At 46.4% G+C, this 502750-nt stretch overlaps 2 protein-coding genes across 4 annotated transcripts; both read left to right on the forward strand.

Annotated features, from left to right (window-relative positions):
• The first annotated feature begins 40405 nt into the window (after positions 1-40405).
• Positions 40406-456914, forward strand: pde4a (phosphodiesterase 4A, cAMP-specific). 3 transcript variants are annotated; one of them, XM_078531259.1, is made up of 15 exons: positions 40406-41831; positions 364098-364283; positions 374343-374379; positions 383006-383076; positions 386888-386931; positions 388887-388999; positions 430078-430171; positions 433453-433634; positions 435502-435600; positions 439997-440161; positions 440499-440598; positions 441956-442110; positions 447418-447540; positions 448994-449176; positions 453277-456914. In XM_078531259.1, the coding sequence occupies exons 1-15, from the start codon at positions 41569-41571 to the stop codon at positions 453661-453663; spliced, it is 2202 nt and encodes a 733-aa protein (XP_078387385.1). In that variant the 5' UTR covers positions 40406-41568; the 3' UTR covers positions 453664-456914. The 3 variants fall into 3 exon arrangements, with proteins under 3 accessions (XP_078387385.1, XP_078387386.1, XP_078387388.1); XM_078531260.1 differs by lacking the exon at positions 40406-41831 and adding an exon at positions 313603-313817; XM_078531262.1 differs by lacking the exons at positions 40406-41831; positions 364098-364283; positions 374343-374379; ... (1 more) ...; positions 386888-386931; positions 388887-388999 and adding an exon at positions 409497-410262.
• A 27818-nt stretch (positions 456915-484732) lies between these two features.
• On the forward strand, positions 484733-487239 carry LOC144668845 (relaxin-3-like). The gene is made up of 2 exons (XM_078531264.1): positions 484733-485408; positions 486836-487239. The coding sequence occupies exons 1-2, from the start codon at positions 485231-485233 to the stop codon at positions 487108-487110; spliced, it is 453 nt and encodes a 150-aa protein (XP_078387390.1). The 5' UTR covers positions 484733-485230; the 3' UTR covers positions 487111-487239.
• Positions 487240-502750: the final 15511 nt, after the last annotated feature.

A 502750-nucleotide genomic window follows, 5' to 3' on the forward strand; every position in this document is an offset into this window, starting at 1 on the left:
TGCTGAGGGACGCACTAAAGCTTGGGGCAGCTGCCGCAAAGGCGCAATGGGGAAGGGTCGCTGTCTAAGACCTTTCTACCACAGCGCACCGAGAGACTGGGAACTGTTTAGAGCCCCTCGGGCTGTACAGATCAAAATGAAAGGCTGTAAAGGACTGTAATATTGTTTGTACTGATGCACCTGGTGATACATTTTGTAAAAGTTTAACCTGGATTGTACCCTTGTAATGTTGTTTTTGAAATGGTTTTGAATGTGATTGAAGATTTTTATGAATAAAGTATATTTTTACAAAAAAAAAAAAAAAAAATTGTGCACTCTGTCATCTTTACCTGTGGAAGCGATGGATGGTGAACACGTCACACACAAATTACTAGAGATATTGCATCATAAAATGGAAATAGAATTCACAATATTAAACATGCTTGAGCATCACAGCATAAAATTGAAAAGTGGCATTTATATTGAAGAGGTTGTTCATGTTCTGTACAGTACTCCTACACACAGAAGGACTTAGGCTTTTCCATTATCTCATAATGCTCACTGTGTGGCATCCCTCAATGCTTCAATGCATTTTCGGATTGTTCATCTTTTTACTGGTGATTCACTCTATTTGTTTTGTGCTATATTGATGAAGGGTGCTACACTGATCACCATTGAAATCGTATGTCAGTTTGCAAGCTGGGAATTGTCTTTTTGCACTTAGACACCTGGCACTAAAGTGACAATGTGCTGAGGCTCCTACAGCAGCAGCTCATTATCTGCCAAATCACTCTTGTAAATAAACTAAAGCTGCTGGATTTCCTGTGAATGCTTTTTGCTCTTTCATCATACCAAGTGAAAGTGAATATCTAATTTATGTTGTCAGTGGCACTGGGGCACACTCAGTGTAAGCTGATCAACGCTCCACAAAGCCTGATATGTCCCTTAACCACAGCTAATGACAAAGTTGAGTGAATCACGCAGTGGATTGAATGCTGGTCTTTCACCTCTGGGATCAGTAAAGGTATGGCAGTTTGAGCATGAGAACTTCAAGACCTTCCTTTAAAACCATCTTAGAATTAAGAAATAGTTAGATCCTGATGGTAGCTAGTCAATCCACAGGGAGCTACTAAATGCTGCTGTCTGCAAAGTTGTTTACAACAATAAAAAATTGAAGTGTTTTTCCTTTAACATTTGGCTTTGAGCCTGAACATACGTATCAATAAAAGTTTTGAGCCCATTACATTTCTGTCATTTGTTTTGATGTGGTGTCTGGCGTGTGTCCCTACGTTTAAAAGTCTCTGAATGATTTACTGAAAAATCCACATTGGTGGAATTTCTGTGTAGTAATTATGGAGCAAACATTCTTCCCATAAATATACAGCCTACTTTAATCCCAGAGAGTTCAGTCAAATGTCAGAGCCAAGGCCCAGGGACCCAAAGATGCTGCAACAATTTAAACAGCTAGAATTTCATAGGACACTACAGAGCATCAGTGAGCTTCCCACTGCTTGTCCAGCCAGAATAAGTTTTCCTAGAGCTAGACAGGGTTATCTGACATTCTGTAGAAAGAATCCTTTCTGCCAGTGACAGATTTACCCTCCAGGCCCCATTAATGAACCAAGTGGCTGATTAGTTATCAACAGTGTCTTACATTGTAGATCCGCTTTGCTCATTTATTGGATAATTAGATTAGTCATAGAGGATTGCTTGCTTCCAAACAGCCATTGACACTTGAGTCACCTTGGGACCCAAAAGAACAGCTCGCTTTCTCCCCTTAAAGGTTAGTTGGTCATTAGAAGACTGACAAGCATGGGTTTGTGCCCTCTCTATACTTGGTTTGACATGTACTAGGATCCTCACAACAGCACAATGAGCAGCATAATGCACCATAAAATATGTATGTTGACACCATACTCCTGATCACGACACAGGCACACAATAGACCTACTGAACAGTGGGTCCACTGGATAGGGGAGTAGAGTACTTGATGGGGCAGTTTAGACGGGGCATTACTCTGTATGTAACCCATGTTGTACCTGCCTTGAGTGTTTGGTGGGACAGTGCAGAGGGATCTTTACTCTGTATGCTGTATCTGTTCTGGGAGTGGTTGGTGGAAACAGTGTAGAGGGAGCTTTACTCTGTATCTAAGCTTGTGCTGTAACTACCCTTGGAGTTTTTGAGTGGACAATGTAGAAAGAGCATTACATAAGAACATAAGAAATAGGAGCAAGAGAAGACCATGTGGCCTGTTTAGCCTGTTCTGCCATTCGGTATGGTCATGGCTGATCTTGGTCTTCAATTCCACTTTCCCGCCAGCTCCCCATATCCCGAGATTCCCCGAGAGACCAAAAGTCTGTCGATCTCAGCCTTGCGCTGGAGAGCTGCTTTGGGCTACGTTGGAGTGCTTAAGTTGGAGTTTGGTGAGTGAGGGAGTTCGGTGAAGGGGGAAAGAGGTGATACTTTCATTTTCTACCTTTCCTCAGAAAGAAGAGCAGTACCTTTGGTAAGTAGGACCTGGTGAGTATTTCTTCTGGACTTAATATTCTCTGAACTAGGGGAAGGAAAGGTAAAGGGAGTAATTTAAGGGTAAATCATAACAGGGTAGCTCGGCCTCGTGGAATGCTCCTCTTGTGCGATTTGGGAAGTCAGGGACACTTCCAGTGTCCAGGGTGACCACATGTGCTGGAAAGACCTCCAGATGAAGCTACACAAAATCCGTGTTTCAGAGCTGGAGCTGCGGCTGGAGTCTCTATGGAGCATCCGCATGGATTAGATCTTTGTGGATAGCACGTACAGTGAGGTGGTCACTTTGCAGGTAAAGAGTGCACAGGCAGAAAGGGAGTGGGTGACTACCAGACAGAGTAAAAGCACTAGTCAGGTAGTGCAGGGGTCCCCTGGGTCCATCTCCCTCTCTCACAGATTTTCTGTTTTAGATACTGCTGGGGGAGATGGTTTCTCAGGAGAATGCAGCAAGAGCCAAGTCCGTGGGACCACAAATGACTCAGCTGCACAGAGTGGGGGTAAAAAGAGTGGGAGAGCAATAGTGATAGGGAATTCTATTGTAAGGTGAACAGATAGATGTTTCTGCTGGCACAGACGTGACACCAGGATGATATGTTGCCTCCATAGTGCCAGGGTCAAGGATGTCACGGAGTGGCTGCAAGACATTCTGAATGGGGAGGGTGAACAGCCTGAGGTTGTGGTCCACATTGGTACCAACGACAGGTAAAAAAGAGGGATGAGGTTCTGAAAGCAGAATATAGGGAGCTAGGAAATAAATTAAAAAGCAGGACCTCAAAGGTAGCAATCTCAGGATTACTCCCAGCGCTACACACTAGCGAGATCAGGAATAGAAAAACAGACCAGAGAGATGGCGTAGGAGGGAGAGATTTAGATTCCTGAGGCATTGGGACCGATTCTGGGGAAGATGGGACCTGTACAAGCTGGATGGGTTGCATCCCAGCAGGACTGGAACCAATATCCTCTCAGGGCTATTCGCCAGTAATGTGGGGGAGGGTTTAAACTAGAGTGGCAGGGGGATGGGAACCTGAGTGGGGAGACACAGAGGGGGAAATAAAGATTGGAATGAAAGACAGAAAAGTAGAAAGCAAAAGTGGAAAGCAGAGGAAACAAGGGCTAGCAGTAAATAGGGCCATAGTACAAAAAAAATGTGTAAAAATGTTAAAAAGACAAGTCTAAAGGCACTGTACCTGAATACATGGAACATTCACAATAAGGTAGATGAATTAACAGTGCAAATAGATGGAAACAGGTACGATATGATTGCGAATATGGAGACATGGCTGCAGGGTGACCGAGGCTGGGAACTGAATATTCAAGAGTACTCAATATTTAGGATGGATATGCAAAAAAGAAAAGGAGGTGAGTTGGCATTGTTAAAGATGAAATCAGTGCAATGGCGAGAAAGGATATTGGCTCAGAAAACCTAGATGTAGGTCTGGGTGGAGCTAAGAAGCAACAAGAGGCAGAAAACATTAGTGGGAGTTGTCTATTGGCCTCCAAACTGTAGTGGTAAGGTAGGGGTTGGCACTAAATAGGAAATTAGAGATGCATGTAACAAGGGTGCTATAGTAATCATGGGTGACTTTAAACTACATATAGACAGGGCAAACCAAATTAGCAATAATACTGTGGCGGATGAATTCTTGGAGTGTGTATGAGATGGTTTTTTAGACCAGTATGCAGAGGAACTAACTAGGGAACAGACAGGAGAATTGGTTAGCGGACTGGAAACAGAGAGTAGGAATAAATAGGTCTTTTTCGGAGTGGCAGGCAGTGACTAGTGGGGTACCACAGGAATCAGTGCTTGGGCCCAGCTATTTGCAATATATATCAATGATTTGGATGAGAGAACCAAATGTAACCAAATGACGACACAAAACTAGGTGTGAATGTGAATGGTGAGGTAGATGTTAAGGGGCTTCAAAGAGATTTAGACAGGTTGAGTGAATGGGCAAATACATGCCGTATAATGTGTATAAGTGCGAAGTTATCCACTTCAGTAGGAAAAACAGAATGGCAGAGTATTACTTAAATGGTGATAGATTGGATGATGTTAATGTACAAAGGGACCTGGATGGCCTTGTACACCAATCACTGAAAGAAAGCATGCAGGTGCAGCAAGCAGTTCGGAAGGCAAATGGTATGTTGGCCTTCATTGCGAGAGGACCTGAGTACAGGAGCAAGGATGTGCAGGGCCTTGGTGAGATCACACCTGGAGTATTGTGTGCAGTTTTAGTCTTACCTAAGAAAGGATGTATTTGCCATAAAGGGAGTGCAGCGAAGGTTCACCAGACTAATTCCTGGGATGGCAGGATTGACGTTGGAGGAGCGATTGGGTCAACTAGGCCAGTATTCACTGGTGTTTAGAAGAATAAGAGGGGATCTCATTGAAACGTAGAAAATTCTGACAGACTGGTGCAGGGATGATGTTTCCTCTGGCTGCGGGGGTGGTCTCAGGATACGGGGTAGGCCATTTAGGTCTGAGATGAGGAGAAACTTCTTCACTCAGAGGATGGTGAACCTGTGGAATTCTCTACCACAGAAGGCTGTGGAGGCCAAGTCACTGAATACATTTAAGAAGGAAATAGATAGATTTCTAGTCTCTAAAGGCATCAGGAGGTATGGGGAGAGCACAGGAGTATGGCGTTGAGATAGAGGATCAGCCATGATCATATTGAATGGTGGAGCAGGCTCCTGCTCCTATTCTCAATGTTTCTCTATGTTAAATGTATTCAATGATAGAGCATCCACAATCCTGTACACCCCTTGTTCTAGATTCCCCAGCTAGGGAAAGCAACATCTCATTATCTACCCTGCCAAACCCCTTCATAACCTTGAATGTTGCAATGAGTCCACCTCTTATTCTTCTAAACTCCAGAGAATGGAGACCCAATTCACTCAGCCTCTCATCAGAGGTCAGCCCTTTCATCTCAGGAACCAATCTAGTGAACCTTTGCTGTACTGCCCCCAATGCAAGTGTATCCTTCCTTAAATATGGAGACCAAAACTGCACATAGTATTCAACATGTGGCCCCATCAAAGCACTGTATAATTGTAGCAAGGCTTCTTTAATTTTGCACTCCCTTGCAATAAAGGCCAACATGCCATTTGTTTTCCTGATTGCTTGCTGTACCTGCATGCTAACTTTCTGTGTTCCATGTACGAGTACCCACAAGTCTCTCTGAACATCAACTTTCAAGCTTCACACTTTTTAAAATATATTCTGCTTTTCTATTCTTACGACCAAAGGGAATAACTTCACACTTCCCCACATTATACTTCATCTGCCACCTATTGCCCACTCGCTTAACCTATCTACATCTCTTTGCAGTGTCTTTGAGTCCTCCTCACAGCTTGTGCTCTCACCTAACTTTGTATCGTCAACAAACTTAGATACATTACTCCCTGTCTCTTCATCTAAGTCATTAGTATCAATTCTAAATAACTGAGAACCCAGCACTGATCCTAGCGGTACTCCACTAATCACAGCCTGCCAATTTGAAAATGCCCCATTTGCCCCTATTGTCTGCTTTCTGTTCATTTACCAATCCTCTATCCATGCTAACATATCACCCCCAACCCCATGAGCTCTTATCTTTCCTATAACCTTTTGTGAGGCACCTCATTGAATGCTTTTTGGAAATCCAGGTATACTACATCTAGCAGTACACCCTTTATCTACTCCACTAGTTACATCCTCAAAAAAAATCTAATAAATTTTTCAAACTGGGATTCCCTTTCATAAAACCATGTTGACTTGTTCTAATCATACTATGCTTTTCTAAGTGCATTGTTAAGACTTCCTTAATAATGGATTCTAGCACTTTCCTAATGACTGATGTCAGGCTAACTGGCCTGTTTTCTCCTGTTTTCTTTCTCCCTCCTTTTTTGAACAACTATGTTCATTTGCTGACCTCCAAATCTGCTGGGACCACTCCAGAACGTCTGCAATTTTGGAAAGTCATGCACTCATCAAGTAACTCTCATATAGCTGAAAAAAGAGACAAGTCTAAGTTTTTCATCTTGTACTCATGAGGACACTCGCATATGAATATAAGGGAGAAAACAACAATTTATACTGCATGTGAAGAGAGTGATGATTGGTTGGCAAGTGGTGTTGCCATGGAGAATGCACCACTGATGGTGACTAACAGTAACTGCCAAGCATTGTTTGAAATTTAAACCAGGTAGCGTGACCCTGATTGGTCAAGGCATTGCCCTGAGGAATGAGTCAGTGAATGGCTGTCTCTTATTTTGTTTAGCTGAAACAGGCGCAATGTATGTACATGTTCTTTCTGTCTGCAAAGAACAGGGCCCTGTGTATTAATATATGTAGCTTTCAATAAACGCACATGCGCCACATTGTGAGCCCGACAGACAATCTTAAATTGGTTGCCAGCGTAATTCTTAGCATAGTGAGGATTATTTAACAAATGTTGTCCAATCACGGAATCCCATCCAATGTTGGGCACTGTTTTGAGTTTTGCAAGCATGAGCTGGTTGGGTACAGTCTGTACCCTGTCCGTTGTGAACAGCAGCTGGGACATGCTGTTTGATGCAATCCACCAGTCTTGGGGACGTGCAGCCTACATACCTGGCATCAGGTGATGCCAGGCATGCTGAGTTTTTTTCTGTTTTTCTTTCAGCAGAAAGCTGTGTGGGCTGTGAGAATGACCATGTGATGTTAATGGATTATTCTGACCTTTCAGCTCTCCACTTTTCTCTGATTTTTTTTTCCCTTTGTACATAGAATAATCAAAGGCTCTTTAGAGGTGCCAGCTTTATAAATGTAATTTATTTCTTACTGGGGAAAGAACTTGCATTTATATACTACCTTATCGCAATTTTAGGATGTTATAAAACTCTTAACAACCAATGGATTAGTTTTGAAATGTAGTCACCAATGTTATTTGGCAAACAAAACAGTTTATTTCCACAGCAAGATCCCATCAACAACAAATCAAAGAATCATATAATCGTTACAGCACAGAAGAAGGCCATTCAGTCCATTGTGTCCGCTCTGGCTCTGTAAGAGCAAATCACGTACTGCCACTCCCCTGCCCTTGCCCACATCCAGGCATAGTCCTCCTTTTCAGATATTTAGAAAATGTAGAAAAGTTTATGGCACAGAAGGAGGCCACTCTGCCTATCATGTCTGTGTCGGCTGAGAAACAAGCCACCAGCCTAATCTCATTTTCCAGCACTTGGTCCATAGCCCTGGAGGTTATGGAACTTCAGACGTATGTCCAGACACCTTTTAAATGAGTTGAAGGTTTCTGCCTCTACTACCCTTTTAGGCAGTGGGTTCCAGACCCCTGCCACCCTCTGGGTGAAAAACTTATCCTCATCTCCCTGCTAACCCTTCTACTAATCACTTTAAATCTATGCCCCCTAGTCACTGACCTCGCTGCTAAAGTAAATAGATGCCCCCCATCCACTCTATCTGAGCCCTCAAAATTTTGTACACTTCATCAAATCTCCCCTCAGCCTCCTCTGTTCCACAGAAAACAACCCCAGCATATCCAATCTTTTCTCATAGTTACAATTTTCCAGCCCTAACCTCCTTGTAAATCTCTTCTGTACTCTCTCTAGTGCAGTTACATCCTTTCTGTAAAGCGGTGGCCAGAACTGCATGCAGTACTCAAGTTGTGGCCTAACTAGTGTTTTATATGGCTCCAGCATAATCTCCTTGCTCTTATATTTTATACCTCAGCTAATAAAAGAAGGTATTCCATATGCCTTCTTAACCACCTTATCTACCTTCAGGGATCTGTAGACATGCACTCCAGCATGACCAGATAACCTGCCAATGTTTGTGTTAGTTGAGCAAGAAATGTTGGCCAGGACAGTGGGAAAACTACCTGCTGTTCTTTGAATAGCACCATGTGATCTTATATGTCCATTCAAGCAGGCAGACGAGACCTTGGTATTACCCAAAGATGACACACCTGACAGTGCAGAGCTTCCTTATTACTGAACTTGTGTCAACTACCAGAGGCAAAAGCTTCATCTAAGAAAGATAGGTGTAGAGTTAAGGTGAACTGAATGGCCTTTTTTATCTGTATCTATCTTGTGATCTGTTTCCCTTGCTGGAGCATATTCTATTTGAGTACTATCCCCTGACCACTTGCATCATCTGCACTTCTCAGGGGCAACCACTCATATCAAGTAAATAGCATGAAACCTTTAGCATAGGAGCTAATTCCATTAAATGTATCACTTATAACAGATTAATTATGCTATTTCAGGAAGTTCATTAAGTATTTACCTTGCACCTTCCCAGATTAAAAGGCTTGGCTGATTTCAGGTAAGGTTGGGTCCTCACGCAAATTCAGTCTGCTGTTTGTACTTTGTTACAGTGTGATTGCCTTAGTGATGAGATGTTAACAGTTAGGAGAGGCAGTCGCTAAGTTTTTTTCCTGTCTTTACAAAAATATTTTGGTTATTTCCCTTTTTGGCTAACAGTCCAACACCTATATCAGTCCAACCATGTTAACATCAATGTGCCTGCTATATGAAGTGAGGTGTGTACACTATGGGATTGCATATGTACCCAGCAGAGGGAGTCTATTGCTAGGGATAATACTGTCATCCTTGCTTGGAAATGAAGGATTAAAAAAACTACAACACAGATTGCTGAGGACTGAAAAGCATAGATGGTGATTTTAGCAAAGTTCTGTCTTCTTTTCAAATTCGTAGCCCAACTCTAGACACACACAGAAGAGAGTGAAATATATGAGCTTACTGGGGAGTGTCAATATTCATAGTGGCAGTGAAAAGTGTATGACGTGTATTGGGGGCAATGTGGCAAGCAGGACATCATTAAGTGTAGGCTGCTGAGGCTGGCAAAATAACAGAAACTCTCAGACCTCTCAGTTGTTGCTAAAACCATTCAAAGTTTGATTCAATCTGTTCTTTTTCTTCTCCAGAAAAATAAGGAGACTTTGGACGTGGTGCGGTGCAGTCGATCGTACACCTCCAGCAGCATGCTGGGTATGGATCCACGCCGAGGGCGCCACACCTTCTCTGGCACTCTGCAAGTACCACAATGGAGGACAAGGTCCAGATCACCGGAGGTAGACAGATTCCAGAGGCCGACCACTCTTCCTCTGCTCATCCCTCCCCGTATAGCTATCACACACGCAGACCAAGAGGAGGCAAGGTAAGAGCGGGATGGTTACAGTTTGGAATTAATACATGACATCAGATGGTTCAAATCACATGATGAGCAAGTGGGAATTGTCTATTTCCTCACTCAGACCTTGCTCCTCATAAAGTGCCAAAAGCATATACATTGAAGTAGCACAAATAATAAATACCAGGTTTATTAAGGGAGCCATCTGAGTGGAATGCAGTCCTTTAGACCACGTATGTTACATGTACTGGTACATGTAAAATACATGGCTGGTACTTTACAACATGTGTGAAGTGTAACTCAGACAAAGTTGGGACAGGATAAGGAGGATTCTTAGAACACATGGCTGACATATGAAGATGCTGCACTGGAGGAAGAGAGTCCCCTTGACTATTCTGTATCCTACTTGAGAACACATGAGATTAAACCCAACTCCCTCCATATGTCAGCATTCAAAGCGGAGCAGTGTTGTTGGTACTGGCCGAACCAGGAAAGAACAGAACTTCATTTAATCATGTTGAACTGGATACCAGCTTGTGCCTTTTGAATGCTTCTTGTAATTTGTGGAATCTGATAAAGTCTAGCTCAGGAAAGGGATCAGTTTCTGTGGGGCTTAGAGTGAACGCCACTCCTTTAGAACAAGATGAAATGGGAGTGTTTTAGAGCTGATGCAAAAGTGGTAATGAAATGGTGACTGAGACCAGGATGAGAGGGCACCCTGATGTCAATAAACTACCAAACATTAAATAAGACTCAGAGCTTAAATTTCTTTAATATTGCATCCTACGGCTTTAAAACAATTGTTATTAATTATATTTCATATATAACATTTAAGCTCATGTTAAATTGAGAGTTTATGGGGCAAGTCATCAACGGAAATATAAATTGGATGATTCCTGTAATAGACGTCTATCGGCAATGCCAGGGTTACACTCCAGCAGCAAATTGGAAACCTGCAGCTAAAGAAACTGTCGGTATGGTATTGCCAAATGGTTCCAAAAATTCCAACGCTAGTTTGTGCGGTTCGTTGATTTCAATCAGGAAAGTTTGGGATGGCAAGTTGTGAGGCTACAATGGGGAGCAGGAAAAATCAGCCACACCTGTTGTTCCTGATCATTATCCAGTGACTCCTACTGGAAGGAATTTTGGCATGCCTCTCCTCCCAGTGCTTGTGCCTATGGCTGGGATGACAGTGGATGGGAGAAGAATGTGTTCCAAATAGAATTAAAGATACATAAAATATATCAGGTTTGGTATAGATTGCCTTCATGCTTTATAATAATCTGAATGCTTTACTCAGTGAGTTTGAGTATCACCAAGTGATGCTGGCCAAACAGCTGTTTTTCATGAATCTTCACTAATACCACCATGTGGCAGCAGTGAGCTGCTTATATGCCTCCGTATCAGAGTAGAATTTATTCAAGGAGTGGATTAAGATTGGACAGAAAGCTGATGTCTGATGGGTGATCTCTCTCTTATCTATAGCCTTCCAAAGCACTCTTCTCATCTCAGCTTTTCTTGTCCCTCTGTATCAATATAATAATTGTCGGTGTATCTCTAAACTTGTCACTTGCTGCAAATTCTCCATATTACATGCTTTCCCTCCTCCTCCAATGCCACTTATTGAAGTTAAAACTTTATTACCTTGAATCTTATTCAAAACGATTGTTCTCAGGCTGTCAAAACCGCAGAACTTCCAACTTCCCACCTCCTTTGTTTTCCCTTCCACCTACAATCAACTTTTGAAATTCAAGCTAAACACCCCTCAGCTTTTTCCTGATTTATCTCATATCTTTTACTCTTTTCACCTATGCTGGCATCCTGTACTGTGGAATTCTCTTCTGCTTTCTCAAGTAAAATGGGTTTCATCAACATCTCAAGAAATCAGGAGCTTGTCCTGAATTAGCTTACTATATTGTTGCACAGTGACCAGAAGAAGTCATCCCCATTAGCATCAGCTTTGATTCCAAATTGACTGGCTTCTAAGTATTTTCTACTTTTGTTTGCTGATTATTCAGTGTGAGAGCCCTGGGTATAGGTGTCTGGGGCAGAGTTAGGAAGACGTCAGACAAAATCCCTCAACAAAGAGAAACATGCGGGTCCCAGATAGTTGTGGCGAATCCGCCTCCCCTCTAATTGCGGCTATGGGGAATTTGCTACTTTATGCGCAGAAGTTTACACCAGCAGGATTTTACAGTCCCGTTGAAGTCAATGGACTTCTGAACAGCCTACCAAATTTTATGGCTCTGCCCCCGCCTAAAAAAGAGGCCATAAATTTCTGCCCTTTGTGTCTCTGGCACTATAATTACAGCCTGCCTGAAATGGGAATTGGCGCTTTCCCTCCTTTTCATGCTCTTCAGCCAAAGAAAGAACTGGAGTGTTAAAGAAGACATGATTATCAGTGAACAGGTCCAAGTACAATAGAACTATTGGAGCCTGCGGCTTTTCTTCTCACTCTATGGGGAAGTGTGTGAGCTTCACTGGTAACTGGCAACTCACGGTAACATGATTGAGTTTAGGAACTCACTGTGTGGGGAATTGTACCCCAGTTGCGTGTTCTGTCAACTGCAGCAATCCAGAGAATGGTCCTCAAGAACTTGTTGTTGGTTAGGAAGGAGGCCATTAAAAAACTTACTCAAAAACACTGGCCCTTGGAATGTTGTTATTCATTGAATCTGCCTGGCTCATGCCAGAATTGAAACATATAACTTAAAAGTATCATCTGTGAGATACAATCATCCCATAATGACACGGATTTGTTAAGGCAAATTGTGTTTAACTAACTTGCTGGCATTCTTTGATGAGGTAACAGAGAAAGTTGATGAAGGTAATGCTGTTAATGTGGTATACATGGACTTCCAGTAGGCATTTGATAAGGTGCCGCACAACAGACTTGAGAGCAAAATTATAGCTCATGGAATAAAAGGGCAGTAGCAACATGGATATGCAATTGGCTGAGTGATAGGAAACACAGAGTAGTGGTTAATGGATGTTTTAGGACTGGGGGAGGGTTTTTAGTGGAGCTTCCCAGGAGTTGGTGTTGGGACTCTTAACTTTCCTGATATATGTTAATGACCTAGACCTTGGTGTACAGGGCGCAATTTCAAAATTTGCTGTTGACACTTGAAAGCATTGTGAACTGTAAGGAGGATAGTGTAGAACTGCAAAAGGGCATAAATAGGTTGGAGGAATGGGTGAATAAGTGGCAGATGAAATTTGATGCAGGGAAGTGTAAAGTGATTCATTTTGGTAGGAAGAACGCAAAGAGACAATAAAAAATAAAGAGTAAAATCTAAAGGGGGTGCAGGAGCAGAAGGACCTGGGTGTATATGTGCATAAATCATTGAAGGTGGCAGGACAGGTTGAGAGCACGGTTAATAAAGCATATGGTATCCCAGGCTTTATTAATAGGGGCATAAAGTATAAAAGCAAGGAGGTTATGTGAAACTTGTACAGAACACTGGTTTGGCCTCAACTGGAGTATTGCGTCCAGTTCTGAGGTCCATACTTTAAAGATTAATGAGAATGGCCCCAGGGATGAGGAACTTCAGTTACCTAGATAGATTAGAGAAGATGGGAGGAGATTTGATAGAGATATTCAAAATCATGAGGGATCTGGACAGAGTAGATATGGAGAAACTGTTTCCATTGGTGGAAAGATCTAGAACCAGAGGGCGCAGAGTTAAGGTAATTGGCAAAAGAAGCAATGGAGACACGAGGAAAAACTTTCATGCAGCAAGTGGTTAGGATCTGGAATGCACTGCCTGAGAGTGTGGTGGAGGCAGGTTCTATCGAGGCGTTCATCGAGGAATTGGATTGTTTCTCTGAAAAGGAAGAACGTGAAGGGCTATGGGGAGAAGCAGGGCAGCAGCACTTGGTAAATTTCCCCTAAGGAGAGGCGGCACAGATAAAATGGACCAAATGGCCTCCTTCTGTGCTGTACCAATTCTGTGAGTTCTGGAATATTTACTGTCAATTGAGCTGGAAGTGAACCTGCTGCTCACTAGAAGCAGGACATGATTGAAAAAGGACGAGGCTGCTTTCCCCCTCCAACTCGCTCAACCTTTTCACTTTCCAATCTCTTGCTCCAGTAGCCACTCTCTTACATGAACCTAGAGACTGAGTGTTAGCATTCTTTTATTGGCCAATGTTCCCATTCCTGCCTGATTCTCATCCAGTGGTCTTAGAATCGCACTTCCCATCAGGAGTAATTGGTCATTGAACCAGTGTATGAATACATTCGAATTGTTTCTCTTTTCTAGCCCAGGGACGCTGTAGCCAATTGTAGCTTCTGCTACTGCTCTTTCTGAGATCAACTCCTCAGCACAGACCTGTAACTGAATCTGGGGCCTGCTATCCTATATAGGAAATGCCTTCACACAGCATTGATAGGAGCTAAAGATTACAAACACTGATCTTGAGTCAGATGGTGGATGCCCTTTGTCCCAGTAGAGCAGTCATTGTCGCAGAGTAAGAGCATACAGGGTTCAGTCTTGGTGTTGGTGAGGTGAGTATCTAAACTAGGATAACTCCTCAGTAAAAGGTTGCACTCTACACCCCGGAGTTAAACAGAGAGCAAGTTCTACAATATAAATTGGCTTTGAGACTGAACCCAAACTGCATCATCACTATAGTAACAGCTTATGGTGAAATTGGAGTGGTACAGCTAACCTAATATCCCACGGGAAGATGACGGAACCAAGGAAAGCATCACAATCCTGGAATTTAATTCCTCATATTTAATGGGATGCACTGAAGTGCTTCCATTGGGACCCAACAGCACCAATTAATTCAAAAAATATAAATTGGTTGGTGCAGTGTGTGCTTTGCTCTGGTAATACTTCAGTCAGGCTGCTTAGAAGGGTATTTTAGGGGAGAATTTTCTCCCCGTCGGGCGGGCCGGTCGGGAGCAGGCACGGGCGGGCGGGCACAGAGCCGATCACCGCCCGCGATCGGCTGCGCGTCACTATTTTATGTGGGCAGGCCAATTAAGGATGATTAATTGCAGCCTCATCCTTTTTCAATCATGTCATCTTTATCGTCCAGCATGACACTTGCCCTGTAGCACTCAGCACTACCTGTGTGGGTGGGGACAGGGTGGAGGGAGAGTTGGGGCCTGCGCTCTTTCGTGCATGCACGTGAAAGAGCACAGAAATTTCCCTGAGGCAGCTCCGTGCCTCAAGGAGATTAAGTGCAGTTGTTAAAAAAAATAAAAAATAAAATTATTCAGACATGTCCCCGCATGTGACAGTGTCACATGAGCTGGGACATGTTTATGAATTTTGATAAATATTTTTATTTCATTAATAAATTCTTCATGAGAATTTCCCGCCTGTGGATGAGGTTTCATGAAAAATGCGAAGGCCGCCTGGGCTCTTTGCCTGCCCGCCAACCTCAAGGTTGGACTGGCAGCGTTCTCAATTGGGTTAATTGTTTTATTAATGGCCTTAACAGGTCTTTGACAGTTCGGTGGGTGTGCAGCCGACTCTGGTGCGCGGCTGCCGAATGGAAGATCAGAATGATGCGCGGTGATGTCACCGCACGTCATTTTACGCGTCGACGTGCGAGGCCCGCCCATGCACACCGAACAGAAGATCCTGCCCTTAATTTTTTATATATGTTCTGTCATGGTAAGGCCAGCATTTGTTTCCCATCCCTAATTGCCCTTCAGAAGGTGATGGTGAGCCACCTTCTTGAACCACTGCTGTCCCTGTGGTGTAGATACATACGTTGGTTGCGGGTGGTGGGGTGGTGGTGCTGGTTCACTTCCATCACTAGCCCCCTTTCTCAATCAGGCACCCCCCTCAAGGTCTGAACCTCCCCCCACCCCTCGCCCCCGAGGTGTCCCCTCCCCCCTTGCCTTTCCAACATGACCCCTCGGCCCATTCCCTCCAGGGGCCTCTCCTCATGTACCCGGCCCCTGGACTTACCTTTGCCCTGGGCTCCCGGCACTTACAGTCTGGGGACTGCCTATACTCCAGCAGTGGCCACTGCTCCCAATATCGCTGCAGGGACTACAGAGCTGTTAACCAATCAGAGATTGGCTGGCAGCTCCCTGAGGCGGAACTTCCTCCCGAGTTATGGGTGACCGCTGCGAGACTGTCAACATCGACTTTTTCGGTGGCAGGGTATGAAATACCACCTTACTCAAAATCCTGCCCTATATCTTCAACCAAAATTTTGAAAAAATAAATAATTACTCCAATATTCTTTACAAAGCAATGCATTGTGAGATGACCTTCCTCCAGGACCCCTAACAATATATTTGTACATGTACATCTTTTAGTAAAACAATTCGACAGTTGATGCCTTGAAACCACCCATTTAATTTCAGAGATCTCCTTTCTGTCCAGCATTTATTTCAGGGCACAAGGTCACCTGTAATTTTTTTTCTCATTCACAATTTTTGTAAAGTTTCAATGAATGAATGTCTATATCACAATTAATGCGTATCTTTAGTACCTCCATTGTAGAGATGTCACTTAAGATATTTGCTGAATAGAATCCAATTACTGCTGTTTCCACAAGAATCAGTGTTTCAGTAGTCAAGAGCACTTTTAACAACTCTTCTTTTCTTAGCTTCCCAAACTAAAGGACGGCACTTTCCATTCTCGCCCATCAGAAATAAAATAAAACCAGCTGCACCAGCATACTCTTCAGGAAGATTAGCATGTAAAGCACCACTAGAGAGCAATAGTGATAGGCGATTCAATAGTTAGGGAAACAGATAGGCGTTTCTGTGGCCGCAGACATAAATCCAGGATGGTGTGTTGCCTTCTTGGTGCCAGGGTTAAGTATGTCGCTGAGTGCCAGCAGAGCACCTTGAGGGGGGAGGGTGAATGGCTAGTAGTCGCGGTCCACATCGGTACCAATGACATTGGCAGAAAGAGGGATGTGCAGTCAGAATTTAGCGAGCTAGGTAGAAAATTAGCAAGCAGGACCTCAAAAGTATTAATCTCTGGATTACTCCCAGTGCCATATGCAAGCGAGTACAGAAATAGAAAGAAAAGACAGATAAATGCGTGGTTGGAAAGCGTGCAGCAGGGAGGGCTTTGGATTCTTGGGACATTTGGACTGGGTCTGGGGGAGATGGGACATGTACAGGGTTGTACCTGAAAAGAGCCAGGACTGAGTTCCTTGTGGGGCAAATTGCTAGTGCTGTTGGGAGGGGTTTTAAACTAAATCAGGAGGGGCGTGGGAACTAGAATATAATATTAGAGAGGAATACCACGATGCACAGAATATTGGGAAAGATAGACAACACTAGACTCTGAAGAGTCATACGGACTCGAAACGTTAACTCTGTTTCTCTCTCCACAGATGCTGTCAGACCTGCTGAGTTTTTCCAGCATTTTCTGTTTTTATTTTATAGACAGTACTAGAGTAGGGAATAGTAAGTTACTAGGTAGGGTTAAAGTAAAGGAGAAAGCAATAAAGTCTAAATCAGGGTTACCGTGCATGTATGTGAATGCATGGAGTGTGGTAAATAAGATTGGTGAGTTACAGGTGGAAATATGATGCTGTGGCTATGACAGAGACCTGGCTCAAAGAAGGGCAAGACTGGGTGTTAGATATTCCCAGATATAAGGTGTTCAGGAAAGATAGGAAATGAAGAAGATGAGGGGTGGCAGTATTGAGTATGGAGAGCATTGCAGTGCTGGAGAATGAGGATGATCCAGAGCAGTCAAGGACAAAATCTATTTGGCTAGAGCTAAGGAACAAAACTGGTGCAGTTACATTGCTCGGACTGGTCTATAGGCCACCAACTAGTGGGAAGGATTTAAAGGAACAAATTTGCAAAGGAAGTTACAGACAGGTGCAAAAATTATAGAGTACTTATAAGGGGAGACTTTAATTATCCAAATATAGACTGGGATAGTGCTAGTGTAAAGGGCATAGAGGGGCAAGAGTTCCTAGATTGTGATCGGGAAAATTTTCTTCAGCAGTATGTTTCCAGTCCATTGAGGAAGGAGGCGCTGACAGACCTGGTTCTTGGAAATGAAGTGGGCCAAGTAGATCAAGTGTCAGTTGGAGAATATTTAGGGGACAGTGCTCATTGTGTCATAAGGTTTAGGGTAACTGGGAAAGGACAAAGAACAGCCTAGAGTAAGAAAAATTAACTGGAGGAAAGCTACCTTCAATGATAAGAACAGATCTGGGCCAAATAATTTGGAGCCAAAGGCTGGCAGGAAGAATGGTAGCTGAACAATGGGCTACCTTTAAAGAAGAGATGATTCGGGCACAGTCTAGGTATATTCCCTCGAAAGGGAAAAGTAAGGCAAACAAATCCAGAGCTCCCTGGATGACAAAGGAGGTAGAAATTAAAATAAAGAAGAAAAAGTGTGCTTATGAAAGGTGTTAGATAGAAACTGCAATTGAGAACCAGGCTGAATATAGAAGGTTCAGAGGGGAGGTTAAGAAGAAAATAAGGGAAGCAAAGAGGGAGTATGAAAAGGGACTAGTTGAGTTGCTCATTTGGAGAGCCAGTGCAGACACGATGGGCCAAATGGCCTCCTCCTGCACCATAACAGTTCTGTGATTCTGTAAAGATAACTAGCTCCCTGTTCTTTGGGTCAGCAAAAGATGGTAACTGAAGTATATGTACTTAGTGCACATAATACTAGTACTATGTAAGTATAGTACTAAGTAAGTGTATGTACTTAAAGTACATATTTACCCAGATGTAATTTTCATAATGTTTTATTTTTCTGTAAATTATTCTCTACTTTGGGGTGTTTCATCAAAGTGCTAAACTCCAACACATCAAAATTAGATTCTGGCCTAATCTGAGTGCACATCAGATTGTTTTACCTCTCTTACTCATTTACTCTAAAGTTATTTTCAACCACCAAAACTTCACAAACATGAGAACTTCTGCATCTAACAAAGGAAGTTAGATGGTTAAAAAGACTTTGAAATAAAAATGGAAAATTTTGGAATAAATCAGCGGGTCTGGCAACATCTATGGAGAGAGAAACAGAGTTAACGTTTTGAGTCCAATATGACTTTTCTTCGGAACTGGAGAGAGGTAGAAATGTGATGGGTTTCATGCTGTTGAAAAAGAGGGGGAGGGGCAGGTAGAGCAAAATAGAAGGTCAGGGATAGGTAAGAGGGCAGGAGAGATTAAATGACAAAGATGTCATGGCACATGACGTGACAGATTTGTGGCCTTATTTCATTGTCTGATCTATTCAAGCTATGGCCTTTACTTCCTCTTTTATGCCTGCCAGGACTGCTACTACAAGAGATTTCTCTCTTGCACTATTGGAGGCTTTATCTCCAGTAAATGATCGTTTCCTGATGTAAGAATCACTTCCAGACTCACTATCACTACTTGTAGTGCGCTTTCTTACTTTCCACTCTTTCACCCCATTCTGCCAGTCCATGCACTTTGCCACGATCATGAACATTCAACCAAAGTTTGAACATAACTAGTAGCTTTTCTTGCACATCCCTCAATTGTCATATCGCTGTATTCATTAGTCCTTGCTGGAATATATGTCACCCATGTACCTGCTGTGGGGAATTGTTCTGTGGTTGTGATAGCTCTGCCATGTGTGACATTGCCATTATCCAGCTCTTGAATTACCTCGAAAAACTCAGCAAGTCTGGCAGCATCGGCGGAGAAGAAATCAGTTAACGTTTCGAGCCTCCATGGCCCTTCGGCAGAACTGCAGCATAGTTTCAACAAGGGAGAAATATAAATTGGTTTAAGGTGGGTGGGGGGGGCGGGGAAGAGACACATTGAGGGTGTGGTGTGAGCAGATAATCAAAAGATGTCAGAGACAAAAGGGTCAAAGAGGTGTTGAAGGTGGTGGTCTTTGTCTGAGAAAAGTGCTAATTAAGAATGGAAAACAGGATATTCAAAGTACAGCTCTAGTGGGGGTGGGGTGGAAAGACTAAAGGTTTTAGTTTTAGATTTAAAAATAATGGAAATAGGTGGGGAAAGAAGAATCTATATAAATTATTGAAAAAAAACGGGTGGGGGGGGGAAAAGAAACGGGGTGGGGATGGGGGGAGGGGGAGTTTAAGATCTGAAGTTGTTGAATTCAATATTCAGCCCAGAGGGCTGTAAAGTGCCTAGTCGGAAGATGAGGTGCTGTTCCTCCAGTTTGCGTTGGGCTTCACTGGAACAATGCAGTAAGCCAAGGACAGACATGTTGGCAAGAGAACAGGGTGGAGTGTTAAAATGGCAAGCGACAGGGAGGTTTGGGTCTTTCTTGCGGACAGACCGCAGGTGTTCCGCAAAACGGTCGCCCAGTTTGCGTTTGGTCTCTCCAATGTAGAGGAGACTGCATTGGGAGCAACGAATGCAGTAGACTAAGTTAGGGGAAATGCAAGTGAAATGCTGCTTCACTTGAAAGGAGTGTTTGGGCCCTTGGACGGTGAGGAGAGAGGAAGTGAAGGGGCAGGTGTTGCATCTTCTGCGTGGGCATGGGGAGGTGCCATAAGTGGGGGTTGAGGAGTAGGGGGTGATGGTTGTTTTGTTTTGGATTTCCAGCATCCGCAGTAGCTTTTAGCTTTTTGTTTTTATCTTGAATTACCTCATTCTGTTCCTCAGGACCATCACAAAAAAAATGCCCATTTGAGGTATAAGGTGCCTCATTTACTTCTATCAACTGCTCAAAGTCTGTGGTTTTATAATTAACTGCAATTAATCATGAGGAATGAACCTCAACAGTTTGATTGCAAAGTTTGACAAGTACTGTCTTACCATCACGACCAATTACCTTGGGACTTTTCATTCGCTATGACTCTCTTTTATAGAGACCAAATCTTGTGAATTGAACTCTGTCTCTATCTAAGGTGAAAATATTTCTGTCTTTATCCCATACCTTTGAACCCGTGGCAACTACTTTGTCAAAGTCACATGCCAATGTAAGACTTAAAATAGGACATGTGGACATCTTTCAATTCTTACAGATTTCACAATACTCACTAATCTCTTATATTAGCCTTGTATATTTCTCATCAACTGCATCTGCATCTTCTAGCAGAATTTTTGACAAGTAGGGTAGGTAACTTATCCGTGTATCTATAAAATTTTGGTTTTTCCTCTCTTATCCTTATTACTGGATGCATTAATACATGCCTAACAATCTGATGAGAAACATCAAGCTTTGTTTGTTGTGGGGATACAGAAATGTCCTGACTGGATAAACAGCAGATCAACGCTTTTCCAAAATTTAATTGCCTTTTCTTGTTCCATGTCAAGTTTCATTTGTGTCTTTTACGCGGAAGGTTTACTCACAGCATAGGTATCTCCCTAGAAACTACAATGTACTTATGAAATGGCTTACTCCAGCCATTTAATAAGGAATTCAGTCTTAAGTGATCTCAAAATGTTGTCATTGCCAAAATGAAGGAAAATAGTGTTTTTATATTTTTTAACTTTGCATTGATCATAGAGTCATTATGGCACGGAATGAGGCCGTTAGGCCCATCAAATCTATGCTGGCTGTCCTATCAGTCCCATTCCCCCGCTCTATTCCTGTAGCCCTGCAAGTTTATTTCACTCAAGCGCCCATCCAATTTCTTTTTGAAATCATTCGTCCTATTCGCTTCCACCACCCTTGTAGGTAGAGAGTTTCTGTTCATTACTACTTGCTGTGTAAAAATGTTCTTCGTATTTCCCCTGTATCTCTTGCCCAAACCTTAAATCTGTGTCCCCTGGTCTTGTACCATCAACTAATGGAAATAGTTATTCTTTGCCTACCTTATCTAAACCTGTCATAATCTGTACCCCTCTATCAAGAATTCCTTGAATCACATTTGCTCGAAGGAGAACTACCCCAGCTTCTCAAACCTAACCTTGTAGCTAAAATCTATCATCCCAGGAACCATTCTGGTAAATCTCCTCTACACCCTCTCAAGGGCCCTCACATCCTTCCTTAAGTGTGGTGACCAGAACTGGACGCAATACTCTAATTGTGGTCTAATCAGAGCTTTATGCAAGGTTGAGCACAACCTCCCTGCTTTTGTACAAAACAAAAGTCACGCTCAGTGAAGTCCAAGATCCCATATGATTTGCTAATTACTCTCTCAATATGCTCTGCTGCTACCTGCAAAGATTATGCACATGAACCCCCAGGGGCATCTGTCCAGGCACATTTTTTAGAACTGTGCCGTTTAGTTTGTACTGCCTCTCCTTATTGCTTACCAAAGAGCATCACCTCACACTTCTCTTTATTAAACTCCATATGCCACTTGTCTGCCAATTGTGCTTGCCTATCCATGGCCTGTTGCAATTGATTCATATCATCCTCACTGTCAGGTACACCTCCAAGTTTGGAATCATCGGCAAATTTTGAAATTTTACTTTGTGTTTCAATATCCCCAAGTCGCTTATAAATATTAAAAAAACAGTGGTCCTATCTCTGATCCTTGCGAAACATCATCATCTCCCATCCTTCAGTCTGAAAAATAACCATTTACCACAACTCGCTGTTTTCTGTCCTTAAGCCAATTTTTTAATCCAAGTTTACACTGACCTCCTATTCCATGAGCCTCAATTTTGTTAATCAACCTTTAATGTGGTACTTGGTCAAAGGATTTCTTCAAATCCATATTAAGGCAACATCCATTTTATTTCTTTCATCAACCTTCTCTGTTACTTCATTAAAAAATTCAATTAGATTAATCAAGCATGATCTTCCTTTTACAAATCCGTGCTGGCTCTCCTTAATTAACTGAAACCTCTCCAAGTGGTTATTGTTTCTAAACCTCAGTCACCAATGGTATTAAACTGACCGCCCTGTAGATGCTAGAAATACCCTTATACCCTTTCTTGAGTAAGGTTGTCACATTTTCCACTCTCCAATCCTTTGGCACCTCCCCCATATCTAGGGAAGTTTGAAAGTTTATGGAATGTCCAAGGATTCGTTTGCCCCTTAATACTGTTCCAATTTTGTGTCCTGCTGATATAACCAGATTTGCAATGCATGCTTTCATCACCATTCTGTCCATTATATTTTGTTACATTGATGCTTGTGTCCTATGTTTGGACTACAGTAAAGTCCCGCCTTTTGCGACTTCCTTGTTTGTACACCACATTGCCCATTGCGTGAGCAATGTTCGCTTATCCGCATTTGAAATGTCCGAATCTCTGCACTGATTCTTTGACAGGTACACTCTTTGAGCTTAACTGGAGTATGGGTCAGTTAATTTACTATGAGAGAAAAGGAAATAGACTGGATGTCAGGTGATTTGTCTTTTCTCAGAGAGTAGTCAGCCTCTGGCATACAATACAGGCTGGTGTGGTAGGTGCTTTCCTTCGTTCAAAAGGAATTGGACTAGTTTGTGTCAGGGACAGAAATCACAGAAAACAAGATGGAAGTGTCTTTATAAATCTCTATAATCCTTGGTTCGTGTGACTGTTATGGCACAGTCGATGTTAAATGCTAAGTTGTTCAAACCCAAAGGGAAACTTGAAACAACTGCCACAACTTGTTTTGCAGTTTTATAAATTTCAAGATGTATGCCTTAATTCAGTCGTAATAAGATCACCAAGCCTTATAGGTTTTTACAAGACTAGATTACATTTATTAATAAGAGAAATGATTTTAAACACATACATATATCTACAAATTACTACTATGATAACTTCTGAATCCCCTACTTAATCTGACTCCCAGTTGCACTTTCTTTAAGGTAACAGTAAGATACATAGATTTTAAAAGACCCAGGCAAGGTGACACATAATACCCTGAACCAGTCAGATTCAAAGCGAGTTTTCTTAACTTCAGTTCTTTGAAAACAGCAGCTTGAGGCATAGATGCTGAAGGCTTTTCCACTTGTTAGGTCTTAAAACTGCCAACCCTTACACACAGCTTTCGCTCCTTTATACGTATTTTCCCCTTTGAATGCAAATTCCCATTGTTTCACTATGCCTTTGGACTTTATCTTTCTGATAATAAAAATCTCTCATAGCACTAAGTTTTACCAGTAGTCTTTGGGGAAAATAAACACACTGTTTCTAAACTTTATCTGGCTAGGTGACACATTTCACCCTTCTTTGAGAACAATCTAGTATGTTTTGTCAAAAAATGCAAATGTCCTTTTACACCTTACATTCTAAACTTTCCCCATGTTTACATCAAAGTCTTCAGACCAGCTATCTTTAATCCAATTAAGTCTCTCACACACACACTGACAGATACAGACACAGATACCACTATTTTACAATAAATTCCAATAACATTATGAGAATTATTATATTTTCCTGACATGACCACCTTGGCTGATTTCAGTAACCTGAAGGGGGGTGCGGGGGATCGGAGAGTGTTCCAGGACATATTTTACCCCTTGTTGGCCCTGGGTATTTCTCTTTTTTATTGACCACGATTTTTATATGGGTTGTGAATAAAACATGCCAGTGCTGGAAATCAAAAACAAAAAGCAAAATGTGGTGTACCTGAATGCACCGCAGGTCTAAGAGCTTCAGTGAAGCGAAACGCAGCTTTCTGTAGAGTACTGTAACTGCCCATAACAATGCTGCCCTCATATTGCTGGAACCTATCCAACTGAGTCCCATTCAAAAGCGAGTTCCTCCTTCGCAATTTCGCTATTTGCGAGGTTTCGCTGGAATATAACCCCTGCGAATGGTGGGACTTTACTGTATTTAAAAATCTGGTAACCACTGAGTCTTTTACTTTTTGTGCCACAGTGGAATGCCTCATTTGTTTCATGAGGGCTGAAAGGAATAACTGTTTCCCCAGGAATCTCTTTAAAGCAGCAGACATCTGATCCAACATAATCTTCTTTAAGAACTGGATGCCAGTTAGGACCAGTTGCTTGTCTCTATGATCTAGTAATTTTAATGCTAGTATTGATTCAGGGATTCCCGAACTTGAACTTTATCAGCTTTTTGTACAGTTTGCTGAAGTTCGCGATGTGCTCTTCCATGGAACGCCCATACTTTTTTTTAGAAAGCTATCAAATTCTGACCATATCTCAAATGCATTTAACGGCTCATCTTTCTTTCAGATCCATGTATTAGAGAATCAAAACCTTCTGCATTATTCCATTGAGTGGCAATAATCTCAGAAAATACCTCACTTCTGATTTTACTTTGTTCAGGAAGCAACCACACAAGTCCATAGCTTGTTTTCTCTTTGGTGAAATATTAACCCATGTCTATATATCAGTCTCATTCTACCACTGGTCATATGGTTCAAACTCAGAGAACGTCAGAGGGTAATCGTACCTCAATGATTTAAACTTGCTTTCTGCTGTTTTCCACATTGCTAGGATTTCAAGTTTTATATTCAAAAGAAGAAAATAATAGTTTCCAACATCCATTGTTAGCCAACCATTCCTTGCTATCATGTAAAAACTCAATATCTAGGTGATGAAGGATTGATTACTGGGGCCTAGTCTTTATTCACTTAAAAGCTTTTACTGACAGAAATATATAGCATATTATGCACCCCCAACAAAAATCCCTAATTCAACTTGGCCCTTATATATGTGAGCACAGCCCAATGAACCCGCCTCCTAAATGCATTTATACAATTAACAGCTTTTATTTGCAGCTCATTAGTATGAGAGATATTAGTATTGGGAAACTGAATAGTTGGGGGGTAATTTTGACATTGGACAATAGTACAAAATTGGTGAAATTGGTTCAGCTGATGAAAATGAAAATAATGAGAGATGTGTAATGGACAGCAGTTTCATGCATTCACTTGCTACTTAATTTTGCCTTAGCATTGTGGCAGTGTCACTGGCTCCTGACACAAGGATTGCAAAAGTAAACTTGGCAGATTTATTATGGCCAGCAGCCAGGAACTTAAGAATGTACGAAACCAGGAAAGATAATTTTGATTTAATTGGTCAACCCACATACATGCGACAGCCACCAAGAAATTAAATAGGGAAATTAGAAGAAACTCCTTTAACCAAAGAATGGTAAGAATGTAGAGCTCACCTCCACAGGAAGTATCTGAGATGAGTAGTATAGTTGCATTTAAGTAGAAGCTAGACAAGCATGTGAGAGAGAAAGGAATACCTGGAGAGGGTTATGCTTATAGAATCAGAAAAGGCTTAAGTGGAATATAAACACCGACATGTACTGGTTGGGCCAAATGGACTGTTTCTGTGCTGTATGTTCTATGTAGTTCTACCTGTTCAACTACCTCTGAAAGTTGCTGATGTTATCAACCTTGATCCTGTCAGTCTGTGTACATGTGTGTGTATGATTGTGAATTTTGTGTGCATGTAATGTGGAGTGATAGTGAAAGTATGTATGTGTGAGTTACAGGTTCATTATGATCATGTTATTTTTACATAAGGGTGTGTTGCATAAAAGTAGCAAAGTATATTGTTTTTATTTGTACAAAATCTCATTTCAGTGAGGTCTTGTGTGTTACATTAATATTTTGTGCAAAATAATTTAAATAATTTACTCTTTCAATGTTTATAAATATAGTGTTTAATTCTGCAGCTCTGTTGCTTCTCGAACTCAATGCATGGTGTTTATGTAAAATGTTGTTTTCGGCTATTAATCCATCAGTCTATTCAGGTTAAGTTTCCCTGTGGTGATTAAAGACAAAGAGAGAGGCAGAGGCTGATGTGTGCCTGGTAGCTAAGGGCAGAGATAAGGGGCAGGGAGAACTGTTCAGCAGTGTCACTGAACACACCAGCTCAGTCCTGAATTTAGTTTTTAATAAAAACGCAATATTCCATAATTGCTGTTGTTGGTAGCACAATTCCAAATATTGTAATTCTGCTGATTTGAAAATATATAATTTAAATTTAATCTCAAGCAGAGTGCGGTTCCTGTTTGTACGGTCGGTCTGGAGTGTGTATTGCAATTGGGCTGTGACTATTAATTTACAACCTGGATTTCCTTGGTGACATTGCCCCCTTTTGGTTGATGTAGAGTTGGGAAAACAATGTGTACATGTCAGAAACCATTTTCATTAGTTTACACTAAGAGAAGCAACCTGTGTAAAAGAAAATTACAGAAATCCATTGGTAAATGGATGGTTATTTGAGGACTTCATGGATCTCTTCATGCAGTACCAGGGATCCCTGTTTCAAAATCTATGGTCTAGGCATTGAATTTATTAGTAATCTACTTGGCTATGTGTGGCAACACCTTTATTCCACCTAAGCCTTTTCTGATTCTATCAGCATAACCCAATATCCACACACATATACAGAGTAATCTCTTCATGTGCAGTCGGTGGGAAGAGCCATGCCTCCCTAATCTAGATGTAGTGCACCCTGTTACTATTTCTGACTGACTTCAGTTAACTATACACAGATCAGCAATTGAATGCTGGGACCTTCCGACTTGCATTATTCCATTCCACATTGGGCAGTGGGTTTGCCCACTGAATCAACAGGGGATGTTTCTGTCAACAGTTTATTTGGAGATCGTTGTCAGCTTGTGCATCTGTTTCTTGATTGATATATTCATGTTTAATGCGATTCAGAATTCTACACCCAGGACAGCATTTGCTTTCATAGTGACAGACTTACATCAGAGCCAAATGTCTCTTTCTATTCATAGGAGCTTTGTCTCTGACCTTTACAGACCACACCTGACTCCATGAAGCAATGACAACCTGACATCCTAAAGGGAGTGATGGAAGAGAGGGATCTGGGGGTGTATGTACACAAATCATTGAAAATGGCAGGGCAGGTTGAGAAAATGGTTAAAAAGGCATATGGGATCCTGGGCTATATTTATAGAGGTATAGAGTACAAAAATAAGAAAATTATTTTTTTTTTTTTTATTGTAAAAATATACTTTATTCATAAAAATCTTCAATCACATTCAAAACCATTTCAAAAACAACATTACAAGGGTAAAATCCAGGTTAAACTTTTACAAAATGTATCACCAGGTGCATCAGTACAAACAATATTACAGTCATTTACAGCCTTTCATTTTGATCTGTACAGCCCGAGGGGCTCTAAACAGTTCCCAGTCTCTCGGTGCGCTGTGGTAGAAAGGTCTTAGACAGCGACCCTTCCCCATTGCGCCTTTGCGGCAGCTGCCCCAAGCTTTAGTGCGTCCCTCAGCACGTAGTCCTGGACTTTGGATTGTGCCAGTCCGCAACAATCGGTCGGGGACAACTCTTTGTGCTGGAAGACCAACAAGTTTCGGGCAGACCAAAGCGCGTCTTTCACCGAGTTGATGATCCTCCAGCTGCAGTTGATGTTTGTCTCGGTGTGTGTCCCTGGGAACAGCCCGTAGAGCACAGAGTCCTGTGTCACAGAACTGCTCGGGATGAACCTCGACAGCAACCACTGCATCTCTCTCCAGACTTTCTTTGCAAAGGCACAATCCACAAGGAGGTGAACAACGGTCTCTTCCCCACCACAGCCACCTCGAGGGCATCGTGCAGAGGGGGTGAGACTCCTGGCGTGTAGGAAGGATCTGACGGGGAGGGCCTTTCTCACCACCAGCCAAGCTACGTCTTGGTGCTTGTTGGAAAGTTCTGGCGATGAGGCATTCTGCCAAATGACTTTGACAGTCTGCTCGGGGAACCATCCCACAGGGTCCACCCTCTCCTTATCCCTCAGGGCCTCTAGGACGTTACGTGCTGACCACTGCCTGATGGACTTGTGGTCAAAGGTGTTTTTCTGCATAAATTTTTCCACCAGGGACAGGTGGTACGGCACGGTCCAACTACTTGGAGCGTTCCGCGGCAGCGTGGCCAGACCCATCCTTCGCAACACCGGGGACAGGTAGAACCTCAGCACGTAGTGACACTTGGTGTTTGCGTACTGAGGGTCTACGCACCGCTTGATGCAGCCGCACACAAAGGTGGCCATCAGGATGAGGGCGATGTTGGGCACGTTTTTTCCCCCTTTATCTAGAGGCTTGTACATCGCGTCCCTGCAGACACGATCCATTTTCGACCTCCAGATAAAGCGGAAGATGGCTCGAGTGATCGCCATCGCGCAGGAGTGGGGAATGGGCCAGACCTGCGCCACGTACAGCAACAGCGAGAGTACCTCACACCTGATGACCAGGTTCTTACCCGCAATGGAGAGGGAGCGTCGCTCCCACATGCCCAGTTTCCTTTTCACCATAGCCACTCGCTCCTTCCAGTTTCTAACGCATGCCCCGGTCCCTCCGAACCATATCCCCAGCACCTTCAGGCCGTCAGCCCTGACAGTGAAGGGGACAAAGGATCGGTCAGCCCAGTTCCCAAAGAACATGGCCTCGCTCTTCCCACGATTTACCTTGGCTCCCGAGGCCAGTTCGAACTGGTCGCAGACGTGCATCAGTCTGCGCACCGACAGCGGATCCGAGCAGAAGACGACGACGTCGTCCATGTACAGGGAGGCTTTTACCTGAGTGCCTCCACTGCCTGGGATCGTCACTCCTCTTATGCCCGGATCCTTCCTGATGGACTCGGCAAAGGGTTCTATGCAGCACACAAAAAGGACAGGCGAGAGAGGGCAGCCCTGCCTGACTCCAGATTTAATCGGAAAGCTAAAAATAAGAAAATTATGGTGAAACTTTATAAAACACTGAGATAAAACACTGGTTCAGCCTCAACAGGAGTATCGTGCCCAATTCGGGGCATCACACTTTATGACGGATGTGAAGGCTTTAGAAGAAGGTGCAGAATAGATTAGGCACTTCAGTTACATGGATAGATTGGAGAAGCTGTGGCTGTTTTCCTTAGAGAAGAGGAGGTTGAAAGAAGATTTGGGAGAGGTGTTCAAAATCATGAGGAGTCTGGACAGAGTAAATAGGGAGAAACTGTTCCTATTGGTGGAAGGATGGAACCAGAGGGCACAGATTTAACGTGAATGACAAAAGAACAAAAGGCAACATGAGGAAAAATCTTTTTACACCATGAGTAATTAAGGATCTGGAATGGACTATCTGAGAGAGTGGTGGAGGCACATTTAATTGTGGCTTTCAAAAGGGAATTGGATAATTAACTTAATAGAAAAAATTACAGGGCTATGAGGAAAAGACAGAGGACTGGGACTAGCTGAGTTCCTCTTGCAGAGAGACAGCATGGATGTGACAGGCCATTTGTGCTGTAACTATTCTATGATTCTGTATGCCTAGGAGGCAAGCTTCAGTAAAGCATGTCTGCTTTAATTCTGGGGCATTGAAGAATAGATATTTTAAAGAGCCATGCAATCAGCAACTCCTCCATCATGGTACAAATGGTTCCAAGTATGATGAAAGGTTATGGGCTTGTGATTAAAATGCTGCTGTGTTTCATCATCTGCTTTCAATATTAGGATACAGAAGATTTGCTGCAACTCTGCTCAAGATTACCATTCTACTCCTCATTTCATGACAATTCCCTGCATTTTTAATACACAGAACCTCTTTTCATTCCTCTGTTTATGGAGATATTATGCATCAGATGGAATGTACCATAGTTTGTAACAACCTGAACCTCTGGGGTTTGTAAAGCATCTGTTCAAACCCAAGTAAATTCGTCAACTACTCACGTCTTTGACACTTGGCCTAGTCTTCATTCCCATAAAGTTCTCCACAGATTGGAAGATCTGCTGCAGATGTTTCTCATTCCACGTCTGGAACTTGCCTTAATAGTCCAACCAGCAGGGCTGTGTTCTTCACTTGCTTCCTGTATTCTGTACCGGTCTTTCCATTGAGTGCTGTTAGCTTCACATTCTTTGCTAATTAACTTCTTTCCAAACCTGCAAGTAGATATGATGGCATCGTGAACATGGACAAACAGAAATGTCTTCTTATAGGATTGAAAAAAATCAAGTGTTCTCTCTGCTGGAAAACAATGTCATTTGTAAAAGAACAAAAGAAATCTATCAGAAGAAGGTTTTTCTAGAAGTAAGGGAAGACTCAATTTTGTGGCTTGAATCTGTCCCCCTTTCTCTGTTAATTCCTGCTGGGGTACGGTTCTAAGCATCTCATATCTTAGCTAAGAGGCTACTCATTTGAGCCCATTCAGTGGGTATAGACAGATGATTCAACTTGAGAGTATCATTTCCCAATGCCCATAAATGTGCACTTTCCACATGGGGTCACTGAATAACGAAGCTGTCTGTCCTCCCCCCTTCCCATGCTGGTGATTTTGTAGGTGCCTTGCTGATGTCCAGCTATGACCTGCTAGCTCAGCATTGACTAAATGGAACTTAAATTTGTCTGCTGTTGTGACTCAGTACCAAAGCAGACAGTGTGCTTACCTCCTCAGCCATCGACTGTTTAGCTAACTGACCTGTTTTCCAATGTTGATGTAGTGTATTTGCCAATGACACCTGATACACTGAAATGTGAAGCAAACAAGATTCCAATTAAGCTATGACCATTGGGCCTCAGCTGAATGTTGTTTGGTTAGAATGCAAATGGTCCTGAATCTCTCACTCTTGACATGCAGGATAAGCAGACATGAGTTACAACATATCTCAGCATTTCAGTAGGTTTTATAATAATTCTCACTTTATTCTGTCATTAGTGGTTTCAGTGAATTACAATGCTCTTATTCCCTCCTTCCTCTCTATCTGTTTAGAATTTCTTTTTTCACTTCAGCTAAGTTCATTCAGCTGAGAACAAAAACAGTGACCTATCTTGTAGCCTTGGGTACTGTTCTCTGTCTGTACCTTATTTCAATGGATTAAAATAGTAGCATTCTTTTTTTCTGCTTCCTATTCAGTAACAGTAAGCCTTCCCCTACAGCAAGGTAGTTTTCTAAGAAATGTCACATTTTGTAAACCTTCAACCCAACAGATAGAACTGCACACTCGACAGCCTTATGGAATCTGCACCACAACAATAATATGGCATCCAGTCAAGATCTCTTTATTATTCTTTCACGGGGTGTGGGCATCAATGACTAGGCCAGCATTTATTGCCCAATGCTAATTGCCCTTGAGAAGGTGGTGGTGAGCCACCCTTCTTGAACTGCTGTAGTCCATGTGGTGTAATAACACCCACAGTGCTATTAGGAAGGGAGCTCCAGTATTTTGACCCAGCAACAGTGAAGGAATGACGATATAGTTTGAAGTCTGGATGGTGTGTGGCTTGAGGAGGAACTTGCAGGTGGCAGTGTTCCCATGCATTTGCTGTCCTTGTCCTTCAAGTTGGTAGAAGTAATGGATTTGGAAGGTGCTACCAATCAAGCGGACTTTTTTGTCCCAGATTGTGTCAAGCTTCTTCAGTGTTGTTGGAGCTGCACCCATCCAGGCAAGTGGAGAGTATTCCATCACTTGTGCCTTGTAGATGGTGGACAGGCTTTGGGGAGTCAGGAGGTGGGTTACCCTCCACAGAATTTGCAGCTTCTGACCTGCTTTTGTAGCCACAGTATTTATATGGCTAGTCCAGTTCAGTTTCTGGTCAATAGTAACCTCCCCAGGATGTTGATAGTGGGCAGATCAGTGATGGTAATTTCTTTGAATGTCAAGGGGAGATGTTTGGATTCTACCTTGTTGGAGATGGTCATTGCCTGGCGCAAATGTTGCTTGCCACTTATGAGCCCAAGCCTGAATATTGTCCAGGTTTTGCAGCATATGGATATGGACTGTTTCAGAATCTGAGGCGTCACAAATAGTGCTGAACATTGTGAAGTCATCAGCGAATGTCCCCACTTCTGACCTTATGATGGAGGGAAGGTCATTGATGAAGCAGCTGAAAATGGTTGGGCCTAGGACACAATCCTGAGGAACTCCTGCTATGATGTTCTAGGACTGATATGGTTGACGTCCAACAACCATCTTCCTCTGTGCTAGGTATGATTCCAACCAGTGGAGGGTTTTCCCCCTGATTCCCATTGACTCCAGTTTTGCTGATGCCACACCCGGTCAAATGCTGCCTTGATGCCAAGTGCAGTCACTCTCACCTCACCTCAGAAGTTCAGCTCTTTTGTTCATATTTGGACCAAGGTTGTAATGAGGTCAGGGGCTGGGTGGCCCTGGTGGAACCCAAACTGAGCGCCAGTGAGCAGGTCAATGCCGAGTAAGTGCTACTTGATTGCAATGTTGACGACCCATTCCATCACTTTGCTGATGATCGAGAGTAGACTGTTGGAGCAGTAATTAGCCGGGTTGGATTTGTCCTGCTTTTTTGACAGGACATACCTGGGCAGTTTTCCACATTGCTGGATTAATACTAGTGTTGTAGCTGTACTGGAACAACTTGACTAAGGGCACAGCTAGTTCTGGAGCACAAGTCTTCAGTACTATTGCTGGAATGTTGTCAGGGCCCATAGCCTTTGCAGTATCCAGTGCCTTCAGCCGTTTCTTGATATCATGAGCAGTGAATCGAATTGGCTGAAGACTGGCATCTATGAAGCCTCCTCCTCCAGTTAGTTATTTCATTGTCCACCACCGTTCACGACTGGATGTGGTAGGACTGCAGAGCTTAGATCTGATCTGTTGATTGTGATATCACTTAGCTCTGTCTATTGCATGCTGCTTTCACTGTTTGGCATGCAAGTGATCCCATGTTGTATCTTCACCAGGTTGACACCTCATTTTTAGGTATGCCTGGTCCTTCTCCTTGCATGCCCTCCTGCACTCTTCATTGAGCCAAGGTTGATCCCCCAGTTTGATGGTAATGGTAGAGTGGGGGATATGCCAGGCTATGAGGTTTCATATGCTGGTTGAATGTAACTCTGCTGCTGTTGATGGCCCACAGCGCCTTATGGATGTCCAGTTTTGAGTTGTCAGATCTGTTCAAAACGTATCCCATTTAGCATAGTGCTTGTTATGCAACAGATCCACAAGGAATGTACTGGAAGCCAACAATTTCAGTGAGATTCTGAACAATACAAATTAAGTGGAGCGTGCTGATGTTCAGGAGATGAAGCTGAGAACTTAAATCAAAATCCCATGTAATTCTTGATGTTTATAATCAATGGAATTCTTCACAGTCAAGCTTCTTCTAATGGCAGGAATTTGATACTTTTAATATCCCATATGTGATCATCCTTTTTGGAATTATTAAATGCAATTATATAGCAAAGGTTACACCATCTTTTGTTCACTAACTAATGCAAAAAATGTTGAGTCACCTGCTAACAACACAAAAGCACGTTGAGGCTGAGTACTATGTATATGGTGCCTCAGAGATTATACTGTCAGGTTAAGGAATACTAACACTTTGTTCAGCAGTGATATTCACAAAAATGATGCGTATTAAAAAGAAAGAAAAGCTTACATTTATATACTGCCTTTCACAATCTCAGGATGTCCCAAAGCAATTTATAGCCAGTGAAGTGGTTTTGAAGTATGTTCATTGTTGCAATGTGGCATCAGCTTTGCGCACAGTAATGTCCCACAAACAGCAATGTGATAATGACCGGACAATGTGTTTTAGTAATGTTGGTTGAAAGATAAATGTTGATCAGGAAAGTGAGAACTCCGCTGCTTCTCTTCGAAATAACACCATGGGATCTTTTACATCCAGCTGAGAGGGCAGGCAGGGCTATGGTTTTCCATCTCACCTGAAATATGGTAGGTGCAACAGCCCAGTACTCTTTCAATACTGAAGTGGAATGTCAGCCTGCATTATGTGCTCATGTTCTTGAACTTTGGTTTGAATCCACAACTTTTTGACACAGTGGTGAGCCTGCTATCACTCATGTGCATCAAACTCCTACATTTTAATTGGGCACCTCTACTCAGCTGATATGAGGAGTACACCATGTGAGGAAATAATGGGTGAGAACTCATCTCCCATTGCTCCATGGTAGTATGAAACCTATACTACTGGACTGCTGTTTTCCAGTGTTGCGGCATTAATATGATAGAAGTGTAAAAGCTTGCTTGGGAATTCCCAAATTCTCAGCTGGCAAAGGCACTGGACAGCTGAACTATACAAGTTATGAAGGACCCAGGTACAGCTGTTGGACAATGCTAAGTAAGATGGCTACAGTGTGCACTATCTATATAATGCATTGATGCAAGGCTTCTTCAACAGGACCTCCCAAACTTGCAGCCTCCACCACCGAGAAGGACAAAGGCAGCAGATGGGAACATTGCCTCCTTAGAGCAGAGAAGGTTAAGAGGAGATTTGAAAGAAGTGTTCAAAATCATGAACGGTTTGATAGAGTAAATAGGGAGAAACTATTTCCAGTCCCAGATGTAACCAGTGGACACAGATTTAAGATGATTGGTAAAAGAACCAAAGGCAAAATGAAGAAACATGTTTTCTTACACACTGAGTTGCTGTGATCTGGACTGTGCTGCCTGACAAGAGTAGTGAAGTCAGATTCAAAAAGAATTGGATAAATACATGAAGGGAAAAGATTTACAGGGCTATGGGGTATGCGCAAGAGAGGAGATTAATTGAATAGTTCTGCCAAAGAGCTGGCACTGACATGCTGGGCCAAGAGGCCTTCTTCTGTGCTGTTTCATTCTATGGCCTGAATTTTTAACTCGGTGGGTGGGCGCGATCAGCGGGCCCAGGATCAGCCGGGACACAGACCGCCGACTGCAATCAGCCCCCGACTGTGATTTCACGCTCGCTGGCCAATTAACGGCCAGCCAGCGAGAAGCGCACGCTGAAAAGCTCAGTGCTGCCAGAGTGGGGGTGGGAGGAGGGTGGGTGATGATGGCAACGCAGACGCAGGTGAGCGCTGAGAGAAAGCCCCCTGAAGGCTGAGAGCTACCTCAGGGAGCTGCAGACCCGAAAATGTTCCAATAAAGTTTGAAAAAGCAGAAAAAAGCATCTGAGCATCACAATCAGGCATCTGAAAATATAGATGATAAAAATGCTGCCCACAGATTTTTATTTATATTTTATTTTATAATGGAAACCTCATCCCGTCCTTGGATGAGGTTTCATGAAAAATGTTAAGGCCACCTGGCTGATTGGCCCATCCGCCAACCATAAGGTTTTGTTAGGCCCATCTAGCCCTTTCCCTATTCAGTTTTCTCCTCTTCTGTCCTGAAGATGCTAACATTCCTTGGTTACACAGTTACCCTCCTTTCCTGAAGATGCTGACTGTCCCTGGGTACAATTTCCCCTCCTTTCCTGAAGGGGCTAACATTCCCTGGGTACAGTTCCCCTTTCTCTTCTGAAGGCACTGATTCTCCCTGGATAACAGTTCTCTTCTTGAAAGGCCTGACTGTCTCAAGTAGATTTTCCGCCTCTCTCCTAAAGCACTGACTCTGTCTTAGGTACAGCTTCTCTTTCTCTTCTGAAGGCACTGACAGTCCCTCGGGCAGTGTTCCACACATGCTGTTTTATCTTCTGATGCCCTTCAAGTTTAGATAAATGATTGTCATAAGGGTATTCAGACACCGAGGGTGTCAGAGCCAAGCTTGAACCTGATCTTACTCCATGTCCACCATTCAGCAAGAGTCACTGGATAATGATCAGGAGCAGGAATCCTGGTTGATTTTCCTCTCTTAATACCAGGGGAGCATGAAGCCAGCAAATTTAACATGATTCAACCTTGCAATGCTTAGTTTATAAGATGCTAAATTTTCAGAAATTTAAATGGGATATAAGATAACAAAGAATGAAGCAACACAAAAAAATAGCAGGAAGATGAGTCAGTGAACCACTCAATTGAAGAGGAAAACACCAAAGACAGGCAATCTACACTGGAGAGAAAAACATAAGGTGGAATTGTCCCAGATTGGCACTAAGTGTGGTAGCGGGTGGGTAAAAGGATGTTTTATCGGCTGGTGGCAATGGTGGCTTTTCATGCTGCATCGTCCCAATCCTGCCTCATTAATCATGTATTCCCAGGAAACACGCCGGGTCACTGGCCCAGCCATCACCTCAGACCTTCAGTAAACTGGGCACCACATTTAAAGGGCGCCCCTGCATAGAGCTAGCACTCTTCAAGGGATAGGGAGCTGCTGCGAACTGATGGCTTCCAAAGCTAGGAAACATGCTGCCCCAGATTTAGCAACACCTCCCTCAAGTGTCTACTGGATGCAGTGGAGGCCCGCCACGATGTCCTCTACCCCCGGACTGGGTGAAATACAGCAAGGTCACCAATCCTGCAGAAGAGGACAGCCACCCAGTGTAGAAAGAGGATGAATTGTCTCATTTGTTCTGCTAGGGTAAGTCACTCTTCTCATCATTCTCAACTCATACACTCACAAACCCATCACACATCCACAGGGATCTCATACCTCAAGGGACAACACCACTAACTCACACAGACCCTCACATCTCCATCAGGCTCATATCCTCGTGAGCCCGCATCCTCATTCCGTCCATGGTTCTGCTCACCACACAAACATTCTATGCAGTGCCATGCGTCCTGCTCACACTCTCTCCATCTGTCTTCATTCAGGAGAGGCTGACTGAAAGCATGAAGGAGAGGTCCCAGACCAGGGGTGAAGTGGCCCACACCCTTCACTTCGGTGACAGTGAGGTTGGCAGTGAACACCCACGTGAGGATTCTGCACCACATCATCTCTCCCTCAAAGCAACTGTGAGTGCTCTCGCTCCTGCTTTTGACTCTGCTGCCATGCACTAACTATCTCTACTTTGGTTCACAGGGAACTCTACCAAGTGACCGATATTCTCAGCCAGCCAGTCCCTCATCTCCATCCAGGTCCTCACCTCCAGCCAAGAGGACACCTCCTCCATTGAAGAGCTGAAATAGACAGCCTGAAAGACCCGTCACAGCGCTTACCCACACCCTCCACCAGCGCAGGGACACACCTTGGTGGAACCTAGATCTAGAGCAGGCTCGGGTTCACAATCTGGTGGTCACTTCATGGACACATGTCTGCAGGTGGAGGAGGCAGGTTCAGCCGAGCTCCCCAGCACTCAGAGGACTGCTGGCAAAGAGGCATCTGTGAGGTCTGAGTCAGAAAATAAGCCTCTGGATTTGGCCTTCCAAATCGTTGTGGAGAGGCAGCAGAAGGCAGGGGAACATCACGCAGAGCTGTTGGAAGCCCACAACAGAGTGACATGTGTGTCAGAGGAGTGCAACCACCTGCTCTCTGATGAAGTGATGCCCACACGTGCGCATATGCAGGTCTCCATGGGAAGGTTGGCAAATGCCATGGAGACCCCGGTTTAGCAGAACACAGAGATACACGCAGACCTACACTCTGTCACGGTAGCCATGTGTGGGTTCTCACAGTGGCAACACGAGTGGGAAACAGGACACCTCCACATCCCTCATTCCCCTCAAGAAGTCAGGCCGGAGCCCTTGGGCACCCTAAGATAGGAGGTGGCAGTTGGACACCCCTGGGTCATCCATTCAGGAATCTCAGAGGCTGTCCTCTCCCTCCGAGACCCCTTTGCCCATGACCCGCTCAACCTCGTACTCTGTCACCACAGAGGGAGCAACTGGACCACAGGAGGACAAAGTCATCAGAAGCAACAGGGTCAACCGTTACACAGGCTGTCTCCACTCCTGCTGCGGATGCCAGGGCAGCAGCTAGAAGTGGTAGTCCTAGAAAGGTTGAGAAATACTGATCACAAATGGTTGCATGGGTGAACACGTTGGCATTTTATAATCTGAAAATATATTCACTTTCATTGAATAATGTGTAATGGTATCTTTCAGCTTTATTTGCAGGCTTCACGAGTCCTCCCACTGCATCACCCCCGCCACTAGCAGTTCAGCTTCACGCAGCCGGACCAGGAATGATTCTGGAGGGAAAAATGTGTGTGTCTTTGGAGCCCCATGCAAGCACTCTCCCATGCATGCAGATCGTTCCTCCATCAATTCACCTTCATGTCCTGAACATGTTTGGTGCTGTCTCCTGGTTTCCCTTTCAGTTGTCCATCTGAACTGACCTGCATCTCTGCCCACCCACTGATCACACTCCCATGCAGGATCTGTTCCCGCCCAAGATGAGGCTCCTTTCACTTTCGATTTTGCAAGATGGTACTGGTGAACCTTGTCTTTACCTCCCCCTTCCTGCAGTCACCCATGCCCGTTCCCCCATTAGTGGTGGCATCACCATCCACATCCCCACCATCACCTACCAGCCAGAACTGTTTTCTCTCTGGGACATCCAGGTGAACATGCATGTTCCCTACCTTCCTGAGAATCCCACCCCCATCCACATTGTCCTCACCAACCTCCCCGTTCCCAACCCTAGGGTCCATGTCTGCATCCAAGAGGAGAGGATAAAAATATCAAAAAGCAACGGGGCACATTGGCAAAGAAAGATCCAGGAAGAGTAATCAGGATGGTGAGAAGCAAGGTATTATGAACATTCATAAAAAAATTAAAGCAGTCACACCTTAGTCCTATATTTAAGAAATCACTTAACATATCCCAAAGGCTATGGTTGTTATCCTTGGAGCAAAGCAGATTGAGATTTGTTGGGGGTGTACAAAATTATGACAGGCTTAGATAAGTTGGCAAAGAGAAACCCTTCCCATTAGCTGATTGTACAAGGACTAGGGGACACAGATTTAAGATTTTGGGCAAGAGATGCAGAGGGAATGTGAGGAAGAACTTTTTTAGGTAGCAAGTGGTAGTGACCTGGAACTCAGCCCACGAGGGTGGTGGAAGCAGAAACAATCAATGATTTCAAATGGAAATTGGATGGGCACTTGAAGGAAATAAACTTGCAGGGCTATGGGTATCAAGCAGGGCAGTGGGACTGACTAGATTGTTCTGCAGGGAGCTGGCATGGACTCAATGGGCTGAATGGTCTCCTGTCCGGTAAATGACACTATGATGTAAGTGACTCTGGACATCATGCAAGTTGTGCATGAGTGTTGATGTATAATAGGGACTGATGAGAGATGGGAATGCTCTCCACTCGCCTGGATGAGCTCACTCCATGTCCACCCACGACGCCCACATTTTAAAAAATTCATTCACGGAATGTGGGTTTCGCTGGCTGGGCCAGCATTTATTGCCCATCTGTAGTTGCCCTTGAGAAGGTGGTGGTGACAGTGAAGGAACGGCGATATATTTCCAAGTCAGACACCACCACCTGGAAGCTCTCCTCCAAGTCACTCACCATCCTGACTTGGAAATATATCATCATTCCTTCACTGTCACTGGGTTAAAATCCTGGAACTCCCTCCCTAACAGCACTGTGGGTGTACCTACACCATATGGGCTGCAGCGGCTCCAGAAGGCAGCTCACCACCACTTTCTCAAGGGCAATTAGGGATGGGCAATAAATGCTGGCCCAGCCAGCGAAGCCCACATCCCGAGAATGAATAAAAAAAGAGGAAAGGAAGGAAACAGATGACTGAAATGCCATGCCAATGTGTGCAATCGGCACTCACTCCTATTCCAACCCATTCTTTCCCAGGACCTTGAGATTGTGAAACTCATTCCCCTCAGTCTTGCCTTCCTCCTGTAGGTTTTTAAATCTCCAGCTTGATGACCCTAATCACTGCATCTTGATCCATCACATCTTTTGCCTCATTGTACGACTGCCACCTGTTAATTTTGGACTGAACAGTCCAGCCATTGAGGGGGTCTCCTGCTGGTGGGAAGAGGACGCTTAAAAGAAAGTGTTATCCCGTGTTCTTCTGTGTCCTATAATATAGGGAAGGCGAGAGCACTCTGAGGAGGGAATATCTCACCCAACTCTTCCCTGGGCTTTAATAAAAACAAAACAACCACATGTGTGATATTGACCCTTCACCTGGCTTGTCAATTCAAGTATGTGGATTATTAAGGAACCGATAGACTGAAAGGAAACAGGCAGAGCCGCGCGGAAATAGAGACAAACAGATGAAACTGTAGATAGAGACACGAAATACAGCGGGACAGAGGTGGATGGAGAGATGATAGAAGCAGCTTTCTGAGATATTGCTATGAATTAGACTGTGGTTTGCGTGTCTCGGTGCCAGAGAGCGCTCGCGAGTATTTCTTAAAAGCAAAAAAAAAGATACTGATCTTCAGTGTGTGAGCGGGAGAGAGAAGCAGAGAAGCTGCAAAGGAAGGACTGAGGGGGTAGAAAGAGCTTTAGAGAAAGGCTGAACTGTGCAATATAGAGAGGGCTGAACAATAATCCAGGGCTGACAACAGGCAGAGAAAGCGGCAAGGCAGCAAGTGCTGCGGCAAAAGCGAACACAATTAGAACTGCATCTGTAAGTTTAGTGGAAATACGTGGGACGGGGAGAGGCGGATTTTATAAAAGCGAAATAAAAATAGAAGCAGAGCGACAGAGCAATGATGAGCCTGGAACACGGCGCTGGGTGAGGAAAGGGGAGAAGTTTATTAGCGATTGAGAGACACGGGCACCGACTGCAGCCTCGGATGCCATGCAGGAGAGGGTCGGAGCCAGCGTGAGAATGGGCAAGACACCGAGAGGCGTTTAAACACGGAACGGCGGGGCACCGATCCGCCAGACATCTATCAAGAGGCAAAAACAGACCAGGCACATGGGAGTGCAGCAGAAAACGAATCGCTGCTGATTGAGGCGGAATCAAAAAAGCAGAAGGTGCACAGTAGAGGAAAAGAGGCGACTAAAATGACTTGAATAACAGTGGGTTTCGTACGTGACATAAACTGCTTAAACCGCGTTATTTTAAAGCTGCAGGGAAAATTCCCCCGGCTGGAATTAGACACTGAGGAAAAGTCCCAAAATCAACCGAGAGAAGACAAATCTAAATGGAGAAAGTGCGCGTGGAAGCACCGAATTGATCCAAATGAACTCGCTGGAATAGAGGATACAGCCGCATAGACCACGTTAGCAAAGACTTGAGTCCAGGGGGGGGAAACCCAAGTGAGATGTGATTCCCCTGGATGGGACTGAGTTATTGCAAGACGGCGAGCAGGGAGGGAGTCACCTGCAGCCGCCCCCTCAGAGCTTTAGCGGGTGGCTACGAGCAGATCAGCCTGGATCTGGAACCCGGCATCGTGAGGATAATTCGGATCTGGCCAGACGGAGCGTCCTGCTCAGTGAGCCCAGCTCGGAGATTTCGGTCCTGAACCCAGAGGTGAAGGAAGTTCTGCTGGGGTCGGTGCGGGGGGGTCAGCAGGAAGTGCAGAGCTTCTCGTCATTAAAGTCAGCGTCCGTGCTGCCCCTCCACATTCAGATCAGCCTCCCCTCCTTGGACGATGGATCCCCCTCCCTGCTCCAAGAAGAGCCTTTCGCTGTCCCTTCCCGTCCCTAGAGAGGGGCAGAACACCCTCAAACCCCCTCAACACCTCTGGAGGCAGCCCCGAACTCCCATCAAAATCAAACACCGCGGCTACTCGGATACAGACCGACATGTACACCGGCAGATGGAACGGTCCAACGCCGTGGATACAAGTGACAGACCCGGGCTGAATAAATCCCGCATGTCCTGGCCATCCTCCTTTCAAGGAACTCCCAGACGGTAGGAATTGACTTCATTTAACTACTCAATAATCAAAGAATTCACCCAAGACCCCAGGGGCGTAATTGGTTTCCATTCAATGGGCACAAGTGATTTGGATGTTCCTCTTGAGATGTTTGTGCTGCTAAAACCTCAGAATTGGCGGTGAATATATTATAATTATTCTCAGCAAAATGGACACGTTTTTAAAGTTTATCGAAGTTTTTTCGAACTGCTTCATAAAATGTTGGGTTCAATATTAGAATATGGGAGTGTTGAAGTTGGTGTTTGTCCAGTGGGAACAGTGCCTGGGGAATGTGGGAAGTACGTAGTGGTGCGGTGACTGGACAGTGGGGGCAGTGTCTGCTTATTGGGGTGAGTGTCTGGCCAGTGAGAGCAGTGTCTGCATATTGGGGGTGAGTGTCTGGGCAGTGGGAGCAGTGTCTGCTTATTGGGGGCTGTGTCTGGGCAGTGGGGGCAGTGTCTGCTTGTTGGGGGTGAGCGTCTGGGCAGTGGGAACAGTGTCTGCATATTGGGGAAAGTGTCTGGGCAGTGGAAGCAGTGTCTGCTTATTGAGGGCGAGTGCCTGGGTAGCAGGGGCAGTGTCTGCATATTGGGGGCTGTGTCTGGGCAGTGGGAGCAGTGTCTGTGTGTTGGAAAAAGTGTCTGGCCAGTGGGAGCAGTGTCTGCTTATTGGGGGCTGTGTCTGGACGGTGGGGGAAGTGTCTGCTTATTGGGGGTGAGCATCTGGGCAGTGGGAGCAATGTCTGCATATTGGGGGTGAGTGTCTGGGCAGTGGGAGCAGTGTCTGCATATTGGGGGTGAGTGTCTGGGCAGTGGGAGTAGTGTCTGTATGTTGGAGAAAGAGTGTCTGGGCAGTGGGAGCAGTGTCTGCTTATTGGGGGCTGTGTCTGGACAGTGGGGGCAGTGTCTGCTTATTGGGGGTGAGTGTCTGGGCAGTGGGAGCAGTGTCTGTATGTTGGGGAAAGTGTCTGGGCAGTGGGAGCAGTGTCTGCTTATTGGGGGTGAGTGTCTGGGCAGTGGGAGCAGTGTCTGCATATTGGGGGCAAGTGTCTGGGCAATGGGAGCAGTGTCTGTATATTGGGGAAAGTGTCTGGCCAGTGGGAGCAGTGTCTGTATATTGGGGGTGAGTGTCTGGGCTGTTGGAGCAGTGTCTGCATATTGGGGGCGAGTGTCTGGGCAGTGGGAGCAATGTCTGTATATTGGGGGTGAGTGGGCAGTGGGAGCAATGTCTGCATAATGGGGGTGAGTGTCTGGGCAGTGGGAGCAGTGTCTGCTTATTAGGGAAAGTGTCTGCCCATTGTGGAAAGTTTCTAAGTAGTAGGGGCAGTGTCTGGACAGCGAGAGCAGAGTCTGTGGTGTGGGTGCAGTGTCTGGAGAATTGCAGCTATTTTCACTTCTTGTTTATGGATGCGATTTTGATGATATTTAAATGTGAAAGTGCTATTACGTCACTTGCATGAACTGCCATAACAGCAGTGACAAAAGGCACTCCCTGTACAATACCAAATGCCCATGTCTCCAGAGCAAATGTACCAAATCTGCTTACCACTGCTTGTATTTTTAAAAAATTAATGATTCCACTCGTTTTCAATTGTTTTGTTTCCTCTCCTGAAAGTGCTGACTTATGCTGTGGCACGGGAAGCCTCTGGTATCATATCCCAAGTGCCCATTATTCATTTGTGAAGAGAGATAGTGAGTGTTGGTATCAATTCTGAGCCCTATCCTGACCTCATCTTATATCCACACACCTGAACTTTCTCTTCCTAACTCAGGCCCTCGTCGAAATCAAACCTGGAGCCCCTGGTCTGTACAGCGCTGGTACATGATGCCATTATCAACTGATCCATTGGGGAAGTTGTTTGTGTGTCTTTTTTTAGTGAGTCTGCCAGATTCTTAGGAAGCTGTCACAATTGTATTCAAGATCTCCAATAACTATAGATTTTTTAAATGGTCATCTTTCTAGTTAAAAGTCCAGTCAACATTGCCTTTGGATTTTCCAACATTAACACATCAGCACCCAGTGACATGATGCGATTAATATGACAGCCAGTTCCGTACTCGACACCAGGTTCCAGAGCAGATTTATCAACTTAAGTCTGAATATTTTGAATCTAGTTTTATTTTCTCATTAACTGAAATTTCTAATCTCCAAAATGAGGGCTTAAATTAAAAAAAACATGCTACACAATAATACGACTTAATTTATCATTGAATTGAAAGACCTGGGCTTTGACTGGATATTTTATGTCTTAGCCCCAACTGTTGGGAAGGCTTTCAGTCATCTTTCTACATTCTGAACAGGAGCTGAATGATAAATGGAGTGCCCTCATGCTGTGAGGATTTGCCATTTTCTTTGCTTCTACCAAAAACTTTTGAAAGAGACTGGAGATTGAATGGTGAAAACTTTTATTTCAGGCAAGATGAATTTATAGAACACATCACTAATTTTGCTTCCCTGTTGCGGATTTCTCACAGAAAAACTGAAGTAAGATGTGAATAGAAACAGCTAGTGTGTGAGGAAACTATTCCCAAAAATATCAGCTGTTACTGCTTTTATTGGTGATTAGAATTATAGAATTATGTTTTTTCAGTCAATCATTGGTTTTAATTATTCAGGTTAAAAATCTCTCCAGAATTGTTCCTTTTAACCCAGAAATTACATATAGGATGACCTTTGAGTATTTTATGGGATAATTTTTGTTCTTTTTAAAGAATGTTAGCTAACTCACTAATGAGGGTTACATATTAGGAAATCACACGTCTCGGTTCATGATTTTTTTTGTTCATTATTTCCAACAAACAGAGCATATACATTTCAGTGTTCAAAGGAAAATTCAGAACTGGCTGAAGCTGGGGAAATTAGTTGAGGGAAACCTGATATCTGGGAATGCATGGATATGTGGTACCTTGGGTCCCATTTTCCAAATGGTGTTAGATCCTGTTTTCCCCAATACAATCAGATTCTAACAGCCCCCAATAATGGACAACAGCATCTTCCTCCTTAGATTTCCCCTTTTCCCCAATCCCTCCCTCCCCAGATTCTGCAGCTCCCCCAATACCTAATACCCCCAAAACCATATTCCCATTGCCTTATATAATCGATGACTTACTGTGTGTATTGCTGTGGGAGACCATCTTATTACACTTAATTAATGCTATTATACAGCTGGCAACACTTTTTACAGCTCTACATTTCCTATATGTGCTGTAGGAGTCACTCTATTAGAGGGCCCCTAATGCTGGAATAATTTTCTTTCTGTGAGAGAAGCTGTAGTTTCAATTGGCAATGCCAAAAGAGCTCCCTATTGCAAACAGGATGATATAGATCATGAATTTACTGGGATTATTTACACCCCAGCAACTTAGTAATGTCAAAGTAACGTTATTCTCACCTGAAACCACCATTATCAACACCCTCTCTCAGTTTTTCATCTTCTGACCTGGAGTCAATGGCTTCCATGTAGCTATTGATCCACAAGTCATAATTGTCGTTCACAATCATACCAACTGGCCGTTGTTTGTCTCAGAGTCAAGCAGGCTGAGTCTGACACTCACTGACATGCAGCTTTAGGACTGGACACTGTAAATCGCTGGCACCAGAAACAGCACCACAACCTGAATACTTCTATGATCAATATATGTAGCCCAAAGGAATAAGGAGGAAAAGCCATCCATCATGACATGCTTATTTTAATCAGATTCAAAAACAGTACAGTGAGGGACTAATTTTAATCAGATATCAGTAGAGGGGGGACTGATTTTAATTCAAATTCTCAGACAATACAGAGAGGGACTGATTTTAATCAGATTCTCATAATACGGGAGGGACTGATTTTAATCAGATTCTTAGACAGTACAAGGAGGGACTAATTTTAATCAGATCCTCAAGATAGTACAGGGGGAGACTGATTTTAATCAGACTCTTAGACAGTACAGGGAGGGACTGGTTTTAATCAGATCCTCAGATAGTACAGGGAGGGTCTGATTTTAAACAGATTCTCAGACAGTGCAGGGAGGGTCTGATTTAAACAGATTCTCAGATAATACAGGGAGGGATGATTTGAATCAGATTCTCAGACATTACAGGAGAGACTGATTTTAAATTTATTCTCAGGCACTAGAGGGAGGGACTACTTTTAAACAGGTTCTCAGACAGTGCAGGGAGGGACTGATTTTAATCAGATTCTCAGACGGTAGAGGGAGGGTGTTATGACATGGCTGATGATGTGTGCGAGGTAGATCAAATCCATGAGGGAAACTTGATCACGCGGTCACAACTGTTTTGCAATTTGTATTTTATTTTGTGATGCGTGCCCTGATTCAAAAGCAATAAGACTACCATGACTTCAGAGGTTTTTAGAAAACTGAATTAAACACTTATTAACAAAGGAAAATATTTCAAGCAAATACATAGGTCTACAAATTACTACTATAATAACTCCTAAAACCCCTAATTAATCTGGCTTCCAGTTACACCCCTGTTAAGGTAACAGTTAAACATGTAGATTTAAACAGACCCAGACAAAGCCATATAATACCCTGAACAGTCACACTCAAAGTGAACTTTCTCAGCTTCGGTTCTTGTAGACAGCAACTTGATGCACAGAGGCTGAAGGCTTTTCACCCTTGTTAGAGCTTAGAATGCCTTCTCTTCTGACACACAGCCTCATTTCCTTTATACGTTTCTCACTTTTTAATGAAAATTTTATTGTTCCAATATATCTTTAGAACTTTACCTTTCTCATAATACAAATCTTCTCACAGTGCTTATATTATCAGTAACCTTTGGGAAAAATAAACACACTGTTTGGCTTACCTTCTTCTGGCTAGGTGTAACATCTTACCATCTCTCTGAAATTCAAACTACTCTGGTTTATCTATAAATGCTAATTTTCCTCATATTCTAAAACTTCAGCCATGTTTATGTATTTAGCGTTTCAAACCTAGCTTCTTGTTGATGACTCAAAGCTTCCAGACCAACTGTCTCCAATTCAATTAAATCCCACACACACACATAAACAGGGAAACTATCCAAACTCCACTATTAACAAATTTTAACAATAAATCACAATAATATTAAGATATTTATTATATTTTCATGGCAGAGGGACTGGCTTCAATTCAGGTTCTCAGACAATATATGGAGGGGCTGATTTTGGTTCATTCTCAGACAGTAGAAGGAGGGACTGATTTTAATTCAAATTCTCACAGTATAGCAAGGGACTGGTGTTATTCAGATTATTTGACAGTATAGGAAGAGACTCTGTAATCAGAATCTTACATATAACAACGGACTGATGATTACAAGATTCTCAGACAGTACAGGGAGGGACTGGTTTTAATCAGATTCTCAGACAGTACAGGGAGGGATTGATTTTAATCAAGATTCACAGGCAGTGCAGGGAGGGACTGATTTTAATCAGATGTCCAGACTGTGGAGGGGAGGGCTTATTTTAATTTGATTCTCAGACATTAGAGGGAGGGACTGATTTTAATCAGATTCCCAGAAAGTATAGGGGGAGGGACTGATCTTAATCAGATTTACAGACAGTACAGGGAGGAACTGATTTTAATCAGATTCTAAGTCATTAGAGGGGATGACTGATTTTAATTTGATTCTCAGACAGTACATGGAGGGACTGATTGTAATTGGGATTTTAGACAGTAGAGGGAGGGACTGATATTAATTGGACTCTCAGACACTACAGAGAGGGACTGATTTTAAACAGATTCACAGACAGTAGAGGGAGGGACTGATTTTAATTCAGGTTCTCAGACTGTACAGGGAGGGACTGATTTTAATCAGATTCTCAGACAGTATAGGGAGGGACAGATTTTAATCGGATTCTCTGATTGTACAGGAAGGGACTGATTTCAATCAGATTCTCAGATAGTACAGGAAGGGACTGATTTCAATCAGATTCTCAGACAGTACAGGGAGGGACTGATTTTAATCAGATTCTCAGCTAGTACAGGGAGGGACTGATATTGATCAGATTTACTGTCAGTGGAGCAAGGATCTGATTTTTTTTGCTGATTTTACAGTTAGGTAGCTGAAGTGTTAGTACTTACTTGGGTAGAAATTATCACCCCTATGCGTGTTTGGAACGTAGACACGCAAGGGGCGGTAAATTGTATTTTATTTTGAATTCAGTTCCTGTGATTCTATGGAACACCCACTGTTATTTGAAATGATGGTGCTATAGATTGCATCATAAATAATAATAGCATTATTATTTTGTGGTGTGCGTTGTTGATTGTGACTACTGGATTTTGGATTTCAGAAGTTCTGCTATCTTGAGTGCATCCTCTCCACATTGGGTGATAAAATCGCTCATCGCCTGGCAAAACCAAGCTCAGCTTTTGTCAGGCTGACTCACAGAATTTTGAGAGATAATGGACTTTGTCTGAAAACAAAGATCAACTGGGCAGTGGTTCACACGTTACTTCTATATTTTTGTGAGACATGTACAATCTCCCAGTGTCGTATAGATTCACTGAATGAATTACACCTTTGCTGCTTAAGATCTATCTGCGACATGAATTGGCAGGACAAAATCGCTAACACTGAAGTCTTTGGGCGGAATTTTCCCAAATTTGCACTAAATGCGGTAGCGAGCGGGTAAAACGGCATGCTGCCCACCGACGGCGATGGCTGGTTGTGACGCCGTATCATCCTGAGCCCGCCTTATTATTTATGCACTCCCGGGAAACACGTAGTTTCCATGGTGGGCAGGCTCCTCATTTGCCCGGCCGCCATCACCCTGCCATTGCATCACGCCGGGCACCGTGTTTAAAGGCCAGCCGCAAGCACAGTGCTCATTGTTCCAGCTCACCACTGCTGTCCAGGAGACATGGCCCTCAAAGGCAAGAAGACTGCAGCCCCCTGGTTTAATGACGGCTCCCTCGAGCAACCGCTGGATGCCGTGGAGGGCCCCGGGGATGTCCTGTACCCCCACACTGGCTGCAGGATGGGCAGCAACGTGACCAATCCAGCTTGGGAGGTGGTGGCAGCAGCGCCAACACCCTTCAGAAGAGGACAGCCACCCAGTGCTGCAAGAGGTTGAATGATCTCCTCCATTTCGCCAGAGTAAGTCACTCTTTTCATCGCTCTCAATGCAGACACTCACAAACCCAGCACACATCCACAGGGCCCTCACTCACTGCCAGTTCAAGGAACATCACCATTCACTCTCTCTACACACCTGCGTTGTTTGCACCCCATCCATGAGACCACTCACCACTCGCATAGGCCAGGCACATTTATCATCTGCCCGGCAGACGTCCTGCTTACACTTGCTTCATCTCTATTCATGCAGGACAAGCTGGCACACAAGAGAGAAAGGTCGCAGACCAGTGGCAGAATGCCCAAAATCAAGGTCCTCACGGACTTTGAAAACAGAGCATTCCAGCTGGCCGGCCACGATCTGGACCGGTCCTGTGCTGACAGTGAGGTTGGCGCTGAGGATCCAGCAGTGCAACATCCATCAGACAACCATGCTGTGAATGATGTGTCCTGTTTCACAGGCCACTGCCATATGCTAATTATCTCCCCTTACTTTCGCAGGCACATCTGCCAAACAGCTGACAGAGTCCACGACCCAAGGCCTCCTCCAATCAAGCCCCAAAGAAACCTCTGAAGAAGAATCTGGAGGCACCCTCCCTGAAGTTCCATCACATCGCTCACCCACACCCTCCACCAGCGCAGAGACACACACCTCAGTGGGACCTAGCTTTAGAGTAGACCCAGGATCACAATCTGGTGAGCACATCACACTGTCTGATTCACTGCAGGTGGTGGCAGGGTCTTCCCAGGTGTCCGGCACTCGAAGGACCGCTGGAGGCCAGAAATTTGCTGAGTCTGAGTCAGATGACGAGCCTCTGGACTCGGTCATGTCACAGTTGCTGGAGCTGCAAAGGCAAGCTCGGGAACATCAGGAAGGGATGTCCGCTGCACTCCTCAGATTGCAAGGCACAATGGAGGAGTCAGTCAGCCTACAATCTGAGGTGATAGCGCCAGCATGTCAATGCACCGAGGTCAACACTGTTAAGACGGCGGCAGCCATGGAGACCTTGGTCCAGGACTTCGTTCCTGCATTGCTGCGCACGCTCAACTCCATCACTGAAGCCATAGTTGGCCTCCAAAGTGTGTACATGTGTGTACTTGATCTTACTCCAGCTACCCCTGCTCCTCAAGGAGTCAGCCTGGGGCCCACAGACACCCATAGGGAAGAAGCACTGCAGGTCCACCCATCCAGGTGACTCTGAGAGTGTCTGGCCCATCTGGCTCCCCTCTTCATAAGAACATAAGAAACAGGAACAGGAGTAGACCATTTGGCCCCTTGATCCTGCTCCACCATTCAATAAGATTATGGCTGATCTTCTTGTGGTTCAGTTTCCACATTCCCATCTACCCCTGATAACCTTTGATTCCTTTGCCTACCAAGAATCTATCTATCATTGCCTTAAAAATATTCAATGACCCCACTTCCACCACCTTCTGAGGCAGAGAGTTCAAAAGTCACACAACCTTCTGAGAGAAAAAATTTCTCCGCATCTCTGTCCTAAAAGGGCGACCCCTAATTTTAAAACAGTATCCCCTTAGTTCTGGACTCACCCACACAATGTGAAATGCACAAAGTTGTGTGCCCTCGCAAAGATGGCATCTGAGACCTCATGGATGCATTTGTGGGTGGAGTTTTGATCATCTGCAGGAATGAAAGGCGACGTCTGTAGACCCTGGTTGTCGCTAGGCTCCAGCCTGCGATGACTCGATGTGGCTCTTGGGTGGCGTGTGCAGGAGCCCCACCCGCCCCTTCTTCCTGAGCTTGCTGCTTCTGTCTCTGCACAGCCAGGAGCCTCAGTTGCTCTCACCTCCGTGTTCTTCGTGCACTGTGGGCCATCAGGCATACAGTTAGTTCACCAGGCTCCATGATCCTGATGTACTGCTCCTGTAAGATTACAGAGAGAGACACGTGGTTAGCACGTGTGTACCAAGAACCTGTCCTGGTTAAGTGTGATGGCCTCTTAACGCTTCCGGAGAGTGCTGACTACCACTTGGATGGCCAGAGCTTAGTGCGCTGCATGGCTGCCCCGTTAGCTTGAACCATGGGGGAAGACTGGTCCAAACCGGGATGCTGAAATTGCAAGAGGCTGTGAGCGCCTCCAGCAGTGATTGCTACATGGCCAGCTTTAGCAAGGAGATTGTACAACGTGTGCTGTCCAGCTGGCCTGCAGTCCACTAAAGTGCTCATGAATTTGCAGCCTGTGGTGCGAGGGGGGGTGGGGGGAGCTCGTGAGAACTCGGTGGCACTTTGATGTCTATGTATTGCTTGAGTGAGCAGATAAGTTAGGAGCCCAAACCCAATTGTATCAATGTGGCTGCGCCTGAACTGTCTCAGTTGCAGAGGAATGGTCATTTTCTGCCGGTTTCCCGAATGCATGGCCACTTCCCTTGCCCACCCTTACCCCCCACCCTGAATGCTTGTCTGCTACATTCAACAGCAGGGCTGCCCTTGCCCCCCACCCCGCGCCAGCAGTCTTCAGAGACCGGGCTGCATTTGCTCTCCCCTCACAAGCCCCCTCAATGGCAAGACTGCACCTGCCCCCTGCTCCCCCTCACCCTCACAAGTTGCCTCAGAGGCAGGGCTGCACTTAACCCCAACACCCCCCCCCCACCCCCCCATGCCCCAAAAGCTTGCAAAGCAACAGGCGACGCAGGCAAGCTCTGCAGAATGTTGCTGTTCACTCACCTCCAGTTCACCCAAAGTGTAGGCCACGTCATCTCTACTGTTGTGAAATACATCAGCATGCTTTCCCGCTGATGTGGACGAACGATCCAGCGGGGATGCAGGAGTCTGGCGGGATGGCCTGATAATGATATACTGATGTATTACAATGAGGTTCCCGACATCCAATGGCAGGAAATGCAGCCTGCCGTTGGCTGGCCAAGCGGACAATCGCAACCTGCCTTCCCGCCGCAATGAAACCAATCGCGCCACATTGTCCACTCACGCCACCTATCCCGCCAGCGGGCACGGAAAATTCCACCCCTTGCACGATGCCACATACCTGATAGTGAGAGCATGCTCATCAGAACTCAGCTTTGCCCGTTTGGCCATGTGGCCCTCATGGGTGACACCTGCATACCAAATGTTGTATTCTACAGCCAGCTGAGCATTGGAGCCTGCACCATAGGCATTCCAAACTCAGATACAAAGACATTCTGAAAGCCAGTCTCTGAGCTTGTAAGTTGAACCCCACTTTTTGGGGGGGGAAAAACACCTGACAGATCCAAATGGAGAAGTCTCTGTCACCAAACAATCTCAGCATTTGGGGTGAACAGTCAGGCCCCTACAGGACAATCAAGCACAATGCAAAGCCAGTGCTTTCACCCAGCCCTCCAACAGTGAATTCATTTGTAATATTTGCAAATCACTTGTGAGATGACACCAACCTGGATTGTGAAGAATCAGTCTCCTTACTGAACACTGATCCGCCGAAGCAACAGGAGAATCCATCATTATTATTTTGTTATAACACTACTGTCAAGCATCTTGAGATGTTTTATTAGGTTAAAGATGCTATATAAGTACAAATTGTCATTATTGTTATCTATTTTTCCACCTGGAACTCGTATTGCCGCTGCAATGGATCTGTTTGAACTTTGTTTACACATTTTATTTTGTTCCATATATACGTATACATATAAAAAAAACCCTCTACAAAAAAAAGAAAAGAACTCTTTTCCCCTACTCCTTTGAGACACTTATTTTCTAAGGTGCATGTAGCCTCCTTATTCTTCCTGTATCGTCTCACACTTATCTATATTGAAGCTTATTTGCTAATTACACACCAATGCAGCTAGTTAATAATGCCTTCCTGCGTTTTGTCACACAGCCTTCTCCCTATTAGCGATCTTTGCTACACCCTCCTCCCGCAACCCCCCCCGCGCCCCCTCCGAATTTGGTGTCATCTGCAAATTTTATATTGTACTTCTGATTACTGAGTCCAAATGGTTTATGTAAACTGTGAACTACAGCGGTCCCAGCACCTATCCTTGTCAAACACCACTTCCCACCTTCTGCTAGTCTTTAGGGGGTCTTTAACCCCTACTCTCTGTTTTCTGTTTTGTAGTCAGCTTGCTATCCATTGTGCTATTTGTTCCCTGATCCCACATGTTCTGACTATGTACGTCTTTAGGTAGATGTGTTCTATAAGACACTCCAGCCTGGAGATCCCTGAAGTACAGTCCACATCCAGTGGGATGAAACATAGTCTGATCATCAAGTAGGTTCCACTTAATGCACGTTTAAAGTAGTGAGTGATGATGTATGAGCTGCTGCAAGTGACGATCAGCGAGCCCATTTATTGTACACGTGCAAAAAGAAAGGATAATATAAAGCCCTGTATTGAGAATTCTGAATCACTTATACAAGGCGGGGGGTTGGGGGGGGATGATATTTTGCAGCCTGCCTGATACATAACAATATACATACCACTTATTGGGGCAGATCCCCTCCAGTGTGAACTGTGGCTGAGCATCTGGAACAATCCATTCAATGGATGGATGGCTCCCACCAGGGGTCTCAGTTCATTTTGAGGGATTGGTCTCTAGCATTTTGAGCAAAAAAGCTACCAAGTGGATAACAGTATCATTCCAATCATTAAAACAGCAGGTGCTCTGCATCTGAAGGGGAGAAGACAAGTTATTTCTTCAACATAACTGTCTTGAAATATTAACTTGTCCTTACTTCTCCAAATATTGAAAGACTGCTGCACATATCTGCAATTCATGTTATTCATGTTTTCTTTTAACTGTTCACTGCTGATAGGTCATTGTTGAACCTCGGTTGTGGTAACCTGACCAATTGGACCAAAGTCCTCAAATTGGGAAATTAAGTCAGTAGTAGCATCTGCTCCTTGAGTTATTCACTGCGGGGGGGTGGGGGGAGGGGTGGGGCTGATATTCTAGCTCCTGATTTTCTACCTATCAGGAATTCAGCACTGGAATGAAGTCTCTCCATCTTGAGGTTTAAAACTGCAGAGATTTGCATTGGTAACAGCTTGTTAAGTGCTCCTGGCTGAATGTCAATCTCTTGATTTTATAAGAGATTGCTACTGCTTTCTGGTGCTATCTCCTTTAATCAGCCATTTGCTGCCCTTCCCCCCAGGCTTCTGTTCACACTGTCATATGTCATCACACTGTTGCAATGTACTCTTGCTGCCATTTCTACCGTAGTACAATACAAATTCTTGATAAAATTTTCAGTTACACAGTTCAAGAAATTGCCTTATTGGCAAGTTTGAAAATGACTTGGATTTTTCCCCCCAAGTATTAATTGGTATACTTTCAAACTTCTTGAACATTTCCCTTCTATCACACGCTAAAAAGTTGGGATCGATAGAATAATTCTATTTCAAGCACTCAGTGTCGGCATCTCCATTGCAGGGCAGGTACAACACAGGTTAGATAAAGAGTAAGGTTTTCTCTATACTATAAAATACTCCTAGGGCAGGTGCAGCACAATGTTAGATACAAATGGGCCTGTGTGCAATAGGAAGAAGCCCATTTTTGTTTCAAAACTATCTGTAGAGTTCCCCTAAACATATTTCAAGTAAGACCACAGACACCAGAAATTTTCATCCAACAGTCTCTAGTAATTTTTAATTTTATTGGTGCTCCTGACTGTTTACACTTTGAAACAGTCAGATGATTGTGCCAGAGTCCCAGCAGATCTCTGAACCATGGTTGCTGCAGAAGCAATTTCTCAGTAGAAAGAATTCATGCTTCCAATGGTTTGTCGTATTGATGGTTTGCCATATTTGTTGTCCTGTCATCGAGACGTATATATTGTACAGGTTTTAGTGTACAAGTTAAAGCACAGTGCAAAGCAAGAGAGATTAATGTTTGTGAACACACAAACACATTTTGCTGTATCCTTGACTGTAGATGGCCAGCTGTGTACCAAGATTGCGTAAAAATGTCACCAATCACTGGAGCAAGGGGGAGTCAAGGTTACAGCCCCAACCCTCAGAGAAACAGAAATAAGCCTCATCACACCATCAAAACATTTGAAACACTTCACACAGGAAAAAGCTTTTGGAGTGCAGTGATGGTTTTGTGAGAACTAGTTGTGGCGGCAAATAGTCTTGAGTATTAAAAAGAGGGACATGGGGGAGGGGGAGGTTGGGTTTTGCTGGGGGTATTAATGTTTTATCTTAAATTCTATTTGCTTTAGAGTTGACTTTAAAATTACGGAGCCTTTTGGGGCAGTCCTGTAACATGGTCAACCCAAAGCCTGTACCACTGGCACTGAAACCCTTTGTGACATTATTTGGCCCCTTTGGTAGCAAAGTGCTGCTGGTGCCAAAGAAGTTTGTTGATAGAGGTGCTTACACTGTATCTGCAAAGTCTGTGCTATGCTGACCCTTCAGCTAAGGTTATTGTGATGCTTCCAACAATGTTGGTCTGCACAGTTTGCCCCCAGCCCTGGTGATACCAGAGATAGAATAATAAAGTCTTTAATGTGACTGTTAGCTGACTGTATTTTCACAGCTCCCTCTGCTCTCAGTAATATGACTTTGGGCGGAGCTTTCCATGCCCGCTGGTGGCAGGTGTGATCGGTAGCGTGAGCGGATAATATGGCGCGATCGGTTTCACAACGGCAGGAAGGCAGGTCGCGCTTGTCCACTCGGCCAGCCAACAGTGGGCCGCGTTTCCCGCCATTGGACGTCGGGAACCTCATTGCAATACATCAGCATATCATTATCAGGCCATCCCAAAAGGCTCCTGCATCCACGCTGGATCATCCGTCCACGTTGGCAGCAAAGCACGCCGATGTATTTCACGACAGTACAGAGGCGATGTGCACTTAACGGCCTGCACTTTGGGTGAACTGGAGGTGAGTGCACAGCAACATTCTGCAGAGCTTGCCAGGGTCGCCTGTTGCTTTGCAGACTTCGGAGAACCAGGGGTGGGGGAGGGGGTCGGGGGGGGTGAGGGGCAAATGCCGCCCTGCTTCTGAGGCAACTTTTGAGGGGGAGGGGAAAAGGAGGGTAAGTGCCGCCCTGCCTCGGAGGTGACTTTTGACGGTGAGGGGGAGCAGGGGGCAAAGGCAGCTTTGCCGTTGAGGTGACTGGTGGTGGGGGGAGTGTGGTGGCGGTGGTTAAGGGCAGCCCTGCCGTTAAATGTAGCACAAAAGCATTCGGGTGGGGGGTAAGGGTGGGCAAGGGAAATGGCCACGCATTCGGGAAACCTGCAGAAAATGACCATTCCTCTGCAACTGAGACAGTTCAGGCACAGCCACATTGATACAATTGGAGTTGGGCTCCTAATTTATCTGCCCACTCAAGCAATACATAGACATCAAAGTGCTGCCGAGTTCTCCAGAGATCCCCCCCTCCCTAACCACAGTCTGCAAATTCATGAGTACTTTAGTGGACTGCAGAGTGGTTGGACAGCACACGTTGTACAATCTCCTTGCTAAAGCTGGCCATGTAGCAATCACTGCTGGAGGCGCTGACAGCCTCTTGCGATGTCAGCATTTGGACCAGCCTCCCCCATGGTCCAAGCTAATGGGGCAGCCATGCAGCGCACTAATCTCTGGCCATCCAAGTGGTGGTCAGCACTCTCCGGGAAGCGTTAAGGGGCCGTCACACTTAACAGGACAGGTTCTTAGTACACACATACTAACCACGTGTCTCTTTCTTTCATCCTACAGGAGGAGTACACAGGATCATGGAGCCTGGTGAACTAACTGTATGCCTGATGGCCTACAGAGCACGAAGAAGACGGAGGAGAGAGCAACTGAGGCTACTGGCTGTGCAGAGACAGAAGCAGCAAGCTCAGGAAGAAGGAGCGGGTGGGGTTACTGCACACGCCGCCCAAGAGCCACATCGAGTCATCACAGGCCTGCACCAAGCGACACACAAAGTCTATGGACGCTGCCTTTCATTCCTGCAGATAATCGAGAAGCAGTGTTGCTGACTACGAATATCTAGGGAACTGGTCGCTCATATCTGCCAGTTCCTGCAGGATTTGGCGCCACGGGGACATGGAGGGCATCCACTGCCAGTGGCTGTGAAAGTGACCGCAGCGCTCAATTTCTATGCCAGTGTCTCCTTTCAGGGCTCCACAAGTGACCTCTGTGGGATCTCTCAAGCCTCCACCCACAGATGCATCTATGAGGTCACGGATGCCACCTTTTCGAGGGCGCACAACTTTGTGCATTTCACTCAGGACCAGGACAGCCAGGATGCAAGAGCGATCGGATTCGCCCAGATATCGGGTTTCCCACAGGTGTAGGGTGCAATTGACTGCACTCATGTGGCACTCAGATCTCTGTCGCAACACACAGTGGACTACATCAACTGCAAGGGCTTCCATTCACTAAATGTGCAGCTGGTGTGCGACCACCAGAAACACATCCTGCAGGTGTGTGCACGGTTTCCAGGTGTGTGCACGACTCCTACATCCCCAGTTGGTCACAGATCCCTGGAGTATTCCAGGCTTCACAGAAGCTGCAGAGATGGCTCTTCGGGGACAAGGGCAACCCGCAGAGCCTGTGGCTGATGACACCCGTGCGGCCGCCTCAGACTACAGCAGAGTGACAGAATAAGAGGCTCATGCTGCAGCTCGCACCTTGGTGGAGCAAACCATCGCAATGTTGAAGATGAGGTTCCGGTGCCTAGTCCGGTCTGGTGGAGCCCTGCAATATAGTCCACAGAGGGTGTCACACATCATCATCGTCTGCTGATCCCTTTACAACCTGGTGCTCCAATGGGGTGACAAGCTGGCTGAGGAGGAGATGGAGGAACTGCATGTCTCCTCCGATGAGGAATATACCGATGGAGATGAGGCTGAGGAGTTCCTCGGAGGTGACGATGTCAGGGATGAGGCCCTCGCACTGCCCAGACGAGGCAGTCGCGCTCGGGTGGGCCTCATAGCTGCTAGATTTGTGGAGGATGAAGATGACATGCAGTGTGGTTGTGGTTGTTGTTGTTAGAGGTCAGTCATCGCAGCTCCAGGACATCACTGCTGGAGCTCCTCAGGGTAGTGACCTTGGCCCAACCTTCTTCAGCTGCTTCATCAATGACCTTCTTTCCATCATAAGGTCAGAAGTGGGGATGTTCGCTGATGACTGCACAATGTTCAGCACCATTCGCGACTCCTCAGATACTGAAGCAGTCCATGCCCAAATGCAGCCAATATCCAGGCTTGGGCTGACAAGTGGTAAGTAACATTCGTGCCACTCAAGTGTCAGATAATGACCATCTCCAACAAGAGAGAATTCAACGTTCGCTCCTTGATGTTCAATGACATTACCATCACTGAATCCCCCACTATCAACATCCTGGGGGTTACCATCGACCTGAAACTGAACTGGACTAGCCATATAAATATTGTGGCTGCAAGAGCAGGTCAGAGGCTAGGAATCCTGCTACGGGTAACTCACCTCCTGACTCCCCAAAGCCTGTCCACCATCTACAAGGCACAAGTCAGGAGTGTGATGGAATACTCCCCACTTGCCTGGATGAGTGCAGCTCCCACAATACTCAAGAAGCTTGACACCATCCAGGACAAAGCAGCCTACTTGATTGGCACCACATCCACAAACATTCACTCCGTTCACCACTGATGCACAATGGCATGAGTGCGTATCATCTACAAGATGCACTGCAGGAATTCATCAAGTCTCCTTAGACAGCACCTTCCAAACCCATGACCACTACCATCTAGAAGGACAAGGGCAGCAGATAGATGGGAAGCTCCCCTCCAAGTCTCTCACTGTCCTGACTTGGAAATATATCGCCGTTCCTTCACTGTCACTGGGTCAAAATCCTGGGATTCCCTTGGAGGCAATGGTGTAGTGGCATTGTTGCTGGACTAGTAAACTAGAGCTAATGCTCTGGGGATCCGGGTTTGAATCCTGCTGCGGCAGATGGTGGAATTTGAATCCGATCAAAAACTTGAATTAAAAGTCTAATGATGACCATGAATCATTGCTGAATGTGGTAAAAACCCAACTGGTTCATTGATGCCCTTTAGGGAAGGAAATCTGCTGTCCTTACCTTGTCTGGCCTATATGTGACTCCAGACCCACAGCAATGTGGTTGACTCTTAAGTACTATCTAAACAGGGCAATAAATGCTGGCCTCGCCAGCGATGCCTACATTCCATGAATTATTTTTTTAAAAAAAAGGCGACCCAATAGTTCCTCACATCGCATTTGTGAACGGTTGACTCCAGTCTGGCTGATGGCAGCGTGAATACCCTTTGTGAGAATGCTCCTATCATGGAGAGGCGGTGGTGGCCCTAATACTCGCTCGATTGCAGGAGGATGATGACGACATACATTGAGGACACTCAATAAATCTTCACAAAGTCCCTGAGAATGTCTAGCCGAGGGCGGCTCACTTGCGCTCTTTGATCAGGGTCATATCGTAGAGACGCAGCCATGAAACTTTAGAAGCATGTGATGCTTTGCCCGCCTTCAGCACCTGAGCCCTTCTGGAGCTGGAGCACGGCATCAGTGGTCACAGATGCTGAGGAGAGATGGGGACCAGCCCCTCTTTAAAGGTGCTAAGAGCACACTGAGAGAATGAGAGAATTCTGTGATGCCTGCCCACTACATTCTGGCAGCAATGACAAGCACCACCGAGATGCAGGCATCAGTAATGTCTCCAGGGAATGTGAGGACGAACCATCACTTTGGTCTGAAGGCTGCACAGAGCACAGGGAAGAGGCCCTGGACTGAGACACCTGCCTTTATCTTGTGCAGAAAGGTTTCACATCTGAGTGACAACACTGCTCATCAGAACAAGGAGCTATAGGCAGGGAGACATTCTTGGGAGTTTATTGACAATAGTGAACATTACGTACAAGTGACTAACACCCGTGCCCAGACTGTGCAACTAATTTCTTCTTAACTGTCCTAACCCTGCCACCACGTCTTGATGCTCCCTGGACATCCACAGCAGAGGTGGAGGCAGCCAGCTGACTGTGATGCCCTGTCTGTGATGACTTTGGCGGGCGTCCTCTGGAGGGCTGAGACTTGGAGGGCCCCAGACTGGTTTCAGGGTCCTGCTGAGTGCAGTGGCACCCTCCTCGGCCTGTGGAGCTAGAGTTGCTGAGGTCACAGGAAGAGGGATGTTGGATAGGCCGGACACTCTCAGAGTCACTTGGATGGATGGAGCTGGAGTGTGCACCTGCGGATCTTCCTCCCTATGGGTGCCCGCGGGCCACAGGCTGACTCCTTGAGGAGCAGGGGTAGCTGGAGTGAGATCGAGCTGCCCGACACTCCTCTTGCCCTCTTGTTGGAGGTCAACTATGGCATCAGCGATGGAGCTGAGCCTGCACAGCAGTGCCGGAGCAAAGCCCTGGGACCAAGGTCTCCATGGCGGCCACCATCCTACCAGTGTTGACCTCAGTGTGTTGACATGCCAGCGCTATCACCTCAGCCTGAAGGTGGACGGACTCCATTGTGCCTTGCAATCTGAGGAGTGCAGGGGACATCCCTTCCTGATGTTCCCGAGCTTGCCTTTGCAGCTCCAACAGCTGTGACATGACCGAGTCCAGAGGCTCATCATCTGACTCAGACTCAGCAAATTTCTGGCCTCCAGAAGAACTTCAAGTGCAGGCCACCTGGGAAGTCCCTGCCACCGCCTGCAGTGAATCAGACAGTGCGATGCGCTCACCAGATTGCGATCCCGGGGCTACTCTAAAGCTAGGTCCCACCGAGGTGTGTGTCTCTGCGCTGGTGGAGGGCGTGGGTGAGCGATGTGATGGGACTTCAGGGAGGGTGCCTGCAGATTCTCCTTCAGAAGTTTCTTCGAGGCTTGATTGGAGGCCTCGGGTTGTGGACCCTGTCTGCTGTTTGGCAGATGTGCCTGCGAAAGCAAGGGGAGATAATTAGTGCATGGCAGTGGCCTGTGAAACAGGACACATCACTGACGGCATGGTTGTCTGATGGATGTTGCACAGCTGGATCCTCCGCCAACCTCACTGTCAGCACAGGACGGGCCCAGATCATGGCCAGCCAGTTGGATGGCTCTTTTTTCAAAGTCCATGAGGACCTTGATTTCGGGCGACCTCTCTCTCTTGTTGTGTGCCAGCTTATCCTGCATGGATAGAGATGGAGAAAGTGTAAGCAGGACGCCTGCTGGGCCAGATGATAAATGTGCCTGGCATGTACGGGTGGTGAGTGGTCCCACAGACAGGCTAAGGACAATGATGGTGAGTGCGAGAGAGTGAATGGTGATGTCCCTTGAACTGACAGGGAGTGAGGGCCCTGTGGATGTGTGATGGGTTTGTGAGTGTGTGCGTTGAGAGTCATTACACCAGGAAGGGGGTGCTACAGTCTTTATGCCTTTGAGGGCCGTGTCTCCTGGGCAGCAGTGGTGAGCTGGAACAATGAGCACTGTGCTTGCGGCTGGCCTTTAAACACGGTGCCAGGCGTGATGCAATGGCAGGACGATGGCGGGCGGGCGAATGAGGAGCCTGCCCGCCATGGAAACGACGCGTTTCCCGGGAGTGCATAAATAATGAGGCGGGCTTGGGATGATACAGCACGAAAACCCGCCATCGCCGTTGGCGGGCAGCACGCCGTTTTACCCACCTGCTGCCGCATTTAGTGCAAATTTGGGAAAATTCTGCCCTTTGCTCTGACTTCAAACTCCAATATGCCAGCTGGTAATGTTGTATTTCCTACATCCACCACCTTGTGGTCATTGCCCTAATATCCCCTTATTTAGTTTCTGTGAAGTGCGCTGGGATATTTTACAATGTTAAAGGTGCTATATAAATGCATGTTTTTGTGGACTGGGAGTAGGAAGTTGTATCCACTAAGAATTGGATTGTGACTGTCATTTTTTTACACAACACCCCAATAACAGAGGCATTTTCAGCCCATCTGGCCTCGATTTCTATACGGTTTTCCTCGTTTAACAACCAGTATCTAATGCACAACACCCTGTCACCATCACCATTTTCACTTCTGTGTCACCTGCAACACATAATCCAATGCACAGAGTTTAAAGATTTCACCCAACGGACATTTGGGTGCTCAAATCGGCTGTTCACTAAAACAATTCATTGAATTTTAAACTGCTGGAGAAGTGATGCTGCTTCTTTTCCTAGAGCATTTAATTCCTTTTAATATAAGCTATTGATTGGGGGCCCTCTAAAAACTAAAAATACAATGCTGTCCATTCTTTGCTGTTATAAGAATTAACAGGAATATGCTATGTGACATTTTCTATGTATTGTTGCCTTTTATATTACGATGCTCCACTCCCCTCATTTTATTCTCCCCTTGATGCTCTGCTGCTATTCTGCAGTGTATTTGCTGCACCTTAAGTTTTATTCATGTGTTTGCCCCTAAATCAATTTATTTAGCCTTCAATGTTCTCCCCTCCACTCCTGACGACTCTGACTCTTGAGTAAGTTATGATGGGTCTCTGCCCAAAAGCCTAAACATGAAGTGTTGACAGACTATTCTATCATGTGAAACATTATAGCCAAGTCAATCCTGTCCTCAGCCAAGGTCAACACACGCATACTTTCTAGCAGACAGTATTCAAGAGCCGGAACCCTGTCTGGTTTACCCCTCCCTAGCCTGATGCCACCAAAGCTCATTGCAGCACCTTTCGTGCCACCCTGGTTGAGATAGCCAAGTCAGCTAGCACAGACCGGTAATCTTTTTTCATTCATTCATGGGATGTGGGCTTCGCTGGCTGGGTCAACATTTATTGCCCATCCGTAGTTACCCTTAAGAAGGTGGTGGTGGGCTGCCTTCTTGAACCGCTGCAGTCCCTGTGGTGTAGGTACACCCACATTGCTGTTAGGAAGGGAGTTCCAGGATTTTGACCCAGCGACAGTGAAGGAACGGCGATATATTTCCAAGTCCAGATGGTGAGTGACCTGAAGGGGATGGTGACTTCCAGGCGGTGGTGTTCCCATCTGTCCGCTGTCCTTGTTCTTCTAGATGTTAGTGATCGTGGGTTTGGAAGGTGCTGTCTAAGAAGCCTTGGTGAATTCCTGCAATGCATTTTGTAGATGGTACACACTGCTGCTACTGTGCATTGGTGGTGGACAGGGTGAATATTTGTGGATGTGGTGCCAGTCAAGTCGGCTGTTTTGTGCTGGATGGTGTCAAATTTCTTGAGTGTTGTGGGAGCTGCACTCGTCCAGGCAAGTGGGGAGTATTCCATCACACTCCTGACTTGTGCCATGTAGATGGTGGACAGGCTTTGGAGAGTCAGGAAGTGAGTTACTCGTCACAGGATTCCTAGCCTCCGACCTGCTCTTGTAGCCACAGTATTTATATGGCTAGTCCAGTTCAGTTTCAGAGCCTTTTTAAAAAATTTGTCCTTGGAATGGCCAGCAACTCTCTGGCAAGGCCAACATTTATTGCCCATCTCTAATTGCCCCTGAGAAGCTAGTGATAAGCCACCTTCTTGAATCGTTGCAGTCCACAGGAAGGGTCTTCTGTTCTCAAGTCTTAAGTTGAGTGGTGGGAACATAAGTCAGAGTGTTTTCTGCTGGTGGTGAGCAGAGGGTCGGCGGGTGGCAGGATGGCTGACCATGTGCAAAGTTGGACTGGTCAGCTCATTACTTATGCATCTGTGTGGAGCAGGAAAACCTCATGGCGGCAGCGAGCGCGAAGTTGCCCTTCCTGCTGCTACTTCATGGGGTCGGTGGTCCAGGGACCATATTTAAAGAGCACATGGACAGGGACCCTCTTCCCCGCCACCCCCCACCACCTGCCGCCCATATCCATCCTCGGCGCAGCTTGTGCTACCAGCACCCAATATGAGTCAAGTGTTGAGTGGTCACCAAGAAGGTGAAAGGAGTGTCAACTCACCTCAAAGTCAGGGAAGAAGTCAAGCTCACCAGGCGCACATCACTTATATGTAGTTGTAAAAGTGAACGTTCTAATTTCTCACTGATAGGCAACTTAATCTGGAGGAGGGACACTTAATTCCGGTGAAGTGACCTTTTAATGAGCATGCATGACATGCTAAGCATACAAAAGGGCTTCCCGACATTGTTCGTCGGGAAGCTCCACCCGCCCTTTAACCCACCTTTAATGTCCCAAAAACACAATTCCTACAGTTCATCCGGACGTCAGAAAACTGATTTTAGACCTTATGCCTGGCACATTTCCTGCTGCTGGTGGAGCTGGGGCCGCCCCACATGTTGTAGGGAAGGAGTTCCAAGATAATGGCTCAGTGCTGGTGAAAGGAAGGTGATGCAGTTCCAGGTCAGGATAGTGAAGGGGAACCTGCAGGTCATGGCGTTCCCATGTATCTGATGCCCTGTTCCTTGTAGGTGGATGGACATTGTGAGTTTCGGACCTGGGACCTTTTGGCTTAATGATCACAATAGGCAATGACTCTGTGTCATTTTTTTTTTTATTCATGGGATGCCAGGCCAGCATTTATTACCCATCCCTAGTTCAGAGGGCATTTAAGAGTCAACCACATTGCTATGGGTCTGGAGTCACATGTAAGCCAGGCTCTAAGGATAGCAGATTTCCCTCCCTCAAAGGCATTAGTGAACCAGATAGGGTTTTACAACAATGGTTTCATGGTCATCATTAGACTTATAATTCCAGATATTTATTGAATTCAAATTCCACCATCTGTTGTGGCAGGATTTGAACCCAGGTCCCCAGAGCATTACCCTGGGTCTCCGGATTACTGGTCCAGCGGCAATACCACTATGCCATTACCTCCCCATTCGAGAAGCTTTTGACCTTCCCTCCCTCCTGTGTTACGATTTGTTCCCTGGCAGCCCGCTCCTTAGATCCTGCTCTCCTGCTTTGTGCTACTTCAAGTAGCTTTTGCAGAATATTGGCGAGGAGTGGAGAGGCTGTGCTAAGGATTGGGTGATGTTAGTAAGGATTACTGCACCAGGGATTGAAGCTTCCCTAAGAAGAACCACCTGCCTGACACTCAAACTGGAATCAGAACCTTGTCAAATGGATACACAACACTTGAAACCTTGTTCTAGTGTTTGACAAAATAATACACAGACACTGTGCTGCCATCAGATTTTACAGGAATGTTATTTGCATGTTTTTTGTTTGATTTTTGTTATCATTAAATAGAATGTTATCAAATGCAAACTCGCAGGTGTGCATTCCCTACTCATTTCCTTATTAACATGTTTCAGCTCCACCCCTCCAAGGTATCAGTGTGATATTGTTACTTGTCTCTTGGCCTGTCTAAGTTTTTTCTTTATTCATTCATGGGATGTGGGCATCACTGGCGTGATCAGCATTTATTGCCCACCCTAATTGTCCTTGGGGAGGTGGTGGTGAGCTGTCTTCTTGAATACAACTGAGCGGCTTACTAGGCCATTTTATGTTGTAGGATGTTTTAGGTTAACTGTAAGTCTTTATTGACAAATATACAGTAAAGGGAACAAGCTAGGAGTTGTCTCCATGCTTGCTGGTACACACAGCTCTGTCCAACACTAGACTGACCCTGGGTGCGGCTCATGTATTATCTTACACCATTGTTTGGGTGGTACTGCATTCAGTCCCACATTAACCTGATATGTTCCAGACCCTTATATAACATTTTAGAAAGCAGTTAAGAGTCAAACACATTACTGTGGATCTGGGATCAAATATAGGACAAACCAGGTAAAGAAGGCAGATTTCCTTTCCTAAAGGATATTCGTGAACTAAATAAGTTTTATTGATATCATCTTTTTAATTCTGGATTTAATTCATTAATTTAATTTAAATTTCCCAGCTGCCATGGTGGGATTTGAACTATGCCTCTTGATTACTAGTTCAGTAACATAACCACTATACCACTGTACCCTGCCTGAGTGAGGTTAAGGGTAGGTGTGACAACTCTGGTTGGAGGTTTTAGCACCTGCTGCCCCGTCCAGCATAGCACCCCCGTTCAGTCAAACAGCCTCTCTCCCTATCTCCAGTATTTCTATAACTATTAAACAAAGACATTCAAAGAAAATTAAAATAATACGTAATATTTTAATGCCTCTATGATTTTTCTCCCTGATCGCTCACTGCTGTGTAATCTTTCCATCATTGAATGTATTTAAGAGTAAGATTGACAGTTTTTTGGTCTCTCGGGGAATCAAAGGATATGGGGAGCAAGTGGGAAAGTGGAGTTGAAGTCCAAGGTCAACCATGATTGTATTGAATGGTGAAGTAGGCTCGATGGGAGATATGGTTTTCTCCAGCTCCTTTCTTGTGTTCTTGAATTCACGGAGACTCGAGGACAATCCTGGAGCATAAGTTATTTTAGTTAAAGGAGGTTTTTTTGTGCTATAGTAAGACTATCCTAACTATGTTCACAAATATTGTCATTTGAACCCAGCTGTCAGATGATAGGTCAGTGCTGGAGCCATTTCTGTGATGAGTGTTGTGTGCTGTTTATATTTTGATTTGTGATTATATAGTTCCCTGAGACCTGTGCTTGTGCAGTTTGGGGTTCTGTTACACTAGTACAGAGACGATTAGGTGTAATTTTATTTGCTTTTCAAATTCCCGCTCACTAGAGCCGATCTAGTGTGATGTAACTTTTTTAATGAACCATCCAAGCAATAGTAAGTTCATAGTTTTTGCCTCTCTCTACCCACTTCCCCACAATAATATCAGGGCAACAAAAGAAGCACAATAATTCCTCAAAGGCAGGATGGGGAAAGCAGTACGGCAGGGGAAAGGATAACAGTGTAGTCGAGATGGGATTGGAGTAGGGCAAGGGTTACAAAGGAGAGGAATAAGGAGTGGGTTAAGAGTGGTGGTAGGACAAGAGTGGGATAGGAGCAGAGCTTGAATTCTGATGTTTACTTGGCTACTGATGAAAATGTATTGAGGATTTTAATAATTAAAACTACTGCTTTAAGGAATGCAGAACTAAGTGAAAAAATGGGCTTCTGTTTTAAAAACATTTTTTTTTGGTCACAGAGTATTGCTTCCATGTTTCAAATGTAGAAAGGAATTGTTGGAAGTGTGGTGGAGCAGACGTTTCCCTCACTGGTTCCGGAACCCTGCCCTAAATCCCCAGGGTGGACTTATTTATATATTTGGGACAAGTGCTGCATTGGCATTTTTGGAGTGTCTGCGGATCTGCCGGGAAGTAGGAGTAGCTTCTTGCTGCTTTCTTGGGGGAGGGGGCAGGCTGAAAATTTAACTGGCATAAATGAAGTCTTCAGCTTCTCCCTTTGATGCGGTGGGCCCTATATTTGAATGGCAGCTGATCCTTCTGGTGGGGCCCACATTCAGCCCTGTGAGGTTGCTTGCAGCTGTATGCATTGTTGGCCATGTGAATAGGTGGCTTTCCTTGGGATCCACTAAACACCCTCAAAGATGATGTCAGATGGAAGAGCAGCTGGAGGAATTACTTGACCCTGCCTCTACTTCTACCTCTGCCCTGCCCCCTGCCCGTTTCTCACCCCCTTCCCCTTCCCTTTCCCCACTCAGCAGTTTCCAATGCAGCAAAGAAGGCAGGAAATCCATGTGGAGACAGGATTTGTCCAGTCTCCAGACCCTTAGTTCCCAGAATGCCAAACTATGTCATAACACTGGAAATTCTAGGTATACCTTTTGAAAATCTCCAGGTTAAATGAAGGTCACCCTGATCCAGATAGTCAGGAAGTAGGCAGGAATGAAATAGGCAGGAAGAAGACAGGAAGTGAATGAGGAAAGGAAAAAAGCTTAGACTTGTGTATCCTCAGTTCCAGGTTACTGAGTGACTGTTCTGGTTCTGTTTATAAGCATCCTCTATCAGAATGGACTTTAAAACCTGTTTAATTGGAGGCTTAGAGCACAGCTCTATGTTTTATTGCCTGCCTGTGTGAATGAGCCTTGAGATACTGGTGCCGGGGACAGATGGTCCTTGTCAGCCGTTGCGTAGAAATGAAGTAATAGATTGGTGGGAAGGAGGAACCTAACCAAATCAAGATCTTGATGTGATAGCAGCATGAGTGTAAGACTGACGGGAAGCTGAAATAATATAAATGTGTTATTGGTGACTCAATGTTGTGCTACCATCAGTAACTCCCTCCCACCTACAGTTGAGAATGTTACATATATTGACTGTTCTTTCCTAATAATCAGCTCTGGATTATGACTGTTTACTGCACCCTTGCTGTCACTCCACTCACCACCATTTTCTCTCTTACTCTTCTGAAGATGTTGGTTCATACTGTGAACTGTTTCATGGGGTCTATGGTATTTCCCATAAGTAGTCATTCTTCATGTGTAAATTATACATTGAATATTGGCATAACCATGAGACATTGAACTTTATCTTTTCCTTACCTGATGTCCAAACAATCAGCAACAAGAATCCGAGGGCCAATAATGCCAATTATTGCACCCATGCTACACTCATACTGTATTCTTAACTACATTCATACTGCACCCTTGCTGCATTCTTACTGTACTCTTACCAAAACCTTACTGTGCTCTTACTTCACACTACTGTATTCTTACTGTAACTTTACTTCACTCTAACAGCACCCTTGCTGCACTTGCACTGCACCCTTACAGCACACTTACAGAATCCCTCCAGCACTCTTGCAGCACCATTACTGCATTCTTACAGCACCCTTACAGCACCATTACTGCACTCATACAGCACTCTTACAGTACCATTACTGCACTCTTACAGCACCCTTACAGCACCATTACTGCACTCTTACAGCACCATTACTGCACTCTTACAGCACTCTTACTGCACCATTACTGCACTCTTACAGCATCTTTACTGCACCATTACTGCACTCTTACAGCAACCTTACTGCACGCTTACAGCACCCTTACTGCACTCCGACAGCACCATTACTGTGCCATTACTACACTTTTACAGCACCATTACTGCACTCTTACAGCATCTTTACTGCACCAATACTACACTCTTACAGCACCATTACTACACTCTTACAGCACCCTTACTGTGCGATTACTACACTCTTACAGCACCATTACTGCAGTCTTACAGCACCCTTACTGTTCCATTACTACACTTTTACAGTACCATTACTTCACTCTTACAGCACCATTACTGCACTCTTACAGCACCCTTACTGCACCATTACTATGCTCTTACAGCACCATTAATACACTCTTACAGCACCATTACTACACTCTTACAGCACCATTACTGCACTCTTACAGCACCATTACTGCACTCTTACAGCACCATTACTGCACTCTTACAGCACCATTACTGCACTCTTACAGCACCTTACTGCACCATTACTACACTCTTACAGCGCCATTACTACACTTTTACAGCACCATTACTGCACTCTTACAGCACCCTTACTGCACCATTACTACACTCTTACAACACCATTACTACACTCTTACAGCACCATTACTGCACTCTTACAGCACAATTACAGCACCATTACTACATTCTTACAGCACCATTACTGCACTCTTACAGCACAATTACAGCGCCATTACTACACTCTTACAGCACCCTTACTGCGCCATTACTACACTCTTTACAGCACCATTACTACACTCTTACAGCACCATTACTGCACTCTTACATCATCTTTACTGCACCATTACTGCACTCCTACAGCACTCTTACAGCACCCTTACTGCACTATTACTGCACTCCTACAGCACCCTTACAGCACTCTTACAGCACCCTTACAGCACTCTTACAGCACCATTACTGCACTCTTACAGCACCTTTACTGCACTCTTACTGCACTCTTTCTGCACTCTTATGGCACCCTTACAGCACTCTTACAGCAGCATTACTGCACCCTTACAGCAATCCTACTGCACCCTTACGGCACACTTACTGCACACTTATAGCACTCTTAACTACACATACCACACCCTTACTGCACCCTCATCATTGCACATGTTGAACATAAAGTTTCAATATTGCCATCACAAATAACTACAGGTTGCATTCATATAGCTGTTTTAATGCAGTAAACTGTGCCATGGTGCTTCAGAGGACTGTTATCAATCAAAATTTGACACCAAGACATATAGGAAGATATTAGGACAGATTACCAAACTTTTGATATATGAAAAAGATTTTAAGGAGCATCTTTAAGGAGGGGAGGAGAGAGAGTGGGAGAAAGAGGTTTAGAAAAGGAATTTCAGAGCTTAGGGCCCAGGCAGCTGAAGATACGGCCACCAGAGATGGAATGTTTATAATCTGGAATGCACAAGTGGTTGGAATTGGAGGAGTTCAGAGATTTTGGTAGGGGTGGAGCAGGGCACAGAGAAGGGAAGATGTGAGGCCATGGAGGGATTTGAAACCAAGGTCAAATATTTTAAAATTGAGAACCACATCACCGCATCATTGCACAACTTGAATTGTCCTGCCTGACAGAGGCTGTCCTCCCTGTTACTGGACATTAGCTCATCTCTTGACTTCTGTGCAAATCACGCAAAAACTCAAAGCCTCTTTGTGTGCATTGTCCAAAATGCTTTAGCACTGCCAGTGCATCCAAAATAGAATTTGCCAAATTTCTGTTAAGCTGGAGGCAGTTTGGTGGTGTGGATCTTTAGTCACTAAAAACTTAGTTAAGACTGCTGTAAGCAAATTGCAACCAGCGGCCACCCATTAGCCGAGGCTGGATATGAATTCTTGTCTCCACATGAAGAGCAGTAGCTGAAAGTAGGAATTCACTGATGGTGCAGTGAAGCCCTGATGCATTCAACACACAGCTGGTTTGCAGGAAGGCCTTATAATGTCAGAATTGTAAAGTACAAGAAAGTATCTCATTTTGATGTAAGATTAAACACTGTCAAATAATTTGTTCTTTATCACAGGGCGATTGAGTACCTCTTACCCATCAGTGTGATACTGTTATCGTTTTATACTGTGCCACTACTTCAGTAAGCTGAGTGTTGGAAATCAATGTAAAGCTCTTTAGTTGAATCTGTATAAGATTTGGCTGTGTGATTGGTTCAGTATTAAACTGTGATTAATAAATTTCTAAGTAACTAAGAAAGTTTACTATTCTTTATCAGGCTTGTTGGCTCTGTGCCTTTTAATCCTTGTCCTGTTTACATTTATAGTCAGCTGTGTCTCCATTGGTGCAATAATCATCTTTGTGAGATATTTTAACTGTTTAAAAAGTTTTGAATTGCTTTTCAGCACATAGTAAAAACACATTTTACACTCCATTATAATGATTCTATAAAAAATGTCTGCAAAAATTGGATGTTTGCATTATAAGTAGAGAAGGATTGGAATCCACTGAGTAATTACACAGCATACTTAAAGGCAGAATTTTGTCCTTGGCGGGCGGGCGCAGCAGGCGGGCCCGGGAGCGATTGCGAAGTCGCCTACAGCCCATAATCGGGCCCCAACGTGGATTTCAGACTGGCTGACCAATTCATGGCCAGCCTGCGTGAATCGCACGCTGCAGCACTCAGCGCTGCTGGGGTGGGGGCAGCAGGAGTGTGAGCACTGATGTGCTCGGGTGCGTGGAGCAAAAGCCCCTTGAGACACAGAGCTGAAGATTTTTTATCAATACAAATGAAGAATTTTAAAATAATGAAAGCATGTCCCCTCATGTGACTCTGTCACATGAGCAGGGACATGGTAAAATATGAGTGCAAAATTTTTTTTTTTTAATCACTGGATGAAACCTCATCCCGCCCGTGGATGAGGTTTTGCCAAAAATGTAAAGGCCACTTGGCCTTTTTGCCCACCCACCGACTGAATAGTTGGATGAGCAGCGAAAAATTCAAGTCAGTTAGTTCCTTAAGGGCCTTAATAAGCCGTTTAATTGTCGGCGGGCGCGTTGTTGACTCCTGCGCGCCCCCGCCTACCGAAATATCGCGCGAGTGCATGATGAAGTCGGGACACTCACCCAACGTCATCACACGTCATTTTATGCTCGTTCAGGTTGGGCACGGGCCCGCCCAACCTGAACGAGCATAAAATGACGTGTGATGCGCAATGCTCTGCCCTATGGGCTGAATTTTGCCGTCGGCGAGCAGGGGGCGGGGCCTGCTCGCCGACGCGTAAAATGATGCGGGGATGACATCGGGGGAACCCCCTACGTCATCCCACCCCATTTAAATTTTCAAGAAGGCGGGGGCACAGCCAAATCAGCTGCGGGCCCACCAACCTGTCAGTGGCCAGTTGAGGCCATTGACAGGATCATTGAAACAATTAAAGGACCTGCCCGTCCAACCTTAAGATTGGCGGGCAGGCCAGGAGCCCCGGCGGGGAATAGAAAAAACATGAAACCTCATCCACCGGCCAGATGAGGTTTCATGTAGGGATTTAAACAGTTTAATAAAGTTTCAGTATAATTTATGAACATGTCCCATGAGGGGACATGTTAAGGAATATTTTTTTTCTATTTTTAATGCTTTTAAGAGGGTCAGTGATCTCCCTGAGGCAGCACTTAGCCTCAGGGAGATGTGCGCTCCTTCGTGCGCATGCGCGAAAGAGTGCACTCTCGCTTTTGGGGAATCCCCCCCACCCACACAGGAAGCGCATAGCGCTTCCTGCCGGACGTCACACTGGGCGGGCCTTAATTGGCCCGCCCACGTCAAATGGCGGCGGGGCCTGCTTCTCCGGCGGGGATCGGCTTCCCCGCCCGCCAGAGATTGGGTCGGGCCCGCCCTCCTGGCAGGCAGAAAATTCTGCCCATTGAGTTTAAGTATTGTGCTGTATTTGGGTGTCAATCAGCCTCATTTCCTTGCTCTATTCCCATAGCTTTGCAAGTTTATTTCCCTCAAGTGCCCACCTAATTTCATTTCGAAATCATTCATCGCCTCTGCTTCCACCACCCTCAAAGGCAGCAAGCTTCAGATCATTACCACTCCTGCCTGAAAATGTTCTTCCTCACACCCCCCCCACAACTGCTTCTTTTGCTCAAAACCAAACCGTATCACCTCATCCATGTATCACCGAAGAATGGGAATGGTTTTTCTTTGTTTACTTTATCTAACCCTGTCATAATCTTGTACACCGGTTTCAAGTCTCCTCTCAACCTCCTTTGCTCTGAAGGGGACAACCTCAGCTTCCCCAACCTAAACTTGCAGCTAAAATCCCTCATCCCTGGAACAGTTACATACGAACAAGGAGCAGGAGTAGCCCATTCGGCCCCTCAAGCCTGCTCTGTCATTTCATTAGATCATGGCTGATCTGATAGTAACCCCCAATCTGCATCCCACCTACCCCTGATGACCTATCACTCCCTTGCTTATTAAGAATCTATCCACCTCTGCCTTAAAAATATTCAAAGTCTCTGCTTCCACCGCCTTTTCAGGAAGAGATTTCCAAAGACGCATGACCCTCTGAGAGAAAATATTTCACCTCAACTTTATTTTAAATGGACATTCCATTATTGTTAAACAGTGACCCCTAGTTCTAGGTTCTCCCACGAGAGGAAACACCCTCTCCACATTCACCCTGTCAAGGTCCCTCAGGATCTTATATATTTTAATCAAGTTGCCTCTTACTCTTCTAAACTCCAGCGGATACAAGCATAGTCTGTCCAACCTTTCCTCATAAGACAACCTGCTCATTCTATGTATTATTCTGGTAAACCTTCTTTGAACTGCTTCCAACACATTCACATTCTTCCTTAAATAAGGTAACCAATACTGTACACAATACTCCAGTTATGGTCTCACTAGTGCTTTGTATAATTGAAGCATAACCTCCCTACTTTTGTATTCAATTCCCCTCGCAATAAATGATAACATTCTATTAGCTTTCCTAATTACTTGCTACACCTGCATACTAGCATTTTGTGAATCATGCGCTAAGATACCCAGATTCTCCTGCACCTCAGAGCTCTGCAATCACTCACCATTTAGATAATATGCTTCTCTTTCATTCTTCCTGCCAAAATGAACAATTTCACATTTTACCACATTATACTCCATTTTGCCAGATCTATGCTCATTCACTTAACCTATCTATATCTTTTTGTAGCCTCCTTATGTCCTCTTCACAACTTACTTTCCTACCTATCTTTATGTCATCATCAAATTTGGCAACCATCCCATCCATCCCTTCATCCAAATCATTTATATGAATTATAAACAGTTGAGGTCCCAGCACTGATCCCTGTGGCACACCACTCGTTACATCTTGCCAACCTGAAAAAGACCCATTTATGCCTACTCTCTGCTCCCTGTTAGCCAGCCAATCTTCTATCCATGCCAATATGTTACGCGCTATACCATGAGCTTTTATTTTCCTCAATAACCTTTGATGTGGCACCTTATCAAATAGCTTCTGGAAATCTAAGTATAGTACATCCACCAGTTCCCCTTTATCCACAGCATGTTACTTCCTCAAAAAACTCCAATAATTTGGTTAAACATGATTTTCCTTTCACAAAACCATGTTGACTCTGCCTGATTACCTTGAATTTATCCAAGTACTCTGTTATAGCTTCTTTAATAATAGCTTCTAACATGTTCCCTATGACAGATGTTAAGCTAACTGGCCTGTAGTTTCTCACCTTCTGTCTCCCTCCCTTTTTGAATAATGGAGTTATATTTGCCATCTTCCAATCTAATGGGCTTTCCCCAAATCTAGGGAGTTTCGGAAAATTAAAACCAATGCATCAACTATCTCACTAGCCACTTCTTTTAAGACCCTAGGATGAAGTCCATCAGGGCCTGGGCTCTTCTCAGCCCGCAGCTCCAACAATTTACTCAGTATTACTTCTCTGGTGATTGTAATTTGCCTGAGTTCCTCCCTCCCTTCCATTCCCTGATTTATAGCTGCTTCTGGGATGTTACTTGTATCCTCTATAGTGAAGACTGATGCAGAACACCTATTCAATTCATTTGTAATTTTCCTGTTTTCCACTATCAATTCTCCAACTCACATTCTATAGGACTAACACTCACTTTATTAACTTGTTTCTTTTTTAAATATTTATAGAAACTCTTACTATCTGTTTTTATATTTCTGGCTAGCTTTCTCTCGTACTCTAATTTTTCCCTCCTTATAGTCTTATAAGGTTATCTTATAGTCATCCTTTGCTGTTCCTTATATTCTGTCCAATCCTCTGGCCTTCCACCTATCTTTGCACAGTAATGTACTTTTTCTTTCAGTTCGATACTATCTTTAACCTTTCTAGTTAACCACGGATGATGTGTGCATCCCTTGGACTTTTTCTGACTCGGAATGTGTCTGTTCTGTGACTTCTGAAATATTGCCTTAAATGTTTGCCACTGCATCTCTATTGCCTATCCCTTAATCTAATTTTCCAACTCACTTTAGCTGGCCCTGCTTTCAATCACTCATAATTGCTCTTATTTAAGTTTAAAAACAGAGCCTCGGACCCACTCCTCTCTCCCTCAAACTGAGTGAATCATATTATATTATGGTCGCTGCTACCTAGGGGCACCTTCACTATGAAATCACTAATTAATCTCATCTCATTGCACAATACCAGGTCTAGTATAGCCTGCTCTCTGGTTGGCTCCAGAACATGTTGTTCTAAGAAACTATCTCGGAAACATTCTATGAACTCGTCATCTAGGCTACCTTTGCCCATCTGACTTCTCCAGTCTATACGTAGATTAAAATCTCCCATGGTTATCGTCATGCCTTTCTGACAAGCTCCCATTATTTCTTCCTTTATACTCCGTCCTACCATGTGGTTACCATTAGGGGGCCTGTACACGACTTCCACAGGTGACTTCTTGTCTTCACCATTTCTCTTCTCTATCCAAACCGTTTCCACATCCTGGTTTCCTGAACTTAGCTCACCCCTCTCTATTGTGCTAATACCATCATTAACTAACAGAGCCACCCCTCCACCTTTACCTCGCTTCCTGTCCTTCTTAAATGTCCTATACCCTTTAATATTCAGATCCCAGTCCATGTCCTTCTGCAGCCATGTCTCTGTAATGGCTATCAAATCGTACCTATTTATTTCTATGCGTGCTCTCAGTTCATCTGTTTTGTTTTGAATGCTTCGTTCATTCAGATACAAAGCCTTTAGTTTGATCCTTTTATTCTTTCTATAACCTCTGGTCTGTTCTGTTGATTTACTGTTAGATTTGTGCTCTCTATCCCTTCCTGTCATGGTCTGTTTTTCATTTCCTGTAATAATACCTTCCTCTTTCACCTTGTCTCCACTCTTTGATTTACCACATCTTCCCAAATCTGTACCCTTGCCCCCACTACTTAATTTAAAACCCTTTCTACTTGCCTAGTTATGCGGCTCACATGAACATTAGTCCCAGCACGGTTCAGGTGTAGACCGTCCCAACGGTACAGATCATACTTTCCCCAGTATTGGTGCCCATGCCCCACGAACCGGAATCCACTTCTCCCACAACAGGCTTTGAGCCAGGCATTCATCTCCTTAATCTTATTTGCCCTCTGAGCCCTCTCAAGAACCCTCATGTTCTTCCCAAAGTGTGATGACTGGCACTGGATGGGTTGGACGTGAAAGCAGCCCTTGAGCAGAAGAAGTGAATGAGACAATATAATTGTAAAATAAGGAAATTTTATGATAGCTACTTTGCACTTGACATCTTATTATTTGTTTGAATTAGTGACTCTATCAAACCAGAGTTTAAAGATAGCTAATTTAGCAGTGTGTAACACTACTGCAACATCAAGAGGGAGATATTAGTTGGCTACAAAGGCAACTTGACTATAAATTGAGCTGTATATGCTGACTAAATGTTCCTCTTTCTTACACTAACTGTCAGCAAACAGCTCAACTGCACCGAGTTCAGAACTCAAAAAACATACGGCATAGGGTGGAGAAGAGAAGGGATAAAGAATATTCCATGCTCACTGGCTCCACCACCCATGACATTTGTACTGGTGGAAAGGTAGACCCATTTTTGTGGGACTAATCCTACGCACACAGGAACATTAGTGTAAGCATGTAAGGGCCTGGATTCCCCAAAAGGTGTTAATTGAATGCCAGAGCTCACCACATTTAAAAATGGGTTAACATAAAATCCTAGGCTAGGATGTCTAATTGAAGAATAGGAAGATTATTTTCCCAGCCAGCTGTCTTCGTTTTATTACTGTGTTTACCCAATGTTCACTTTCCATGAGCTCATTCAAAGAAAAGATCATAGATTTAAATTGATGTTCATGCCCTTTAAGTTTTCTCTGCAGCATTTTAATTGGATTTTTATGTAAATTAGGTGTGACCAGAACAAACTGTGCTGACGGCAGAGTTACCCACAGTGTCTCACAGTCATATTGTACCCAGATAGTGGGGAGGGCAATCTGTGCTGTTTGATAGATCAGTGGCTTAGGACAGTAGGTTGCTGAGCCACATAGACCACAAAGGCCACTAAAGACCAGCGCTGGTCTATGCTGAGTTAGCTGTTCTCAGCTAAAGATCTTATTGGGCTCAGGAGGAAAATCTTAACTGGCAGTTCCATACCCCCACTCCCATCCCTCTGCATGTGAGAACATGGATTCATAGCACGGCTGATCTGTTATATCCTCTGTGGTTGGACAGTCATCTGACACTCAATGTCTAGGCTCACACATGAAGAATGGCCACTAAGTGTGATGGTTGGCATCTGTGGGAATGAAGCTCAGTCTGAATCATACCTTCTGAGAAATCAGGAAAACTGGTCAAGGAGAAAGGAAGAAAAGTACACTGATTTGAATGAGATGAATGGAATAATTTTAATAGAAAACTCACATGTAGAGGTAAAGTGTGTAGAGCTTTAAACTGGAGCCACAGGATAATAGGGATCCACAAGGAGATTGCAGGGGCTTCCTGAGGTCCTCAGCTTCCTGACTGTCTATCAACAGCTTTCTGTATTCGTGGACTCTAGCTGGTCTGTTGCGGTATATTAACAAAGGATGTTCATTACACTGTTCAACTTGGAGTGGTGGATACTGTGTTTTTGAAGTTAGAACAGTGTTTTCCAGGGAGTATGGCTGTGTTTTCAGGAAATCCCCACTTTGAAGTTGGATAATCACTGGCAGAGGGTGGTGTTGTTTAGAATTGTGAATAGGAATGTATTTAAGAAACCGGAGTACAAGCTGGACAATGAAAAGACTTAACCCAAAATTTAACATATTTATATGACTAAGGCACGGGCATACTTCCACAGCCATGACTGCCCTCTTCTGTCAACTTAGGCAAACTATTCAACTGTGAAGGGCATCAGCCTGAGCACAATCCTGCCCTCAAATTATGTTAACACACATGCACTTTGCAGCAAGGACAGTGTCACTAATGGAGCCCTGGGTTGACTTCACAGAATCAGAGAATTTTAACAGCACAGAAGGAGGCCATTTGGTGCATCACGTCTGCACCAACTCTCCAAATAAACATTATGACCTAGTGCCATTGCTCTGTCTTTTCCCTGTACCTCTGCACATTGTTTCTATTCAAATAATCATCTAATGCCCTCTTGAATGCCTCGATTGAACCTGCTTCCAACACACTTCCAGCCAATGCATTCCAGCCCCAAACCACTCGTTGTGTGAAAAAGTTTTTTCTCACATCACATTTGCTTCTTTTGCAAATCATTTTAAATCTTCATCTTCTCGTTCTTGATCCTTTAAGAGCAGGAATAGCTTCTCCCTATCTACTCTGTCTAACCCCCTCATGATTTTGAACATCTCTATCAAATCTCTCTCAGCCTTCTCCTCTCCATGGAGAACAGTTCCAACCACTCCAATCTATCCTCATAGCTGAAGTTTCTCGTGCCTGGAACCATTCTTGTAAACCTCTTCTGCGCTCTCTCCAATGTGTTCACACCGTTCCTATAATGTGGCGCCCAGAACTGTACATAGTACTTCAGCTGAGGTCAAGGAGTGTCTTATATAAATTCAGAATAACCTCCCTGCTCTTGTACTTTATGCCTCTATTAATAAAACCCAGGATACTATATGCTTTATTAACTGCTCTTTCCACCTGTCCTGCCATCTTCAATGATCTATGCACATATACATCCAGGTCTTTCTTTTGCTGCTTCCCCTTCAAAATTTCACCCCTTATTTTATATTGTCTATCCATGTTCTTCCTACCAAAATGCATCACCTCACACTTCTACGCATTGAACTTCATCTGCCACCTATCTATCCACCCTACCAATTTGTCTATGTCCTCCTGAAGTTTCACACCGTCGTCCTCGCAGTTCACAACACTCCCAAGCTTCATATCACCCACAAACTTTGAAATTGTCCCCTGCACACCAAGATCTAGATCATTAATATATATCAGGAAAAGCAAGGGTGCCAATACTGACCCCTGGGGAACTCCACTACAAACCTTCCTCCAGCCTGAAAAATATCCATTGACCATTACCCTCTGCTTCCTATGTTTCAGCCAATTTTGTATCCACATTTCTACTGTGGCTTTTATTCCATGAGCAATAACTTTTCTCACAAGTCGGTTGTGTGGCACTGTGTCAAATGCCTTTTGAAAGTCTATGTACACCACCGCACAGTATTACCCTCATCAACCTTTTCTGTTACCTCTTCAAAAAACTCCAGCAAGTTAGTTAAACACAATTTCCCCTTTAGAAATCCATGCTGGTTCTTCCTTATCAATACATATTTTTCCATGTGGCTACTAATTCTATTCCGAATAATTCTTTCTTGAATCTCTTAATCTGGAATTAAACTGAAGTTAAACTGACTGGTCTGTTATTGCTGGGCTTATCCTTACAAACCTTTTTGAACAGGGCGCAAAGTTTTCAATTCTTCAGTCCTCTAGCACCACCCCTGAGTCTAGGGAAGACTGAAAGATTATGGTCAGTGCCCCTGCAATTTCCACTCTCACTTCCTTAAATATCCTTGGACGCATCTCCTTGTCTGTCACCATGGCCTGGGTAGCATCTTCCTCCTTGGTAAAGAAGTTGCAAAGTATTAATTTAATACCTCAGCCATGGCCCCTTCGTCCATGTGTAAATTCCTTTTTAGGTCCCTAATTGACCCTACTCCTCCTTTTATCATAATTTTACTATTTATGTGCCTATAGAAGTCTTTGGGATTCCCCTTTATGTTGGCTGCCAGTCTTTTCTCATAATTCCTCTTCGCTTCTCTAATATGCTTTTTCACCTCCCCTCTGAATCTTCTGTATTCCTCTTGGTTCTCAATTGTATTTTCTACCTGACACTACCACAAGCGCACTTTTTCTTCTTTATCTTAATTTGTACCTCCTTTTTCATCCAGGGAGCTCTGGATTTGTTTGCCCTACCTTTCCCTTTCAATGGAATATACCTTGACTGTGCCTGAACTAATTCTTTTTTGCCATTGTTCAGCTACATTTTTCCTGCCAATCTTTCGCACAGTCTATCTGGCACAACTCCAGCTTGCCCCATCGAAGTCAGATCTTGTCCAGTTAGTTATTTTTACTCTGGATTGCCTATCGTCCTTTTCTATCATCATCCTAAAACGTATAATGCAATGATCACTGTCTCCTAAATGTTCCCCCACTGACCCTTGATCTACTTGGCCCACCTCATTTCCAAGAACTGGGTCCAACAGTACGTCTTTTCTTGTTGGATTGGACACATACTGCTGTAGAAAATTCTCCTGAACACAATCTAGGAACTTTTGTTCCTCTCTGCCCCTTACACTACCACTGTCCCAGTCTACATTTGGGTAATTAAAACCCCCCCATTATAAGTACTCTATAATGCTTGCATCTCTCTGTAATTTCCCTGCAGATTTGTTCATCTGCGTCCCTCTCACTATTTGGCGGTCTATGGACTACACCGAGCAATGTAATTGCACCCTTTTTGTTCCTTAGCTCGAGCTAAATTGATTCTGACCTTGAACCCTCTGGGACATCCTCTTTCTCCAGCACTGCAATGCTCTCCTTAACCAATACCACCGCCCCTCCTCCTTTCCTATCTTTTCTGAACACCTTGTACCCAGGAATATTTAACACCCAGTTCTGCCCTTCCTTGAGCCAGTCCTCTGCTATTGCCATGACATCATATTTCCACACCATCATATTTCCACATTGCGCCTGTAACTCCCTAATCTTATTTACTATACTCCATGCATTTACATACATGCATAGTAACCCTGATTTAGATTTCGTTACTTTCTCCCTTACTCCGACTTTACCTATTATCTTACTATTCTCTATACTAGTGCTATCTGTCCCTCTCAGTGTTTTGTGCATCCCAGCATTCCTCTCTAATATTTTCTCTTGGTTCCCATACCCCTGCCGAGTTAGTTTAAAACCCTCCCAATAGCACTAGCAAAACACCCTGCAAGGAACTCAGGCCCAGCTCTGCTGAGGTGCAACCCATCTAGCTTGCACAGGTGCCATCTCCCCCTCTTTCTTAAGCCAGAGCTCGATGAAGTCAGATGAGTTCCTAAGGCCACTCTGGCTGAGAGCAACATTATGGCGGAGTAGATTCAATTTTTACTGTGGACATTTATTACTGGCCTTCAAAAGTAAAGTTAACATTTTTAAGATTGTGCTTTAGCTTGGGTTGAATCTTTCAGCTGTGCAATCTGGCACCATTTTGATGAGATGTTAAGCTATGGCACCACCTGCCTGTTTCAATGACAAAATTCCCATGGCATTACTTGAAAGGCAGGGAGTCCTAGATACCTTCCTGCTCCTAAAGCCAGATGAACTGGTCATCTAATGATGACTGGAGGATGATGTTTTGTGGAAATCAGTTGTTCCGATTTGTGTATATATAAAGTTACTGTACTCAAAGTAGCTCTTTGTACGTGAAACCTTTGACATGATTCTGAGAGACATGATGAGGTGCTATATAAATACAAATTCCCATTAGGCTAATCTGCTGGACCCCTGTAAAATAGTGCAGATCAGCCATAATCTAACTGAATGGTGGAACAGACTCAAGAGGCTAAATGGCCTTGTCCTGCTACTGTGGACCTTAATGTTGAACTCATACTCTCTATATCACCGATTTTCAATAGAAATTACACCTCTTTTGTTAATAATTATTTCTCATCGATGTTCATGACCCTACCCACCCACCCCGACCCCTGACAGCATTTGCTGTACTGCATATGGGTTCACAAGTGCCAGCTGCTTGAGTTTCTCAGCCATGTACCCATTGTGGGCCTTGACCATGAATGTTGGCAAACTATTTATCCTGAAAACCATCACAACTGAGCCTAATCCTATCCTCACCCACAGTTCACACACGTGTATTTTCCAGCCACAGTCACTGAGTAGAGATGAGGAACAGGAAGCCAGACTGATTTTCCTTTACCCCAGTGAAACCTCTTTTATGTTACAAGTAACTTCATCAGATAAAGGTGCTGCTGTTTGTTTTGGATTCTCTATTTATACAGTGATTCAGATTCTAGAACAGCAGCAGCAGCACAGGAATGAATGACCATGTGAATGGTTTCTTTAAAAGTCTCATGGACGCACACTTTTCCTGCTGGCAGGACTGCACAAGGCAGCAATTGAGAGCTGCAGTTCTGGTCAGTATGGGTAGCACAAATATTCTACCTGCTATGCTGTTACAGAACATGGCAGCTTGGTGTGTCCAACTGTTTACATCTGTCAGCTGCTGCACTGCCTACAGCAACACAGAGGATGGTGCTGTGTGCAGTATCAGTTAGATTACAGCTGTGATAGTGAGTGGTACAGCATCAGATACACCAGCCACCAGTAGAATGTTGATATGGGTCACAGTAGCAGGAAGTTGTCGCATTCGCTGGTCAGGTTCACTGACTGTGATCATAATTAGACACAATCCAACCTACCACTCCCAGCCAACTCATTAAATCACTTTGGACAGACATTTGTTCCAAACAGGGAGAAAAATGTTACAGGGTTAGTATTTAATTATTTTCTTTATGTGCCTATAAATCCACAGCAGAGAAAATACCTGCACTTTGTTTGCAATCTGTGAACCTGTTTGGATAGTGTTGCCTGGGTAACATTAACTCTGGTAAATATACTTTTCTAATCTGACCCCAATCCTTTGAAAATGTGGCCATCAATATTTATCTTAATGGACTTCTACACAGCACTCCCACATAAAACAAACTACAAGCTTGGGCTGTGCACATTGACGGTTACCTCAGTGACTGCCCATTGCTATTTCAATAAACATGGTCTTGTGAACAAAGCTGGAGATGGTCATAGGAATGATAATCCAGTCTGCAATTCTCCACGGTTGTAATTTACACAATTATTTTTGTATCAGTGGATGTACCATGTCAGTGATTGGTTTTGGTACTTTATTTCACCTTGTGCTGAAACCAAGTTTTTTTTCCCCCTCTAATGTCTTTAATGTCTTCCCTATTTTCTGCTCAAGATGGTGACTGTTGCTGGGAGTAATGTTCTCCCTCAATTCCCCTGTCTAAGCCATCCTTCAAGTATGCGCCTAAAACAGTGTGTGTTGGCAAGCTGTTCCACTGGATGCAGGGGATGTTGGAGGGGGCAACACAAGTTTGATCCTGTCCATAAAGTTTTTTACTGCAGGGACCAGGAACCAAACCGGGGTTCCTCCTGATCTGTCCAGCTCAGTTCCACACTCTAACTCCATCAGCATACTGAGACGCACAGGACGGTCTAACCCTGTATTTCAAAGAAGTTGAAGCCAGGTGTAATAGTTTGACTCTGTAAATCTTGGAACTCCGCTATGATTGCAGCACTGATATTGATCTCTTTGTTCTCAGGAACATATTTAGAAACTGCAGAATGATCTTGCATTGGTGAAGCATGAAAGTTCCATTATACCAACAGTTTCTATACTATTGCTGTGGTCTGATTTTCACAGTTGATGTTGACAGGGACTGATCTATCGCTCCATGTACCCTTATTATGTTTTCTTGCTTAAAGGTCACATTTACTTAACTCACCTTGAATATTAAACATTTTTTTCCCCTATATTGTTTTGCAGTGAATTCAATCAGATAAATGTGTCAGGTAATTCAGGTCGTACTGTGCTCCCAGCAACCACCAAATTCATAGTCAACAGACAGACCATCCTGGTTACAGTTACCCCCAGCAGCACTTTGTTGTTCTCAAACCAATGAATTTGAGATGAGGTTTCCAGGTGTGAGCTGACCTTGTGGCATACAAGGCAAAGTGGCATCTACATATTCTGCTCCATCTTTTTTGTATCTTTTTTTCTCTGCCTCCCTTCTTCGCCATTTCTTTCTCCACAGCCTGCCTGGTTTAGGGGTTTGTCCATGATCCATTTCGCTTTCCAACACTGAAGAAATAAATACCAGCAGTGGCTGTACCAGGGGAAATTCCTGTCTAGTGTCACTACACAGCAGGATGTAAACTGGGCAGCTTGGTTTTGCAGAGCGCCTACTCAATGATTCTGATTGAATAACAGATGGGAGTAGTCCAATTTTTCAATGGTATATTTAAAAATAGACTGTGTATATGTGAGATTGACCAATTTTCACGACTAAACATGTGCAATGGCCCATATTATATTTGTTCATGCAAAACTGACAGAGTTTGTTTCTGTATTTGTGACTGGATGACAGACAGTTCCCATATGACCATATGCTGGTCAACCTGGTCATTGCATCTCCTAATGTACAGAAAACACAGTTTTAGATTGCTGGGACTGTCATAGTTCCAAAATCAACATAGTGAGACTGCACTGTCTCTGTGTTGAATTCTCATCAGCCAGATGAATAGTTGGCACATATCCAGCCCTACCAGTGCATCAAACTTTATTTTAGCACAAACAGCTTGATATACAAAATATGACAAACAACAAGCTTAAAATAGAACACAGCCATCTAGCAGCATAGAGTTACTGAATGGGTAGCTTATGTCAGTGTGAAATTGGACAGGGTTGGACATTTAGCAAAAATACTGTGCAAATCTACAAAACTGTCTTTTGGTACGTGTACATGCATAACACAAGGGCCTGAACTCATTGCTTTTAAAAGTACCAGTCCAAAACTTTTACTGTTTTAATGTAATGACTTATTATTAGCTTTTTGATATTCAATAATAACAGGCAGACATCATGGAAACTGGACTGTGAATTAAACGTTCTCACAGGTGTGAATGGAGTCTGCTTCTTTTTTCCCTCATCATATTTCTGTTCAGGGAAGCTGTGTTTATTTGAAAAGTGTTTCCTGTGCTGAGCTGAGAAGGAAGCTGCAGTCATTTACTAACTAGTTAAGGGGAAGAGCTGGTTTTATTATTACAATGCACGTGACTGAGGAGTGCTATCAGTGGGAAACTGTAGAGCAGTGCAGGGATGGAGCAGTGTAGAGCTAGGGGAATGTTCAGGGAAAGTTGCAGAGAAGGGCACTCCTTGATAAGGGAAATATAGGGTAGTGTGGGGCTGACAGGGTCAGTGCAGGGATGGTACACATTGGGGTGCCGTGCGTCTCAGACAATGTGCAATGAAACAAGTGCTACCTCAGAGGAACAGCTTGAGGCCATGTGCACAGGTGAAAGTTTTTCAAAGATATGTAGGGGTGGCTGGGCTAATGTAGGATGGGGGCTGACTCACAGACTGGGGTGGTCCAACTAAGCACCTTCCTTGATGAAGAGGATGGAGGATTGTGTGATGGTGATAATAGTTTGTGAGTTTGAATCAGGTGCAATAACATGTCCGAAGCCCTTTTAATGTCATTTTTGGGATAAAAATGTAAATCCTCACTATTTATCATTCAGTTCACATCAGGCAAAACCCATCCATGCTCATGAAAGTGCTATGGGAATAAGCTGGTTTCTGCCTCTGATACAGGAGGGCAGCTTCAAGCCACACTGATGTTAATCAGAATGAAGTGAGGGGGAAGAAAGTCGATACCAGTAATGGGCCCTGTAATTGGATTATTGAAACGTATTGGAATTCCAAAGCTCTTGTCTTAATGTTTCATAAAAACTAAGTGAGAGGATTGAGAAGGCTAGTGCGGAGTGACAGATGCCTCAGGATCACTGCCTAATGCACTGAGTGCTTACTGAAAATATAAATGTACCGGCCAGGTGAAAAAACTGGCCTCTTTAAATCTGTAACGTTTCCAATTGTTTCAAAATGTCAACTGCGGCGACTTTAGGAAGCATTGTCAGTTGTGTGGAATTAAATTATATTCAAAGACATTTGCTCAGTGGAAAAATGTTGACTGCTTATTCTTTGTACTTTAACAAAGCTTTCTGACCGGGTACCTATATAAAGTGGAGGGCACCCTCTGTGAAATGGAAAGGTGTGATCTAAGCTCAGAGCTGCACTTGGAAAGAAGCAAGCAGTCCCTCGAGGTGTAACATTTTCCTGTTTGCTTTGCTCCTTTCCACTTACTCAGATATTGGTTGCAAAGGTACTGAAGCTGATTGCCAACTCCAGGTGGCCATTCTTTGTGTATAAACGTGTACAGTGACTGCGGGTAGTATATTCGACTGTGGCAGGAAGCATAGCCAAACCCAATCAAAAGGCTATTTTTAAAAAAAATTGTGAAACCCAGCTCTTACCACTATACACCCACTATCACTGCCTTAAATCAGACGAATGCATACTCAAGTGCCAAACTGGCCTTGGAGTAAATTACCACATCTGGTTCAACCACATTATGCTTTACCTTGTCATAGGAGCAGGTGTAGGCAATATGGTCCCTTAAGCCTAGTCTGACATTCAATATAGTCACAGCTAATCAGCCTCACCTCCACTTTCCTGCCCGCTCCCCATCTCTCATCCTTGAATATACTCAGTGATGGAGAATTCACAACCCTGGCTAAATTCCAAAGATTCACAATCCTCTGAGTGAAGAGATTTCTCCTCATCTCAGCCCTAACTGCTCAGCTCCTTATCCTGAGGATGCTACCCTGTGTTCTAGATTCCCCAGCCAGGGGAAACATCCTCTCTGTGTCGACCCTGTGTCACGATTCACTGGGCATAGTGCGCTGCAAATATCAAGTCCCCGAGCTGCGACAAATGTGAAAAATTTGATCAAACCACCTAATTATTTAATTTAGGTTAACAGAAAATGAGCACCAGGTTTGTAATCTTAATAAGTAAACAAATGTTTATTGAACAAACTGTCTTTAACCAGTGGCAAAAGAAAGAAATATGAATTGCTTTACCCCTTCTTAAATGCCTATGCACACACACATACAAGACGCATGAGACACTCAGAAACATGGGCCAGGATCTTTAGAGCGGGGGGTGGGGCCCGCTTGCCGACGCGTAAAATGACGCAGGATGACGTTGGGCAGAACTCCCGATGTCACCCCGCGTCATTTTCAATTTTCAGGTTGGCGGGGGCGCAGCTGAATCAGCTGTGCACCCACCAACCTGTCAGCGGCCTATTGAGGCCATTTAAAAGTCATTAAGCTCATTAATGGACCTGCCCATCCAATCTTAAGGTTGGTGGGCAGGCCGGGAGCCCTGGCGGGCTTCAGAAAAAGCATGAGACCTCATCCACGGGCGGGATGAGGTTTCATGAGGGCTTTTAAAAATTTAATAAATGTTTGATTAAAAGTGATTGACATGTCCCTCCAACTCATGTGACAGCATCATCATGTGACATGTCAGGAAAATTTTATTTTTGCCCCTTCACCATTTTTAAATTTGGCGCTGTTCTCCCTGAGGCAGCACTTAGCCTCAGGGAGATGAGTGCGCTCTTTTGTGTGCCTGCGCAAAAGAGCACACTCTCGGCTGAGGAATTCCTCCCATTTTCCTCTCAACAGGGATTTTTCAGAGAGAGAGCAGGTTATAGAGATATGAGGAAAAAAAATCCTGCTAGCTATTATTGTAGAAATACTGGAATCTTACGCACACAGGAAAAGAGGTTTTAGTCTTTTCTCTTTTCAAGCCAGGAGCTTTTCTCTGCTGCACTGCTCGCACACAAACCCTGGTCACCTGGTTAGAAGCCAATTAAAATGTTGCCAGGCAGTTCCCCGTTAGATCGGACTCCTCCTCAGCATCATCCTGTCTTTCATGGCACACACTGTTCCAGGACAGCAACATTGTATATATGCCTCACACTGTTCCAGTAGACATGTCTTTCAAACTGCAGCCATTGTAATTTTAATCTACAGTCCAACGGAAATAAAAAGATATGTTCTTTGCACCTGTCAAACCCTTCAGAATCTTGCATGTTTCACTCCTCATTCTTCTAAACTCCTGCATATTTTTCAGCAGAGGTCAGAATGCTGGCTGATTTTCCCTGCCCTTGCCTGGGAATGCTGAGACAAATCGCTAACTCTGTACAAACTGGGGTTCAACAAGGATCTTCCTGCTCCGAATAGTCCACTCTCACACTAGGCAGTGATGTTTATAAGTGATTCTACCAATTTAGAAGGTGCTGTAGCTTTTTCACACACACTAGGGAACATTAAACAGTGATTTTTAAAAAATATTCTTTCATGGTATGTGGGCATTGCTGGCAAAGCTTGCATTTGTTGCCCATCCCTAATTGGCTTTGAATTGATTTCAGAGGGCATTTAAGAGTCAACCATGTTGCTGTGGGTCTGGAGTCAAATGTAGGCCAGACCGGATAAGGACAGCAGATTGCCTTCCCTAAAGGACATTAATGAACCAGATAGGTCTTTATGACAAACAGTGATAGTTTCATGGTCACTAGTACTGATGCTATTAATTTATATCCAGATTTATTAATTAAATTCAAATTTCACCTGCTGCCATGATGGGATTTGAACTTATGAGCCTCGGGATTACTAGTCCAGCGACACTACCATTATGCTTCCATGTATCTCCCCTGCTGATTGGAATTACTGATCTCTGACAACTTGCCTCTGCAACCCAATGTTGGTAATTCCTGAATATGTGGTCTTATTCTCGGTCTGAAGATAACACCTTCAAGTAGCTGTAGGTGGAATTCCTTCATTGTTTCTACAACATTTAGCATGGTGGAAAGACCTATACATGATAAGCATATGGAATCTCACTTACACATGCATCCATAATACTCACACACCCTACGTACATATCCATAACACACACATGCCTTCGGCATGCATCCATCACACACACACATAGAGATACAACCACAGACAAATACCAGGCCACACATTCTGAATGTGAAACTCTCTACCACAAGAGCAGTTGAGATGAATAGTATAGATGCATTTAAGGGGAAGCTAGATAACTACATGAGGTAGAAAGGAATATAGAAGAATATACTGATAGGGTGAGATGACTTAAGATTGGAGGAGCCTTATGTGGAGCATAAACACTCACATGGACCTGTTGGGCCCAATGGCCCTTTTCTGTTCAGCAAATTCTAAGTACGTTTATATGCCGTATACACACACGCACGCACCCACTTATAAATATATATGTCAGATGTTTCTCATTTATTTTTCACTTTTTAAAAAGAATGTTGAGTCATGTTCACCAAACCAAAATGTCTTCTTTTCTAGTCTATTTTTATACCACATCATATCTCTCCACTACCACGCACATTCTGATACGAGGAAATTACTTGTCACAATAATTGGTACTTTGCATCCTTGATTCCAATGGCTCGCACAATCTACTCTGAATTTTGAAAAACATCTGTCACGCCTAAAAGGCTAAAATTATCGCTAATTCTGAGCCAGTGCTGGCTCCTGTGTCCCCAGGACACCAGGCATTGCACACTGAGTCACTGAATGTTGAATAAATCATGTAGCTTCTTCATTCATAAATTTGACAGGCTGTGCGTTACAGTTCTTAACCCTTCTCTCCCACTGGAGCTGAAAGGATCAGCTGCCTTCTTATTCACTGGTATCAGATGAAAACCAAAATACAAATTCAAACCAGTTTTTTGGGGTAGATGGACACATTCAGATTTCTATTTTAAAATGAAGCTAAGGTGTTTGTAAAAGTATTTTATAGGCTCAGAGTTTCCTTAGAGCTGCTCCCACAGCATAAAAACTAGAAGTGGACATTCAGCCCCGCTCCCCCATTCAATCAGACCATGGCTGATCAATGTCTCAACTTTATTATTCATACTTCCTTCCACACCCCTTAATACTCTTACCCAACTGTGAAGTAACAGAGCGGAAGCAGATCTGAAGAAACTCTGGGCAATCATTTAACGAAGCATCTTAACCTCTGCTATGAAGCCGTTTATGTTTGACTTGCCACTGTTTTCCAGTCTGCAGAGTGAGCGACAAGTAGAGCTACACGTCAAACTCCAACATCAGTTCATTGGCTGAACAAAGGGCAGCTAACGCTGAGGTTTTTTTTATTCTTTCATGGGATGTGGGCTTCGCTGGCTGGGCCAGCATTTATTGCCCATCCCTAGTTGCCCTTGAGAAGGTGGTGATGAGCTGCCATCTTGAACTGCTGCAGTCCCTGTGGTGTAGGTACACCCACACTGTGTGCTGTTAGGAAGGGATTTCCAGGATTTTGACCCAGCAACAGTGAAGGAACGGCGATATAGTTCCAAGTCTGGTTGGTGAGTGTCTTGGAGGGAAACTTCCAGGCGGTAGTGCTCTCATCTATCTGTTGCCCTTGTCCTAGATGGTAGTGGTCGTGGGTTTGGAAGGTGCTGTCGAAGGAGCCTTGGTGAATTCCTGCAGGGCATCTTGTAGATGGCACAAGCTGTTGCTACTGTGCGTCGGCAGTGGAGGGAGTGAATGTTTGTGGATGTGGTGCCAATCAAGCGGACTGCTTTGTCGTGGATGGTGTCAAGCTTCTTGAGTCTTGTGGCAGCTGCACTCATCCAGGCAAGTGGGGAGTATTCCATCACACTCCTGACTTGTGCCTTACAAGATGGTGGACAGGCTTTGGGGAGTCAGGAGCTGAGTTACTCGTCGCAGGATTCCTAGCCTCTGACCTGCTTTTGTAGCCACAGTATTTATATGATGAGGCTAGTTCAGTTTCTGGTCAATGGTAAATACCAGGATGTTGATAGTGGGGGAATTCAGTGATTGTAATGCCATTGAACATCAAGGGGTGACGGTTAGATTCTCTCTTGTTGGAGATGGTCTTTGCCTGGCACTTGCGTGGCGCGAATGTTACTTGCCACTTGTCAGCCCAAGCCTGGATATTGCACAGGTCTTGCTGCATTTGGGCATGGACTGCTTCAGTATCTGAGGAGTCGCGAATGGTGTTGAACATTGTGCAATCATCAGCGAACATCCCCACTTCTGATCTTATGATGGAAGGAAGGTCATTGATGAAGCAGCTGAAGATGGTTGAGCCGAGGACACTACCTTGACAAACTCCTGCAGTGATGTCCTGGAGCTGAGATGACTGACCTCCAACAAGCACAACCATCTTCCTTTGTGCTAGCTATGACTCCAACCAGCGGAGAGTTTTCCCCCTGATTCCCATTGACTCCAGTTTTGTTAGGGCTCCTTGATGCCACACTCGGTCAAACGCGGCCTTGATGTCAAGGGCAGTCACTCTCACCTCACCTCAGGAGTTCAGCTCTTTTGACCATGTTTGAACCAAGGCTTTAATGAGGTCAGGAGCTGAGTGGCCCTGATGGAACCCAAACTGGGCGTCAGTGAGCAGGTTATTGCTAAGTAAGTGCCACTTGATAGCACTGTTGATGACCCCTTCCATTACTTTACTGATAATTGAGAGTAGACCGATGGGGCAGTAATTGGCTGGGTTGGATTTGTCCTGCTTTTTATGTACAGGACATACCTGGGCAATTTTCCAGATAGTCGGGTAGATGCCAGTGTTGTAGTTATGCTGGAACAGCTTGGATAGGGGCGCGGCAAGTTCTGGAGCACAAGCCTTCAGTCCTATAGCTGGAATATTGTCAGGGCCCATAGCCTTTGCAGTATCCAGTGCCTTCAGCTGTTTCTTGATATTATGTGGAGTGAATCAAATTGGCTGAAGACTGGCATCTGTGATGCTGGGGACCTCCGGAGGAGGCCGAGATGGATCATCCACTTGGCACTTCCAGTTGAAGATTGTAGCAAATGATTCAGCCTTATCTTTTGCACTGATGTGCTGGGCTCCTCCATCGTTGAGGATGGGGATATTTGTGGAGCTTCCTCCCCCAGTGAGTTTTTTAATTGTCCACCACCATTTATGACGGGATGTGGCGGGACTACAGAGCTTAGATTTCATCCATTGGTTGTGAGATTGTTTATCTCTGTCTATCACTTGCTGCTTATGCTGTTTGGCATTCGAAGGAGTCCTGTGTTGTAGCTTCACCAGGTTGACATCTCATTTTTAGGTTGTACCTGGTGCTGTTCCTAGCATGACCTCCTGAACTCTTCATTGAACCAGGGTTGATCCCCTGGCTTGATAGATGGTAGAGTGGGGATATGCCAGGCCATGAGGTTACAGATTGTGTTCGAGTACAAATCTGCTACTGCTGTTGGCCCACAGCACCTCATGAATGCCCAGTCTTGAGTTACTAGATCTGTTCGAAGTCAGTCCCATTTAGCACGGTGGTAGTGCCACACAACACAATGGAGGGTATCCTCAATGTGAAGGCGGGACTCCATCTGCACAATGACTGTGCAGCGGCCATTCCTACTGATACTGCCATGGTGGGAAAACATGCAGACATCATTGCGCGGTCGCACGCGGGAATTGGCAGTGTGCCCATTGACAGTTAACAGGCCTATTAAGGCCATTAAAGTACCAATTAACTGAAATTTTTCGCTGCCCCTCCAACCTTACAGTTGGCGGGCAGGCGAAAAGGCCAAGCGGGCTTTGGTTCTTTTAGGAAACCTTATCCACGGGCAGGATGAGGTTTCCAACAGCAAATAAAAATAAAATAAAAATGTTTAAATTTCATTAGTAACATGTCCCTGCTCATGTGACAGTCACATGAGGGGACATGTTTTTTAACATTTGAAAAGTCTTTGTTTTTCATTTTTTAAACCTTCTGTGCTTCAGGGAGCTTTCATTGTGCGCACTCAGGCGCATGCACTTGTCCTCCTTCCCCACCCACACAGGCAGCACTGAGTGCTGCAGCGCGCGTTTCATGCTGGGCAGACCTTAATTGACTCGCCAGCGTGAAATTGCGGCCGTGGACCGATCGTGGGCGGCTTCCCGACCGCTCCCGTTCGCCCATGCCGAGCCCACCGGACGAGGGCAAAATCCTGGCCATGCTCTCACCAGTGCTCTGTACAACTGAAGCATAAGCTTTCTACTTTTGTATTCAACTCCCCTCGCAATAGTGATAACATTCTATTAGCTTTTCTAATTACTTGCTGTACCTGCATATTATGACACAGCTGATGGTAAAGGCTGAGTTGTTCAAATCCCAGAGGGAAACTTGAAACAACTGTCATAACCCTTTTTTGCAATTTGTATGTTTCGAGATACAGACTTTGAATTCAATAGTAATAAGACCACCAACTCTCAAGAGGGCTTTTATAAAACTAAATTAAATATTTATTAGTACAAGAAAGATTGTAAACACATACATACGTCTACAAAATTACTACTATAGTAATATAGCTAGAGAAATCCCCTAATTAATCTGACTCTCAGTTACATCCCAGTTAAGGCAACAGTAAATCTCATAGATTTAAAGAGACACCTGGCAAAGCACAAGCTGGACAGTTGCATTCAAAATGAGTTTCTTTCAGCTCTGGGTCCTTGCAGACAACAGCTTGAGGCTTCTCATGCTTGTTGAATCTTCAAAAATGCCTCTATCTTACACACAATTTCCTTTCTCCTTTATACATATCTCTCTCTTTGAGTGTAAATTTTCCATTGTATCACTAGATTTTTAATTTTGCCTCTTCTAACAATAACATCCTTTGATTCCACCAATTTTATTAGTAAGCTGAAAAAAATAAACACATTGCTTGGCGTCTTCTAGGAAGGTGCAAGATTTCACCCATTCTTTTGAATGGTTTATTTAAAAATGCAAATTGCCCCCTTGACACTTATGTTTCTAAACTTTCCCATATTTATCTAATTACCATTTCAAACCTACTTCTTTCTATTCACCAAAGCCTCTAGACCGGCTGGCTTTAATCCAATTAAGACACACACATACATAGATACAGGCACCACTAAACTCTATTTTAAAAAATAATTTCCAATAACATTATAGACATTAATCTCTTCATGACACTGTATAAAAACCTTTTGTGATTCATGCACTAGGACACCAGATCCCTCTGAATCTCAGAGCTCTGCAATCTCTCACCATTTAGATAATATGCTTCTTTTTTATTCTTCTTGCCAAAATGGACAATTTCACACTTGCCCACATTATGCTCCATTTGCCAGATCTTTGCCCGCTCACTTAACCTGTCTATGTCACTTTGTAGCCCCCTTATGTCCTCTTCACAACTTACTTTCCTACCTAACTTTGTATCACCAGCAAATGTAGCAACCATCCCATCCATCCCTTCATAAAAGTAATTTGTATAAATTTTAACAAGTTGAGGCCCCAGCACTGATCCCTGTGGCACATCACTCGTTACATCCTGCCAACCAGAAAAAGACCCATTTATACTCTCTGTTTCCTGTTAGCTAGCCAATTTTCAACCCATGCCAATATATTACCCCCTACACCATGAGTTTTTATGTTCCTCAATTTGATGTGACACTTTATCAAAGATACTTGTAATATTGGTGACACCCAGCACTGTGGCCAAATACTGAACAGTATTTAGAAAGATCTAGAACAATGAAACACATGGGCTAAGGGATAGCCGATGGTGGGTTTTGAGGGGCGGGGTGTGATGGATAACCTGCTTTACGTCATCAGTTTGAGGCCAAGGCTAGTTGAATTTCAGGACCTCACTTGCATCCCTTTGGCTAGACGCCTGTACAAAAGGGAAAGAAAGAAGCAGTTGGTTATCAGTGTGAAGCGAGGAGTTGGTGTACTGGCTGGAAGGAATGTTGAGGGTGTATGTAGTGCGAGGGCATCAAAGGCGATGTGGAGGAGGCTCCCAGGTAACTGGGTAACTTCCTTTGTGACTCATGCTCCGTCTGGCCCCACAATGAATTAAGTTTAACACTTACCTTTTGTGGTCATTTCAGTCTTCAGAGCAGCTATTAATGAGTATGAAAGAACATAGGAGGGGTGGTGGTGGTGGGGCTCTTATTTCAGTCCACAGCTAAGAGGTCTTAGGGTCCTATTAATGTAGCATAGCCTTGATTTGTTTAAATAGATGAGACTCCTGCCTGTCCACTGGTGTTAAAATCCCTGAGGGCAAAACGGGTAATTCGCCTACTCTCTTTTTAACTGCCCACCCACCATGTTTCTGCTGGACAGATAACTTAAAATGACCCCCTTGGAGTTTAATGTAAAGTAATATATATGGGAGCCAATGTGCTCTGACAAGGGGGAAGGTCAGCCAGCAAAGGCAGAGCAGAGACATTGTGAAGAATAGGATCATAAGAGCCATCCCAGAAAACTCGTACTCCTTGAATCACCCATTCCTTCAAACATCTTTCCAATTCTCCTGTCAATCTTTCCCATCTCTGTTCCTCTTGGCCAATCTGTTCATGCATTTACCACCCTCAATATAAAGCCATTAAATTAAAGTCATTTGTGCACCGCCCTCACCCTAAACTTGAACCTGTGTCCTGGATCTGGTTTTTGACATATTATCATTTAATAGACATATTATCAGAGTTCAACTCATTTCCTTAAGGATGTTAATATGTGAGCCTGTGTCTTCCTTTATCCAGAGTGAACAAGGGAAGGGATGTGGGCGTGATTACTGACGTGTTGCTAAAAGTATCCAGTATTTGTGAAGCTGTTATCAAAGGCAAAGATCAAATACATGGGACACATACTAATGGCAATTAGCTATAAATTAAAGGAGCCGACGAGTGCTGGACGGACCACCACCTAATTTGCTCTTTCATCAACAACAATGTAGCCCCAAAGCAGCGATGGCATTGGAAACGCCGTAGGAAAATCAGCACTGAGGCACTCAAGGACCCTGAAAAGGGAGCCCTATTCAGCCAGCGCCTCACTGCTGACCTGGTGTCTCCCGATGACCCAGAGACGTAGAGCTTCAGACTCAGCACCTGGTCTGCCCTCAAGGCCTCCATCATCAGCACCTGCAGAGAGATGCTTGGTCACTTGACCAGGAAACACCAAGACTGGTTCGATGAAAATGACCAGAAGATCCAGGAGCTGATAAGCCGCAAGCACAAGGCATTTCTGAACCTGAAACAGTAACCCAACTCGAGAGCAAGTAAGCAGCTCTACAGTCGGCTGAAGGCAGAGCTCCAGCGAAAAACCCACAATCTAAAGAACAGATGGTGGGTGGTGAAAGTACAGGAGATCCAATAGTTATCCACAACCATGATGGGCAAGGTTTCTTTACACAGTCAGGGCCTATGGCCCAAGCACCCAAGGCCCCACTCCATTGCTGGCCAAGAGCGGAGAGGTGCTCATCAAGAACAGAGAGGCAGTCAGCGCCCGCTGGAAGGAGCACTCCGAAGATCTTCTTAACAGAGACTCTGGGCTGAATCATCCCAGATTTGGACTAAGTGCGATAGCAGGCAGGTAAAATGATGTTTTACCCACCGGCTGTGATGGGGGGCTTTCATGCCGTATCGTCCCCAACCCGCCACACTATTTATGCATTCCCAGAAAACACACTGTTTTTATGGTGGGCGGGCTCCGATTCGCCTGCCACACCATCACCTTGCCGCTTCATCACATCAGGCACCACATTTAAAGTACAGCCGTGCTCAGTGCTTCCATTCCAGGACTGTTGCACAGAAGACATGGCCCCGAAAGGCAAGATGACTGCAGCCCTTGAGTGCCTTTTGGACGCCATGGAGGCCCGCTGTAATGTTCTCTACCCCGGCTCTGGCCGCAGGAGGGGCAGCAACATTACCACTCCGGCTTGGTAGGTGATGGCAGTGGTGATCAGTGCCAATGCTGCACAGAAGAGGTTGGCCATCCAATGCAAATAGAGGATGAATGATCTCATCCGTGCAGCCAGGGTAAGGCAACCATCTCATTACTCTAAACTCACACACTCAAGCCCATCACACATTCACTGGCATCTCACTCACTACCAGCTCAAGGGACATTACCACCCATTCTCACACACATACCCTCACATCTCCATCTGGCCTCATCTCCTCTGAAGACTGCCTCCTCAGGCATCACTATCTTGAGGCCACTTACACAGTTCAACATGTGCCCCGCACACCCTGTGTTACCCCCCTTCCCCAGTATAGCCCTAAACCTGTAGCCTCTTCCCTTGCCTGAGGCCACTTACCCCACTTCCCCAAGAAAGCCCTGGCCCTGCAGCCATTGAAAAGCCACCCACATATGGCTGATCAGGTAGGTAGCAACCTACCATCATGCCCCCTAAAAGTGATGTGGTGCTGTCTGTGGAGCCTGGCGCTGATGACCACGAGTGCTGCCCGAAACAAAGTAGGCAAAGAAACCTTGAAGTCCCGAGTGAAGTGCAGCTCACCAAAGGCACGTTGCTCATGTGCTGTTGTGAAACGCGGATGATCCAGCTGGGTGGGGGCAGGAGGACGATTTTGGCGGGCTGGCCTAATAATGATATGCTGATGTATTACAATGAGGTTCCCGATGTCCAATGACAGAGGACACGGCCCGCCATCAGCGAGCTGAGCGGCCGATCGTGAACTCGTTTCACGCCGACGTAAAACCAATCGCGCCATGTTGTCCGCTCCCGCCACCAAACACGACCGACACTGGCAGGCATGGAAGGTCCCGGCCTCTGTCTTCAACATGAGTGTCCTCGACTCCATCCTGCCGCATGCTACCCGCCACCATCTCAGCACAACCCCAACCCGGCACAAGGTGAAAAAAGCCATTCGACAACTAAGGAGCAACAAGGCTTCAGGAGTAGATGGAATCCCCGCCGAAGCACTAAAGCACAGCAGAGAAGCACTATTGGCGCAAGCACATGGCCTCATCTTCCTTGTCTGGAAGGAGGAGAACATGCCAGGAGATCTTAGAGACACTGTAATTGTGACCATCTTCAAGAAAAGTGACAAGTCTGACTCCGGTAACTATAGAGGAATCTTCCTGCTGTTGGCTACAGGGAAGGTCATCGCAAGAATCCTCTTCAATCGCCTTCCCCTTGTGGCTGAAGAGCTCCTCCCAGAGTCGTAATGCGGATTCCGATCACTAAGGGGCACAACGGACATGATCTTCACCGCACGGCAACTGCAAGAGAAATACAGGGAACAGCACCAACCTTTGTACATGGCCTTCTTTGACCTCACAAAGGCCTTTGAGACTGTCAACTGTGAAGGATTATGGCACAAACCCAAAAGTTTGTCAGCATTCTCTGCCTGCTCCACGATGTCATGAAAGTAGTGATCCTGACCAATGGATCCACCACAGACCCAATCCACATTCAGACTGGGGCCAAGCAAGGCTGTGTCATCGCAGCAACACTCTTCTCGATCTCCCTTGCCGCAAAGTTCCAGCTCACCCTCAGCAAGCTCCCCGCTGGAGTGGAGCTAAACTACAGAACAGGCAGGAATCTGTTCAATCTCTGCTGCCTGCAAGACAGATCCAAGGTCATCCCAACCTCTGTCATTGAACTACTATGCAGATGATGTTTGCATCTGCGCACACTCGGAGGCCGAGCTCCAAGCCATCAACAACACCTTCACTGAGGCTTACGAGATCAGGGGCCTTACACTAAACATCTGTAAGACAAAGGTCCTCTACCAACCTGCTGCCCACCACATGCTGCCCCCACACACCGGTTATCAAAATACATGACAAGACCTTGGACAATGTGGACCACTTTCCATACCTTGGGAGCCTTCTGTCAACAAGGACAGACATCGATGACGATGTTCAATACCATCTTCAGTGTGCCAGTGTAGCCTTCAGCCACCTGTGGAAGAGAGAGTTTGAAGACCAGGACCTCAAACCCGGCACCAAGCTCATGGTCTACAGAGCAGTAGTAATGCCTGGCCCCCTATATGGTTCAGAGACCTGGACTATGTACAGCAGGCACCTCAAAACTCTGGAGAAGTCTCCGCAAGATGCTGCAAATCCATTGACAGGATAGGCACCAACGTGAGTGTTCTCACTCAGGCCAACATCCCCTGCATCGAAACATTGACCATGCTCGATCACCTCCACTGGCCGGCCACATCGTCCGCATGCCTGACACGAGACTCCCGAAACAAACGCTCTACTCAGACCTTCAACACGGCAAGTGAGCCCCAGGAGGGCAGAGAAAACACTTCCAGGACATCCTCAAAGCCTCCTTGAAAAAGTGCAACACCCCCACCAACATCTGGGAATCCCTAGCATAAGACCGCCCGAAGTAGAGGGAAATCATCCGGGAAGGAGCTGAACACATCGAGTCTCATCGCCAAGGGCTAGTTGAAGCCAAGCGTTGATAGCAAAAGGAGTGCATGGCAAACCGGGCATCCCACCCACTCATTCTCCCAACCACTGTCTGTCCCACCAGTGACAGGACTGTAGGTTGCGAATTGGACCCTTCAGTCATCTGAGATCTCATTTTTAGTGTGGAAGCAAGTCATCCTCGACCCCGAGGAACTGCCTAGGAAGAGATAAATTAAAGCAAATCTAGCCTTGTGCAGACCTCTGGAGAGTCAACTTGGAGTATTTATTGCAGATTTAGGCATCAGACCTACAACAAGACAGGGTCATGTTCCAGAGCGCTCATAAGAAAGTGACAAAGGTGAGTCTGGGAATTAAAGCTCCAAGTTGTGAGGTATGAGTCATAAAAGTTTGTACTAATTTGAGAACAGAAATTGAAATATGGATATCTACATCTGTGAACTGAGAGGAAGGGGGGAACGTTGTTAGATGCGGACTAATGGGTTTGAATTTTACCAGCCACTGGGTGGCGGGAACAGAGGCCGGGGGGGCAGGGGGTTGCCGGTAAAATAGCATGGAGCTGTGTCGGGATGACTCTGCGATGCTGTCTGGACGTCGGGGATGTTCCAACGGTAGGCAGGAGGCAGATTAGTGTTTGGATTTGCTGCCCAAACTATGGAGGTGGGCAGTCAATTTGCATAATTAAGGACTCCAGCGGTGGGGTGTGGTGCGCCTGCCAGCTTCATGGAATTGCCCTCCCTGCGGCAGCCCGGGGGCACTATCAAAGCCAAAGACTCCATGGCCCAAAGAGGGGCCTGCAGGCAGGAAAGGCAGTCCCCACGGCCCCAGCAATTTCCCTGAAGGGATTTTTCCTTCAGTCGGCAGAGCTTTTTGCCCATGCCCCATCTGAATGTATTACATCTACTTACCTCTCCAAGGGTGCCTCCATTTTGAGGTGCCCTCAAGATCTGCTAGCTGCTTCAGCAGCACCCACCTCTCCTGCTGGCGCAGCTGTGCCTTCAGAGCTGCTGGCCCTCTATTAGGTGACAGCATTACGAGCCTGCCCTCGATCTTTAATTGGATGGCGAGCCCAGAGGCAGTCAATTAGGCGGCTGTCACTGATAAAATCACCGAGCCAGTGCCTGAAGCCCATGTTAAAATACAGTCGTGCTGTCTGGTTCAGTGCACAACTCTGGAAATTTACTCTGAAATTGGTCATGGCAGGAGAATCCTATGCTTGACAAAGTACTGCAGCGGTTTACTGTGCAGTGTGCCAATCAGGAAATTCTCCCACTCTTACTGCCTGTCATCAGATGTACTGGAAGGATTTACAGAATGATAATCAACCTGTTTGGTCACATTATGAATGCACCTTCCATGGCCATCAAGTCCTGATAAACCCAGAGTTTCTGACCTAGAGATAGGGATGCTATCACAAGACCCCCTAATGCCTGATACAGGAATGAAACATTTTTTGACTGGTATTTTACCACTTTTCTAATGTAAGTCAATAATTTATTTTTTATATTTATGTTTCATCTTCATCCTTACACTAAATCCAGAAGGACTTGCATTTATTTAGCACCTTTCGCATTGTCAAGACATCTCAAAGCTCTTTACTGCCAGTGAAGTACTTTATAGAAACACAGTCACTCTTGCAATGTAGGAAACCTGGCAGTCAACTTCCACAAGCATAGCAAGCTCCATCAAATATGAATGTGATAATGACCCGATAATCTGTTTTTGTAATGTTGGTTGAAGGATAAATGCTGGCCAGGACATGAAATGAATCCAGAAAAGTTTGAAAATGAATAAACGTGGGAGGGTGTTGAGTAAAGCAGTCACTCTATGGAGCAGGCATTTCTCTCAGTCTGTAGACTCTGGTTAAAAATTGGTTTGTGCAGTTATTTGGAGGCAGGGTTTGTGATTCACAATCTTCCCACACTGGTTCTAGTGGAGGTGGGCAGTATACAAGTTTGGTGCTACCACATCATTTGCATGATTATAGTGTGGGGCCAAGTATCTGCTGCACTTCTGGCTGCCTCTGCACTCAGCAGGAAGCCAAGCAATATTTGCTGATAGCATCTGGTGCCGCCAGACTTCTGTTCTTAAAGGCAGTCTGACCCTCTTAAAGGGAAGCTGCACTGAATGACAAGAGGCTGCTGAATACTATTGCTGCAATTCTGAACAAGGAAAATGGAACACTTCCCCCTTCAAACCACACATCATCCTGTCTTGGAACTATATCACCGTCCCTTCACTGTCGCTGGGTCAAAAACCTGGAACTCCCTCCCTCACAGCACTGTGGGTGTACTTACACCACATGGACTGCAGCAGTTCAAGAAGGCCGCTCACCACCACCTTCTTGAGGACAGTTAGGGATGGGCAATAAATGCTGGCCTAGCCAGTGACACCTACACCCCGTGAAAGAATAAATATTAAAAAAAACTTGGGCAGAGGGGGTTCTATAGTTATGGATGCAACATTGGAGGCCTTAGTGATGGAGGTGGACTTGAGGAGAGATGCCATGGTTTCATAGGGGCTAGGAGGCTCTCAAAGGGATTGAAGGTTAGTAGCCAAGGAGGACAATTCTCAGCATCTGGACCCAAGAACCTGGAAGAATAGCCACAAGAAGTCTACTGACCTCAGGTGAGTGGTCAAGGAAAGTGAATGCATTTTCACATTACATCTCCTACTCACTACACCACCAATCTCTCATGTTGCTCAACGTTATTCACAATAAGTGCATTTGGTGGAAGAATAAGTCCAAAGTTAGTCTTTTTCCACAAATTGATTTATTCTTGAGACAGCTTTTCAGTATAACAGACTTCCTAGTGCCTCCTACACCAGAGTGTTCCAGCTGTATCTATTTATGTTACTTTGATGGGAGAACCAATGCTTATCACCTGTTTTAACCAGCAATTGTCCTTAACAATGTAATTGTTATGAAATATAATTACTCATACATTGACACTCAATGCATCACTCACCCATCAGCACCCCTGGCACTCAGGGCTCATGCCTAACATCCAGATTCTTCACCTTACCCCGCAAACCTACCAATGTTGCCAGCCTCACACCCACCTCCTGCTGGCCCCGCATATCTCTAGATATTCAACTATGGCAGGTGCAAACACAGTACACAACACAATCGCTGACATTCTTTCTTCACTCTGTAGGACTAAGTGGCATATAATAAAATGGAGCAGGGCAGGGCTGGTCAAGGCTGCCTGAATTTCCTGAGCCCTAAGGATGAGATGGTCTCTGTATCATGCGGCCGGCACAACAGAGCTCGTGGCATCTGGCATTGCTGAGAACATTCAGGATGCCGATATGTTCCTGCCTTAATTTCCTTCTTAACTCCCAGTTAACCATCATCCTGCTATCTGGCATGATGAGCAAACTGTAGATTGTGTCACTAAGCACCCCTTGCTTTCCACCCAAACCACTTCCCTCACCACAATCTTTCCTTTTTGATTTTTTGCTTTTAGACATCCAAGAACTGCCGGCTGCCCAGCCGCAGGAAGAGGAAAAAGAGCAACAGTACAGCACAGATGAAGAGGTCCCATCACTTCATCTGACACTCTTTGACACCAGCTCAGATACTGACATTGTACATGCGTTAAAGCTTAGTATACAGTTGGAATCAGCACGGGATGAGTCACCAGGCATGAGTGGGCTGCAGCCAGACCATGGGTAATGGATGGTTCTTGTGTCAGCTCACCAAAGGGCTAAGCAGCAGCCAAGTTCTGCTACAGGAAACTCAGATGAGGGCCTCGATAGGGTGGCATACAGGAGATCGCTAAAGGGCATGCAGACCAAGTTGCTGGGTGCATTAGCTGTCCTGCCAGACAGCCTGTTGTCACTGTTACAGAACATAATGGAGTCTAAGGAGAGAACAAGGAGAGCCCTTGTTGAATCTTGAGGCAAGCATAAAGTGCACTGATCCTACAGCTCAGCAAACTCAGGGCTGAGACTCAGTAATTACTGCAAATTAATGAACTGGAAAGCGTGACAATTGTTCAGCTCTGAGGTGGATTTTAAATTGTAAATCCTGTGAATACGGGAATTGTTTCACTAAATTCATAGAGAGTGTACACCCAGCAAGGTTGCCCATCCATCAACGATCCATCCTTTTACATGCAGTATTGCTGGAATCCGCTCCATTTTCAATCTGCTATTAATTGTAGCTTTGCACAAAGCAAAGGCAAATCATGCAGAGCACTAGGTGAGCTGACAAGTGGTAAGTAACGTTTGTGCCACACAAATGCGAGGTAATGATCATCTCCAACAAAAGAGAATCTAATTACCTCCCCATGACATTCAACAGCATTACCATTGTCGAATCCCCCATCATCAACACCCTGGGCCGGTCACCATTTACCAGAAACGTAGCCAGACAGCCACATAAATACTGTGGCTGCAAGAGTAGGTCAGAAACTTGGAATTCTGTGGTGAGTAACTCATCTCTTGACTCCCTAAAGCTTTCCACCACCTACAGGGCATAAGTCAGGAATGTGATGGAATACTTTCCACTTGCCTGGATGAATGCAGCTCCAACAACACTCAAGAAGCTCGACATCATCCAGAAAAGTGCAATCCGTTTGATTGGCAACCCATCCACCACCTTAAACATTCACTCCCTCTACCACCAAATTTGCACTAGTAACATGGAGAATAAGTTCATGGAATGCATTCAAAGTTTTCTAGAACAGTGTGTCCAGGTACCAACTAGGGAACAGGCTATTTAGATCTAATATTATGCAATTGAAAATATGTTAATTAATAACCTTATGACGAAGGACCTGCTGAGGAAGAGTGATCATAATATATAATTTATATGGAGTTTGAGAGTGATTTAGCTAAGTTTGAATTTATATTCTTAAATCTGAACAAAGCAAACTACATAAGCATTATGAGGAGCGAGTTGGCTACAGTGTATTGGGAAGCTAAACTAAAATATTTGATGGTAGATAATCAATGGCAAACATTTAAAGAATTAATTCAAAATTCGCAACAAATATACATTCCCTTAAGAAATGAAAACTCCATGGGAAAAATGATCCAACCTTGGCTAACAAGAGAAGTTAAAGACAGTTGTGGGAACAAAAAATTCTGAAGCATTCATCAGGTCTGGCAGCATCTGTAGAAGAGAAATAGAGTTACTATATCAAGGTCAATGTCCCTTCGCCAGAACTGGGAGTACTTAGAGAATTAACAGTTCAATCTAAGTAACAATAGTCAGTGAGCTTCAAATTATTCAGTCATCTCAAGTTTTTGTTTTTTGAAGAACTGGAATAAAGTGCAATGCAAGCACAAGTCTGCCTTTGAATAGACTTAATTAATGTGGAGAATGTACAATGCTCTTTGAACACACAGGCACAGACAAAGGACACAAGTTGCACCTGTGACTTGCTACTCAGATGCTGTTGAGGGACTGTGATCAGCTGTCAAGCATTACTTCATAGGTGGCCCAGTTTCTCTTGCACACACTTGCTGTCAGGCATTTTGGGCTCAGTGTTGGCAGAACACTGACAACAGTACAACCTCTGGTGGGACGATGACAAAAGGCCACACTTCTAAATTGTATTAATTTATTCTGCAGTATTTTTAACTTCAACCCTGTGCTTTCATTAGAGAATGAGTCTAAATTGCAAGGTAAAGGAAAATTCAAATATCCTGGCATATGTTGCTGTCATTAAATGGAATTAGTTAGAAGATGGATGGCATTCAGGTTTGCTGAACACTGCAAATTTCTAACTAAATCACGATTATGTATTAAAGAGTGTAGTCTTTGTATTTCCTCCAAATGATTTTGATGTCAATTCATCATTAGGCTACCTGATAAAGCTAAAGAAAGGTCTAATGAAATCATTTGGACAGTTAAGTAATAGTTTACCTCCTTTATTAATTATTTGGTGAATTTTTCAAGATGATAAATTTCAGGTCTGAGCGAACGGAACTCCTTATATTCTTCACAGGTTAACAATATCAAGCACTCCACGGCCAGGTATAGCACGAGTTACGATTATATTGAGGTTTCCTGTACACTGCCCTGTCATTATCAAATCAATACAACATGGATTAGATGTAGAATTAAGTTCCTTTTATTCTATCCCTATACCTTAATCACAACCAAAAATATTCATCTGCCTCAGTGCAATGTCTCCGTTTGCCTTACCATATCCTTATAATATTCAAGAAGAGTTAGGAACTATATTGTTATGTGCACGTGTACATAAATATTCAGGATTCCACATCTCCTTCATCTCCTTATGCAGCCTGTAGGATTGAGGATGACTTGCTTCCAATCTGGTTCCATAAGTTCTCAGCGGATGATAAGTTCAATGCGCAATCTGCAGGTTCTGCCACATGCGGGGAAGGTGGTGCTTGAAGGGTTGATAGATGGGTTGTTTGGAAGTTTGTGTGCTTCCTGTGATGCCTCGACTTCGTCTCTGCATGTTCCCAATGAAGTGTCTCAATGTGTTCAGTGCCTTCCTGAATGAGCAATCTCCATTTTGGTTGGTCACGAGCCAGGGTCCCCGATAAGTCGGTGGGTATGTTTGACCTCTTCAAGGAGGCTTCGAAGACACTCTGAAAGTGTTTCCACTGTCATCTTGGGATTCTCCTGCCGTGACCAAATTCAGAGTAGAGCAGTTACTTTTGGAGTCAGGTGTCAGGCATACAAGTGACATGGCCCACCCAGCAGAGCTAGTTTTGAGTGATTAACGCCTTGATGCTGGGCAACTTAGCTTTGGAGAGGATGCTGCTGTTGGACCGCCTTTCTTGCCACTGGATTTGGAGGATCTTGTGAAGGCACCGCTGGTAGTACTTCTCCAGTGCTTTGAGGTAGCTGCTGTAGGTTGTGCAAGTCTCTGAAGCATATAAGAGAGCGAGGATAACTGCTGCCCGGTAAACCAGGACCTTCATCTCAGGCTTGAGATCCTGGTCTTCAAATACTCTTTTCTTCAGTCAGCAGAAGGCTGAGCTGACACATTAGAGGTGCTGTTGAATTTCATTGCCTATGTCAGCCTTCATCAAGAGAGGCTCCCAAGATATGAAAATGGTCCATATTTCCCAGGATTTCACCATTGACCTTAATCGGTGTGGGGAGGTGTGCTGTGGAAGCTGGTTAGAAGAGGACCTTCATTTTCTGGGTGTTTAGTGAAAGGCCCATTTTTTCATATGCTTTGGAGAAGAAGTCAATGACCTAGAGCTGTTGCTGAGTGAGTGCGCACACAAGTGTCATCTTTATACTGAAGCTCGATGACTGAGGTTGGAGTGATTTCAGTTTTGGGTTGAAGGCAGTATAGGTTGAACTGTTTTCTATCTGTTCTGTAGATTTTCTCCATACCTGTGGGTAATTTGCTTTAGGTGAGGTGGAGTATTACAGTGAAGAAAATGGAGAAGAGAGTTGAGGCAATGACACAACTTGTCTGACCCCAGTTTTCACTGAGATAGGGTCTGTGGTGGTTCCATTGGTGAGGATCATGACTTGCATGTCATCATGGAGTAGGCAGAGGATGGTGACAAATTTCTGAGGGCAGCCCTTTTTGCAGAGGATACTCCATACGCTTTCATGGTTGACAATTGAATCAAAGGCCTTTTGAAAGGCCATGTACGATGGTTGGTGCTGTTCTTTGCACTTTCTTGAATTTTCTGTGCAGTGGTGTCTGTGGCACCTCTCGATGGGTGAAAACTGCACTATGACTGTTGGAGGAGTTCCTCAGCCACAGAAGGAGGCAATTGAGGAGGATCCTTGCAATGATCTTCCCTGTTGCAGACAGCAGGGAGTCTCCTCTGTAGTTACGGCAGTTGGACTTGTCTCCCTCCTTGATCACGGTCATGATCACAGTGTCCCTGAGATCCCCTGGCATGTGTTCTTCTTCCCAGTTGAGATGTGGCTGTGCAGCCATGCCAGGAGTGACCTGTGCTGTGTTTCACAATTTGAGCAGAGATTCCATCTGCTCCAGGGGCTTTGTGGTTCTGCAGCTGTTGAATACTTTTTCAATTTTGTTCTTGACCAGGATAATGCTGAGACGAGCCAGTTGGGGTATTGAGGAATGGAGTTCAGGATGTTCAAGTCGAACTCAGAGTCTTAGTTGAGGAGTTCTTTAAAATATTCTCTCCAGCGAGCACTGACTGTCTCCCTGTCCTTGCTTGGCTGTCAATGGGGTGAGCCCTTGAGTACTTGGGCCATAGATCACCTTGACAGCACAGAAGAACTATGCATGTTGTTGGTGTACGCAAGTTGTTGGGTCTCCTGAGCTCTTTCTACCCACCATTTGTTCTTTATGTCACAGGTTTTAAGCTGTACTTCTGCCTTCAGCTGCCTGTGGCACTGCTGCTTTTCTTTTGAGTCCTTTTTCTTGGTGAAGTTTCCAGCCAGTGAAAGCTTTGTGCTTAGACTTGATTAGGCCCTGTATTCCTTCGTTGTTTTCATCAAATCAGCCACAGTGTTTTCTGGTGGAGAGTGTTAGGAAATAAGTTATATAGGTATCTGTGGGTGTTAGGAATGAGTTTAAGCTTTAAAATTTAAGTTTGATTTGTATTTCTGTATTTGTGTGTTAAGAAAGGTCAAATGGAGTTTAGTTTCACTTTAAAATTTCTAACAAGGTTTTTACGACTGTTATAACTCGGTTAAACAAACAAGAGCAGAAGAATTGGGCTGTTGCCTAGCAACAGGGATCCAGAGAGGCAGGTCCCCCGCACACACACACACAGAAGAAGAGAAGCAGCAGTGTGTTTTGGAGGCAGTTTGAGTGCAGTTGGTTCTGAAGGTTGCTGCTAGGAGAGACTGGAGCAAAGGGAGCAGTTATCCAGTCCTAACCTAAAGAAAAACCCCAAAAATCCAGGGGAGTGGAACAGCGGAAAGTCCCAAGCAGCCCTTGTAATCAAAGGAAGGACAGGAACTGGAAAAGGCCCTTCTAAGTGAAGTTAAGAGTGAGGGGCAGAGAGAAAGGCTCCAAGCTTCAGATGTAAATAACAAAAGCTGCATGAAGCAGATTTAAAGCGAGAACAACTTGCAAGAGGCAAGAAGGTCCAAAGAGACAAATGAAGGTCTGTAACTCTTTGCTATGGGCATATGAAGCAGTGGTACTGTTGATGGCTGAGTCGGTGAGAGAGAGTGCGTGGAAGATAGCTTGAATGCATGTGGTGACCCAGGGAAGAGGAACATCGGAAGGAGAGTTCAAAACCCTGGAGGTGAACCCTTGCAGAAGGCGTCTGAGAGAAAGTGTCGATTTGGGAGAAGGTTCCAAAACGAGTTCTTATCAAGTGGAGATTAGAAACCCTTGTGTGAAAGACAGAGTTCAGTTGGACTGGCTGGCTCACAGTGTGACAAGCGTCTGGGGGGAGTTGATGAGAAATCCATAGCATCTGTTTGGGGTGGCATCTGTCACTTGTTTGCAAAGTGTGGTGTGTCTGACCACAGGATGCCTGTTGGTACATGGACTGTGTACTTACTGTGGACATTAGAGTATAAGATAGCTTTTATAACTTGTGTTATCCTTACAAATCTGTATACATCGCTAAAGGTATAGTTGTTGGTGATGGAGTATTGTAATGTAGTTCATCTTTTCTTTTTTAATAAATGTTTTATTCTTTTGTTTAAAGTTCATCAGCTCACTCCCGTGACTCTGTTCAGCAGCTACTCTCCATGTATCTAAACAAACAAATAAAAGTTAGGATCTACTAAGCTGGGTTCCACCCTGGGATCAGGCTTGTCCAGGGGTAATCTCAGCTGGGGATCATAACAAGAGAACAGGCATCTCTTCACAAGTGCTTGTTTTGGTGGACTTTAGGGTCGGCCAGACACTATGGGCACATTGTGGCTCCTGGTGGCTGGAGATTGAGAGGTTGACAGTGAGGTGTTGACTGAGAAAGGCCACCTTGGTGGGAGCTTTGAGGCCTTTGATGTTAATTTTCTTGCGGTATTGCTTCTGTTGCCTCCGCTGTTTGGGGGCTAGGCTGAAGTAGATGGTAGATCAGATAAGGTGGTGATTAGTCCAGGAGTCACCAGTACCTGTCATGGCATGGGTGATGTGGACATCTCTGCATTCCCTTGCTCGAACAATGATATAGTCAAGAAAGTGCCAGTGTTTGGACCGTGAGTGTTGCCATGAGGTCTTGTGCTTGCTTCACTGGCGGAACAGGGTGTTGGTTATGACATGTTCTAGACATTTCATCAGGAGGAGCACTTCGTTGGAGCTTACTTTCCTTACTCCTTCCTTGCCTAAAACACCGTTTCAGAGACTACTGAACTACAGTCAATGTACTAAAGTAACAATGTATTGTTATCAGCACATGGAGAAACGAAGAATACTGGAGTCAGGCCTATTGCCTCCGGAAACAGTGTGGAGACAGCCACAGGGGCTGCCGAGTGCCAAGGTGGGCTATTTAAAAGACCTGCTGGGACTTCCTCCCAGTTGTAATGAAAACAGTAAGGCATTTTAGCCCTCACACGCTTCCCATGCCCCATCCATGCCAACTCATGCCACTTCCATGACCCCTCATACCTTCCATGCCAATCTATGTCCCTCTTCCCACCCTGATAGCTGCATGTAGCCTCCATGCCAACTTAGTGCCAGCTCATGCCAACCCATGACCCCCTGCTCATCCCCATGACCCCACCAAGCTCCATGGCCCCTCATACCTTCCATGCCAATTTATGCCCCTCTTCCCACCCTGAAGGCCTCTTGTAGCCTCTATGCCAACTTAGTGCCAACCCATGACCCTCTGCTCATCCCCATGGCCCGCTAAAACCCCAATGCCAATTCATGACACCCCCTCCACCCTTTGCCTTTACATCCTCCATGCCAACTCACCCAGTGCTCATCATGGCAGACCTCAGGAGCCATGCTGAGATGAAATAAGTTCAAGGTGTCCATTACAGACTTCAGTATATTAAAAATAAGTCCCATTGACAGAAGCCCATTCAACACATTTAAATCCCTTCAAGTACTTAATCCCTTATAAAAACAAACATTTGTATTCATAGCCACACATCAAAGACAGCCAATCCGTTTATAACCTCTTGGAGATGTCAGAATGTCAACTTGCAGCACCCCCCCCTCCAAACCCCTACTGTGATAAATATAGGTTGTGGAAGCAGTCAAGTAATACTACTACTTCAATAACAGCCCCAGGCTTGTGTCAACAAATAGCTATTGAAGTTACAAGCACGATGTTTTTTCAACTGAGAGACACAGCAGGCTTTTTTTTTCAAAATTTAAAGCACGGGGAATTTAAATGATGCAACAGCTTGAAAGTTCCACAGACCTTACCCATCTTTACACACATTCATGTCTACTCCTAAAAATCCCAAAAGGGTACCTGACCTCTCCAAAGAACTCTGGTAGGTTGAGACCTTTTCTTCAAATGTGTAAATCCCACAAGTCATGTTACAAAAATCCCAGTGATAAAAATTGCTTCTGAGTGAAGGCAGCTGCACTTTTAACATGCAGTTACCTCCATAAACAGCACATGTGCAAATTTGGGAGACTGATGATGCCTTAGAGGCATTTGGGAAGTTTGACATTCAGTAGTTTTTCTAAAAGGCACTAGCAAAGAGAAAAGAATCAGCTGCATTTTTTGTGGGCGAGAGAGAAAGATTTAGATATTTTCAATAACTGGGAGATGAGTTGAGTGCAGATGACAGTAAAAACTCAGACAATTTTTTTGAGAAGTTCAGCACACATCTCCAGCCAAAGTCAAGCTACCAGATTCATCAATATGAATTTTAAAGCTAGGGCAGGAATCAGATGAACCAGTTGATAATTTCTTAGAGAAATGTAGCCAGCAAGTGTAAATTCAGAGAAACAGATGAAAGACTGGAAGACCAACTCATTTGGGGCTTTGCACACCCTGACATATGAAAAGCTTTGATTGGAAAGGACAAGCTCACAACATTGTAGGCTGTAGACACTGCCAGCATGCATAATGCCATGAATAGATAGATGAAGACGCTGACCACCCAAATGGCTAGCCTTCAGTGAGCCAAGAGAAAAACAACAGGGTTGATGTAGTGAAACAGCAACAAAATAGTGCACACCAGACAGAGAGAAAGACATGCAGGAGCTGTAGATGACCACATGAGTTCACAGGCAGAAGGAAATGTCCCACATATGGATCAAACTGCAGAGCTTGTGGAAAGACCAATGACTGGGAACAAATGTGCAGAACAAAGAAAGATGATGGTAAAGGAGTTACCAGATGCAAAGCAGCAGAGAAAAGAAATTCACACATCCATTCAGATCAGGAAGAAGGTAAGAGATAAGCCCACAACCATAAATCTGAAGCTGAAACTTAATACTGGCGCATGGTGTAGTATCACCGTGCTCAGACTATACCAGAAGATCTTTCCTGAAAATTTGAAAGAAAATGGCTACCTAAAGAAAGATGCTCTGAAACCGAGCAACATCATGCCTGGGGCATAAGGTGGAATTGAGTTCTGACAGCTGGAATGACCCAAATCAGAAGGACACAGAAAGAAAAAGATGTTAACTGCATGTTCTATGTCACTGAAACAGGGAGTCCTGCAATCCTAGAGTTGAGCAGTTGCAAAGAGGTTCAGCTAATCTCAGTAAACCATGAGATGAAGGAGGCACCACTGAAGGTTGAAGGTAGTACACCCAGTGAAAACTGGCCTCCGATCAGAAACAAGCAAGATCTAGTCCAAATGTATTCAGAGTGTTTTGATGAGACATTTGGATGCTTTGAAGATTTTGAGTGTCACATCACTATTGATCCAGAGAAGAAACCAGTGATTCATTCCCTAAGGACAGTACCAATAGAACTAAAAGGAAAGCTTGAAAAAGAGCTTCAAGAGATGGAAGAAAAGAAAATGATTGCCAGATTGCCAACATTCTGGCAACCGTATTGAAAGCTTGTGCTCCAGAACTGCCATGCCCCTAGCTAAGCGGTTCCAATACAGCTACAAAACTGGCATCTACCCGGCAATGTGGAAAATTGTCCAGGGATGTCCCATCCACAAAAGCAGGACAAATCCAATGCAGCCAATTACCGCCCCATCAGTCTACACTCGATCATCAACAAAGTGATGGAAGGTGTTGTCAACAGTGCAACCAAACAGCATTTACACAGCAATAACCTTCTCAATGATGCTTAGTTTGGGTTCTGCCAGGGCCACTCGGCTCCTGACCTCATCACGACCTTGATCCAAACATGGACAAAAGAGCTGAACTCAAGAGGAGGCGAGAGTGACTGCCCTTGACATCAAGGCAGCATTTGACTGAGTGTGCATCAAGATTCCCTAACTAGCACAAAGAAAGAAGGCTGTAGTTCTTGGAGGTCAATCATCTCACTCCTGGGATTTTGCTGCAGGAGTTCCTCAGGGTAGTGTCCTAGGCCCAACCATCTTAAGTGGCTTCATCAATGACCTTCTCTCCATCATAAGGTCAGAAGTGGGAATGTTCGCTGATGATTGCACAATGATTAGCACAATTCACGACTCCTCAGATACTGAAGCAGCTGGTATCCTTCTGCAGCAAGACCTGAACATCAGCAATGCAAGTGGCAGGCGATGGCGAATCTCCAACAAGAGATAATCTAAGCATCGCCCCTTGAGATTCAATGACACTATGATCACTGAATCCCCCACGATGAACATCCAGCCATATAAATACTGTGGCTACAAGAGCAGGGTAGAGGCTGAGAATTCCTGCTGCATCCTGTCACGAATGATAGTGGACAATTAAACAACTCACTGGAGGAGGTGGTTCCACAAATATCCCCATCCTCAGTGATGGGGGAGCCCATTACATCAGTGCAAAAGATAAGGCTGAAGCATTTGCTACAATCATCAGCCATAAGTGCTAAGTGCATGATCCATCTCAACCTCCCCTATAGGTCCCCAGCATCACAGATGTCAGTCTTCAGCCAATTTGATTCAGTCCACGTGATATCAAGAAACGACTGAAGGCACTGGATACTGCAAAGGCTATGGGCCCTGACAGTATTTCGGCAATAGTAGTGAAGACTTGTGCTCCAGAACTTGCCGTGCCCCTAGCTAAGCTGTTCCAGTACGGCTACAACACTAGCATCTACCCAGCTATGTGGAAAATTGTCCAGGTATGCCCTGCACATGAAAAGCAGGATAAATCCAACCAGGCCAATTACTGCCTCATCAGTCTACTCTCGATCATCAGTAAAGTAATGGAAGGGGTCATCAAAAGTGCTATCAAGTGGCACTTGCTTAGCAATAACCTGCTCACTGACACCCAGTTTGGGTTCTGCCAGGGCCACTCAGTTCCTGACCTCATTACAGCCTTGGTTCAAACATGGAAAAAATGCTGAACTCCTGAGGTGAGGTGAGAGTGACTGCCTTTGACATCAAGGCAGCATTTGACTGTGTGGGGCATCAGGGAGCCCTAGCAAAACTGGAGTCAATGGATATCATGGGGAAAACTCTCCGCTGGTTGGAATCTTGGCTAGCACAAAGAAAGATGTTTGTGTTTGTTGGTCAGTCATCTCAGCTCCAGGACATCACTGCAGGAATTCCTCAGGATGGTGTCGTAGGTCCAACCATCTTCAGCTGCTTCATCAATGACCTTCCTTCCATCATAAGGTCAGAAATGGGGATGTTCACTGTTGATTGCACAATGTTCAGCACCATTCGTGACTCTTCAGATATTGAAGCAGTCCATGCCCAAATGCAGCAAGACCTGGACAATGCCCAGGCTTGGGCTGACAAGTGGTAAGTAACATTCACGACACACAAGGCAATGACCATCTCCAACAAGAGAGAATCTAACCATCGCCCCTTGACATTCAATGGCATTACCATCATTGAATCCCCCACTATCAACATCCTGGGGGCTACCAGTGATCAGAAATTTAACTGGCCTCACCATATAAATACTGTGGCAACAAGAGCAGGTCAGAGGCTAGGAACCCTGTGAGGAGTAACTCACCTCCTGACTTTCCAAAGCCTGTCCACCATCTGCCAGACACAAGTCAGGAGTGTGATGGAAGACTCCCCACTTGCCTGGATGAGTGCAGCTCCAACAACACATCCACAATAACGCAGCCGTTTGATTGGCACCACATCCAGAAACATTCACTCTCTCCACCACCGACGCACAGTAGCAGCAGTGTGTACCATCTACAAGATGCACTGCAGGAATTCACCAAGGCTCCTTAGTGACTCACCATCCTGACTTGGAAATATATTGCCGTTCCTTTCTGTTCTGGCTCAAAATCCTAGAGCTCCTTTCCTAACAGCACTGTGGGTGTACCTACACCACATGGACTGCAGCAATTCAAGAAGGCAGCTCACCACCATATTCCCAAAGGCAATTAGGGATGGGCGATAAATGCTGGCCGAAACAACAAAGCCCACATCCCGTGACTGAGTAAAAAATAAAATTCTGCGGCAAGTAACTCACCTCCTGACTCCCCAAAGCCTGTCCACCATCTACAAGGTACAAGTCAGGAGTGTGATGGAATACTCTCCACTTGCCTGGATGAGTGCAGCTCCAACAACACTGAAGAAGCTTGACACCATCTGGGACAAAGCAGCCCCCTTGATTGGCACCCAATCCACCACCTTCAGCATTCACTCCTTCCACCACCATGCACAGTAGCAGCAGTACGTACCATCTACAAGATGTACTGCAGGAACTCACCAAAGCCCCTTAGACAGCACCTTCCAAACCTGTGACCTCTACCACCTAGAAGGACAAGGGCAGCAGATGCATGGGAACACCACCACCTGCAAGTTCCTCTCCAAGCCACTTACAGCCCTGACATGGAAATATGTCACTGTTCCTTCACTGTTGCTGGGTCAAAATCCTGGAACTCCCTTCTTAACAGCACTGTGGGTGTACCTACACCACATGGACTGCAGTCGTTCCAGAAGGCAGCTCACCACCGCCTTCTCAAGGGCAATTAGGGATAGGCAATAAGTGCTGACCTAACCAGCGCCATCCATATCCCATGAATGAGTTTTTAAAAAGTCACAAAGCCTGCCATTATTGTGAGAAGCCAAATGGATAGCTACAAATTTGCCTGGATCCCAAAGATTCTAACCAAACAATGAAGAGGAATCATTACCCTATTCCAACGCTGGAAGTAATCACACCAGCACTTCCGGGGGAAAAAGTTTTCAGCAAGCTCGACACCAGAAATAGCTACTGAAACATGAAGCTTGATGAGGAATCTTCGCTGTTGACAGCATTGAATGCACCCTTTGGCTGGTACAAGTTCCTGAGCCTACATTTTGGCCTTATAGTAAGCCAGAATGTGTTGTAGCAGAAAGTAGACAAGACATAGAAGGGATGTAAAGGAGCAGTTAGCATTGCTGACGATATCCAGATCTATGGTGCAGATGAAAAAGACCGTGACTACCAGCTACATGAAGCAGGTAGAGTGCTAGGAAAGCTAGGATCCAGCTAAATGCTGACAAATACATTGTGAAGGTGACAGAATGCCAGTACTTCAGAATAGTGTACATACCTAATAGAGCTAAACTGAGTCCAGAAAAAGTCACAGCTATATCTGAGATGGAAGCTTCAAGAGACAATTAGGAGCTGAAAAGATTCTTTGGCTTGGTCGAGTATATGCTTCTTTTTATACCTCACATGTCGGAGCACACAGCAAACCTACAAGAGCTGATGAGAGAAGATGCTGAGCACCTGTGATCAGTCATATAGGATGAGTGTCAGCTGTTATGACCGGGCGAGGTTCCCCCAATTTGTTATGACCCCAGATGAGGAGGGATGAACTGGCTCCCATTCTTTATTCAACCCCCTCGGTTAGTCACAACAAGGTTAATTTAAAAAGGATCTCTTCCCTTGTGGATACCTTTTCGCAGTCCAAATGTATTTATGTTTTAAAAGGAGCCAATTTAACCAGGCTGTTTTGAGCCAAAGAAAGGGTGAGTTTGTTAGTTACTAAACGGAGGAAAAATAATAAAAACGCCACACACATACACACAGATTAGAAATGAGAAAATCGAGTCCAAAAATAAAAGTTAAAAAGATATGCAAATCAGTCCTTTGGCTTGCCCTTGAGGAGTGGATGGCGAAACATTGCAGTCATTAAGTTGGGGTGATTCCAGTAGAGCTGACTTTGGCAGTTGAGCAGTTGGGTTGGAGATTCTTGGTTCTGCAGGTTAGCTGAAAGGAGCTGTCCTGTTTCCTTTTCAACTGTGGCTTTGCTAACTTATGACTTGCTTCCAACAATCAGAGAGAAAAAGAGTTATTTTTTTACCTGCAAGCGCAGGGATGTCCAGTTGGTGTTCTTCAGCTTTGACCTTTACAACACACACACACCAGAACAGAACACCAGACTAGCGCACAGAGCTAGGGTTGCTGTTGGCTTTTTTAACCCCCTTTCCTTGTGTATCCCTGGGAGGGAAAAACAAACATGTATTTCGCCCACATCTGTTTTCTTTTCAGCTCAGTTCATGTTCACAGTCTGGGATATAACTCAATAGGAGGTGGTTTTGGCTGAGATGGTAATCATTTTACATTATCCCCGCAAGCACAGGAGATTACAGTTCAGTTTGCATTGTATATTTTCCTTTGACGTGCCTCTGTCTGTAGTAGGCCATGTCACACCCTTTAGATGCAACATTCCGCTCTCTCTGAACTAGTTGGTCAAGTAATACACATAGGAATTCTCCAGCAAGTGGTTACCTTACGGTCTTAGCCAGCTTTTGCTTATATGTCCTTTTTTTAAAAAAACACGCCTTACTTCAAAGTTCAATATGTCCATAAGTAATTCGGGGACAGGATCTGTGACCATGACACAGCAAACCCAAAGAAGTAGTATGCTAAGAGACAAGTCTGTCATACTTGAACAAAAAGAAACCTGTCATTCTGCAAGTAGATGCTCCTACAGAAGGACTGAGAATGATGAATACCAAATCCATGAGGTGGAGGAACAGCATCCTACTACCTAAGCAATGCTGTGAATAATGATTTTGAGCAAAGGAAACAAGCTATAAAAGATGCTTAAGGTGTTCAGTTTAATTATGAAAATCTTTTGTTCAGACATAAAAATAGTTAATGATTGAAAGGTTATGTTGATATAAAGAGGCATGATTTTTTTAAAGGAAAGAGGGATGTTATATTGTTATATTATGTGAGAAGAGCTAGGAATTATATTATGTGCATGTATATATAAGTATCTAGGATGCTACATCACTCACCATTGCACTATGTTTGGTCAGTGTATCAAAACAACAATATATCATTCCACAGCACATGGAGAGATGAAAAATACATGAAGTGTCAGCTCCAATTCTGTCGTGTCTAGAAGTGTGATTATTTTGAACTTCTGGCAACCATAAGACACCACACTGCCCTACCATTACTCAGGCCAGTACAACATGGATTACATGCAGAATAAAGCTCCTTTCATTCTGTCCATTACCACACCTTAATTGCAACCAAAAATCTCCATTTGCCTCTGCATATCCTTATGGTTTCTTATAGTGAAATTGCAGTTTAGTGTTGAACTCTGAAAAGACTTGTGCCCACTAGGCTTGATCCATCTAAAGAATAGCCAAAGATCCTCACAGCTGACATAGTGAAAAGATGAGGCCATCAGTCTGTGAGCCAAGGCCATGGGTACCAACTCATACGGACATACATATTACGAGAGGAGTAGGCCACTCACTCCTCGAGCCTGCTCTGCCATTCAATAAGATCATGGCTGATCTGAATGTAACCTCAATCCCACATCCCTGCCTACCCCTGATAACCTTTCACTCCCTTGTTAATGAAGAATCTATCTAGCTCTGCCTTAAAAATATTCAAAGACTCTGCTTCCACTGCCTTTTGAGGAAGAGAGTTACAAAGCCTTACAACCCTCTGAGAGAAATGATTTCTCCTCATGTCTGTCTTAAATGAGCGACCCCTTATTTTTTTAAGGACCACGTCCTCCTTTGGCTTCATGATCCCTATCATGGAACTGCCAGGATCAGTTTTTTCATCAACACACGTTAAAAGTTCAAAGACACTGCATGGATTAGGAATTCTGGGAGTGGTTTAACCCATTTGGATTCTGTACAACAAAGGGGTTTGACCCCTGAATTCTATACAATCCAAAGAGGTTCAACCCCCCCCACCACCACCACCAGATTCTGTACAAGGCAAGGTAAGGGGATTTCTTCTCTGGATTCTATACAGCAAAGGGGTTTGGCCCATGGATTCTATACAGCAAAGGGGATTTCGTCCCTGGTTTCTATGCAGCAAAGGAGGATTCTGTACACTGCAAAGGAATTTGACTCCTAGATTTTGTACAGTGCAAAGGGATTTGACTTTTTGATTCTGTACAGTGCAAAGGGTTTTGACTCCTGGATTCTGTACTGTGCAAAGAGTTTTGACTCCTGGATTCTGTACAGTGCAAATGGTTTTAACTCTCTAGATTCTGTACAGTGGAAAGGCCCATGGGTTCTGTACAGTGCAAAGGGTTTTGGCCCCTGGATTCTGTACAGTGCAAAGGGGTTTGATCCCTTGGATTTTGTACAGTGCAAAGGGGTTTGATCCCTTGGACTCTGTACGGTGTGAATAAATGGAAAGGTATGTGGTGAGTGGGGAAGAGATCAGTTCATTGAAATTCTGTAAAAGGACAGTGAAAGGAGTTATAAGTATCATTTGGAATTGGTGAGAAACTCTAATTCTCATTTAACAGTCCCATTTTAAAATTATCTTGATGACATTAATTCAAAGGTGATTAGGTAGAACATGAATAAAATAACCATGAGTAAACTGATCTGCGAAGTATAACACTGACAACCTGGAGCCATTCAAGAGATGCACAGATAATGTCACATCTGAAAATGTTGACCTTTTCAAGCAGTACTGTTCATTCCATTAAAACAGAGTTGGATGCAGTGTGAGGAGCTGTCTGTTGCTTTAATCAGCAGATTGGTGCCCTAAACCACACTACAACAGTGATACACTTATTAGAAAATAAATCCAAACAACTGAGCTCCAGCTGTTACTTCATGAACCAATTCTAACATTTAAAGCCCTGTTTGCTGCTCTCATTCAGCGATCCAGCTGCTAATGAGGAATAGTCTGCTCAGGATTGGAACGCTTGCCTATCTGGTGCCATTGGCGGCGAGCATCATGGCGGGGGAGAGAATTCGGCGTGAGGGGCAGAAATCGGTTTCACGCTAGCATGAAATCACAGTGGGATCATCCGATAATGTACATCATTGCGAAATGCGAATCCCACTGGAATTCGCATGAACGCGATTTGCATCCCTGTAATGGGGTGCAAAGTAAAGCCTGACCGAAATTGTCTATCCATGCCCAATATACCGTTACCCCGGCGGGAAAACACTCCGGCCCAGAACTCATCTGGACAAGTGTAACGTGCAGAAGTCAGGACTTGCCGTTAGGGCCTTGCTCAGATTGCGGACATCCAAGGAGAAGATGCTGGAGCCCTCCAACTACCAGACCCTGGAGGAGCACGTGCATTGCATGCTGGCTGGACTCTCACGCACATGGGTTCACCGTGAAGGAGCACTCGGAAGTTGGGAGGTCTCCATTGATGCTTCGGGTCTACTTCGGAACATCACAGTCTGGGCCATGGGCTGCTACAGACGATTAGCGAAAGGGGTGGAGAGGAAGGTCTAGCTGTGAGTGGGAGAATAAGATGCACCAGGTTGGGGGGGAAGGTGGGTGGTGGGAGAGGAAGATATAGGCGTCAGTGGGAGAGAAAGGTGTATCGGGTGGGTGAGGTTGGGAGGGGGGAACAAAGGTGTCGCAGGGGTGCGGTTGGGGGGAGATAAAGATTTTGGGGGTCGAAGGTGTCAGGGGGTGAGGTTAGGAGGGGGAAGGAGGGTTTCCAGGGGAAGGAAGGAGTATGGGGGGAGGAGGGTGTAATGGGTTAGAATGCGGCAAGTGGGGAGGTAGCTTTAAGAGGGGAGGAAGGTGTAAGGGAGGGAGTTCAGAGGGGGGAAGATGTCCAGGGGGAGGAAGGAGTTTGGAGGGGAGAAGGTGTCTAGAGGAAGAGGGACTAGGGGTGGAGGAGGGAGTAAGGGGGGGGAGTGTCTTGGGGAGCGTGCAAGGGAGGAGTCTGTGGAGTCAATGACTGCTCCCTGAGGAGCGAACTGAATGTGGACTTGGTAGGAGAGAATGGCCAGTGTGAGAGGGGGCATCGGTAATGGTAGATGGGACAGTGAGGGTGGTTGGTGGGGAGGCAGACACGGACCCTGGGGGTGGGAAGGAGGAGGTTGATGGGGATGGGATTTTCAGGAAGATAGGGAATGCAAACATTCACCTGGACATCCTGGAATGGCAAGGATTCGGGTTGGTAGGTGACAGTGGGGAGGTGGAAGGTGATGCTAGGATGGAGGAAAGGACATGGGTAATTGGGGGAGGGGAAAGGATGGTAGAGCTAACGATAAACTTGACAACTACCATTTCACAGAAATTAAAAGTGAGCGGAGCCTTGTGTTGGATGGGCACAGGTTACTGCATGGGAGTGCGATCAGTGGCTGGGTGGAGATGCAGGTCAGCTCAGATGGACAACTGAAAGAGAACCCCAGCAGGCAGCATTGAAAATGCTTGGGACCGTGAGACAAGTGTGATGGATGATGGCTCCGCATGTGTGGGAGAGTGCTTGCACGAAGTTCTGAAAGACCTTGCTGCACACATACTTCTCCCCCCAGAATCACTGCATGCAGCTGCTAGTGGGGGCGGATACAGGGGGAGGACTCGCAAACCCTGTCAATGAAGCTGAAAGACAACATTACACATTATTCAGTGAAAGTGAATGTACTTTCAGATTATAAAGTGACAAGATCTGTTCACCTGTGTACCACTTCTGATCAGAATTTCTTAATTTTTCTAGACACTACTTCTTCTAGGTGCTGCCCTGACATCCACAACAGGGATGGAGACAGCCTGTGAAACGGTTGGCCCTGTTGCCTCTGATGACTTTGGCATGCATCATCTGGAGAGCCAAGGCCTTGAGGGTCCCAGCTTGCTTTGGCTGTCCTCCTCTGGGCCAGTTGCTCCCTCTGCAGTGACAGAGCACAGGGTTGAGGGGATCACAGGCAAAGGGGACTTGGAGGGAGCAGACAGCCTATGAGATTACTGAGCGGGTGACCCAGGGGTGTCCAGCTGCTGCTCCTCCTCCCTTTGGGTGCCTGATGGCCCTGGCCTGACTCGTTGAGGGGAAAGAGCACCTGGAGGGACATCGAGGTGCCTCATTTCCCTCTCGCATTGCTGCTGCTGGAACTCACCCATGGCTACCACGATGAAGTGCAGGTCTGTGCGCATCTCCGCGTCCTGCTGGACCAGGGTCTCCATGGCATCTGCCATCCTTCCCATGGAGACCTCCATATGCGCACGCTTGGACACCACTTCATCAGAGAGCAGGCGGATGCACTCCTCTGACTCGCGTGCCACTCTGTTGAGGGCTTTCAACAACTCTGCATCATGTTTCCCCCACCTTCTGTTGAGTATCCACGATGAGTTGGAACCAAGAGGCTCGTCATCTGACTCAGACCTCACAGATGCCTCTTCCCCAGCAGGCTGAACCTGCCCCCTCCTGATGTGGACATGTGTCCATTTAATGACCACCAGATTATGAACCTAAGCCTGCTCTAGATCTACGTCCCACCGAGGTGTGTGTTTCTGAGCTGTTGGAGGCGTGGTAAGTGCTTCTTATTTCCAGCTCTTCAATAGAGTAGCTGTCATCTTGGCTGGAGGTGGGGGCGTCAATGGGGCTTTGGGACTGGCTGGCTGAGGGTGTCAGTCCCTTGGCAGAGCTCCCTGTAAACCAAAGTAGAGATAATTAGTGCATGGCAGCAGATTCAAAAGCAGGGGGAAGCACTCACAGTTGCGTTGAGAGAGGGATGATGCAGTGCAGGATCCTCACGTGGGTGGTTGCCGCCGACCTCACCGTCACCGCAGGCACGGTCCATGTCCTCACCAGTCAGCGCGATGGCATACTCCTCAAAGTGAGTGAGGGGCCTAATGTAGGCCACTCCACCCTGGTCTGGGACCTCTCCCTGCTAATGTGAGGGGGCTTCTCCTGCATGAAAACAGATGGAGAGAGTGTGAGCAGGACACAGGCACAGCGTGGAGTGTTTGTGTGGTGAGCGGAGCCATGAATGGGATTAGGATGCGAGCTCCTGAGGATATGAGCCTAATGGAGATGTGAGGGTGTGTTTGAGAGTTTGAGACACCTTGAGGTGTGAGATCCTTTTGGATGTGTGATTTTGGGACTGTGTGTGTTGAGAGTGATGAGGTGGTTGATTTACTCTGATGGAACGGATGGGATCATTCATCCTCTTCCTGCATGGGGCGGCTGACCTCCTCTGTACTCTGGTGGTGCTGACCGCCGCCGCCACCACCTCTCAGGTCGGATTAGTAACTGGTGGACCTCCTATGATCAGATCAGGGGGTAGAGGACATCACAGCAGCCTTCAGTGTCCAGCAGGCGCCCCAGAGAGGCGCCACTAAATTTTGGGGGGCTGTCGTCTTCTTTGCTTTCGGGGCCTTCTGTCGCCTGGAGCAGTCCTGTCCTGTAGACATGAAGTAGACTGCGCTCTGGTATAATTTAAATATGGTGCCCGGAACGAGGAAGCGCTGGCAAATCCGAGCCTGCCCGCCAGTGACTCAGCATGTTTCCTGGGAAGGGGATAATATGGAGCAAAAACCCGCCATTGTGGCCGGCGGGTGAAACATCTATTTTCACGCCCGCTGCCGCACTTAATGCAAATCTGGGACAATTCTGCCTTAATTCTCTATGCCTTATTGGTGATAAAAAAAAGTTCTCAGTGAGACAGATACTAATTTTCTTGAGAGCAGACTTCTGAGCTCTAATATCCTCCCATTAATTTCACATGATATATCGTGTAGGGGCTACTTTCAAATGTGTTTCCTCATTCACTTTGAATGAAAAATGTATGTTAATAGATTGCCTGTCAGTGGTTGTAATGGAATGGTTTTATCCACTTTAATACTATGATAATTGCTAACCCTGAGCATTCCCAGGTTTGTAATGAGTTGCTTTAGGCCAGTAATGACCATAGTAGTTGTATAGACTGATGGTTTTACTTTCAGTTTTCATCCCTGTCTAGATGCCTTTGCCCAAATGACATTCATGCTTTACATTTAGTTCATGTTGCTGATTTGACACAGGAATGAGGCATGAAGTATTGCATGGTGCATGATGAGTTGAGCATTTTTGGGGGTAGTTTTGTCAACTTCAGTCAGGAAAGACCCATTGCAAGTTTCACTACAAAGTATCCCATCTGCTGGCAGAGGGAGGAGTAATGATAGGACATAATATTCAAATGCAATGGGAAACTGAGCAACCAGACATGGAATAGGAATAAGAGGAGGGAGACTTAGAGAGAGAAAAAGCTGAAGTCAGCATCAGAGGCAGGGTAAGGATGGAAAGGAGAAGAAATAAACTCCTGCTGCCGCAATTTCCCATTCTTTAGCTTCATCAGAACAGGCAGCCACTCACTACTCACTGGAGACCTCATACCAACACTTGCAATCACCAGATGGCTGGTTTGGGTTGTTGAGATTTGAGTTTTATAGCAGTGCTTGTATTATTACTTGGGACAGACTGATTATGTAAAGAGTGCAGATTCAGATAAAATGTACTAGAAGCAGAATAGTCAGTCAGGGTTCCTGCTCCTGATCAATATTGTGACCCCTGCTGGAAAGTCTACTGGTGAACTTTGAATGACGGCAGATTATACTAAGGTATGAAGCCCCCTAATCTGTGTAGTCTCAAGATTGCTAATCCCAAGGCCACATGTGGGAGTGGAGCAGAGATAGAAAATGTGTTTAGATTGTTAAACAAGATGCAATTAAACACGGTGGATGGATGATGTCACAGGATGAAAATTACAGGTTAGTTCATGTTCTGACATCAGAACCAGAAAATGATATTGCTGGTTCATTTTAAAGGGTATTTGCTTAGAAGCTCATGTATCTACAACTATAATGAACAGAATTTCTGTAGTTCAAGAGTTCATTATGTGAAAATATTCAACTCCTCAGAAGGTTTACAAAAATAAACTGAAATTTTGCACTGCCAGAAATTCAATACTATTCCTCAGCATTTCAATATACTCCAGTGCTTGTGGGATTATTAATTCACCAGCTGACTCCATATTTAAAGCACTTTTTGGCCCAAGGCTTGAACTGTTAGCACTAAATGTTTTGTATTTAAAGCCTTTTGTGCTCCCACCCAACTATAAACTCATGGATGAACAATGTGGATGTTGCCCATAGCTAAGTGTCTTGAGTCCTTGAACTAACAAAAATTATTGAGTTGGAAACATAAATAAGAAGCAAGGTGATAACATCGCAGGGATAAAACCTCCACCAGTTTAAACAAGAAAGACTTGCATTTCTGTAGCACCTGTCACAACCTCATGACATCTCATCATGATGTTTCAAAGTGCTTTACAGCCAATGAAGTTCAGTTACTATTATAATGTAGGAAACATAGCAGCCAATTTGTTCACAGCAGGATGCCACAACCAGCAATGAGACAATGGCCCAATAATCTCTTTTAGTGATGCCAGTTGAGATATAAATATTGATCAGAATACTGCAGAGAATTCCTCTGCCCTTCTTTGTAATAGTGACATGGGATCTTTTACATTCACACAAGAGAGCAGACAGGGCCCTCCAACAGTACACAATCCCTCACTAATGCCCCTCAAAAAGTGTGGCATTCACTCAAGACTGTCCCTCCAACAGTGCAGCCTTCTTCAGTACTACCTCTCAATGCAGTGCTCCCTCAGTACTGCCCCTCCTACAGTGTAGCACTTCCTGAGTACCCCCCCCATCCCCCCCAGCAGTGCATTGCTCACTCAGTATTGCACTGCGAGTGTCAGCTGAGATCATGGACTCAAGTATTTAGAGTTGGTCTTGAGCCCACAACCTCCTGACTCAGAATCAGGTTTAGCCCATATTCTGATATAAGAACATGACAAGATCTATTGTATTTTATGTCATACTTAAGCGTAAAGTTTTCCTTAGAAGCATGTTTTAATATTCGATTCCGACAGAGATCATTGTTTCATGGGATCGAAAAGTACATTATATTGCCACCAAGAGGCAGAAAACTAGTATTGCAACAATATTCACCACTCAAAGCTTGAAAGGGTTTGCCTTGAAGAGAATGGGAGAGTTTCAAAGCAAATTGGGGTTGGGGAACTCGGAGAAATAAGCACAAAATAGAAGCATTCAAAAAATGGAAAGAAATTAGGAGAAGAGAAAGAAAATTGAACTGAAAGCACATAAAATGTGCAGTGGCATAACCAAGTGCAATGTTGGGCCTCATCTCTCTTTCAGTGATCTGATGGAGGACATAATTGGCTATCCATTGGCAGGAATATTTTCTGTTCTTGCTGTGGGTTGACTAATGTGTCCTTAGTTCATTTTCATGCAAGGTGCATACCTTCAGACTGTGCTCAATAAGTAAAGCTACATTTAAGCAAATTGATATAGGGAGTGACAAGGTATTGGAGGTGTTGGCAGGCTTAAAAGTGGACAAATCTCCAGGTCCGGATGATTTGTGTCCCAGACTGCTGAGGGAGGCAAGGGAGGAAATCGCAGGGGCTCTGACCCAAATTTTTAATTCCTCTCTGGTCACGGGGGAGCTGCCAGAGGACTGGAGAACAGCTAATGTGGTTCCGCTATTTAAGAAGGGTTGTAGAGATAAGCCAGGGAACTACAGGCCAGTGAGTCTCACGTCAGTGGTAGGGAAACTATTGGAGAAAGTTCTGAAGGAGAGTATCTATCTCCACTTGGAGAGGCAAGGTTTGATCAGGGATAGTCAGCATGGCTTTGTCAGAGGGAGGTCATGCCTAACAAATTTAATTGAAGTTTTTGAGGAGGTGACCAGGTGTGTAGATGAGGGTAGTGCAGTTGATGTAGTTTATATGGATTTCAGCAAAGCCTTTGACAAGTCCCACATGGGAGACTTATAAAGAAGGCAAATGCACATGGGATAGAGGATAATTTGATAAGGTTGATTCAAAATTGGCTTAGTTGTAGGAGGCAGAGGATGATGACAGAAGGATGCTTTAGTGACTGGAAGCCAGTGTCCAGTGGTGTACCACAGGGATCTGTGCTGGGTCCCCTATTATTTGTCATTTATATAAACAACATAGATTACTATGTGGGGGGTAGAATTAGTAAGTTTGCGGATGACACAAAGATTGGCCGGGTGGTTAACAGTGAGGTTGAGTGTCTTGGGCTACAGGAAGATATAGACGGGATGGTCAAATGGGCAGATAAGTCAGCTGATAGAATTTAACCCTGAAAAGTGTGAGGTGATACACTTTGGGAGGAGTAATTTGACAAGGAAGTATTCAATGAACGGCATGACACCAGGAAGTTCTGAGGAGCAAAGGAACCTTGGTGAGTGTGTCCATAGATCTCTGAAGGCAGAGGGGCATGTTAGTGGGGCGGTGAAAAAGGCATATGGGATACTTGCCTTTATCAATCGAGGCATAGATTACAAAAGTAGGGAGGTCATGTTGGAGTTGTATAGAACCTTAGTGAGACCACAGCAGGAGTACTGTGTGCAGTTCTGGTCGCCACATTATAGGAAGGATGTGATTGCACTGGACAGGGTGCAGAGGAGATTCACCAGTTTGTTGCCTGGGTTGAAACATTTAAGTAATGAAGAGAGGTTGGATAGACTTGGGTTGTTTTCGTTGGAGCAGAGAAGACTGAGGGGCGACCTGATCGAAGTGTACACAGGGTGGATAGGGAGCAGCTGTTCCCCTTAGTTGAAGGGTCAATCACAAGGGGGTATAAGTTCAAGTGAGGGGCAGGAGGTTTAGAGGGGATGTGAGGAAAAACTTTTTTACCCAGAGGGTGGTGATGGTCTGGAATGCACTGTCTGGGAGGGTGGTGGAGGCGGGTTGCCTCAGATCCTTTAAAAAGTACCTGGATGAGCACTTGGCACGCCATAATATTCAAGGCAATGGGCCAAGTGCTGGTAATAGGTAGGTAGGTCAGGTGTTTCTCACGTGTCGGTGCAGACTTGAGGGGCTGAAGGGCCTCTTCTGCACTGTGATTCTGTGATGTTCACTTGATAGCCTGACTCTGTAGACATCCCAGTGCAGCTGGTAAATATGATGTTCTTTTATATGAAGAAAAATATAATGAGCGTATTTGTCCCTGTTTGATGGATGTTTACTCCTTTATAATAATAACAACTTACATTTATATAGCACCTTTAATAAAATAACCCAAGGCACTTCACAGCAATATAGAAACTTAGGAGCAGGAGTAGGCCATTCGGCCCTTTGAGCCTGCTCCGCCATTCAATAAGGTCACAGCTGATCTGGTTGTGGTCTCAACTTTCCTGTCTGCACTCCTCCCCCCAATAACACTTGACTCCCTTGTCTATCAAAAATCTGTCTAACACTGCCTTGAATAAATTCAGTGACCCAGCCTCTACTGCTCTCTAGGGATGAGAATTCCACACAATAACAACCCACCAAGAGAAGAAAAAAATTCTCCTCATCTCAGTCTTAAATGGGAGATCTCTTATTCTTAAACTGTGTGCCATAGTTCTCGTCTCCCCCACAAGTGGAAACATCCTCCTGGTATCTACCTTGCCAAGTGCCCTCAGGATCTTAAATGTTCTCCAATGGGTATAGACCCAAATTGTTCAATCTATTTTCATATGATAAGCCCATCATTCCAGAATGAGTCGAGTTAAACTTCTCAGTACTGCTTCTAACGCAATTACATCCTTTTTCAAATAAGGAGACCAAAATTTTTTTTAATTCATTCATGGGATGCGGGCTTCGCTGGCTAGGCCAGCAATTACTGCACATCCCTAGTTGCCCTTGAGAAGGTGGTGGTGAGCTGCCTTCTTGAATTTCTGCAGTCCATGTGGTGTAGTTACCTCTGCAGTGCTGCTAGGAAGGGAGTTCCAGGATTTTGACCCAGCAACAGTGAAGGAACGGCGATATATTTCCAAGTCAGGATGGTGAGTGACTTGGAGGGGAACTTCCAGGCGGTGGTGTTCCCACCTATCTTCTGCCCTTGTGGTCGTAGGTTTGGAAGGTGCTGTCGAAGGAGCGTTGGTGAATTCTTGCAGCGCTTTTTGTAGATGGTGCACACTGCTGCACAGTAGCAGCATTCATTCCCGTGAATGAATTTTAAAAAATTTTGGTCTCCTTATTTGAAAAAGGATGTAATTGCGTTAGAAGCAGTACTGAGAAGGTTCACTCGACTCATTCTGGAATGAGGGGCTTATCGTATGAAGATAGATTGAACAATTTGGGTCTATACCCATTGGAGAACATTTAAGATCCTGAGGGCACTTGGCAAGGTAGATACCAGGAGGATGTTTCCACTTGTGGGGGAGACGAGAACTAGGGCACACAGTTTAAGATGGTGGAGAGAATGAATATTTGTGGATGTGGTGCCAATCAAACGGCTGCTTTGTCGTGGACGGTGTCAAGCTTCTTGAGTGTTGTGGGAGCTGCACTCACCCAGGCAAGTCGGGAGTATTTCATCACACTCCCGATTTGTGCCTTGTAGATGGTGGACTGTTTCTGGGGAGTCAGGAGGTGAGTTACTTGTTGCAGGATTCCTAGCCTCTGACCTGCCCTTGTGGCCACAGTATTTATATGGCTAGTCCAGTTCAGTTTCTGGTCAATGGTAACCCCCAGGATGTTGATAGTGGGGGATTCAGTGATGATACTGTCATTAAACGTCAAGGAGCAATGGTTGGATTCTCTCTTGTTGGAGATGGTCATTGCCTGACACTTGTGTGGCGCAAATGTTACTTGCCACTTGCCGCTTGTCAGCCCAAGCCTGGATATTGTCCGGGTCTTGTTGCATTTGGACATGGACTGCTTCATTATCTGAGGAGTCACGAATAGTGTTGAACATTGTGCAATCATCAGCGAACATCCCCACTTCTGACCTTATGATGGAAGGAAGGTTGTTGACGAAGCAGCTGAAGATGGCTGAGCCGAGGACACTACCCTGAGGAACTCCTGCACTGTACACAGTATTCCAGATGTAGAATCACCAATACCCTGTACAGCTGGAGTAAAACTTCCCTACTTTTATATTCCATTCCCCTTTCAATAAACACCAACATTCCATTTGCCTTCCTAATCACTTGCTGTATCTGCATACTAACGTTTTGTGACTCATTTGTGGGAGGCAATGGCATTGTGGTATTGTCATTGGACTAGTATTCCAGAGACCCAGGGGACCTGGGTTTGAATCCCACCACAGCAGATAGTGAAATTTGAATTCAATAAAAAATCTGGAATTAAATGTCTGATGATGACCATGAAACCATCCAATGAATGAATAAAAAAAAAATGTATCAGGACACCCAGGTCCCTCTGTAATCCTGCAATCTCTCTTCTTTTAAATAGTATACAGCTTTTCCATTCTAGTGTCCAAAGTGGACAAGTTCACATTTTCCCACATTATAATCCATGTGCCAAATTTTTGCCCACTCCCTTTGCAGATTTTAATCCTTACTGCCTCCAATATTGAAGCTACTTGTTTCCAGGAGCAGCACCCGTTGACATTGAACCAGCTTTTATGATGGTTCATAACTTAGTTGCTTTTGTACTCTGAGCCCCTATTTATAAAATCCAGGATTCAGTATAATTTATTAACTGCTGTAGGACAAATTATTCAAGAGGAAATATTGTGTGCTTGTGATTAAGGGATGGCAATAATCATGGCTGATTTTAATCTACATATCAACTGGAAAAACCAGATTGGTCAGTAGCCTATATGAAGAGTTCTTAGAATGCTTTTGAGATAGCATGTTGAGGAACCAACCGGAGAGCAGGTAATATTAAACTTGGTATTGTGTAATGTGGCAGGATTAATTAATGATCTCAGAGTAAAGGCACCCATAGATAGCAGCAACTACAATATGATTGAATTTTACATCCAGTTTGAAAGGGAGAAGAGTGGGTCTAAGACTAGTATCTTAAACAAAGGCAACTATGTGGGCATGAAAGCTGAGCTAGCTGAAGTGAACTGGGATGCTACACTAGAGGATAGATCAATGGAGATGCAGTGGCAGACATTTAAGGGGATACTTCAGAATATTCAGAACAAGTGCCTTCCTACTATAAAGAAAAATTCTGAGGGGAGGATCCATCATCCATGGTTAACTAAAGAAATTAAGGAAAGCATCAAACTTAAGGAAAAAGCATACAACTGTGCAAAGATGAGTGGCAGGACAGATGATTGGTCAGAATATAAAGAATGGCAGAGAATGACTAAAGTTTAATCAGGAGAAATAAATTAGAGTATGAGAGGAAGCTAACTAGAAATGTAAAAATGGATAGCAAGAGATTCTACAGTTAAGAATAAGTAAAGTGAGTGTTGGTCCCCTAGAGAGTGACAGTGGGGAGTTAATAGTAGATAATAAGGAAATGGCAGAAGAAATGAACAAGCATTTTGCTCCTGTGTTCTCAATGGAGGATACAAAAACATTCAAGTAATAGCTGCAAATCAGGAGGTGAAAGGGAGAGAGGAACTTGGTGAAATTGAAATCACTAGGGAAATGGTACTGAGCAAACTGATGGAGTTGCGGGCTGGCAAGTCTCCGAGTCCTGTTGGGCTACATCCCAAGGTCTTAAAAGAGGTGACTAAAGAGGTAGTAGATGAGTTGGTGTTAATTTTTCAAAATTCGCTAGATTCTGGAAAGGTTCCATCAGAGTGGAGGGTGGCAAATATAATCCCTCTATTCAAGAAGGGAGCTAGGCAGAAAACAGGAAACGACAGGCCAGTTAGCTTGACATCTGTCATGGGCAAGCTGTTAGAATCGATCATTAAGGAGGTTATAGTTGGCACTTAGAAAAGCTCAAGATAATCGGGAAGAGTCAGCATGGTTTCAGGAAAGTAAAATCATGTTTATCCAATTTATTGGAGTTTTTTGAAGGAGTAACATGCACTATGGATAAAGGGGAGCCTGTAGATGTACTGTACTTGGATTTCTAGAAGACATTTGATAAGGTGCCTCATCAAAGGTTATTGTGGAAATGAAAGCTTATGGTGTGGGGGGTAACATATTAACATGGATAGAAGATTGGGCTGGCTGGTAGAAAATAGAGAGTACACATAATTGGGTCTTTTTCGGATTGGCAGGATTTGACGAGTGGAGTCCCACAGGGGTCTGTGCTGGGGCCTCAACTTTTTACAATTTATATCAATGACTTAGATGAGGGGAGTGATGGCATGGTAGCTAAATTTGCAGATGACACAAAGATTGGTAGAAAGGTATGTTGTGAAGAGGAGATCAGAAGGTTGCAGATGGATATAGATAGGTTGAGTGAGTGGGCAAAGATCTGGCAACTGGATGAAAATGTGGGAAAATGTGAAGTTGCTCACTTTGGCAGGAAGAATAAAAAAGCAGAGTACTACTTAAATGGAGAATGGCTGCATAAATCTGAGGTACAGAGGGATCTAGGTGATACAGTACATGAGTCACAAAAAGTTAGTATGCAGGCCCAGCAAGTAATTAAGAAGGCTAATGGAATGCTATCCTTGATTATGAGAGGAATTGAACATAAAAGTAAGGATGTTATGCTTCAGTTATACAGGGTATTGGTGAGACCACATCATGAATATTGTGTACAGTTTTGGTCTCCTTATCTAAGGAAGGATGTAAATGTGTTAGAGGCGGTTCAGAGGAGCTTTACTAGATTGATACCTGGAATGAGTAGGTTGTCTTATGAGGAAAGGTTGGACAGACTGGGCTTGTTTCCACTGGAGTTTAGAAGAGTGAGGGGTGATTTGATTGACGTATACAAGATCCTGAACGGCCTTGGCAAGGTGGACGTGGAAAGAATGTTTCCTCTTGTGGGTGAGTCCAGAACTAGGGAGCGCTGTTTTAGGACAGAGATGAGGAGAAATGTTTTTTTCCCAGAGGGTTGTGCAACTTTGGAACTCCCTGCCTCAGAAAGCAGTGGAGGTGGGGTCATTGAATATTTTTAAGGCAGAGGTAGATAGATTCTTGTTAGGCAAGGGAATCAAAGGTTATCGAGGGTAGATAGGAATGTGGAATTCAAAACACAAGCAGATCTTATTGAATGGCGGAGCAGGCTCGAGGGGCCGAATGGTCTACTCATGTTCCTATTTCTTATATTATGTTCCTTATGCTTTCTCAACCTGCCCTGCCACCTTCAATGATTTATGCACATATACACCCAGGCCCCTGTGCTCCTGCATTTCCTTTAGAATTGTACCCTTTATTTTACATCACTTCTCTTCATTCTTCTGACCTCTGTATAATTGGAGTATTTATCCCTGTAGGGGGTTTTATCCCTGAGTTGATGTGGATTTGTTTATGCTGTGTGAAAGATTTCTCAGTTGACTTGTCATTTCTTATACTTGGTTACAGGATAATAAAGGAAAGTAAACTCTTTGAAAGTGTGAAGTCACTTCACACTTCTCTACATTAAATTTCATCTGCTATGTGTCTGCCCATTCCACCAGCCTGTCTGTATCCTCTTGAAGTCTATCACTATCCTCCTCACAGTTCACAATACTTCCAAGTCTTCCATCATCTTCAAATTTTGAAATTGTCCCCTGTACATTTAAGTTTAGGTTATAAATATAAACTAAGAAAAGCAGTGGCCCCTCTATATACCATTCCCAGTCAAAAGTAAGTAAAGTTTTGTGTATTTCAAATTTTTAATAGATTTGAATTAGTTAATTAAACTGTTCCATGATGAAATTCTAGCTATGCTAAAGACTAATGATTCAAAATACCATATGGTTCAAAATAAAATGCCTACTGGCACTAATATTTTTCCTTTAAAAAGCATAGTTTTACTGATGTTTGGGGATCAAATGATTGATATACATAGGAAAACAACATAATAGTAGATTTAGAAATGATAACCCAACACATTTTCTTACAGCTCCTGCACCTCAGAATTTGGCACTACATCATTGCTTTTAACACCCTGGGATACAGGCCATCAGGTCCTGGGGACTTGTCAGCCTTTAGGTCTAACAGTTTTCCCAGCACATTTTCCTTAATGATTATTTTAAGTTCCTCCCTCCCATTCACCTTTTGATTTTCAACTATCTTTGGGAAGTTTTCTAAGTCTGCTACAAAATACCTAATATCATAAAACTAAGTATGACACCGAGCTATCACCAAGGTATTAGACCAAATAACCAAAAGCTTGGTCAAAGAGATAGGTTTTAAGGAGTGTCTCCAGGAGGAAAGTGAGGTAGAGAGGCAGAATGATGTTGGAAGGGTATTCCAGAGCTTAGGCCCAAGGCAACTGAAGACAGGGCATCAATGGTAGACCAATTAAAATTGGGGATGCGCAAGACAACAGATTTAGAGGGGTGCAGATATCTCAAGAGAGTTGTGCTGTTATAGAAGATGGGGAGGGCCGAGGCTATGAAGGGATTTGAAAACACATGAGAATTTTAAAATCAAGATGTTGCTTGACTGGATGTTAGGAGAATGGAACTTGGTGTGAGTAAAGATAAGGGTAGCAGAATGATGGGTGACCTCAAATTTACGGAGGTAGATGTGGTATTTATCACTGCATAATAGGGGTAATTATCTCTATATAATAGGGGTGTTTATCCCTTTATAAGGGGAATATTTATCTCTGTATAATTGGAGTATTTATCCCTGTAGGGGGTTTTATCCCTGAGTTATGTGGATTTGTTTATGCTGTGTGAAAGATTTCTCAGTCGACTTGACATTTCTTATACTTGGTTACAGGATAATAAAGGAAAGTAAACTCTTTGAAATCAAAGTGATTAAATGCAAGTTTTAGGGTTAAATGTTGATAGGATTCTGCTTCTCTCCTTCAAAATAGTGGCAGCGAGACCTTTTATGTCCAGCTGAGAATGCAAATTCGCAGTTTAACACCTGATCTGAAAGATGGCCCCCCTTGATAATGCAGCACTCCCTCAGTACAGCACTAGAGTGCCAGCCTAGATTCTGCAGTGGCATTCAAACCCACGATTTGGTCATGGCCCTAAGAAAAGATCATGGACTGCTACACATAGCAGTAGTCTAGAAAGAGAGAGGAGGGCAAGCAGAAGCCGTAATTTGACAAGAACAAGGGCCATAGAACAGGCTAGGAATGCAAATAGAAGTAGAAACCCTTATGATTGAGAAGTTTTAGTGGCTACTAACAAATTAGAAGATAAGTTGAAACAGGAAGCCAAACAAAGAGAGTTGGAAAGAATTTGGTGTATACACTGAAATTCCAGACAGGGGACAGGCAGCCTTATCACACACGTAGATGTGCACAGAAAAGGTACTTCCAGATGGCATGTATAAGGCTAAAGTCAGACTGTTAGCTTGGGGTTTCGAAGAAAGACTTGGTGATCAAGATGTCAGGGTGGACTCCCCCACTGCAGGAAGAGTGAGCTTGAAGATTTTCTTAGCCCTTTTAGCAACATATTCCTGGGAATGTAAATCGGTTGATATAAAAGCTGCATTTTTGCAGGGTGAGAAATTTCAAAGGGAAGTGTTTTTGAAACCACCTAAAGAAGCTGGCGAGATAGAAGGGAAGCTGTGGAAATTGAACAAGTGTGTTTATGGGTTGGATGATGTGTCGAGAATGTGGTATTTCTCAGTTAGGTCCATCTTGCTGAAAACAGGCTGTATTCAGCTAAAGGCAGACCCAGCAATGTTCTATTGGTATCACAAGGAGAAACCAGCAGGCTTCTTTACAAAACATGTTGATGATTTTCTGTGGGGAGGTTCTGCAGAATTTGAGCAATGGGCGATAGATAAAATAAAGGAGGAATGTAAGGCTGTAAGTCAGGCTTCGGGGGCCTTTAAAAATATAGCAGATTAAGTCAGAGTGACCTTGAATCAACAGTGTTATTTAGAAAACGTTAATTGCGTCCCAATAAATCGGGCCAGGTCCTCACAAAAAGAGGACCATGCATCCATGGGAAAAATTAGAAAGTTTGATTGGACAGTTGAGCTGGTTGCGCATTCAGACTAGACCTGAAGCTAGTTATAACATGTTGGAGCTCAGTGAAGCATGCTATAGTTGAGGAAGGTCTGAGAGCAAATCAAACATTGAAGAAATTAAATTCAGAGAAATGCACACTCAAGCTTGGGTGATCCAGAAGATGTGAGGTTAGTCATTTTTAGCAATGCTTCACATGCCAATCTTCCAGATGCATATTCTAGCACAGCAGGGTTCATCATATTCTTGGTGGGAAAGAATAACAAATGTTGTCCATTGTTCAGGGAATCGAAAAAAATAAAATGGGTAGTTAAAAGCACATTAGCTGCTGAGACACTGGCATTAATAGAAGCAATGGGGCTGAACTTACCTAATATACTGAAGGAAATACTGTATAAGGGGCAGTATTAGAAAAGTTCGCCCATAGAATGCTATGTGGATAACCGTTCTCTGGGACAATGTTCATTTGACAAAGGGTGTCATTAAAAAAAGTTTGAGAATTGACCTCGCTAGCATAAAGGACGTGTTGGAAAGAAGAGAGATTTCCAAAATAAAATGGGTGGATGCAAGTCACCAGTTGTCAGACTGTTTTACGAAGAGAGGTGCTTGTTCCAAGAAATTATTAGATGTTCTGAAAGAGGGATGCCTTGTGTTATAATGAGGACATGGAAAACCAATATTTTCTTTGATTGCTTTGTAATTATTTATATATGGTAAAGAAAATTGTATAAAGAAAGGGGAACGTGGGATTTATTTATAGTTGGTTATAATATGAGACATAAAAAAAACATATAATTTTGTTTCTTTTCAATTAGTTTGAAAGTTTAAGTTTTCAAAAGTTTTAATTTAAAAGAAATGTGGGGAATCTGCCAATGTCTTATTTATCACTTTGTTACGGTTTAATGGTAATCACATTGTTAAGGTTAATGGCAATTGCATTGTTAAACAGGTGATGGATTTATTTTAAATACCTATAAATGGGGATAGCTGGAACACTGGGGGTTGGAGTAATGTTGACAGTGAATTAAGTCAATAAACTCTCTCCTACAAAGAAAGCAGATGTGTCTTTGTTTTACCTTCACCAACCAGCGTGGATCTGAGTAACGCCAGGAATGGTGCAGTGCACAATCTATCTCAATGACTTGGATGAAGGGACTGAAGATTAAGTTCCTAAATTTGCTGATGACACAAGGATTGGTAGGAAAGTAAATTCTGATGAGGACAAAGAGTCTATAAAGGTGTTTAGATAAACTAAGTGAATGGGCAAACATTTGGCAGATGGAGTATAATGTGGGAAAATGTGAACTTGTCCACTTTGGCAAGAAGAATAGAAAAGCAGTATATTGTTTAAATGGAGAGAGATTGCAGAACTCTGAGGTACAGAGGGATCTGGGTGATTTATGAATTCCAAAAGGTTAGTGTGCAGGTACAGCAAGTGTTTAGGAAAGCAGATGGAATGTTGTTTGTTGTAAGGGGAATGAAATATAAAAGTAAGGAAATTTTGCTACTGCTGTATAGATCATTGTTGAGACCACATCTGTGTAGCATTTTGTTCTCCTTACTTAAGAAAGGATATAATTGCATTAGAAGCAGTTCAGAGAAGATTGATTCCTGGGATGAAGGGGTATCTAATGAGGAAAGATTGGACAGGCTGGGCCTGTATCCATTGGAGTTTAGAAGAACGAGAGGTGATCTTATCGAAACATATAAGATCTTGAGGGGACTTGACAGGATGGATACTCAGAGGTGGTTTCCCCCTTTGGGAGAGACTAGAACTAGGGGACACATTTTAAAAATAAAAGGTCTCCCATTTAAGACTGAGATGAGGAGAATTTTTTTCTCTCAGAGGGTCATTAGTTTGTGGAATTCTCTTCCCCAGAAAGCAGTGGAGGCAGGGTTATTGAATATTTTTGAGGCTGAGTTAGATAGGTTCTTGATTGGCAAGGGAGTCAAAGGGTATAGTGAGTAGACAGGAAAGTAGAGGCCACAATCAGTTGACCATGATCTTACCAAGTGGCAGAGCAGGCTCGAGGGGCCGAATGGACGGAATGGCCTACTCCTGCTCCGAATGTGCATGTATGTAGAAGTATCAGAAGCAGGAAAAGTAGCTCATGTTCTTCTCTGTAACTTCACCGCTGACATCTGTCGGCACCCCTGTCTGAGCTGAGGTCATTAGGTTACCCATTGTGGAAAATCTACTGGGTGGAATCTTCTGACCATTCTGAACATGAGTCGGGAACTAATTCCGGGACCAGGCCCCTCTCTGATTGTCAGGGTGCCCGCCTGTGAGACCTTTCTGGAGCTCGCCAAGTAAGAGGCAGCCTCCCGGTCTACCATCCAACTAAGGATGATGGGCATGTCCCTGAGGTTGCAGGGACAACCAGTGGGTCTGAAACCTTGGAAGAACACAGCTGGGCATTGCCACTGTCTGAGGAAGAAAGTGAAGCTGTCTCCATCATGAGGCATTCACTGAAGAGATCTAAACTTTAATAAAGTAAATGGTGGCCACAGATGCGAGGCTACCTCAATAGATAGAAAGCCTATCCTCAGGATTGTTGGCCGCCACAGCTGTGGCCTGCTGTTGACTGCAGCTCTGGTGGGAGGGTGATTGTAGGAAGTTTTATGGGGGTGGCGTGGGAGGGTGTGGCAGGGAGCCAGGCCAGCCTCCAGCAAGCTGCATGCAGGCACCTGCTGAGGCTTGGCCCTGAGTTGTGGTCTGGGGCGGGTGGTGCATCCATTGCTAGGAAGATTCTGGCAGTGTTCCATGATGGTGTCTCCAATCAGCCTACAAATGGGCAGTTAATTACGCAGATTGACTACCCACTGCCACCAGTCAGGCAGCTTCCACCAGTGATGACCCACCTCTTAAATACCTCCCCGTCCCTCTTTGAAATCTGCCCAGGCGGAGCCGGGAAGATCCCACCCAGTGTGAACTTTTAGAGAGCTGCCAAACATGTCAGCATGCTTTCTCAGCTCTGATTGCCTCTCACTGGCCAGAATCACAGCTCACAGTGGAAAACAAAAATGGGAAGCAGGTAGCTCATTTTCTAAATTACCATCATATTTTGTAGGTTGCTGTTGTGCATCAATGAACTTGCTGTGATCATTATTCCATGTTTAAGTGGGTGGCAGAGAAGCAGATGGTTTTTATGAAATAGATTTATTTGTGGAGTGAGGGAGAGAGAGAGAGAGACGAACAGGGAGGCTAAATGAGAAAGGAAGGTGTTGGATCCAAGCGATCTCACTGCTGATGCTAATTACTGTCAAATGTCTGTCGAAGCAATGGCTCCATTTTGAGGCAAGAAAAAAAAGGCAAATTTTATATTTGAGAAACTTTTCCAAAATCCAATTGTCGAATCAGGAAGACAAAAGATTTTGTCCTTGAACTTTGGAAATCAGCTGTTTGGAGGGAGCAGTGCAGCAACATTCAACACAGTGTGGTCATCAGCCCAAGCACTCCACAACTGGACATCACACTGATCTTCCCTCATTACGGATGAATTGCATCAGTTTTTGATGTGTGGCCAGTATAGTAGTTGGGGCACAATAGGCAGTTAGATGGCGCGGACAGCTGGCCCCAGTTAGATGGCGCGGACAGCTGGCCCCAGTTAGATGGCGTGGACAGCTGGCTCCAGTTAGATGGCGTGGACAGCTGGCCCCAGTTAGATGGCGTGGACAGCTGGCCCCAGTTAGATGGCGTGGACAGCTGGCTCCAGTTAAATGGCGTGGACAGCTGGCTCCAGTTAGATGGCGCGGACAGCTGGCCCCAGTTAGATGGTGTGGACAGCTGGCCCCAGTTAGATGGCGTGGACAGCTGGCCCCAGTTAGATGGCGTGGACAGCTGGCCCCAATTAGATGGCGCGGACAGCTGGCCCCAGTTAGATGGCGCGGACAGCTGGCCCCAGTTAGATGGCGCGGACAGCTGGCCCCAGTTAGATGGTGCGGACAGCTGGCCCCAGTTAGGTGGCGCGGACAGCTGGCCCCAGTTAGGTGGCGCGGACAGCTGGCCCCAGTTAGATGGCGCGGACAGCTGGCCCCAGTTAGATGGCGCGGACAGCTGGCCCCAGTTAGATGGTGTGGACAGCTGGCCCCAGTTAGATGGTGTGGACAGCTGGCCCCAGTTAGATGGTGTGGACAGCTGGCCCCAGCGCCTTGGGTTGGAAAGCTGTAGACATCCCTATTCCTGTTCCTGATCATTATTCAGTGACTGCTGTTAGAGAATGGCCATTCATTGATTATCATCTGGACTGTGATGCCTTCCATGGTTGTTCATATCTTGCTGACTGGTCACTAAGGTGCTGTGGGCAGTGGAACCAAACCCCAGCGAGGAGTTCATCAATTAAACAGAAGGGAGGCTAAAAGTTGGCGAGGAAAGAATTGCATGTTTCCAAAGAGATCATGTAGTTTCTGAGTTCATTACCGTGGGATTGGAATTGAATGTCTGTGTTATTAAATGACGGAGTGTGCATGACCTTGTGGTGTGTGGGAGCTTTCTGTAACTTTGCTGCTGAACACTTTATTCTGAGCTTTATTGAGAATGAATTGCAGCGAATGAGAAGATGAGTCATCAGTGCCAGAGCAGCTCAGGATGGGGATCTGTGAATAGAACAGTTTCCACCATTCTCTATTGGCATTTCAGTTCTAATCGTGGCCAGCAGTGTTTTGAAGAATGGATGGAGACTGATTGGGTTCAGCAAACCTATTTATAAAAATAATGAACAAAATGGTTCTGCATTACAGCCTTGTTTTTCTCATTAAATGACAGAGCTCTCCAGAGCCCTCAGTCACAACCCCTTCTGGAGTAAAGGAACTCTTTGGCTTTTTTGCAAACATGTTCGCCTGACAACTTTTAGGGCTGGATTTTACCAGCGGGGGCGGGGCCTGCTCGCCGATGCATAAAATGACGTGCGGTGACGACGGGCGGAACTCCCGACGTCACCGCGCCCCATTTAAATTTTCAGGAAGGCGGGGGCTCAGCAAAATCAGCTGCGCGCCCACTGACCTGTCAATGGCCAACTGAGGCCATTGACAGAGCAATTAAAGTAATTAGTGGACCTGCCTGTCCAACCTTAAGGTTGGCAGGCAGGCCAGGAGCCCCAGCGCGAACCAGAAAAAGCATGAAACCTCATCCATGGGCGGGATGAGGTTTCATGTAGGGTTTTAAAAATTTTAATGAAGTTTTTTTGGAAATTATGAACATGTCCCAACTCATGTCACATGAGGAGACATAATAGGGAAATTTTATTTTTCTATTTTGAACTTTTTCACATTTTGAGCCGATCTCTCTGAGGCAGCACTTAGCCTCAGGGAGATGAGTGCGTTCTTTCGTGCGCATGCGTGAAAGAGCGCACTCTCGATTTTAGGCATTCCCCCCACCCCCCGCCCGCCCGTACAGGAAGCGCCTAGCCTTAATTGGCCCACCCACGTAAAATGGCACCGATTGGAAGCGCGCCCATACGCGCCCGCTTGCCAACTCCCCCCCCCCCCAAAGGGGGGAAAATTCAGCTCATAAAGTATTTGTAATTTAGAATTTTGTGCAAGGATTTGCTGGGGATAAGAACATAAAGGCCAGGATTTTACGGCCCCTTCCGCCGAACTGAATGGAAATTTAAATGGCTCGCCGCATCTACCGGGGTCAGACACGCCGTGGTGGGACCATAAAATCCTGGCCAAGAAATAGGAGCAGGAGTAGGCCATATGACTCCCATCAAGCCAGCTCTGCCATTCAGTATAATCATGGCTGATCTACTCTTCAGCTCAGCTCCACTTTTCTGCCTGCTCCCCTGACACCCCTATAGTTCAAAACTCTTTGCCTATCTCAGCCTTGAATATATTCAATGACTCAGCCTTTACTGCTCTCTGTGGAAGAGAATTCCAAATATTCACAACTCTCTGAGAAAAGAAACTTCTCCTCATCATCATCTTAAATGGGAGATCCCTTATGTTGAAACTATGCCCCCTAGTTCTGGATTCCTCCACAGCGGGAAACATCCTCTCAGGATCTACCCTGTCAAGCCCCCTCAGAATCTTATACCCCTATATGTTTAACATGATCACCTCCTCATTCTTCTAAACTCCAATGAGTATAGGTCCAACCTGCCCTAACTTTCCTGATTTCATCCCAGGAATCAGTCTTGTGAACCTTCTCTGAACTGCCTCCATTGCAAGTATATCCCTCCTTAAATAAGAAGACCCAAACTGTACACAGTACTCTAGGTGCAGTCTCACCAATATCCTGTACAGTTGTAGCAAGATTTCCCTACTTTTATACTCCAACACCCTCACAATAAATGCCAACAGACCATTTGCCTTCCTAAGCACTTGCTGTACCTGCATTCTAACTTCTTGTGATTCTTGTACCAGGACACCCAGATCCCTCTGTACTGCAGCATTCTGCAGTCCCTCTCCATTTAAATACTAGTTTGCTTTTCCATTCTTCTTAACAAAGTGGATACCCTAAATTGTTGGCCTTTATTGCAGGTGTTTCCTTTCCAGTCCTTTGGACAAGTTTTAAGGAAGTTATGCAGAAATATTAGTGTCTGCACTCTGCTCTCGTGTTTTATAGGGCCATAGGAACAAAGAGCTAGAGGAGGTCACTTGGGCCCAGGGAGTCTCCTATGCCTTTTGTTAGCTAAGATGTAATCTCTTTTGCACTGTGATAAAAGTGGTGATCTTAGATACTGTGCTCCTTCCCAGGATAATGCTCCTCACCGTGTTGCACCCATTCCCAGGACGGTGCTCCTCGCCGTGTTGCGCCTGATCCCAGGATAGTGCTCCTCACCATGTTGCTCCTCAGTACAACCCCAGGCTACCAGCCTAACCTAGGTCAATGCCCAAGTACCTGGAGTGGGACCTGAATGTGTAGTTTTCTGTAAAGAGTTAAGAATACTACCATTGACACAGACCAAACCACATTGCAATAACACTGTCAGTGGGATTGATGAGCATTGCAAGGTAGTCCATATTGCTTGTGTGGCAGGATCCATTTTTGGAAAACATTAATGAGATTGAATGATTGTATTAGGAATAATAAAGAATGTTCCTGAGAGGTTGTTTCCATACATTGCATGTGGATTTTTCCTTTCGACTCAGCTTTGCAAATATATTAAAATGTTGAAATTGGGCAGCGGGAGGGCATAGACTGGTTTTGCATTTGGGTAACCAAGCAAGTCGCAACTGGAACTCTGGGTGTGGAGCAGTCCTTTTGCACCCCATTACAGCGTGCATGTATAGTTTAAATCTTCAACTGCCAATGTAGGGTACATTAATACTGTAAAATATCTACCAATTACAGGGTCTGTGGTTTCTGTAAAATTGCAATTCCCTCATTGAAGGATACAAGGATATTAACATTACAACCATATTACTAAGAGTATGGACTCTATAACATTCTAACTGTTCAATACATATTTGATTAATTATTTTAATTAATATTACATATTACAGATTTATAATATGTCCTCATATTGCAGAGTCCATGTATTCTGTAATATTCATATCAATACCATAGCTACAAGAGCAGTTAGAAATTAGGTGTTCTGTGACAAGTGGCTTACCATTTAACCCTTCAAAGTCTCTCCATCTGAAAGGCTGAAGTCAAAATCCAGATGAAATAGTTGCTACTGTCTCAGAAGAATGTGTTCACAACACTTGGGAAGCTCAACACTACCATGAAAGAGATTGATTGGTGGATAAATTGGTCTCAATGATCCCTTGCTTGATGATCTCAATGATTGTGTTGGGATCACGCCCACTCATGCCACCAACACTCTCCTGTCTGGTTGGTGGGAGGCACCACATTTGCCTGGGGTCACTGGACAGAAGCACCACTTGGGACACTTCAACACCTGTCCTATGCTTCAGGATTCTAGCTAGACAACCCCCAACCCCTGTTACCCTGCTCCTTTACCTAATCTACAGCCTGTCAGTTGGCTTTAAGGGGAAAATGGAGTTCTGCACCTATTCAGAAATGACGGCGCCCCAGAGTAACTTGGGAGTTCCACTAGTTTCCAACAACAGATTGGCAGAATCCTGATAAAATTTTGACCAATACCTCCACCCTCGATCCTGTGGTTTCATTATGGACTGTCTAGAAAATGTACGACAGAAACGCACTACAATTATTCCAGCAACCTGTGACCTCTACCATCAAGAAGGACATGTCACACTGATCTTCAAGTTCATTCAAAGTCAAAAACCATCTTGACTTGGACACTTACCTGTAGCAATCCTTCATCATTGCAAAGTCAGTATCCCCTATCTAAGATTAGCACCACAAGGATTGCGCCAATCATGGAGAAAGTCCCATCGCCATCTTCTCAGGGAAACTAGAAATGGAAATAAATGTGGCCTTCCCAGCATCTTGAGAACAAATATATTTTTAAAAATCTAACCCCTTCATTACAGGATGCGTGGATTCTGTGATATTCCAACCAACCATTACCTGGTTTATGGATCTTGCAATATTTCAACTCTCAATGCTGAAAACAGGATACTCAAATATTTGAACCTTGTCATAGTGTTGAATGGCTAGCTCAGGATAACTTACTATTAATAGTCCTGCTCAGTGTTGTTGGCAAGGTACGGATAGAAAGCTCTTGAGTGTAGAATTCAAGAAGCTAAGCTCATGTCTGAGGACACCTTGTTAAACCACACTGGAGCGAACTACCTCTGGTGATAGATTCCAATTGCCAGGCTACTTTGGCACACCTCCCAAACCCACAACCTCTACCATCTGGGAAGACAAAGGCAGCAGGTGCAAGGTATCACCTCCAGTGTCCCCTCAAAGCCATGGAATATCATGTGTATGTTGGAAATATAATGCCATTCCTTCATTGTCACTGTGTCAAAAGGCTTCAACTCCCCCCCCTAACAGCATTGTAGGTGTACCTACACCATACACTCTGCAGCAGTTCAAGAAAACTGCTCACCACCATTTTGCAAAGGCAATTGGGAAGAGCTGTAATATTCTGGAGATTTAAAGCTCCCATCATCCTGCCTGAAGATAGTAATCTCCCATGTACGTGAAATGTGCAAACAATTCCTGCCATTTCTCTTGCTGGAGCAACAAAACAATTGCAAGGAATTGCTATGGAGTCAGAAGTAGACCTACATTCTCATCTGTAGTGAAAATGTTCCATTAAACCTCTGGAATATCCCATTTGTTGCCCTGATCTTGATGTTTATTCACAGTTTCAGATGTGGTGCACATACCTGTTCTGTCTTGGTGGAATTTATTTTCTGCAAGTACCACTCCCTGATTATGTTAATTTTCAATCCATGAGCATGTTTTTATGCTCAGGACCTGGCTCTCTCTATATAACATGGAGCAAGTCCTATGTGTGGTAACAGGATTGAATTGGTTAGACAGACATTTGATTGGCTGGCAATAAAATTATATTTTCTCAATCATTCACTATGTTCCAACACTGCCTCTTTTGTAATAGTCTTTGGAGTGCTTTCAATCCATAGATTGTTAATCTATCATCAAATTCAGTCCTTGACGAATACCTAGCCTAAGATGCAGCTTATTTATGTTTAAAGAAAAGCTCAGTTCAAATTTATTTCCCTTTCTAGCCAGCTCTCATTCCACGTATCTCCCCCATCCCTGCGAGGCTACAATGGTAGATGTTTGTTTCATTTCTGGTGGCATTTTATGTATTACCAAAGGAGCCTGTTTTGCCCTGGGTCAGGATCATCAACAACAACATGCATTTATATAGTGATTTTAATGTAGTTAAAGGTGCCAAGGCACTTTACAGAAGCATTATCAAACAAACTTTGACACCAAGCCACATATAAAGTATTAAGACAGGTGACATAGGTTATATGGCACAAACAGGCCATTCAGCCCAACCAGTTCATGCAGCTTTTATGCTTCACTTGAGCCTCCCATATTCTCCAAATCTAAATCTATTATCTTGCCCTCTATTCCTTTCTCCCTTATGCTTGTTTGGTTTCCCTTAAATCGATTTATACTATTTGTTTCAATCAAACCCTGTGGCACCACGTTCCACATTCTCACCATTCTTTAGGTGAAGAAGTTTCTTCTGAATTTCCTATTGGATTTCTTGGTGACTATCTTATATTCATAGCCTCTAGTTATGCTCTTCCCATAAGAGGAAACATTCTCTTTGTATCCACATCATTAAAATCTTTCATAATTATAAATATCTCTATTAGGTCACCCATCGGCCTTCATCCTTTCCTGATATATATATACCCAACCATTTCTGGTATCCTTGTAAATCTTCTCTGCACCCTCTCTAAACCTCTATATTCTTTTTATAATATGGTAACCAGAACTGCATGCAGTACTCCAAGTGTGATCTAACCAAGGTTTGATGCAGATTTAGCATAACATCCCTAATATTTAATTCTGTCTCTCTAGAAATAAAGCCTTGTGCTTGATTTGCTAACCTGGGGCACAACCTTTAGCCATTTGGTGTATTTGTACTCCAAGATCCCTTTCTTTCTCTACCCTATCTATACTTGGCATCTTCCAAATAGTGATCTCTCTATTCTTCCTATCAAAATATACTACCTCAACCAATGCTTGGCAGTTAACTGTCAGTCACCATCACTGATGCATTCCCCATGGCAACACCTCTACCAATTAGAGTCCGCTTGCCAACCAATCAGCACTCTTTTCATATACAGTATAAATTGTTGTTTTTCCCTTATATTGATATTCTTGTGAAGTTTCCTGATGAGTACAAGGTGAAAAGCTTCGACATGTCTCTTTTTCAGCAATACTCAAGTTCTGCACTACTAAACAAATTATTTTTTAAATTTGTTCATGGGATGTGGGCTTCGCTGGCTAGACCAGCATTTATTGCCCATCCCTAATTGCCCTTGAGCAGGTGGTGGTGTGCTGCCTTTTTGAACTACTGCAGTCCATGCTGTGTAGGTACACCCACATTGCTGTTAGGGAGGGAGATTCAGGATTTCGACCCAGCGACGGTGAAGGAACAAGGATATTTTTCCAAGTCAGGATGGTGAGTGGCTTGGAAGGGAACTTCAAGATGGTGGTGTTCCCATGCACCTGCTGTCCTTGTCCTTCTAGATGGTAACAGTCGTGGTTTTGGAAGGTGCTGTCTAAGGAACCTTGGTGAGTTCCTGTATTCATCTTGTAAATAGTACACACTGCTGCCACTGTACATTGGTGGTCGAGGGAGTGAATGTTTGTTTGTAGATGGGGTGTCAATCAATTGGGCTGCTTTGACCTGGATGGTGTTGAGTTTCTTGAGTGTTGTTGGAGCTGCACTCAACCAAACAAGTGGAGAATATTCCATCAAACTCCTGACTTCCACCTCGTAGATGGTGGACAGGCTTTGGGGAGTCAGGAGGTGAGTTACTCGCCACAGAATTCCTAGCCTCTGACCTGCTCTTATAGCCACAGTATTCATATGGCTGGTCCAATTCAGTTTCTGGTCAATGGTAACCCCTTCAGGATGTTAATAGTGGGGGATTCAGTGATGGTAATGCCATTGAATGCCAAAGAGCGATGGTTAGATTCTCTCTTGTTAGAGATGGTCATTGCTTGGCACTTATGTGGCACAAATGTTACTTGCCACTTGTCAGCCTAAGCCTAGATATTGTCCTAGTCTTGCTGCATTTGGACATGGACTGCTTCAGCATCTGAGGACTTGTGAATGGTGCTGAACATTGTGCAATCATCAGTGAACATTCCTGCTTCTGACCTTATGATGGAAGGAAGGTAAATGATGAAGCAGTTGAAATGGTTGGGCCTAGGACACTATCCTGAGGAACCTGTGCAGTGATGTCCTGGAACTGAGATGATTGACCTCCAACAGCCACAACCATCTTCCTTTGTGCTAGCTATGACTCCAACCAGTGGAGAGTTTTTCCCCGTGATTCCCATTGACTTCAGTTTTACTAGGGCCCCCTGATGCTACACTCGGTCAAATGCTGCCTTGATGTCAAGGGCAGTCACTCCCGCTTCACCTCTGGAGTTCAGCTCTTTTGTCCATGTTTGAATCAGGGCTGTAATGAGGTCAGGAGCTGAGTGATCCTGGCGGAACTCAAACTGAGCGTCAGTGAGCAGGTTATTGCTAAGCAAGTGCTGCTTGGTAGCACTGTTGATGACCCCTTCCATCACTTTACTGATGATGGAGAATAGACTGATGGGGCAGTAACTGGCCAGGTTTAATTTGTCCTGCTTTTTGTGCACAGGACATACCTGGGCAATTTTCCACATTGCCAGGTAGATGCCAGTGTTGTAGCTATACTGGAACGGCTTGGGTAGGGGCACAGCAAGTTCTGAAGCACAAGTCATCTGTACTATTGCCGGAATATTATCCTGGCCCATAGCCATAGTATTCAGTGCCTTTAGTCGTTTCTTGATAACACGTGGATAGCTCTGTCTATCACATGCTGTTTTGTATGCAAGTAGTCCTGTGTTGTAGCTTCCCCAGGTTGACACTTCATTTTTCAGTATGCCTGGTCCTGCTCCTGGCATGCCCTCCTGCACTCTTCTTTGAACCAGGGTTGATCCCCTGGCTTGGTGGTAATGGTAAAGTGGGGGATATGCCAGGCCATGAGGTTACAGTGTGGTTGAGTACAATTCTGCTGCTGCTGATATCCCCCAGTGCCTGATGGATGCCCAGTCTTGAGTTGCTAGATCTGTTCGAAATCTATCCCATTTGGCACGGTGGTAGTGCCACACAACAAGATGGAGGGTATCCTCAATGTAAAGACGGGACTTCGTCTCCACAGGGACTGTGCGGTGGTTACTCCTACCGATACTATCACAGACAGATGCATCTGTGGCAGGCAGATTGGTGAGGATGGGGTAAAGTATTTTTTTTGCTCTTGTTGGTTCCCTCACCACCTGCCGCAAACCCAGTCTGGCAGCTATGTCCTTTAGGGCTCGGCCTGTAGTGGTGCTACCAAGCCATTCTTGGTGATGGACATTGAAGTCCCCCACCCAGAGTACATTCTACGCCCTTGCCGCCGTCAGTCATTCCTCCGAGTGATGTTCAACATGGAGGAGTACTGAGTCATCAGCTGAGCGTAGGCATTACCTGGTAATCAGCAGGCGGTTTCCTTGTCCATGTTTGACCTGATGCCATGAGACTTCATGGGGTCCAGTGTCTATGCTGAGGACTCCCAGGGCAACTCCCTCCTGACTGTATATCGCTGGGGCTGTCACCTCTGCTGGTTCTGACCTGCCAGTGGGACAGGACAAACACAATGATGGTGATCGTGGTGTCTGGGACATTATCTGTAAGGTATCATTCCGTGAGTATGACTGTCAGGCTGTTGCTTGACTAGCCTGTGAGACTGCTCTCCCAATTTTGGCACAAGCTCCCAGGTATTCATAAAGGGGGCTTTGAAGGGTTGACAGAGCTGGGTTTGCCTTTGTCGTTTCCAGTGCCTAAGTTGAGGCTGAGTGGTCTGTCCAGTTTCATTCCTTATAGACTTCGTAGCAGTTTGATACAACTGAGTGGCTTGCTAGGCCATTTCAGGGAGCATTTAAGAGTCAACCACATTGCTGTGAGCCTGGAGTCACATGTAAGCCCATATAAAAAAAGTATGTGATATAACATTAGGCAAATTGAAACCATGGTTTCAAACTAATGGGTTGTTGACAGAAGTTGGCTGAGTGTGATTGATTGCAGAACTCATCAGCACAAGCTTTCTGTCTAGAATTTCATCAGATATTAATCAAAACATCAAACCCTTAGCAAGGTTTATTTTTCTTGAAAAGGGTTGTAGCTCTGGTTACATTCAGATGTTGGGCATTTCTTCGGGAGGGTGCAGGTTTGCCAGTCTTGTCATTTAATTTCAGCCGGCAGTATCCCAGGATGTGGCCAAGGAACGATCTTCTCAAGCCTTCCTTTTTCAATGTGACTTTAGCCAGCTGTCCTAAATCCTTTCTGTCTCCTCTGTAAAGTCTTATAAGTGTGTGAAGATGTGATACAAATGCAAGTCACAATTGATGTAAATACAATAGCTCATCTGCATCCAAAAGAGAGAAAACAGATTAACATTGTGTGTTGAAAGAAGGCTTTAGCCTTTTCAATGCTGTCAGTTCTTCTGTTTTTCCAGCATACTCTACTGTTATGAAACTGTTAGTATTTAACAAATTCCCAAATATAGACAATGAATCTAGGACAGCACCAAGGGAAATTGGATGCAATTCTCAAGAAATAAAAATACTGCAGAAATATGGAATAAGTTAGCAGGGAAAGCTGGATGGGAGACTGATAACGAAGGTAAGAGCCCATGGGACCGAAAGCAATTTGGCAAATTGGATCCGGAATTGGCTGAGTGGCAGGAAGCAGAGGGTGATGGTCGACGGATGTTTTGTAACTGGATGCCTGTGACCAGTGGGGTTCCACAGAGATCGGTGTTGGGTCCCTTGCTATTTGTGGTTATATATAAACGATTTAGACTTGAATGTAGGAGGGTTGATCAGTAAAGTTCGCGGATGACACAAAAATTGGTGGGGTGGTAAATAGTGAGGAGGATAACCTTAGATTACAGGAGGATATAGACAGGCTGGTCAGATGGGCTGATCAGTAGCAAATGGAATTTAATCCGGATAAGTGTGAGGTGATGCACTTGGGCAGGACAAACAAGACATGGGAATACACAATGAATGGTAGGACCCTGGGAAGTACCGAGGATCAGAGGGACCTTGGTGTGCATGTCCACCGGTCCCTTAAGGTAGAGGTACAGGTAGATAAGATGGTTAAGAAGGCATATGGGATACTTGCCTTTATTAGCCGAAGCATAGAATATAAGTGCAGAGAGGTTATGCTGGAACTGTATAAAACACTGATTAGGCCACAGCTAGAGTATTGCGTGCAGTTCTGGAATCCGCATTATAGGAAAGATCTGATTGCACTAGAGAGAGTGCAGAGGAGATTTACCAACATGTTGCCTGGGCTGGAGAGTTTTAGTAATGAGAGATTGGATAGACTGGGGTTATTTTCCCTGGAGCAGAGGAGATTGAGGGGGGACATGATCGAGGTGTATAAAATGATGAGGGGCATAAATAGGGTAGACAGGAAGGAACTTTTCCCCTTGGCAGAGGGATCAATAACCAGGGGGCATAGATTTAAGGTAAGGGGCAGGAGGTTTAGAGGATATGAGGAAGAATTTTTTCACCCAGAGGGTGGTGGGAATCTGGAACTCACTGCCTGAAAGGGCGGTGGAGGCAGAAACCCTCATAACATGTAATAAGTATTTGGATGTGCACTTGCCATGGCACACAAGGCTATGGGCCTAGTGCTGGAAAATGGGATTAGAATAGTTCGGTACTTGTTTGAGCGGCGCAGACTTAATGGGTCAAAGGGCCTTTTTCTGTGCTGTAGACCTCTATGACCCTATGCTGCTGAGCACATGGTCAGGAGGGCTAATCCTGCCCACTTTTGGAGAGGGAAGGGATTCAGGGTCATGGTCAGAAGGTAGATAGGTGAAGTTGATTTGTAAAAAGGTAGTGGGATCCTTTTCCCTCCCTATCATAAATATTGTGTGCTTCCACCTCTAACAGTACCAGCCTCAGCTCCATTCATCACAACTTAAATCTTCATCCTTGCCTTTGTCATTTCCACTGTTCTCCTGATTGGCCTCCTATCCTCCACCTTAAAACTTCTACTCATCCTAAACTCTGGTGCCCATACCCTAATTTGCACTGTCTCACTTGCCCATTATTTCTGTCCTCACTGTTAGCTCTCAGTTCCCTAACACCTTGATTTTAGCATTCTTATCTTTATGTTTAAATCCCTCCATGACCTCACCTATTCCTGCATCCCCCTCCCCTGAGATTTTTGTTCCTCTACTCTGACCTCTTACCAATTCTTTCCCCTTGGTTTTGATGATCATGCTTTGAGCCACCTAAGCTCTGGAATTCCTTTCCTAATATCCTCTGCTTCTCCATCCCCCCACTCTTGCTTTGCCCTCCCTTTGGCTTTGCATCATTGCTGATGATTCACATCTACTGCTTATCTCTTGTAAGTCTTCAAGTGAGATTACAGTCCTGTTTGAGCAAGGCATTGTCGGTTGCAGATTGGGCATTGTAGGTCGCCATTTGCTGATGCAGAGGCTACTGCCACATGCTCCTTTCTTCAATGGCAATCTGAAGACATAGTTCTTCAAATTTCTTTACTCCAGTGTGGAGACTTCAGCACCAATTGTTCCCAGTTGCTGAAGTCAATCTGACATGAAGTAATGTCTTGCTTGCAGAAACCCTTGTATCTTCGTTTTAGCTGCCCAACGGGTCTACTGGCACCGTCAAGCCCTACATACTGTGCATCTTTTGGTGGGTGACCATTATCCACTCTAAAGATGTGGCCTAGCTACCATAACCGAATTCGCTTGAATATTGCCATATACTGCCTGAGTTAGAAAGCTGCCGTATTTCTGTGTTGGTAACTCCATGCTGCCAATGGATCCCAACAATCTTTCTCAAGAAAGGCATATGAAATGAAATCAATCTGTGTTCCTGCTTCTGGTATGTAGGCCAAGTTTCAGCACCATACAGCAGTCTACTACTTGCTAAGACGCAAGTTTGTGCATTCCACCTCAGAAACCGTGAAACCAAACGCCAGCTTAAAGTAACCTGGTGTGGAGCAACACTGACGCATTGCGAGCACCCTATCTACTTCGGATTCACCCTGGACAGATGCCTCACCTTCAAGAACCACATCGAAAAGACAAAGGCAAAAGTGAGCGCATGAAACAACATCCTGAATAAGCTCACTAACACAAAATGAGGAGCAAGCTCGAAAACATTGCGAACCAGCACACTTGCTCTTTGCTATTCCACTGCCGAATACACCTGCCCTGCATGGGAAAGATCTACTCATGCTAAGAAGATGGATGCCGTTCTGAACGCAAGCTGCCGACTTATCACAGGTTGTTTAAAACCAACAAACACAAACAGCCTATACATCCTGGCGGGTATCGCTCCCCCTAATATAAGAAGAACGGTAGCCAGCAAGAAAGAGCGACTCCGTCAAACATCAGATGAGAGGCACCCTCTACATGGTCACACACCTACACCCAGCCGCCTAAAGTCAAGGAAGAGCTTCATGAACAGTGTTGTTCCATTACAATCAACCCCATCTGAAGCCCGCATCGCCTTGTGGAAAGACCGGCTCGCCAGTCTCGAACAACCCCCAGCGATGGAAATTCTACCGGATGAAAGCCTTCCCCCAGGAGCTAATTGCAACTGGGCAACCTGGAAGTGCCTTAACAGACTTAGGACTGGTGTAGGTCGTTCAAAGGTGTCACTAAGCAAATGGGGATATACAACCAGCCCGACAACTTGTGAATGTGGAACTGAGCCACAGACTATGCAACATCTCCTGCAATGCCTATCGCTAGACGGACCCTGCACTGTTGCAGATCTTGCCGAATTCAACAACAAGGTGCAAAAATGTGTCCAGTTCTGGCTGGGCTATGTATAGACTGCCTGTGGACACAATAAGAAGATGCAGTCTACTCAGTACACAAGCATTATAGATTCTTAGTTGTGTGGCAGTTGTCAGTTTGGGGTTTTTCCAGGTTCCAAATGTCGCAGTAGCACTGCCAATAGGAGCTGATATCTCATTAAGCTTCATGCCATTTAAAACTAATAACCACGGATAGCAGAATCTGTCTACATTTTTCAATTCAGTCTTACCACCTTGAGTCATTGTCTTTTGTAGGCTGATCATGACCTTAAATTCCTCTGCAGCAGTTGAAAAGGCACTTAGAATTGACTGCAGGCTTACAGCTGAATTATAAAAGCTGTATCACCAGCAAACAAGAGTGTACGTATCAGGATATGTCTCATTTTGTCTTTGTTCAATCTGTCCAGATTGAGAGCAGCCTTCCATCTGATCTTGTGCATCTTCAGGTCAATTTTGATGAAAGGTCATCAACCTGAAACATTAACTCTGTTCCACTTCACAGATGTTGCCTGACTTGAGGAGTATTTCCAGCATTTTTTGTTTTGATTCCTACTTTTATACTCCATCCCCCTTGCAGTAAAGGCCAACATTCCATCTACCTTCCTAATAACTTGCACTTTCTTGCATCTGCATGCTAACTTGTTGTGATTCATGTACAAGGACACTCATCCCCTTACACTGTAGCATTCTTTAGGCTATCTTCATTTACATAATATTCTGCATTTCTATCCTTCCTGCAAAAGTGGACAACCTTATATTTTCCCACATTATATTCCATCTACCAATTTTTTGCCCATTTACTTAACCTATCTATACCCTTTTGCAGGCCCTTGGTATCCTCCTCACAGCTTGTTTCCCACCTATCGTCAGCAAATTTGGCTACATTTATCCTGAATCTCCTGTTAGTTAGCTAATCCTCTATCCATGCGAATATATCACCTCCAACACCCTAAGCTCTTATGTTGTGCAGTAATACAATACTTATATTGTATTACTGCAGGAGAATTTTCTACAGCAATATGTGTCCAATCCAACAAGAAAAGATACACTGTTGGATCTGGTTCTTGGAAATGAGTAAACCAAGTAGATCAAGTGTCAGTGGAGGAACACTTAGGAGACAGTGATCATTGTATTTAGGATGATGGTAGAAAAGGACAATAGGCAATCCAGAGTAAAAATAACTAACTGGACAAGAGCAAGAATGGAGCTGGTCTAGATAGACTGGAATGAAAGATTGGCAGGAAAAACTGTAGCTGAACAATGGTGGTCCACCACCATGGACTGTGGTTCAGGCACAGTCAAGGTACATTCCATCGAAAGGGAAAGGTAGGGCAAACAAGTCCAGAGCTCCCTGGATGAAAAAGGAAATTGAAGTTAAGATAAAGAAGAAAAAGTACACTTATGATAGGTGTCAGGTAGAAAATACAATTGAGAACCAAGGGGAATACAGAAAGTTCAGAGGGGAGGTGAAAAAGCATATTAGAGAAGCGAAGGGGGATTATGAGATAACACTGGCAGCCAACGTAAAGGGGAATCCCAAAGTCTCCGATAGGCATATAAATAGTGAAAGGGTGGTATAAGGAGGAATAGGGCCGATTAGGGACCTAAAAGGGAATTTACACATGGACGAAGGGGCCATGGCTGAGGTATTAAATTAATTCTTTGCACCCATCTTTACCAAGGAGGTAGATGCAACCCAGGCCATGGTGACAGTCAAGGAAGCTCTGTCACTAGAAGGGTTCAAAATTGATAAGGATCAAGTTTTGAATAGACTGTCGGTACTTTACAAGGCACCGGAACTGGAGGAGATGCATCCAAGGATTTTGAAGGAAGTGAGAATAGAAATTGCGGGGGCACTGGCCATAATCTTTCAGTCTTACCTAGACTCAAGGGTAGTGCCAGAGGACTGGAAAGTTGCAAACATTACGCCCTTGTTCAAAAAAGGTTGTAAGGATAAGCCCAGCAATTACAAACCAGTCAGTTTAACTTCAGTGGTGGGCAGGATTCTAGAAACAATTATTCAGGATAGAATTAGTAGTCACATGGAAAAATATAGGTTGATAAGGAAGAGCCAGCATGGATTTCTAAAGGGAAAATTGTGTTTAACTAACTTGCTGGAGTTTTTTGAAGAGGTAACAGAAAAGGTCGATGAGGTTAAAGCTGTTGATGTGGTGTACATGGACTTTCAAAAGTCATTTGACACAGTACCACACAACCGACTTGTGAGAAAAGCTATTGCTCATGGATTAAAAAGGGACAGTAGCAACGTGGATACAAAATTGGCTGAAAAAAAGGAAACAGAGAGTAATGGTCAATGGAAGTTTTTTGGGCTGGAGGAAGGTTTGTAGTGGAGTTCCCCAGGGGTTGGTATTGGAACCCTTGCTTTTCTTGATATATATTAATGATCTAGATCTTGGTGTGCAGGGGACAATTTCAAAGTTTGCGGATGATACGAAGCTTGGGAGTGTTGTGAACTGTGAGGAGGACCATGTGGAACTTCAAGAGGACATAGACAAGTTAGTGGAGTGGGCAGAAAGGTGGCAGGTGAAGTTCAATGTGGAGAAGTGTGAGGTGATGTATTTTGGTAGGAAGAACATGGACAGACAATATAAAATAGGGGGTGGAATTTTGAAGGGGGTGCAGGAGCAGAAAGACTTGGGTGTATATGTGCATAGATCATTAAAGGTGGCAGGACAGGTGGAGAGAGCAGTTAATAAAGCATATAGCATCCTGGGCTTTATTAATAGGGGCATAGAGTACAAGAGCAGGGAGGTTATGCTGAATTTATACAAGACCCTCGTTAGACCTCAGCTGGAATATTGTGTACCGTTCTGGGCACTATATTATAGGAAGGATGTGAACACATTGGAGAGAGTGCAGAAGAGGTTTACAGAATGGTCCCAGGGATGAGAAACTTCAGCTATGAGGATAGATTGGAGAGGTTGGGACTGTTTCCCTTGGAAAGGAGAAGGCTGAGAGGAGATTTGATAGAGATGTTCAAAATCATGATGGGGGTGGACAGAGTAGATAGGGAGAAGCTGTTCCCACTCGTAAAAGGATCAAGAACAAGAGGGCACAGATTTAAAGTGATTTGCAAAAGCCACAAATGTGACGTGAGAAAAAGTTTTTTCTCTCAACGAGTGATTCGGGTCTGGAACGCACTGCCTGGAAGTGTGGTGGAAGCAGATTCAATTGAGGCATTCAAGAGGGCATTAGATGATTATTTGAATAGAAACAATGTGCAGGGGTACGGGGAAAAGGCAGGGCAATGGCACCAGGTCATAATGCTCATTTGGAAATCTGGTGCAGATATGATGGGCCGAATGGCCTCCTGTGCCGTTAAGATTCTGTGATTATATTTCACCAGTGCCAGTTTAAACTACTGCCCCTGTTTAGAGAGAAAAAAGCTTAAAACTCTGGGTAGAATCGGTCGGCATGCGGGGGCGGTCCCGACAGGCCAACACGTGAAATGGCATGCGATGACATCAGGCGCATGCCCCGACATCATCGCGCACCATCACGATATTTCCTCCGGTGGGCGCGCACCAGAGTCGGCTGCGCACCCGCTGAAATGTCAACGGCCTATTAAGGCCATTAAGAAATTAATTAAAGTATTTAAGAACGCTGCCCGTCCAACCTTAAGGTTGGCGGGCAGGCGAGAAGCCCAAGTGGCCTCCGCGTTTTTCAGGCGGGCGGGATGAGGTTTCCTGAAGCTTTTATAAAATAAATAAATAAATTTTTCCACCTTTACAAACATGTCCCAACTCATGTGACTCAGTCACATGAGGGGACATGTTTGAATAAATTTTTAAATCGATTCCTTAATTTTTTCCATGTCCATTCAATCTCTCTGAAGCAGCTCCGTGCCTCAGGGAGATTGCTGCGCTCTTCCGTGCGCATGCGCGAAAGAGCGCTGGCCCCGACTCTTCCTCCTCCCCCCGCCCGCACAGATAGCACCGAGCGCTACCGGCCGCGTAATACGGTGGGCGGGCCTTAATTGGCCCACCCGTGTAAAATGGCGGCGCGCAGCTCATTGCGGGCAGTGACTGGCTCTGCGCCCGCTCCCGCCCAGCCCACCTGCCGTTGGAAAAATCCATGCCTCTTATATTTACAAGTACAAATTTTTATTGCTGGTCCACTTTTCAACCAAAAGATATTGGAGAGAAAACAGAAATATGTTCACTGATGTCCCTCATATGTCCCATCTGGTATTGCAAAGAAGTAAACAAGGAACTCTCTTAATCCAAATCCCACATCCTGCAGAACAGAAATTCTGTACAATATACAATTTATGGATTTAGGTGGTTGGCAAGAGGTTTTAAGCAAAGGCAGATAGATAATCTCAGGTTTGGGTCTTGGCCATTCTCCTTAGTTGTGTGGCCACTGTTCATTAGCCAGCCCCAAGCTTTCCCCACACCCCCACCCCAGCCACTTGGGTTTCCCTTACTCATTGTTAAATGGGGCCCATTGGTCAGCCTCAGAATCATGCCTTCTTTGGACTAACTGCCATTTGTTTCTTTCTGCCTTGAGAACTTTGTGCTAAAACCACAATATAAATGCCAGTTGCTGAGCTAATTCTCCAATAGTCCCAGGCACAGTGTGAACTGCAGTTAATTCTAAGCAGCTGTTGCCTCAGTAATCACCAGCTCAATCTGACCCTGATTCTGTCCCAGAATCTCTTCACAGCTCACGCTTTGTGACAATAATAACAAGTTGACTTTATCTTAACCAGGTCTCTACCCCCCTGCCAATAATGTAGCTACTCCAATACTGTACGCCCTCTCCCAATATTGCATACTTCGCCAATGCTGTATTTCCTCCCCTGGTGAAGGATGAGTGTTCAGTGTTGGTGCCTCTTCCCATTGTGCATGCCATTGTATTTTGTCAACTGTAGATGTGAGCACTCTGCCTACAGGAATCAGCAATGCTGGATTCTCATTGCCACGGGCTGTACATAATGATCAGTGCACTTCAACAACAATTCATTGTGTCAGGTAATTGGAGACATGACGTGCACAACACAAATGAGGCATTATAATTATTATGGCCAAATGTTCAGATCATGACTGCAACTTAATTGCATATGTGTTTGTGAGACTCAGGAAACCAGATCATCTGGCAGAATTGAAGCAATGTAAATAGGAAATCAGACAGAAAGACCAAGCAAAAGATGGAAAAACACCTCTAAACTCAAGTCATGAAATATGCGGACTCTTTCTAGTGACAGCAGTGTACATTGACAGACTATGCAGAGATTGAACTGTAATTTATCTGACTATTGAACAAGGAAGATAGTGGTTATTATCAGTATAAAAGCTAATGAGGTGTATCGATCTGGATGGATTTGTTTCAGAGCCAGGAGGCAGTATGCAATACTCCATTATCTTGCTATTTATTTTCTCATCACATGAGAGAAGAGGAAAATAAAGGTGTATTGAAGAACTAGAAACAATAATGGCTATGCCTAAATGAGTCTCTCTGTGGAGTGTGAGCTCCACACAGTGTGATGTACCTCATAAAGTACTGTCCTGTAAAGTACAGTCATGGGAGGTAAAACTGCACTGATTCTCTGGACAGCTGAATTCTCACTCTCTCTTACTAATTGCAATAAGATTTAACAGAAGTGCTACAGAGAGGACACTTTGAGGACTGACACCCTGTTCTATAGAAGGAGACTATTTCAAGGATAAAATCATCCAGCTCCACAGAGATAGAGACTCAGAGACAGTCACCCCTTTCCACAGTATCAGGCAGCACAGGAGGACAAGTGACCCATTGTGCTTATGCCAGCTCTTTGAAAGAGCTGTCCAGTTAGTTACACTACCCCAGCTCTTTCTCTGTAGCCCTGCATATTTTCCCTTTTCAAGTATTTATCCAATTCTTTTTTTTAAGCTACTAGTGAATCTGCTTCCACCACACTTTTAGATATCGCACTCCAGCTCACAGTAACTCACTGCAGAAAAAGATCATCTCTCTTTTGGTTCTTTTGCCAAATACCTTAAATCAATATCCACTGGTTTCTGACTCCCCTGTCACTGGAAACAGTTTCTCCAACAGTTTTACTCCAAAAAAAATCCCACAGAGGGACAGAGTGAGAGACAGAGGCCCAGATTTTCGCCACGAAGGAGAGGCTCTCCATCGTGGCGAAAATAGCAGAAATGGACAAAAGTCCTGAGAATGTAAATTTGTCTACCTTGTTGTGTTATGGTGTGTGCCAGGTGGACCAAATCCACAAGGGAAACTTGGCCACGCTATCACTATGGTTTTTCAATTTGTATTTATTACAAGAAGATTTGTGCATCTTTAGAGATTTTAAAAATTAAATTAAAACATTTATTAACAAAAGAAAAGATATGAAGCACATACATAAAAGTACAGTTAATATAACAAATTCCAAAATCCCTAATTAACCTGACTCCCAACTATACACCCTCTTTAAGGCAACAGTCCAAAATAGATTTTAAATGAAAGAAAACAAGCCAGCAAGTTTGCCACAGCACCCACTGAACAGTGGAATTTCAAAGGCTTTCCTTCAACTTTGGTTATGGGACACAGCATACTCCTGTTAAAGTGGCTGGAGGCTTCTCCAAGGCTGTTTTACACGGTCCTCTTAGATCTTACATGGCCCCACGACATAGCCTTCCATTCTCTTTATATATGTTTCTCTCTCTTTAATCTGTAAATTCCATTGTTCTATATGTCTTTGGAAATTTACTTTTCCCGTAAAATAAAAATCTTTCATGTTGCCAATATTGTCAGTACCTTTGGGAAAAATAAATACACTGCTTGGCTTGCTTATCTTGTTAGTTATACATATCCTATCATCCCGTTGAAACTCAAACAGTACCTTCACTTATCTAAAAATGCAAATTTCTTTCATACCCTACATGCTGCCCTCATCCATGTTTACTCATTGCATTTCAAATGCCTTTTTACCCCTAACTTTGTTTGACAATTTCAAGCTTGCAGTCTATCTGACTCAACTTCAATTAAATCACACAGATAAAACCATCTACACTCAGACCCATAAACCTACTTCACAATAAACCACAATAATATAATGAAAAAAATGTTAGTTTCATGAGAATTGCAAATGCTTTGTGCATTCAGATACAGTGCCTTTAGATTTGTCTTTTTAACATTTTACCCCTTTTTTGTACCATGGCCCTATTTGCTGCTAGCCCTTGTTTCCTCTGCCTTCCATTTTTGCTTTCAACTTTTCTGTCTTTCATTCCAATCTTTGTTTCCCTCTCTTGTCTCCCTGCTCAGATTCCCATCACCCTGCCACTCTAGTTTAAACCCTCCTCCACAGTACTAGCAAATACCGCTGCGAGGATATTGGTCCCAGTCCTGCTGGGATGCAACCTGTCTAGCTTGTACAGGCCCCATCTTCCCCAGAATTGGTCCCAATGCCTCAGGAATCTAAATCTCTCCCTCCTACATCATCTCTCCAGCCATGCATTCATCTGGTCTATTCTCCCATTCCTGACCTCACTAGCACATGGCACTGGGAGTAATCCTGAGATTACTATCTTTGAGGTCTTGCTTTTTCATTTATTTCCTAGCTCCCTATGTTCTGCTTTCAGGACCTCAGCCCTCTTTTTACCTATGTCATTGGTACCAATATGGACCACGACCTCTGGCTGTTCACCCTTCCCCTTCAGAATATCCTACAGCCGCTCAGTGACAACCTTGACTCTGGCACCATGATGGCAACATACCATTCTGGTGTCACATCTGCAGTTGCAGAAAAGTCTTTCTGTTCCACTTACGATAAAATCTCCTATCGCTATTGCTCTCTCGCTCTTTTTCTCCCCCCAACACTCCCCTCCTCCCACCCCATGCAGCTGAGCCATTCGTGGTGCCACAGACTTGGCCCTTGCTGCATTCTCTGAGAAACCATCTCCCCCAGCAAGATCCAAAATGGAAAATCTGTTAGACGGAGATGGATCCAGGGCACTCCTGCACTACCTGCCTAGTGCTTTTACTGTCTGGTAGTCACCCATTCCCTTTCTGCCTATGCACTCTTTACCTGCAGCGTGACCACCTCACTGTACATGCTATCCACGAAGATCTCATCCTTGTGGATGCTCAACAATGACTCCAGCCACAGCTCCAGCTCTGAAACACGGATTTCGAGCAGCTGCAGCTGGAGACACTTCTGGGACACATGGTCGCCCTGGATACTGCAAGTGTCCCTGACTTCCCACATCGCACAGGAAGAGCATTCTGCTTGACTGATCTGCCCTGCCATGACTTACCCTTAAATACTCCCTTAATTTTTACTTCCTCTAGTTTAGAGAATATCAAGGACAGAAGAAATACTCACCAGGCCCCACTTACCATATAAATACTGTGGCTACAAGAGCAGATCAGTGGCTGGGAATTCTGCGGAGATTATCTCACCACCTGAATCCTCAAAGCCTGCCCACTTTCTACAAGGCACAAGTCAGGAGTGTGATGGAATGAGTGCGGATCCAGCAACGCTCAAGCAGCTCAACACCATGCAGGACAAAGCAGCCCGCTTGATTGGCACCCCATCCACTACCTTCAACATCCACTCCCTCCACCACTGACACACAGTGGCAGCAGTGTGTACCACCTATAAGATGCACTGCAGCAACTCATCAGGTCTCCTTTGACAACACCTTCAAAACTCGCAACCTCTACCGCCTACAAGGACAAGGCTATGCAAACACATGGGAACACCACCACTTACAAGTTTCCTTCCAAGCCAAAAAACAATCTTGGCTTGGAATTATATCATCGTTCCTTCACTGTTGCTGTGTCAAAATCCTGGAACTCTCTCGCTAACAGCACTGTGGTTGTACCTACACCACATGGAATTCAATGTTTCAAGAAGTCAGCTCATCGCCACCCTTTCAATTAGGGATGGGCAATAAAAATGCTGGCCTAGCTAGCAAGGCCCACATCCTGTGAAAGAATAAAAAGAAGTTCAGCTAGAATGCCTCCACTGTTCTCGCCAAATTTAACTAGCCTCCAGGTTGCTACCGCTTACTGACTATCACCCTGCCTACAGTGCACCACTATCCCTCGGAATGGAACTTAGGACTTAGCATCAGGAGTAGGCCATTCAGCCCTTCCAGCCTGCTCACCATTCAATAAGATCATGGCTGACCTGGCTGTTTTCTCAACTCCACTTTGCCATCTGTCCCCCATAACCCATGACTCCCTTGTCTATCAAAAATCTAACTCTGCCTTGATTAAATTCAATGACCCAGCCTCCACTGCTGTCTGGGGGAAGAGAATTCCATAGGCTGATGACTCTTTGAGAGAAAAAAAATTCTCCTCATCTCCATCTTAAATGGCTGTCTACCTCTGCTGAGCTTCCGCCTCCTTATAGCTGGTGAGGTTCTGAAGCTCCGTTGTTCTTATGTGTCCCTCACAAAATTGCCAGGTAATTTCAAAATTGCTGGCAAAATCGCTCATAATTATAATAATTAAGCACAGCGTCCACCTCTCAGCCCAACTGTCTCTGGAAATATCCACTAGTGGCGTAAACACAGGCTTCCTTCCCGACACTATCCACCACCATTTTGCCTTCCCTGCAGCCTCCAGCCCAGCCCGCCTCCACTTCACAAATAAAATTCCACCCTGAGTCTCTACACGGGGACGTACGCTGAGACAGAGGGCAAAATCATCCTAGCCTCGTGAGACGCATTTGGAGTCGGAGCTGGGAGCAAATTTAGAAAGTGTCCCTCCTGCCTGCGCCGTTCACCTGCAATCCCCAATTAAATGGAAAACACAGAGGCAGCCTGTTAATTTATTTCATACTTCCAGCATCCGCAGTATTTTGCTTTTATGTTAGAAAGTCGCACATTGGTTCGGCTCTCTGATGCGTTCGTACCTTGATGCGACCTTGCTGAGGCATGGTCAAAGCGATAGTGGCAACGAGCCTGACAGCAGTGGCCAAATAGTTGAGGTGTTAATTGAAATGATTAGCGGTCATTTATTGAAGAGTCTGAGATTTTGCCAAGGATGCACAGAACCCCACCCCTACCCTCCCCATTTGTCTGCAGCTTGCCTACTCCCAGGTGAGAGCAGAGCAGGATTTCAGGACACCGTGAGATCAGCATGAAATTTTACGAAGAGTATTAACTAGCAATCCTCAGGGCCTCCACCAGCAAAGGTTTACAAGTAATTTGCCTCACCTGCAGATGGATCCAACAGAGAGTGCTGGGCAGGAGGGATAGACTGAGTATCTTATCGTGCTTCCATCTTGTGCTGCCCACTCCTGGTCCATGCCAATCAGCAGCGCACAGCCTTCAGAATGGGATTGGCATCCTTCGCCTTGGGCTCTCCGATTGTCCCTACTGCCTGCTCAGTTCACCTGCGATCCCCAATTAAATGGAAAACTCAGAGGCAGCCAGTTGATTGTCGCCTGCTGGAAGATTGCATAGGCCGGCAGACCACAGGCACCAACAGGATCAGGAGCTAGAAATGGTTCTAATGCCTGAATTTTTTTAAAGAGCAGAAGATCCAGCCCCCAGAACCTCCACAGAGCCACAAACTCAGATCGGAGACTCTCCGTCGTGGCGAAAATCCGGAAATGGCTATAAATTCTAAGCCCCGCCCCCGATCCTGGTTTTTCCCATTTTTGCCCATTGGGGCAGGACTGGAGTTGGGCTGGGGTTCACACTTGCCTTTTATATCACCAGCAGCCTCCACTGAAGTGGGATTTTGGAAGAACAGGAGTGTGGAGTGCAGAGTGTGCAGAATACAACGGGTAAGAGGAGGTTTGAATTTGGTGGGTGTGTTTGGATAACCAGGGTACCCCTTTGGAGGTAAAGTATTCCTTTGGATAGGCTCTCAGGACACCCTTGGGAGAGGTAAGGCACCCTTTGGAATTGTTAAAAGCGAACATGATTATGCACTTTTTATACACACAATTATTGGAACTGTCCAGTTGTCAAAGTACTGTCCAGCTGTGAAGGAACTGTTAGGGAACTGTCCAGCTGTTAAAGCTATCCAAGAAGTGTCAAAGCTTCAATGTACTATCCAAGGATACCAACTGAGTTGGCATGAAGGGATTAAGGGCAAAGGGTGGCTAGTGAGGGGCGTGGATTAGCACGAGTTGGCACTAAGTTGGCATGGGGGTATGAGAGCCATGGGGGTGGGTGCGGGACATGGGTTGGCATGGATGGGGCATATGGTGTGTTTGGAGGTTGAAGGGTGAGGGCTGGAGGAATGTTTTTTGTTCTATTATTATTTTTATTCACACACAGTGCCTTGCGCCCAGCCTGTCTCGGCACCTGCCAGCTTGAGCACTCGCTCCAGGGTCACCTGCCCCGACTCCTGTTCCAGCCCATACCCCAGACTGAAAATCTGACCTGCGGATGGGCATTTTTAAATGTCGGGTTCACTAAGCCACGAAATCACCCTACTCAGGGACGGAAATCTGGGCCAAAGTTTCCATTTGGGGCAGCACAGCCCCTGTCCCAGTTCTATTCTTTTATATGTCATGGTAGTTGTCGAAAGGCTGGCTGGCCACAGTCTTAGTGTGAGATTCCTCCTGTCCTTCATTGCTGGTGTAGTGAACATTTTTAAAGGGCTTATTCTTTTAAGAGCATAATTTCAATGAGAGCAGTCACACATAGGCCAGTCTAGGTAAGGGTAGTAGATTTACACATTAGCAAACCAGATGGGTTTTTAACAACAATGGTCATCATTAATTAGACTTCTAATTTTTTTTTATTAAATCCAAAGGAATTTGAACCTGTGTCCCTAGAGCATTGCCCTGGGGCCTCTGGATTGCTAGCTCAGTGACAATACTACTACACCACCACCTGGTTCCTACATCCTCACTAACATAGGTGCTGTGTAGAAATCAGACCTGGCAGTGCTTCAATCTGCCAGCAGTGTATGAACTAGTTTTGTAATCTCCATTAATCTCATTCTTTGCTAAAGGTCTGTGTCGTGTTCAGTTTCCAGCCTTGACTCTAAAAGTATTTCTGTCAACTGGATTGTTCTGAATGAAATCCTCGCTTTCGTCAATTATAGAGCCAGAAATAGAAATATTGAGTGTCTAGGGCTGACAAAGGGCGGGTAAAAATATCCTAATGTTGAAGTCATTTGCTGACGTCATCCTGTTTGGTGGCAGGGATTGGGCAACTCTGATTAAAGTGCAGTAGCAGGTGTGTTGAACACACAGCCTGTTTAGCAGCAGTTCTCTAAAGCAAATGAACCCTAATCTTGGGTTGTGTCAACATGTGTGTCATCCTTCACACCTCAGTAACTGTTGGCAACTTTAATCATTTAACTTGCCAGGTTTAGCTACCTTTCCTCCATGAACATTTCTCCCCTTATTACCTCCCCTTTCCTCGGAGGATGCTCTCCCACTGAGGGATAAGTTCCACAGGTACTGAGCACTCTCTGACTCCTCATTCAAGTGACCCCCCTTCATATGTGAGCCAAGGCTATGAATATGGAAAGGAGACACCTGGGTATCTTTTCCTGCATAAATAAAAGTTGTCATTGTTGAGGCATTGCATTGACAACATGCAGCAGGGGTCTTTCAAGAGTGACAAGGAGCAGGAATCCCGGATCCTATCCCAGGAACCATGAGGCAAACATACACCTGCATCGCTGAGATCAGCTAACTGAACACGAGCCAGCAATGGAATTTCGGACCTTCTAGCCTGTATGACTCAGCAGTTTACAGGAGAAGCTTGCTGCAGCATCGGGAAAGGTGACCAAATAAATGTCGCCAAGTCTGTTTATAACGCAGAGCCCCACTTGATGGGAGGGTGTGTCAGCGATATTGACTTGCATTTCTTCAGTGCCTATTGCAACCTCAGAAAAGTCTCAGAGCCAATGAAGTCCTTTTTAAAGGGTGGTTAAACACGCAATCAATTTGTGCACAGCAAAATCCCACAAGTAACAATGACCAGATAATCTGATTTAGTGTTGGTTGAGAAATAAATAGTGGCAAGAACACTGGGGGAATCTCCCCTGCTCTTTTTCAAGTAGTAACTTGGGATCTTTAACATTCACCTGAGAGCAGACAGGGCCTCAGTTTAATGACTTGCCCCACCTCAATTTGCACTGGAGCATCAGCTTGACTTTTATGCTCAAGCCCTGGCTTGGGTCTTGAACCCAAAACCCTCACATTAAGAGGCAGGAGTGCAACCAACTGAGCCACAGCTGACACACTAACTTTGATGGGAAGAATGGGGAAGTCAGCTATTACCTGGAAGGTGCAAGTCTAGGTACAGTAGAAGAACAAAGGGATCTTGGAGCACAAGTGCAGCAGTCACTATAAGTTGTGCCACAGGTTAACAAGGCCACAAAAAAACAAGCCAAGCACTAAGCTTTATTTCTAGGGGGATAGAATTGAAACATAGGCACATATAAGGGAGGCTGTGGCGTCGTGGTAATGTCACTGAATTAGTAATCAAGCGGCTCAGGCTAATGCTCTGGGGGCATTTATTTAAATTAATACATTTGGAATTAAAGCTATCATGAAACTATTGTTTGTTGTAAAAACCCACCAGGTTTAGGGAAGGAAAGCTGCCGTCCTTACCTGGTCTGGCCTCCATGTGACTCTAGACCCACAGCAATGTGGTTGACTGTCAAATGCCCTCTGAAATGACCTAGCAAGCCACTCAGTTGTATCAAACTGCTATGAAGTCTAAAAAAGGAATGAAATTGGATGGACCACCTGGCATCGACCTAGGTATTAGAAACGACAATGGCACACCCAGCCCTATCCACACTGCAAAGCCCTCCTTACTAACATCTGGGGGTGGACTAGTCAAGCAACTCACCAACATAGTCATACTTACTGAATCATACCTTACAGACAATGTCCCAGACATTACCATCCCTGGGCATTTCTTTTTTTCTTATTCATTCAAGAGATGTGGGCATTGCTGGCTAGGCCAGCATTTATTGCACATCCCTAATTGCGTTTGAAGGTGGTGGTGAGCTGCCTTTTTGAACCACTGCAGTTCATGTGGTGTAGGTACACTCACAGTGCTGTTAGGGAGTACCAAGATTTTGACCCAGCGACAGTGAAGGATTGGCGGTATATTTACAAGACACAAAAAAGGAATGAAACCAGACAGAATCAACCGGCATCGACCTAGGCACCGGAAACTACAACTGCAATCTCAGCTCTGTCAACCCTGCAAAGTCCACCTTACTAACATCTGCGGGCTAGTGCCAAAATTGGGAGAGCTGTCTCACAGACTAGTCAAACAACAGCCTGACACATTCATACTCATTGAATCATACCTTACAGATAATGTCCCAGAGACCACCATCACCATCCCTGGGTATGGCCTGAGCCACCAGCAGGATAGGTCCAGCAGAGGTGGCGACACAGTGGTATACAGTCGGGAGGAAGTTGCCCTGGGAGTCCTCAACATTGACTCCGGACCGCATGAAGTCTCATGGCATCAGGTCAAACACAGGCAAGGAAACCTCCTGCTGATTACCACAAACTGCCCTCCCTCAGCTGATGAATCAGTGCTCCTCAATGTTGAACACCACTTTGAGGAAGCACTGAGGGTGGCAAAGGGTGCAGAATGTACTCTGAGTGGGGGACTTCAATGTCCATCACCAAGAGTGGCTCGGTAGCACCACTACTGACCGAGCTGGCCGAGTCCTAAGTGACATAGCTGCCAGACTGGGTCTACGGCAGATGATGAGGGAACCAACAAGAGGGAAAAACATACTTGACCTCATCCTCACCAACCTGCCTGCTGCAGATGCATCTGCCCATGACAGTATCGGCAGGAGTGACCACCGCACAGTCATTGTGGAGACGAAGTCCCGCCTTCACATTGAGGATACCCTCCGTCATGTTGTGTGGCACTACCACCGTGCTAAATGGGATAGATTTCAAACAGATCTAGCAACTCAAGGCCGGGCATCCATGAGGCACTGTGGGCCATCAGCAGCAGCAGAATTGTACTCGAACACAATCTGGAACTTCATGGCCTGGCATATCCCCCACTCTACCATTACTATCAAGCCAGGGATCAACCCTGGTTCAATGAAGAGTGCAAGAGGGCATGCCAGGTGCAGCACCAGGCATACCTAAAACTGAGGTGTCAACCTGGTGAAGCTAAACACAGGACTACTTGCATGCCAAACAGCATAAGCAGCAAGTGATAGGCAGAGCTAAGTGATCCCACAACCAACAGATCAGATCTAAGCTCTGCAGTCCTGCCAAATCCAGTTGTGAATGGTGGTGGACAATTAAACAACTCACGGGAGGAGGAGGCTCCGCAAATATCCCCATTCTCAATGATGGAGGAGCCCAACACATCAGTGCAAAAGATAAGACTGAAGCATTCGCAACAATCTTCAGCCAGAAGTGCCAAGTGGATGATCCATCTCGGCCCCCTCCAGAGGTCCCCAACATCACAGATGCCAGCCTTCAGCCAATTTGATTCACTCCACGTGATATCAAGAAACACCTGAAGGCACTGGATACTGCAAAGGCTATGAGCCCTGACAATATTCCGGCAATAGCACTGAAGACTCGTGCCCTAGAACTTGCCGCGCCCGTAGCCAAGCTGTTCCAGTAGAGCTTCAACACTGGCATCTACCTGGCTATGTGGAAAATTGCCCAGGTATGTCCTGTGCACAAAAAACAGGACAAATCCAACCCAGCCAATTACTGCCCCATCAGCCTACTCTCCATCATCAGTAAAGTGATGGAAGGGGCCATCAACAGTGCTATCAAGTGGCACTTGCTTAGCAATAACCTACTCACTGACACTCAGTTTGGGTTCCACCAGGGCCACTCAGCTCCTGATCTCATTACAGCTTTGGTTCAAACAAGGGCAAAAGAGCTGAACTCCCAAGGTGAGGTGAGAGTGATTGCCCTTGACATCAAGGCAGCATTTGACTGAGTGTGGCACCAATGAGCTCTTAACAAAACTGGAGTCAACGGGAATCAGGGAGAAAGCTCTCTGCTGGTTGGAGTTATACCTAGCACAAAGAAAGATGGTTGTGGTCATTGGAGGTCAGTCATCTCAGCTCCAGGACATCACTGCAGGAGTTCCCCAGGGTAGTGTCCTAGGCCCAACCATCTTCAGCTGCTTCATTTCCTTTCATCATAAGGTCAGAAGTGGGGATGTTCGCTGATGATTGCACAATGTTCAGCACCATTTGCGACTCCTCAGACACTGAAGCAGTCCATGTCCAAATGCAGCAAGACGTGGACAATATCCAGACTTGGGCTGACAAGTAGCAAGTAACATTCGCACCGCACAAGTTTCAGGCAATGGCCAACAAGAAAGAATCTGTCATCTCCCCATGACATTCAATGGCATTACCATCACTGAATCTCCCACTATCAACATCCTAGGGGTTACCATTGACCAGAAACTGAACTGGACTCGCCAAATAAATACTGTGGACTAAAAGAGCAGGTCAGAGGTTGGGAATTCTGTGGGAATTCTGCAAGCAACTCAACATCCTGGCTCCCCAAAACCTGTCCACCATCTACGATGCACAAGTCAGGAGTGTGATGGAATACTCTCCACTTGCTTGGGTGAGTGCAACTCCAACAACTCTACAGCACATGGACTGCAGCAGTTCAAGAAGGCAGTTCACCACCACCATCTCAAGGGCATTTGGAGATGAGCAATAAATGCTGGCCTAGCCAGTGATGCCCACATCCCATGAATAAATCAAATAAAATTCACCACCTTCAACATTTACTCCCTTTACCACCGGCACAGTGGCAGCTATGTATACCATCTACAAGATACACTGCAGCAACTCAACAAGGCTCCTTAGACAGCACCTTCCAAACCCATGACCTCTACCACCTAGAAGGACAAGGGCAGCAGATCCACCACCTGCAAGTTCCCATCCAAGTCATACACCATTCTGCCTTGGAACTATATCATTGTTCCTTCACTGTCGCTGGGTCAAAAGCCTGGAACTCCCTTCCTAACAGCACTGTGGATGTTCCTCCAACACATGGACAACTGCAGCGGTTCAGGAAGGCAGCTCACAACCACTTTCTTAAGGACATTTGGGGATGGGCAATAAATGCTGGCCTAGCCAACAAAGCCCACATCCCTTGAACAAATATAAAAAAAGGTTGTGCTAAACCTGTGCTAACCATGGTTAGACCACACTTAGAATTCTGGGGCAGGATTTTTAGGTCGGCATGCAGGCGTGGGTCCGACCCGATCAGACACAAAATGATGTCGGGCAAGCGACCGACGTCATCCCGTGCTCGCACAATATTTTGGTTGGCAGGCACGCGCAAAAGTCGGAAGCTTGCCTGCCGACAATTAAGAGGCCAATTAGTGTACTTAAAGTTGCAGTTGTCTCGATTTTTCGAGGTCTATCCAACCTTACAGCTGGCAGATGGGCGATTCGCCCACGTGGATTTTGCATTTTTCATGAAACTTCAACCAAGGGCGGGATGAGGTTAATTAAGGAAAGCCAGCATGAATTGGTTAAGGGGAAGTCCTGTTTAACTAAATTGCTGGAGTTTTTTGATGAAGGTACAGAGGGTTGATGAGGGTAATGCTGTGAATGTGGTGTACATGGACTTCCAAAAGGCATTTTATATCGCGCCACAAAACAGTCTTGTGTACAATGTTATAGCTCGTGAAATAAAAGGGACTGTAGCAACGTGGATACGAAATTGGCTGAGTGACAGGAAGCAGAGACTAGTAGTTAATGAATGTTTTTCAGACTGGAGGAAGATTTGTTGTGGAGTTCCCCAGCGATTGGTGTTAGGATCCCTGTTCTCCCTGATTTTTTTATATATATATATATATATATATATATATAAATTTCAGGACACATTTTCAAAATTTGTGGACAATACAAAACTTGGAAGAGTTGAGAACTGTGAGGAGGATAGTGTCGAACTTCAAAAGGACATAGGCAAGTTGGTGGTTTGGGCAGACAAGTGGCAGATGAAATTTAATGCAGAGAAGTGTGAAGTGATTTGATTTGGTAGGAAGAATATGGAGTGACAATATAAAATAAAGGATACAGTATTATCTGAAAAAGAAGAATGTGAAGGGCTATGGGGAGAAGGTAGGGGGAGTGGCACGAGGTGATTCATTCCTTTAGAAAGCCAGCACAAACAGAGTGGTCTGAGTGGCCTCTCCTGTGTTGCAACCATTCTATGATTCTGTATTTTAGTGCCTCATATAATACATACAGGAAAGTAAATGGTTTAGAACAGCACTCCCACCAAAAGCAGGTTTTAATCATAAGAGGAACAGAATATAAAGGTGAATCAGTGATGATGAGGCTACATAAAACCTGAATGAGTCCTGTGGGCAGTATTGGGCTCCATATCACAGAAAGGATAATGAGACTTCAGAGAGCAGATTCACTGAGGTTCTATCTGTTTTGTGGAAACATAAATACAAAGACTTCAAAATTGGGACAACATTCATTTTTTGGACGATATGTTAGAAATGCTTAAAATTAGGAAAGAACACCAGAGCAGTTTGAAGGGTCAAGAATAAAGCCCATTGATACAAGGTTAAATAAGATTTAGAACAGAGGCAGGAGAAATGTCTTCCCAGAGAGTTGTGAGGCTGTGGCATTCTCTTCCAGTGTTAACATTTAAGATTGGATTAGATAGGAGGATAAAAGAAAATGAGTTGAAGGGATATGGAAACTGGGCTGGTAAATGTAATTGAACATTTCTTCCATGTGGATAATAAACACTGATATAGACTGTTTGGACCAAATGGACTGTTACCATGTTATAACTATGACGCATTTCTGTAAGTGTTTGTCTCTGTTTCTAGGTAGATGAGAGGATTTAACTCTCACTGTATGAATATAAACACATATATTATTGGAGCAAGGGAATGTGTACACACTCGGTTTGGGGCTGTGTACCACAGTCGCAGGGCCAGAGAGAGAAATCTTGGACCCAGGTGTTTCTCCTGCTCCCAGGCCCCTCATTTTCTTCCCCCTACCCCTCTAACCACCCTCCTCAATTACGCATGTTATTTTTTTCCCTTTCAAGATTCACCAATCAATTCACCTAACAATCACAGAAAGGTCCTAAAAAATGATAATGTCCGTTGATCTGCAAAATGGCACATCTGTTGGCGGACTCCTCATACGGGCAGTGGTTTTTGGATGGACCACTGGTGTAACTTTGGTAAGATGTTAAAGAGAAATTCGACTGTAAAAGCAGTCGAGAGAAGCAGAACTATTAGAAATCTGCTTAACGCATTCCCCATGGTTTGGCTCAGTCTGTCAGGCGCTCACTCCTTTGCCTGCCAGAGAGAAAGAGAGAGAATCTAGCACAACATGACCCATGCTTACCAGGCTAGATTTTCATCCTCGATGCGGGCAGTGGGAGTCAGGAAATTTCCCAAGAATGCATAATGAGGCTTGGCTGAGAATCCAGGCATCCATTAGAGTGTTGAAATAGCTGGACCTCAGGGAAAACACTGCATGATTCACAGTTCTGTTTCTCTGATCTATTCTGTCAATTGCAGAATGTTTATTTACACAAGATTATGAGGTTTCAAGTGCTTGCAGTTTCTGGTATTCATAGTTTAAAGGGTCTGAAGATTGACACTTCTATAGGCCTGCAGTGAAAAGTTTTTTTAGGAAAGTAGAAAGTTATGAATGACTTTTTTTTAACAAAATGTATTGTCGTTATTGGGTTCATTGGTTCTGTACAGAGTGTATAGGGTGAAAGAGTATGAATGTGTTATAGCTTGGCATGGAGTGTATGAGGGGCCATGGGGGGGATGGGGGGCATAGCTTGACATGGGGGGCATGGGTAAGACCTTTTGGACTTACTTTCAAAAGGTTCCCTCAGTCAGACTATGGTTCACAACACCTCCGAGGTACTCTGAATCCTTTAAAAGCTGGCCCGACTCCATTAAAATTGTGGAGCACTAGTACCTGCCTATCCTCACTATGGATCCAGCCAGGTTGTTAGTGCAGGGTGCAGGCTCACAACCCAAACTAGCCTGCACTCCTAACCCACACTGGTGAAAATTAGGGGTGCCAGGAATGGGGTCAGGAATCGCAGAATCGGGTTCCGGCCATTATTTTTACACCTCCACAAAGTCTTCCCGACACCATGAAAATTCAGCCCAGCAGCTCAGCCACAGAGCTTTAAAGTGACAATGCTCCAAGACACACCATTGCTGGGCTTGGAAGGATGTTACAGCACAAAAACAAAAGGAGAAGCACTTTACCCTGGATGTTTCCCCACTGTTCACCTGCCGCAAAAAAATCTTTTCATTTTTATATGGTCTATCTGACAGTCTATACAAGGAACATTGATTACTTCAACGTGAAACTGAAGTGTATTCCATGCCCCATTTAAATGGAGAAAATACATATAAATTTGACATTTGCTTGCTGGTTTGGATCATTGTCCTATGCTTTGTGTCAGTTTCAGGCTGAATGAGATTTCTCTTACACAATGGGTTACTTAGACATAGGCTGTATTAAGTTTTTCTTAAAACTATTTATTTACAACCAAGAGTGCATGGTAAGAAACGTTACTCTCTTTGCACAGACTGTTCTGTGACTTGCCCCTTTGGAGTCCCTTGGTCATCTGATTTGATGTCATTCTTACATAGGAACAAGAGTAGGCCATTCAGCCTGTTGAGCCTGCTCCGCAATTCAATTAGACCATGGCTGATCATGTACATCAATGCCACTTTCCTGCACTATCTCCATATCCCTTGATGTCATTAGTCTCCAGATTTCTGTCTTGAACATGCTCAGTGATTGAGCTTCCACAGCCCTCTGGGGTAGTGAATTCCAAAGACTCACCTCCCTCTGAATGAAGAAATTCCTCCTTATCTCAGTCTTAAATGGCCTACCCCTCATCCTGAGATGTCCCCTGGTTTTAGCTTCACCAGCCAGGGGAAACATCTTATCTACATCCACCCTGTCACACTCAGTAAGAATTTTGTAAGTTTCAATGAGGGCACCCCTCATTCTTCGAAACTCTAAGGAATTCAGACCCAGTTTCCTCAATCTCTCCTCATAAAACAACCCTGTCATCCTAGGAATTAATCTGGTGAATCTCCTTTTCATTCCCTCTATAGCAAGTATTTCCTTCCTTAGATAAGGAGGCCAAAACTGTGCACAATATTCTAGATGTGGTCTCATCAAGGCTCTATGTAACTGCCGCAAGACATCCTTACTCCTGTACTCAAATCCCCTTGTGATGAAGGCCAACAATCCATTTGCCTTCCTAATTGCTTGCTGCACCTGCCTGCTAACTTTTAGTGACTCATGAACAAGGACACCCAGGTCCCTTTGGTCATCTACACTTCCCAACCTCTCACCATTTAAGAAATACTCTGCCTTTCTGTGTTTTCTATCTGCCATGTTCTAGCCCACTCACTTGGCTTGTCCAAGCCCTCTTGAAGCCTCCTTGCATCCTCCTCACAACTTACATTCCCACCCAGTTTGGTGTGGCAAATTTGAAAATATTACAATCAAAATCATTTATATAAATTGTGAACAGCTGTGGATCCAGCACAAATCCTTGTGGTACCCCACTAGTAACAGCTTGCGATTGATCCATTTTTCGTACTCTCTGCTTTCTGTCTGATATCAAATTCTCAGTCTGTACTAGTATAATTCCCCAATCCCTTGCCTCTAATTTTATTTACTACCATCCTGTGTGGGCCCTTATCAAAAATCAGCCTGAAAATCCAAATACACCACATCCACTGGTTTTCCTTTATCTATGCTACAAGTAGCATCCTCAAAAAATCCAAGTTTGTCAAACGTGATTTCCCTTTCATAAATCCATGTTGACTCTTCCCAATTTTAGCATTCATTTCTAAATGCCCAGTTATCACACACTTAATAATAGATCCTAACATTTTCCCTACTACTGACGTCAAACTAACAGGTCTGTAGTTCTCCATTTTTCCTCTTCTTCCCTTCTTAAAAAGTGGGGTCACATTTGCTACTTTCTAGTCCACAGGAACCTTTCCAGAATCTAAAGAATTTTGAAAGATAAGCATCAATGCATCCACTATCTCTCCAGCCGCCTCCTTCAACATTCTGGGATGAAGCTCATCTGGTCCAGGGGATTTATCATTCTTAATTCCAGTTAACTTTTCAAGTACTACCTCATTACTAATACTAACTTCCTTTCGTTCCTCAGTTTCACAAGTCCCTTGGTCGCCTAGTATATCGGAGATTTTCTGTATCTTCTTCCGTGAAGACAGCCGCAAAGTAACTGTTTAGTTTCTCTGCCATTTTCCTGTTCTGCACTATAAATTCCTCTGTGCCCACCTGTAATGGGCCGACATTGTCCTAGTAAATCTTTTCCTTTCCACATACCTAAAGAAGTTTTTAGTCTTCCTTTATATTCCTCGCTAGTTTGCATTCGTATTCTCTTTTCCCTTTCTTAATCAGTTTCTTGGTCCTCCTTCCTCCTTTGCTGGATCTAAATTGTTCCCAATACTCAGGTTTACCACTTTTTCTGGCATCCTTATAAGCCATTTCCTTTAACGTAAACCAATTTTTAACTTCTTTTGTTAATCATGATTGATTTACCTTTCCCTTTTGGTGTTTGTGACTTAAGAGGAATGTATATTTGTTGTAGACTGCATAGCATTTCTTTAAATACTAGCAATTGCCTGTCTACTGTCAAATCTTTTGGTGTATTTTCCCAATCCACCATAGCCCCTCATATCTTCAAAAATTTTCTTTCCTTTCTTCAGATTTAATCATCATCATTATCATCATTGTCTGATTAACATCAACATTAAACCTTTACTCTACATCTCTCCCCACATGTAATCTCAAAAAAAATTAAACTAGTTTGTTAAAACTGTTTACATTATATGTTGCTGAATTTGACATTTTCATCTTTTGATTACTGAAAACCAGGATTAAGTAGAAATCAATTTCTGCACTGCAAACATAAATTGCTTGGGTAAACCAATTGCACCCTCTGCCAGTCTTTCTAACAAGTTTATTTTCAAAGACTTTCACAATTTGCTAATATTCCATACGAAGGTTGATTCTGAAAGATAGTGCTGGGGTAGAGTGAGGCAATGCCTTTACCATAACCCTTCACCTCCTCTCCAGAATGTCAATGGCACCTCACTGCAGTGGGCGTAGTTCACTGAAGTGAATACAGTGAATAATCTAGCGTTAAGCAAATTCATTTGACATTAATTTTACTCCCCCCGTCCTCCCACTTAACTCTGTCCTTTTAAGTAATTCAGTTAGCTCAGAGATCAATGTAATATTTGCAAAGAACAGTAAATTATTTTGCCATAAAAGCACAGGTATACAATATGTTCTTATTCCACAGAGGATGTTTTAAAAGATTTGAAAACTTGCTGTCCCAAATCCATCATAAACAAAATGATAGTCTCTAAGGGGTCCTGTTTCAGTTAGATGTGGATGACATTCAACGCACAACAGAACAGTTAAACTCTGTGAACTTTACGACAGACAACAACAAACTTCTCTGACATATTGTGTCATTACTATATACCTCATATCTATTTGTACCAGTCACAGGAGACCTTCAGCAAGCATGAAATGGCAGCAAGTCCCCTTTTCCCTTATGGTAAAAAGATCCAAAGATAAGCAGCCAGGAGGTTATGTAGAATCAGGGCTCTTATTGTTTTATTAACAATAATAAGACTGACTTTGTTTTGCAGGCTGAGATTTAAAATATATTATTTTTTGGAGAGAAAAAGAGATCCAGAGACAAATGAGCTTTCAACAAACTGGTCAAAATCCCCAAATAACTGACACCCCTCTTCAGACCTTTTATTTAAAAATGACCTCTGATATGTGGCACTGGTGGAATCAGGAGACCTGCTAGGTTATGTCAAAGCAGGTAATATGCCTTCTCTAGCAGCTGGCCTGTTATTTGGAAGTGCAGCCAGGTTTGGCACCTATCAGGTCACTCAGACCCGAAGAACACAAGGTTGTCTAACCATATGGCCTCCTCTCAAATCAACAAAGACAAAGACTTAAGATGGTGAATGAGGGGATTTAGGGGGTGAGTGGGGCGCAACAAATTCACCAGTAAGAAAAAGCCTAGACGAGCCCAATCTATCATGCTGGCGATTAAGGTCCTTCATGTGCGGCCAAAGTCTGAGCTTGGTGCTCCTGAATGCTGCACAGGAAAGACCTTCGAGCAGCTTCGTAGGGACCACTGCACTACCTACCTAGTTCTCTTAGACTGCCTGGCAGTCAGCCATTCCCACTCTGCCTGCATGCTCCTTCCAAACACTCTCCACGTCCCATCCATGCCACTTCATGCGCCCCACTTACCCCTATGTCTCCTTGTGCCCCCATGTCAAGCTTTGCCCCTCCACCCACCCCTTATGTCCCCTCATGACCCTATGCAAAATGTTGCCCTTCCACCCACCCCTTCAGGCTCCTCATGCCCCCTATGCAAAACGCTGCCCTTCCACCCGCCCCTTCAGGCCCCTCATGCCCCCTATGCCAAACTCTAGCACTTCCATACCCATTGACCCACTGTACAGTTTCTAGGATCAATGAACACTACAGTGTAAAGTTGAATTTGTAAAAAAAAAGCTTTGAAATGGGTGGAAAGGCACAGCTTGACATTGAGGGCATGAGAGACATAATGGGTGAGTGGGGGCGCATCTTAGTATAGAACTTACTTTTTAAAAGGTCCCCTCATGCGCACTAGGGTTCACGACAACTCCTCTAAGGTGTCGTGAAACACAACTCTTTAAAAACCCAGCCCAACTCTGTGAAAATTGCAGAGGAGTAGGAGATACCAGTAGAAGTGCCAGATACAGGCATCTAAAAAGAAGCAACCCACATCCTTTAAAGGCACGCCTAAAAATCAGCCCGGGAATGGGGTCAGGTGTCCCGGAATCAGACCCGCCTGCCATTTTTAAATGGCTCCTGAGTCAACCCAACTTGGTGAAAATCCAGGCCACTGTGCTTTGGAGCTATGTACATCCTTGATTTTGGAGCTGTGTGCACATTTGGGATTGGAACTTTGGACACACTGGGTTTAGGAGCTGTGTGCGTACTCAGGACTGGGGCTATGAACCCAAACATAGCACACAGTGCACTTGTTCAGAATTGATCTGGAGTTCTGTGCACCTTTTTCTAATTCATTTCCAGACCATTAACTACCATGTGTTTCAATTAAAACAATTGGACAATTAGACCCTGCAGTGTATATATAGTCTCATTAACGAGTTATTGGTTTTATGCCAGCCATTACACTGTGAATTAGTGTTCTCTCTCAAACTAAAACATAAAATTGGAGGAGGAAGGAGATGAATTACAGGTTTTTTACATTATTTAAAATCAAATGTAAAGGGACCTCAAAGAATCAGTTTGTAAATGCATTCCTGATTGTGCTTACTCGTATTACATTCCCACACTTAAAAAGTACCTCATTGGTTGTAAAGTGCTTTGGGATGTCCTGAGGTTGTGAAAAGACCCTATATAAATGAACCTTCTTTCTTATCAGGAGCATCCCAGGAACCAGCCCCAGCCAGAGCTATGAGCTGATCTCAGGTGCAGTGGTTGTGGTAGCATTAGAATTGGCCTCAGTACCCTGCATTAGGAAGGGAAACTATCAACAAGGTTTCCTGCTGCTGATCAATATCCTTTGAAACCTGGTCAATAGACAGTGGGCTGGATTTTCCAGCAGAAGTTGGGATTCCAACATGGGGGCTATATTCGGATCCTGAGCCCACCCATGTCATCAGCGGCCTTGCAGTGGCAGCCTCCAAATCGGCCTCCTCTGCACTCGGTGTCCCATTAGGCAGACAGGCTTGCAATGCTGCAGGCCCACAGCAATGTTGAGTCAGCAACCCCACAGGAACAGTGAGTGCTGCTTAGGCTGGCAGGTGAGTGCGAGGGCACATCAACATGGAGGCATCCACGGCTGCCTGCATTGAAGTTAAGTTAAAAGCTGGCAATGCCTTCAGGATGGAAGGAAAACCCTTCCTCAGGTCTATTTACAGAGGGGATGTAGTTTTTCATCCACACAGACCCCTCATTGGGGTATGGATCCTCTGACTCTGTTGGCCCCCTGACCTGCCCCTGGGAAGCTGCATTAATTGAGCCAGAAGCCTCTGCACACTGCTAGGGCCTACTCCGACTCTGGTAAAATACTGGTGCTGGGGCAAAATGGCCCCTAAGTGAGGTCTTAATTGGACTAATTAGCTGCCTGCCTCCCTGGAGCTGCCTCGGTCCCTAACCTGCCCCTGGTAAATCCCTGGGAAGGTGGAAATGTGTCGAGGAGTTGTCACGATGAAGCTTCCTGCTATTTTCCTAGCCTCTCCGCCTCCAAACTCATCTGCCTGCTTGTGTATGTGTGACTGTGAGAAAATTGGACAAATAAAATTCAGCTTCTGTTACTTGATTCTTTTCCCACAGTCAACAATCTTCTGGGCTGATTTTTTAAAAAGATTTTCTCAAAACTATTTTTATAGAAAACCCCCAGGCTTAAATATGCCGCAAAATTAACAGTCAGGGAAAGCATTTTTTTTCTCTCACACTGATTGCATAATCCAGCAGTTATGAGTCATTAGGGAAGAAGATTGAGTTGAATACTCATTGATTTCTTTATAACAAGTTGTTGGGTGTGATATTTTCAGCACAACAAGCAGTATCTTAGTATGACCAGGTCAGTCTGCCATTCCCACAAGGTTCAGTGCAACGACAGCACCATAACCGAGTCTGCATTTGGGAACCCTTCAAGGGCTGTATATTTAGAGTGTATTTATAACTGTATGAAAGAGTAAGGGGATATCTAATTGAGGTATTTAAGATGATTCAAAGGTTTGATAGGGTAAATAGAGAAAAATAATTTTCTCTGGTGGAAGAGTACAGAAAAAAGTGATTATAAAAGTAAAATTAGAGCTAGGTCATTCAGGGGTGATGTCAGAAAGCACTTCTTCCTACAAATGCTAGAGGAAATCTAGAACTCTCTTCGCCAAAGGGCTTTCGATGCTGGGGGACAACTCAAATTTTCAAAATAGATTGATACAATTTTGTTGGGTGGAGGTATTAAGGGTTACAGAACCAAGGCTGATAAATGGAGTTATGATACAGATCAGCCATGATCTAACTGAACAGGCTTGAGGGGCTGAATGGACACCTCCTGGTGCTGCAGCCGGAAGTTACCCTGTGCTTTTCTTGCTTGCCTGTGCAAACACTGAGGCTGTACCAAACCTTGCAATAACTAGTCCCAGCAACATGAAAGGGAAGTACTGATCTGATAACGTCATGAGTACTTGTTAGCAAACAGAGTAATTAACATCAGAAAATTGCATGATTAAATTAGCACCAGTCAATTACTTTCCTCCCAGCCAATTTCCCAACATGAAATACTGAGCTGTCTCTAAAACTGAAGATCAAAGCTGACACTGAGGTACAACCAATTGTGACTTTCAAACTCTCAGCCCTTAAACTCAATATTTGACAGCTCAAAGAAATCATCACAAGAATCTGTTGATATTGATTAGATTTAAGAGCATTGTGATAGATCTGGATGACAGGGATCTGTTCCACAGAATCTAAAACACAACTATTTTAATGTCAAATATACAGTCTTACTACTTTCAACAAATAGTCAGCAATGAACGAGGTTCGTTCTTCGAGTTCCCAACCCCATCACCTATTCTTGACCTCCAGAGATTCCTGGACATGGTGAACCAGTTAGCGAAATTTCTACCCAACTTGGCACAAGTCTTCTCAATGCTGTGAAACTGTTAAAATGGTGGGCGGGATCCAGATGCAGAAGTCCCACCCCATTTCCAACAGATCCAATTTTTGCTGATGGGATAAGGGGTCAGGGTGTGACTCACTCGGGAGAGAAACATGAATTTAGCAGAGCTATTTGAATTTAGTGCTGAGTTCAAACAGACCCCATTTTGGCTGGCCCAAGGACCTGAACCCGCAGCGCAGGAGTCACGAATTTATGCAGTAGACATAAACTCACTTGAAAGGCAGATGAGGTCTGTTTAAATATCATGAATTGAACTTTTTTAAATCCCCCACTCATTAAACATGAAAATAAACAGGCTGAAACTAGCATTGAAGGTAAAAAAAAGCTCTGCTGGACTGCTTTGATTGACAGGCCATTTGGTGTAGGTCAGAAAAAAATTACCATCTCGCCATGCAGTTTCAATAGAGTTCTTTGTTGACAATTCCCCAAGGGCTAGCATTATGTCATTATGAATGCTTGGCTGGGTTTCAAAAGCTATAGTTATCTCAAGAGGATGGCCTGAGTTTACGGTTTCATTGGCATTTTAAAGAAGCTATTAAAGCTGTCTTTGATGTGGCCTCTAATAGAAGTGTATTTGCTTTAAAAGAGATTAACCACTTGAGATTTAAAACCTTGAAAGGGTTTCATTAATGGGAGTTTTTTCACAAACAAGTGCAGTTTGGAACTGAGTGTATACCTGAGAGTTTGATGAGTGGGGGAGTTAGATGAGGAGGGGAAAGAAGTGTTCCTTTCCTTTTGCTTTTGCTTCTTCTAACTTCTTCACCCTGTAGGAATTGTTTTTTGCTCTAGTGCAGAGAAAGAAGCTAGCTGTGTGGTGAGGGGAGGTGGTGGCGTAGTGGGAGGGGAGGCGGTGGCATAGTGGGAGGGGAAATGGTGGCATAGTGGTATTGTCACACGACTAGTAATCCAGAGACCCAGGGTAATGCTCTGGGGATCCGAGTTTGAATCCCACCACGGCAGAAGGTGGAATTTGAATTCAATAAAAATCTGGAATTAAAAGTCTAATGATGACCATAAAACCATTGTCGGTTGTTGTAAAATCCCATCTGGTTCATCAGTGCCCTTTAGGGAAAGAAATCTGCCATGAGACTCCAGATCCCTGCAATGTGGTTGGGTTCTAAATGTCCTTTGAAATGGCCTGGAAAGCCACTCAGTTGTATCAAACCACTAAAAAGTCAATAAAAAGGAATGAAACCAGACGGACCACCTGGCATTGACCTAGGCACCGGAAATGACAACGGCAAACTAAGCCCTGTCAACTCTTCAAAATCCTTTCTACTAACATCTGGTGGCTTGTGCCAAAAATAGTCAGGAGGGAGTTTCCCTGGGAGTTCTCAACATCAACTCCAGACCCCATGAAGTCTCATGGCTCAGGTCAAACATGGGCAAGGAAAGCTTCTGCTGATTACTACACATCCCTACCCCCACCCCACACTCCCCTCAGCTGATGAATCAGTACTCCTCCATGTTGAACACCACATGGAGGAAGCACTGAGGGTGGTAAGGGCACAGAATGTACGCTGAGTGGGGGTTTCAACGTCCATCATCAAGACCGGCTCAGGAGAACCAGTACAGACCGAGCTGGCCGGATCCTAAAGAACATAGCTCCAAGACTGAGTCTGTGGCAGGTGGTGAGGGAATCAACAAGAGGGAAAAACATACTTGACCTCATCCTCACCAATCTTCCAGCCGCGGATCTATAACAGTATCGGTAGGAGTAAACACCGCACAGTCCTTGTGGAGATGAGCCCCATCATCATATTGAGGATACCCTTCATTGTGTTGTGTCACACTACCATTGTGCGAAGTGGGATAGATTTCAAACCAATCTAGCAACTCAACACTGGGCAACCGTGAGGCGCTGTGGGCCAACAGCAGCAGCAGAATTGTACTCAACCATACTCTGTTACCTCATGGCCTGGCATACACTCATCCACTCTACCATTAAAACCAAGCCAGGAGATTAACTCTGGTTCAATGAAGAGTGCATGAGAGCATGCCAGGAGCAGCACCAGGCATACCTAAAACTGAGCTGTCAACCTGGTGAAGCTGCAGCACAGGACTACATACGTGCCAAAGAGCATAATTAGCAGACCTTAGCGATTCCACATCCAACGAATCAGATCTAAGCTCTGCAGTCCTGCTACATCCAGCCGAGAATGGTGATGGATAATTAAACAACTAACTGGAGGAGGAGGCTCCACAAATATCCCCATCCTCAATGATGGGGGAGCCCAGCGCATCAGTGTAAAAGATAAGGCTGAAGCATTTACAACAATCTTCAGCCAAAAGTGCCAAGTGGATGATCCATCTCTGCGTCCTCCAGAGGTCCACAGCATCACAGATGTCAGTCTTCAGCAAATTCGATTCACTTCTCGTGATATCAAGAAATAGCTGAAGGCACTGGATACTTCAAAGGCTATGACCCATGACAATATTCTGGTAATAGTACTGAAGACTTGTGCTCCAGAACTGGCCATGCCCTTAGCCAAACTGTTCCAGTACAGCTACAACACTGTCATCTACCTGGCAATGTACCCAGATATGTCCTGTACACAAAAAGCAGGACAAATCTTACCCGGACAATTATCTACCCAAGAGTCTACTCTCAGTAAAGTGGTGGAAGGGGTCATCAACAGGTACTATCAAGTGGCACTTGCTTAGCAATAACCTACTTACTGACACTCAGTTTGAGTTCCACCAGGGCCACTCAATGCCTAACCTCATTACAGCCTTGGTTCAAATGTGGACAAAAGAGTTGAACTTAAGAGGTGAGGTGGGAGTGACTGCCTTGACATCAAGGCAGCATTTGACTGAGTGTGGCATCAAGGAGTCCTAGCAAAATTGGAGTCACTGGGAATCAGAGGGAGATCTCTCTGTTGGTTGGAGTCATATCTAGCACAAAGGAAGATGGTTATAGTTGTTGGAGGTCAATCATCTCACTTCCAGGACATCACTGCAGGAGTTCCTCAGGGTAGTGTCCTAGGCCCAACCATCTTCAGCTACTCCATCAATGACCTTCCTTCCATCATAAGTTCAGAATTGGGGATGTTCGCTGATGATTGCACAATGTTCAGCACCATTCGCGACTCCTCAGACACTGAAGCAGTCCATGTCCAAATGCAGCAAGATCTGGACAATAACCAGGCTTGGGTTGACAAGTGACAAGTATAATTTGCACCACAATAGTGCCAGGCAATGACAATCTTTAACAAGAGAAAATCCAACCATCACCCCTTGGCGTTCAATGGCATTACCATCACTGAATCCCCCACTATCAACATCCTGGGGGTTACCATTGACCAGAAACTGAACTGGACTATCCATATAAATACTGTGGCTACAAGAGCAGGTCAGAGGCTAGGAATCCTGCAACGAGTAATACCCCCTCCTGACTTCCTGTCCGCCAAGTACAGGGCACAAGTCAGGAGTGTGATGGAATATTCTCCACTTGCCTGGGTGAGTGCAGCTCCAGCAACACTCAAGAATCACAGAATCTTAACGGCACAGAAGGAGGCCATTCGGCCCATAATGTTTGCATCAGCTTTCCAAATGAGCATTATTAGTGCCATTGCCCTGCCTTTTCCCCGTACCCTTGCACATTGTTTCTATTCAAATAATCATCCAATGCCCTCTTGAATGCCTCAATTGAACCTGCCTCCAACACACTTCCAGCCAGTGCATTCCAGACCCGAACCACTTCTTGTGTGAAAAAGTTTTTTTCTCACGTCACATTTGCTTCTTTTGCAAATCACTTTAAATATCTGTGCCCTCTCATTCTTGATCCTTTTACGAGTGGGAACAGCTTCTCCCTATCTACTCTGTCCACCCCCCTCATGATTTTGAACATCTCTATCAAGTCTCCACTCAGCCTTCTTTCCAAGGAAATCAGTTCCAACTTCTCCAATCTATCCTCATAGCTGAAGTTTCTCATCCCTGGAACCATTCTTGTAAACCTCTTCTGCACTCCCTCCAATGTGTTCACATCCTTCCTATAATATGGTGCCTAGAACTGTACACAATATCCCAGCTGAGGTCAACGAGTGTCTTACATAAATTCAGCGTCATCTCCTTGCTCTTGTACTCTATGCCTCTATTAATAAAGCCCAGGATACTATATGCTTTATTAACTGCTCTCTCCACCTGTCCTGCCACCTTCAATGATCTATGCACATATACACCCAAGTCTTTCTGCTCCTGCACCCCCTTCAAAATTTCACCCCTTATTTTACATTGTCTGTCCATGTTCTTCCTACCAAAATGCATCACCTCACACTTCTCCACATTGAACTTCACCTGCCACCTATCTGTCCACTCTGCCAACTTGTCTATGTCCTCTTGAAGCTCCACACCAGCCTCCCCACAGTTCACAACACTCCCAAGCTTTGTATTATCCATAAATTTTGAAATTGTCCACCGCACACCAAGATCTAGATCATTAATATATATCAGGAAAAGCAAGGGTTCCAATACCGACCCCTGGGGAACTCCACTACAAACCTTCCTCCAGCCCGATAAATATCCATTGACCATTACTCTCTACTTCCTATTTTTCAGCCAATTTTATATCCACGTTGCTATTGCCCCTTTTATTGTATGAGCAATAGCTTTTCTCACCGTCGGTTGTGTGGTACTGAATCAAATGCCTTTTCAAAGTCCATGTACATCAACAGCATTATCCTCATCGACCTTTCCTGTTACCTCTTCAAAAAACTCCAGCAAATTAGTTAAACATGATTTCCCCTTTAGAAATCAATGCTGGCTCTTCCATATCAACCCATATTTTTCCATGTGACTACTAATTCTATCCTTAATAATTGTTTCCTGAATCTTGCCCACCATTGAAGTTAAACTGACTGGTCTGTAATTGCTGGGCTTATCCTTTCAAACTTCTTTGAACAAAGGTGTAAGGTTTGCAATTCTCCAGCCCTCTAGCACCACCCCTGAGTCTAGGTAAGACTGAAAGATTATGGCCTCGCAATTTCTGCTCTCACTTCCTTCAATATCATTCGATGTATCTTACCCAGTCCCTGTGCCTTGTCAACTTTAAGCACTGACAGTCTATTCAACACTCCCTCCTTATCAATTTTGAACCCTTCGAGTGACAGAGTTTCCTCGTCTGTCACCATGGCCTGGGTAGCATCTAACTCCTTGGTAAAGATGGATGCAAAGTATTCATTTAATACCTCAGCCATGGCCCCTTCATCCATGTGTAAATTCCTTTTTAGGTCCCTATCGGCTCTACTCCTCCGTTTACCACCCTTTTATTGTTTATATGCCGATGGAAGACTTTGGGATTCCCCTTTATGTTGGCTGCCAGTCTTTTCTCATAATCCCTCTTCGCTTCTCTAATATGCTTTTTCGCCTCCCCTCTGAACCTTCTGTATTCCTCTTGGTTCTCAATTGTATTTCCTACCTGAAACCTGTCATAAGCGCACTTTTTCTTCTTTATCTTAATTTCAATCTCCTTTTTCATCCAGGGAGTTCTGGATTTGTATGCCCTACCTTTCCCTTTCGAATACCTTGACTGTACCCGAACCGGAATTCTTTTTTGAAGGTAGCCCGTTGTTCAGCTACAGTTTTTCCTGCCAGTCTTTCATTCCAGTCGATCTGGCCCAGCTCCGTTCTTGCCCCATCAAAGTCCGCTCTTGTCCAGTTAATTATTTTTACTCTGGGTTGCCTATTGGCCTTTTCTGTCATCATCCTAAAACATACAATACAATGATCACTGTCTCCTAAATGTTCCCCCACTGATACTTGATCTATTTGGCCCACCTCATTTCCAAGAACCAGGTTCAACAGCGTGTCTTTTCTTGTTGGATTGGACACATACTGCTGTAGAAAATTTTCCTGAACACAATCTAGGAACTTTTGCCCCTCTCTGCCCTGTACACTACCACTGTCCCAGTCTACATTCGGGTAATTAAAGACCCCCATTATAATTACTCTATAATGCCTGCATCTCTCTGTAATTTCCCTGCAGATTTGTCCTTCTACGTCTCTCTCACTATTCGGCGGTCTATAGACTACGTTAGCAATGTAATTGCACCCTTTTTGTGCCTTATCTCAAGCCAAATTGATTCTGTCCTTGAACCCTCTGGGACATCCTCTTTCTCCAGCACTGCAATGCTCTCCTTAACCAATACCACCACCCCTCCTCCTTTCCTTCCTTTCCTATCTTTTCTGAACACCTTGTACACAGGAATATTTAACACCCAGTTCTGCTCTTCCTTGAACCAGGCCTCTGTTATCACCACAACATCATATTTCCACATGACAATCTGTGCCTGTAACTGCCCAATCTTATTTACTATACTTTGTGCATTCACATACATGCATTGTAACCCTTATTTAGATTTTGTTACTTTCTCCCTTACCCCGACTTTACCTATTAACTTATTATTCTCTATACTAATACTTATTTGTCCCTCCCAGTATTTTGTGCACTTCTCTCATTTTTTTCTTGGTTCCCATACCCCTGCCGAGTTAGTTTAAAGCCCTCCCAACAGCACTAGCAAAACGCCCTGCTAGGAACTCATTCTCAGCTCTGTTCAGATGCTACCTGTCCGGCTTGCACAGGTGCCATCTTCCCCAGAGCCAGTCCCAGTGCACCAGGAACCTAAAGCCCTCCCTCCTGCACCATCTTTCTAGCCACGCATTCATCTGCCTTATCCTCCTATCTCTGTACTCATTGGCACGTGGCACAGGGAGCAATCTGGAGATTACTACATTAAAAGTCCTGCTTGCTAATTTTCTGCCTAGCTCCCTAAATTCTGATTGCAGGACCACATCCCCTCCTCCTACCTAAGTCATTGGTACCAATGTGAACCACCACCTCTGGCTGATCACCCTCCCCAGGAAGATTGTCCTGCAGCTGCTGTGTGACATCCTTGACCCTGGCACCAGGAAGGCAACATACCATCCTGGAATCATGTCTATGGCCACAGAAATGCCTGTCTGTTCCCCTACCCAATGAATCCCCTATCACTGTAGCTCTTTCTTTCTTCTTCCTCCCTTCCTGTACAGCTGAGCCACTCATGGTGCCACAAACTTGGCTCTAACTGCACTCCTCTAAGCAACCAGCACCCTCACCAGCTTCCAGAATGGAAAACCAATTTGTGAGCAGGACCCCAGGGGATTCATTCACTACCTGCCCACTTCTCTTGGACTGTCTGGTGGTCACCCATTCCCTCTCTGTCTCCAGGCCCATAAACTGCAGTGTGACCAGCTCTCGGTATGTGCTATCCACATAGCTCTCAGCCTCGCCGATGCGCCACAGTGACTCCAGGAGGCACTTGAGCTCTAAAACCCGGAGCTCAACTTTCTGTTGGTGACAGCACTTCCTGCACATGTGGTCAGCTAGGTCACCGGTGGCATCCATGACTTTGCACATGTTACAGGGCATGCATTCCACTTGACTGAGCTACCCGGCCATGTCTTAACTCTACTTCCCTTACATTAACTTTATTCTACTTTGGATTATTTATATTACTTTATTATATTGGCCCTAAATTTCCCTTAATCCTAATGCTTCGCAGTTAAATCCAAGTATAGGAACTTATAAAATATTACACTTTTCTAATTTACTCATCATTTCCTACTTACCAAGACCTCCGCTCTTCTTTCTGAGCAAAGGTAGAAAAAAAAGAGCACCTCCTCCCTTCTCACTGAACTCCCTCAGTTACCAAACTCCAACTGAAGCACTCTACTGCAGCCAAACACAGCACTCTACTGCAGCCAAACACAGCACTCCAGTGCAGACAAATCAGCACTATAAAATAGCCTACTTATACCTAGCCTCTGAAAACCTGATTAAGCCAGTTATCTAATTAACTGGTTGCAGAGAAAGTAACAAGAAGCTCAACACCATCCAGTACGAAGCAGCTCACTTGATTGGCACCCCATCCACAAACATTCGCCCCCTCCACCACCGACGCACAGTGGCAGCAGTGTGTATCATCTGCAGGATGCAATGAGCTCCGAGGTTCATTAGACTTCACCTTCCAAGCCCTGCTACCATCTAGAAGGACAATTGCTGCAGACACATGGGAACACCACCTACTGGAAGTTCCCCTCCAAGTCACTCACCATCCTGACTTGGAAATATATCGGCGTTCCTTCACTGTCACTGGGTCAAAACCCTGGAACTCCCTCCCTAACAGCACTGTGGGTGCACCTACACCACATGGACTGCAGCAGTTCTAGAAGGCAGCTCACCACCACCTTCTCAAGGGCAATTAGGGATGGGCAATAAATGCTGGCCTAGCCTACGACATCCACATCCCATGAATGAATTTTTTTAAAGTATCTGGTAAGTGTTTATAGTCTATTCTATTTCCAAGGTTTAACATAGTACAGGCACTGGTGGTAATGTTCGTAAAATATAGAAAAAAAGGAAAATAAATAATTGAGTAATATAATTAAGTAGTTAAATAAACACACTAAAGGATGGCAGGGCAGGTGATGTGTCATGGATACAGCATGTGGGGGCTCCTGGATGCCCGTGTGATCCAGGGCAAGCAGGTCTGCAGTAAGTGTTTGTGGCTCAAGAAACTTCAGCTCAAAGTCATTGAGCTGGAGATCAAGCTGCAGACAATGTGACACATTTGGGAGGGGGAAAGTTACCTGGATGCTTTGTACCAGGAGGCAGTCACAGCCCCAAGGATAGGGTCTTCTGATTTGGTCAGTGGTCAGGGACAGGATGGTGTGACTGCGAGTGAGGCAGGTAAGGGGACCCAGAGGGCAGGAGCACAGGAGCCTCAGCCTTTGCAATTGTCCAGTAGCTGTGATGTTCTCTCAGCTTGTTAGGATGAGAGTGGAGGCTGCAGGATGAGCTGACTGACCATGGCACCACGGTACAGGAAGCCATTTAAGAGGGGGGAGCAAAAAGGAATGTAGTATAGTGGACAGTATATTGGGGGGGGATTGACACTGCTCTCTGCAGCAAAAAGCGAGAGTCCAGACGGCTGTGTTGCCTGCCTGGTACCAGGGTTCAGGACATCTGCGCAGGGCTGGAGAGAAACTTGCAGTGGAAGGGGGAGGATCCAGTTGTCATGGTCCATATAGGTACCAGCGACATAAGTAGAACTAGGAAATAGGTTCTGCATAGCCAATATGAGGATCTAGACACTAAATTAAAAAGCAGAACTTCAAAGGTAATAATCTATGGATTATTAGCTGAGCCATGTGCAGATTGGCATAGGGTACATAAAATTAGAGAGATGAATGTGTGGATCAAAGACTGGTGTCGGAGAAGTGGTTCCTGTTCATGGGGCACTGGCACCAGTACTGGGGATAGTGGGGGTTGTACCGTTGGGACAGTCTACACCTGAACCATGCTGGAACCAATGTTCCAGTGAGCTACATAACTATGGAAATAGAGAGAGCTTAACTAAATAGTGGGGTCAAGGGATCAAATTTGGGAAGATGTGTTAAATTTAAGACTAGGGACAAGGTAAGAGAGAAAGATATTAATGTGGGAAATGATAAACAGACCGTGACAGGAAGGGGCAGAGAGTACAAATCTAACAGTAAATCAGCAGTTAATGCTAGAGGTTACAAAAATAATAACATGACAAAATTAAAGGCTCTGTAGCTGAATGCATGTAGCGTTCAAAACAAAACAGATGAACCGATAGTGCAAATAGAAATAAATAAGTATGACCTGATAGCCATTGCAGGGACATGGCTGTAGAATGACATATATTGGGAACTAAATATTGAAGGATACATGACATTCAGGAAGGACAGGAAGCTAGGAAAAGGTGGAGTAGGGGCTCTCTTAATTGAGGATGATATTAGCACAATAGAAAGGCATGAACGAAGTTCAGGAAACCAGGATGTAGAAGCGGTTTGGGTAGAGATAAAAATGATAAAGGCAAGAAGTCACTTGTGGGAGTAGTGTACGCGCCCCCTAACAGTATCCATATGGTAATACATGGTATAAAGGAGGAACTAATGGGAGCTTGTCAGAAAGGTCTGGCGATAATCATGGGGGATTTTAATCTATAAATAGATTGGAAAAATCAGATAGGCAAAGGTAGCCTAGATGAGGAATTCATAGAATATTTTGGGATAGTTTCTTAGAACAGCATGTTCTAGCGCCAACCAGAGAGCAGGCTATACTAGACCTGATATTGTACAAAGAGATAGGTTTAATTAATGATCTCATAGTGAAGATGCCCCTAGGCAGCAGTGATCATAATTTGATTGAGTTTTACATTCAATTTGAGGGAGAGAAGAGTGGGTCTAAGACTTGTATTTTAAACTTAAATAAGAGAAATTATGAGGGCATGAATGCAGAGCTAGCTAAAGTGAACTGGTAAATTAGGTTAAAGAATAGGTACAAAGAGATGCAGTGGCAGATATTTAAGGAGATATTTCAGACACACAGAATACATTCCAACAAGGAAGAAAAAAACCCAAGGAGAGGACTCACCATCCATGGTTAACTAAAAATATTAAAGGTAATATCAAACTTAAAGAAAAAGCATATAATTGTACAAGGATGGGTGGCAGGTCAGAATAATGGACAGAATACAAAAAACAGCAAAGAGTGACTAAAAGATTAATAAGGAGGGAAAAATTAGAGTATGAGAGAAAGCTAGCTAGAAATATAAAGTCAGATAGTAAGAGTTTTTATAGATATTTAAAAAAGAGAGTTAACAAAGTGAGTGTTGGTCCTATAGAAAGTGAGTCTGGGGAATTAATAATGGAAAACAAGGAGATGACAGTATTTTGCACGAAAGTGGATACAAGTAAAATCCTAGAAATAGCTGTAAATCAGGAAATGGAAGGGAGGGAAGAACTCAAGAAAATTACAATCACCTAGGAAGTGGTACTGAGCAAATTGTTGGCCCTACGAGCTGACAAGTCCCTGGGTCCTGATGGACTTCATCCTTGGGTCTTAAAAGAAGTGGCTAGGGAGATAGTTGATGCATTGGTTTTAATTTTCCTAAATTCCCTGAATCTGGGGAAGGTGCCGATAGATTGGAAAATGGGGAGGGAGATCAAAAGCAGGAAACCACAGGCCTGTTAGCTTAACATTTGGCATAGGGACCATGTTATAAACTTTTATTAAAGACACTATAGCACAGCACTTGGAAAAATTCAAGGTAATCAGGCAGAGTTAACATGGTTTTGTGAAAGGAAAATCACGTTTAGCCAATTTATTGGAGTTCTTTGAAAAAGTAACATAGGCCAGAATTTTCCCATTGGTGTGCGGGAGCAGGCCCCACACACCGACAGTAAAATGATGCGCGGTGACGTCAGCGAGCGTCCTGATGTCACCGTGTGCCATTGCGATATTTCGGAGGGCAGGTGTGCAATCTCCGATGATCTCAGATGCGCAGCCGCCATTAATTAACAGGCCACTTGAGGCAGCAATTGGCGCTGATTTTTCAGGGTCTGTGCGGGCAGGCGGGTAGGCCACGTTTGTGTAAACCTCATCCGTGGGCGGGATAAGAGGGCTCAGTGGGGTCGCGAGTGATATTAGTCAGGCATTTACTGCTTAAAGTTACTGATACTTGCCTGTGTGAGCAGGAATACTTCAAAACTCTTCAGCTGCTTAGACAGGAGAAACAGGCTTCAGGTCAGGACTCTGGAGTAAACATCATTTCTGGGGCCAAGCTGGTTTCAGAAAGCCTTCCCTTAGCCTGGGAATGGGAGTTGCGCACCTCCTCTGAGGAGGAAGGGAGGGCTAGAAAGGGGAGGAAGCCAGGAGTCCACATTCAGCCTCCAGGGGGGCCACCTTTGGGAGGAGAGGCACAGGTACAAGGGGCGCAGGGCCAACAGGAAGTCCAAGGCGGAAGGGGCCCCAGAAGACGCCACTATCCTGCTGCCAGGGCTTACAGGCGGTGAAGCAGCTACCTCAATATGTCTGAGGTGCAGTGCCGAAGGAGGCTTCGTCTCTCAAGGGAGACAGTGACCTCCATTTGTCAGATGATAGACCCTGAGATCTGTACCAACTGTGTGGGTGGGCACCCCTGCCAGTGCCATTGAAGGTTACGGCTGCCCTCCACTTTTATGCCAATGGCTAATTCCAGGGGTTGGTGGGTGATCTCTGCGGAGTCTCCCAATCAGCTGTCCACACTTGTGTCAAGCAGATGACAGACGTTCTGTTCAGGCATGCATTGACTTTCATCCACTATCGCTGTGGTGAAGCCAGCCAGACAAAGCGAGTCAGAGGCTTTGCAGCGATTGCTGACTTCCCCTGCGTCCATGGTGCAATAGACTGTACACATGTGGCCATCAAGGCACCAGTGGGTGAACCCGGTGACTTCATCAACAGGAAGTCACTCATAACGCCATGGGTTCCTGTCCACCTGCAGAAGTAAGGAATCACCCTGAGCCATGCTCACATATCAAAATTTAATGATTTAACAAAATGACGCACAAAAAGAAATAATTGCAAAGGTGTTACGCATCACACCAAGTGGTCATCAACTAATAGCGGGGCAACATAAAACCACCAGTGAGAAACCCGTGGTGTGCCTAAAGTGCCTTAAATTTATGTTTCCAGGTGCTACATCTAGGTTCTCCCCCCTCGCTGGCACTGGCATCTGAGACGGCCTGCTCACTGTGCTGTCCTGTTGGCCTCGATGACCTTGGTGGGCGTCCTCTGGCCCGTGGAGCCTTTGATGGCCCCACCTGGGAGGGAGCGGCCAGTTCCACAGCTGGCATCTCCCCAGTCGCCGCAGCTTCATCGGATCCCATGGTAACTGGCAGAGGGGCGGAGGAGCTGCTGCCCTCATCCGAAGCGCCCTGAGTGGAGCCCGCAGAGATGACAGGCAGCTCCTGCGCTGACTTGAGGTCGCTTCGGACCTCCCTGCACACCATTGATGGATGGGCACCGAGCTGGGATACTTGGTGCCCAAACCATCACCCACACTGGCACTGACCAGTTGAGGCCAATGCCGCTGTGAGGACTTGCAGGTCCGAGCACAACCCCAGGAGGCCCTGCTGATTGCTCTCCTGGAGAAGCCTCTCCACGACAGTCACCACTCTTTCCATGGAGGAAGCATGGCGCTCGGCTATGAGGCTCATTGCATCGGTGATGCTCTGCGTGGACTCCTCCAGCACGGGCACCATGCCATGTATTGCCTCATGTATCTCCGCCAGATCCTCCTGCATACCCTGCTGCATTTCCAGCGTCTGCTGCCTCACGGACAACTCCAGAGGCCCATCATCAGCCACCGACCGAGCATGTGCCTGGTCCCCAGCAGTCCTCTGCCTGCCGGCGCCATGGGCACTCTATGTCTCCACCTGCACCTCAAGCAAATGTGAAGTGCCCCCTCCGCTGTGCCCCAGGACACTAGCCGATGATCTAAATCCTACTGAGGTGCTAGTATCTGTGCTGGTGCCTGCCTGACAGAGATGGTGTGACGTAGGTGAGTCCAATTGTTCAGGGCCCTCAGGTGTGAGAGGTGACCCCTCTGCCTCCTCCTCCTGGTCCTGCTCCGGTGATGCTGAAAGGAAGAACAAGGACATTTAATTAGTTAAAGCGGAGGCCAAGTCAATGTGCATGCCTGTCCCCCGGATCAGTGTGCGCTCATCCTTCCATAATCAATGTTGCAAGCTGCAATCACTGAACATTCAGCAGTGCCATGGCTGCTGGGACACACATAGTGACCTCAGTGCTCGGCAATCTTAACCCCCCACCTCTGTGGCATCCCAGCCTCACCACCATCGGTGGACCTGGGCGCATGGCGCCTCTCCAGATTCATCGCCTCCTGCTCAAATCTGGTGAGGATGGCCAACTGGGCCTGGCCTCCTCCAGTCTGTGTCCGCTCGGCAGCGTGGTGTGCGGTGTTCCCCTGAAAAGGAGAGAGGAACATTGATTAGTCCACCCTGTACCTGGATTCCCATCGCATTCCTGCCACCCCAACCTGAGTGGGACATTGCAGGGCTCCAATGATTTGTCATCCCGCAGCTGCCACACACTCACACCAAGAAGCCAGGGCTGACCCCCCCCCCCCCCCCCCCCCCCACCACCCTTGCCCACATGCTGCCTCCATCACATTTGGCACCACACGGTCTAGTCTTGCAAAGCAAGGAGGTACAAGCACGTGGAATGCCAAGGGCAGCAGATGGATTGGCGCCCCACTACCTGGAAGCTCCCTTCCCAGCATGTCAGTGCCCTGACTTTGACATATTTCGCAGCTCCAGCACTGTGCCTAGGTGCAGATCCTTGGAGGTTGCCCCCAAAACAGCACTCTGGGTGTCAGTGTCACACATGCTGCGGGTGCAGAACCCATCTCAGCAACAACCATCTCAGGGTGAACTAGGCATGGGCAATACCTGCTGGTCCACCCAGCAAGGGAAACATGCCGTGAAGGATTCAATGCTGTAACTGCACTCAGAGTTTGTTGGGGAGGGGGTCTGGGGGGGAAGCCTACCTATTATGTTAAGTTACCTCTGCCAACATGGTACTCACCATTCCTGAGCGCAAGAGGTCATTGAATCGCTTGCGGCATTGGACCCACATGCGTCGCACTACGACATGGGAACTGACGATGTCTGCCACCTCCTCCCAGGCACTTTTGGTCAGGTGGGGGAGGCCTCCGCCTCCCATTCCTCGGAACGAGGACCTCCCTCCGTGCTCCTCCAGGAGGGCAGCTAGGCACTCATCAGAAAACCATGGGCAAACTGCCCCGCTGCCCTACCCTCCTGCCTGGTCTGCTCTCCAGCAGCGCTCTGGGGAGCCCTTCTGCTGGCCATGATGAACAGCCTTTGCAAGGCTGCCAGCGCTCTATTTGAACAGCGATCGGCTCTGCACCCGCTCCTGAACGGCCTGCCCAACGGGGAGGAAATCCTTCCCATGTGCTGTGGATAAAGGGGAACTGGTGGATGTACAGTACTTAGATTTCCAGAAGGCATTTGGAAAGGTACCACATCAAAGGATATTGCAAAAAATAAAAGCTCATGGTGTGGGGGTAACATATTGGCATGAACAGAAGATTGGCTAGTTAACAGGAAACAGAGGGTAAGCATAAATGGGTCATCTTCTGGTTGGCAAGATGTAACGTGTGGGGGGCCACAGGGATCAGTGCTGGGGCCTCAACTTTTAATAATTTATATAAATGACTTTGATGGAGGGACCGATGGTATGGTTGCTAAATTTGCTGATGACACAAAGATAAGTAGGAAAGTAAGATGTGAAGAGGACATAAGGAGGCTACAAAGGGACATAGATAGGTTAAGTGAATGGGCAAAGATCTGGCAAATGGTGTATAATGTGGGAAAATGTGAAATTGCCCATTTTGGCAGGAAAAGTGAAAAGGGGCTTATTATCTAAATGGTGAGAGATTGCAGAGCTCTGAGATTCAGAGGGATCTGAGTGTCCTAGTGCATGAATCACAAAAGGTTAGTACGCAGGTACAGCAAGTAATTAGGAAAGGTAATAAAATGTTATCATTTATTGCAAGGGGAATTGAATACAAAAGTAGGAAGGTTATGCTTCAGTTATATAGGGCATTGTTGAGATGACATCTGGAGTACAGTGTACAATATCGGTCACCTTATTTAAGGAAGGATGTAAATGCATTGGAAGCAGTTCGGAGAAGGTTTACTAGACTAATGCCTGGAATCGGCAGGTTGTTTTATGAGGAAAGGTTAGACAGATTAGGCTTGTATCCACTGGAGTTTAGAGGAGTAAGAGGTGACTTGATTGAAACATATAAGATCCTGAGGGGTCTTGACAAGGTGAATGTGAAGAGGATATTTCCTCGTGGGAGAATCTAGAACTAAGGGTCACTGTTTAAAAATAAGGGGTCACCCATTTAAGACAGAAATGAGGAGTGGAAGCAGAGTCTTTGAATATTTTTAAGGCAGAGGTAGATAGATTCTTGATAACCAAGGGGGTGAAAGGTTATAGGAGTTAGGCAGGAATGTGGAGCTGAGTTTACAATCTGATCAGCCATGACCTTATTGAACGGCAGAACAGACTCGAGGGGCTGAGTGGCCTACTCCTGCTCCTACTTCATATATTCGTATCAAGTGTGTGGAAGTTTTTTTTTCATCTTTTCATGTCTCCTGAGGTCTGCCCAGAGTGGATACTGGGTGAGTGGCTGTGGAGGTGGCATAGGGGTGTGCAAGGGAGTGAGGTTTAGTGGGCTGAACAGCTCCTAAAACAACTGGGATGAAGTCCCAGAGAACTGAGCAGACCTTCGAAGCAGCCCTCCATGGTACTCGCCGCCTCCATGGCCACCTTGGGTCTGCTTCTGGGCTCAGCGGACTGGGCTCGATCTTCCCCCTGCCTGCCTGGAGCGAAGATTGGGTCTAACTGGGGCTTTAAACCAAGGCAGGTCTACCGAGTCGGAAATTTCCTGACTCAAGCTACCCACCTTGGTAGCGAAAATCAGGACCTGACAGTCTATCCATGGTCAGCACAGCCCTGGTCATTTTTTACAAGTGTAAATATCTTATATTTTCATCTCAGTGGAACAATCTGGGCCCCCCCTTAAACTTTAACAATCAAGCCACCCATCTTATTGTCAGGCAGAATTCAGAACAGGTAAGATGAACCCCCATCATTCCTCCACTTAACTGTAAATTAAATAAAGTCTCTCAACAAAACAATCTTATAAACTTCACATTTTCTATCTCTCCAATTTTTTTAAGGTTAATTTATAAATGGCTTTTGCAACCAGGCCACCACTGAAAGGGGGATCCCCTCTACAGGGCAATCAGTGACTGCTCCTGCACCCAGGCAGCCAGGGAGGGCCTCTAGGCCTGCCTGAGAACATGTCCTTGGACTGTCATCAGGAGCCACCTTCAGGCACCTAAACTGCCCCTGCTGCCTGAGGGAATCTGGCGACTGAGCAGAAAACCCTGCTCAGTCTCTGAGGGAAGGTGGTGGCACAGTGGTATTGTCACTGGATTAGTATCCCAGAGACCTACGGTAATGCTCTGGGGACCTGGGTTTGAAGCCCACCACAGCAAAAATCTGGAGTTAGTAGTCCGCTGATGGCCATGAAACAATTGCCGATTGTTGTAAAAACCCATCTGGTTCACTAATGTCCTTTAGGGAAGGCAATCTGCTGTCCTTACCTGGTCTGGTCTACATGTGACTCCAGACCCACAGCAATGTGGTTGACTCTTAAATGCCCTCTGAACAAGGCCTTAACAAGCTGTGTCAGTACCCACTGGGTGTGGGCAGGTAGCCCCGCCATCCCTCTCTGCATCCCCCGCCACCCATCCTGCCTCTGCAAAAATAATTAGATGGCGGTATGAGAACCAGCACGCTGACCGCCAGAGCTATTTTTAGGTCCCACCCATCTCCGATCCTGGCCCCAATGGAGCCTAAAAATTAAGCCTGAAGAGGCGGAACTCTCTCTCTCTCTCCCTCGAATTCCGTACAGACCAGAACTAAGATCAGTGAACTCCCATGTCATTCTGCCACTCATTGCCTTTATCTCCTGAGCTTCGATCATTTCTCATCTGTTGCAAGGCACGATTCACTGGATGGAAATTGTGGGTAGGAGAGCCTATGATTTTCAGATTTGGGGAAAAATATATTATCATGTGAAAAGATATAGAATATTATCTACCTTATAGGGCGCACATAGAGGAAGAATAAATGAAGAAAGACAAGGCAAAGGCCAAAGGAAAGATGAGAGGAGAATAAATTTATCATTCATGAACATTCATACTTCAGATGGTAAACTGAAATAAAATATCAGATGGAGAAACAGGGTGTTGCCTAAGAGGTTGTCATTCATCAGTGAAAGGTGATGGAAAGAAAGGAAGCATTCAGGCAGAGATTGGTGAGGAGTGCTATAAGAATCATTCAGGAGTTCACACCAAATGGATGCAATTGGAACTACTGCTATAACAGATCTGCATCTTTCAAAATGAAATTATCCTTGATTTACCTTTCAGAACTTGAAAACATTGAGACAACAGCAGAGTGGCCAGTCCAGGCTCCTGACAGCCAGCTTGGCTTACAATTACACTTTCACCTTTGAATAAGAAGGTGGTGAATTAAAGTCCCATTCCAGAGACTCAAGCACATAATGTCCACTGACACACCAGTGCAATACTGAAGGAATGCCACACTGTCAGAGGGCCAGTGCTAAGGAAGAGCTGCAGTGTTGGGAGGTCTGTTTGTTCAGGTGGAAACATAATATCCACTGGCACTGTGAGAAAAGGAACAGGGAGTTCCTCCTTGTAACTGGGCCAACATTCATCCCTCAACCAACACCTCTAAATACCATATTAACTGCTTATTTATCTCAGTGCTGTTTGTAGGATTGTGCTCTGTGCAAATTTCCCAACTTACAATGTGACTGCTCTATCAAAATAACCCATTGGCTGTTAAGTGCTGTGGGATTTCTGAGAATGTGAAGGGTGTCATATAAATATTTATTTATAATTCTGGCACACTTCTATATATTGTTCAATCAATAAGTAAGCAGCGTGCGAAATGGCTTCAGATTCATTCTTCACTTGTGCAGTTAAGATCACAACTTATGTAAAACCTCTCAGAGCAGAATTGAACTGTGAAGTGAGCACATGGCCCAAATCAACATTATGAGCCAGTGTTTGTAAAGCCACCCAGGGTGAATGTTGTGTCTGTCACTGAAAGTGAAGTCACACTCCCTTCTCACACCAACGGTAGGAGGTACAGCAGACTGGATTTGGGTTAATGCCAACACGAAAATATCTAAACTTGTTTGTCCTCAACATCAGATTAGAGTATCTTCAGGCATTGCGGTCAGTCAATCGGCCATAGGGCCAGACTGTAAAGTGCACTCGCTCCTTTGAAGAAAGATCTTTTGCAAAACAAAATACTGCAATTGATTGAAAAAAGATTCAGAAAGCCTACTCATATATTTATATGCAGCATTTTACCAGTTGCTGTGTTCTGTTATCTAAACTGAGGTTTTCAATTTGACATTTGACCAGCCAGCCCCTACCTTCATTTGCTTTTTTTAACGGCTTACATTATCATCATCACTTAAAAACCTATCCCTCCCGCAATCCCATTACCCCTGAGCACAAAAGAGCAACAACAGGAGTAATGATCATCCTCTGGGTTTTAAAATGGAGTTTACTTTGAGGTGTAATGTTAAATAAGTCTTTCAGTACCAGTGACTGTTAGAATAGATGAACTATGAAGAGAGAAAAGAAAAGATGAACAGCGAAAAGTATAAGAGAGGAGAGAATACATTAGTACTTGCAGCTTGTGTAACGGCACAACTACACTACTGGACAATGTCTCAGGTATATGGCTTGTGAGTGAAAGATTTGTACCTGGAACTTGCCTAATGTGGACAGCTCTGTCATTGTTTTTCCATTGGGTTGCCTCTCCATTCCCAGGCAGTAGACTTTTTCACTCAATTAGAGTAGGATTGAAGGTTTGTTTCACTGCATTGAGTATTTTTGTTCATTGAAGATATATTTTCCTGTCAAAGTATACGTCCATCAACCTAACAGGAACCAGTATAAATCAGCTGAGTGCTGTATTCACACTCACACTGACTGAATCAAAAACGTACCCATTAAGTGGTTCAAAGGCTATTCTATAATATTTTCTTCTACTCTATACTCGGGCACCTGTGTTCCCTGCTTCCTGCTGAATAATGACTGTCAACTTGTCTTATCTCACAGATTTTGAACCTTTAGGCTAAATGTTATCTCAGCTTCAGCATAAGCAGTCACTGTTGTATGTGAACCTTGAGTCCCTGTGATCACTCGCCGCGCAATAGTTCATCAAGTACCGTACACTTAATTATTATAGCTTCGACATCCTGATGGTTAAATGAGGTTTACTGCCACTCTAGCCTATGAACAAAGACCTGGTAGGCTCCCCCACAATAGGAAATTAATGGACGAGAGCCAAGCCTGACATAATTATAGACTAAAACGTATGGAGGTAAATGAACAGTGGGAAACATTTAAAGAAACTATTCAAAATGTTTAACAAAAACACATTCCACCGAAGAACAAAAACTCAGCAAGAAGGAACCATCTGGGGGGGTCACTCAGGAAGTTAAGGATAGTATTAGATCCAGACTGTTTAAAGTATCAAGAGCAGAAACTGCAACCACTTGAAACCTTTTTATCTTGTGTAAATAAACATTGTGAAATTGACAGAATGGATCAGAGAGCCAGAGCTGTCAATTAAGTAATATTTTTCCTGGGACATAGCTCACGTTCTTGGCTGAGAGCCCAGACATCCATTAGAGTGGTAAAACAGCTGCGCCCCAGGGAAAACATTGCTTGATTGGCAGCTCTGGCTCTCTGAATTCTTCTGTCAATTTATGGACTTCCACTACCCACCTTAAAGATGAAAATACAGCCCACTGTGTCTCTTTGACCTTCACCCTCCAGTTCACAAGAGCCAACCTCTCACTCTCTCTCTAAATTCATAGAGACACTTTACCTCTGCCTGAGTTTTTTTATTTGTTCATGGCATGTGTGCATCGTTGGCTAGGCCAGCATTTATTTCTCATCCCTAATTGACCTTGAGAAGGTGGTGGTGAGCTGCCTTCTTGAACCGTTGCACTCCATGTGTTGTAGGTACACCCACAGTGCTGTTAGGAAGGGAGTTCCAGGATTTTAACCCAGCGACGGTGAAGGAACAGCAATATAGCTCCAAGTCAGGATGGTGTGTGGCTTGGAAGGGAATGTGCAGGCGATGCATCTGCTGCCCTTGTCCTCCTATGTGGTAGAGGTCACAGGTTTGAAAGGTGCTGTCTAAGGAGCCTTGGTGAGTCGCAGCAGTGCATCTTGTAGATGGTACACACTGCTGCCACTGTGGTAGTGGAGGGAATGAGTATTGAAGCTGGTGGATGGGGTGCCAATCAAGTGGGCTGCTTTGTCCTGGATTGTTTGAGCTTCTTGAGTGTTATTGGAGTTGCACTTATCCAGGCAAATGGAGAGTATTCCATTCCTGACTTGTGCCTTGTAGATAGTGTACAGGCTTTGGGGAGTCAGGAGTTGAGTTACTCTCTGCAGAGTTCACAGCCTCTGACCTGCTCTTGTAGCCACAGTATTTATATGGCTGATCCAGTTCAGTTTCTGGTAACCCCCAGGATGTTGATACTGGGGGAATCAGCGATGGTAATGCCATTGAATGTCAAAGGGCGATGGTTAGAATCTCTCTTGTTGGAGATGGTCATTACCTGACACTTGTGTAGCATGATTGTTACTTGCCACTCATCAGTCCAAGTTTGAATATTGTCCAGGTCTTGTTGCACATGGGCATGGATTGCTTCAGCATTTGAGGAGCTGCGAATGGTGTTGAACATTAAGCAATCATCAGCAAACATCCCCACTTCTGACCTTATGACAGAGGGAAGGTCAGTGATGAAGCAGCTGAAGGTGGTTGGGCCTGTGACTCAATTGGGACTGCCACTACCCTGAGGAAATCCTGCAGTGATGTCCTGGAGCAGAGATGACTGACCTCCAACAACCACAACCATCTTCCCAGCTATGACTCCAAACAGTGGAGAGTTTTCCCCCTGATTCCCAGTGACTTCAGTTTTGCAAGGGCTACTTGATGCCACACTCAGTCAAATGCTACCTTGATACCAAGGGCAGTCTCTCTCACCTCATTATGTTTGTTGATGTGAAGAAACGACTTGAGACATTTTCCTTACTATTCATAAAAGTTCTAAGCAAATGTAAAAAGGCAAGCCTTCTTCGTTCATTGTATTTTGAGTTTGTCAAATTGAAACAAAAGATCCTTGTCCTGCATTAAACCATTGGCATTAATTCAACTTTCCTTCTGTCAAATGACTGAAATATAAGCTAACTAACAAATGCCGCTATTGTGAATGGTAGTGTAGTGGTTATAGTACTGAACTTAAAAGCTTGTGGTCATGAGTTCAAATGCCACATGGTAAATTTAAAATTGAGTTCAGTGAATCTGGTAATTTTTGGACTGGCATGTTACCATGTCAATGGCTGGGAGGGTGATATTCTTTTTTCTTCCATACCTATAGTAACTTTTTAAAAATATATGTTATAGGTGGGTTTTTTTGTTTCGACTGGTGGCACACATTCTCACATTAGCTTGATATTGGTGCACATAACAAAATTCATCCTACACATGGATGGAAAAAATTAGAGGGAACATGCACCCTTCTCTGCCCAATATCCAGATAAATTATAGTATGATTCAGGGAGTAACCAATTTAAAGAGCTCTAAAACAGACTCCCATTTAGATGCTAAGCTGCTCAAGCTTTGAGATACAGACAGAATTTGGCAGGTGCCTGAAAGTTCATACGCCTAGCATTCAAGTTCATTCTATCAGCCTCCTATGTGACCTGCTACCATAGATTTGTGAGATGAAGTCTCTACCCAGTGAACTATCAATCACGTAAGACTCCAGTTAATCAAAATCCTGCCTCATTCTCCAAAGGACTCAGAAGCAGCCATCAGTCAGAGTCACTGCTTCTGGGCAAAGGTTTACCCTTTGATGTGTCTGGCTGGCTCCCCTCCCTGTTCTGCACCGATTGAAAAGAAGATAGCTTTAGACAATCAATGTCGAGAGAGAAAGAGAGAGAACTGGGTGTAGCGGGGATGGGGGGGTGGGTGGCTGGTGGGAGCAAAACAGCAAAACAGTCTAGCCAGAGAGGGAGAGAGAGAGGAGAAAACTCAACACCCCACCACAGAGAGAGAGAGATAGATGGAGATAAAATGACACTGTCAAGTGTTGTAATTGTATTCTATAGGACAATGAAACTATCTCCGAGAACATTATGAGATATTTCAGCTCGTAAACAACAATGCCCCTTGGAATAATTAATCGATGTTTCAGAATCACTATTCTGTGAGCATCAACAAACTCACATCAAAAGGAAGATCTAATAAACAAACAGTATGGTTCAGAATGATAGATTTCTGTGTACAGCCTTGGGAGCTAACCCCTCAGATACTGAATCTAGCTTCACAAGAACACACAAGTTTAACATTCAACACAGGCAAACATCCATTTTATCACACACCTGCTATGGTATGACTCTCAAGTGCATCTCTCCCAGTGGAATGATGCATAGCTTCACTGTCTATTCCTCATATCCTCTGTAGTCTTATTCAATGGTGTGCTGTCTCAGTCTCTCTCTCCACCTCTATCTTTGATAGGACTGTTGAGCTGTGCTCTCCCTCTGTTGCTCTATCTCTGTCCCTCTGGTGCACTAGATTGATTCCTGAGGTATTCCTGGGATCAGAAGGTTGTTCTATGATGGGAGGCTGAGTAAATACTACAGTTTAGAAGGGCCTGTACTATAGTTTAGAAGAGGTGATCTCATTGAAACGTACAAAATTCTGGAGGGACTTGACAGGGTAGGCACTGAGCGATTGTTTGCCCTGACTGGGGAATCTGGATCACAGGGGCACGGTCTCAGTATAAAGGGCCAATCATTTAGGACTGAGAGGAGGAGAAATTTCTTCACAACGGGTTGTGAATCTTTGATTTCTCTACCCCAGAGGATTGTGGATACTCCATTGTTGAATATATTTAAGGCTGGGATGGACAGATTGTTGATCTCCCAGGAACTTGAGGGATGTGGGGAACAAGTGGGGACATGGAGTTGAGACAGAAGATCAGCTATGACTGTATTGATTGGCAAAGCAAGCTCGAGGGGCCATATGGTCTACTCCTGCTCCTATTTCTTATGTTCTTACGTTCTCTCTCTCTCTCCCCCCTCTCTCCCTGTAGCCCTGTCTTTCTTTCTCTCTCCCTGTCCATCTCTCTCTCTCTCTCTCCTTTTCTCTCTATTAAGCTGTATTATCTCTCCTTTTCTGAGGTTGGACTCTTGAACTCAGCCTGTGAGTGGTTACTGATTACCTTTCACTTTCCATGATGTTAATTTAGTGTTTCTATCAGATTAGTCTAATATAACAAGGAAGTTTGATCATAGTAAATTTTGGAATGCGAGCTGGGCCAATAAGAGTGCCTTTCTTTTGATTGGACTTTGTATTTTGGCCCCATTATTCTGTTTGGTCCATGTTGTGCTGTCAATTTTTGTAGAAAATAATTTGAAAGATTTCAGGGCAGTTGCGGCTGAGGAAGGCTGGAGAATCTTCTCGTTCAGGAATTAGTTTCAGCCTGTTTTTAGATCTGTGAAGCTTTTTGACAAATTGCAATATAAAAACAAATCAAAGCTATCATGGAGTGGCCCTGCTTCCATAAATCAGCAGAGATGTCAAGAGTGTGGAGATCAATCAGAGGCAGGATTATGTGTCATGGTTACTTCAACATCACACATGCAGCACTCACGGGGGATAAAGCAGGGATTCTGAAACATGAACCGTCGCATTGTTGACAGTCTGCTGCTCATGTTTTCCCCTCCTCCCCTGAAGGCACTGATTCTTGCTGAGGAACAGCTGCATTGGCACTGCACTTCCCAGTAACTAAAGTGTGAGTCTAAGCAATTAAAAGTTAGTAGGCTATTGGACTGTGAGAGGCATCGTTGCTGAGCCCATTCCTATCCTTATCCAACATCCATACTTTCCATAGATAAAAGCAAAATACTGCGGATGCTGGAAATCTGAAACAAAAACAAAAATTGCTGGAAAAACTCAGCAGGCCTGACAGCATCTGTGGAGAGAAAGAGCTAACGTTTTGAGTCCAGATGACTCTTCTTCAGAACTAAAGGGAAGTAGAAATATGGTGAAATATATACTGTGTAAGGTGGGTGGGACAGGTGAAGCTGAATAGAAGGCCAGTGATAGGTGGAGGCAAAGGAGAGATTGCAAAAGATGTCATGAATAAAAGGTTGAAGGGGTGTTGATGGTGGTGATACTGGCTAAAGGTGGTGCTAATGGTGACATTAAGAGTAGAAAGCAGAATGAGCAAGTGACAATGGCCCTAGTGGGGGTGGGGTGGGGACGGAGTGGGAGCAAAGATCAAAATAGGCTAAAAGGTGGAGATAAAACAATGAATGGAAATAAATTTTAAAAATAATAATAGAAATAGGTGGGGAAAAAATTATATATAAAAATTAAAAAATAAATATTTGACAAAAGGGGATCAAAAAGGGGTGAGGATGGAGGAGAGAGTTCATGATCTGAAGTTGTTGAACTCAATGTTAAGTCCGGAAGGCTGTAAGTGCCTAATTGGAAGATGCTGTTCCTCCAGTTTGCATTGAGCTTCACTGGAACATTGCAGCAGGCCAAGGACGGACATGTGAGCATGAGAGCAGGGTGGAGTGGGAATGCAGTAGACCAAATTGAGGGACGTGCAAGTGCACTTGAAAGGAGTGTTTGGGCCCTTGGACAGTGAGGAGGGGGGAAGTAAAGGGGCAGGTGTTGCACCTTCTGCAGTTGCATGGGAAGGTGCCGTGGGAGGGGGTTGAGGTGTATGGGATGATGGAGGAGTGGACCAGGGTGTCCCGGAGGGAACGGTCCCTATAGAATGCCGATGGGGGGGTGAAGGGAAGATGTGTTTGGTGGTGGCATCATGCTGGAGTTAGTGGAAATGGCGGAGGATGATCCTTTGACTACGGAGGCTGGTGGGATGAAAAGTGAGGACAAGGGGGACCCTTGTCTGTCCGCAAGCATGACCCAGACCTTCCTGTCGCTTGCCATTTCAACACACCACCCTGCTCTCATGAACGTTCTCCTCCACCCTCACCCCTTTATGATCCCTTTTTTTCAAATATTTATTTTTTAATTTTTATATGTAATTTTTTCCCCACCTATTTCTATTATTATTTTTTACATTTATTTCCATTCATTGTTTTATCTCCACCTTTCAGCCCATTTCGACTTTTTCCCACACTGTCCCCTCCCCCTACCCCACCCCCACTAGGGCCATCTGTCACTTGCTCAACCTGCTTTCTACTCTTAATGTCATCATTAGCACCTCCTTTAGCCAGTATCACCACCATCAACACCCCTTCGACCTTTTGTTTATGACATCTTTTGCAATCTCTCCTTTGCCTCCACTGGCCTTCTATCCATACTTTCCAGTCAGACTCACAGAATTATAGAAGTGTTATGACCAGGGAATGGGAGGAGTGCATGAATTATCAAGCCCCACTACTCCGCAGGCCGTACCATTAATTTAAATGTTTAATTTTCTCACCAAAATGGCCAGTTGTGTACCTATACTTCGAGTACCCAGAAGGAAAGAGACTCTGACCAGGCTTCTTTCAAAAAATTCAGAATGATTAATTTATTTTAAAATAAAACTTCTTTTAACAAGTTGCAAGTACTGGTTAATACACAATTGTAATTGGGAAATATAACTATCTATCTCTTCCTAAAGAATTCCCCCAGGACACACACTGACGCACAAAAGACAAACAGAGTCTCTCTGCAGAGATGGGCTATGGAGGATGGGCATTATAAGTTAAAGGATAAAGTCTGCAGGGTCTCGATGCTGTTGGCCCGGAGTCCCCTCGTATGAAGGCTCATCCCAGTGGATGTCTGGAAGTTCTCAGCAATTGATCTCAGCGCTGCAGATCCAAATGCAGACTAGTTACACTCAGATGAGGGTTCTTTGGCTACGGGTTGATAGCCGCCCACAATTTTCAGGCAAGGTAAAGAGAGAGAGAGAACCAGCTCGGGTAGCCTTCCTTCCACAGCTTGTTCCCCAGCAAAACTGCTTTCAGCTTTTTTCTCTCTCCCATGCGATTTCCAGGAGGTCACCGACCTGCTTTCTCAGTTTTTTTCTCCATCAAATAAAGTGATTGCAGTTCAAAGCAAACAACCAGATCTTCCTCAAAGTAACATAAAGGTCAGGCAATTTCTTGGAAGAAGCCTGCTTACTGACAGTTCCAAGGTGAATTTATGACCTTTTAAAAAAAATCCCAGGTTACCAACCAAATGTTCAGATCATGCCATGTCCTTCCATTTTGTAAAAGAAAAATTCAGCCTTGAGATATATGATTCTAACAGAAGATACTATACAGAACAAGGACATTCAAGCCATTGTGCCTGAGCTGCTGGTAGCTCTTGAATTGGAAATGTTTATCCTAATCCATTCTCCACTCTAGACTTGCCGAGTAATCGTATTCAACAACAACGCTTGTATTTATATAGCACCTTTAACACAATGAAATGTCCCAAGGAGCGTGTCAGGAACATTATAAAACAAGTATAACACTGAGCCACACATGGATATGTTCGGTCAAATGACCAAAAGCTTGGTCAAAGAGGTAGGTTTTAAAAAGTGTCTTAAAGGAGAAAAGTGAGGAAGAGAGGTGTAGGGAGGGAATTCCAAAGCCTGGGGCCTAAACAACTGAAGGCACAGCCACCAATGGTGGAGCAATTATGATTGTGAATGCACAAGAACCAAGAGTTAGATGAGCACAGCTATCTTGGAGCGTTGTGGGGTTGGTGAAGATTACAGATATAGGGAGGGGTGAGGCCATGGAGGGATTTGAAAACAAGGAATGAGAATTTTAAATCAAGACATTGCTTGATCTGGAGCCAATGTAGGTCAGTGAGCGAAAGGGTGATAGGGGAACGGACCTTGTTGCAAGTTCAAACATGAGCCGCAGACTTTTGAGTGACCTCAGGTGTTTGGAGGGTAGAATGTGGGAGATCACCTCGGGGCTCATTGGAGTAGTTGAGTCTGGAGGTAATGAAGGCTTGGATGGAGGGTTTCAGCAGCAGATTAGTTGAGAAGGGCGAAGTCGAGCAATGTTATGGAGGTGGAAATTGCAGTCTTAGAGATGGCATGAATATGAGGTCAGAAGCTCATCTCAGGGTCAAATGTGACAGAAGGTTGCGAACAGACTGGCTTAATCTCGAGCTGCTGCCAGGGAGAAAGATAGAGTCAATAGTTAAGGAATGGAGTTTGGGGCGGGGTACCAAAAATAATGGCTTCGGTCTTCCCAATATTTAATTGGAGGAAATTTCTGCTGGAAAACCCAGTACTGGAAGTCAGATAGACAGTCTGATAATTTAGCAACAGTGGAGGAGTCGAGAGAGGTGATGGTGAGGTAGAGCTGGGTGACGGCAATGAACATGTGAAAATTAATGCTGTACCTTCAGATGAAGGGGCAGCAAGACCAGATATAGGAGGGGGCCAAGGATTGATCCTTGGGGGCCACCAGAGGTAATGTTGTGGGAACAGGAAGAGAAGCAATTACAAGTAATTCTCTGGCTATAATTAGATAGATAAGAATGGAACCATATGAGAGCAGTCCCACCCAGCTGGACAACAGTGGTGGTACATTGGAGGAGGGTAGTGTGCTCAACATCAAAGGCTCCAGATGAGTTGTGATGGACAAGGAGGAAAAATTTACCTTAGTCACATAGAATGCCCTTTGTACTTTGTATCAGCACAGTGACAGGAGCGAAACCTGATTGGAAGGATTCAAATGAAGTTCCATGAAAGATGGGAAACAGATTTGGAAGGCAACAACATATTCAATAATCTTGGAGAAGAAAGGAAGGTTGGAGATGGGACAGTAGTTTGCAAGGACAAAGGGGTCTGTTGACGACAGGGAGTGAAGAATTGAAGGAAATTTGTATTAGTAAGAAGCTTGTGTTGGAGAAATTAATGGGACTAAAGGTAAGCCCTCAGAACCTGATGACCGAAATCCCAGAGTTTTGAAGGAGTTAGCTATGGAGATAGTGGATGCATTGGTGATAACCTTCCAAAATTCTATAGATTCTGGAACAGACCTTGCGGATTAGAAGGTAGCAAATGTCACTCCACTATTTGAGAAGGGAGGGAGAGAGTAAACCCGGAACCACAGACCTGTTAGCCTTACATCAGTAGTAGGAAAAATGCTAGAATCTTTTTTTTATTCATTTACGGGATGTGGGTGTCACTGGCTTGGCCAGCATTTATTGCCCATCCCTAACTGCCCCTTGAGAAGGTGGTGATGAACTGTTTTCTTGAACCACTGCGGCTGTGATAAATGGATGTGATAATTGGACACTTGGATAATAATGATCTGATTAGGCATAGTTAACATGGATTTATGAATGGGAAATCATGTTTGAAGAACCTGTTGGAGTTTCTTGAGGACGTTACTAACAGAATTGATGTAGTATACTTGGTTTTTCAGAAAGCTTTTGATAAAGCCCCCCCACAAGAGGTTGGTTAGCAAAATTAAAGCACGTGGGATAGGAAGTAATATGCTGGCATGGATTAAGGATTGGTTAACAGGCAGGAAACAGAGGGCAGAATCATCCCCAATTTGCACCAAGTGCGGCAGCAGGTGAGTAAAACAACGCAGTTGACCCCAGCATCACTTTCCACCTCCTCTCCGTGAACTACCAGCCAAAACCCTTCTCCTTCGAGGATGTCAAGGTGAACGTGCACGTTCCCTTCCTTCCCAAAAATGTCCCCCGCCCATCTACATTCACCTCCCCGACCTCCGCCTTCCCATCCCCCATGGTCTGCCTCCGAGTCCCCTCCAACCACCCTCGCCGTCCCTTCTATCGCTACCATCGAACCCTCATCCTCCCACCCTACCACCTCACTCTGCCCTCGGTCATTCATACCATTGCTTCATACCATGCTCACCCTCAGTTCACTCCCCAGAGCCAGACATGGACCTATCAGACCCCTCCCTTGCACGTTCACCTGCACATCCCCACCTCTGGACCCCTTCCCCCCTCCAGACCCCTTCCCCCCTTCGCACCCCTTCCCCCCTGGAACCCTTCCCCCCCAACTCCTGCGCCCCCCCCCCCCAGAACCCATTCCCCAGATAGCCTTCCTCCCATTAGTCCTCCCAGCCCCCTGAACTTCCCCCGGCCCCCCTTCCCAACTCCTTCCTCCAGCCTCACTTCTGCCTCCAGCCTACTCCTTCCCCCTTCCTGACTACCTCAGACACCCTCACTTCCTCCTCCAGCTTTACTCCTTCCCGACTTCTTCCTCCATTCTTACTTCTCCCTCCACCCTAGCCTAACCTCAGTAGTAGGCAAAATGCTATAGTCTATTATAAAGGATGTGATAAGAGGACACTTAGAAAATATCAACGAGATTAGACAAAGTCAACATGGATTTATGAAAGGGAAATCATGTTTGACAAACCTACTGGAGTTTTTTGAGGACGTAGCTAGTGGAATAGTTAAGGGAGAACCAGTGGATGTGGTGTATTTGGATTTTTAGAAAGCTTCTGATAAAGTCCCACAGAAGAGATTAGTGTGTAAAGTTAAAGCACATGGGATTGGGGGTAATATATTGGCATGGATTGAGAATTGGTTAGCAGACAGGAAACAGAAAGTAGGAATAAATAGGTATTTTTCAGAGTGGCAGGGGTAATGGGGTAGCACCGGGATCAGTGCTTGGGCCCCAGATGTTCACAATATATATCAATGATTTGGATGAGGGAACCAAATGTAGTAATTCCAAGTTTTCTGACGACACAAAACTTGGTGGGAATGTGAGTTATGAGGAGGGTATTAAGAGGCTCCAAGGCAATTTAGACAGGTTGAGTGAGTGGGCAAATATATGGCAGATTCAGTATAACATGGATAAGTGCGAAGTTATCCACTTTGGTAGGAAAAACAGAATGGCAGAGTATTATTTAAATGGTGATAGATTGGGAAATGTTGATGTACAAAGGGACCTGGGTGTCCTTGTACACCAATCACTGAAAGCAAGCATGTAGGTGCAGCAAGCAGTTAAGAAGGCAAATGGTACTTTGGCTTTCATTGCAAGAGGACTTGAGTACAGGAACAAGGATGTCTTACTGCAGCTGTACAGGGCCTTGGTGAGACCACACCTGGAGTATTGTGTACAGTTTTGGTCTCCTTACCTAAGAAAGGATACACTTGCAATAGAGGGAGTGCAGCGAATGTTCAGCAGACTAATTCCTGGGATGGCAGGATTGAGGAGAGATTGGGCCGACTAGGCCTGTATTCACTGGAGTTTCAAAGAATGAGAGGAGATCTCATTGAAACATATAAAATTCTGACAGGGATGGACAGACTGAATGCAGGGATAATGTTTCCTCTGGCTGGGGGGGGTCTAGAACAAGGGGCTACAGTCTCAGGATACAGGGTTGACCATTTAGGACTGAGATGAGGAGAAACTTCCTCACTCAGAGGGTGGTGAACCTGTGGAACTCTCTATCGCAAAAAACTGTGGAGGCCAAATCACTGAATATATTTAAGAAGGAAATAGACAGATTTCTAGACTCTAAAGGCATCAAGGGGTATGGGGAGAGAACAGGAGTATGGCATCAAGATAGAGGATCAGCCATGATCATATTGAATGACGGAGCACGCTCGAAGGGCTGAATGACCTACTCCTCCTATTTTCTGTGTTTCTTACTCTCTTCCCTCTCCACACTCCTTCCACCTCCTAGACTCCCTCCCCTCTCCACACTCCTTCTTCCCCCTGGACTTCCTCCCTTTTCCGCACTGCTTCCCCTCTCCGCACTGCTTCCCCTCTCCACTCTGCTTCCCTTACACCTTCCACCTCCCTTACACCCTGCTCCCCAGTTGCCACCTTCGCCCCTGTTAACTCCTCCTCCCCTGTACTCCCTCCCCCATTCCCAACTTCCCCCCACCGACGCCTTCATTCCCCCCTCCCAACCTCATCCTACCAATACCTCATTTCCCCCTCCCAACCTCACCCTCCTCAACACCATCATTCTTTCCTTCCCAACCTCAACCCCCGACACCTTCATTCCCCCCTCCCAGCCTCACTCTCCCCGACACCTTCATTCCCCTCTCGCAACCTCACTCTCCTCGACACCTTCATTCCCCCCTCCCAACCTCACCCCCCCAACACCTTCATTCTTTCCTTCCCAACCCACCCCCACCCCAACACCTTCATTTCCCCCTCCCAACCTCACTCCCCCCCACCGACACCTCTTCCTGTCCCAGCTGATCCTAGACCTTCTCCCACCCCCTCAACCATCATCCATTGTGAGCATCAGCGGTGACTTTCCAAATTCCGCGAGCTGCTTCGCAGTGGAGCCATGTCCATGAGAATCCACGCAGCATGCCGTGGACGTTCCTCCAGTGTGCCATTGCTGTCCAGCTCCAGCATCTTCTGCTCCTTGGATGTGCGCGATGTGAACAAGGCCCTGGGGGCGGTGGGGGGAAGTCCCGACTTCTGCACATCACACTTGTCAAGACGTGTTCTACGCTGGCGTGCTTTCCCGCCGACATGGGCGGACAATCCAGCGAGGGGATGAGTCCGGCGGGCTGGCCTTGTAATGATACGCTGACCTATTACAATTGAGGTTCCCGACGTTCGATGGCGGGGAACGCGGCCTGGCATCGGCAGGGTGGAGCGGATGATCGCAAACTGGTTTCACGATGTTGTGAAACCGATTTTTGGTCTTCTCACCGTATTGTCCGCTCACACCACTGAACATTCCCAAGCCAGTGGGCACGGATGATTCCGTCCAGAAAGCAGGAATAAACAGGTCATTCTCGTGTTGGCAGACTGTGACTAGTGAGGTACCACAGGGATCAGTACTCGGCCCCAGCTGTGCACAATTTATAATCTAGAATTTGGATGTGGGGACCAAATGTAATATTTCCAACTTCGCGGATGACACAAAGCTAGGTGGGAATGTGTGTTGTGAAGAAGATGCAAAGCGGCTTCAAGAGGATTTGGACAGACTTAGTGAGTGGGCAAGAACATGGCAGATAGAATATAATGTGGGAAAATGTGAGGTTATCCACTTTGGTAGGAGGAACAGATGCAGAGTATTTCTTGAATGGTAAGAGATTAGAAAGTGTGGATGTACAAAGGGACCTGGGCGCCCTCATTAATAAGTCACAGAAAGCTAACATGCAGGTGGAGCAGGCAATTAGAGAGGCTAATGGTATGTTGGCCTTAATCGCAAAAGGATTTGAGTACAGGAGTAGTGAAGTCTTGCTTCAATTGTATGGGACATTGGTTAGACTGCACCTGGAGTACTGTGTGCAGTTTTGGTCCCCTTACCTTAGGAAGGATATTATTGCCATAGAGGGAGTGCAGCGAAGCTTCACCAGACTTGTTCCCAGGATGGCAGGACTGTCTTATGAAGAGAGTTTTGGGAAATTGGGCCTGCATTCTCTCGAGTTTCAAAGAATGAGAGGTGATCCCATTGAAACCTACAAAATGCTTAAAGGAATAGACAGGGTAGTTTCCCCTGGTTGGGGTGTCTAGAACCAGGCGTCACAATTTCAAAATAAGAGGGAAGCCACTTAGGACCGAGGTGAGAAGAAATCCTTTTTACTCAGAGGTTTGTGAATCTTTGGAATTCTCTACCCCTGTGGAAGCTCAGTCATTGAGCATGTTTAAAGTAGAGACAGACAGATTTCTAAATGCCAATGACATAAAGGGATATGGGGATGGTTTGGGGAAAAGGTATTGAAGTGCATGGTCAGCCATGATCATATTAAATGGCAGAGCAGACTCGATTGGCTAAATGGCCTACTCCCACTCTTATGTTCCTATGTCGTAAAGCTGTATGTTGTCTCATGAAGATGTCTAGAAGCTTGTACGGTTGAGCAATAACTTTATTAATAACACATAAGTATATACACATATACAGGATACAGTGCTGACTAGGTGCTATCTTCATACCAACTTCTACTAAGCTCTCTACTACTCCCAGGTGACCCTCTACATTATAATGTGAGTGGTACTGTTTCCCAAGTCCCACATGACCTTTACAGTCCCGAACACCCTAATACTATACCTGCCCCCAAGTCTTTACCCAGATGTATTTACAACAATATTTACATGCTACCCCTTCTTCCCCCCTGTTATGACATGGCAGATGATGTATATCAGGATCAAGTCCACAAGGGAAACTTGATCATGCAGTAACAACAGCAGTTACCACAATACCCTAGACAGTAGAATTCAAAATGGTTTTTCCCAATTTTAGTTTCTGTAGACAGCAAGCTAATGCACAAATACTGGAGGCTTCTCACACTTGTGTTAAATCTTACAATGCCTTCCCTGACACATAGCTTCAATCTCCTTTATACATGTTTCTCCCTTTCAATGTAAATCCCATTGTTCGCATATGTCTTTGGAACTTTGCCTTTCTCATAATATACATCATTTCATTGTGCTAATATTATCAGTAACCTTTGAGAAAAATAAACACTCTACTTGGCCTAGCTTCTCTGGCTAGGTGCAACATCCTACCATGTCTTTGAAATTCAACCTACTTTGATTTACCTAAAATAAATCTCCTGTTTCCTCAGTCCCACATATCCTTTACAGTCCCAAACACCCTAATACTATACCTGCCCCAAAGTCTTTACCCAAATGTATTTACAACGATATTTACATGCTACCCCTTCTCCCCCACTGTTATGACTCGGCAGATGATGTATATCAGGATCAAATCCACAAGGGAAACTTGATCATGCAGTCACAACAGTTTTGCAATTTGTATTTAATTCAAGGCACACAACTCAAAGTCAGAAGTAATAATCCCACCAAGACTTCAGAGATTTATCTTCTCTTCTTCTCTTTCTCTTCTATTTCTCTCTATCAAATTCTCCTCACCTCACATTCTAAGACTTCAGCCATGTTTACATACTGAGCATTTCAAACCATCTTCTTTTGATGAGTCAAAGCCTCCAGACCAGCTGTCTCCAATTCAATTAAATCTCCTCCCCAGCCCCCCCCCCCCCCCCACCCCATTCCACACACAGAGAAACTATCCAAACCCCACTATTAACCTACTTTTACAATAACTCACGATAATATTATGAGGATCATTATACTTTTGTGACATCCCTTCGACTTTATAGATTCAGATGTTCTGGAGGCTTTACGATCTTCCAGATCTTGTTCTTCTCAAGTTTGGAGGAACTGCTTTGGGCTGACTTTGTTGGTCTGGAGTTGAAGGTGTAGTACTTGGTGTTTCAATTATTTGGATGTCAACATCTTGCTCACTTCTTGCGCTCCTTAGTGTTGTATTTTTCTTTGTTGACAATCTGTCTTCCTTGGTCGGATACCATTGGCTTATCCCTCTCCTTCCGGAAGGAATTTTCACTCTGTTCATTCATAGAGTGGACTCGGGTCCGCCATGTTCTTCCTGGAAATTGAAGGTTTACCTCACTTATGTTTGTATGTTCCTCAGCCTTGAGATCAACCTGCAGTTTGGCTTTTAACGCTGCACTCTGTTTCTTCATGTGCCCTCGTGCCTCTCTGAGCTTTGTCTTGGTGAGTTGGTGGTCACTTCTCTCCTGCTCCAGGATCGACTTCATTTTGTGCATGTGAGCTTGAAGCTCCAGCTTCGTTGCTGTAGTTTTTCCTGGTTCTGTGACAGTAACTGTTTGACTCTGAAGTTTGGGCTCAACCTTCTGCAGCTGTTCCTTCTCCTCTGCATCTTGTGTTTTAAGTATGTTGGTGCTCACCTGGAGGTTTGTCTGGTCTGACCAAAGAAGAGTATTTTCTGCCGCCTGCAAACGAGCTGGAATAACTGCCTCTGCAAAGAGTGAGAACAGTTCTGATCTGAAGTCCCAGTCGAGATCAGCAGCACTGGTGGACCTCTCGGGAGTCTCCAGTTCGGTGTAGTTGACGACAGTTGACGTCTTCTGCCGTTTTGAGGATGTTGAGGGCAACATAAGTATCTCTGCTCAGGAGAGAAAGGGTTGATTGTGGATGACATACAGAATTTTGATTATTTGCCATACCAAACCGGCTCTTGAATCATGTCCATGACCAGTAGTTGTATGGGACCATACAGTGCTGTGTAAGTTGTCCAGCCAGAGGTCTTTTAGCCATGGTTCCTGATCCAATAGGACCATCACGCTGGCTCCTGTCTCCAACTTGACATTCACGAGGTGATCATTTATATATATGTCAGCATTCCAAAATATGAATCTGGGATCCTTAATTTCTCCTAAGAAGCACTGTTGGACTTCTTGAATGTGGCTCATCTATCTCATAGGGCAGGATTTTACATCCCACGCACAGATGCTCGCCTGACCCGATCGGGCATAAAATCACACACTATGATGTCAGACGAGCGTCCCGACATCATCACGCACTCTCGTGATCTTTTGGTCGGCGGGCACGCGCAAGAGTCGGCAGCATGCCTGCCAACAATTAAGAGGCCAATTAAGGCCCTTAAGCAAGTAATTCATTTGATTTTTTTCGCTGCCCGTTCAACTGTTTGGTTGGCGGGCGGGCGAATAGGCCAGGTGGCCATTGTATTTTTTACAAAACCTCATCCACAGGCAGGATGAGGTTTCCAGCGGTAACTAAAAAGACCAGAAAAAAATTTTCACCTTCATTTTAAACATGTCTCATTTCATGTGACTGAGGCATATGTGGGGACATGTTTATATCATTGCTAAAATCTTTATTTTCCTTTGTACAATTCTTCAGCTCCCCGAGGCAGCTCTGTGCCCTCAGGGAGCTTACAGTGCGCGCGCTCCCCTGCGCATGCGCAGACTTCGCGTTCACCTCCTCCCATCCCCACCCCAGCAGCGCTGAGCGTTTCAGCATGCCTTTCACGCTGGCTGGCTGATAATTGGCAGTCTAGCGCTGGCCCTTCCATCTTCCTTAATTGGTCTGGCAGTGCTGATTTACCATCCATGGCTGTTTCAGCACAGGGAAATACAGCTTTATTTTTTTTTAAGTGGCACTGCAGTAATTGTTTTTTTTCTCTTCCCGCGTTTGTCGGGATCTGGCAGGTTCCTGTCGTGGTTATGGAGCCATTTTATACATCAGCGATTCTGCAGAAAATCTTTTGAATGAATTGTTTTGGCCAGCTAGTCATTTTCCTGAGTTTGGTGAACTGAATTGAACCTGATTTTTTTTGCTGTGACTTAATTTTTTGTTTCTGTTTGCACAGCAAGCTGCATTTCCCTGTGCTGAAACAGCCATGGATGGTAAATCAGCACTGCCAGACCAATTAAGGCAGATGGAACGGCCAGTCCCAGACTGCCAATTAACAACCAGTGGTTGCCATGTATTATGATGACGACTATAGATTTGGGCAGTACTGTTTCCCCAGTCCCACATTAACCCTTACAGTTACCAACACCCAAATACTATAGGGTCAAGCATTGGTTTTTTGAGAAGAAGGGTGATGACAGCAGATTTAAAGGAGAGAGGGACAAACCTGAAGAGAGAGAATCAGGCTGGGTGCCTTCGAATGAAAAGCTGATTTCAGCACTCTTTTTTTTCGAAAATCCCCAGACTAGCAGATCAGGTTCTCCCTCCATATAATGCAGGTTGAAGGTCAAATCTATCTCCTCGGTGTGGCAGAAATGGAGGGCAGCACGGCCGACAGTTGCTCTGTGAAATTACTCATACAGAAAAGATGCCAAAAACAATAACTAATTTATTTGTGATCATTTTCTTACTTGTATCTTACAAGTAACAAATTGAGAATATGCCGAGGTGTAAGCATCACTTTTGAAAACTAGTTGGTATTTCTCATTTATACATGGAGCTGACAAGACTCCAGTTTTATTTTGTACAAAACCTGTTCAACCTCAGCTAGTTCTAGTGCTTTCAATCAACGTGTATGATAATTGTCTGCAGTATTATAGAGAGCAAAGCAAAGTTTTGGGCTATTCAGAGGCCATCCTCAGTGGATTCTTAGGCCAGTCTCAGAGGAGACTCAGGACAGTCCTGGAGGAGCCTCAGGCCAGTTTCTGGTCAGTCTCAAGGGAGCCTGTGTGGTCAGGGCAGATGTGATCTTGTTGTTGGTGATGAGTGAAGATATTTGTAGTCTTACTGCAGCCGCTATGCCCATTTACACAGAAGTTATGCTGTTATGCTGCTGACTCATACACTGAGGTTGTAGATGATTGTGATTACTGCTGAGGACTGAGGGTAGGAGCGTCATTCACCATCACGCAGTGACTTCCAGCTGAATTGCAAAATGCTTTTTGTTTCCTTTTCAGTTGACAGCAGCATCTGTTTGGGAAATACTTTCAAAGATCTCACAGCCAGGAGTGGCCCTGACCTCAGTTGTATTTGTTCTCTGTTAGATCTTTCCACTATTTTTCGGTGGAGATGCTTACTGCAAAATAATGGTGGTGTGAGGAAGGAGCAAGTATCTATTCACCCAGGCAGACCCATTACTGTAGGTAATCAGGCCTTAGTGTATGGCAGAGTAGGAAGAACAGGAGGCAGTAATGAGGTGAATTTGAGTTTTAAAGGCCTGTACATTATAGGGGCAGGTGAGGACTGGGGAAGGTGAGGATTGAGGAAGATGAGGGGTGGGGAAGGTGAGGACTGGGGGGATGTGAAGAGTGGGAAGGTGAGGATTGAGGGAGATGAGGAGTGGGGAAGGTGAGGACTGGGGGATATGAAGAGTGGGAAGGTGAGGATTGGGGGAGATGAGGAGTGGGGAAGGTAAGGACAGAAGAATGTAAGGGCTAGGGTGGTGAAGAGTCAGGAAGATGGAGTGAGGGAGGTGAGAAATGGAGGATGTGAGAACAGAGTGAGGACTGAAGTGATGAACAATATTCCCTCTAATTTTTTTGAGTCCACAGCCGCTTAATTTTTTTTCCTCGTACCTGCACACACATTAATTTAAAGGGGCCGATTTGTGTGCAGTCTGAGCAGAAACATCTGGGTTGTGCGCTGCTGGGCAGTTTAGCAGGAACATTAGTAGTGATGTATTCCACTGTTTTGAGCTCCTGAGAAAGAATATATTTGAGTAGGGAACTAATCATCATTTAATTTGGAGTTTAATAAATCCTGATGGATGGCACATTTATGTGGTCACCCTTTAAGAGTATGCAGGGAGAGAGGGAATTGGTCAAAAAGAAACAGGCAGGTAGTGCAGGAGTTCCCTGAGTGCACCCAGCTGTCCAGCCAGTATTCAGTTTTGAATATTGATGAGAGTGATGGTTTATCTAGAACAGGCTTGTCCAACCTTTTCGTGTGGGCGGGGAGGGGGCACATATCCATTTTTTTCTCACTCAAGGGGCCGATCAGCAGATTTTGGTAAGGTACATGTATTTCAAAAAAAGGTTGAGTATGAAGAAAAGAAACAACTTGCTGAGCAAAAATAAAGCAATGTCAAAGCAACAAATTGATCATTTAAAACAAAAAGGGTAACTAATAAAAATGACCATTGGAGGGTGAGAGTGTGCGTGTCTGGCGCACTCCCAGTTTCAGGGCGTTTACTCATTCACGCTCACCCAGTGTGAGTGTGTGTTGGTCTGTGGGGTGAGGGTGAATAAGATTCCTGAGACTGGGAGTGACCCAGACACACACTCTCTCCCTCACACACACTCACTCACACTCTCTCTCACACAGACACACTCACTCTCTCCTTCACACAGACACACTCACTCTGTCTCTCCTTCTCACACACACATTCACTCACTCTCCCTCACACACAATCACTCTCTCCCTCACCCACTCTCTCACACACACTCACCTGCTCTCTCACACACACATACACTCTCTCCCTCTCACACACATACTCACTCTGTCACAGGCACTCACTCTCTCCCTCTCAAACACGCACACCCACACTCACTCTCTCCTCTCTTACTCACAAACACTCACTCATTCCTCCCCACACACACACTCACTCTCTCTCACGCACACACTCACTCATTCTCTCCCTCATGCACACTCTCACACACACACTCTCTCAAACACACACAATCAGTCTCTCCCTTACTCACACACACACTCCCATGCTCTCCCGCTCTCTCTCACACACACACTTTCTCTCCCTTGCTCTCACACACACACTCTCTCACACGCACATACATGCACACAAACACACTTACTCTCGCTCTTTCTGACACATGCACACACTCACTCTCTCTCTTGCTCTCACACATACTCACTCACTGTCTCTCTCACACACACACAAACACACTTACCCACTGACTCTCTCTCTCTCTCTCTCTCTCTCTCTCACACACACACTCACTCACTCTCTCACACACACACTCACTCTCACTCACTCTCTCCCTGACACACACACACTAATTCTCACTCTCTCACACACACACACTTTCTCACACTCACTCACACTCTCTCCTTCTCTCACATACACTCACTCACAGTGCCTTTCTCTCTCCCTGGGCCATGCAGCCTCTCCATCTCTCTCTCTCCAAGGGCCCCGCAGCCTCTCCCTCTCTCTTCCTGGGCCCCTGCAGCCTCTCTCTCTCTCTCTCCCCAGGCCCTGCAGCCTCTCCCCCTCTGTCTCTCTCTCTGGGCCCCGAAGCACCTTCTCTCTCTTCTCCCCGACCCCCCCCAAATCCTCTCTCTCGCCCCAGCACACTTACCGCCGCCAGTGATCACTTCTTGTCCAATCAGAGACTGGTTCCCTCCCACATTTGCTGCAAACATGGGAGGGTACCGGCCTGTGATTGGGGGTGTGGGGTGTTGTTCGGGGGTGGTGTGGTGAGGGACTGGAAAATTCCAGCCTGGATGTTAAATATTCCTGGATACAAGTGTGTTCAGGAAATATAGACAAGGAAGAAAAGGGGAGGGGTGGCAATATTGATTAAGGAGAGCATTGCAGTGCTGGAGAAAGAGGATACCCCAGAACGGTCAAGGACAGGATCTATTTGGCTAGAGCTAAGGAACAAAACAAAACAATGAACGTTACTCGTTGTAGTCTTTAGGCTGCCAACCAGTTGGAAGGATGTAGAGGAACAAATCTGCAAGGAAATTACAGAGGTGCAAAAATTATAGAGTAGTTCTTATGGGGGACTTTAATTATTCAAATATAAACTGGGATAGTGATAATGTAAAGGGCAGATAGAGGCAAGAGTTCCCAAAGTTTGTTTAGGAAAATGTTCTACAGCAGCATGATTCCAGTCCAATGCGAAAGGAGGCCTGCTAGACCTGGATCTTAATAATGAGGTGGGCCAAGTGGATCAAGTGTCAGTCGGAGAACATTTAGGGGACAGTAATCATTGTAGCATAAAATGGTGATGTTGCTGGGCTAGTAATCCAGAGACCCAGGCTAATACTCTGGGGACATGGGTTCAAATCCCACCAAGGCAGGTAGAATTTGAATTCAGTTAATGAGTCTGGAATATAAAGCTAGTCTCAGTAATGGGAACCACAACAACTATCATCAATTGTTGTAAAAACCCATCTTGTTCATTAATATCCTTTAGGGAAGGAAATCTGCCATCCTTACCTGGTCTGGCCTACATGTGACTTCAGACCCACAGCAATGTGGTTGACTCTTAACTGCCCTCTGTAATGACCTAGATAGGTCCGTTTAAGGGCAATTAGGGATGGGCAACAAATGCTGGCCTTGCTAGTGATGCCCACTTCCAATGAAAGAATAAAGAAAAAAAAAATAAGGCTTAGGATGACTTTGGAAAAGGACAAAGAGCAATCCAGAGTAAGAATAATTAACTGAGGGAATAGCAAAGAAACTGAGCATTGGTCCAGAGTTGGGGTTAATAGCAGAATAAAGGTCAGCACCATGTTAAAGCAAACCATGAGAACAAGATACAGGCTGGCACTAAGGGAAAACATAGAAAAAATATGACTGAGTTCATGGTCTGAAGCTGTTGAACTCAATGTTGAGTCTAGAAGGCTGCAAAATGTCTAATCAGAAGATGAGGTCCTGTTTCTTCAGTCTGTGCTGGGCTTCACAGGAACATTGTAACAGGCTGAGGACAGAAATGTGAGCATGAGAGCAAGATGGTGAATTGAAATGGCAAGCAACCAGAAGGTTGGGATCGTGCTTGCAACCTGAGTGGAGGTATTCCACAAAGCGGTCCCCAGTCTGCGTTTGGTCCCCCCAATGTAGAGGAGACCGCATTGGAAGCAGCGAATACAGTAGACCAAATTGAAAGAAGTGCAAGGAAATCACTGCTTCACCTGAAAGGAGTGTTTGGGCCCTTGGACGGTGAGGAGGGAGGAGGTAAAGGGGCAGGTGTTAAACCTCCTGCGATTGCATGGGAAGGGAATGAGGTGTTGCGGATGATGGAGGAGTGGACCAGAGTGTCCCAGAGGGAACGGTCCCTACGGAATGCTGATGGGGGGAGGGGGTGGTATGGGGAAGACATGTTAGGTGGTGGCATCATGCTGGAGTTGGCGGAAATGGCGGAGGATGATCCTATAAATGCGGAGGCTGGTGGGGGGGAAAGTGAGGACAAGGAGAACCCTATCATGGTTCTGGAAGGGGTGGGAATGGATGAGGGCAGAAGTGCGGGAGATGGGTCGGACAGGGTTGAGGGCCCTGTCAACCACAGTGTAGGGGGGGATCCTTGGTTAAGGAAGAAGGAAGGCATGTCAGAAGCACTGTTTTGGAAGGTGGCATCACCAGAATGGATGAGACAGAGATGGAGAAACTGAGAGATGGAGTCCTTACAGGAAGCAGGGTGTGAGAAGTTATAGTCGAGGTAGCTGTGGGAGTCGGTGGGCTTGTAAAGAATATTGGTAGACAGTCTATCCCCAGAAATGGAGACAGAGAAGTTAAGGAAGGGAAGCGAAGTGTCGGAGATGGACCATGTGAAGGTGAGAGACGGGTGGAAGTTGGAAGCAAAATTCATTATTTTTTCCAGGTCCAGACGTGAGCACAATTGGCATCAATAGAATCATCGATATACTGGAAAACGTTGTGGGAGGGGGCGTGAGTAGGACTGCAGAGGCAATGAATGTTCCACATACTCCACAAAAATACAGGCATAAATAGGGCCATGTGGGTACCCCTGGCACACCTTTTATTTGGAGGAAGTGAGACAAGTTAAGGGAGAAATTGTTCAATGAAAGGACAAGTTCAACCAGGTGGAAGAGGGTTGTGGTGGGTGGGGCCTGTTTGGGCCTCTGTTCAGGGAAGAAATGGAGAGCCCTCAGACTGTCCTGGTGTGAGATGGAGGTGAAGAGGGATTGGACACCCACAGTGAAGAGGAGGTGGTTAGGGCCAGGAAAATGGAAATTGTTGAAATGACATAGGGCGTCAGGAGAATCACGGATGTAGGTGGAAAGAGAACTGATAAATGGAGAAAAAAATAGAGTCAAGATAGGGAGAAATAAGTTCAGTGGGGGGAGGAACGAGCTGAAACAATGGGGCTACTAGGATTTTAGGAAGGAGGTAGAAGCGGGCTGTACGAGGTTGAGGGACTATGAGGTTGGAGGATGTGGAGTGAAGATCTCCAGAAGAGATGAGGTTAGTGATGGTCCTGGAAATGATGGCTTGATGTTCGGTGATGGAGTCATGGTGCAGGGTGAGGTAGGAAGAAGTGTCTGAGAGTTGGCGCTCAGCCTCTGCAAAGTAGAAGTCAGTACACCAGACAACAACAGCACCACCCTTGTCAGCAGGTCAATGAACAAAAGCCAGCATGGATTTCTTGAGGGAAAATCATGGTTTAACTAACTTGCTGGAGTTTTTTTGAAGGGGTGACAAAGTGGATTGATGAGGGTAATGCTGTTGATGTGGTGTACATGGACTTCCAAAAAGGACTTGATACAATGCCGCACAACAGACTTGTGAGCAAAGTTATAGCTCATGGAATAAAAGGGACAGTAGCAACATGGATACAAAATTGACTGAGTGACAGAAAACATAGAGTAATGGTTAATGGATGTTAATAGGGTTGGAGGAAGGTTTGTAGTGGAGTTCCCAGGGGTCAGTATTGGGATCCTTGTTCTTCCTAACAAATATATTAATGACCTAGACCTTGGTGTACTTGGCACAATTCCAAAATTTGCGGATGACACAAAACTTGCAAGCATTGTAAACTGTAAGTAGGACAGTGTAGAAGAACAAAAGGACATAGTGGTATTGTCACTGGACTAGTAATACGGAGACCTAGGGTAATGCTCTGGGGACCCAGGTTTGAATCCCATCACGGCAGATAGTGAAATTTGAATTCATTAAAAATCTAGAATTAAAAGTCTGACGATGACCATTAAACCATTGCCAATTGTCATAAAATCCCATCTGGTTTACTAATGTCCTTTAGGGAAGGAAATCTGCTGTTCTTACCTGGTCTGGCCTACATGTGACTCCAGACCCACAGCAATGTGGTTGATTCTTAATTTCCCTCTCAACAAGGGCAGTTAGGGATGGGCAATAAATGCTGGCCTGGCCAGTGAAGTTTACATCCCATGAACGAATAAAAAAAAGATAAGTTGGTGGATAGTTGGCAGATGAAGTTCAATGCGAAGAAATGTGAAATGATTCATTTTGGCAGGAAGAACATGGAAAGACAATGTAAAATAAAAGGTCCAGTTTAAAGGAGGTGCAGGAGCAGAGGGACCTGGGTGTATAGGTGCATAAGTCATTGAAGGTGGCAAGAGAGGTTGAGAGAGTGGTTAATAAAGCATACAGTATCCTAGGCTTTATTAATAGCGGTATAGAGTACAAGAGTAAGGAGGCTATGAACTTATATAAGGTGCTAATTCGCTCTGGAGTATTGTGTCCAGTCCTGGGTGCTGCACTTTAGGAAGGATGTGAAGGCATTGGAGAGAGTGCAGAAAAGATTCACGAGAATGGTTCCAGCGATGAGGAACTTCAGTTAAGAAGATAGATTGGAGAAGTTGGAACTGTTTTCCTTGGGGGAGAGGTGGCTGAGAGGAGATTTGATAGAGGTATTCAAAATCATGAGGGATCTCGGTAGAGTAGATAGGGAGAAACTGTGTCCACACGTGAAAGGATCGAGAATGAGAGGCACAGACTTAAAGTAATTGGCAAAAGAAGCAAAAACGACATGAGGAAAATCTTTTTTTTGTGCAGGCAGTTAAAGTCTGGAATGCACTGCCTGAGGGTGTGGTGAGAACCTGCCTGGAGGCAGGTTCAATTGAGGCATTTAAAAGGGAATTAAACTGTTATTTGAAGAGGAAGAATATGCAGGATTGTGGGGAGAAGGTAGGGGAATGGCGCTAGGTAAATTGCTCATTTGGAGAGCCGGTGCAGACAGGATGGGCCAAATGGCCTCCTTCTGCATGGTAACAATTCTGTGATTGGTTTTTCACAATAAAAGCTCCTCAAGTTATCCATTGATTGGGTGACCACCCACTGCACCCCACTGTAAGCTGTACCTTAGATAAAAGGATACAAGGTTGGACTCTCCCTTACCTGCGCTTCCTTCATCTGAAAGAAATATCTCGAAATACCACAGGTTATCCCTCAAAATAAGCTGTATTGAGTCAATTATCACCCTACTTAAACTTTCAGCATCATTCAAACTCCCAGGAAATGGCTGTGGCAGGGTTGCCACTGGCTATCTAGCTAGTGGATGGGCTATATGGCCACAGACATTAAATTCAGACCACAGTCTTTGATAAAACACAGCACTGAACTGTCAGCAGTTAGATTTAGCTGCAGGTTCAGAGACCAGATCTCACAGAACAAATTTTGATGGTGAAGCTTCAAACCAAGTTTAATGACTCAGAATGGCAGGCGAATGAATTACACACGACTTTTGAGAGCAGATGATAGTCAAGGAGAGAAAAATAACATGTCTTGTGATGTCTAGGCAGACCAGCAACAGCATGTCTGTCTGTAAAATCCCAATTCTCTTTCCAATATTTAAGCAATAATGTACACAAGATGTGCAGCTGACTGAAAAATGAAGAAAATAGAACTGCAATTGGAAATAAGAGGCAGAAAGTAGGCCCAATCTGGGTTTGGGAACACTTCCCACATCAGACAGCAGGTCTGATCTGGGTCACAGAATTATTACAGCGCAGAAGGAGGCCATTTGGCCCATCATGTCTGCACCGGCTCTCCAAATCAGCCTCAAGATTTAGTGCCATTCTCCTGCTTTTTCCCTGAACCTTTGCATATTGTTTCTATTCAAATAATCATCTGTTGCCCTCCTGAATGCCTCGATTGAACCTGCCTCCACCACACTTCCAGGCAGTGCATTCCAGACTCAAACCACTCACTGAAAATGTTTTTTCTCACATCACATTTGCTTCTTTTGCAAAGCACTTCAAATCTGTGCCCTCTACTTCACGATCCCTTGATGAAAGGGAACAGTTTCTCCCTATCTACTCTCATGATTTTGAACACTTCTTTCAAATCTCCTCTTAGCCTTCTCCTCTCCAAGGAGAACAGCCCCAACCTCTCCAACCTAGCTTCATAGTTCAAGTTGCTCATCTCTGGGATCATTCTTCTAAAACTCTGCTGCACACCTCCCCAGCAAACAGCAGGTCTGATCTGGATTTGAGAACACATCCCCCAGCATGCAGCAGGTCTGATCTGGGTCTGGGAACACTTCCCTAGCAGACAGCAGGTCTGATCTGGGATTGAACACTTCCCCAGGAGACAGCAGGTCTGATCTGGGATTGAACACTTCCCCAGGAGACAGCAGGTCTGATCTGAGATTGAACATTTCCCCAGCAGACAGCAGGTCTGATCTGGGTTTGCACATTTCCCCAGCAGACAGCAGGTCTGATCTGGGATTGAACACTTCCCCAATAGACAGCAGATTTGATCTGGGATTGAACACTTTGCTAGCAGACAGCAGATCTGATCTGGGTTTGAACACTTCCCCCAGTGTCAGGTAACTGCATTAAAACCTGACGAGTCTAGATGGTCGTTAAATCCCAATTTATCTACTATTTTTATTGCATAACTTTTGCTAAGTGACTCTTTTAATACTATTATTTGCAACAGGAACATATGTTACAAATTTCTTTAAATTCAGTTCAGTCCATATTGGTGTCCGTTTATAAAATGCTTTCCTTCAGTTTCCTATCTGAGCCTTGCTCTTCTCCCCTTTGTTGAAGGTGCTAACTCTTGCTGGAGTATAGACAGTACCACCAGTGCTCTGGTACCTCATCCTATTAAGTATTCAAAGATTAGGGGCTCAAATCCCACATTGTGAAACTGAATTTTAAAAAATTTGGTGATTTGAGGACTGACACTATAAAAAAACTGACCAACGGCTAAATTATTCTAGAAATAGTGCACCAATATCTTCTTTCAGGTCTGATGGCCCTGTCCAAACTGACTGATATGTGACTGGTCCAAGCCATGATGAGGAATAAATGTAACCCTGCTAGTGTTGCTGGCATCGAAGGAACAAAAAAATATCTTGACTTATTTTTTCACTCCCAGAACAAAGTGAATTGAGACTAATAAAGCCCCAACATTAAGCTGGCTGAACACAGGTAAGGGATTGAACCTGGATACGTCATAGTCTGCACCACAGTGTGTTTAGCACTTACCAAGTGAGTCATTGGGGAAGCTGGTGGTGATGCTGGGCCTTCAGTCTTTGTAATTGAACTTCTTGTATCTTGTACAAAGCAGTCACGCTGCATGTTGGACAGATTTCCTCCCATGCTGCTTATCTTACTAGCTAATTCTAGGCTCAAATGGTTTAGTTCAAATGGGACTGCCTGTTTAACCTTTATTCAGATGAGATCGATTACAGATTCTGAGAGAGCCACATCAGTCACGTATTTCCACTGGCTACTCGCTGGCAGTGACAAGCTGCAAAACCTGATGAATTTTCTGATGAAACACCATCCTCTGGGGGCAGGCAGAGTGCTTATCATACATTAACCCTTCAAAAGTCTGTGCAAGATGATATGTTCTCTTCTCAAACAAGCTGCTCCCTACTGCACTCATGGAATAATATTCTGAACTGAATTGGCAGCATCCTGTGCTGTGCCATTAAAGCTTTATTGATGTACTGTAATATGGATAATAGGGTAGCTGTTAGCTAATTGAGATATAACTGTGTGATCGTCATCTCTCAGATTGTCTGATGCCATTTGCTAGAACAAGATTCAGATCCAAACTTAGGCAGGAGGGTCTCCTCTCTCTCATTCTTCATGGAGCTACTGGACATTGCTCTGCACAATTTATGGTGGATGTAAGACCCAGTGGTTGTTCACAATTTATGATCCATCAATCCATCACTATTCATTGGGTAACATCAACTCAAAGGAACCGATCCAGGTATGGCAGCATGTTTATAGCTGTGCTCACCAGTAACTTGTGGTCTTGTGGTGCTGTGGGTAGTGTCCCTGCTTCTGGGACAGAAGTTCTGGCTTCAAGACCCACTCCAGGACTTGATGGCCAAGGAAGGTGTATTTGTAATGTGGCCAAACAGGTTGATTATCAGCCTGCAAATCTTTCCAACCTATAGCAGGTGGTTAGAGCAGGAGAAGATTCCTGGTCAGCCACATGATGGAAAGAAAGTTAGTGCCTCTGTCATCACTATTGAAAGCACCAGATTACAAAATGTATTTAAAAGTGTATGTTGCCTTAGTAACTTGGAGTCCCTGAGTGATCTGTAATACAGCACCACAATGCTGGTAACTGGGTGAATTATGAGGTTTATTTTTTCTCCCGGTGAAGCTTTCAAACCCCCACAGAGTTTGGGAGTCAAGCACGTTGTTACACTGATGGAATCTTTTTGAATTCAAACACAGCACACTGTGGGGCTCTATCCTCACTCCTATATCGTGGTATGATTTACTCAGCAGAATTAGCTGTTCATTTCATTCAATGGACACAGCAGCCCTCACCTGATTGAACAGATTATTCAGTCACTGTTAGAGCTTACTGTGCGCAACTTGACTGCCGCGTTTCCTACAATCAGTGTCAACACTTCAAAAGTAGTTAATTGACTGTAAAGGTCTTTGAGATGTCTTGAGGTTGTGAAAGGTGCTATATAATTGTGTTTCTTTTACCAGACTAATAGCCTAACAGTCGTGTTAGTTCAAAGTTGTGAAATTGAATATATTAAATCTGGGGAGGGTTTTATTTCCCATTTCCAGTATGAAAGTAGTGAGTAAGTTCTCCAGCTCTGCTCTAGTGCTGATCGGAAACATTAGAGAGTCAGAGATGCTGATCAATTCTGTGTGCATAGCTACTGTCTTTGGTGACAGGCACAAGAGATTGGAGTAGTGGGGTTTTCTATCTCTTTGGTCTTCACTGAGGAGCTAACATGGGAGTAGCGGGGGAGAATTTTATGGAGCTTGCAAGAGCAGGAAACATGATGTGCAGGTGACTGAACTAGGCGGGAGCTGAAATTTCGATTTCCCAAAGGTGGGTTGAGATACAGAGATAAAGTTAGCGGCATGTTTGTGGCGTGCCAGGCCTCACGCCATCCTGTGGCCGGTTCCCACGTGTAATACATTTGAAGCTATGAATAGTCATTAGCATAAAACGTTTTGTGATTACATCCTAACTTCAAGATAAAGTCAGTGGCACATGAGAATCTTGTGCCATCTGGTTCACATTCATTTAAAGGCGGCACGCATCAGTCAACTTTGTACAGTTGTGTCCGAGGCGATTGCTTTTCCTTGTCGAACTCTGCGGCAAGGGAGCAAGAGAATGCCAGCTTGTGTGAAGGCTCTGGACTGGCAAGGGAGGCTCAGTGGTGAGGGGCAGGCTGTGGAGTGGGGCTGGGGCATGGAGGAGTGGAAGAAGGGTCCACAGAAAGAGAGAGGGTGGGATCAGGGGCATGGTGAAAGTGGAAAGGGCCTGGCATCCTGGGTGTGGAGGGGGTGGTGGGAACAGTCAGTCAAGATAAAAAAATGAGGGGCCTAAAGGGCGGTGTTGGTACTGTCCATATGTTGTTCCATCTCGGTGCTGACTGGCAGAGCCCTTACAGAGCTTTGAATCCACCTACAACGTGTCAATTATCCCCTCTGAGAGTGATCTCAGACAATGTCCTTTACAATGCTCAGGAGGGAGGGAGGGACAGCTGAGCCTGCAAGTTCAGTCCTGTTGTGCAGAGTGGTGAATACAACACTGGACAATAACATGAACATGCAATAAATGTGACGCAAAAACACATCTTTGTTTCTTCCATAATAAAGGAAAAGTCCCTAACTCCCCTCTAACCATCAGTGTGTGCCAACGATGAGACATGCCAGTGCATTTAGCTCTGACTAAGCTAACCTCAACCAATAACAATAATGCGCACATGAATAAGGTGAAACCAAAGTAATGTGAATTATTTACAAGTGAAGTTTAAATTTTACACCTGTGCCATCTTTGTGCTTTCAATGAGTCCTATGTTAATTGCAACAGTTGATAGGAAAGTTGTGGCCATGATGAAGGCCCTCCCTATTTGTCCAGGAGGCTCTTTTATACCTGCTGCATTGTCAGCTGATGTCAGGGTTTTAACACTGAAAAGCTCCCCCCTCCATGTGATCACCCGTGTCTCCCATGCATACCGCCGGCACTTCAAATTTTAATTGTACTCATGTGGAAACCAGCAAAAAGCAAAAGAGCAGAATAGGCGCCCACTTCCTGTTCCATCATTGGGAAAGGTGCACAGGGTTAAAATTCCACCCAGGAACCAAACCCTCTGCCAGCCCTAGGGACAGCTGCACAATTGATTTTGTGTTTATAGTCAATAAACCTCTTGTTGTTGGGCTCAAGTAAGTCCTTTTACTCCATTAGAGCCAATTGATTTTCTGTCAGACTTGATTTCTGAAAAAGAGAGCACAACTGGAATAAGATGTAGACAATAGAGAAGAGATTACAGCTGAAATTAGGAAATTAAGTTTCAGTTTTGTTGAGATCAACAATTAAGGCCTCAGTGCCCCTGTGTTGGAAATGAAAAATCAGCTTTTGATCGTTATTCAGTGATCCCTGTTTCTATGGCTGGAATTTTCCGTGCCCGCCGGCATCCGGCGTGTTCGGTGGCATGAGCAGTCAATATGTTGCGATCGGTTTCACGAAGACATGAAACCAGTTTGTGATCATTCACTCAGCCAGCTGATGGCAGGCCGTGTTTCCTGCCATCAGACGTCAGTAACCTCATTGTAATATATCTGCATATAATTATTAGGCCAGCCCGCTGGAATCGTACCCCTAGCTGGATCATCTCCTCACATTGGCAGGATAACATGCTGACGTGTTTCGCCACAGCATATAAGCGACGTGCACCTGGCGAGCTGCACTTCGCTTGGGACTTCAAGGTTTTATTGTCTACCTTGCTTCAGTCAGCATTCACAGTGATCAGCACCAGGCTTCACAGACAGCACTGCATCGCTTTTAGGGGGGCTGACGGTAGGTCTCTACCTACCACATCAGCCATATGTGGGTAGCTTTTCAGTGGCTGTAGGGCTAGGACTTGCTTGGGGAAGGGGAAGAAGTGGCCTCAGGCAAGGGAAGAGGCTGCAGGACAAGGGCAGTACTGGGGTAGGTGTGTTAGGGGGCACATGTTGATCTGTGTAAGTGGTCTCAAGATGGTGAGGGCTGAGGAGGCAGTCTCCATAGGAGGTGAGGCCAGATGGAGATGTGAGGGTAGGTGTGTGAGAATGGGTGGTGATGCCCCTTGAGCTGGCAGTGAGTGAAGTGAATGTGTGATGGGCTTGAGTGTGTGTGTTTAGAGTAATGAGATGGTTGCTGCACAAATGAGATTATTCATCTTCTATTTGCATTGGATGGCCAATGTCTTCTGTGTCGCATTGGCACTGATCACCACTGCCACCGCCTCCCAAGCCTGGTTGGTCACGCCGCTGCCCATCCTGGAGTCAGAGTGGTTGTAGAGGACATCGGTGTCCAAAAGGCATTCCAGTGATGCATCACTAAACCTGGGGCCTGCAGTCTTTTTGCCTTTTGTGGACATCTTCCCTGCAGTAGTCATGGGCTGCAAGCACTGAGATATGTGTGTGTTGCTGGACTTTAAAAATGGCGCCCACCGTGATGAAGCAGTGAGATGATGGCATGGCAGGCGAATGAGAGCTCGCCCAACATGGAAACAGTGTGTTTCCCAGGAATGCATAACTATTGCGGCAGGTTTGGGACAATGTGGCGCGAAATCCCGCCATTGCGGCCAACAAGTAAAACTGCAAATCTGGGACGAATCTGCCCTATGTGTGTGTTTGTGTGTGTGTCTATGTATTATCTATGTTTCTGTATGTGGGTGGTGTCTCTCAGTGTAGTATCTGTATCTGTGTAGTGGGAGGACAGTGTCAGACTCTCAATAGTGAATAATTTCTGACCCTCGCTGTCTGTGGTTATAATGGCCATCTGGATAATGCCAAGCACCAAATGCTGTCATGGAACTGTTACCAGGTGAGAAGCAGTACCTTCAGGAAGCTGGAGGATAGAAGCCACTAAGGTTGGAGATAGCGACCAGGAAGTGTAGGTAAGATCATGAAAACCAGGTACTGTTCCACTATGGTTAGTGATACTGATGCCATCGCTGAGGTGTTGCCAACCTGCAGTTTTCTCAGGTACAGCATCAAAAGATTAATAATCCTACCAGAGTTTTTGGAGCCTAAACGGATACTTATTTTTTGGAACTGATAGAGCTAAGGTCACATTTAAAAGTTTCTTGATTATAGTCCTGCTCCATGTTGTGTTTTGATACACCCAATTTTTCTTGCCATCCTCGGCATGCTGCAGTATGATGCACATCTGTATTTTAGACCCAGGATAGAAGATACTATGCTCACTAGAGTTTCTACTCTGACCTGTAGGCCCAGAACTTCTGATCTCCAGGAGGCTCGTACCTGAGAAATACGCCAGAATCCCCCATGCAAGGACTTAACGGCAATTGCCCTGGAAGTTCAAACTTCTGATGGGCAAACACCCTGCACTGGGAACCATTCAATAAGCTGATTTAAATTGGAGACTTCAGATAGTTCCAAATGCCTTAGCAGAATAATTACCCAAGAAAAATTAGAAGAATTAAAACCACTTCTAACTCCTGGGTAACTATAGTACTGAAGCCACCTCTCCCCCCCACCCACCTCTCCCCCACCCCTGACCTCCCCACTGGACCCCTTGACTGCCTCCCACCTCCCGACTACTCCTCCACCCCCAACTACCCCCCACCCCCAACTTCCTCCCAACTAATCCCAACAGCCCGAAAACCCCCCAGCCCCCCAACAACTACTCTCCCAACCCCACCTCGACTACCTCCCCACCACCCAGTCTACCCTCCCGAACCCCGACTACCCCCCACCCCCTCGACTATCCCCGACCCCCCCAGCCATCTCCCCCACCACCCGACTACCCCCACAGTTACCCACCCAACCCCATGACTATTCTCCCAACCCCCACCTTCCGGCTAGCCCCACACCTGATAACTAGCCCCCACATCGCTGACTACCCCCCACCCCCACCAGCTACCCCCACCCCCTGACTACCACCTGACTACTTCCCCAACCCCCAAATACCCACTACCCCCTGACTAACATGCCCCCCGATCGACCACCCAACTCCCCAGAACACCCCATCCTCCTGACTACCTCCCACCCTCCTCGACTACCCTCCCGACCCCCCAACTCTCCCCCACCCACAACTGACCACTTGACGTCCCCCCCCCTCAACACCCCCCTCCCCCTCAACACACTCCTCCTCCCCACCCAACCGCCCCTCCTACCCTTTTCCCTTTGTTATGACACCGCATTTGGTAAAGGCTGAGTTGTTTAAATCCCAGGGGGAAGCTTGAACAACTGTCATAACCTATATTTTCAATTGGTATGTTTGAGATTCAGCTCTGAATTCAGGAGTAAAACCACCAGACCTCAAGAGGTTTTTATATAAATTAAACATTTATTAATTTAACAACAGATTAAACACAAACACATGCCTACAAATTACTACCACAACAACTTAAAAAATCCCCAAATTAATCACTCCCAGGTAATTCTTCACCAAGGCATAGACTTTAAACAGACACCAGGCAAAGCACATTTGACCTTACAAATTCAAAATGAGGTTACTTGCAATTTGGTTCCTTTTCAGACACAGTTGTAGGCTACAGGCTGGTTAGATCTTAAATGCCTCTGACTTACACACACAAACTCTTTTCTGTTTACACCCCGCTTCCCCTTTGAATGTACATTTTCCATTGTATCCTAGGCTTTTAACATCATATCTTCTAACAATAACATTTTCATCCCACTCATTTGATTAATAATATAAACATGTTGCTTGGTGTCTCCCAGCTAGGTGCAAGATTTTACCCATTCTTTTGAATGGTTTATCTAAAAATGCAAATTTACTCTTTACCTTCTATCCTTACTTACCGTTTACCCAATGAACATCTCAAACTATTATACATCATAGCACCCAGACTAGCTGGTTTTAATCCAACTAAGACGCACACATGGACACACACACAGACACAGATTCTACTAAATTCAAATTTAAAAATAATTTCCAATAACATTATAGACATTAATATCTCTTCATGATACCTTACACACTTACCTCATCCCTAGTGCCGTAAAAAGAGCGGCAGATTCCTTTCCTCCGACTCTGCTGCCCTAGACCAAAGGCCTTGGGAACTTGCTGCACTGCAGTTTTCTGTGGAAGCCCAAGTCAGAAGGTCAGTCACGAAATGAGCAGCTCCCGACTAAAGTAAATAAAATTGAGCAGATTGGCAATCCCACTGCGATTGCCACTCCTCAGAAGTTCTGGCCTATTGTCTTTTAGCACAACTGTGGGATCCCTTGCCTCATTCAACCGTCTCCATTGAACCCCAAATCCACAAAGCCCTAATTTCCTCCCTGGTATACTGTGAGCCCTAGCGTTCAGCCTGTAACCAGCACCAGGGATGGGCAATAAGTGCTGGAATAGCAAGTGACACCCACCTCCCGTGAATGAATAAATAAGAAAATGTTTCCATATTTGTCATTGCCATCCAGAACCCCAGTCTAACCATTTCTAATGCTAATCTGCAAACTATTAATTTAACTATCAGAATCTAAGTCATCCAAAATCTTAAACTGCCCAAAAATGTTTTGTTGTGAATACATGACAGTTTGTTTCCTATTAAATGAGGTTGGCCCCAGAGCAACCAATAGGTTCTTCCTATCAGTGTGTTTTCTTCGAACTGTGGAAACTTTCACAACTTTAAGAAATCTCAAAATAATTTGCAACTGATGAAGTCCTTTATAAGTGTAATCACTGTTATAGTGTAGGAAACACAGCAGCCAAATTGGACACAGCAAGCTCCCACAAACAGGACTGAGATAAGTATCCCAATAATCTGTTTTTTAGCAATGTTGATTGAGGGATAATCATTGGCCAGGACACCAGAGTAAACACCCCTGCTGATCTTCAGCAGTACCTTGGGATCTTTTACATTCATCTGAGAAAGCAGACAAGGCCTCATCAGAAAACCGGCACCTCCAACAGTGCAGCACTCCCTCACTGCTGCCCTCCAACAGTGCAGTACCCATCAGTAGACAAATTCAGAGTTTCAGCTACCTCTTAGACAGCTTAACCATCCTGGGGAACTGGCAGCGTGAACATTCACTGATTCCATCCTTATAAATGCTTATTTTGGAAGTGTAAGCATTTTGAAAACTGAAAAAATCTGAATAGGTCCCAAGAAGACTTTAGTTTGCAAATGCTGGAAAAGATCCCAAGAGACAGCTCCTGTCAGTTAGCCAAAGAAATGAACCTCAACAGAATAGGCACAGCTCTGAACAAGCACTGAGGGACAAACCAGCATTCTCTCAGAAAAGTGTGACAGCAAAAATAAACACTTTGGATGATTTATTGATGTGACCTTTGTAACAAAACAAACAAATGATTTGATTTCTCAGATTCTTCAGTTGAAGAATTCAAGAGGAGGAGTTTGACACCCTGTGTCACTTTGCTGGGGTGGAATGATGTGAATTGAAACACATGGGTTAACGTAACAGAAGTGAAAGTTTTTCTGACTTTCTCTGCACTTTAGTTGTTGTCTCCATATCTTTTCCTGAAGAGATTGACCTAATGGTTTGGATTTGATTTAAATGCAAAAAGAATAACCACAGAGATAAAAACAAAAAACTACTGCGGATGCTGGAAATCCAAAACAAAAACAGAATTACCTGGAAAAACTCAGCAGGTCTGGCAGCATCGGCGGAGAAGAAAAGAGTTGATGTTTCGAGTCCTTATGACCCTTAATATAATATAAGAAATATAAGCTGGTTTAAGGTGGGGGGAGAGAAGTTGGGGGGGCGGGGTGGTAGTAAGGTCAAGCAAGCAGTGATAGGAGCAGATAATCAAAAGATGTCACAGATAAAGGAACAAAGATGTGTTAAAGGTGGTGATATTATCTAAGAGAATGTGCTAATTAAGAATGGATGGCAGGACACTCAAGGTACAGCTCTAGTGGGGGTGGGGTGGAAAGACTGACAGAGCATTACAGATTTAAAAATAATGGAAATAGGTGGGAAAAGAAAAATCTATATAAATTATTGGAAAAAACAAAAGGGAGGGGGAAGAAACGGAAAGGGGGTGGGGATGGGGGAGGGAGTTCAAGATCTAAAGTTATTGAATTCAATATTCAGTCCGGAAGGCTGTAAAGTGCCTAGTCGGAAGATGAGGTGCTGTTCCTCCAGTTTGCGTTGGGCTTCACTGGAACAATGCAGCAAGCCAAGGACAGACATGTGGGCAAGAGAGCAGGGTGGAGTGTTAAAATGGCAAGCAACAGGGAGGGCGACCGCTTTGCAGAACACCTGCGGTCTGTCCACAAGAAAGACCCAAATTTCACACTTCCCCACATTGTATTCCATCTGCCACTTCTTTGCCCATTCTCCTAACCTGTCCAATCCTTCTGCAGCCTCCCCGCCTCCTCAATACTACCTGTCCCTCCACCTATCTTTGTAACATCTGCAAACTTAGCCAGGATGTCCTCAGTTCCTTCATCTAGATCATTAATGTATAAAGTGAAAAGTTGTGGTCCCAACACTGACCCCTGCGGAACTCCACTAGTCACCGGCCGCCATCCTGAGAAGGACCCCCTTATCGCCAATCTCTGCCTCCTGCCAGACAGCCAATCTTCTATCCATGCTAGTACCTTGCCTCTAACACCATGGACTCTTATCTTACTGAGCAGCCTCCTGTGTGGCACCTTGTCAAAGGCCTTCTGGAAGTCCAAGTAGATAACATCCATTGGCTCTCCTTTGTCTAACCTACTTATTACCTCCTCAAAGAATTTTAACAGATTTGTCAGGCATGACCTCCCCTTGATGAAACCATGCTGACTTTGCCCTATTTTACCATGCACTTCCAAGCATTCTGAAATCTCATCCTTAATAATGGACTCTAAAATCTTACCAACGACCGAGGTCAGGCTAATCAGCCTGTAATTTCCCGTCTTTTGCCTCACTCCCTTCTTAAACAGGGGGTTACATTAGCGATTTTCCAGTCCTCTGGGACCCTCCCTGACTCCAGTGATTCCTGAAAGATCGCCACTAACGCCTCCACTATCTCTTCAGCTATCTCCTTCAGAACTCTGGGGTGTAATCCATCTGGTCCAGGTGATTTATCCACCTTCAGACCTTTCAGTTTTCCTAGCACCTTCTCCTTGGTAATGGCCACCATACTCACCTCTGCCCCCCGACTCTCTTGAACTTTGGGGATGTTACTCGTGTCTTCCACCGTGAAGACTGACGCAAAGTACCTATTCAGTTCCTCCGCCATTTCTTTGTTCCCCACTACTACTTCTCCAGCGTCATTTTCCAGCGGCCCAATGTCCACTTTTGCCTCTCTCTTACCCTTTATATATCTAAAAAATCTCTTGCAATCTTCTTTTATATTACTGGCTAGTTTACCCTCATATATTGTATGCTTTCTCTTTGGCTTTTATGCTGTCCCTGGCTTCCCTTGTCAGCATGGTTGACTCGTCCTCCCTTTAGTATGCTTCTTCTTCCTAGGGATGAATTTTTGCTGTGTCTCCCAAATTACTCCCAGAAACTCCTGCCATTGCTGTTCCACTGGCTTTCCTGCTAGGCTCATCTCCCAGTCAATTCTGGCCAGCTCCTCCCTCATGCCTCTGTAGTTGCCTTTATTCAACTGTAATACCGTTACATCTGATTCCAGCTCTTTCCTCTCAAATTGCAGGGTAAATTCTATCATATTGCAGAGCTTTGATCTGATCCATTGGTTGTGAGATCACTTAGCTCTATTGCATGCTCCTTCCATTGTTTAGCAGCCCTGTGTTGTAGCTTCACCAGATTGGTATCTCATTATTAGTTATGTCTGGTGCTGCTCCTGGCATGCCCTCCTACAGGTCTCATTGAACCAGTGAGGGATATGCCGGGCCATGAGGTTACAAATTGTGATTGAATAAAATTCTGCTGCTGCTGATGGTCCACAGTGCCTGATGACCGGATGACCAGTTTTGAGCTGCTAGATCTGTTCAGAATCTATTCCATTTAGCACTGTATTAGTGCCACAGAATACGATGGGTGATATCTTCAATGTGAAGACAGGACCTCATCTCCAAAAGGACTGTGGGGTGGTCACTCCTACCAATACTGTCATGAACAGATGCATATGCAGATTGATGAGGATGAGGTCAAGTAGATTTTTCCATCTTGTTGGCTATCTCACTATCTGAGGCAGGACCAGTTGGGCAGATATGTCTTTCGGGACTTGGTGCTACTGAGCCATACTTGGTAATGAACATTGAAGTCCCCCATCCGGAGTAATTCTGTGCCCATGCCACGCTCAGTGCACCCTCCAAGTGATGTTCAACATGGAGGAGCACTGATTCATCAGCTGGGGGTTTGGCAGGCGGTACATGCTTATCAGCAGGAGGTTTCCTTGCCCATATTTGACTTACAGGATTTTCTCAGAAAAGTGGGGCTGTGGTAATACAAAACTAGGAACCATTCACAGAGGTGCCCAGGAAATCGCCCAGTTTCTCAGCTAGCCATTCCACCCTGATTGTGTGTGTGATGCTTGGAGTGGATGACCGCAGATGCACAAAATAAAGCTAGACTCAAATAAAAATGTTGTACATGCAGCACCTTGTGAAAGGCACAATTCCTACTCAGCTTTCAATGATATGATTACTGAGCGATGCTCCCTAAAAACAGCCAGTCTCCTTCAAGCTCACCTGTTGCGGGGGCAGCCCCTGGTTCAGTGTTTGATGGTTTATTGCAAACCGTATAGACTCGCTCCTCCATTGTCACTTCGTTAACTGGCACTGTGTGCAAGTAAAACAGTGACTCATTCTCCGAGTACAGTTCCTGATGGATTATAAAGGACGTTACAAGAATAGAGAGCAAAGAGGGGAGGGAAACATTGCTCAGGATGATCACGGTGTTTGGAATTTCAAAGATTAATAATTGAAACATTGATATATTTTTATTAAAAACTCATTTTCTAATCAAGGAACCCTATCAGCGACAGTGAGTGAATTTATATGTTGCACACAAACTGATTTCCTGGCTTCTGCCAATTAGTCTTTGAAATAGTGTTTTCTTTTTATTTCCAAGGCAATTATCTCATCACTGCTTATTTAATCTTTTCCAGAAGGTTTTGAGATGATGGTGCAGGGCATGGAGAGGATCAGGACATTGAGGTTGAACAGCATTCGCACTTAGTGGGGCTCCTAGCAGCCTGCTCAATCATCACTTCAACATGAGATTACAAATGTAAAACTCGATAATGCTAGCCACAGATTTGTGGTGCGGAAGTGCCAAGGGAATTTCTGCAATTACATTTGACACAGCTTTCTGGAGTTTCAGAACCCAGCAAGGGGAGAGGCCATACACTCCCTTGAGCCTGTGTTGTCATCCAATTAGATTGTGGCTGACCTGTATCTTCATGCCAACCTTGGTTCCATACCTCTTAGTACGTCACAAAAAAAACTATTAATCTCAGTTTTGAAATGTTCAAGTGATTCCCAGCATCTTCAGCCTTTTGGGGGAGATTTCCAGATTTCCATTATCCTTTGTATGAAGAAATGGTTCCTGACATCATCCCTGAACAATCATATTCTAATTTTATGGTTATGCCCCTTTGCTTTGAACACCTTCCAATGGTGGAAATAGTTTCTCTCAATCTACTGGGTAGATTCAATCCTATCAAGTGCTTTAATCATCTTAAAAAACTCAATTAGGTCATCCATTAATATACTCAGAGAAATACAAACATAGCCTCCGTCTGGGTGTGGCCATTGTCTCACATTTTACCATCCTGCTTGTTTTCCAAAGGGTTGTTTTCTAGATGTAGATCTAATCTATAATTTACGAGTAACATTGCACCTTCTGGTCTCTCTATATATTCTAAGCCTCCTCCAGCAGTTCAGCAAGTAGATATATGCACCATGTGGCACTGAGCCATACAAATGATGAGGGTTCAAAGTTTAATCCCTGGTCTATGCTCATGAATTCAACAAGGACTACAGTTGGACACTCAGGGGAAATATCAGGCAACGTCCCCACTTCTGATCAGTGTCCAGTGATACACGCTCGTGTGTGGGTGCCAGATGAAGATAGAACCCAGCTTAGTTCTGATATTTCCCAAAGCCAGATATGTCAATCATACTCAACATCTAGGACTGGCCATAGATGAGGATGCCTGAGAGCGTTAAGCACCTGTGTAAGTGACCCCCAGCAAGAATCAGCACCTTCAGAAGAATTTTTAAAAATGGAAAGCTCTAGAGAATGTTTCATACCAGAGCATACCACACAGCAGAATGAGATTTTCCAGGAATCATCGGCATTTATAAGGTGGCCACTTAAGAGTTAGTGTCACTGTTAACCTATTGTGTACCAGTGATACTCCAATCTTCATAGCAGTCAGTTCATGCAGTATAAATGAGCTTTGATGTTCAGTGCATGTGACATGCAGTTTGTTCCCACTTAATGCCTGGATAAACGGACACTCGAATGGTTATGTGAAAGATTAGTTTAATGAGATGGTTTTTAATTCAGGAACTGCTTATTTAATGGTTACCAGAATGGAGTTGCATCAGTTGGTGGGTGGAGCCATTTTACTCTCTTGCTTTGTGACCTCAACCTGAGATCTAATTATAATGTTTTTGAATATCCAGCTCCTTGAATGTCTCAATGTTTCACATTATGATTCCTTCTGAAGTGCTGATATTGACAGTAAGAATTTTTGCTCACGTTGCTTAGGCCAATTGCCAGCTGTGGCTCAGTGGATAGCACTCTTGCCTCTGAATCAGCTGATGTTGGTTCAAGCCTACTCCAGAGATGTATGACACTTCAGTTCGAGGTGTTTCCTTTTGGATGAGGTGTTAAACCAAAGATCCCTCTGCGCTGTCAGGTGAATATAAAAGATTGCACGATTTTGAAGGAGAGCAGCGGAGTTGAGGGATCTCCCCTGCTCTTCTTTCAACTGGTCACCCAACTAAAATCATTATAACAGGTTAGCTAGTCATTATCATACTGTTGTTAGGGTCTGGCTGTGTGCAAATTGGCTGCCACATTTCATACATTGCAACAGTGATTCCACTTTAAAAGTACTTAATTTTTTGTAAAGATTTTTGGTCCTGAAGTGATGAAAGGTGCTATAGAAATGCAGGTTGTTTCTTTCTTAGGGCCCTTTAAGGCTGTAACATTGTTCCTGGCACAAGTTCCTCCAGTGCTTAGAGCAGCTCTATCCCTGGGTTCTGAGATACAGAATGTAGGAATAAACAAGCATCAGCAATGCATCAGAGTCAGAAGGTAGAATTTTCCATTTATTAGACTAAGTGCAGTGATGGGCGTTTTTGGTGATGCCCACCTCGCTGGCTGGAATGTCGGGAACTCGCGCCCGATTTTGCGCTTGGAGGATCATGAGTTATGTACAGATGAGTATTGGGCCGAATCACCTGGCGAGTGGGGGGCTGATTCATCTGCCCGCCATCAGCTGACAGGGTTGAAGGTCCAGGAGCCACATTTAAAGGCCAGTCCAACACATACTCTCACTCTCTCCAACCCATTTGTCTTCAGGACACATGCAGAGATACCTTCCAACCAAAAGAAGAAGGCCGAAAGCCTCATGAAGAAGGCAGTACCCCACTTCATCCACCAGGCCCTCAAGGCCTTGATCAGAGGAGTGTGGGCGCTCAGGCATGTCCTGTATCCCAGGGATGGCTCCAGGAAGCACATCAGCTTCACCTCTCCGGACTGGGAGGCCATTGCAGTGCTGGTCAGCGTGGCTGTCAACAGCGCCTGAAACACCATCCAGTGCAGGAAGAGGATGAATGATCTCACCCGCTCCATCAGGGTAAGTCAAATTACCAGAATCAAATTCTCATCATGGCATCGTGCACTCGAACGGCTATTCTCTTCAGGAATCACACGCAACCATTAACCGGGGAAACATATCAACACTGATTCTCTCATGGAGACTTTCACATCACCACCATCCCATCTATCCATGTCGCCGTCAGTCCACCCTCTGACCCTTCTGGGGAGGGTTCACCACACACAGGGGACATGCACCTCTGCTCCATACCTTCTCATCACATGTCTTTCTTTCTTCTTCATGCAGGCCAACTGGTGCACAACAGGCAGGAGAGATCACAGGTGGGGGGAACGGCCAACATCATTGCCCTCACTGAGTTTAAGGAGGCTGCAGCCAAGCTGGCTGGGGAGGACAAGGATCGCTCCTGTGGGGAAGGGGAGATCAGCCTCTCCCACCAACCTAGTACAGTTCACAGCTCCTTCACTTCATCAAATCCTGACAATCGCAGTGGCTCACATGCAATCTTATATAGCTCATGAAACTCTATTTTCTAGACACCAGCAGATCGAGGCCCACAAGGCAGTCGAGCACTAGACCACGTCCGAAGAGGAAGCTCTGGCAGAACCATCACAGCGCGCACACGCACCCTCCACCAGCTCAGAGACACACACATCGGTGGGGCACAGCTATAGATTAGGCTTGTGCTCACTTTCTGGGGAACACCTCACTGACACGTCCCTGCAGCAGTCAGAGGCAGGGACAGCCCAAGTCTCTGGCACTCTCCGGGAGGATAAGCGTCATCTAGACTCCACAGGGGCCTCCTCTCAGGACACACCAAGGGTGTGCAGCCACTCACAGTCCCCTCTGCCTGTCACCCCATCCACTCCAGCTGATCAGGTCCCCGAGGGCGCTTCTGCTCCTGAACAGGAGACCCTTATCAGCCCGGGGCCCCCCAGGCCTCGGGCCACCAGAGGACGTCCACCAAGGTCATCACAGACATCAGGGCGTAACAGTCAGCAGGCGGCCTCTTCCTCTGCTGGGTGTCGGGGCTGCACCCAGCCGTAGTGGCAGGTTTAGGAAAATTAAGAAATATTGATGTTACTTTTGGTTCAAGGGTGTGCTATAGCTATAAAGAAATTGCACTTTTGTGAATACATTTGCTGGTTAAGTGAATGTTTTGGTCAACTGAAGGCATGGGGATTTGTACATTGGAATCCTCTTATGTCGAGGTTTAGCCACCGTCCCACTCAATGATAGTGCCCCACTATGAGATTAACATTCATGTGATGTCAACCTCAGTTGAACTAGTCGCAACACCGTTGTGTGATCTCAGGGAGATGCGCTTAAATCTTTATTGGAAGTGTGTGATGAAAGTGTTTCTAACCTTCTTCCTCAAGGAACGCCATTGAGTGAGAGCAGCTCGTCAGCACTGATATTCTCATGGCATTTGCGTCTCCTCAGTGATAGTGGCAGAAGATAAGACACGGGAGGAGGAAATCCCTAGGCATGTCCACATCTCAGTCGCAGCAGTGTTTGTGTCATTAGATGGCGGCGATGTAGGAGTCATTGCAACTCCCAGGGCACCGTGCACAAACGTGCAGTATGTGCTTCTGTTGATCACATACCAGTTGTACATTGATGGAATGGTAGCCCTTACAGTTTATAAACATTAGCGGCTGCTGCCATGGAGCCTGTATAGCCACATGGGTGCAGTCTATTGCACCCTGTACTCTTGGGAAGCCTGAGATGGTGGTGAATCCTGCAGCCTAGCTACCTTTGTCCAGAGCAAACGTGACCTGATGACGGGCCTTCCTGTAAAGGGCCTCTGTGACCTCCTTTATGCATCGATGTGTTATGAACTGAGAGATGCCGCACAGGTCCCCTGTTGATCCCTGGAAAGACCCAGAGGCAAAGAAATTGAGCGCTGCAGTCACATTTAAAGTTACTGGCAGGGAGTACCCTCCAACTCCATGTGGCGTCAGGTCTTCATAAAGAATGTGGCATATGTGATGTACCAGAGCTTGGACCAAACGCAGATGTGCACGGCATTGCCTCTCACTCATTTGTAAATAGGAGACTCTTCTATGATAAACCCTAGGTCTGGCAATTCACCTCCATTGTCTGGGTCTCTCCTCCTAACCCTCCTGTTCATGCTCTGGCTCCCCTTGACCATGTCCTTTAGGCGTACGTGACCTCCTGCTGGAGCTGCATGTGGCACCGCCTCTCCCTCCTTCGCCTCCTCCATTGAATTAGGACCCTGACAAAGGCAGCATTGAGCCCTGGATCCATATGTGCTTTTGCCTTTCCTCTGAAAGAAAACATTGACGACATTAATGATTCAAGGGGAAAGAAAGTGAAGCTCCAAAGATGACACATTTGGAAACTGTAAGGGTCCATAGTTTTTCCTGCCCTACTTGCATGGTGGCTGATGCTGCCTTGTCCCTGAGACACTAGCACACACATCAAGGTGACCAAGATGGCATCACAGATATGTAACATCTTGAGCCCTGCATGGGATGCTAAGGTTTAATTGAGATGAGTGACCCAACCTAGCTCCGTGCTCCAACCTCTGATGTGGCATATTAATGACCAGTCAGTTGCTCATAGTCAATGAGTGATACCTTTTGGCCCGTTAATGTGTGTCAAATCTGGTGACCACATGATAGGCCTTCATTGATGGAATGCCATATATGGTGCAGCTGCGCCTCCTTCCCAAATTCTACATTCCTTTGTATTGCCCTTGAGATGCAGCGAATGTGATATGAAGCCACTGAGTTCTGAGTATCCTTTTAACTGTGCTAATGAAGCCACTGGTTTTCAGTTGCATTCATCCCAAGAAGGTCTTCCTCCTTTCTCTCTAAGCAGACTCCTGTTCACTCTTGCGGCAACAACAAGTTAGAGAGCGACCCCAGAAAGGCCCAGTTGTATTTGTCCTTCCCCCTCACAGCCATTCAGCAGCCTTCCCTCCCCTTTGCCCACCTTGTATTTACTCTTCCACCTCATTGCCATTCCACAGCCTTCCCACCCCATTGCTCCCCTCGTGTTCACCCTTCCCCTTCCCAGCCCTTCCACAGCCTTCCCGTCCCATTGCCCCCCTCATGTTCGCCCTTCTACCTCATTGCAGTTCCACAGCCTTCCCTCCCCATTGCTCACTTTGTGTTCGTCATCCCCACCCTTGCCTCACATCCCACCCCTGGTCGAAGTGCTAGTTTCTGAAAGTGGAGTTCTGCCTCACTACCCCTACACAGTGGTGTCCTTGTGGACAACGGCCTCAGTCACTGGGAGTAGAAGACCCCTGCATTCCCCATTCCCGGCCACAGTACTGGTCATTGTCTGAAAGTGGAGGCCTGCATGAATACCGCAGCACAGGGACAACGTAGGCAAAGAGCAGGAGCAGACCAACCCTATAGCCCCAGCAGTGTGGCGTTCATTTCAACAAGACCGGCGCATCGCTATGGCAGGCAGGCTGTGTAGGTTGCACTCACCTTGAAGTTACAAGTGAACTGAGGTCTGACTTGTCCACGCCACTCCTTTTTAAATGGGTTTGAGGCTGATGTAGTTTCCCGCTGGCGTGACGCAAGATTGAAAGGCGTGACAAGATTCCGGCGAGCAGCTCTTTTAATGAGCATTCAAGAGATGTTATTCGGGGCCTATAGCGCTGACGCCACTATTCAGTGGGATAACCGACCCACCACTAACCCACCATCGGGAGAATTGCAAACTGTTTTATGCTGGCAGATTTCCAACTTTTTTGCCTGCTGCTGGATTCTCCACTCCCACCATGAAACCTGCCGCAGGGATGGGAAAATTCCGCCCAGAGAGTTTGGCTGTGTATTTGGTCAGAGTTTCTGTAGCTCATCACACTGATTGAGCAGAGAGTCACTATTGGGTGCAAAGTTAGCATTCAGTGATGTTTGATAAATATCAGGCATTTCCGTGCACTGGACAGTCAGGCTGTGGTGCAATGTGGTTCAACCGTTCTGTTGAAGAGTCAGACGGACTCGAAACGTTAACTGTGTTCCTCTCTGCAGATGCTGTCAGACCTGCTGAGTTTTTCCGGGTATTTTTATTTTTGTTTTTGTTGTGGTGCAATGCGTATTGTGCGGATATGGATCTGAGTCAAAGTTATTGGTATTTCTTGTCTTTTTCTATTCCTTCTTCTTAGTACGATTAGCATCATATAGTCCTGGCAATTTGTTGCATTCAGATCGAATGAGACAGGATGCAAAGTCTGCAAATAAAAAGGAGACTAATAGTTCACAGCTGAGGAAATTTGGTGAGCTGCTGTTGCTGAATTTTGACTGCCTCCATATTTGCTGTTTTGTCTGTTTTCCACCCCCCCCCCCCCTTCCTTTGCCCTGAATTGGGGGCCATGTCTTCAGCTGCGTAGGCCCTAAACTCCGGAATACCTCTCCGCAAACTTCTCTACCTATCTCTGTCCTCCTTAAAACTTAACTCTTTGCCAAATGTTTAGTTGCCCAAATTAATATCCAGCGAAAGCTATATATGTGCAAATTATTGTTGCTGTTTCGATGCCTGTTGTGGATTTCTCAATCTGTGCAGCTGGTTGTGTACAGTGAGAGTGTGTTTCCAGAGAACGCACTTACTCACATCCTAGTCTCCAGACTTGGAACAGCATTGTCTGGGGAGCCTGTCATCCAGCTGTGGTACCGAGTGTAGTGAGGAAGCCCTAGCCATATTAGGGTGTAAACCTCTCATTTTATGGAAAACAAATGACATTGTTCTCATTTCAAAAGTTCCTATTTAATTCCTTTCCTGGATCTACACATGACTCAAACCTAGTGAATGACCACTGTTGAATCTCTGCCATGAGGTAGTGACCTGTCAGTATGTGTTTGGAACTACTCACTGAAAATGTTTAATTATTGACCTCTTGGAAATATTGGACACATTTTTTTTAAAGTGTGTCTTCCCCTGTCCTACCCCCCACTGCTGGTTTGGGTTAAAGGCAGGCACCCTGTTGAACGATCGCAGGAGACTCAGCAGAATGAGGGGAACAACTCCAGGCCAAATATCTGACCAGCAACTACATTGTGACAAACAACTGCTTACTTCCAAAATCACTGTTGTAAATGTTCCCATGCTAAAGATTGTCATAAATAATATTTTCTGGTATTGTACTAGGAGGTAAGATTTGTGGGGAGAAAATAGGAGCTACATACAAACTATCTAATAGCATAGTGACACTTCCGAAGTGGGGCAGCTGTAAAGATTACCAACTAAATATTCTTTGATAAATGTTCCTTACTGATAATGAATTATTATGTCTCAGTGTCTTGCTGTAACTATCTGTATGTCAGAATGACCTGTGTCTTTATATATCTCTTTCAGTCTGCCTCTTTTTTTCCTCTGTGATTCCATTTCAATCTCTAGCTAGCACTCTCTTTGCGTATATGCCTCTCTCTGGTACTCTGTCTATCCCACTCTCACTCTTTGTCGCTTCATGGCTCTATTGGCCTTTGAGGCTTTCTGTGTCTCTTTCCTCTTTCTTTATGTTTTTCTCTGAATCAATTCAATATTAAATCAGTTTTGACCTTCACAGACACACAGCGGAGAGAGTTGTTAAATATGGGTGACTAATAGGCTGTCAGATGTATGTTGCTGATAATAAACATTCCTTCTCCACACAATGTCACAAACAGTGAATCTGCAGAATTACTGAGTAATTATAGGTAAAGTAAAAAAACCCTTTATTTACTGAAATCCCTGCCATTCATTTCTGCTGTCAGATAATCAATGTCATCAGTAACATTGTGTAAAAAAAACAGGATAATTATAGTTTAGTATACTGCAGGGTCAACTCTGGGCTTGCTTGGTATATCCCTTGCTCCTCTCTGGGGCTCGCTCAGTATACTTGTCGCCCCTCTCTGGTGCTCACTCAGTATACCCATCGCTCCTCTCTGGGGTTTACTTGGTATGGCCCTCACTCCTCTCTAGGGCTCGCCCAGTATATACCTCGCTCCTCTCTGGGGCTCGCTCAGTATACCCGTCGCTTCTCTCTGGGGCTTGTTCAGTACACCCCAGCTCCTCTCTAGGGCCGGCTAAGTCTGCACTTCACTCCTGTCTGGGAACCACTTGGTATACTGCTGCTGCTCTCTGCATACCCCTCACTGCTCCCTAAGAACTTCTCAATATACTCCTCACTTCTCTGTGGGAACTGGATAGTATATCCCCCCGCACCTCTCTGGGAACCGTTCAGTATACCCCTGACTCCTCTCTGGGGCTCGCTCAGTATACCTGTCGCTTCTCTCTGGGACTCATTCAGTATACCCATCGCTCCTCTCTGGGGCTGGCAAGGTATGTACTTCAGTCCTGTCTGGGAACCACTCGGTATACTGCTGCTGCTCTCTGGGTACCCCTCATTCCTCTCTGGGAACCGTTCAGTTTACCCCTCATTCATCTCTGGGAACTGCTCAGTATACCCCTCGCTCCACTCTGGGGCTCACTCAGTATATCCCTTGTTCCTCTCTGGGAAACGCTCAGTATAACCCTTCCTCCTCTCTGGGGAAACACTCAGAATACTTCTCGCTCCTCCCTGCAACTCTGGGGTCTTGCATAAGGATAGGAACTCATTCTGCTGGACTGCTGACCAGGAATTCTAGGCCATATTATGTTACATATACAACACTCTTACACTGAAACAGTTGCTCACATACAGTCACACTCTTACACTCATACACGCACTCACTCACAAGCATATACACTCATTCACTCAGTCACATACAATCACATTCACTCACACCCACATTCAGACAATCCACTCACAATCCACACTTACATACACACTTATACACTTAGTCCCATGCAGTCTCACACTCATTTTCACATTCACTCACGCACTCACTCTTATCCACATACTCACAGATATCCACATACTTCAATGGAAAGGTTACATGGTTTGGGGTGTTAAACAACTTAACACTTTGCCCTTACTGTTACTTGCCTGTGGGATAATGTGGAGTAATTGAATGAAGATGGTCTCAACCCCTCCGCATTTAGTAAGGACAGGTCATTATGTTAATTCACCCCAGTCTAAACACATCATATTAGATGCATCTTTTTTACATTCTGTATTAGATTGTTTGTGATTCCAAGGTTCTTGTGATGCTTTGTGAAGGGCTGCCTCTCTCTTTCTCTGCAAGTTTTTTTTCATTGTGATGCGTGAGTCATCCTCTCCTACTACAGGCTCCATCTGGGTCCAGAGGAGAACTGGAGGGAGGGAGGTGCTCCATTTAACACTAAAACGAGGAGACAGAGATGCCAAGATGACTGCTGCCAAGAACTATTCCACACCTGTGCCACTGACACCTGGCGCTGGTGAGCTAGTCCTGTTGCTGATTCTTCACCAAGATCTTCACTGGATTTACAGCTTTCAGCTGTCCAGGACCTGCTGTATCTGAGAGAACTCAAAGGTTGTACATGGAATTAAACTTCCATCTTCTCACATCTTAAAAATTTTGCCCTAGAGAACCTCAGATCATCCAGAAAGTTTATTTCTCTGTCTAGTTTCTCTCTGTCTGCCCTTCTCATTCCTCTCTTTGTCTCTCACTATTTCTCACCTTTTCACTCTCTTTCTGTTGTTTAGCTACACTGAAATCTGGAATAGTGCAGGTCCTTCACTCTGTTCATCTGCATTGTATTCCATGTTTGTAGAAGTATATCCATTTTGGTGCTGCCTTTGTTTTTGACTGATTTCTACAGGCCTGGGCCACACAGTGTAGAACAAAGGCAATAAACTGGCAACAGAAATTGTAAAGTAACTCCTCCTGATTTTAGGTATGTATGATTGAGATGCTTTTCAACAACTTGGAGCCAGCTCTGAGCCACCAAGTGTTCACTAGCAGCTTCTAACTCAAATAAAATAATGGCTGGAACTCTGAGCCCTTAGCTCAAGGACAACCCACTCTATCAGTAAAATGCCAAAATGGGGATGTAGTAATGAAGTGGTGGCAAATCAATCATTATGCACAAGGGAAGATTTATTTTGATACTGTGCAGTAGAAGCATAGATGTGAAATGGAAATTACATCAAAAGTAAAAGACTATGAGAAATGCATTGAAGAGGTCAGACTCAGCAGGCCAAAGGCTTGGAAGAGAAGCAGTGACAGCGACCAGAGAGGAACTCCACATTATCATCACTAGCAGGATAGAGTATTGCAGTGGCTACCGAGAGGCGTGACCTATTGGGATGTAGTGTAGCAGCACACAGCATGACAAATGTCAAACTCTCCAAATTCTAAAGAATTGATTTGTTATGATCCCAGCTGGTGTTGATACTGGACAAGTCAGATCGCAAAGTGAAACCTAACTTGGTAGATCCTCATCTTTTTTTTTAGAAAACTGTGGAGGTCAGTTACTGAACACATTCACAAGAGTCTGCCATATACTTTTAAAACAGAATAAAACATTTATTAAACAAGACAAAATGAACTATATTACACTAGACAAAAAGGCTGTAAAGATTCAACACAGACACCAGAAAATGATTCAAACTCAGAGTGATGCTTTTATCCCAACAACCCTTACAGACACAAAACCCCGGTGAAGAATTACCACTCTCTCAACACCAAAGTTTCTTGCTTGGATTAGCTCAGTTTGAAACAGTTTTCTGAGCACTCACTCAATGCTTTTACTCAGCTGGTATCTCTCCCTGAGACACTCAAAAACCGGAATCTAAGCTCACTATTACTTCAACTTCAGGTCAAACACATGAATTACCTAAACTCAGTTCCCCAAAAGACTTGCAAGATATATTATCAGAGAGATTAGACCTTCTTCCTGTACTCTGGTATACACACACTTACTGACAGCCCTTCTGTGTTTCCCTGTGTCTCTGTGTGTCTCTAGAACCCGGTCGCTAGGCAACAGCACAGTTTTTTCTACTTTATTTTCTTTACTTCACTAAAATACTAACCCATTGGTAACCCATCTCTTCACTTCAAGAGTTGTAAACCGCATTAAAAATGTAGGTATACAAACAGGGCTTCAGACATCCCAGCACCCAAAGCACAAAAACCTCGAAGTGAAACTAAAACCAGGTTTCACCTTTCTTAACACCAAATACAAAATATAAATAATACTTAAAGCCATACATTGTTTCTAACAAATTCAACTGACAAGGGTGAATATTCTGCAGGAGGAGGGTGAATATACTTCAGGAGAGGGTGAATATTTTACAGGAATGGTGAAAATTCTGCAGGGAGGATGAATATTCTGCAGGGAGGAGGGCGAGTATTCTGTGGGGAGGGGGAATATTCTGCAAGGAGGGTGAATATTCTGTCAGGAAGGTGAACATTCAGCAGGGAGAGTGAATATTCTGCATGAGGAGGGTGAATATTCTGTAGGGAGGGTGAATATTCTGTAGGGAGGGTGAATATTCTGTAGGGAGGGTGAACATTCTGCAGGGAGAGTGAATATTCTGCAGGAGGAGGGTGAATATTCTGTAGGGAGGGTGAATATTCTGCAGCAGGAAGATTGAATATTCTGCAGGGAGGGTGAATATTCTGCAGAAGGAGGGTGAATAATCTGCAGGGAGGGTGAATATTCTGCAGGAGGAGGGTGAATATTCTGTAAGGAGGGTGAACATTCTGCAGGGAGAGTGAATATTCTGCAGGAGGGGATGAATATTCTGCAGGAAGGTTGAATATTCTGCAGGAGGAGGGTGAATATTCTGCAGGGAGAGTGAATATTCTGCAGGAGGTGGGTGAATATTCTGCAGGGAGAGTGAATATTCTGCAGGAGGAGGGTGAATATTCTGCAGGGAGAGTGAATATTCTGCAGGAGGAGGGTGAATGTTCTGCAGGGAGAGTGAATATTCTGCAGGAGGAGGGTGAATATTCTGTCAGGAGGGTGAACATTCAGCAGGGAAGGTGAATTGGTGAATATTCTGCAGGGCGAGTGAATATTCTGCAGGAGGGGGTGAATATTCTGGAGGGAGGGTGAATATTCTGCAGCAGGGAGGGTGATTATTCTGCAGGAAGGTTGAATATTCTGCAGGGAGGGTTATTACTCTACAGCAGGGGGTGAATATTCTGCAGAAGGAGGGTGAATATTCAGCAGGGAGGGTGAATATTCTGCGTGGAGAGGGAATATTCTGCAAGGAGGATCAATATTCTGCAGAGAGGGTGAAAATTCTGCAGGGAGGGTGAATATTCTGCAGAAGGAGGGTGAATAATCTGCAGGGAGGGTGAATATTCTGCAGGAGGAGGGTGAATATTCTGTAAGGAGGGTGAACATTCTGCAGGGAGAGTGAATATTCTGCAGGAGGGGATGAATATTCTGCAGGAAGGTTGAATATTCTGCAGGAGGATGGTGAATATTCTGCATGGAGAGTGAATATTCTGCAGGAGGAGGGTGAATATTCTGCAGGGAGAGTGAATATTCTGCAGGAGGAGGGTGAATATTCTGCAGGGAGAGTGAATATTCTGCAGGAGGAGGGTGAATATTCTGTCAGGAGGGTGAACATTCAGCAGGGAAGGTGAATTGGTGAATATTCTGCAGGGCGAGTGAATATTCTGCAGGAGGGGGTGAATATTCTGGAGGGAGGGTGAATATTCTGCAGCAGGGAGGGTGATTATTCTGCAGGAAGGTTGAATATTCTGCAGGGAGGGTTATTACTCTACAGCAGGGGGTGAATATTCTGCAGAAGGAGGGTGAATATTCAGCAGGGAGGGTGAATATTCTGCGTGGAGAGGGAATATTCTGCAAGGAGGATCAATATTCTGCAGGGAGGGTGATAATTCTGCAGGATGGGTTGAATATTCTGCAGGGAGGTTGAATATTCTACAGGGAAGATTAATATTCTGCAGAGACGGTGAATATTCTGCAGGAGGGGGTGAATATTCTGCAGGAGGAGGGTGAACATTCTGCAGGAGGAGGGTGAATACACTGCAGGAGCGGGTGAATCTCCTACAGGGATGGTGAATATTATACAGGAGAGGGTGAATTTTCCGCAGGAGCGGGTGAATATTCTACAGAAGGGGGGTGAATATTCTGCAGGGAGAGTGAATATTCTGCAGGAGGGGGTGAATATTCTGCAGGGAGGGCGAATATTCTGCGGGGAGGGGGAATATTCTGCGGGGAGGAGGGTGAATATTCTACGGGGAGCGGGAATATTCTGTCAGGAGGGTGAACATTCAGCAGGGATGATGAATATTCGACAGAAGGAGGGTGAATATTCTGCAGGGAGAGTGAATATTCTGCCGGAGGGGGTGAATATTCTGTAGGGATGGTGAATATCTGCAGAAGGAGGGTGAATATTCTGTGGGGAGGGGGAATATTCTGTAGGGAGGGTGAATATTCCACAGGAAGGTTGAATATTCTGCAGGAGGAGGGTGAATATTCTGCAGGAGGAGGGTGAATATTCTGTCAGGAGGGTGAACATTCAGCAGGGAAGGTGAATGGGTGAATATTCTGCAGGGTGTGTGAATATTCTGCAGGAAGGGGTGAATATTCTGTAGGGAGGGTGAATATTCTGCAGCAGGGAGGGCGAATATTCTGCAGGAAGGTTGAATATTCTGCGGAAGGAGGGTGAATATTCTGCAGGGAGGATGAATATTCTGCAGGAAGGTTGAATATTCTGAAGGAGGAGGGTGAATATTTTGTAGGGAGGGTGAACATTCTGCAGGGAGAGTGAATATTCTGCAAGATGTGGTGAATTATCCGCAGGAAGGTTGAATATTCTGCAGAAGGAGGGTGAATATTCTGCAGGAAGGTTGAATATTCTGCAGCAGTGAGGATGAATATTCTGCAGGAGGGTGAATATTCTGCAGGGAGGGTGATTACTCTACAGCAGGGGGTGAATATTCTGCAGGAGGAGGTGAATTTTCTGCAGGGGGGGTGAATATTATGCAGGGGAAGGTTGAATATTCTGCAGAAGGAGGGCGAATATTCTGTCCGGTGGGTGAATATTCAGCAGGGAGGGTGAATATTCTACAGAAGGAGGGTCAATATTCTGCAGGGAGAGTGAATATTCTGCAGGAGGAGGGTGAATATTCTGTAGGGAGGCTGAAAATTTTGTAGGGAGGGTGAACATTCTGCAGATGGAGGATGAATATTCTGCAGGAGGAGGTGAATTTTCTGCAGGGTGGCATGAATATTCTGCAGGAGAAGGGTGAATATTCTGCAGGAGGACGGTGAATATTCGGCACGGGGCCTAAGTATTCCAGAGGAAGAGGGTGAATATTCTGCACGGAGGGTGAATATTCTGCAGAAGTGGGTGAATATTCTGTAGGGAGGGTGAACATTCTGCAGAAAGAAGGTGAATATTCTGCAGGAGGAGGGTGAATATTCTGTAGGGAGGGTGAATATTGTCCAGAAGGAGGGTGAATATTCTGCATGAGGACGGTGAATATTCTGTAGGGAGGGTGAACATTCTGCAGGGAGAGTGAATATTCTGCAGGAGGTGGGTGAATATTCTGTAGGGAGGGTGAATGTTCTGTAGGGAGGGTGAATATTCTGCAGCAGGAGGGTGAATATTCTGCAGCGAGGATGAATATTCTGCAGAAGGAGAGTGAATATTCTGCAGGGAGGGTGAATGTTCTGTAGGGAGGGTGAATATTCTGCAGCAGGAGGGTGAATATTCTGCAGCGAGGATGAATATTCTGCAGAAGGAGAGTGAATATTCTGCAGGGAGGGTGAATGTTCTGTAGGGAGGGTGAAAATTCTGCAGCAGGGAGGGTGAATATTCTGCAGGAGGGAGTGAACATTCTGTAGGGAGGGTGAATATTCTGCAGGGTGGGTGAATGTTCTGTAGGGAGGGTGAATATTCTGTCAGGAGGGTGAAAATTCAGCAGGGAAGGTGAATGGGTGAATATTCTGCAGGGAGAGTGAATATTGTGCAGGAGGGGTTGAATATTCTGTAGGGAGGGTGAATATTCTGCAGCAGGGAGGGTGAATATTCTGCAGGAAGGTTGAATATTCTGCAGAAGGAGGGTGAATATTCTGCAGGGAGGGTGATTACTCTACAGCAGGGGGTGAATATTCTGCAGGAGGGGGTGAATATTCCGCAGGAAGGTTGAATATTCTGCAGAAGGAGGGCAAATATTCTGTCAGGAGGGTGAATATTCAGCAGGGAGGGTGAATATTCTACAGAAGGAGGGTGAATATTCTGCAGGGAGAGTGAATATTCTGCAGGAGGAGGCTGAATATTCTGCAGAGAGGATGAATATACTTCAGGAGAGGTTGAATGTACTGCAGGAAGAGTGAATATTCTACAGCAGGGGGTGAATATTCAGCAGGGAGGGTGAATATTCTGCAGGAGGAGGGTGAATATTCTTCAGGGAGGGTGAATATTCTGCAGGAGGAGGGTGAATATTCTGTAGGGAGGGTAAATATTCTGTCAGGAGGGTGAACATTCTGCAGGGATAGTGAATATTCTGCAGGGAGGGTGAATATTCTGTAGGGAGGGTGAATATTCTGCAGGACAGTTGATTATTCTGCAGGAGGAAGGTGAATATTCTGCAGGGAGGGGGAATATTCTACAGCAGAGGGCAAATATTCTGCGGGGAGGGGGAATATTCTGCAGGGAGGATGAATATACTTCAGGAAAGGGTGAATGTTCTGCAGGAAGAGTGAATATTCTACAGCAGCTGGTGAATATTCGGCAGAGAAGGTGAACATTCTGCAGAAGGAAGGTGAATATTCTGCAGGGAGTGTGAATATTCTGCAGGGAGGGTGAATATTCTGCAGGGAGGGTGAATATTCTGCAGGGAGAGTGAATATTCTGCAGGGAGGGTGAATATTCTGCAGGGAGAGTGAATATTCGGCAGGAGGAGGGTGAGTATTCTGTAGGGAGGGTGAATATTCTGTAGCGAGGGTGAACATTCTGCAGGGAGAGTGAATATTCTGCAGGAGGGGGTCAATATTCTGTAGGGAGGGTGAATATTCTGTCAGGAGGGTGAACATTCAGCAGGGAAGGTGAATGGGTATATTCTGCAGGGAGAGTGAATATTCTGCAGGAGGGGGTCAATAATCTGTAGGGAGGGTGAATATTCTGCAGGGAGGGTGAATATTCTGCAGGAGGAGGGTGAATATTCTGCAGAGAGGATGAATATTCTTCAGGAGAGCTTGAATGTACTGCAGGAAGAGTGAATATTCTACAGCAGGGGGTGAATATTCAGCAGGGAGCGTGAATATTCTGCAGGAGGGAGTGAACATTCTGCAGGGAGAGTGAATATTCGGCAGGAGGAGGGTGAGTATTCTGTAGGGAGGGTGAATATTCTGTAGCGAGGGTGAACATTCTGCAGGGAGAGTGAATATTCTGCAGGAGGGGGTCAATATTCTGTAGGGAGGGTGAATATTCTGTCAGGAGGGTGAACATTCAGCAGGGAAGGTGAATGGGTATATTCTGCAGGGAGAGTGAATATTCTGCAGGGAGGGTGAATATTCTGCAGGAGGAGGGTGAATATTCTGCAGAGAGGATGAATATTCTTCAGGAGAGGTTGAATGTACTGCAGGAAGAGTGAATATTCTACAGCAGGGGGTGAATATTCAGCAGGGAGCGTGAATATTCTGCAGGAGGAGGGTGAATATTCTTCAGGGAGGGTGAATATTCTGCAGGAGGAGGGTGAATATTCTGTAGGGAGGGTAAATATTCTGTAGGGAGAGTGAACATTCTGCAGGGATTGTGAATATTCTGCAGGGATTGTGAATATTCTGCAGGGAGGGTGAATATTCTGTAGGGAGGGTGAACATTCTGCAGGGAGGGTGAATATTCTGCAGGACAGTTGATTATTCTGCAGGAGGAGGGTGAATATTCTGCAGGGAGGGGGAATATTCTACAGCAGAGGGTGAATATTCTGCGGGGAGGGGGAATATTCTGCAGGGAGGATGAATATACTTCAGGAAAGGGTGAATGTTCTGCAGGAAGAGTGAATATTCTACAGCAGCTGGTGAATATTCGGCAGAGAAGGTGAACATTCTGCAGAAGGAGGGTGAATATTCTGCAGGGAGTGTGAATATTCTGCAGGAGGGGGTGAATATTCTGTAGGGAGGGTGAATATTCTACAGGAGGAGGGTGAATATTCAGCAGGGAGGGTGAATACTCTACAGCAGCTGGTGAATATTCTGTAGGGAGGGTGAATATTCTGCAGGGAGGGTGAATATTCTGCAGGAGGAGGGTGAATATTCTGCAGGGAGAGTGAATATTCTGCAGGAGGAGGGTGAATATTCTGTAGGGAGGGTGAATATTCTGTCAGGAGGGTGAACATTCAGCAGGGAAGGTGAATGGGTATATTCTGCAGGGAGAGTGAATATTCTGCAGGAGGGAGGCTGAATTTTCTGCAGGAAGGTTGAATATTCTGCAGAAGGAGGGTGAATATTCAGCAGGGAGGGTGAATACTCTACAGCAGGTGTTGAATATTCTGCAGGAGGGGGTGAATTTTCTGCAGGGGGAGTGAATATTATGCAGGAGGAGGCGAATATTCTGCTGGGGAAGGGTAAATATGCTGCAGGAGGACGGTGAATATTCGGCACGGGGCCTAAATATTCCAGAGGAGGAGGGTGAATATTCTGCAGGAGGGTGAATATTCTGCACGGAGGGTGAATATTCAGCAGGGAGGGTGAATACTCTACAGCAGGTGGTGTATATTCTGCAGGAGGGGGTGAATATTCCGCAGGAAGGTTGAAAATTCTGCAGAAGGAGGGTGAATATTCTGCAGCGATAGTGAATATTCTGCAGGGAGGGTAAATATTCTGCAGGGAGGGTGAATATTCTGCAGGGAGGGTGAATATTCTGCAGGGAGGGTGAATATTCTGCAGGGAGGGTGAATATTCTGCAGGAGGAGGGTGAATATTCTGCAGGGAGGGTGAATATTCTGCAGGAGGAGGGTGAATATTCTGTAGGCAGAGTGTATATTCTGCAGGAGGAGGGTAAATATTCTGCAGGGAGGGTGAATATTCTGCAGGGAGGGTGAATATTCTGCAGGGAGGGTGAATATTCTGCAGGAGGAGGGTGAATATTCTGTAGGCAGAGTGTATATTCTGCAGGAGGGGGTGAATATTCCGCAGGAAGTTTGAATATTCTGCAAGAAGAGGGTGAATATTCTGTAGGGAGGGTGAATTTTCTGCAGTGTGGGTGAATATTCTACAGCAGAGGGTGAATTTTCTGCGGGGAGGGGGAGTATTCTGCAGAGAGGATGAATATACTTCAGGTGAGGGTGAATGTTCTGCAGGATGAGTATGAATACTCTGCAGGAGGGTGAATATTCTGCAGAAGTGGGGTGAATATTCTGCAGAAGGAGGAGGTGAATTTTCTGCAGGGGGGGGTGAATATTATGCAGGAGGAGGCGAATATTCTGCCGGGGAAGGGTGAATATTCTGCAGGAGGACGGTGAATATTCGGCACGGGGCCTAAATATTCCAGAGGAGGAGGGTGAATATTCTGCAGGAGGGTGAATATTCTGCACGGAGGGTGAATATTCTGCACGGTGGGTGAATATTCTGCAGGAGTGGGTGAATATTCTGCAGGAGGGGGTGAATATTCTGCAAGGAGGATCAATATTCTGCAGAGAGGATGAACATTCTGCAGGGAGGGTGAATATTCTACAGGACGGGTTGAATATTCTGCAGGGAGGGTGAATATTCTACAGGACGGGTTGAATATTCTGCAGGGAGGTTGATTATTCTACAGGGAAGATTAATATTCTGCAGAGAGGGTGAATATTCTGCAGGAGGAGGGTGAACATTTTGCAGGGAGAGTGAATATTCTGCAGGAGGGGGTGAATATTCTGCAGGAGCGGGGAATCTCCTACAGCCATCGTGAATATTCTACAGGAGAGGGTGAATATCCTGCAGGAGGAGGTGAATATTTTGCCAGAGAAGGTGAATATTCTGCAAGGAGGGTTAATATTCTGCAGGAGGGGGTCAATATTCTGCAGAGAGGGTGAATATTCTGCAGGGAGAGTCAATATTCCACAGGAGGGGGTCAATATTCTGCAGAGAGGGTAAATATTCTGCAGGTGGGGGTCAATATTCTGCGGAGAGTGCGAACACAAGAACTGTTATTTTCTTTCCTACAGTTTATATATTTTTCTTAGTTCTCTCTGTCATATTGTAACCAAGGCCACAAGCAGAATTCATGCCACCATGACCCTTCAGATTCTGTGTGATTAACCCTGCACCTTTCTAGTGACTCACTACCCCAATCCTGCAAGATTAGTTGCCTCTGGGCAGTGTCATGTTTTGGTGGTTCCTGAAACGTGGAACAGGATGACTGAGGAGAATGGAAAGATCCCTCAGCAGCTGCAGTTAGCAGGTTATTAGCAATCTCTTTATCACCTTTACAAGACTGTCTACAACCTGATGGCACAAAGTTTGAGTAGTGGCTCGCACTGAGTGCCAACGCAATGAGGCACCAGCTGTCACTAATAGTCTGACACCTTAACACCAGCTCCCTGATCAGACTGCTTCACTTCCTAAATATTTTGATCTGTTGTTATTCATTAAACCTGTGTCAAGGAGTCTTCCCTATGCAGTGATTAACAACCTACTGATACAATTATGTCTGATCCCAAACAGCTACTGTGGTGTCGGGCCTAATGTCTGCTTTAGTTTCAGCTCTGAAATTAGAGCTTCAGCTCTGGAGAAGAGTCATATGGACTCGAAACGTTAACTCTGTTTCCCTCTCCACAGATGCCCTTAGACCTGCTGAGTTTTTCCAGCATTTTCTGTTTTTGTTTCAGATTTCCAGCATCCGCAGTATTTTGCTTTTGTCTGCTTTAGTTTATTGGCTGCTAAAACATTTTGGGACATACTTAGGTTGTGAAAAGTGCTAAATAAATGCAGCTTTCTTCCTATCTTTCCACTCAAATCCATACCTAATGCCTTTTATATAGTGTTGAACTGCTTATAGTGCAAGTGACTGGCAAACAGTGTGGAAGTTTCAGGCATGGAGTGATCTGGAGGAGGACATGCTGTATGATGGGGAAACTACACCATCTGTTTACCTGAGATGCTGCATGAAGAAGAACTAAATAATGAAGATAAAAACAAAAAGCTAAAAGCTACTGCGGATGCTGGAAATCCAAAACAAAAACAGAATTACCTGGAAAAACTCAGCAGGTCTGGCAGCATCGGCGGAGAAGAAATCAGTTAACGTTTCGAGCCTTCATGGCCCTTCGGCAGAACTGAAGCATAGTTAGAAGAAGGGAGAAATATAAATTGGTTTAAGGTGGGTGGGGGTGGGGGGTGGGGAGAGAGACACATTGAGGGTGTGGTGATTGTGGAGATGGGCAGATAATCAAAAGATGTCACAGACAAAAGGGTCAAAGAGGTGTCGAAGGTAGTGACATTTGTCTGAGAAAAGTGCTAATTAAGAATGGAAGACAGGATATTCAAAGTACAGCTCTAGTGAGGGTGGGGTGGAAAGACTAACAAGGTTTTAGTTTAGATTTAAAAATAATGGAAATAGGTGGGGAAAGAAGAATCTATATAAATTATTGAAAAAAAAAAGGGGGGGGAAGAAACGGGGTGGGGATGGGGGGAGGGGGAGTTTAAGATCTAAAGTTGTTGAATTCAATATTCAGCCCAGAAGGCTGTAAAGTGCCTAGTCGGAAGATGAGGTGCTGTTCCTCCAGTTTGCGTTGGGCTTCACTGGAACAATGCAGCAAGCCAAGGACAGACATGTTGGCAAGAGAACAGGGTGGAGTGTTAAAATGGCAAGCGACGGGGAGGTTTGGGTCTCTCTTGCGGACAGACCGCAGGTGTTCCGCAAAACGGTCGCCCAGTTTGCGTTTGGTCTCTCCAATGTAGAGGAGACCGCATTGGGAGCAACGAATGCAGTAGACTAAGTTAGGGGAAATGCAAGTGAAATGCTGCTTCACTTGAAAGGAGTGTTTGGGCCCTTGGACGGTGAGGAGAGAGGAAGTGAAGGGGCAGGTGTTGCATCTTCTGCGTGGGCATGGGGAGGTGCCATAAGTGGGGGTTGAGGAGTAGGGGGTGATGGAGGAGTGGACCAGGGTGTCCCGGAGGGAACGATCCCTACGGAATGCCGTCAGGGGGGGTGAAGGGAAGATGTGTTTGGTGGAGATGGTTCAGGGAGAATGTTAAGTATGGGGGCCAGACAGTTGGAGGCTCTGCTCTTGAAGCCGCAACAGATGGGAGAAGCCAATACACTGAGGTCAGATTTTGAAGAACAGAGGCGCATGATTGGCATTGGGAGCTGGAGAGCATTGCAAAGATAGGTAAAGGTGAGACTGTGAGGAATTTGTGAATGAAAACATGTATTTTGATTCAGTATTAAGGAGAGGCGCATAACTAACTACCTAGAGGAAAGAACTGTCCATCTAATGGTCCAGTGTATCTCCACGCTGTTCAGGATTTTCCTTCTTCCTAGTCTCTTCCTCTGCTCCTGAATGCACTGACACTTGCAGGGTAAAATTGCACTAGCGTTGCACCAACCTGCCAAGTGCCCATTTGTCATGCGTCAGTCTAGATAGAAGTGGGATCTCCACACACAGAGGACATCAGAACTTAATCCAACCCTGCACGAAATCAGGAAGCATTTTTTCACTTGAAGGCTAGTGGAAATCTGCACCTCCCTCCCCAAAAAAGGTGGTGGATGCTGGAGATCTATTGAACTTTTCAAGACTGAAGTCGATAGACTTTTGCTCGATAAAGGTATTGAGGGATATGTAGGAAAGACAAGTAAATGGAGTTGAGATATAGATGAGGCTTAATCTAATTGAATGATGGAACAGGTTCAAGGAACTGAATGATTTCCTGTTTCTATATTTATTATCGTGCACTCACTATTGTGCACTTATGCATATTCAGTATCATGAACACCTCAAAGTTCCGTTTCATTTTGCTGTTTAAGATCCAAGATTAAAGGGTTGCTCCATTTCCTCGGCTCCTGCTCTTGGCACCACCCTGTTGGGTTCGGGGCTGGGATTTTTTTATATCATGAAAGGCATGCTGTCAGCTTCAGATGGAATGCCTCAAGTTTACAACACCAGGGCAAATTTCCAAGTTGCCACCAGGGTGCAGGGTCCATCACATCACACCCCACTCCTTCCCTCCCTTCCACCCACAGTGCTGTTCTTGAAGATCAACATTGGTCATTCTATCCTGTGATGCCTCAATTTTAAAATTCTCATCTTTTCAAATCCCGGCGTAGCCTCACCCCTCCTCTCAGTAACCTCCTTGAGCTCTACAACCCTCTGAGATCTCTGCACTCCTTCAACTCTGGCCTTTGGCACACACACATGATTTTCTTCACTCCACCATGAACCACCATGCTTCAGCTGCTCAGATCTTAATCACTGTATTCCCTGTCTAAACCTTTCCACTTGTCTACCTTTTTCTCCCCCTTTAATAAGCTCCTTAAAACCTACCTCTTTGACCAAACCTTTGGTCACCTGTCCTAATATCTCCTTATATGGCTAAGTGTCAAATATTGCCTGCTAACACTCCTATGAAGCACATGGGGACGTTTTACAATAAGGTACATAAACACAAGTCGTTGCTGTTGTGAATTTACCTAATTTAGAAACTGCCCTATGTGAAATGCCAGGCAGTGAGTTGAATTGTTTAAAGGAATAAAATTTCCTTGTGTGGCAATGTGTAACAGGACTGCTACTGGCTGGAAGCCCAGGAACTGTGTAAATAAAAGCCAGCAAACCAGAGTAAATCAAGCTGTTTATTTACTTTGATAATACCACTGAAGTCTGCAAATTCAATTTTATTCCAACCGAAAAAGGAAAAACTGGAAACACACAATTGGCAGTTTAAAGCTATGTCAGCCAAGGAGAAAGCTGCTCTCTATCGGTTCTTTATTTTACATTATTACTGTGCTTCCTCCTCATTAAGATGTGTATGACCAGGGATGGATGCTTTCTCTCCTTGCACCTACTCTTAGTGTCATTCCCTGCTGTTTATAGGAATCCATCAACAGTGTCTCATGTCTTCAGAGAAACACCAGGACACTCCTTTGAGAAACTCTTCCATGTTTTGAGTGCAACTGTCCAATTACTGTTGAACTATGAGCACATTAATATTCTCAGATGTTCTCCGAGGAACTGCTCAGTGCAGCCTTCCATGAGGACAGGCTTAATTGCCCATCGGTCCACTGTTACTAGTGTGCTAGGTGAGAACAACAACCAATTACTGAATGAGTGGCTTTTCTTGAAAATAACAGTACTTGAGAATTAGGTCTCAACATTCCAAACCCCCCCCAATCATTGATGCAAGGAGCTGCTTAGAAGTAGTCATTTTATTGTTAAGTGTGTGCAATAAATCATTCCAACATCTCACTACAGCCTAGATATCCTCCATCACCCCCTACTCCTCAACCCCCTCCTATGGCACCTCCCCATGCGAACGCAAGATATGCAATACCTGCCCCTTCACTTCCTCTCTCCTCACCATCCAAGGGCCCAAACACTCCTTTCAAGTGAAGCAGCATTTCACTTGCACTTCCTTCAACTTAGTCTACTGCATTCGTTGCTCCCAATGCGGTTTCCTCTACATTGGAGAGACCAAACGCAGACTGGGTGACCGCTTTGCAGAACACCTTTGGTCTGTCCGCAAGCATCACCCAGACCTCCCTGTCGCTTGCCATTTTAACACTCCACCCTGCTCTCTTGCCCACATGTCTGTCCTTGGCTTGCTGCATTGTTCCAGTGAAACTCAATGCAAACTGGAGGAACAGCAACTCATCTTCTGACTAGGCACTTTACAGCCTTCTGGACTGAATATTGAGTTCAACAATTTTAGATCTTGAACTCCCTCCTCCATCCCCACCCCCTTTCCGTTTCTTCCCCCTCCTTTTTGTTTTTTCCAATAATATATATAGATTTTTCTTTTCCCACCTATTTCCATTATGTTTAAATCTATACCTTTTATGCCCTTTTAGTCTTATTTCACCCCACCCCCACTAGAGCTATCTGTACCTTGCTTGTCCTGCTATCCACTGTTAATTAGCACATCCTTTTAGATAATATCACCACCTTCAACACCTCTTTGTTCTTTTGTCTGTGACATTTTTTGGTTATCTCCTCCTATCACTGCTTGCTTGTCCCAACAACCACTCCCCCCACCTTCTCTCCCCCGCCTCCCCCCCCTTAAACCAGTTTATATTTCACCCCTGTCCTATTTTTACTTAGTTCTGTTGAAGGCTCATGAGGACGCGAAAGGTCAGCTTTGCTCTTCTCCGCCGATGCTGCCAGACCTGCTGAGTTTTTCCAGGTATTTTTTATTTTTTATTTTTTGTTTTAGATATTTCTCATGTCATGTTCTTAATTCCATCCCCCAAAGTGCTGCCATCTCAATCAGCCTTTGTAACAACCCACTTTACAACTGGGCACCAGCCAGAGGTCTACCCCATCCTTTTTTTAAAATGGCGTGTCCTGTCAGTTTTTGGATTGGGCAGAATCTGGAAGGCCCTGTGAGAGTTCAGTGCTATCCAGATCACTAGTAGTGAGAAGTATGTGGCAGATCAGGATGCTGGATCCCTTCCAGTGTTAAACCATCTCCTATCAGACAGTGCTGTAAACAACTCGCAGATGCAGTGCCCTTGACCCGCAGTTTTTCTGCTTGAGTTATGCTGCCATAGATTAACAGGAACTCCTTCATTGCACCACATTGACTCTTTCACAAAGACATTTAATCCTTAGCATAATCAGAAATAAAACACATTGGGTTCTACTTACTTCCAGAGAATCCCAAAACAGGTTGAGTTGAATCAGAAAATTCAGTGTCAGTGAGGCAGGTTTGAAATGCTAAAGAAACTTCTTCAAACATTTAAGGGAAGCTGGGATACTAAGGGTTAAATTGTCGTTGGTTTTATCAGATTACGCAGTAACTCGACTAGCTAATGTTTTCCTCCAATCTTTGCTTGTTCACCAAAAAGCTTCAATGTTATTAGTGAAAAGATTTGAGCAAAGTGATTATTTCATGTTAGCTGTGAGCCACTCAGATAGGAGGACCCGTGTGTACAGCCAAGTTTGGGCTTTCAATAGATTTCAGTGGCTGCTTAACCTGAAATGGAACAGACATCAAGGGGAAGTTACACTTCCTGATGGGACTTGTAGCGCATGGTTCGCACACAGAGCGGGAGGGCAGTAGATAGGGAAGGTTAACTCTCCTTACAGGGCAGTTTGTGGGGCACTGTACTAACCAGTCACCTCTCTCTACAGTTGGCACTGACTAGGCATTTAAAGGGTGTCTTACCACAGTGTTTCAGAGACTTGTGACAAACAATTAGAAAGGGGGAGTGGACAGCAATGTGTACGGATCTGCAAGGACACAAAGCAAGAACTGAGAGTAGCTGGAACTCAAGCCTCAATCTACACCAATCGCAAGGGCAGCAATTCGTGGAAGACCAAGGGAGGCATTTCAATCCCCTGACTGCAGTGGAGGCAGTAAATGAAGAGACTTGATATCCTGAAACTCAGCACAGGCAAGTGATGCTTCAGTGGATTTGGAAACTTTGGAAGTGATTGAGGCAGAACCTCTGGGTGGAGGAAACTAGACATCATTCAAAGGAATCTCCATTTTTTAACTGGGTGTAAATATACAATTCTGTGACTTTAGTGCCAAAACCAGTTGGTGATTCTGCCCATTTCGCTAAAACTATTGATTATAATTACAAATTAGCATGAGTTGATTAGAAAAACTTACTTCTTACAACTGATGCCTGGGATATGGTGAGAAAAAGCAACAAGCATTTGAAACACCTCAGATCCTGCAGATAAAAACTTCTGCTTTTGATTTTTTTAAAAATCTTGATATTGAAAAGGCCACAAACAACAATGGGATTACACGATTTATGAATCTACTGTGCTGAAATCGTAACTCCAGTATCTTTGAAATTCAACAAGGTTTAACAGTTTGCCATTTTCCACCCGGTGGCTGCTTTCCTTTTTCTGCAATCCTCTGTCAGGAGCAGACCCATCACACGTGTGGTGCCAGCCTTTACAATCCCTGCTTAATGGAGGGGACTTTCCCTTCACATTTCTCTCAGCAAGAGCCACCGCCCTCTCCAGTCCAGCAGCGGAATCGTTTGGGGGTTATGTCATTTCAAGGAGACATCGAGGATGATGCATTTTTCCCAAATTCATTGGACACAAGCAGCTGGGATCAGTTCCGCCCGCGGCTCTATGGAGTTGGACCTCCGTCTCCACGAGGTTCTCCACGGTTTTCACCACAACTCTTCCGAAAATTGCTTCTGAATAAGAGTATTCGTGAGTTCAGGCAGCACTCCAGTATCCAGCCTTGGTAAGGGTTATGAAACGAAACTTTCTTTCTGTCTATACATAAGCCCAGAATCTGGGGCTTTAGTTTGATAATCTTGTGTGGCTTTATGTGGATACCCTACCTTCTGAAAGTATTGCGGGTGAGGGTAAATCCGTGGATCTAACCCAGTTCCTCCACCAAATGACCTTAAACACGTACAGGTTGGTAGACTTTCAGCATGCGATTTGACCATGGGAGTGTGTAGTAAAGCTGATTCTGTTATCATCTAATGACCCTCCAAGACAGAAGGGAGGGACTGAGAGTCACACACTGCCCGACAGGAGGGAGGGACTGAGAGACACACGCTCCACGACAGTAGGGAGGGACTGAGAGTCACACACTGCCCGACAGGAGGGAGGGACTGAGAGACACACGCTCCACGACAGGAGGGAGGGACCGAGAGTCACACGCTCCACGACAGGAGGGAGGGACTGAGAGTCCCACGCTCCACGACAAGAGGGAGGGACTGAGAGTCACACGCTGCCCGACAGGAGGGAGGGACCGAGAGTCACACACTCCACGACAGGAGGGAGGGACTGAGAGTCACACGCTCCACGACAGGAGGGAGGGACTGAGAGTCACACACTGCCCGACAGGAGGGAGGGACTGAGAGACACACACTGCCCGACAGGAGGGAGGGACTGAGAGTCACACGCTCCACGACAGGAGGGAGGGACTGAGAGAGACACACTGCCCGACAGGAGGGAGGGACTGAGAGTCACACGCTCCACGACAGGAGGGAGGGACTGAGAGTCACACACTCCACGACAGGAGGGAGGGACTGAGAGTCACACGCTCCACGACAGGAGGGAGGGACTGAGAGTCACACACTGCCTGGCAGGAGGGAGGGACTGATAGTCACACGCTCCACGACAGGAGGGAGGGACCGAGAGTCACACACTGCCCGGCAGGAGGGAGGGACTGAGAGTCACACCCTCCACGACAGGAGGGAGGGACTGAGAGTCACACACTCCACGACAGGAGGGAGGGACCGAGAGTCACACACTGCCCGGCAGGAGGGAGGGACTGAGAGTCACACCCTCCATGACAGGAGGGAGGGACTGAGAGTCACACACTCCACGACAGGAGGGAGGGACTGAGAGTCACACACTGCCCGACAGGAGGGAGGGACCAAGAGCCACACACTGCCTGACAGGAGGGAGGGACTGAGAGTCACACACTGCCCGGCAGGAGGGAGGGACTGAGAGTCACACCCTCCACGACAGGAGGGAGGGATTGAGAGTCACACGCTCCACGACAGGAGGGAGGGACTGAGAGTCACACATTGCCCGACAGGAGGGAGGGATTAAGAGACACACGCTCCATGACAGGAGGGAGGGACTGAGAGTCACACGCTCCACTACAGGAGGGAGGGACTGAGAGTCACACCCTCCACGACAGGAGGGAGGGACTGAGAGTCACACACTCCACGACAGGAGGGAGGGACTGAGAGTCATACACTGCCCGGCAGGAGGGAGGGACTGAGAGTCATACACTGCCCGACAGGAGGGAGGGACCGAGAGTCACACACTCCACGACAGGAGGGAGGGACCGAGAGTCACACACTGCCCGGCAGAAGGGAGGGACCGAGAGTCACACCCTCCATGACAGGAGGGAGGGACTGAGAGTCACACACTGCCCGACAGGAGGGAGGGACTGAGAGTCACACGCTCCACGACAGGAGGGAGGGACTGAGAGTCACACACTGCCCAACAGGAGGGAGGGACTGAGAGTCACACACTGCCCGACAGGAGGGAGGGACTGAGAGTCACACACTGCCCGACAGGAGGGAGGGACTGAGAGACACACGCTCCACGACAGGAGGGAGGGACTGAGAGTCACACGCTCCACGACAGGAGGGAGGGACTGAGAGTCACACACTCCACGACAGGAGGGAGGGACTGAGAGTCACACACTCCACGACAGGAGGGAGGGACCGAGAGTCACACACTGCCCGGCAGGAGGGAGGGACCGAGAGTCACACACTGCCCGGCAGGAGGGAGGGACTGAGAGTCACACCCTCCACGACAGGAGGGAGGGACTGAGAGTCACACACTCCACGACAGGAGGGAGGGACTGAGAGTCACACACTGCCCGACAGGAGGGAGGGACCGAGAGTCACACACTGCCCGACAGGAGGGAGGGACTGAGAGACACACACTGCCCGACAGGAGGGAGGGACTGAGAGTCACACGCTCCACGACAGGAGGGAGGGACTGAGAGTCACACACTGCCCGACAGGAGGGAGGGACTGAGAGACACACGCTCCACGACAGGAGGGAGGGACCGAGAGTCACACGCTCCACGATAGGAGGGAGGGACTGAGAGTCACACACTGCCCGGCAGGAGGGAGGGACTGATAGTCACACGCTCCACGACAGGAGGGAGGGACCGAGAGTCACACACTGCCCGGCAGGAGGGAGGGACTGAGAGTCACACCCTCCACGACAGGAGGGAGGGACTGAGAGTCACACACTCCACGACAGGAGGGAGGGACCGAGAGTCACACACTGCCCGGCAGGAGGGAGGGACTGAGAGTCACACGCTCCACGACAGGAGGGAGGGACTGAGAGACACACACTGCCCGACAGGAGGGAGGGACTGAGAGTCACACGCTCCACGACAGGAGGGAGGGACTGAGAGTCACACACTCCGCGACAGGAGGGAGGGACTGAGAGTCACACACTCCACGACAGGAGGGAGGGACTGAGAGTCACACACTGACCGGCAGGAGGGAGGGACTGATAGTCACACGCTCCACGACAGGAGGGAGGGACCGAGAGTCACACACTGCCCGGCAGGAGGGAGGGACTGAGAGTCACACACTCCACGACAGGAGGGAGGGACCGAGAGTCACACACTGCCCGACAGGAGGGAGGGACTGAGAGTCACACACTCCACGACAGGAGGGAGGGACTGAGAGACACACACTGCCCGACAGGAGGGAGGGACCGAGAGCCACACACTGCCTGACAGGAGGGAGGGACTGAGAGTCACACACTGCCCGGCAGGAGGGAGGGACTGAGAGTCACACACTGCCCGACAGGAGGGAGGGACCGAGAGCCACACACTGCCTGACAGGAGGGAGGGACTGAGAGTCACACCCTCCACGACAGGAGGGAGGGACTGAGAGTCACACGCTCCACGACAGGAGGGAGGGACTGAGAGTCACACATTGCCCGACAGGAGGGAGGGACTGAGGGTCACACACTCCACGACAGGAGGGAGGGACTGAGAGTCACACGCTCCACTACAGGAGGGATGGACCAAGAGTCACACACTGCCCGGCAGGAGGGAGGGACCGAGAGTCACACACTCCACGACAGGAGGGAGGGACTGAGGGTCACACACTCCACGACAGGAGGGAGGGACTGAGAGTCACACGCTCCACTACAGGAGGGAGGGACTGAGAGTCACACACTCCACGACAGGAGGGAGGGACTGAGAGACACACGCTCCACGACAGGAGGGAGGGACTGAGAGACACACACTGCCCAACAGGAGGGAGTGACCGAGAGTCACACACTGCCCGACAGGAGGGAGGGACTGAGAGTCACACACTGCCCGACAGGAGGGAGGGACTGAGAGTCACACACTCCACGACAGGAGGGAGGGACTGAGAGACACACACTGCCCGACAGGAGGGAGGGACCGAGAGCCACACACTGCCTGACAGGAGGGAGGGACTGAGAGTCACACACTGCCCGGCAGGAGGGAGGGACTGAGAGTCACACACTGCCCGACAGGAGGGAGGGACCGAGAGCCACACACTGCCTGACAGGAGGGAGGGACTGAGAGTCACACCCTCCACGACAGGAGGGAGGGACTGAGAGTCACACGCTCCACGACAGGAGGGAGGGACTGAGAGTCACACATTGCCCGACAGGAGGGAGGGACTGAGGGTCACACACTCCACGACAGGAGGGAGGGACTGAGAGTCACACGCTCCACTACAGGAGGGATGGACCAAGAGTCACACACTGCCCGGCAGGAGGGAGGGACCGAGAGTCACACACTCCACGACAGGAGGGAGGGACTGAGGGTCACACACTCCACGACAGGAGGGAGGGACTGAGAGTCACACGCTCCACTACAGGAGGGAGGGACTGAGAGTCACACACTCCACGACAGGAGGGAGGGACTGAGAGACACACGCTCCACGACAGGAGGGAGGGACTGAGAGACACACACTGCCCAACAGGAGGGAGTGACCGAGAGTCACACACTGCCCGACAGGAGGGAGGGACTGAGAGTCACACACTGCCCGACAGGAGGGAGTGACCGAGAGTCACACACTCCAAGACAGGAGGGAGGGACTGAGAGTCACACACTGCCCGACAGGAGGGAGGGACTAAGAGACACACGCTCCACGACAGGAGGGAGGGACTGAGAGTCACACACTGCCCGACAGGAGGGAGGGACTGAGAGTCACACGCTCCACGACAGGAGGGAGGGACTGAGAGTCACACACTGCCCAACAGGAGGGAGGGACTGAGAGTCACACACTGCCCGACAGGAGGGAGGGACTGAGAGTCACACACTGCCCGACAGGAGGGAGGGACTGAGAGACACACGCTCCACGACAGGAGGGTGGGACTGAGAGTCACACGCTCCACGACAGGAGGGAGGGACTGAGAGTCACACACTCCACGACAGGAGGGAGGGACTGAGTGTCACACACTCCACGACAGGAGGGAGGGACCGAGAGTCACACACTGCCCGGCAGGAGGGAGGGACCGAGAGTCACACACTGCCCGGCAGGAGGGAGGGACTGAGAGTCACACCCTCCACGACAGGAGGGAGGGACTGAGAGTCACACACTCCACGACAGGAGGGAGGGACTGAGAGTCATACACTGCCCGACAGGAGGGAGGGACCGAGAGTCATACACTGCCCGGCAGGAGGGAGGGACTGAGAGTCATACACTGCCCGACAGGAGGGAGGGACCGAGAGTCACACACTCCACGACAGGAGGGAGGGACCGAGAGTCACACACTGCCCAGCAGAACGGAGGGACCGAGAGTCACACCCTCCACGACAGGAGGGAGGGACTGAGAGTCACACACTGCCCGGCAGGAGGGAGGGACTGAGAGTCACACCCTCCACGACAGGAGGGAGGGACTGAGAGTCACACGCTCCACGACAGGAGGGAGGGACTGAGAGTCACACATTGCCCGACAGGAGGGAGGGATTAAGAGACACACGCTCCATGACAGGAGGGAGGGACTGAGAGTCACACGCTCCACTACAGGAGGGAGGGTCTGAGAGTCACACACTCCACGACAGGAGGGAGGGACTGAGAGACACACGCTCCACGACAGGAGGGAGGGACTGAGAGACACACACTGCCCGACAGGAGGGAGTGACCGAGAGTCACACACTGCCCGACAGGAGGGAGGGACTGAGAGTCACACACTCCACGACAGGAGGGAGGGACTGAGAGTCACACACTGCCCGACAGGAGGGAGGGACTGAGAGACACACGCTCCACGACAGGAGGGAGGGACTGAGAGTCACACACTGCCCGACAGGAGGGAGGGACTGAGAGTCACACGCTCCACGACAGGAGGGAGGGACCGAGAGTCACACACTGCCCGACAGGAGGGAGGGACTGAGAGTCACACACTGCCCAACAGGAGGGAGGGACTGAGAGTCACACACTGCCCGACAGGAGGGAGGGACTGAGAGTCACACACTGCCCGACAGGAGGGAGGGACTGAGAGACACACGCTCCACGACAGGAGGGAGGGACCGAGAGTCACACCCTCCACGACAGGAGGGAGGGACTGAGAGTCACACACTCCACGACAGGAGGGAGGGACTGAGAGTCACACGCTCCACGACAGGAGGGAGGGACCGAGAGTCACACACTGCCTGACAGGAGGGAGGGACCGAGAGTCACACACTCCACGACAGGAGGGAGGGCCTGAGAGTCACACGCTGCACGACAGGAGGGAGGGACTGAGAGTCACACACTGCCTGGCAGGAGGGAGGGACTGAGAGTCACACACTGCCCGACAGGAGGGAGGGACTGAGAGACACACACTGCCCGACAGGAGGGAGGGACTGAGAGTCACACGCTCCACGACAGGAGGGAGGGACTGAGAGTCACACACTGCCCGACAGGAGGGAGGGACTGAGAGACACACGCTCCACGACAGGAGGGAGGGACCGAGAGTCACACGCTCCACGATAGGAGGAAGGGACTGAGAGTCACACACTGCCCGGCAGGAGGGAGGGACTGATAGTCACACGCTCCACGACAGGAGGGAGGGACCGAGAGTCACACACTGCCCGGCAGGAGGGAGGGACTGAGAGTCACACCCTCCACGACAGGAGGGAGGGACTGAGAGTCACACACTCCACGACAGGAGGGAGGGACCGAGAGTCACACACTGCCCGGCAGGAGGGAGGGACTGAGAGTCACACGCTCCACGACAGGAGGGAGGGACTGAGAGACACACACTGCCCGACAGGAGGGAGGGACTGAGAGTCACACGCTCCACGACAGGAGGGAGGGACTGAGAGTCACACACTCCACGACAGGAGGGAGGGACTGAGAGTCACACACTCCACGACAGGAGGGAGGGACTGAGAGTCACACACTGCCCGGCAGGAGGGAGGGACTGATAGTCACACGCTCCACGACAGGAGGGAGGGACCGAGAGTCACACACTGCCCGGCAGGAGGGAGGGACTGAGAGTCACACCCTCCACGACAGGAGGGAGGGACTGAGAGTCACACACTCCACGACAGGAGGGAGGGACCGAGAGTCACACACTGCCCGACAGGAGGGAGGGACTGAGAGTCACACACTCCACGACAGGAGGGAGGGACTGAGAGACACACACTGCCCGACAGGAGGGAGGGACCGAGAGCCACACACTGCCTGACAGGAGGGAGGGACTGAGAGTCACACACTGCCCGGCAGGAGGGAGGGACTGAGAGTCACACACTGCCCGACAGGAGGGAGGGACCGAGAGCCACACACTGCCTGACAGGAGGGAGGGACTGAGAGTCACACCCTCCACGACAGGAGGGAGGGACTGAGAGTCACACGCTCCACGACAGGAGGGAGGGACTGAGAGACACACACTGCCCGACAGGAGGGAGGGACTGAGAGTCACACGCTCCACGACAGGAGGGAGGGACTGAGAGTCACACACTCCACGACAGGAGGGAGGGACTGAGAGTCACACACTCCACGACAGGAGGGAGGGACTGAGAGTCACACACTGCCCGGCAGGAGGGAGGGACTGATAGTCACACGCTCCACGACAGGAGGGAGGGACCGAGAGTCACACACTGCCCGGCAGGAGGGAGGGACTGAGAGTCACACCCTCCACGACAGGAGGGAGGGACTGAGAGTCACACACTCCACGACAGGAGGGAGGGACCGAGAGTCACACACTGCCCGACAGGAGGGAGGGACTGAGAGTCACACACTCCACGACAGGAGGGAGGGACTGAGAGACACACACTGCCCGACAGGAGGGAGGGACCGAGAGCCACACACTGCCTGACAGGAGGGAGGGACTGAGAGTCACACACTGCCCGGCAGGAGGGAGGGACTGAGAGTCACACACTGCCCGACAGGAGGGAGGGACCGAGAGCCACACACTGCCTGACAGGAGGGAGGGACTGAGAGTCACACCCTCCACGACAGGAGGGAGGGACTGAGAGTCACACGCTCCACGACAGGAGGGAGGGACTGAGAGTCACACATTGCCCGACAGGAGGGAGGGACTGAGGGTCACACACTCCACGACAGGAGGGAGGGACTGAGAGTCACACGCTCCACTACAGGAGGGATGGACCAAGAGTCACACACTGCCCGGCAGGAGGGAGGGACCGAGAGTCACACACTCCACGACAGGAGGCAGAGACTGAGGGTCACACACTCCACGACAGGAGGGAGGGACTGCGGGTCACACGCTCCACTACAGGAGGGAGGGACTGAGAGTCACACACTCCACGACAGGAGGGAGGGACTGAGAGACACACGCTCCACGACAGGAGGGAGGGACTGAGATACACACACTGCCCGACAGGAGGGAGGGACTGAGAGTCACACACTGCCCGACAGGAGGGAGTGACCGAGAGTCACACACTCCACGACAGGAGGGAGGGACTGAGAGTCACACACTGCCCGACAGGAGGGAGGGACTGAGAGACACACGCTCCACGACAGGAGGGAGGGACTGAGAGTCACACACTGCCCGACAGGAGGGAGGGACTGAGAGTCACACGCTCCACGACAGGAGGGAGGGACTGAGAGTCACACACTGCCCAACAGGAGGGAGGGACTGAGAGTCACACACTGCCCGACAGGAGGGAGGGACTGAGAGTCACACACTGCCCGACAGGAGGGAGGGACTGAGAGACACACACTCCACGACAGGAGGGTGGGACTGAGAGTCACACGCTCCACGACAGGAGGGAGGGACTGAGAGTCACACACTCCACGACAGGAGGGAGGGACTGAGAGTCACACACTCCACAACAGGAGGGAGGGACCGAGAGTCACACACTGCCCGGCAGGAGGGAGGGACCGAGAGTCACACACTGCCCGGCAGGAGGGAGGGACTGAGAGTCACACCCTCCACGACAGGAGGGAGGGACTGAGAGTCACACACTCCACGACAGGAGGGAGGGACTGAGAGTCATACACTGCCCGGCAGGAGGGAGGGACTGAGAGTCATACACTGCCCGACAGGAGGGAGGGACCGAGAGTCACACACTCCACGACAGGAGGGAGGGACCGAGAGTCACACACTGCCCGGCAGAAGGGAGGGACCGAGAGTCACACCCTCCATGACAGGAGGGAGGGACTGAGAGTCACACACTGCCCGACAGGAGGGAGGGACTGAGAGTCACACGCTCCACGACAGGAGGGAGGGACTGAGAGTCACACACTGCCCAACAGGAGGGAGGGACTGAGAGTCACACACTGCCCGACAGGAGGGAGGGACTGAGAGTCACACACTGCCCGACAGGAGGGAGGGACTGAGAGACACACGCTCCACGACAGGAGGGAGGGACTGAGAGTCACACGCTCCACGACAGGAGGGAGGGACTGAGAGTCACACACTCCACGACAGGAGGGAGGGACTGAGAGTCACACACTCCACGACAGGAGGGAGGGACCGAGAGTCACACACTGCCCGGCAGGAGGGAGGGACCGAGAGTCACACACTGCCCGGCAGGAGGGAGGGACTGAGAGTCACACCCTCCACGACAGGAGGGAGGGACTGAGAGTCACACACTCCACGACAGGAGGGAGGGACTGAGAGTCACACACTGCCCGACAGGAGGGAGGGACCGAGAGTCACACACTGCCCGGCAGGAGGGAGGGACTGAGAGTCATACACTGCCCGACAGGAGGGAGGGACCGAGAGTCACACACTGCCCGGCAGGAGGGAGGGACCGAGAGTCACACACTCCACGACAGGAGGGAGGGACCGAGAGTCACACACTGCCCGGCAGAAGGGAGGGACCGAGAGTCACACCCTCCACGACAGGAGGGAGGGACTGAGAGTCACACACTCCACGACAGGAGGGAGGGACTGAGAGTCACACGCTCCACGACAGGAGGGAGGGACCGAGAGTCACACACTGCCCGACAGGAGGGAGAGACTGAGAGACACACACTGCCCGACAGGAGGGAGGGACTGAGAGTCACACGCTCCACGACAGGAGGGAGGGACTGGGAGTCACACACTGCCTGGCAGGAGGGAGGGCCAGAGAGTTACACATTTACTGAACAGAATCCCCAGTTGATTATGGCCTATTCAATATTGCGTCTCTTTGTTGAAGAAGGTAAATTTCCTGTTAATGTGATTCTGTTAGTGATATGTGAAATTTAATTGATAGTATCTGACAGGCAGTTTCAGTGCTTATCACATGGCTATTGCTCAATGTCACATCATATTTTGTTCAGCAGTATTGACTTTATGGCTGCTCTAATCTTCACGCATTTCAATAGACTGAGCTTCACAATTTACATCTTTCCCGATTTCCACCTGAGACACTGAGCGGCTTTTCCAAACTCATCGCTCCAGCAAGGAGCTAATCCTGTTTCTATAATATACAGCGTGTCCTGCATCTGGTATAACCTCACCCACAGACCCTACTCACTCTCACAGTTAACCCACTCACAGACCCTACTCACTCTCACAGACTCCCACTCACACCCACAGACCCCCACTCACAGAACCCACTCACACTCACAGTGACTCTACCCACAGACCCCCACTCAAAGACCCCCACTCACTCTCACAGTGACCCCACTCACACTCACCGACCCCCACTCATAGACCCCACTCACACTCACAGCGACTCTACCCACAGACCCCACTCACTCTCACAGTTAACCCACTCACAGACCCTACTCACACCCACAGACCCCCACTCACAGACCCCACTCACACTCACAGTGACTCTACCCACAGACCCCCACTCAAAGACCCCCACTCACTCTCACAGTGACCCCACTCAGTGACCCCACTCACAGACCCCCCACTCACACTCACCCACCCCCACTCATAGACCCCCACTCACTCTCACAGTGACTCCACTCAGAAACTCCCACTCACTCTCACAATGACACCACTCACAGACCCCCACTCACAGACCCCCACTCACACTCACAGACCCCCCTCACAGACCCCCACTCAGTCACAGACCCCCACTCACAGACCCCCACTCACACTCACAGTGACGTCACTCTCAGACTCCAACTCACTCTCTTTGACCCCACTCACACCCCCCCCCACTCACACTCACAACGACGTTACTCACAGCCCCCCACTCACACATAGTGACATTACTCATGGACCCCCCAACTCAAACTCAGTAACCCCACTCATAGACCCCACACACTCAGTGACCCCACTCACATACCCCCATTCACACTCACAGTGACTTCACTTTCACGACCCCCACTCATTCACAGACCACCCCACTCACAGTCACACTGACATCACTCTCAGACCCCAACTCACACCCATTGATCCCACTCACAGACTCCCACACACTCAGTGACCCCACTCACAGCCCCCTCCCCCACTCACACTCACGATGACGTTACTCACAGACCCCCACTCACACATAGTGACATCACTCAGACCCCCACTCACTGACTCCCACTCACGCTGACATTGAAGTCACTCACTGACCCCCACACATTCACAGACTCTCACTCACAGAACCCCCACTCGCACTCAGTAACATCGGCAAAGACCCCCACTCACACTCATAAAAACCATACTCGAACACCGAACCACACTTGCTGCGGCCCATTCCACATAGTTTCTTGTGGTCTTGTTTCTTGGGGTGCGAAACATTAGGCACTTGTGTATACTCTTTGATATACCAAATTAAACGAGAGGAAAAAAAAACAATTAGCAAATTAAGTTAAAGAGTAAACCGATTTGATCAAATTGACAGCCCCTAAGGGGCACTGTAACTAAGGGAGAAATTTAAATGAAACTTTCCAAATCAAATCAAAATATTGTCTTGCGGGCTGATATTGTACTCCAGCCCCTGCGGGGCCCACTGGCCGCGGAAGGCCTCAAGTGTGCCAGTGGACACTGTATGCAGGGAGTTGCGTATAAACTGTGCTCTGTGCTCAAGGCTAACTGAATGCTGTTCCTACCCCATACAACCTCAAAATGTTGATGGAAAACATGTTTCAGTAAAAAAAATAATCATTTACAGCTCTAAGTGAGGTTCCTGTTACTCGTGAGATAGAATTTATACCATTAAATATATCCTGTTGGCTCGAAGCATGCACTGACTCATTGGGAGATGTGTTGTCTGTTGTGAAACACAGACTCCAGGTTCCAAAGCTCAGCCTTTAGCGAGTTAACCTCAGCTCAGCAGCAGGCAGGGCTAAAGAGCAAATGAGCCAGGGTTCATTTCCCCTGATTGTTGTCAGTGTCAACTGCTGAGTGTGTCTGTGTGACACAGAGAGAGAGAGAGAGCAAGAGAGAGAGAGAGAGTGATTGTATGGGACAATAGTGACTCTTTCCATGGTACAGTCACCATCTATCATTGATTCAGTACCCATGTGTGAGGTACCAGAGAAGCATACTGGTGCTCTGTGACTGAGGTTGGAGTGATTTCAGTTTTGGATTGAAGGCAGTGTAGGTTGAACTGTTTTCCGTCTGTTCTATAGGTTATCTCCATACCTGTGGGTAATTTGTTGGAGGTGATCTAGAGTATTGCAATGAAGAAAATGGATAAAAGAGTTGATGCAATGACATAGGCCTTGTTTGACCCCAGTTTTCACTGAGATAGTGTTTGTGGTGGTTCCATTGGTGAGGGTCACAGCTTGCATGTCACTGTGGAGTGGGGAGGATGGTGACATATCTGACGGCAGCCACATTTGAGGAGGATAATACATGAGCCCTCCCAGTTGACAGAGTCAAAGGCTTTCATGCTACTCTGAATTTGGTCATGGCAGGAGAAGCCCAGGAGGATAGCAGAAACATTTTTGGAAATTCCTCGAAGCATCCCTGAAGCGGTCAAACATCCCCAATGACTCATGGGAGACTCTGGCTTGCGACTGACCAAAATGGGGAAGGCTCATTCAGGAAGGCACTGAACACATCGAGAGACTTTGCAGAGGCGAACTCCAGGCATTGGAGGGAATGCACAAATCTCTATCAAACTTTCTTCTTTTTAAACTCATTCATGGGATGTGGGTGTCGTTGGCTGGGTCAGCATTTATTGCCCAGCCCTAGTTGCCCTTCAAGCCGCACCTGCCCTGCATATGGCAGAGTCTGCAGGTGACACATTGGACTTATCAGCCATTTCAGAATCCATCGAACCAGGGTAGAAGCAAGCACCCTCAATACTGAAGGCTGCCTAAGAGAAGAGACCAGAAAAACCAGACATAAGGAGAGGAACAAAAGCAGAAATGAAGTGAATGAAAGGAAGATAATGCTCCATTTGAAGGGAAGGGTTAATCCTGTGAATGACTGTTTGCCCATCTCCAATGTTTTCATTCAATGGAATTTGCTGTCCTTGTGACTCTCATCCTTAGACAGCTGGGGGCACTTGTTCATTACCATGGAAACCCTGACATCATCAGTGCTGTCAACACTTTAAAACAACTCCCTGAAAAATTCGTTAATGCACATCGCCCACCCTGCAACTGACCATCCAAACCCCTTCCTGGGACTGACCATCAAACTCCCTCCTTGCAACTGACCATCAAACTCCTCCCAGGACTGACCATCAAACGCCCTCCCTGCAACTGACCATCAAACTCCCCCCAGGACTGACCATCAAACTCCCTACAACTGACCATTAACACCCCATCCCCAGGACTGACCATCAAACTCCCTCCCTACAACTAACCATCATACCTCCTTCTGAGAGTGACCTTCAAACCCACTGCTGGATATTGTCCAGATTTTGCCTCATGAGGAGTCGTGAATGGTGCTGAACATTGTGCAATCATCAGCAAACATCCCCACTTCTCACCTTATAATGGAAAGAAGGTCATTGATGAAGCAGCTGAGGATGGTTAGGTCGAGGACACTACCCTGAGGAACTCCTGCAGTGATGTCCTGTAGCTGAGATGATTGACCTCCTAGAACCACAACCATCTTCCTTTGTGCTAGGTATGACTTCAATAAGCGGAGAATTTACCCCCTGATTCCCATTGACTCCAGTTTTGCTAGGGCTCCTTGATGCCACACTCCATCAAATGCGGCCTTGACGTTGAGGGCAGTCACTCTCACCTCACCTCGGGAGTTCAGTTCTTTTGTCCATGTTTGAACCAAGGCTGTAATGAGGTCAGGAGCTGAGTGGCCCTGATGGAACCCAAACTGGGCGTCAGTGAGCAGGTTATTGCTAAGCAAGTGCCGCTTGATAGCACTGTTGACGACCCCTCCCATCTCTTTACTGATAATCGGGAATAGACTGATGGGGCGGTAATTGGGTTGCATTTGTCCTGCTTTTTGTGTACAGGACATACCTGGGCAATCTTCCACATAGCTGAGGCAGATGCCAGTGTTGTAGCTGTACTGGAACAGTTTGGCTAGGGGCACGGCAAGTTCTGGGGCACAAGTCTTCAGTACTATTGCTGGAATGTTGTCAGGGCCCATAGCCTTTGCAGTATCCAGTGCCTTCAGCCGTTTCTTGATATCACACAGAGTGAATCGAATTAGCTGAAGACTGACATCTGTGATGCTGGGGACCTCTGGAGGGGGCCAAGATGGATCATCCACTTGGCACTTCTGGCTGAAGATTGTAGCCTTATCTTTTACACTGCTGTGCTGGGCTCCTCCATCATTGAGGATGAGGATATTTGTGGAGTCTCCTCCTCCAATGAGTTGTTCAATTGTCCACCACAATTCGCGACTGGATGTGGCAGGACTACAGAGTTTAGATCTGATCCGTTGGTTGTGGGATCGCTTATCTATCTATCTATCACTTGCTGCTTATGCTGTTTGGCACACAAGTAGTCCTGTGTTATAGCTTCACCAGGTTGACACCTCATTTTTCGGTATGCCTGGTCCTACTCCTGGCATGCCCTCCTGCACTCTTCATTGAACCAGGGTAGATCCCTGGCTTGATGAAAATGGTAGAGTGGGGGATATGCCAGGCCACGAGGTTACAGATTGTGTTTGAGTACAATTCTACTGCTGCTGATGGCCCACAGCGCCTCATGGATGCCCCGTCTTGAGTTGCTAGATCTGTTAGAAATATATCCCATTTAGCACCGTGGTAATGACACACAACACGATGGAGGGTCTCAATGTGAAGACAGGACTTTGTCTCCACACGGACTGTGTGGTGGTCACTCCTATCGAAACTGTCATGAACAGATGCATCTACGGCACGCAGATTGGTGAGGATGAGGTCAAGTATGTGTTTCCCTCTTGTTGGTTCCCTTACCACCTGCCGCAGACTCAGTCTGTGACCTTTAGGACTCGACCAGCTCAGTAAGTAGTGGTGCTACCGAGCCACTCTTGTTGATGGACATTGAAGTCCCCCACCAAGAGTACATTCTGTGCCCTTTCCATCCCCAGTGCTTCCTCCAAGTACTGTTCAACATCGAGGAGCACTGATTCATCTGCTGAGGGAGGGCGGTACGTGGTAATCAGCAGGAGGTTTCCTTGCCCATGTTTTACCTGATGCCATGAGACGTCATGGGGTCCAGAGTTGATATTGAGGACTCCCAGGGCAACTCCCCCTCAACTGTATACCACTGTACCGCCACCTCTGCTGGGCCTGTCCTGCCGGTGGGACAGACCCTACCCAGGGATGGTGATGGTGGTGTCTGGGACATTATCCGTAAGATATGATTCTGTGAGTATGACTATGTCAGGCTGTTGCTTGATTAGTCTGTGAGACAGCTCTCCCAATTTTGGCACTAGCCCCCTGATGTTAGTAAGGAGGAATTTGCAGGGCTAAGTTTGCCATTGCCATTTCCAGTGCTTAAGCCAATGCCGAGTGGTCCTTCTTTCAGTTTCATTCCTTATAGATTTCGTAGTGGTTTGATACAACTGAGTAGCTTGTTAGGCCATTTCAGAGAGCATTAAAAGTCAACCATAATGCTGTAGATCTGGAATCATATGTAGTCAGGCCAGGTAAGAACAGCGGATTTCCTTCCCAAAAGGACATTAGTGAACCAGATGGGTTTTTAAGAAAATCAACAATGGTTTTATGGTCGTCATTAGACTTTTAATTCCAGATTTTTATTGAATTCAAATTCCACCATCTGCCAAGGCAGGATTCGAATCCTGGTCCCCAGAACATTACCCTGAGTCTCTGGATTACTAGTCCAGTGACAATATCACTATGACCATAAAACTCCCTCCCTGTAACTGACCGTCAAACTCCCTCCCTGCAACTGACCGTCAAACCCCCTCCCTGCAACTGACCGTCAAACCCCCTCCCTGCAACTGACCGTCAAACCCCCTCCCTGCAATTGACCGTCAAACCCCCTCCCTGCAAATGAACGTCAAACCCTCTCCATGCAAATGAACGTCAAACCCACTCTCTGCAACTGACCGTCAAACCCCTTCCCTGCAACTGACCGTCAAACCCCCTCCCTGCAACTGACCGTCAAACCCCCTCCCTGCAACTGACCGTCAAACCCCCTCCCTGCAACTGACCGTCAAACCCCCTCCCTGCAACTGACCGTCAAACCCCCTCCCTGCAACTGACCGTCAAAACCACTCCCTGCAACTGACCGTCAAAACCACTCCCTGCAACTGACCGTCAAACCCCCTCCCTGCAACTGACCGTCAAACCCCCTCCCTGCAACTGACCGTCAAACCCCCTCCCTGCAACTGACCGTCAAACCCCCTCCCTGCAACTGACCGTCAAACCCCCTCCCTGCAACTGACCGTCAAACCCCCTCCCTGCAACTGACATTCAAACCCACTCCCTGAAACTGACATTCAAACCCACTCCCTACAACTGACCGTCAAACCCCCTCCCTGCAACTGACCATCAAACCCCCTCCCTGCAACTGACCGTCAAACCCCCTCCCTGCAACTGACCGTCAAACCCACTCCCTGCAACTGACATTCAAACCCCCTCCCTGCAACTGACCGTCAAACCCACTCCCTGCAACTGACATTCAAACCCCCTCCCTGCAACTGACCGTTAAACCCCCTCCCTGCAACTGACCGTCAAACCCCCTCCCTGCAACTGACCGTCAAACCCCCTCCCTGCAACTGACCGTCAAACCCCCTCCCTGCAACTGACCGTCAAACCCCCTCCCTGCAACTGACCGTCAAACCCCCTCCCTGCAACTGACCATCAAAACCACTCCCTGCAACTGACTGTCAAACCCTCTCCCTGCAACTGACTGTCAAACCCACTCCCTACAACTGACTGTTTCCCTCTCTGGAATTGGCCATCCTACTCAATCACAGAATCACACAGTGCAGAAAAGGCCCTTTGGCCCATCGAGTCTGCACCGACACATGAGAAACACCTGCCCTACCTACCTAATCCCATTTACCAGCACCTGGCCCATAGCCTTGAATGTTATGATGTGCCAAGTGCTCATCCAGGTACTTTTTAAAGGATGTGAGGCAACCCGCCTCCACCACCCTCCCAGGCAGCACATTCCAGACCATCACCACACTCTGGGTAAAAATGTTTTTCCTCACATCCCCCCTAAACCTTCTGCCCCTCACCTTGAACTTGTGTCCCCTCGTGACTGACCCTTCAACTAAGGGGAACAGCTGCTCCATATCCACCCTGTCCAAGCCCCTCATAATCTTGTACACCTCGATCAGGTCGCCCCTCAGTCTTCTCTGCTCCAATGAAAACAACCCAAGTCTATCCAACCTCTCTTCATAACTTAAATGTTTCATCCCAGGCAACATCCTGGTGAATCTCCTCTGCACCCCCTCCAGTGCAATCACATCCTTCCTATAATGTGGCGACCAGAACTGCACACAGTACTCCAGCTGTGGCCTCACCAAGGTGCTATACAACTCCAACATGACCTTCCTACTTTTGTAATCTATACCTCGATTGTTAAAGGCAAGTGTCCAAATTGCCTTTTTCACCACCCCACTAACATGCCCCTCTGCCTTCAGAGATCTATGGACACACATGCCAAGGTCCCTTTGTTCCTCAGAACTTCCTAGTGTCATGCCGTTCATTGAATACTTCCTTGTCAAATCACTCCTTCCAAAGTGTATCACCTCACACTTTTCAGGGTTAAATTCCATCTGCCACTTATCTGCCCATTTGACCATCCCGTCTATATCTTCCTGCAGCCCAAGACACTCAACCTCACTGTTAACCATCTGTCATCCGCAAACTTACTAATCCTACCCTCCCACTTGGTCATCCATGTCATTTATATAAATGACGAATAATAGGGGACCCAGCACAGATCCCTGTGGTACGCCACTGAACACTGGCTTCCAGTCACTAAAGCATCCTTCTGTCATCACCCTTGGGATTGACAGACTAAATACGAACATACAAATTCAGAGCAGGAGTAGGCCACTCAGCCCCTCGAGCCTGCTCCGCTGTTTAATAAGATCATGGCTGATTTGATTGTAAACTCAACCCCACATTCCTGCCTACCCCCAATAAACTTTCACCCCCTTGTTTATCAAGAATCTATCTAGCTCTGCCTTAAAAATACACAAAGACCCTTCTTCTACCGCCTTTTGAGGAAGAGAATTCCAAAGACAAAGAAAAAAGTACTCCTCATCTCTATCTTAATTGAGCGACCACTTAATTTTAAACAGTGACCCTTGGTCCTAGAATTTCCCACAGGCGGAAACTTCCTCTTCGTGTCCACCTTGTCAAGACCCCTCAGGATCTTCTCGTTAGTGCTATTCACATCCCCAAGACATGCTAAAGTGCTTTACAATCATTGAAGTAACTTTTGAAATGTAGTAATGTCGGAAACGTGGCAGCTAAAATGTGCACCTTCTTACAGGGGACATGTAAGAACATAATGACTCCTTAAAAGTGGATATGTTCTCAGAGATCCATAGAATCATTGGCACAGATAGAAGCCATTCAGCCCGTTGTGTATGCGCCGGCCGAGAAAGAAAAAATAGAAAAAAATGGCCGCTCATTCTATTCCCAACTTTCAGCACCTGGTCCTAGCCTTGCAGGTTACAGCACTTCAGGTACAGATCAAAGTAGCTTTTCAATGAGTTGAGGGTTTCTACCTGCACCACCAGTTCAGGCAGTGAATTGCAGACACCCACTAGCTCTAGGTGAAGAACTTTTTCCTCATGTCCCCTCTAATCCTTCTACCAATCACCTTAAACCTGTGGCCCCCTGGTAATTGACCTCCCGGCTAGGGGAAACTGGTCTTCCCTGTCTACTCTATCTAGGCCCCTCATAATTTCGTACACCTCAATTAAGTAAGACCTCAGCCTCCTATGTTCTAATGAAAACAACCCCAGCCTACCCAATCTTTCCTCATAGCTGCAATTTTCAAGCCCTGGCCATATACTTTTAAATCTCCTCTGTACTCTCTGCAGAGCAATTATGTCCCTCCTGTAACATGGCGACTAGAACTGTACACAAAATTCCTGCTGTGGCATAACCAGTTTTATACAGTTCCAGCATTACATCCCTGCTTTTGTATTCAATAACTCATCCAATAAAATAAAGTATTCCATATTATTTTTTTTCCACCTTATCCACCTTTCCTGTCACCTTCAGGGACCTGTCGACATGCACTCCAAGGTCTCTCACTTCTTCTACCCCTCTCAATATCCTCCCGTTTATTGATTATTCCCTTGCTTTGTTTGCCCTCCCTACATGCATTACCTCACACTTTTCCGGATTGAATTCCATTTGCCACCTTTCCACCCACTCAACCAAACCGTTGATATCATTCGGGAGACAACAGCTATCCTCTTCACTAGCAACTACACGGCCAATTTTTGTGTCACCTGCAAATTTCCCAATCATGCCTCTCACGTTTAAGTCCAAATCATTCATATGTACAACAAACAGCAAGGGCCCCAACACAGCCCTGTGGAACACCACTGGAAACTGCTTTCCATTTGCAAAAACATCCATCGATCATTTCCCATTGTTTCCTGTTGCTGAGCCAATTTTGGATCCAACTCACCACCTTCCCCTGTATCCAATGGGATCTCACTTTTCTGACCAGTCTGCCATGTGGGACCTTGTCAAATGCCTTACTGAAATCCATGTAGACCACATCCACTACATTACCCTCATCAATCTTCTTTGTTACCTCCTCTAAAATTTCGATTAAATTAGAAAGACTTTCACTAACAAAACCATGCTGACTATCCATGATCATCCGTGCCTTTCTAAGTGACAGTTTGTCCTGTCTCTCAGAATTGATTCTAATAATTTGCCCAACACCGAAGTCAGGCTGATCGGCCCATAATTATTTGGCCCATCCCTCACACGCTTTTTAAATAATGGTACAACGTTCGCAGACCTTCAATCCTCTGGTACCTCGCCTGTATCAAGTGACGATTGGTAAATTATCCTCAGAGCATCCACTATTTCCTCCCTGGCTTCCTTCATTGGCCTGGGATACAATCCATCTGGCCCTGATGATTTATCCACCTACAAGGATGTCAATCCGTCTAATACTCCCTCTCTTATTATGCTTATTGTGTCTAGTATTTCACACTCCTCTTTAACTAGAATGTCAGCATCATCCCTCTCTTGTCTTAATGAGTACCATGTCTCTTGACAGAAACAAAGTAGTCATTAAGAACTCTGCCCACGTCTTCTGCATCAACCCACAAGTTACCATGTACATCTCTGATAGGCTCTACCCTTTCCTTAATTATTCTCCTGCTCTTAATGTGCTGGTAAAACACCTTTGGGTTTTCTTTGATTTTACCTGCCAATATTTTTTCATATTATCTCTTAGCTTTCCTAATTTCCTTTTTTACTTCGCCCCTGTATGTTCTCTAGTCCTCCAGGCTTTCTACAGTATTCAGCTTTTGTGACTGTTATAAGCTTTCTTTTTCTGCTTTATCTTACCCTGTATGCTTCTAGATAACCAGAGGGCTCTAGATTTGGCAGTACCATCCTTTTTCTTTGTGGGGACTTGTCTGCACTGTGCCTGTAGAATCTCGCCTTTGAATGTCTCCCACTGATTTGTCACTGATTTTCCTTCAAATAGCTGTATTTTTTTATTATTTGTTCGTGGAATGTGAACGCCGCTGGCTAGGCCGCATTTATTGCCCATCCCTAATTGCCCTTGATCCCTAATTGCCAAGCTACCTTCTTGAACCGCTGCAGTTCATGTAGGCACACCCACAGTGCTGTTAGGAAGGGAGTTCCAGGATTTTGACCCAGCGACAGTAAAGGAACTGTGATATATTTCCAAGTCGGGATGGTGAGTGGCTTGGAGGGGAACTTCCAGTAGGTGGTGTTCCCATGTGTCTGCTGCCCTTGTTCTTCTAGATGGTAGTGGTCGTGGTTTTGGAAGGTGCTGTCTAAGGAGGCTGGGTCAGTTCCTGCAGTGCACCTTGTTGATGGTACACACTGCTGCCACTGTGCGTTGGAGGGAGTGAATGTTTGTGGGTGAGGTGCCAATCAAGCGGGCTGCTTTGTCCTGGACGGTGTCAAGTTTCATGAGTGTTGGAGCTGCATTCATCCAGGCAAGTGGTGAGTATTCCAACACACTCCTGACTTGTGCCTTGTAGATGGGGGTACAGGCTTTAAGGAGTCAGGAGGTGAGTTACTTGCTGCAGGATTCCTAGCCTCTGACCTGCTCTTGTAGCCACAGTATTTATATGGCTAGTCCAGTTCAGTTTCAGGTCAATGGTAACCCCCCAGGATGTTGATAATGGGGGATTCAGCAATGGTAATGCCATTGAATGTCAAGGGGCGATAGTTAGATTCTCTCTTGTTAGAGATGATCATTGCCTGGCACTTGTGTGGCACAAATGTTAGTTGCCACTTGTCAGCCCAAGCCTGGATATTGTCCAAGTCTTGCTGCATTCGGACATGGACTGCTTCAGTATCTGAGGAGTCGTGAATGGTGCTGAACATTGTGCAATCATCAGCGAACATCCTCACTTCTGACCTTGTGATGGAGGGAAGGTAATTGATGAAGCAGCTGAAGATGGTTGGGCCTAGGACATTACCCTGTGGAACTCCTGCAGTGATGTCCTGGAACTGAGATGATTGATCTCCAACAACCACAACCATTTTCCCTTATGCTAGGTATGACTCCAACCAGCGGAGAGTTTTCCACCTGATTCCCATTAACTCCAGTGCACTTTCGACAAATCATTTCTGAGCTTTGTAAAAGTTGTATTTCCCCAATTTAGAACTTTTATCCCTGTTCTATCTTTGTCCTTTTCCATAATGATGCTAAATCTAACTATTATGGACACTATCTTCAAAATGATCTCCCACTGCTACATCATCCACTTGCCCAGCTTCATTTCCTAAGACTAAATGTAGAATGGTGCCCCCTCTTGTTGGGCTTGTTACATGCTGGCTAAAAAAGTTCTTTTCATTGCAATTCAGGAATTTTGTGCCCTCTGTGCCTTTAACACTGTTCGTATCCCAATTGACATTAGGATAGTTGAAGTCCCCAACTGTTACTGCCCTATTGTTTTTGCACTCAGAAATTTGCCTACCTATTTGCTCTTCTAGCTCCCTAGCAGTGTGGCCGCCCCTTTTTTATTTCTGAGCTCAACCCATATGGTCTCATTTGATGCTCCATTTAGTATATCATCCTTCCTCACAGTTATAATTGATTCCTTAACCAATAATGCTACACTCCACCTTTTTTATCCCCTTCTCTATCTTGTCTGAAAACCCTATATCCAGGGATGTTGAGCTGCCATTTTTGCCCCTCTTTAAGCCAAGTTTCCATTAGAGCAATGATATCATGTTGCCCTTTTGCTATTTGTGCCCTTAGCTCATCGGCTTTATTTGCTATACTCCTTTCATTTATATATATATACCTTTTAATACTGCCAAATTCCTGTGCTGTACACTTTTTAACCTTTGCTTTTTCTGTACTTCAGAGTTACTCGCTAATTTTCTGTCCCCTGTTCCCTGCTCTGAATTTGTCCTATCTGAATCTGCCCTCAGGTTCCCATTCCCTTGCCAATCTAGTTTAACCCCCACCCTGAACCCCCAACAGCACTAGCAAACCTCCCCACAAAGATGTTCATCCTGGTCCTGTTCAGGTGTAGACCGACTGGCTTGTACACATCCCACCTTCCCCAGAACCAGTCCCAATGCCCCAGAAATCTGAAACCCTCCCTCCTGGACCATCTCTCCAGCTATGCATTCATCTGGTGAATTTAAAATTTAGTACAAGGATTTAAATGTTCTAACATTTCAGCCCAGGCCATAAATAGTTTTATGTTTACTGGGTTTACATGCAGTGACTTTTCCCGACAAAGTCTTTACCTTCTATCTGTCAGACTGGAAAAGCTCCAAAATGTGCCGGTGATAATCTGCAGGTTAGCCACACAGTACCAAACACCACCAACAGAGGGGAGTGCAGGATAAGCTTTAACCAAGGCTTCGTTCTAATGCATTTCAGAGAGATGTTCATTATTAACATCTGCTTTGGCTATAATCAGCAATTCTTGAACCCAAAATTGCACTAGCTTTGAAAGGTATTTCCCCAGACTTATGCATAAACTCATTTGCATATCATGTAACACCAAATAGAATCATATAATGGTTACAGCACAAAAGGAGACCATTTCGCCTGTCATGTTTTGTGCTGATTCTCTGAAAGAGCTACTCAGAGAATCTCACTCCCCTGCCTCTCCCCCGAAGCTCTGTAATTTATTTCTCTTAATCAATTCTCTTTTCTCATCCCCATGATTGACCCTGCCTCCACCACACTCTCATGCAGTGCGTTCCAGACCCTAATCACTCACTGCATCAAATAGTTTTTGCTTATGTCACGTCTGGTTTTTTTTTGCTAATCACTTTAAATCGGTGCCTTCTGGTTTTCGATCCTCCTGCTAATGGAAACAGCTTTTCCCTGTGTGTCCAGATCTGGATCCCTCATAATTTGGAACTGCTCTATCAAATCTCCTCTCAACTTTCTCTAAGGAGAACAGCCTTAACACTGCAGTAACTGTAGTCTCTCATCCCCGGAGCTATTCTCATCAATCTTTTCAGCACCCTCTTCATTGCCTTCACGTCCTGGTGTGTGGTGCCCAGAATTGGACACAATACTCCAGTTGAGGCTGAGCCAGTATTTTACAAGGGCTCACAATAACTTCCTTTCTTTTGTACTCTATGCCTCTATTTATAAAATCCAGGATCCCGTGTGTCTTATTAACCACTAGCTGAACCTGCCCTGCTTTCTTCAATTATTTGTGTATATGTACCCCCAAGCTCCTCCTGCACCTGATTTAGGATCATACCCTTTATTTCACACTTCCTTTCCTTGTCCTTCCTACCACAATGTATCACTTCATGCTTCCCTGCCTTAAATTTCATCTGCCACATGTCCGGCCATTCCACCAGCCTGTCCGTGTCCTCTTGAAGTCAATCATTATCCTTTTCACAGTTCACAATGCGTCCGAGTTTTGTGTCATCTGCAAATTTTGAAATTGTGCACACCCCAAGTCTAGGTCATTAATATAGATCAAGAAACGGAGTGGCCCTGACACTGACCCCTGGGGAACCCCACTGCATCCCTTCCTTTAGTTTGAAAAATAATCTTTTACCAATACTCTCTGTTGCCTGTCACTCAACCAACATCATATCCATGCTGCCACTGTCCCTTTTATTCCATGGGTTTCAACTTTGCTGACAAGTCTATTACGTGACACTTTTTATCAAATGCCTTTTGGAAGTTCATACACATCACATCAACCCTAATACCCTCATCAACCCCCTCAGTTACCGCATCAAAAACTCAGACAAACTAGTTAAACACAATTTGCTCTGAAAAAAATCCATGCTGGCTTCCCTTAATTAATCCACCATTTGTCCAAGTGACTGTTAATTTTTTCCCAGGTTATTGTTTTTAAAAGCTTTCTCACCACCAAGGTTAAATCAACTGAGTTATGATGCAATGCCAGAGTTTAATCCATATTACCAGCATGTTTCCCCCCTTTGAATACACTAAATGTCCGTTTTTGAAAGGAATTGTAGAGCATATGCAAAATGTCAATTAGTAAAAGTTCAACCTCCACTTCCTAATTTGCAATTTTACTGATTAAAACGCCCGTCAGAGAAACACAGGCGGCCTAGGCAGAATAAACACTTCCCATTTTGATTGACAGTTGAGTCCCAGGCGGTGTGCGCAGCCGCAGTACGGAGCGCCGGCCGCCGGCAGCAGTGCCTCGGGCTGCTTCTCCCTCACAGCCCGGACTCCCCGTCCCCGTCCTTGGCTACCTCCCCATCCCCCATCGTCTCTCTGCCCTGTACCTGGGTGACAGGAACCAGCTCCATCAGGAGCAGCCTTTTCAAAATTCCTTTTCTTTTTTAATGCAAATTACTTTAAAAACATTCCTGGTTCGATTTAAGAACTTGGTACAGTTTAATCAATGCTTCTGAAAATGGATTTATCATTAAAAAAAAGGCATTTTAAGTCGCTCTCAATCCACTACCTGTGATCCAATCCAATCCAATCTTAAGCGACTTTAAAACAAATGTACAAGCAATTTTTCTACTTACATTGGGGCACAAGTCATGAGTTCCTAACTAAATTATAAACAGAAAATTAATTCAAGACCTTTGAAAACGTACCTCATGCGCTCAAAGGTTCTAGATTAATTTTTTTGGAGGGAGCCTGCAAATTGGTGCAATTAGTAGAAATTCCAGAAGGTGATCCATTCGTTCACCCTGGTTGGGGGGGGAGGCAGCCAGTCTTGTGGGCAGGGCCTGCTCCCAGGGCGATGTTTTAAAAGAAGTTCAAAAGATCACAGCAAATCCAGGTGCGCTGAACACAAATTGCCCTTAAAATCCTGTGATCTGTTGCCATGGTTTTGCCAATACTGGGTAATTACAACGCAAATCAAGAACAGATCTAGGACCTGGATTTAATCATGGATTAGACAAGGACATTCCACAGCTCATCTTTGCGATGGTCTGTGATGGACATTTAGCAATAGTCTTTAAGAGCTGGAACTAGCCTCATTTGACTTGGCCCTGGGCATATTGTGAGGGAGTGAGGGAAAGTGGAGTCAGTGGGTGAGGGAGAGAGGGTGCGTGAGGGAGTGAGGCTGTTGATGGAGTGTGTATGTGAGGGAATGAGGGTCTGAGGGTATGTTAGGGAGTGTGAGGGACTGGGTGAGTGAGGGAGTAATGGTGCGAGAGGGAGTGAGTGTGGACGGAGTATAAGTGTGTGAAGGACTGTAAGGAGTGAGGGTGTGTAATGGAGTGGGAGTGTGAAGGAGTGAGGGTGTTGACGGAGTGTGAGCATGTGAGGTCATGTAAGGGAATGAGCGTGTGTCAGGGAGTGTGGAAGCGTGAGTGAGCATAAGGCTGTGTGGTGGAGTATGTGGGGGTGTGAGGATGTGTGAAGGAGTGATTGTGTATCTGAGAGTGAGGGACTATGAGGGTGTATGAGTGACATTGAGGCTGTGTGAGGGAGTGTGAGTTGTGTGAGGGAGTAGGAGTATGTGAGGGAGTGTGTGGTTGTATGAGGGTATGTTAGGGAGTGTGGGTGTGTGAGGGAATGTAGGCGTGTGAGGGTGTGTGAGAGAGTGAGGGTGTGTGAGAGAGTGAGGGTGTGTGAGAGAGTGAGGGTGTGTGAGAGAGTGAAGGAGTGTGAGAGTGAGGGTGTGTGAGAGAGTGAGGGTGTGTGAGAGAGTGAGGGTGTGTGAAAGAGTGAAGGGGTGTGAGAGAGTGAGGGGGTGTAAGAGAGTGAAGGGGTGTGAGAGTGAGGGTGTGTGAGAGAGTGAGGGTGTGTGAGAGAGTGAAGGGGTGTGAGAGAGTGAAGGGGTGTGAGAGAGTGAGGGTGTGTGAGAGAGTGAGGGTGTGTGAGAGAGTGAGGGTGTGTGAGAGAGTGAGGGTGTGAGAGAGTGAGGGCGGGGAGAGAGTGAGGGCGGGGAGAGAGTGAGGGTGTGTGAGAGAGTGAGGGTGTGTGAGAGAGTGAGGGTGTGTGAGAGAGTGAGGGTGTGTGAGAGAGTGAGGGTGTGTGAGAGAGTGAGGGCGGGGAGAGAGTGAATGGGTGTGTGAGAGAGTGAATGGGCGTGTGAGAGAGTGAATGGGCGTGTGAGAGAGTGAATGGGCGTGTGAGAGAGTGAATGGGCGTGTGAGAGAGTGAATGGGCGTGTGAGAGAGTGAATGGGTGTGTGAGAGAGTGAGGGCGTGTGAGAGAGTGAGGGCGTGTGAGAGAGTGAGGGCGTGTGAGAGAGTGAATGGGCGTGTGAGAGAGTGAATGGGCGTGTGAGAGAGTGAATGGGCGTGTGAGAGAGTGAATGGGCGTGTGAGAGAGTGAATGGGCGTGTGAGAGAGTGAATGGGCGTGTGAGAGAGTGAGGGCGTGCGAGTGTTCTCGAGTTGATCTTCAGACAACCTTTCTTACCACATCCCTCCTCCTTTACTCGGAAATACATTTTATATTTACAAGTACAATTTTCTCAAGATAGCAAATTATTTTCACTGGTAAGTAATTTACAAATTCGGTCTTTCTGGAGGTTTCCTTGGGCGTGTAGAACATCTCAGCTCTACAACTTCAGATGCTTTGTCATGATCCTCCTTTTCTGGAGTTGTCTGAACATCAGGTTCTTCGGTGGGCACCTGCAGATCTGTATCCTCAGCTCTTGCAGATACATCAGACACATGAGGCACATCAGACATGTCTGTACTGGGTTGAGTTCTCTCAACAGGAAACGTTGACCCGGTCGTGAACACTGGTGGAATCATTTCTTGGCGATTTGTTTCTCTCTTCCTTAGGTGATCCACACGTCTCTGTATGACTCAGCCTTCTGCCTCCACATGGTAAGTTGGAGGTCCGGTCACTCCACTTATTTCACCCAGTAAACCACTTTAGTCCTTCTCCAAAGTTCTTCACACATACCGTCTCTCTCACAATCAATTTCCTCTCATGACTACGCCAGTCGTGTCTAGTTTTCTGACTTCCCTGACTCCTTTCCACCTCCCCCCTCCCAAATTCAGCGTTATTAAGCTCAATCTCATTCTGAGTCGGATTTCATCAAAAGCTCTGCAGGTGTGACACCTGTTGTTGTGTGAGGGGTGGTCCTAAAACGAAAAAGAAAGCGTGCTAGCTTGGTTGCTAATGGATATTCAGTTAACTTTTTCATGCCAGCCTTGAATATTTGAACTGCCCTTTCGGCCAGTCCATTTGAGGAAGGGTGGCGGGGTGCAGTTTTTACATGAGTGGTACCATCGAGGCTGATAAACCGTTGAAACTCAGCACTCGTAAATGCTATGCTGTTATCAGAAACGACTACTTCTGGTAGTCTGATAATGGCAAAATTTTGACGTAAGTTCTTAATTGTAACAGAAGATGTTGGTGACGTCATGTCATATATGTCCATCCATTTTGAGTGGGCATCAACAATGATCAGAAACATTGTCCCCATGAAATGTCCCACATTGTTAATGTGTAATTGTACCCATGGTCTTCCTGGTCACTGCCAAGGGTGTAATGGAGCTGTTGAAGGTAACTTTTGCAGTCGCTAACATTGCACATAGTGGTTCACTGAACTCTCTATTTCACCATCCATCCCAGGCCACTATAGATAGCTGCGTGCTATGGTCTTCATTTGGGGAATTCCAGGATGGACACCGTGTAGTTCAATTAAAAGTGGCTCTCTTCCCTTTGGAGGAACTATCACTCGTGCTCCACACAATAAGATGCCATCCTGGCTGGTAATTTAATGTCTTCTGTTGAAGTACGGTTTCATTTTGCCAGATACTGGTTCTTGTGACCAACCATGAAGCACTTGTTCTCGTACTTGAGATAAGACTGGATCCCAACTTGTCAGTCTCTGATCTGTCGAGTACATACGGCGAGGAATCTAAGAAATTTAACAATAAAACAAGTTCCTGTGGAACTGGGCCATCACCATCATTTCTGGTAAAGGCAAATGGCTAAGTGCATTGCTGTTTGCAATTTGATTTCCAGGCCTATGTACTCGTATGCTGCCAAGATTAAAGCCCATCGTTGTATTCTTGCTGAGGCTATGAGTGGTATAGCCTTGTCCTTGCTGATCAATCCGAGCAATGGTTTGTGGTCTGAAATGATAGTAAAATGACGGCCATATACGTACTAGTGAAATTTTTTGACAAAGATGATGGACAGGCCTTCTTTTTCTATCTGAGAGTATCTCTTTTCCGCTGTGGTGAGCGTTCTTGATATGTATCCTATAGGCTGTTCCATGCCGTAGTCCACCCGATGGGAGAGCACTGCTCCCACTCTGTAGGGGGATGCATCACATGTCAGCACCAATTCTTTCCTGTGGTCATAATGTACTAATAGGTTGGATGAGTGCAACAATTGTTTCACCTTTATGAAAGCTTCTTTCCAAGACCAATGTTGGGTTTTTTTTTGAGTAGATAATGTAGGGGTGCCCGTTCTGTAGACAAATTGGGTAAGAACCTCCCATAATAATTGATCATTCCCCGGAAGTGCAAAATGTTTTAGGTGACGGGCAATATGATCGGCGCAGGCTTGGAGGGCCGAAGGGCCTGTTCCTGTGCTGTACTTTTCTTTGTTCTTTGTTCTTTGTTCTGAGGCGTTCTTTGGCGCAGGTGCCTCTTTTATGGCTCTCACTTTCTCCTCAACTGGGTAAAGGCCCTATAAATCTGCCCAGTGACCCAAGTAGACAACCTCCCTCGCTTGGAACATGCATTTTTCTTTTTTTAAACACACTCCAGCCTGCAAGAAACATTTTAAGACTTCTTCTAAGTTTTCCAAATGCTCTTTACCAGTGAATCCTGTCACCAAAACATCGTCTAAATAGACAACAAAGTGGGGCAGTCCCTGCAGTAAACTTTCCATTGTTCTCTGAAAAATGGTGCAAGCTAAGGAGACGCCGAAAGACAATCGAGTTTGTATTCATTCATGGGATGTGGGCTTCGCTGGCTGGGCCAGCATTTATTGCCCATCCCTAGTTGCCCTTGAGAAGGTAGTGGTGGGCTGCCTTCTTGAACCTCTCCAGTCCCTGTGGTGTAGGCACACCCACAGTGCTGTTAGGAAGGGAGTTCCAGGATTTTGACCCAGCGACAGTAAAGGAACTACGATATATTTCCAAGTCAGGATGGTGAGTGACTTGGAGGGGAACTTCCAGGTGATGGTGTTCCCATTTATCTGCTGCCCTTGTCCTTCTAGGTGGTAGTGTATATTGGTACAACTCTTTTTGGGTACTTATTGTGACAAATTCCCCAGAAGCATTCTCTAACTCTAGTTATTGATAAGCATGACTCATATCAAGCTTCACGTAGGTGGTTCCACCTGCCAGCTTTGCATACAGGTCTTCGATTTTTAGTATGGTGTGTCTATCTAGCTTAGCTACTTTATTAACCATCAATTTGTAGTCTCTACAAGTTCGGACGTTTGGTCGGGTTTAAGGACGGGGACTGTGACAGGGACATTCTGAGAACTGCACAGGTTGTACAACGCCCAGTTTTTCTAGCCTGCCATGTTTGGGGTTGACCTTTTCTCACAGGACGTAAGGTACTGGTCTCGCCTTCATGAATCAGGGGGTTGCCTCTGGATCCACATGAATTCTTACCTGCAGCCCCTTGGTCTTCCCAAGTTTGTCCTTGAAAACTGTGGCGTACTTTCATAGTAGCTCTGGTAACGCACTCACTCTCAACTGGAAAATTTCAGCCCATTCTAACTTAATCTCCTTTAGCCAGTTTCGCCCCAGGAGGCTTGGCCCCTTCACCTGCTACCACCATCAAGGGTAGCTTTTCCAATTGCCTTCCATAATGGACAGTTGCTCTGTTTATACCTTTGACTTGAATGTCTTCACCCGTGTATGTTTTTAATTTGGCAGCAGTTTCTTCTAAATGTAATTTAAATATCTGAAAGTATGTTCCCCAATTACTATGGTGGCAGCTCCCGTGTCCACTTCCATTCTAACAGGTCTGCCATTTACTTTCACTTTTTAAAAAATTCATTCACAGGATGTGGGCTTCGCTGGCTGAGCCAGCATTTATTGCCCATCCCTAGTTGCCCTTGAGAAGGTGGTGGTAAGCTGCCTTGTTGAAACGGTGCAGTCCACGTGGTGTAAGTACATCCACAGTGCTGTTAGGGAGGGAGTTCCAGGATTTTGACCCAGTGACAGTAAAAGAATGGTGATATATTTCCAAGTCAGGATAGTGAGTGACTTGGAGGGTAACTTCCAGGTGGTGGTGTTGCCATCCGTCTGATGCCCTTGTCCTTCTAGGTGGTAGTAGTCGTGGGTTTGGAAGGTGCTGTCTAAGAGAGCCTCGGTAAATTCCTGCAGTGCATCTTGCAGATGGTACACACTGCTGCTACTGTGCGTCGGTGGTGGAGGGAGTGAATGTTTGTGGATGTGGTGCCAATCAAGTGGACTGCTTTGTCCTGGATGGTGCCCAGCTTCTTGAGTGTTGTGGGAGCCGCACTCATCCAGGCAAGTGGGGAGTATTCCATCACACTCTTGACTTGTGCCTTGTAGATGGTGGACAGGCTTTGGGGAGTCAGGAGGTGAGTTACTTGTCGCAGGATTCCTAGCCTCTGATCTGCTCTTGTAGCAACAGTATTTGTATGGCTAGTCCAGTTCAGTTTCTGGTCAATGGTAACCCCCAGGATGTTGATAGCAGGGGATTCAGTGATGGTAATGCACATTGAACATCAAAGGGTGATGGCTGGATTATCTCTTGTTGGAGACGGTCATTGCCTAACACTTGTATGTCAAACATGGATTAAAAAGCTGAACTCCCGAGGTGAGAGTGACTGCCCTTGACATCAAGGTATCACTTGACCGAGTGTGGCATCAAGGAGCCCTGGCAAAACTGGAGTCAATGGGAATCAGGGGGAAAACTCTCCGCTGGTTGGTGTCATAGCTAGCACAAAGGAAGATGGTTGTGGTTGTTGGAGGTCAGTCATCTCAGCTCCAGGACATCGTGCAGGAGTTAAGCGAATGTTACTTGCTATTTGTCAGCCCAAGCCTGGATATTTCCAGGTCTTGCTGCATTTGGATGTGGATTGATTCAGTATCTAATGAGTCACGAATGGTGCTGAATGTTGTGCAATCATCAGTGAACATCCCCATTTCTGACCTTACGACGGAAAGAAGGTCATTGATGAAGCAGCTGAAGATTGTTGGACCTAAGACACAACCCTGAGGAACTCCTGCAGGATGTCCTGGAGCTGAAATGACTGACGTCCCACAACCGCAACCATCTTCCTTTGTGCTAGGTATGACTCCAACCAGCAGAGAGTTTTCCCCCTGATTCCCATTGACTCCAGTTTTGCTAGGGCTAAACTCGGTCAAGTGATACCTTGATGTCAAGGGCAGTCACTCTCACCTCGGGAGTTCATCTCTTTTGTCCATGTTTGAACCAAGGCTGTAATGAGGTCAGGAGCTAAGTGGCCGTGGCAGAACCCAAACTGGACATCAGTGAACTGGTTATTGCTAAGCATGTGCCGCTTGATAGCACTGTGGCTGACCCTTCCATTACTTTACTGATGATCAAGAGTAGACTAATGGGTGGTAATTGGCCGGGTTGAATTTGTCCTGCTTTTTGTGTACAGGACATACCTGGGCAATTTTCCACATAGCTGGGTAGATGCCAGTGTTGTAGTTGTACTGGAACAGCTTGGCGAGGGGTGCTTCAAGTTCTGGAGCACAAGTCTTCATTGCCGGAATATTGTCAGGGCCCATAGCCTTTGCAGTATCCAATGCCTTCAGCTGTTTCTTGATATCATGTGGAGTGAATCGAATTGGCTGAAGACTGGCATCTGTGATGCTGGGGACCTCTGGAGGAGACCGAGATGGATTATCCACTCAACATTTCTGGCTGAAGATTATTGCGAATGCTTCAGCCTTATCTTTTGCACTGCTGTGCTGGGCTCCTCCATCATTGAGGATGGGGATGTTTGTGGAGCCTTCTCCTCCAGTGAGTTGTTTAATTGTCCACCACCATTCACGACTGGATGTGGCAGGACTGCAGAGCTTAGATCTGATCCGTTGGTGTGGGGTCGCTTAGCTCCATCTATCACTTGCTGCTTATGCTGTTTGGAATGCAAGTAGTCATGTGTTGTAGCTTTAGCAGGCTGACACCTCATTATTTTAGGTATGCCTGATGCTGCTCCTGGCATGCCCTCCTGCACTCTTCATTGAACCAGGGTTGATCCCCTGGCTTGATGGTAATGTTAGAGTGGGGGGTATGCCAGGCCATGAGGTTACAGATTGGAAAAACTTAGCAGGTCTGACAGCATCTGTGGAGAGAAAGACAGAGTTAACGTTTCAAGTCCGTCTGACTCTTCTTCAGAGCTCTGAAGAAGACTCATACGGACTCGAAACATTAACTCTGTCTTTCTCTCCACAGATGCTGTTAGACCTGCTGAGTTTTGCAGCACTTTTTGTTTTTGTTTCAGATTTCCAGCATCTGCAGTATTTTGCCTTTAATTTACATTTAAGATTGCGTTCTTGTACAATTCTGCTGCTGCTGTTGACCTACAGCGCCTCATGGATGCCCAGTTTTGAGTTGCTAGATCTGTTTGAAACCTATCCCATTTAGCATGATGTTAGTGCCACACAACATGATGGAGGGTATCCTCAATGTGAAGGTGAGACTGCGTCTCCACAAGGACTGTGCGGTGCTCACTCTTACCGATACTGTCATGGACAGATGCATTCGCGGTTACATATATTGGTTCTGTCTTTCCAACTTTCAAATTAAACAACAAATAAATATCTGAATTTGTTGCTTTAGGCTTTTCTACGTTGTAGATCTCATATGTTTTTTCCTTTTGTTTGAAAGTCTGTCTGATTCTTTCCTTGCACTGTCTCATTATGTGTCCATTTCTATGACAATAAAAACATTTGATTTTATTAAATTGCCAATGGCTATAAGACTATTTGTTTCCACATCTATTTAAATTATTCCTTGTTTTCGCTGTTCAGTCATTTTTTCTCATGTGGCTAGCGGGGGCTGTTTTCTGCTTCTCAGCAGTGTTGCACTTTCGCGCCCTTTATGGTTGGGCTCTCCCGCCCAATGTGGAGGATGGCACCATGTCGCGCTCCCTGTTTGGTTTTTGAATCCCTTACTGCGCTTTCCATGGCCAGTGCTATCTCTAGCGCCGCCTTAAAATCCAAATTTGTTTCAGAGAATAACCTCTTCTGAATTGTGTCCTCATCCACACCGCACACCAAACGATCTCTGAGCACGTTGCTTAGAGACGTACCAAACTCACAATGTTCCGTTAACTGCTTCAAACATGCCACATCACAAGCAACTCTCTCCCCGGAGCTCTATTTCTCGAGTTAACCTTAAACTGTTGTATGGTTACTGAGGGCTTTGGCCGATAATGACCCTCACGAGGTCTACCAATTCATCGAATATTTTTGAATCTGGGGCACTGGATGCCAACAAACTTTGAATAAAGCCATAGGCATTATTCCCACATGTAATTAAGAGGATCACCTGCCGCTTCCCTTCCCCGGTAATCTCGTTGGCTTGGAAAAAGAATGCAAGGCGTTCAATGTAGTGGGACCTATCGTCCGTTGATGGGTTGAAAGGATCAGTTCTTCCAAATTGCGGCATTCTGTGAGGGAATTACTTCGATGATTTGAACAGAACTTCTACTTACAATTACTATGCGAGATACAGCCCGATTTCATTTCTCCTGATTTCTTCCGTTAACTTGGTTTTATCCTTGCTTTATCTCCGTTGCCGGTTTGTTGGATCTTGTGGATCCTCGTCACACGCTTGATGTAAGTGGTGGCCGAGTTGGCACTATTGATAGAGTTGATCAGCAGACACTTCTTAGGTGGAAAGCGTTATGCTTATTTACAAAGGTACTCAGCAGCAACTACATGTGTGCTTTCATTTCAAACCCTTTCTCCATACTACTGACTACTAACTACAGAGGTAGCCTGCGCTACTTTCCCATTGGTTACCAAAGATCATGTGACCTTCCTTTATAACATTCTTCTTAAAGGTATATTACATATTAGCTAAAACCATAATTACCACAAGGACTATGGGTGCTGCCCACTCTGAGAACTGAACCGCTTTTATGACACCCAGCCTCTCTAGCCATTTCAGCTCAGCGTCAGCCTCTCTCAGGGCATATAGCACTGGTCTTGCTTTCAAGAAGTGAGGGGTTGCTTCTGGATCCACGTAAATCTTAGCCTGTAGGTTTTGGATTTTTCCCAGTTCATCCTTGAAGACATTTTTTTTGCAGCTCTTGCAGTCCACCTGCTTGCAACTGGAAGATTTCAGACCAGTTTAATTTAATCTCCTTCAACCAATCACACCCTAGAAGGCTTGGCCCTTCACCTTCTACCACCATCACTGGTAGCTGTGCCGATGGGCATCCATGATGAACAGTTGCTCTGTTTTTTTTATTTGTTCTTGGGCTGTGGGCATCGCTGGCTAGGCCAGCATTTATTGCCCATCCCCAATTGCCCTTGTTCAGAGGGCATTTAAGGGTCAACCACATTGCTGTGGGTCTGGAGTCTCATGTAGGCCAGACCATGTAAGGATAGAAGATTTCCTTCCCTAAAGGTGATACCTTTTACTTGGATTTCTTTGCCTGTGTACGTTTTCAATTGGCAGATGTTTGTTCCAAATTTAATTGTTGATCACCTTTAGTTAAATATCTGAAAGTGTGTTCTCCTATTACAGTGGTAGAAGCATCCGTGTCTACTTCCATATTTAATGGTTTACCATTCACTTGCTCTGTAACAAATATTGGCTCTGTCTTTCCAACTTCCATGTTGAATAATGAATAAATGTCAGAATTGGTTGTTTCTGGCTCTTCTACACTATAAACTTCATCGGACTTCACTTGTTGCTTGGAGGCCTGTTTAAATCTCGCTTTGCGATTTGCCTGATTATGTGTCCACTTCTGTGACAAAATAACACGCTACTTTTTTAAATTTCCAATCACTAGAAGACTGATTAACTTTCAATGACGTGGAAACATTTTTCGATTTAGTTGCTAAGCTGTCATCTCTCATTTTCGGTTAGCGGGGGCTGTTTCCCGATTGTGGTGGAGTCCCTTCTTTTCGCGCTACTTTTGGCTGACTGTTGCCGCCCGACTAGGAGAACGGTGCTATTTTGCGCCCCTTGAATTGCTTGTGAATCCCTTACAGCACTTTCCATCACCAGCGCTAGTTCTGACGCTTTCTCAAAATCAAGATTCACTTCAGCCAGCAATCTTCGCTGAATAATGTCTTCCTGCACGCCACATACTAAATGACCTCTGAGCATGTCATTCAGAGTTTCATACCGAAATCACAATGTTCCGTTAGTTGTTTTAATTTCACCACTTAGGTAGCAAGTGTCTCCCCCAGGGCTCTATTCCATGAATTGAACCTGAACCTCTGCATTGTGACTGAGGGCTTGGGTTGGAAATGTCCCTTAACGAGGCTTACTAATTTACTGAAAGTTTTCAAATCTGGGGCACAGCGGGCTGTCAAGCTTCGAATTGAACTGTAGGTCTTGCTCCCACAAATACTCAGGAGAATCGCTCTCCTCTTTTCCTCCCTAGTGATTTTGTATGCTCGGAAGAAGAACGCAAGTCATTCTATATATTGAGACCAATCATCTGTGGCTGGCTCAAAGGGATTGATTCTGCCAAACTGTGGCATTTTGGATGAGTATATCTTCTTTTATTTTGAACAAACTTAGATACTCACAATCGCTGGGTGAGGTGCAGCGCCGAATCTGATTTATCCTCATCGCCAGTTTGTTATAAAGTTGATTTTCAGACAACTTTTCTTCGTGGAAACATTGAACTTTATTTACAAGACAGCAGCAGCAGCTACACGTGTGCATCAAACTCCATAACCAAAGAAGAACTCTCCTGTAGAGATTCCCTGCGCTGTTAACACATTGGTTTACACAGATCATGTGATCTTACAACACAGGGTTATTCTTAAAGCTGCAGTCCTACATTTCCCAAAACTATAATTACTACACTGAGGAAGTGTAAGGGAGTCAGAGTGAGTGAATGAGCGGGTGTGTGTGGCAGTATATGGGAGGGTGAGGATGTGGACAGAGTGTAAAGGAGTGAGGGTGTAAATGCGTTGGAAGCGGTTCAGAGGAGGTTTACTAGATTGATACCTGGAATGAGAGGGTTGTCTTATGAGAAAAGGTTGGACAGACTGTGCTTGTTTCCACTGGAGTTTAGGAGAGTGAGGGGTGATTTAATTGAAGTATATAAGATCCTGAATGGCCTTGACAAGGTGAATGTGGAAAGGATGTTCCCTCTTGTGGGTGAGTCCAGAACTAGGCATTGTTTTAAAATTAGGGGTCGCCCTTTTAGGACAGAGATGAGGAGAAATTTTTTCTCTGTGAGTTGTGTAACTTTGGAACTCTCTGCCTCTGAAGGCAGTGGAGGCGGGATCATTGAATATTTTTAAGGCAGAGGTAGATATCTTCTTGTTAGGCAAGGGAATCAAAAGTTATCGGGGGTAGATGGGAATGTGGAAATTGAAACACGAACAGATCAGCCATGTCCTTATTGAATGACAGAGCAGTCTCGAGGGGCCGATTGGCCCACTTCTCCTATTTTGCATATTCGAAGTGAGGGTGTGTGATGGAGAGAGGATGTTGATGGAGTGACCATGTGTGAGCGAGTATGAGGGTGTGTGACAGTGCAAGCGGGAGGGCATGTGTGTGTTGGGGGGGGTCGTGGGAGGGGTGTGTGGGAGGGCACTTTGGGGGATGTGTGAGGGACGGTGAGGGTGTGTGTGGAAGTGCAAATTGTATGAGGGTATATGAGGGAGTGTGGGTATGTGAGGGTATGTGAGGCAGTATGAGAGTGTGGGTCTCTGAGTAAGTGAGAGGTTGTTTGAGGGATGTTTGAGGGTGTGAGGGGAGTGTGTGAGGGATGTTTCAGGGAGTGCGAGGGAGAGGGTGTGTGAAGGACTGAGAGAGTGTATATGAGGAGGTATGGGAGGGAGTGTGGTTTTGTGTGGGAATGGGCAAGGGAACGAGCACACGAGAGAATCTGTGTGAGAGTGCATGCATGAGAGAAGTTGTGCACGCGTGCAAGGAAGTGTGCGTAAGCGACGGATGAATTGTGATTGGTGAACAATGATGTTTATTTTTATTCCTATCTTCCATGAGTTTCCTGCACAATCACTTAATTCATTCCTCTGAAAATCAACCCTTCCCCCAGTGACCTCCCCACATCCTGTAAGCTATGCACAGAAAAACATCGAGCTGAATATTGAACTCATTATAAAAAGGCTGTTTTAGTTTTTCCCAGCTCCCTGTGCTGGGTATGCACAGGGTGCTTGTGTGTCATTGCACCTCCCTTTCACTCTTCCATACCTTTCCATGTGAGAGACTGGCACCCACAGACAAGAGTGCTGTGTAGCTTATCTTCAAAACCCTATCCACAAATGTAAAAGAAAAGATTTTCATTTCTGTAGCACCTTTCGCAGCCTCAGGACATCCCAATGCACTTTACAACCAATGAAGTAGTTCTGAAGTATAGTTTCTTGTAGAAAATGCAGCAGACAATTTACTCACAGCAAACTCCCATAAAACCAATGTGATAATGACCAGATAATCTGCCTTAGCGATGTTTATTGTGGGACAAATATTATAGAATCATAAGATAAAAGCAAAATACTGCGGATGCTGGAAATCTGAAACAAAAACAGAAAATGTTGGAACTCAGCAGGTCTAACAGCATCTGTGGAGAAAAAAACAAAGTTAAAGTTTTGAGTCCATATGACTCTTCTTCAGAGCTAAAGAGAAGTAAAAATGTTATGAAATCTATGCTGTTTAAGGGAGGTGGAGCAGGTGAAGCTGGATAGAAGGCCAGCAATAGGTGGGGGCAAAGAAGAGACTGACAAAGATGTCATGAACAGCAGGACAAAGGGGGTGTTAATGGTAGCGGTGTGGTCTAAATGAGGTGCTGTTGGTGGCATTAAGGTCAGAAAGCAGAATGTGATAGTTGCAGGACAAGGGTAAGCACTCTGGAAAGAACAACATGAACAAGTGACAGATGGCCCTTGTGGGGGTGTGGTGGGGGGAGAGGACGGTGGTGGGGAAAAAAGATTGAAAATAGGTTAAAAGGTGGCGATTTCTTCCTTAACCAAGGTTTCCCAGGCACTGCGGTTGACAGGGCCCTCAACCGTGTCCGACCCATCTCCCACACCTCTTGCCCTCACACCTTCCCCTCCCTCCCAGAACCATAATAGGGTCCCCTTTGTCCTCATTTTTCATCCCATCAGCCTCCGCATTCAAAGGATCATCCTCCGCTATTTCTGCCAACTCCAGCATGATGCCACCACCAAACACATCTTCCCATCACCCCACCCCCCCACCCCCCCGTCGGCATTCGGTAGGGACCGTACCCTCTGGGACAGCCTGGCCAATCCTCCATCACCCCCAACACTTCATTCCCCCTCCCACGGCACCTTCCATTGCAATCGCAGAAGGTGCAACACCTGCCCCTTTACCTGCTCCCTCCTCACCGTCCAAAGGGAGTGTTGATGGTCGTGGTTCATGCTAAAAAAAAAAGTGCTAATAGTGGCATGAAGGTAAGAAAGCAGAATGTGATTATAGCAGAACAAGGGTAGCATTGTGTGAAAGAACAACATGGAACAAGTAACAGATGATCTTGTAGGAGTCAGGGGGGGTAGGGGGGGTTGAGGTGGGGAGTAAAGGTTAGAAAATGGGATAAAAGAGGGGATAAAACCATGGAAAAATTCATAAAAATAAATTGTGGATAAAAAATAAAAATGAATGTAGGAAAAAGGGGATTAAGAAAGGGGTTTTATTCGTACATCAATGACTGTTTCGGTGCCACTTCATGCTCTTGTCTGAACCTGGAAAATTTTATCAATTTATCAATTTTGCTTCCAATTTCCACCCCTCCATCACTTTCACATGGTCCGACACTTCCCTTCCCTTCCTTAACCTCTCTGTCACCATTTCTGGTGATAGACTGTCCACTAACATTCAGCCCACTGACTCCCACAGCTACCTCGACTACAACTCCTCACTTCCTGCTTCCTGTAAGGACTCCATCTCATTCTCTCAGTTCCTTCGCCTCCGGCGTATCTGTTCTGATGTTGCCACTTTCCAAAACAGCACTTCTGACATGTCTTCCTTCTTTCTTAACCGAGGTTTCCCACCCATGGTGGTTGACAGGGCCCTCAAACTGTGTCCGACAAATCTGCCGCATCTCTGCCCTCACACCTTTCTCTCCCTCCCAGAACCATTAGGGCCCCCTTGTCTTCACTTTTCCACCAGCCTCCGCATTAAAAGGATCATCCTCCACCATTTCCGCCAACTCCAGCATGATGCCACCACCAAACACATCTTCCCCTCATCCTCCCTGTCGGCTTTCCGCAGGGATCATTCCCTCCGGGACACCCTGGTCCACTCCTCCATCACCCCCTACACCTCAACCCCCTCCCACGGCACCTTCCCATGCAATCGCAGAAGGTGCAACACCTTTACCCGCTCCCTCCTCACTGTCCAAGGGCCCAAACATTCCTTTCTGATGAAGCAGCACTTCACTTGCACCTCCTTCAACTTGGTCTCCTGCATTCGCTGCTCCCAATGCAGTCTCCTCTACATCGGGGAGACCAAACGCAGACTGGGTGACCGCTTTGCGGAACACCTTCGGTCTGTCCGCAAGCATGACCCAGACCTCCCTGTCACTTGCCGTTTCAACACCCCATCCTGCTCTCATGCCCACATGTCCGTCCTTGGCCTGCTGCAATGTCCCAGTGAAGCCCAACGCAAATTGGAGGAACAGCACCTCATCTTCCGATTAGGCACTTAACAGCCTTCCGGACAGAATATTGAGTTCAACAAGTTCAGACCATGAACTCTTTCCTCCTTCCTCACACCCTTTTTTAATCATCTTTTTTCTACATTCATTTTTATTTTTATTCATTTATCCATGGTTTTATCCCCTCTTTTATCCCATTTTCTACCCTTTTTTCCCCACCACTGCCCCTTCCCCCCACCCCATCCCCCTCAGGGCCATCTGTTACTTGTTCCATGTTGTTCTTTCACACAATGTCCTGTCCTTAATAAACTGCTTGTTCTGCTACAATCACATTCTGCTTTCTTACCTTTATGCCACTATTAGCATCTTTTTTTTTAGCACTAACCACAACCATCAACACTTCCTTTGTCCTTCAGTTCATGACCTCTTTGTCAATCCTTCCTTTGTCCTCACCTATCGCTGGCCTTCTATCCAGCTTCACCTGCTTCCCCACCCCACCCCCTTAAACAGTATAAATTTCATCACATTTCCACTTCTCTTCAGCTCTGAAGAAGAGTCATACGGATTCGAAACGTTAACTCTGTTTTTCTCTCCACAGATGCCATTAGACCCGCTGAGTTTTTCCAGCATTTTCTGTTTTTGTTATTATAGAATCATAGAATGGTTAGAACACAAAAGGAAGCCATTTGGTCCTATTGTGTCTATGCAGAAAGCAGTTTAAGGCGTTCACTGGATTCCAGGGTGAATAGCCACAGTGGCCAGTATGGGGATTGAATCCACAACTTTGGCAGTATTAGCTTCATGCTCTAACCATCTGAGCTAACCAGCTGACACAAATTGGCTAGGACACTGGAGGGAACTCCCCTGCTCTTCTTTAAATATACCATGATTTCTTCAACACCACCTGAGAAGGTAGACAAAAGCCTCAGTTTAATATCTAATTCTAAAGATGGCACTCCCAACATTGCTACCCTCCTCAGAACTGTATTGAAACCTTCTCACACACTTTCTGAAAGTCTACAGTATTCACTCCTTTCATTGATTCTAGTTGCAGAGTTAGGCTCATTTTGTCTTCAATAAACTGCTTGCTGAATCTCTTTGAATGACTTCTGCTGTTGTTCTTATTGTGGTAAATCTCCAGGATTTAACTCTCACCTTGGGCGAGGATTGATTGACAGTCACTGTCATCCTGTTCTTCCGTAGATAGCTGCTGTGAGGGGTTTCTGCCAGGACTCCCCTGCTGATGCCCTCATTTCTTTATTACACATCACTGCACCTCCATCTGTGTCTTATTGTTCAGAATATTAAAGCAGCAGAGCCTGATGTATCTGCCACAATGTTTTACTTGAAAAGGAAGTACCAACATTTTCTTTCCTCAGTTTCCAAACTCTCCTAAAGGCACTATAACCCTTACAGAATATACCCCACCAGCAGCAGGGTGTTCCACTATGTCCCCCAAGTACACATTGTTAATGGACAAGCTTAAACAAGGAGCGTAGGCAGTGTGCACGTGCACAGCAGATCCCGAGTCTATTCTAACCTAATGTCCACACACACGATAGTATTGAGGAAAACCTGAACTCATTTTTCCCCAGGCTCCCCCCTGCTCTAGATCCTGCACCTCTCCTTAGTTCTTCTCCCATAGCTCTTCACCCTCTCGAAGTTTATCGTCCACGAGACCCAGCTTCTGCTCTCTTGACTCCATTCCAATTAAACTGCTGAGCAGCCTTACACTACAACAACTTCTATTTATATAGCACCTTTATTGTAATAAAATGTCCCAAGATGCTTCACAGGAGCATTATAACACAAAATATGATACCGAGTGAGATAAGGAGATATTGGGTTAGATGATCAAAGGCTTGCTCAGAGAGGTAGATTTTAAGGATTGCCTTAGACCTAGCTGATATTATTAACAGTTCCCTCTCCTGAGGCTGTGACCATCCCCCCACTCCTTTCAAAACAACCAATATTCAGCCCCTCCTCAAAAATTCACCTTCAATCCTTCTGTGGAGGTGTCAGCTGTGGCTCAGTTCATAGCACCCTCGCCTTTGAATCAGAGGGTTGTGGGTTCATGTCCCACTCCCTGAAACCAAGAACTGTGATTGTACTCGAAAGAGTTGCAATCTGTGACTGTCGATAACTCGAAAGAGTTTCAATCCTTCTGTCCTTTCAAATTACCGTCCTAACTCCAACCTCCCTTTCCTCTCCAAAATGCATGAACAAGTTGTCAACTCCGAAATCCATGTCTTTCTTTCCTGCAACTCTAGACAACCCTTTCCTTATCCTCCTTGATCTGTTTGCAATTGTTAACACAGTCGTTCTTATCATCCTCCTTCAACACTTCTCCAATGTCCAGTTCGATGGGACTGCTCACAGTTAACTTCAATCTTCCTTATCCGGTCATAGCTAGGGCACCACCAGCATTAGCTTCCCTTCTTGCACCTGCACTGTCACTTTGGGAGTTTCCCAAGGATCTCTCCTTGGCCACCTCCTATTTCTCATCCACATGCTGCCTATTTGCAACATTAGTGGCAGACGTGTGCTCAGCTTCCATATGCATGCTGACGACAGCCAACTGTACACCCCCTCTCTCAATCCCTCCACCGCTTCTGTGCTATCAAGCTGCTTGTCCCATGTCCAATCCTAGATAGGAAATAATTTCCTTAATTAAGCATTGAAAAGTTGGAAGCCGTTGTCTCTGGCCCCTAACAAAAACTTTGTTCTCCAGCCACTCATTCCATTCCCTCCCTGGTCACTGTCTCAGGTTGAGCCAGGTTGTTCACACAACCACAGAGTCCAATTTGACCCCATACCCTGTCCATCACCCTGCTAGCTCTGTAGCATTGCCTGTCTCTGCTCCTACCTCTGCTGATCCGCTGCTGAAACCCTCATCAATACCTTCTTTACCTCTAAACTTACTATTCTCATGTTCTTCTAGCCTGCCTCCTATCTTCCACCCACAATAAACTTTAGCTCATCCCAAACCCTGCTGCTCACATCATAATTTAGACCTATTCTCACATACATTCGCTCCCAGTAAGGCAGTGCCTCCATTTGAAAATGCTAATCCTTGTTTTTGAATCCCTTCAAGCCCTCACCCACCAACCTCCCCCCCCCACCCCACTCCCACCCCCGTCTCTGCAACCTCTTCCAGGCCCACAACCCTCCGCGATCTCTATGCTACTCAAATTCCATCCTCTTGAGCATCCCCGATTTTAATCATCCCGCTATTGGTGGCTGTGCCTTCAACTGCCAAGGTCCTAAGCTCTGGAATTCCATCCCTAAACCAATCCACCTTTATGGCACCCTTTATAACCTACCTCTGTGACCAAGTTTTCAGTCGTTCCCGGCGAATATCTCCTTCTACGTCTCAACATCCATTTTTGTCTCATTGGGACATTTTTCCACAATACAGGCAGTGTAAAAATACAATTTCTTGTTGGAGTAATGAACGATGTTTGTCCTGAGTTTTGCTATTTCTTTTTATCACAATTCACCTGAAATCAGCCAAGTCAGTGTAGAACATCAGGAAATTTAAAAGGCAAATTGCATCCGGGGCAAATCGAGTTTCCATGATCTTCTGTGGTTGGTTTAAAAAGCATTGTGCTAGAAACAAACCCCACCTACAAAACTCGCCATACCCCACAGGATGAATTAATCACCATTTGGAATTCTGCTAATTGTGCCTATTTGTCAGTCTTCGAGGAGACATAGGTTAAGCTGTTTTTTGGTACACTAATGGTCATGTTTTTAAAGCATTTTAAATAAATGGCTACTGTCCTCCAATATAATTAACAAATGGCTCTGTATCATTTTTAAAAAGTCATTTTCAGTCATTTAAAATAAGGTTACTCACAGATGGTGGATTAACACTGATTAAAATGGTTATTTTTGGTGATAAGCCAATTTTCTGCTGTATTAATCAAACTTTACCAAGACACCACTCTTAAATATATCAAGGAGTAGCTTTTAAAACAAAACCTTCTGAAATCGCTACCCAATCTGTGCTGGTTCATGGCAGATTTTATATTTAGCAATATGCAAATTAGTTTGACCAAATACTCCAGAAGCAAAAAGCACTTTACAAAACCAGCACAATTCTGTGTACAATTTACACCTGGATCACCGATTCCAACCAAAGTGAGAGCTCTGGCCCCCAGAAATGGTCCACCTCTACTCAGTGGATATTGAGGGAGAGTAAGAAACAAGGATAAAAGCAAAAAACTGCGGATGCTGGAAACCCAAAACAAAAATAAAAATACCTGGAAAAACTCAGCAGGTCTGGCAGCATCTGCGGAGAGGAACACAGTTTACGTTTCGAGTCCGTATGACTCTTCAGCAGAACTAAGTGAAAATAGAAAAGAGGTGAAATATAAGCTGGTTTAAGGGGGGGGCGGGTGGGACAGGTAGAGCTGGATAGAGGGCCAGTGACAGGTGGAGAGAGCCAAAAGATGTCATAGACAAAAGGGCAAAGAGGTGTTGAAGGTAGTGATATTATCTAAGGAATGTGATAATTAAGGGTAGAAAGCAGGACAAGCAAGGTACAGGTAGCCCTAGTGGGGGTGGGGTGGGGTGAAGGGAAGGGATTGAAATAGGCTAAAAGGTAGAGATAAAACAATGGATGGAAATACATTTAAAAATAATGGAAATAGATGGAAAAAGAAAAATCTTTATAATTATTGGGGAAAAAAGTGGGGGGGGGGATCGGAAAGGGGGTGGGGATGGAGGAGAGAGTTCATGATCTAAAATTGTTGAAAATATTCAGTCCGGAAGGCTGTAAAGTGCCTAGTCGGAAGATGAGGTGCTGTTCCTCCAGTTTGCGTTGAGCTTCACTGGAACAATGCAGACAAGGATGGTGTTTTAAATCAGGAGCATGATTACTTATGCATTATTCCAACTTCTGGCAAATAGCCAGCTCTAAGCTGGAAATGAATGGCTCTGTCGTCACAGCTGGATAAAAGGGGATAGGACAAACTGACATCACTAACACAGCACACACCCTCCTGGACTACTGCTAAAAGCTGGAGCCAGTATTTCTCAACACTTGGAGCGATTCAGCTGGCTAGGTCCTTGCAAAACTCTGGCAGGATCACCTCCAAATGGATTCAGAAACCTAACTGAATCACCACTCTTTTGAATTTTCATCAATACGAGGCTGAACGCTGAATCCCACCCCTCCACTCACACCTCCCTTTCCAACCTCCATAAGTGCCTGCACCACCTATGGTGCAAATTGTTCCCTCTCTCAAGATTCAGTTAACTTCACTCTGCCAGCTGTACAGCTTTGTTCTACCTAGATTACTTGGCAGAGCGTAATAGCACATAGCATGTGCTTTTATCCTGTGAGTTGGTCAGTCTGTTTGGAACAGGAATAGGTTGTAGGTTTATCAGTCTCTGCTCACCCTCCTGAAAGCACTGGGGGTCTTGCTGGGATACAGATCCATGGGAATCAGCCACTTTCCAGTGTCTTACCCAAGTAGCTATTCTTCAAGTGCCCAAGAGTGTAGGGGCAGGCTAATCAACCAGACTGGGCATCACAACCAAATCCCATCCTCTTCTGATGTTCATTTTGCAGCCGGGACCCTTAAAAGAAACTGAAAGAGGGAGGGCCCCTGAATAGAGACAGGGGCAGGGGAAGGTCTCTGGATAAAAATATGAGGTGGGGTTGGGCGGGGGGGTGGGGTAAATAGCTAGATAGAAATTCGAAGGGGGGATGGGTAGATGGGGTCAGGAGTCACTGGATCGAGTCTGGGATGGGGGAGGGGAGCAGGTCTCACTGGATAATTTCTCTGACTATCAACCCTCACTGATACTGACAGAAATGTCATGGTTCCTGTGAAATCAGATAATGAGATCAAAGACCCAGGGCCCTCTCAATCCACATGGCTCATTATCACATTTACCCCCTGACCTACTGGGACATTTTATGAAGATTTCACATTAAAAAAATCCTGTTCACACTGACCTTCACATCATATAATTTAGCTCAGGTTCAAGCATTTTCTGCCAAACCTGCACTGATACAATATTTACTAACTTACACTTATTCCAAGAATGCCACAAAAACTGAACCACTGGGTTAGTGATTGATTACATAGAATTTACTGCTCAGAAACAGGCCCTTTAAGGTCTGTGCTGGTGTTTATGTCCGACATGAATTTCCTCCCACCACCTTCATCTCGACCTATCAGCATATATCTGCTCCTTTATCCTCGTGTACTTATACAGCTTCCCCTTAAATGCATCCATGCTACTTGCCTCAATCACTCCCTGTGGTAACAAGCTCCACATTCTGACCACTCTCTGGGTAAAGAATTAATAGATTTAATATCAGGAATTGAGTTAGGATTAGGAATGGGGTAGAATTGGAATTAGGGTTTAGAGATAGGCTATTGTTTGGGATAGGAATGGGGAAGGGATACAAGTAGGATTGGAGCATAGGATAAGTTTGAGATTAGGGTTAGGGTTATACTTTGGGAGAAGAGGCACTGGAGAATAGATTTGTAAATGATTACCTCATGAGATTCTCAATACTCTGTCTCATGAATATTTCACAAAATATTAAAAAGCATTGGATCAAAAGTGGACAGAATAAAATTATTTGCTGAGAGTGGAATCTGGGTTCTCAGTCAGTGTGTCCCATCTGTACAGATATCTTGGCAGATGCCTCCCGTCACTGCACCTGAGGAATTATCTGCTCTGGCCAGGCCACTCTGGTCAGGCCAGAACAGTGGGTAAATCCAGAGCAATCCAAAGCTCTGCAACCACTACCACAAGATCCAAATGGAGCACTGGAAGTTTCAGGCACTGGCTCTCCATCCTACAGAACTCTCTCCCTGACACTGCCTCTGCCTCTCCTGTACAGGGGTTACCTTTCCTGATGGCACCGACAGTTTCTGTGGTTCGATTCTATTGACACTGGGGCAATTTACACAGATTGAAAGGGATCCCAGCTGAGCCCAATTCTATCCTTATTCAGTGGCCCCATATGTTTACCTTCCATCAGGAGCAGGGACTCGTGCTTATTTATCCCCTGCCTGGGCCAGAGGAGGGACACTAAGCCCTTGGACATCAGTTAATTAAGCACAGACCATAGACTTACTCTGGTGATGTCCTGCTCTGAGGGATCAGGACAATCCCAGGCAGTACATTTACCCCAGAGCCATTAAGCGAAGGGACCAAGATGGGTATCTTCCTGACAACCATGAGGATTTGTTGCTAAGATAACTGCTTGTGTTGTCTCTCTGCCTAAAAGTTATCAGCTGTTAATCCTGTGAATGGATCATGTAAATCAGATATCTTTTTAATTAAATTCAGCCTGGTTCAGTCCAGAGCAGCGAATCTGTGTCCGGGTTTTGCAAGCAGCCATGCTACCTCTGATACCTCGAGACAGAGAGAGAAGTGAGTAAGTGCTGGGGAAGTTGATCGGTGGAAGTTGTCTTGGCGGTATAGCTGACATTGTGCATCCTCGCAGAAGGTTCTCAGTGTGGCCGAGGATCTGACTTCAGTGTTATGCATTTCTCCTTCAGTGAGGAAGACATCAAGAAACGATTCACCAGGACTCTTAGGTTTGTAGCCCCTCTGTGTTTACTGAACATGAAATAGTAATTGAGGGCAAAAGAGGGTGGTGGGAAATCGAAACAGCTCTATCCTGGGGCAACAGCACTCAAACATCAGCTCCATCCTGGGACCTCAGGCATTCAAACATCAACTCCCCCCTGGGACAACAAGCACTCAAACAACCACTCCATCCTGGGACTTAAGGCATTCAAACATCAAATGCATCTCTATGAGTTTACTGACAGGAGACTATGAATATAGAGCAAGGAAGAGGAGGCCACCAGTAGGAGGGGTTACCCTCAATTGTAGATGCGATATTGATGTCGGGCTCTGTAAGCAGTGTGGCTGGCGGTCAGCAATGCTTTGGTTTGTCGCCTGTTTGGCATTCCTGGGAATGGCCCCAGCTTAAACAAGCTGTGTTTGTGCACTTTCTCCAGGCTTATGCACCACTGATACACCCAATGACTGTGCATTGTGAGCAGCTTCTTTACCCCACCAACCCCTATTGCCTACATGAATTGATTATAGAGGCAACAACTCCTGCCACGGAACAGTGGAAAAATCCAGTTATTAAACTATCCATAGCTGCCAAATTAAAGAGCTGTACAGTTCAGAGCATCATGCCCAACAACCTTTAACCAGGACAGCGAGGCCTGTGACATAAACACTGAGTGTACAGCACTGTTTATTCACCTATTAGTTCCCCTAACAATGCAGTGGGTTTTCTCAGTTTTCAGTGGTACTGAGTCACACACACCAGTTGATCTCCATTTGGATTTCTGGCCTGTACAATTGGCATAGCTGTGGGAGTTGCAGCTGTCAGGGACCCTGGCTGATTGTCCCTTCTCATTGATGAGCTTGGTCATTGAGCTGATCTTTCCCTAGTCTCAGACTTTCACAGCTATTGTTGTTCTACAAATTTTGGTTTTTAATCAGATTTACTTTCTAAACTGATTATTACCACATATTTGCAAAAAACTGTTGAACGTGCCTGATTCTGAATATCAAGCACCTGATCACTATCCTGTTCCTGATTGATACCTTGTTCCTGATCAATATCCAACTACTGATCAATAATTCTGCTCCTGATCAATATCAGCTCCTGTGTACAATGTGTACACTATTTGTACCCTATATATAGTGCTGTGTTTGTGTACTGGAGTACTAAGTGCTTTACTTGGATGCACACAGTCAGATGGGGCAAAGAGAGAAATAAAATAGGAAGCAGGAGGATGTAAATTAGAAATGAAGTAAGACCAAGTCTGGGCATGAAACATCTGTAGATTGTAGGAGAAGCAGAAGAATGTGGAAATATATAGGAGAGTGTGTAGGGCAGCGTGTTTAATCACAGCGAGAGGGAGAGCGTGTGGGGCAGAGTGTGTAATCACAGCGAGAGGGAGAGCGTGTAGGGCAGGCTGTTTAATCACAGCGAAAGGGAGAGCGTGTAGGGCAGGGTGTTTAATCACAGCGAGAAGGAGAGTGTGTAGGGCAGGGTGTTTAATCACAGCGAGAGGGAGAGTGTGTAGGGCAGAGTGTTTAATCACAGCGAAAGGGAGAGCGTGTAGGGCAGGGTGTTTAATCACAGCGAGAAGGAGAGTGTGTAGGGCAGGGTGTTTAATCACAGTGAGAGGGAGAGCATGTAGGGCAGGGTGTTTAATCACAGTGAGAGGGAGACCGTGTAGGGCAGAGTGTTTAATCACAGCGAGAAGGAGAGTGTGTAGGGCAGAGTGTTTAATCACAGTGAGAGGGAGAGTGTGTAGGGCAGCGTGTTTAATCACAGCGAGAGGGAGGGTGTGTAGGGCAGGGTGTTTAATCACAGCGAGAGGGAGAGCGTGTAGGGCAGGGTGTTTAATCACAGCGAGAGGGAGGGTGTGTAGGGCAGGGTGTTTAATCACAGCGAGAGGGAGAGCGTGTAGGGCAGGGTGTTTAATCACAGAGAGAGGGAGAGCGTGTAGGGCAGGGTGTTTAATCACAGCGAGAGGGAGGGTGTGTAGGGCAGCGTGTTTAATCACAGCGGGAGGGAGAGTGCGTAGGGCAGGGTGTTTAATCACAGCGAGAGGGAGAGCGTGTAGGGCAGGGTGTTTAATCACAGTGAGAGGGAGAGTGTGTAGGGCAGGGTGATTAATCACAGTGAGAGGGAGAGCGTGTAGGGCAGAGTGTTTAATCACTGAGAGGGAGAGCATGTAGGGCAGCGTGTTTAATCACAGCGAGGATGAGAGTGTGTAGGGCAGGGTGTTTAATCACAGTGAGAGGGAGAGTGTGTAGGGCAGGGTGTTTAATCACAGTGAGAGGGAGAGTGTGTAGGGCAGGGTGTTTAATCACAGTGAGAGGGAGAGTGTGTAGGGCAGGGTGTTTAATCACAGTGAGAGGGAGAGTGTGTAGGGCAGGGTGTTTAATCACAGTGAGAGGGAGAGTGTGTAGGGCAGGGTGTTTAATCACAGCAAGAGGGAGAGTGTGTAGGGCAGGGTGTTTAATCACACCGAGAGGGTGAGCATGTAGGAAAGGGTGTTTAATCACAGAGATAGGGAGAGCATGTAGGGCAGGGTGTTTAATCACAGAGATAGGGAGAGCGTGTAGGGCAGGGTGTTTAATCACAGAGATAGGGAGAGCGTGTAGGGCAGGGTGTTTAATCACAGCGATAGGGAGAGTGTGTAGGGCAGGGTGTTTAATCACAGTGAGAGGGAGAGTGTGTAGGGCAGCGTGTTTAATCACAGCAAGAGGAATAGTGTGTAGGGCAGAGTGTTTAATCACAGCGAGAGGGATAGCGTGTAGAGCAGCGTGTTTAATCACATTGAGAGGGAGAGCGTATAGGGCAGCGTGTTTAATCACAGTGAGAGGGCGGGTATGTAGGGCAGGGTATTTAATCACAGCGAGAGGGAGTGCGTGCAGGGCAGCGTGTTTAATCACAGCGAGAAGGAGAGTGTGTAGGGTAGGGTGTTTAATCACAGCGAAAGGGAGAGTGTGTAGGGCAGAGTGTTTAATCACAGCGAGAGGGAGAGTATGTAGGGCAGTGTGTTTAATCACAGTGATGGGACAGCGTGGAGGGCAGGGTGTTTAATCACAGCGATAGGGAGAGTGCGTACGGCAGGGTGTTTAATCACAGTGAGAGGGACAGCATGTAGGGCAGGGTGTTTAATCACAGTGAGAGGGAGAGTGTGTAGGGCAGGGTGTTTAATCACAGCGATAGGGAGAGTGCATAGGGCATAGTGTTTAATCACAGCGAGAGGGAGAGTGTGTAGAGCAGGGTGTTTAATCACAGCGAGAGGGACAGTGTGTATGGCAGCGTGTTTAATCACAGCGAGAGGGAGAGCATGTAGGGCAGTATATTTAATCACAGCGAGAGGCAGAGTGTTTATAGGAGGATGTCTGATCAGAGCGAGAGAGATAGTACGTACGCCAGGATGTTATATAACAACGAGAGGGAGAGTGTGTAGGGCAGGGTGTTTAATCACAGCGAGAGGGAGAGGATGTAGGGCAGGGTGTTTAATCATAGCGAGAGGAAGAATATTTAAGGCATGCTTTATCACAGCGAGAGGGAGAGTATGTTGGGCAGGAAGTTTAATCACAGCGAGAGGGAGAGCGTGTAGGGCAGGGTGTTTAATCACAGCGAGAGGGAGAGTCTGTAGGGCAGAGTGTTTAATCACAGCAAGAGGGAGAGCGTGTAGGGCAGCATGTTTAATCACAGCGAGAGGGAGAGTGTGTAGGTCAGAGTGTTTAATCACAGTGAGAGGGAGAGCGTGTAGGGCAGAGTGTTTAATCACAGCAAGAGGGAGAGCATGTAGGGCAGCGTGTTTAATCACAGCGAGAGGGAGAGTGTGTAGGGCAGAGTGTTTAATCACAGCGAGAGGGAGAGTGTGTAGGGCAGGGTGTTTAATCACAGCGAGAGGGAGAGTGTGTACGGCAGGGTGTTTAATCACACCGAGAGGGAGACCGTGTAGGGCAGGGTGTTTAATCACAGTGAGACGGAGAGTGTTTAAAGCAGGGTGTTTAATCACAGCGAGAGGGAGAGTGTTTAAAGCAGGGTGTTTAATCACAGCGAGAGGGAGAGCGTGTAGGGCAGGGTGTTTAATCACAGCGAGAGGGAGAGTGTGTAGGGCAGGGTGTTTAATCACAGTGAGAGGGAGAGTATGTTGGGCAGGATGTTTAATCACAGCGAGAGGGAGAGCATGTAGGGCAGAGTGTTTAATCACAGCAAGAGGGAGAGTGTGTAGGGCAGAGTGTTTAATCACAGCGAGAGGGAGAGCGTGTAGGGCAGGGTATTTAATCACAGCGAGAGGGAGAGTGTGTAGGGCAGGGTGTTTAATCACAGTGAGAGGGAGAGTATGTTGGGCAGGATGTTTAATCACAGCGAGAGGGAGAGCATGTAGGGCAGAGTGTTTAATCACAGCAAGAGGGAGAGCGTGTAGGGCAGAGTGTTTAATCACAACGAGAGGGAGAGTATGTAGGGCAGAGTGTTTAATCACAGTGAGAGGGAGAGTGTGTAGGGCAGGGTGTTTAATCACATAGAGAGGGAGAGCATGTAGGGCAGAGTGTTTAATCACAACGAGAGGGAGAGTATGTAGGGCAGGGTGTTTAATCACAGTGAGAGGGAGAGTGTGTAGGGCAGAGTGTTTAATCACAACGAGAGGGAGAGTGTGTAGGGCAGGGTGTTTAATCACAGCGAGAGGGAGAGTGTGTAGGGCAGGGTGTTTAATCACAGTGAGAGGGAGAGTGTGTAGGGCAGTATATTTAATCACAGCAAGAGGGAGAGTGTTTATGGGGGGATGTCTGATCAGAGCGAGAGAGATAGTACGTACGCCAGGATGTTATATAACAACGAGAGGGAGAGTGTGTAGGACAGGGTGTTTAATCACAGCGAGAGGGAGAGTGTGTAGGGCAGGGTGTTTAATCACAGTGAGAGGGAGAGTATGTTGGGCAGGATGTTTAATCACAGCGAGAGGGAGAGTGTGTAGGGCAGGATGTTTAATCACAGCGAGAGGGAGAGTGTGTAGGGCAGGGTGTTTAATCACAGCGAGAGGGAGAGTGTGTAGGGCAGGGTGTTTAATCACAGCGAGAGGGAGAGTGTGTAGGGCAGGGTGTTTAATCACAGCGAGAGGGAGAGTGTGTAGGGCAGGGTGTTTAATCACAACGAGGGGGAGAGAGTTTAGGGCAGGGTGTTTAATCACAGTGAGAGGGAGAGCGTGTAGGGCAGGGTGTTTAATCACAGCGAGAGGGAGAGCATGTAGGGCAGTATATTTAATCAGAGCAAGAGGGAGAGTGTTTATAGGAGGATGTCTGATCAGAGCGAGAGAGATAGTACGTACGCCAGGATGTTATATAACAACGAGAGGGAGAGTGTGTAGGGCAGGGTGTCTAATCACAGCGAGAGGGAGAGTGTGTAGGGCAGCGTGTTTAATCCCAGCGAGAGGGAGAGTGTGTAGCGCAGGGTGTTTAATCACAGCGAGAGGGAGAGTGTGTAGGGCAGGGTGTTTAATCACAGCGAGGGGGAGATTGTTTAGGGCACGGTGTTTAAACACAGCGAGAGGGAGAGCGTGTAGGGCAGGGTGTTTAATCAGAGCGAGAGGGAGAGTGTGTAGGGTTGGGTGTTTAATCACAGCCAGAGGGAGAGTGTGTAGGGCAGGGTGTTTAATCACAGTGAGGGGGAGAGTGTGTAGGGCAGGGTGTTTAATCACAGCGAGAGGGAGAGTGTGTAGGGCAGGGTGTTTATTCACAGCGAGAGGGAGAGCGTGTGGGGCAGGGTGTTTAATCACAGCGAGAGGGAGAGTGTGTAGGGCAGGGTGTTTAATCACAGCGAGAGGGAGAGTGTGTCGGGCAGCATGTTTAATCACAGCGAGAGGGAGAGTGTGTAGGGCAGCGTGTTTAATCACAGCGAGAGGGAGAGTATGTTGGGCAGGATGTTTAATCACAGCGAGAGGGAGAGCGTGTAGGGCAGGGTGTTTAATCACAGCGAGAGGGAGAGTCTGTAGGGCAGAATGTTTAATCACAGCAAGAGGGAGAGCGTGTAGGGCAGCGTGTTTAATCACAGCGAGAGGGAGAGTGTGTAGGGCAGAGTGTTTAATCACACCGAGAGGGAGAGCGTGTAGGGCAGAGTGTTTAATCACAGCAAGAGGGAGAGCGTGTAGGGCAGCGTGTTTAATCACAGCGAGAGGGAGAGTGTGTAGGGCAGAGTGTTTAATCACAGCGAGAGGGAGAGTGTGTAGGGCAGGGTGTTTAATCACAGCGAGAGGGAGAGTGTGTACGGCAGGGTGTTTAATCACACCGAGAGGGAGAGCGTGTAGGGCAGGGTGTTTAATCACAGCGAGAGGGAGAATGTGTACGGCAGGGTGTTTAATCACACCGAGAGGGAGAGCGTGTAGGGCAGGGTGTTTAATCACAGTGAGAGGGAGAGTGTGTAGGGCAGAGTGTTTAATCACAGCGAGAGGGAGAGCGTGTAGGGCAGGGTGTTTAATCACAGCGAGAGGGAGAGTGTGTAGGGCAGAGTGTTTAATCACAGCGAGAGGGAGAGCGTGTAGGGCAGGATGTTTAATCACAGCGAGAGGGAGAGTATGTAGGGCAGCGTGTTTAATCACGGCAAGAGGGAGAGTGTGTACGGCAGTGTGTTTAATCACAGCGAGAGGGAGAGCGTGTAGGGCAGAGTGTTTAATCACAGCGAGAGGGAGAGTATGTAGCGCAGGGTGTTTAATCACAGCGAGAGGGAGAGTGTGTAGGGCAGGGTGTTTAATCACAGCCTGAGGGAGAGCGTGTAGGGCAGGGTGTTTAATCACAGTGAGAGGGAGAGCGTGTAGGGCAGGGTGTTTAATCACAGCGAGAGGGAGAGCGTGTAGGGCAGGGTGTTTAATCACAGCATGAGGGAGAGCGTGTAGGGCAGGGTGTTTAATCACAGTGAGAGGGAGAGCGTGTAGGGCAGAGTGTTTAATCTCAGCGAGAGGGAGAGTGTGTAGGGCAGGGTGTTTAATCACAGCGAGAGGGAGAGTGTGTAGGGCAGGGTGTTTTATCACAGTGAGAGGGAGAGCGTGTAGGGCAGGGTGTTTTATCACAGCGAGAGGGAGAGCGTGTAGGGCAGGGTGTTTAATCACAGCGAGAGGGAGAGCGTGTAGGGCAGGGTGTTTAATCACGGCAACAGGGAGAGTGTGTAGCGCAGCGTGTTTAATCACAGCGAGAGGGATAGCATGTAGGGCAGGGTGTTTAATCACAGCGAGAGGGAGAGTGTGTAGGGCAGCGTGTTTAATCACAGCAAGAGGGAGAGCGTGTAGGGCAGCGTGTTTAATCACAGCGAGGATGAGAGTGTGTAGGGCAGGGTGTTTAATCACAGTGAGAGGGAGAGTGTGTAGGCAAGGGTGTTTAATCACAGTGAGAGGGAGAGTGTGTAGGGCAGGGTGTTTAATCACAGTGAGAGGGAGAGTGTGTAGGGCAGGGTGTTTAATCACAGTGAGAGGGAGAGTGTGTAGGGCAGGGTGTTTAATCACAGTGAGAGGGAGAGTGTGTAGGGCAGGGTGTTTAATCACAGCAAGAGGGAGAGTGTGTAGGGCAGGGTGTTTAATCACACCGAGAGGGTGAGCATGTAGGAAAGGGTGTTTAATCACAGAGATAGGGAGAGCGTGTAGGGCAGGGTGTTTAATCACAGAGATAGGGAGAGCGTGTAGGGCAGGGTGTTTAATCACAGCGATAGGGAGAGTGTGTAGGGCAGGGTGTTTAATCACAGCGATAGGGAGAGTGCATAGGGCATAGTGTTTAATCACAGCGAGAGGGAGAGTGTGTAGAGCAGGGTGTTTAATCACAGCGAGAGGGACAGTGTGTATGGCAGCGTGTTTAATCACAGCGAGAGGGAGAGCATGTAGGGCAGTATATTTAATCACAGCGAGAGGGAGAGTGTTTATAGGAGGATGTCTGATCAGAGCGAGAGAGATAGTACGTACGCCAGGATGTTATGTAACAACGAGATGGAGATTGTGTAGGGCAGGGTGTTTAATCACAGCGAGAGGGAGAGGATGTAGGGCAGGGTGTTTAATCATAGCGAGAGGAAGAATATTTAAGGCATGCTTTATCACAGCGAGAGGGAGAGCGTGTAGGGCAGGGTGTTTAATCACAGCGACAGGGAGAGTGTGTAGGGCAGAGTGTTTAATCACAGCAAGAGGGAGAGTGTGTAGCGCAGAGTGTTTAATCACAGTGAGAGGGAGAGTGTGTAGGGTAGGGTGTTTAATCACAGTGAGAGGGAGAGTGTGTAGGGCAGGGTGTTTAATCATAGTGAGAGGGAGAGTGTGTAGGGCAGGATGTTTAATCACAGCGAGAGGAAGAGCGTGTAGGGCTGGGTGTTTAATCACAGCGAGAGGGAGAGTGTGTAGGGCAGGGTGTTTAATCACAACGAGGGGGAGAGAGTTTAGGGCACGGTGTTTAAACACAGTGAGAGGGAGAGTATGTAGGGCAGAGTGTTTAATCACAGCGAGATGGAGTGCAGATAGGGCAGGGTGTTTAATCACAGTGAGACGGAGAGTCTGTAAAGCAGGGTGTTTAATCACAGCGAGAGGGAGAGTGTTTAAAGCAGGGTGTTTAATCACAGCGAGAGGGAGAGCGTGTAGGGCAGGGTGTTTAATCACAGCGAGAGGGAGAGTGTGTAGGGCAGGGTGTTTAATCACAGTGAGAGGGAGAGTATGTTGGGCAGGATGTTTAATCACAGCGAGAGGGAGAGTGTGTAAGGCAGGATGTTTAATCACAGCGAGAGGGAGAGTGTGTAGGGCAGGGTGTTTAATCACAGCGAGAGGGAGAGCATGTAGGGCAGAGTGTTTAATCACAACGAGAGGGAGAGTATGTAGGGCAGGGTGTTTAATCACAGTGAGAGGGAGAGTGTGTAGGGCAGGGTGTTTAATCACAACGAGAGGGAGAGTGTGTAGGGCAGGGTGTTTAATCACAGCGAGAGGGAGAGTGTGTAGGGCAGGGTGTTTAATCACAGTGAGAGGGAGAGTGTGTAGGGCAGTATATTTAATCACAGCAAGAGGGAGAGTGTTTATGGGGGGATGTCTGATCAGAGCGAGAGAGATAGTACGTACGCCAGGATGTTATATAACAACGAGAGGGAGAGTGTGTAGGACAGGGTGTTTAATCACAGCGAGAGGGAGAGTGTGTAGGGCAGGGTGTTTAATCACAGTGAGAGGGAGAGTATGTTGGGCAGGATGTTTAATCACAGCGAGAGGGAGAGTGTGTAGGGCAGGATGTTTAATCACAGCGAGAGGGAGAGTTTGTAGGGCAGGGTGTTTAATCACAGCGAGAGGGAGAGTGTGTAGGGCAGGGTGTTTAATCACAGCGAGAGGGAGAGTGTGTAGGGCAGGGTGTTTAATCACAGCGAGAGGGAGAGTGTGTAGGGCAGGGTGTTTAATCACAACGAGGGGGAGAGAGTTTAGGGCACGGTGTTTAATCACAGTGAGAGGGAGAGCGTGTAGGGCAGGATGTTATATCACAGCGAGGATGAGAGTTTGTAGGGCAGGGTGTTTTATCACAGTGAGAGGGACAGCGTGGAGGGCAGAGTGTTTAATAACAGCGAGAGGGAGAGTGTGTAGAGCAGCATGTTTAATCACAGCGAGGGGCAGAGTGTGTAGGGCAGCGTGTTTAATCACAGCGAGGGGGAGAGTGTGTAGGGCAGGGTGTTTAATCACAGCGATAGCGAGAGTGCGTAGGGCAGGGTGTTTAATCACAGTGAGAGGGAGAGCATGTAGGGCAGGGTGTTTAATCACAGCGATAGCGAGAGTGCGTAGGGCAGGGTGTTTAATCACAGCGAGAGGGAGAGCATGTAGGGCAGTATATTTAATCACAGCAAGAGGGAGAGTGTTTATAGGAGGATGTCTGATCAGAGCGAGAGAGATAGTACGTACGCCAGGATGTTATATAACAACGAGAGGGAGAGTGTGTAAGGCAGGGTGTCTAATCACAGCGAGAGGGAGAGTGTGTAGGGCAGCGTGTTTAATCCCAGCGAGAGGGAGAGTGTGTAGCGCAGGGTGTTTAATCACAGCGAGAGGGAGAGTGTGTAGGGCAGGGTGTTTAATCACAGCGAGGGGGAGATTGTTTAGGGCACGGTGTTTAAACACAGCGAGAGGGAGAGCGTGTAGGGCAGGGTGTTTAATCACAGCGAGAGGGAGAGTGTGTAGGGTTGGGTGTTTAATCACAGCCAGAGGGAGAGTGTGTAGGGCAGGGTGTTTAATCACAGTGAGGGGGAGAGTGTGTAGGGCAGGGTGTTTAATCACAGCGAGAGGGAGAGTGTGTAGGGCAGGGTGTTTATTCACAGCGAGAGGGAGAGCGTGTGGGGCAGGGTGTTTAATCACAGCGAGAGGGAGAGTGTGTAGGGCAGGGTGTTTAATCACAGCGAGAGGGAGAGTGTGTCGGGCAGCATGTTTAATCACAGCGAGAGGGAGAGTGTGTAGGGCAGCGTGTTTAATCACAGCGAGAGGGAGAGTATGTTGGGCAGGATGTTTAATCACAGCGAGAGGGAGAGCGTGTAGGGCAGGGTGTTTAATCACAGCTAGAGGGAGAGTCTGTAGGGCAGAATGTTTAATCACAGCAAGAGGGAGAGCGTGTAGGGCAGCGTGTTTAATCACAGCGAGAGGGAGAGTGTGTAGGGCAGAGTGTTTAATCACACCGAGAGGGAGAGCGTGTAGGGCAGAGTGTTTAATCACAGCAAGAGGGAGAGCGTGTAGGGCAGCGTGTTTAATCACAGCGAGAGGGAGAGTGTGTAGGGCAGAGTGTTTAATCACAGCGAGAGGGAGAGTGTGTAGGGCAGGGTGTTTAATCACAGCGAGAGGGAGAGTGTGTACGGCAGGGTGTTTAATCACACCGAGAGGGAGAGCGTGTAGGGCAGGGTGTTTAATCACAGCGAGAGGGAGAATGTGTACGGCAGGGTGTTTAATCACACCGAGAGGGAGAGCGTGTAGGGCAGGGTGTTTAATCACAGTGAGAGGGAGAGTGTGTAGGGCAGAGTGTTTAATCACAGCGAGAGGGAGAGCGTGTATGGCAGGGTGTTTAATCACAGCGAGAGGGAGAGTGTGTAGGGCAGAGTGTTTAATCACAGCGAGAGGGAGAGCGTGTAGGGCAGGATGTTTAATCACAGCGAGAGGGAGAGTATGTAGGGCAGCGTGTTTAATCACGGCAAGAGGGAGAGTGTGTACGGCAGTGTGTTGAATCACAGCGAGAGGGAGAGCGTGTAGGGCAGAGTGTTTTATCACAGCGAGAGGGAGAGTATGTAGCGCAGGGTGTTTAATCACAGCGAGAGGGAGAGTGTGTAGGGCAGGGTGTTTAATCACAGCCTGAGGGAGAGCGTGTAGGGCAGGGTGTTTAATCACAGTGAGAGGGAGAGCGTGTAGGGCAGGGTGTTTAATCACAGTGAGAGGGAGAGCGTGTAGGGCGGGGTGTTTTATCACAGCGAGAGGGAGAGCGTGTAGGGCAGGGTGTTTAATCACAGCGAGAGGGAGAGCGTGTAGGGCAGGGTGTTTAATCACAGCGAGAGGGAGGGTGTGTAGGGCAGCGTGTTTAATCACAGCGGGAGGGAGAGTGCATAGGGCAGGGTGTTTTATCACAGCGAGAGGGAGAGCGTGTAGGGCAGCGTGTTTAATCACTGAGAGGGAGAGCATGTAGGGCAGGGTGTTTAATCACGGCAACAGGGAGAGTGTGTAGCGCAGGGTGTTTAATCACAGCGAGAGGGATAGCATGTAGGGCAGGGTGTTTAATCACAGCGAGAGGGAGAGTGTGTAGGGCAGCGTGTTTAATCACAGCAAGAGGGAGAGCGTGTAGGGCAGCGTGTTTAATCACAGCGAGGATGAGAGTGTGTAGGGCAGGGTGTTTAATCACAGTGAGAGGGAGAGTGTGTAGGCAAGGGTATTTAATCACAGTGAGAGGGAGAGTGTGTAGGGCAGGGTGTTTAATCACAGTGAGAGGGAGAGTGTGTAGGGCAGGGTGTTTAATCACAGTGAGAGGGAGAGTGTGTAGGGTAGGGTGTTTAATCACAGTGAGAGGGAGAGTGTGTAGGGCAGGGTGTTTAATCACAGCAAGAGGGAGAGTGTGTAAGGCAGGGTGTTTAATCACACCGAGAGGGTGAGCATGTAGGAAAGGGTGTTTAATCACAGAGATAGGGAGAGCGTGTAGGGCAGGGTGTTTAATCACAGAGATAGGGAGAGCGTGTAGGGCAGGGTGTTTAATCACAGCGATAGGGAGAGTGTGTAGGGCAGGGTGTTTAATCACAGCGATAGGGAGAGTGCATAGGGCATAGTGTTTAATCACAGCGAGAGGGAGAGTGTGTAGAGCAGGGTGTTTAATCACAGCGAGAGGGACAGTGTGTATGGCAGCGTGTTTAATCACAGCGAGAGGGAGAGCATGTAGGGCAGTATATTTAATCACAGCGAGAGGGAGAGTGTTTATAGGAGGATGTCTGATCAGAGCGAGAGAGATAGTACGTACGCCAGGATGTTATATAACAACGAGATGGAGATTGTGTAGGGCAGGGTGTTTAATCACAGCGAGAGGGAGAGGATGTAGGGCAGGGTGTTTAATCATAGCGAGAGGAAGAATATTTAAGGCATGCTTTATCACAGCGAGAGGGAGAGCGTGTAGGGCAGGGTGTTTAATCACAGCGACAGGGAGAGTGTGTAGGGCAGAGTGTTTAATCACAGCAAGAGGGAGAGTGTGTAGCGCAGAGTGTTTAATCACAGTGAGAGGGAGAGTGTGTAGGGTAGGGTGTTTAATCACAGCGAGAGGGAGAGTGTGTAGGGCAGGGTGTTTAATCATAGTGAGAGGGAGAGTGTGTAGGGCAGGATGTTTAATCACAGCGAGAGGGAGTGCGTGTAGGGAAGGGTGTTTAATCACAGCGAGAGGCAGAGTGTGTAGGGCAGGGTGTTTAATCACAACGAGGGGGAGAGAGTTTAGGGCACGGTGTTTAAACACAGTGAGAGGGAGAGTATGTAGGGCAGAGTGTTTAATCACAGCGAGATGGAGTGCAGATAGGGCAGGGTGTTTAATCACAGTGAGACGGAGAGTCTTTAAAGCAGGGTGTTTAATCACAGCGAGAGGGAGAGTGTTTACAGCAGGGTGTTTAATCACAGCGAGAGGGAGAGCGTGTAGGGCAGGGTGTTTAATCACAGCGAGAGGGAGAGTGTGTAGGGCAGGGTGTTTAATCACAGTGAGAGGGAGAGTATGTTGGGCAGGATGTTTAATCACAGCGAGAGGGAGAGTGTGTAAGGCAGGATGTTTAATCACAGCGAGAGGGAGAGTGTGTAGGGCAGGGTGTTTAATCACAACGAGAGGGAGAGCATGTAGGGCAGAGTGTTTAATCACAGCTAGAGGGAGAGCGTGTAGGGCAGAGTGTTTAATCACAACGAGAGGGAGAGTATGTATGGAAGGGTGTTTAATCACAGTGAGAGGGAGAGTGTGTAGGGCAGGGTGTTTAATCACAACGAGAGCGAGAGTGTGTAGGGCAGGGTGTTTAATCACAGCGAGAGGGAGAGTGTGTAGGGCAGGGTGTTTAATCACAGCGAGAGGGAGAGTGTGTAGGGCAGGGTGTTTAATCACAGTGAGAGGGAGAGTGTGTAGGGCAGGGTGTTTAATCACAGTGAGAGGGAGAGTGTGTAAGGCAGGGTGTTTAATCACAGTGAGACGGAGAGTGTGTAGGGCAGGGTGTTTAACCACAGCGAGAAGGAGAGCATGTAGGGCAGAGTGTTTTATCGCAGCGAGAATGAGAGTGTGTAGGGCAGGGTGTTTAATCACAGTGAGAGGGAGAGCGTGTAGGGCAGAGTGTTTTATCGCAGCGTGAATGAGAGTGAGTAGGGCAGGTTGATTAACCACAGCGAGAAGGAGAGCATGTAGGGCAGAGTGTTTTATCGCAGCGAGAATGAGAGTGTGTAGGGCAGGGTCTTTAATCACAGCAAGAGGGAGAGCGTGTAGGGCAGGGTGTTTAATCACAACGAGAGGGAGAGCATGTAGGGCAGAGTGTTTAATCACAGCTAGAGGGAGAGCGTGTAGGGCAGAGTGTTTAATCACAACGAGAGGGAGAGTATGTAGGGCAGAGTGTTTAATCACAGTGAGAGGGAGAGTGTGTAAGGCAGGGTGTTTAATCACAGCGAGAGGGAGAGCATGTAGGGCAGAGTGTTTAATCACAACGAGAGGGAGAGTATGTAGGGCAGGGTGTTTAATCACAGTGAGAGGGAGAGTGTGTAGGGCAGGGTGTTTAATCACAATGAGAGCGAGAGTGTGTAGGGCAGGGTGTTTAATCACAGCGAGAGGGAGAGCGTGGAGGGCAGAGTGTTTAATCACAGCGAGAGGGAGAGTGTGTAGGGCAGGGTGTTTAATCACAGCGAGAGGGAGAGTGTGTAGGGCAGGGTGTTTAATCACAGCAAGAGGGAGAGCGTGTAGGGCAGGGTTTTTAATCACAGTGAGAGGGAGCGTGTGTAGGGCAGCATGTTTAATCACAGCAAGAGGGAGAGCGTGGAGGGCAGCGTGTTCAATCACAGCGAGAGGGAGAGTGTGTACGGCAGGGTGTTTAATCACAGTGAGAGGGAGAGTGTGTAGGGCAGGGTGTTTAATCACAGTGAGAGGGAGAGTGTGTAGGGCAGGGTGTTTAATCACAGCGAGAGGGAGAGTGTGTAGGGCAGCGTGTTTAATCACAGCGAGAGGGAGAGTGTGTAGGGCAGCGTGTTTAATCACAGCGAGAGGGAGAGTATGTAGGGCAGGGTGTTTAATCACAGCCAGAGGGAGAGTATGTAGGGCAGGGTGTTTAATCACAGTGAGAGGGAGAGTGTGTAGGGCAGGGTCTTTAATCACAGTGAGAGGGAGAGTGTGTAGGGCAGAATGTTTAATCACTGTGAGAGGGAGAGTGTGTAGGCAAGGGTATTTACTCACAGTGAGAGGGAGAGTGTGTAGGGCAGGGTGTTTAATCACAGTGAGAGGGAGAGTGTGTAGGGCAGGGTGTTTAATCACAGTGAGAGGGAGAGTGTGTAGGGCAGGGTGTTTAATCACAGTGAGAGGGAGAGTGTGTAGGGCAGGGTGTTTAATCACAGCAAGAGGGAGAGTGTGTAAGGCAGGGTGTTTAATCACACCGAGAGGGTGAGCATGTAGGAAAGGGTGTTTAATCACAGAGATAGGGAGAGCGTGTAGGGCAGGGTGTTTAATCACAGAGATAGGGAGAGCGTGTAGGGCAGGGTGTTTAATCACAGCGATAGGGAGAGTGTGTAGGGCAGGGTGTTTAATCACAGCGATAGGGAGAGTGCATAGGGCATAGTGTTTAATCACAGCGAGAGGGAGAGTGTGTAGAGCAGGGTGTTTAATCACAGCGAGAGGGACAGTGTGTATGGCAGCGTGTTTAATCACAGCGAGAGGGAGAGCATGTAGGGCAGTATATTTAATCACAGCGAGAGGGAGAGTGTTTATAGGAGGATGTCTGATCAGAGCGAGAGAGATAGTACGTACGCCAGGATGTTATATAACAACGAGATGGAGATTGTGTAGGGCAGGGTGTTTAATCACAGCGAGAGGGAGAGGATGTAGGGCAGGGTGTTTAATCATAGCGAGAGGAAGAATATTTAAGGCATGCTTTATCACAGCGAGAGGGAGAGCGTGTAGGGCAGGGTGTTTAATCACAGCGACAGGGAGAGTGTGTAGGGCAGAGTGTTTAATCACAGCAAGAGGGAGAGTGTGTAGCGCAGAGTGTTTAATCACAGTGAGAGGGAGAGTGTGTAGGGTAGGGTGTTTAATCACAGCGAGAGGGAGAGTGTGTAGGGCAGGGTGTTTAATCATAGTGAGAGGGAGAGTGTGTAGGGCAGGATGTTTAATCACAGCGAGAGGGAGTGCGTGTAGGGAAGGGTGTTTAATCACAGCGAGAGGGAGAGTGTGTAGGGCAGGGTGTTTAATCACAACGAGGGGGAGAGAGTTTAGGGCACGGTGTTTAAACACAGTGAGAGGGAGAGTATGTAGGGCAGAGTGTTTAATCACAGCGAGATGGAGTGCAGATAGGGCAGGGTGTTTAATCACAGTGAGAATGAGAGTGTGTAGGGCAGGGTGTTTAATCACAGTGAGAGGGAGAGCGTGTAGGGCAGAGTGTTTTATCGCAGCGTGAATGAGAGTGAGTAGGGCAGGTTGATTAACCACAGCGAGAAGGAGAGCATGTAGGGCAGAGTGTTTTATCGCAGCGAGAATGAGAGTGTGTAGGGCAGGGTCTTTAATCACAGCAAGAGGGAGAGCGTGTAGGGCAGGGTGTTTAATCACAACGAGAGGGAGAGCATGTAGGGCAGAGTGTTTAATCACAGCTAGAGGGAGAGCGTGTAGGGCAGAGTGTTTAATCACAACGAGAGGGAGAGTATGTAGGGCAGAGTGTTTAATCACAGTGAGAGGGAGAGTGTGTAAGGCAGGGTGTTTAATCACAGCGAGAGGGAGAGCATGTAGGGCAGAGTGTTTAATCACAACGAGAGGGAGAGTATGTAGGGCAGGGTGTTTAATCACAGTGAGAGGGAGAGTGTGTAGGGCAGGGTGTTTAATCACAATGAGAGCGAGAGTGTGTAGGGCAGGGTGTTTAATCACAGCGAGAGGGAGAGTGTGTAGGGCAGAGTGTTTAATCACAGCGAGAGGGAGAGTTTGTAGGGCAGGGTGTTTAATCACAGCGAGAGGGAGAGTGTGTAGGGCAGGGTGTTTAACCACAGCGAGAAGGAGAGCATGTAGGGCAGAGTGTTTTATTGCAGCGAGAATGAGAGTGTGTAGGGCAGGGTGTTTAATCACAGTGAGAGGTAGAGCGTGTAGGGCAGAGTGTTTTATCGCAGCGAGAATGAGAGAGAGTAGGGCAGGTTGATTAACCACAGCGAGAAGGAGAGCATGTAGGGCAGAGTGTTTTATCGCAGCGAGAATGAGAGTGTGTAGGGCAGGGTCTTTAATCACAGCAAGAGGGAGAGCGTGTAGGGCAGGGTGTTTAACCACAGCGAGAGGAAGAGTGTGTAGGGCAGAGTGTTTTATCGCAGCGAGAGGGAGAGTGTGTAGGGCAGGGTGTTTAACCACAGCGAGAGGGAGAGTGTGTAGGGCAGTGTGTTTTATCGCAGCGAGAGGGAGAGTGTGTAGGGCAGAGTGTTTAATCACAGCGAAAGGGAGTGCGTGTAGGGCAGAGTGTTTAATCACAGTGAGAGGGAGAGTGTGTAGGGCAGGGTGTTTAATCACAGTGAGAGGGAGAGTGTGTAGGGCAGGGTGTTTAATCACAGTGAGAGGGAGAGTGTGTAGGGCAGGGTGTTTAATCACAGTGAGAGGGAGAGTGTGTAGGGCAGGGTGTTTAATCACAGCGAGAGGGAGAGTGTGTAGGGTAGCGTGTTTAATCACAGAAAGAGGGAGAGCATGTAGGGCAGAGTGTTTAATCACAGAGAGAGGGAGAGCGTGTAGGGCAGGGTGTTTAATCACAGCGAAAGGGAGTGCGTGCAGGGCAGAGTGTTTAATCACAGAAAGAGGGAGAGCATGTAGGGCAGAGTGATTAATCACAGAGAGAGGGAGAGCGTGTAGGGCAGGGTGTTTAATCACAGCAAGAGGGAGAGCGTGTAGGGCAGAGTGTTTAATCACAGCGAGAGGGAGAGTGTGTAGGGCAGAGTGTTTAATCACAGCAAGAGGGAGAGTGTGTAGGGCAGAGTGTTTAATCACAGTGAGAGGGAGAGTGTGTAGGGCAGGGTGTTTAATCACAGCGAGAGGGAGAGTGTGTAGGGCAGAGTGTTTAATCACAGCAAGAGGGAGAGTGTGTAGGGCAGCGTGTTTAATCACAGCGAGTGGGAGTGCGTGTAGGGCAGTGTGTTTAATCACAGTGAGAGGGAGAGAATGTAGGGCAGGGTGTTTAATCACAGAAAGAGGGAGAGCGTGTAGGGCAGGGTGTTTAATCACAGCGAGAGGGAGTGCGTGTAGGGCAGAGTGTTTAATCACAGCGAGAGGGTCAGTATGTAGGGCAGGGTGTTTAATCACAGAAAGAGGGAGAGCGTGTAGGGCAGCGTGTTTAATCACAGTGATAGGGAGAGTGTGTAGGGCAGGGTGTTTAATCACAGTGAGAGGGAGAGCGTGTAGGTCAGAGTGTTTAATCACAGCGAGAGGGAGAGTGTGTAGGTCAGGGTGTTTAATCACATCGAGAGGGAGAGTGTGTATGGCAGGGTGTTTAATCACATCGAGATGGAGAGTGTGTAGGGCAGGGTGTTTAATCACAGTGAGAGGGAGAGTGTGTAGGGCAGGTTGTTTAATCACATCGAGAGGGAGAGTGTGTAGGGCAGGGTGTTTAATCACATCGAGAGGGAGAGTGTGTAGGGCAGGGTGTTTAATCACATCGAGAGGGAGAGTGTGTAGGGCAGGGTGTTTAATCACAGCGAGAGGGAGAGCATCTAGGGCAGGGTGTTTAATCACATGGAGAGGGAGAGCGTGTAGGGCAGAGTGTTTAATCACAGCGAGAGGGACAGTATGTAGGGCAGCGTGTTTAATCACAGCAAGAGGGAGAGCGCATAGGGCAGCGTGTTTAATCACAGCGAGAGGGAGAGTGTGTAGGGCAGGGTGTTTAATCACAATGAGAGCGAGAGCGTGTAGGGCAGGGTGTTTAATCACAACGAGAGGGAGAGTGTGTAGGGCAGAATGTTTAATCACAGCAAGAGGGAGAGCGTGGAGGGCAGAGTGTTTAATCACAGCGAGAGGGAGAGTGTGTAGGGCAGGGTGTTTAATCACAGCGAGAGGGAGAGTGTGTAGGGCAGGGTGTTTAATCACAGCAAGAGGGAGAGCGTGTAGGGCAGGGTTTTTAATCACAGTGAGAGGGAGCGTGTGTAGGGCAGCATGTTTAATCACAGCAAGAGGGAGAGCGTGGAGGGCAGCGTGTTCAATCACAGCGAGAGGGAGAGTGTGTACGGCAGGGTGTTTAATCACAGTGAGAGGGAGAGTGTGTAGGGCAGGGTGTTTAATCACAGTGAGAGGGAGAGTGTGTAGGGCAGGGTGTTTAATCACAGCGAGAGGGAGAGTGTGTAGGGCAGCGTGTTTAATCACAGCGAGAGGGAGAGTGTGTAGGGCAGCGTGTTTAATCACAGCGAGAGGGAGAGTATGTAGGGCAGGGTGTTTAATCACAGCCAGAGGGAGAGTATGTAGGGCAGGGTGTTTAATCACAGTGAGAGGGAGAGTGTGTAGGGCAGGGTCTTTAATCACAGTGAGAGGGAGAGTGTGTAGGGCAGAATGTTTAATCACTGTGAGAGGGACAATGTGTAGGGCAGAGTGTTTAATCACAATGAGAGAGAGAGCGTGTAGGGCAGAGTGTTTAATCACAATGAGAGGGAGAGTGTGTAGGGCAGGGTGTTTAATCACAATGACAGGGAGAGCGTGTAGGGCAGGGTGTTTAATCACAGTGAGAGGGAGAGTATGTAGGGCAGGGTGTTGAATCACAGTGAGAGGGAGAGTGTGTAGGGCAGAATGTTTAATCACTGTGAGAGGGACAATTTGTAGGGCAGAGTGTTTAATCAAAATGAGAGCGAGAGCGTGTAGGGCATAGTGTTTAATCACAATGAGAGGGAGAGTGTGTAGGGCAGGGTGTTTAATCACAGCGACAGTGAGAGCGTGTAGGGTTGGGTGTTTAATCAGAGCGACAGGGAGAGCGTGTAGGGTTGAGTGTTTACTCACAGCGAGAGGGAGAGTATGTAGGGCAGCGTGTTTAATCAAAACAAGAGGGATAGTATGTAGGGCAGCGTGTTTAATCACAGCGAGAGGGAGAGCGTGTAGGGCAGGGTGTTTAATCACAGCGAGAGGGAGAGTGTGTAGGGCAGGGTGTTTAATCACATTGAGAGGGAGAGTGTGTAGGGCAGTGTGTTTAATCACAGCGATAGGGAGAGTGTGTAGGGCAGTGTGTTTAATCACAACGAGAGGGAGAGTGTGTAGGGCAGTGTGTTTAATCACAGCGATAGGGAGAGTGTGTAGGGCAGGGTGTTTAACCACAGCGAGAAGGAGAGCATGTAGGGCAGGGTGTTTAATCACAGCGAGAGGGAGAGTGTGTAGGGCAGGGTGTTTAACCACAGCGAGAAGGAGAGCATGTAGGGCAGAGTGTTTTATCGCAGCGAGAATGAGAGTGTGTAGGGCAGGGTGTTTAATCACAGTGAGAGGGAGAGCGTGTAGGGCAGAGTGTTTTATCGCAGCGTGAATGAGAGTGAGTAGGGCAGGTTGATTAACCACAGCGAGAAGGAGAGCATGTAGGGCAGAGTGTTTTATCGCAGCGAGAATGAGAGTGTGTAGGGCAGGGTCTTTAATCACAGCAAGAGGGAGAGCGTGTAGGGCAGGGTGTTTAATCACAACGAGAGGGAGAGCATGTAGGGCAGAGTGTTTAATCACAGCTAGAGGGAGAGCGTGTAGGGCAGAGTGTTTAATCACAACGAGAGGGAGAGTATGTAGGGCAGAGTGTTTAATCACAGTGAGAGGGAGAGTGTGTAAGGCAGGGTGTTTAATCACAGCGAGAGGGAGAGCATGTAGGGCAGAGTGTTTAATCACAACGAGAGGGAGAGTATGTAGGGCAGGGTGTTTAATCACAGCAAGAGGGAGAGCGTGTAGGGCAGGGTTTTTAATCACAGTGAGAGGGAGCGTGTGTAGGGCAGCATGTTTAATCACAGCAAGAGGGAGAGCGTGGAGGGCAGCGTGTTCAATCACAGCGAGAGGGAGAGTGTGTACGTCAGGGTGTTTAATCACAGTGAGAGGGAGAGTGTGTAGGGCAGGGTGTTTAATCACAGTGAGAGGGAGAGTGTGTAGGGCAGGGTGTTTAATCACAGCGAGAGGGAGAGTGTGTAGGGCAGCGTGTTTAATCACAGCGAGAGGGAGAGTGTGTAGGGCAGCGTGTTTAATCACAGCGAGAGGGAGAGTATGTAGGGCAGGGTGTTTAATCACAGCCAGAGGGAGAGTATGTAGGGCAGGGTGTTTAATCACAGTGAGAGGGAGAGTGTGTAGGGCAGGGTCTTTAATCACAGTGAGAGGGAGAGTGTGTAGGGCAGAATGTTTAATCACTGTGAGAGGGACAATGTGTAGGGCAGAGTGTTTAATCACAATGAGAGAGAGAGCGTGTAGGGCAGAGTGTTTAATCACAATGAGAGGGAGAGTGTGTAGGGCAGGGTGTTTAATCACAATGACAGGGAGAGCGTGTAGGGCAGGGTGTTTAATCACAGTGAGAGGGAGAGTATGTAGGGCAGGGTGTTGAATCACAGTGAGAGGGAGAGTGTGTAGGGCAGAATGTTTAATCACTGTGAGAGGGACAATTTGTAGGGCAGAGTGTTTAATCAAAATGAGAGCGAGAGCGTGTAGGGCATAGTGTTTAATCACAATGAGAGGGAGAGTGTGTAGGGCAGGGTGTTTAATCACAGCGACAGTGAGAGCGTGTAGGGTTGGGTGTTTAATCAGAGCGACAGGGAGAGCGTGTAGGGTTGAGTGTTTACTCACAGCGAGAGGGAGAGTATGTAGGGCAGCGTGTTTAATCAAAACAAGAGGGATAGTATGTAGGGCAGCGTGTTTAATCACAGCGAGAGGGAGAGCGTGTAGGGCAGGGTGTTTAATCACAGCGAGAGGGAGAGTATGTAGGGCAGGGTGTTTAATCACAGTGAGAGGGAGAGTGTGTAGGGCAGTGTGTTTAATCACAGCGATAGGGAGAGTGTGTAGGGCAGTGTGTTTAATCACAACGAGAGGGAGAGTGTGTAGGGCAGTGTGTTTAATCACAGCGATAGGGAGAGTGTGTAGGGCAGGGTGTTTAACCACAGCGAGAAGGAGAGCATGTAGGGCAGGGTGTTTAATCACAGCGAGAGGGAGAGTGTGTAGGGCAGGGTGTTTAACCACAGCGAGAAGGAGAGCATGTAGGGCAGAGTGTTTTATCGCAGCGAGAATGAGAGTGTGTAGGGCAGGGTGTTTAATCACAGTGAGAGGGAGAGCATGTAGGGCAGAGTGTTTAATCACAGCTAGAGGGAGAGCGTGTAGGGCAGAGTGTTTAATCACAACGAGAGGGAGAGTATGTAGGGCAGAGTGTTTAATCACAGTGAGAGGGAGAGTGTGTAAGGCAGGGTGTTTAATCACAGCGAGAGGGAGAGCATGTAGGGCAGAGTGTTTAATCACAACGAGAGGGAGAGTATGTAGGGCAGGGTGTTTAATCACAGTGAGAGGGAGAGTGTGTAGGGCAGGGTGTTTAATCACAATGAGAGCGAGAGTGTGTAGGGCAGGGTGTTTAATCACAGCGAGAGGGAGAGTGTGTAGGGCAGAGTGTTTAATCACAGCGAGAGGGAGAGTTTGTAGGGCAGGGTGTTTAATCACAGCGAGAGGGAGAGTGTGTAGGGCAGGGTGTTTAACCACAGCGAGAAGGAGAGCATGTAGGGCAGAGTGTTTTATTGCAGCGAGAATGAGAGTGTGTAGGGCAGGGTGTTTAATCACAGTGAGAGGTAGAGCGTGTAGGGCAGAGTGTTTTATCGCAGCGAGAATGAGAGAGAGTAGGGCAGGTTGATTAACCACAGCGAGAAGGAGAGCATGTAGGGCAGAGTGTTTTATCGCAGCGAGAATGAGAGTGTGTAGGGCAGGGTCTTTAATCACAGCAAGAGGGAGAGCGTGTAGGGCAGGGTGTTTAACCACAGCGAGAGGAAGAGTGTGTAGGGCAGAGTGTTTTATCGCAGCGAGAGGGAGAGTGTGTAGGGCAGGGTGTTTAACCACAGCGAGAGGGAGAGTGTGTAGGGCAGTGTGTTTTATCGCAGCGAGAGGGAGAGTGTGTAGGGCAGAGTGTTTAATCACAGCGAAAGGGAGTGCGTGTAGGGCAGAGTGTTTAATCACAGTGAGAGGGAGAGTGTGTAGGGCAGGGTGTTTAATCACAGTGAGAGGGAGAGTGTGTAGGGCAGGGTGTTTAATCACAGTGAGAGGGAGAGTGTGTAGGGCAGGGTGTTTAATCACAGTGAGAGGGAGAGTGTGTAGGGCAGGGTGTTTAATCACAGCGAGAGGGAGAGTGTGTAGGGTAGCGTGTTTAATCACAGAAAGAGGGAGAGCATGTAGGGCAGAGTGTTTAATCACAGAGAGAGGGAGAGCGTGTAGGGCAGGGTGTTTAATCACAGCGAAAGGGAGTGCGTGCAGGGCAGAGTGTTTAATCACAGAAAGAGGGAGAGCATGTAGGGCAGAGTGATTAATCACAGAGAGAGGGAGAGCGTGTAGGGCAGGGTGTTTAATCACAGCAAGAGGGAGAGCGTGTAGGGCAGAGTGTTTAATCACAGCGAGAGGGAGAGTGTGTAGGGCAGAGTGTTTAATCACAGCAAGAGGGAGAGTGTGTAGGGCAGAGTGTTTAATCACAGTGAGAGGGAGAGTGTGTAGGGCAGGGTGTTTAATCACAGCGAGAGGGAGAGTGTGTAGGGCACAGTGTTTAATCACAGCAAGAGGGAGAGTGTGTAGGGCAGCGTGTTTAATCACAGCGAGTGGGAGTGCGTGTAGGGCAGTGTGTTTAATCACAGTGAGAGGGAGAGAATGTAGGGCAGGGTGTTTAATCACAGAAAGAGGGAGAGCGTGTAGGGCAGGGTGTTTAATCACAGCGAGAGGGAGTGCGTGTAGGGCAGAGTGTTTAATCACAGCGAGAGGGTCAGTATGTAGGGCAGGGTGTTTAATCACAGAAAGAGGGAGAGCGTGTAGGGCAGCGTGTTTAATCACAGTGATAGGGAGAGTGTGTAGGGCAGGGTGTTTAATCACAGTGAGAGGGAGAGCGTGTAGGTCAGAGTGTTTAATCACAGCGAGAGGGAGAGTGTGTAGGTCAGGGTGTTTAATCACATCGAGAGGGAGAGTGTGTATGGCAGGGTGTTTAATCACAATGACAGGGAGAGCGTGTAGGGCAGGGTGTTTAATCACAGTGAGAGGGAGAGTATGTAGGGCAGGGTGTTGAATCACAGTGAGAGGGAGAGTGTGTAGGGCAGAATGTTTAATCACTGTGAGAGGGACAATTTGTAGGGCAGAGTGTTTAATCAAAATGAGAGCGAGAGCGTGTAGGGCATAGTGTTTAATCACAATGAGAGGGAGAGTGTGTAGGGCAGGGTGTTTAATCACAGCGACAGTGAGAGCGTGTAGGGTTGGGTGTTTAATCAGAGCGACAGGGAGAGCGTGTAGGGTTGAGTGTTTACTCACAGCGAGAGGGAGAGTATGTAGGGCAGCGTGTTTAATCAAAACAAGAGGGATAGTATGTAGGGCAGCGTGTTTAATCACAGCGAGAGGGAGAGCGTGTAGGGCAGGGTGTTTAATCACAGCGAGAGGGAGAGTGTGTAGGGCAGGGTGTTTAATCACAGCGAGAGGGAGAGTGTGTAGGGCAGAGTGTTTAATCACAGCAAGAGGGAGAGTGTGTAGGGCAGCGTGTTTAATCACAGCGAGTGGGAGTGCGTGTAGGGCAGTGTGTTTAATCACAGTGAGAGGGAGAGAATGTAGGGCAGGGTGTTTAATCACAGAAAGAGGGAGAGCGTGTAGGGCAGGGTGTTTAATCACAGTGAGAGGGAGAGTGTGTAGGGCAGGTTGTTTAATCACATCGAGAGGGAGAGTGTGTAGGGCAGGGTGTTTAATCACATCGAGAGGGAGAGTGTGTAGGGCAGGGTGTTTAATCACATCGAGAGGGAGAGTGTCTAGGGCAGGGTGTTTAATCACAGCGAGAGGGAGAGCATCTAGGGCAGGGTGTTTAATCACATGGAGAGGGAGAGCGTGTAGGGCAGAGTGTTTAATCACAGCGAGAGGGACAGTATGTAGGGCAGCGTGTTTAATCACAGCAAGAGGGAGAGCGCATAGGGCAGCGTGTTTAATCACAGCGAGAGGGAGAGTGTGTAGGGCAGGGTGTTTAATCACAATGAGAGCGAGAGCGTGTAGGGCAGGGTGTTTAATCACAACGAGAGGGAGAGTGTGTAGGGCAGAATGTTTAATCACAGCAAGAGGGAGAGCGTGGAGGGCAGCGTGTTTAATCACAGCGAGAGGGAGAGTGTGTAGGGCAGGGTGTTTAATCACAGCGAGAGGGAGAGTGTGTAGGGCAGGGTGTTTAATCACAGCAAGAGGGAGAGCGTGTAGGGCAGGGTTTTTAATCACAGTGAGAGGGAGCGTGTGTAGGGCAGCATGTTTAATCACAGCAAGAGGGAGAGCGTGGAGGGCAGCGTGTTCAATCACAGCGAGAGGGAGAGTGTGTACGGCAGGGTGTTTAATCACAGTGAGAGGGAGAGTGTGTAGGGCAGGGTGTTTAATCACAGTGAGAGGGAGAGTGTGTAGGGCAGGGTGTTTAATCACAGCGAGAGGGAGAGTGTGTAGGGCAGCGTGTTTAATCACAGCGAGAGGGAGAGTGTGTAGGGCAGCGTGTTTAATCACAGCGAGAGGGAGAGTATGTAGGGCAGGGTGTTTAATCACAGCCAGAGGGAGAGTATGTAGGGCAGGGTGTTTAATCACAGTGAGAGGGAGAGTGTGTAGGGCAGGGTCTTTAATCACAGTGAGAGGGAGAGTGTGTAGGGCAGAATGTTTAATCACTGTGAGAGGGACAATGTGTAGGGCAGAGTGTTTAATCACAATGAGAGAGAGAGCGTGTCGGGCAGAGTGTTTAATCACAATGACAGGGAGAGCGTGTAGGGCAGGGTGTTTAATCACAGTGAGAGGGAGAGTATGTAGGGCAGGGTGTTGAATCACAGTGAGAGGGAGAGTGTGTAGGGCAGAATGTTTAATCACTGTGAGAGGGACAATTTGTAGGGCAGAGTGTTTAATCAAAATGAGAGCGAGAGCGTGTAGGGCATAGTGTTTAATCACAATGAGAGGGAGAGTGTGTAGGGCAGGGTGTTTAATCACAGCGACAGTGAGAGCGTGTAGGGTTGGGTGTTTAATCAGAGCGACAGGGAGAGCGTGTAGGGTTGAGTGTTTACTCACAGCGAGAGGGAGAGCGTGTAGGGCAGGGTGTTTAATCACAGCGAGAGGGAGAGTGTGTAGGGCAGGGTGTTTAATCACAGTGAGAGGGAGAGTGTGTAGGGCAGGGTGTTTAATCACAGCGAAAGGGAGTGCGTGTAGGGCAGAGTGTTTAATCACAGTGAGAGGGAGAGTGTGTAGGGCAGGGTGTTTAATCACAGTGAGAGGGACAGTGTGTAGGGCAGGGTGTTTAATCACAGTGAGAGGTAGAGTGTGTAGGGCAGGGTGTTTAAACACAGCGAGAGGGAGAGTTTGTAGGGTAGCGTGTTTAATCACAGAAAGAGGGAGAGCATGTAGGGCAGAGTGTTTAATCACAGAGAGAGGGAGAGCGTGTAGGCCAGGGTGTTTAATCACAGCGAAAGGGAGTGCGTGCAGGGCAGAGTGTTTAATCACAGAAAGAGGGAGAGCATGTAGGGCAGAGTGTTTAATCACAGAGAGAGGGAGAGCGTGTAGGGCAGGGTGTTTAATCACAGCAAGAGGGAGAGCGTGTAGGGCAGAGTGTTTAATCACAGCGAGAGGGAGAGTGTGTAGGGCAGAGTGTTTAATCACAGCAAGAGGGAGAGTGTGTAGGGCAGAGTGTTTAATCACAGTGAGAGGGAGAGTGTGTAGGGCAGGGTGTTTAATCACAGCGAGAGGGAGAGTGTGTAGGGCCGAGTGTTTATTCACAGCAAGAGGGAGAGTGTGTAGGGCAGCGTGTTTAATCACAGCGAGAGGGAGTGCGTGTAGGGCAATGTGTTTAATCACAGTGAGAGGGAGAGTATGTAGGGCAGGGTGTTTTATCACAGAAAGAGGGAGAGCGTGTAGGGCAGGGTGTTTAATCACAGCGAGAGGGAGTGCGTGTAGGGCAGAGTGTTTAATCACAGCGAGAGGGACAGTATGTAGGGCAGGGTGTTTAATCACAGCCAGAGGGAGAGCATGTAGGGCAGCGTGTTTAATCACAGTGAGAGGGAGAGTGTGTAGGGCAGAGTGTTTAATCACAGCAAGAGGGAGAGTGTGTAGTGCAGAGTGTTTAATCACAGTGAGAGGGAGAGTGTGTAGGGCAGGGTGTTTAATCACAGCGTGAGGGAGAGTGTGTAGGGCAGGGTGTTTAATCATAGTGGGAGGGAGAGTGTGTAGGGCAGGATGTTTAATCACAGCGCGAGGAAGAGCGTGTAGGGTAGGGTGTTTAATCGCAGCGAGAGGGAGAGTGTGTATGGCAGCTTGTTTAATCACAGCGAGAGGGAGAGCGTGTAGGGCAGGGTGTTTAATCACAGCGAGAGGGAGAGTGTGTAGGGCAGGGTGTTTAATCACAGTGAGAGGGAGAGTGTGTAGGGCAGGGTGTTTAATCACAGTGAGAGGGAGAGCGTGTAGGGCAGGGTGTTTAATCACAACCAGAGGGAGAGCGTGTAGGGCAGCGTGTTTAATCACAGCCAGAGGGAGAGTATGTAGGGCAGCATGTTTTATCACAGCAAGAGGGGGTGCGTGTACGGCAGGGTGTTTAATCACAGCGAGAGGGAGAGTTGTGTAGGGCAGGCTGTTTAATCACAATGAGAGGGACAGTGTGTAGGGCAGGGTGATTAATCACAGTGAGAGGGAGAGTGTGTAGGGCAGAATGTTTAATCACAGTGAGAGGGACAGTGTGTAGGGCAGAGTGTGTAATCACAGTGAGAGGGAGAGTGTGTAGGGCAGATTGTTTAATAACAGTGAGAGGGACAGTGTGTAGGGCAGAGTGTTTAATCACAGTGAGAGGGAGACTGTGTAGGGCAGAATGTTTAATCACGATGAGAGGGACAGTATGTAGGGCAGGGTGTTTAATCACAATGAGAGCGAGAGCGTGTAGGGCATGGTGTTTAATCACAGTGAGAGGGAGAGTGTGTAGGGCAGGGTGTTTAATCACAATGACAGAGAGACCGTATAGGGCAGAGTGTTTAATCACAATGAGATGGAGAGTGCGTAGGGCAGGGTGTTTAATCACAGTGAGAGGGAGAGTGTGTAGGGAAGGGTATTTAATCACAATGAGAGGGAGAGCGTGTAGGGCATGGTGTTTAATCACAATGAGAGCGAGAGCGTGTAGGGCATGGTGTTTAATCACAGCGAGAGGGAGAGCGTGTAGAGCACGGTGTTTAATCACAGTGAGAGAGAGAGTGTGTAGGGCAGGGTGTTTAATCACAGCGACAGGGAGAGCGTGTAGGGCAGGGTGTTTAATCACAGCGACAGGGAGAGCGTGTTGGGTTTGGTGTTTACTCACAGCGAGAGGGAGTGTGTGTAGGGCAGGGTGTTTAATCACAGCTAGAGATAGAGCGTGTAGGGCAGTGTGTTTAATCGCAGCGAGAGGGAGAGCGTGTAGGGCAGTGTGTTTAATCACAGCTTGAGGGAGAGTGTGTAGGCAGGGTGTTTATTCACAGCGACAGGGAGAGCGTGTAGGGCAGGGTATTTAATCACAGCGAGAGGGAGAGTGTGTAGGGCAGGGTGTTTAATCTCAGTGAGAGGGAGAGCGTGTAGGGCAGAGTGTTTATTCACAGCGAGAGGGACAGTATGTAGGGCAGCGTGTTTAATCACAGCAAGAGGGAGAGCACATAGGGCAGCGTGTTTAATCACAGCAAGAGGGAGAACGTGTAGGGCAGCATGTTTAATCACAGCGAGAGGGAGAGGATGTAGGGCAGCTTGTTTAATCACAGCAAGAGGGAGAACGTGTAGGGCAGGGTGTTTAATCACAGTGAGAGGGAGAGTGTGTAGGGCAGCGTGTTTAATCACAGCGAGAGGGAGAGTGTGTAGGACAGGGTGTTTAATCACAGCAATAGGGAGAGTGTGTAGGGCAGCGTGTTTAATCACAGCGAGAGGGAGAGTGTGTAGTGTAGTGTGTTTAATCACAGCGAGAGAGAGAGTGTGTAGGGCAGCGTGTTTAATCACAGCGAGAGGGAGAGTGTGTAGGGCAGCGTGTTTAATCACAGCGAGAGGGAGAGTGTGTAGGGCAGCGTGTTTAATCACAGCGAGAGGGAGAGTGTGTAGGGCAGGGTGTTTTATCACAATGAGAGGGAGAGCGTGTAGGGCAGGGTGTTTAATCACAGCGAGAGGGAGAGTATGTAGGGCAGGGTGTTTAATCACAGCGAGAGGGAGAGTATGTATGGCAGGGTGTTTAATCACAGTGAGAGGGAGAGTGTGTAGGGCAGGGTGTTTTATCGCAATGAGAGGGAGAGCGTGTAGGGCAGGGTGTTTAATCACAGTGAGAGGGAGAGTGTGTAGGGCAGAATGTTTAATCACAGTGAGAGGGACAGTGTGTAGGGCAGAGTGTTTAATCACAATGAGAGCGTGTTGGGCATAGTGTTTAATCACAATGAGAGGGAGAGTGTGTAGGGCAGGGTGTTTAATCACAGCGACAGGGAGAGTGTGTAGGGCAGGGTGTTTAATCACAGCGACAGGGAGAGCGTGTAGGGTTGGGTGTTTAATCACAGCGACAGGGAGAGCGTGTAGGGTTGGGTGTTTACTCACAGCGAGAGGGAGAGTATGTAGGGCATCGTGTTTAATCAAAACAAGAGGGATAGTATGTAGGGCAGCGTGTTTAATCACAGCGAGAGGGAGAGCGTGTAGGGCAGGGTGTTTAATTGCAGCGAGAGGGAGAGCGTGTAGGGCAGGGTGTTTAATCACAGCGAGAGGGAGAGTGTGTAGGGCAGGGTGTTTAATCACAGCAAGAGGGAGAGCGTATAGGGCAGCGTGTTTAATCAGAGCGAGAGGGACAGTGTGTAGGGCAGGGTGTTTAATCACAGTGAGAGGGAGATCGTGTAGGGCAGGGTGTTTAATCACAGTGAGAGGGAGAGTGTGTAGGGCAGAGTGTTTAATCACAGCGAGAGGGAGAGTGTGTAGGGCAGGGTGTTTAATCACAATGAGAGGGAGAGTGTGTAGGGCAGGGTGTTTAATCACAGCGACAGGGAGAGTGTGTAGGGCAGGGTGTTTAATCACAGCGACAGGGAGAGCGTGTAGGGTTGGGTGTTTAATCACAGCGACAGGGAGAGCGTGTAGGGTTGGGTGTTTACTCACAGCGAGAGGGAGAGTATGTAGGGCATCGTGTTTAATCAAAACAAGAGGGATAGTATGTAGGGCAGCGTGTTTAATCACAGCGAGAGGGAGAGCGTGTAGGGCAGGGTGTTTAATTGCAGCGAGAGGGAGAGCGTGTAGGGCAGGGTGTTTAATCAGAGCGAGAGGGACAGTGTGTAGGGCAGGGTGTTTAATCACAGTGAGAGGGAGATCGTGTAGGGCAGGGTGTTTAATCACAGTGAGAGGGAGAGTGTGTAGGGCAGAGTGTTTAATCACAGCGAGAGGGAGAGTGTGTAGGGCAGGGTGTTTAATCACAGCGAGAGGGAGAGTGTGTAGGGCAGGGGGTTTAACCACAGCGAGAAGGAGAACATGTAGGGCAGAATGTTTTATCGCAGCGAGAATGAGTGTGTGTAGGGCAGGGTGTTTAATCACAGTGAGAGGGAGAGCGTGTAGGGCAGAGTGTTTTATCGTAGCGAGAATGAGAGTGTGTAGGGCAGGGTGTTTAACCACAGCGAGAAGGAGAGCATGTAGGGCAGAGTGTTTTATCGCAGCGAGAATGAGAGTGTGTAGGACAGGGTGTTTAATCACAGCAAGAGGGAGAGCGTGTAGGGCAGGGTGTTTAACCACAGCAAGAGCAAGAGTGTGTAGGGCAGAGTGTTTTATCGCAGCGAGAGGGAGAGTCTGTAGGGCAGGGTGTTTAACCACAGCGAGAGGGAGAGTGTGTAGGGCAGAGTGTTTTATCGCAGCGAGAGGGTGAGTGTGTAGGGCAGAGTGTTTAATCACAGCGAAAGGGAGTGCGTGTAGGGCAGAGTGTTTAATCACAGTGAGAGGGAGAGTGTGTAGGGCAGGGTGTTTAATCACAGTGAGAGGGAGAGTGTGTAGGGCAGGGTGTTTAATCACAGTGAGAGGGAGAGTGTGTAGGGCAGGGTGTTTAATCACATCGAGAGGCAGAGTGTGTAGGGTAGCGTGTTTAATCACAGAAAGAGGGAGAGCATGTAGGGCAGAGTGTTTAATCACAGAGAGATGGAGAGCGTGTAGGGCAGGGTGTTTAATCACAGCAAGAGGGAGAGCGTGTAGGGCAGAGTGTTTAATCACAGCGAGAGGGAGAGTGTGTAGGGCAGAGTGTTTAATCACAGCCAGAGGGAGAGTGTGTAGGGCAGAGTGTTTAATCACAGTGAGAGGGAGAGTGTGTATGGCAGGGTCTTTAATCACAGCGAGAGGGAGAGTGTGTAGGGCAGAGTGTTTAATCACAGCAAGAGGGAGAGTGTGTAGGGCAGCGTGTTTAATCACAGCGAGAGGGAGTGCGTGTAGGGCAGTGTGTTTAATCACAGTGAGAGGGAGAGTATGTAGGGCAGGGTGTTTAATCACAGAAAGAGGGAGAGCGTGTAGGGCAGGGTGTTTAATCACAGCGAGAGGGAGTCCGTGTAAGGCAGAGTGTTTAATCACAGCGAGAGGGACAGTATGTAGGGCAGGGTGTTTAATCACAGAAAGAGGGAGAGCGTGTAGGGCAGCGTGTTTACTCACAGTGAGAGGGAGAGTGTGGAGGGCAGGGTGTTTAATCACAGAAAGAGGGAGAGCGTGTAGGGCCGCGTGTTTAATCACAGTGAGAGGGAGAGTGTGTAGGGCAGGGTGTTTAATCACAGTGAGAGGGAGAGTGTGTAGGGCAGAGTGTTTAATCACAGCGAGAGGGAGAGTGTGTAGGTCAGGGTGTTTAATCACATCGAGAGGGAGAGTGTGTATGGCAGGGTGTTTAATCACATCGAGAGGGAGAGTGTGTAGGGCAGGGTGTTTAATCACATCGAGAGGGAGAGTGTGTAGGGCAGGGTGTTTAATCACATCGAGAGGAAGAGTGTGTAGGGCAGGGTGTTTTATCACATCGAGAGGGAGAGTGTGTAGGGCAGGGTGTTTAATCACAGCGAGACGGAGAGCATCTAGGGCAGGGTGTTTAATCACATCGAGAGGGAGAGCGTGTGGGGCAGAGTGTTTAATCACAGCGAGAGGGACAGTATGTAGGGCAGCGTGTTTAATCACAGCAAGAGGGAGAGCGCATAGGGCAGCGTGTTTAATCACAGCGAGAGGGAGAGTGTGTAGGGTACGGTGTTTAATCACAATGAGAGCGAGAGCGTGTAGGGCAGCGTGTTTAATCACAGCGAGAGGGAGAGTGTGTAAGGCAACATGTTTAATCACAGCAAGAGGGAGAGCGTGGAGGGCAGCGTGTTTAATCACAGCGAGAGGGAGAGTGTGTAGGGCAGGGTGTTTAATCATAGCGAGAGGGAGAGTGTGTAGGGCAGGGTGTTTAATCACAATGAGAGCGAGAGCGTGTAGGGCAGGGTGTTTAATCACAGTGAGAGGGAGAGTGTGTAGGGCAGCATGTTTAATCACAGCAAGAGGGAGAGCGTGGAGGGCAGCGTGTTTAATCACAGCGAGAGGGAGAGTATGTACGGCAGGGTGTTTAATCACAGTGAGAGGGAGAGTGTGTAGGGCAGGGTGTTTAATCACTGTGAGAGGTAGAGTGTGTAGGGCAGGGTGTTTAATCACAGTGAGAGGGAGAGTGTGTAGTGCAGAGTGTTTAATCACAGTGAGAGGGAGAGCGTGTAGGGCAGTGTGTTTAATCACAGTGAGAGGGAGAGTATGTAGGGCAGCGTGTTTAATCACAGCGAGAGGGAGAGTGTGTAGGGCAGGTTGTTTAATCACAGCGAGAGGGAGAGCGTGTAGGGCAGGGTGTTTAATCACAGCGAGAGGGAGAGTGTGTAGGGCAGGGTGTTTAATCACAGTGAGAGGGAGAGTATGTAGGGCAGGGTGTTTAATCACAGTGAGAGGGAGAGTGTGTAGGGCAGGGTATTTAATCACAGCGAGAGGGAGAGTGTGTCGGGCAGGGTGTTTAATCACAGCGAGAAGGAGAGTGTGTAGGGCAGGGTGTTTAATCACAGCGAGAGGGAGAGCGTGTAGGGCAGGGTGTTTAATCACAGCGAGAGGGAGAGTGTGTAGGGCAGGGTGTTTAATCACAGTGAGAGGGAGAGCGTGTAGGGCAGGGTGTTTAATCACAGTGAGAGGGAGAGTGTGTAGGGCAGAATGTTTAATCACTGTGAGAGGGACAGTGTGTAGGGCAGAGTGTTTAATCACAATGAGAGCGACAGCGTGTAGGGCAGAGTGTTTAATCACAATGAGAGGGAGAGTGTGTAGGGTAGGGTGTTTAATCACAGCGACAGGGAGAGTGTGTAGGGCAGGGTGTTTAATCACAGCGACAGGGAGAGCGTGTGGGGTTGGGTGTTTAATCACAGCGACAGGGAGAGCGTGTAGGGTTGGGTGTTTACTCACAGCGAGAGGGAGAGTATGTAGGGCATCGTGTTTAATCAAAACAAGAGGGATAGTATGTAGGGCAGCGTGTTTAATCACAGCGAGAGGGAGAGCGTGTAGGGCAGGGTGTTTAATTGCAGCGAGAGGGAGAGCGTGTAGGGCAGGGTGTTTAATCACAGCGAGAGGGAGAGTGTGTTGGGCAGGGTGTTTAATCACAGCAAGAGGGAGAGCGTATAGGGCAGCGTGTTTAATCAGAGCGAGAGGGACAGTGTGTAGGGCAGGGTGTTTAATCACAGTGAGAGGGAGATCGTGTAGGGCAGGGTGTTTAATCACACCGAGAGGGAGAGTGTGTAGGGCAGAGTGTTTAATCACAGCGAGAGGGAGAGTGTGTAGGGCAGGGTGTTTAATCACAATGAGAGGGAGAGTGTGTAGGGCAGGGTGTTTAATCACAGCGACAGGGAGAGTGTGTAGGGCAGGGTGTTTAATCACAGCGACAGGGAGAGCGTGTAGGGTTGGGTGTTTAATCACAGCGACAGGGAGAGCGTGTAGGGTTGGGTGTTTACTCACAGCGAGAGGGAGAGTATGTAGGGCATCGTGTTTAATCAAAACAAGAGGGATAGTATGTAGGGCAGCGTGTTTAATCACAGCGAGAGGGAGAGCGTGTAGGGCAGGGTGTTTAATTGCAGCGAGAGGGAGAGCGTGTAGGGCAGGGTGTTTAATCACAGCGAGAGGGAGAGTGTGTAGGGCAGGGTGTTTAATCACTGCAAGAGGGAGAGCGTATAGGGCAGCGTGTTTAATCAGAGCGAGAGGGACAGTGTGTAGGGCAGGGTGTTTAATCACAGTGAGAGGGAGATCGTGTAGGGCAGGGTGTTTAATCACAGTGAGAGGGAGAGTGTGTAGGGCAGAGTGTTTAATCACAGCGAGAGGGAGAGTGTGTAGGGCAGGGTGTTTAATCACAGTGAGAGGGAGAGTGTGTAGGGCAGGGTGTTTAACCACAGCGAGAAGGAGAGCATGTAGGGCAGAATGTTTTATCGCAGCGAGAATGAGTGTGTGTAGGGCAGGGTGTTTAATCACAGTGAGAGGGAGAGCGTGTAGGGCAGAGTGTTTTATCGTAGCGAGAATGAGAGTGTGTAGGGCAGGGTGTTTAACCACAGCGAGAAGGAGAGCATGTAGGGCAGAGTGTTTTATCGCAGCGAGAATGAGAGTGTGTAGGGCAGGGTGTTTAATCACAGCAAGAGGGAGAGCGTGTAGGGCAGGGTGTTTAACCACAGCAAGAGGAAGAGTGTGTAGGGCAGAGTGTTTTATCGCAGCGAGAGGGAGAGTGTATAGGGCAGGGTGTTTAACCACAGCGAGAGGGAGAGTGTGTAGGGCAGAGTGTTTTATCGCAGCGAGAGGGAGAGTGTGTAGGGCAGAGTGTTTAATCACAGCGAAAGGGAGTGCGTGTAGGGCAGAGTGTTTAATCACGGTGAGAGGGAGAGTGTGTAGGGCAGGGCGTTTAATCACAGTGAGAGGGAGAGTGTGTAGGGCAGGGTGTTTAATCACAGTGAGAGGGAGAGTGTGTAGGGCAGGGTGTTTAATCACAGCGAGAGGGAGAGTGTGTAGGGTAGCGTGTTTAATCACAGAAAGAGGGAGAGCATGTAGGGCAGAGTGTTTAATCACAGAGAGATGGAGAGCGTGTAGGGCAGGGTGTTTAATCACAGCAAGAGGGAGAGCGTGTAGGGCAGAGTGTTTAATCACAGCGAGAGGGAGAGTGTGTAGGGCAGAGTGTTTAATCACAGCAAGAGGGAGAGTGTGTAGGGCAGAGTGTTTAATCACAGTGAGAGGGAGAGTGTGTATGGCAGGATCTTTAATCACAGCAAGAGGGAGAGTGTGTAGGGCAGAGTGTTTAATCACAGCAAGAGGGAGAGTGTGTAGGGCAGCGTGTTTAATCACAGCGAGAGGGAGTGCGTGTAGGGCAGTGTGTTTAATCACAGTGAGAGGGAGAGTATGTAGGGCAGGGTGTTTAATCACAGAAAGAGGGAGAGCGTGTAGGGCAGGGTGTTTAATCACAGCGAGAGGGAGTCCGTGTAAGGCAGAGTGTTTAATCACAGCGAGAGGGACAGTATGTAGGGCAGGGTGTTTAATCACAGAAAGAGGGAGAGCGTGTAGGGCAGCGTGTTTACTCACAGTGAGAGGGAGAGTGTGGAGGGCAGGGTGTTTCATCACAGTGAGAGGGAGAGTGTGTAGGGCAGGGTATTTAATCACAGCGAGAGGGAGAGTGTGTAGGGCAGGGTGTTTAATCACAGCGAGAAGGAGAGTGTGTAGGGCAGGGTGTTTAATCACAGCGAGAGGGAGAGCGTGTAGGGCAGGGTGTTTAATCACAGCGAGAGGGAGAGTGTGTAGGGCAGGGTGTTTAATCACAGTGAGAGGGAGAGTATGTAGGGCAGGGTGTTTAATCACAGTGAGAGGGAGAGTGTGTAGGGCAGGGTGTTTAATCACAGCGAGAGGGAGAGTGTGTAGGGCAGGGTGTTTAATCACAGCGAGAAGGAGAGTGTGTAGGGCAGGGTGTTTAATCTCAGCGAGAGGGAGAGCGTGTAGGGCAGGGTGTTTAATCACAGCGAGAGGGAGAGTGTGTAGGGCAGAGTGTTTAATCACAGTGAGAGGGAGAGTGTGTAGGGCAGGGTGTTTAATCACAGCGATAGGGAGAGCGTGTAGGGCAGGGTGTTTAATCACAGCGATAGGGAGAGTGTGTAGGGCAGGATGTTTAATCACAGCGAGAAGGAGAGTGTGTAGGGCAGGGTGTTTAATCACAGCGAGAAGGAGAGTGTGTAGGGCAGGGTGTTTAATCACAGAGAGAGGGAGTGTGTGTAGGGCAGAGTTTTTAATCACAGTGAGAGGGAGAGTGTGTAGGGCAGTGTGTTTAATCACAGCGAGAGGGATAGTGTTTAGGGCAGAATGTTTAATCACAGCGAGAGGGAGTGTGTGTAGGGCAGGGTGTTTAATCACAGCGAGAGGGAGAGTGTGCAGGGCAGCGTGTTTAATCACAGCGAGAGGGAGAGTGTGTAGGGCAGCGTGTTTAATCACAGCGAGAGGGAGAGTGTGTGGGGCCGGGTGTTTTATTCCAATGAGAGGGAGAGCGTGTAGGGCAGGGTGTTTAATCACAGCGAGAGGGAGAGTATGTAGGGCAGGGTGTTTAATCACAGTGAGAGGGAGAGTGTGTATGGCAGGGTGTTTAATCACAGTGAGAGGGAGAGTGTGTAGGGCAGGGTGTTTAATCACTGAGAGGGAGAGTGTGTAGGGCAGAGTGTTTAATCACAGTGAGAGGGAGAGTGTGTAGGGCAGAGTGTTTAATCACAGCGAGAGGGATAGTGTGTAGGGCAGCGTGTTTAATCACAGCGAGAGGGAGAGTGTGTAGGGCAGGGTGTTTAATCACAGTGAGAGGGTGAGTGTGTAGGGCAGAGTGTTTATTCACAGCGAGAGGGATAGTGTGTTGGGCAGAATGTTTAATCACAGCGAGAGGGAGAGTGTGTATGGCAGGGTGTTTAATCACAGTGAGAGGGAGAGTGTGTAGGGCAGGGTGTTTAATCACTGAGAGGGAGAGTGTGTAGGGCAGAGTGTTTAATCACAGTGACGGGGAGAGTGTGTAGGGCAGAGTGTTTAATCACAGCGAGAGGGATAGTGTGTAGGGCAGCGTGTTTAATCACAGCGAGAGGGAGAATGTGTAGGGCAGGGTGTTTAATCACAGTGAGAGGGTGAGTGTGTAGGGCTGCGTGTTTATTCACCGCGAGAGGGATAGTGTGTTGGGCAGAATGTTTAATCACAGCGAGAGGGAGAGTGTGTATGGCAGGGTGTTTAATCACAGTGAGAAGGAGAGTGTGTAGGGCAGGGTGTTTAATCACAGGAAGAGGGAGAGCGTGAAGGGCAGTGTGTTTAATCACCGCGAGAGGGAGAGCGTGTAGGGCAGTGTGTTTAATCACAGCGACAGGGAGAACGTGTAGGGCAGTGTGTTTAATCACAGCGAGAGGGAGAGTGTGTAGGGTAGTGTGTTTAATCACAGTGACAGGGAGAGTGTGTAGGGCAGGGTGGAGCTCCTGAGGAACAAGAGGTAAAATTAAAGAACCACAAAGAAAATCGAGAGACAAGATTACAATGGACCTCTGAGGTTGGTGGTGAATAAGTTTTAAGTGTAGCATTTGAGGTGATATGTGCAGTTATAGAATTCGTGCTTTCTATTGAATCCCACTTGATCCAGTCCATCTGACACCTGTTTTCTGCACTTCCAGATTGGCCAAGATTTTCCAGTCTCGCCAGTGGCGGGCACCATCGTGGGCGAGACGGGAAAATTAGGAGAATGGCTTAAAGTCAATTGGCATTCAAATGAGAGTTAGCAAATGTTGCTGAATTTTTTACTTTTGTATGCAAGGAAGTGGGACAAGCAGTTGGTAGCACCTACACAAGAGTGTGAGAGGAGGACCCTGGGACAGGCAGTCAGCAGCTCCAAGAGGAGAGGGTGAGAGGAGGACCATGGGACAGGCAGTCAGCAGCTCCTAGAGGAGACTGTGAGAGGTGGACTCGGAGCCAGGCAGTCAGCAGCTCCTAGCACCTAACATCACAGGAGAAACATAAGTTAATTTCTTGTTGAGAAACAGCTGTTAGGGAGTGTCATCAAGTATCTGAGAATTATAAATGCACATTCTTTTTAAAAGAAGGGGCTACTCCAGGTTTCGGAACTCGAGCAGCGGCTGGAGTTACTGTGCGCGTTGCGGGGCTGAGAGCTATGTGGATAGCACATTCAGAGAGGTGGTCACACTACAGCTTAGGAGCCTGGCGGCAGAAAGGGGATGGGTGACTGCCAGGCAGTCCAAGAAAATTAAGCAGCTAATGCGGGAGTCCCCTGGGGTCCTGCTCACCAATTGGTTTTCCGTTTTGGAGACTGGCGTTGGTTCCTTGGAGGAGTGCAGTCAGAGCCAGGTTTGTGGCACCACAGGCAGCTCTCCTGTACTGGTGGGGAGAGCAGTAGCAATAGGGGATTCATTAGGCGAACAGACTAGGCATTTCAGTGGCCATAGACATGACTCCACATGGCATGTTGCCTCCCTGTTGCCAGGGTCAATGATGCCACGGAGTGGCTGCAGGACATTCTTCTGGGGGAGGACGATCAGCCAGAGGTCATGGTCCACATTGATACTAATGACTTGGGTAGCAAAGGGGAAGAGGTCCTGAAAACAGACTTTAGGGAGCTATGAACAGCAGGACCTCTAAAGCAGTAATCTCAGGATTACTCCCGATCCCACATGCAAGCAAGTATAGAAATAGGAGAATTGATGAATAAACATGTGGCTAGAAAGCTAGTGTAGGAGGGAGGGCATCAGTTTCTGAAGCACTGGGGCATGTTCTGGAGAAGGTGGAACCTGTACAAGGCGGTCGACACCTAAGCAGGACTGGGATAAATATTCCCTCAGGGAGATTTGCTAGTGCTGTTGGGGGGAGTTTAAACTAGATTAGCAGGGGGATAGGAACCTGAGGGCGAATTCAGAGCAGGGAACGGAAGATGGAGGATTAGTGCGTGACTCTGAAAGACAGAAGAAACATAGGTTAAAAGTGTACAGCACAGGAATTTGACAGTGTTAAAATGTATATATGTAAATGCAAGGAGCATAGTAAATAAAGCCGATGAGCTGAAGTCACAGATAGACACATGGCAGCATGATATCATCGCCATGACAGAAGCTTGGCTCAAAGAGGGGCAAAAATGGCAGCTCAACACGCCTGGATATAGAATTTTCAGGTAGGATAGGGAGGGGGATAAAAACGGTGGGGCTGTAGCATTATTGGTTAAAGAATCAATTATAGCTGTGAGGAGGGATGATATACTAAATGAAGCATCAAATGACGTCATATGGATCGAGCTCAGATAAAAAACAGGCAGCCACACTGCTAGGAGTGTACTATAGACGCCCAGATAGTGGAAAGGAGTGAGAAGAACAAACATGTAGACAGATTTCTGAGTGCAAAAACATAAGGCAGTAATCGTTGGGATCTTCAACTACCCTAATATCAATTGGGATAAGAACAGTGTGAAGGGCACAGAGGGCACAAAGTTCTTGAACTGAATTCAAGAGAACTTTTTAGCAAACACATAACAAGCCCAACAAGAGGGGATGCAATTCTAGATTTAGTTTTAGGAAATGAAGCTGGGCAAGTGGATGATGTAGCAGTGGGGGACCATTTTAGAGATAGTGACCATAATGCAAAAGCAGAAAATGCTGGAAAAACTCAGCAAGTCTGACAGCATCTGTGGAGGCAAAGACAGAGTTTACGGACTCGAAACGTTAACTCTGTCTTTCTCTCCACAGATGCTGTCAGACCTACTGAGTTTTTCAGCATTTTTGTTTTTGCTTCGGATTTCCAGCATCCGCAGTATTTTGCCTTTAACTTAGTGACCGTAACGCAGTCAGATTTAGCATCATCATGGAAAAGGACAAAGATAGAACAGGAGTAAAAGTTCAAAAGTGGGGGAAGACAAATTTTACAAAGCTGAGAGGTGAGCTGGCGAGAGTGGACTGGATACAATTATTAGAAGGAAAAGCTGTGTCAAATCAGTGGGAGGCATTCAAAGGCGGAATTCTACGGGCACAGTGTAGACATATCCCCACAAAGTAAAAGGGCGGTACTGCCAAATCTAGAGCCCCCTGGTTATCCAGAAGCATACAGGCCAAGGTAAAGAAGAAAAAGAAAGCTTATGACAGCCACAAAAGGCTTAATACTGTAGAAAGCTGAGAGGAGTACAGAAAGTACAGGGGTGAAGTAAAAATGGAAATTAGGAACGCAAAGAGAGTATACGAAAAAATAATGGCAGGTAAAATCAAAGAAAATCCTAAGACATTTTACTAGTACATTAACAGCAAGAGAATAATTAAGGAAAAGGTAAGGCCTATCAGAGATGTATATGGCGTCATGAAGTTATTAATGTATATAATATTATTGGAAAATATTTTTCTTTTAAAATAGAAGTTTAGTCTATGGGTGTGTCTTAATTGGATTAAAGCCAGCTAGTCTGGGTGTTTTGATGTGCACTGGTTTTGAGATGTCAGAGAGGTAGAGTGCGTTTACATTGTTTGAATAGAGCATTCAAGAAGTGGGGCGAAATCTGGCACCTAGCTGGCAGAGACCAAGCAATATGTTTATATTACTAATAAAATTGATACTATGAAAGGGGTTTTATTGTTAGAAGAGGTGGAGCTCAAAGAGGCTGCTAATACAGTGAGAATTTACATTCAATGAGATGTGCTAGATATAACCAATAGCAGTTTTTGAGTGTGCGGGGCAGAGGCAATGTAACATCAAAGCCTGTAAACCTACCATTGTATCTGCAAGGAACCAAAGTGAAAGGAACCTCATTTTGAATTTGTAAAGTGAAAATGCTTTGCCTGGTGTCTGCTTAAAAATCTATGGGTTGCTGTTGCCTTAATGGAGATTAGTTTGGGAATTTGTTATAAGTTATGATAGTAGTAATTTGTATCCATGTATATGTGTTTAATGTGTTGCAACTTAATAAAATGTTTCATTTAGTTTAATGTAAAACCTCTCAAGAACTGGTGGCCTGATTCCTGAATTTGGAGTTGCATCTCAAACATATCACTTAAAAATATAGGTTATGACAGTTGTTTAAAGTTTCCCCCTGGAATTTTTTTATGTCTCAGCTTTACCAAACTGCTGGGTCATAACAATGGTAACTTGTGGGTTGATGCAGAAGATGTGGGCAGGGTTCTCAATGAGTATTTTGTCTCTGTCTTCACTAAGGAGAGGGCTGATGCAGACATTCTAGTTAAAGAGGAGGAGTGTGAAATATTAGATACAATAAGCATAGTAAGAGAGGAAGTAGTGGCAGGACTGGCACCCTTGAAAGTTGATAAATCACAAGGGCCAGATGGATTGTATCCCAGGCTGTTGAAGGAAGCCAGGGAGAAAATAGCAGATGCCCTGAGGATCATTTTCCAATCCTCACTAGATATAGGTGAGGTCCCAGAGGATTGGAGGTCTACGAACGTAGTACCATTATTTAAAAAGGGTGCGAGGGATGGGCCAGAAAAGTATAGATTGGTCAGTCTTATTTTGGTGGTGGGAAAATTATTGGAAACAATTCTGAGAGATAGGATAAACTGTCACTTAGAAAGGCACAGATTGATCAGGGAGAGTCAGCATGGTTTTGTTAGGGGAATATCGTGTCTTACTAGCTGAGTAGAATTTTTTGAAAAAGTAACAAGGAGGATTGATGAGGGTAGTGCAGTGGATGTGGTCTACATGGATTTCAGTAAGGCATTTGACAGGGTCCCACATGGCAGACTGGTCAGGAAAGTGAGATCCCATGGGATACAGGGGAAGGTGGCAGGTTGGATCCAAAATTGGCTCAGTGACAGGAAACAATGGGTAATGGTCGATGGATGTTTTTGCGAATTAAAAACGGTTTCCAGTGGTGTTCTACATGGCTCAGTGTTGGGCCCCTTGTTGTTTGTTGTATATATTAATGATTTAGACTTAAATGTGGGAGGCATGATTTGGAAATTTGCAGATGACACAAAAATTGGCCATGTAGTTGATAGTGAAGAGGATAGCTGTCGACTCCAGACTGATATGGATGGTTTAGCTGAGTGAGCGGAGAAGTGGCAAATGGAATTCAATCCAGAAAAGTGTGAGGTAATGCCTTATCTGGTCTGGCTTACATGTGACTCTCAACTGCCCTCTGAAATGACCTAGAAAGGTCAGTTCAGGGGCAATTAGGGTTGGGCAACAAATGCTGGCCTTGCCAGGATGCCCACATCCCATGAAAGTATAAAAAATCTCTTTGCAAGAATTTTTGAAAGAAATGATATTCCATGATGATTGTCACAGATCTCTTTCAGTGTTTTCAATGCATCCTTGTAGTCTTAGGGCACAGCAACCTAGTCAGGCAGTATAAACTAGTGAGTTTCCTAAACATGTGAATCCCTCTGTACTTGAATACTTCAGGTGGGATGCCTTTAGCTCCTAGCGACTTGCCCATAGAAAGCTGCTTTATGACCTTTGTGACATCTGCTTGAGAAGGATTGAGAGTAAACTCTTCCAGAGTGTGGTGCTGTGGAAGTGACTCAATGGTATCATTGCACACTGTGGATTGTTGATGTAGGAGATTACTGAAGTGCTCTGCCCAATGAGGGAGAATCTCATGCCTATTTGTTAGAAGCTGATTGCCATTTGCTGAGAGGATAGCTGTCACACTTTGATTTTAGGGCCATAGACTGATGACAGATCTTCATGTAGAGTCTTCATGCTGCTTGAAGCTCAACAGTCTTGTTTTCCCACCATCGGTTCTTCATCTCTCTTAGTTTGGCCTGCAGGTTGTGTTTTGCGCAATGGTATTTAGCGTTCCTCGCTGGTGATTTCTTGTTGGATATGTAAGATCTGTGAGCATCGTGTACTTCATCCAGAAGCTTGTCTATGTTTTGGTCGTTGCTATCAAACCACTTTTGGTGCTTCCGTTTAACGAATCCTAGGAGCTCAGATGCCGTGCTGTAAGTAACATCCTTTAACTTTTTCCAAGAATCTTCAATGGCAATATTGTCTTCTGGGATTTCAACAATTCCTGTGGCTAGTTTGTGTTCCAGTTCTTGTCTCTTGGCCATGTCTTTAAGAACAGTTACATCAAGCTGCCTTTGTGGCTTGACTCAGTGCAGAAGCACCTTAGATTTTATCTTCAACGACACAATACTCCTGACAAGTCGATGGTCAGACCAGCATTCTGCACCTCTAAGGGAGTGGGTAGAGCACACGTCCTTGAAATCTCTCTGTTGTACAATAACATAGTCCAACATGTGCCAGTGTTTGGATCGGGGGTAGGGGGGGCATCCATATTGTTTTCAGTTTGTTTGCTTGCTGAAAGACTGTGTTTGCAATGGTGAGGTCAAACATGTTGGTCATAAAGAGAAAGAGCTGGCCATTGGAGTTTGCTCTGCCAATACCTTGATGTCCTATTATTCCTCCCCATGTATGGGCATTGAAATCAACAATAATAGTGAGCTTGTCCTGGTTGGGGACTCCTCTAATTAACTTGCTAAGGTCATCATAGATTGCTCCTTTGACCCCATCTGTATGTGTCATTGTTGAAGCATAGACACTAATGAGTGTTGCATGCTGGTTACTGACAAGATTAAAGTGAAGAATCATGAGTCAATTGCTGATACCCATAGGAAGTGAGTCAAGGTGGGTGGGGTTTGTGCAGAGCCTCTCCCACTCCAATGTCCAAGGCAGCTGGCACTATACTGGTAGCATGGGTTTTTTTTATTCATTCACAGGATGTGGACTTCGCTGGCTGGGCCAGCATTTATTGCCCATCCCTAATTGCCCTTGAGAAGGTGGTGGTGAGCTGCCTTCTTGAACCGCTGCAGCCCATATGGTGTAGGTACACCCACAGTGCTGTTAGGGAGGAAGTTCCAGGATTTTGACCCAGCAACAGTGAAGGAATGGCGATATATTTCAATTCAGGCTGGTGAGTGACTTGGAGGGGAACTTCCAGGTGGTGGTGTTCCCATCTATCTGCTGCCCTTGTCCTTCTAGTGGTCGTGGGTTTGGAAGGTGCTGTCTAAGGAGCCTTGGTAAATTCCTGCAATGCATCTTGTAGATAGTACACACTGAGGGAGTGAATGTTTGTAGATGTGGTGCAAATCAAGCGGGCTGCTTTGTCCTGGATGGTGTCAAGCTTCTTGAGTGTTGTTGGAGCTGCACTCATCCAGGCAAGTGGAAGTATTCCATCACACTCCTGACTTGTGCCTTGTAGGTGGTGGACAGGCTTTGGGGAGTCAGGAGGTGAATTACTCATCACAGGTTTCCTAGCCTCTGACCTGCTCTTATAGCCACATTATTATATAGCTAGTCCAGTTCAGTTTCTGGTCAATGGTAACCCCCAGGATGTTGATAATTGGGGGATTCAGTGATGATAATGCCATTGAACATCAAGGAGCGATGGTTAGAATCTCTCTTGTTGGAGATGGTCATTGCCTGGCACTTGTGTGGCGCGAATGTTACTTGCCACTTGTCAGCCCAAGCCTGGATATTGTCTAGGTTTTGCTGCATTTGGACATGGACTGCTTCAGTACCTGAGGAGTCGAGAACGGTGCTGAACATTGTGCAATCATCAGCGAACATCCCCACTTCTAACCTTATAATGGAAGGTGATGGAATGAAAGTCATTGATGAAGCAGCTGAAGATGGTTGGACCGAGGACACTACACTGAAGAACTCCTGCAGTGATGTCCTGGAGATGACTGACCTTCAACAACCACAAGTATCTTCCTTTGTGCTAGTTATGACTACAACCAATGGAGAGCTTTCCCCCTGATTCCCATTGACTCCAGTTTTGCTAGGACTCCTTGATGCCACACTCGGTCAAACGCAGCCTTGATATCAAGGGTAGTCACTCTCACTTCACCTCTGGGGTTCTGCTCTTTTGTCCATGTTTGAACCAAGGCTGTCATGAGGTCAGGAGCTGAGTGGCCCTGGCGGAACCCAAACTGGGCATCAGTGAGCAGGTTATTGCTAAGTGAGTGCCACTTGATAGCACTGTTGATGACCCCTTCCATTACTTTACTGATGATCGAGAGTAGGCTGATAGGGCGGTAACTGGCCAGGTTGGATTTGTCTTGCTTTTTGTGTCCAGGACATACCTGGGCAATTTTCCACATAGCAAGGTAGATGCCAGTGTTGTAGCAGTACTGGAGCAGCTCGGCTAGGGGCGCAGCAAGTTCTGGAGCACAAGTCTTCAGTACTATTCATTAGAATATTGTCAGGGCCTATAGCCTTTGCAGCATCCAGTGCCTTCAGCCGTTTCTTCATATCATGTGGTGTGATTCAAACTAGCTGAAGACTGGCATCTGTGATGCTGGGGACCTCAGCAGGAGGCCGAGATTGATCATCCACTTGGCACTTCTGGCTGAAGATTGTTGCTTCAGTCTTATCTTTTGCACTGATGTGTTGGGCTCCCCCATCATTGAGGATGGGGATATTTGTGGAGCCTCCTCCTCCAGTAAATTGTTTAATTGTCCACCACCATTCACAACTGGATGTGGCAGGACTGCAGGGCTTAGATCTGATCCATTGGTTGTGGGATCACTTAGCTCTGCCTATCACTTGCTGCTTATGCTGTTTGGCACGCAAGTAGTCCTTGTTTAGCTTCACCAGGTTGACACCTCAGTTTTAGGTATGGCTGGTGCTGCTCCTGGGCATGCCCTCCAGCACTCTTCATTGAAGCAGGGTTGATCCCTTGGCTTGATGGTAATGGTAGAGTGGGGGATATGCCAGGCCAGGAGGTTACAGATCACGTTTGAGTACAATTCTGCTGCTGCTGCCCCACAGCGCCTCATGGATGCCCAGTCTTGGGTTGCTAGATCTGTTCAAAATCTATCCCATTTAGCACAGTGGTAGTGCCACACAACACAATGGAGGGTATCCTCAATGTGAAGGCGGGACTTCATCTCCACAAGAACTGTGGGGTGGTCACTCCTACTGATACTGTCATGGACAGATGCATCTGCAGCAGGCAGGTGTGTGAGGATGAGGCCAAGTATGTTTTTTCCTCTTGTTGGTACCCTCACCACCTGCCACAGACCCAGTCCAGCAGCTATGTCCTTCAGGACTTGGCCAGCTCGGTCGGTACTGGTGCTATCAAGCCACTCTTGGTGATGGACATTGAAGTCTCTCACCCAGAGTACATTCTGTCCACATGCCACCCTCAGTACTTCCTCCAAGTGGTGTTCAACATGGAGGAGCATTGATTCATCAGCTGAGGGAGGGCGATACGTGGTAGTCAGCAGGACATTTCCTTGCCCATGTTGACTTGATGGCATGAGACTTCATGCGGTCCGGAGTCAATGTTGAGGAGCCCCAACTCCCTCCCGACTGTATGCCACTGTGCCGCCACCTCTGCCGAGTCTGTCCTGCCGGTAGGACAGGACATAGCCCAGGGATGGTGATGGTGGTGTCTCTGGGACGTTATCTGTAAGATATGATTCCGTGAGGATGACTATGTCAGGCTGTGGCTTGACTAGCTCTCCCACATTTGGCACTAACCCCCCCACTAGCCCCCCAGATGTTTGTAAGGAGAACTTTGCAGGGTCGACAGGGCTGAATTTGCCACTGTCGTTTCCAGTGCCTAGGTCGATGCTGGTGGTCCATCCAGTTTCATTCCTTTTTTGAGACTTTGTAGCGGCTTGATACATTTCTGAGGGCAGTGAAGAGTCAACCACATTGCTGTGGGTCTGTAAATAACAGGTTTCCTTCCCTAAAGGACATTAGTGAACCAGATGGGTTTTTACAACAATCGACAATGGTTTCATGGTCATCATCAGACTTTTAATTGCAGATTTTTATTGAATTCAAATTCCACTGTCTGCTGTGGCAGGATTCGAACTCTGGGCCCCAGAGCATTACCCTGGGTCTCTGGATTACTAGTCCAGCGACAATATCACTGCGCCATCACCACAAGCGTAGCAGCTGAAAGGATGCAGGTTTGATTTTGGAGTTTTCCTTCTCTTAGATGGGCTGCTGAGCAGACTGAAGAGCCTCATCTACCCTTGACATTGCTGTCCAGTCCGTTGGCACTATTTGTGATCTTCCACACTGTCAGCTGACGTACACCTTACAAGATAACTCATAGCTGGGAGTTTTGAAATCAGAGTTACCTTCTCCTAGGTAGATTGCCAGTTAAGGCTGAGAAGCCTTACCAACTAGGGCTGAAGTAATGGGGTTGAGTTCTGGGTCATGGTTGGTGATGAGTTTGAGTGGTTTATTCTTCGTGAAATGAGAACTGCCTTGGAATTAGTTGGTTGCAATTGAAAGTAACTGACTTCCCAGAGACCCACCATCTAACATTTAGTTAAATCCATGCTAGAACTCTGTTAGGATCCTTCTTCAGTCTGAAAATGTTACTTCCAACCTGTAGATCCTCAGTGCTGCTGGAATTATAAACCTGTGGGCATGGTAGCAATGTGACAAAGTCCCTCATGGCTTTGGGCGGGGGAGGGGTACAAGTGGCATTGATACATTCCAATGAAGGGGTGAGCTTGAAGTGAAGAACTCAGTGGACTAGTTAATGTTTCCATCTGGATATTCTGCCTCTATCAGTCCAGAGCCAGTTTACAGTGAGCATAAAGGTTTCATGGAAGTAGAGGCATAGGTACTGTGTGTTCCCCCAGGACGTTCCAAAGTATACCCCATCCAGTGAATGGTTTGAAGAGTATTACCTTTTACCTAAGATAAAATCAAAATACTGCGGATGCTGGAAATCTGAAATAGAAACAGAAAATGCTGGAAAAGCTCAGCAGGCCTGACAGCATCTGTGGGGAAGGAAACGGAGTTAACGTTTTGAGTCTGTATGACCCTCCTTCAGATCTAAAGAGAACGGAACAGAACGGAAAGGAGATTGAGAATTTTAAAGAAGCTGCTTTATGCAGACTTGGCTGTTCCACGTGATCTAAGTGCACTGCCTGGTAAACATCACGTACCTGCAGTCTCCTTAGCTCAGAAGAAGGGTCATACAGACTCGAAACGTTAACTCTGTTTCTCTCTCCACTGATACTGCCAGACCTGCTGAGTTTTTCCAGCATTTCCTGTTTCTATTACTTTTTACCTGTAGCTCAGGATTACACTTTATTCTTTGTTCTCATGGAACGATGGGGGGAGGGGGAGTGTGGTACAGTTTATAGTTGGTGCCTCTCCTGTCTCCATTGCTGTATTAAACATTATCCCACAATTGCACCTGGTCTAAACTGCATTAGCTCTTGCAGACTGAAGTATGCCATTGCCTGCCTCACTGGGATAAGGTATCAGAGGCGGTCAACACCTGTGGGCTCATATACCCAGGTCTTCATCTTCAGGAGGGGGTGAGGGGTGAAGTTAGAGGGAAAAACAGAACGGAAAGGAGTTTGAAAATTAAAAAAAGCTGCTTCATAAAGACTTGGCTGCTCCCTGTGAGCTATGTGTGAGGCCTGGTAAACATCATGTACCTGCAGTGTGTGGCCTGTCTTCCTTCACACTATGGGTGCTTTGAAGAGCACTGCGTATCGAGGATTTAGCCTGTGATAAATGATGGGTCTGAGGGGTTTGCAAAAATGCACCATCTATTCAACCTCAGTCAGGATTTAAACCTTATCTAGAAACTTGACTCGGGTAAGCTTTCAGTTGTAAAGTATGAGTTACAATATACAGTACGTGTTACAGTATCCTTAGATGGATGTGAGGTGAGGGTAGGACTAGGTTTATCTGTGATACCCCCCACAGTATGATAGATTTACACTCATGGCCTGGACAGATTAAAAGAGGCAATGAAGGGTAACCTGAGTCCATTGAACAAACCTTTGGGAGAGTCCGCACTTACAGGAGAGGGGGAACTGTACCCCCGGGAGAGTTGGGAGAGGAGGAACTGTACCCCAGGCGGAGTCAGGAGAGGGGGAACTGTACCCCTGGGAGAGGAGGAACTGTACCCCAGGGGGAGTCAGGAGAGGGGGAACTGTACCCCAGGGAGAGTTGGGAGAGGAGGAACTGTACCCCAGGGAGAGTTGGGAGAGGAGGAACTGTACCCCAGGGAGAGTCAGGAGAGGAGGAACTGTACCCCAGGGAGAGTCGGGAGAGGAGGAACTGTACCCCAGGGAGAGTCAGGAGAGGAGGAACTGTACCCCAGGGAGAGTCAGGAGAGAGGGAACTGTACCCCAGGGAGAGTTGGGAAAGGGGGAACTGTACCCCAGGGAGAGTCAGGAGAGGAGGAACTGTACCCCAGGGAGAGTTGGGAGAGGAGGAACTGTACCCCAGGGAGAGTCAGGAGAGGAGGAACTGTACCCCAGGGAGAGTCAGGAGAGGAGGAACTGTACCCCAGGGAGAGTCAGGAGAGAGGGAACTGTACCCCAGGGAGAGTCAGGAGAGGAGGAACTGTACCCCAGGGAGTGTCAGGAGAGGAGGAACTGTACCCCAGGGAGAGTCAGGAGAGGAGGAACTGTACCCCAGGGAGAGTCAGGAGGGGAGGAACTGTACCCCAGGGAGAGTCAGGAGAGGAGGAACTGTACCCCAGGGAGAGTCAGGAGAGAGGGAACTGTACCCCAGGGAGTGTCAGGAGAGAGGGAACTGTACCCCAGGGAGAGTTGGGAGAGGAGGAACTGTACCCCAGGGAGAGTCAGGAGAGGAGGAACTGTACCCCAGGGAGAGTTGGGAGAGGAGGAACTGTACCCCAGGGAGAGTCAGGAGAGGAGGAACTGTACCCCAGGGAGAGTCAGGAGAGGAGGAACTGTACCCCAGGGAGAGTCAGGAGAGAGGGAACTGTACCCCAGGGAGAGTCAGGAGAGGAGGAACTGTAACCCAGGGAGTGTCAGGAGAGGAGGAACTGTACCCCAGGGAGAGTCAGGAGAGGAGGAACTGTACCCCAGGGAGAGTCAGGAGGGGAGGAACTGTACCCCAGGGAGAGTCAGGAGAGGAGGAACTGTACCCCAGGGAGAGTCAGGAGAGGAGGAACTGTACCCCAGGGAGAGTCAGGAGAGAGGGAACTGTACCCCAGGGAGAGTCAGGAGAGGAGGAACTGTACCCCAGGGAGAGTCAGGAGAGGAGGAACTGTACCCCAGGGAGAGTCAGGAGAGGAGGAACTGTACCCCAGGGAGAGTCAGGAGAGAGGGAACTGTACTCCAGGGAGAGTCAGGAGAGGAGGAACTGTACCCCAGGGAGAGTCAGGAGAGAGGGAACTGTACCCCAGGGAGAGTCAGGAGAGGAGGAACTGTACCCCAGGGAGAGTCAGGAGAGAGGGAACTGTACCCCAGGGAGAGTCAGGAGAGAGGGAACTGTACCCCAGGGAGAGTCAGGAGAGAGGGAACTGTACCCCAGGGAGAGTCAGGAGAGAGGGAACTGTACCCCAGGGAGAGTCAGCACCTGCAGGAGGGGAGGAGAGCAAATTGAGAAAAAGAAAGTAAAAATCAGTTCATTTTCCAAGTGTTCCATCAGTCATTTATTGAGAAAATCCATTGTATATGCATAATAAACATTCTCTCAATAAACATTCTCTCAATAAACATTCTCTCTCTCTTTGGGCACAGTTTTGACGTTGAGAATGGTCCATCTCCAGGTCGGAGTCCACTGGACTTGCAGGCGAGTCCAGGACTGGTGCTACATCCAACCTTCCCCCAGAGCCAGCGCCGGGAGTCATTTCTTTATCGCTCTGACAGCGACTATGACATGTCACCCAAAACAATGTCACGCAATTCCTCCGTAACAAGTGAAGTGTGAGTACTGGTTTATTATTTGTTATATTATCTCCCTCTCTCTGTCTATTATGCATGAGAAATTTATGTCAATGTACTGTCCCTGCCAACAGAACCTTACTTCCTGTTACCCATACCCTATTCCACTTTTAATGTCAACTTTTCCCATTAGAAGTTCCCAATCCTATGTCCAGATTTATACTGGGATCTATGTAAATGTGTCATTCTTTAATTACACCCTCCTTCATCACTTTTGTGTGTCCCAGCCACTTGCAGAGATATTCTAATCAATTCTATATCCATACTTCACAAATTGCCAATAACCTTTTATACGTAATGAAAAATAGCAATGTAAGATTAAAAACATGAATGGCCTCCTTCCGTGCTGTAATGACTTTATATGGGGGACTCAATTCTGCACGTGCCCTGGTCCAATGGGCGGAATCGTCCCAGATTTGCACAAAGTGCGGTAGCAGGTGGGAAAAAGGACGTTTTACCCGCTGGCTGCAATGGCGGCTTCTTGCGCCGTATCGTTCCCATTCCCGGTGCATCCTGTCTTATTAATAATGCATTCCTGGGAAACACGCCGGATCGCTCGCGGCGTGGCCTCTGATTCGCCGCCCCGCCATCACCTCAGGTCTTCAGTAATGCAGGTGCCATATTTAAAGGGCGGCTCCTGCACAGAACTAGCTCTCTCTAAGGCATCGGGAGCTGCTGTAAAGTCAGGGCTGCCAGAGTGGGGAAAATATGCCGCATCCAAATTTAGCGACACCTCTCTCGGGCGCCTGCCGGATGCAGTGGAGACCCTCCGTGAAGTCCTCTACCACCACTCTGAATGAAGACCAGCAAGCAAGGCACACCAATCCAGCAAGGGAGGCAGTGGCAGCGCCAATGCCCTGCAAAAGGGGACAGCCACCCAGTACCGAAAGGGAATGAATGATCTCATCCATTCCGCCAGGGTAAGTCACTCTTCTCATCATTCTCAACTCACACACTCACAAACCCATCACACATCCACAGGGATCTCACTCCCTGCCAGTTCAACGGACATCACCATTCACACTCTCACACACACCTTCACCTGCCCTGTGGATCGTAACCTCATCCCATCCATGGCACTACTTATCACCCACACATGCCAGGCATCCTTATCATCTGGAAAAAACCCAGCAGGGCTCTTCTTCAGAGTCATATGGACTGGAAATGTTAACTCTGTTTTTCTCTCCACAGATACTGTTAGACCTGCTGTGTTTTTCCAGTATTTTCTGTTTTTGTTTCAGATTTCCAGCGTCCGCAGTATTTTGCTTTTATCCTTATCATCTGGCTTGGCAGGCATCCTGCTTGCATTCTCTCCATCTGTATTCATGCAGGACAAGCTGGCACACAACAAAAGGAAGAGGTCACAGACTGGTGGAGGAATGCCTGACACCAAGGTCCTCACAGAGCCATCCAGCTGGCCGGCGATGGTCTGGACCATTCCTGTGCTGACAGTGAGGTCGGCGGTGCTCAACCAAGTGAGAATCCAGCGGTGCAACATCCATCAGACAACCATGCTGTGTGTCAGTTCCCCTGTTCCACAGCCCCCTGCCATGCACTAATGATCTCTCCTTGCTTTCTCAGGCACACCTGTGAAGCAGCCGAGGGGTCCACAGCCCAGGTCATTGACTCAAGCTCCGAAGGCAACTCAGAAGAAGAATCTGATGTCACCTTGAAGGAAGACCTGCCATGGCACTTACCCACACCCTCCACCAGCACAGAGACACACACCTTGGTGGGACCTAGTTCTACAGTAGCCCGAGGATCACAATCTGGTGAACACATCGCACTGTCTGATCCACAGCAGGCGGCGGTAGGGACATCCTAGGTTTCCGGCATTCAGGGGACTGCTGGAGGCCAGAAATCTGCTGGGTACGAGTCAAATGAGGAGCTTCTGGATTCGGTCATGGCACAGTTGCTGGAGCTGCAAAGATAAGTTCAGAAACATCAGGAAGGGATGTCTGCTGCACTCCTCAGATTGCAGGCACAATGGAGGAGTCCGTCTGCCTTCAGTCTGAGGTGATAGCACTGGCATGCCAACACACCGATGGCAACACTGGTAGGATGGCAGCCGCCAAGGAGACCTTGGTCCAGGACATTGGTCCTGCATTGCTGCGCGGGCTGAACTCCATGGCCTTCAACACTGTCAATGAGAGAGGGGTGCGGAGCAGCTCGATCTCACTCCAGCTTCCCCTTTTCTACAAGGAGTCAGCCAGGGGCCCTTGGGCACCCATAGGGAGGAGGATCAGCAGGTGCACATCCTGTGGCCAAGCACCCAGGTGACTTCTTAAAATTCATTCACAGGATGTGGGCTTCACTGGCTGGGCCAGCATTTATTGCCCATCCCTAATTGCCCTTGAGAAGGTGGTGGTGAGCTGCCTCTTGAACCGCTGCAGTCCATGTGGTGTAGGTACACCCACGGTGCTATTAGGAAGGGAGTTCCAGGATTTTGACCCAGCGACAGTGAAGGAACGGCGATATAGTTCCAAGTCAGGCTGGTGAGTGACTTGGAGGGGAACTTCCAGGTGGTGGTGTTCCCATCTATCTGCTGCCCTTGTCCTTCTAGATGGTAGTGGTTGTGGGTTTGGAAGGTGCTGTTGAAAGGGCCTTGGTGAATTCCTGTAGTGCATCTTGTAGATGGTACACACACTGCTGCTACTGTGTGTCGGTGGTGGAGGGAGTGAATGTTTGTGGAAGTGATACCAATCGAGTGGGCTGCTTTGTCCTGGATGGTGTCAAGCTTCTTGAGTGCTGTGGGTGCTGCACTCATCCAGGCAAGTGGAGAGTGTTCCATCACACTCCTGACTTGTGCTTTGTAGATGGTGGACAGGTTTTGGGGAGTCAGAAGATGAGTTACTTGTTGAACGATTCCTGACCTGCTCTTGTAGCCACAGTTTGGGTAGTCCAGTTCAGTTTCTGACCATTCTGAATGGTGACCCCCAGGATGTTGATAGCGGGGAACTCAGTGATGGTAATGCCATTGAACATCAGGGGGCGAAGTTTAGCCACTCTGGGAGTGTCCAGCCCTTCCGAATCCCCTCTTCCTGTGACCCCAGCAGCTCCGGCTCCACAGAGCCAGGAGGGTGCCACTGCCACAAAGCAGGACCCCGAAAGCAGGCCGGTGCCCTCCAGGTCTAGGCCCTCCAGAGGAAGCCCGTCAAGGTTATCAAGACAGGGTGGAGCGGTCAGCAGGCTGCCTCCACCTTCACTGCTGATATCTGGGGAGCACCAAGATGTAGCAGCAAGGTTAGAAAGGTTAAGAAGATGTAACTCTTTCGAGTTATCAACAGATCTCATGTAACTCTTTCGAGTACATTCACAGTTCTTGGTTTCCGGGAGTGGGACATGTATCTCTTGTAGAGTTAAAACAATTAACTAAATTAACAATAACAAGGGAGAAATCAAGCACAGCCCCTAAATCAGGTCAGCTGTAAAATCAAAGAAAAACTTTAAAGGAACCTTACAAACATCAAACCAAGATGTGATTAAAGGGGTCAACAAAACACCCCAGTCCCCGCGATGCCCACCGGGCACGGAAGGCCTCGATGGTGCCGGCAGACACTGCGTGCTCCCTTTCCAGGGACACCCGGCCGCGAACGTAGCCGTAAGATGTAACTCTTTCAAGTTATCAACAGAACTCATGTAACTCTTTCGAGTACATTCACAGTTCTTGGTTTCCGGGAGTGGGACATGTAGTTGCACAGCCCAGGCACGGGTGTTAATCACTTGTACATAATGTTCACTATCGTAAATAAACTCCCAAGAATGTGTCCTTGCCTTTTTTATGGTGAGCAGTGTTCGTGTCACTCAGGTATGAAACCTTGGTTCCTGCACAAGATAAAGGCAGGTTTCTCTTCCCTGTGCAGTGTATAACTTTCAGACCAAAGTGATGGTCTGGCTTAACACTCACTGGACACATCAGTGATGCCTGCACTTCGATGGTGCTTGTCATTGCTGCCTGAATGTCACGGGCAGGTGTCACAGAATTCCTTCATTCTCTCTGTGTGCTCACAGCACCTTTGAGGTGGGGCTGGCCCTCCATCTCTTCAGCATCTGTGACCAGTGACGCTGTGCTCCTGGTGCATTTAAAGTTTTACAGATACATCTCCATGATATGACCCTAATCACAGAGTGCAAGCTAACTGCCCTTAGTCAGACAGGAATCAGACATTCACAGAGGCAATGTGAAGATCTATGGAGTGTCCTCACTGCATGTCGTCATCATCCTCCTGGAATCTAGCGACTATTAGGGCCTCTGCTGTGTCTCCATGACATGAGCCTGAGTACTGAGGGTATGTGTGCTGTCATCAATCACACAGGAGTCAAACATTCACAGATTCAAGGTGAGGATGTTAGGGCTGTATTCACTGCATCTTGTCATCATCCTCCACAAATCTTGCAGCTAAGAAGGCCTCCAGAACACGCCTGCCTCATCTGGCCAGTGCAATGGCCTCATCACCTGCATCCTCGCCTTCGAGGACTTCATCACCGTCAACCCCTTTGACGTCCTCTTAATCGGAGGAGATGTGCAGCTCCTCCATCTCCTCCTCAGCCAGGTCCTCCCCCTGTTGCAGCGTCAGGTTGTGGAGCACGAAGCAAGTGACAGTGATGCGCAACACCCTCTGGGGACTGTATTGCAGTGCTCCACTGGACCTATCAAGGCACTGGAACCTCATTTTCAAAATGCCCATAGTTTGTTGCACCAAATTCCAGGTCACTGTATGAGCCTCATTGTACCATCGCTGTGCTGCAGTCTGAGGCTGCCACACAGGCGTCATCAGCCACCTCCTCTGTGGGAAGCCCTTGTCCCCGAGGAGCCAACCCTGCAGCCTTTCTGGACCCTGGAAGATGTCAGGGATCTGAGACCTGTTAAGCATGTAGGAGTCATGGATGCTCCCTGGGAATTGTGCGCAGGATGTGTTTCTGGTGGTCGCACACCAGCTTAACATTCAGCAAGTAGAAGCCGTTGCGGTTGATGTAGTTGACTTCTTGTTGCCATGGAGATGTAAATGCCACATGAGTGCAGTTGATGGCACCATGCAACTGTGGGAGACCTGAGATCTGTGCAAATCCCAGCGCTCTTCCCACCTGGCTTTCCTGATCCTGGGCGAAATGCACAAAGCTCCGTGACCTCCTGGATACATTTGTGCATGGAGGCTTGTGAAATCCCACACAGGTCACCTGTGGAGCCCTTGAAGGAATCACTGGCGTAAAAATTGAGTGTCACAGTTATCTTTCATGGCCACTGACAGTGGATGCCCTCCATGTCCCCGTGACACCAAATCCTGCAGCAGGTGACATATGTGACTGACCAGTTCCCTGGACATGCGCAGTCTTCGGCGACACTGATTTTCAGTCATCTGCAGGAATGGCAAGCGCCCTCTATCGATTCTGGGTCTAGTGAGGCATCTACGAGCGATGTCTCTCTGTGGATCTTCAGCTGCGTACGCAGCATACCCTGCCGCCCCTTCATCTTGAGGGAGGTACTCCTCCCTTTGCTGAGCCAGGTGTCTCCGCCGCTCTCTGCTTCTTCTCTGGCCTCTGTAAGTCATGAGGCATACTGCTAAATCACCAGGCTCCATGATCCTGATGTTCTCGTTCTCTTCCTGCAGGATCAAAGAGAGAGACCCGTGGGTTAGCATGGATGTCCTAAGAACCTCTCTTGGTTAAGTCTGAAGGCCCCTTCACATATGCAGGAAAGTGCTGGTCACTACTTGGATGACCAGTGTGCAGTGCCCTTCATGGCTGTCCGAAACCTCACCCACCTCCGCCCCACTCCACTTGACCGATCGGCGGCAGCTTCGGCCACTGGACTGCATGATGCGCTCTCAGCTCAGGCACAGGCATTCTCCTAACCCGCACTACAAGGCTGCACTGTTAGCTTGAGCCATAAGGGATACTGGTCCAAACCTGAGTAAAGACATTGCAAGGGGCTGTGAGCGCCTCCACCAGTGACTGCGCCATGGCCATCTTTCACAAGGGGATTGTACTACTTGCCCAGTCGGCCAATTGCTCAGCTGCCCCCTAAAACACACATTCATCTGCAGTTTGCGCCAAAGGGGTGAAAAGTTCTGGAGCATTTCTTAGCACTTTCACGCTTTTGCGTTGCTTGAGTGAACAGAAAAGCTTCAGAGACTCGACTCCAAGCATGTCAATGGAGCTGCAGCTGAACGGTCTCAGGTGCAGAAGAATGCTCACTTTTGACAAGTTTTTCCAAGCACATGGCCACTTCAATAACAGCAGTTAGTTGCTCAGATTTAATGCAATTATATTTTTTGGCCTTAAAGCTGTTGCTTTGATATAGTTTCATCTTAATATCAGAGTGATACATTGAGGTAGAATCTTGATGTCATGGCCTGAATCGTATCCTAGTGGAGCAGCTTCCATGTTCATTACTGAACACGGTCATTACCAAACCCTTCCATTATTCAACTAGCCCGTTATCCAACATAGCCATTAACAAACACACCCAGTATCAAAAACGGCAGTTATCCAACCTGCTGGTTATCAAACTGTCCAATACAGAACCCCCTCCCCACCTAATTTTATTTCCATTCATTCTGATAGAGTGAAAATTGGGCGAGGTCATTATCTCATTGTTGCTTGTGGAATCTTGCTGTATGCAAACTGGCTATCACATTTCCTACATTATAAAAGTGACTACACTTCAAAAGTATTTCATTGGTTGTAAAGTGCTTTGGGACATCCAGTGGTGGTGAAAGGCACCATATAAATGCAAGTCTTTCATTATTTATAAGAGACAGGTGCTCCACTCCAGTAACCTGCCTGTGGTAATCCTCAGGTAATAATAAGTCAATAAAACAACTTACCTGATATTCTGCATTGCACAAAAGATTCCTAAATATATACACCATACGTAGGTTTTACTTTTTAGATATTGGTTCTTTCCGATATCCTTGACACAGAGCTCACATTTGCTCAGCTTTCTGCAGCCCTAGACTAAGTAAATATTGACTGAACTCTAAACTGCTGACAGCAGCAAAGGCCTTCACTTATCCACAATGTATCTGCCTCTATACATGACACCTGACAGTTTTCAGCCCACTAACCATCACGCACTGAGCGCGGGTGGGGAAAACAAGTCGTTATCAACTATCACTTTTTAACTTCCTGTAATAATCTGATTGATTTGTTTATTCCACAATATCCCAGGAAAGCCTAAAAGCTTGTTTACATTGGGATCCTGCCCAAAAATATCTTGTGTACTCAGCACAAAATTGGACACAAAATACAGGAGAGACAGCAAATAGAGGAGGTACAAGAAATAGGGCAGGTATAGGAGATGGAGGAAATAGAGCAGAAACAGGAGATACAGTAAATAGAGCAGATACAGGAAACAGGCAGATACAGGAGAAACAGGAAGCAGGGCAAAAACAGGAGAAAGAGGAAACAGGACAAGTACAGGAGAGACAGGAAACAGGGCAGATACAGGAAACAGGGCAGATATAGGAGATACAGGAAACAGGGCAGTTACGGGAGAAACAGGAAATAGGGCAGATACAGGAGAAACAGGAAATAGAGCTGATACGGGAAACAAGGCAGATACAGGAGAAACTGGAAATAGGGTAAATGCAGAAGAAGAAGGAAATAGGGCAGGCGCAGGAGAAACGGAAAATGGCAGATACAGGAAACAGGGCAGATACAGGAAACAGGGTAGATACAGGATATATAGGAAACAGAGCAGATACAGGAGATACAAGAAACAAGGCAGATACAAGAGATAGAGAAAATAGGGATGATATGGGAGATACAGGAAACAGGGCATATACAGGAGATATGAGAAATGGCAGATATAGGAAATAGAGCAGATACAGGAGAAACAAGAAATAGGGCAGATACAGGAGATTCAGTAAATGGGGATGATACAGGAGATACAGCAAATAGGGATGATACAGGAGATATAGGAAACAGGGCAGATACAGAAGATACACGAAATGGCAGATACAGGAGATACAAGAAACAAGGTAGATACAGGAGATACATGAAATAGGGCAGATACAAGAGATACAGGAAACAGAGCAGATACAGTAAATAGGGATGATACAGGAGATGCAAGAAACAGGACAGATACAGGAAACGGGGCAGAAACAGGAAACAGGGCAGATACAGGAGATACAGTAAATAGGGCAGATACAGGAGTAACAGGATATAGGATAGATGGAGGAGAAACAGGAAACAGGGCAGATACAGGAAATAGGGCAGGTACAGGAGATACAGGAAACAGGGCAGATACAGGAGATGCAGTAAATATGGATGATACAGGAGATACAAGAAACAGGGCAGATACAGGAGGTACAGGAAACAGGGCAGATTTAGAGAAATAGGGAATAGGACAGATGCAGGAGAAACAGGAAACAGGGCAGTTACGGGAGAAACAGGAAATAGGGCAGATGCAGGAGAAACAGGAAATAGAGCTGATACGGGAAACAAGGCAGATACAGGAGAAACTGGAAATAGGGTAAATGCAGAAGAAGAAGGAAATAGGGCAGGCGCAGGAGAAACGGAAAATGGCAGATACAGGAAACAGGGCAGATACAGGATATATAGGAAACAGAGCAGATACAGGAGATACAAGAAACAAAGCAGATACAAGAGATAGAGAAAATAGGGATGATATGGGAGATACAGGAAACAGGGCGTATACAGGAGATATGAGAAATGGCAGATATAGGAAATAGAGCAGATACAGGAGAAACAAGAAATAGAGCAGATGCATGAGAAACAGGAAATAGGGCAGATACAGGAGATTCAGTAAATGGGGATGATACAGGAGATACAGCAAATAGGGATGATACAGGAGATATAGGAAACAGGGCAGATACAGAAGATACACGAAATGGCAGATACAGGAGATACAAGAAACAAGGTAGATACAGGAGATACATGAAATAGGGCAGATACAAGAGATACAGGAAACAGAGCAGATACAGTAAATAGGGATGATACAGGAGATGCAAGAAACAGGACAGATACAGGAAACAGGGCAGAAACAGGAAACAGGGCAGATACAGGAGATACAGTAAATAGGGCAGATACAGGAGTAACAGGATATAGGATAGATGGAGGAGAAACAGGAAACAGGGCAGATACAGGAAATAGGGCAGGTACAGGAGATACAGGAAACAGGGCAGATACAGGAGATGCAGTAAATATGGATGATACAGGAGATGCAAGAAACAGGGCAGATACAGGAGGTACAGGAAACAGGGCAGATTTAGAGAAATAGGGAATAGGACAGATGCAGGAGAAACAGGAAACAGGGCAGATACGGGAGACAGGGCAGATACAGGAGATACAATAAATATTGATGATACAGGAGATACAAAAAACAGGCCGGATACAGGAGATGCAGGAAACGGGGCAGATACTGGAGATACAGTAAATAGGGATGATACAGGAGATACAGGAAACAGGGCAGATACAGGAGATACATGAAATAGGGCAGATACAGGAAACAGGATAGATACAGGAGATACAGGAAATAGGACAGGAAACATGGCAGATACAGGAAATAGGACAGTTACAGGAGATACAGGAAACAAGACAGATACAGGAGATACAGGAAACAGAACAGATAGAGGAGACACAGCTTTAGGAGAGACCAGATACAAGAGGTGCAGGAAACAGTTCCATCAGTTTACCCCCCTCAACTTCCCTGTTCAGTGAAGAGAGCCCCATCAACTCAAGTTTCACCTCATAACTAATGCCTCACATCCTTGGTCTCATCTGAGTAAATCTCTGTTTTTCTCTCTCTCTTACCCTCTTTTTATCTCTTTCCTCATCCTGTCTATCCCTCTCTATCTTAATCTCTCTCCCATGTGTATCTCTTTATCTCACTCTATTTCTCTCTGCCTGTAACAATTTATGTATAGCACCTTTAACTTTACCCCGTCTCTCTTTCTCACTTACTATCTCTCAAACTCCTGCTCTGCCAATAACTGTATCTCTGTTTCTCTGTCGGTACTTTTTGGTTTGTAATCAACTTATCAGTCCATGTTGTCAACTCATGTGTTTTTCTTTCAGACATACTGAGGACCTCATTGTCACTCCTTTTGCTCAGGTAAGTTGAAAGCTAAACATCATCTTACAGGCTGTCTTGTCTTTCTATCTGCCTCTGTCCCTCCACAATGTCTTACAAAAATCACAAGTCAAATAAAAATCTCTTGAAAAGTCCACTTCAGAATATTTAAAGAGGCATTATCGTATGTCACTGCAGGATGGGGCTATGAATCAGGCTCAAGCTAGCACCACTGGCACCTGGGGTCACATTCAGCTCAGACGGGATGAAACTCTTCTCTCTCTGCTGAACGTATGGATTGTAGCTTCAATGAATTTGTTCTTTCTGAATTCAGTTCTAGTGGAACGGCATAAAAAACTATCACCGACCTTCACTAATTTGTGTTCTTAGTCAGAGTCTTCAGGTTGGGCGATGTGAGAAATGGGAAATCCTAGACGAGAACAGCACAGAAAGAGGCTATTCAGCCCTCTCATTTGGTTAACAGGGTCATTTGAGACCACAGGGGGTGGTTATCCCTGCCCTTTTGCAAGTCGTCCTAGGCCCAAGGTAAGAGTCCCATGCACAGGGTTACGAGACAGTGGAATCAGGGAGTTTTTGGTAGTGATGGCAGAAGAATCTTAAAGGACAGTGGTTGCTTACAGGCGGAGGATCTTTTGGGAAGAAGACATATTTCCTTCAAGCACTCATGAAGGAGGCTATGGGAAAACACCTCATGTATTTTTTTCCCTAGTCATATTGCTCATGGCTGACAGAGTACAAACGCCTGGTGCTGGCTCTTTCAAAGAGTTGTCCAATCAACCCCAATGCTCTTCAAAAGAACTATCTGATCAATGCCTTATTTCCCAGTTTTCCTTTTCAAATATTTATCCAATTCCCTTTTCAAAGTTATTATCAAATCTGCTTTCACCTCCCCTTTGGGCAAAGCGTTCCAGGTCACAACAAGTCGCTGTGTAAACAAATTCTTCTCATCTCCCTCTGATTCTTCTGCCAGTCACCTCAAACTGTGTCCTCTAGTTACCAACCCTGCTGCCATTGGAAACAACATCTGCTTATTTACTGTATAAAAACCTCTCATAATTATGAAAGTCTCAATTAAATCTCTCTTTAACCACTTCTGTTCTAACAAGAACAATCCTTATCTCCACATACCTGAAGTCCCTCATCCCCGGTACCATTCTAGTAAATCTCTTCTGCACCCTCTCCAAGGACTTGACATCCTTCCTAAAGTGTGGTGTCCAGAATTGGACACAACTCCAGCTGGGGCCTAACCAGTGTTTTATAAAGGTTTAGCAGAACATCCTTGCTTTTGTATTCTATGCTTCTATTTATAAACCCAAGGATCCCAAAGGCTTTTTAACAGTTTTCTCAACCTGTTGTCGTGCCGAGAAGGTGTGAAGAAAGAAAAAATCTTTAAAATTTGTTTCTCTTTCATATTCTCTTGTTTAAATCCTGCTTTTTAAAATGGACAATATTGTTGGGCTGATGAAATAGCCACAACTGATCACATGATGGTAGTTCTAGAAGATTTTCAGCAGTTCCAATAGACAAAGCTAACTCATCATCCTCCTGGAATGTGACACCCCTGGCATTGTATGAACATGCTGGCCAAGCCAACACAAAGGACTAGTAGATGGGATGTCTGTCCCAGCCAGCTCTGGACAAAGGAAGAGCCCTTGTGACTCCTCATCTCTAACGTTGTGCTAATTGTTCCACGGTTATCTGCTCAAGTTACAATGAGTTTTAACAAGGGTCCTTAAAGTACACCGTTAGCCTTATGGCTGGACCTGAAACCACCCTGTCATATGACTGAGATTTGAGCTGTTTGAATTGCTTTAATTATACAGCTTTTGGATTCTGTCTTCAGTTGCCGTTTAACCTCAGAAGGGAAAACAGGACTCCAGGCTGTCTCTGTCAAAGCCTGATCTCCAGAAAGAGCCCTGTATTTTGCCTATAAAGTGAACTAATTCTCAAAATACAAGAACACTGCATCTTCAACTGCCTCAACCTGCAACCGAGCTCCTAGGAAAAAGAGCAGGCATTCTGCCAGACAAAGCCAACTGAAAGAACCTTTATTGGACATTGACTTACTGGGCTCTATTCATGTGAATTAATGCCAATACCTTTTGATTATTTTTTGTAACTCGAAATTTGTAACTTCTTTCCTTTTCTTTCTCTGTCTTTCTACCCTGTATGCTCGGGCGTGTGAATGTGTTTCGCGATCCCTTCCTTGGGTTTTGAATGTGTTAATAAATCCTTATTTTGTTTCACTGTAAAGAATTTGCTGTGGGGCTATTTTTGACATTGGACCTCATAAACTGGGCTTTGAGAAACACACCACGGCCCATTTCAACAAGGGTAAAGGATACTAAGGGAAACAAATTAAATTGGAAATTAAACTTCCGCTGTCACGGGCAGAAGAGGGGAACAGTAATGCTAATTCAGTTCACCTCATCCTCTTGTCTGTGACACTGTCCTGCTATCTTTAAATGTGTACATACACGCCCACGTCTCTCTGTTCCTCTATCTCTTTAAAATTGTATCATTTAGTACATATTGCCTCTCCTCATTCGTCCTTCCAAAATACATCACCTCACATTTCTCACCTTCAATTTCAACTGCTATGTGTCATCCACTTCACCAATCTGTCTATGTTCTCCTGAAGTTTAATGTCCTTCTCACTGTTTACTGCTTTTCTGAGTTTTATGTCATCTAAAAACTTTGAAATTATGCTCTGTACACCCAAGTCCACATATTAATATAGGTCAAAAAGGGCAATGGCTCTAATACCAACCCCTGGGGAACACCACTTACACTTCCCTCCAGCCTGAAAACATGTGTTCACTGCTACTCTCTACTTTCTGTCCCTTCGCCAAATTTGTATCCATGCTAACATTTCCTCTTTAATCCCACAGGCTTTAATTTTGCTGACTGATCTTTTATTCAGTACTTTGTCAAACACTTCTGAAAATCTGTATATAAAATGACTGGCTGTCACTCATTAGTGTCTATTTTTCAAAGAAAAAATTAATTTTGTCCAGATTATGGTCTCTCCCACTGGCTTTTGAAGTTGCAGCTGTAATTCCCTATCCCCTTTCTTAATCAGGGGTGTAACATTTACAATCCTCCAGTCTTCTGGCACCATGTCTATTTCTAAGGATTGGAACATCGTGGCCAGAGCCTTGCTTTCCTCAGTAACCTGGGGTGCATCTGATCGGGTGCTTTTAAGTGCTGCCAATCTTCTATTTTTATCTAAACAAATTTCTCTCCCCATGCTTCTTTACCATGACATTGGCAGCATCTCTTTTGCAGAGACAGATGCAAAGTATTAATTTATACCTCACCATGTCCTCCGCCTCCACAAAAAGTTCTCCTATTGATCTTTAATCGGCCCCACCCTTCCTTTGACTACCTTTTCACTCTTTATATGTTTATGAAAGACTTTAGTGTTTGCTTTAGTGTTAGCCGCTATTTTTTTCTCATTCTGATTACCCCTCGTTTCCTTTTTCAGTTCTCTCCTGAACTTCCTGTATGCTAGAATACATAATGCATAATTCTTTTAGAATACATTCATCATAAGCCTCCTCTTTCTAATGCCTGTTAACTTCTACGTCTAGAGTCATCTAGGGAGTTCTAACTTTAAATGCTCTTCCAGTCCCCCTTAAGGGCGTGTTTAATATTTTCCTAAACTATCTCCTATTTGAAGGCCTCCGATTGCTCATTTGTCGTTTTACCTGCTAATCTTTGATTCCAATCCACCAAATTAGCCCTCCTCCAGTTCAACATCTCCACCTTTAATTGTTCCTTGTTCCATTCCATAACAACTCTAAGATTAATATTATCAGGGAATTGTTACAGCACAGGAGGTGGCCGTTTGGCCCATCATGTCTGTGCCAGCCCTACACAGGAGTAACTTACCTAGTGCCACTCCACCCACCCCTGCCCCGACTTCTCCTCATAGCCCTGCACATTCTTCCTTTTCAGATAATAACCCAATTCCCTCTTGAATGTCTCAATTGAACCTGCCTCCGCCACACTCTCAGGCAGTGCATTCCAGACCCGAACCACTCGCTGTGTGAAAAAGTTCCTTCTCGAATTGCTTTTGCTTCTTTTCCCAATTACCTTAAATCTGTGCCCTCTCATTCTCGATCCGTCCACCAATGAAAACAGTTACTCCCCATCTACTCTATGCAGACCCCTCATGATTTTGAATACCTCTATCAAATCTCCTCTCAGCCTTCTCTTCTCCAAGGAGAACAGTCCCAACTTCTCCAATCTATCTTCATAACTGAAGTTCTTCATCCCTGGGACCATTCTCGTGAATCTTTTCTGCACTCTCTCCAATACCTTCACATCCTTCCTAAAGTGCAGCGCCCAGAACTGGACGCAGTCCTCCAGCTGATGCCGAACCAGTGTTCTATACAAGTTTAACATTATTTTCTTTTATATTCAATGCCTCTCTTACCAAAGCCTAGGATTCTGTATGCTTTGTTAACAGCTCACTCGACCTGTCCTGCCACCTTCAATGATTTATGCACATATACACCCAGGACCCTCTGCTCCTGCACCCCCATTAGAGTTGTACCCTTCATTTTATATTGTCGCTCCATGTTCTTCCTACCAAAATTAATCTCTTCACGATTCTCTGCATTGAACTTCATCTGCCATTTGTCCACCCATTCCACCAACTTGCCTATATCCTTTTGATAGTGCCCACACTGTCCTCCTCACAGTTCACAATGCTTCCAAGTTTCATATCATGCGCAGATTTTGAAATTGTGTCCTGTACACCAAGGTCTAGGTAATTACTATATATCAGAAAAAGCAAGGCTCTTAACACCTAACTCCACTACAAACCTTCCTCCTGTCTGAGGTCCATTAATCATTACTTTGTTTCCTGTAACTCGGCCAATTCCATGTTGCTACTGTCCCTTTTATTCCATAAGATACAACCTCGCCCACAGGTACAAAGTCTTCATTTAATACCTCAGCCATGCCCTCTGCCTCAATGCATAAACCTCCTTGTTGGTCCCTAATCAGCCTCACTCCTCCTTTTATCACTTTTTAAACTATTCATATGTCCATAGAATACTTTTGGATTCCCTTTTATATTAGCTGCACTTTATCAAACGCCTTCTGGAAGTCCATATACACCACATCAACAGCATTGCCCTCATCAACCCTCCCTGTTACCTCATCAAAAAATTCCAGCAAGTTAATCAAACACGATTTGCCCTTAACAAATCCATTATGGCTTGCCTTAATTAACTCGCATTCACTCAAGTGGCTATTAATTTTGCCCCGAGTTATCATTTCTAGAAGCTCCCCCAACTTGGGGTTAAACCGACTGGCCTGTAGTTGCTAGGCTTATTTTACACCCTTTTTCGAACAATTCCCCAGTCCTCTGGCATCACCCCTGAGTCTAAGGAAGACTGAAAAACTATGGCAGTGCTTCTGCAATTTCCACTCTCGCTTTTCTCAGAATCCTTGGATGCATCCCATCCAAACCTGGTGCTTTGTCAAATTTAAGTTCAGACAACCTCCTCCTTATCAATTTTAAGCCATTCAAGCGTCTGAATTACCTCCTCTTTTATCATGACCTAGAATATCAGAAACCACTTGTTATCAACTTCATTAATTTCAAGAAGGCTTTTGATAGCGCCCATCGGCAGTCATGCTGATACATTACACGACAGTACGGCATCCCAAAGACACCTTCAAAGCCTTATTCTGCAACTCGAGATGCTGCATCAAGACCAGCATGAGCCCCATGCACTTCTTGAATATCATCACAGGAAGGCTGCATACTCTCCCCATTCTTTCTCCTCTTGATTATTGATTTCATCGTGAGGAAGGTGATGGTGGGTGCAGACTATGGCATCCTACGGCAGCACCACCATGGTTGAAGAACCTGGGTTTCACAGACAACATCACCTTGTGGCCGAAGAATTGCGTGTACTCCAAGACATGACCACCAGTCTTGAGGGTAACGGTGCCAAGGTTGGCCTATGCATCAAATGTGAGAAGACCAAGACAGTGATGGCTGGATGGCAACAAGGCTGTCTTATCACGATTGGGCAACAGAACTTGGAGGACATCGAGCACATCCCCTACCTACGGAACAACACCTCCAGAGAGGCCGATGTAGAAATCGATGTCCACACAAGAATTGCCAAAGCAGCAAAGGTCATCCAGTGGCTTCACATGGTCTGGACATCCAATACCATCAACACAGCCATGAAGCTGTGACTCTACATGTCCAAAGTGGTACCAACTGCAAACTATGCCAACGAGACATTGGAAGAGAACAGCAAAGGTCCTGTAAGTTGGATATCTTTCACCAGCACTGCCTACATAAGATCCTGGGCATCACATGGAGAGACAGCATCACCAATGAAGGAGTGCTACAGAGGAATGGTCAGAGGCGCCCGTGGGACATCGTGACAGAGAGACGACAGAGACTCCTGGACGTCCAACCTGGCAGAATGGCAGTAGAATGGACACCACCAGGTAGAAGGGAAGACGGGCCCAGACAACGAAGACCTGGGCCAGAATTTTACCGCCCCGTCACGATGGGAAAGGGGCTGTAAAATGTGGCAAGCCATTCTAAACTCTGTTGACTTTGGCGGGGCTGTAAAATTCCGCCCCTGGTGAAATACACTTAAGGAGAACCGAAAAGAGCAGGACACCACCTGGGCTGGAGCAAAAGAGTAAATAAGTCATCATGACCTCTGCAGCATCTTGTTCCTTGGTAAAGGCAGGTGCAAAGTTTTCATTTAATACCTCAGCCACGCCCCCTGCCTCCATGCATAAACTTCCTTTTTGATCCCTAATCAGCCTCACTCCTCCTTTTACCACCTTTTTACTATTCATATGTCCATAGAACGCTTTTGGATTCCCTTTTATATTAGCTGCTAGTCTCTTTTCATACTCTCTCTTTGCTTCTCTTAAATGCTTTTTCACTTCCCCTTTGAACCTTATGTATTCATTCTGATTCTTGGTTGCAGCAACTCACCAAGGATCCTTTGACAGCACCTTCCAAACTGTGACCTCTATCACCATAAGAGCAGCATATGCCTGGAAACACCTGCAAGCCACGCACCGTCCTTGGAATTATATCGCCGTTCCTTCACTGTCGCTGGGTCAAAATCCTGAAACTCCCTTAACTGCAATGTGGGTGTGCCTACACCACATGGCCTGCAGCCATTCAAGAAGGCGGCTCACCACTACCTTCTCAAGGGCAATTAGGGATGGGCAATAAATGCTAGCCTAGCCAGCGACGCCCACATCCCATGAATGAATTTTTAAAAATTATCCACCAAACATCTGGCCTAAGCACACTTTTTCTTCTTAATCTCCATTTCTTTTGTCATCTAGGGAGCTCTGGATTTGTTTGCTCTGCCTTTCCATTTTGTGGGAATATACCTTGTCTGTGCCCAAACTATCTCTTCTCTAAAGGCAGCATTCTGATTGCAGTTCCCTAAAAGTACCCCTGTTGAAACATGCTCCACTTCATTCCTCAGAATTATATCTCGCACTGTTTCCTTCTTCGCTGAATTGGAAACAGTAATCAAAACAGTTCTCTTGTATCTATTTCAGAAGCTCCTGCCCGTGTTTGCCCTTTACCATTTTATCCCAGTCTATATTAGGATGTGAAGTTCCTTGTTTTCACTATTATATATTTTTTTGCAATTGGGAAATGCCTCAATGGTTAAGTAGGGGTGCTGTTCTGAAGTTGGAGAGGAGACACATTTTGGGAATGTATACAGGGAGCTTTATTCTGTATCTAACCTATGACATAACTGCCCTGGGATTGTTTGTTGGGACACTGTTGGAGATTTACTCTGCATCTAACCAGTTGTTGTGCCTGCACCAGGATTGTTTGATGGGACACTGTAGAATAATTCTGTATTCTTTTTCTATTCATTCATGGGATGTGGGCTTCGCTGGCTGGGCCAGCATTTATCGCTCATCCTTAATTTCCCTTGAGAAGGTGGTGGTGAGCAGCCTTCTTGAACCCTGCAGTCCACATGGTGTAGGTACACCCACAGTGTGATTTAGTACCTAAACCATGCTGTACCTGCCCTGGGAGTGTTTGAGGGAGACAGAGTAGAAGGAGCTTTACTCTGTAAATTACCTCGTGCTGTATCTGCCCTGTGAGTGGTGGGGAAAGTATAGAGGGAGCTTCACTCTGTATCTAACCCCCATGCTGTACTTGCCCTGGGAATGTTTGATGGGGACAATGTAGAGGGAGCTTTACTCTGTATCTAACCCCATGCTGTACCTGTCCTGGCAGTGTTTGATGGGGACAATGTAGAGGAAGCTTTACTCTGTATCTAACCCCGTGCTGTACCTGTCCTGGCAGTGTTTGATGAGGACAATGTAGAGGGAGCTTTACTCTGTATCTAACCCCATGCTGTACCTGTCCTGGCAGTGTTTGATGGGGACAATGTAGAGGGAGCTTTACTCTGTATCTAACCCCGTGCTGTACCTGCCCTGGGAGTGTTTGATGGGACAATATAGAAGGACCTTTACTCTGTATCTAACCCCGTACTGTACCTGTCCTGGCAGTGTTTGGTGGGGACAATGTAGAGGGAGCTTTACTCTGTATCTAACCTATGCTGTACCTGTCATTTGTCTATTGCTTTCTCTCTTTCTGTCTTCCCCTCAGATCCTGGCGAGTTTGCGCAGTGTGAGAAACAACTTCACTGTTCTGGCCAACACCCAAGGACCCCCTAATAAGTGAGTACCAGGCACCTGTTGCTTACATCAAATCACAGCACAGGACCAGTCACAGACCAATCACAACATTGCTTTTCAGTCACCAATTATTTAGTGATTCACTGAAGGGAATCCATGAGAACTTCTCACAACCCAATCACAAGTTTAGACATGTGTCCTGTCTCTTATCTATGTCCTGTCACAGATTATGTAGAGTCCCATTGATACTACAGGGTACAACTGGCTATTCAGCCCAATTGGTCAGTGTTGATGTTTATACACCCCACGAGTTTCTCCCAGTATAATTACCTATTTCACATTTTTCTTTCATCCCCAGCTTTCTCATATCCTCATGTATTCATGAACCCTCCCCTTAAACGCAATAATGTTACCTTCAACCACTTCCTGTGACAACTTGTTCCACATTCTCAGCACTCTGTGACTTACATTTCAGCATTGGCTACACTTCAAAAGCACTGCTTTGACTGAAAAACACTTTGTAACATCCTGTGCTGTGAAAGGTGTTATGCAAATGAAAGTTTGTTCTTTCTTTAAAAGAAATTTCTCCGAAATTCTTTATTTGATCTTTATAAAGATTACCTAATATTTACGCCCCTTTGTTGTTGCAAGTAGAATCAGTTTCTCCACATTCACTCCACTGAATCCCTTCACAATTTTAAAGGTTCCCCATCAGGCCGCCTCTCAGCCTTTTCTTTACCTGGCAGCCTCAGTTTTTTCAGCAAGGTGCGAATTGTTACTGACTAAGCTGAGTTAGCAGCTGGAAAATGAACCTGGTGACTCTTGGTCCCTGTGCACCAAGCACACACGCTTGCTTCCAATCTCCACGGGATAATCTCAATCTCTTGATATAATCTTGATGGAACATTGGCAGGAGCCCTGGAGAAACAATGAGAACAGTTGTGAATCCCAGCCAACTCCTTGCCAAAGAATCCTGCTTGATCTTGCCAGTGAACCCCTGCCAATTCCTTCCCAGTGAATATCCCCGCTAAAGAATCCTAGTTGATCCCCTGCTGGTCAATTCCAACAGATCCACAGAGGGGGAATTCCAGTGGATTTACAGGGATTTCCATCAGGCTGAGATTTGGGTTGGTGGACTCTGATGCTGGAGGAACCTTGAACAGGCTTTAACCTCTCACTCTGCTCTCCCTTGGTGCTGTGGCATAGTGCTTGCTAATGTCCTCCTGAGCGCAGCATCAGCCTGCACTAACTGGTGCCAATGACAGTGAGAAGCGCTGCAGACGCTGAGGCCCAGATTTTCGTGGAGTCAGAATGGCTCTGGAGCCATTTAAAAATGGCAGGCAGGACATGATTCCTGAATTTTTGCCCCCACTCCTAACGCCCCCAATTTTTGCTGGCGCAGGATGAGGGTGTGGGAAGCGAGCACACTCCCTGCACTCCCAACCTGGTCAGCTCCATTGCGTGGGTAGGCATCTCTTTAGAGTCATGCCAGTTTCTCCAAGGCTCATGATTCATTGCCCCTCAGAGGAGTTGTGAACCATAGTATGGATTCGGGAACCTTTTGAAAGGCAAGTTCAAAAGTTCTTATCCATAACTCCCATGCCTCTTCCATGGCAACTCATTGCCTCCAGCAACTCCCCATGGCCCTTCACACTGTATATACCAGCTCATGCGCATTCCATGCCTATTCACCCAGTATGCACTATGTATATAACCAATGAGCTTTATAGTAACAATGGCAAGCGTCAAACTGCTGAGAGGAAAAAAAACACCGATTCCCAAATCTTCTTTTGAAAAAAAGAACTGCTGTTCCTATTACCCTGCAAAAGTGTCAATCAGACAGGCCAATAAACTACCAATGACAAACATTGAGACATTGACAGAAGAGATCACATTAAGAATGATTTATTATAACCATTCAAAGATGTCAATCAAGCAAAGTCAACAATTTATTTCGGTTGTAAAATCAGAAACCCCCACCCACCGCTGAGCTAATGCTTTTATTGATATGGGCTCACACTGAAGCCACATTGTACATGCATTTTGCGATCTCTTTTGTCAATGCCTCAATATTTCTTTGGACAAGCTTAAGAGGTGTAAAGCGTTTGAAGCCCCAGTTATTGATACTTTAATGGTCTGTCTGATTGACCTTTTTACAGAGTTGTAAGAACAGCAGCTTTATTCAAAGGAGGATTTGTGAATGTTTTTTTTTTCTCTCTCAGCAGCTCCACACTCGTCATTGTTATTACATTATTATTTCACAAGAATGATTCCCGGGATGAAGAATTGTAGCTATAAGGATAGATTGGGACAGTTTTCCTTGGAGAAAAGAAGGCTCAGAGGAGACTTGATAGAGGTATTCAAGATCCCGAGGGCTATGGACAGGGTAATTAGTGAGAAACTGTTCCCATTAAAGAGAACATCAAGAACAAGAGGGCGCAGATTCAAAATAATTGGCAAAACGAATAAATGTGATGTGAGGAAAAGATGTTTTCACCCAGAGGGTGGTTGGAGTCTGGAACAAACTTCCTGAAAGGGTGGTGGAGGCAGGTTCAATCGAGATATTCAAAAGGCAATTGGATTGTTACCTGAAAAGAGGGAATGTGCAAGGTTACAGGGATAAGGCAGGGGAGTGGGACTAGTTGGAATGCTCTTTCAGAGAGCCACGCAGACTCGATGGGCCGAATGGCCTCCTCCTGCCCTGTTAATATACTGTGATACATGGCTTATTGGTTATGTGCACTGCGCATAATGGGTAGATGGCCATGGAAGGGGCATGACTTGGCATGGAGACTATAAGGATTGTGGGGGTGGTTAAGGGGGAATAAGTTGGCATGGAAGGTAGAAGGAGCTATGGGGGTTAGATCAGGGGTGGGGGGAGCAGGTTGAGAGGTGAGAGATAGAGGGCCCAAAATCTTAAAGCACAACTGGGATAAAGTCCCAGAGAACTGAGGCACACCTTCTAAACAGCCAGCCTCAGCACTTGCCTGACACCGTGGCCACCGATGCTCTGTTTCCGGGGTTGGCAGGCCCGTCTCCGTCCTGCACCAGGCACCACGCCCTACCACCAGGAACAGAATTGTGTGTATCAGGGCACTTTTTACCCAGGCGGGAACAGCAAATCGGGAAGTTTCCCAACTTGAGCTACCCGAGTTAGTCACCAAGATCTGGTCCTGAGTTACAGCAGAGCCTGGCACATTGAAGACGTTGTTGGTAATGTGCCTTTTAGAATGCATACTCTGGGATACTCAATCACTTAGGATCCAATAAAAAGTAGCCACTAATAATATTATAACCCAATATCAAATCAAGGCGTGGAAAGGCTACAGATTACAATTTACTGTGTGTGTGTGTGTGTGTCTATGTGTGTGTGTGTGTGTGTGTGTGTCTTCTGTCGCTACGCCTCAATTCCTCACATTTCTGCCTATTTCCTGTCTCTGGGTATCCAATCTGTGTGTATCTTAACTGTTTCTTGCCTGTGTGTTTCCTGTCTGTTTCCTGCCTGTGTGTATCCTGTCTGTTTCCTGCCTGTGTGTATCCTGTCTGTTTCCGATCTGTGTGTATCCTGTCTGTGCTCTTGTCTGCATGTGTATCGTGTCTGTTTCCTGCCTGTGTGCATCCTGTCTGCGTGTACCCTGTCTATTTCCTGAGTGTATGTATTTTGTCTGGGTGCTGTCTGTGTGTTTCCTGTCTGTATCCTGTCTATGCACTGTCTGCGTCTATCCTGTCTGTGTAGTCTGCAACTATGCTACCTGTATCCTGTCTGCATCCATCTGTCTGCATCTTGTCTGTGTGTATCATGTCCCTTAGTGCCTCTAGTTACATTAACTTGTTTTTCTCGGTTCCTCCACAGGAGGTCACCAATAGGACCACAGCCTGCCCTGTGCACCCTGTCAGGTAAACAACCTTTTGTACATAGCTGTTGTTAAATGGGAGGAGGAGCTTGTGTCCACTGTAACTGCAGCCGGTTGGGTGTCCACAGCATCAGATTTAAAACCACTGCAGAGCAGCTCCACAGCAATCAGTAAATACAGTCTCCCTTGATTTCCCAGGGCAGATACACACAGGATTTTTTGGAGGTGTCAGCTGTGGCTCAGTTCATAGCACCCTCGCCTTTGAATCAGAGGGTTGTGGGTTCATGTCCCACTCCTGGAAACCAAGAACTGTGATTGTACTCGAAAAGAGTTGCAATCTGTGACTGTTGGTAACTCAAAAGAGTTTCTGCTGACTCAAACATTTATTTTTTTTTTTACATGCAGGGTTAGATATAGAGTAAAGCTCCCTCTACACTGTCCCCATCAAACACTCCCAGGTTAGGTACAGCACGGGGTTAGATACAGAGTAAAGCTCCCTCTACACTGTCCCCATCAAACACTCCCAGGACAGGTACAGCACGGGGTTAGATACAGAATAATGCTTCTCTACACTGTCCCCATCAAACACTCCCAGGACAGGTACAGTACGGGGTTAGATACAGAGTACAGCTCCCTCTACACTGTTAGGGTATTCCCTACTCCAAAGGAGGCAGCCAGACCAGAGCCCAACCCTGCACTAATGTAATGACTGTAATCGTTGAGGTGTGTAAAGCCTGAACCTGTCATCTGTGATGTGTAGAGGTCTTTGGAGCATTTTTCATATGTTCTTGAGCTGTTGCCCTTTTACAATTTGATTCTTTGCGTGTTCCTATGAGAGGGATAAATGGTCATTTTCACCCATTCAGCATTTATCCCCAACTGAAATGGATTCTCACAAGAATGCGCACCATGAATTAAATTGCCAGAATCCTACAATTGGCATTTGAGTCTCTCTAACATGTCTCAGCTGAGTCTTGGACTCCATGTCCTGAAGTGCAAGTTATTAGGGTGCCTCTTCAATCGGCCTAAAAATGCAGTAGTTGACTCCTCCCACAAGCCCTCAGACTCCTCCCCTGGTGATATTTTCCCAAGATTATTTTTCAATTGTGACATTCCATCAACTGTTAAAGTGGTGCTGCTCTGCCCCACAATGAGGCCAGCTTCCAACCGCTACCCCACCACCCCCCCTGCACCCTTAACCATCCAAGTCTCTCCTATTGTAATAGAAATGCATCATGTGCAAGTTCCACTTCCCCTAATCACTCTCCTGGTGAATTCCTGCAATGCATCTTGTAGGTGGTACACACTGCTGCCACTGTGTGTCGGTGGTGGAGGGAGTGAATGTTTGTGGATGTGGTGCCAATCAAGCGGGCTGCTTTGTCCTGGATAGTGTCAAGCTTCTTGAGTGTTGTTGGAGCTGCACTCATCCAGGCAAGTGGGGAGTATTCCATCACACTCCTGACTTGTGCCTTGTAGATGGTGGACAGGCTTTGGGGAGTCAGGTTGTGAGTTACTTGCCACAGGATTCCTAGCCTCTGGCCTGCTCTTGTAGGCACAGTATTTATATGGCTGGTCCAGTTCAGTTTCTGGTCAATGGTAACCCTCAGAATGTTGATAGCGGGGAATTCAGCGTTGGTAATGCTATTGAATTTCAAGGGCGATGGTCAGATTATCTCTTGTTGGAGATGGTCATTGTCTGGCACTTGTGTGGTGTGAATGTTACTTGCCACTTGTCAGCCCAAGCCTGGATATGGTCCAGGTCTTTGGGCATGGACTGCTTCAGTATGATGGAGACTGTGGGGGAGCGAGACTGTTGGGAGGGAGACCATGGATGAGGGAGAGAGTGAGGGACATTGTGTGCAAGAGAGTGTATGTCCGTCCGTGTGTGTGAGGGAGAGTTGGTGAGGGTGTGGAAAAGGGCATTGTGCATTGGCTCTGGGCTGTCCACCTGATGAGGGATTGCCAGTTTTAACCATGCGTGTACCACTTTGTTTCCAGATGAAACTTACCAGCAATTGGCAAAGGAAACCCTGGAGGAATTGGACTGGTGTCTGGACCAGCTGGAGACAATCCAGACCTACCGCTCAGTCAGTGAGATGGCCTCAAACAAGGTAAGAGAGTGTGAGCAGGGTGCGGGGGCTTGGAGAGTATGGCAGGAGTGTGCTGAAGTGGCTACTGATATTTTTAGTTGGCTGAATGGGCATTTTTGAATATTCTGTGCCTTCCTGAAGCTAGCGTTCATTCATTGAGAAGACAATTTGCATTTTATGAGACTTTGCATCTGATCTGTGTAGAAACTCTGGCGATTGCCTGGCTCTGGGACAGGCTCGAAGGGGGAAGTGACGTGGAAGCTCAGGAGTTAGGAGCAGGGTCGTGATGGGTTGGAGTGGTCGCGATGGGGGAGAGATGTGTTGGATTGGTTGGCGGGGGGAGTGATGGTCGGAGTGATCGCTGGGGAGAGACATGGGTCGGAGCGGTCGGTCGGGGTGGGGGAGGTGATGGGTCGGAGCGGTTGGGAGTGGGGGTTAATGGGCCAGAGTGGTCAGGGGTGGGGGTGATGGGTTAGAGCAGTCAGGAAGAGGGGAGGGGAGTGATGGACCAGAGTGACTATGAGGAGGAATGATGGGCCAGAGCGGTCATGAGGGGGGGAGGGGAAAGGTGGTTTGGAGCGATCAGGAGGGCGGAGGGGAAAGGTGGGTCGGAGAAGTCAGGAGGGGGGAGGGGAGTGGTGGGTCGGAGAGGTCAGGAGTGGGGAGGGGAGTGGTGGGTCTGAGTGGTCAGGAGGGGAAGGGGAGTGGTGGGTCTGAGTGGTCAGGAGGGGAAGGGGAGTGGTGGGTCTGAGTGGTCAGGAGGGGGGAGGGGAAAGGTGGGTCAGAGCGGTCAGGAGGGTGTAGGGGAGTGGTGGGTAGCAGTGGTCAGGAGGGGTAGGGGAGTGGTGGGTCGGAACGGTCATTACTGGGAGCTGCCAGGACAAGATGGATATATTCCTCTAATTGTTCTTATTCACTGAGAGCAGACTGGTTTTCACATTCACCCAGCAGTTTACAATCTCAAACCTTTAAATGTCTTGATTTGTTTAGTGCTGTTTAGTGCAATCTACAGCTTTTGATATCTGAGGTAGAGGATAGAATTGTATAAGATACACTAATGTCCGCTTTGGTCATTCCTTGTGATGGAGTTGTGTTGCTGTAATTAATGTATATCAATGAAATTCATCTGTCTTAGAGTTGGACAGTTTGGTTGCACAGTAACTTTGATAGCTGAGAGCTAGTCAGTGTAAGTGGCTCCAGATTCCTATTATAGGAGCTGTGAGCTGCTCTGTCTCTGTTTTGGGCAAAATGGTGGTGTTCACATATTCAGATCAACATAAAATGGCCAACTCACCCAGCCTAAAACCATGTCTGAAACTGCATTAGAAATCTTCACACAAGTGAATCAGAAGCACTTATACTCATAAACTGGCAAACTGATGACCCTGGACACAGTGTGAACAGGGACACAGTGTCTAGAGGGACACAGTGTGAGCTGGGAGACAGTGTGAACAGAGACACAATGTGAACAGGGACACAGTGTGAACATGACATAGTGTGAAGAGGGACACAGTGTGAGCTGGGACACAGTGTGAACAGGGACACAGTGTGAGCTGGGACACAGTGTGAACTGGGACACAGTGTGAACAGGACACAGTGTGAACAGAGACACAGTGTGAGCTGGGACACTGTGTGAACAGAGACACAGTGTGAACAGGGACACAGTGTGAACATGACATAGTGTGAACAGGGACACAGTGTGAGCTGGGACACAGTGTGAACAGAGACACAATGTGAACAGGGACACAGTGTGAACATGACATAGTGTGAACAGGGACACAGTGTGAGCTGGGACACAGTGTGAACAGGGACACAGTGTGAGCTGGGACACAGTGTGAACAGGACACAGTGTGAACAGAGACACAGTGTGAGCTGGGACACTGTGTGAACAGAGACACAGTGTGAACAGGGACACAGTGTGAGCTGGGACATAGTGTGAGTTGGGACACAGTGTGAACAGAGACACAGTATGAACAGAGACACAGTGTGAGCTGGGACACTGTGTGAACAGAGACACAGTGTGAACAGGGACACAGTGTGAGCTGGGACATAGTGTGAGTTGGGACACAGTGTGAACAGGACACAGTGTGAACAGGGACACTGTGAGCTGTGACACAGTGTGAACAGGGACACTGTGTGAACAGTACACAGTGTGAACAGGGACACAGTGTGAGCTGGGACAAAGTGTGAACAGGACACAGTGCGAACAGGACACAATATGAACAGGGACACAGTGTGAACAGAGACACAGTGTGAACAGGGACACAGTGTGAACAGGGACACAGTGTGAACAGAGACACAGTGTGAGCTGGGATACTGTGTGAACAGAGACACAGTGTGAACAGGGACACAGTGTGAGCTGGGACATAGTGTGAGTTGGGATACAGTGTGAACAGGACACAGTGTGAACAGGGACACTGTGAGCTGTGACACAGTGTGAACAGGGACACTGTGTGAACAGTACACAGTGTGAACAGGGACACAGTGTGAGCTGGGACAAAGTGTGAACAGGACACAGTACGAACAGGACACGATGTGAACAGGGACACAGTGTGAACAGAGACACAGTGTGAACAGGGACACAGTGTGAACAGGGACACAGTGTGAGTTGGGACACAGTGTGAACAGAGACATAGTGTGAACAGAGACATAGTGTGAGCTGGGATACTGTGTGAACAGAGACACAGTGTGAACAGGGACATAGTGTGAGTTGGGATACAGTGTGAACAGGACACAGTGTGAACAGGGACACTGTGAGCTGTGACACAGTGTGAACAGGGACACTGTGTGAACAGTACACAGTGTGAACAGGGACACAGTGTGAGCTGGGACAAAGTGTGAACAGGACACAGTACGAACAGGACACGATGTGAACAGGGACACAGTGTGAACAGAGACACAGTGTGAACAGGGACACAGTGTGAACAGGGACACAGTGTGAGTTGGGACACAGTGTGAACAGAGACATAGTGTGAACAGAGACATAGTGTGAGCTGGGATACTGTGTGAACAGAGACACAGTGTGAACAGGGACACAGTGTGAGCTGGGACATAGTGTGAGTTGGACACAGTGTGAACAGGACACAGTGTGAACAGGGACACAGTGTGAGCTGTGACACAGTGTGAACAGGGACACTGTGTGAACAGTACACAGTGTGAACAGGGACACAGTGTGAGATGGGACAAAGTGTGAACAGGACACAGTGCGAACAGGACACGATGTGAACAGGGACACAGTGTGAACAGGGACACAGTGTAAACAGAACACAGTGTAAACAGGGACACAGTGTGAGTTGGGAAACAGTGTGAACAGGGACAAAGCGTTAGCTGGGACATAGTGTGAACAGGGACATAGTGAACAGGGACACAGTGTGAGCTGGGACACAGTGTGAACAGGACATGGTGTGAACAGGACACAGTGTGAACATGGACACAGTGTTAGCAGGGGCACAGTGTGAACAGGACATAGTGTGAACAGGGACAGTGTGAGCTGGGACACAGTGTGAACAGGGACACAGTGTGAACAGGACATAGTGTGAACAGGACATAGTGTGAACAGGGACACAGTGTGAGCTGGGACACAGTGTGAACAGGACACAGTGTGAATAGGACATGGTGTGAACAGGGACACAGTGTGAACAGGACACAGTGTGAATAGGACATGGTGTGAACAGGGACACAGTGTGAACAGGGACACAGTGTGAGCTGGGACACAGTGTGAACAGGACACAGTGTGAATAGGACATGGTGTGAACAGGGACACAGTGTGAACAGGACACAGTGCAAACAGGGACACAGTGTGAGCTGGGACACAGTGTGAACAGGACACAGTGTGAGCTGGGACACAGTGTGAACAGGAGACAGTGAGAACAGGACACGGTGTGAGCTGGGACACAGTGTGAGCTGGGACATGGTGTGAGCTGGGACATGGCGTGAGCAGGGATACGGCGTGAGCTGGGACATTGCGTGAGCTGGGATACGGCATGAGCTGGGACACGGGGTAAGCCGAGACACAGTGTGAACAGGACACGGTGTGTGCTGGGACACAGTGTGAACAGGAGACAGCGTGAACAGGAGACAGCGTGAACAGGACACGGTGTGAACAGGGACACAGTGTGAACAGGACACAGTGTGAGCTGGGACACAGTGTGAGCTGGGACACAGTGTGAACAGGGACATAGTGTGAACCGGGACACAGTGTGAACAGGACACAGTGTGAACAGAGACACAGTGTGAGCTGGGACACAGTGTGAACTGGGACACAGCGTGAGCTGGGACACAGTGTGAACTGGACACAGTGTGAACAGGACACGGTGTGAGCTGGGACACAGTGTGAACAGGAGACAGTGTGAACAGGACACAGTGTGAGCTGGGACACAGTGTGAACAGGGACACAGTGTGAACAGGACACGGTGTGAACAGGGACACAGTGTGAACAGGAGACAGCGTGAACAGGATACGGTGTGAACAGGGACACAGTGTGAACAGGAGAAAGCGTGAACAGGACACGGTGTGAACAGGGACACAGTGTGAACAGGAGACAGTGTGAACAGGGACACAGGGTGAGCTGGGACACGGTGTTAACAGAGACAGAGTGCAAGCTGGGCACACAATGTGAGCCGATGCACCCAATGCGAACAGGGCACACAGTGTGAGCTGGGACACAGTGTGAGCTGGGACATAGTGTGAGCCGGGACACGGTGTGAGCTGGGACACGGCGCAAACATGGACACAGTGTGATCAGGGACACAGTGTGAGCTGGGACATAGTGCGAGCTGGGACACAGTGCGATCAGGGACACAGCGTGAACTGGAACACAGTGCGAGCTGGGACACAGTGTGAGCTGGGACACAGTGTGATCAAGGACACAGCGTGAGCCAGGAGACAGTGTGATCAGGGACACAGGGTGAGCTGTGACACAGTGTGAGCTGGGACACAGTGTGATCAGGGACACAGTGTGATCAGGGACACAGGGTGATCAGGGAAACAGTGCGAGCTGGGACACAGTGCGAACATGGACACAGTGTGCGCTGGGACACAGTGTGAACAGGGACACAGTGTGAGCTGGGACACAGTGTGATCAGGGACACAGTGTGATCAGGGACACAGGGTGATCAGGGACACAGTGTGAGCTGGGACACAGGGTGATCAGGAACACAGTGCGAACATGGACACAGTGTGAGCTGGGACACAGTGTGAGCTGGGACACAGTGTGATCAGGGACACAGTGTGATCAGGGACACAGGGTGATCAGGGACACAGTGTGAGCTGGGACATAGTGCGAGCTGGGACACAGTGCGATCAGGGACACAGCGTGAACTGGAACACAATGTGAGTTGGGATACTGTGTGAACAGAGACACAGTGTGAACAGGGACACAGTGTGAGCTGGGACATAGTGTGAGCTGGACACAGTGTGAACAGGACACAGTGTGAACAGGGACACAGTGTGAGCTGTGACACAGTGTGAACAGGGACACTGTGTGAACAGTACACAGTGTGAACAGGGACACAGTGTGAGCTGGGACAAGGTGTGAACAGGACACAGTGCGAACAGGACACAATGTGAACAGGGACACAGTGTGAACAGGGACACAGTGTGAACAGAACACAGTGTAAACAGGAACACAGTGTGAGTTGGGACACAGTGTGAACAGGGACATAGTGAACAGGGACACAGTGTGAACAGAGGCACAGTGTGAACAGGGACACAGTGTGAGCTGGGACACAGTGTGAACAGGACATGGTGTGAACAGGACACAGTGTGAGATGGGACACAGTGTGAACATGGACACAGTGTTAGCAGGGGCACAGTGTGAACAGGACATAGTGTGAACAGGGACAGTGTGAGCTGGGACACAGTGTGAACAGGACACAGTGTGAATAGGACATGGTGTGAACAGGGACACAGTGTGAACAGGACACAGTGCAAACAGGGACACAGTGTGAGCTGGGACACAGTGTGAAGAGGGACACAGCGTGAGCTGGGACACAGTGTGAACTGGACACAGTGTGAACAGGACACGGTGTGAGCTGGGACACAGTGTGAACAGGAGACAGCGTGAACAGGACACGGTGTGAACAGGGACACAGTGTGAACAGAGACAGTGTGAACAGGACACGGTGTGAGCTGGGACACAGTGTGAACAGGGACACAGTGTGAACAGGATACGGTGTGAACAGGGACACAGTGTGAACAGGAGACAGCGTGAACAGGACACGGTGTGAACAGGGACACAGTGTGAACAGGAGACAGTGTGAACAGGGACACAGGGTGAGCTGGGACACGGTGTTAACAGAGACAGAGTGCAAGCTGGGCACACAATGTGAGCCGATGCACCCAATGCGAACAGGGCACACAGTGTGAGCTGGGACACAGTGTGAGCTGGGACATAGTGTGAGCCGGGACACGGCGTGAGCTGGGACACGGCGCAAACATGGACACAGTGTGATCAGGGACACAGTGTGAGCTGGGACATAGTGCGAGCTGGGACACAGTGCGATCAGGGACACAGCGTGAGCTGGAACACAGTGCGAGCTGGGACACAGTGTGAGCTGGGACACAGTGTGATCAAGGACACAGCGTGAGCCAGGAGACAGTGTGATCAGGGACACAGGGTGAGCTGTGACACAGTGTGAGCTGGGACACAGTGTGATCAGGGACACAGTGTGATCAGAGACACAGGGTGATCAGGGAAACAGTGCGAGCTGGGACACAGTGCGAACATGGACACAGTGTGCGCTGGGACACAGTGTGAACAGGGACACAGTGTGAGCTGGGACACATTGTGATCAGGGACACAGTGTGATCAGGGACACAGGGTGATCAGGGACACAGTGTGAGCTGGGACACAGGGTGATCAGGAACACAGTGCGAACATGGACACAGTGTGAGCTGGGACACAGTGTGAGCTGGGACACAGTGTGATCAGGGACACAGTGTGATCAGGGACACAGGGTGATCAGGAACACAGTGCGAACATGGACACAGTGTGAGCTGGGACACAGGGTGATCAGGAACACAGTGCGAACATGGACACAGTGTGAGCTGGGACACAGTGTGAGTTGGGACACAGTGCGAGCTGGGACACATTGTAAGCTGGGCACAGTGTGAGCTGGGACACAGGGTGATCAGGAACACAGTGTGAGCTGGGACACAGGGTGATCAGGAACACAGTGCGAACATGGACACAGTGTGAGCTGGGACACAGTGCGAACATGGACACAGTGTGAGCTGGGACACAGGGTGATCAGGAACACAGTGTGAACATGGACACAGTGCGCGCTGGGACACAGTGTGAGCTGGGACACAGTGCGCGCTGGGACACAGTGCGAGCTGGGACACAGTGCGAGCTGGGACACAGTGTGAGCTGGGACACAGTGCGAGCTGGGGCACAGTGTGAGCTGGAACACAGTGTGAGCTGGGACACAGTGCGAGCTGGGACACAGTGCGAGCTGGGACACAGTGCGAGCTGGGACACAGTGCGAGCTGGGACACAGTGTGAGCTGGGACACAGTGCGAGCTGGGGCACAGTGCGAGCTGGGGCACAGTGCGAGCTGGGACACAGTGTGAGCTGGGACACAGTGCAAGCTGGGACACAGTGTGAGCTGGGACAGAGTGTGTACAGGACACAGTATGTGCTGTGAAGAGTGACACAGTGTGAAGAGGGACACAGTGTGAACAGGAGGCAGTATGATCTGGGACACAGTGTTATCAGGGAGACAGTGTCAGCTGGGACACAGTGTGAACTAGGACACAGTGTGAAGAGGGACTTGGTGCAAGGTGGGACACCGTGTGAAGAGGGACAGGGTGCGAACCGGGACACAGTGTTAACAGAGAATCAGTGTGAATACCTACACACTGCTGATCCTCCTCCTTATGGGTGCCCGAGGGCCCCTGGCTGACTCCTTGAGGAGAAGGGGTGGTTGGAGTGAGATCGGGCTGCCCCGCACCCCTCTCGTGTACACACTGTTGGAGGCCGACTATGCCATCGGCGATGGAGTTCAGCCTGTGCAGCAACGCAGGACCGATGTCTTGGACCAAGGTCTCCATGGCGGCCGCAATCCTACCAGTGTTAACCTCAGTGCGTTGCCATGCCGGCGCCATCACCTCAGCCTGAAGACAGATAGACTCCTCCATCGTGCCTTGCAATCTGAGGAGTGCAGCAGATATCCCTTCCTGATGTTCCCAAGCTTGCCTTTGCAGCTCCAGCAACTGTGAGATGACCGAGTACAGAGACTCATCATCTAACTCAGACTCAGCAACTTTTTGGCCTCCAGCAGTCCTTCGAGTGCCAGACACCTGGGAAGTCCCTGCCACCGTCTGCTATGGATCAGAAAGTGCGATGTGCTCACCAGATTGTGATCCCAGGGCTATTCTAAAGCTAGGTCCCACCGAGATATGTGTCTCTGCGCTAATGGAGGGTGTGGGTGAGCGATGTGACAGGACTTCAGGGAGGGTTTCAGTGGATTCCTCTTCTGAGCTTCCCTCAGGGCTTGATTGGAGGCCCTGGTTCATGGAGTCCATGGAGTCTCTTGGCTGTTTCCCAGATGTGCCTGTGGAAGCAAGGAGAGATAATTGGTGCATGGCAGTGGCCTGTAACACAGGACACATCACTCACAGCATGATTGTCTGATGGATGTCGCACTGCTAACTCCTCTCTTTGTAGAGCAGCGCCGATGTCACCGTCAGCACAGGACTGGTCCAAAACATCGCCAGCCTGGATGGCTCTATTTTCAAAGTCCATGAGGATCTTGATTGGGATGTGAACAATGAATGTGTGTGCGAGAGTGTGAATGGCGATGTCCCTTGAACTGGCAGTGAGCGAGATCCCTGTGGATATGTAATAGGTTTGTGAGTGCGTGAGTTGAGAGTGATGAGAAGAGTGACTTACCCTGGCGGAATGGATCATCCTCTTGTGGCGCTGGATGGCTGTCCTCTTTTGCAGTGCGTTGGCGCTGACCATCGCTGCCACCAGCTGCCAAGCCGGATTGGTGATGTTGTTGCCCGTCCTGCGGCCAGAGCGGAGGACATCACGGCAAGCCTCCACTGCACCCAAAAGGCACTCAAGGGTCGCATCATTGAACCTGGGGGCTGCAGTCTTCTTGCCTTTTGGGGCCACGTCTTCCATGCAGCAGCCCTGGGCTGGAAGCACTGAGAGGTGTGTGCGCTGCTGCAATTAAAAATGATGCCTGGTGTGATGAAGCAGCGAGGTGATGACGTGGTGGGCAAATAAGAGCCCGCACGCCATGGAAATGGCATGTTTTCTGGGAATGCATAACTAACGCGGCCCTCGCGTCCCTTTTGGATGCTGTGGAGGCCCGCCATGATGTCCTCTACCCCCGCTCTGGCCGCAGGATGGGCAGCAACATCACCAATCTGGCTTGGGAGGCGGTGGAATGATATGGTGTGAGAAGCCGCCATTGCGGCCAGTGGGTAAAACATCGTTATACCTGCCCACTATCACACTTAAATATAAATCTGGGACAATTCCGCCCAGTGTGAATTCAGGCCCAATGCGCACAGGGACACAGTGTTAATACAGACATGACGTGAACAGGGACACATCGTGAACAGGGACAGATTGTGAATACGGACACAATGTTAGCAGGGACGCAGTGTGAGCAGGGAAGCAGTGTGAGCAGGGAAGCAGTGTGAGCAGGGAAGCAGTGTGAATATAGACACAGCATGAAGAGGGACACAGTGTGAGCAGGGACACTTGTGAATAGGGACATAGTGTGAGCAGGCACGCAGTGTGAGTAGGGACACTGAGCAGGGATGCAGTGTGAGCAGGGAAGCACTGTGAGCAGGGAAGCAGTGTGAATATAGACACAGCGTGAAGAGGAACACAGTGTGAGCAGGGTCACAGTGTGAGCAGGACACATTGTGAATAGGGACATCGTGTGAGCAGGGATGCAGTGTGAGCAGGACACATTGTGAATAGGGACATCGTGTGAGCAGGGACACAGTGTGAGCAGGGACACAGTGTGAGCAGGGACACAGTGTGAATATAGACACAGCATGAGCAGGACACAGCGTGAGCTGGGACACAGTGTGATCAGGGACACAGTGTGAGCTGGGACACAGTGTGAGCTGTGACACAGCGTGAGCTGGGACACAGTGTGATCAGGGACACAGTGTGAGCTGGGACACAGTGTGAGCAGGGACACAGCGTGAGCAGGGTCACAGTGTGAGCAGGGACACAGTGTGAATACAGACACCATGTGTATACGGACACCGTGTGAATACGGGACACTGTGTGAATACGGACACAGCATGAATACAGACACCGTTTGAATACGGACACCGTGTGAATACAGATACCGTATGAATACCGACGCAGTGTGAATACGGACACCGTGTGAATACAGACACAGCGTGAATACAGACACCGTGTAAATACAGACACAGCGTGAATACAGACACCGTGTAAATACGAATGCAGTGTGAATACAGACACCGTGTGAATACAGACACAGCGTGAATACAGACACCGTGTAAATACAGGCACAGCATGAATACAGACACCGTGTAAATACGAATGCAGTGTGAATACAGACACCGTGTGAATACAGACACAGCGTGAATACAGACACCGTGTAAATACGGACACCGTGTGAATACAGACACTGTTTGAATACAGACACCGTGCGAATACGGATGCAGTGTGAATACACCGTGTGAATACAGACACCGTGAGAGTACAGACACTGTGTAACACGGCTGCAGTGTGAGCAGGGATGCAGTGTGAATACAGGCACAGCATGAAGAGGGACACAGCATGAACAGGGATGCATTGTGAATACAGACACAGCGTGAACAGGGACACAGTATGAATACAGACACAGTGGGTGGAATCCAGATTTGCACTAAGTGCAGTAGCGAGCGGATAAAATGACGTCTTACCTGCTGGCTGCAATGGCAGCTTCTCAGGCCGTATCGTCCCAAACTCGCTGTATTAATTTTGCAATTCCAGGACACACACCGTTTTCATCGCGGATGGGCTCTGATTCGCCCACCACGCAGTCACCTCACTGCTTCATCTTGCCGGGCGCCATATTTAAAGTACAGCCACACGCACACCTCTCAGTGCTTCCAGCCCAGGACTGTTGCAATTAAGACATGGCCTCAAAAGGCAAAAAGATTGCAGCTCCCAGGTTTAGTGACATGTCCCTTGAGTGCCTTTTGGACACAGTGGAGGCTCGCCGAGATGTCCTCTACCCAGGCTCTGGCCACAAGAGGGGCAGCAACATTACCATTCTGGCCTTGTAATTGATGGCAGTGGTGATCAGTGCCAATGATGCACAGAAGAGGTTGGCCATCTAGAGCAAATAGAGGATGAATGATCTCATCCGTGCAGCCAGGGTAAGGCAACCATCTCATTACTCTAAACTCTCACACTCCAGCCCATCACACATTCACTGGCATCTCACTCACTGCCAGCTCAAGGGAAATCACCACGCATTCTCACACACACACACCCTCACATCTCCATCTGGCCTCATCTCCTCTGGAGACTGCCTCCTCAGGCATCACCATCTTGAGGCCACTTGCACAGATCAGCATGTGCCCCCACACACACCCTGGGTTACCCCTCTTTCTCAGTACAGCCCTCACCCTGCAGCCTCTTCCATTGCCTGAGGCCACTTCCCTCCCTTCCCCAAGCAAGCCCTAGCCCTGCAGCCGTACAAGGCCACTCCTACCTTATGGCTGGTCTGGTAGATAGAGACCTGTCCATGAGCAGCCCCCCCACCTGCCAAAGTGCTGTGATGCTATCTGCAAAGCCTGGCGCTGATGACCACAGGTGCTGCTTGAAGCAAGATAGGCAAACAAACCTCGAAGTCCCGAGTGAAGTGCAGCTCACCAGGTGCACGTTATTTATGTGCCGTTGTTAAACACACGCTGATGTGGGTGGATGATCCAGGGTGGGGGGATGAGTCTGGCAGGATAGCCTTTTAGTGATATGCAGATGTATTATGATGAGGTTCCCGACAGCAGATAGCGGGAAACGCAGCCGCAAATCGCAAACAGGTTTCACGACGTCATGAAACTGATTTTTTGGCCCTCCGCCATATTGTCCTCTCACGCCACCGAGCACACCCGACACCAACGATTCCACGCAGTGTGAACAGGGGGACAGTGTGAACAGGACATAGTGTGAACAGGGACACAGTGTGAATACAGACAGGAATAGGGACAGTGTGAACAGGGACACAGTGTGAATACAGACAGTGTGAACAGGGACACAGTGTGAACAGGACATAGTGTGAACAGGGACACAGTGTGAATACATACACAGTGTGAACAGGGACACAGTGTGAATACAGACATAGTGTGAACAGGGACACAATGTGAACAGGACATAGTGTGAACAGGGACACAATGTGAATACAGACACAGTGTAAACAGGGGGACAGTGTGAATACAGACACAGTGTGAACAGGGACACAGTGTGAACAGGACATAGTGTGAACAGGGACACAGTGTGAATATAGACAGTGTGAACAGGGACACAGTGTTAATACAGATACAGTGTGAACAGGGACACAGTGTGAACAGGGACACAGTGTGAGCATGGGAATAATGGCGAACGTAAGAAATAGGAGTAGGAACAGGCCATTCAGCCCTTTGTGCCTGCTGCACTGCTCAATAACATAATGGCTGACATGATTGTGCCCTTAATTGCACGTTCCTTCTTCTTCCAAATAACCTTTGACCCTCTTGTAGCATAAAACAGCTCATGTGCTTTTTCTCACTGATGGGACGTGGGCAGCACTGGCAAGGCCTGCATTCATTGTCCAAGCCTTAGCTGTCCTTAGAAAGTGGTGGTGCATTGCTTTCTTGAACTACTGCGGTCCGTGTGGTGTAGGCACATCTACAGTGCTGTTAGGTAGGGAGTTCCAGGATTTTGATCCTAACGATGATGAAAGAGCGGTGATATATTTCCAAGCTAAGATGAGGCATGACTTGTAGGGGAACTGAAGGGTAGCATCCCTACATTTATGTTGAATTCCTCTCGTAATAAAGGATAGCATTCCATTAGCCTTCTTAATTACTTGCTGTACCTGCATACTAACTTTTTGTGACTCATGCACTAGAACACCTAGATCCCTCTGCACCTTGGAATTCTGCAGCCGTTCTCCACTTAAGTAATACTCTGCTTTTTTATCCTTCCTGCCAGAATGAATAACTTCACATCTTCCCATGTTATACTCCATCTGCCAGATCTTTGCCCACTCACTCAGCCTATCTATATCCATCTGCAACCTCCTCATGTTCTCTTCACAACATATTTTCCTACCTATCTTTGTGTCATCCGCAAATTTAGCTACCATGCCTTCACTCCCCTTATCTATGACATTGATGTAAATTGTAAAAAGTTGAGGCCCCAGCACACACCCCTGTGAGACTCCGCTCGTCACATCCTCCCAAACAGAAAAAATACCCATTTATGCATACTCTCTGTTTTCGGCCAGCCAGCCAATCTTCCATCCACGTTAATATGTTACCCCTACACCATGAGCTTTTATTTTCCGCAATAACTTTTGACGTGGCATCTTATCAAAAGCCTTCTGGAAATCCAAGCACAGTACTTCTACTTATCCATTGCGCATGTTACTCTTTCAAAACACTCCAATAAATTGGTTCAACATGATTTCTCTTTCACAAAGCCATACTGACTCTTCCCGATTACCTTGAGTATTTCTAAGTGCCCAGTTACAAACTCCTTAATGATTGATTCCAACAGCTTCCCCATGACAGACGTCAAACTAACTGGCCTATAGTTTCCTGTTTTCTGCCCCCTTCCTTTCTTGAATAGAGAGGTTATATTTGCTACTTTCCAGTCTGATGGAACCTTTCCATAATCCAGCGAATTTTGGCATGCAAACACCAATGCACCTTCTACCTCATTAGCCACCTCTTTTAAGATCCTAGGATGAAGTCCATCAAGACCCTGAGATTTGTCAGCCCACAGCTCCATCAGTTTGTTCAGTACCGCTTCCCTAGTGATTATAATTTCACCAGGTTGCTCTCTCCCCTCTGCTTCCTGATTTTCAGCTATTACTAGAATGTCAAAAAATCCTCTATATTGAAGACAAAAGCAAAATACTTGTTCATTTCATCTGCCATTTCCTTATTATCTACTATTAACTCCCCACCATTACTCTTTAGAGGGCCAGCACTCACTTTACATACTCTTTTCCTTTTTAAGTACCTGTAGAAACTCTTGTTATCTGTTTTAACGTTTCTCGCTAGCTTCCTCTCATACTCTAATTTTTTTCTCCTGATTAATCTTTTAGTCATTCTCTGCCATTCTTTATATTCTGATCAATCATTGACCTGCCACTCATCTTTGTGCAGTTATATGCTTTTTCCTTAAGTTTGATGCTTTCCTTAAGATCTTTAGTTAACCATGGATATTGGTCCTCCCATTAGAATTTTTCTTTATAGTAGGAATATACATATTCTGAATACTCTGAGATATCTCCTTAAATGTCTGCCACTGCTTGTTTATTGATCTATCCTCTAACGTAGTATCCTAGTTCACTTCATGCCCACATAGTTGCCCTTATTTAAGTTTAAAATACTTGTCTTAGACCCACCCTTCTTCCTTTTATACTGGATGTAAAATTCAACCATATTGTCGCTGCTACCTAGAGGCGCCTTTACACTGAGGTCATTAATTAATCCTGTCACATTACACAATACCAAGTCTAGTATAATCTGCACTCTGGTTGGTTCCAGAACATGCTGCTCTAAGAAACTATCTTGAAAGCATTCTAAGAACTCCTCATCCAGGCTACTACTGCCAATCTGATTTTTTCAGTTTATGTGTAGATTCTGAGAGAAATGTTAGTCAGAACTTTGAACATACAGTAGTTTTTCATCCAATATCTATACACCCAGAAGAGAGAATGGATTTTTTCTGAGCTTTGTAGCGATTTTTTTCAGCTGGGTATTTAAGAGTCAGCATGTGGTGTCAGACTGGAGTCACATCTTGACATTGACCGGATCTGGACAGCAATTCCATGTCCTGGAGGACATTAGTGAATTGACAATCTGTCAGCTTTCATGGTCATTTTCCTGGTGCCAGCTGACAAATTGCCAGTTATTTAATTTAGTTCCACATCTCACCATGGAAGGATTTGAACCCACGACTTCTGAATTGCTAATACAGCACCATAAGCAGTAGATGTTTTTATCATTTATTGGTATTTCTGATTGTCCCATGACCCTCTCATCCAACCCACACAGAAGGTTTTAGTTATGTGAGGAATATGAATGTAACACATTCCATTCACTCATCCAAGCTCTGAAAGTTCTGGGGACTGAGAGGGTTGAAAGCACATTTCTCTCTGACCTCCGGGTTCTGTCAATATTACACCCCCTTTGCACTGTAGCACCTCATAAAGTGCGGGTGTGGGGCATGAACAGATGTGTTCCCCCCCCCCCCACCCCCCCGCCACCCACTTCCCAGCAGGAATGACTAAGAAAGTTTCCAGAATTCCACTCTTTAAACCCTCATAGGATGATAGGAAATAGGAGCCAGGCATCGACCATATTGCCCTCTGAGGCTGCTCTGCCATTCAACATGATCATAGCTGATCTTCTGCCTCAACTCCACTTTCACACCACTCCCCATCTCCCTTGATTCCCTGAAATATCAAAAATCTATCTACCCAAGTCTTAAATATACTCAAGCATCCACAACCCTTTGGGGTAGAAAATTCCAAAGATTCGGAATCCCCTGAGTGATAGAGTTTCTCCTCATCTCAGTCCTAAATGATTGACTCCTTATCCTGAGACTGTGCCCCCTTGTTCTAGATTCCCAGCCAGGGGAAACAACCTCTCAGTACCTGCTCTATCAAGCCCCTTCAGAACCTTGTATGTTTCAATAAGATCATTTCTCATTCTTCTAAACTCCAGAAAGTATAGGCCTAATTTACTCAGCCTGTCATCATCATAGGATAACCCTGTCATCACAGGAACCTTCACTATACTATCTCCTGTTCCTTAGATATTGAGACTAAAACTGCACATAGTACTCCAGTGTGGTCTCACCAAAGTTCTATACAGTTGTAGTGAGACTTCCTTGTTCTTGCTATTTGCCTCCCTAATTGCTTGCTGTACCTACATGCTAACTTTGTGTTCCTTGTGCAACTGTACCCAAGTCTCTCTGAACATCAACATTTAAAAGTTACAAGTCTTTTTAAAAATATTCTGCGTTTCTATTATCATCAAAGTGAACAACCTCACACTTCTCCACATTATACTCCACCTTGTTGCCCACTCACTTAACCTGTCTATGTCTCTTTGCAGCCTTTTAGCATCCTCTTCACAGCTTACATCCCCACCTAGCTTTGTATCGTTAGCAAACTTAGATACATTACCCTTGGTCTCATCATCTCAGTCATTAATATAAGTTGTAAATAATTAAGGCCTCAGCACTGATCCTTGCAGCACTCCACTAATTACAGCCTGCCAACTTGAAAATGTCCCATTTATCCCTACCCTCTGCTTCCTGTCTGTTAATCAATCCTCTATACGTGCTTAATATATATTACCTCCAAACTCCATGAGTCCTTGTCTATTAACTTTTGTGTGGCACCTTATCAAATGCCTTTTGGAAATCTAAATATACTACATCTACTGGCTCCTCTTTAGACTAGTTACATCTTCAAAAAACTCTAATAAATTTATCAAACACAATTTCCCTTTCATAAAATCATGTTGACTCAGTCTCATCATACTATGATTTTCTAAGATGTCTTTAATAATAGATTCCAGCATTTTCCCAATGGCTGATGTCAGGCTCGTTTTCCTCCAGAACGTCATGTGACGAAGGATAGAACTAGAGTCAATCTTTATACACTTTTATATTTATTTACAGTGTTTAGATATACAAGCAGATATTTCCTAACCCAATAATCAGTTTTACTCACTAATACAAAAGCAAAATAATGCAGATGCTGGAAATCTGAAACAAAAACAGAAAATGCTAGAAATACTCAGTAGATCAGACAGCATCCATGGAGAGAAACAGAGTTAACGTTAGTGCTGGACTGGTATATTTTTATGGCCTTTGTTCAAGCTCAGCTGAGACTTCCTAACTTTGTATCAACAGACAGAGGAAACTTTTATCTCATCTGTGAGCTCGATTTGAATGCAGCTCCCAGAGGGGAAAGGCTGGAGTCTAACCCATTGCACCATTCAGTTAAAAACATGACAAGGTCACCTCAGCCTGTTTATGTTGTCAAATCATTCTTTCAACTCAGGAGTTGATGGGGTTTAAATTATGCCACTTGTACTATCAGGGGAAGGAATCTAGACATTGCAGGGCCTTGAAAACCAGTCACCAGGTCTGACCCCAAGTGCATTAATCACCTGCTAACACTGGCTACTTGCACTTCCAATGTATGCCAGAGAGTTGGTGGTGTAGTGGTAATGTCACTGTATTAGTAATCTAGAGGCCCAAACTGATGGTCTAATAGGTTCAAATCGCACCATGGCGGCTGGTAGGTTTTAAATTCAATTAATTATCCATGATATAAAGCAAGTCTCAGTAATGGTGACCATGAAACCATTGTTGATTGTTGTAAAAACCTATCTGGGTCACTAATGCCCTTTCGGGAAGGAAATCCATTGCCCTTCTCTGGCCTGGCTCCAGACCCTCTTAACTGCCCAGCGAAATGGCCTAGCAAGCTAGTCAGTTAAAGGGCAATTAACAACAAGCAACAAATGCTCATCGTGCCCCGTAAAAGAATAAAGGAAAAAAAAAATTGAGACAAATGCTGGTTAACCAGTGATGCCAATATTTGCCCTTTAACCGTGAGCAACTTTAACAAATTATACAAGAGCTGGCATCAGTAAGAGGGATACATGGCCATCAAATTGCTTGTTCATGCCTTATCCCCAATTGTTTGTATTCTCTCTGCACTGAGGGTGCTGTCCAGGCCAGTGCATGTATTGTGTTAGCTTAGGTTTGTTGTCATTCTGAGCTTTGGGTCGAAACTAAAGGGGGTGTGTAATCACCTATTGCTGGAATCTGTAACTGAAGATCTATCAGTAAGGAAAGAAAGGCTTCCATTTACACAATAAAATAAAAGCGAAATACAATGGTTGCTGGAAATCTGAAATAAAAACAGAAATCGCTGGAAAAACTCAGCAGGTTTGGTAGCATCTGAAAAAGGGTCATATGGACTCGAAACGTTAACTCTGTTTCTGTCTCCACAGATGCTGCCAGACCTGCTGAGGTTTTACAGTGTTTTTTCTGTCTTTACTTCTATTCACATAGTTTCATGCCCTTAGAACATCCCAAAGTGCCTTACAGCCAATTAAGCACTTGAAAGTGTAGCCATTGTTCTAATGTAGGAAACTTGACAATCACTTTATGGACAACAAGGACACAGACTGCAGTATGATATTTGGCAGCCTCCTGCCTTGTGAAATGATGGTTTGTGCCATGGCAGTCAGTTCCGTGTTAAACATAAACAAAAACAGAAACAGAATTACCTGGAAAAACTCAGCAGGTCTGGCAGCATCGGCGGAGAAGAAAAGAGTTGACGTTTCGAGTCCTCATGACCCTTCGGCAGAACTTCTGTTCTGCCGAAGGGTCATGAGGACTCGAAACGTCAACTCTTTTCTTCTCCGCCGATGCTGCCAGACCTGCTGAGTTTTTCCAGGTAATTCTGTTTCTGTTTTTGTTTTGGATTTCCAGCATCCGCAGTAGTTTTTTGTTTTTATCTCAGTGTTAAACATAGTCTGGTGGGACTCAAGAGCCCCATTCCGGCTTGGCAGTCTCTGCCACATTTGCTGCAGATGAAGACACTGGGCCGAGAAGGTGCAGGAATCACTGACCTCTGTTTTCTCTGGATTCTCTTCTAAGTAGTTGAGCTTTCCTTTTCTGCTCGCCTCTTCCAATGCCCCTCCAAACAGTCAGAGGTCATGGTTGTCGGCAACTGTCTCCCATGTGATAATGACTGTATAATCTGTTTTAGTGTTGCTGTTTGAGGGATGAATATTGACCAGGGCACTGGAAAGAATTCCTGTGCTCTTCTTTGAATAGCTAGTACCACGGGAACTTCTACTCCACCTGAGAAAGCAAACAGGACCTCAGTTTAACATCTCACCCAAAGACGTCACCTCAATCAGTACTGCACTGGGGTGTCAGCTTAGATTATGAGCTCAGGTCTCTGGAGTTGAACCCATGACATCCTGACTAGATGCTTCCAGAGTACTGTCCCAGCAGCCATCTTCTCTAAGCAGGCCTCATACCGGATCTCCATTACCTGCAAACTCCTGACTGCATTTTGGGTTTCCTGCCACTGAATCCCTCCCTCCCCCAACTTCATCCCTTCAGCCCAGGCTGCTAATAGGCTGAGTTGCTTATTGAAGCACGCCAAAGGTTTTCAACATTGTTGCCCCACATTGTGATACTTCCTTTTAATTGTCCCCATCTCTTTAACTTTAACTTACACACAATGTTCCGCTCAATATGCTGTTCAAACCTGGACATGCTAATCACAGAATTTTAACGGCACAGAAGGACATTCAGCCCATCGTGTCTGCACTGGCTGTCTGAATGAGCATTATGACCATTGCCCTGCCTTTTCCCCATACTCTTGCACATTGTTTCTATTCAAATAATCATCTAATGCCCTCTTGAATGCCTTGATTGTGCCTGCCTCCACCACACTTCCAGGCAGTGCATTCCAGATCGGAATCACTCACTGTGTTGCTTCTTTTGCAAATCACTTTAAATCCGTGCCCTCTATTCTTGATCCTTTTGCAAGTGATCCTTTATGAGCTGATCTAGGAAAAAGAAGTACAAACAGCAACTTTAAAAGTACAGCTATTTGAGTCTGACAAAAGAGAGAGGTGTAGGATAAAGAGACTGAGAGATAGTTGGATAGAGTCAGGGAGAGAGAGTGAGAGAGAGTGAGAATCAGAGAGAGATTCAGAGAGGGAGCAAGAGTCAGAAAGTTAGAGGGAGGGAGTTAAACAGAGAGAGGGAGGATTAAAGAAAGCGAGAGAGAGAGATAGTTAGAGACGACAGGACAGAGAAAGGTTGACAGAGAGAGATAGATGATAGATAACAAGAGAAAATAAATTATATAGAGAGAGATCAGGCAGTAGCAGAGATTAAATTTGCAGCAGGGAATTGGCTGGAACTGCCCCTTTAATATCACACTCTCATATTTTGCAGCCCCCCTCTTTCTGGTTGTAACTTCAGAGAGGTTATAAGAGAAAATCTGAGGTTATTAGAGTTCAGCAGTGGCTGGTAGTGCCAGCTGAGTATGTACCCCAGTGTAATGCTGCTGCACACCTCCCTCTCTCTCTCTCCCTCCCACTTTTTACATCACTGACTGCAGTGAGGATACAGGAGCAGCTTGCAGACACTGTCTGTGCAAAGCTGCCATAGGAGGAGACTATAAACAGTGTGCATTCCAGACATCCAGGAGAGAGAGGCCAGCAATCAGTGAAAGGACTCGAGGACTGGGAATGGTGATCAATAAGGTTGAGGCACAGTGACTCCTGTGTGACATAGTTGCAGACTGTGGTACCCAAGAGAGAGAGAGAGAGAGAGAAAGAGAAGCTCCATTTTACGATGCTGTTTCCCTGGATTTGATGTGACAAGCTTTATGCTTCACCTTACTGAATGCTGGAAGATTTATATGTTGTCATTTTCCTGTTGTATGAACATAACTGGTGTAGAAGATATGAGAAGCAGCAGAGTCCGATACTTTCTCTCTCCTCTCCACCAAACTGCAGTGTACTGTGGGTAGTCGGAGTCTGCAGTGCAGGGGAGACATCTTGTCACCGGCAGCTGCTGGCTTCGGCCTAACCGAGCAGGAGCCTGTCCTGGCCCCATCAAGTGCCAAGTGCCACCAGAGAAAGGTGGATGGAATCGAAACACCGGGTTGTGTGTGACAGTACAGGGCTGGTGTCATGAGGAGCCCCTTGGGAACCGTGCCAGAGATATCTCCATCAGCTGAGGTCACTCCAGATTCCAAGGAGATGCCAAGTGCACTGGATGAAATTTAAAAGCTCGGAGCCTTCTCTCTCCCTCGTATGGTATAGGGAAGGCTGGAGAAGCTGTGTTGTGAACAGGCTCTGGATTAGTCACTGCCGATCTCCCCAGCAGTACAGGTGTTTACCCGACACTGCCTAGCAGGCAGACCTATAAATTCCACAGGAGTGCTAAAGCCTGACAGAAGATGCCACTGGTTGACTTTTTTTGTGAGACATGCTCTAAGCCGTGGCTGGTAGCCTGGTGGGATCAGGTAGGACTCTGCTTCTCAAATTATTCCATTTCCCTTTAGTCTTGTTTTCATTGATTGTTGGGTCCATGCAACCCTTTCTGCCGTTGGTGAGTAAGTTCCAGACTTTCCTATGACTTGGTGATTAGAATTTGTCCCCCCTCTTGTCAGATGATTAAAACTTGCCTTAAGTGTAAGTGGTGGATCTGATCTTGTGACAGGGCTGTGCTCAATCTCACTACTTCTTTGGTTATAATAAAAGCAAAATACTGCAGATGCTGGCGATCTGAAATAAAAACAGAAAATGCTGGAAAACCTCAGCAGGTCTGGCAGCATCTGTGGAGAGAGAAACAGAGTTAACGTTTCGAGTCTGATATGTCTCTTCTTCAGCTATCCAGGATTGAAAAACAGTTTTGCTTTTCATTGTGAGGTTGCTGTAAACAGGAAGTGCTCCCATTATTCTGTTATTGTCATAGAGTTTGCAAACCTTCCTGGACTTGTGTCTGTGTTCCCCACATTAAAGCCAAGAAAGCTCAGAGTAGGGGGTCTCATAAGCTGGGAAATGAAAACACAACCTTCACAGTGCTGCCTCAGCACTGAAACACCGTCAGTAATTCCCTCTGACTGATTAAAGCTCAGCAGTGCCCTGCTGTCCCACGCTCTGACCTGATTGTAGAGAAGCTGAAGATAGCTGTCATACATCCAGTGACACACTGGCTTTCAGAACACCCAACAGCTGGTGGTCAGTGGGCGAATGTACTGCCCCCAGAGAGGCACAGTTAGCTGACCCCAGTCTGTTTGACCCTTGATGAGAGAAGGGATTACATTCCTATGAAGCATCTTGGAATGTTTTATCACATTAAAAGTACAATATAAATGCAAGTTTTTGTTGTTGATATGAAACGTATGTGGGAATTGAGGACAGGATCAGGCTCAAATGTGATTTCCCCCATAGCCTAACAGTACTCAATGTCTGGATTCAAAACCAGGAGGGTAGGCCAGGAGCTGAGAATAGAGGTCACTGCTTCAGGAGAGATAGGGACAAAAGGGTTAAAGTATCTAATAAATGGGTTTATATCTAATGCCTACAAGGATGTAAAAATTGCTTTTCAGACTTTGACACGTGAGAATTTCTGTAATAATTTTAAAAATGATCAAAGCTAGCTATTTCTGGCTGGTGACTTCTGACCTCTGATTGACCTCTGGATCTTTCCAAGGGGCACTAGTCTCTAATTCATAATGTTACAGACCAGAAGGAGACCATTTGGCCCATCACGCCTGTATCAGCTCTTTGACAGAGCTATCCAATTAATCCTTCTCTCTCCCCACCAAGTATTTATCTAACTCCCTTTTGAAAGTTCCTATTGAACAAACTTCCACTGCTCTTTCAGGCAGTGCATTCCAGATCACAACAAGGTGCTGACTTAAAGAATTCTCCTCATCTTCCCTCTGGTTCTTTTTCTAATTATTTCTAATAATTACTCTGATTACTGACCCTTTTGCCCCTGGATGCAGTTTCTCCCTATTTGCTGTATCAAAACCTCATCATTAATAACAGGAAGGACAGAAATGAAACCCTGGGCTCACAAGGAAATACGAGTTGCAAACAACTACACAGAGCCATAGAAAAGTTACAGCACAGAATGAGGCCATTCAGCCCATCGTGTCTGCGCCGACTGAAAGATAAAAAATAAAACTAGCTGCCCATTTTAATCCCACCTTCCAGCACCCGGTCCATAGCCTTGCAGGTTGCAGCATTTCAGGTGCAGATCCAGGTGCCTTTTAAATGAGTTGAGGGTTTCTGCCTCCACCACCAAACTGAGCAGTGAATTCCAAACACCCACCACCCTCTGGGTGAAGAGGTTCCTTTTAATCTTTCTACCATTCACCTTAAATCTGTGCCCCCTGATAATTGACCTCTCTGCTAGGGGAAACAGGGCATCCCTGTTTACTCTATTTAGGCCCCTCATAATCTTGTACACCTCAATTAATTCACCCCTCAGCCTCCTCCATTCTAAGGAAAACAACCCCAGCCTATCCAATCTTTCCTCATTAGCTGCAATTTTCAAGCCCTGGCTACATTCTTTTAAATTTCCTCTGCACTCTCTCCAGAGCAATTATGTCCTTCCTGTAACGTGATGACCAGAACTGTACACAAAACTCCAGCTGTGGCCTACCCAGCATTTTATACAGTTCCAGCATTACATCCCTGATTTTCTTTCAATACCTCGTCCAGTAACGGAAAGCATTCCATATGCTTTCTTTACCACCTTATCCACCTGTCCTGACACCATCAGGGCCTTGTGGACATGCACACCAAGGACTCTCACTTCCTCTACCCCTCCCAATATCCTCCCATTTATTGTGTATTCCCTTGCTTTGTTTGCCCTCCCCAAATTCATTACTTCTCTGGATTGAATTCTATCTGCCACTTTTCCACTCACTCAACCAAACTCAATCAAAAGGACATAGACAAGTGAGTTGAGTAAGCAGATAGGTGGCAGATGAAGTTCAATACAGAGAGGTTTGAGGTGATTCGTTTTGGTAGGAAGAACATGGAGAGACAGTATAAAATAAGGGGTACAATTCTTAAGCAGGTGCAGGAGCAGAGAGACCTGTGTGTATATGTACATAGATCATTGAAGGTGGCAGGACAGGTGGAGAGAGCAGTTAATAAAGCATATAGTATCCTGGGCTTTATTAATAGGGGCATAGAGTACAAGAGCAGGGAGGTTATGCTGAATTTATATAAGACACTGGTTAGACCTCAGCTGGAGTATTGTTCTGGGTGCCACACTACAGGAAGGATGTGAACACATTGGAGAAAGTGCAGAAGAGGTTTACAAGAATGATTCCAGGGAGGAGAAACTTGAGTTATGAAGATAGGCAGGAGAGGTTGAGACTGTTCTCCTTGGAGAGGAGAAGGCTAAGAGAAGATTTGATAAAAGTGTTCAAAATCTACTGGATAGAGTAGACAGGGAGAAGCTGTCCTGTTAGTCAAAGGATCAAGAATGAGAAGGCACAGATTTAAAGTTGCAAAAGAAGCAAATCTAATGTGAGAAGGAACTTTTTCACACAACGAGTGGTTTGGGTCTGGAATGCACTGCCTGAAAGTGTGGTGGAGGCAGGTTCAATTGAGACATTCAAGAGAGCAATAGGTGATTATTTGAATAGAATCAATGTGCAAGGGTTCGGGGAAAAAGCAGGATAATGGCACTAAGTCATGATGCTCATTTGGAGAGCCGGTGGAGACATGATGGGCAGAATGGCCTTTTTCTGCGCTATAAAATTTTTGTGATTCTGTGATATCATTCTGGAAACAACAGCTATCGTTTTCACTATCAACTACACGGCCAATTTTTGTGTCATTGAAAATTTCCCAATCATGCCACCCACATTTTAGACCAAATCATTAATATATACAACAAACAGCAAGGGCCCCAACACTGAGCCCTGTGGAACACCACTGGAAACTGTTTTCCATTGGCAAAAACATCCATCAACCATTACCCTTTGTTTCCTGTCACTGAGCCAATTTTAAATCCAACTCACCACCTTGCCCTGTATCCCATGGGCTTTTACTTTTCTGACCAGTCTGCCGTGTTGGACCTTGTCAAATACATTACTGAAACCTATGTAGACAACATCCACTACACTACCCTCATCAATCCTCCTTGTTACTTCCTCAAAAAATTCGATTAAATTAGTAAGACACGACCTTCCCCTAACAAAACCATGCTGACTATCTGATTAATCCTTTCTTTTCTAAGTGACAGTTTATCCTGTCTTTCACAATTGATTCTAATAATTTGCCCACCACAGAAGTCAGACTGATTGGCCTATACTTATTTGGTCTATCCCTCGCACCCTTATTAAATAATGGTACAACATTTGCAGACCTCCAAACCCCTGGTACCTCACCTGTATCTAGTGAGGATTGGAAAATGATCCTCAGAGCATCCGCTATTTCCTCCCTGGCTTCCTTAAACAGTCGGATACAATCCATCCGGCCCTGGTGACTTATTCACCTTCAAGGATGTCAGTCTCTTCAGTACACCTTCTCTCACTATGCTTATTGTATCTAATATTTCACACTCCTCTTTAATTGGTCATTTGCTTTGTCCTTCTCCTTAGTGAAGACAGAGACAAAGTGCTCAATGAGAACCCTGCCCGCATCTTCAGCATCAGTGCATGAGTTACCATGTACATCTCTGATAGGCTCTACCTTTTCCTTAGTTATTCTCCTGCTCTTAATGTATTGGTAAAACACCTTTGGGTTTTCTTTGATTTCACCCGCCAATATTTTTTCGTATCCTCTCTTTGCTTTCCTAATTACCTTTTCTACTTCATCCCTGTACTTTCTATACTCCTCTAGGCTCTCTACAGTATTAAACTTTTTGTGACTGTCTTAAGCTTTCTTTTTCTGCTTTATCTTACTCTGTATGCTTCTAGATAACCAGGGGGCTCTGGATTTGGCAGTACTGCCTTTTTTCTTTGTGGGAACATGTCTACACTGTGCTTGTAGAATCTTGCTTTTTGTTGCCTCCCTGGTCTGCCACTGATTTCCCTTCAAGCAGCTGTAACCAGTCCACTTTCGCCAAATCATCTCTCAGCTTCGTAAAATTTGTCCTTCCCCAATTTAGAACTTTCACTCCTGTTCTATCTTTATCCTTTTCCATAATTATATTAAATCCAACTGTATTATGGTCACTATCTCCAAAATGGTCACCCACTGCTACTTCATCCACTTGCCCAGCTTCATTTCCCAATGCTAAATCTAGAATTGCATTCCCTCTCATTGGGCTTGTTACATGTTGGCTAAAAAAGTTCTCTTCAATGCAGTGCTCCAGAACTTGCTGTGTCCCCAGTCTTGAAAGCACACTAGACTAATGAAGAGCATAGATCTGATACACTAAGCTGGCTTACACCGGCCTGTTTCTGTGTTCCAAATATTTTATAGAATAATATTGTTGGTCATATGGTGTAAAATGCAATCCTCCAATTTACTATCAGCAACTCCACTAGCCCCATTCACCACTTCACAATGTGATCTGAATTTGGTTTAGCAAGTTCTGTTTGCACCCACTGCACTTGGTGCACAACACCGAGTGATCCAGCTCAGCCCATTCCAGCCCAGCACAAACCCAGCCCACACAGCCCTGCCCAGTCCACCCCAGCCCAGTCCACCCCAACCCACCCCAGGGCCTTGTGTAAAGCTCATCCCAGTAGGCAGCACATCCATGCATTAAGCCATACAGTCTCTTGCCAGTGAGAGATTGTGCCAAAAAACTGTACTAGTGCATTTATCCACTGAGATATCTAGGTATCTCCAAACGCTGTACTGTTGCCTCTGATCTGGTACAACTGGGTCTTTGGTTGATAAGCTTAGAACCGGACTGTGGCTTTTCTCTGACCCCTCTTGTGGTTTCAGTCCAGTCCAGAGTGAACATGATGACAATGCCAAGTTTCTTCAGACATTTCTATAGTTGATACTATGGTGTAAGGGGGGGAAAGATCTGTTTTGAATTTGAGCACGATGTACCTGATCTGGAGGTGCTTGAACTGCTCACCAGAGCCTCTTTATCTGTGCCTTCTTTAAATTTAACTTTCAGACGTGATTATCAAATCTGAGACAAATGTAAAGATATCAAAATGCAAAATCGTACGGAATATTTTTTCTGTAAAAATAACTCTACGGGAGTAAGCAACAAAAAGTTACCGCAGTAACTGCTGTCACGTTTCCTGGAACTGCCTGCAGGGATGGTGGAAGTGGAAATGATCAAATTGGGTGGGCACTTGAGGGAAATAACTTTCAGAGTTCTGGAGATAGAGCAGGGGAATGGACTGACTGAATTGCTCCACAGAGGCATGAACTCGATGGGCCAGATGACCACCTTCTGTACTGTAATGATTCTCTATGATTTGAGGAAGTAACTCCAGATTAATACTGTTTGATCTGTGTCAGATGGGAGTGAATCGTTCCCTTTTACCCTCTGTGTGTAGCCAGTTTTTCGCTGGTCCAGGAGTCCATTTCCTTTGCTGACTCTCTGGGGTATTAGTGACGTAGAAGGAATTTTTTAAGATCTGTTTATATACTTGAAGAACATAATTTGGCAGCTGGTAGATTAGTATCTTTGGATGAACTCCGCATTTTCCATTAGTTTATGGAAAATTATTGGCAGCTTAGTGTGGGAGAGATAGAGCTGGGGAAGGGGAAGAAAGAAGTTTGGAAATGAGGGAAAGTGAGGGTGTGCAATTGGACAGAGCTAGGGAGAGAGACAAAGGCCAGAATCTTGTGCTCTCGCTGGTGGCGAGCATGGAGGCCCAAAGGGCATTGACTTTGGTGCGACGGTGGCGAACCTGAACCCTGCTTCTACCAGAATTAAGTCTGGGCAGGGAGGCCCATGGTTACCTGTCACACATGTTGCCAATTGAGGCCCTTTAGTGGCCAATTACTGACCATTTAAGGGCCTTGCCCTGCTGCTGCTGATAATAACCTAGTGGTGGGTAGGCCTGTCGATGTGTGTTGTGCACGACCAGTAAAACTGCGACCAGCTTGTCACCTCCTCGGGGTTGGGGGGCAGTCACTTGACCAAAGGCACTCAGTGCCCGATTGAAGGACTAGACATCGGAAAGGGTGGGGGAGCCTGTTGAGAGCCACCCCGCTGCCCTTGCTGCTGAGACCTACACCTCTTTCCCCGTGACCCCCACCCTGCAAAACCCCCTCCCGCCACGTATATTACTTACCTGTAGCCTGGGTGGCTCTGCGATTCAGGGACGCTGGTGCTGTCCTTCCAGCAGCAGCCACAACCTCCCAAGTGACGCTGCTGAGCACAAGGGCTGCCGGCCTCTGATTAGCCAGCAGCTCTCAGCAGGCGAGACCCCCGCCTTGATTCCAGAGGAAGGCCCCGCCGCTGGCCTTGCCACTGCCTGATCGACATGTGGCTCAGTGGGCCTTCCAGAAAAGAAGCAACTGGCCAGCTGGCGGGCAAGACCCCAGATACCTCCTAAAGTGTGCAGTTTCAGTTTGTTCACAATCTGTACACCTTCCTTCACTGAACCTCGGAAATACTGAGTCTATGGGATAAATTTTAGGTACTGATGGAGGGGCTCTCCCTCTAATGGTGGCCTGGCTGCTAAGGTCATTTTTAAATTTAAAAGGTTAGAAAGTTGGAGCAAAGGCACCTCCATCTTGAGGCGCCCTCTGTCTCCTTTAACCAAAAGGGCAGTGTGCTGCTACTTCAGTGCTGGATGGCCTCCTATTGGCTTCTGGAGTCCACCCACCATTTCTAATTTGATGGTGACCCCGCCCTTTGGCCATTGAAAATTTTAGCTGGTTGACTGTTCCCTACCCAATGCAGATTCATGATCCTCATTTGACCCTGATGGTGGGGTCCCAGTGTTCATGGAGCAAATCCTGCCCCATGTTTCCCATGCTGTCCACAAACTTCATTCATCAACATTGGTTCCATTCCCCTCTCTGGCCTGTGATGAAGGCCGTTTATATCCACTTCGGCAACAATCCTCCCATCCACCCCTAGCCTAACCCCCCCACCACTGAGACCCACACCCTCATTAGACTCAATTCATATGATACTCTCCTTGCCCACTTCCCTTTTCCATTCTCCATAAGTTGCACTCACCCCACCACCCCTGTTCTCACTAACTATATACTTAGGTACAGTATAAGGTCCAAGCTAGGAGTTGTCTCCATGCTTGCTCCTACACGACTCTGTCCAACACTACACTGACTCCTAGGTGTAGGTCATGTGTTCTCTTGTATCACTGTGTGGACAGTACTGTACTCAGTCTCATGTTAACCCTTTATGTGCCAGACTTCCATGCTGCACACTGTGCAGATCTCTCCTTAGTTTTCTCCTCTTCTCTCTTGTGGGCACTGACCATGCTCCCATGGACACTGGGCCTCCCCTGGCACTCAGACAATGGGAGTCACAGCCAACCCAGCCTGTCCTCACAGACATCCACAGAGGGGTACAGGATACAGTCTGAGACACAGAGAACAGTTACAGCCCTCACTGCTGCCTTACTGGTATCGGTTAATTGAGGTGGTCCAAGAGCAGAGACTGGATGTTTGTTCATTAAGTAAACATAAGCAGCTGTTGGTTGGAACTTCTGCTCACTTATCTTTTAAATATAAATAATGTCAAGGTCGGAGAGGATAGGCAGGAGATTGACTAGTTCCAGGTGTGAGGACTTCAGTTATGTGGAGAGAGAGGCTGAGGCTCTTCTCCTTAGAGCAGAAAAGGCTAATGGTTGATTTAATGGAGGTGCTCCAAATCATGAGGGGTTCAGATAGCATGAACAAGGAGAAACTATTTCCTGTGGCAGAAGGATTGGCAACTGGAGCTCACAGATTGAAGATAATTGCCAAAAGAACCAGATGGGGGATAAGGAGAAACTTTTTAAAAATGAGTTGTTGTGATCTGGAATGAGCTGCCTGAAAGGGTGATAGAAGCAGGTTCAATAGTTACTTTCATTGGATAAATACTTGAAAAGGAGGAAATTTGCAGAGCTACAAGACAAAGCAGGAGAGTAAGACTAATTGGAAAGTCCTTTCAAAGAGACGGCAAAGGCAGAACAGACTGAATGGCATCTTTCTGTGCATTATGATTGTGTGACACTAGAATGACCTCATATCCTATCATAGTCTCACCTTTGCATTTCTGTACAACGGATCCGGTTAATAATGCAACTAGTCAGCACTGTGCCCAAGCCTGGTCTTGTCAGAAGGGATTCTTTAGGGAGAGCCTGTGTGGAGAGGAGCTCAGAGGTTCGCTATAGCAATGTTGGTATCTCCAGTAGCTGGTACTTGTCATGGAACTATAGCAGATCCCTAGATGCTATTGCCATGGAGATTTTGAATTTTTATAGCAATGTTTCCCACATCAGCACTGTCCCAGCCTCCCTCATCGGCACAGGCAGATCCAGGTAAGAGTTTAGCCTCAGAGAACATGCCATTCCCATGTATAAGGTTTAGAGTTCAATTGAAACACTCTCAATCATTAAGAGCTGCTTCACTCAGTGCTGCTTTAGTCTGCAAATAGACAGATCAGGAGCAGGATTTAAAAGGACCAATTCTAATCTGCTTATCAGGTCTTATGATCAAAAGGATCAAACCCTTCCAAATACACCCCCTCACCAGACACAGCCCCTCCCCAGACACGCCCTTCCCCAGATAAACTCCCTCCCCAAATACACCCTATCCCCAGATACACCCCCTCCCCAAATACATCCCAGTCCCAGATACAACCCCTTCCTAGATACATCCCCTTCCCAGATACATCCCCTCACCAGTTACACCCCCTCGCCAGGTACACCCCCTCCCAGTTACGCCCCTCCCCAAATAAACCCGCTTCCCAAATAAACCCCCCCCAAATAAACCCCCTCCCCAATACACCCCATCCCCAGATACACCCTTCCCCAAATACACCCCATTCCCAGCTACACCCCTCCCCAAAAACACCCCACCCCCAGATACACCCCCTCCCCAAATACGCCCCATCCCCAGATACGCCCCCTTCCCAAATAAACCCCATCCGTAAATACACTCACTCCCCAGATACACCCCCTCCTCAAAAACACCCCCCCCAAAAATACCCCCTCCCCAAATATGCCCCCAACTCAGATACACCCCCTCTCTAGATACAGCCCCTCCCCAGATACATCGCCTTGCCAGATACACCCCCTCCCCAGATACAGCCCCTCCCCAAATACACCAACTCCACAAATACATACCCTTCCCACATACACCCACTCCCCAAATAAACTCCCCCCCCAAATACATCCTATCCCCAAATACACACCCACCCCAGATATACCCCCTCCCAAAAACAGCCGCTCCCTAAAAACATCTCCTCTCCAAATACAGCATATCCCCAAATAAACAATCTCCCTAAGTACAACCTCTCCCCAAACACACACACCCTCCCCAAATACCCCCTCCCAGATAGAACACCTCCCCAAATACACACCCTCCCCAAATAAACTCCCTCCCCAAATACACAACCTTCCCAGATACCCTCCCTCCCCAAAAACACACCTTATCCAAAACACCCTCTCCCCAAAAACAACCCCTCCCCATATACACCCCAGCCCTAATTACACCCCAGCACCAAATATACCCCCTCCCCACTGTGAGGTGTGTGACAGACACAGACTGTGTCCGCACTGTGAGCTGTGTGACAGACAGACAGTGTCCGCACTGTGAGATGTGTGACAGACACAGACTGTGCCTGCACTGTGAGCTGTGCGACAGACACAGACTGTGTCCGCACTGTGAGCTGTGCGACAGACACAGACTGTGTCCGCACTGTGAGCTGTGTGACAGACACAGACAGTCTGCACTGTGAGCTGTGTGACAGACACAGACCGTGTCCGCACTGTGAGCTGTGTGACAGACACAGACCGTGTCCGCACTGTGAGCTATGTGACAGACACAGACTGTGTCCGCATTGTGAGCTTTGTGACAGACACAGGCTGTGTCCGCACTGTGAGCTGTTTGACAGACACAGACAGTGCCTGCACTGTGAGCTGTGTGACAGACACAGACCGTGTCTGCACTGTGAGCTGTTTGACAGACACAGACAATGTCTGCACTGTGAGCTATGTGACAGACACAGACCGTGTCCGCACTGTGACAGACACAGACAGTGTCCGCACTGTGAGCTGTGTGACAGACACAGACCGTGTCCACACTGTGACAGACACAGACCGTGTCCACACTGTGACAGACACAGACAGTGTCCGCACTGTGAGCTGTGTGACAGACACAGACCGTGTCCGCACCGTGACAGACACAGACAGTGTCTGCACTATGAGCTGTGCGACAGACACAGACAGTGCCTGCATTGTGAGCTGTGTGACGGACACAGACAGTATCTGCACTGTGACAGACACAGACAGTGTCCGCACCGTGAGCTGTGTGACAGACACAGACAGTGTCCGCACCGTGAGCTGTGCGACAGACACAGAAAGTGTCCGCACTGTGAGCTGAAGCTGCTGAGAGCGGCTGCTCAGTCGGAGGGTCAGCACTGAGAGGACGCTGAAATGTCAGTGGGTCAGTACAGAGGGAGTGCTGCACTGTCGAAGGGTCAGTACTGAGGGAGTGCTGCACTGTCGAAGGGTCAGTACTGAGGGAGTGCTGCACTGTCGAAGGGTCGGTACTGAGGGAGTGCTGCACTGTTGAAGGGTCAGTACTGAGGGAGTGCTGCACTGTCGAAGGGTCAGTACTGAGGGAGTGCTGCACTGTCAATGGGTCAGTACTGAGGGAGTGCTGCACTCATGGAGGGTCAGTACTGAGGGACTGATGCACTTATGGAGGGCCAGTACTGAGGGAGTGCTGCACTGCCGGAGGGTCAGTACTGAGGTAGTGCTGCACTGTCCGAGGGTCAGTATTAAGGGAGTGCTGCACTGTCGGAGGGTCAGTATTGAGGGAGTGCGTGCTGCACTCATGGAAGGCCAGTACTGAGGGAGTGCTGCACTGTCCGAGGGTCAGTATTAAGGGAGTGCTGCACTGTCGGAGGGTCAGTATTGAGGGAGTGCTGCACTGTCGGAGGGTCAGTATTGAGGGAGTGCTGCACTGTCAGAGGGTCAGTACTGAGGGAGTGTTGCACTGTCGGAGGGTCACTATTGAGGGAGCGCTGCACTGTACTGAGGGCTGAGACGATAAAACGAGTCCCTGCATAACCTACAGGTGGAAATAAAAGAATCCCAGTTTCTATTCAAAGACGATCAGGGATGTTTTCGCTGGTGTCTTGGGGCAATCGTTCCTCCAATCAACATCACTCAAACAGGATGTCATGACTGGCAAGCTGTTCCTCTGAAATTGACTGCTGTATATCATGTGTGAACAGGGTAATATGAATACCAGCCTTTTAGGTAAAATAAAATCCACAGCACAGCTACCAGAGAGATGCAAATTTTGTGTCAAATTTGGATCCTTTGTCAGGACAGGGAAAGAGAGGAGTGAAATTTTGAAGACTGGAACTGGTTGGAAGTCCTCACTGAATTCAAGCTCATGAAGTGTAGAGTCAAATAAATCACATCCTCAGTGTTTCTGCCTCTGAGCCATTCATACACCTGGGTTCACTGCATCTTTGGATTACTGGCAATCTCTTAACAGTCACCACCACACCCTGTACACATTCACACCTACATCCCGCACAGAATCATAGAATTGTTACAGGACAGAAGGAGGCCATTTGGCCTATTGTGTCTGCACCAGCTCTTTGAATGAACAATTCACCTAGTGCCATTCCCCTGCCTTTTCATCATAACCCTGCACATTTTCCCTTTTGAGGTAACAGCTTAATTCCCTCTTGAATACCTCAATTGAACTGGCCTCCACCACACTCCAGACCATAATTGTGTGGAAAAGTTTTTCCTCATGTCGCTTTTGCTTCTTTTACCAATTACTTTAAATCTGTGCCCTCTGGCTCTCGATCCTTTCACAAGTGGGAACAGTTTCTCCCTATCTACTCTGTCCAGACCCCTCATGATTTTGAATACCTCTATCAAATCTCCTCTCAGCCTTCTCTTCTCCAACAAAAACAGTTCCAACTTCTCCAATCTATCTTCGTAACTGAAGTTCCTCATCCCTGGAACCATTCTCGTGAATCTTTCCTGCACTCTCTCCAATATCTTCACATCCTTCCTAAAGTGCGGCACCCAGTACTCCAACTGAGGTCGAACGAACTAGTGTCTTATACAAGTTCAACATAACCTCCTTGCTCTTGTACTCTATACCCCTATTAATAAAGCCTAGAGTACTATATGGTTTATTAACTGCTCTCGCAACCTATTCTGCCACCTTCAATGGCTTATGCACATACACACCCAGGTCCCTCTGTTCCAGCACTCCCTTTAGAGTTGTACCCTTTATTTTATATTGTCTCCCCATGTTCTTCCTACCAAAATGAATCACCTCACGTTTCTCCACATTGAACTTCTGCCACTTGCCCACCCATTCCACCAACTTGTCTATGTCCTTTTGAAATTCTACACTGTCCTCCTCACAGTTCATAATGCTTCCAAGTTTTGTGTCATTCACAAATTTTGAAATTGTGCCCTGGACACCAAGATCCATGTCATTAATATATATTAGGAAGAGCAAGGGTTCGAACACTGACCCTAGGGAACTCCACTATAAACCTTCCTCCAATCTGAAAACATCCATTAACCATTACTCTCTGTTTTCTGTCACTGAGCCAATTCTGTATCCATGTTGCTACTGTCCCTTTTATTCCATAAGCTATAACTTTGCTCACAAGTCTGTTGTGCGACACTGTATCAAATGCCTTTTGGAAGTCCATGTACACCACATCAACAGCATTGCCCTCATCAACCCTCTCTGTTATCTCTTCGAGAAACTCCAGCAAGATAGTTAAACATGATTTTCCCTTAAGAAATCCATGCTGGCTTTCCTTAACTAACATGCATTTGTCTATCTATTAATTTTGTCCCAAATTATTATTTCTAGAAGTTTCCCCACCACCAAATAAAATTAACTGGCCCATAGTTCCTGGGTTTATCTTTACACCCGTTTTTGAACAAGGATGTAACATTTGCAATTCTCCAGTCCTCTGGCACCGCCCCTGAGTCTAAGGAAGACTGAAAAATTATGGCTAGTGCCCTTGCAATTTCTAATCTTCCTTCCCTCAGTATCCTTGGATGCACCTCATACGAATATATGAACAAGGAGCAGGAGTAGGCCATTCGGCTCCTCGAGCTTGTTCCGCCATTTAATAAGACCCTGGCTGATCTGATAGCAACCTCAAATCTGCATCGTGCCTACCCCCGATAACCTATCTCCCCCTTGTTTACCAAGAATCTATCCACCTCCACTTTAAAAATATTTAAAGACTCTGCTTCTACCGCCTTTTCAGGAAGAGAGCTCGAAAGACTCACGACCCTCTGAGTGAAAAAATTTCATCTCACCTCCGTTTTAAATAGCCACCCCTTATTTTTAAACAGTGACCCCTAGTTCTAGATTCTCCCACAAGAGAAAACATCCTCTCCACATCCACCCTGTCAAGACCCTTCAGGATCTTATATGTTTCAATCAAATCGCCTCCTACTCTTCTAAGCTCCAGCAGATACAATCCTAGCCTGTCCAACCTTTCCTCATAAGACAACCTCCCCCATTCCAGGTATTAGCCTGGTAAACCTCCTCTGAACTGCTTCCAATGCATTTATATCATGCCTTAAATAAGGTGACCAAAACTATACACAGTACTCCAAATGTGGTCTCACTAATGCTCTGTATAACTGAAGCACAACCTCCCCATTTTGTATTCAATTCCCCTCGCAATAAATGATAACATTCTATTAGCTTTCTTAATTACTTGCTGTACTTGCATACTAGCCTTTTGCGCTTCATGCACTAAGACACCCAGATCCCTCTGCATCTCAGAGCTCTGCAATCTCTCACCATTTAGATAATATGCTTCTCTTTTATTCTTCCTGTTAAATTGGACAATTTCACATTTTCCCACATTAAGCTCCATTTGCCAGATCTTTGCCCACTCACAATCTATCTATATCTTTTTGTAGCCTCCTTATGTCCTCTTCACAACTTACTTTCCTATCTTATTGTCATCAGCAAATTTGGCAACCATCCAAGTCATTTATATAAATTGTAAACAGTTGAGGTCCCAGTGCTGATCCCTGTGGCACACCACTCATTACATCTTGTCAACCTGAAAAAGACCCATTTATGCCTACTCTCTGCTGCCTGTTAGCCAGCCAATCTTCTATCCATGCCAATATATTGCCCCTATACCATGAGCTTATATTTTCCTCAGTAACCTTTGATTTGGCACTTTAACAAATGCCTTCTGGAAATCTAAGTACAGTGCATCCACCAGTTCCCCTTTATCCACAGAACATGTTACTTTCTCAAAGAACTCCAATAAGTTGGTTAAACATGATTTTCCTTTCACAAAACCATGTTGAGTCTGCCTGATTACCTTGAACTTATCCAAGTGCCCTGCTGTAGCTTCCTTAATAATAGTTTCTAACATTTTCCCTGTAACAGATGTTTTGCTAACTGGCCTGTAGTTTCCCGCTTTCTGGCTCCTTCCCTTTTTGAATAATGGAGTTACATTTGCTATCTTCCAACCTAATGGGACCTTCCCCGAATCTAGGGAGTTTCGGAAAATTAAAACCAATGCATCAATTATCTCACCAGACACTTCTTTTAAGATCCTAGGATGAAGTCCATCAGGATCCGGGCTCTTCTCAGCCCACAGCTCCAACAATTTACTCAGTGCTACTTCTCTGGTGATTGTAATTTTCCTGAGTTCCTCCCTACCTTCCATTTCCTGATTCATAGCTGCTTCTGGGATGTTACTTGTATCCTCTATAGTGAAAACTGATGCAAAATACCTGTTCAATTCATCTGCCTTTTCCTTGTTTTCTATTATCAATTCTCCAGACTCACTTTCTATAAGACAAATGCTCGCTTTGTTAACTCGTTTCTTTTTAAAATATTTATAGAAACTCTTACTATCCGTTTTTATATTTCTGGCTCGCTTTCTCTTGTACTCTAATTTTTCCCTCCTTATTAATCTTTTGGTCATCCTTTGTTGCTCCTTATATTCTGTCTAATCTCTTGGCCTTCCACATATCTTTGCACAATTATATACTTTTTCTTTAAGCTTGATACTATCTTTCTACTTAACCACCAATGGTGTGTCCGTCCCTTGGACTTTTTCTTACTCGTTGGAATGTATCTATTCTGTGCATTCTGAAATACCCCCCTTAACTATTTGCCACTGCATCTCTATTGACCTATCCCTTAACCTAATTTGCCAATTCACTTTAGTTCTCTCTGCTTTCATGCCCTCATAATTTCCCTTTTTTGAGTTTAAAAACATAGCCTTGGACCCACTCCTTTCTCCCTCAAATTGAATGTAAAATCCAATCATATTATAGTTGCTGCTACCTAGGGGCTCCTTCACTATGAGATCATTAATTAATCCCATTGCGTTGCACAATACCAGGTCTAGTTGGCTCCTGAACATGCTGCTCTAAGAAACCATCTCAGGAACATTCTATGAACTCCTCATCTAGGCTACCTTTGCCCATCTGACTTTTCCAGTCAATATGTAGATTAAAATCGCCCATGATTATCGCTGTGCCTTTCTGACAAGCTCCCATTATTTCTTCCCTTATGCTCCATCCTACCGTGTGGTTACCATTGGGGGCCATGATTCCCACAAGTGACTTCTTGCCTTTACCATTTCTCATCTCTACCCAAACTGTTTCCTGAACTTAGGTCATCCTAGTTTCCTGAACTTAGGTCATCCTTCTCTATTGTGCTAATACCATCATTAACTAATAGAGCCACCCCTCCACCTTTTCCTCGCTTCCTGTCCTTCTTAAATGCCCTATACCCTTTAATATTCAGGTCTCAATCCATGTCCTCCTGCAGCCATGTCTCTGTAATGGCTATCAAATCGTACCTATTTATCTCTATGTGTGCTGTCAGTTCATCTGTTTTGTTTTGAATGCTTCGTGCATTCAGATACAGAGGCTTTAGTTTGATCCTTTTATTCTTTTTATAACCTCTAGTCTGTTCAGTTGATTTACTGTTAGATTTGCACTCTCTATCCCTTCCTGTCATGGTCTGTTTATCATTTCCCGTAATAAGAGCCTTGTCTCTGCTCTTTGATTTACCACATCTTCTCAAATTGGCACCCTTGCCCCCACTACTTAATTTAAAATCCTGTCTACTTCCCTAGTTATGCGGCTTGCATGAACATTGGTCCCAGCACGGTTCAGGTGTAGACCGTCCCAACGGTACAGATCGCACTTTCCCCAGTATTTCTGCCAGTGCCCCACGAACTGGAATCCACTTCTCCCACACTAGTCTTTGAGCCAGGCATTCATCTCCTTATCTGATTTGTCCTATGCCAATTTGCACGTGGCTCAGGTAATAATCCAGCGATTGTGACCTTTGAGGTTCTGCTTCTTAACTTTGTGCCAAGCTCCTCATACTAACTGTGCAGATCCCCTTCTTTGTCCTGCCTATGTCGTTGGTACCAACATGGACCACAACGACTGGGTCCTATTCCACCTACTGCAATTTCCTTTCCAGGCCCGAGCAGATGCCCCGACCCCCGGCCCCGGGCAGGAAATACAGCCGTCTGGATTCACGCTCTTTGCTGCAGAGAACGGTGTCAATCCCTCTGACTATACTGTCCCCTACTACCACTACATTCCTTGTAACTAATCCCTGCTTGAATGGCTTCCTGTACCACGGTGCCATGGCCAGTTAGCTCATCCGCCCTGCAGCCCCCACTCTCATCTAAAGAAGCTGAAAAAACCTCAAACCTGTTGGACAATTGCAAGGGCCCAGGCTCCTGTACTCCTGCCCTCTGGGTCCCCTTACCTGCCTCACTTGCAGTCACACCCTCCTGTCCCTGACCACTGACCAAATCTTGTCCGGTCCCTGTGTCTTGTCAACTTACAGTACAGACAGCCTATCCAATACCTCCTCCTTATCAATTTTAACTCCTTCTAGGGTCAGCACTCTGTGGAAGAACAACATAGAACAAGTGACAGATTATCCTGAGGGGGAGAGGATGGGGGGGTCCAGGTGCAATGGTAGGGGGAAAAGGATTTAAAAAGGGATAAAAAGGGGATAAAACAATGAATAAATGAAGAAAACTGAAAATAAGTAAATAAATAAAAATAAATTTTTTAAAAAGGGTGAAGATAGAGGAGAGAGTTCATGGTTTGAAGTTGTTGAACTCAATGTTCAGTCCAGAAAGCTGTAAATTGCCTAATCGGAAGATAAGGTGCTGTTCCTCCAGTTTGCGTTGACCTTCACTGGAACATTGCAGCAGGCCAAGGACGGACATGCACATGAGAGCAGGGTGGAGTGTTGAAACGGCAAGTGACAGGGAGGTCAGGGTCATGCTTGCGGACAGACCGAAGGTGTTCCGCAAAGCGGTCACCCAGTCTGCGTTTGGTCTCCCCAATGTAGAGGAGACCGCATTGGGAGAAGCGAATGCAGTAGACCAAATTGAAGGAGATGCAAGTGAAGCGCTGCTTCACCTGAAAGGAGTGTTTGGGCCCTTGGAAGGTGAGGAGGGAGCAGGTAAAGGGGCAGGTGTTGCATCTTCTGAGATTGCATGGGAAGGTGCCGTAGGAAGGGGATGAGGTGTTGCGGGTGATGGAGTGGACCAGGGTGTCCTGGAGGGAACAGTCCCTATGGAATGCTGACGATGGGAGGGTGAAGGGAAGATGTGTTTGATGATGGAATCTTGCTGGAGTTGGCGGAAATGGCAGCGTATTCATTTAATACCTCAGCTATACTCTTTGTCTCCAAGTGTAAATCCCCTTTTTGGTCCCTAATCAGCCCTACTACTCCTCTTACCACCCTTTTACCATTAATATTCCTGTAGAACACACAATCATTGCCACAACTCTCATTCTCACCCCACTTACACTCACCTCCCCACTCCTCCCAAACACACACACATTGACAGTGTTATCAAGCACTTAGTCAGCAACCCTCGACATTCAATGGCATTACCATCACTGAATCCCTCACTATCAACATCCTGGGAGTTATCATTGACCAGAAACTGAACTGAACTAGCCATATAAATAATTTGGCTACAGTTAACAGGTCAGACGTTAGGAATCCTGTGGAGAGTAACTCATCTGTTGACTCCTCAAAGCCTGCCCACCACCTACAAGTTACAAGTCAGGGGTGTGATGGAATACTCTCCACTTGCCTGGATGAATGTAATTCCAACAACACTCAAGAAGCTCAATAACATCCAGGACAAAGCAGTTTGCTCGGCACCCCATCCACCATCTTAAACATTCACTGCCTCCACCACTGTACACAGTGTCAGCAGTGTGTGTACCATCTACAAGATGCACTGTCGCAACTCACCAAGGCTCCTTCGACAGCACCTTTCAAACACACGACCGCTACCATCTAGAAGGACAAGGGCAGCCGATAGATGGAAACACCACCACCTGGAACTTCCGCTCCAAGTCACACACCAGCCTGATTTGGAAATATATCACCGTTCCTTCACTGTCGCTGGGTCAAAATACTGGAACTCCCTACACCACATAGAGTGTAACAGTTCAAGAAAGCAGCTCACCGGCACTTTCTCTAGGGAACTTAAGAATGGGTAAAAAATGCTGATCTTGCCGGTGATGCGCATATCCCATGAAAGAGTAAAAAGTACACTCTCCCCACATCCCACACACTTGCAATTATGCAGTGGTCATTTTGAATAGTTTGATAATATATTTTATAATACATTTGTCATGAAATACATTGTTGCACATTTCGTGGAAAATAAAGATGTGCTGGAATCTATCTCCGGGGGCTCAGTTAGTGAACAGAACCACACTGAGTTGATATCATGGCTGTGTTGAATGAGCTGTGGTCTCCGCTGGACGGTCAGCAGTTGCCACATTGCCGTACCACCCCTGGGTCTGCCATGTTTGATCAGGACACAGTGAAACCCACAAGTAAGAGCATGAGGACAGAATTGGATTGGGCCTCCAGTGCCAACACGAGCTCTAAGAGAGTTGCCCCACATGACTGTTGCCTGATACCCTGCTCCTGAAACTTGGTTAATGGCTGAAGTCAGTTATACCAAAATGGTTCTGTTTCAAAGAGGGGCCATAGCTCCAGTTAATCATAGACGCTGGGCAGCACTGGATGGGTTTATTAATTGGCCTGCACAACATTTGTGCTTTTTGATATTTTAACCATGAGGGGTGGGGTTTGAAAATATGCTGCCCAGGTTTGTATTCACACCTCCCTCTCTGTCTCTATAACAGTTCAAGAGGATGCTGAACAGGGAACTGACTCATCTCTCAGAAATGAGCCGTTCAGGGAACCAGGTCTCTGAGTACATCTCCAGCACCTTCCTCGGTAAGTGAGAAGACATCCTGGAGAAAGACCCTGTAGGGCAGGCACCCTGGGAGGAGACGGGGGAGAGCAGGCATCCTAGAGAAGGACAGAGGGAGAGGAGGTACCCCAGGGAGAGACAGAGAGAGAGGAGGTAACCCAGGGAGAGACAGAGAGAGAGAGGAGGTAACCCAGGGAGAGATGGAGGGAGGGGAGATAACTCAGGGAGAGACAGAGGGAGAGAGGAGGTAACCCAGGGAGAGACAGAGAGAGAGAGAGGAGGTAACCCAGGGAGAGACAGAGGGAGGGGAGGTAACTCAGGGAGAGACAGAGAGAGAGGAGGTAACCCAGGGAGAGACAGAGGGAGAGGAGCTATCTCAGGGAGAGACCAAGGGAGAGGAGATAATTCAGGGAGAGACAGAGAGAGGAGGTAATCCAGGGTGAGACAGAGGGAGAGGAGACACTGAGAGAGACAGAGGGAGAGGAGGCACCCCAGGGAGAGACCGAGGGAGAGGAGGCACCCCAGGGAGAGACAGACTGAGAGGTGGGATTTTAGGAAGAGACAGAGGGAGAGGAGGGTGGGAAGAGAGGTTCAGGGAGGGAATGGGAGAGAAGAGGGAGAGGATTGGGTGAGTTAGATATATACATACAGAAAACCATGTTGTTTTCCGGGTGGTACGTTTGTTGCAGTTTTAAGTCTGCCCAAGGGCACCTCGACAAAAGCAGAGACTAACCCCTACTCTGTGTCTCTGTATTTGTGTGTCTGTACTTATGTGTGTGTTGGTGTATTTGTGTGTCTCTGTATATTTCTGTGGGTATCTGTATTTCTGCCTGTGTATTTATGTGGGCATCGATACATTTGTGTGGGTGTCTATGTATTTGTGTGTGTATTTGTGTGGATGCCTGTGTATTTGTATGTATTTGTATGGGTATCTGTATATTTGTGTGGGTATCAGTGTATTTGTGTGGGTGTCTATATATTTGTGTGGGTGTCTGTGTATTTGTGTGGGTATCAGTGTATTTGTGTGGGTGTCTATATATTTGTGTGCGTATCTGTGTATTTGTGTGGGTCATCTGTGTATTTGTGTGTGTATCTATGTATTTGTGTGGGTATCTGTGGATTTGTGTGTGTATTTGTGTGTGTATCTGCGTATTTGTGTGTATTTGTGTGGGTGTCTATATATTTGTGTGTGTATTTGTGTGAGTATATGTATTTACGTGTGTATTTGTGTGGGCGTCTATGTATTTGTGCATGTATTTGTGTGGGTATCGGTGTATTTGTGTGGTTACCTATGTATTTGTGTGGGAATCTGTGTATTTGTATGTGTGTGTGTATTTGTGTGGGTATCTGTATGTATGTGTTTATTTGTCTGTGTATCTGTGTATTTGTGAGGGTATCTGTGTATTTGTGTCCGTGTATTTGTGTGGGTATCTGTGTATTTGTGTGGGTGCCTATGTATTTGTGTGTGTATTTATGTGGGTGTCTGTATATTTGTATGGGTACCTGTGTATTTGTGTAGGTATCAGTGTATTTGTGTGGGTGTCTATGTATTTGTGTGGGTATCTGCATATTTGTGTGTGTATCTGTATATTTGTGGCTGTGTATTTGTGTGGGTGTCTGTGTATTTGTGTGTGTTTCTGTGTATTTGTATGGGCACCTGTGTTTTTGTACATGCCTATGTATTTGTGTGTGTGTTTGTGTTTGTATTTGTTTGGGAGTCTATGTATTTGTGTATATATTTGTGTGGGTATCTGTGTATTTGTGTGGGTATCTGTGTATTTGTGTGTGCTTCTGTGTATTTGTGTGGGTATCTGTGTTTTTTGTGGGTTTCAAGTATTTGTGTGTGTATTTGTGTGGGTGTCTATGTATTTGTGCGGGTATCTGTGTATTTGTGTATGTATTTGTCTTTGTATCTCCATATTTATGTGGGTGCCTATGTATTTGTGTGTGTATTTGTGTGGGTTTCTATGTATTTGTGCCTGTGTATTTGTGTGGGTATCTGTGTATTTGTGTTTGTATTTGTTTGGGAGTCTATGTATTTGTGTATGTATTTGTGTGGGTATCTGTGTATTTGTGTGGGTATCTGTGTACTTGTGTGTGCTTCTGTGTATTTGTGTGGGTATCTGTGTTTTTGTGGGTTTCAAGTATTTGTGTATAAATGTGTGTGGGTGTTTATGTATTTGTGTGGGTATCTGTGTATTTGTGTTTGTATTTGTTTGGGAGTCTATGTATTTGTGTATGTATTTGTGTGGGTATCTGTGTATTTGTGTGGGTATCTGTGTATTTGTGTATGTATTTGTCTTTGTATCTCCATATTTGTGTGGGTGCCTATGTATTTGTGTGTGTATTTGTGTGGGTTTCTGTGTATTTGTGCCTGTGTATTTGTGTGGGTGTCTATGTATTTGTGTGGGTATCTGTGTATTTATGTCTGTGTATTTGTGTGGGTATCTGTGTATTTGTGTCTATGTATTTGTGTCTGTGTATTTGTGTGGGTGTCTGTGTATTTGTGTCTATGTATTTGTGTGGGTGTCTGTGTATTTGTGTCTATGTATTTGTGTGGGTGTCTGTGTATTTGTGTCTGTGTATTTGTGTCTGTGTATTTGTGTCTATGTATTTGTGTGGGTGTCTGTGTATTTGTGTCTATGTATTTGTGTAGGTGTCTGTGTATTTGTGTGGGTGTCTGTGTATTTGTGTCTGTGTATTTGTGTGGGTGTCTGTATTTGTGTCTATGTATTTGTGTGGGTGTCTGTGTATTTGTGTCTATGTATTTGTGTGGGTGTCTGTGTATTTGTGTGGGTGTCTGTGTATTTGTGTCTGTGTATTTGTGTCTGTGTATTTGTGTGGGTGTCTGTGTATTTGTGTCTATGTATTTGTATGGGTGTCTGTGTATTTGTGTCTATGTATTTGTGTGGGTGTCTGTGTATTTGTGTCTATGTATTTGTGTGGGTGTCTGTGTATTTGTGTCTATGTATTTGTGTGGGTGTCTGTGTATTTGTGTCTATGTATTTGTGTGGGTGTCTGTGTATTTGTGTCTATGTATTTGTGTGGGTGTCTGTGTATTTGTGTCTATGTATTTGTGTGGGTGTCTGTGTATTTGTGTCTATGTATTTGTGTGGGTGTCTGTGTATTTGTGTCTATGTATTTGTGTGGGTATCTGTGAATTTGTGTCTATGTATTTGTATGCGTATCTGTGTATTTGTGTGGGTATCTGTGTATTTTGCCTATCCTCATTCTTTCTGCCAGAACACGTAACTTCATATTTCTCTGCATTAACTTTCACCTACCACCTGTCACTTCCTTTCAGATAAGCAGAATGAAGTGGAGATCCCACCTCCCACACAGAAGGAACGAGACAAGAAAAAGAAACTGCCCATGTGTCAGATCAGTGGTGTGAAGAAACTGACCCACAGCTCTAGCTTCAACCTCAGTAACTCCAGCATCCCCAGGTTTGGAGTGAAGACCCAGCAGGAGGAAGCACTGACCAAGGTAATATTAACGTGTGGCACCCAGAACACAAGTATCAGCCAGCAAGGAGCAAACTGGCATTGTGCCAAGTCTGCCAACTGCTCCAGCTTGCTCTCCTGGTAAGCGAACTCACTGAAAATCCCATGGAAATGCCTAGCCTTCTGTGGTACTGAACCTCAGAGAACAGAAGAGACCAGGTTTCTCCTCAAGCCTGTGCAATTAGCTGATCTACGTTAGGGCAGCTCTGCAGTTGACCCTAGTCCCCTGGCTCCCAAGCACAGCACTCATTGACTTCTGATTCCAAGTGGATGGATGAGAATAGACACTTAGGGAGTATATAGCTTTAGACACAGCAATGATATGCTGAAATATTCAGCTGCTCCTGGATGGTGTGGTTCCAGACTGTCCATATCCCAGGAAGGCTCAGTACCTTCAGGAGAGGAAGACCTGTACCCCAGGGAGAGTCAGCACCCTCAGGAGAGAAGGGACTGTACCCCAGGGAGGGTCGACACCTTCAGGAGAGGAGGGACTGTAACCCAGGGAGAGTCAGGAGAGGGGGAACTGCACCCTAGAGATTTCAGGAGAGGGGGATGTGTATCCCCGGGAGAATTAGCACCTTCAGGACCAATGGCCTGATAGAATCAATCAATAATATTACAATTTTCCAGCTGTTCTGTTCTTTTTTAATTTATTCTTTCACGGGATGTGGGTGTCGCTGTCTGGGCCAGAATTTATTGCCTGTCCCTAATTGCCCATGAGAAGGTGGTGGTGAGCTGCCTTCTTTAACCGCTGCAGTCCATGTGGTGTAGGTACACCCACAGTGCTGTTAGGAAGGCAGTTCCAAGATTTTGACCCAGCGACAGTGAAGGAACGGCGATATATTTCCAGGTCAGGATTGCGTGTAGTTTGGAGGGGAACTTCCAGGTGGTGGTGTTCCCATGTGCCTGCTGCCCTTATTCTTCAAAGTGGTAGAGGTAGCTCGTGGGTTTAGAAGGTGCTGCCGAAAGAGCCTTGGTGAGTTGCTGCAGTGCATTTTGTAGATGGTACATACTGCTGCTACTGTGCGTTGGTGGTGGAGGGAGTGGATGTGATGCCAATCAGGCGGCTGCTTTGTCCTGGACGGTGTCAAGCTCCTTGAGTGTTGTAGGAGCTGCACTCATCCAGGTAAGTGGGGAGTATTCCATCACACTCCTGACTTGTGCCTTGTAGGTTATGGACAGGCGTTGGGGAGTCGGGAGGTGAGTTACTCGTTGCACGATTCCTAGCCTCTGACCTGCTCTTGTAGCCACACTATTTATATAGCTCATCCAGTTCAATTTCTGGTCAATGGTAATCCCCCCCAGAATGTTGATAGTGGGGGATTCGGTGACAGTAATGCTGTTGAATGTCAAAGGGCGATGGTTAGAGATTGTTGGAGATGGTCATTGACTGGCACTTGTGTGACACGAATGTTACTTTGCACTTGTTCAGCCCAAGCCTGGATATTGTCCAGGTCTTGCCGCATTTGGACATGGACTGTTTCAGTATCTGAGGAGTCGCGAATGGTGTTGAACATTGTGCAATCATCAGCGAACACCCCCACTTCTGATCTTATGATGGAAGGAAGGTCATTGACGAAGGATACAAAAACAGAAAATGCTGGAAAAACTCAGCAGGTCTAACAGCATCTGTGGAGAGAAAAACAGAGTTAAAGTTTCGAGTCCGTATGACTCTTTTTCAGAGCTCTAGCGTTAACTCTGTCTTTCTCTCCACAGATGCTGTGAAACCTGCTGAGTTTTTCCAGCATTTTCTGTTTTTGTTTCAGATTTCCAGCATCCGCAGTATTTTGCTTTTATCATTGATGAAGGATATTTGGGTTGTGTTTAGAGTGTTGTCCTGTTTCTTCTAGGAATTGGATGATTTGAACATATGGGGCCTTAACATTTTCCGGGTTTCGGAGTTCTCTAACAACAGGCCACTCAGCTGCATCATGTATGCTATCTTCCAGGTAGGAACTTAACTTGCCTAACAGACAGTGTAGGGTCAGGGTTATTCTGGGTAACTGTTTATTTAGCGTAACGTTCTCTCACAGTATAACTGTTAGTGCAATCACCAAGTAATCAACTAACCAAAAGAACCAAATTAACCAACTGACCAGAACTGACAACCAAATGGACAAGATTTCACATTTAAACCAAAATCAACATTATTCAGACATGAATTAACAAGCAAATCACAGATATATATTACAAAATACACATTAACTCTCAGATACAACGAAGATAAATCTCACAGATTTGCTGGAAAGCCTGTCACACAGTCTCCCGTCCGGCCCCGCCCATATCACACCCCGGGCACCGGCCCCACCCAGATCCCCCCTCCCCCGGGCACCAGCCCCGCCTAGATCACCCCTCCCCCGGGCACCGGCCCCGCCCAGATCACCCCTCCCCCGGGCACCGGCCCCGCCCAGATCACCCCTCCCCCGGGCACCGACCCAGCCCAGATCACACCCCGGGCACCGGCCCCGCCCAGATCCCCCCACCCCCGGGCATCGACCCCGCCCAGATCACACCCCCCTCCCCCTGGCACCGGCCCCGCCCAGATCACACCCCGGGCACCGGCCCCACCCAGATCACACCCCCTCCCCCTGGCACCGGCCCCGCCCAGATCACACCCCGGGCACCGGCCCCGCCCAGATCACACCCCGGGCACCGGCCCCGCCCAGATCACACACCCCTCCCCCGGGCACCGACCCCGCCCAGATCACACCCCGGGCACTGGCCCCGCCCAGATCACACCCCCCTCCCCCGGGCACCAGCCCCGCCCAGATCACACCTCGGGCACCGGCCCCGCCCAGATCACATCTCGGGCACCGGCCCCACCCAGATCACACCCCGGGCTCCAGCCCCGCCCAGATCACACACCGGGCTCCGGCCCCGCCCAGATCATACCCCGGGCTCTGGCCCCGCCCAGATCATACCCCGGGCACCAGCCCGGCCCAGATCACACACGGGGCTCCGACCCCCCTGCAACTTCACTCCTCAGGCTCCGACCCACTGCACCTTCACTCCTCAGGCTCCGACCCCGCTGCACCTTCACGCCCCGGGTTCAGACCTCACTGCACCTTTGTCCCCAGGCCTTGGCAGCACTCACCGCCACCAGTGTTCACTGCTCTTCCGATCGGAGTCAGTTTCTCACCTATTTGCTGTTTTCTATTCCATCTCCCCACGCAGGCCACCACTTCACTCACTAACAACAGCGCTTTGACCATCTGGCTTGGACTCTCAGAGCAGTGCAAAGGCCAGCCCCAAAACCCGCCTGCCAAACACAGGCGTTACCCTGATCCATTAACACAGATTCCGGTGCACTGTTCAGAGTCACTGTTTATTTAGTGTAAGGGTCACTCACCGTGTTACTGTACAGAGTCACTGTTTATTTAGTGTAAGGGTCACTCACTGTGTTACTGTACAGAGTCACTGTTTATTCAGTGTAAGGGCCATTCACTGTAACTGTACAGAGTCACTGTTTATTCAGGGTAAGGGTCACTTACTGTATAACTGTACAGAGTCACTGTTTATTCAGTGTAAGGGTCACTCACTGTGTTACTGTACAGAGTCACTGTTTATTCAGTGTAAGGGTCATTCACTGTAACTGTACAGAGTCATTGTTTATTCAGCGTAAGGGTCACTCACTGTAACTGTACCGAGTCACTGTTTATTCAGTGTAAGGGGCACTCACTGTGTAAGTGTACATGATAACTGTTTATTCAGTGTAAGGGTCACTCGCTGTAACTGTACCAAGTCACTGTTTATTCAGTGTAAGGGTCACTCACTGCGTAGCTGTACAGAGTGACTGTTTATTCAGTGTAAGGGTCACTCAATGTGTAACTGTACAGAGTCACTGTTTATTCAGTGTAAGGGTCACTCACTGTGTTACTGTACAGAGTCACTGTTAATTCAGGGTAAGGGTCATTCACTGTAACTGTACAGAGTCACTGTTTATTCAGTGTAAGGATCACTTGCTGTGTTACTGTACAGAGTCACTGTTTATTCAGGGTGAGGATCACTCACTTTAATTTTACAGTGTCACTGTTTATTCAGTGTAAGGATCACTCACTGTGTTACTGTACAGAGTCACTGTTTATTCAGGGCGAGGGTCATTCACTGTAACTGTACAGTGTCACTGTTTATTCAGTGTAAGGGTCACACACTGTGTAACTGTACAGAGTGACTGTTTATTCAGTGTAAGGGTCACTCAATGTGTAACTGTACAGAGTCACTTTTTATTCAGTGTAAGGGTCACTCACTGTGTTACTGTACAGAGTCACTGTTAATTCAGGGTAAGGGTCATTCACTGTAACTGTACAGAGTCACTGTTTATTCAGTGTAAGGATCACTTGCTGTGTTACTGTGCAGAGTCACTGTTTATTCAGGGTGAGGATCACTCACTGTAACTGTACCGAGTCACTGTTTATTCAGTGTAAGGGGCACTCACTGCGTAGCTGTACAGAGTCACTGTTTATTCAGTGTAAGGGTCACTCAATGTGTAACTGTACAGAGTCACTATTTATTCAGTGTAAGGGTCACTCACTGTGTTACTGTACAGAGTCACTGTTAATTCAAGGTACGGGTCATTCACTGTAACTGTACAGAGTCACTGTTTATTCAGGGTAAGGATCACTCACAGTGTTACTGTACAGAGTCACTGTTTATTCAGGGTAAGGGTCACTCATTATATAACTGTACATGACAACTGTTAATTCAGTGTAAGGGTCACTCACTGTAACTGTACCGAGTCACTGTTTATTCAGTGTAAGGGGCACTCACTGCGTAGCTGTACAGAGTCACTGTTTATTCAGTGTAAGGGTCACTCAATGTGTAACTGTACAGAGTCACTGTTTATTCAGTGTAAGGGTCACTCACTGTGTTACTGTACAGAGTCACTGTTTATTCAGGGTGAGGATCACCCACTGTAATTTTACAGAGTCACTGTTTATTCAGTGTAAGGGGCACTCACTGTGTAATTGTACATGATAACTGTTTATTCAGTGTAAGGGTCACTCACTGTGTAACTGTACAGAGTCAATGTTTATTCAGTGTAAGGGTCACTCACTGTAACTGTACCGAGTCACTGTTTATTCAGTGTAAGGGTCACTCACTGCGTAGCTGTACAGAGTGACTGTTTATTCAGTGTAAGGGTCACTCAATGTGTAACTGTACAGAGTCACTGTTTATTCAGTGTAAGGGTCACTCACTGTATAACTGTACAGAGTCACTGTTTACTCAGTGTAAGGGTCACTCACTGTGTTACTGTACAGAGTCACTGTTTATTCAGTGTAAGGATCACTCACTTTAATTTTACAGTGTCACTGTTTATTCAGGGTATGGATCACTCACTGTGTAACAGTACAGAGTCACTGTTTATTCAGGGTGAGGATCACTCACTTTAATTTTACAGTGTCACTGTTTATTCAGGGTATGGATCACTCGCTGTGTAACAGTACAGAGTCACTGTTTATTCAGGGTGAGGATCACTCACTTTAATTTTACAGTGTCACTGTTTATTCAGTGTAAGGGTCACTCACTGTGTAACTGTACAGAGTCAATGTTTATTCAGTGTAAGGGTCACTCACTGTAACTGTACCGAGTCACTGTTTATTCAGTGTAAGGGTCACTCACTGCGTAGCTGTACAGAGTGACTGTTTATTCAGTGTAAGGGTCACTCAATGTGTAACTGTACAGAGTCACTGTTTATTCAGTGTAAGGGTCACTCACTGTATAACTGTACAGAGTCACTGTTTATTCAGTGTAAGGATCACTCACAGTGTTACTATACAGAGTCACTGTTTATTCAGTGTAAGGATCACTCACTGTGTTACTGTACAGAGTCACTGTTTATTCAGTGTAAGGATCACTCACTGTAATTTTACAGTGTCACTGTTTATTCAGGGTATGGATCACTCACTTTAATTTTACAGTGTCACTGTTTATTCAGTGTAAGGGGCACTCACTGTGTTACTGTACAGAGTCACTGTTTATTCAGTACAAGGATCGCTCACTAACTGTACAGTGTCACTGTTTATTCAGGGTAAGGATCACTCACTGTGTAATTGTACATGATCACTGTTTATTTAGTGTAAGAGTCACTCACTGTGTTACTGTACAGAGTCACTATTTATTCAGGGTATGGTTCACTCACCGTGTTACTGTACAGATTCACTGTTTATTCAGTGTCAAGGTCACTCACTGTGTTACTGTACAGAGTCACTGTTTATTCAGTGTCAGGGTCACTCACTGTGTTACTGTACAGAGTCACTGTTTATTCAGGGTAAGGGTCACTCACCGTGTTACTGTACAGAGTCACTGTTTATTCACAGTAAGGATCATTTGTTGTGTTTATTTCAGGAGAGAGACTTGATGAAGACCTTCAGGATTCCGGTTGACACTTTCCTCACCTACATCATGACACTGGAGGACCATTACCATGCGGATGTCGCCTACCACAACAGTTTGCATGCAGCTGATGTCACCCAGTCCACACACGTACTGCTGTCTACCCCGGCCCTCGATGTGAGTACATTTCACCCTCACTCCTGCTCACTAGATCTCTTTTGCACTGTGGGGTAGGTGGGAACGACATATCACCCGCCAATTGCAAGGTGAGTGCAACTTCTGCAGCCTCCCTGCCCAGACACCAAGACAGATTCTCAGTCAGATTATTTTGATCCTTTCTGGATGACTGTTTGCTGACCTCACTCAGTTGGGTCCTGTTGACTGAAGGAGGATTTGCTGTGTCATTTAGGCTGCACTTTGATTGAGGCTGGATGACAAATATTTACAAATAGGAGCGTGGTCACCACTACAACATGCGCCTCTGACTGCAGCTGTTTCTTGCTATTTATTTCAGGCTGTCTTCACTGATCTGGAGACTCTTGCTGCATTGTTTGCTGCTGCGATTCACGACGTGGATCATCCAGGAGTTTCCAATCAGTTCCTCATCAACACCAGTGAGTATCAAACCCACCTCAGACACTTAACATTCTTATTCGTTCTCGGGGTGTGGCCATTGTAGGCAAGGCCATCATTTACTGCCCATCCCTAGTTTCCCTGAGAAGGTGATGATTGGCCTTCTTCATAAACCATTCATGACTTGATACAGCTGAATGGCTTGCTAGTCTGCTTCAGAGGGCAGACAAGCTGTGTGGTGTGAGACTGGAGCAAGACTGGACAGGAAAGCAGGTTTCCTTCCTGAAAGGACATTAGTGAACCAAGGTGAGTTTTTATCACAATCTATGAAGCTTCATGCGCACTGTTACTGAACACTAGCTTTTTCCAAATATTTTTATGAATTAAAATTCTCAGATTGTCCCAGAAGGATTTAAACTCTCAATTTCTGGATTATTGCTCCAGTAGCATGCCCACTATACTACCAGCCTTTACCTGGTATGGTAGTGGAAGCTGATCTGGGGAGACTGCTAACAGCCTGTATTTATTATTGATGGCGCTGAGGGCTGGAGGAATGAGTACCTTTGTTTGAAATGTTTATTCCGTCCTCTCTCAAAGGCCTGATGCTTGCTGGAAATGACGGGGTGATGGGAACCAGACAGTCTGCACTATCACCCTAGTGATTTCCTCATGTGTGAGCCCAGAGATCGACAGCTGGTAGGCTATTTGACTGTAGGCAGCATCATAGTCCGTCACCCAGTGTCCAGCAGGAGCAGCGGACCTGGGTCATTTGCAGCCCTTCCATAGTTCAGGTTGTGGTTAATTGTAGACCCTACAACGATCAGCAAACCCTGTGCTGAGTAGGCTTTGAACTAGAGGCCTCTTGGGGACGATTTTGAATATCACATAGGGCCACTGAACCAGCAAAGAAACTCAGCAAAGATCCTGAGGCTTGTCAAGCTCCTAAATGCTACAGCATTCTGCAGCCTTTGGAGCCTCCCTGGACTGGGTGACATTTGTATATCATTCACTAAGTAACTGTACAGGGTGACTGTTTGTCCAGCAGGGTAACGATCATTCACTGTGTCACTGTTTACTCAGCTGGGTAAGGGTCACTCACTGTGTAACTCTACAGAGTTTATTCAGGATAAGGGTCACTCACTGTAACTCTACAGAGTCACTGTTTATTCAACAAGGTGAGGATCACCCACTGTGTAACTGTACAGACTCACTGTTTATTCAAGCTAAGGGTCACTCACTGTAACTGTACAGAGTCACTGTTTATTCAGGGTAAGCTCCAGGCACTGGCACTCTGTGTGTTTGGAATGACCTTGTATGCTTTAGGACCTCTCCCCCAGATTGATGTAGCAGGGATGCTGGTTGTTGTCCAATACTGACAGTTATGTCACTGTCTCTCAGACTCCGAGCTGGCACTCATGTACAACGATGAGTCTGTCCTAGAGAATCATCATCTCGCTGTTGGCTTCAAACTTCTCCAGGAGGAAAACTGTGACATCTTCCAGAATCTCCCCAAACGGCAGCGGCAGAGTCTACGCAAAATGGTCATCGACATGGTGAGTATGTTTCTATCCCCTGTACTCGACAAGCCACTGCCCCCTGTTCTCGACAAGCCTCTGCCCCCTGTTCTCGACAAGCCTGTGCCCCCTGTTCTCGACAAGCCTGTGCCCCCTGTTCTCGACAAGCCTCTGCCCCCTGTTCTCGACAAGCCTCTGCCCCTGTTCTCGACAAGCTTCTGCCCCTGTTCTCGACATGGTGAGTATGCCTCTGCCCTCTGTTCTCCCATCTTGGTTCAGTGGGTAGCAGAGTCAGAGACAAGACAGAGACTTGAGCCCATAATGCAGGCCAGCACTGCGCATACCGTACTGAGGGAGTGCTGCACTGTGGGTACGGCTGTCTCTCAGATGAGATATGAAATATCACTAAAGCACATTGGGCGGAATCGGGCGTGCTTGGCAGCGTGAGTGGACGATATGGTAAGAAGGCCAAAAATTAGTTTCACAACGTTGTGAAAGCAGTTTTCGATTGTCCACTCAGCCCGTCGATGGCAGGCTGCAATTCCCACCTTCGGACGTCAGGAACCTCATTTTAATACATCTGCATGACATTGTGAGGCCAGCCTGCTGGAATCATCCCCCCCACCCCCCGCCCATCGTGCCAACATGTTTCACAACTGCAGTTAAAGGCGTGCACTTAGCGGGCTGCACTTTGAGGGGAACTAGGAGGTGAGTACACAATAACGTTGTGCATCGCTCACCCAGGTTGCCTGTTGGGCTTTAAGGTTGAAGCATGTAGGAGGCATGGGGGCAAGGACTGCCGTGCGGTTGAAGGTGGTGCACAAGCACGTGCAGGGTCAGGGGGAGGGAAGCGGCCACACATTAGGGACACCTTGTATAAAGTGACCATTCCTCTGCAGCTGAGACAGTTCCGGCGCAGCCACATTGACATGTGTGGAGTCAGGCCTCGAGCTTATCTGCCCACTCAGCAACGCAGAGGCATGAAAGTGCCACCAAGTGCTCCACCCCTTGGGCACAGACTGAAAACTAATGAGCATTTTAGTGGACTGCAGAACTGTTAGACGACTGGGCAAGTTGTATAATCTCCTCGCTAAATCTGGCCATGGAGCAGTCACTGGTGGAGGTGCTCACAGCCCCTGGCAATGTCATCATCCCGGTTTGGACCAGTCGCCCCCATGGTTCAAGCTAACAGCGCAGCCTTGCAGTGCGGGTTAGGAGAATGCCTGTGCCTGAGCTGAGAGCACAGCATGCAGTTCAATGGCCAAAGCTGCCGCCAATTGGTCAGGTGGAGTGGGGCAGGGGGAGGGTGGGGTTTCGGGCAGCTATGCAGTGCACTGAACTCTGGCCATCCAAGTGGTGGCCAGCACTCTCTGGGATGCGTTAAGAGGCCTTCAGACTTAACCAAGAGAGGTTCTTGGTATACCCAAGCTAACCCATGCATCTCTCGCTTTCATCCTGCAGGAGGAGTACATCAGGGGCATGGAGCCTGGTGAACTAGCTGTTTGCCTCTTGGCGTACAGAAAATGGGGAGGACAGAGAAGAGAGTGACGGAGGCACCCGGCTGTGCAGAGGGAGGAGCAGCACCCTCTGGAAGAAGGAGTGGCTGGGGCTCCGCACACGCTGCTGAAGGGCCACAGCGAACCATCGTTGGTCAGTGCCTCGCTAGACGCAGGGTCTACAGACACCACCTTTCATTCCTGTAGATGACCGAGAACGAGTGTCGCCGAAGACTGCGAGTGTCTCGGGAACTGAGGGCACACAACTTTGTGCATTTCGCCCGGGACCAAGTGAGCCAGGATGCAAGAACGATTGGATTTGCCCAGATCTCGGGTTTTCCACATGTGCAGGGTGCCATTGGCTGCACTCACTTGGCGCTCAGATCTCCACCACAAGAGGTCAACTATGTCAACAAGAAGGGCTTCCATTCACTGAATGTGCAGTTGGTGTGTGACCACCACAAGGCATCCTGCAGGTCTGGGCACGGTTTCTGGGGAGTGTGCTTGGCCCCTACATTCTCAGTCAGTCACAGATCCCTTACATCTTCCAGGGTCTACAGAGGCTGCAGGGATGGCTCCTCGGGGAAAAGGGCTACCCACAGAGGCCGTGGCTGATGACATCCGTGCGGCGGCCTCAGACTGCAGCAGAGAGGAGGTATAACGAGGCTCATGCTGCAACTCACAACTTGGTGGAGCAAACCATCGGGATGTTGAAAATGAGGTTCCGGTGTCTGGACCGGTCTGGTGAAGCCCTGCAATATAGTCCACAGAGGGTGTCACGCATCATCGTCGTCGTCTGCTGCACCTTTTACAACCTGGTACTGCAATGGGGAGAGGAGCTGGCTGAGGAGGAGATACAGGAGCTGGAGGTCTCCTCCGTTGTGGAGGATACAGACGGGGATGAGGGTGAGGAGATCCCAGAAGATAACAGTGATGAGGATGAAGCCCCCGCACTGGCTAGACAAGGCAGTTGCGCTCGGGAGTCCCTCATAGCTGCTAGATTTGTGGAGAATGATGACGACATGCAGTGAGGAGACACCATAGATGCTCACATTCAATCTGTGAACATTTGACTCCAGTCTGGCTTATGGCAGCGCACATAACCTCTGTGATAATGCTCCCATCATGGAGACGCAGTGGAGGCCCTAATAGTCACTCGATTGCAGGGGAATGATGACAACATGCAGCGAGGGCACTCCATAGATCTTCACACAGACCCTGAGAATGTCCGACTCCTGTCTGGCCGAGGGAAGCTCGCTTGCGCTCAGTGATCAGGGTCATATCATAGAGACGCAGCCATGAAATTTTAAAAGCATCTGATCCTTTGTTCACCTTCAGCACCTGAGTCCTTCAGGAGCACAGTGTCACTGGTCACAGATGCTGAAGAGATGGGGGTCAGCCCCACCTTGAAGGTGCTGAGAGCACACAGAGAGAATGACGGAACTCTGTGAAGCCTGTCCACTACACTCTGGCAGCAATGACCAGCAACATCGAGGTGCAGACATCAGTACTGTGTCCAGGGAGTGTGAGACCGGAGCTTCACTTTGGCCTGAAGGCTGCACAAAGCACAGGGAAGAGATCCTGGACTGCAACACCTTGTGCAGAAATGTGTCTGAATGACACGAACATTGTTCATCAGAACAAGGAGATATTCTTGGGACCTTATTTACAATAGTGAACATTATGTACAAGTGATTAACACCGGTGCCCAGACTGTGTAACTATATCTTCTTAACTTTCCTAACGCTGCCACTATGTCTTGGTGCTCCCTGGACATCCACAATGGAGGTGGAGGCAGCCAGCTGAGTGCTATGCCCTGTCTGTGATGGCCTTGGCGGGCGTCCTCTGGCGGGCTGAGACTTGGAAGGCGCCGGACTGCTTTCGGGGTTCTGCTGTGTCTCACTGGCACCCCCCTCGGCCTGTGGAGCTGGAGCTGCTGGGGTCACAGGAATAGGGGATTCAGATGGGCTGAACACTCCTGCAGTCACCTGGATGGAAGGCCCCGGTGGGTTTACCTCCTGCTGATCCTCCTCTCAATGGGTGCCTGAGGGCCCCTGGCTGACTCCTTGAGGTCAAGGGGTAGTTGGAGTGAGATCGGACTGCCCTGCACCCCTCTCATGTACACAGTGTTGGAGGCCAACTATGCCATCGGCGATGGAGTTCAGCCTGTGCAGCAGCGCAGGACCGATGTCTTGGACCAAGGTCTCCATGGCGGCTGCAATCCTACCAGTGTTGACCTTGGTGCGTTGCCATGCCGGCGCTATCACCTCAGCCTGAAGACAGATAGACTCCTCCATCGTGCCTTGCAATCTGAGGAGTGCAGCAGACATCTCTTCCTGATGTTCCCGAGCTTGCCTTTGCAGCTCCAGCAACTGAGGTATGACTGCATCCAGAGGCTCGTCATCTGACACAGACTCAGCAAATTTCTGGCCTCCAGCAGTCCTTCGAGTGCCGGACACCTGGGAAGTCCCTGCCGCCGTCTGCTATGGATCAGACAGTGCGATGTGCTCACCAGATTGTGATCCCGGGGCTACTTTAAAGCTAGGTCCCACTGAGATATGTATCTCTGCGCTGGTGGAGGGTGTGGGTGAGCGATGTGACAGGACTTCAGGAAAGGTTTCAGTGGATTTCTCTTCTGAGCTTCCCTCAGGGCTTGATTGGAGGCCCTGGTTCATGGAGTCCATGGAGTCTCTTGGCTGTTTCCCAGATGTGCCTGTGGAAGCAAGGAGAGATAATTGGTGCATGGCAGTGGCCTGTAACACAGGACACATCACTCACAGCATGATTGTCCGATGGATGTCGCACTGCTGGCTCCTCTCTTGGTAGAGCAGCGCCGATGTCACCGTCAGCACAGGACCGGTCCAAAACATCGCCAGCCTGGATGGCTCTATTTTCAAAGTCCATGAGGATCTTGATTTCAGGCATTCCTCCACCAGCCTGCGACCTCTCCCTCTTGTTGTGCGCCAGCTTGTCCGGCACGAATAGAGATGGAGAGAATGTAAGCAGAGCGCCTGCCAGGTCAGATGATAAGTATGCCTGGCCTGTGCGGGTGGTGAGTGGTCTCATGGATGGGATGCGAACCATGAATGTGTGTGCGAGAGAGTGAATGGTGATGTCCCTTGAACTGGCAGTGAGCCAGTTCCCTGTGGATGTGTGATGGGTTTGTGAGTGCGTGAGTTGAGAGTGATGAGAAGAGTGACTTACCCTGACGGAATGGATGAGATCATCCTCTTGTGGCGCTGGATGGCTGTCCTCTTTTGCAGTGCGTTGGCGCTGACCATCGCTGCCACCAGCTGCCAAGCCAGATTGGTGATGTTGATGCCCGTCCTGCGGCCAGAGCGGAGGACATCACGGCGAGCCTCCATTGCACCCAAAAGGGACTCGAGGGACGCATCATTGAACCGGGCTGGGGGTGGGTGCTGCAGTCTTCTTGCCTTTCGGGGCCATGTCTTCCGTGCAGCACTCGTGGGCTGGAAGCACTGAGAGGTGTGCACATGGCTGGATTTTAAATATGGTGCTCGGCGAGGTGATGGTGTGGCAGGCGAATGAGACCCCACCCGCCATGGAAACGGCGTATTTCCCAAGAACACATAATTAATGCGGCAGGTTTGGAACGATACGGTGTGAGCAGCCGCCATTGCGGCCGGTGGGTAAAATATTGTTTTCCCTGCTCGCTGCCGCACTTAGTGTAAATCAGGGACGATTCTGCCCATTATCTGGTACTTCCAGTTTGTAAGGTCCCACATTTCAACAGTGACAATACGTCAAAAAGTACTTGATTGATTGTAAAGGGCAGTGTGGAATGAGACTTTCTATCTGATTTCTTTCCTTGTGGTTTTCTCATCCACAGGTTCTGGCAACGGACATGTCAAAACACATGAGCCTGCTGGCAGACTTGAAAACCATGGTGGAGACAAAGAAAGTGACCAGCTCAGGTGTCCTGCTGCTCGACAACTACACTGATAGGATCCAGGTACTGAATGTGCCCTTAGTCGAGGGCATTGTCCCATGTCTGGGGGCACTAACTGTCGGTCCCGTGTCTGGGGGCACTGACTGTCCCGTGTCTGGGGGCACTGACAGTCTGTCCCGTGTCAAGGGGCACTGACTGTGTCTCGTTCTGGGGACACTGACTGCTTGTCCCATGTCTGGGGGTACTGACTGTGTCTCGTGTCTGGGGGTACTGACTGTCTGACCCGTGTCTGGCGGTACTGACTGTCTGTCTTGTGTCTGGGAGCACTGACTGTGTGTCCCGTGTCTGGGAGGTACAGACTATATCCTGTGTCTGAGGGTACTGACTGTGTCTCGTGCCTGAGGGTACAGACTGTCCCATGTCTGGGGGTTATGACTTTGTGTCCTGTGTCTGGGGGTACAGACTATATCCTGAGTCTGGGGGTCTGGGGTACAGACTGTGTGTCCCGTGTCTGGGGGTACTGACTGTGTGTTCTGTGTCTTGGGGTGCTGACTGTGTGTCCCATGTCTGGGGGGACTGACTGTGTCCCGTGTCTAGGGGTGCTGACTGTGTCTCGTGCCTGGGGGCACTGACTGTGTGTCCCATGTCTGGGGGTACAGGCTGTGTGTCCCGTGTTCTGGGGGTACAGACTGTGTCCCGTGTCTGGGGGTACTGACTGTGACCCAGGTCTGGGGATACAGATTTCTGTCCCAGATCTGGGGTACTGACTGTGTGTCCCGTGTTCTGGGGGTACTGACTGTGTCCAGTGTCTGAGGGTACTGTGTCATGTCTCTGGTGGCACTGACTGTATCCTGTTTCTGGTGGTACTGACTGTGTGTCCTGTTTCTGGTGGTACTGACTGTGTGCCTTGACTCTGGTGGTACTGACTGTGTGTCCTGTTTCTGGTGGTACTGACTGTATCCTGTTTCTGGTGGTACAGACTGTGTGTCCTGTTTCTGGTGGTACTGACTGTGTGTCCTGTGTCTGGTGGTACTGACTGTATCCTGTTTCTAGTGGTACTGATTGTGTATCCTGTTTCTGGTGATACTGACTGTATCCTGTTTCTGGTGATACTGACTGTATCCTGTTTCTAGTGGTACTGACTGTGTGTCCTGTCTCTGGCGGTACTGACTGTATCCTGTTTCTGGTAGTACTGATTGTGTATCCTGTTTCTGGTGATACTGACTGTATCCTGTTTCTAGTGGTACTGACTGTGTGTCCTGTTTTTGGTGGTATTGACTGTGTGTCCCATGTCTGGTGGTACTGACTGTGTGTCCTGTTTTTGGTGGTATTGACTGTGTGTCCCATGCCTGGTGGTACTGACTGTGTGTCCTGTAGAAACTTGTGCTTTTTATTTCAGGGCAAATGGTCAAAGGAACAGGAAATGTAACTCCCTGACATCCAGAAATGAGCTGCAACTGGCTGTCCTGGGATTGGGTACGATGGTTACTCAGTGTTGGTGTGATTTTGTTGCTAGGTGATGAGGAATATGGTCCACTGTGCTGATCTGAGTAACCCTACCAAACCCCTGGAGCTGTACCGACAGTGGACAGATCGTATTCTGGAGGAGTTTTTCCGACAGGGAGACAAGGAACGCGAGCGAGGGATGGAGATCAGTCCGATGTGTGACAAACACACAGCCTCAGTGGAAAAGACGCAGGTACGTGTGGATACAGGGCTGAGATTCACTCTGTTTGGAACACAGTTAGCATACCTCTAAACAACTGAGTCACACAACCCATCTAACTTCAGTACTCCAGAATTAGGTACAGGTTCCTGCTCTCCCACTGCCTCTATCCAAAGACTCCCTCTTCACAGAGTCTGAGTATGAGCATTGGCTGTGAAGCCCCTCACGGTTTAATAGCTGGCTGCCACTCAGTGTCAGTCTGGTTGCTTAAGCTTTGTGCCATAGAGAGAGACAGAAGTTTATGGATCTGTACAGTTACATCAGGACAGAGAGATGAATGCATGGTTCAAAGACTGGTGTGGGAGAAATGGGTTCCAGTTCGTGAGGCACTGACACCAGTACTGGGTAAAGTGGGGGCTGTACCATTGGGACGGTCCACACCTGAACCATGCTGGGATGAGTGTTCTTGTGAATCGCATAACTAGGGAAATAGAAAGGGTTTTAAACTAAATAGTGGGGGCAAGGGATCAAATGTGGGAAGATGTGGTATATCAAAGAGTAGAGACAAGGTAAGCGAGGAAGGTACTAATACGGGAAATGATAAGCAGACCATGACAGGAAAGGACAGAGAGTATATGGGGAGAGGGTGGGAAATTGGAGTTGATGCCGAAATGAGATCAGCCAGGATCGTATTGAATGGCAGGGCAGGCTCGAGGGGCTGAATTGCCTACTCCTGCCCCTAGTTCTTATGTTCTTATATGTCTAAGAGTAAATCAACAGATGAGGCTAGAGGTTAGAAAATAATAAAGGGACAAAACCTAAGGCTCTGTATCAGAATGCAGGTAGCATTTGAAACAAAACAGATGAACTGATGGTGCAAATAGAGATGAATAAGTATGACCTAATGGCCATTACAGAGACATGGCTACAGGATGAGATAAATTGGGACCTGAACATTGAAGGGTACATGACTTTTAGGAAGATTAGGAAGTTAGGAAATAGTGGAAGGGTGGCTCTGTTAATTAAAGATGACATTAACACAATAGAGAGGGGTGACCTAAGTTCAGGAAACCAGAATATAGAAGCGGTTTGGGTAGAGATGAGGAACGATAAAGGCAAGAGCTCGCTTGTGGGAGTGGTGTACAGGCTTCCTAACAGTAATCACATGGTAGGACGGGGTATCAAAGAAGAAATATTGGGAACTTGTCAGAAAGATACAGCGATTATCATGGGGGATTTTAATCTACTTATAGACTGGAATAGCCAGATGGGCAAAGGTAGTGTAGTTGACAAAGTCATGGAATGTTTTTTGGATAATTTTAGATTAGCATGACCTGGAGCCAACCAGGGAGCAGGCTATACTAACCTGTGTTATGATCCCAGCTGATGTTACTACTGAACAAGATCCCAGGGTGGAGCCTGGCTTGATAGATCCTAACTTTTATTTTTTTTAGAAACATGGAAGGCGGCTACTGAACAGTCAGCTGATGAACTTTTAACAAAAGATTAAAACATTTATTAAACAAGAAAAAATGAACTATATCACAATATTCCTTCACCCGCAACTATTTCTTTATAGATATAAACAGATTCGTAAAGATAACACAAGTTACAAAATCTACCTTATACTCTAGTGTTCACAATAAGTATATAGTCCATATAAACCAATAGGTGACCTGTGGTCGGACACCCCACACTCTGAAACCAAGTGACAGATGCCACCCAAAGCAGATGCTATGGACTTCTCATCAACTCCCCTTAGACACTTGTCACACCGTGAGCCAACCAGTCTCATTGAACTCTGTCTTTCTCCTGAGAGTTTCCAATCTCAACGTTCAAAGTAATCGCCTTGGAATATTCTCCCGAATGGTGCTTTCACTTGGACGTCTTCAACAAGGATCCACCTCCAAGAGTTTGAACTCTCCTTCCAATGTTCATCTCCCCTGCATCTCTTTCAGGCTTTCACCCTTCACACACACTCTCGGGTATTCAGCTGTGCCAAGCAGGACACCAATGTTTCACAGGCCCATAATAAGGAGTCACCCACCTTTGGTGGTCTCCTCAGATCTTCTGGCTTCTCACAAGCCCACCTTGCCTTGATTCCTGCTCCCTGCAGCTTTCTGTCTTTAATTTGGAGCCTTTTCCTCTGCTCCTGACTTTAACTTCACTGAACAGGCTCTGTTCCAGATTCTTGTCCTTGTCCTTTGACTTACCTATCATCGTGAGCCCTTTTCCCGTACCACTCCCTGGTTTTGGGACTTTCTTCTTTGTTCTTTGGAACCTGCTTCCTGCAGTTCCCGCTCCTGTGTCCAGCTTCTCCTGGCAACTGCTTCCAACTGCCCTAAAACTGCTTTCTGTTTCTCCCTGTGTTTCTGTGGGCCCTTTGTTGCTAGGCAACAGTACAGTTCTTCCCACTTTGTTTGTTTTAACTTCTCTAAACCACTTCAAAACCTCATTAAAATGCAGATACACAAACAGGGCTTCAGATCTGCTGGCCCCAGTCTAAAGTGAAACTAAAACCTTTCTAACAATAAAAAAAAATTAAACTTAAACTTAAAGCAATAGCTTATTCCTTACACACAAATCCATGGTTAAATAAAAAAGTTAAAAGTAGTATCAAACTTAAAGAAAAAGCATATAATTGTGCAAAGATGGGTGGCAGGTCAGAAGATTGGGCAGAATATAAAAAACAGCAAAGAGTGACTAAAAAATTAATAAGGAGGGAAAAATTAGAGTATGAGAGAAAACTAGTTAGAAATATAAAGAGAAATAGTAAGAGTTTCTATAGATATTTTAAAAAGAAAAGAGTTAACAAAGTGAGCGTTGGTCCTATTGAAAGTGAGTCTGGGGAATTAATATTGAAAAAATAAGAAGATGGCAGATGAATTGAACGGTATTTCACTATAGGGGATATAAGTAACATCCCATAAATAGCTGTAAATCAGGAATTTGAAGGGAGGGAGGAACTCAAGAAAATTACAATCACCAGGGAAGTGGTACTGAGTAAATTATTGGAACTGTGAGTTGACAAGTCCATGGGTCCTGATGGATTTCATCCTAGGGTCTTAAAAGTAGTGGCTAATGAGATAGTTGATGCGTTGGTTTTAATTTTCCAAAATCCACTAGATTCGGGAAAGGTTCCATTAGATTAAAAAATAGCAAATGTAACTCCTTTATTCAAAAAGGGAGGGAGACAGGAAACTATAGGCCAGTTAACCTAAATCTGTCATAGGGAAAGTGCTAGAGGTTGTTATTAAAGATGGCGATAGCATAGTGGTATTGTTGCTGGACTAGTAATCCAGAGACCCAGGGTTATGCTCTGGGGACCTGGGTTTGAAACCTACCACAGCAGATAGTGGAATTTGAATTCAATAAAAAACAATCTGGAATTAAAAGTTTGATGATGATCATGAAACCATTGCCGATTGTCATAAAAATCCATCTGGTTCACTAATGTCCTTTAGGGAAGGAAATCTGCTGTCCTTACCTGGTCTGGCCTACATGTGACTCCAGACCCACAGCAATGTGGTTGACTCTTAAATACCCTCTGAACAAGGGCAATTAGGGATGGGCAATAAATGCTGGCCGAGCCACATCCCATGAATGAATAAAGAAAAACAGGGCACTTAGATAAATTCAAGGTAATCAGGCAGAGTCAACATAGCTTTGTGAAAGGAAAATCATGTTTAACAAATTTATTGGAGTTCTTTGAGGAAGTAACAGGTGCTGTGGATAAAGGGGAACCGGTGAATGTACTGTACTTAGATTTCTAGAAGGTATTTGATAAGGTGCCTCATCGAAGGTTAGTGCAGAAAATAAAAGCTCATGGTGCAGGGGATAACATATTGGCATGGATAGAAGATTGGCTAGCTAACCTGCTCCTCATTCATATGTTCGTAAGGAGAAATTTAATGGAAAGATGTAAGTTCACCTCTGAATCCCATTCAGCACATCGCTGATTCAGGCTTCACGTCTTGAGAATCCCTAAGTGGGCTGGACAACAAGATCCATCTTGTACACAAATACCTCAGGTCTACAGTAAGGGAAGCTTAGGGAGGGTAATAGGGGCAAGGTAGGGGAGGGGGAATGGAAAGATGTTTATTGTCTCTGATGTTATTCACTGTGCTTTTCAGGTGGGATTCATTGACTACATCGTGCACCCTCTGTGGGAAACATGGGGTGACCTAGTGCACCCTGACGCCCAGGATATCCTGGACACTCTGGAGGACAACAGATACTGGTATCAAAGTATGATTCCACAGAGCCCCTCCCCACCGCTGGATGATCCCAGTCAGGGTGAAGAAGTGTGCATTGACAAGTTTCAATTCGAACTGACACTGGAGGAGGAAGAGGATTCTGATCGATCAGACAAGGAGAGAAACAGCACAGGAGAGGAGGAGACGAGCTGCCACAGCTCAGAGGAGACCATGTTGTGCACAGCCGAGGCGCAGGAGGAGAGAGGCAGCGAGGAGGGACAGTTAGACACCACAGCCAAGGACACACCTTCTGTAGAATCATAAAAGAGGGAGAACAGCCCTTGTGTAGAAAGGACAAAACAAATGAAATTTGTCTTTCTTTGGAGACATGCGCATCAACTGTAGATTGGAATCCAGGTCTGTGAGTGGGTTCCACTGTCAGAGCGCCCTAACACTCAGGAAATCCGGGACAGAAAGGTGGCAGGAGATCAAAGCCATTCTTCGTTTGGTTTGGACCTTTAATGGGTAATAGGGTGAGAGGAAGTCACTGAGAAATAACATGTTCCTCACTCATGCCCCAGCCCGACAGGACTGAAGGAGAAGGAATGACAGACTTTCAACAGGAATTGGGTGAACCCACCTAAGCTCCCTCTCCTCCGCATTGTTTCCACAGCAAGGAAGCCATTTCTCTGAGTGTGACTGGGTCTGGGAACTGTGTGCCTTTTCTAGAATTATCTACAAGCTTTGTCTTTGTAGTTAAGTCAAGCAATGATTTGTTTTATTTTTAATGTTATATATTACGTACTGTTTCTTATAATTTATTCTGCAAGGTTCTAGTAAGAGCCAGATCAATGGGACATAAGCCGGTGGATTTGAAGTTAAACCGGTTACAAACACTAAACTCTGCTCTTCAATTTGTGAAGTCTTCCTCCAACCTTCTTTTGCACAATACGGCAATATCTTGGAACTTTTTAAAATAATTTAAGTTGTAGAGATTCTGGGATGTGCACAATTAGCTGTGCTGGCTGAGGATGGGAATGTTTCCTCTATTTGAGGTTTACCATTCCCATGTGCTAGGAGGGCGTTGCACTTTCATGTCCTGAGTGGCTTTGAGTAGAACAAGGTAAGGTTTGGTCCCATGTTGCAGCTAGCACCACAACAGGACAGCCTCCTGCCCTCTTTATTCTGCCGGCCATTCTTCTGAATTCTGGCAGGAAATTTGACCATAGGAATATTACAGCCAGGCCCAATAGTATCTTCGCCTGATAAATATACACAGATATGGGCACACACATGCGCGCATTCAAACACACACATACATGCACACAACCACACAAATACATGAACGCAGGCACACATACACACACATATACATACACACACTGATAGCTACTGAGGTGTGAAGAAAATCCTGAAATCAGAATGATTTACTTGTCTGCCCCTGAATCAGGAGAGGGTTCTGTTCTAAACCACAACTTTCATTTGCTTGTTTCTCCAATTACCCCCAAGACCACTTTAAATTCAGGACATGAAATTGCTGCTCTCCTGGTTTGCTGTATAAGGTCAGTATAAGTTAATTTTTTTTTGCCTTAAACTCAGTTTGAGCTTGCAAGAGAACTCTCTACAGCCCACTCTCAATCCCGGAGATGAGATTGTGGGTGTGATGCCATAGGGATTCCCTCCTGTGCCAAGAGCCAAGCTAATGGAGTCTGCCAGAATTGCCAATACTCTATGCTGTTCTCACCGCCATAAATGCTGCATTCCATTAAGACCCAGCTCACGGAACATGATGTTAATCATATTGAGTTCCAGAACTAACTTAGACAGTGCACAATGTGGAGCATACACTCTCCCTATAACCCAACACCCACTTTGAAACATACAGCACCCCAGGAGTACATTCAGTCCGCCATGGATGTGCTGGCTCTTTGAAAAAGTTATCCAATTAGTCCCATCCACCTGCTTGCTCCTATTTCTTTTGTTTTTGAATATTTATCCAATTTAATTGAGTATTTTGAATTCAATTTTGAAGTTGCAAAAGAATTTGGTTCCACTTTTGGGTAGTGCGTTCCAGGTCACAATAACTCACTGTGTAAAAACAATTCTCACCTTCACAGATTCTTTTGTCCATTACTTTTAATCTGTGTCTTCTGGTTCAGCCCTCCAGCCAGTGCAAACAGCTTCTCCAATTTTTAAAAAAATTATTTGACGGGATGTGGGCATCGCTGGCCAGGCCAGCATTTGTTGCCTATCCCTAATTGCCCTTGAACTGAGCGGCTTGCTAGGCCATTTCAGAGGGCAGTTAAGGGTCAGTTACATTGCTGTGGGTCTGGAGTCACATGTAGACCAGGCCAGTTAAAGTTGGCAGATTTCCTTCTCCAAGGGACATTACTGACCCAGATAGGTTTTTTATGACAACTAATGATAGTTCATGGTCACCGTAACTGAGACTAGCTTTCAATTTCAGATTTGATTGATTGAATTTTTAAATTCCACCAGCTACCTTGGGAGAATCTGCATCAGTGTCCCACAGAGTATTAGCCTCGGTCTTTGGATTATTAGTCCAGTGACATTGCCACTACACCACCATTTTCCCATCTCCTCCAGCAAAACCTCTCATTGCCATAGTACTTAGAGTCAGGTTGGCAGAGCCAAGGATTAAAAATCTGGAGCGGTGTAAGCTTCCCCTGTGTGTGCATATAACATCACCCTTAACCTTTAGAGCATGATGTGCTCTGATACCTGAGAGTTAGAATCCCAGCCTCCAGGTCTGTTGTTCCATGCCCCAGTATTATAGTATTGAATCCTGAAAAGTCAGGCTTATCCACGAAAGAAATTATCATCACGATCTTCCAAATCATGGGACATTTCATGAAAAAAAAAACACTCTTCCCTCTTTGGCTAAACAGGCGAGCCACAGAGATACCCAGCTGGTGATATTGTGGCCATTCTGTACAGTCTCCGCTAACCAGCCAGGATCTGGCACAGATTTGTAGTTCTTGTACAGTTTTTTAGTTTTTATTGTTCATGATTTATTTTTTTGGTTCTGGTTTGATATTTGTACATAATGTAATGTTTGTAAATGACTCATTCTAAAGCTGTTACAATGTGGAGGCCAAGAGATAGCCCTGATGAGAATAGTGTTAAATCCCGTGTATTATAATGTGATGTGTTATAATGCTCTTGGGGATTGTCACCAACACCAAGCCAGTATCCTTTACCAAGTAAGGAGGTGGGGCAAAAAAACAAGATTTGGAACGTGTCTGCAGCAAATATTCATTCATATTCACTCAACCGTGATGGGGGAATGGTTTACACATCTGAGATTGGATCAGGCAAAAAGATTTGAATAAACCCAGACCACTTTCAACTCTAATTTCTGCCTCGGAATGTGAAATTATTAACAGGACTATTAAGCCAACTATCTCTCCCTGTACAGATACCCCAATATACTGATTCAAAGGTTCACCTCTCAACCATTCTTCCTCTCGTGAAACACCTCACCCATTCCCCCCTTGCTAAGTCCCCCTCCCGTCCTTGCCTAATCCTTACTCGCATATTTTGCCTTTGCCCAGTCCCCCCTTCGCCCACACTCTCTCTCCCATTCCCCCCTCACCCATTCCCTCTCGCCCTATCCCTCTCACCCAATCCCCCCTCCCCTTCACCCATTCCCCCCTCACCCATTCCCTCTTGCCCTATCCTCCTCACCCATTCGCCCCTCACCCAATCCCCCTTCACCCATTCCCCCCATCACCCATTCCCCCTCACCCAATCCCCCCCTCACCCATTCCCCTCACTCCCATTCCTCCTCACCCATTCCCCCCTAACCCATTTCCCCCTCACCCATTCCCCCCTCTCCTGTTCCCCCTCACCCAATCCCCCCCTCACCCATTCCCCTCACTCCCATTCCTCCTTACCCATTCCCCCCTCTCCCATTCCCCCCAACCCATTCCCCCTCTCCCGTTCCCCCTCACCCAATCCCCCCTCACTCATTCCCCCCTCTCCCAATCCCCCTCACCCAATCCTCCCTCTCCCATTCCCCCCACTCCCATTCCCCCTTAACCCATTTCCCCCTCACCCATTCCCCCCTCTCCCATTCCCCCTCACCCAATCCCCCCTCTCCCATTCCTCCCCCAACCCATTCCCCCTTTCCTATTCCCCTCACCCATTCCCCCTCTCCCATTCCCTCTCTCCCGTTCCCCCTCACCCAATCCCCCCTCTCCCAATCCCCCTCATCCATTCCCCCCTCTCCCATTTCCCCCTCTCCCATTCCCCCCTCTCCCATTTCTCCCTCACTCATTCCACCCTTGTCCATTCCTCCTCACCCATTTCTCCTCATCCATTCCCCCCTCACCCATTCCCCCCTCTCCCAATCCCCCCTCCCATTCCCCACTCTCCCATTCCCCTCTCCCATTCTCCCCTCTCCCATTCCCCACTCTCATTCCCCCTCTCCCATTCCTCCTCACCCATTCCCCTCGTCCATTCCTCCTCACCCATTCCCCTTGCCTATTCTCCCCCTCGCCCATTCCCCCCCACTCATTTCCCCCCTTCTCCATTCCTCCTTGCCCATTACCCCCCTCTCCCACTCCCACCTCACCCATCCCCCTCCCCCACCCCATCCCATTCTCTGCTCACCTATTCCTCCCTCATCCATTCCCAAAATCTGATCTATTCTAAACTTGATCGGTCAAATTATTCTTTCTCTGAATCATGTTCAAGAATTTGAGAAATTTGGAAACTGTAAACAGGAAACTAAGATTCTAGTAGGGCCCATGTGCCACAGTGTAACGCACTCCACTGTGTGCACATTCATTGGGTACAGTGGTAAATAGGACAGTGGAGTCTCCAATGTGTCAGAAATACAGCATCCTGTGGGTGTATATAGCTCAGCTTGTTCCAGTCAGACAATCTGTGGTGAGGATGAGGTATGTGACAACCTTTATTGACCCAAACTTGATTTGCTCTTGCACTATTGTTTAAATGGAAAAGAGCTAACTCCACAAAAACCCCAATTCAGGTCTGTCCCACTGCCTTGGGTCTGAGCTCACAGCAGGGGCAGTAAATCAAGTCCCAGAAATCATGAAGCTTTACACAATCATTACAACTAATATACACGGCCAAGAATCTTCCAGAAAATCATATGGGCAAGATAAAGGTCACGGGTCAGTAGCTGTCACTGTTGAACTGAGCTGAACGTTTCTCTACACGACTGTATATTTTCAGTCCAAGGTGCCCACAGAATAGAAGATTCTGAGATGGTTTGGTGAAGGAAACTGAGCGCTTTTAACACTTAACTTTCCACTTTCATCCAAATGGATCTGTTGTAAATTGTAGCATTAAAGCTCACAGAAACATGTTTGAAAAAATATTAAAAATCACTTGAAATTACTGCTTGTAGTATTTGTAGACTTGTTATAATGCATGGGTGTGAACTGAACTGTTTAGAAACTCGTGCCCAGATTTATATCTCAGCCAGCTCCACATTGTGGCTGGGATTTGAGGCATTAACTCAGGTTCCTCGCTATCTCTGTCCGTCTTGCTCTCTCAGTCTTTCAGTGTTAGAATGTGTTCCCATCGATAAAACAACAGCCTCACAAACCGTCCAACCCCATACCCAAATGTGTACATTGTGAAATATGTCATTTTGCTGATTTTTAAAATCGCTCTCTTATTTAAGATATAAGGAATTTAAGTCACTGTGGGAAATGTGAGAAACGTCAAGATATAAAAAGCATGTGGAAGGTCTGTAGAGGATTGGTGTAAATATTCTATTTCATAGGTGTTGCGGCACAGAAGGAGACCATTCGTCCCATCTAGTGTCTGCCAGCTCTTTATCAGTGTAATCCAAAACAAATCCCACTATCCCCAATCCCTGTGTCAATCCCAAACTACTGCCATTGTGTATTGCTGAAAAAAGAGATATGTCGAAGCTTATCACCTTGTGCTCATCAGGACACTTTACCAGAATACCAATATAAGGGGAAAACAGCAATTTATACTGTATGTGAAGAGAATGCTGATTGGTTGGCAAGTGGTGTTGCCATGGAGAATGCACCACTGATGGGGACTGACAGTTAATTACCAAGCATTGTTTGAAATTTAAACCAGGCAGCTTTGACCCTGCTTGGTCAAGGCATTGTCCTGAGGAATGATTCAGTGAATGGCTGTCACTTATTTTGTTTAGCTGAAACAGACGCAAATGTGTGTACATGTTTTTTCTGTCTGCAAAGAACAGGGCCCTGTGTATTACTATATGTAGCTTCCAGTTCATGCGAATGTGCCACACGTGAGCCTGACTGACAACCTTAAATTGGTTGTTAGCGTAATTCTTAGTACACTGAGAATTATTTAGCAAATGTTGTCCAATCGCAGAATCACTTCTAATGTTGGACATTATGTTTTGAGTTTTGCAAGCACGGGCTAGTTGGGTATGGTCTGTACCTTGCCCATGGCAAACAGCAGATGGGACATGCTGTTTGATACGATCTGCCAGTCTTTGGGACATACAGCCTACATACCTAGCATCACACCGACACTGAAATTCATATACCACATACTCATTTGTGTGATAGGCAGAATGGCTTTTTGGCTTGATGGCAGCATCCTGTTAGTGGCACTCGTGTTGCTACTGCATAGTAGCAGCGTGAAACAGCTAACTTCACCTGTTGTTCAAATTTTTGAGATACCTTTCCCTTCTAGGGTAATCTGCGGTAGACTGGGCACTTTTCAGGGCTGAAAGTGACGGCCTTAGGCCCATTCATGAGTCTGCATAATATATAGTACGAAATGATCTGATCAGGGTAGCCATTAACCCACAGGATGCCTTTGCGCTCTATTTCAGCATCAAGCTTGCTCGGTGAGAAAATGGCTTGGTCCCCATTTACAAGTTTGCCGATAAGGCCAATCTTATAGCGTGTGGGACTGTAAGAATCCCAATGCGTATATTGGCCAGCGAAGGTAGGCTTGTAGTAGACTGTGGTAGAGAACCCCCGGCAGATTTCTCAACTAGCATTTCAGGAAGAGGAGTTCATTTGACTGCTCCATTTCAAAGGTGAATTTGAGTGCAGGATGGGGCCTATTAAGACATGTAAGGAAATTGTTACGTGCAGCTACGGATTTAAATATAGCAAACGTATCATCCACATGTCGGAAATGTGTGAGGGGTAGCAGGCTAGATCATTCCATCGAAGTCACATTTCACATGGAACCCAACAAAGATGTTTGCAAGAGCTGGGCCTAGAGGGAATCTCATGGCAACACCATCTATTTGTGTCATTAAAACTGAACTCAACTGTCCGAGTTGCCGAGTTCATAAGTTCAATGAATACTGATTAACGCAATGGTAGCAGATCTAGATCACCATGATATAGTGCTGCAGTGCAACTATCTATGGCTTCCCTGAGTGGACCATTGGCGAATAGGCTAGCAATATAAAATGAACACATGGACACAGCATTGCTATCAATATGCAAGTCCTGTATGTCCTTCACAAATGTGAAGGAGCCCTTCACCGTGTATGTGGAAAACTTGGTCAAAACTGGTTGTAACAATTCACCCAACCATTTGGCCAATTCATGTTGTGCAGAACTGATCATAGATAAGACGAGGTGTAAAGGGACATCACTTTTGTGTGTCTTAAGCAGCCCACACATACGCAGACATAGCGAACTGTGAGGACAAACCTGTCGTATATATCACGTGGTAACTCATCACTCTTACGCAAGTCCAGCAAATGTGTTTTTAGCTTACTTTCGAGCAAGGTCATGTTGAGTGGCAGGTCCAATGGATACGAATTTGGACCTGTCATTAAGAATGGTGCGCATTTTATTGATATAGTCACACTTGTTAAGGATAACTATTCCTGTCCCTTTGTCAGGTTTACTGATCTATGTCTGGGTTGGTCTTAAGGCCTCACAACGCTGGAAACAGAAAGAACATGTACACACATTGCGCCAGTTTCAGCTAAACAAAATAAGTGACAGCCATTCACTGACTCATTCCTCAGGGCAATGCCTTGACTAATCAGGGTAAAGCTGCCTGGTTGAAATTTCAAACAATGCTTGGTAGTTAACTGTCTGTCACCATCACTGGTACACTCTCCTTGGCAACGCCATTTGCCAACTAATCAGCACACTCTTCACATACCATTTAAATTGTTGTTTACCCCTTGTATTGGTATTCTTGTGAAGTGTCCCGATGAGTGCAAGGTGAACAGCTTAGACATGCAGAATAGATAAGGGAGAACCAGTAGATGTGGTGTATTTGGATTTTCAGAAAGCTTTTGATAAAGTCCCAGGTAAGAGGTTAGTGTGTAAAATTAAAGCACATGGGATTGGGGTAATATATTGGCATGGATTGAGAATTGGTTAGCAGATAGGAAACAGAGAGTAGGAATAAATGGGCCTTTTTCAGAGTGGCAAGCGGTGACTAGTGGGGCACCACAGGGATCAGTGCTTGGGCCCCAGCTATTCACAATATATATCAATGATTTGGATGAGGGAACCCAATGTAATATTTCCAAGTTTGCTGACGCCATGAAGCTTGGTGGGAATGTGAGCGATGAGGAGGGTGTTAAGAGGCTTCAAGGCGATTTAGACAGGTTGAGTGAGTGGGAAAATACATGGCAGATACAGTATAACATGGATAAGTGTGAAAGTATGCACTTTGATAGGGAAAACAGAATGGCAGAGTATTATTTAAATGGTGATAGATTGGGAAATGTTGATGTACAAAGGGACCTGGGTGTCCTTGTACACCAATCACTGAAAGCAAGCATGTAGGTGCAGCAAGCAGTTAAGAAGGCAGATGGTATGTTGGCCTTCATAGTGAGAGGAATTGAGTACAGGAGCAAGGATGTCTTACTGCAGCTGTACAGGGCCTTGGTGAGGCCACACTTGGAGTATTGTGTGCAGTTTTGGTCTCCTTACCTAAGAAAGTATAGACTTGCCATACAGGAAGTGCAGCAAAGGTTCACCAGACTGATTCCTGGGATGGCAGGATTGTCGTATGAGGAGAGATTGGGCTGACTAGGCCTGCATTCACTGGAGTTTAAAAGAATGAGAGAGGGGATTACATTGAAACATAAAAAATTCTGAGAGGGCTGGACAGACTGGATGCAGGGATGATGTTTCCTCTGGGGGTCTAGAACAAGGGGTCACAGTCTCACGATATGGGGTAGACCATTTAGGACTGAGATGAGGAGAAACTTCTTCACTCAGAGGCTGGTAAACCTGTGGAATTCTCTGCCACAGAAGGCGGTGGAGGCCAAGTTACTGAATATATTTAAAAAGGAAATAGATAGATTTCTGGACTCTAAAGGTGTCAAGGGATATGAGGAGAGAGTGGGAGTATGGCGTTGAGATAGAGGATCAGCCATGATCATATTGAATGGTGGAACAGGCTCAAAGGGCCGAATGACCTACTCCAGCTCCTATTTTCTATGTTTCTTTTTTTCAGCGATACACAAGTTCTGTACTTCCAAACAACTACTGCCACTGCCCTGTATCTCCCTGTAGCACAACATCAATCCCAAACTAATCCCACTAAGCTGTTCTCTCCACATAGCTCTGTATCAATCCCAAATTAATCCTACTGCCCTGCATCTTCCTCTTTATTTGGTGCCGAATTTAAATTGCCATTAGGAAAGGAGAGTGCCTCAGAGATCATTATATCTTTGTGAGAAATTTTCTTCAAGGCCAGTGAAGAGCACTGTTGCTTTGCCACTGACCGCAAAATGCAGCAAACTATTTAACAATTCCTCCCAGTGATCTACCTGCTCCTCATGTCAATTACAGAGTGAACGTAGAGTGTGCACAGTACCAGCAGGCAACCACTGGGTGGTGGCAGAGCTCCATATTGTTGGCCTATGTGTCAGCGCCCTAAATACCCACCCCAAAACCCTTCCGGCCCCCAATAATGGCACCAAAAATACTCTGACCCCAGCCCTAAAAAAAAAACTCCTAATTCAAATAACAATCCAACCCCAAATGCCCGAGTGTGTACATTATGAAATGTACCATTTTGCTGATTTGTAAAATCAAATCTCTTATTTAATGGCCCTGCTGAGGCATCTGCCCCTGGTGGATGTGGTGAGCCATTTAAATCTCTGCTCAGTTCAGCAGAACCATCATATCCCGCCGGCAGGAGGAGCTGTAAAATCCTGGCCATAAGGAATTTCAGTCACTGTGGGAAATACGAGAAATTAAACCACTTTCAGAAAGCCCAGTCATGTTTGGGCGGTTCCCATTATAAATGTGGTCACAGGATTAAAACATGATGACATGTCAATAAGACATGAAAGAAATCAAAAACTGTGTGCATCAAATTTTATTCTTTTTTGCTTATTTTGAAGTGGACTTTTGCTGAACAATGTTCAGCACCATTTTCAACTCCTCAGATACTGAAGCAGTCCATGTCCAAATCCAGCAAGACCTGGACAATATCCAGGCTTGGGCTGACAAGTGGTAAGTAACATTCGCACCATACAAGTGCCAGGCAATGACCATCTCCAACAAAAAAGAATCTAACCACCGCCCCTTGATATTCAATAGCATTACCATCATTGAATCCCCCACTATCAACATTAAGGGGGTTTACCATTGACCAGAACTGGACTAACCATATAAATACTGTGGCTACAAGAGCAGGTCAGAGGCTAGGAGTCCTGTGGTGAATAACTCATCTCCTGACTCCCCAAAGCCTGTCCACCATCTACAAGGCACAAGTCAGGAGTGTGATGGAATACTCTCCACTTGCCTGGATGAGTGCAGCTCCAACAACACTCAAGAAGTTTGACACCATCCAGGACAAAGCAGCCTGCTTGATTGGCACCACATCCACAAACATTCACTCCCTCCACCACCGACAAACAGCGGTAGCAGCGTGCACCAGCTACAAGATGCACTGCAGAAACTCACCAAGGCTCCTTAGACAGCACCTTCCAAACCCACGACCACTACCATCTAGAAGAACAAGGGCAGCAGATAGATGGGAACACCACCACCTGAAAGTTACCCTCCAAGCCACACATCATCCTGACTTGGAAATATATCACTGTTCCTTCACTGTCGCTGGGTCAAAATCCTGGAACTCCCTTCCTAACAGCACTGTGGGTGTACCCACACCACATGGGCTACAGCGTTTCAAGCAGGCAGCTCACCACCACCTTCTCAAGGGTAACTAGGGGTGGGTAATAAATGCTGGTCTAGCCAGCGACGTCTACATCCCATGAATGAATAGAAAAAGCTGGCTGCTACAGATCATATGACTCAAAAGATTGGCCATCTATTCTGGAAATCCCCAACAGTAGTTACAAGAACAAAAGAGTTTCACTCTCATTTTTGTGGAATCTCACACTGCATTGTAGGAACATATTATAATCACAAAACCAGGGGACTTGCAGACATCAAAACTTATTATTCTTGCAGAGGTGCTATCAGCCCCATCTCACACCTGGGACTGTCAAGGTCCATTTCGAAAAAGGAACCATTGAAGGGAATTGGACATCATTTACATTTTTATAAGCTTACCCCTCTAGTGGAGTCTGAAGATCTACCAAGACAATAGCTACCCAGAACAGTGTCATTAGTATGGATTATGACTCTTTCAGAGGTTAATGACTGGGACATTATAAGCCAAAAAACAAGCCAGGTCCAGGCACCAGCTAAACATACCTTTATGAAATTGCTGTGGAGGAAGGAGGTCACATGACTCAAGTGACCATTTTGAAATCTTTTCATACAATTGAGAACTCAGAAGCAGGTCAGTCTGCTGACTTACTGCTGGCCTGAAAGGAACAACGGCAGGGTCCCAGCTGACCAACAGCCAACAACAAATCTCATCTCCTCGAAGCTTCATCATCTGGAAGCCTCTGGCCACTGCCTGCCAAGCAGAACAAGTCTCATCTCGCTGCACTACCCTCCACATAAAGGAATTTTGTGCTGCTGTCCTCAGCTAGGAAACCACCTGAATTGGAACCTCTCCACGAAAGAATCCCCTCTGAATCTTCACTTCCTGGAGTCTGGAAATCAAGTTAACTAATATTCATTTCTGTGGTCCTTTTACTGTTGTTACCCATAGTTGAAAAAAATCCCTTTTTTCTATCCCCTTATTGTATATATGTATGTATGTGTGTGTGTGTATGTGTGTGTGTGTGTGTGAGATTACGAACATCTCTCCCTAGGTGTCATGAAGATATTAATGTATATAATGTTATCGGAAATTATTTTTAAATTGGACTTGTAGTAGGGTCTGTGTCTGTGGGTGTGTGGGTATGTGTGGCTTAATTGGATTAAAGCCAGCTAGTCTGGGTGCTTTGATGTATGGTAGTTTTGGGATGTTAATTGGGTGAACAGTAAGGAGAACAGTACGGTAAAGAGTACATTTGCATTTGTTGAATAAACCATTCAAAAGGGAGTAAAATCTTGCACCTAGCTAGGAGACACCAAGAAATGCGTTAATATTACTAATAAAATTGGCACTATGAAAGGGGTTTTATTGTTAGAAGAGGTGGAGTTCAAAGGGCCTGGTGATACAATGAGAATTTACATTCAAAGGGAAGGCTAGGTATATACAGAAGAGTTTGGTATGTGGAAGTCAGAGGCATGTGAGCTCTAAGCCGCCTGTAAGCCTACAACGGTCTGCAAAGGAAACAAATTGAAAGGAACCTCATTTTGAATTTGTAAGATAAAATGTGCTTTGTCTGGTGTCTGTTTAAGTCTATGGGTTATTGCTGCCTTGGCGAAATTTACCTGGGAGTGATTAATTTGGGGATTTGTTTAAAAGTTATTATGGTAGTAAATTCTGGATATGTGTATGTGGTTAATTAGTTGTTAAATCAATAAATGTTTGTTAGTTTTATATAAAAAAAACTTGAGGCTTGGTGGTTTTATTCCTGAATTCAGAGCTGCATCTCAAACATACCAATTGAAAATATAGGTTATGACAGTTGTTTAAAGTTTCCCTCTGGGAGTTTAAATAACTCAGCCTTTACCAACTGCTGTGTCATAATACTAGGTTTGAATGTGTCAATAAACTAACCTTCTGAGTTAATCATATAGAGAGTTTGCTGCAAGTTACGTATAAAATTGCACCACGCAAACTGAGGAACAATTAAAAGCACTCCTGCTGACAGATAGGCGGTGAGAGGATAAACAAGTTCGGTCCTGCCTCTCTCTGCTGTCCATAACAGAAACTGGGATCTCAGGTCTGGGATCTGATCTATTACAAGGGAGCCAAAAGTTGACCAAACAAGCAAAAATCTGACCACAAAGTTTGACCAAAGTACACACTTAAGAAATGGGGTGAATCTGATACAAAAGGAACCAATTGGAAGTAAAAAGTAAAAGTTCAGTGCCTGAAATGATCTTTAAAAGACACTTAAACCACCATAGCAAATTCCCTTCCCTTAACACTCGAAAAATATAAAAAGTCGATGCACAGATATGGGTAAAATGTGAAGATTTAAACAGCGAAACATGAACATCCCCAAGCAGAGAACAATTGAAGGATGAAGCTAGGGAGGTACAAAAATAATGACGTGAAGTGAGCTATTCCAGATGCTACTTGAGCATTTGGACCCCACTTATCAACCAGAACAGGAGTTAAATGCTGACACCAATCCCTCCCCCTTGCCAATTTTAAGCTGTAAAAGCTCAGGATTTCAGGAGAGAGAAAGAAAGAGAAAAAGGGAGAGAGAATTCCAGGTCCTAAAATTGGAAATGGGGTTAGAGGCTCAAAGGGAGGGAGAGAGAGATTAGTCAGATGAAAGGTGCCAGGGAAAACTTCTCTCTACCTGGCAACTATTCAAATCTCCCGTGACAACAGGGCACTAACAGTATCAGTTAGCTACGGGCAATTTGAACTTTTTAAGAAAGATCTGTGGGTTTTTTTAAATACAAGCAAAGACACTGAGCAAAAGACGGCTGATCATGTAAAGTGACTACTTTCTGGAAAGTTCCTATGTGGACTACACTAACAGGCCTGTACTGGGAGAACATGGAATGTCACAGGTGAAAAGGTCTCATGGCCTTCTTCAAGCCGAGACACTTGAAAGAGAGAGATAGGAAAGATGCAAAAGACTGAACTTTAATCTCCTGTGGCTGCGGAGACAAGTGACTGATTTGCACATCTCAGCAGACATCCGAAATCCATCTCCTGTTGATTTACAGAATCACAGAATTGTTACAGTGCAGAAGAAGGCCGTTCGGCCCGTCATGTCTGCACTGGCTCTCCAAATGAGCATTATGACTTAGTGCCACTCTCCTACCTTTTCCCCATAACCCTGCACATTGTTTCTATTCAAATAATCATCTAATGCCCTCTTGAATGCCTCAGTTGAACCTGCCTCCACCACATTTCCAGGCAGTGCATTCCAAACCCAAACCACTCACTGCCTCTATTATTGAAGCCCAGGATACTATATTCTTTATCAACTGCTCTCTACACTTGTCCTGCCACATTCAATAATCTATGCACATATACACCCAGGTCCCTCTGCTCATGTACCCTCTTAAGAATTGTACCCCTTATTTTACATTGTCTCTCCATGTTCTTCCTACCAAAATTTATCACCTCACACTTCTCCGCATTGAATTTCATCTGCCACCTATCTGCCCACTCCACCAAATTGTCTATGTCCTCTTGACGTTCTATACCGTCCTCCTCACAGTTTACAATGCTTCCAAGTTTCGTATCATCTGCATTTATATCTCCGAATATGTAAGTGGTCTAAGATGAAAAGAACATGGGCTCTGGGCGCGAGTCATAAATTTTTCCCTTCCAGAACACACAGGGAAAAATTAGTTAAAAAGCTGGTGTACTGGTGTGTGACTGTGTCTGGCAGCAAGTAGGAAACAAGCTAGTCATTGCCCTGCAGCTTGCAGGCAAAAGGTCTCTCTCTTTGTTACTGGAGGCAAAGCTCAGCAGGAGCTACAATCTAAAGGAAATAGGACAGCCCAGCCAACCACCCTGCAGAGCCAAGTGTCTCCAAACCAACTGCGAAATTGCCAGAGTCAACTCTACCGGAATCACCCAACTTAACGGCCACAACATACCACCATCTACGCCTCACGGACAAGCCAAAGACCGACTCATACTTTTTAAAACTTTTATCTGGACTCTTAACTTCTTATTTCTGATCTCTGTGTGTGTGTGTGTTGCGTTTTTATTATTTTTCTTGGGTTTTAAGAACTAATAAACTTACTCTTTATTTGACTCAAGAAAGCCTGGTTAAATTGGCTCCTTCTGAAAAACATAAATACATTTGAACTGGGGACAGGTATCCAAGGGGAAGGGATCCCTTTTAAATTAACCTTTTGTGACCAAGCGAGGTGGTTGAATGAAGAAGGGGAGCCAGCTCATTTCTCCTCGCCCAGGAGCATGACAAAATTGGGGTCCCGTTCAGGAAGTTAACAGATTGGGGGACCTCACCCGTGGACCAGTCATAACAAACTGGGTGCTCGCGCCGAGATGGCTCCCATAGACAGAATGAAAAAATTAGAGTGGGGAAAGTAAATTGTTCCTTTGAAAGCAATTTTAAAGAAAAACGCAAAAAGGTTTTCGTGAGTCTGTCCAATAAAGTGTAAAAATGTCCACATTTGATACCAGTGCTTTCTCAGACGGAAGGGACATTACTTATGAAAATTTAGTAGTTCTGTCCCTCGAACAGTTAAAAGAGCTAGTGAGGCACTTAGGGTTAGAATTTCACTCGAAAGCCAGAAAACCCAAAACTTTAAAAGAGGTGGCCAATGGTTTGTAGGTGGAAATCGAGGACGATGAAACGGATAGAGTAGTGGTAGAGAGATCATAATCGGACCAGCGGAAATCAGAATTTCAGGAAAGAGAAAAGGGAAGGGAAAGGGAGGGAGAGAAAGAGGAAGGGAAAGGGAAAGAGAGAAAGTGAAATGACAGGAAAGGGCACGGAGAGAAGAGAGAGAATTTCAGGACAGGGAGAGGGAAAGGGAGTATAAACTAAAACAGCTCAAGCTGAGGGGTAGGAATCCTCATGTATCTCTTGAAGACACCACTAGCTCAGACTTAAGGGCTGAGGCAATCCAGCTTGCTCATTTAATCCCTAAGTTTGATGAAGCAGAGGTGGAAGCTTCCTTATCTTATCTGAGCAGTTAGTGCAGCAGTTAAAGAGGCCAATCCAACATTGGTCCCTACTACTGCAAAGTAAGCTTTCAGTGAAAGCTCACAAGGTTTACTCCCTCTTGCCTGAGGAAACTGCCACTGACTATGAGGCAGCAAAAAGGACTATTTTAAGTGCGTAGTGATGTGTACTGTCAGAAATTCTACAATCTCAGGAAACAGCCTGACCAGACATACCTGGAATTTGAAAGGCTTAAGCAACTTGCTTTTGACCAGTGGTTGCCGGCCACTTAAAACAGTGGCCACTTATAAAAACCTCCGTGAAATAATTCTCCTGGAGGAGTTTAAAAACTCCATACTCTTCCCAATAATTACAAACCTAGAGGTACAGAGGGTTACAGGGGCCAGGCATCAGCCACAGTGACTGATGGTATGTGCTGACCCACAAAACCTTGTCCCAGAAGAGGACCTCCCCTAGTTACCCCCAACCAACTGGAAAGGATCGAAGTTGAGAGAGTGTTAGGAAACTGAGCACCCATGAGGGAGAGGGAAATGCTGGGGGCCCTCCTCAGGGCAGAAAGGGTGATGCTGAGATGAAAAGTGAGGCCAAGAAGTCTGTGTGTTTTAACTGCTGGAAGGTAGAGCACCTCCCGGCCAACTGCTGGAGGTTACAGGAAAAGCCAGTGGGATTTATCGGGACACATAGACCCCGTGCAGAGAATGGGAATTAGCTAGAGAGTGGATGAAGTTGTACAAATCCCTGAGAGCTACAAGGATTTTGTATCTGAAGGAAGGGTGGTCACATTTACCCAGTGTGAGGTGAGTAAGCCTGTAGTGATACTGAGGGATACAGGGGCCAGCCAAACTCTACTGCTGGGAGTAGGGTGCAGTAAATGCCAAGTTGTTGGTAAAGGGGTTTGAAGGAGGATACATGCCCATTCCTTCATACCAGAAGCATCTGGAGTGCGACTTTGTGTCAGGACCAGTGATCGTGGGAGTCGTCCCCAGTTTGCCTGTGGACAGGGTCAACCTGCTCCTTGGCAATGACCTGGTGGGATCAAAGGTAATAGCATCCCCAGTGGTCTCAGAGAAGCCCATTGAGGTCAGGGAGACAGAGCAGCTGCAGGAGAAAGTGCCTGGCATTTTCCCTAACTGTGTAGTAATGTGGTCTATGGCCAAACAAGCTCCATCAATGGAGGCTGAAGTGGCACTGTAGACAGAAGACCCTACAGTCTGGTTATTGGAAACCTTTTTCGAGAGTCTAGAAGAACCTAAGGAGGAAATACATAGATCTTCCTTGGTAGCAACCCAGCAAGTTGATCCATAGTTAAAAACATTAGCTCAGACTACCCACACTGAAGCTGAGGCAGAAGCAGTGCCTGAATGCTGCTACATTAAAAATTAGGTGTTAATGAGGAAATGGAGACCCCCTTCATAGACCTGCAAACGAGGGGTGGAGAGTGATCCACCAGCTAGTGGTGCCACCGAGGTATGGCGGGGAACTGTTACAGCCAGCTCATGGAATTGGGCATGTCGGTATTCGCAAAGCCCAAGCCTGCGTCAGCCAGCATTTTTACTGGCCACACCTCCACAGGGATGGAGTAAGAGTTTGCAGAACCATTCAGCTCGATGTTAGCGGACCGTGTGGGGCCCCTGCCCGAAACAAAAGGGGGATACCAGTAGATCCTCACCATCAGAGGCTGTTCCCCCAAGAACCATATCTGCCAAAACAGCGGTGAGGGAATTAACCCAATTCTTTAGCCGGTATGGTCCACCCACCGAGATCCAGTCAGGTCAGGGCTCAAATTTCATGTCCAAAATATTCCAGGAAGTCCTGGGTAACCTGGGTGTGACCCAGCTGAAGTCTTTGGCGTATGTCCCGCAGTCGCAGGGGGTGCTAGAATGGTACCACCAGACTTTAAAAACAATGATCAGTGCACACTGCCACAAGTACCCCATGACTGGGGTAAAGGACAAGGTTTTCTTCTGTTCGTCACCAGGGACTCACCTGACAGACGTGTCCTGGGAGAACGAGTGTACAGGCACCTTTCAGCCAGGAGACTATGTGTTGGTGCTCCTACCAATACCAGGTGAACCCTTAAAAGTCCAGTTCAGTGGCCAGTACAGGAGAGCAAAGAAGTTTGGGAAGTAAGCTATCTAACTGAGACCCCAGATTGGGGGAAAAAGCAAAGGCTGAGTCATGTCAACACGATAAAACAATATCACAGCTGAGGAGGGCACAAGCAGGTAATGGTCTGTCCCATTGCCACCGGCCAAAGGGAGTTCCCAAACAGACAAGCAAGATAGCGAGAGTGACACCTCACCCAGTTGAAGAGCCACAAGGGAGTACAGCTAGAGCTGAACCTCCATTTGGGGGCATGGTGTTCAGGAGACATGGAACAGGTTAGGGGAACACCCCTCCCCAAGACACAGAAGAAGTCAGTAGAGGAGGAGGGACTTGGTTGAGCCCCACAAAACCTGAAGGTTTGGGAAATCATGCCACAGCCTGGTTTCAAAACAAAAACACCTCTGCTTATGGACAGATGGTGAGAGGCTAAAGAAGCTTAGTTCAGCTCTCTCCCTCTCTCCTGTCTGTAACAATGAGAACAGATTGTGAAGCTTTGTGCTTAGAACGTTCAGAATATAAATGCAAGGTTAAGATTGTTTGGGGGAGAGAACACATTGAAGGACGTGCTTGGGTGGGTGGAGAAGATTCAGAAAATGCTCTTTTGGAGCTAACACTCCACACATTCTGCAGCACCGACCCAGCTAATTTTAATGAAACAGGTATTTGCATATTATCTTGAAAGGGCACTTGTTAAATGTCACCTTGATGTTTTTTGTCTTCTTTCTTATCCCACACACCTGGTCCAACCATCTTGTTCTGCCAGACGTTTGTCTTATCGGGTCACAGAATGACATTTTACTCAGTCAGACCACAAATGTCACAGAAACAACTATCAGAGAGTGATAAGAGACTGAGGCTTCATCTGCTTGTTTGCTGTACAGTGGTGATAACTCACACCTTCCCAAACACTCTTAAAGAGCAGTGACAAATTCAGGAAAATTATTTGAAGTGACTAGTAGGACTACATCCCAGGAAAATTCTGGGGAAGAGTCTGCACCTTGGGGAGAGTCCCCACCTTCAGGTGAGGAGGGGGATCGACACCCGAGGAGTTTGTTATGGGATGCTCTGCAATCCCAGGACTCTCACACTGGACCAGGTTTTATAAGGTGCCGCAGTCTCGCTAACCCCCCCAACCCCAGCAGAAAGATTTGGGGGGGGGGCGAGCAGCCCGCCCATGGTCCTGGTGGCTGCCTCGTAGCAACTTAACACTGGGAGCAGCACGAGTTACGTTGAGGCAAGACTTGCGCCCCTATCTGGGGATGGCTGCCAGTTCTGCAGTCCCAGCAACACCAAGTGGGAGCAGTGGCCACTGCTGGAACCATTGGAAATCCCAACACACCTTGGAGCCCAGGTAAACCTGGGATTAGAGGTCTCAGCAAGGGGTGGGGGGGGTGCGCAGCACTCAAGAGGCTGGGGAGGTGGGGGTGGATGGGTTAAATGGGGAAATGATCTTGGGGCGGGGGGGGGGGAGATGCTTCTGATGGGCCCACAAGAACCCTTAAAAGGGGTCTTCCCCTTCATTGCCCAACTTCAGCCTGCACAGCTAAAGCTGTCCCACATGGCAGGACACCCCCTCCCCCTTCCACACCCCACCAACCTCCGGTAAAACACTGGCAGAGGCGGGATGAGGACATTAAGTGTTAAGGGTGGGCAGGGGGTGGTGAGCTGCCAACCTGCTGGACTTGTTGTGTCCCCAAGCCTTCAAACCCATCAGTGGGGGAGCATTAAATACAGGCCGTGTAATTCACTTGGGCCTGTAAAAGTATGGCATACAATTTAATAAATAATTCTGTCAAATATGAAATTTTAATATTCTAACTACTCCGTTCAGTTAAATTGGACTCAAGAAAATGAAATTGCACTGAGAATGGTGATTGTGAGTGAGGGGTTCAAGCAGCCACAATCAGACTGAGTGTGAATTAGCATAAACCCCCACATCCCATTCACTCTCCCAGTCCCAACCCTTGGCCACATCCTAGCTGAGTTGGGGTGAGCTTCTGATCTCACTTTCACTTTGCACAAGGCAGGCAATATTTATCCCTCAACCAACATTGTTCAGTCAGATTATCTGGCCATTTAATTGATTGCAGTTTTGAAAACTTACTGTACACAAATTGGCTGCTGCATTTCCCCTATAACCATCGTAACGACACAGCAAAACAAAAGTGCTCCTTTCACTGTGAAATGTTTCAGGGTATCCTGAGGTTGTGAAAGATGCTATATAAATGCAAGTGTAAGATTCAGGGGCCATGGGGCGCTTACTAATTCTGTCGGCTCTCTGCCTTGCGTAGTTCAGTGGTGACTCACCATCAGGATCAGCTCAGTGACACAGTTAGTCTTACGCTGCAGTCCCATCCCCTGAACACAGCTCATATTGACTGTTGCAGCTATCCTGATGGGTGATATGTATGTTACGGTCAAGATAGGGTAGCGTAGCCGTATAAATAAACTGTTGTAAATCACGGGCCTGAGATGGATCCTGCCTCAGCCCCTGAAGAATAGTATTGTCACAGCACAGGGAGGTTGTCTGTGGTGGTGCCCATGGACCTTCATGCAACAGCAGAGCAGGTTTAAGAGCAGCACAAAGAGACAGACTCCAGAGACTTGAATGCATAATGGCCTGAGATGCTAACTCTGTTCCTTTTCCCACAGATACTGCCTGACCTGCTGAGTATTTCCTGCTTTTTCTATTTTTATCTCAAGTATTGTCCCTAGGGTTGCCACCTGTGATTAAATGCATTCCTGGAGGTTCAATCACATGACTTGCCCTCACGCTGCATTCATTATCTGAGCAATACATCCATCCTTGTGACGAACTGCCTGCCTACACCAACTGGGAAGCTAAAAAGACTCATTTCCCAGTTGGATGATGCTTGACTGTCAGCCAAACAGCCTTTCTTTCCCTCCCATTTTCAGTATTTTACATCTGGTAAAGAGAGATGTTCAAAGAAAATGGAAAAAGAAACAATCTTTTTTAAGGACCCGATGATTTTTGTCCAGGGTTGCCCGCAGCAGTGTCCTGGAGATTGATCTTCAATTCCTGGAGACTCCAGGCCAATCCTGGGGGGTTGGAAACCCTAATTGTCATAGGTTATCAGACTGATACACATGACAGCCTGATATCTACACAATGAAACTGGGCTTTCGTCGCAAGGTTTTCCTTAAATCAGCATTCAGAATGTGGCCATTGAATATGATATGATCAGAATTAATACATCATTTCATTAATGATATGACTCAGCTTAAACAATCCAAACTCAGACTCAAACACTAACTTTTATTGGCCTGAAAATACATTGTCTCAAACAGGGTCGCTTGCACTCCCTGTTCCCTTCTCCCCCAACCTTCTCTTTCTCCTGTCCTCTCTCCATCGCTGTCAGTATATCTTTCTGTCTGCAGGCACTCCTCTCTGGTCTTCTCTCTCGCTCTCTCTCTCTCTGTAACCTATCCTCTTTGTTTCTTTCACTTTCTCTTGGGCTCTCCAGACCCTCTTTGTAACTGTAGTTCAGTTCCTCTTTGTCGATCTTGTGTTTTTTTCCGAGCCTCTCTATTTCTGTCTAATATTCTATCTCTGTCTTCCTCTATCCTCTTTAATTCTTTTATCTCTCTTTCTTTGACAATGAAGCTCTTTGAGATTGCATGGTCTGTCTAAAACATGGGATACAAAATGAATCTGAGCAATACTGAAAATTCTCTGTTAGAGAACTGAGTGCCTGATGCTACTTCCGCTTTCAATCAGAAAAAAACAGCTCCAAGCATCTCTGGTGTCGGCACTAGACATCCAGAGTGATACCAACTCATACCTACCAGGAAGCTTTCAATTCAAGTTTATGCTGAGTGAGCTGATCTCACACAAAAACACGAACTAGGAGCAGGAGTAGGCCACTCGGCCCTTCGAGCCTGCTCCGTCATTCAATAAGATTGTGGTTGACTTGACTGTGACCTATCCCTGATAACCTTTCACCCCCTTGTTTATCAAGAATCTAGCTAGCTGTGCCTTGAAAATATTCAAAGACTCTGCTCCATTGCTTTTTGAGGAAGAAAGTTCCAAAGACTCACAACCCTCTGAGAGAAAAAAAATTCTCCTCATCTCTGTCTTAAATGGGCAACCCCTTATTTTTAAACAGTGACCCCCTAGTTCTAGATTCTCCCACAAGACGAAACATGCTCTCCACATCGACCTTGTCAAGACCCCTCAGGATCTTATATGTTTCAATTAAGTCGCCTCTTCCTCTTCTAAACTCCAGTGGATGGAAGCTTAGCTAGTCCAGTCTTTCCTCATAAGATAACCTGCCCATTCCTGGTATTAGTTTAGTTAACCTTCTCTGAGCTGCTTCTAATTCATTTGCAGCCTTCCTTAAATAAGGAGATGAATACTGGTGCACAGTGTTCCAGATGTGGTCTCATCAGTACAAATAAAGCATCCCCTTCCTATTTTTGTATTCAATTCCCCTTGCAGTAAATGATAACATTCTATTAGCTTTTCTAATTACTTGCTGTCCCTGAATACTAGCCTTTTGTGATTCATGCACTAGGACACCCAGATCCCTCTGCATCTAAGAGCTCTGCAATCTCTCACCATTTAGATAATATGCTTCTTTTTTATTCTTCCTGCCAAATTGGACAATTTCACATTTTCCCACATTATACTCCATTTGCCAGTCTTTGCCCACACACTTAACCTATCTATGTCCCTCCTTGTGTCCCCTTCACAATTTACTTTCCTACCTATCTTTGTATCAACAGCAAATTTAGCAACCATTCCTTTGGTCTCTTCATCCAAGTCACTTGCATAAATTGTAAAAAGCTGAAGCCCCAGCACTGATACCAGTGGCACACCACTCGTCACATCCTGCCAACCAGAAAAAGACCCAGTTATGGCTACCCTCTGTTTCCTGTTAGCTAGCCAATCTTCTATCCATGCCAATATGTTACCCCCTACACCATGAGCTTTTATTTTCCTCAAATGCCTTCTGGAAATCTAAGTACAGTACATCCACCGGTCCCCCTTTATCCACAGCACATGTGACTCCTTTGAAGAATTCCAATAAATTGGTTAAACACGATTTCCCCTTCACAAAACCATGTTGGCTCTGCCTGATTACCATAAATTTTTCTAAGTGCTCTGCTATAACATTTTTATAATAACTTCCAACATTTTTCCTATGACAGGTGTTAAGCTAACTGGTCTATAGTTTCCTGCTTTCTGTCTCCCTTTTTGAATAAATCTGCTATTTTCCAATCTAATGGCACTTTCCCCAGATCCAGGGAATTTTGGAAAATTAAAACCAACCCATCAACTATCTCCCTAGCCACTTCTTTTAAGACCCGAGGATGAAGTCTATCAGGACCCGAGGATTTGTCAGCCCCGAGCTCCAACAGTTTGCTAAGTACCACTTCCTTGGTGATTGTAATTTTCCCGAGTTCTTCCCTCCCTTCCAGTTCCTGATTTACAATTATCTCTGGGATCTTCTATCGTGAAGAGTGATGCAAAATACCTATTCAATTCATCTGCCATCGCCATATTTTCTATTATTAATTCACCAGACTCACTTCCAATAGGACCAATGATCACATTGTTAACTCTTCTTATTTAAGTATCTATAGAAGCTCTTTCTATCCGTCTTTATATTTCTAGCTAGCTTTCTCTCATACTCTAATTTTTCCCTCCTTATTAATCTTTTTTGTCATCTTTGCTGCTCTTTATATTCTGTCCAATCTTCTGACCTGCCACTTGTCTTTGTGCAATTATATGCTTTTTCTTTAAGTTTGATGCTATCTTTAATTTTTTAGTTAACCATGGATGGTGGGTCCTCCCCTTGGAATTTTTCTCTGTTGTTGTAATGTATCTATTCTGTGTATTCTGAAATACCCCTTTAAATGTCTGCCACTGCATCTCTATTGGCCTATCCTCTAACCTCATTTCCCAGTTCAATTTAGCTAGCTCTGTTTTCATTCCCACGTAACTGGCCTTATTTAAGTTTAAAATACTAGTCTGGGACCTACTCTTCTCTCCCTCAAACTGAATGTGAAATTTAATCATATTATGATCACTGCTACCCAGGGGTGCCTTCACTATGAGGTTATCAATCAATCCTACCTCGTTGCACAATACCAGTCTAGTATAGCCTGCTCTCTGATTGGCTCCAGAATGTGTTGTTCTAAAAAACTATCCGGAAAACACTCTATGACGTCTTTATCTAGGCTACCTATGCACATCTGATTTTTCCAGTCTTTACGTAGATTAAAAACCCCCATGATTATCGTCGTACCTTTCTGACAAGCTCCCATTATCTCTTCCTTTATACTCTGTCCTACCATGTAGTTACAATTCGGGTGCCTGTACACCACTCCCACAAGTGACTTCTTGCCTTTATCATTTCTCGCCGTGACCTACGTCACTTCAACATCCTGGTTTCCTGAACTTGGGTCATCCCTCTATACTGCGCTCATACCAACATTACTTAGCAGAGCCCCTCCACCTTTTCCAAGCTTCCTGTCCTCCCTAAAAGTCATGTACCCTTCAATATTCAGGACCCAAACTACGTCATCCTGCAGCCATATCTCTGTAATGCCTATCAGATTCTACTTATTTATTTCTATTTGCACTCTCAGTTCATCCATTTTGTTTCGAATGCTATATGCATTCAGATACAAAGCCTTTAGTTTTGTCTTTTTATTATATTTGTAACCTCTAGCATTGACTGCTGTTTTACTCTTAGATTTGTACTCTCTATCCCTTCAAGTCATGTTCTGTTCATCATTTCTCATATTAATACCTTTCTCTCTTGCCTTGTTTCTTCCTAAATTTGATCCCTTGCCCCCACTATTATGTTTGAAGCCCTCTCTACTTCCCTAGTTAGGCGGCTCGCTAGAACACCAGCCCCAGCATGTTTCAGGTGCAGACCGTCCCAACGGTACAGCCCCCACTTTCCCCAGGACTGGTGCCAGCGCCCCACAAACCGGAACTCACTTCTCCCACACCAGTCTTTGAACCACACATTCATTTCTCTAATCTTATTTTTCCTATGCCAATTTGCACGTGGCTCAGGTAATAATCCAGAAATTATTTCCTTTGAAGTTCTGCTTCTCAATTTAGTGCCTAGCTCCTCATACTGACTATGCATTCTATCCTTCCTAGTTCTACCTACATCTTTGGTACTTATGTGGGTCATGACAACTGAATCCTCCCCCTCCCACTGCAAATTCCTCTCCAACCCTGAGCAGATGTCCCAAACACCAGGCAGGCAACACAGCCCTCTGGACTCTCGCTGATTACTACAGAGAACAGTGTCAATCCCCCTCACTATACTGTCCCCTGCTACCAGGACATTCCTTTTTGCTCACCCCACTTGAATGGCTTCCTGCACCACGGTGCCATGGCCAGTTTGCTCATTCACCCTGCAGCTCCCACTCTCATCCAAACAAGTTGAGAGAACGTCAAACTGTTGGACAATTGCAAAGGCTCAGACTCCTGCCCTCTGGGTCCCCTTACCTGCCTCAGTCACAGTCACACCCTCCTGTCGCTGACCACTGATCAAATCAGAAGACCTTGTCCTAAGTGGCATGACTGCCTCCTGGTACAAAGCATCCAGATAACTTTCCCTCTCCCTGATGTATCGCAGAGTCTCCAGCTCAGCCTCCAGCTCAATGACTCTGAGCCAATGCTCCTCAAGCTGCAACCACTTACTGCAGACGTGTTTGCCCTGGATCACACCAGCATCCAGGAGCTCCCACATGCTGCAGCCTCAACACATCACCTGTCTTGCCATCCTTAATATGTTTTAATTAATACTCAATTATATTATTCAATTATTTATTTTCCTTTTTTTATATATTTTATTCACCATACCACCAGCTTGTATTATTTTTAAACCTTAGGAATAGATTACACCTTAACCACTTACCAGAAACTTACCGAACCGTTAGCTACTTCCCCTGTACCTGAGCAAGAACCAATTCCTACAGGGTGGGAAATTTAGAAAAGGCAAAAGCAAAGGAGCAACTGCATCCCCTCCTCCCCCAACTCCCTAATCACCCAACTCCCAGCACTCTGTTTAAAGCTACACTCCGTGCTAAGTCACACTGAAGTGGTTGTTTATATATCCTGCTGAGATTAAGCAGTTAGCTACAGAAAAACCAGTTTAAGTGGCTTTCCTTAATTAGGTAACTTCAACTCCTCTTGCAGTGGAGTCCAGTTGGGAAAGTTGGAAAATTTAGAAATTAGGCAGCAAATTTCAGTTAAATGCTAATCTCAGCTGGGGATAGGCTGTTAGTTCAAGGGCACAGAGAATCTAGGCTGGTTAGTGATATACTTGGGAAACGCTACATTGTCGGAGTGTCAATGCACAGGGAACACTGCACTGTCAAAGGGTCATTGCAGAGGGAGTGCTGCACTGTCAGAGGGTCAGTAATAAAGGAGTGCTGCACTATCAGAGGGTCAGTATTGAGGGAATTATACACTGTCGGAGGGTCAATACGAGGAAACAGCACACTATCAGAGAGTCAGTGCTGAGGGAGCACCACACTGTTGGGGGGGCAGTACTAATGCAGTGCCGCACTGTTGAAGGGTCAGTACTGAGGGAGTGCTGCACTGTCGGAGGGTTAGTACTGATGCAGTGCAGCACCGTCGGAGGGTCAGTACTAAGAATTCACCATTCCAGATAATACCTTTCAATTCTTTTTTAATTCTTTCATGGGATGTGGACATCACTGGCTAGGCCAGCATTTATTGCTCATCCCTAATTGCCCTTGAGAAGATAGTGGTGAGCTTCTTGAACCGCTGCAGTCCATGTGCTGTAGGTACACCCACAGTGCTGTTAGGGAGGGAGTTCCAGGATTTTAACCCAGTGACAGTGAAGGAACGGCGATATATTTCCAAGTCAGAATGGTGTGTGGCTTGGAGGGGAACTTCCAGGTGGTGGTGTTCCCATTTATCTGCTGCCCTTGTTCTTCTAGGTAGTAGTGGTCCATGGTTTGGAAGGTGCTGTCTAAGGAGCCTTGGTGAATTCTTGCATTGCATCTTGTAGATGGTACACACTGCTGCTACTATACGTCGGTGGTGGAGGGAGTGAATGTTTGTGGGTGGGGTGTCAATCAGGCAGCCTGCTTTGTCCTGGACGGAGTCAAGCTTCTTGAGTGTTGTGGAAGCTGCACTCATCCAGGCAAGTGTAGAGTATTCCATCACACTCCTGACTTGTGTCTTGTAGATGGTGGACAGGCTTTGGGGAGTCAGGAAATGAGTTACTCATCGCAGGATTCTGAGCATCTGACCTGCTCTTGTAGCCACAGTATTTATGTGGCAAGTCCAGTTCAGTTTCTGGTTAATGGTAACCCCCAGGATGTTGATAGTGGGGATTCAGCGATGGTAATGCCATTGAATGTCAAGGGGCGATGGTTAGATTATCTCTTGTTGGAGATGGTCATTGCTTGACACTTGTGTGGTGTGAATGTTACTTGCCACTTGTCAGCCGAAGCCTGGATGTTGTCCAGGTCTTGCTGCATTTGGACATGGACTGCTTCAGTGTCTGAGGAGTCACGAACGGTGCTGAACATTGTGAAATCATCAGCGAACATCCCCACTTCTGGCTTTATGAGGGAAGGAAGGTCATTGATGAAGCAGCGGAAGATGATTGGGCCTAGGGCTCTACCCTGAGGAACCACTGCAGTGATGTCCCAGGATTGAGATGATTGACCTCCAACAATCACAACATCTTCCTTTGTACTAGGTATGACTCCAACCAGTGGAAAGTTTCCCCCTGATTCCCATTGACTCCAGTTTTGCTAGGGCTCCTTGATGCACACTCAGTCAAATGTGGCCTTGATGTCAAGGGCAGTCACTCTCACCTCAGTTCAGCTATTCTGTCCATGTTTGAACCAAGGCTGTAATGAGGTCAGGAGCTGAGTGCCCCTGGCAGAACCCAAACTGGGCATCAGTGAGCAGGTTATTGCTAAGCAAGTGCCACTTGATAGCACTGTCAATGACCCCTTCCATCACTTTACTGATGACCGAGAGTAGACTGAAGGGTGGTAATTTGCTGGGTTGTATTTGTCCTGCTTTTTGTGTACAGGACATACCTGGGCAATTCTCCACATAGCCGGGTAGATGCCAGTGTTGTAGCTGAACTGGAACAGCTTGGCCAAGGGCTCAGCTAGTTCCAGAGCACAAGTCTTCAGTACTATAGCTGGAATATTGTCAGGCCCCATAGCCTTTGCACCATCCAGTGCCTTCAGCTTTTCTTGATTTCACGTGGAGTGAATCGAATTGGCTGAAGACTAGCATCTGTGATACTGGGGACCTACGGAGGAAGTTGAGATGGATCATCCACTTGGCACTTCTGGCTGAAGATTGTTGCAAATGCTTCAGCCTTATCTTTTGCACTGCTGTGCTGGGCTCCTCCGTCATTGAGGATGGGGATATTTGTGGAGCCTCCTCCTCCTGTTAGTTGTTTAATTGTCCACCACCATTCACGACTGGATGTGGCAGGACTGCAGAGCTTAGATCTGATCCGTTGGTTGTGGGATTGCTTAGCTCTTTCTATCACTTGGTGCTTATGCTGTTTGGCATGCAAGTAGTCCTGTGTTATAGCTTCACCAGGTTGACACCTCATTTTCAGGTATGTCTGGTGCTGCTCCTGGCATGCCCTCCTGCACTCTTCATTGAACCAGGGTTGATCCCCTGGCTTGATGGTAATGGTAGAGTGGGGGATATGCCAGACCATGAGTTTACAGATTGTGTTCGAGTACAATTCTCCTGCTGCTGATGGCCCACAGCACATCATGGTTGTCAAATCTTGAGTTGCTAGATCTGTTTGAAATCTATCCCATTTAGCATGATGTTAGTGCCACACAGCATGATGGAGGGTATCCTCAATGTGAAGATGGGACTTCGTCTCTACAGGATTGTGCATTGGTCACTCCTACCAATACTGTCAAGGACAGATGCATCTGCAGTTGGTGGGTTGCTGAGGACAAGGTCGAGTATGTTTTTCCCTCTTGTTGGTTCCCACACCATCTGCTGTAGACACAGTCTAGCAGCTATGTCCTTTAGGCATCAGCCAGTTTGGTAGGTAGTGGTGCTACTGAGCCGCTCTGAAGTAGCCCACTGTCAAGAAAATATAATAATTTTCATAATAATATTGTGATTTATTATAAAGGTAGGTTAATAGTGGGGTTTGGATTAGTTTCTCTGTGTGAGGTTGTGTGTGTGGGTTTTAAATGAATTGCAGACAGCTAGTCTGGAGATTTTGAGTGATCAAAAGAGAAGCCAGGTTTGAACATTTGCACTTTTAGATAAACCAGCGTTGTGAATTTCAGAGATGGTAAGGTGTTACACCTAGCCAACAGAGGCTAAGCCAAGCAGTATGTTTATTTATTTTTCGCAAATATTACTGATAATATGAGTACCATGGAAGATTTATACTACGGAAAAAGTAAAGCTGCAAAGGCAGATTGGAACAATGGAACTTACATTAAAGAGTGAGAGACATGTATAAAGGAGGTGAGGTTATGTGAAAGTGAAAAGGCATTCTAGGATCTAACACAAGTGTGAAAAGCCTCCAGCCTCTATGCATCAAGCTGCTGTCTACAGGAACTGAAGCTAAGAAATCTCAATGTGAATATTCCTGTCCAGGGTATTGTGTGCTTTGCCTGTGTCTGTTGAAATCTCTTTTGTTTTACTGTTGCCTTAATGGTGGTGAAACTGGGAGCTGGATTAATTAGGAGGTTTAGGAGTCACTATAATAGTAATTTGTAGATCTATGTTTGTGCTTAAAAACATTTTTCTTCTATTAATAAATGTTTAATTCAGTTTTGTAAAAAAAATTTCTAAGTCTCGGTGGGCTCATTACTACTGAATTCAAACTCTTTCGAGTTATCAACAGTCACAGATTGCAACTCTTTCGAGTACAATCACAGTTCTTGGTTTCCGGGAGTGGGACATGAACCCACAACCCTCTGATTCAAAGGCGAGGGTGCTATGAACTGAGCCACAGCTGACACCTCCATACTACTGAATTCAAGGCACACATCTCAAAATAAAATACAAATTGCAAACAGCTGTGGCAGCTGTTTCAAGTTTCCCTCTGGGATTTGAGCATCTTAGCATTTACCATCCGCTGTGCCATAACACCCACCTACGCCCTTGCCATCCTCAGAGCTTCCTCCAAGTGGTGTTCGACATGGAGGAGTACTGATTCGTACTGATTCATCAGCTGAGGGAGGGCGGTACGTGGTAATCAGCAGGAGGTTTCCTTGCCCATGTTTGACCTGATGCCATGAGACTTCATGCAGTCCAGAGTCAATGTTGAGGACTCCCAGAGCAATTCGCTCCCAACTGTACACCACTGTGCCGCCACCTCTGCTGTGTCTGTCCTGTCGTTGGGAAAGGACATACCCAGGGATGGTGATTTTTTATTTGTTCATGGGATGTGGGCGTCGCTGGCTAGGCCAGCATTAATTGCCCACCCCCAACTACACTTGTCAGAGGGCATTTTAAGAGACAACCACATTTGCTGTAGGTCTGGAGTCACATGTAGGCCAGACCAGGTAAGGATGGCAGATTTCCTTCCCTAAAGAACATTAGTGAACCAGGTGGGTTTTTTACAACAATCGCCAATGGTTTCATGGTCACTATTACCGAGACTAGCTTTCAATTCCAGATTTATTAACTGAATTTAATTTCCACCAGCTGCCCTGGTGGGATTCAGGCATTAGCCTGGGCCTCTGGATCACTGGTCTGGTGACCACTATGCCACCGCCTCCCCTTAAAGGTTAAATCAAGACCCTGTGTGAATGTTCAGGTGGATATTGAAAATCCCATGGTATTACTGGGAGAAGCAATGGGGAGATGTAAACGTGTTGGGATTTTTCTAAGCAATGTGATAATGCCTGATATAAACACCAATATCTGGAATCAACTTGAATCAGCTCCTTCCCCAAAAGGAGAGTCACAATCCCCATACTCCTTCTGTCTATTGAGCCCCGATGAAAACACAGGAAGACCAGTTTCTTGGGCGTGGTATAAACTGGGGACCGAAGAACTGACCTCCCAACAAGCAGTTCAAGAAGGCCTCAAGGGCAACTAGGGATGGGCAATAGGTGCTGGCCCAGCCAGCGAAGCCGCACATCCCAAGAATGAATAAAAAAAAGAGAATCTGAGAGAGCGCAGGGTGGAATAAGACACGGATTTGAAACTACGATTTAAAATATATGACGTGAGCTGTGGGGCCTTGACATTTGCAAATAATAGCAACCTCATCTCCTGTCCTTTTTAAGGACTTTTGCTTTGTGTGTATTTGGTGTAAATGATTTTTAATATCCTGTTTGATAACTTACAATAGAGGCGTGCATTTAGAATTAAACACACAGTGTGTCTGTCCCCTCCTCCCTAGCAGAGACCTTTACCAAGGTCCTGATGCTGCTCATTAAACCATCAGTCTCCTATTGTGTGTTGTGGCAGCTTAGTAATTGCATCTGTTTATCAGATGTGAATAGGGGTTTAAATAGAGTGAGCTCCAAGCAAGGGGAGCACAGACTCTCAGCTGACGACTGGCAACTCTTATCCTCCTTGCTCTCTCTCCTCAATCTCTCTCTCTCTCCTGCTTCCATTCCTCTCCCTGTTCTCTCTTCACTTTTCCATCCTCAGTTTCACAGGATAAGAAAGCAGAGCCCCACATGATGCACAAGTTTTGGTTTAGCCTGGCCCTCTGGCTGTTCATCTCAGAGTTCCAGCTGGAGATCGATGCTCGGAATCCTGTCCTTGGAGTGAAGCTCTGTAGGAGAGAGTTTATCCGGGCTGTCATTTTCACCTGCGGAGGTTCCAGATGGAAAAGGACCGGAGTAAGTACAGCAGGTAAGAATTGCCAGGCAAGCGTTTTGTCTGCAACATCTACACATTAAACTCCATGGTGCAGAGTGGAAACTCCAGCACACAGATAACCTGCTGGTACCAGATCCCAGTGGATTACCCGTTGGCTAACAGATCCCAGTGGATCCCTCCTGATAGGAAGGACCAGGCAACAGGTTGCCTAAGAGATCTCTGATCCTTCTACCAGGATCTCCTCAATCTGCCTAGTCAGCTGATACTGTCCTAATGGGTAAATGTGAGAAAAATCAATAGTCAAGTCCAGGTGAGGGCAGTGTCCTTGCCCCTGATAGCAAGACAGAGCAGACAGAGCCAGACTGGATCCTGCTGTGTGCTGGTCCAATTGGCACTGCCATTAACCTCCAGGGTCTGGGCAAGACAGGGGAGTAAATCAACCAGGATTTCCTCAGTTATGGCATGTTTGACTGGCACACTCACTCCAGACCTGGAAATTATGAGTTGTGTCGGGACTGATACAGTTAAAGTTAAATCAGAGATCAAGCCCTGTCATTTGGCTTTTGTGAGTCTGTTAGTGAAGGTTTCTTGTGCTAATTGTTCACGTGTGGGGAAGTGGGAGGCTGAAGTGTGAGGTGAGTTCACTGCTACTTTCTGAGACCAGATATGCTGAAATGAGGTCAGGAAATCGGCACAGAGGTTTATAAATAATCCAAACCATAGCGCAGAGAGGTTATCCAATGCAGTTATCAAAGGCAGCCCGCCATACCATCTCAAGGGCAATAAATGCTGTCTCAGCCAACGAAGCCCACATCCTGTGAATGAATAAAAAAAGTTAACCAGCTTGTAATTATAACTCATTTGCAGACTGTAAAACCTGCCAGAAAAGCAACTGATTGAGAGAATAATCTGAATTAAATGATTGTTAGCTGATCTTACCTGAGACAGGAGCAAATGACATAGAATTCTTCTCAGAACGTTGGTTTGCAAGGAATAAGTTCAGCCAGAGGTCCCTCTTGGAATCATTATCCAGTGGTGGCTCCTGAAGCCAATAGTGTATGTGTGTGAGTGTTAATTTGAGAACAGTGAAGCTGGACTATAAGATCACCTCTGACTGAATATTCTGGTAGCTTTCACTGTCTGGACTCACACACGAATAACAGTCTCATCTCATGTGTGAGGTAGCTCTCACTGAGGCTGCGTTGTGTAGTGAGCATATCCCTGCATCTCTCACTGCCCTCAGTATTGATGGAGCTGAGACATACATCAGCCATGATCTAATTGAGTAGTGAAACAAGCTCAGATGGGTCCCTCCTGTTGCTGTGATGATTCCGAATGTACTGAAGAAGATTTGAAATTCTGTAATTTACTACAAACCAGCTTTTAGCTGTTTGGATTTTTTTGGAGAAGATTTAATGATGCATTTCCACATTGCGAGTTGTGCTCTGTTTCACTTCCAGATATCCCTGAGCCCATTACCTACTTGGAGCAGACAATGAACGATGCTAATCCCAACGACTGGGATCTTGCTGAGGATGTCACCAATGATGGACCTCGGAGCTGGGGAGTCCTGCTGGGATTCGGGAAAGAGGGTCGAAGCCGGAGGAGCATTTCCGATGATGTGTTAGAGGCTTTGAGAAGTAGCGATAGGAAGGGGAGGGATGTGGTGGTGGGTCTGTCTAATGCTTGCTGTAAGTGGGGTTGCACCAAGACTGAGATCAGCTCACTATGTTAGAGCCTCCACTACATCATCAATAACCCCCTGCTCCCCTCAACACACAACAGGAACCTGAAGACTGGTTAAAAACGTGCAAGTACCTCGCGTGCTAACAGCTCACTCCTGAAACCATGCACAGCACAGCAGAATGCCTGTGTATGGCACATAGGCTGAACACTGAAGACCAATAGCTTGTGCAAAGCTGACCATTTGAGAGACAGACATTGTTAAAGTGTTTGGTGTTCTCTGTTTGCCAGAGTGCTCTATTTTTAGCTGTGCCATCAAATCGTCATTATGTTTGTCCAAAGTTTTGATCCATAAGCTAAATAGGTTTGCATCATGTTTGTACAGTATGCTTTTAATTAAAAAAAATTGAGCGCATCACTACAGACTCAAATCTTATTCATCAATATTTAGACGGCAGCATTTCATTCATTTACCTCCCTCCTGAGAAAATTGTCAATAACAATTGCACTGTCTCCCGGTGTAACAGTCGCGCACACACTGGCACTCACTGGGGTACAGTTCCACACACACTGACTCTCACGAGGGTACAGTTCCACACACACACTAACTCTCACTGTGGTACAGTTCCACACACACTAACTCTCACTGTGGTACAGTTCCACACACACTAACTCTCACTGTGGTACAGTTCCACACACACTGACACTCACTGGGGTACAGTTGCACACACTGACTCTCATTGAGGTTGTGTTCCACACACACTGACTCTCACTGGGGTACGGGTTCCACACACACTGACTCTCACTAGGATGCAGTCCCACACACACACTGACACTCACTGGGGTACAGTTGCACACACTGACTCTCATTGAGGTTGTGTTCCACACATACTGACTCTCACTGGGGTACGGGTTCCACACACACTGACTCTCACTAGGATGCAGTCCCACACACACACTGACTCTCTCTGGAGTTCAGTTCCATATACACTGGCTCTTCCTGGGGTACAGTTCCACACACACTGACACTCACTGTGGTACAGTTCCCCACACACGGACTCTTCCTGGGGTACAGTTCCACACACACTGACTCTCACTGGGGTACAGGTTCCACACACACTGACTCTCACTGGGGTACAGTTCCACACACACTGACCCTCACTGGGGTACAGTTCCACACACAGTGACCCTTACTGGGGTACAGTTCCAGGCACTACGATGCTCACTGGGGTTGAATTTCACACACACTGACTCTCACTGGGGTACAGGTTCCACACACAGACTCTTACTGGGGTTCAGTTCCACACACAGTGACACTCACTGGGGTGCAGTTCCAGACACTATGACGTTCACTGGGGTTGAATTCCACACGCACTGACCCTCACTGCAGGACATTTCCACACACACTGACACTGCGGTGTGGAACTGTCCCCTGCTGGCAATGTGCAAACTTAATGAAGTTGAGGGCTGGTGCTGATCCCACGGTGCCTATTGGGGAGAATCTGTCACTGTGGGATTCAGACCCTAGTCAGATGTAGGTGAAGCACCTGCAGCGCAGAGTTTGATTTCCCTTCAGCACCCGCTAGGGTTGCCAACTGTGACTGAATGCAATCCTGGAGAATTCATCACATGACTCATCCCCATGCTACAGCCATTAGTCGGCCGACACATCCATCCGTGTGATGTACTGGCTTCCTATGCCAATTGGAAAGCAAAAAGACCCAATTAGATGATGCTTGGCTCTCAGCCAAACAGCCTTTCCCCCCATTTTCAATATTTTTATATCTGGGGAAGAAAAATATTCCAAGGAAATGGCAAAAAAAAAACCAATCCTGTTGAATGTCCCAATGATTTTTCTCCAGGATTGCAAACAGTAGTGCGCTGGAGTTTGACCTTCAATTCCTGGAGACTCCAGGCCAATCCTGGAGGGTTGGCAACCCATCATTCAGGGTTCTTGTTCTGATCCCACTACACTGGCATTGTATGTCCTGGCGCCGTTCCCAGTATGAGATTTGTTATTGGGGAGTTAGAAAAAGAATATCAGTGTCAGATGCTGTTGATGACTTCCTGTCAGTTGTGGCTTGTCAGTTCCTGTGTTTCTTGGAAACCCTCGTCTTCGTATTCTCAGAAATGATGCTGCAAAGCCAAATGATGGCCTCGTCCCTTAGGTTCCCAGCATTGCTGACAGTTTTTCAGTGCATGTAGCTGATCACACTCACTGCAACACAGACTCTGCAGGAGGTAGCGTACCTTGATACCAGGCAACATCCAGAAACTCAGCATAGTGGTCCATCTCAACCTGCAAGCATTAATGTGGTTTAGGGCATTACACATTCACCTCAAGAGGTAACTGCTTCCACTCCAGAGACCAGGCTACATTATGGCTGACACGCCAATGCAATACTGAGGGTGTATACTGAGGCACTGTCGGAGGGTTAATACTGAGGGAGTGCTGCGCTGTTGGAAGGTAAGCAATGAGGGAGTGCTGCACTGTCAGAGGTTCAGTACTGAGGGAGCGCTGCACTGTCGGAGGGTCAGTACTGAGGAAGTACTGCACTGTCGGAAGGTCAGTACCGAGGGAGCGCTGCACTGTTGGAGTGTCAGTAAGGAGGGAATGCTGTACTGTTGCAGAGTCAGTAATGAGGGAGCGCTGCATTGTTGGAGGGTCAGTACTGAGGGTGCGCTGTACTGTCGGAGGGTCACTATTGAGGGAGTGCTGCACTATCTGAGGGTCAGTACTGAGGGAATGCTGCACTGTCAGAGGGTCAGTACGGAGGGAGTGTTGCACTGTCAGAGGGTCAGGACTGAGGGAGCGCTGCATTGTTGGAGAGTCAATACTGAACGAGTGCTGCATTGTCAGATGTCAGTCCTTAGGGGGCGTTGCACTGTCGGTGGTTCACTACTGAGGGAGTGCTGCACTATCAGAGGGTCAGTACTGAGGGAGTGTTGCGCTGTCAGAAGGTCCGTGCTGATGGAACGCTGCACTATCTGAGGGTTAGTACTGAGGGATCGCTGCACAGTCGGAGGGTCAGTACTGACTGAGGGCTACACTATCTGAGGATTAGTACTGAGGGATCGCTGCATGATCAGAGGGTCAGTACTGGGGGAGCACCGTAATGTCAGAGGTTCAACACTGAGGGAGTGCCTCACTGTCAGAGATACCATTGTTCAAATGGAAAATTAAACTGATGCCCCAACCGCCCTCTAATGTGGATGTAAAAGATCCCATGTCTCTATGTTGAAGGGAAGCAGGGGGGTTCTCCACTGTGTCCTGCCCAATATTAACCCCTCAATCAACATAACAAAAATATGTGAAATGGTCATTATCACATTGCTGTGTGTGGGAGAATACTGTGCACAATTTTCAGTGCTGCTCCCAACATGACAACAGTGACACACTTCAAAACTACATCATTGGCTGGAAATCAACTTTGGATTCTGAAGTTCTGAGAGCTCCACATAAATGAGAAATGCAAACGTCCCTTTCTGCATTATAGGCAAAAATGTCAGTGGTCTGTGTGATAGTGAAATCCATCACACACTGCCGGGATCCGAGCCTCACCCATAAACTTTCAAACTGGAGTCAGTGACTGGGAACAGGGACCCAGACTGACAGTGACTGGGAACAGGGACCCAGACTGACAGTGACTGGGAACAGGGACCCAGACTGACAGTGACTGGGAACAGGAACCCAGACAGATAGTGACTGGGAACAGGGACCCAGACTGACAGTGACTGGGAACAGGGACCCAGACTGACAGTGACTGGGAACAGGGACCCAGACTGACAGTGACTGGGAACAGGGACCCAGACTGACAGTGACTGGGAACAGGGACCCAGACTGACAGTGACTGGGAACAGGGACCCAGACTGACAGTGACTGGGAACAGGAACCCAGACTGACTGTGACTGGGAACAGGGGCCGTGACTGACAGTGACTGGGAACAGGGACTCAGACTGACAGTGACTGGGAACAAGGAACCAGACTGACAGTGACTAGGAACAAGGAACCAGACTGAAAGTGACTGGGAACAGGGACCCAGACTGACAGTGACTGGGAACAGGGACCCAGACTGACAGTGACTGGGAACACAGACCCAGACTGACAGTGACTGGGAACAGGGACCCAGACTGACAGTGACTGGGAACACAGACCCAGACTGACAGTGACTTGGAACAGGGACCCAGACTGACAGTGACTGGGAACAGGTACACAGACTGATGAAGACTGGGAACAGGGGTCCAGACTGACAGTGACTGGGAACAGGGACCCAGACTGACACTGTCAGTCTGGGTGCCTGTTCCTAGTCACTGTCAGTCTGGGCCCGTTTCCACTCACTGTCAGTCTAGGCCCCTGTTCCCAGTCAATGTCAGTCTGGGCCCGTTTCCAGTCACTGTCAGTCTGGGTCCCTGTTCCCAGTCACTGTCAGTCTGGGCCTCTGTTCCGAGTCACTGTCAGTCTGGGTCCCTGTTCCCAGTCACTGTCAGTCTGGATCTCTGTTCCCAGTCACTGTCAGTCTGGGTCCCTGTTCCCAGTCACTATCAGTCTGGGTCCCTGTTCCCAGTCACTGTCAGTCTGGGTTCCTGTTCCCAGTCACTGTCAGTCTGGGTTCCTATTCCCAGTCACTGTCAGTCTGGGTTCCTGTTCCCAGTCACTGTCAGTTTGGGTCCGTGTTCCCAGTCACTGTCAGTCTGGGTCCCTGTTCCCAGTCACTGTCAGTCTGGGTCCCTGTTCCCAGTCACTGTCAGTCTGGGTCCCTGTTCCCGGTCACTGTCAGTCTGGGTCCCTGTTCCCAGTCACTGTCAGTCTGGGTCCCTGTTCCCAGTCACTGTCAGATTGGGTGCCTGTTCCCAGTCACTGTCAGTCTGGGTCCCTGTTCCCAGTCACTGTCAGTCTGGGTCCCTGTTCCCAGTCACTGTCAGTCTGGGTCCCTGTTCCCAGTCACTGTCAGTCTGGGTCCCTGTTCCCAGTCACTGTCAGTCTGGGTCCCTGTTCCCGGTCACTGTCAGTCTGGGTCCCTGTTCCCAGTCACTGTCAGTCTGGGTCCCTGTTCCCAGTCACTGTCAGATTGGGTGCCTGTTCCCAGTCACTGTCAGTCTGGGTCCCTGTTCCCAGTCACTGTCAGTCTGGGTCCCTGTTCCCAGTCACTGTCAGTCTGGGTCCCTGTTCCCAGTCACTGTCAGTCTGGGTCCCTGTTCCCAGTCACTGTCAGTCTGGGTTCCTGTTCCCAGTCACTGTCAGTCTGGGTCTGTGTTCCCAGTCACTGTCAGTCTGGGTCTGTGTTCCCAGTCACTGTCAGTCTGGGTCCCTGTTCCCAGTCACTGTCAGCCTGGGTCTGTGTTCCCAGTCACTGTCAGTCTGGGTCCCTATTCCCAGTCACTGTCATTCTGGGTCTGTGCTCCCAGTCACTGTCAGTCTGGGTGTCTGTTTCCAGTCACTGTCACACATGGTGTCTGTTCCCAGTTTTTTTTTTAGAAAAATAGACTTTATTCAAAAAATATAAGAAAGAACATTACAAAACATTTCAAAATAGCCATCAGAAAAAGTGCAGTCATATTCAACTTTTCCACATGGATCACGAGGAGCTCCAATACAATCAATGAACATTACAGACATTTCAACCTGTTCATTACAGTCATTCACACAGTGCAGTGGTATTCATGTTATTGACATAGATCATGTTGCACTCTGAGGTGCTTCAATACAGTTATGATACATTTAGTATTCATTGCATACATTCCTTGTGAGTGATACAGCTCAAGAGGTCTAAACAGTTCCCAGCCCCTCGGTGCACTATGGCAGAAAGGTCTTAGACAGTGACCTTTCCCCATTGTACCTCTGCGGCGGCTGCCCCAAGCTTTAGTGTGTCCCTTAACACGTAGTCCTGGACCTTGGAATGTGCCAGTCTGCAACACTCGGTCGGGGACAACTCTTTGTGCTGGAAGACCAACAAGTTTCGGACAGACCAAAGAGCGTCTTTCACCGAGGTGATGATCCTCCAGCTGTCGTTGATGTTTGTCTCAGTGTGTGTCCCTGGGAACAGCACGTAGAGCTCAGAGTCCTGTGTCACAGAATTGCTCGGGATAAACCTCATCAAAAACTGCTGCATCTCTCTCCAGACCTCCTTTGCAAAGGCAAGGAGGTTCCACAAGGAGGTGGATAACAGTCTCTTCCCCACCACAGCCACCTCGAGGGCAATGTGCAGAGGGGGTGAGACTCCTGGCATGTTGGAAGGGTCTGACGGGGAGGGCCTTTCTCATCACCAACCAAGCTGCGTCTTGGTGCTTGTTTGAAAGCTCTGCTGATGAGACATTCTGCCAAATGACTTTGACAGTCTGCTCGGGGAACCATCCGACAGGATCCACCCTCTCCTTTTCCCGCAGGGCCTCTAGGACGTTATGTGCTGACCACTGCCTGATGGACTTATAGTCAAAGGTGGTTCTCAGCATAAATATTTCCACGAGGGACAGGTGGTACGGCACGGTCCAATTACTTGGAGCGTTCCGCGGTAGCGTGGCCAGACCCATCCTTCGCAACACTGGGGACAGGTAGAACCTCAGCCCGTAGTGACACTTGGGGCAGAATTTTCAGTTTGACGTGTGGGGGGGTGGGTCCTGCACATTGGGCAAGCGTCCCGATGTCACCGCGCGCCATCGCGATATTTCGCTGGGTGGGCACGCGATGAAGTCTGACACGCGCCCACCATTAATTAACGGGCCAGTTAAGGCCCTTTAGTCTTCAATCGACGGCAATTTTTAGGCTCCTGTACGATCTTCGGGTATCTTAAACTTGCCTGTGTGATCTGCAGTAGTTCAGAATGCATCCCAGCAGCTTTCTGTGTACTTTTAACCTTCAGGTCAGCACTCTGCAGTCAGGAATCTTTTCCGGCCTATAGCTTTCAGGAAACCTTCCCTTAGCCTGGGTATGAGATCTAACATGTCCACTGGAGGCAGCTCCTCTGAGGAGGAAGGGAGGGCTAGGAGGAGGAGGCCAGGAGTACACATTCAGCCTCCAGGTGTACACATTTGGGAGGCCAGGCGCAGGCACAAAGGGCGCATGGCCAAGAGGTTGTCCAAGGTGGAAGCAGCCGCAGAAGACGCCACTATCCTGCTGCCAGGGTATTCAGGCAGCGAAGCAGCTACCTCAATATGTCTGAGGTGCAGTGCCGAAGGAGGCTCCGTCTGTCAAGGGAAACAGTCAACTCTATGTGTCAGATGATTGGCCCTGAGATCTCCCCTAACTGTGTGGGTGGACACCCCATGCCAGTGGCTCTGAAGGTCACAGCTGCCCTCAACTTCTATGCTTCTGGCTCCTTCCAGGGCTCGGTGGGTGATCTTTGCGGTGTCTCCCAATCAGCTGTACACACTTGTGTCAAGCCGGTCATAGATGCTCTGTTCAGACGTGCATTGACCTTCATCCACTTCCGCTGCGACCATGCAAACCAGGCACAGCGAGCCAGAGGCTTCACGGCGATCACTGGCTTCCCCCGCGTCCAGGGTGCTATAGACTGTACACATGTGACCATCAAGGCGCCAGCAAGTGAGCCCGGTGCCTTCATCAACAGAAAGGGCTTCCACTCCATGCACGTGCAGATAGTGTGTGATCACAGGATGCTGATTCTGCAAGTCTGTACCAGGTACCCAGGCAGCTCCCACGACGCCTACATCCTCAGACACTCCCAGGTGCCGGGGCTCTTCAGTGCTCCAGCCCGGCTGGATGGATGGCTGCTGGGTGACAAGGGCTATCCCCTCAGAAGGTGGCTCATGACGCCTCTCTGCCATCCAAGAACAGAAGCTGAGCAGCGTTACAATAGGAGCCAGGGCACCACAAGGGCTGTGGTGGAGAGAGCCATCAAAGACTAAGGCTACCTACTGGGTTAAATGTCCAATGTCAACATGGTGCTCACCCTGCCAGAGCACAACAAATCGTTGAAGTGCTTACTGCACTGGATCCAGGTGTGCCGCACCACATCGCAGGAGCTCACCACCTCCGCCACCTCCTCCCAGGCGCGTTTGATCATGTGGGGGGGGCCTCCTCCTCCCATCCTGGGGGACCAATGCCTCCTGCTGTGCTGCCACCTCCTTGAGGAGGGCAGCAAGCCATTCATCTGAAAAACTAGGGGCGCATTGGTTCCTCTCTGGCCTACCCTACAGCCTGGCCTGCTCTCCTGCCCTTTCCTCCAGCCTGGCCTGCTCAGTCGACCCCCTGTGGTGTGCCCTCGAACTGGCCATTGTGAGCAGCCTACAGGAGGCTACCAGGCCTTCCCTTAAACAGGCTGCCGGTCGCCACTGGACCCAGCAGTCTGTGCACACCCACCGCCGCCTGCACACTCCCGCCATCCAGGGGAGTCGGCAAGTACACTGGGAGGGCCTTAATTGGCCCGCCCGCATAAAATGGCGGCGCGGACCCGATCACGGACAGCGATCAGGCCCACGCCCCCACCTGGGCTCACCCCGACAATGGAAAGTTCTGCCCATGGGGCTCGCGTACTGATGGTTTACGCACGGCTTGATGCAGGCACACGCAAAGGTGGCCATCAGGATGAGGGCGATGTTGGGCACGATTTTTTCCCCCTTTATCTACTGACAGTATGTGGGACCAAGAACCCAGACTGACAGTGACTGGGAACAGGGGCCCAGACTGACAGTGACTGGGAACAGAGGCCCAGACTGACAGTGACTGGGAACAGGGGCCCAGGCTGACAGTGACTGGGAACAGGGACCCAGACTGACAGTGACTATGAACAGGGACCCAGACTGACAGTGACTATGAACAGGGACCCAGACTGACAGTGACTGGGAACAGGGACCCAGACTGACAGTGACTGGGAACAGGGGCCCAGACTGACAGTGATTATGAACAGGGACGCAGACTGACAGTGACTGGGAACAGGGACCCAGACTGACAGTGACTGGGAACACAGACCCAGACTGACAGTGACTGGGAACAGGGACCCAGACTGACAGTGACTGGGAACACAGACCCAGACTGACAGTGACTTGGAACAGGAGCCCAGACTGACAGTGACTGGGAACAGGGACCCAGACTGACAGTGACTGGGAACAGGGACCCAGACTGACAGTGACTGGGAACACGGACCCAGACTGACAGTGACTTAGAACAGGAGCCCAGACTGACAGTGACTGGGAACAGGGGCCCAGACTCACAGTGACTGGGAACATGGACCCAGACTGATAGTGACTGTGAACAGGGACCCAGACTGACAGTGACTGGGAACAGGGACCCAGACTGACAGTGACTGGGAACAGGGACCCAGACTGACAGTGACTGGGAACAGGGACCCAGACTGACAGTGACTGGGAACAGGGACCCAGTCTGACGGTGACTGGGAACAGGGACCCAGACTGACAGTGACTGGGAACAGGAGCCCAGACTGACAGTGACTGGGAACAGGGGCCCAGACTCTCAGTGACTGGGAACATGGACCCAGACTGATAGTGACTGTGAACAAGGACCCAGACTGACAGTGACTGGGAACAGGGACCCAGACTGACAGTGACTGGGAACAGGGGCCCAGACTGACAGTGACTGGGAACAGGGGCCCAGACTGACAGTGACTGGGAACAGGGACCCAGACTGACAGTGACTGGGAACAGGGACCCAGACTGACAGTGACTGGGAACACAGACCCAGACTGACAGTGACTGGGAACAGGGACCCAGACTGACAGTGACTGGGAACAGGGACCCAAACTGACAGTGACTGGGAACAGGGACCCAAACTGACAGTGACTATGAACAGGGACCCAGACTGACAGTGACTGGGAACACAGACCCAGACTGACAGTGACTGGGAACAGGGACCCAGACTGACAGTGACTGGGAACACAGACCCAGACTGACAGTGACTTAGAACAGGAGCCAGACTGACAGTGACTGGGAACAGGGGCCCAGACTGACAGTGACTGGGAACATGGACCCAGACTGATAGTGACTGGGAACAAGGATCCAGACTGACAGTGACTGGGAACAGGGACCCAGACTGACAGTGACTGGGAACAGGGACCCAGACTGACAGTGACTGGGAACAGGGACCCAGTCTGACGGTGACTGGGAATAGGGACCCAGACTGACAGTGACTGGGAACAGGAGCCCAGACTGACAGTGACTGGGAACAGGGGCCCAGACTCACAGTGACTGGGAACATGGACCCAGACTGATAGTGACTGTGAACAAGGACCCAGACTGACAGTGACTGGGAGCACAGACCCAGACTGACAGTGACTGGGAACAGGGGCCCAGACTGACAGTGACTGGGAACAGGGACCCAGACTGACAGTGACTGGGAACAGGGACCCAGACTGACAGTGACTGGGAACAGGGACCCAGACTGACAGTGACTGGGAACACAGACCCAGACTGACAGTGACTGGGAACAGGGACCCAGACTGACAGTGACTGGGAACAGGGACCCAAACTGACAGTGACTGGGAACAGGGACCCAAACTGACAGTGACTATGAACAGGGACCCAGACTGACAGTGACTGGGAACACAGACCCAGACTGACAGTGACTGGGAACAGGGACCCAGACTGACAATGACTGGGAACACAGACCCAGACTGACAGTGACTTAGAACAGGAGCCAGACTGACAGTGACTGGGAACAGGGGCCCAGACTGACAGTGACTGGGAACATGGACCCAGACTGATAGTGACTGGGAACAAGGATCCAGACTGACAGTGACTGGGAACAGGGGCCCAGACTGACAGTGACTGGGAACATGGACCCAGACTTACAGTGACTGGGAACAGGGGCTCAGACTGACAGTGACTGGGAACAGGGACCCAGACTGACAGTGGCTGGGAACAGGGACCCAGACTGACAGTGACTGGGAACAGGGACCCAGACTGACAGTGACTGGGAACAGGGACCCAGACTGATTGTTAATTCCCCCTCTCCTGACTTCTCCCTGGGGTACAATTTCTCAGTTGATGGTCCTTTGCTGGACAGAGTGAACACCTTGACATAAAAGCTGGAGCTTGGGTGTCTGCATGGACCCTGCTGAGCGGACAGTACTCAGAGGCTTAATTGGCTAATGTTTTTCTTGGTTGTCTTGGTATCTCAGGAGTTGCAGAGGGATTTCTGTTCTGTACAGTCCAGCTCTGTATCCCTTGGTATCTTTACAGTGCAGAAGGAGGCCATTCAGCCCATCGAGTCTGCACTGGCTCTCTGAAAGAGCATTCCACCTTGTACCACTTCCCTGCCTTATCCCCATAACCGTGCACATTCTCACTTTTCAGATAGCAATCCAATTCCCTTCTGAATGTCCCGATGAAACCTGCCTCAACCATTCTTTCAGGAAGTTTGTTCCAGACTCCCACCACCTTCTGGGTGAAAAGATTTTTCCTCACATTACATTTACTCCTTTTGCCAATTATTTTTAATCTATGCCCTATAGTTCTGGATGTTCTCTTATGTGGGGACAGTTTCTCACTATTTACCCTGTACATACCTCTCAGGATCTTGAATACCTCTATCAAGTCTCGTCTCAGCCTTCTATTCTCCAAGGTAAAGAGATCCAACCTCTCCAACTTAGCCTCATAGCTACAGTTCTTCGTCCCGGGGATCATTCTTGTGAATCCCTCTGTACTCTCTCCAATGCCTTCACATCCATCCTCAAGTATGGCACCCAGAACTGGATGCAGTACTCCAGATGAGGCCTAACTAGTGTCTTATACAAGTTCAACATGACCTCCTTATTCTTGTACTCAATACCCCTATTAATAAAGCCCAAGATACTCTATGCTTTATTAACTGCTCTCTCAACATGCCCTGCCATCTTCAATGACCTATGTATGTATACACTGAGGTCCCTCTGTTCCTGCATCTCCTTTAGAGGCTCTCCCTTTATTTTATACTGTCTCACCATATTTTTCCTGCCAAAATGAATCACTTCACACTTCTCTGCATTGAACTTCATCTGCCACTTGTCTGCCCAATCCACCAACGTGTCTGTGTCCTTATGAAGTTCAAGACTATCCCCATCACAACTGACAACATTTCCAATCTTTGTATCATCTGCAAATTTTGAAATCATGCCCTGAACACCACAGTCTAGGTCATTAATATATATCAGGAAGAGCAAGAGTCTCAACACTGATACCTAGGGAGCTCCACTACAAACCTTCCTCCAATTTGAAAAACAACCATTTATCACTAATCTGTTTCCTCACTTACCAATTTCTTATCCAAGTACCTACTTTCCCTTTTATTTATTGACCTAGAATTGACCTCACAAATCTGTTGTGTGGCACTGTATCAAATACCATTTGAAAATCCATATTTCCCAAATGAACAGCGTTTCCCTAATCAACCTTCTGTTATGTCCTCAAAAAACTCCAGCAAGTTAGTTTAACATGATTTTCCCTTAATGAATCCATGCTGGCTTTCCTTAATTATCCTGCACTTGTCTAAGTGACTGTTGATTTTATCCCGTACAATAGTTTCCAGAAGTTTCCCTGCCATTGAGGTTAAATTGACTGGTCTGTAGTTGCCAGCTTTATCCTTGCACCCCTTTTGAACAAGGATGTAACATTTGCAATTCTCCAGTTCTCTGGCACCTCCCCTGCGTCTAAGGAAGATTAGAAGATTATCACTAATGCCTCTGCAATTTCCACTCTCACTTCCCTCAGTACCCTTGGATGCATCTCATCTGGTCCTGGTACTTGATCAATTTTAAATAAAGGTAGCCTTTCCAACACCTCCTTCCTTTCAATTGGAATTTCTTCTAGTGCACCAGTTACCTCCTCTCTCACCTCAGCCCAGGTAGCAAGTTCTTCCTTTGTAAAGGCAGATGCAAAGTACTCATTCAACATCTGTGCTATTTCTCCAGCCTCCATATGCAAGTCCCCCTTTTTGTCCCTAATCAGCCCTACTCTTTTTTTTTACCACCCTTTTATTATTTACATGCTTATAGAAGACCTTGGGATTCCCTTTTATGTTCACTGCCAGCCTCTTTTCATGCTCTCTCCTTGCTTTTCTTATTAGTTTCTTCACTTCCCCTCTGGTCCTTCTATATTCAGCCTGATTCTCCATCGTATTTTCTACCTGACATCTGTCATATGTGCATCTCTTCCTTATCACCTTTATCTCTATCTCTCGTCATCCAGTGCGCTCTGGATTTATTTGTCCTACCTTTTCCCTTCAGCGGAATATACCTTGACATTAACTGCAATACTTTTTCTTTGAAGGTGGCCCATTGTTCAGCCACTGTCTTTTCTGCCAACATTTGATTCCAACTCACTCAACTCAAATGCATTCTCATCCCGCCGAAGCTGGCTTTCCCCCTTTTAATTATCCCTGTTCTGGATTGTTCTCTGTCCTTTTCCATGATTAACCTAAACCTCATGATACAATGGTCACTGTCCCTTAAATGCTCTCCCACTGATATTTGATCCATTTGAGCCAACTTATTCCCCAGAACCAGGTCCAAAACTGCATGTCCTCTCATTGGATTGGAAACATACTGTTGTAGAAAACTATCTTGAACACATTCCAGAAACTCTCGCTCCTCTTGTCCCTTTGTACTAATCCTATCCCAGTCTACATTTTGATAGTTGAAGTCCCCCATTATGATTACTTATACTTCATTCAGCTCTCCGTAATTTCTCTGTAAATGTGTTTCTCCACATCCCTTTCACTAGTTGGTGGCCTATATACTACACCAATCAATGTTATTGCACCTTTTTCATTCCTTACCTCTAGCCAGAGAGATTCTGTCCTTGACCCCTCTGATCCTCTCTCTCCAGTACTGTAATGCCATCTTTAATCAATATTCCCTCTCCCGCCCCCCTTTCTTCCTTTCCTGTCTCCCCTAAACAATTTATACCCAGGAATATTTAACGCCTAGTCCTACCATTCTTTGAGCCAGGTCTCTGTTATAGCAATAATATCATAATTCCATCCGTCAACCTGTGCCTGCAGTTCACCAATCTTATTAACCACACTCTGTGCATTCACATACATGCACATTAGCCCTGATTTAGGCTTTTTTAAAAAAAAACTTTCCCGCTTATTCTGACCCGATCTAATGACTTACTGTTATCTACTCTAATTTTATCAAACTCTATCTACCTTGACAAAAACAGAATTACCTGGAAAAACTCAGCAGGTCTGGCAGCATCGGTGGAGAAGAAATCAGTTAACGTTTCGAGTCTTCACGACCCTTCGGCAGAACTGAAGCATAGTTAGGAGAGAGGTGAAATATAGGCTGGTTTAAGGTGGGGGGGCGGGGGGAGAGAGAAGTTGAGGGTGTGGTGATTGTGGAGATAAGCAAGCAGTGATAGGAGCAGATAATCAAAAGATGTCACAGACAAAAGGATCAAAGAGGTGTTGAAGGTGGTGATATTTGTCTAAGAAAAGTGCTAATTAAGAATGGAAGACAGGACACTCAAGGTACAGCTCTAGTGGGGGTGGGGTGGAAAGACTAACAAAGTTTTAGTTTTAGATTTAAAAATAATGGAAATAGGTGGGAAAAGAAGAATCTATATAAATTATTGAAACAAAAGGGAGGGGGGAGAAACGGGGTGGGGATGGGGGGAGGGGGAGTTTAAGATCTAAAGTTGTTGAATTCAATATTCAGTCTGGAAGGCTGTAAAGTGCCTAGTCGGAAGATGAGGTGCTGTTCCTCCAGTTTGCGTTGGGCTTCACTGGAACAATGCAGCAAGCCCACTAGAGCTGTACCTTGAGTGTCCTGTCTTCCATTCTTAATTAGCACTTTTCTTAGACAAATATCACCACCTTCAACACCTCTTTGATCCTTTTGTCTGTGACATCTTTTGATTATCTGCTCCTATCACTGCTTGCTTATCTCCACAATCACCACACCCTCAACTTCTCTCTCCCCCCGCCCCCCCACCTTAAACCAGCTTATATTTCACCTCTCTCCTAACTATGCTTCAGTTCTGCTGAAGGGTCGTGAAGACTCGAAACGTTAACTGATTTCTTCTCCACCGATGCTGCCAGACCTGCTGAGTTTTTCCAGGTAATTCTGTTTTTGTTTTGGATTTCCAGCATCCGCAGTAGCTTTTAGCTTTTTGTTTCTATCTACCTTGATACTACTCTCTGATATATCCTCGTTATCAGTTGATACTTCACTACTTCCCTCTGCCAGTTTTTTCTCCTCTCCACTCTGAATTTGCCCTCAGGTTCCCATCCCCCCTGCCAATCTTGTTTAAACCCTCCCCAATAGCACTAGCAAACCTCCCCGCGAGGACACCAGCCCCAGTCCTGCTGAGGTGTAGCCTGTCCTTCTTGTACAGGTCCCACCTCCCCAGAACCAGTCCCAATGCCTCAGAAATCCAAAACCCTCCCTCCGACTCCATTTCTTCAGCCACGCGTTGAACTGTTCATTCTTCCTTTTTTTATGCTCACTAGCACATGGCACTGGGAGTAATCCTGAGATTACTGCTCTTGAGGTCCTGTTTTTTAATTCCCCTCCTAACTCCCTAAAATCTGCTTTCAGGACCTCATCCCTTTTCCTACTTATGTCATTGGTCCCAATGTGGACCACAACCTCTGGCTGATCACTCTTCCCCCCAGAAAGAATGTCCTCTGTGACATGTCTTTTTTCTCTGCAGCTAACTGGGTTCCTTTGTTTGTTCCTTAGTAACAAAGGAACTCCGGAAGCAGGAAGTCATCTAAGTCTAAATCAGTAATTCTCCAGCTC

Source organism: Cetorhinus maximus, chromosome 28 (assembly GCF_964194155.1).
Source record: "Cetorhinus maximus chromosome 28, sCetMax3.hap1.1, whole genome shotgun sequence".
NCBI classification, from domain to species: Eukaryota; Metazoa; Chordata; class Chondrichthyes; order Lamniformes; family Cetorhinidae; genus Cetorhinus; species Cetorhinus maximus.

Coding starts and splice junctions, on each gene's coding strand:
- LOC144668845 (XM_078531264.1), top strand. CDS start 485,231: ATGATGCACAAGTTTTGGTTTAGCCTGGCCCTCTGGCTGTTCATCTCA. Junction 485,409..486,835: donor GACCGGAGTAAGTACAGCAG/GTAAGAATTGCC, acceptor TTTCACTTCCAG/ATATCCCTGAGCCCATTACC.
- pde4a (XM_078531259.1), top strand. CDS start 41,569: ATGGATCCCCCTCCCTGCTCCAAGAAGAGCCTTTCGCTGTCCCTTCCC. Junction 430,172..433,452: donor CATCTCCAGCACCTTCCTCG/GTAAGTGAGAAG, acceptor ACTTCCTTTCAG/ATAAGCAGAATGAAGTGGAG. Junction 435,601..439,996: donor TCATGTATGCTATCTTCCAG/GTAGGAACTTAA, acceptor TGTTTATTTCAG/GAGAGAGACTTGATGAAGAC.